Source organism: Panthera leo, chromosome A2, assembly GCF_018350215.1.
Source record: "Panthera leo isolate Ple1 chromosome A2, P.leo_Ple1_pat1.1, whole genome shotgun sequence".
Lineage (NCBI taxonomy): Eukaryota > Metazoa > Chordata > Mammalia > Carnivora > Felidae > Panthera > Panthera leo.
This window is the reverse complement of record NC_056680.1, coordinates 41027312-41604027: the sequence shown is the minus strand read 5'-3', so window position 1 is coordinate 41604027 and position 576716 is coordinate 41027312. Positions and strand designations below refer to the sequence as shown.

The 576716-nt window shown below is 37.6% G+C and overlaps 1 protein-coding gene, 1 long non-coding RNA gene and 1 other non-coding gene across 3 annotated transcripts; 2 read left to right on the top strand and 1 right to left on the bottom strand.

The window, feature by feature from the left end:
* Positions 1 to 52065: 52065 nt before the first annotated feature.
* Positions 52066 to 52172, top strand: LOC122214660. Its single transcript, XR_006200041.1, has one exon. It is a non-coding gene; the product is annotated as a U6 spliceosomal RNA (small nuclear RNA).
* Positions 52173 to 111684: 59512 nt separating this feature from the next.
* Positions 111685 to 120681, bottom strand: LOC122213406. The gene is made up of 3 exons (XR_006199498.1): positions 120598 to 120681; positions 113989 to 114102; positions 111685 to 113459 (listed from the first exon to the last, which is right to left on the bottom strand). It is a non-coding gene; the product is annotated as an uncharacterized LOC122213406 (long non-coding RNA).
* Positions 120682 to 121082: 401 nt separating this feature from the next.
* Positions 121083 to 462864, top strand: CNTN3 (contactin 3). Its single transcript, XM_042927535.1, has 23 exons — positions 121083 to 121132; positions 207681 to 207815; positions 235677 to 235803; positions 246970 to 247145; positions 306697 to 306792; positions 358524 to 358727; positions 360186 to 360288; positions 361053 to 361237; positions 364844 to 364980; positions 365941 to 366070; positions 368752 to 368902; positions 398786 to 398913; positions 401479 to 401654; positions 426067 to 426184; positions 427025 to 427183; positions 427281 to 427430; positions 429361 to 429431; positions 430450 to 430684; positions 433155 to 433270; positions 443979 to 444162; positions 460069 to 460181; positions 460815 to 460983; positions 462758 to 462864. Exons 2-23 carry the CDS (start codon positions 207761 to 207763, stop codon positions 462862 to 462864), a joined length of 3090 nt encoding a protein of 1029 aa, XP_042783469.1. The 5' UTR covers positions 121083 to 121132; positions 207681 to 207760.
* The last annotated feature ends 113852 nt before the right edge of the window (positions 462865 to 576716 follow it).

Below are 576716 nucleotides of genomic sequence, written 5' to 3'. Positions count from 1 at the left end.
ATTTGTATGTTGGAATAATTATTTTTATTATTTCCACTTCATTCAAGTTTTCACCTGCAATTTTATGGTTTCTTTCATTTTTCTGAAAATTACTATCAGAAATCAAAGGAAAAAGATGAAAACGGCTGTATTACTTCTTTAAATAAAAAAAAGAGGGGCGCCTGGGTGGCTTGGTCGGTTAAGCGTCCGACTTCGGCTCAGGTCATGATCTCACGGACCATGAGTTCGAGCCCCGCGTCGGGCTCTGTGCTGACAGCTCAGAGCCTGGAGCCTGTTTCAGATTCTGTGTCTCCCTCTCTCTCTGCTCCTCACCTGTTCATGTTCTGTCTCTGTCTCAAAAATAAACAAACGTTAAAAAAAATTTAAAAAGAAATTAACCTATATTTTTCACAAATGTTTTAAGTAGTTCTAGGTTCTGATAGGGGAAGTGAAGCAAAAATAATATAAAAACAGAGAGGGAGATAAACCATAAGTGACTGTTAAGTACAGAGAACAAATTGAGGGTTGCTGGGGGGGGTGTTCGGTGGGGGGATGGGCTAAATGGGCAAGACACATTAAGGAGGACACTTACTTGGATGAGCACTGGGTGTTATATGTAAGTGATGAGTATTAAAAAAAAAGGGCTACACAGAATTACCATTCTCTAATGTGCACACAAAAAATGAACTACCACCCTCTCAAAAAAAAAAATAGCAGCAAAACAAAAATACAAACAAGAAAAAGGGGATAACCTAGCAGAATATGCTTGAACAACTTGTAGACAAGGGGGAAAAACACAGAAGGCTCTTTAGCAGATAATATTGGTGACAGGACAAAGGCCACTTGATTCCTAACACTGCTCTCATGCTTTAGCCCCTTTACTAATGAGTAAACAAAATCCCATGACTATTCACTATAAATTCTTTCCAAAATCTGGAATGAAGCAAGTGAGTGGACAGCCATTTGTTCTTTCTGTCCTGAGGAGTAATGAATCTAATGGTGGACATGAGGAAGAAAACAAAGAGAATGATTCAATCAGTTAAAGACTCCAGGGGTACATATCAGATGAGAAAAAGGTCCAAACCCAAGGGTAGTCCCGCCATGAGAAAAACATCCAATTAGATAGATGGAGATGTGCTTCAGGACTTCAGCCCAAATCTTCTCAGGGCACCTGGATGGCTCAGTCTTCTGACTCTTGATTTCCATGTAGGTCATGATCTCATGGTAGTGGGACTGAGACCTGCATCGGGCTCCGGACTGAGCATGGAGCCTCCTAGGGATTCTCTCTCTTCCTCTCTCTCTGCCCCTCCCCTGCTCACAGTCTCTATCAAAATAAATCAAAAAACAAACACTAAAAATTCTCCACTGAGTTCTCCTGACTCCCCTCACCTTCACATCCCTTATCCTACCGCTCCATCTCAATCTGCAGAAACATGGTTAAGATAACACAATCTCCAACTTTCATCTCCAGCTTGGAGGGGAACATAAACTAGATACTAGAGGAGAGGACTCAAGATCCATTCACTCTAACTACGAGCAAAAGAATTTATGGACAGAATATCCTAAGCATAAACAATATGAAAGAAACATGGCAAGAAAGCAAATACACTACGAGAGAGCGAGAGAGAGCAAGAAAGAAAAAAAAGAACGGAGGGAGGGAAGGAAGGATAGAGAAATAAAAACAGAGGGTAAGTATGACATAGTAGGAAAGTAAGTAACCTGATAGAGCAAAAATTAAAATCTCAACAAACAGAATGAAGTTCCTCACAAGTGCTTCACAAAAAGAGGACAAATTAATAAGAACACAAATTTAATAAAAGAGCATATACAACAACAATAAAATGACAGTATGAGATTAAAATCATATTCTCAGACCCCCCCAAGCAAACACTGAAAGGTAAAATGGTGTCATCATAGCAGAGCTAATCAATAAATTAAAAAATAGGAAGGAGCCAAATAGAAGCCATACAAAAAACTGGATTGTTGACATAAAAGGAACCGTTAAGGTAAGCAAAGTGAACACAAATGAAAAAGTCAAAAGGGCTTGAATTACAGTGACATTACTTAATAGGAAACTAAAGAAGTCAGCAAAGGAGATAGAAATATGGAAGAATTCTTTTTTTCTTTCAATGAAGAAAAACTACAAACTTAATAACCCATGATATTTCAGAGAAAGTTGATGCAGATACTTCACACTTAGAAATAGCTTAGTTAGCATCCCAAAGATTACAAGAAGAAGAAGAAGAAGAAGAAGAAGAAGAAGAAGAAGAAGAAAAGAAAGAGAGAAAGAAAGAAAGAAAGAAAGAAAGAAAGAAAGAAAGAAAAGAAAAGAATTCTTTAAGCACTGAGAGAGGAAAACAAACTAAATTATAATGGAGAAATATCAGGCAAGCTGGCTATCACATCTGTGGCAGGACTGGATGCCAGAAGATAAAAGAGCGACATCTACAAATGTTGAGCGAAAGCAAATATAAACCAAGAATATTATCTGCACTGTAAACATCATTCAGTTATTTACAACAAAAACAAAAACAGTTGTGGGTGAAAAAGAGACCTGTGGGAATACCTAAGTCTTTATTGTTCATGATAGGGAAATACAAGGTAAAGAATAGAATCCAACTACTAATGCATTTTATAATCTCTCCCTCTCTCTCTCTCTCTTTTATTTTAGAGAGAAGGATAGCACACAACAGGGGGAGAGTGGCTGGGAAGGGGGGAGAAAATGAGAGTGAGAGTGAGAGCGAGAGCGAGAGAGAGAGAGAGACAGAGAGAGAGAGAGAGAGAGAGAGAGAGAGAGAGATTCTTAAGCAGGCTCCATTCTCAGCACAGCCCAACACTGGACTTCATCGTACGACCCTGAGATCATGACCGGAGCTGAAATAGAGTCAAACACTGAACTGACTGAGCCACCCAGTTGCTCCTATAATCTCTTTTTTAAATCTAATGGATCATTTGTGAAATATTTCCGGTAATGAAAAACAAATTCTTTGGAATTAATTTATTTACTCAATTTTAAGAGAGGTTTTTATCTGCTATTAACTTTAAAATTAGTGCTCCTAAATTAAAAACAACAGTAATTGTATGCCTGCTTAATATCTATTTACCTTTCTACAGGTAAAATATTAAATGATAATCACCTAATGTTCTTAGTGGTGGGTAGAGTTTATAATGTAATTTATTGTCATTTTTATTTTGATCTTGCAATCACTGTATCATTGTTTAATTATTTAACTGTTTACACTCTGCAGGTATAATTTTAATAAAATCAATAAAGTTGTAAGTTCAGAGGCAGAAAGGAGCAAAAAAGGAGAAGAAGGAGAAATGAGGTAAAGAAAGAAAGCAAATAGCATGAGATCTCCAGAGCAATGGAAAATATGGATCATGTTTATTTTGTTACATGTATTTTTCTTAACTTTGTAAATATTCAGAATTTAGATAAAATAAAACATTTTTGAAACGCTCCTTTCGGCAGCTAATTGTTCCTACAATTAAGCTTCTAAATAGTTCATGAAATAGCTAAATGTTTTCAAAATATTGTGGAAGAGCCATTATGCTAACCTAATACAGCTAGGAAGGGGTTAGGAGAAAGAAAGGAGTGAAAGACGTTTTCCCCCCACTTTTTCATCACAAAATGTATTAACGGCTGATTGTATATTTATGAAATAGCAATGTCCAATGTCAGAGAGAAGTCAGTCTTCTCGTCTGCCCAAACTGATTCTACCTTGCGCTTGCCTCAGCTATGACCTGGAAACAAGTTCTCTCACTGGTTTCCACAAGAAATTTGAACATATTAATTTTCGTTCATAAATTTTATAGCCTTTACCAAGGTCTTAGAGTTACTAGATGTGCTCACATTACACTGCAACACATTTCATTTAGCAAGTATCTTTTTAACTTTTCAGGTCTCCAAGTTTCCTTCCTTCTACGCTTTTGGCACTAAGTTCTTTTTCTTTTCTTTTCTTTTTCTTTTTTTTTTTTTTTAAGTTTTTAAGTAGCTCTCCAGTTTTCCCAACAACATTTATTGAAGAGATTGTCTTTTTCCCATTAGATATTCTTTCCTGGTTTGTTGAAGATTAATTGGCCATACAGTTGTGGGTTCATTTCTGGGGTTTTCTATTCTGTTCTATTGATCTATGTATGTGTCTGTTTTTGTGCCAGTACCATAGCGTTTGATCACTACAGCTTTGTAATATAACTTTAAGTCTGGAGCTGTGATGCCTCCAGTTTTGCTTTTCTTTTTGAAGGTTGCTTTGGCTATTCTGGGTCTTTTGTGGTTCCATACAAATTTTAGGATTGTTTGTTCTAGCTCTGTGAAGAATGCTGTAGGTATTTGGATAGGGATTGAATTAAATGTGTGGATTGATTTGGGTAGTACAGACATTTTAACAATATTTTTTTCTTCCAATCCATGAGCATAAAATGTCTTTACATTTCTTTGTGTCCTCTTCAACTTCTTTCATCAGTGTTTTATAGTGTTTAGAGTACAGGTCTTAAACCTCTGTGGTTAGGTTTATTCTTAGGTATCATACTGTTTTTGGTGCAATTATAAATGGGGTAGATTCCTTAATTTCTCTTTCTGCAGCTTCATTACTGATGTATAAAAATGCAACAGATTTCTGTATGTTGATTATGTATCCTGTGATGTTAGCGAATTAGTGTATCAGTTCTAGCAGTGTTTTGGTGGAGTCTGTAGGGTTATCTATATAGAATATCATGCCATCTACAAGTAGTGAAAGTTTTACTTCTTCCTTGCTGATTTGGATGAATTTTTTTTTCTTTTTGTTGTCTGATAGCAGGTCTAAGACCTCCGGTACTATATTTAATAACAGTGGTGACAGCAGACATCCCTATCTTCCTCCTAACAGTAGAGCAAAAGTTCTCAGTTTTTCCCCATTGAGGATGACATTAGTGGTACATTTTTCACATATGGCCTTTATTACTTTGACATATGTCCCACCTATCTTCATTTTGTTCAGGGTTTTACTTTGTCAAATGATCACATGGTTCTTATCCTTTGAAATGATCATATGGTTCTTATCCTTCCTTTTATTAATGTGGTGTATCATGATACTTGATCTGCAAAATGACATATATGATGAAGGGTTAGTATCCAAAATACTACAAGTTTCGTATGAAACTTGTAAAACTTAATATCGAAAAATCAAATAATCCAATTACAAAATGGGCATAAGACATGAATAGACATTTTCCAAAGGAAGACATCCAGATGGCGAACAGATACACGAAAAGATACTCAACAGTACTGATCATCAGGGGAATACAAATCAAAACTACAGTCAGATATCACTTTACACCTGTCAGAATGGCTAATAGCAACAACACAAGGAATAACAGGTATTGATGAGGATGTGGAGAAAGGTGGACTCTCTTGTAGTGTTGGTGGAAATGCAAACTGGTTCAGCCACACTGGAAAACGGTATGGAGGATCCTCAAAAAGTTAAAAATAGAACTATTCTATGATAGAGCAATTGTACTACTAGGTATTTACCTAAAATATACAAAAATACTAATTCAATTAGGTACATGCACCTTTATAGCAGCATTATCTACAATACCCAAACTATGGAAACAGCCCAAGTGACCATCGACTGACAAATGGATAAAGAAGATGTTGTATGTATGTATGTATGTATGTATGTATGTGTGTGTGTGTGTAGGTATATATATATATATGTGTGTGTGTATATATATATATATATATATATATATATATATATGATGGAATATTACTCAGCAATAAATGAAAGCTTGCCATTTGCAGCGACATGGATGAAGCAAGAGAAATAAGTGAAATTGGTGAAATAAGTCAGACAAAGATGAATACCACATGATTTCATTCATATGTGGAATTCAAGAGAGAAAACAAATGAGCAAAGGAGAAGATAAGAAAGAGACAAATTAAGAAACAGACTCTTTTTTTTTGAGAGAGAAAGAGAGAGAGAGAGCATGAGTAGGGGAGGAGCAGAGAGAGAGAGGGAAAGAGAGAATCCCAAGGAAGTTCTGCACCATAAGTGCAGAGCCCGATTTGAGGTTCAAACTCACAAACCATGAGATCATGACCTGAATCAAAACCAAGAGTCAGATGCTTAACCGTCTGAGCCACCCAGGTGCCCTGAAATGGACTCTTAATTATAGAGAACAAATTGACAATTACCATAGGGGCAGGGGTGGTGTGATGGATTAAATAGGTGATGGGGATTAAGGAGTACACTTGTCATGATGAACACCAGGTGATGCCCGGAATTGTTGAATCACTATAACACTATATGCTAAATAAGTGGAATTAAAATAAAAACATAATAATTCCACAGAAATCTCTGGTTCTAGATCCTTTCACTTATAAATTCTATTAAACATTTAGGATAGAAATAATACCAATCTTACATAACTCTTTCAAATTAAAAGCAAGAAGAAATAGTTCAACTTGATTTATGGGATTAGTATAACTGATATCAAAACTTGACAAAATAATGGTAGACTGTTTATCACTCATGATCATAAATACAAAATGCTTAAGGCAATACTAGTAAATAACACCTAACAATATATGAAAACATAATATATCATAAATATGTAGAATTTATTCCAAGAATACAAGGTTAATTTAACATCAGAAAATTAATCAATGTAAATAACACTGTTATCAGATAAAAGGAGAAAGCGAAACATAACATCATTATAATAATTGGAATGAAAAAACTTTTCAGGAAAATATAAATAGAAACATAAGTCTTGAATCTGATAAATAGCACTGATAAAAACCTTAAACCTCTACTTAAATGTGAAACATTGAAGGCTTTGTCCCTAACATAACAAAAAAAACAAGGATAACTTTTCTCACCACTTCTATTCAACATTGTACTAGGAGTCTAGCCACTAAAATAAAACAAGAAAAAGAAATAAAAAAGAAAGTCAACATTAAGATTTTTATTATTTATATATGATGTAATTTTGCATATAGAAAACACCAATAATGTTTTTTTAAATACTGGAATTAGTGACTTTAGCAAGGCAAAGTGATCTAAAGACAATAATCAAAATTCAATCATAGCTCTATATCTTATTAGTGAACAACTGGGAAATAAAATTTTAACATACCATTTGCATGTCTAAATACCAAATACCTAGACATAAATTAAGATCTCTACACTGCAAAACATTGTTGAGAAAAACCAAAGATGATCTAAATGAACAGAGAAATATACCATAGTATGGATTAAAACACACCACTTACTTTTCTCACCAAAACCAACAACTGGTTGAACTGAATCCCAACCAAAATCATAATAGGATTTTTAAAGAAATTGACAAGCTGGTTCCAAAATTTATTATGAAATGCTAACAATACAAGATACCCAAAGCATCTTGAAAGAGAAGTACAATGTTGACTTTTACCAACAATTTCATGACTGTGTATGAAGATTTAGTAATGAAGATACTGTTCTACTAGTGTAAGTAAACAGATCAATGTAACAGAATACAGAGATACCCACACATATTTTGCCAAGTGACTATTGACAAAGCTCCAAATCCTTTCTGTAAGAAAAGGACAACTTGTTAATGAACACTGTTGGAAAAGATGGATATATGTAAGGAAAACAATGAACACTGATCGCTATCTTACACCCAAAATTAATTTAATTAGATCATTTAAAAAAAGAGAAGAATCATGAATTAATTATGAAATTTAGAGCCATAAAGTCTCTTGGAAGTATCTTTATGATCTCTAGGACACATAAAACACTAACCATGAAAGTCTTTTAAAATGGGGCACCTGGAGGGGCACCTGGATGGCTCAGTCGGTTGAGCATCCTACTCTTAATTTCGGCTCAGGTCATGATCTCAGGGTCGTGCGACCCAGCCTCACATCGAACTCCACACTGAGTGTGGGTCCTGCTTAAGATTCTTCTCTCATTCTCTCCCTCTGCCCTTCTCCCCCACACTCTCTCTTTCTCTCTAAAACAAACAAATTGTTTTTTAGAAATCCGTTTAAAATGGATAAATAGCACTTCATCAAAATAATACAATTAAGAAAATAGGGGCGCCTGAGGGGCTCAGTCAGTTAAGCGTCCAACTTTGGCTCAGGTCATGATCTCATGATTTGTGAGCCTCACGTCTGGCTCTGCGTTGGCAGCATGGAGCCTGGAGCCTGCTTCAGATTCTGTGCCTCCCCCTCTCTCTGCCCCTCCCCTGCTCATTCCCTGTCTCTCTCTGTTTCTCAATAGGAAATAAACGTTAAAAAAAAATTTAAAAAGAAAATAAAAATGGAGGATACAGATTTACAGAAAATATCTCCAATATATACATCTGACAAGGGACTTATGTCCACAGTATGTATTTTTTAAACTGCTAGAAATCAATTATAAGAAGAAAAATAACAAACAAAAAAAAAAACCGGTGCCTATGTCTGAATAGACACTTTACAACAGAAGATGTACAAATGTCCAGTAAACAAGTGAAAAAAATGGTCAACACCATCAGTCATCAAGCGCATGTAAACCGAAACCTGAATTAGATTCCATTTTGTATACACTTAAATGGTTGGATTTAAAAGGCTGACAATAACAAATGTGGGTAAGCAGGTGGAGTAACAGAAGCTTTCATACACGGAAGCATAAAATATTACAACAACTTAAGATACACGTTTCTTATAAAGTATACCATACCTTATGACACAAAAACTCCACACTTAGATCTTCACTCAGCAGACATGAAGACACATCCAGAAATAATTTGCTGAAGAATGTTCTTAGCAGCCTTATTTATATATAATAGCTAAAAACTAAAAACAATCCAAATGTCTATCTTCAGAAGAATGGTATTCACAATGTGTAGCATATTCATAGAGTGGAATACTAGTCAACAATAAAAAGGAACAATGACTGATACATGCAGCAAAATGGAAGAATCGCAACATTATGTGGCATGATAGAGGCCAGACACAAAAGTATACATATTCTAATAAGTGATTTCTATGAAGTTGAAGAGCTGGCATCAATAATCTTTCATGAGAAAAATTAGACTGGGTGGCCTCAGTAAGGAAACCGACTAGAAAAGGGCAGGAGGATAATCATAAAGTTCTTTGCCTTGTTTTTGGGTGTATACAACTGTTAAATGCAGCAAAATTTGACATCTGTATCTTTCTTTTCTTGCATGTGAACTATAACTCACTTCTAAAATGTGAATGGGATTCTTTCACAGACATTTAAGAAGTGTTACTTTTTAAAATTCTATTATTAATTTTATTTACGCATACAGATTGGTCTTCCTCTTAAAAGCATTTTTAGTCCTTCAGTAACAATATGCCCTGACTGGAATAAAGTGCTATTATGATTCTGCCAGAGAGAAAATACTGTTATCATTGTGTCTCCTTAAATATTGTTATATGGATAGATGATTTTATAGAGGTGAAATTACCCATGTCTTTAGTACTAATTCTGACAGTCACAACAATACAAGTAATTGTATCTATCATTTCTTTAAGTGCTTGGGTAAGTATTAGGCACTTGATCTGTTATCTCTGGTAGTTCTTACAATGATCTTATTTTGGCAATGAGGAAAATAAGCTCAGAGCAGTTATATAACTTGTCCAGGGTCACATGGCACATAAGTCTGAGTTTTTGAAACCAATCTGACTGCACAGCCCTTGTTCTACTTTTTCTAACCAGTATACAACACTGGCACTTAACTGGACACTTGATATAATTCCTTTGATATAAAAATTTTCGTTGATTTTTTTAAATTGCTACAGATTAATCTATCAGTCAGTGTTTAATCAGAGATGAAAAATCACTAAGGCATACACACACACATGCACACACACCCACCCACTCACCCACACACACACACTTATACATACATATAACAATTATCCAGTATAAAATTATAGTAATACATTATAAAATTATATATGCATCTAACAATGATTATATATAATATTTATAATGGAAATTTATACAACAGAAATGATGTAATAACAATGATAATATCTCAAGGCATTTGACCTTACTTAATTGTGGAAGCTGGGTAAGCAAACTCCATAAGGCTGTCGTCTTGACGTCTGATGGAGACCGCTGGGAAAGGAAGATTGTAAAATGGGGGAAATCTAGCAAGCTGAGATCCACAAGCGTGAGCTGTAGCTCATGAGGACTGGTACTAGGTTGGCACAAATTCTTGCTGACTTTGATTTTGATGGTGTGGGTGTCCAGCAAAAGCCAGAACCCTTCATCACGGAGTTAAACCCACATAGATATAGCCCAGAGTAGGAGAAAGTGAAGGAGGAACCAGGGAGAAGGAAGAGCAGCTGTGGGCCCATCTGCTATTTCAGGATGAGAGCTGAAGGAGCAAATAAGTGACAATATGTCAAAATGGCTACTGCTTTACTTTTGCTCCTCAGCTTTCTAATAAGAACCTCCATTATGGCCCACATGAACTGGAAACATGCAAAAAATGGAATTCTGAGAGATGTGGTTTAGCTGAGCCAAGTTGACACATTATGAAGACACCATGAGCCATTTGCACATGAATGATGCCTATAATTAAGTCTACCCAATTAAAACATAGTGTAGAATTAAAGATGGCAACCTCAAGTGTCATATCCTGCTTCACTGTTGTTTAGCAGTGTGACCCTTGGACAAATTACTGGAATTCTCTGGGCCTGAGAATCATCATATAGAAACTGAAGATAATAACAGCACAATAATTAACACTTCTGTTATAAGAAAGAATATAAAAAAAAAAAACAACAACATCAACTTAGAACAGATCTTGGCACATGACAAGCAATCAGTAAACGTAACTATTGTTGGGGTGCCTGGGTGTCTCAGTCGGTTGAGCGTCTGACTTCAGCTCAGGTCATGATCTCACCTTTCATGAGTTGAACCCCCCATTGGGCTCTGTGCTGACAGCATGGATCCTGCTTTGGATCCTTTCTCTCTCTCTCTCTCTCTCTCTGTCCCTCCTTAACTAGCCCTCTGTCTCAAAAATAAAATAAAAACATTAAAACAAAAACAAAAACTGGGGCACCTTGGTGGTTCAGTTGGTTAAGCATCTGACTTCAACTCAGGTCAGGTCATGATCTCATGGTTTGTGTGTTCGAGCCCTGCATTAGTGTCTGCACTGACAGCTCAGAGACTGGAGTCTGCTTCGGATTCCGTCTCCCTCTCTCTCTGTCCCTCCACTGATCACTCTCTCACTCTTTCTCAAAAATAAACATTAAAAAGATTTAAAAAATTAAAAAAAAAACAAAAAGTAACTATTGTTAATACAGAATGAACAAAATCTCTCAAATCTCCCAAGTAGAATCTTATGTTTTACTTTAACTGATAAACTGAAAATAATTTACAGTGTCTTGTAATTGTGAACCTATAAACTTACAATAGAACATACCTTGGTAGACTTAGTTTATGCATGTAAATGTAAATATAATTACATGTGCTTACATGTATAAGTAAAAGTTCAGTTTGAAATAAGTATTTATAAAGAAAGTCACAGTGCTAATAAATCCCATTTAATAGAAGAATCTGTGTAAAATAGCCTATCACATGAATGCTGCTCTACAGGATCCATATTGAGAGCAGGGCTGTGTACTTTATATACATTACATTGCTATACAAGCAGAGTTTTCCTGATATCAGTCTACTTAATCACGTTCTATAACAAAAGCAGTTGGCTGTGGGATGATATATAGCATTTTAGACAAAGAAGGGTAAGAATACTCAGCTAAGTTACAGCTAAATTATTTAGTATTCTCTTTAAGAAATAGGAAAATGAATCACTTTTTTTTTATTATCTGCAGTCTGCATGTCCATTCACATCTGCAAGAAAAACCTACCTGATATTCCATGCAACCTAACTAAGCAAAAAATGCCTGTAATGGTTCATGAGAAACGGATATACCTTCATTTAACTATATCCAAATACATTTATCAATGCAGAAAATGCTAAGGACCCTTAAAAAAAAGCTAAGAAAAGTAAGGTGAGTTTAGCAAGAGCTCAAAATATAAGGTCAATATGCAAATAAATTATATCTCTGTGTCCTAAAAAATCAATTCAAAGTTTAGATATATATTTAAAAATTGCTATTTCTTGGGGACCCTAAAACTAAAATGCTCAGAAATAAATTTGGCAAGGCATGTTCAAGACGTGTATGCTGAAACTACAAAATACTGCTAAGAATAATTAGACAAAACCTAAATAAATGCAGAAGTGAACCATGTTCATGGATCGGAAGGCTACGTATTATGATGTTGACTCTCTCCAATATGGTCTATAGATTCAACATTAAATCAATCAAAATCCCTTCAGGAATTGTGTAGAACTTAATAAATCAGTTCTAAATTTTATATGGAAATGTAAAAGCCACAGCTAAAGCAAATTTGAAAAATGAATAACAGAGGTGAAGGACTTGTGCTATGTGGTTATGAGGCTTACTACAGAGGTACAGTCCAGAAATAAGTCATTTGATTTTTCCCAAAGGTGACAAGGTAATTCATTTGGGAAAGAATAGTTTGACAAATGGTGTGGGAGCTACTGGATATCCATATACAAAAAAATTCAATCTTGATCCTTACCCTCGATGATAGACAAATATTAACTTCAAATGGACCATAAACTAAAATATTACAGGTGGAAACAGAACATTTCCAAAAGAAAACATAGTAGAAAGTGTTTATGACCTTGGTTTAGGCAAATATTTCTTAGATTGGACATGCTAAGTCCAAACTATAAAGATAAAAATGGTAAATTAGATGCCATCAAAATTAAAATATGTTCTTCTTCTGAACACCTGGGTGGCTCAGTCGGTTAAGTGCCTGATTTCAGATCAGGTCATGATCTCACAGTTTGTGGGTTCGAGCACCGTGTTGGGCTCTGTGCTGACAGCTTAGAACCTGGAGTCTGCTTCCGATTCTGTGTCTTCCGCTCTCTTTCTGTCCCTCCCTTGTTCTCTGCCTGTCATTTTCTCTCAAAAATAAATAAACATGAAAAAAATATGTTCTTCTTCAAAAGGCACTCTTAGAAAAGACAGGGACACCTGGGTGACTCAGTCAGTTGAGTGTCCAACTCCTGATTCCACCTCAGGTCATGATCCCAGGGTCGTGGGATCCAACCCTGTGTTGAGCTCTGCCCTTAGTGTGGAGACTACTTAGGATTCTCTCCCTCTCTTCCTTTGCTACTCTCCCCCACTTCCATGCTCTCTCTCTCAAATAAAAATAAATTAAAAATAAATAAAAAGGAAAGACAAGCCACAGAATGGGAGAGGAAAAGAATTTATGCAAATCATAAATGATAAAAGCCTTGTATCTAGAATATAAAAAGATTCTTAAAACTCAGTAAGAAGACACATAACTCAATAAAATATAGGCAACAAACTTGAACACACAAACTAAATACAATTACAAATGGCATCTCAATATTCTCAACATTATTAGTCATTAGTGAAATTCAAAGGTGAAACCACAACGTAATACTCCTATACACCCACTCAATGGGCTAAAATTTTTAAAAGGATGACAGTATCAAATGTTGCTAAGAATATGGAGCCACAGGAACTCTCATGTGTTGCTGCTGGGAATGCTAAATGGTACAGCCCCTCTGCAAAACAGTCCGGCACTATATTAACATGTAAAATATGCATTTTCCTAATTACTAAGAATTTTACTCCTAGATATTTACCCAAGAGAAAATAAGATATATGTTAACACAAACACTTGTACATACTTTTTCACAGCAGCTTTGCTCTTAATAACGAAAAACAAAAGGAATCTGCCTCTCAAATGGTGAAAAGACATGTGTGTTACATGTATAAACATGCTGTCACTTGGAAATTCACTACAAGAAGTCAGATAAGTACTTGGTGTTAGTGCCCATGGAATACAGTAGAATGTTAAAAAGCATAGTCGTTTAGAGGGATAAACCTGAATTTGAATTTGTCATTATGCCCTTTACTGACTGAAACCCTGGCCTGCTCATTACTAGTGAAATAGAAATACTCCTGTACAGGGGCGCCTAGGTGGCTCAGTCGGTAAAGGGTCCAACTTCGGCTCAGGTCATGATCTCATGGTTTCAGTTCAAGCCCCGTGTCTAGCTCTGTGCTGACAGTTCGGAGCCTGAAGCCTGTTTCAGATTCTGTGTCTCCTTCTCTCTCTCTCTGCCCTTCCCCTGCTTGCGCGCTCTCTCTCTCAAAAATAAACAAACATTAAAAGTAGTACTCTTGTACCTACTTCATAAGTTTTTTATAGGGCAAGAAAAGTACATAGCCCATCATGAACATGAATATAGTAGATTAGCTGTTATTATAACTGTTATGAATATTAGTTGAATATTAGTTATTATAATTGTTATTGTCATTATTATTATATCTAAATAATTCCTGACAATGTATTTATTAAACACATTTCCATCACCATGAAACAATTTGGCGTTGTATAACATTTGTGAAAGCAGCCATTTCACTTGACCTGAAGACTATATATAAAGCTAAAAGTCAGAATAATTATTCATTACATAAATCTTTTAGATCTAAAGCTACCCAAACCTTCAATCCATCATTTGCCCAAAATTGCTAAATGTGAGGGAATCAAGAACTCTTTGTCAATGAACACTTTCTTTTCTGTTATAACTCTTGGTGATTCTATTATAAAAGAAGACAAATACTGTTTTAGAATTATATTTTCAGATGTATTTTAGCTCCCAGGTTACCGGTCTTTTTTTCTCAGATGTGTCAACTATGAAACACATTTGATCTTACAGCGAACTGAAGATAATGGGATAGAAATATACTGTAAATATCCTTACCCAATATTAAAAAGAATGATGATAGAGAGATGATAATGATGACGCTGATGATGAATATACATAGATCTTACTTTTCTTGATGTGAAAATCCTCACTTGGAAATCAAATCCAACAAACTAATATGTAATGCCTTCTTTTCATGCCTAAAATAATTTTCTCTTTCCTGAAATCTCTCACTTTGAGATTAGATCTATCAAAAAAGTCACTCTTGGTTTGGAAGCCTGAAAAACATTTTTCCATCAACCATAACCTAATCCATTTAGCTACATGAGTATTTGGTGAGAAACAGAGTTTCCCTCCCCTTCCTTGTTACCACAGGAATCAAACTCTATATTTCATTCCAACATGAATTTTTGTGATTTATACATTAAACATAGCCTTAAAAAAAATCCCAGATGTAGGATAAAGAGGGAATATAAATCTGTTTTACAGTTAGGAAAATACAAAAACAACTACCTCAAAACATCAAGTTAAGGACATTACAAAATTAAAGCAGTTGAGAAAATTAGTTATTTGTTATGGTAAGAAAAAGGTGGAAAATCTCGTCCTCTTCATCTCCTTACCATCACTTTCAATCCCATTCTACTAGAGCTAAACTAGGTATCTGGAATCCATATTTCACAATCTTGTTTGGGTTGAGGTGTATGAAGCCAGTTTTAGCACTCAAATATTAATATTTTCTTGGACAGTAAATTGATTAAATACTATCAGCCATTGATGAAGGCATGAGTTAATGAAGGATATACCATACTTACGGATGGCAAGACTTGGTATGATAAAATCTAAGTCTTTATTGACATTTACCTACAATTCTGATACAATCTCTCAATATCTCAGCAGATATTTATGAAAGAAATTGAGCACAGACTCCAAAATATGGTAATGCAAAGGCAAGGATAGCCAAGGACGTTGTTAAAAACAAAGACAAAGGGATTTTGGTACCAGATGGCAATACTTAAGATGACAATAATTAAGACAATGTGGTATTGGTACTAGGATATGCAAATACGCCAACAAAACAGAACAGATCTGATAATCAGATCCACACATATATGGTCACTTTATTCGTAACAAAGGTGAGAGTGCAATGCACTATAAAATAATAGCTTTTTTTAGGCTTACCTGGGTGGCTCAGTTGGAACTTGGCTCTGATCATGATCTCACAGTTCACTGACAGTGTGGAGCCTGCTTGGGATTCTGTTTCTCCCTGTCTCTGCCCCACCCCTGCTCTCTCTTTCTCTCTCAAAATAAATAAATAAACTTTAAATAATTGCCTTTTTAAAAGTGATTCTGGGTCTGGGGTATTCACGTGGAAAAAATAATTTGTGTTCCTTTCACAAAATACACACAAAATAACTATAGACCTAAACATGAAAACTAAAATAAAACTCATCTGTAAGATAACCAAAGGGTATATCCTCATGACTCCGGGTGGTCAGAGTTTCTTTAACAAGACACCAAAAGAACCTACCATAATTATGTTCAAACATCAATAAATTGGACTTCATGAAAGATAAAGATCTAATTTTGTAAACTTAAGGATGGATAATCTCCACAGTGAAAAAGCAAGCCACAAATTTACAAGTTGTATTTTCCATACATCTATCTGACATAAGATCTATATATGGAATGCATTCCTTCATATGGACACACACACGCACACTTGCATATATGAATATATGTGTATATGCATACATGTGTATATATACATGTATTTATATGTATATATATATAAATACAGGGAAACAAATTAAAGATCAGCAAAATTTTTGAACTTTCACTATACATACATACGTGTAACGTATATATACATCGTATACATATATATGTATATATGTACATATATGTTACATGTATATGTATGTATATACATATAAATGAAAAGATGTTCAATTATTATCATCATCAAGAACATATAAATTAAAACCACAAGGTAATATGATTATACAGACCAAAGGCTAAAACAAAAAAGGCTAACAATACCATATGTTGTCTACTACGTAGAAAACCAAGAATTCTCATATGCTAATGGTATGGGTGTGAACTGGTATACTATTTTAGAAAGCTCTTTGCCACTATTTAATATATGCATACTCTATTACTTAGCAGTATGTCTTCTAGAAGAACATCCAACAAGAATGTGTCTATATGTAAAGGGAATCAAATGCATGAGAATGTTCAGAGCTGTGTTATCAGAAATTACCAAAACCTGGAAACAAATGTAAATGCTCATGGACATTAGGCCACATAAATACAGTATTATCAAAAACTGGATACTTTTACAGCATTAAAAATACAAATTACAATTACATAATAATACAGACAAAACCCTAAGACATAATGTTTAGTCAAAGAATCAGACCAATCAACCAAAAATGTATAGTTCCATCTATGAAAAATTTTAAAACAGGCAAAACTCATCTTGGATATTAGAATACAAAGTAGTAGTTACATTTTGTGATGACAGAGAAAAACTATAAGGAAGTTTTTTGTGGTGCTGGTAATGTTCTAATTCCTGATCTGGATTTTGATAGCATGGGTATGTTCACTCTGGGAAAATAGTTAAGCTGAACACTAAGCCTTATTGCTCTATGTTAAGTTTATAAAATATGTAAAAAGAAAATAATCAAATTAAAAAAAATTAAAAGTGGTTACTTTAGGAATGGTATATTTTATTTTCATTTGGTATCATAATGATCTACCTGAATATGTTTTATCAGATGCAAGTTTTATTTTTATATTAAAATTCCTATGTACATTTAAAAATAGAACCTAAATACCATTTGTTTTCCATGACTGAGAAATCCACAATCATCTGACTTATCCTTACCCTCAGGGATCACTCTTTTGACAATGACAGTTGGACTACACATCCTTTTCCCCTTATTGATAAAGGGCTTATTGATAAAAGGCCAGACAACTAATACAAACAAGGGCCAAAGTCTGCATCCCATTGATGTGTAACAAACATGAAATTGAGAGTTCTGGTGTGAACACATGCATGCAGGAACAAAAAGTTGTCTACAGACATGAATGAACAAATTTGACCATGTTTTCTAAACATAACAAAATGTTATGTTATTGAAGAATCAATAGCTTTTCAGTTCCTGATTCTAGCCAGTCCTTGAGAAGTCCTGTCACATTTCTTGCCCTTGTGTTCAATAAAATGGCATCCTTATGCCCAAGTGATTAAGCATCTACTTTTGCTTACAAAAATATACATCAGATAATTTAACTGATACACTGGCACAGTCAAGAGGAAAGGCAAAGGACTGATAGATTTTGATGGAAGCATCAACGAATTTCAGAAAAAGTTCCTAAAAGTGGATTCAACTCCGTGAGACAGCAGGGTTTGGTGAGGGAGTTAGGAAGCTTGACAGCAGAGGGTCTTCTGAAGGCACTGACAGTTAAGGAAAGGAAGAAGACCTAGAAGAGAGGACAAGAGATTGAAACGAGGGGCAGCAGTTATCTGCAAGTAAAAGCTCTCAATGCATCTAACACAATTACTCTTTTTACTATTAAATCAGTGGTGGTTACAAAAAATGACTGCTCAAGACTCATAAGTTAGTAACGACTTTAGTTGCTGACCATCATACAGTTGTCTGTATGTCTTGTCTTTTGGAAAAACTGAAGACCTGGCTATTTAAGCATATAGTATAAGAGCATGTACTAAAATATAAAAAAATTATAATTACATGCCAACATAAACAAATACATAATTGCAAATAAAAAACTTAAAAGAGGGTATTCAGATGATCACAAATACAAAAATTATAAGCTAAGTAAGTCAATTCAAATGACCAACTAAAGTAAATCCAGGTGATAACATTATTAAGAAAAAAGTGAAAAAATGAATGAAAGAAAGAATAATCATTAGCTAAAATTTTAGAAATCCTGCAAAAACATTATACAAATTTATCAAACATTATATAAGTCAAAAATCAAATGTGACAATGAAATATGGACCTAGTTTGAAAGAATCAATGGCAGAAGTTCACTCTAGATCACTACTAGAGAATATAAAACTAGATAGATTTTTAGAAAAATGATAGCTAGCTAGAGACAATTGATATTATAAGACATAAAAACATTAGAAAAAGATCAGGTAAAGAAAGGCTGGAAACACAGTTAACAGCATTTGTATGGCAATAATTCCCAATATCCCAAGGGCCAGAAATCAAGGGATCAGTTAAGGAAAAATGGATTTAAAAACACAATGCAAGGTATTACAAAAACATGTAAATTTCAAATAGAATATTTTTTGTAGAACCAGTAGTGAGGACTAGGAAGATGGGGCAGGAGGCAGCATTGAGTAAAGGGCTCAGGCCAGGAGTCAAAGTCATCATTCCCCAGGGTGTCCTTCAATCTTCTTAAAGCCCTTGACAGATTAAAAAATACATTATTAAAAAGGGGAATCTGGGTGGCTCAGCTGGTCGAGCATCCAACTTCAGCTCAGGTCATGATCTCACAGTTCCTGGGTTCGAGCCCTGCATCGGGCTCCGTGCTGACAGCACAGAGCCTGGGTCCTGCTTCGGATTCTGTTTCTCCCTCTGTCTCTCTGCTTCTCCCCGCTTGGGCGCTCTCTCTCTCTCTCTCTCTCTCTCAAAAATAACTAAATGAATAAACATTTAAAAAATACATTTAAAAGCAGGGAAGGCTTCATGATGTATTGCAATGGGTGGGGGGAGAAAGGGGTGGTGGGAGGACATGATTCAGACCTTTATGTGTCAGTGGACAAGTTATTTAGTGACAGAGTCTCATCAAAGCCTAAACCATCTGCAGCACACAAACATTTCCATCCTTTCATAAACGTGATGCTACTTGGTCTTTCCCAATGATAAGGGACTCGTAATTTTATAACTCCTGTAGGTAGAAGTAGATCTAGCAGATTTGTCTTGAGATTCAAGATCATTAGGACTAGTGAGCTAGGGTGGGTAAGCTGGATTGCCAAAGTCAAGAAAAACAGGACTAACCTAGTGTAGATTATTTATGGAAGTCCCTTACCGTAAAATAGTCTCCTATTACTTTCTGTGGATTTAATACCTCTAGGTGTAGATTTACACCCACACAAAGGACAAAAATAACTGTGCAAATGAACAACAGAGAAAGATGGACTAAATTACTTAGAGCAGTAGTTCTCAAAGTGTGAACTGAGAACCAGCAGCATCAGTACCACCTAGAAACTTACTAGAAATGCAATCTGCTCACCTCCTTTGACCAAACCCATTTCCCTTCTGATATAATTTAGAGCCAAAATTGGGACACAACATTACATCAGATTTTGATTAAATGAAATCAGAATGCTCCCTGAATCACTGGCACCAATTTACCAAATTTCTCTACTTAACAACCAGAGTGAAATCTTATCTCTCTAAAAATATTTCTAATACAATAGAATTTATCATTATTGTACTATTTTAATTGTGAATAATAATTACAATCACAATTTACTGAGCAGTAGCTTAATATGTCATATTTACTTCCAAGTCATTATAATTTAGTATTGTCTTAGGGTAACCCAAGTACAGTTGTATGTGTATCAAAGGTACACAAACATTTCTTCTATTAATATGTACGTGTTTCCACATGAATTAGAAAAATACTGCTTCTCTTTATAGTTTTCTTTTTAAATAAAAAAATGTGAGTACATTCATAGAATTATGAACAGGTGATGTGAAAATAAGGTAACGACTAGGGAGGTATGTAGGGGGAAGTAATATTTGGGGGGAAATTGCTTTTTGCCATTCAATCATCAAAATAGTGCCATGAAAAAGGTATTATCTCTGAGGATCAGAGTTTCTGTAACTTCCCCAAGACTCTATAGCTTACATGTCCAGAGGTAACATTTAAACCCAGGACTAGTATCCAAACTCATGTCTTCAATTTTATGTACAACCTCTTCCACATTTCCAGTATTATGCTTCCAAAATATATAAATATATATGTACATATATATGAATATATAATTAAAATAATAGTTTACAACAGAATATTTTACTAACATTAGTTAGTTCTAATCACTCTATTCTGAACTATGTGAACAATATTTTGGATGTTCTCTCTTTATATTACATCATTATGTCAGAGTTAAACAGAAAGTCTCTTCATATTATAATTTACATTTCTAGAAATTGGGATTGTGTCTGCTTATTTGTATTATAAAAGAGAGTGAGTATAAAGTAAAATGTGCAGACAGTGTTTGGTGATAATTAAGTATATGAATACATATATGTGTGTTTATGTATTTACACACATGTACAAATACTTCAGCAGTAAGAGTTGCAGCAAAAATCCTTAAACACAAACATATTGGTAGTATATAGTACTCTGCTAAACAATCAAGAAATCATTTTAGATAGCATTTTCTTTGGGAGTGGGCAGTCTTTGCTGAACACATTGATTCCATTCATTGTAAATAAGGAGTGAAGTGCTGGATGGAGAAAATTATGTTTCCCGTCTGCAAGGAGTTTTCCATTATGAAAGAGTGAATAAAAACTTATAACACACAATTACAAGGAAACTGTGAGCATATGTATGCTTTAGGTGTGTATGTGTGTGCACATCTGTAATGTAGAAAAGTAAGAGTAAAGAAAAGAGGGGAGGAAAAATGAATAAATGTAAGAATTGAGATTCTCTATGGAAGTGCAATAACTCGTTCACACTGTAAGTGATTTAGTGATGTTGAATTCTGTGGCGAGCAAAGAGTAAGTAATTGGCATAGGGAACTTGGAGAGCAGACAAGGGACTTCGGGCTTTCATTACTTATTTATTGCATTTACTCATTTATTCAACAAATGCATAATGAATACCACTACAGTATGTGCAAAGTGAATTGGGAGGTGCCGGAATATAAATAAATCCATGTCTGGAGTAAAACAGAACAGATTGTAATGATAGGGAGATCTTTGGAGAAATACAAATGGTGGTGAGCTTGATTATAAATAAATATTTATATATATAAAGGAATTATAAATGAAGAAATATTTGTCCTCACAAAATAATGATGTCAATAACTATAAAATGAAAATAAATAAAAGACAGTGAGATAGGCTACATGTTTCTAAGATGAGCCTTTGAAATCTCAAAAGGATATTGAAAGTAATTTTAACTGAAAAATGTTTTTCATACTCCTGAAAAAGCTTCTAGCTTTAGCTTTTAAGGTTACTTTTTCAGGAATGTCCTAAGTCATACATATTAAATTCACATTGTTTTCTTTTTCAAAGATAAATTAGCATTTATTTATACTTTCCTGGGATAAACCTCAGTTCATATCCTTATCCTAGAGAACATACAATCTTTCTAAGCATTTTGTGCCTTGTGGGTAAAGTGGTTGTAAAAATAATACCTACCTTAACTGTTCTCTCATATGTGATTTCAGGTACAATTATAACAACAGCCATTAAAGACAGTGTAGAGTTTCAATAAAATAAAGTATGTAAATAGTCAAGCTCACTGCCTGGCACATAATTTGGGTTCCATAAATATCCATTAATTTATTGTTCCTGTTAACTTCAATCTATTTTTGTTAATTTTGAAAGTATGCTAAGAAATGTCAGGACTGAAAGCCATCCATTGCCAAGTAATTGAATAATTAAAAACAGTATTATGTGAATGTGCACAGAACTCCAACACCCACAAAATTAAGAAATTACTTTTAGGAATAAAATTGGCGGAGAATAAAGAAACTAACAAGTTCCTTAGAACTTATCCAATAAATCTCCATAAAGTTAAAGTTACTGTGCAATTCCATGGTGCCCCCGAATTTATGGCAGTTTACATTATGGAAATCCAGTGACACTGAAGCATAATTTAGAACTTTTGCTTCTGACTATGAAGGAGTAACTAGTATGAAACTTGCCCTCTTGCAATAAATAATTAGAAAACTTGACTGAAAACAGGAAACAATTATTTTGATACATTTGAACAAGAAGCAGTGAAGGACTGTGATCCTTGAGGGAAGAAAAATAAATGATACACCTTAAAATTGACACGACTTCCCATCTGAAGACAACTTCAGGACAACAGCATGAGAAGGAGGGCGCCAAGCGGAGAAAGAAGGTCTTGATATATTGAAGGGATAGTGATTAGACTTTAGGGAAGCTAAATCAGCTGTAAATTGGCAAATATAAATCAAAACCACATTGAGATACCACCTCACACTGCTCAGAGTGGCTAAAATGAACAAGTCAGGAAACAAAAGATGCTGGTGCAGATGTGGAGAAAGGGGAACTGTTGCACTGTTGCAAACTGGTGCAGCTGCTCTGGAAAACGATGTGGAGGTTCCTCAAAAAATTAAAAATAGAACTACCCTATGATCCAGCAATAGCACTACTAGGAATTTATCCAAAGGATACAGGAGTGCTGATGCATAGAGGCACAGGTACCCCAATGTTTATAACAGCGCTTTCAACAATAGCCAAATTATGGAAAGAGCCTAAATGTCCATCAACTGATGAATGGATGAATGGTATATATAATGGTTTATATATACAATGCAATACTATTTAGCAATGAGAAAGAATGAAATCTGGCCATTTGCAGCAATGTGGATGGAATTGGAGGGTATTATTCTAAGTGAAATAAATCAGTCAGAGAAAGACAGATATCATATGTTTTCACTCATATGTGGAACTTAAGAAACTTAACAGAAGACCATGGGGGAAGGGAAGGGGAAAAACAGATTCAAACAGAGAAGGGGGCAAACCCATAAGAAACTCTTAAATACAGAGAACAAACTGAGGGTTGATGGGGAGGATGGGGGAGAGGAGAAAATGGTGATGGGCACTGAGGAGGGCACTTGTTGGGATGAGCACTGAGTATTGTATGTAAGCGATGAATCATGGGAATCTACCCCCAAAACCAAGAGCACACTGTACACAATGTATGTTAGCTAACCTGACAATAAATTATATTTAAAAAAATTAGCTGTAATCTATGGGACAACGTACTGGATAGGAGGGAACCACAGTGAAAAAGGTCTCTAGCAGTCTTTATAGGAAGTTTCTTGAGTCTTCAGATAAATACTAGTTATCCCACTGTCAAAGGGAAATATTTTATTGGCTGAAGTAAAACAAAACAAAAATCGTTGGAAATTTATATGTAGAAACTTCCAGAACTCACATAGAATACAAAGACCTTGTTGAACACTGAGACAGAGTTAGAGCCTAATATTAAGATTAAACTCGTCCTAATGTAAAGGTTACTACTGTAAATATCTCTAACAAAGCATAAAAAGACGGCTTTTCAGAAGAAGTAATGGGAATGGGTTCATGAGCAAATAAATGAATGGTCTGACTAAACACACTTCTAGAACAGATGTGCAAGACAGTAGCATACATTTTAATTCATAATCACAAGGAAAACTAGTCAATAAAAATAAACTAAGAACTGGCGTAGATAATGGAAATAGCACAAAACGAATTTGAAATGGCAATCATAAATATCCTAAATATGCTCAAGCATTTAAACAAAAGCATTTATATAGTAAATGAAAAAATGGAAGATATAAAAAAGAACCAAATGGAAATTCTGAAGGTGGAAAACACAATATTGCACATTTTAAATTCACAGGATGACTCACCATCAGACAAGATATTGAAGAAAAGATAAGTGGACTTGAAGTGAAAATGATAGAAATTACCCCCAATAAAAGCATGGGAAGATAAGATATTAAAAAATAAATGCACAAACTTCTGTTTCTAGTTCTGACATGTGAAGAGCTTAGAAGTCATCACTCTTATGCTTATAACAACAACAACAATAACAACAACAACAACAACAACAACAACAACAAAAGCTAAACAAACTGAAAATCAGTGAAGCTTCCTGGACCCATCAGTTAACCAAGCTTGAAGACAATCTGGAGAGAAAGGGAAATTAAACGAAATTATAGCCAGCATCTACCCATTTGGAGACGAAGACAAAACTGGTACAAAAACTTAAGTGGTAATTTTAAAGAATTGCTGGGGGCTCATTGTGGACTAGTGTGGAAATAAGCACTCCTGGGGCCTCAATCAGGGAGTCCTGACACTTTAGGAGGCTTTACCAGGGTCCCAGCTGGGTTCTGATGGGTGAAGTTCAGAGAAAGAGCTTTTAATGGCTCTGGACAGAAAAAAGATTCATCACAGTGAAATATGCCCAGAGCATTCTACGAAACAAAGGTGTACTATCCAAGGCTGGAGATTTTACTAGAGCCTTCTCTGAGCTGATAAAAGACCCTTTTGGCTCCCTCCAGTTTTCCTGTCTTCCTTAAGGTGTGTGTGTTAGGGTGACGGAGAGACCTTTACCACTGAAGAAACACTGGTGAAGGTCAAAGCCAAACCCAGAAACACAGGTCAACTAAAAGCAGATTTAATCATAAGATTATACAGTGCTTCCCCTTTCTCGTATATTACCACCACACTAACAGGCTCCACATAATAATGTGGATTACAGCTAAGAGAGCAGAGAGACACAGAGTGTCTCTGAGAGGGAATACTTAGGAAACTCAAAGTCAACAGAAGAGCCAAAAATGACACTAGAGGAATTTAAAGTCTCTGTCACCTACGGGTATAGCAAACACTAAATACAACCCAAGTCCTAGCCAAATGAACGTAAATCCTCACATTAAAAGCCTGTTTATCTTTTTTTTTCAACTAAATAAGGTGATCAATGTTAACTAAACTTGCTATGGTAATCTTTACACAATACATATATCAAGTTATTTTTTCTGTACACCTTAAACTTATACAGTACTATATGTTAATTATACCTCAATAAAACAAACAAAAAATAAAGTGCTACATGTGAAAAATAAATATAAAAATAAAAGTCAGTATTTATTACTAATAGAACATATCCAGCTTTCAAGAAAAAAATTACAGGTACACTAAAAGGCAAGAAAAACACAGTCTGAAAGACAAAGTAAACAACAGAACCAGATTCAGACACGACCCAGATGTGAAATCTATCAGAAGATAAGTTTAAAATTTAAAGTAAGTATGATTAATTTCAGGGGCTTTAATGGAAACAGTGAACAACATGCAAGAACATACAAGACGGCGGGGGTAGGGGGATGTTTGCAAAAAAAAAAAAAAAAAAAAGAGAGAGAGGTAAAAAACTCCAAAATTTGCCCCTACATAAAAATAACTAGAAAACTGGCAACATTAACCCTTTTCAGAACCTGAAAATGAACAAAAAGCCTGCAGCAATTCAAGGACTGCTTATAGAACTCACTGAATCTCAGTAAGGACAGCAAGTACCATGATAGTATAACTTACCCTATCCCCATCCACCACCACCATCCACTGACCCAGTTCTGTGCTCCAGTTCATCAGTAGCCTGGAAAGTAACAGCTTGCATTCTACCAGTGTCCAAGGGACCACAACTGATGTCATTTCCAAAGATTTGTCCTTAGTTTCTTTGTCCGGGGGACTTCTTAGAAGACTGGCTCAGAAAGGTCTGTTTCTTTCTGACTAACTCTAACGATAAAGCTATCCAGGGGACATTTGTGGAAAATATTTTCAGGAAAATGTTTCAGTCTTTGCTTCCCAGAGCAAAAGATAACAGTGGGAAAGACAAACAACAGACTAAGGCTGGGGGGATGTGGTGCTTTGAAAAAGAAGAGCCTTGAAAAGTTCTGTGACATTCCAGGGAATATAGAGACCAAATGCATGTTCAGGGTTAAAATCATGCTCAGAGAAGAACTGAGAAGGTCTAAGGTCTCATATCTGGATAACTTTCAGAATCTGGACAAACAGGAAGTGAGAGCTACGACAGAGTTGGAAACTTCTTGGCTAAGAGTTTGAGATGTACCCTAAACACATGGAGTAGATCTACAAAGACTAGAACATTCTTTGTTTCAGGTATTTAAAGAACTATCTGTCTAATCATCACCTGACTAATAACATTACAGAACAGATGTCAGGAGCCACAAACAGCAAAGAATACAGACTTTAAAAATTAGTTCAGAAAAGTCACTAAAACATAAAACACAAACAAGCAGTGATAACAAATTCTGTAGGAGGAGAAGAAACTATTCCAGAGTTACATTATAATATTCAAAATGTTGAGTTTTCAACAAAAACTTATGAGGCTTGAAGGGAACGAAAACATATGTCCCATACAAGGAGAAAAAAAATGAACAGAAAATGTCTCTGAAAAAATCCTGACATTGTAATTATGAGACAAAGAAGTTAAATCAGCTATCTTAAATATGTTCAAAGAACTAAGGAAATCACATCAAAAGAGCTGAAAGCATGGAGATTATATTTTACTAAATAGAAAATATCAATAAAACATTTAAATCATAAAAAGGAAACAACAGCAATTCTTGGAGTGAAAGTACAATAATTAAAATGAAAATTTACCAGAGGGGCTCAACAACAGATTTGAGCAGACCAAAGAAAGAATGAGCAAGAGTGAACATAGGTTGTTTGAAACTATCCAGTTGGAAGAATAAACAAAAAAAAAATTAAGATAAATGAACAGATCCAAAGAAACAACTGGGGCACAATCAAGTATATCTATATATCTATATATCTGTATATCTATATATCTATATATCTATACATCAGCTATATCTATATCTATATCTATACCTATATCTATATCTACATCTATACAATAGGAATGACAGAAAAAAGAGAAGGGGAAAGAAAGAATACTTGAAGAAAGAATGGTCCCAAATTCCTAAATATGATGAGAATATTAATTTACTCCATCAACAGGTTCAACAAACCCCAAGTAGGATAAACTCAAAGCAATTCACACTGAAATACATTAAAATCAAACTGTCAAAAATCAAAGACAAAGACAGGATCTTGAAAACCATGAGAAGCAATTCATCCATAAAAAATATACTCAATAATTTTAACAAACGGTATCTCATCAGAAATCATGGAAGTCATAGCTCAGGGAGACTTTGTTCTCCCAGCTGTCAAAGGCAGAATTGTAGCCTGGATTTAAAAGATTAAATCAGTTCTGAACTTTGGTACCAGTGAATTCTATGGAACAAGTTTTAGGAATTCCTCTCTTGGGACTTGAGTCTATTCTGAACATGTCCTGTCTCCATCAGTAACCACTGGCACTCTGTGAAAGGAAATAGAGAAAGGCTGGATATCTCCCCAATTTCCATCAGCACCAGGTTGTCAGCTGGATCAGGTCTTCCTCCAAAACATCTTCCATAAGAAATAATGTTTAGTATTCCCTCCCTCCATCCTAGTGGTACCTGGTATTTCTTGATATTTCTATTGCCATTTGATCAAAGTCTATCTCATATCTGTAACAAAACAACATGGAGATCATGTATATAGCTATGTAAGTATATATAAACTCCAGTTTGTAGCACATCATTTTTCCTACCTCATTTAAAAAGCAATCACATAAATAAATACATACAAATCTATGTCGATGAGCGCACAATGTATAAAGATGAAATTTGCAACAACAACAGCTTAAAAGAAATGCCAGCTTAAAACTTGGCATATATGAAAACTAGATTGTTTAAAATTAAGATGTTAGGGGTGCCTGGGTGGCTCAGTCGGTTGAGCGGCCAACTTCAGCTCGGGTAATGATCTCACGTTTCGCAGGTTCAAGCCCCCATCAGGCTCTGTGCTAACAGCTCAGAGCCTGGAGCCTGCTTTAGATTCTGTCTCCCTCTCTCCCTCCCCTGCTCACTCTCTGTCTCTCAAAAATAAATAAATGTTAAAATTTTAAATAAATAAATAAAATTAAGATGTTAATTATAATCTTTAGCAACCAATAAGAAAATAACTCAAAAAATATATAACACAAGAAAGGATCATAGCATTAAAATGGTACACTACTACTAAGTAACTATTCAATACAAAATAGGCAGTAGTGAAAGAACTGAGAAACAAAAATATACGGCATATAGAAAATAAATAAAAATATATCAGAAGTTCTTCCTTATCAGTAATTACATTAAATTTACATGGATTAAACTTACTGATTCAAAAGCAGAAGTGAAAAGAAAAGATATAAAATCATGGTCCAACTATATGCTCTACAAGACTCATTTCGGTTTCAAAACACAAATATGTTGGAAGTAAATGGATGGAAAGAATAGATATGCCATGCCAACGATAACCAAAAGAAAGTCAGAGTTGCTGTACTAATACCAAACAAAACAGACTCTAAAACAAAAATTATTAGGAGATAAAGAATGACATTATGTAATGATAAAAAGATTAATCCATGAACACAATAAAATAATTACAAACATATATACACCTAGAAACAGAGTCTGAAAATACACAAAACAAAACTGACATAACTGAAGAGAGAAGTAGATAGTCCACTAAGAGTGGGGATTTCAATATCCCATTTCAAATAAGGGATAGAACGTCTGGAAAAAGATTAATAATGAAAAAGAGAACTTGAACAACATTATAAACCAGTTACACTTAGCAGACATCTACATTACATTCTACCCAACAAGAGGAGACTATGCATTGTTCTCAAGTGGTCATGGAACAGTCCCCATAATAAACTAACTACACGTTAAAATGACTTTCAATAAATTTAAAAAGACTGAAATCATACAGAGTTTTTTCTTTAACAAAATTTTAATGAAATCAAATACAATAACAACAAATTGGGGAAATTCACAAATATCTAAACATAAACACACTCTTAAATAACCAATAAATCAAGAAGAAATTAGGAAGGAAATTACAAAAAACTTTGAGATGAATAACAAGGAAAACACAACGTACCAGAACTTATGGGATTCAGAAAACGCCAAGCTCAGAGAGAAATTCATAGCTAGGTACTTCTGCATTAAAAAAGAAAAAAAATCCCCCAAATAAAAACCAAACTGTACACCTTAAAGCACAAGCAAAAAGAAGACACTGAAATGCAAAGACAGCAGAATGACAAAATTATAAAGATCAGATTGGAGATTTTAAAAAACACAGATGATAAACAAAAATGTAATACATCATATTAACAGAATGGAAGAGAAAACCTGTGTGATCTCAATATATGGAGATAAAAGGTTTGACAAAATGCAAAACTTTTTCATGATAAAAACACTCAACAAACTGTGAATAGAACTTTCTCAATCTGATACAAGGCCACTATGAAAAACCCACAGTAAACATCATACTTGGATCAAAAACTAAAAGCTTTCCCACTAATATCAGGAGTCAACGATGTCTTTGTTTCTTTACTTCCATTCAAAATTGTAATAGAAATTGCAGAAAAGAAAATTAGATACAATAAAAAACAAATCCATATTGGAAAAGAAGAAGTGAAGTTATCTATTTTCAAATGACATATATTCATATATAGACAACTCTAAAGAACTCGGAATAACTATCACAGCTAACGTAGTAAGTTCAGCAAATTTGCAGATACAAAGCCAATATAATACGGTGATTTTAGAATACCACTCAATATCCAAACTTGCCATAAAGATAAGAAACAAACTACATTTCAACCACAGGAATTTGTAGCTATCAATTATTGTAGCAGTCACAACTCCTTTCCTGAATGCCATGTCATAGACAAAGAGCAACAGAACATGGCAGCAGTGACACTGTGGAACTTCCATCACTAGTTGACAAAGTGCTGAGCAGCTGTTCACTACACTCTGGGGGAAGTCTGCTGCCATTAAGAGGTCTGATTATTCTGGGTCCACCATGCTGGAGAGGCCATGTGCATTCCCAGCTAACAGCCAGCATCTATTGCCAGCCAGCTGAGTGAGCCATGCTAGACACAGTCTAATTGAACCTGCTGATGACTGCAACCCAGCTCTGCCATCATCTATTAATTAAGTGCTTTATTTGCATCACTTTATGTAGTTTTTATGGACATCAATTGTCCCTTTCTCTGTTAACTAATTCACCCACACTCTAAAGTGAGTAAAGGGTAGAGAATTTGGTGTCTATATGACCTCAAGGCCCTCCCTGGAAGACTTTACGAGGTATAAAAAAATGACAGAGTTGGTGAGAACTCAAAATTTTGGGAAAAAATTGAGGGTATGTGCTTATTTCTGTGTTGGGTTATGGATTTTACAGTTAAGTCAGCAGGAGATGGTAGCTCATGCAGGCTTTTGAGAAGGAAAACACAGGAAATTATGTTCTGTTTTAAACAACTAAAAATTTATATAATATTTCAAAATATATCTAATACTGAAACACATGTGGTGATTATATAATCTATATAATCTGCCAAGGACAGCTGAAAAGTCAAGGACTTTAACTTAATATACATGACAATTAGCAGAAGTTCAAACTGTTCTTTGGTTTCTGACATTTAACTCTTGCCCTACAAAATGACCCTTTAAAGCTGAAAGTAACTCCCTGATGGCAGTGCCCAAATTGTCCATTTAGACCGATGGTTCTTGTAAAATACTGGGTACCAAAATCCTTTTGAAGTTAATGGCTTTAAAATATTGGCTATTAACCAGAATTCACATTTATCGCTGGTGGGAGTATAAAATGATACATTGCTTTAGGAGCAAGTCTAGCAGATTCTCAAAAAGTTAACTATACACAAACTATAGGCTCCAGCAATTTCATTTCTGAATATTTACCCCAAAGAAACAAAGCATACATGAATAAAAATGACTTGTACAAAATGACCCTAAGGACTTACTCATAATAGCCCCAAATTAGAAATAACCCAAATATCCATTAACAGGAGAATGGATAAACGAATTGTAATATAGTCGTGCAATTGAACATTATTCAGCAGTCAAAAAAAAATGATTACCTATATGTGTATGAGGCTCACAAACACATTGATAAGCTAGGGAGACTAGACACAGAACACAGTTTGATTGTATTTATATGAAGTCCTGGAACAAGTCCTTTGTCCACAGACAAAACTAATCTATGATGAATGAAATAAGAACAGTGCATGCTTCTGTGGGGTGCAGTGGGACAGGTACTGACTGAGGAAGGTCATGAGAAGTTTCTGGAAAAATGGGAAAGTTCTGTTTCTAGATAGGAGTGTGGAATACATGTGTAGGCATTTGTCAAAACTCCCTGAACTTAAGATGTATCTTTTTCGTTTATATGTATTTTAAAAGTCTTAAAACATTTGCTAGAACATCGCTTTGTAATCAACAACTTTAAAAGTTTAACAACTGAAAGCCTTCTGGGATGAACGCTGGAGACAAACATTTTCCATTGGCCAACCAAATTTGAATCTGGACATAGTCTTACTTAGTAATGTTTGAAATATTTAAAAAATACCCAAGTGAAGATTAAGTTGCTGTGTGTGTGTGTGTGTGTGTGTGTGTGTGTGCACGCATACATCTATTCTGTAAATCCATTCATATCAAAATCTTTGAGTAATATCTGACATGATACCAAAGTACAAGTGTGAGCTCCCAATTGTGAAGTCCCAGTTGAACAGTGGGTACTAGGATGCTAGGAAGGATAAGGAGGAAGTATTACATATTGTTCAAACACTTCAAAAGAATACCTTAATTTACAAAAAAAAAAAATCATGATTTTTAAGAAAGAACTTTCTAATGTTTATAGCAAACAAATTATACATTTTTAGATTACTTAGCAATAGGATAATTATTTCTTCAGGCACACACATAATTCCACACCCACAGATGTAATGACCTGGAAAACTTTTAAATGATGTTGTCAGTTTTATTTTAGTTATATTTTCACTTCTTTGGGAATTAATTCTCAAAAGACTTTTCCTTTGGTTTTTAAATATACACAATGTGATACTTTCCTTACTGAACACAGAAAAATAATGTTTTCTACCTGAATATTTCTTTCAAGACAGGCATCTAGTATTTCAAAATCACTTTTATTAAACTATAGATTGCATATAATAAATGCAATTATTATATGTACACAGTTAGTGAGTTTGGGCAAAAGAATATGCCCATATAACTCCCATGAAATTCAAAATATAGCATATTCACTGCCCCAGAAAGTCCTGTCTATCCCTTACCATCTAATACCCAATACCCAGCCCTATTCAACCACACTTGTTTTTTGTCACTATAGATCAGGGAACTGAGTTTGCAATGTCCATAACACATTCTCCATTTTAATCCTGTTAAATGATTCAACTGATAAGAAGTAACTAGTATGCAATCCAGAAAAGATTTCCTTCTGCTTCATCTTTCCATGACAGTAGCCCCATCTATGTATACCCTGCTCTGTGCAGAAATGTGGTGAGGGAAAACAATGGCATCTGCATCAGAATACAGCATATGTTAGCATACCTGAACATTCCTTTCTCTGTTCACACTTCTTCAGCCTATGAAGTGGTACCTAAATATACCATACACCATAAACTTATATGCATTTTTCCAGAATGCACAAATAAAATAAGTTTTGTCTCCAGTCATTGGAAATATTCTTAATTCCTGTTGAGTTTGTTTAAGGGTGGTTGGTAAAGACTCAGGAGGTGATAGCAGAGTTAAGCTAATATTTAGTTGTTACATTTTAGGCAGAGAGATTTGCTTACAGCCTCACTAAAGATTCTTCAACAAACCAGACACATAAAAACCTAAGGTTCTTTTCACCAAGTCGGTTCTCAAAAGCAGCTAATACAGAATATAGACAAACAGTGGAAAGTTTCTTTCAAGTTTCTTCAAAAAATTCTGTCAGAATCTTGTTACACGATCCAAAAGGGATACATAACCAACTGATAATATGCGTACATCAACACCATCACTTGTACTGACTTAGTCATTCCCATTTTGAAAAGCCTCCTCATTTATTTCGTACTGAATTTGCATGGTCTGGGGAATCCCTCTCTGTTATCAAACATTTGTAATGAAAAAAATGTTCCCAGGTGAGTAAGCAAATAATAGTTACTGGCACAGGGCTACGACTTATGGTAGTGGAAGTTTTCCTGTGTACAACATTCTGCACAGATGATAATGTAGATGGTGACACTTAGAGTTGTGCAGTACACAAATGACACAACCACACATAGTGGCCCTATGCATATCCTTGGCAATAGAAAATGATCTACTAATGACTGCTGATTCTCCATTCCATTTTATAGGGGCTACTATGCACTAGATGCTACTATGCATTCATGGTTAGCAAAATTATAACTTTATGTAGAAATTGCATAGCACAAGAGAAATGAAGTATTATTCCATGAAGCCTTCCAAAATATGATGCTGATACACTCATTGCCAAACCAACCTCTATGCAAGTAGGGATGATAATCTCCATGAACTGCATTGGCATAGCAAGACCTGGCTGATACAGCGAAAAAATTTCAAATACTAAGCCAGTCTCTACAGTTCTGGGATACTGTATGGCATTGTAAAGTAGCATGATGTGCATGAAATATTGACAGCACTATAGACTTACCTGCTATTTTAGAGTTTTTGAGAAACAGCTTTTGTAGTCTGTGAGGTACATTTAATTATTCTTTTACTTGTGACATATGCATGCCCCCCTATTTCTACTGTAAACTCTTGAGCATATTTAATACCCTTTGCAGCATTCACCATAACTTCTAGAATCCCTCAATAAATTTTTGGATGACTAATTGAGACATGAATATGTACATATGTTTTAGTCTCCCATTGATTAAATGGCTCATTATCCCATTGTAACAGAAAAACGCATTAGTACAAAATGAATTATTATTAAATACGGCACAACACAAACTCACAAAACACTTCAACTCACTTTTATAAGGAGAAAAAGTTGAAGCATGTCAAAAGCATCTGCTGTATTCTGTATTTGACAACTGAATTATTAATAAAACAGACATTTCTCAAAAACTACGTCTCAAAGCCTATATTGTTTTTATTTTTGTGCATAGAGATAATAGCAGACATTATAATTTTTATTACTTTTAAGCATTAAAAATACCTCCAATATTTCCAAAATATCTTCCACATTAGCATCACACAGGGCTTACAACAGATTTTTTAAATATTGTGTTAAAATTAAATTGGGTCATTTGTAGTCGTCATATGTAATAGATATTATCACTTGTCTGTAACTGAATCATGTTTCTGTATCATACGTTCTAGAAGATCAACTCATGTTTCTGCAAACTCATTTTAGACAGTAAGCTACCAGATAGTAAAAAATGAAATCTACTCTATACCATTTCATGTTTTCTCTCCAGCACAGTGGCAATATTCAGAAAAGCAAAACTTGAGGCTCCTGGCTGCATTCTGAAGGCTTTTGCACGTGATACTAAGTTAGACTGCACACTGTAAAGGATGGATTATTCAATGAAATCTACAACAAGTACCTCTGGTTATCCAAAGTTTGCGTTACGCCACTTTACTTTTATGAAAGACTTACATCAGTACCTGTTTTTGCTCACTGATAGAAATCCAAAGGGAAGTTTTGCTTTTATAAAAGAAGGAAAATGAAAACAGCATTTGGCATTTGTTTTTGCAGTGAGCCTGTTATAGAGGCAGCGCATAACGTGAGCAGCTAGAGTGGCCTGGTTTAAGCTCCTTCCCTGGGAACTACACTCAGCACCTCAGCATCAGACCACCACAGCTCTGGCCTGTGTCTGGAACATGTGTGCTGTATCTCGTTTTATATGTGCATTTGTCCTAGTTATCAAAAAAAGCCTAACAGAGGTTATTTTTTGGGTCTAGGAATGCTTCAATTTTTTTCCATATAAATCAATGGTAATTTTCTTCTTTGCTTTAATACCATTTCAGCTTACAGAAGATTACATAGAAACACTCTGCTTTCAGATACCAGGGTAAACCTGTAAAAGTAAAGATCATGCTGTCCTTTCACTTGTGACTTTCATATGCAATCATGGCTTCTTCAGTAGATGCATCTGTAAATTCTTGTTGGTTCCTACATTTCATGTCTAAATGCTGTAGTTACTCTGAAAATATATTTATAAGGTCTAACATTTTCAAGTGTTTACCATAGGCCAGGTATATTTAAGTATTTTATCTTACAATGCTTTTGGCAGTCCTATAATGTAAGTACCCAATCCATCCCATATTACAGATGAGGAAAATGAAGCTCAGGAATTTAAAGTCTTGCTTGTCCAATAGAGACCTGATCTAAGTTAGTGTAACTCCAGAGAAAACTCCTAGCTTTTATATCACACTATTCATTTGAAAGAGCCCACATATATCATTATATTATCTCTTGCTTTGTAAATATAACTGTTTTGGAATCAAGTAGAAGCTGTAAAGTCACAGCAAAAGAGAGACATAGGCTTGATTCACAAAATCCTTTCACATATCTTCACATGTAGAAATAGAGATGAAAATTCCAAAAAAAATTGTTTTAACTGAGAAATATACATAATGAGAAACAAAGCCACGTATCAGCAATTATACGATAGAGAACGATTACATAAAAGATGCCTGGGCCTGGTTACATGATTTGGCCAGAGCATAAGTCATCATGAAACTTAGGTCCTTATTATATCAGAGACTAATGGTAAAAACTCTAAGTTATGGGTTTTGTGATTACTTTGGTGATCTCATCCAAGTAAAGTGAGACGGTACAGAAATGTGTCAATTACACAGACATGTTAGACTTTCAAGAAAGAGCTTGCAATGCTATTTTTATCTTAGGCAGTCATGTAAATCATAATCTGTAATGACTAAACCCTGTCTTTGCAGGTAATGGTCAGATTTGGTTTGTTTAAATCTACTCATTAGCCATATTGTTGGCACAGCAGTCATAGACATTAGATCAGATACAAACTCTGGCAACAGCACATAGTGTCCTTCATAAAATATTGTTATGTATCCAAATGCCATGTTACATAAAATTGGCATAGAGAATTCGGGTTTTGGTAAGCTAATAAAATTGGTATCCAAAGGCTCTCATTTTCATTACAGGAACACTGTGTATATTCAGCACTTGGAAAGCCAGGCATGGCCAATGTTCTGAAATGGTTCCAATAAGAGAAGGAACAGAAAAGTCTACCAATAAATACAGCCAAGAAGAACTAAAGAAGAAATGTTAATCCAAGCAAAGACTTGCTCTTGTTGTCTAATAATAACTAACAGCCAAATATGAAATGTATGAAAGCCAAAAAGAGTCTGAAAAAAAGTGACAACATGAAAGAAACAAAAATGGAAGAAAGAAAAAGCAATGGACAAAATGTAAAGAAAACAATGGTTGTAAAAAAAGCCAGTAGTCGTGGCCAGTGGAGGTATAGAAAGGCTGCAAAAAATTACTTGAAAAAAAAAAAGGAGGTCGAAGAGACAGCTTTAAGCAGAAAATACCAGTTGTAACTGTATTTTCATATGGTAACTAACTGCCCCCAAAAATCTGCCCCCAAAACTGTTTTTTTAATGTTTATTTATTTCTGAGACAGAGAGAGACAGAGCATGGGTGAGGGAGGGGCAGCGAGAGAGGGAAACACAGAATCTGAAGCAGACTCCAGGCTCTGAGCTGTCAGCACAGAGCCCGATTTGGGGCTCAAACTCACAAACCCTGAGATTGTGACCTGAGCCGAAGCTGGTTGCTCAACCGACTGAGCCACCCAGGCGTCCCCTCAAAACTGTTTCTTTATACAACTTCCATTAAGGAATCAATGTTTATAAAGATGACCCTGATTTTGGGGTCCTTTCAAGTAAAGTTGACTGTGTCATGTTTTTAAGGCACAACAGAATATAATACAATGAAAGAAAAAAAATTTCATCCAAGAGGATAAGATTTTAAATTATGCCAATTAAAAATAATATAAATTAAAAATAAAGTTATGCCAATTAAAGATACAATGCTCAGTTACCTAGAAGTTTCATTGTTCTCCAATTTCTGGTATATGTGGCATGTCATTAGAAGTAATACATCACACAACCATCAAAATGCTCAAGAAGAACACGGGCAACAACCTCTTTGACGTTGGCTATAGCAACTTCTTACTATAAATCTACAGAGGCAAGGGAAACAAAAGCAAAAATCAACTATTGAGACCTCATCCAGATAAAAGCCTTCTGCACAGCAAAGGAAAACAATCAACAAAGCTAAAAGGCAACCGTTGGAATAAGAGAAAATATTTGCAAATGAAATATCTGATAAAGGGATATAAAGGGATGTTTTTCAAAATCTATAAAGAATGTATTAAACTCAACATCCCCCCAAAACAAATAATCCAGTTAAGAAATGGGCAGAAGGCATGAATAGACATTTTTTTCCAAAGAAGACATCCAGATGGCCAACAGATACATGCTCAATATCATTCATCATCAGGGAAATACAAATCAAAACTACAATGAGATGTCACTTCATACGTGTCAGAATGGCTAAAGTTAACAACACAGGAAACAACAGATGTTGGTGAGAACGCAGAGAAAAGGAATCCCTCTTAAACCGTTAGCAGGAATGCAAACTGGTGCAGCCACTCTGGAAAACAGTACGGAGATTCCTCAGAAAGTTAAAAATAGAACTATCCTACAACCCAGCAACTGCACCACTAAGTATTTACCCAAAGCATAAAAAATACAGATTCCAAGCGATGCATACACTCCATTGTTTATAGCAGCATTATGTACAACAGCCAAATTACAGAAATAATCCATATGTCCATCAAGCGATACATGGATAAAGAAGCTGTGGGACACGGACAAACACACACACACACACACACACACACACACACACACACACACACTGAAGTATTACTCACCCATAAAAAAGAACAAAATCTTGCCATTTGCAATGACGTGGATGGAGGTAGAGAATATTGTGCTAGGTGAAATACGTGAGAGAAAAGACAAATACCATATGATTTCCCTCACATGTGGAATTTAAGAAAAAAACAGTAAAACATAGGGGAAAGGGAAAAAAAGAGAGAGGCAGGGAAACCATCAGAGAGACTCAATAATAGAGAACAAACTGAAGGTTGCTGGAAGGGAGGTGGGTGGGAGATGGGCTAGATGGGTGATGGGCATTAAGGAGGGCACTTGCTGGGATGAGCACTGGGTGTTATATGTAAGTGATGAACCACTAAATTCTATTCTTGAAATGAATATTACACTGTATGTTAACTAACTAGAACTGAAATAAAAACTTGAAAGACAAAAAAAAAGAGTAAACTGTAATGTAAACTATGGACTTTGATAACAACAATAAAGCAATGCAGGCCCATGGACCGTAACAAATGTACCACTCTGCTGTGGGATGTCAGTAGTGGAGGAGCATGGGAGCTCCTATACACGCATGGGAGCAGAGGATATACGGGAATTCTGCATTTTCCACCTAATTTTGCTATGAACCTAAAGCTTCTCTAAAAAATAAAGTCTATTCTAAAAAATTCAATGAAAAAAATAAAATAAAATTACTCTCAGGTTAAAAAAAAAAAAAGAAAAAGAATACATCAGAGTATATAACCCCGTGGCTGAGATAAGGATCTTAGATTTTCACCAACATTCTCAAGTACAAACGGAAATTATGTAGCAAAAAAAAAAAAAAAAAAAAAGAGAAAAGTCTACCAATAAGCTTAAGAAGAAATTCCATTGGGAATTTTAATGTTATTTTTACCATATAGTATGTAGACCATTTATTTTTTTAACAATATGTTTAACACTATAAGATACACAAATAATACTTTTATGTTTCTATAAATGACGTTTGCGCATAAAAATAAAATCGCATCACATTCTTGAAGCAAAAAAGTAACTGAAAGTCCAGTTTTTATCTGATTTTTAAAATAACTTATCCATCAACAGCTGTACTTTCTTCACAAGGCTTGCCAAAACTCTAAAGACAGAAACCACTGGGGATTCTTGGAGAAGTACCAGAAAGAATTCTTTCCTTTCCTGACACACCAAAATTTACAGCAAAACTCCCTCTGTTCCCTACCCTTTTGTTCTTAAGATAACAATATTGCTCACTCTGTGTGTGTGGTTTGGCACAGGGCAGAAGAGGGAGGAAGAGGGTAATAGGTGAGACTAAGAAGGTTGCATAGACTGAAATGTGGCAGGTACCAAGCACTAGTTGAGGCATGCATTCAGTTCTTCACCTCCCCTTCTGCTGATCTCCAATGATGCCGTTAGACAATTGTGTTAAGTATCCTAATGACAGCGGTTGAAATATTTAAGTCTATCTGGCACACATAAAAGAGCAGTAGCTGTGCAAACATAATTGAAGTTACAGAGAAAATTTACATTATTGTTATAAATCAACTTGAATACTTTTTTAAAAAAAATCAAAATGGTAGACATGAAAAAACTCCAAAGCATGCTAAAATGCATGTTTAAAAAAAGGTATCCTGGTCTTGGGAAACCTGACTGAACTACTCTGAATGACAAAAGGAGCTAATACACTTACTTATCTGATTCTCCTGCTGATAGCTTACAGGAATTATTTAGCTATTTGAAGGAAACCTTCCTTGTTTAATTGCAGCAGATGGTCTCTGTCTTTTTCACCTGCTGATCATGGAATGCTCATGATAAAATCCAAACAGATGATCTTTTCTGTGATGGCTTTTAAATATCAGAAACAGATTCCCTCATTTGAAAATAATTGTTTTCACGAAAAGGGAAAATCTAGATATTGCTCAGACAGTTACTAGATTCCATAAAACCTAGGACACCATTAGTTATAAGACAAACCAATAACTCATGTTCTACTAAAAAAAGTGAGAACATTGCCAACTTGACTGATTTTATATGCAAACTACCTGAAAGTTTTATTTTAAAACATTGCAGAGCTCTTTCAGACTGAGCTGACTTCTTTAATGTATCGCTCACATACTATTTCACACCCTTTCACATACTATCACACACTTTATGCAAGTTTTGAGTTGCTGATTTCTCGCCTTTACATAAGCAAACAATGAAATATTTCAGATTACAACCAGGATTCATATTTTTTCTTTAAGGGTTCACTAATGGTGCATTAATTGAAAGACCAACGGTAATGGTTTCCAACGAATGAAGTCCAAGTTTGTGCATTCACAGCTGGTGACAGCTTGCATTGTACTTGCCACCCCTTGACAATGAATGTTATATCCTTTTGATTAATTTATATGGCATTTTCAGACCCACTAAACACGTGACGATATGTGCATCTTAGGAGCAATAAAGTATGTAATTTGGGGAAATAAACCTAGAACTTATTTTGTATTTTTCAAATATATTTGCATATTCAACATGAATAATAGGAATTATTTTTTTAATTGCACCCCAAATTGCCCCAAATACGTCCCTTCACCAGGATATAAGTTTATTTGCCTAGAAGGGGGAAAACAGTCAAATACTGTCCACTATATAATTTACTTATTTATGATACTTACCATTTATTTTCCATCTATCTCCCCCTACTACCATGTTAGCCTTATCAGAACAGGAATTTTGTCTGTTTTATTCACTGATTTAACACATTTAACACTGATTTAAACACATTTTCTAGTGTTTCAAATAAGACCTGGTACATAGAAAGTACTCAATCCATATTTGTTGAAAAACGGATCACAGAGAATTTTGATGATTTATTCTTTATTGTGACAGCGTGACATGAGTACTTCTCTCCTTTTTTTCCCCTTTGTCATGGCTCTTGTCATATCATAGATTGTGAGGGTTTGAATAAAACTGTGAGGTACTGAGGTCAGGAATGGTTTCTTACAGGTATCTTTATGAGTAGGCATTTACTCAGTGCCTCCCGTGGTGGCAGGCATACAGCAGGAGCTCAATAAGTATTTGGAGAATTCTAATCATTTAGCAAATTTTCATAGTTTGGTGAAGTGTTATGCTAAATAAAAATTAAAAGAAACCTGGCTAAAGTAATTGACTAGAGAAGGCAGTATTCATCAACAAAAGGAACATATTAAATATATAACTCTAGGAAAATATTCAATATCTATACTAAATTTTGAAATATTCTGGGAGTCCTTATCAGTCACTGAATAATCTAACTGCCATTGTTACTAATTTTGTACACACTGGATTTTTATACTATGAACTGTTAGGTAACCATGTATTATATTCAGAGATTCTTTTTTGTGATGTTAAATGGCAAGAATGCAAACACAATTTAAAAGGGTCATGGTACAGCTACGAATTAAACCTATTACTGAACAAGAATAATAAAAACATTAACTAAAACAACAGCTTCATGAATGAGTTTGGTCTAGCCAGAAAATTACGTTTCTCAGTGTTTGGGGCACCTGGGTGGTTCAGTCGGTTAATCCTCCGACTTCTGCTCAGGTCATGATCTCGAGGTTCATGAGTTCGAGCCCCAAATCTGGCTCTGTGCTGACAGCTTGGAGCCTGAAGCTGTGTCTCCCTGTTTCTCCACCCCTCCCCCGCTTGTACTCTGTCTCCCTCTCCCAAAAATAAACATTATGTGTTTTCAGTGTTTAATGTTTATAGGCAGCATTACTTATGGAAATGAAATTATTACATTATAACTCTAAATATTCCTAAAAGATGTGGGACCCCTTTAGAAAATATGAGAAGAAACACCCACAATTTTCCCTGTCACACATTAAATCAATGTAACAGTCCGGGCTGAGACTAAAGAGCCCAATCTCCCCAGTCACTGAGAAGGTAAGGTTAATCCCTCTCACACAGCTCATTCCTTGATTTGCGGTCTTTATTACATGACGCAAACAGCATCATATTGCAGAGTGAAAAGGGTGAGTTAAAATAAAACACACCAAATATATATGCTTGAAACTCTTTTGTAGATGAGATATTCAAACAGTATCTGGGAGGAAAGAAAGATAATACATTTGAGTGTGTATGTTTTATTCACTTAAAATAGGTAGCATATGGTAAAGGCTGGCATTTGGTTTGCCTAGAGGACTTGATCTTCAGGTACAGTTGCCATTAATACTGGAAAGAAATGCATTCAAGAACTCTAATTCTTCAAAGTGAAAGGAGATTAAATATATATATTTAAGCTGCATAATGTCAGTTTCAATTGAATTCCATCTTTAAAAATAAAGCAAACTCCTTCAGAATAGTGAAGTGTCTATGAGAATGTCCCTGCATCCAAAAAAGTTATTATTAATCATATTAAATAATAATGTTTAACAGCCATAGCTCCAGAAAAAAAAGTGTAAAAATTGACAAGTGGGCATTTCATTAGAACTTGTCAAAAATCTGCATTTAACTAAACATAATTATATACAATAGAGTGGAAATATGGTGTATAGAATAGACGCTCAGGTTACAAAATGTAAAACTTAAAATGTACAAGACTTGAGTTCCTGTAGTAAATATTTCTCTTAATGATGCAGCTAAGTTAAACTCATACTCAGTGGAGAAGCCACAAAGGATAAAACATCTTGGATTGCCTTTCATGGAACACCAGAAATTTAGAACATTGATTGAACTGTATAAATATTAAAGGTTCTTTGCCACCTCCTTAATGTTACAGCTTTATTCATTGTGAGGTGTAGAAAGTAAGAGGGAAGAATGAAATCAAGATAGCCTATATAAAAAACAGTAGTCAGATCTGGCAGTATATAAACTCACTGTAAAAATAAGCATAAGGGAAATTCATCAAGAGCTATACAGGAGAATACAAATGACCGATGGCTGGTTCAGTCAGGGATCACTGCAGGGAAACAAAACCATCCGTGTACTGAGTAGGTCTCAGGTAATCTATGACTTCTAAGTTGTTCAGCTCTCCTCTTCCAAAATACAATGCTCAGCCTCTCTATTCTGCCCACTGATAAGATTTCCTGAACTGAAAGGAACACCAAGAGAGAAATAAAAGTCATGCGTTCTTGGTTCTCGAAGGCACGAGTTAAGTCCTAAGTTCATTCCCTGAAAATGAATTCATCCAGCCTCATGTGCCTCTCTTGTACTGTGCTTTGCCATAAACGCCTCACATCCATTTTTGATACTGCAAAGCAGCATATTTCATGAAATATGCGATAAGTTCACACATCTGAGATTAGAATTTGGCTGATTGTCCTTTCAAATGCTAAATAAAAACCAGGTTGATTGCTATAGCACTTTGTCACAGATACCAAACGGAATCCATATATCACAAATGGAACTAGGGCATACTCACGCCAGATTCGCTGTCTAAATATACAAATTAATTCTTCAAGAAATAGATTTCTGTAAAATACCAATAAAACGGGTGTCTTTCATAGTGTTAGAATCTCTTCTGTAACATAATTGGCATAAATTATTTGAAAAATAGTTCCAATGGCATGATCTAAATGTTCTAAATAACATTTTTAATGTTTTTAATAGTACCGAACTTTTCATCTGAAATCAACCTTGTATAAAATATTTATAAGATAACATGTAAAGTGTGTAGAAGTCTCTATCTCCTGTTCTTGCCCTTTGTTAACTCTCTACAGAGTGACATAAACAATAGCAGTGCATAAAATGTGAGATAGATGCTACTGTGCACAAAAATTACACTGCGTCTAATTAAACTTGGAAGAAAAAAATAAAATGAAAGACAATGCATTTATGGCATGACAGTAAATTGTTGTAGCAATCATGAAATCATTGATATTAACATTCTTCCCGAAATTAAATTTAAAATAAATTGAATGGTTGTCTTGGTAACTTTTTGGGGGGGGCGGTAATAGTTTTTTGAGAAGTTGACATACACAGTTCCTTTTTGTGTTCCAAGACTTAAAAAAGACTTGTAAGAACATGAAGAGTGGATTGATGTTCAAAATCTTAGCAGGCAAACTTTTCCTGTTCAAGATTTGTCAAATCAAAGAATATCACTAGAGTATCTGATATGCCTTTCTAGAAAAGTTATGACCTATCAGCAGTTATTCAAATAGGGTTGAAAGTGGTCTTTACCTGATTGGATAATATAAATCTTGAGATGATAGTAGAAAAACGATGGGGGAGGAGAAATAAATCCTTCAGATATCCCATAAATCATGTAAAAGAGCCTTCAGCTCCTATGTATCAGGGTTAAATTTATACATTTTAGCACACTTTAATATAATGTGTGGACAGAGATGAATATTGCATTGAGAGTTGATTTATATGAGTTTTAGAAGTTTCTATAAAACTAATTTTGTGTTTCCTTATAATTTAGTATCACACACCTATTTGGAATGAGTATTTAATGGGAAGCTTTAATTAATATTTAAATTATAAATGTAAACAAAATATGGAGACTTTCAAACAGTCACCATCTTCTGAATAAAATTTTGCCAGTTCTTTTGGGTTTAATATATTTTTCTAAAAATAAATCAAGAATTAATGTCAAGGTATTTCTGAAAGCAATACATCTATACGTCAAGGACAGTATGACATTCATTAATCCATAATCAAAGTAAAAATACAAAAGAGAACACACTATTTCTCATTTGGCATTAATTAGATTTATCAAGTACTTAGAAAGTAGTGGGGAAAAAATACTTAAACTGAAGCTAAACATCTGTTTGTCCAAGTTACGGATGAGGTTGGGTCAGACATACTGAAAGGCTTCAGGATTCTATGATTCTAAAGTATCAAAAGGATAATGATAAGGATCAAGGAGTACTGAGTCTCCAGAAAGAAAAGTTTAATAAAAACTCACTGTAAACAATCTTAAATATACAATTCCACACATGAACTATATCATGATGAAGTAGCTACTGTTCTTGCCTGCCATAATTGCTGGGCCTTACCCTGTCACACCAAAGGCTGCTTAATATGAACACCTGTGATTCTCTACCTAAAGTCTTTATCTAGCTGTGGAGTACACTTGCCCTGGGTGGAGGGCAAGCCGTAAGTACTTGAGAGTTAGAGCCCGTGAAAGCAGCTTTCAGCCAATGATGAAAGGGAGCTGGTGGATACATACCCTAGGATCCTCACACCTCGGCTGGGGGAACTTCGAGCTGTACTCTGTCTCCCAGGGTTCTCCAGTATGACAGCTCCAGTAAGTCAAAGTGGTATATATCTTGATCATACTACACTATGGACTAGCTTACCCTTTTTCCCTGTCTCAGTTCCCTGCTTCCTACTGCTATTCCAATGATCACCTCTCAAATTACTTGTGTAAGACGACCCTTTTGGGATGGCTTCTGGAGAAACCCAAATTCTGGGCACAAATTAACTCTAAAACGAATCAAATAACTTTATGTGTGATTAGTTAAGTGAGACTAATGTTGGGGAAATGTAGCAGCGTTTCTCAGCCTTGTCGCTTCTGACACGCTGACATGGACAGTTCTTTGTCGTGGACAGTGTACTGGACATTGTATGATTTTTAGCAGCATCCTAGCCTCTACTCACTAGATTCTCCATCCTGCTGTGACAACCAAAAATCTCTCTAGACATTGAAAAATGGTGGTGGTGGGGGTCATCTCCCATTATCCCCTTTCAAGAACCACTAGATTATAGAAAAAAAACTTCATTTAACAAGTTCAATAAAATTCACTCATTAAACTATCACATACAGAATATTATGTAACAGGCATTGTGTTAGTATTTACTAACACATGTGTTTAAAAAACACATGTAAGTTCCTGATTTCAGAGTTTATATTCTAGTCAGAGGAAAAGAATTAAAACCACCTATTACCTCACAGTGAGAAATTTTCCAAAATTCAGAGGCATTTTCCAACGGAGGCTATAAGAATGAATAATTTCTTCCAAAATTATATGTATGTGTGTGTGTGTATGTGTGTGTGTAGATATATATTATATATCTATACATATATATCCATGGTGTGAGTGTATGTCTGCAAATTCTGTATGATTTTAATTCTGATGAGGCAAAAGACTGTTAATTTTCACAGTGTAAGTTCTGCATGGTGGGAGTGAAGGATGAGATATCTGCCCTTGATTTTTGTTTCATGCCTTCTGTGCTGAAATACTGTGAGAGATTGAGCACATTTCGCTTTCTTTCACTATTGCAATTTTGTTCTTTTTCTTTCTTCCTTTCAGGAATATGGCGCATAACTTCTACCTACCTTCTCCCCCAAGTTTTTTTTGTTTTTGTTGTGGTTGTTGTTAAATAACATGCACGTTTCTGTTGAACAAGTTCAAATGATCATAACTGCAAAAATTCAAGAAGCACTGGCAGGTAAATTTTCTTACTTTTTAGTCCACTTTTCTCAGAATTGCTATAATATTTTCTCTCCTAGTCTCATGTAACTCCTTTTTTATGAGTCATATAAAGTTGTCATCACCATGACCTAGTATGACAGTTGTATGAGGCACACTGGGTTTCCCCAATATCTCTTTGTGCTTATCAGTCCTGCAGGCGTGGAAGGCCTTATCCTGGGATCACTTGAGTCTCTGTACCTGAGGGCTTCCTCTTCCCCTGTTGACCTGTGGATGGGACCTATGAAAAGTGACAACTGCAGCACATTAATGCCTCCATAGCAGCTCTAGGCCAACGACGGATTAAAGCTGGAAAATAACTATCCAAGCTTCTGACGTGTTTCCCACACTCTTTCCAGAATTTTCCAGGGGTAGTGAGCCACTGTGTACCCTATTTCCCTTCCCTTCCCTTTCCTTTCTTTTACCGTCTCAATCCCTCACACCCCTACGATACTCTCTAGTGTCCATTCATCCTATGATACACTTTTGGATGGGTTGAAAGAAAGATCACCACTTTTTGGAGTTTATAATCTAATGTGAATGGTGGAAATCATTACTAATGTGCACATGATTATTAATGTATAAAATATCACTATTCTCTTAGACACTACATAGGATCTTCTGTTAAAGGGAGAGATGCAGGCTAGGGATATGAAATTACGGTATCGGCATACTTGCTCCATATTGATTGATTTTTTTTTTCTTCTTGCAGGGGTAGGAGAAGGTAATGCTATAACAGTATTAAATAATATCCTTTGGTATTTTACCTTTTAATGGCTTGATTATTTTTTAATGCCATACTGCTGTCTTGAAAGTCAGAGTTCTGATAATCAGTTCTCAGGGAAGCATGTAAGAAAAAAATGTAATTTGTTCAGCAGAGGCATAATCCTTACTCACACTCTGATCAGAAGAAAGCCACATCAGTACAGAATATCATCACACCGATCATTTCGATGACACACAGAAGCACCTGGTATATTTGGAGTGACTGCTTCTTTGTATGAACTCACAGCTGACATGAAGGTTAAAACACTGGTTGGTATACCAACAAGTAGAAAACATAATTTGGGCAGTTACAGCAGAGAACAACTGTGTACGTTTGAAGTAAAAGACTCATCAAAGTCCAGGCCTACTATTTAAAATTTCACAGTTGAATGTTTTCATTTTGTCCAGGTTTTCAAAACCCATATTGTATGTGATTTGCACGGTGCTATTTTGCTGTTTTCAAATCTATGCAAATACAGTGGTGGGTGTAATAAATTCTTAATACATAATTTTAAACCATTTTGTGCTCCTTTTAGCTAATGTGTTAAAAGATAAAATGTGCATATAAATGTGTTAGTGAGAAAGGTGCTGTTAAGGAAAGAAACATTCACTAAAGGAATAATGTTGCAATTGGGAGATAATAATTTCCAATATGCTTTCTTTCACTGAAAATAAATATTACATGACAGTACCGAATTGATGACAGTGCCAAATATGCTGTTTTGAACTAATAAGTACTTTCTTTACATAAAGAAACGTGGTTTTAGAGCTGTAGTTTTTGTTCTGTTTTGTTTTCTTTCTTATTTTGTTTCTTTCTTGCCAAGGTACTTCTCAGAAGGATGTTAAGTGTATGAACTAAAACACAAGGGATTATAAAAGATACAAACGAAACAAAGTATTCTGAAATACAATTATCCAAATATTATTAGAACATATTTGTGACAGAGCAATGTATGCTCTTGAATTCCAATAAGATAACACAATCTAGCAGTGGGTTTACAACAACTATAATTTCAAGGTAAAGATGAGCAATACTTCAAGACATCTGCAGAAAGGGTAATAGGACTACAAAATGTGTACCTTCTAGTAGCGATGGAGTATAGGTTCTAATACTGCTGTGGTTTGTTGCCTACATTCATAATTAAAGAACATGCTGGAAATAAAGATCCAATTTGTATATATTACTAATCAAATTCACAAACCTCCTAGGTTCTGTTTGAAAGTAATAATACGACCTTGGTTGACAGTGTTATGACAGTGTTAAAGAAACCTGACAGTATATGACAGTGTTAAAGAACCCTGAGGAGGGGTGCCTGGGTGGCTCAGTCAGTTGAGCGTCCGACTTCCGGTCAGGTCATGATCTCATGGTTCATGGGTTCGAGCCCATCATTGGGCTCTGTGCTGACAGCTCGGAGCCTGCAGCCTGATTCGGATTCTGTGTCTCCCTCTCTCTCTGCCCCTTCCCTGCTTGCACTCTGTCTCTCTCTCTCTCTCTCAAAAACAAACATTAAAAAAAAAGAACCCTGAAGATCTGCTAACCCAAACTTGTTTTCACAAAGAAATGACTGGAAGAATCCACAAAATCAGTTTTCATTTTTTACATTAGTAATAATTCAAATGGAAATGCAAATCAATAAAAATTAATAAAACAGTCTAACAGCACAGGAGTTGTAAAGAATATGGTAAGCTGGAGCACAAAGGCTCTTTCTGAAAGAAATTGTATACGCATGCCAAAAAAAAAGTCTTAAAGTCCAAGTTGGGGCCACCAATTTGTGACCTCTGATAAAATGTGTAAAACCAAAAGACAGTTTTAAATATTTTATATTTTTGAAAGCTAGTAGCAAGTGTTATCTTCTGTCTTTATCACCCACCCATATCACTCTAGGTAAGCAGAAAATATTATCGCTGTTTCACAGGAGGAAAATAGATGAAGAACAATCTCTGTCACATATCCAGTTAGAAAACCTAGACATAATAGCCAGTATTCGACTTTCCTCTAGAGAATAAATAATTCCCGAGACCCTGTGTTGGTAAGACATTTTTAGAAAAGAGAAGAGAAGAGAAAAGAAGAGAAGGGAAGAGATCAAATTTTGTGTAGAGTAGGAGCAAACAATAAAACTTAACTTGCAAATGAATGCATAAGATAATAAGTCCCTGTGTGCTGAGTTGTCTACTCTGTGCATTGTGCTCAATTCCTGACTGGTATATATTCCTAGCCTTCATAACGATTCTGCAGAGTAGGCCTTGGCATCAATATGAGACACCCAGACTTGTATGAGACAAGAAAAGGAGTTCAATTATGGAAATCCCGAAGTGCTCACTGTCACCGTACAGGCAAAACATCATCATAACTGTTCTCTCTCACTCTTACTTCCATATGGGCCTAAGCTAAATCTTCTAAAACCAATGCTAAGACAGAAATAATAATTTAATCAGAATATTACTACCTCAGTTTTGGTAATTAAACATGCCACAAAACATTTTGGCCTCTGTATCTGTTGACTTTAAGAATGTCAACTTGTACAGTACAGGTTAATTTTACCCAACGGATTTTTAAAATTGAAATTATGAAATCCATACTTTATGGAAGAGAGAAGCAAAAATATGGCAAAACTCAATTTCATACAAAATGTTTTATCATTATTTAGTCGATAGGAAATAAAATTAAAATTGATTTATCTAAGCATCAATATCAAGTAAGTATTAAAATATTTAATTCTCTTAATGCACTATTGGGAAACTTGATGCTATTTTCACTCTTTTACGGAAACAAATGTATATTGATAACATAGTTAATATATCATGTTGAATTGTCTTCACATTACATAGCTTTTCATTTTTTTTCAAATTTCAAATAGTTAAAATTAATGCTTTATTACATTCTATTGTCATTTAAATTCAAATTTTAATGATATATATTTTATTTGTGTTTGAAACTTCATAAATGAAAGTAGAAAACAAAATAAATTAATATTTACAAAGAAAACCCTGGGAAGTGTTAAATTTAAATGTTTATGTCACTGCAGATAAAAGTCATTTTTCTTTTATCTATACATCTTCTAATTTTCCACAAAAGCTTGTATTACTATCATAATAAAAATTAAGCTTGTGTTAAAAAAATATGTTAGAATTTCTTGCACACTTTCTTATTGTGCCCACAGAAAAATAATAATTTTTTTATTTTCCATAAATGGAAAAAAGTTGTGCAGGACAATGGACCAGGGTGAAAGTAACTGAGATTTCACACAACGTGGTAGAGAAAGGCCTCTGTGACAAGGTGACATCTGAGAAGCAACGGAACAAGAAATAGAGCCATACAGGAAGCAGAGTGTTGGAAGAGGCACCTGGGTGAGAGAACAGAAGTTGTCAGAGAGGATGCATGCTTTCAAATAATATTTATCAGCACGTGTTATGTATGTATGTTATGTTTTTCACTGCTGTGAAAGTACCAAACAACCAAAAGGCATGATTCCTACCCTCCAGGAATTTTAACTTGAGTCAGGTGAGAAGTGTGAGAAACAGAAAAGAACTACAAAACAATTCAAAGTAATTTCTCTTATTTAAAAAACAGTCCATATCAATTAAAACGCATCATCTATTCCACTTAATTTAGGGTATTAAAGACAGATTTTATATTTAGATGATACTAAAGCTTGCAATATATTCTCCTATAATTAAAAGCCATTGGCTGTTTGCATTTAAGTCTTTTTTAATGAGTCAGGATTAAGAGTCTATGCTTTGTCCATAGTTTTAATTTTTAAAACTACATTATATTTCCTTCCATGGTAATACAAAAATAGATCCTCTAACCGTAAATTACTTTGGACAAATCTTTCAGCAAACTCTAAAACATCAAAGCAACAAACATGCAGGAGATTTAACATTTACAAAATGTTCTTTGGATCTTTTCAGATACTGCCATTATCTCTAAATTTTTAAATGTATTCTTTTAATAAATATTTTGCTGTTTTGCATTATGATGCCATGGCACTCCAGTTAACTCGATACTTAGTCCTTTGTGTACGAACAGTTTCAATCATGTGCCAAATTTATTTCTGCTGCAAGTAAAGATCTATCCTTTTATGGACACATCTGTTAGATGGAACGTTTAGTTGATCAAAATGTATCCTGGAGAGCGGAATAGTATAATATTAAAGGGGCATGATGTCAAGCCAGTCCAGAAAAAGACCACATAAATATAAGACTAAAAAAGAACTTTGACTTGGGAGAAAGAAGAGAATAATTATTGGATTACTAAACATTTGTAAACCGATGGAATCAAAAGGTTAATAAACACCTTGTGGGAAATAAGTAGGTTCAATCCAGATCCCTTTCAAGTGGCTAACTGATACACTCAGGTGTCCCTCCAACAGGAAATAATTGAAAGTGTATTGACAACTATGAGATAAGCCTTTTGAATAAGATGTGTACAGTGAAAATCTATTAAGTTTCACATATTCATTCAACAAATACCTCAGGCATGAGGCTAGGAAAGACAATTATAAGTAGATTAGACATTATCTCTACCCTCAAAAGGCCTATAATTTAGTAAGGTTATAATCAAGGAAGAACATTATTATAAGAATGCTCACTTTAGCAGCACATACACTAAAACTGGAATGATAGAGAGAAGATTACTATGGTCCCTGAGCAGGGACAACAGGCAAATTTGTGAACTGTTCACTATTTTAAAAAACTTGGCTCTAAAAAAGCGTTATAGAAATTAATATGAAAAGGGCTTTGACATATATATATATACATATATATATATACATACATATATATATACATATATATATATATACACACATACATATATATATATATATACATATATATATATATATGTATATATATATATATATATACATACACATAACATGATGTAGGATGCATTTTATGCACTTCACAAGAAATCTGCTTTAATATAAATACACAGGTTAAAGGTCAAAGAATAGAAATAAATTTACCATCCAAACACTAATTAGAAAGGAAAATGTGAGGATGGCTATAATAAATAAGACTGGAAATAATACTTGTTGCTAAGGATGTGAAGAAACTGGAACCTTCATAGATTGTTGGAATGGAAAATGAGGCAGCTACTTTGGAAAACAGTGTAGCAATTTCTCATAAAGTTAAATACAGAGTCACCACATGACCCAGCCATTCCGTTCCTAAGTATATGCCAAACAGAAATGGAAACATTTGTACATGAAATGCACAAGTATATTATTCATGAAGACCAAAAAGTGGAAACAGCCCAAAAGTCCACCAATAGATAAATGGATAAATCAATGTGGCATATCCAAATGGGGTAGGCAGAATAAAGGCCTCCAAATATGACCATGTCCTAATCCCTGGAACCTGTGAGTATGTTTCCTTACCTGGCAAAAGGGGCTTTCCAAAGATGTGCAAGTTAAGGGCTTTGAGACGGGAGGTTACCCTGAAAGATCAAGGTGTCCAGTGTAATCACAAAGCTCCTTAAAACTTGAGGAAGGAGACAGAAGAGTCAGTCACAGTATTCCATGTGAGAACTCCACCTGCTTTTGTTGGCTTTGAAAATGGAGAGAGAGAGAGGGCCATAAAGCAAGGACCAGGGGACATCTCTAAAAGATGGAACAAACAACGAAATGAATTCTCCTCAGCTTCCATACAGGAATGCAGCTTAGCCATCATCTTGATTTTAACAAAGTGAGGCTCGTACTGAATTTCTAATCTGTAGAACTGATAGACAATACATTTATGTTGATTCAGGCCACTAAATCGGTTACATCAGCAATAGGAAATAAATATGTTATTCACTGGAATATCACCAAACTATGAAAATAAATAGGCATTGGTACCTGTTACACCATGGATGAAGATTGAAAACACTATGCTAAGTGAAACAAGCCAGTCACAAAGACCACATATTGTATGATTCTACTTACATGAAATGTCCAGAGTAAGCAAATTTATAGAAACAGAAAGTAGACTAGCGGTTGCTTGAAGTGAGTGTGGGGGTCTATCAGGGACAGGGGTCACTGCTAATAAATAAATACAGGGATTCTTTGGGTAAACAGAGCCTTCTCCAATTAGATTATGGTATTGGCTTCACAACCCTATGTGTGAATGAATATACTAAAAAAAGCACTTTAAATGGATGAGCTGTATGATGTCTGAATTACATCTAATACTGTTTTCAACACAGAAAACAAAATGAACATTGGAGTGATTCTATTTAATATTAAACAAAGTTGACTTCAGAACAAAAACATTACCAGAGGCAAAGAGGAACATTTTATAACAATAAATGGGGCAGGTTACCAAAAAAACACAGCCATCCCAACTGCTGCATCAACAGAGTTTCAAATTACATGAAGCAAAAACTGATTGAAAAATAAAAGTAGTCAAATCCAGAATTGTAGCTGAAGATTTCAAGTCTCCTGTCTACCTGCTAGGTCTGTTTGCTGAAAAGACCTGAAAGCAGTGAAACTCTAGTAGAAAAAAAAAAAAAAAAAAAAGCAAAAACAAAACCGAAAACAAACAAAAACAAAAAACACACACACCTAGCACTGAGATCTTGATTTCAAAATACCATCTCCAATAAAGGGAACCAGGGCTCCTTGAAAAAAATGGCTGATTCTGGAGCTGGGATATGAAAAGTAAAAGACAAACGTAGAGTGCCAGACTGCAAGAAAGCATTCAAAGATTCATGGGGACATATCAAAATGACACTGGAGTCAGCTTGAAAAGACTACCACTGGCCTAGTGTGAGATGGTAGAGGCAAATAAATCATTATAGTAATGAGTTACAACCCACATAACAAAATAGGAATCCATGAGTCCATACTAATAAAAATAAATGTGAGAAAGTATCTCTTTATGAAATACTTATTAATTATAAACAGTATCTCGTGAGAAAACTAAATGAATAGATAAGAAAGAAAAACCTTCCTTAGGACAGAATTCCACTAATAAAGAGAGACAAAATAAATTAGAAAATCACTATTTGGCAACCACCATAGTAAGCGTTTTTCAGGCAAGGACCACAAATAGAGGTTAAAACTAGCAGGCAAGAGTCTAAAAGTATCTCTTTATGAAACACTTATTAATTATAAACAGTGAATTAATAACTTTATAGTAAAGAAAAATGGTAGTTGCCACCTTAGCCAAGTGACGTCAAAGTTAATAAATATCACCAGTAACTGGCCCAACTTGACAACGTCTGCCTACTGTCAGGATGTGCTGAGGACACATCTGTGGTATTTCTGCCAACAATGCATGGCCTGAATCAAATCCTGAGGAAACATCAAACCGTGGGATTTTCAGAAAAATACTCAGCCTGTACTTTTCAAAAACATGATTGATGCAAACGACAAAGGAACGAGAAAATGTTGCAGAAAAGGCACATGAGAAAGACAGGAAAACTAAATGCAATGTGTGATCCTGGATTGGATCCTTGACCAGCGATAAATAAATAAATAAAAGCATGCTTTGACATTAAGGGCATTAATGAGACAATAAAATTTGAATAAGGACTACAGACTGAAATATTGTGTTAATATTGTCCTAGTATTAATTTCTAGATTTTCATAACTATCTGTGATTATGTAAGAAAATGTCTCTGTTTTGGGAGCACTGGGGTGACTCAGGTGGTTAAGTGTCTGACTCTTGATTTCAGCTCAAGTCATGATTTCACGGTCATGAAATCTAGGCTAGCGACAGGCTCCATATTGGGCATGGAGCCTGCTTAAGATTCTCTCTCCCTCTCCCTTTGCCCCTCCCCCTCACCCATGTGCATGCTCTCTCTCTCCAAATGAATGTTACTATTTTTAAGAAAGCCATGCTGGGGGCACCTGGATGGCTCAGTCGGTTAAGCCCCTGACTTCGGCTCGGGTCATGATCTCGAGGTCTGTGGGTTCAAGCCCTGTGTCGGGCTCTGTGCTGACAGCTCAGAGCCCGGAGCCTGCTTTGGATTCTGTGTCTCCCTCTCTCTCTCTCTGCCCCTCCCCCACTCACGCTTGCTCTCTTTCTCTCAAAAATAAACATCAAAAAAAAAAAAAAAGAAAGAAAAACATGCTAAAGTATATACAGATTATAAAAGCTGTGGACAGGGAGCTGAAGAAGTGTATGAGAGGGACAACTAAACAAGCTTGGGACATGATGGAGAGATTCCCACAGGAACAGCTAACTTAACGGCATTTTACTTGTCTATCACTATTGTAACAAATTACCACAAACTTGATGGCTCCAAACAACCTAAATTTATTATCTTAAGTTTTGGAGATCAGAAGTCCAAAATGGGACTAAAATCAAGATGATATAAGGGCTGTGTTCCTTCTGGGGGCTTAGGGCAGAGTCCATATCCTTGCGTTTCTAATCCCTAGGGATCAGTCACTTTCATTGGCACTTGGCTCCAGACTTCCATCTTCAAAGTCAGCAATGGCTGGTTGACTCTTTCTCAAGTTGAATCACACTGACACTAACTCATCTTCTGTCTCCCGCTTTCAATTTTAAGGATGCTGGTGATTACTTTGAGCCCATCTTGAGGTCAGATGGTTACAATCTGAGTTCCATTTAGAATCTCAATTTCCCATTTGCCATATAACAATCGAGTTATAGGTTCCAGGGATTAAGGTGTGGAAATCTTTTGTTGGCCATTACTCTGCCCATCACAAAAAGCTTAGTTTTCCTTCAGTAGCAGGTATGATACTGTTACTTATTACAAAAAAAAAAAAAAAAAATGAGTAATATTGGCTTAGCAGTTAAGGAATGTATATGGTTTATGGAACTGTAAGTGCAAAAGAAGGAGCTGGACTTACGATAGGCTTGATAATTTCAAATGACTGGTTTCTGCCAATCTCTTTACTCTGCTGTTTTCAGCACTGATGTCACCCCTCTCATGATCCCAACATGGTAGTTAATAGATCTCATAGATACAAAATCATTCCTTCATATCAGTAGTAGAGAGGGTGTTTTTGTCCCAGAAACTTGAGCACACATCCAAAGGTTCACTTTGGTCAGATCAGATTAGAATTACATACCTTTCACTGCACCAATTCTGTGGCCAGAGGAATGGGAAATGGTAATTGGCTTAGGCTTGGTCCCAGGTCCCAGAGGTAGAATCCGTTTCCCCAGAACAAACAGGATCCCAAATGGAAAATTCTTGAGAAGAGAATAAGGAGGAAAGGACTGAGTGATAGATGTGATAAAATGTCTTTCTCTGTTTGACTTACTTCATTTAGCATAATATTCTCCAGGTTCATCCATGTTGTCACAAATGGCAAAATTTCATTAGTTTTTATGGCTGAGCAATATTCCATTGTATGGATATAACATCTCTTCACTATCTGTTTATCCATCAATGGACAATTATGTTGTTTTCAGCTTTTGGCTACTGTGAATCTATTTACTTTGAAGAATCCTCAAGTAATTGATCCATCCATACTGTTCAGGTTTTACAGTTGATTTTGGTGACAGAGATAGGAGGGCGTATTCTCACTCCATATTATCAACAACCAGAAACTGATGAGAAGTTTCATTTTAAAATCCAAGAAAGTGACTCGTTAGGAACATAATAGAAATTGTACTTTGGTGTTTGACTTGAAAGGTGGCATCCAGTCAAATGTGTCTCCCACTTGTACCACCAGCTAGAGCCTCTTTATCTAAATTAAAATATTTCCACCTATAGACATTCTGTTTGAAGATGCAGACAATCTTGGAAAGAGTAATACAAAAATTTTAATACAATTTTAGTCATTGATATCTTAAAATGACTTAGTTTATGGGTTCTTTCTTCTTTACAATTAGTTAAAAAGTAAGGCACTGAGAGGCTTATGAATAAATAGCAACTCAAGATACAAAAACTCCTGTCCTCTCCCTCTACTTACTACCTCCCATTATCCTTGAATAACATTGATTAACTTTATTTTATTTGAGATACTTACATATTACCACAAGAATCTTTGTGAAAAGGATATTTCTATCAATGGGAGTACCTTAATTCCAATCACCATGTTAGGGAACCCAGAGCAACTTTTAGATTCCTTTTAGGATTTATTTAAATTTGGCACAAAAAATAATTGTAAGCCAGAAATTTTCCACAAATGTTCCCTGATCATTCTGAATTGGAGATTACATTCATAGGACTGTGGAATTGACCATCCCAGTAAATGCAGTCTAGTTACTAGGGAGTAGTCAATCCAATTACCTTAGACTTAAGTAGTTTAAATTAAGCCTCTCCTGATGTGGGGAAGGTTTCAATTGCTAATAGGATAATTGCACCTGATTTCAAAGTACAGACTGTAGTTTTCTTTTTTTAAGAACTCATTTTTGGAAATAGAGCAGTTCCCTCAGTGGAAGGATGATTAAAAAAACAAAAACAAACAAAAAGAAAAACACCACCACCACAACTGACTTTTCCCTCAGCCTCAAATTTACTGCCACATCTCATACTGAAATAATAATAAGCAGACCTGTCTTTTTCCTTCTTTAACTTTTGTGTGTTCCCATACTGTCTTACTGTATTATGATTATATTAGCAATTAGAAAAGGAGGAATTAGTGCCACTTCTACACATTACCATCAACCTATTAATTTACATTGGAAATTCCCTCTACGCTTTGACATTCTGTGCTATTCTGTGTTGAGTCATCTGAGATTTGAGAGAGAACTCTAATTATCAAATTAATTCTGAAAGAAGGAAGCTTTTGCCCTTCCCATTTCTTCAGGTGAGACCTACTAACAGGTGTTCTTTTATGTTACACACATACCTCCGTTTTCCACTTTGGGGTGTGGAGGGACACATGACTTATCTGCTTTGTATGATGCAAATGGAAGTGAGCATTTGGAAAAATGGTCTCACGGATTGCTTTGTACTTACTTTCTTAACCTTTTAAATTTTAATAGAAAGTAACCTTTTCCTCAATTTATGTTTAATTAAATCTCTCCCACTCTTCAAAGAAAACCATTTTTTTGTTTCCATAAGGTAAACTTGAGGTTGCTATTGAACACTTCTCCTCCGTCAATAGCTCTTTAATATTCTTGTCTCATTCAGCAAATATGACAGATAAAGTTGCATTTATTGCGAGAATGCTTATTAATTCTGTGTTTATAGTGAAAATGACTATGTCTCAAAAAACAGCATTTTAGGGGCACCAGGATGGCTCAGCTGGTTAAGCGTCCCACTCGATTTCGACTCAGGTCATGACCTCAGCCTTCATGGGATCAAGCCCTGTGTCAGCTCTGCACTAACAGCATGGAGCCTGCTTGGGAATTTCTCTCTCTCTCTCTCTCTGGCCCTCCCCAGTTTATGCACTCGTGCACATACTTTCTCTCTCTCTCTCTCTCAAAATAATAAAACAAAATATATAATACTATAAATTTAATTTATTTTCAGGTTAAAAGTTTATATTTATTTAGATTTCATGTGAATATATACACTAGACTGTAGTTTAAGAGAGATAAAAGTAGTTTCACAGCAGTAACTTTTAAAAATGTGATACATTCATTTTCAACAGCATCTGCAATTTGGGTAAAAGACTGCAATGCAGGAAACCAAAGTTATTTGCTATGCTGGTTGAAACACTCCAGCTCTTTAAGGAATCACAATCTGCCTTTTATTTCAGATGTGTATCATTACAAAACTTGCACAACACACCTGCTTCTGCTCAGAAAATATTTCGATGATCTACAATTTTATTGGTGCTAAAATGTTAGAATATTTTTACTGCAATAAATACAATTATCTAATGGTATTCCTTCTAAAGAACAAAGCAGGTATCTAAATGTTCTTATGATTTGGGGCTAACAATACAAACCGAGCTACCATATCACATTTGTGATAACTATTCTTTAGTCCTCAGTAATTATTTCATGCCCTACGCCAAACTCTATGCTTTCATACTAACTTCTAATTAAAAATAATTAAGAAAATTTTAGGTATCTTTTGCTCTGCAATGGAAACAAATCTACCACATCAATTAGGTCATATGAAATGACTGATTCATTCAACAAATATTAACTGAGCTCCTACTGTGTCTCAAACTCTGTCCTAGGTGATTAAAATGTACCCATGAACAGTTCAAACAAATATCACTATCCTTTTGAGGGTTATACTTTAACATGGGAATTAAATCCATGAGAAATATAATCAATAAGCAAATTACCTAGGGTAAAAGATGATGAGTACTATATATAAAAGAAAAAAGAAAGCAAAATGAGAGGACCAGGAGTTTGCAGTGGGGTGGGAGCAAATGTTTTGGGATAAAATAGATGGTCAGGATGGATGATTCAGGACAGACTTGAGGATGGTGACGAAGTTAGCCTTGTAGATTCTGGGGAAGGGCATTCCAGTCACAGAGATGGTTGAGAAAAAGCTAAGGAATAGCAGAGGAGGAAAAGAGACAGCATATTATTTAAGGACAAGCAAGGGAGAGAAACTGCAGATGCTTTGGGGAGTTCAAATGAGGAGGAGGGGGCTTGAATGCTGTGCATAAGTTGCAAACTCCCCTCATTTCAAGAGTCTTAGGACTACATGACTTTCAAAACCTCAGCTTTTAAAAAGTTCTCCATCGATCTTTGGTAATCAAATATTGTAACTGATTACTTAGATCATGCTACATTATTGTTTAGCTTATTTAACAAAATAAAATTGGGTAAGACTTCATCATTAAAAATAATGAATCAAATACGTTCTGTCCCAGGGCGCCTGGGTGGCTCAGTTGGTTAAATGACTGACTTTGGCTCAGGTCATGATCTCACAGTCTGTGGGTTCGAGCCCCACGTCAGGCTCTGTGCTGACAGCTCAGAGTCTGAAGCCTGCTTCGGATTCTGTGTCTCCTCTCTCTCTCCCCTCTCCTACTTGTGCTCTGTCTCTGTCTCTGTCTGTCTCTCTCTCTCTCAAAAATAAATAAACATTAAAAAAATAAGAAAAGATACGTTCTGTCCCTATTTTTGTGTGGGTGTGGGGGTAGGGGGGAAGACCTCTGTCTGCAACAATCCTCCCATTTTGATTCCAACACCTTATTCTGACAGGTTGCTGCCCTGGATGAGAAGGCTCTGAAGGTAAGTCAATGTCTTTTGAGTTTTATAATTGAGAAGATGTTACCAAAAGTTGGATCCTAACATTAGCAATCATCATAGAAACAAACAGTACATCAGATGCCTTCCTCTCATTTCCACTGAAAAGAAAGGAAGGAAATCAGGAAAGAAGGAAGGTAGAGGGAAGAGTGTGGTGAGAATCCTATACGATAGTTGAACAAACCGGATATAAAACACAATATGGTCTAAAATTTTGACAAGTTTTGCGCACCATCTCAACACGGAAATCAGATCTACTGGGGAAAAAAAACATGAAATAAGCAACTGTAAAAACACATTTGCATCTCCCACAGTACAATTAAATGGTCACAGTGTACTGGAAACTATGCAGACATTAAGATGAAATGCCTCTGGCAATATTCAGGCAACAGAGGGAAGTTTAATTGGTGATACATTTAAAAAGCATAACACACCGAGCCTACCTGGTTCAAAGTAAAACCTTTTGTTTTCCAGTGCAGAAATGACCCAATCAGCTATTTGTTTCTTACCATAAATGTCAATATACTTCATAAAAAGCCAAGCTTACCCAGGTTAGTATAATTTGGGAGTTTAATAATTGTTAGTTCTCTTCATCAGGCCTAGGAAGAAATCTACTGACTGGATTTTAAAAATTTTATAAACCTCCAGATTGCAACCAGGGGTTCTATTATTTGAAAAGCATCAACATGGGGTGCCTGGGTGGCTCAGTCAGTTAAGCAGCTGACTTCGGCTCGGGTCATGATCTCACGGTCTGTGAGTTCGAGCCCCGCGTCGGGCTCTGTGCTGACAGCTCAGAGCCTGGAGCCTGTTTCAGATTCTGTGTCTCCCTCTCTCTCTGCCCCTCCCCTGTTCATGCTCTGTCTCAAAAATAAATAAAATAAAATGTTAAAAAAAAGTGTCAACAAACTTGAATATACTTTGAATAATCTCAAGTTTGAAGTCCAACAGTGGGAACCTTTATTAAATTCCCTCATTAGTAATTTAGAAATAGGCATCAAGTTAAAATCAACTATTCTTGTTGAGTGTAAGAAAACCACAAAACTAATCTGATGATAACAGTTGAGGTTCTCTCTTATAAAAATAAGGTATTTTATTGTATCTATATCATCTGTTTATGCATTTTTAAACCAAAGAGAAAATTGTTTAAATATTAACTAAGCTTCAACTTTGCTTTGGTCTCCAACATAATATTTAATTCTCAAGCAGTTAACTCCAAACCATGACAAGCTCGAAAAATTAGTAATTCTTATTACATATTATGACAATTTTAAAACATTGCAATAAATATTATCCTTCCAAGACACAGTAATTACAGGTTGACCAGACTGATTGCTAAGAATGTGATTCTCACCTCTATGACAGCAATGGGAAGTGTGTGCATAAATTAATATGGTTGTTTTACCGACTATTCTCAGTTTAATAATGGGGATAATTCTCTTCCTTTGAGCATCTACAATAAAGCACTGAACTTCTTTTATAGTAAACCCTGTGGTCCATAAAACCTTGTTATGAAAAGATGGTGTCAAATCCAGAAAAACACAATCAATAGAGTTTGCCTCTCTACATTGGCAATTATCTAGAGTTGGCATTTCTGTAATTTCCCTACACTCTTGGTCTCAACCAAATGAAATATGTTTTTCTTTAGAAGTTCAGTATAAATCATAAATAGAATCCACTAACAAGGAAAAGTATTCCAAGTAACTGACAACTATTATCTTCCCAGAGTAGAAATGAAGAAATGTTTGCCAAAACAGCTGATGTCACTTCCCCCTCCCTTTTTTTTTAAATCATAGAACCATGGTGTTTATAGTATTCTCTATTCCGTGATACTGATGTACCTCTGCAAATTTCACTATGAATCACATGCATTTAATAGGGATAGTGAAAAAATACAAAAGATATTTGTAGTCTTGAAATATCTGCAGAAAAGAGATATCTAGTCACATTCAGCACAGAAGTTAATACTTTCTCTTATCACCTTCTTTTCAACACAGATGTTTGCATATAGAAGAATGTGCGTGTGTGTGTGTGTGTGTGTGTGAGTGTGTGTTGACAAAACAAATGTTTTGTGGAGCTTGGAATATAAGGGAGATGAAGAAAATGAAAAAGATAACCTAATGGTAAGAAAAGAAAAGAAGGAAGTGTGTGTGATGCAGGCAGATATTAAATCTCGAGTCTACTAAAAAGTACAGTACAGAAGACTCAACTTTTGGAAATAAAACAACTTCTGGAACATTAAGAAGCCTAACATTTAATAAATGACTACCTTAATGCCTGCAATACAATCAGACATCCATTCCCTTCTCTGGAGACAGATGCTGCTCCCAACATATCTAGTTTATTTTATCCTAAAATTCTCAGCTCATCCAGCACTTTACCATTCCTTTTATAGCTGTTCGTTCCAGATTCTTCACGGGTATCACTTTCAGCAAATCTAATGAGATATTTTTGGGCATCTAACAGAGGTAGTCAATATAATCTTCTTAATCTTTGCACTCTCCATTTGAAATTTATGGCTAAAGAACATTATCTCAATACTTCATCCTACCCGTAGTTCTCAAAGACTGGGGGAGTGAAGTCACAAACGCAATGCCTCAATGTTTCAGCTTTTCCCTCTGAGTGTATAAAAGCACCAGTGGGCAATGCGGTCCTCTTCTGACTCATGATATCTAATTCCTTAGCCACATGAGTAGCTTACACCAGATATTATTAATAAAGGACCAAGTTTATATACATTTCAGTTAAGGTGTATATATAAAGGTATGTAGGAATATTTGCATACTAATGGTAGGGGTTTACAGACCATGCAGAGTTTATCACTGAAGTCCCAAGTCATCCATGTCCTTCAGGTTATGAACTCTGCGAGAAATCCTTAGGAGCACTTACTGCCTACTTCCGGTCCCATCAATCACCACACAGACCAGAAGCAGAGGCAGCTGTGCTGAGAGTTGCTTTTCACTTGTGTCTACAAGGAGATGAATTATGACTCCAGCACCTCCAAGAAATGGGACAGTGTTTTTGTTCAATAAGGTTTACCTTCCAGAAGTCAGTGGATAATATTTTCTCAGTGTTTTTTGTGTATGAGAACTTACACTTGGCATTTTGGGGAGAGGTCAAAAATAAAAATAAAAATAGAAACTCAGAGGTTTATTTTTCTAGGAACAAGCTCAAAGTATAATTGAGCACCAAAAATTCCTGTACTTCACACAAGTGAATAGTGTCTTTATAGACTGATGTGTAATAGAAAAGATTTGCACCTTTTAAATTGGGTTTATCATTGGAAAAATGTTTTGCTAAGCAAATAATCACCATTGAATTAGGAATTCCAAGGGGGAACCAAATACACATGGTACTCACCTTAAACAGACTCTTATTTTAAAATGCTGTGGTTTGTAGGGTGCCTGGGTGGCTCAGTCAGTTAAGCGTCTGACTCTTGGTTTTAGCTCAGATCATGATATCACAGTTTGTTGAGTTCGAGCCCCGCGTCGGGCTCTGTGCTAACAGCACAGAGGGCTTGGGATTCTCTCTCTCCCTCTCTCCCTGCCCCTCCCCTGCTTGCTTGTGCTCTCTCTCTAAATAAATAAAGTAAAACAAAAAAAATTTTAATACAAATAAAATGCTATATCTGCAAAGCATGTTCTTTTGCTAATATGTTTCCTATATATAAACCTTTTTCTTTTCTTGCTACATTTGGTTGAATTGTTCTCCTCAGCTAGTTATAAAACACTACAATGCTTATGACAAAGTTGACACTTATCTACTGACTGAAGAATTGATGGCATGAGGCATACTTTGTATCCAAAATTTAAAACTACCCACCATGGGCTGGCCCAAGCAGTCTTGAAAGTCAAAACCAGACTGGTGTGATAGGAAGAACACTGAATCTGGAGTTCAAAGATGAGGTCTGCGTCCTGCCTACCAGTGACTACAGCTGTATGACCACGGGCAACTAACTTAACCTATCTGGGACTATTTCTCATTTTAAATTGCCTATAATTATACCTGCCCTATATAATGCACAAAGATATTTTGGAGCTCAAATTAAAGGATGAGCTAGATCTCCTGTCCCAGATATGAGGGAAAGAAAGAGAAGAATAACAAGTATAAGAGAGCAGATAAGGTAAGTTAGAAATCTTTTCCAAATGACTACTTTTATGTTGGCTAGAGACTACCAATGGAGGAAATGAAGGCCAGAGAATATTAAAAGGGGTCATCAAGGAAACATCATTAAAAATTTGTATCCTCTTTAACAAACTAATTTTGTTTCGTATATCTCCATTTTCTGATCTGCTTGATTGAGGGGAAAATGTGCTGCCTCTAAGATGTTACAGTTCTAGAATATAATTCTGCCCATTTTAAATAGTGTAACTAATTTCACCATATGCATGAGAAAGAATTTTAGCATATGATATGTAATCAGTTCACATTCTTGTACATTTCCTCTCTAGGAGTTTTGATCACTTTCAACACTTACATGAGTTCTCACTCTCCCCACCCCGACCAAGGTGATGACAATAGAGATACTGTCACCACATTAACAGATGTTGTACAGTGTGGACATTACTGAGCTAAATTCTTTGTATAGTTTTTGTTATCAAGATTCAGTAGTAACCTTGACTTTGGTATTTTTATTATTGAAGACTTGTATATGAAAAATGAGGCTTGCCCTTAAGTATCAGAACCTAGATTTTAATTTGTATGTGAACCCATGTCTTTCTGACCACAAAGCCCACATTTATTACTAAAAGCTACACAGTTTCTCATTGTATAAGATAATAAGCATTACAAAATAAAGTCAGGGAAGATAAAATCCATGCTCCTTAGAAGTTTACTATCTTGATGAGGAAATCAGGTGAATACACAAATTATAAAACAAAACCAAAAAAAAAGGTTAAAAGGAAAGTAATATAAGCTATTTTCATCCAGCTTTATTGAGATATAATTGACATACATTGTGTAAGTTTAAGGTGTAAAACTGTGATGATTTGATACATTTATTTTACTGCACAATGTTTACAATAAGGTTAGCTAATACATCCTTTCCTTCCCGTAATTACCATTTTGTTGCTGTTATGGGGAAAGCACCAAAGCTCCACTCTCATTACAACTTTCAAGTATGCAATACCATAGTATTACCTACAGTCACCATGCTGTGCATTAGATCCCTGGAACACAATCATCTCAAAACACCAAGTTTATATCCTCAGACCAGCATCTCCTCATTCCCCTCACCCCCAGCCCCTGCAACCACCATTTTACTCACTGATTCTATGAGTTCAATGTTTTTATATTCCACATAAAAGTAAGATCTTACAATATTTTCCTTTCCATGTTTTAATTAACTCATTTAGCCTCAAGGTACATCAATGTTGATGCAAATGTCAGGATTTCCTTTTTTATGGCTGAATAATATTATATATACAATGAATATATATATATACATTATATATAATATTCTATTACATATACTTATGTATTACATTATATGATACATATGTGTTGTAATATAATGTTATATAATAAATCATGTTATATTATAATTTTGTATTATGTATTTTATACATTTTCTATTTTGTAATATAAGTATATGTAAATTAATACTTAATTTTATATCATATAAATACATCCATATAATTTATATTACATTTTATATATTATATACCATTTATATATTTTATATTAATTATAGATAGGTATATATTCATTATATGTTACATAGATAGGCTACATTTTAAGAGCTAATATTTAATGATTAATGATTTTTTTTTGTTTGCTTTTAAGTGTATTTACTCATTTTGAGAGAGACAGAGAGTGAGCACGTGCACAAGTAGGGGAGGGGCAGAAAGAAGGAGAGACAGAATCCCAAGCAGGCTCCATGCTATCAATGCAGAATCCAATGTGGGGCTGGAACTCCATGAACTGAGAGATCACGACCTGAGCCAAGATCAAGAGTCTGAAACTTAACCCACTGCACCACCCAGGTGCCCCTAACGATTATTTATACGATGCCTATAATAGGCATTCAACATTCCCCAACAATCTTATGAGATCTGTGTAACTGCCATAACGATTTTACTGATGGGGAGACTGAGGTGTCAGAAAGGTTATATAATTTGTCCTAAGTCGTAGTCCTTTATCTTTATTCCCTACCTTTAGGGAATATACAGCCTGTTTGGAGATATACACCCAGGCACTAAGACTCGGGGGACAGGACACCTGGGTGACTCAGCCAGTTAAGTGCCTGACCCTTGATTTCACCTCAGGTCATGATCTCACAGTGGTGAGATTGAGGCCCGGGTTGGGGTCCATGCTGGGCTTGGAGCTGGTTTAACATTTTCTCATTCTCTTTCTCTCTCTTCCCCTCCCCGACATGTGTGCGTGCATGCTCTCGCTCGCTCTCTCTCTCTCTCTCTCTCCCTCTCTCTCTTTTTAAAAAAATAAGAAAAGCCTGGGGGCATCTTGACAACTAATAAGAGTAGCACAAAATTCAAAGAAGAATAGAGAGTGTGAGCTAATGAATGTTCATTTACGGAGGCAGAAACATAAAAAGATTCATGATACATAAATATTTTTATATTTTCATTGTAACATTATGATATAATAAGAAACATATTTTGGTGTTAATTGCCAGTCCTGGCAAGAGCTCCTAACACTTTTGTAAAGTGTTCTTAAGTCATACAGGTGCTAAGAGCATCTTTTGTTATAATATTTGATCTTTGACCCCATTTGACCCAGAGCTCCGAAATCCCTTGGAATTTCCTTGGTGATAGCAGCACCTGTTGTTCTAATGAGGCAACTGTTGGTGGCTCCTGGATAGCTTCATCAGGGTGACTGGTCACCAGAAAGTCCAAGCCATAATCAGAAGACTGAAACTTTCAGTTTCATCCTCATGCTCGGGAGAGGAAGTGGGGCTGGAAGTTATAGTTAATCATCAATCATGCTTATGTGATGAAATCTCCAAAAAAACCCTGAGCTCAGGAGATCACATAGCTTTCACGATGGTGAATATATCCATGTTCTGGGATGGTGATGCCCCCCTCACCCCAGCTGCCTGGGGATAGAGGCTCCTATGCTTGGGACCCTTCCAGAACTCATTGCATGTACCTCTTCGTCTGGCTGTTTGTTTGTGTCCTTTAAAATATCCTTTGTAATAAATCAGCCATAATAAGTGACTTTCCTAGGGTTCTGTAGACTCCTGTAGCAAATTATCAAATATGAGGAGGGTATTGTGGGAACCTTCCATTTGTAGCCAAGTCAGACAGAAGTTGTGGGTGATCTGGGGATCCACCGCTTAGAAGTGGCATCTTAAGCAGGGGAGGGGGACAGTCTTGTGGTACTGAGCCCTTAACCTGTGGGGTCTGCCTTAACTATAGGCAATGTCAGAATTGCTAGGTGTGAAAAACCCATGCATCTGTGGTCAGAAATGTCAACAGTTTGCAGGTAAAGGAGAAACAGTGAGCTTTTCCTACAGGTGCATACACATGTATACTAACATGCCTCTATGTGTATACATAACTTGAGATTTTGACTTCTTATGTCGTTATTATCTATCCAAAATTCCTGAAGAGATGTCCAAGAAATCGATTGCTTTTGTCTGCCAAAATCTAAGTCTGGATTTTGGAGCAAGTAAATAGGAAATGAGTTAGACAACATGACTGTCACATGAAACCACTGCTCAGAGTGCCTGATCCTCCCACAAATACCAAATCACTGTCCAGACCTCCAGGCACTGCCACTTTATATAGGCATCATCAGGGCTATGATCTCTACCTCAACTTGAGGATTGAAGGTGAATGTCAACCAAGAAAGGAGAGGGAGCTGGTCCTAATCTGGAAGAATGTCAAGACCAAGTTTCAGAGGTTAAAATATTCAGTCATGCTATATTAAATTGAAGTTGCTGAAGCTTTACAAAAATGATCAAAATAAAAGAAAACTCAGAGAAGGACGGAGGGGGTGTGAACATGAACCTGAGCATTCACAGTGGCTGTGAGCACCAGACTGCAGTGTTATAGTTAGCACTTTTTAACAACATTAGAAATGAAGTTAGATCCAGTTGAGTCCCAGAATATGCACATATAACATGAGCAAATTAAACCTGAAGAAGTCAGCAGAAAGAGGGAACCATTCCTTTATATTTGCCACCTGCACCCACCACTTTCAACCACCTCCCCCAGGTAAATCTCAGCCCCCCAATAATGCACATCAGTGAAGAGAAACAAAATGAGCTAGTGTTATGACTCTTAAACCTCTAACAATCCTGGTCCAAGTCACTGTGAGCTATTTAATGCTCACTTTCTAACTTAATCCTCAAAAAGACCACAACTCCTTTGTATGTATCTTCATATTCTCCATGATTCCAAAACTTCCATGTTAATACATCAATACTATGTATAAAAATTAAGTAGACTGCCTTACAGTGCTATATCTGGATATGAGATCTAATACCTTCATTAGTTATATAATTTCCATGAATGCTGAACGTATCTAAGCAACAGTGGGGTGGTTGAACTAAAATAAATTAAGGATCCTTCCAAGCCTGTTTTTTTTGTGATGCTAATACAGAATATATGTATATACCCACACATACCTAAGAGAGGTTATTTTACTCTCCATTTATATACATTCTAATAGAAATGGAGTTTTACAGAAACAGATTGCATGTGTAGGGCATTTTATTTTTCCAAACTCCATTAACATGTGGTTTCCTTTTATTCTTACTGTAGGAGGCAAATAATACAGGTATTACATGAGTTCTCCCTTAGAGACTTTTTCTTGTTCAGAAATGAGAGAAATGCCCATGTGTGCGAAATCCAATTTTCATATTCCTCTTTGAGAATATTCTGCCATTCTTATCTATGCTACTATCAGCAACCTTCAGATCTCAGTCACCTCTCTGTGACACATTAATCAAAGACAAAAAAAAGAAGAAGAAGCCACTCACAGGAGAGAAGACATGAAGATGGAACACGGGTGAAGTTAGAACAACAACAACAAACACTGGAAGTTTAATTCTGTGTCTGTACCCACAAGGCATAAGGTGAAATGATCAAACACTGGCCCTCTCCATGTGAGAGGTTAACCAAACTCAGTGCAATCCTGTGTCAAGGTGACCTTGACAAGACGGCAATACTTGGGGTCCAATCCAACCTTTCTTAACTGTTACATTCCTCAGTGGTTCAAGAAAGAAGATAATTAATAACTGCTAAGTACCTGAATGCCCTACACTGATTACCCCCATCAACACCAGCCAAGCCTCAATAAGTTCAGTAGTAATCTGTGCTTAAGAAACCTCTCCCTACAATCAAAAAAACTAAAAGCCAACTAACAGAATGGGAAAAGATATTTGCAAATGACATATCAAACAAAGGGCTAGTATCTAAAAATCTATAAAGAACTCACCAAACTCCACACCTGAAAAATAATCAAGTGAAAAAATGGGCAGAAGACATGAATAGACACTTCTCCAAAGAAGACATCCAGATCGCCAACAGGCATATGAAAAGATGCTCAACGTCACTCCTCATCAGGGAAATACAAATCAGAACTACACTGAGATATCACCTCACGCCAGTCAGAGTGGCTAAAATGAACAAATCAAGAGACGATAGATGCTGGAGAGGATGTGGAGAAACAGGAGCCCTCTTGCACTGTTGGTGGGAATGCAAACTGGTGCAGCTGCTCCGGAAAACAGTGTGGAGGTTCCTCAAAAAATTAAAACTAGGTCTACCCTATGACCCAGCAACAGCACTGCTAGGAATTTACCCAAGGGATACAGGAGTGCTGATGCATGAGGGCACTTGTACCCCAATTTTTATGGTAGCACTCTCAACAATAGCCAAACTATGGAAACAGCCTAAATGTCCATCAACTGATGAATGGATAAAGAAATTGTGGCTTATATACACAATGGAATACTACTTGGCAATAAGAAAGAATGAAATATGGCCTTTTGTAGCAACGTGGATGGAACTGGAGAGTGTTATGCTGAGTTAAATAAGTCATACAGAGAAAGACAGATACCATATGTTTTCACTCTTATGTGGATCTTGAGAAACTTAACAGAAGACCATGGGGGAGGGCAAGGGGGAAAACAAAACAACAGAGAGGGAGGGAGCCAAACCATAAGAGACTCTTAAAAACTGAAGGTTGATGGGGGTGGGGGGGGGGGAAGTGGGTGATGGGCATTGAGGAGGGCACCTGTTGGGATGAGCACTGGGTGTTGTATGGAAACCAATTTGACAGTAAATTTCATATTAAAATAAGTAAGTAAATAAATAAGAAAAAAAAAAGAAACCTCTCCCTTATATCTCATAGTTTTTGTTAAGATAATTTGACATAATGGCTGGGAAGGTATTACTGTAAGTTACAGAGCATTCTATTACCCATTTTCAAAACTTGGGGAGTTGATTTGGTTACTGATACTAATACTGAGATCCAAATAATATTCATGTTTGCACTTCTGTTCATGCATGTGTTGCAAAGTTTCCCCTGGCTTTCAAAAGAAAAAAAAAATGGACTCAGCAGACTAGTTACCCCTCAGTCACCTATTTTAACAAACCTGTCCTTTTAGGAATTCCAAGTGTTATATTTGAATTGTGGATTTGAGCAATACTGATTTCAAAAGCATTGATGAAAAGCAGTTCATGTTTTTTAATGAATTCAGTGGATTCAATGAATTGAATTGATTAATTTCAATGAATTATACCTTTTTCCTTTTCATAGACTTGGGCTTGCTTCTGAGAAATAACCTGAGGTTTGTTTCTAATTTGTGTCTAAATTACCGGTATATATGTTAATAAAAGAGACTATGAATATTAGCTTTTAAATATGTATATGAATACTCCTCATGGCAATTAGCAAAAAAAGAGCTAATTTTAGATGAATTAATCTTGAATAAACTAGATTCACAAAAAAAGTTTTATTATAAAGTAATTGGTTTCTACCAGAATCAAGGATCAAAGTTTTTTGATCACTCCAAAACTTTACAGTCCTATCTTTAATGCGCTCCAATTAAAAACAGTCTTTCGTTCCCAGAAAACTAAAGGAATGTGGTGTCAATGTTCTTCTGAGTATATCACCTGTCTTAATGATAATAAGACCCTTTGGAATTCTTGTCAAAAATTTTAATTATAAAATTCCTTCCTTAATGGCACTATATTTAATTTAAATTTCCATTTAGTAAATGTATCAATAGACTTATGTCCATGAATTATTATCTGATATAGATCTATTTAACTAGAAATTAAAAGATTATTTCTTTGTTTTGTTTTTGTTGTTGTTGTTTGGTTTTGTTTTTTGTTTTGTTTTGTTTTTTGAGAGAGAGAGAGAAAGAGAGAGAGAGAGAGAGACCCAGCACGAGCAGGGAGGGGCAGAGAGAGAGAGGGAGACACAGAATCCGAAGCAGGCTCCAGGCCCTGAGCTGTCAGCACAGAGCCTGACTTAGGGCTCGAACCACAAGATCATGACCTGAGTAGAAGGTGGACGCTTAACAGAATGAGCCACCCAGATGCCCCTGCTTCCCTCGGATAAGCACTTCCACTGATAAGTCCCATATCAACTTATCCATGTGATCCTGAATGTGATGTGTTACTGACACTTGGAAATGCATGATGGTGACATTCCTCCTGGGATTCAAATTGGAAGTAGACATGCATACAAGGTCAACTGTGATGTAAACATCAAAATGTATTCCTAGATCCCATCCCCTTAACTGACCCCATACCTGAACTAAGAATCACTTGCTATGTAATATGAATGGCCATAAACTGGGAGTTAGGAACATATTTTTACAACTTATTTACTGTGTGACCATGGATAAGTCACTTAGCCTTCCCTACCTCTATTTGTCTATCTACTGTTTGATGCTCCTTTTTTCTTAATATCTCACAGTCCTTATTTCCAATATTCTAATATTCAAATATCCTGATTTTGCCAGGGAAATTAACAAGTACTTTGGATAATTCTGATGCAGGTAGTACACTAGGTTTTCATTTTTAATTAATTTATAAATATTTTATTAATTTAATTAATTTATAAATTTCTAATTGCCTGTTCTTAGCTTCTTATAATTGGAATAACTTACATATAACTTGGAGGTGGCGGGGGGGTCTGGCTTCTTGCTCTCAGTGTAATGCTTTTTGTATCAGTCCTTGATACAGGTAGATCATGCTCTTCAATCTTCCATTTGATTACATTTAAAGTCAGTTTCTTATAAACAGCACATAGTTGAATCTTGCCTTTGTATCCAGCCAGAGAATCTCTGATATACATTTTTTTGACACTTTACTTTATTAAGTCAGGTAGACACGTTCATTGTAAATAAAATTAGCATATTTAGATAAACATCAAAGTAAATCGTATTCCCAAATGCAGTAATAGTAACTTAAGTCAAAGGGTTACTGTGATAGTTAAACAAGTGAACACAAGCATTAGGCAGTTATAATGCCTGGCCTAGAGCAAGCAAGAGCATATGTGAGTGTTAGCCACAATCCTTATCAGATACTTTGGTATATACCCTTTTGAATTCTCCTCCACCTGTTCCTCCCTCAGTATTTCCTAACCCAGTAAATGTCATCATTTCAATAGTTATTCACTTAATAGTTATTCATTTTCAATAGTTATTCAGACCTCCCTCATTCCTTCCCCTACCTCATGCAGAATCCAATATATTAGATAAACCTGGTGGACAATCTATGATTTTTAATTAGCATGTTACCTCAAAATGTTTTTGAACCCAACAACAACAACAACAACAGATGAGGTCCCTGTAATCTAATTCTGATAAATGTATGAAAATATACCAAGACCACATCCACTGGCCTGTATACCATCCACCTTTTCTGACCACACTGACATATCAAATTAGTATTCTTGCCCATCAGGTGGTTACAAAGACAGCAGTAAAATGTTCATAAAAATAGGTGTTGGTTTTTGCATTATGGTGTCAAAGCTTCATTATGAAGTACAGGAACATAAAATCTTCAAAACATTTTTTAAAAAAGAGAAGAAATAGAAAGCATTTGTAAAACTGCAAAGTTTGTAAGCCAAATGAATAGATACAGTTGTCAAACTAAACTCCAAGGATTTTGTTTTAAAAGTATCCTTTAAAAGGAAAGATAAATTTTGTAATAAAGCAAGAGGTAAAAGACCTCATTGGGGGAAAAAAAATAAGTTACTACCAGTGGAACATATTTTTAACTAAGCGGAAAAGGTAATGGTTGGGGTAACACAATAGAAATGACTTTTGGGAAGTTCTGATAACAGACTCTATTTTTTAAGAGTCGTTATTAACTATCTACTAGAATTAGCGATTAATTATACATATAGGATTATGTTTAAATCCTTTGTCTAATATATTAAATCTTTAGTGTGAAAATGGAAATATTCCATTTTCTTTAGGAATGTCTAATTTACTAAGTAACAGCAGGAGGCTCTATTATCCAATATGTTCAGTAATATTTGCAAACTGTTTTTCTAAATCCTCAGTATCTTTGGTTGTTATAAACAAAGAAAGCATTTGAAGGGGATTAGAAATATGTGAGTGAATTACCATTTAAATAAAGTTGATTCAGCCCAGAAGGGACAATAGAAAGGCTTTCAGTCTCAGTAAATCCACTTTAATGTCAGTAAACAAATGGCCCAAAGTAGTTTTATCTGGTTCTGACTGTAAAGGGTGAAATGCAAGAGACAAGATTGGGAAAACAATCCTGCTGCCAGAAAGAAAGAAATGACTTCTACTGTGTGCCAGTGTGGTCTCAGCTCCCTAGTTCGGATGCTATCTGTTTATATAATCTCATAACTCCATTTATCCATCTATTTTAATGTATTTAAATGTAGCTTTCACACATGGCCTCAATTTCTTATTTAAATGGTCATAATAAACTAGTATTATAAATGACTATGATGGCACTTTAAATCACATCCATTAGAGATCAAAAATGTATTACTCATCTTAATGATTTAAATTCTAGCAAATGATGTTCACACTATTAATTGATTTGTATATTGGCAAAACCATGCAACACGTTTCCTTCAAATGTCCCCAAATATTTATTCACCTCTGCAGAAAGACAAGTTGAAATATATTTACTTTGAAATATGAAGGTTATGAGACTCAAGCTAAATATATATGCATAGGGGCGCCTGGGTGGCTGAGTCGGTTAGGCATCCAACTACAACTCAGGTCATGATCTCAGGGTCCATGAGTTCAAGCCCTGCGTCGGGCTCTGTGCTGACAGCTCAGAGCCTGGAGCCTGCTTCCGATTCTGTGTCTCCCTCTCTTTCTGTCCCTCCCCAACTCATGCTCTGTTTCTCTCTCTCTCTCTCAAATATAAACATTAAAAAATAAAAATAATATATATGCATACATAATAAAATTTACAGTTGACAGAATTACTGCAAGGATAGTTGATAATGGAAGTGCTAATAATACCAAGTTAGAATGACCCTTATAATGATGATGATAATACAACACCAAACATATACTTACTCCCAGCTCTCTACCAACTGCTGCGTGTACATTATCCCCATTAGTCTTCCTACTCTATAAAGTACTATTCTTATCATTCTGTTTCACAGTCAAATAAACTGAGGCCAAAAATAGTTAAATTACTCAAAGGAAACTGAAGAGTTGGGCTCAAACAGCCAGCCTCTAAAGCACATACTATACAATGTAGACACATGGCTATTAATATTGCCAGTACCTGGAACATGGTGAGATCTCAAAATTTACTTTGAACGATGAAAGGATTTTAAATAATTTAAAAGATAATTTTTTCCTCAAATTAATCTGGAATTCCTAAAGTGAGGGCTCCTAGATTAAGAGTAACTAATTATATTTAGGATAACTCCCAGGGGTTCTGCTACTTTCAGTGAATCACTGATTTTCAGAAAGAGAACTCTGCATTGTACAAATGGTGTTCTGTCTCTTTCTCTGTCGTAGATTTTTTTTCATGTGGGAATTATTTTAGATATCTATTTAGATATTTTAGATAACAGAAAAATTACAAAATAGTACAGAGAATACCTGTCTGTACACCCTTTATCCCGCTCCCCTTTGTCTTACAGAACTATAATGTACTTGACGAAAATAAGAAATCAACATTGGTCCAACACTGTTAACTTAATTACACGCATTATGTGGAGTTTATGATTTTTTTTTCATTAATGCCTTCTTTGTGCACTAGGTTCTAGTCTAGATATTGCATCAGACTTAGTCCTCTCTGATCAAGGACAGTCTTAATCTTTTTTTTGTTTGTTTGTTTGTTTTCCATGGCCTTGACATTTGTAACACACACTGATCAGGTATGTGGTAAAATGCCCCTCAGTTTTGGTTTATGGGATGTTTTCTCAGGATGAGGTTAGGGTTATGGATTTGGGTGAATAGTATCAGAGAGGTGAAGCTTCCGCTCATGATACATTATTGGTGGGTACATGATATCAACATGAGTTACCACGGAGGATGCTAACCTTGATCATTTGAGAAGGCTGCATTTCCCAGGTTTCTCAACTGTAAAATTATTCTCCTCCCCACCCCCCCATGTCCTATTCTTTGGAAGATATGAAGTCTGGCCATATTCAAGGAGAGGAGAATCACTTCCCCATTCCTGGAAGGGACAAAGTATCTACATACATTATTTGGTATTCCTCTGCAAGGAAGATGTGTCCTTTTAAAAGAATGCCACATTTACAGTTGAAAAAACAATGAATGAAAATTTTAAAATAAACAAAATAGGCAATCAGTACTGGTCATAAATTTATATAAATCTGATCCATCACCAGGGTCAGTTTAGAAATGTGGACTTGCCACCTCGGTGACCTTTTTCCATTATTTAGCCATCAAGCAGATTTTCTCCCTATAGCTCTCTGTCTCTAAGAATTTGGGAGGAACAGAAGGCCATCATCTTACCCTCAGCCACATTCTCCATGCCTTCTAAGATCAATCTTAAAGGAAAACCTTCTTAAAAGCCTTACATCCTTGGCAGGGGTAAGATGTCAAAAAGAAAGAAGGAAGCAAGGATAGGGCAAAGAAAGGAGACAGGCAAAGGATGGGTTCTCAGTTAAGTATACCTTTGCCGGATCCATGCACACTGTGAACATAAACTGCATCACAGAGATAAGTCACATTGAGGGGAGGTGGTGACCCTCAGTACCTCCAGATCAGTGATTCACTGTGTGACCTCCTTGGTGGCATGGCCTTTATCAGCTCAGGCAGTTCTTTGGAGAAGGGAGGCCAACTCTTTGGGGTAGTGAGCCATGAGTTGTCATCATTCACAGCCCCTGATGAATGCATATACTGGGTTGGAAAAGCAGGCTGTAGGTGGGGCAACATCAGCATCCAATACACTGCATGCCTTACTTTTCAATCCAAATGATGCGATATTTTTGGAGAATAAATTATGGTCTATGTACAAGTAATTATAATAGCTACCTTGTACATCTTTTATGTAACTGATGCATGGTTCAAAACTCAGGAAGAGATATGCATGATATACTACACATTACTAACAGCCTTCCTTTCCTTTGTCTGTTTTCTCATGAAATATAGATTTTAGTTTGGAGGATGGTTTATTTTTTCTCTTGCAGAACACAGGGAGAAACCTACTGTGAGTGAATACGGTCAAAGTAATAAGACAGAATTTTATAAAATAGATTAAGATTTAATTTTTTTCCAGGGGAAAAATCCTCCAAGGCAACCGGGTACATTTTTACAATCTCTGGATCTCTGGAGCACTAAGAACAAAACATAATTCTTTATGTGAAAAGCAAATGCCATGCTTTTCCTGTCTAAATGGCATGAAATTACCCTTATAAATAGGGTATCTGATAGCAAAAGGGAGTCAAGTTTGCTTAAACCGAGCATTCAAGATAGATGGCTTAGCATTAAAAGAATTCAGAAAGCAAGGTCTTCAAACAACCAGTGCATGAGCAACCCCCAGTGAATACCTTGTAACAGAAAAAATGTATAAAGATCTGTTGTGCAATAATAAATCAACCCTTTGGAGAAAACAGGAGGTGCCAGAGACTGTAACTGGGTCACACACAGAATATAAATCCTATCACTTCTGGGTTACTGGTTCAAATCCAGAAAATTCTACAACCCAGCGATGGGCAGAGGGTCTCAGAAGTCTTGCTGAGAGTAAAATGTTAAACAGCCCAACAAACCTGGAGTGACATTATCCATTTTAAAGAAGCATTTGTGCTCTTTTGAGCATGAAGAATAAAATTGATTTTAGAGTATAAAGGTGCTAACACCAACTAGCATTTATTTTAAAGTCTCCAAGGCCTGAAAGATAGAAAACATCCTGAAGTTTCAAATGAGTACCTAAATTTATGCCATAATTAACACTCTCCACAAATGTAGAGACCATGTCTGATGAGAGTTCTGTCCTTATGACCTACTTGAAGGCCAGAAATACAGAATATTTTCCAATATCTGCTAAGTGAAATAATGTGAGAACAAAGGAATGGAAGTAGATGAGGTAGCTATAAGCCATCATCCTTTTCCTCTGCCCCTGTAAATGTAAATAGCTCTGGTCCTCCGAAGGCCTTGGTCTCCATTCTGCCTCTGCTAATAGCTACCTCTGTGACCTTAATCAACAGCCTGAGCCCTATGGAGCCCTCTTGTTTCATCTGTAAGATAAGTTATTCAAAAAGAGATTAAAGGTCTTCAGGAAATCTGAGTTTCTATCATTTGTTCTTTAATTATTATCTTAGTGCCTACTAGGGGAAATGTAAAGAAATGATGAAGAATGGCATTCTGGTCACCAAATACTTGGATTGGAAACCATAATGTTCAGACAGACACAATTTCAGTACCGTGGCTACTGCCTTTGAGCTTTATGATCTTAACCTGGCTGTTTAACCATCCTTTATTTGTACAACTCTGAGGTGATAAGGATTAAACAATTTAATAATGTAACACATTTAGCATAAAACGTGGCACACAGTCCATGTTTTCAACTATTGTTACAAGGGCTGCTGCTGTCAGAGGTTTAGAGAGTGAAGTGGTGCTCTTGCAAAGCATAATTGTTCTCCTTGCTTTCTTAAGACTGGCTACTTTTTTCTTTTAGCTTACCAAACTAAGAGTGTCATACAAAATCAATGTTCTGAGAGCCGAAACACATCATTTGGATACTGCCCTTAAGAAGAATTAGACAAAAGTAATGACACCAACCAGATTCTTGTCCACACCTCCTCTTTCTTCTTTTTTGTTCTCCTCTCTCTCTCTCTCTCTCTCTCTCTCTCTCTCTCTCTCTGACACACACACACACACACACACACACACACACACAGAAAGTTTGGTAGCTTTTTGGATGGCGTGAACATTCCAGATCAAGCATAATGATTTTATGTCCAACAGTGTTCCCCTAGGGAAAAGAGAAGCCACAGATATTTTCCTGAAGAAAAAAAGTTAAGTATTACATGGTTCATAATGGTTGCTGTTACAGTAAAGGCCTATTGGTTTTTGGTGACTATTATTAGTACTGTTTCTCCAAATATGCCTCGGTTTATGCTTCTAGACACATTCTCGGTATTTTAGTCAGGGTTTTGCAGGGAAACAGAACCAATACGATATATACATCTATAAATGTAGATACAGAGAAAAAGATTTATTATAAGGTACTGGCTGCCATAATTATGGAGGCTGAGAAGTCCCACAGTGCACCATCTGTAAGCTGGAGACCTGGGAAGGCTGGCCTTGTAGCCCTGAGGGCCAGAGAGCTGATGAGAGGTGAAGATTCCAGACTCCAAGAGCCTGAAAACCCAGAGCACCAAAGGGAAAAGATCAATCTCCCAGCTACGCAGCTAGGCAGAAAGTAAATTCAACTTTCCCTCTGACTTCCTGCTTTATTCAGGACCTCGATGGATTAGATGATGCCCTCCCACATTGGGAAAGTAATATGGTTCATTCAATCTACCAATTCGAAATCTCATCTCTTCTAAAAACCCTCACGTATATACCCAGAAATAATGCGTAACCAGTTCTCTGGGTATCCTTTGGCCCAGTCAGGTTGACACATCAAATTAACCATCACAGTAGGATTATATTTCCTGAACCTCTGGATACTAGGCAGGGCCATGAAATTTGGTGGGGCCATTACTATGAGCAGAAGTGATACATGTTGCTTCTCAGCTAAAGGATTTCACTGCCAGCCCAAGACCTCCCAGAGCTCTCTTTTCTTCTGTCGCAGTGATGAGCAACCAATCAGTACTGTCCACTAGAATTTTCTATAAAGATGGAAATGTTCTCTGCATAGCCACTAGCTACAGTACACGAGGCCACTGAGAATGTGACACATGGCTAACATGACTGAAGAGCTATATTTTTATTTTACTGCAACTATTTTAAAGTTCATTTTAAAGTTAGATTTAAACACCTGGCTAAATGCTACTATATTGGATAGCATATATCTAGGTATAGACTGCTCTCAACTTGGGTCCTTGAGTGAGGATGATGGACAACAGAGCTACCCAGGCACTCAGCAATGGAAATGGGCTAAAAGTAAGAAATAAAACTTGTTGAAGTCACAACGACTTTGGGGTTATTTGTTAGCACAGGATAGTTTAGCCCTTTCTGACAGAGATGGGGTGTCTTCCAGCTCTTTAAATTGCTATAAACTAGGTGCCCTACCCATAGGGATAGACTCTTAGCAAATGTGTCACTAATAAGTGGTACTTCCCCTGGCTACAGCTAATTGGTCCAAAGGGAGACAACTCATCCAAGCTGGGCTAATGAGATGCTCTTTTTTGAAAATTTAAAGACAGACAGACTGAGAGCTTTTGGCAGCTAAATCATGAAAGAGCTCTTGAATTTCCCCTTTTCCTTGCCCTTTGTTGTCAATTTTTTTCTTTGCAATCAGTGAGGTAAGCCAGTAACTTTCTAACAGACTATGCTTTGTTGTCCCTAGAATAATAACGAATACCAAGGAATATAGATTGATACATCTGCAATGAGGAAGGCAATCATTTGAAAATGTGACAACAGATCTGCTAATGTTTTTCAGAATATTAAGAAAGAAGAGGGGGTAGGATACCTGGCTGGCTCAGCAGGTTAAGCATCTGACTCTTGGTTTCAGCTCAGGTCATGACCTCATAGTTCATAGGACTGACCCCTGAGTAGGACTTTGTGCTGACAGTGCAGAGCCCGCTTGAGATTCTCTCTCTATGCCCCTCCCCTGCTCACACATATGCTTTCACTCTCTCTCTATCTCTCAAAATAAATAAATTAAAAAAAAAAGAAAGAAGAGGGGAGTAGTAATTTATCAATGGTATTACAATTTCATGTCCTCTCTGATAAATTTATTCAAGAAATACATATTTAGGGTTTGTTATATTCCAGACTCTATGCTAGACACTGGGTATCTTGTGGAAAACAATATGTTGGTCCTCGTCTACAGGGCATAAATAAAATACAAATAGGTCTTAATACTCTGATGGAGTCCAGTGTCTTTCATTTCTAAAGTCTGTGCATGAAACCCCCATTGATGACTTTATTTGAGGTGACTTTATCACAGTCCAGGTGGATTTTCTGTGCTTAAGAAAATCCCAGCAAGTTTAGCTGAAGGTTGGGATTTGGAATTTGGTTATAAAAATGACAATCTGCTAATATACCTTATCCTTACTAGTTTTCCCAGGCATTCATAAGTAATTAATTATTAATATCTGACAAAATCAGAGTCGTGTGATTGCTTGATTAACACACCATCTAACCCCAGAAGTTAACAACACCACCACCACCATCAGAATAGTAACAGTATCATTAAGGTTTCCATGACTTTCAGCCAGGCAGTATTCTAAGGGCTTGTGTATATCTGTCACTTTATCCTGACAAGAACCCTACAAGAATAGGTATTTTTGTCTCCATTGTGTAAATGAGAAACTTGGTCTGAGGCTAGCAGGAAGTATAACCAGAATCCAAGCTTCATTGTGTCTGACTTTGAAGCTTCTGTTTCTAATCTCTACCTAAACAAAACAAAACAACAAAAAGACCTTTATGGGAAGAATGAAAAGTAATCAACTACTATGGTCTCCAGAGCTCATGTTTGTTTGTTTGTTTGATCAGTTTAAGCACACTCAAAGCTCAAAAGTGGCTTTTGCTTTCTGTATGTTACCAGTGCTAGCTCAGTAAATATACATTAAAAAGTTAAAAATAAGTTTCAGGGGTAAGTACTATAGTATGTGGCACCCAGAAACGCACACAAATTTCATCTCAAGGATAGTAAATAGTGTCAATTTCTGTTGCCTTTAATAATGATCGACATGGTGTTCTATTAAATATTAGTGAAGATAATTACTAATCTTTCTGAATACTCTCTATAAAAAATCATCCCTTAGAAAATAATAAACACATAATCCATTCTAAAGATTACAATGTAGAAAAATTATAATATGGAAAGTATTTTGCCCACATTACAAACAGCTAATCAAAACTTGGAAAATATTACTAACTAGACAAAATAAAGAATATTATATTTGGTAAATCAAATATAAAAGTGTCACTTGAAAAAATATTTATAAACTATAATAAAGTACGGCACCACTAATAGCACATGATGCCATTTTCTCAAAGATGAATTTAGAATCAATAAATACACTTGGTTTGAAGAAAATGAAACTTGTAGGAAGTAAATGGATAAATAAAAATAATTTTCATACCACTCTGATGAATATATGTCTGTAGGTACATATGTAAACATGTTTGAATTTGGAACGTTTTTCAAAAAACATTCTAAGAATTCATAATTATTCAATGGAAAAAAATTCAACAAAACTAGTTTCTTCTAAAAGCAGAATGGATATTGCATGATAATATATTTTTTATTATTACAACCTTGTATCTCAATATCTATTATAAGCACGTACAATAAATTCCATATACTTTCTTTCAATCAATTTACTTGAAAGCATATATTCATAACTAATTTCAAAAACAAATCAATCTACTGCTAGTACATTTCTCTAATCAGATTTTATCCTACTTTAATAAGAATCAGCCTCAAACACTGTTTTTATCCTTTCCAAGCATCCCACCTCTTATCACTGCAACACTGCTATGATAAGGAGAGACTTCCAGAGAGAGGTAAAAACTCCTTAGTGACCAGAAACCTGCTTAAAATGTGATCAATCCCATGTAGGTAACATTTAGAAAAGTATCAGTCTTGGTGGGACTAATCACACTGACAAGTCTTCGTACAGAATATATCAAATACAATATGCTTCCTTAGATGATGATATTAACTTTTTAAAACACACATCTATATGGACAGTAGTCTAAACACAGTTCAGAAGGATGATGGATTTCTGAGAACACTCCTCAAACATGCTAACAAAAAAATGCTCTGCTCTAAGCCACCCTATTCATTACCACTGTACTCTCTCATTAAATTGCATCTGAAGTATTCAGAAGGGGACCATCCCAAAAAGAAAGAGAAAAGCATATGAAAATATTTCCAGAAAATAAAAATCCTCCATCTAGTATATCGCACCAATGAGTTGCAGTATATTGCTGGAAAAAGAAGGGTTTGCATTTTTCTTTATGGCCATTCTTTAAATCTTATTCTAAAATATTGCTTAGCAGTGAAAACAAAAATGATTGCTCTTGTCATATATGTCCCACATAAAAAAGTTTACAACTATAACAAACACAGGTTGGCCTCCGCTATGGAACCAGCTAAGCGTGGAAATACAAATGCTGGGGAGAGGTGTCCATTTCAAGTCTTCTTCTGATGTTGAATTGTATAGATTGACTTCCATCTTGTTTATTTAGTTTTGCTTTGCTTTTTATCTTCTTATTGTTTTCAGGTGAGTTTTGTTGTGACTTCGAATCTATTTTTTAAACACATTAAAAGAGGGAAGCTCAGAGGAGAAAGATTGACTTTCCTGAACGAAAAGGATTTCATCACCTGAAAGATTCCTTCACTTTTGAATCTGATCTAAAGAAACACTCCCTTCTGATGCTCCCCTAAAAAAGTGTGTGTGTGTGTGGGGGGGGGTTTGGGGGGTAAACACCAAAGCAAATTTAAGATGTTCCAAAGTAAGATACTCATTTTCTCATTTTATCTTTCAGTTCTCTTAACCATACTGAAGACCTGAACGTCTATATATTTGTTCCATGCTTTGGAATCGAAAGTGTTCCAAAATCTTATCTGAAATGTTAGAAGGCAGAAAAGCCAAATAGCCTTCATGAGGTGAATTCATTTATTTTTCCATTATTGTTGCTTCCTTGATTCCAACTACTACACTTCCTCCCCCCACCAAAATTAGTTTCTCTCACAGACCCTCCCAACTTTTAAATTAATTCTAATTCTTATATTGGTCCTTTAACCAAATTCATTTTCTTAATGTTGAGACATACTCCTTTACTAGTAATGGAAGCTAGTTTTATTTAAATAATACCTCATACCGGATTACTGTTGGCAAAATTGATTCATATTGATTATGCCAACCCTGTGATTATTATTTATGAGTTACAGAGGAGGAAATTAAGACCTTGAGAGCCAAATGCATTTTTAAATGACATATACAGTTCAATTATCAGAAAAAAAATTATGGCTTAGTCTTTCAGTTGGCCTCTTCATCATCCCTTCCTTTGGGGAAACCATGCCCTCTCTCCCTATTTTAGAATAATCACTTTCAGTCATAACATTAGAGTGGACCCAATCTTCTCCTCCTAAACTAAGTGCAAGTGGTTCTGGGTTCTAATGTTAGACAGCCTGAATTAGAATCTGAGTTCCAACACTCACTAACTCAGGTAAATTACTTCTCTGTGACAGTCTTCACATCCCCCAAATGGGACAATAGCAAGACCCATCTCACAGAACTATTGTGATGATGAAGGTGTTAATTCATGCAGAGCACTTAGAACATAGTAGATACTTAACAAACTATTCTCAGTATTATCACTTTGATAATAACTGAGTTGCCAGCTATCATTTAGCTCTGCCAAATGGAAAAAAGCTTGTATTGGTAATGAAGCCAAAATCAGACAAGTAGAGGCAACATAGGCAAAGAAAGTCTTCATGACAGTATTTGAGCTCTTCTGGAGCCAGCGGACTTGAAGCATGCTTCTAGACTTCTAATGATGCAAACCAAGAAGACCACCCCCTTCTTTTCCTTTTTCTTTCTTTTTTTTTCTTCATAAGCTCCTTTGAGTTGTATGTTTTTATCTGTAACTGAAAAAGTCTTGACTAATACAAAGTGTAAATTTTCACACAGAATACGGGGTTTGTTTGTCACCCTTATAAAATATATTAACTAATTAATGACAAAAGGTGTTGTAGGATTCTCTGCCTAAACAGAGAGCCTGGGTATAAAATTATTCCCAGCTTTCCTTTAAATCAATGTAGGAAGAGAAGCTTCCATTAATGGAGTCACCCAGAAGCAAGAAGCCTCCAACAGGGTCACAATGTGGTTGTTTTTAAATTATGATTATTAAGCTAGATATAAAGGGCCCTGAGAAGTATCATGACCACTATTGAGTATTGAGCCCTACTTAAATGTCTATTTACCTAGTGAATCACATTATTATTCTGTATTTGTCTTGTGTTTTGTCACCAAAATTCCCATGATGGCATATCCTAAGATCTATACTTCATTAATCTATCATCACTAGCTGTTATTTTCCCACAAGTTTCAGATTCATCTTTTTGTTGCTTATATATGAAGAGTGCATGCATGCCACATTCCCTGCATGTTTGAAAAGCTTTTCTGTGATCTTTTTAGAACTCCTATTTTATTTAATCTCAGAGAAATGTCAAGTCTAATAGGAACATATGATTCTTTTATAATTGTTTATAATGATTTTGTGTTTTTCATGATGAACTTAAAAATATCATGTAGTTTGTAGCTGGATCCGGTCCTCTTATAACTTCTTAGTGTCATACATTTTATATCTTGGAGGAAACTTCCAAAAAATATGAACCATTTCTGTTTTCTAATCTGGTATTCACAGAGTCCAGAACCCTTTCCTCTGAGATTATGATTCAATGGATTTGGTGTGCAGCACAAGCACCTGCTTCTCATAAGCTCCTTGGATAATTCTAATACACCATATTGTGTATTAATGGATGGATGAGGAATCCAAGTCCTGGCCTGAAAAATTAAGAAAGTTTCTTAAGAACTTAGAGTTAGTTTGAGCCAAAACTAAATTATAATTCAGTGTTGTAGTTGACAAATCAGGACTCTTTCTATGATTCCATACTGGTTGAATCTGGATAGTGGTATCTCTTATAGCCAGCAAGTCCTTCTAGAGGACTCCATTTTTAAGGAGGGGTGGGCAGTGAGGGAAAGAGAAAGGGTGGGAGTGAGGGAGAGAGGGAGAGAGATGAAGAGATGAAGGCAGGAAGGAAAGGAGGAAGGATGGAAGGACAGAAGGAAGGGAGGGACAGTATTGTTTTAATCTCTGGATTCCCCGAAGTCAGTTCCACCACTAAGCTTCACAAGACATTAATCAATAACTTCTCTCTCTCTCTCCCTCCCTCTCTTTTTCTTAAGGTAATTTGAGTTGGGTTTCTGTCACTAAAGAAAGTGCCCATATAACATATGCTCATTCTGAATGCTAAGTAGGGTAAAGACAGAACTCAAGTTGGAGGCACAGAATAGGTCAAGAATGGCATTATAATAGATCATCGTAATAGATCATGAATTGCAATAGGACATAGTACCAGCCAGGACACTGCATATGATACAGAAAAATGTAGGAATCCACAGAGCCAGCAAGAATGACCCTGTGTGCCAGATTTAAGCAGTGGCTCTTGGGTGAAGCATATACCCTCCTGTATCCATTTTTTAACTTTCTTCTGAGATATGGGCACATTAGGATCACACATGGTGATTAAAGTCAGCAGGTGGTCAGAGGCCTTGCAAGAATATCCGGGTCCTGAACAAGCCTAGAAAAGAGATGCTACATTTGGAGAGCGTGGAGATCATGAATCCGATTTTGTTCCTCTTTATATACCCAAGCCTTCCTGGCATTGTATCTTTGAAGCAGTGAGGTGTTCTTTTAAGTGCTAATGATAATATTCCTATCTGGGAGAAAATAGTCTTTGTCCAGGATCATTCCTGAATGTGCACATTACTTATGAAGATGAAATCTCCCGAGTTCTGGCTAGGTGGCATTGAGATAGAAAAGACATGAAACAATTCTCTGCAAGAAATAAACTGGGTTTGGTGGGGGAGGGCTGAACCAGGAGAAGCAGAGAAGCAAAGAGACTGTGGGACAAAGAGAAAAACTGAAGGTCTGAGATACATGTCAGCAGGTGCTGGCCTCAGGAGAAAGGACAATGGGTTATATACCTCCTGTGCTACTGGAATGGCTTTTAAGAATGGAGATGACTGGTACTTAATTTCTATTCATTTCATAAATTCCTAATATATAAATGTCATTTTCTGGGTAGAACTGGGATGTAAACTCTCTAATTCCCACCCAGAAGGTCCCCTTTATGCTTGCCACTGAACGGCATGAGTCATGTTAGGAGTGTGGTCCCTGTTTCATCAATAATGCAGGGAGGACAGTACAAGTCTGCAGGTGCACGGCGAGACGGGGAGGCGCGGATGGACCAAGAAATCAGAGTGCAAGGTTACATGAAAGCATACGCTCCTTGGGATTCAGACTTCTTAGAGGGAATATTATACTTCCTAGGGACAGCAAGACAGGTTTGAACTAATTTTATTTGCATCTCAAAGGACAGAGTGAGTGACTTCAGTTGTTATCTGGGTTACCCAGGAACATAACTGGCGCTCAGGAGTTCTTCCCGAATGACCTACTTTTAAGTGGATACTTTGAAAGTTTGAAAACCTACTTGCTTTTGACAGTGAAGACTTGCCCAGAGTATTATGCATTCTGTCAGGCATTTCAACTGGCACTAAATGGCACTAAATGGTAGAGTCTGAAAGGCAGAAAAATGCCATTTTGCACTTATTGTATCGGGAAACTTTAAGAATAATAAAATTTATTTTGATTACCTAGTGTTGTCTGGGGAAAGAGAAAGGAGCGTGTTTATGAACTGGCATTGGTAAAAACTTTCTGGAGAGTGGTTCCATGAGATCAAAAGACAAGTATGAGTTCTGACTAAGAAATTCCGTTACTAGGAATCTGCTGTAAGGAAATGTTCAGAGCTAATAAGAGTGCAAAAATTACTACAATAATTAATGAGTTAAGTTTTTGCCATATCCGTACAAAAGTTAAATACACAGATATTCAAGCAGCTTTTACAAGACTGTTTAATAACATGGGCAAATATTTTATATACTATGCTTAAAAAGTCATAATATATATTAGGACTTTTATAAACATGTATGTGTGAGTGTATGTATATACACGTGTGTATATGGATACACATATATGGACACATGTAGAAATTAGAAATATATAAATATGTACATATAACCTGAATTTAAAATATTTTATAGCATATATGAGCATACATCAAAGACTAGAAGCATATACCTGATAATTTGCACATTATTTATCTTCAAGTGATTTAATAGTGAGTGCCCTCTATATGTGTGCACATGTTTTGTGTTGTGATTTATGTATGACATATGTGTGTATGATAGCTTTACAATCAGAATCTTTCAGCATGTAATTTATAATATAATAAATCACTACTAAGTGGGGAGATAGCAGATTCCAAAAACCTGGGCTTAAGTTTAGGAGATAGTCCATTTTCTGATTTTGCAAAAAGCTTGGTAAGTCCAAGGTTCAGTGTCTTTATCTTTCTGTGCAAATGAAATACTGTATTTTGGCTTGATTTCTCTGTTATCATATGCACTTAAGTATGTTTTCATATCAAAGTAAGAAACTAAGGCATTCTGATTTTATAATATTCACAAAATATGGAAATATATAGATTTTAATGTAAGTATATCAATTCTCTCCAAACTTCTAACCCCTCAAGACACATACACATGTACACACACATACACATACACATGCATGCACACACATGTGCACACATATACACACACACACATGCATGCACATGCATACACACATATATATACACCCACCATCTCTTTTCTTCCTCTGAAGTAACATTATTAATAGGTATGAATTTACATATATGTGTAAATACAAAGTTAATTTAAAATAAAAATTGAAAAGCTCTATATTTTTTCTTGGCACTCAAAAAAATGTTGACTTATTTATTTTGAGAGAGAGCACACACATGTGTGAATGGGGAGAGGCAGAGGGCGAGAGGGAGAGAGAGAGACCCAAGCAGGTTCTGTGCTGTCAACACAGAGCCTGACATGGGGCTTGAACTCTTGAACTGCGACATCAGGACATGAGCCAACCAAGAGTCAGATGCTTAACCAGATAAGCCACCCAGGAACCCCTCTCCTTGATTTGCTATTTGAATTTTATGTTCTGGGCATTCTTCTTTGTCAGTATATAGAGGTCTATCTTATTGTAAAATGTCTGCATATTATTATATGGTATAGGTGCACTGAAATTTCTCCAGTCATCTCACTGTTGGACATTTTATTATCCCTATGCTCTGGAATCATTTATATAATGTAAAAACATGTGTTTTTTTTTAATCATTTAAAGTACTTAGCTTACTTTAGCCTATGCATGTTTTAGGAGCAAATTTGTGAAAGATTTTCCATTTATTCTTCAGATAGTCCTTTTATAGGCTTGCTACTGCTTGAGTCAATTAGACATATTTTGATGAGACTTTACCTCCTCATAATCAAAATAACTTCACATATAAGAGAACTCCATGTCTTAAGAGTTAAAAACATAAGGAACAAAAACAGGTCTCAATGATTTACTCTCTTGAAAAACATCAGGACGCTTTTACAGATTTTCAATGTAAAACTCCCCTCTGACTTCTGAATAAATTCTCTGATTCCTCAAGCTTTCAAATGCATTTGACTTCTTTCCAGGTACGTAGTAACAGTGGTTTCCTTTCTAACAGCCTTTTAAAAATGTGTTCATTTCATGAGTAAAGGTCCTTCCTCCACTATAATCTCAAAGGCAATCTGGAGAAGTTTTTTTGGTGTGTGGGTCCATGGGATAAGGTCATGTATATGTAGGGAAGGAAAAAGTTTTCCTTGATCCTCTTAGGGCTCTGGCTGGTCTGAAAATTAAACTGGCAAAATACATATTAAGAGGAAAAGAGGGAAAACACATATAAATTTATTTAATCTAAGTTTTATGTGACTGGGAAAAACAGACAATTTTTATGTAGGTTTGATGAGGAGTAAACATGGAGGAATACAACAGGTCAAAGATTATGAGGTAAGGAGTCAACTGGGGTTAACTTAGCAAAGCCTGTTACGACTTTTCTTGGCACCTCTTTGTCTTCGGAGATAAAGATGTTGTTTTCCTCTGGGTATAAGGGGGAGCACCTCTCACTTCAGAGTTTTCGGACTTGTTTTAAGGCAGCAAGGCAAGGGAGGTCAGAACGACCTTCCTACTTCTGCTGTTAAAACAAACTCCTTCAGCTTAACTAATTCCGTATGCCCAGGTGTGATAGTTTGGGGTAGAGTGTCCTGAACCTGTTCATATAAAAGAGAACTTGCAGTGTTAACAACTGGTCCACTGGCTTCTAATTCATGGTCATTCCCTACATTCCTCCTTCCATGCAAATCTTTAAAAAAATTTTTTTAAATGTTTATTTATTTTTGAGAGAGACAGAGAGAGAGCATGAGAGGCAGAGGGGCAGAGAGAGAAGGAGACACAGAATCTCAAGCAGGCTGCAGGCTCTGAGCTGTCACCACAGAGCCCAACGTGGGGCTCGAATTTACAGAGTGCAAGATCATGACTCGAGCCTAAGTAAGCGGCTTAACCGACTGAGCCACCCAGGCACCCCAACATGCAAATCTTTAAGGAAGCAAGGTAAACCCTAGTCTTTTTTTCACCAAATTTCACAATTTCATATCCCTGGTCTTTTTTCAAAAAATATTGTTTAGACACTCAGGCATTTTGGTAATATAGCATTTATTTATTTTTCAATCTCTTTTATATCAATTTATGTTCCCTTTTCCCACCTGATTTTTATTTATGACTGTCTTTTCTACTTTTTCTAGCTCAGACCTGATATTCATTTTCACATGTACATACATTTTTTTTTCCTATGTAGCAGTACAATTTAGATTCAACCATAAGGAATTTTTACTATTTATTGGATTCTTTACCTACCAAAATCTCTAGTGACCAAGCTTCTAGATTCTATCTTTTTTTTTTTTTTCTGGTACAGGTCCTTGAGTAACTTTTTCACATGCGATAAAATTCAGGGTCTTTCTATGACAAAAAATTTGGGGGGCACCTGGAGGGCTCAGTCACTTAAGTGTCCAACTTCGGCTTGGGTCATGATCTCACAGTTCATGAATTCAAGACCCGTGTTGGACTCCTTGCTGACAGCTCAGAGACTAAAGCCTGCTTCAGATTCTATCTTTCCCTCTCTCTCTGGACTTCCCCTACCCCCCCTCGTGTTCTGTTTCTACACATTAAAAAAAAATTTTTTTAATGTTTTTTAAATCATACATTTGAATCTCAGTTTGGCAGAGGGAATTCTGGATTTTCAATTAATTTCTTTTCATTGTTCTCTTACATTAATTGTTATTGAAAATAACCCTGACAACATTTAGATTTTCATTTCCTTTTAGGTAATTTGTTTTGTTTTGTTCTGTTTTTATTCCTCATTGCTTCTCTTTTTACTGTTTTTGTGTTTAATCCTTAAATTCTGGACTTTTGCCATGGTCGTTAAAAAATGGGTATTTTTTATTTCATCCATCCTGCTGGCTGCCCATTGAGGAATTTCTCCATCATTATTTTCCACTGTCCTTCCTTCATCTCACTGAAACTTCTAGATGTGTCCTCATATATCGATTACCTTCCTGTGCTTGCGGTCCATTTCTCTTGTCTTTTGTAGTACATTTTCAGAAAATTCCTGAGCTTCCTTTTCTGATTCTTTAAATTCCTCTGTATTTGTATCCATTCTATATCCGGCAAACATTTTCACTTTTATTATTAGTAATACTATTTACAGGATTTTCTTTTATTTATTTATTTATTTATTTATTTATTTATTTATTTATTTATAGAGAGAGAATGAGCTTGCACACACAAGAGTGGGGAGGGACAGAGGGAGAGGGAGAGAGAATTCAAAGCAGGCTCCACATCCAGCACAGAGCCCAGTGCCAGAGGCTTGATCCCATGAGCCTCTCGGATCATGACCTAAGCAGAAATCAGGAGTTGGGCGCTCAACATCCCCCCCACCCCCACCTACCCCCGCCATTCCTATCATCCTCTATTCCACGGCTTTTTTTGGGTGGTGTGAGTTCTCCTAAAATACGTAAAAATTGTGTTCTGACTATTCTACACTGAAATCTGAGCGGCTGATTATGATTACAAAAGCCTGCCCTCAACAATTTTAGGAGAAGAGAACAGGTTTCTTGATGGGATGTACCAGTAGCTTGTGTGCTGCAGAGAGAATTCCTGTTCCTCCTGGGAATTATGAGCTGTCGGATCCATAAGCCCATTTCCAGCCTTGAACAACCAGCAGAGACTGAGGAAGGCCCAGGGACCCTAACCCAAACACCATAAAGGTATTTGCTCAGTTAGCCTCTCAAATAACCCCCCAATTTTCCTTCCTACTCCATTGACTTTAAACCTGAAGCACTCCTTATTCAGGCTTTAGAAAAAACTCACCTCTCTTATAAATTTTGCCCTTTTTTTCCTTTGTGTCTCTGTCAATTTGTATCTGTCCTCATGTTTCAGTAACATATAAAACTTATATATTTATATATGTGTGTGTATCTATACACAGACACACACACACACACACACACACACATATATACATATATTTTCTAATTTAAAGAGAATTGGAACACAAGGGGGGTGTTAGAGACACATGCTCTTTTGTCCTCTGAATCTAGATTTCCAGTATTTTATGCATGTTTTTGCCCTTGGATTATTGCCAAGACTGCCTCGCTTATATCTATTTTAGAATGATAACAGTGGGTACATTTTTAAAACCATCACAATTCATTTCCAGTACCAGCAGCAACAGAAATAAATATATAATCTTGAAATATATAAAACATAGGCCTACATCTTCCTAGCAAGGTGCTTATGAGCATTAAATAGGGCAATGTATAAAATAACAGTATACAATAAAGAGTAAATATCATTATTAAAGTAATAACATTCATTTTTAGTTTCTAGAAAACATGAACCATGATTTTAATTCCCTATTTTATTAAGGTGGGCTCTCATATTCAACTGATGGATGAGTCACATCAACTGATGTGATTACCTTATCTACATCATATTTCATTTTAAATCATATAAATTATGAGAGAAATATCACATTTTATAGGCACACAAAAAGCACCTATTTTTAAGAATAACTAATCCATACCAGTTTAATTTTATTCTATACTTAAGAAGTATGAGATACTATTGTGGGCTGAGCTACAGTCCCCAAAACTCCTTTGTTGAAGCCCTAACTCCCTGTACCTCAGAATGAAACTACATTTGGAGATAAAGACTTTGAAGAGTTAATTAAGTTAAAATGAGATATTTAATGTGGGCACTAATTCAATATGATTGCTGCCTTTAGAAGAAAAGAAAGTTTAGACACGTACCCATGTATACGGAGGAAAGACCAAACAAGGACCCAGAGAGAAGGCAGCCGCCTACAAGCCAAAGAGAAAGTGTCAAATGAAACCAAATCTTCCAACACCTTGATCTTGGGTTTCTAACCTCTAGAACTCTGGGAAAAATAAATTTCTGTTTTTTAAGCAACCCAGTTTATGGTATTTTGTTATGACAGCCTTGGCAAACAAGTACGGATACCTTGCTGTGCTTTAGAACAATATCTTTTTAAAATCTCAAAACAGCACGACTGAAGCAGATGCATGAATCTGGCCCAGTTTAAAGACACAGTTACTCAAGTTTAAAGTTACCTACTCCAGAGGTAGTAACTCCCCAGGTAAGTAATGGAGCCAGGTTTGTCTGATACCCATCATCAGCAGTTTTAAATACCATGCTATGCTAAATGACTTTATAGAGCTTTCAGATGGTCAAACAAACACCATTTTGGCTTTTTAAAAAGAAAACTATGGGAAAGTACACACAAAATACACATAACATAAAATTTACCGCCTTAACCCTTTGTAAGGTTATACAATTCAGTAGTGTTATGTACATTTACACTCAAACCAATCTCTGGGAGTCTTTTCATCAAATGGAACCTCTATATAAAGAACAACTCTCTATCCCCCCTCTTCCAAGCCATTAGCAACCTCTATTCTACTTTTTGTCTCTATAAATTTGACCAGTTCAGGTATCTCATATGAGTGAAATCAAACAGTATTTATCTTTTTGTGACTGGTTTGTTTCACTCGGCATAACAGCCTCAAGATTCATCTATGCTGGTAGCATGTGTCAAAATTTCTTTCCTTTTTGAGGCTGAACAACAGTGCATTATATGTATATACATTCATTCATTCATTTGTCAGTGGACACTCGGGCTGCTTCCACCTCTTGGCTACTGTGAATAATGCTACTATTAACACTGACGTACAGATACCTCTTGGAGACCTGGCTTTCAATTACTCTGAGTATATATCTAGAAGTGAACCTGCTAGATTACATAGTAATTCTATTTTCAATTTATTGAGGAACCACCAATTTTTTGAGCTGCTTTCCATAGAAGGTGTACCATTTTATATTTCCACTGAGAGCATACAATAGTTCTAATGTCTTCATACCTTACCAATACCTGTTATTTTGGGGGTTATTTTAGAGTAATCATCCTAATGTGTGTGAGATACCAATTTCACACTTTAAAAATTTTAATATTAACATAAGCTGACACTGACATCTAAAGTTTAAGAAACATAGTTAATAATAAAGACACAAATTTGACTTTAAAAGCAAACAGGGGCGCCTGGGTGGCTTGGTCGGTTGAGCGTCCGACTTCGGCTCAGGTCATGATCTCACGGTCCGTGAGTTCGAGCCCTGCATCAGGCTCTGTGCTGACAGCTCAGAGCCTGGAGCCTGTTTCAGATTCTGTGTCTCCCTCTCTCTCTGCCCCTCCCTTGTTCATGCTCTGTCTCTCTCTGTCTCAAAAATAAATAAACGTTAAAAAAAATTTAATAAAAAAAATAAAAGCAAACAATTCCCCCAAGAGTATGTCACATGTTTACCAGCAATTTTCTTTAAGTTACTGGGATTTAAGTCACTTTCATAGCAACAAGTGACATTTATATATATGTTCCCCTACTTACAATATTATTTTTTCTCCCATCACTCTTCACTATAAACCTATGGGAATATTACTCTGCTTAGGTTATAAATGAGGAAACTGACATTCCTCAATTGAAATAACTAATCCCATGGCCATGTTCATGACCAATGAACAGAGAAGCTACATTGTGACTCTAAGACCCCAAATGCAATTTATAGTCTTTTTCCATGACTCTGTGTTGTCATCCTCCTTATGTATTCTGACTTTAAAACATAAAACATTTCATTACAGTGCAATATGTGAAAGTAGACAGAAGAAACATCAATAGTAAAAAAAAAAAAGGAAGAATATAAATTCTTTCCTTCATATGTGTGAAAACAAAATACCAAAAACGTACATATTTTGTCAGGTATTAATGTCAGGTATGACGCAAAGTACGAAAACAACAGATCTATACAAGTTTTCTTTTAAAAAGGTTGAAAGTATGTGATGCAGTAAGATGAATGCATTAAAAATATCAAAGATCCATAATCCATATGTTGTTACAATGTAAATTGAGGCGAAGATACCATATCTTTCAAGACTAATTATTATGGTTTAAATTTGGTGATTAATTCATTGTGTGTAGAATATATAGGCAAAATTGTCCTGCCATTTCCACAGAGGCATCTGAGTTTGGCCAATGATCGGTATATTACTTGGCTTTCTATCAATTACAGTAATAGGAACAAGATAGCAAGAAAATTCATTAAGCAAGTATTATATATCATTACAACAACCTGTGATCTGGGTATTATAGTCCTCATTTTGAAGGTGAGAAGATGAGGCTTAGATATTTGTCCATGCTCACAGATCAGGGACTAAAGAGTTAAGGTTACAGTCAACAGGTGCCTGTCCACAAACCTATGTTCTTCACCACTGCAAGAGGATGATTGAACTGTCATATAAACGCAACACGTGTCCCATCAGACTACCCAAGTTTTTCTTCAAATTGATAACTCCAAATGAAATTTTAAAAAGCTGTTATTAAATTCCCTGTCTTCTTGAATACATTTCAATGCAGATATTATTATGTCATTTGCTAGTTAGTACTGACAAATTCTAAATGGAGGAAAAAGTAATAATATAGATTCATTACCGAAAAAAAAAGCCTAGTTGTGTGAATGTCATTAAAATAACTAATTCATATAGGTCCCTAAACATTTGATTTCTTACAACTTTCAAAGTGCTATCTGCTGATAGGAGAAAAAAAAGTTGCTTCAAAACAAATATTCAAATTAGAAAATCAGGTGATTAATCAGAAGAGAGAGATTTTACATTACGTTAATGAAACAATGATCCTTTAGCGTGGCATCTTACCAAAAATCTGCTGCCCAATTCTACAAGTGGAATAAAGAAAAGGGTCTTGAATAGAAAAAAATATATTCTTGTGGAAGAAAAAGAAAAAAAAGCATAAGATCGACAGAAAAAGAAATAAAGGCAGATGGGAAGGAAATTAACCTTCAGGTTCACTGCAACATGATAAAGGAAGATAGAACTGAAAGTTGGATTCAACATTTAATGCCAGATTGTGAGGAAATATTCTAGCTATAAATGCTCTTAAGGTGATTTGTTACCAGTAATGAAATGATTATATTTAGACTTTAAGTTCGAGGTGGAATAAATCACCGTTTCACAGTTAATCAGGGAAATGCTCATTCATGTAAGATTTCACAAAGGGAGGTTCAAAACATCTCTTGTAAAATATTTAATAAGTACAGTCATGTAGAAGTTTAGTTTATTTTTAAAATAACTTATTGGCAATCTGGCTACAACACCTGTAATATTAAGGGATACATTTAAGAAACACGATGCTGGTCCTTTAGTCAACCTTCAAAAGAATCTTAAACAGAAGTGAGCGTTTTGGAAAAATTGAGCTCAACTACCATGATTTCATGTTCACAGGCAAACTGCTTCTTTCTAAATTCTTTCAAGTCAACCACTGTGAGAGCAGGATGTAAAGGGCTGATGTGGGCCAAATTGCAAAATTCCTCTCCTTTGGGTATGATAGAAGCACTTGTCCTACCAAAGCCCACCAAATGTGCAGCTAGTGTGCTACAGCTTTCGTGTCCTTCCCCTGAAAAAGCTTTCTTATTCCCTGGGTTTGAGGAGGCACTCTTTTTGAGAGCATTTCCTGTGGCAATGACCTGAATAAATATACTCATTCCTGTGCAGTTTGAGTCTCAGAATTTTTGAGAGTTCAACACAAGTCATTAAACATGACAACTTTAAAAGACACACAATATCATAATCTCCAATCTATCACGTGAATGAAATAGACTTCTTAGATATCTCTATATTTTGATACATTATGTAAGAGGTAAAAACTATAGAGATCAAAATATCTTAGAAAAAATGCATTTATGTAGAGATACATAAGCAAAATTGAGGAAGAGTCCTCAGGGAGCATGTAGCAAAACTCAACTGTTTATTTGTGTTTTGACATCATAAAGTCAAGATGAAAATCTACACCCATAGCATAGAAATTCTTTTTCCTAAAAATAATACATTATCATCCCTCTATCAAAGCAATCAATATTTTGCACCTCTTCACAGATGGTAACCAAACACTAATAATATTCTCATATGTTCTTCCTCATTAAAAATCACACTAAAAATTAATGTGACTATATTCAGTCAAATCTCTAGCTTACACTCTTCAAAAGTCAAGTCCTATCTTTCTATTATTTCCCTGAAATTGTTGAGGAGTTAACAAACATATTTTCAGGTCAGGGACTTAATTTTCACGCTGCTTATAAGCTCATGTGACACTTTACTGTTCATGGATGCTGGCTAACACACAAGACTCCTGAGTCAGGGACAAATGACCTTATTACTCAAAGCACAGCAAGCAGCAAGAGCATCAACATATTTGTGCCAGTTACCTTTGCGACCAAGTCCTATGTGGGGTGATGTGTTGGGTGCTACACACACAGTGGGTTTGTGTCACAACTGAGAACACTTAGGTTGGGGGAATCCATCATTTTTATAGCGAATGGTAAGCAAGCCTGCTCAGTGTCCAGTCAAGATGTAACCTCATCTCTCAAGGTTGCTGGCTGAATAAATAACCCTGAGAAATGCTGGAGACTGGCTGTAAAAGCTAGTAGCCTTAGCATAGCCAGTAAGACATGCAGGAGAGCAGGAGACCCAAGGAGGACCACCTCTGTCTTTTCAAACACAGGTCAGATAATAAAGAAGAACCAAGGAAGGGAAAGAAAATCTTCCCGTTGGAAACAAGCCCAAGCCCTAGCCTCAAAAAGTCAGTTGATCTTCCCCACCTGCCCTGCTCACTGAACTCCAGCCCTCTGTGGATCTTGCACTATTTCTCGTTTTGTTTTTAAACTTCTTTCCCAACTCAGGGCCTTTGCGCGTGTTGTCATTTTCTCCCCATTACGCAGATGCTCATATCTTCAAACTCTGAAAGTCTCTTTCTCATCATTACATGTAACCTACCAGAGAATAATTCCTGATCTATTTATACTGGTTCCCCCATGTTTTTTCCATACCCCTTATTATTCTCTACCTTAGCAACCTCTTAATTTTCTTAAGAGGGCTTTTCAGAACATGCAATCAGTGAGCTTATTGGTCTTTGATTGATTGATTGATTGTGTGTGTGTGTCTATGTTTGTTGCCTTCACTGGTGTGTATGTTTCAAATTTGGAACAATTATGGCATCTTGCTCACCTTTGTATCTACAGCACCAGTGTTCTCTGGTCACACAGTAGATTCTCAACAAGTACTGAATAAATGAAAGACTAAACATAGGTTTTAATCTCTGGGCACGTTAGTAACAAAAATTACATTAATTAAACTTACAGAAAATAATCAAGGTAAAAAACACACTCTGCCTTCTTCAATGTTGTTTGGTGTAGAGAAGCAATGAAATGTCTGAGGTTCTTTGTAAAATGAATGTTCTCCCATCCAGGTACTAACCAGGCCCTACCCTGCTTAGCTTCTGAGATCAGATGAGATTGGGCGTGTTCATGATAGTATGGTCGTAGACTAAAATGAATATTAAGAGTGGGATCTGGGTGGCTCAGTGGGTTAAGCATCCGACTCTTGATTTCGGCTCGGGTCATGATCTCACAGTTCATGGGAGATCTGCGCTGATAGCATAGAGCCTGCTTGGGATTCTGACTCCCTCTCTCTCTGCCTCTCCCCTGCTTGCTCTCTATCTCTCAAAACTAAATAAACTTAAAAAAAAAAAAAAGATGAATGTTAAGAAATGTTACACAGCCTTTTCAAAGGAAAATGTTGTTCTGGGGTACATACTGACTTAGTATATTGCATTTAATTCCACTAAATCCATTTAAAGGGTTGCTAAATTTGACAATGAATGAGATCCAATATAGATTTGATTTTTCTCTTTTAAATAAAATATGGTAAAACTATCAGAATGGGATTAGTGAGTCCTGGGTTTTATACATCTCTTCCTAACTAGCTAGATGTGATCTTAGGCAAGTTAGTTAACCCCTTTAATTTTCACTTCCATCTTTTAACATGAAGTGGGTATCACCAGGCCTTGTATTGCTTTTTTTTTTTTACTTATTTCTTTCACATTTAGCATGTCAGTTACGATATGTTGTCTCACAATTTGTTCACCAAAGCCATCAGTGAAATGGCACACAACTAGCTAATTTTCCATATACTTACAGCATTTTTCCCCATAAAAATAATTACTTCAAAGTGAGTTCAAACATTAACATTATTTATTCTCATTCACTTGATATTACTATATGAGCTGTCTATTTTGTTCTGGGTTCAGCATTCAGTGTTGAGTACAAAACAATGAACAAAATTGGTATGGCCTCAGTTCCTTTAGGGAGATCTGGAAGTCCCACTGTGACCCCACACACATATCTGGACTGCAATGTAAAGTTACCCTTTGTCCACTTATAGCTGTACTTGGGTACATGGTACCACGCAAGAAGCCACTGCTCTTAACAGCAGGATAAACAAATAAGTTACAGTATATGTCCAGGGGGTTCTCCTATACGACTTTAGACCTACATCAAGAATGACATTGTGGGGGCGCCTGGGTGGCTCAGTGGTTAAGCGTCTGACTTCAGCTCAGGTCATGATCTCACAATTCGTGAGTTCGAGCCCCACATTGGGCTCTCTGCTGACAGCTCAGAGCCTGGAGCCTGCTTTGGATTCTGTGTCTCCCTTTCTGTCCTTCCCACCGTGTGCTCTCTCTCTCTCTCTCTCCATCTCTCTCTCTCTCAAAAATAAACATTAAAAACAAATTAAAAATAACTTAAAAAATAAAGAATGACACTGAGGGGTCAGCTGGGTGGTTTAGTCAGTTAAGCATCTGACTTTAGCTCATGTCATGATCTCAGGGTCCATGAGTTCAAGCCTTGTGTAGGTCTCCGTGCTACCAGGTCACAGTCTTGAGCCTGCTTTGGATTCTTTGTCTCTCTCTCTCTGCCTCTCCCCTGCTCTGCACTCTCTCTCTCTCTCTCTCTCAAAAATGAACAAACATTAGGAAATTAAAAAAAAAAAAACAACAAAAGAATGACAGTGAGTTGCATACTGCATGAAGTCAATTTGCAGAATTTGGTATAAATTTCTCTCATCGGACTAAGAGTTTGAATCGTATGACACTGTCAGTTCAGTCAGTCAAAAATGGTTGGATATTGGCATTTTACAAGGTTCAACCATAAATCGATGTGCTCAAATGGAATAAAGTTGCTACTGACCTGTACTCTTGAAACTTACAAAATCCAGAGGAATAAGATCAGTCTTATACCTATATATCTCCTATTATATGACCCTAAATACATAAGGCTCATTTTTAAAGACAGAATAACGGTTTTGAAGAAGAAGACAGGAAAGATTTCAGAATACTGTTCTCAATTACTTGAAAATTGGATGAGAAATAGTATATATGATAAGAAATTTAGCCTATGAAACATGATAATGAAGATTAAAATCCATTTTAGAAAAAGGATTCAGAAAAAAGAAAAAAATATATATCTAGAATGACTTCCACCATTCCAACTAGGACCACCATAGCCTTTCAGATGCTTGGAAACAGAACTTCTGCCCTAACAACTTCAGAGCAGTAAAAGCCAGGTTTGTATTGTACCACGTATATTTTCATGGTTTCAGTCTTCATATAATAAAGATTATATTATTGGTTTTAAGTTAGTGAAGTACCTAAAATATTTTTTACTGAAACTACGTAATATCTAATTTGTTGGGTGGCTGACAGTTCTCTTACCTCATTCTTCAGCTCGCAGCAAAACAGCACCTGGCCCCAATGGTAATGTGTGACCCAAGCCTGATCCTTATTGGGTTGAACCATAAAAAAAGGAAGAAGAAGAAGGAGGAGGAGGAGGAGGAGGAGGAGGAGGAGGAGAAGAAGAAGAAGAAGAAGAAGAAGAAGAAGAAGAAGAAGAAGAAGAAGAAGAAGAAGAAGAACCCGCCTATATTTGACCATTTTAAAAGCCCAGAAACAAGAATTACACAGGGTTTAATCTAATAGTTTTTCGACCCCAGGAAATTGGTCCAACAGGTGAATATGTGAGTCAGGGTGGAGCCAATCAGATGCCTTCCCCAGGTGACCATATAATGAGAGACTTGACACTTTGCTGGTTTCTTTTTTTCCCTTAATGTTTATTTATTTAGTTTGAGAGAGAGGGGGAGCACGCAAGTGGAGGAGGGGCAGAGAGAGAGGGAGAGAGAATCCGAAGCAGGCTCTGAGCTGTCAGTGCAGAGCCCTATGCAGGGCCCAATCTCATGAACCATGAGATTATGACCTGAGCCGAAATCAAGAGCTGGATGGTCAACCAACTGAGTCATCCTCTTTGCTGTTTTCTAAACATGTGCTTCTAGCAGCTATAATCCTCACTGGAGGGCAAGAGATGTGCTGAGCTGCAGGAAGAGGCCCATAGAGACAGATGCCGAGATGGAAGACAGGTTCATACAGAATCTCGGAAACACGGAGTCTTCATTTTCAGTTCTTAAGACTACATATCTCTTCCTTTCATTCTGAGAATTCCTTTGTGTCTTTCCCTTCTACTTTCCTTCTATGTCCTAAATAAATTCCTTTTCTTACCTTGAGCTAGTTTGCATATTCTGTTACCTGTAACTGAAAGAATCCTGACTAATAAATACAAGAGTGGAAACGTTCATGGGAAAACATAACCAATTGCAAGTATAAAGATGAAACAGGGGCGCCTGGGTGGCTCAGTTGGTTAAGCATCCGACTCTTGGTTTCAGCTCAGGTTGTTATCTCACGGTTTGTGGGTTAGAGCTCTGTGTCTGGCTCTGTGCTGATTCTCTTGGACTCTCTCTTTCCCACTCTCTCTGCCTCTCTTCCACTTGCACATGCTCTCTTTCTCAAAATTTAAAAAAAATGACAAAACAAACTCTAAGATCTTTATCTATACTGCAAGAAAATGGGTTGAGAGAGTCAACATAAAGGGTATTTTTGGATGGAATAGTTAGGGTTTTTCTTGCTAGGGAGAAAACTGCATCAGGGATCTGGGTCGGGGAGTATGAAGGTTAACCAACTCCATCCAAAATTGTGTTGAAAGGGCAAATATGTGACACAATTAATTAACTAATTAACTGAAATTAATTAAATAACTAATTAGATTAGTGCTAGCCTCCGAAAAAAAAATCCTGACATTTAAAAAAATAAGTTCTTGGGGCGCCTGGGTGGCTCAGTCGGTTGAGCATCCACTTTGGTTCAGACCAGGATCTCACCATTCTTGAGTTGGAGCCCCGCATTGGACTCTATGCTAATGGCTCAGAGACTGGAGCCTGTTTCAGATTCCATGTTTCTCTCTCTGTCTCTGCCCCTCCCTGACTCGTGCTCTGTCTCTCTCTCTCTCAAAAATAAATAAACATTAAAAATTTTTTAAAAATAAGTTCTATAGCTAATTATTGTATTCAAGCTGGGCATAATCTGATGTAAAGGGGTAGAAATGAGAAGAGAAGATATTCTAGACAGGTTATAACTCATGAAGAAATGGACAAGAATGGCATTGTGAAGAACCCTTAGAGGCACAGGCTCTACCAAGACAGCATATGTTGTGAATCACAGAAGAGAAGGCTGGAAAGAAAGGCCAGATTATATGAAGTCTTCTCATAGCATCAGCCAGCAGAAAATACACCTAAACAAAATTTGTGGCTCTTTTTGCTGTATTCCCATCCATGGCACTATTCGGAAGGGCTATATTTACAAAAGTCGCGTATTTGTGCTCCCTATGCCAAAGTCTAGCAACAAAGATACTGAAATATAATTTTATTCATATTCATATTTTACATTTTGTTAAGTGTGTGGCTTTATGAAAAGAGAGAGAGAGGGAGGGAGAGATTTGGAGAGAGAAACAGATTGCAAAATCACAATTTACCATTTTGCCCTCAAGGTCCCTTCCTTGGAGGTAAACCATTCTATTTTTGATTTAACATCTAAGGATACGTGTTTTACTTATCAAATGATGTCAGCCTGGCTTAGCCAAGTTCTACTAGATGTGATTCAGAGAGCAACAGACAAGGTCTGTGAAAGCCTGCTTCTGAACTTGTTACAAGTTGAGGAGAAAATTGAAGTCATAAAGATAATGATCGATAGATGTGCCACCATTTTAATTAAGAACACCAGGGTCTGTCAGATGTTTGGAAATAGAATTGATGACCGGAAAAATAACCTTGGATTAGAAAATATCAGGTTTGTGTTGCTCCAGAGGCTACTGAGACAGCCGTGTCTGCTGAAATATTTTTTTCAACAGTGGATTATAAAAGTGTGGGAAATGGATGTCTGACCACTTTCAACATTATGGCACTCAGCATTAACTAGGACAGTCACACAGATGTTTCTACATGCACAGGTATAAGGCTTTAGAAATAAGACCTGTTTGATTCTAATATTCCTCCATTTAACGTATTTGTCATTCTATGTGATCATTCCACACTGATGAAACTTTTCACCTGTTAGGAGTAAGAGCTAGAGAATGCTTCTGAGATAGCTGTCTTCCATCGTATGAAAAGCATTATGAAATTCAGATTTATATTATGTTTGAATCTACCCTGAAGTCATTTTAGGCTGTCTTTGCCATTATGGGGAGGCCTTTAAATGAAAGTATATGCCAGTGGACACTGCCATTAGCATTCTTAGTAATTCACAGGAACAGGTTACACCATTTAAATTTACTTTTTAAACAATAAAATATTTGTTTCCTTATAATTCAAGTACTGCATAAGCCGACAACCTCTTTTGTGGAATACAGAACAGAAAATTACCAGCTTGTTCCTTTCTTAATGGAACGTACTATTTAAATCTCATTTCTTCAGATACTTAATATTTCCTTTTTTTGATATTTTGGGTTCTTACCAACAAGATTTAACCTAAATATATTCCAAAATTCATCCACAGGGAAGGTGTGGGAGGGATTTTTCATATCTCAACATCCCCAAAATTATAAGCTTGGATATTCTCAGGCTAATGTTCATGAATTCAAATTTTGTAATATATTGTTTATACAGCAGAGTTACAAAAACATATTCTCAAAATAATTGTGAAATGAAAGACTTTTATGAACCAAGTACTCTTCTAACCTAAGGTTTTCACTTCATATCCCAAACCACTTACTTCTCTGTATCTGCTGTAATTCTCTGTGTTTTTCCCCCAGCAGAGGGTGCAAAATATTAAACCTTGGAACTGCTGCATAAACTTGCATTAAAGTCATGCTCACTTACAAATAAAAAAAAAAATATCCTTAACTGTTCATGGAGTTTGACTTGATTATGAGGAAAAAAGTTATTAAATAGCATTGCCTCTGTAAACAATCATGATTGTTAGTAGTTTTTAAGGAGGCAACTTCATTAGGGAGATTTGCAAAACCAGGGTCATAAAGACAATCTAGTCATGAAAGAGACTAACCTTAAATTTAGTTAAGCATAGCACAGCAACATTTGGATATCCATAAATGTATACAGTTTATATTTTAAAGGCTGTAAGAAGACAACTCTATAAGCACCAACTCAAGAGATCTTCAAATAAGATTTAAAATAGAATCATCCTTAGATATCTTGGGTACTGAACACAAATAAATCCTCGAACAGCAATAGCTAAATTAAACTGCCCAATTCTAGGATCACTATTTCTTTAACAAATCTTCTTTAAAACCTGAAATGGTGGAAGGAAATGGGGGCCACCATTTTCAACCCCTGCCTGTATCTTTGTCCTTTACCCCAAGAGTTTTTAATTCTTACAGACTCAAGGTGTACTTCCCACCCTATGACTTTAGGTTCAGCCATTAGGCTGGCTGGCTGGCTGGCTGGCTTGCTTGCTTGCTTGCTTGCTTTCTTTCTTTCCACCAACCTAATGCATACAAAGGCTTGAAATATGTTTATGTGGTAGGGCTTCCTCCCTTACACTTCTGCCATAGTACATAAAGAGTTTCTTCGGGTAGCTCACATACCCAAGAGTCAAAACACTTGGTACAGACTGACCCCAATATGTGGTAAGGAGCCACACCCAGCCAGACCCACCCTTGGAAGCACAACTATCCAGCTAAACACTGCTAGATTAGTCACACAACAGACACATGAGCATGAATAAATGATTGTTATTTTAAGCCACCATGTCTTGGGGCAATTTGTTATCAAGCATTATCATGGTGATGGTTCACAATGATACCAGAATCCATCCTTACTTTAGAACATTTGTCTTGCATTCAATCCATTGTTCTTTCCACTTAGTAAATATGAAAAATAATTATAGAGCAAAAAATGATCTAGACACTAGGGATATAATAATGAAAAAAAATAGTTCTTGTCTTTTGAAGGGTTCACAGGAAAAGAAAGTACAGCAGGCACATAAACTAATAAATGCAATATGATAAAAAATATGTATCATAGAATGAAAGACATATCAAATGTAACTAAGAAGGGTGTTGGTGAGGACTATCTCTTAAAGGGAAACCCTTTATCGATTCACAGGAGCAAAGGCAGAGTGTGGATTTCATTACCAACCACCATTTAGACCCTGAAAACACACACAAGACACAGACATTTCTAATACAAATTCAGACTAAAAGATTCATGCCATTTCAACAAAAATGAATTGTATACCTACTTTGTGCACAGAATCCTTTGCTAGGCTCTTACTAGATACAGAAATGAACAAAACATAGGTTCTGTCCAGGTGACAGTGACACTATTAAGGCTTAAGCAAGTACACCATAAAAAATATAAATATCCCATAGGCAAGGTATAAGAAGTCCTTGAACTCAAAAGGTTATTATCTAAGGCTTGCACACAATGACTCTAATTCAAGGCAGAAAATAACGAAGAGCTGGTGAGAAGTTCAGAACTTGCTATGAGGGTTTAGAGGAAGGTGGCATCTGGAATGTTTCAAAAAGGAGAGATAATCTTAAAGGTGTTTGGAACAGAGGGCCAGAGGCTGCTTCCCTTTTTTGAGGCTTCCAGGATATTAAAAAATTTTTTAATTCCAAAAGTAGGTTATAAAAGTTTGTGGTATGTTTGTAATGTTTAATTTTTACCAAACTAGTGCCAATTAAATAAACCCTCAAAAGGAATGAGTACATGTAAAACTTTATAAACTTACTTTGCAATCATATTAAAAGGTCAGCTTGAGGTGTTTCATGACTGTGAGATCCGAATTAAATGGCCCAGTTGATCCTCGCTGGGTCAGGGGCTGGTCAGAGAGCAGGCTGGGAATACGGTAGGCAGGGTAAGGAGAGTGTGGGAATGGATCTCATTCGGGTTGGAGTTTTGACTGTGAAATCATCTAAGATGATTTGCAGAAGCCCTCACCCTAACGTCTGCCGCAATGCTTGTACTGGTGTGTGCAGAGCTGATTAATGCTGATGGCCAATAATAAGAATAAAAATAACATATGCATCAGAAAGAAGGCACCCATTGTTGACTAAGAAGACTTAGATTGCTGTGTGCCTAATGTGAGAGCATAGGAAGACAATAAAAGTAACCTGATGTACCAAGATGGACAAATGTGATGAAGGCACAAGCCCTTTGGTCAGGTTTATCATGAAAAGTGGGACAAAACACCAAATCACTGCCGAATGAACAAAATGAGTTCTGCTGGATGAACAAAACAAACTCATGAAAGATGATTCAAACGTGCCAGGGCAAAAGAGAATATAAAAAACTTATTTCAGGGTATGAAGGTAGTTCTCCATTTTTGCATATGCTTTGGGTAGAGAGCTGACCATGGGTTATTCTTATCTCTGATTTCAAGCACAGGATGATAGTAGTAATTATTATTATATTCTAAAAACTCTTGTTGAGAAATCACTATGTGCATTCTAATTTCTTATTACTAATTACTTATGTGCATTCATTCGTGTAACCCTCACAGCAATGATATGAGTGGGTACCATGACTATTCCCATTATAAAGCCAAGGAAATCAAGGCACCGAAAGATTAAGGATTGGTGGTCTTGCTCGAGAGCCTGGCTCTTAACTATTACAATGTACTGCTGCAAAACTACAAAGCTCAGGTACTAAAAAGACTCTCTGAGATAGAACCTAAGATTTTGAATTTCTAATAATCTCCCATGTGATGCTAATGCTGAGGAGCAAGGTTCTGTAAGATATCACATTGTGCCTAAACTGCTTGCCCAGGTCTCCCCTGAGGCAATGACTAATGCAAACAGCCACAGGCTGGTCTTCAAGGATCCTTCTACACTAAGAAATTATCTTTGCATCTTGTGTTCAATTGGGGGATTCACTGCTTAGCAGAATCATACCCTTAAGAAATAGCCTTTGGCTAGGTTAGGAGGGGTAGACAACCAGCTAGCTGTATTGAGAAGTCTACTTGACCACTATACTGCAGTGAAGGTCTGAGGGTCTTAATTCAAATGGGAGGCTCCCGGTATAGGAACAATTATCTTGTCATCTGCACTCTTCAATGTTCAACATATGATTAAACCTATGTTGTACGCATAAGTAAACATCTCAGAGAGGCTGCAGCCACTAAAACTGTGGGGGCAAATTTAAAGCTTTACCCTAACAGAGCTCCAATATCTCCAAAGGCAACTGTTGTTGGTATGAGACTTTATTTCAAGACTAGATTTTGAACTCAGAACTAGGAGAAAAAATTGCTGACTATCAATGTGGCTGAGGGCATTCTCTCGGAAAAAGGTCTATAGCTCCTGAAACCATGGCTGAAACTCATAACCTCCAATTAGCCACAGAATCTACAGTGCCATCCCTCTGTGTGGTGGCTGATAAAGGCAAGGAGGTCTTGACAAAAGGTTTTTTTTACAGGGATAGAAAAGGATCGGACAAGAAATGCAGGCTGTGGCTTCTGATAGACCTATGTTGTAACTTCCCGTCCAGTATCAACCCTCAACTCATTTGTCAATAGGACTTTATTTCCCCTACACATATCATAGTCCACGTTATTCTGGGGAGCTGACTCCATGCCTCGTTCCAAAGGTATAAATCACAGCATCACCTCCTCTGGTTTCAGAGATGGCTCAAGGAAAAGCGGGTTATTCAAGGTAGGCAACTGAGTACAATAAGACTTCAATCTGGAACTTGTGTTGGAACTGTTGGGGTTAAGAGCAGTCTCACGTGGAAAGATGTGAAGCTCGGAGGATGTAAGCCTGGAGCTTCTAGGCATCACTAATAGCAGAGAATGTGTTTGATACTGAATCCAACTAAAGAAAAGTAGAGGCAAGGAGACCAAGACAAAGTGAGTGTGGATGAGATGTTTTGAGGGTATGGATCTAGCTATGTCTAAAGCCAATGCTACTTCTGTATTTTTTCAGTTCCATAAACAACACATTTCCCTTTTAGTTTGGGTGTCTATTGTTTTGTCCCCAAAGCATCCTGACTCCAGTAGAGTCCTAATGAGAAGTAGAGTTTCTATTTAATTTAGTAGGCAAGTATCTTGAATTGAAGGTTGGGGGGGGGGGGGTGGGTAGGGTGAGGAAGAAGTGACAGACTGTGAAATGAATTTGCTGTAAGTCAACCGCAATTTAGTTTTAAAAAAAAGTAAAGACAGAGAGATGAGTAGATGGTAAGAGTGTTAAATGGATAAATGAGGAGATTCCCTATGGATTGACTCTGTGTACATTAAAATTACTTAGAGGTCCTCTGAGTCTCTCTTACAGTTTCATCATGCATATGAGCGGAGTGTGTGAAGAGGGGAAGTAATTCATACAACCAGGGGTGTCCTGTTCATAGTGCATACCTACAAAATCGTTTTTAATTGCCTGGGTTTCAGAACAGAGAGAGGATCACATTTAAGACAGATTCTGAAAGACAACAGTGCTTTCCAAATATCTAATCTACAAAACATTGCAACAGATGCAGGAGGTTGGAGGCTTTGACAATTCTATTTAGCAAGCAGTAAAGGGAGAAATAAGGAAGAACAGACACATTTTCCCCTGCTCTCCCAGATTTAATGTCCAGAATACTTCCTGACTCATTGTAGCCCATATGCCTCTACCCACTTTATTTTTTAAGCCCAAATATTTTACTCTCAAATTGAGGGTAGTCGAACCAAGTGGTTTTCCAGTTTTCAGGATGAAATGTTCTACTACAAGCCAGAAACCATTTTAAAAATCACCTACCACCTTCCCATGAGTCCTGTAAGCAAACAGATGTGCTACACAGAGAAAATGCATGTATCTTTTTGCCGTCTGTGGCATTTGAACACACAGTTATCCAAGTAGAAGGGGGAAAATGCTATATTGGGAAAAAGAGGTCTTTAAAACAGATATTTATATTTAAAAATCTATATTTAATCTCAGTGGGGGAGAAAATAAATAAAACATGGAATATAACAGAAACATCTCTAAACTGAGATAATGTTCTCATAACACTACTCTTAGCCTTTTACAGACATGCTTCCTTTATTTTGCTTTTGGAAATGGGGTTTTGTTTTTGCATTGATGGATCTCAGTCAATGATGAGATTCCCTATGACTATTCATTACTTGTTACATACAGCTAAGTCTCTGGTGAGGTGTGAATATTTATGAAGGCTGTTCCTTTTTTTGATTGGCTCTGATTCTGGTAGCCTTATTAAGAATAAGGCTTACACTAGATGTGCACTCCTGGTAAGCAGGGCAGCATACCAAATACAGGGTAGAGTTGCAGTGTTTTCAATAAAGAAAGCACCTGGGAGTATTAAAATTTGGAAGAGTATGTGTAGCCCCCAGGCTGCTTTCTTGTAATGTATGCCAGTTTTGAGATTCTGCCATTTCTTACTTAAAGTTAATGATCTAAATTTCAAATGCAAGAACCTTCTAGAAGGGAGTGGGGGGAAAAGTAAGTGAATGGGCAGATTTAGCCTCAAAGGACCTATCAATGAAAGAGCCAAGTGGCTAAGCACCCTATGGTCACTTTTTAAACATGTGGTATAAAACTTGTTCCCTAAGAAAATAATGAAAATAAATGACTACACTGATTCTAAAAATTAACTAAGTGCATATAAACGTATGCAGAAGAGGGAGGGTGTGACTGCATGTAAAATTATATTGTTCTCCAGTAAATATTAATTGCCCGTGGCTTGTTAGATTGGGGATTCAGAATAGATTGTGAGTACTTCCCAATAGTAAATGTATGACATGAATAAAAAAAAAAAAAAAAAAAAGATGCTCGGGGCACCTGGGTGGCTCAGTTGGTTAAGCACTGACCTTGGCTCAGGTCATGATTTCAAAGTTTGTGAGTTCAAGCCCCATGTCAGGCTCTGGGCTGACAGCGTGGAACCTGGAGCCTGCTTTGGATTCTGTGTCTCCCTTTGTCTTTGTGTCTCTCCCACTTGCACTCTGTCTCTGTCTCTGTCTCTCTCTCAAAAATAAATAAACATTAAACAAAATTTAAAGAAAAGACACTGACAAAGGAAAAATCTGAAAACCTACTCATGGACACCATGCTTACTATTTCATATGAGAAAAAAATCTATTTTTAAGCAGTCAAAATTAGGATAGAACAGCAAAAAAAAGAGGACTATCTTTTTAATACATTTCAAGTAACTTATGAGATTGAAAGTCTTTAGCTATCACCCCAAAGCTTTCATATAAGTCCAAGACATCATATGCTAAAAAGGCAGAGCTAAATTTGAAAATTGTAATTATAGGCTCATATTGGCTTTGCCCAGGGCAACCAGCATTACCTATGTAGCTGTCCTCTTTTTGGTTTAATGCTATGCTGTGGCTGTCTGGAAAGCCTCGGTAATTTTATATTTGAACATGTGTTCTATAAGTGAAATCCACTGGACAATAGGGTACGTGCATCAGCAGAGGATATATGTACAATCTGAATGTCTGACATGCACCATTCACCGAGCTCCATATGCACAGACTTCCAGCACACCCATTCTGCGTGGGAATTCAGTCAGACCCAAGCTGAGTAAAAAGCAAGCTGATTATGTCTACAACTGAGTAAGCAAGGTGCTGACAGCCCTGAGAGGCCACATTTTCCATTGTAATTAGAATTTTGCTTCAAATGCAGAAAGAGAGCAATGGCATTCTCAGAAATACTACCAAAGAACCTATGAAGTCTTTTCTTACATGTTACGACTTCCCTGTACTAGCCAACATGCATGTGAAAATTATGACAATGGAGGAGAGTGAATGCCAGGACAACCCATGTTGCCTTCTCCTTTCCTTCTTTCCTTCTTCATCAATGAGCCGAAAATAGAGTATGGGTAAAATGTATGCAAATCAGATTAAGTAACAACAGCTGAGTTAGCTTTGTCCAGTGTTTCTATTGTTGTGGGAAGAACAAAATACCTATGCTATGCATGTAGAAGCCACAGAATACAAACCGTAAGTTCTGCATGTAAGTTAAAAGCTCTTATACATGCATTTGAAATTGACACCATACAACATAAAAAGACACGGTGAACTTCATGCTAAAAATTAACAATTTAAATTCTCCTTTACTTAGAACAACATTAACCAGCAAATATAAAACATCATCACAACTCAAGAGAGACAGACCATGGGAGAAAGAAAAAAGCGTTTATTGGTACACACACTTTTCCCCTTTGTTTTGAAAAAATGGTTCCACAGTTTTCACTTCACACCTGGAGCCACACACCATGTAGTCAGTCAGCCATTAGCTGTGTATAAAATACTTTGGCTCTTAAAGCATAAGAGCTCTTTTCCCAGGCAATTGCCTGGGTAATATTATTCCTCCACCTCCCTTTTATTATGTGTGTTTTTCCTGCTGGGGATCATGAGAATGTAAAAGCCAGGAACAGCCCCAACGAAATGCGTTTGCCTGGTGGTCAAAAGAGAATTAGCCAAAAATATTAGTAATGCTTATTTCAAAGATTTAGCAATCTTTGACAAGAGAAGTTCGAAGGTTTCTCTCCCAGTACCCCAGTGGTACTTCATCCATGTGACTTCCTAACCCCTAAATGTAAGTTATTTCTATTTTGAGTTTTTTAACTGTCAAAATAACACGTCACTTGATAATTTTCCCAATGCTTTTATGATTGCATACCTGCATTTGTAGCTCTAGTTTCTGTTCGCCGGGGTGTCAGACACACAACAGTCACTTTGGGGGTTCTAGCTTATAAACTTTCTAGACTGGCCCTGAAGTTTTGCACACATTCGAGCTATAACCAGAGTATCATCTCCATAAGAATATCATGTCACACTCATAGTTACTCAGTTATCTAAAATGGCTTATTGGGAAGAGAGTTGCTTTTGATTGCTAACTTTTGGCATCCATGACCAACTCATTCCTACACTTGTCTTTCCAGTGATTGTGGAAAACTGTGCTAACAGTTTGAAGATGGTTAAGCGTCACCTAAACTCTCCTTCAATCTCGCCTTTAAATAGGTTGGTTTTTAGGTTCATTTCATAATAAGTAAAGAAACAATAGAAGAGATGGTTTTATGGGAAAACATATTTGGGATCTTATTATCTGAGCCAAAAGATTCGAGAAAAAGGAGGCTCCCTCATCTTCTTTGTTTTTGACCTTAAAATGTTTTGGTTATACTGACTACATTCTGCAGCAAGTAGACTTGGTTAGAAAATATGAGAGTAATGTCACTCACACAGTATTTTACGGACCATGATAGGAAGTGTGTAAGCAAGCAAATGCTTGGAATAGCAAATGGCAAAATCTAATACCTATAACTATAATGACCCAAAGAAATGTTTCATCAAAATAAGTGCTTAGAATTTTTCTGCCTGACTTAATGGCAGTGGTGGGGCATGAAGGAGGAAAAAGGAGGTAGCATATTTCTTCTGGCATAGCCCGTGAAAATGGCTATTAATTTAGAACCCACCCACTAATTCAACTCCATGGCTAAAGGAGATGAAAGGAGGAACCACATACTGCAAGCCAGCCTGGTCCTTGGCTTGACTAAGAAGTGCTGTATTTGTCTGCTAGTAATAAGTCACCACAAACTCAGTACCTTAAACAACAGAAATGTATTTGCTCACAGTTCTGGAAGCCAGACGTCCAAAATCAAGGTATCGGCAGGGTGGGTTCCTTCTCGGTGGCTCAGAGGCAGAGTCTATTCCACGACGCTCTTCTGACTTCTGGTGGCATGTGGAAATCCTTGGTGCTTTCTGGCTTGCTGCTGCACAGTGCTACTCTCAGTCTCCATTTCCACATGGCCACCTTCCTTCTGTGTCTGTCTGTCTCTATGTCTTCACATAGAATCCCCCTGTCTCCATATGTCTGTATCCAAATTCCCCTCCTTATAAAAGCACAGCAGTCACTGAATTAGGGTTGATCCTAATCCGTTAAAACCTCATCTTAATTTAATTACATCTGCAAAGATCCTATTTCCAAATAAGGTCATGTTCACAGGTACCGGGGGGTAACACCTTCAGTACACCTTTTGGTGTGGGGGGGTGCTGGCTAACTTAACCCATGATTCTTCTCAAACTTTGCCACATAGCTGAATCACAAGAGCATTTTTAAAAATACTGATGCCTGGGTACAAAACCCCAGAAATTCCAAACTAATGAGCATGAGGTACAGCCAGGGCATCTAGATTTTTCAAGTCCCCCAAGTGATTCAAATGTGCAGCAAAAGTCTCAGAACCACTAGGCTAAAAGATTCTAGTTATTAGTTTCTCAAAAGGATATTTTAGCATAACGAAGTATGTGTTTCAATGAGAAAAATCTCTTTTCCTTTAATCATTTTGACAAGAATGAAAAAAAAATCAAAAGTACATGATCAAAATGAGTGACATGTAATCAAAAAGAATTTTAGAAACTTACCACTTGATGCATGTTCATTCCATGAACATTTTTAATGTGTATGGTGCGCTGGGCCATGGGAAAGGTCCCGAGGTAGGCATCAGAACCTGAGATATCAGCTGCTCACCCACCAACCTGTAGAGGAAGGAAAGGGTTCATGGTGTTTGGCTGGTTGTGACTAGGTACAGAAATGATTCCTTTCTCACAGTAGTGCTCAGTGACTAGCAAATAGGGGAAACAGATCTTATTTTTGTAGATCAAGTGGCCATCATGAGATATTCTACAATGACGACAGAATGGATCACTCTGTGTTAGTTTATATCTAAGGCTACTCATATTAATGGCTCACCAGATTATTACAGAAAAAGTATTTCAGTGGGGTAAACTGGATGAAATAGAAAACTACTTCTTATGTTGCCTTTTTCAGAGACTGAAAAACCCATTTGATATAGATGCCTATAAATGTTGTCAAATGTTATTTCATACTACTCTGTAGGCTCATAAGGATCTGATGGTAGCCGCTAAATCAACACAAACTTCTCCTTGCTTGTCTCTTAGCTGGCGCTACAATGTTTTCTATCTAGCACAGTAGTTCACCTCAACCTACTCTGTATCATTGTTATGGACTGAATGCTTGTGTTCAGCCAAAGAATTCACATGTTGAAATCCTATGCCTTAATGTGATGGTATTAAAGGGTAGAACCTTTGAGAGGTGCAGAGGTCATGAGGGTGGAGCCCTCCTGAAAGGAATCAGTGCCCTCTACAGGAAGAGACCAGACAGCCGGCTTGCAGTCTCCTGCTCCCACATGAATACACACTCTCTCTTTGCTCTCTGCCATGTGAAGATACAACAAGATGCCATCTGTAAACAAGGAAGAGGACATTCACCAGAACCCAACCATGCTGGCACCTTGACCTCAGATTCGGAGCCTCCAGAAGTATAAAAAATAAATGTTTGTGGTTTAAGCCACCCAGTCCGTGGTAATTTGTTCTAGCAGCTAGAGGCAACTAAAAGAATCATTATTTTCATTCTTTATACTTCATACAAATACACTTTAAAAAAAATACTTAAAAATACAAGTTCCTTTATTCACAAAGGAACACTTTTTGTTTTTTATTCTCAAACTCCCCTGTGAAGCATTTTCTTTTGCCTCAAGTTTAGAAAATGCCCTTTATCTCAAACATATCAGCTAAGCTGTTTTTAGGTATGTAAAGAATTTCAAAGATACACATAGAGCAGAAGCCCACTTTTAATGTCAATAAATTTACCACTGTCAAAAAATTAGCATCATAATAGCAATGTGAACAGAATTAAAATATAAATATATAAATAATATTTTCTACATTTTAGCATATGAAAAAATCTTCATCTTTATTCCAAGAAATGTTGGCAGTCTTGGGGAAAGCATTTTAGATAGACTGATAAAATAATTATTAAAACCCATACTAAAGAAACAATGAAATAAAATCATGGAACGTAAACCCACTTTGAACAAAGTTCATATTTTCAGTGAAGTGACATGTATATAATAATTTCTTTTTTTTTAATGTTTATTTATTATTTTTGAAAGAGAGAGAGAACAAGAGAATGAATGGGGGAGGGGCAGAGAGTAGAGACAACAGAATATGAAGCAGGCTCCAGGCTCTGAGCTGTCAGCACAGGGCCTGACACAGGGCTCAAACTCATGCACCGTGAGATCATAGCCTGAGCCGAAGTGAGACACTTAACCAACTGAGCCACCCAGGCACCCCAATAATTTCTTTTTTAAAACATGATCATATTTAAATGGGAAAGACAGTGTTATTCTCATTTATACCTGAGGAAAAGAAAATAACATAAAGTTACCAAATTTGAAGCCTACATTGCTTTTGTATAGTCACATACATTAGGGAGTCTTTATATGCAGTTGTCTTTAGGGTGCTAGGTTATAGGTTTTCTTTTTTGAAATTTTTCTTTCTTTATTTTGTGTGTGAGAGAGACGGCACAAGCAGGGGAGAGGCAGAGAGAGAGGGAGAGAGAGGGAATCCCAAGCAGGCTCCATGATCAGCACAGAGTCCAACTTGGGGCTTCATCTCACAACCACGAGATCACAACCTGTGCTGATATCAAGAGTCGATGCTTGGTTGACTGAGCCACCGAGGTGCCCCTAGGTTTTCAATTTAAGAGCTGTGAACTTCAAACGGCCCCATTTTTTCACAGTTTGCAACAACCTCATCCCTACCAAAGTGCAATCGCTAAATTGCTAACTACGTTTGTGGACACCCTCTTCACCAACTTTCTTAACCTTGTCACTGTGTTACCATTTCAAATTTCCATGAAATCTACCTTCAAGAAACTGATGGAGAGGAGCCAAAGACTTCTGATCAGAAAGAGAAGAGGACAGGTAGCAGGCTCCCTTTCTCTACCTTCCCTGAACTGGGGAAAGTTACATAAACTTTATGTGCCTCAGTCTCTTCTTCTGTATGAGAAATTAATATTTATTGAGATTGTACTCGACTAGTCACTGTAAACCTAGAAGAAGTAAGTTGAATTCTATGGTTTCATAAGTAATTCTAAATACTGTTTTTAACTCCCATTAATTTATATCCCTAAAGTTTGGAATGTGCCAGCTGGCTTATATGTTCGCATGAAATTTCTGGACCATATCCTAGCTCGTCAAAGTCTAGTCTGGGGACCAGCAGCACTGGCATCTTCTCGGAGCTTGGTAGAAATGCACAGTTTTGGGCCTTACCCCAGGCCTGCTCAACCAGATTCTGCATTTGAATCAGATCCCCTGTAGCAGGCATTATTAAAGTGTGAGAAGGGCTGGACTAGATGGGTAACAAAATCTACTCAAACTTACAGGGATGTACACAGAGCAGAGGCTGGCATTCAACCCCTGGATTCAAAGCCAAGTCCTGCTACCCATACCTCGCGCAATCTCCGAAGAAAGAGCTTCCAAATACATAACTTCACTTTTGTGTTTTAGTGCCTTCATCTATAAAAAGGTGGTAAAACAACAATTATTCCATGGGTCTGTTGTGTGGGTTGCAAAGTACTGTGTATAAGCAATTAATACAGTGCCTGGCACATTGGAAGTCCTTTCAATCATTAAACATTTATGGTACACCTATCATGTATATGTCAGGTACGTGCCGGGGGCTGTGAACGCAGCAGTAAACAAAACAAAGTCCCTACTTTCGTGAAGCTTTCATTCTAGCGAGGGATTCTGGCAATACAAAACAGATGTTAAAAAAAAAAAAAAATGTCACATAGGGATATGTTCTGCGAAGTATAGAGAATGACAGCAGAGCCACTGTAGACAGGAAATTCAGCAAACTTCTTCAGAGGAGAAAACAAATGAGTAGGTACCTGAATTTGTTATGTTTGATTAGTATTCAGAGCTAAGTCCCAGGCACAGTGCTAAGCATTTTATATGCATTCAAGTTTCCAGAATCCTCCAATTTGACCCTCTCACCAGAAAAGTGGAGAATTTGCTTGAATAAGGATATTCACTACACAATGAGACATTTAAAGTGAAAATTTCATGAAAAGATTTTTTTGCTTGTCTTATCCAGTCATCGCAGCCATCTTATTTTTACTCTGGCTTGGATTCTGACAATGTATTAATACTTTTTAGTTTGACTGAAAGAACCCCCTGAAACATGCACCCCGGCACTAGAGATAACAATTCCATATGCTCAGCAGCACGATCGCTACATCTGGACATGAGCAAGAACTTTGTAATGGTAACGTGGCAATGTCCACAGGACCTGTCCTTCCACCCATGGAAACTGAAAGGCTCCACACCTCTTTTTATAGAAATAGGTATGTTTTAGTAACTTGGCTACATTCCAATTTATACTTTTACCCGAGAGTGTCAGGCTGTGGCTTTAGCAGATATTTTCCTTCTTTTTCTTTTGCTACACAATAAACAGGCAAACAAATAACTGTTATGTGGTGTCAGTGGCATGAAATGGCTTCTATATTCCAACACAGATGGGGTATCTTAATAATGGGAAGATGATCGCACACTTTAAAGTGCTTTGATATAAAAGGTGCCATATAAAAAGGAAGTTATTATTCTTAGTTATAATACCCTAAAAAAAGGATTTGCCATCTAAATGGCTGCTGAAACTTAACTGCAGAATTGCTTATAATGCTACAATCAGTTGAGGCCAAATTCAATAAAAACTCCATCCGGCATTCACACTGAGAAGACCCACATGTGCCTTTAATTTTTTTTTTTTTTTTTTAATTTCCTGGGCTTCCGGCCCAGAAATTGGATGGGAATTTTATTTAAACCTGCTCTTGTGTATCAACTTTTGGTAAATATCAGGTTTTCAGTTGACTCACATTATGCTTTACATTTTGAGCAAAGAGAGGAAATAAAATGATGCGTATCTCTAAATACATATATTTATACACCTCTTACCTGTTCTGCCAATGAAACTGTGGCTCACACTAAATGTTCATCATAACTCCTCCAAATTTAAGATGCCCCCCTTCTGCTGCAACCATAGATTAAAAAGTCCATTAAATCCCTTTCCAGTACTAATCAGTTTTCACCAGCATAGGGAATGTAATCTGAGTTTGGAAATGACTAATTATTTGGAGAGGGTGGTGAGGGGTTCAGCTTTAGATTTCTAATTTCGGAAGCTTCTTTCCCGTCTTCCCCCTGTCATTGTGCTGCCTGGGGCCACGTCCCCCTCCTTGATGAAAATGCTCTTTCCCTTCCCGCCGGACAGGGTATACACATATGCATTAGAAGGAAAATGCATTATAAGGCATCAACTTGAAAATATTAAGAAAAGAAGCACTCCTTTTGATGGATGTGGGCAAGGCAGTAATTGCACCTGCTAGGTGCCAGGCATCAGCATAATTTGCATGTGAAATTTTCTCAGTTCCTTCCAGAATACACCAGTTCTACTCAATAAAACATTTTGTCACACTCGGGGGGGTTGCCAACATGTTCCCAGATTGCAAGCAAAAAGATTATTTACAGTAACCAATAACAACTGAAACGACCATAAACAACCTTTCCATACCTGTTCTATTTTTTTTTTCTTTTCCTAAGTAGAGAGACTTTAAGGAGCCCAAATTTACTGCAATTTAATTCTGATGGGAAAAAGCACATTATTTTATTTATAGTAGCGTGCTGTATCTATCCTTGCCTCCCCCCTTTTCAAACATAAATAAAGCCACCTTTTGTTGCTGTTGTTTGTAATCCAGCCATGACTCTTAACAGGAAAAGTTTCCCGATAAAGTGAGAAGTTGGACAAAAATGGCCAACATCAGAGAAAGTGACCCAGTGTATTCCAGGACCCTACTGTGTGTTCATGGGGGGAGAGAAAATCACTGCTGAAGTAGTTTTGAGGGGAACCCTGTCCCGCTCAAGCCTTTGACGCAATTTCTTCTTGCCACCGAGGAGAATAGTCAGTGCCCTGCCTGTGGGGATGATTGTAGGGAGCCCTGCCCTACACCTTACAGACCTGGGCTCTGCCTTTTGTTTTTTACCACCCTCCCCCCCCCCCCCCCCCCCCCCCCCCCCCCGCCCTTAACCAGAGTTTTCCTGGCAATTCGAATTCTATTCTGAATTGCAGGGGACCAGGCAGGGCTACTTATTTGGGGGATAAAAGAGCAAGAATGAGAAATAGTCAAAACAGGCATTTCCCTTAAACCCCCTCTCAGGTCTCTTTCACCCAGAGTAATGCCCTTGATGATGGATGAGTTTTGTCCCCTGACAGGAGGAATCACCGGGAGAGAAGAGGAGACAGGGCTGGGAATTTGTTAGGCCTAATTAAACAAACATGACTAGAATTTTTTTTTTTTTTTTTTTTTGTACCACAAAGGGAAAGTAAACTTATGATACCTTTTTAAAACAATGTCAAAGAATTATAAAATTCAGCCCCAATTACAGTTTTACTCACAAGGAGCATTGTTAAAACGGTATCCTAGGACATCCTTCTAGAAACTGTGCACACATAAATATGCATACAGAGATGCGCAAATGAGCACAAAAACTGTAACTATGTTTCCAGAACTAACTTTTCTCCTGACAAGACCTCTTGGAGGTCATTCTATGCCAATAGTAATACATGTACCTCCCTCTCTATAGATGCTGCTTTATATCCCAAAGTATCCCACTGTATTTTAATTAGACGCTCTGTTAATAACGGACAGGAAGGTTGTTTCCAAATGTTTATCACTCACAAGTAAAGCTCGCTGAACAACCTTTGCCCGGGCACTGGAAGGAAGTTTCCCCAATGCGAGGGCTTACGAATCCAGCAGGCTTTCACCGGAAGTCAAGGTGTTCTCACCAACCACTGCCTGCATGTACTTAGCCAGATGCAGGTAAGACCCACCTCACAGGGCCCTTGTCAGAACACAATTGTGATTATTCTTATAATCACATTATAAGACGCATTGAGGCCTTAGGCAAATTAATTTCCTCATCATTAAGTCAGGAGACAATAATAGATTCAGGGTCGCTCCGGGGACGCCGTGAACCAATTCCCTTAAATTGCGCTGTCCACTACCTGGTACACAGCGAAGCCTTAATAATTATCCGCCTTAATAGGACAGTGGCAAGCTCTGCACACTTTCGGCAGCGCAGCTGTAGGAGGCTTTCCTAGAAGTGGAATTCCTACCTTTAACCCCGTGCTCCCCAGGCCCCAGCTGTGCGCGCACGAGGCCACCAAGCGGTGACAGGCTGACCGCCGCCCCATCCCGCGCCGCCGCCCAGGGCCCTGCGGAGGCCGGACGCACGTGGGCGCACGCGGCAGAGCGCAGGGAGACGCGGGCTCCTGGCCGGCGCGGGGGCGCGGGGGGCGCCGCCGGCGCTAGGCGCGGGACCCCGTTGGCTGCTCTGCCGCGCTTCCCGCCCCTCCCTCCCGCCCCTTCTCCCCTCCCTCCAGTGCCCGCGCTGGAGCCGGAGCCTGGGCGGCGGAGGCGCAGGCAGCGCTTGCTCGGCGCCGGCAGCAGCCACAGCAGCCTGGCGCGCGGCGGCGGCGGCGGCGGCGGCGGCGGCGGCGGCGGGCGGGCGCCGCAGGCTCGGCCAGGAACGGCGCGGACCGGGGAGCTGCGGCGGAGGCTCGCGCGGGCGCGCACGGCGGCCCCCCAGGCCCCGGAGAACGGCGGCCGGCGCACCCGCGGAGCGGGCGCCTCGTGCACTGCAGAAATCAGGTAAGTCTCAGAGTCCCGGCTCCTTGCGCCGGCCCCGGGCACTACGGTGAGCCACCTGCCCTGGCAAACTTTTCGCACTGGCTTCAAGGCTCCTAGCCCTAAAGTTTGTTTGCGGGGATGTGCCCCCGACGAGTGGAGAATAAGAGATGCGTCTCGGAGCAGATTTGCTCTGGGGAGATAATTTTTTTCTTCTTGCGCGAGGATTGGTTTCCAGGATGGGAACACTTTGCATCTCCAGCTCCAGCGTGGGGAGATGCGAGGTGGGTCCCACTGGCTAGCCCTTAGCTCAGCGGATTTGGCTAGTGAAGTTGGAAAAAAAAAAAAAAAAGTTGTGAGATGCAAGGGTACTTAAGATGAATCCTAGGTTCGCGGTGCAGGGGGTGGAAATGTGATACAGCTTTTTGCCACAAACCTCTCCCTGCTCTCCAGCTCTGGGGAAACTCGGGCGGAGGATTCTTCGATTAGCGACCAAGTTTTCCAAGCCTCATTTTCTTTCCACTTTTCAATCTGCAGTCTTGGACAGAATCTTCTGCCGCGTGTATTTGCCAGGTTTTGTCTGGAATGGGCTATAGTCCAGCTTTCCTGAGCTCGGACCTGGTCTTGGCTGCTTTTCTCTTCTCTAAGGAGCCGTGCAAAGCTAACCAAGCGGCTAACAGACTACCAGGAACGGAAACCAGGAAGTGTCAACTGGGTACCCCAAGACACAGCACCATTAGAAAATTTTTTGACTGATTGAGATGAATGAACAGCTTATGGGCTGTGCTTGTGCAAAGCCCCGCACGACCCTCCAATCCGCCTGTCCTTCCCTGTACTGCATTTACTTATTGATGTACAACAAGGAGATGTGCCCAGAGGAATGATTTAGTAACAAAATGGTACCGGCTATGGTGAAGAGAGTCAGTTTCTGGTCCGAGCCAAAGAGAGGAGGACAGACAGCTCTGGGAAGGGGGTGGCCAGTTTGTTCACCTGAAATCATGATGTGAGGAAAACAGAGCTAGAGAAAGCAACGCAGGGAGGGGAGATGTGTGATGTTCAGGAGGGAGGTCAGAAACCCCAGCTCATATGGTGAGTAGGTAAATCCAGAAATAATTTAAAAATGATTGAGCAGGAATATATATATATATATATATATATATATATATATATATATATAGTAGGAGGACTCTACAAGCTGTGGTTTCTGTTTACCCCCACAGAGATGAATATCACACGAGCTGAAAAAGAATCTTGATCTGTAAATAGATTAAAAAACAAGAATTAATCAGAACAATGAGTCAGAGCCCTACAGTGTTTGAAAGGAATAATTGCCTTTGGAAGAGCTATTATGTCTCAATACTGAAGTCAAATGTGTTACTTTTGCTTTGCTAGTTGTGTTTACTAACAGTAACATGGCTTTGGCTGCAATTACCTGACATCTGAGGTTGTGGTTTTAACCCTTGGTGGGCTGTGGTACCAGGGAGGAGGTTCTGTAGGTTAATACTCATATCCATTTGAGCAACATTTACGAAGTGCCTAATATGTGCCAGTCACTGATTGCAATGGGACAGGTTCTGGTAAATGTGGTTCATAGAAGATATTTGATAGGGTTCAGCCTTGCCAGTGGAAATATATTTGCTCAGAAATTAATGATCTTTGAGTGTTTGCTTCAAGTCAGTTGAGATTCAACATGTAGTTTGAGGACCCTCGAAATGATCACTATCCACCCGGGAGCTAGAGTGAATTGCTACACATTTTTGTTTCAGCTAAATGGTGAGGCTAAATGCATATGTGTGGCCCTCCTGTCTGAAGGTGGTATAACAGACACAGTGGCTAATTGATTTGTAGGGCAATAGATGCAGGCACTGGCTGCCTCAGACAATAACATTCACCTCCATGTTCTTCTCAATGTCTGGATATCAGTAATTTTAGCACAAAGACATGAAGGCATTAAGTCCATTCTCCAAGAGAACTCTCAAGTTTTCAGCATCCTTCACAACCCACCCGGATACCCTGATTATTCCTTAAAATGGCAGCAAAACATTTAATAGGACCAAAGTGCTGAGCAATTTCACTTGGAGCAAAGATTAGCTACGGACAGCAAGCTGTAGCCTTTCCATTGCTGATTTATGTTCAATTTTATCACTGTCACATTTCATATATGCCCAGTTATTACAAACTAATAGCCTCTTCGCTCTGCTAACAAAATAAGCGTCCTTCTCTTTTATAAGTTCCTAACTCCTCACACATTCGGTACGCATCTTCTCTCTTTGTTTTTACTGCGTAATTTAAGTGTGAAACTTGAAGTTCTCATTAGCTCTTGAAATGTTTTGTGCCTAAATGGTATACAGATATAATTGCCCCTTTAAAGCTGCTAGTTCTGTATATCACTGTATTATGCACATGGCTGGTTCAGTGTTCTGTGTTTTTCTAGTCACCGGTTAGTAAGGTCTTAGCAGTAAAATAATGTTAACTCCCAGTATGGAGACAGTTAGATGGCAGGAGGATTAATTGATGCTGGCCATGTTTCCTTGCCATCTCTGATTCAATTACTGCCACCAGTTCACTTTCAAGCCTTTTGATCTTAGGGAGTTTGTCTCTTTGAAGGTGAGTTTTTCAGAGGTGCTCCTATGGTTTTAAAATGTATTTACGAGTCACTTAATGCTGGTAGACTAGTTCTTATGCTTGACAACACTGCCTGAGATACTATCCTTTTTGCAAAGATGTTTGACAGTAATTAGAGCATTGGGCTGGCCACAGGATAGTTGAAGACAGAACATTTCTTTGAAATTAAGGTGTAACAGATCTCAGTCTCAGATCTAATTTGTGTAAAAATTTCAGGAACAAATCAACTATGCTAAGTGGTTTTTGGTTTGTAGCACCACTCCCCCATTTATCTACTAAATATAGCGGAACATTTCTTTTGAAAATTTGCTGCAGGAGCAATCCTTCCCCTAGTCGAAACTTTGTATGCCAGGTTCCAATCCATGGTACATTTTTATTTCTCCCCTTTTATGTACATGTTATAAACAAGAAATAAGGGTTTGTAATAGAAGTGCTGGCAGAACTTTATGGCATCTCAAACAGCTCTGCTACTTGGAATGTAAATATTTGTAGAATCTTTACTGTGCAAGAAGCTGCCTTGCAAAAAGTGAGAAAAAATGACTCTTTTATTAAGTAGGATAAAATAATTCAGGAAGTATGCATATTCCTTATTGCAGACATATTGGCATTCTGAGTAATAGATTATATATGTTATAGCAATTCCATAGCCCTCTCTTAGGTGCCTTTATAACTCAGATTGTAAATTTTCTGTGTTCTAAAACAGGAGAACAAATTTGTCCCATTTGTTTTTCTAACTTGCTTGACTTTGATTGCCTTTCAAATGTTCAGGGATGAAATCTGTAATTCAAAAACCACTTTGATTATATTGCTGATAAATGAAGCTGTCGGTATGCTATCTTTGGGAAAAAAGAGTGCTTGGGACCATTACAATACTTCAAATACTCTTATTCTAGGGAATTAGTCCAACTCAGATCTTGTGCGTCCTTTCGATTGTGATATTTCTCAGATTTGTCCACTTCTGTCCATCTCCACTCACATGATTCTGTTTTATTCCAAATCACTATCTCCTCCCAAGGGAAAACTGCGCTGGTTTCTCTGCCTCCTCTTTTGCTTCCTCCCCCAAATCATTATCTGCATGCTAGTCAGGGCAATATTTTTTTCTTAAATGTAAGTTAAATTAATACTCCTCTCCTCAAAGCACTTAAATGATTTTATATTGCATTCAGAACTATTAAATATCTACAAAGCCATGTAGGATTTAAACATTACCCCTGTGTCCAACATCATCACATGCCATGCTTTGGGGAGAAAGAACTTCATAGGCTTCTCTCCATTGTCTGCAGTTTTGTTGACCTCCTTCCTATCTTAGGGTTTATTTTATCCCTTTGCCTGGTAGCCCATTCTATCCTTTACCCCCAAACACACACACACACACACACACACACACACACACACACACACACACATACACACACACGCACACATGCACACCCCACATGGAGTTTGACAGCTGATCACACTTTTGGTCACAATATAAATATTTATTGAAAGAGTGCTCTCTAATCCCTCTGCTTGTCTCTTTTTGTCCATATCGCCCAAAGCGCTTATCATAACTTGAAACTTTCTCATCTGATTCCTTGTTTACTATTCTGTAACCATCTTACAAACAGTCACCACATCTGTTTTACTTACTATTGCAAAGCAGCTTCTATCACAGGACGTGGCTCACAATGGAGTTTGATAAACCCATGGGAACTATGCTCTGGGGGTTCTGAGTTTATAACATGTGGCTGGAGCACCTCTGTGACCAGAGATCCTGTCTGTCATGTTCATATTCAGCAGAGGTCTGCAGCTGACTTTTACAGAGTGTTCTGTCACCTTGCTCTAAGATCTCTTAGAACTTTTGGATATCTGCTACTTCAAAGCCATTGTGTCAGAATGGGAATCATCATTTTTCCTCCCAAGCTGGTTGTAGCATAAGGTGATACCTTCTTTCATCTTTTCTCATTGTGGTCCTCAAGGCACATGGCACCAAGTGGTCTTCGGTACTGTCCTCTTTTGTCCCTGCAACCAGTCAACTGATTAAAAATACAAGAACTTTCATTCATGTGATTATCCACCAGCCAGGTTCCAAGCCCTTTACTGCCTTTGCAGTTCTTACCTAAAGTTCTTGCTAAATGCAGCAGATCAAGAAACCACCTTCCGCTCCTCTCCAGTCTTTCTGACACATGCTGCTGTATTATTCCATGAACCAGAAACCTTGTATCATTGGACACCCACAGCCTACAGAGAAAATGCCACTGATGGAGCCTGTCTGCATGAGACTTCTCTTTTCTCACCCATCCTTGAACTTCCAACTTAACAGAGCTTTTTAAAACTTTCTTGAAAACTCAGAATGTTGCTTTTGGCTTCAAGATTCCTGTACCCTTGGCTCTAACTCCAAGCCGCTCATTCACATACCAACTCATGTCCACCCTTAATTCACTGCTATTTTTGCCAGGAATGCTCTTTAATTCTAAATTACTGTTTCTGGGAAGCCTTTAGTGTCCTCCAGATTAGGTTTGGAGGTGTGGCTTCCACTCTCAACTATGTTTTAAAATTTTCTTCTTTAGAGGGATAATGGATTTGAATTCAATTGATACTGTGCATTTGTTTAATATCTGTCTTTCCTGATAGTCTGTGCATGGAGCGGCACGGCATATTAGGGTTTTGGTGACTATTTGCACAATCAAAAAAGATGAGTTGATCTCTTTTATTCACGTGCAGTTATACTGTAGTTATTTATGTTATGGCTTCTTTTTATTGGACTTAAAATTTTTAGTGTATAATTTATAGATTTTATTGTATTTTGCACAGTTTTGGGGTGGCAAACTATTAATTGACAACAGATGAATATCTTGATATGGTCTGAACTTAGAAAAATTCTGTGACAAACATATGCCCTAAGGGAGCATAAGCTTTGGTTGTCGGTACTGATGGCTGGTCCTTGATGCAAGGGTCTTAGTTTAGTGCAATGGGAGTAATTTTGGAATTCTCAAGATCCATTATTTATTAGAGTAAAACAATGAATATGAAAGAAATAACTAAATGCTTCACAACAAATCAAAAGTACATCTTCCTAAACTATCAAGAGCTACATAGTTATAAATGGGGGAAGACAGGCTTGTGGGCATTTAACAGTCTTACCAATTGTCCTTCAATAGAAAGCCCCCTTGGGGCACCTGGGTGTCCCAGTCCATTAAGCATCCGACTCTTGATCTCAGCTCAGGTCTTGATCTCAGGATCATGAGTTCAAGCCCCGCAGTGGGGTCTGCACTGGGTGTGAAACCTACTTAAAAAAAACACACACACAGAAAGCCCCCTTATCCTTATAGAGATATTCCATATCTCTCTCACTGCTTCCCAACTAAGTGATCTTTCTAGAAACATTAACCGTTCTGTTGAAATAACGGGCATTCCTTGATCCTTTACAGGATTTTCTGAGTTATTTGTCGGTGATGAGACCTGGTGACTAATATTTTTAAACTTTTTATTTTAAAGCAACTACACTCATAGGAGTTTCAAAAAATAGTACAGAGAGGTCTGTCTGTCCTTCACCCAGCTTCCTCCCACAGTGGTATTGTGTTTTGGCTATAGTATAAAATCAAAACCAGGGAATTGACATTCGTGTGCTACTGTTAACAAGACAACAGACCTTATGTAGTTATCAGCATCTTTTAAGCCCGACTACATGAGTGTGTGTAGCTCTGTGCACTTGTACCCCATGTATGCAATTGTGTAGCTAGGCTTTGAATTTAAAGAACAAACACCCTGATAGCTGCAGTTCCCGTGTTAAACACACTCTGATGTAATATTTTTGCAAGTAGCTTCTAGGTTTCAAGTAGTCCACTTGGATGGACCTTTTCCCATGCAAATGTTTGTCCTGTTGCTCTTAAATATCATGAACTCATTCACCTTGGAGTTGCCTATATGTAAAAGTTGCCATGGAAACAGAAGTCTTGGCATTTTATAAAGCAGGATGTGACATTTGGGTGGTTCTCTGTGGTCATCAGCTTGGGAATCTGTGTTTACTTGCCATATGAGTTTTAAAAAGTTCTGCAGGTAAGTGTGTGTGTTTGTCAATGTAATCAGATTTGGACAGGATTTTTATGCCACCAGGGCCACGATCTTACTGAATATTTCCTTACACTTTCTAGCACTAACAGACTCCTGGTCCATTTTTGTTCTTACATAGAAATAGTCACTCTTTAAAATAACTTAACATATTGCAGAAGATGGTAATGACCCTTTTCAGGCAATTAAAATCAACCCGAACAATATAGCTAGTGATCTAATCTGATGGCTGCTACTCACTTGGGCTGGCCGCTTCTGTGAATGTAAAGCAGCAGAAAGTTGCTGATTACCAATCGTTACCAATTGCAGTGAGTATTCTGAAGGCTCTGGAATACAGATAAGGCCCATTTATACCAAAGTCCGGCGTGTGCTACAGCAGACAGCACTGCTGTTACCACTGCCCATTCCCTTTGCCTACAAAAGTGTTTACGTTTATATATGCTAGGCAATTTGTCGTATTCTTCAACTATTCTTAGTGAAGCTTTTTTGTGTTGCTAAGAAAAACCATCCAAAACCTGTGTATGTCAGCTGGATAATTTTGAAGTTTGAATCTTGCAGGCCAAAGGTTTTCTCTCTTTCTCACTTTCTCCTACCATTAGAAAAAATGTTCTAATGTGCAATGGAAAGATATACATGTTTATGTTTAGTACTAATTTACTGGATTATTTCACCAATATTAAACAAAGATCACCCCTATGGAGTTGATTCTGTAGCACTTAGTGGCAATATTAGTTTTTAAAAAGAACAAAAGAATGTCTACAAATATATATATATATATATATATATATATATATATATATATATATATGTATTTGGAAGGGTTTTATTTGAAACAAGCCACATATTCTGTGAAGATGCTTGTAAGTGTAAGGCGTATTTCCATATAATGGGAAATTCTGGAATATAGATGTTTCTCTTTTTAGTCAAATATTGCCATGATTGTCTGCTGCTATAAATGGTTTTGCATTATGACTTGCTTGGAAATATCTTCTGTCGTTTTTCTAGAAATTAGTCACAGGGTTTTCCTCCTGAATCATTATTTTTATTCTTCCATTTTATTATTAATAATCTGATTATGTCTTATTATTCCTGTTCCCGTCCCACTTTGACCACACATATGTAGACATTGACACACACACCACCAAAGTCATAGACTGGAATAAGGAATAGAATTAATACCAAATTATAAAATTCAGAAGGTAAGAAATACAAATGTTTTGTAAGCATTAACCCGAAGAGAATAAAATCAAATGAAGGGGAGGAATTTTAGATTGTATATCAGATTAATACACCATGTTATGTAAAGTTAGCCCATTTCTTCCTCCTCCTCTTTCTCAGATGAGTTCTTAGTTTCCTTCCTTTCTCTCAGGTTCTATTTTTGAATTGACTCTTCAGTACTCTAGTGGGTAAATGTTTTCAACTGTCTAATTGAAAAGATTACATCTATTTGGAGGGTTCTTTACAGGGGCAAGGAAGGTGGCTATAAACGTGATCAAACTCGGTCTTCAGAGAAAAATATTGGTAGAAAAAGAAAAAGCGCACATCAGCCCCTTGGGAGACTGTTTGCAAAGCTGGCTGCAACCATACCTTTCTTGGCACTTTGCGTACTTGCTCCTGTCTTCAAGCAAATAAATCAGTTTCCCTTCCCCTTGAATCTGGGCTGGCCTTTTGAATTTGAGCAATAAAAACAATGTAGCCAAAGTGGTGTTATTGGGAATTTTGAGCCTAAGCCTTAGGGTGATGGGGGCTTATGTTCTTGTTCTCTTACTGCCTTGAAACCTCCACATAAAGATGTCCAGGTTTGCCTTTTAGAGATTGAGAGGCCACCTAAAGACAGAGCCTACAGCCAATATTAGCTAATGGCCAGAATTGGTAGTCAGTCACACAAGACCATCAGTCCCAGTTAAGCCATTGGATGATTGACTTACATGAATGACATCAGGCAAAATTAGCAAACAAACCACAAAGCTGAACTCAGGTCAAATTCAGAATCATCAGCAAATAAGTTATGTTTAGGTTATTAAGTATTAGGGTAGTTTATGCAGCGGCAATACACACAAATACATGTTCATAATTTTAAAAAGCACGTTTAAAAAATGTAAGTAAAGGGGCTTCTAGGTGGCTTATTTAGTGAAGCTTGTACAGACCCTTGACTTTGGCTCAGGTCATGATCTCAAGGTTGTGAGATCAAGCCCTGTCTTGGGCTTCATGCTGAGCATTGAGCCTGCTTAAGATTCTCTCTCTTACTCTCTCTCTGCCCCACTTGCACATGTGCATATATGACACTTTTTCTCTATCAAAAAATGTAAGTACATATTTTTAAAATGTGAAGTCTAATTTCTTTTTGTTGTTTTATAAGTATATACATCAACTTTTCTTTGGTAAGAAATAATCCAAAAATTTCTTAGGCTTCGGAGGACAGATATTATTCACCTGCCTGAAAAGCTGTGGGTCAGAGTTGGGTCAGCATGGTTCTCTTCCATGCTGTGGATTGACTGTGTCCCTGCTCCATGTGGCTTTTCATTTTGGGCTCCGGGCAGAAGTACAGCCACACAGTATATAGCATGGCATTCCATCCAGGCCTACCAGCGTAGGGCTTTAGACACCTACCCATGTCTGCTTGGTAGATAGGCTGCTAATAGCTCACAGGGGAACTTCCCTTTGCAGAGGGAACTGTCTCAGGCAAGGTTATGCTTCCTCTTAGGTGGTGTCCATGCCAATGAGAGGCTGCTGCCTGGGTACAAAAACCTGATCCCTTTGCTTTAATTTAGGACAATTCTGAAGCCTATACCAGCTCCAGAAAGCCCCTGAGGATCAACAGAGGCCTCATGTACAGTACTTTAAATTTCAGGATCCTCCTTTGCCTCATCATGCTTTTTTTTATACTTTTCTTTTGAGAGCATTCTTTTCTTTCGAGAGTATTCTTCAGTAGACCCTTCTCATCTCAGATTTTGTTTCTGGGGAACCCAGGTTAAGAAAGGCCCTTATCTGGTACACGTTCTCACAGCAGAAGGCAGAAACCCAAGAGGCTTACTTGAACTGTGAAGTTGCTTTTAAAACTTTGCCTAGGACTGGTCATATGTCAGGTTTTTTGTTTTTTTGTTTTTTGGGTTTTTTTTCCCACACTTTTTTTTTTTTTTTTTTTTTGCCAGCCGTCATAGTAGAGCTGATAAAGGACAAAGAGGATAAGTGCATTTACGAATAATAATGTAATCCACCATAATCTACCTCTCTTAGTCTTCTACACACAAAATACACTTTCAGTCTCTTGTACACTAGTTATAATCAACCCTTCCACAAGAACTGTACCCCCAAATCTTATCTAATTATGAAATAAAGCTGAAAACCTAAGATTTATTTTAGTCACCACCTTCTGGCACAAGTGCAAAACGTTGAACCAAACTGTTCCCAACACATTAGAGCTTCTGCTGAGTCCTACCACAGGTTGATATACTATTGACAAACTACATGCCCAAGGTGAGGGGCAGAAACATATTTCGCGTATAGATCTAGGGGTGAGGAAGGAATATTTGTGAATCAGAATGCAGTTCACTTATATGAATTAGCTATTAAGTGCAATAATCCTCTACAGAAACTAACCAGAAAACTTCAGTAACCTAAAATAAGAGAAATTTATATAGTTCTCACTTTTGTGAGAGACTGGGGTAGCTCTCCTGAACTCAGTTGGTCTTGCTTATGTTTTTATGGGTCAGCTAGGAGTTGGCAGAGCTTGGCTTGGGCAAGCTGGGTTTCTCTGCTCAAGCTTCACATCTGAATGGCTCAGATAATTCAGCATCTTATTCTGAGGCACAGGCTGAAGGAGACTTCCTTTGGTAGAAACTATTCTCATGCCAATTGCATAGGTACAAAAGGACAGATGGAATCATAAGAGATCTTGGTCACTCATGGATTATTATCACTTATGCTATCTTCTGTTGGCCATAATGAGAAACATGGCCAAACTCAAAGCCAAGGGTACGGAACTGTCCTCTGTCCATTTAATGGCAGCTATCGCAAAGTCACATGGCCAAGGGCATAGATACAGGAAAGGTGAAGAGTTGACGCCAGTAATGCAATCTGCTATAGCACCAAACCTCATCTCCTATCCATTAAGCGTTGTAAATGCCCTCTAGATTTTAGTTGCATTTCAAATTAAAAAACGGAAAATGTAAAAGGTCATTTTATTGCTTATGAATGAATTATAACTCTCTAATTGCTGCCTAAGTGAAGGAGTCCTGTGTGAAGCTCAGTAATACTCAGAGGTGGAAAAGACGATGAAAGTTCTCAGAGCATGTACAGCCCAATCAGAAGAATCCATATGTACTTGGAAATCTAATGAATACTATTAGGAAGTTTTGCCCAGTGGTATGTGTATGCTTCTCAATTCAGGCAAACTCTGTCTGCCACTTAATGGTTTGTGACCTTGGGCACATTAATTGATTCTCCTAAGCCTCAGTTTCTTCATCTGTAAAGTTGGAATATCGGTCCTACCGTATAGATTTGTTGTAATAAATATGCGAGGTAAGGTGAGGCCCTTAAGACAACCCATAGTTCTCCTACTTGTTGCTTGTAGCACTTTTACTATTGATGTCTGTGTTATTCATTACATACATTTTATATATATTCATAGAATAGTGGAGGTATGGTATATGAAGAGAACTGAGAAGAATGAGAGGTAACTGGTAGAACTATCAAGCATGATTAGGGAAGGCTTTATATTAATCTATGACTGAGCTGAATCCTCAAGGGTCAAAAGTAAAAGCACAGTCTGTCTGCTTGATAAACATTGGACTGACCAGTTTTGGAACCAGTGAGTCATGTCCATGCTTGTTGTAGTTGAGAGTGTATTTAAGGACATACCTGGTGAGTTGTAAGTCGTGATATGGAAAACCATGATGTGGGCTGAGTGCAGGATACTCTTAGGGCATAGAGGCAGATCTGAGGCCATGCCCTGTTATAAATCTAAAGCTATAGGAGACTGGGGAGACTGGGAATAGATAAAAATCTCTGTAAAGAGCTTTTTTTTTGTACAAAAATTTTTAGAAAGCATAACATCTTAAAACACGTTTTGCCAATGAGGCCAAAAAGATTCATAGAATGCCTCAGGTCAAGTACAGGTTAGTGACCTAACCAGAAGTGGAATCCATATTTCCCATGTCTGCAAGTAGTACATTTTTCACTCTGGAACAGCCTCCACTTACAAGAAAAGTTTATATAACTGGAAATGGAAACTATTGCCTTATCCTCCATAATGATTGTGAGTGAACTTTTTTACTCATCTCAGACCCCAGGTGGACTCACTTTTCTGTCTCTATGTAGGCTCTCATCTCTAGGACTGAGATTGAGTTCACTTTTCAGAATCTTTTTCTGCTTCCCTATTAGCTTAACTCTCCCTCTTTCCCTATTTCCAAAGCTGGCCCTCATCAGCTCTTTTTATGCCATGGAGCCTTTGGTTGTCTCATTTTCCTTTTCCCTCATATGAAATCATTTATTTTTTCCCCTCTTTTCCTCCTTAATATAAAGAGAGGAACACAGAAACTGACAAAAACTATCTATCATAGGTGATTTCCTTACCACTGCTCCACATCAATAGCTGGAATCCTCTTAATGATTACCTTTACTTCTGTCAAAATCATACCCATCTTTTTTCAAGTTCAACTTAACCTCTCTCGCCTCTCATTAGCTCTAGTTAGCTTTATCCAAAGATGTAAATTTGCTTTATTGCTGTTCAGAAACTGTTGAGAATCACTCATTCATCCTTTCCTGGAGAAGGGTGTTTCTTTCCCATGCCATTGATGATGACATCATCATCAAGGTTTGATCGTTATCAAGCTTTGGCCAATGAAATGTGAACACTTCATGTTTAGTCACTTCCTACAGGGGCTTTCAGAGCCAGTACATGGTTCCTTGTGTTCTCATCTGTTTCTGAGGCCCTGAAAACCCATGTTGAAATGGAGTTTCCTGGAGTCTGGACCTGAGTGGCTGCCATGAAGAGAACCCTGTGTTGACCAGCAGTTGACATCAGACATGAGCACAAGATACACTTCATTGTCACCAGCCATGGAGTTTTCACATTGTTGGTTACTGCAGCATAACCCGGGCTATGCTGATGAGTAAACCACTCCTACCTGGATCTCTCAGAGCCTTTCAGCCCCAACACTTATAGAACTGACTTCATGATGGGGCGCCTGGGTGGCTCAGTCGGTTAAGCGTCCGACTTCGGCTCGGGTCACGATCTCGCGGTCCGTGAGTTTGAGTCCCGCGTTGGGCTCTGTGCTGACCCCTCGGAGCCTGGAGCCTGTTTCAGATTCTGTGTCTCCCTCTGTCCCTGACCCTCCCCTGTTCATGCTCTGTCTCTCTCTCTCTCAAAAATAAATAAATGTTAAAAAAATTTTTTTACTAAAAGAACTGATTTCATGAACATCCTTGCCAGCGTTTTGTTGGTACCAGTGTTCTCTACCTTCTCCCACCACCGGAAAACAATATCAGCATCACACCAATTGCTCAAACTGTAAACTTGGGATGTATTTTTGATCTCTTTGCAGCCCATATTGAATACCATGCAATTCTTGTCTTTACTACTTCCGAAATCTGCACTGACATTGCTCAGTTCTCTCTACCTTTAGTTCCAGTATCTTCACTTAAACCACTATCATCATTCTCCTTAATTAGTAAAAAAGCATCCAGTCTGGTTTCCTGCATTTGCTATCCATTCATGATTATTTTGAACCTATTTCCATTCTGCAGCCAGTGTATGATATGAAATGTAATATGAAACCCTCTTTCAGACCTTAAAGAATTTCAGTTGGCTTTAAGGTAAAGTTCAGATTATTTGACAGGGCTTACAGGGCCTCAGTGATTTTACCTCTGTTGCCCTCCTGGCCTTATCATAGGGAACTCCAAGCTCTGTTCTCTGATTCTAGCAGTGAGGGATCTCTTCAGTTTCTTGGGTGAGTCTTTGCATGTGGTGTGACCTCTGAGTGTGTACACCTCCCCATAACCCCCATTCCTTCCACCCCACCACACACACGCATTCATACATATGCACTCACCCAGCAGCCTTTGCCTGGCTCACTCCTGCTCATCTTACAAGTCGCAAAGTAAGTGACACTTCCCGAACAGATGACAGTTTCTGCTTTACTTTTCCGTATCTGTCATCATCCTTATTACTGTATGGTTTCCAGATTGGGTAGTTTGAGGGCAGGAAACCTACCTTTCTTGACTACCTCTGTACCCCAGTGTCTGGCAGCAATTAGGCTCTCAAAGATATTGAACCAATTAGATAAAGACCACAAATAGCCTTCAAACCACTCATGATCTTTCCCTGTTTGAATTCTTGTAACTCTTTGTATAGCTTAGATTTTTCAGTACCATTTAATGTGGATTAATTATGTGCTAAGTGCTATGCTAACCACTCCATTTAATGCTTACAACAAATGAGCAATTCAGCCACTTTTCTTACGATATGCATCATGTTGCCTCAACATAGTTATTTCTAGATTTTTTTAAAATCTCCACACCTAGAATTTAACCCTTTGTTACGATAGCAGTTATACTCTATTATAATTGTCTTTTATTTTCCTGGAGACCCCTCTCAATTGTGAAATTTCTCTAAGTGTTGCCACCTGTGCCTGGCACATTACCTGTGTCTTTGTAAGCATTCCCTACATATTTAATGAATGAATAATCATACTTAAGCTCCCATTAAACACTTGGTATTAGTAGTATTAATTTTATCTATGTGCCTTACACTTAGGAAATGCCTCAGGAAGTATTTGTGGATTGATTCTTTTGTAGAATTAATATGAGTTGCTTGCTATACGAAGGAAGGAGTACAACTCTGGGAATCACACCGTACTTAATTCAATTATAAATCTGTTGGTTATTTATTGCTGGGTAACACCACTCCAAAATTTAGTTGTTTAAAACAGTCTTTGTTTATAGATCTGTTTGAGTGCATTGGAAATTCTAACAGGGCGTTTCAGAAACAGCACATCTTTTCTTGGAGGCATGTGGTGTTGCCTGGGGTGGCTTGCCTAGGCCTGGAGGATCCAAGATGCTTTCACTTACAAGTCTGCTGCCTCTTTGGGGTACCTGGAAATAGTAGGACCAGGATGGGTTGCCCTGTATTATGTCATAATCATTTCAGTAATCCGGACTTGCTTTTCTTTCATATTTCAAAAGAGTGAAAGTGGAGGCTGTAAGGCCCTCATAGGTCTACGCCTGAGACTGGCAGAACATTACCTCTACTACATTCTGTTGGGTAAAGCATGTCGCAAAGCCACTCGAGAAACAAGACAAGGGGAAACAGGCTTTACCTAATGATGGGGAGAGGCAGCATGGACCTCATTAAGAGGAATTGTTGGCTCCCATCTTTACAGACACCTCCCACTTCAAGGAAACTACCTATGTATGTTCTAAAATTTCTTCTGGAAGTTTCCAAGACACCCTTAGTTGGTATGGGGAGTAGAAAGTTTGTTTTTTAGGATTTTATTATTTTTTAGGATTGCTAGAGTCATCTAATTTTTGTGATTAAGAAAAATAAGCAGAATTTAATCTTGGTGAGTAAAATTAGGATGAAAAGTGTCACCTTCAGAAGATGGCGTTTAATATTGTAACCTTGTTTTAATATGTACTCGTGCTATTTGGCTGCTTTTAAAGTGTGCATATGCAGAGTACAAATCCCCAAAAAAGAAACTCCACAGTCCTCAGTGGTACTAGATAGCAAGAAGTTTTCTTTCTCTATGAGTGCTGCTGTAACTTTATCTGTTTTTAAAAATAAGTGTGCTGATCAATGTCATGAATAATTAAGCGAAAGGAGTTGTGGGATTTGGGGCTGTTTTCTCTTTAGTGATTGTAAATTCCATTTCACAAAGCCACAGCTCAGTAGCTAGGAGGAACAAAGTCTGGGTTACTCCTTATTCATTAAAAAAATAATCATCTGCTTGATGCAATATCATTCTAGAAAGAGTTTTGCTTAGAGTGTAGAGAATTTTCACATACAGTATTAAATCATTTGGAGGGATTTATATATCTAATGAAATCATTGTCCTAAGGATAATGATAAATGCTTACTGAAATGGTTGTAAAGTGTGGTTTTCTGGTTCAGGACCAAACCTAGAATAAGTGATTTAGACAACCTTGTGTGCAATCAATGTACATTGACCAATCCCTGATGTCAGTCCTTTGAACTGTCTGAGCGAATGGAGCCCTCTTCCTCTCATTACGTGGCTGCCCTAGAATTCTGGTCGAATGAATGGATGGAGTGTTTAAATTGCCTCACTTCTCCTGGCAGTATGGTTAGGAGAATGGGGAGGACCTGAATTCCAGGGGCTACTTGGTTATACTTCCCTTGAAGACAAAAGGATTAACCCCAGGTCATTTGCTGTTCTCATCAGTATGCTGGCACATATTGATGCCATGTTGAAGACATTGGAACTTTGCCTCTTAGACAGTAGTGTCCCCTGATGATGGAATTATACCATTTCCAACCGGCAGGATCCAAGGTGCTCAAGTCAATTGGACTCTTATTTTATATGAACTGAGTTGCTCAGGGAATGGAATTCATTGATTTCAGTGTTGGTAACACACTGTGTTTTTGTTTCTTTATTTTGTTTCTGTATACATTGTTCAATACTTTTCTCAGGTAGGAAATACTGTTTGGAATATGTAACAGTGGTACAGTGTGTTTACTATAAGGGCAAGACTGGTGGAGCTGTGTACTAGCAGACAGCCCTGTAGTCTGGCCCTGTCACAGCAGGTGCACTAGCAAGTTACAACAGACCTGCTGCGTGCAGCCTGTTGAGAGTCTGCCTGTACCTCTCATCTCGTGTTTGTCTTTCACTGAGCATGTAGCTAGGAGAATGGAACATTCCCTTTGGACTGTAACTTCTTCTCTCCCATGTTCCCTATGTCTTTTATCCCTCTGTGTCTACCATTCAAAGTGCCACGTCTCCTCCTCCACCTCTAGAGAAGGAATGGCCACTCTGTGCCAGGTTACTCTGGTTACTCCACTGTGCTGTGGCTTGGTGTTGGGTAGGTAATGGAATACATATTTGGTATTTCTTTTCTACAGACCTTTTAAGTCAGTGACGTACCTCTTACTGTCAAGGTGGGCTTCCTCTCAGCAGATGCTAAAATAATACAAATAGCAGCTAATATCGATCCTATTCTTACAACAATTCCAACCAGTGAACAGGGTAAAGGTGAGGTTTTTATCCCCTCACTAAGATATATGTATAATATATATAGATGATATAGATATAGATGTAGACGTAGATAACAGACACAGATAGAGAGAGAGTGTCTTGGAAAGTTAAACTGAGTGAGCTTCATTTTCCTTATCTGTAAAGTCAATTTGTCAGATTGAAAAACAAACCATTGCCGGCATAGAGACACTCGCTTTTTGGTAGTTGTTATTCTTCTCAAATAAGAATACCAGTATTCATTAGCATTAATGAAAAAATTTTCCCTTCCTGTGAACACTTAGACTTTATAACATCATTAGGAATTCTAGACTAGTATGTTTTTGGACATTTAAAGTCACATGTGATGATGTCCCTTCAATCTTCCATGTCTATTCCTTGTTCTTTGATGTTCAGTAGCAAATCACCTTTGCACCGTAAGTGGTTATGAAAGAGAAGAGAAAATGGAATTTCTATTCTTTCAACCACTTACATGTTTTGAAATTTTAGAGGAGATGACTCAGCAGGATCTGAGGTGAAACCATCAGAAAGCTAATGTATTATGTATATCAACCCCCCCAAAGCCATTAATTAGCCACAATGCATTTTATACTTATTGTCATAAATTGTTCTAAGTGAAAACAAATTTGCCAGACTATAAAACTCTCAGTTAGTTTTCTGGCCAGAATTTGTGACATCTAAAAAAATAAAAAATCAAAACCAAAAACCCTACACCTAATAATATGTATTAAGATATTGAGCCAATTTGCTTATTCATTTACATTTTAGGAAGCTAAGTTTATTTTATTTTATTTATTTTTTATTTTATAGAAAGAGAGAACAGGGGAGAGTGGCAGAGGGATTGAGAGAGAGAGAGAGAGAGATTGAGAGAGAGAGCGTGTCCAGAGAGGGTCTTAAGCAGGCTCCACACTCAGCACAGAGCCTCCCTCACACAGAACTTGATCCCATGATCCTGGGTTTATGACCTGAGTGGAAATTAAGTCAGATGTCCAACAGATTGAGCCACCCAGGGGCCCCTATTTTAAAGCTATATTTGTGCCTAAAACATAGTAGCCACTCAATTGTTGCTAGTTTTATGAAGTAATTAAAGGTAACAATCATCGATTCATAAAATTCCACATACTTTTTTTGCAACCTTACCAAAAAAGAGATTTTTTAGAGAGAACTTAGGATCCATGAGAAATATAAATCCAGAGTTGTGCTTTACGCTCCTTAAAAAACAAGTTTATTAAGAATACTGGAGGTCAGTCTTCAGTTGGATGTGACCCACAGTTATTTGCTGTGATGGAACATCCTAGTAAGAACCTGCTCTTTTGCACTCATTTTCGTTCAGTAAAACAAGACCCAGATGTCTCATAGCCAAGCCGTTTAGGATGGCCACATCCTGAAGGTTGAAGACTTAGAGAAAACATTTGTGTTACGTTAACTTTTTAAAGTAAGAATCATCAGATACAGTCGATAGATGGATGGATGGATATATATATATATATATATATATATATATATGTGTGTATCATAGGTGTTATAAGTATATATGTATATATATACATTATACACATATAATGTATATGTATAGTGTAACATAACATATGTATAATGAGTGTGTGTGTGTGTGTGTGTATATATATACATATATATATATATATGTATATATATATAATGTAAGTTTCATTTTGGTTTTCTCTTTGTCCAGTAACATTTTGGAGTAGATGTGTTTTCCCCTGATTCTCAATTCCAGAGTAAAATCCCTGTCTGTGTGAATCAGCATATCTTTTCACAGTCTAAATGGAAATCAGTAAACAGTACTTGAGGTTTCTTCCTGTTGCCCTCCCTTACACCACTGAGCTTCTAGAAAAGGCGACCTGCACGTGCTCCTCTCGGTTTTCATTGCTTTCCTGTCTGCCTTCTGCTCTCACCGCTATGGAAGTGGCATTCCTGGTATCACAAGCATCTTATTTCTGGCAAGGCCAGTGGTTGTGTCTCTGTCCTTGTTGTTTTAATCTCTCAGTGCTGTTCGCTACTTCTCCTCACCCGCACTTTACCTGTTTTGACTTTCCTACCACTGAACTTTTGGGTCTCCAAGCACTGCTCTGATGGACTTTTATCCTTCTCCCCTTACTCAATTGTAGATGTTTCCTGAGCTTCAGCTCTACACTGCCTTTTCTGTTTCCCCTCTTGCTCCCATCAGAGAGTGCATCTTCTCTGTAACTCTTAACTCCTGTCTCGATTGCTATTGTCAACCTTGGATTTTTCCTGTGCTGAGTCCCAAATAGTGCCATATCTCTGTCCACCATTTTCATCTGAATGTCTTGATGCTGATCTAAACTGGAAGGTGTCTGAACTTGAACTCCTCTTTCTCCCCACATGTGGCTTCTTCTCTCAAAGTTCACTATTTCTGTCTCAGGACCATCTATCTTCCCTGTCAGGGAAACCAGATCCCTTTGAGTGACCATTGATTCTTCCCTCACCTCCCAAACGCCATCACTTATCTATCATGCTGGAGTCTTCTTTGCATTGTTTCTCAGATGCATGTGCCCAGCTCTTCCCCCAGTTCAGGCCTTTATCACACCACCACCACCACCACACCTGCTGCCTCCCTGTTTTCTCTTCTCTTCAATCACCCCACATGGTACCATATTCATTATCTTTGAATGACCACCATCTCTACACCACGTGATCACTGCATAACTATAATACCTTCTTGCTGTTTGTGCAAAGATGTAAAAACAAACAAACAAAACAAAGCAAACAACAGCTCTTAACCTGGCATTCAAGGGTTTCTACATTTTGACAATAGTATGATTCTTTCAGTCAGTGGTTCTCAGACAGCTTGGGTGTAACTAATATTTCGCAATATTAGTTGATACACTGATGTGAAATTCATAGGTAATACAACAGAATTACATGATTTCAGAAGAGCCAACCTGAGGCCCTAAGTGTAATAAAAGGAGGAATATAAGAAAATTAAGTCATAATATAATCTGTTGTTTTAATCTACAAATAAATGCTTGCCTGGGACCATCCTAGAGAATACAATGTGGCTACCTGCTCTTGCCTGTACACCTGTAGTAATTAAGCTTGGATTGAAGAGAAACAAGACTAGTCAACTAAACATTACAGTCACTTTTCTTCACCTTTAATATTTAAAGTGAGAGCTAAGTGTGTATATGTGAATATATTCATAGAATCAATGTGAACATTGTGGCTCCAGTTGCAGACCAATCATCAGTGAGTCAGGTTGTCGACCAGATTCCTGTTAGGGGTGATGCCACTGGTGATGTGATTTTCTGACGTGGGGGACAACTTTGGGTGACATCTGAACAATTCAAATTCAGTTTTTCTTTAATTTGTGTAGGAGTTGCATTCTTCTTTATTAAGACTGCACAAACAACTCTTTTGAAGCTTGGATAATGATGAATAGGTTTTTCTCTTATCTTCTTGTTTGAAAGCCACATGGGGATCGCTTTGCAGGACATCTAGCCTCCATATCCTCTGCCCTCTAAAGACCCTGGTTCTCTCCAATGAGCAAATTAAAATGCCCCCAAATGTTTCCCAAAGTGTCTGCATAGTAGGACAGGTAGTCGCTCCAAAATCCACTGCTCTAAGTCCCGTAGTTATCACTACCTTTGTGCTATCGCTTTTACCCCTGTGTGCCCTTCTCATCCTAGGGAAAGTCTTTGCTCTCATCTGTTTGCTTCTGAGAATCAAGTCTATGCCTAAAACTTACACTGTGATCTTTCACCTGCTTAAAAGCATCCCATGGTAATTTAGCATCTGTATTATAGTTGTATATGTTTATTTTCTACACACACATATATAGCTTCTCCCTGTACTAGAAGGCCGAGTTTGGCTTGCAAATGTCAGATACCCATCTCAGACTCACTCAAGCCTCTATCCTTGGCTCCTCTAAATGCATTGGTGCTCTATATCGAAAAGTCCAGGACAGATGCTATTAGGCAGAGTGAGATCCAGGATTTAGCGATAGTCATTGGCTAGCTCTCTGCCTGTATTTCCCTCTTTCCTTCTCTTTTGGCTCATGTATCTGTCAGACAGGCCAACTCCTCAAAATCACTATAGCTTAATACAATTAAAGCATACTTCCTGTTCATGCTACATATCCTGTGTAAGTGGCAGGTGGAATATGTTCATTGGAGTTACTCAGGGGCCCAGGTTGACAAAAGAACAATTGTGACATGTGCCTCTCTTTTGCAAATGATACGGAAAAAGGAACATGGCAAATTATGCTGTTGTCTTCAAGCTTCTGCCTGGAGGAGATACGAGTCACTTCTGTTCATATCTCATTGACCAAAACCAGTCAGATGGCCATGCCCATAATCAAGGGGGGGGGGGGGGGTGAAGTCCCCCTCTGTACCTGAGAAGAAAGGAAAACCATAGTATTTGTGAACAGATAAGCCCTGATGTTGAACTCAGTTGGATTTCCTTTGTGTCATTATTATCCGTCTACACTGTCTCCATGCCCCACCCCTAGCTTTTCCTGAGTCTGTTCTTATGTTTTTAATGCTTTTTAATTCCTACATGGAAGAAGCAATCATTTTCTTCCTAATGGGTACCAAGTTCTGAAATTGATTTATTTTGGTCCGGTATGGGCCATGTGCTTATCCTTGGATCTTTGAAAGAACAAAGATAAGTCGGAAATATCCCACCTGAATTATTTGGAATGAGACTGTCTGAGAGGGGCAATTCATCAAAGTAAAATCAAGGCAACAGATGCTAGGTGAAGCTGAGACAATACTGCAGATACTCCTAAGCTTCCTAATTAGATAAACATTACTTGAGAAAAAAGGAGTAATAGCTTTGGGTTTTTTGTTTTTGTTTTTTGTACTTTGGGTTTTGGGGTTTTTGGTTTGTTTGTTTGCTTGTTTGTTTTGGTATGCCCCAGGTAGGGTTTGAAATAGCAGCACTTACAACAATAGCCAAATTATGGAAAGAGCTGAAATGTCCATCAACTGATGAACGGATAAAGAATTTGTGGTTTATATATACAACGGAATACTACTTGGCAATGAGAAAGAATGAAATACGGCCTTTTGTAGCAACATGGATGGAACTAGAGAGTGTTATGCTAAGTGAAATAAGTCATACAGAGAAAGACAGATACCATATGTTTTCACCCTTATGTAAATCCTGAGAAACTTAACAGAAGATCATGGGGGAGGGGAAGGAAAAAAAAAAAAAAGGTTAGAGAGAGAGGGAGCCAAAACATAAGAGACTCTTAAAAAACTGAGAACAAACTGAGTTGATGGGGGATGGGAGGGAGGGGAAAGTGGGCGATGGGCATTGAGGAGGGCACCTGTCGGGATGAGCACTGGGTGTTGTATGGAAACCAATTTGACAATAAATTTCATATTTAAAAATAAAATAAAATAGTGTCTTAACTTCAGTTATTACTTTATCCATTCATTAATTTATAATATTTTATTGTTAGTTAGCTTGTATATTTTATTATGCTATGTTCCTTCCAAGTACCTTATGTATATGAATTGATGGAATCCCACAAATATACCATGAAGGAGATGCTGTTATTAACTTCTTTGATCTTCTGGGAAAGATGAGGTTGAAAAGGTGAAGTAACTCAACCAGCTTTCTACTAAGGATTTGAACACTCCAGGCCAGTTCTGTGATCCATCCCTATATTTCTCAAGCAGTCATGTGATCTATTTTCTTCATACCTTTTACCTCAAACTGTGCATTATATCCTTCATTGTTAATGCAGGTTAAAATACAGAGAAGAGGTGTTAATTCATGAGATCCAGGGGAGTGTTTCCGGTAGTCAATCCAGAAAAGGAAGTTAATTGGGTATACGTATTTTAGCATTCTCCCTTCCGTCTCTCACTTTATTAATGGCTTTTATGTGTTTTCTTGATAAAATATCCATTACATGTTTGGTTGGAAACCTCCTCTATCACTATAAAGGAACAAATATTTTGATAAGTGGTTTTCTAAGATCTGGAATCTCTATAGAGAAATCATTGCCCGAGGCTACACACCCTACTTTGTTTGCTGTCTTGTCCTGTGCCTGCCAAAATGAGGATATTTTGCTTTTCTTTATAGTTTGAAGACATCTAGCAGCTTGTCACAACTTCCAAAATATTTGAGGAAATGAAGTCTGAATGCCAAGACAGTAATTTTACCATTATCCCAGTGGGTTGGTATTCTACCTGATAGATTGTAATTTTAACAAGGAAGTTACAAGAAAAGAATTTCATACTATGCCTCTGCAGAAAGGTGAAATAAGATAGAATGCAATTCCCATTTGTTCTTCTGTAGCTCATTTTGACAGCTAAGAAACCCTTAAATGGGCATGAATAGATCCCTTTTTAATCCCTGTATTTATCTGACATTAAAATTACATTTTTAGTTGTGTTTATTTGAAAGAGTAAAATCATTAGATTCTGTTAAGACAGCCATTTAGTATTTCAAGATGGTAGATAATAATGATTTTGCAGAGTTAATTATGTTTTAATTTTATAGTATGCCTTAAAATGCATATATACTTAATATTTAATGATCAAGTTAGCATGATTTTTTTTAGTATGACCTACAAAAAGGACAGTATTACACCATAAGAGATTTTGAGTCAAATATAAATATAACTTTTATTTCAGTTTATTCTAGTAGAAAAGATGGTAAATTTTTTGTAGTGTTTTACTTGTCTAAAACCTGACTTCAGGGGCGCCTGGGTGGCGCAGTCGGTTAAGCGTCCGACTTCAGCCAGGTCACAATCTCGCGGTCCGTGAGTTCGAGCCCCGCGTCAGGCTCTGGGCTGATGGCTTGGAGCCTGGAGCCTGTTTCCGATTCTGTGTCTCCCTCTCTCTCTGCCCCTCCCCCGTTCATGCTCTGTCTCTCTCTGTCCCAAAAATAAATAAAAAAAAAATAAAACCTGACTTCAAAATTAAAAAATCTAATGCAATTTAAACCCAGAAATGTCAGTAAATGATTAATTCTGTAGTTTGCAAGGACTTAATTCCCACAGTTGTTTTACAGAAAATCCATAGACTCTGGATTTATGAACCGTTATTCCTTAACATTAAAGTAATAGGAATTAGATATTCAAAGTTATATATTGATCATATATGAAAGCACTATGGGGTTTACAGCTTAATTTTTGATTCTCCCTGTCATTGTATCTTGGATTCATTTGCACAGACCTCACTTATAACTGGTACATGACTGACCCATCAAAATCACTAAGTCTAATGACTTTCCATGCATATGAAAATCACACCTATACTAATTTATTAAAGCTAGATATGCTACTTCCTACTTCTTTTTCCTTTCAAAGGATGATAAAAAGGTGGAAACAATCCTTGTGTTCATTACTGGACTGGTTAGATTAAAAAGGGACAAAGAAGTTCCCTCTTTCTTCCTTCTGGATTTTAGATTCTGTGTGAATATGTAACTCCTGATGGAAGACAACCATCTTGTAGTCATGAGAGGATGAGCCAATTTGCTGAGGCTGTCAGGATGGAAAGATGGAAAGAACCAGCATTCTTAATGATAAGGTTGAAGTCTGGGCTCTGCCATTTATCCACTTGTCATTCTTTGAGCATGGCATATCTCTAAGCTTTGGTTTCCTCAGCTGTCATATGAGAATAATAATATCGATTTCATAGGCATCCTATAAGGATCATATGTAATAATACTTTCAGAGCACATTGGTGATATAATGCCTCAGTTCATACCTTTTGAGAAAAAAGATTATAACGAACATGACATTTTCCTATATTTTATCCCATTTGAATGTCAACACCTATATGAGATGTCACATTTATTGTAAGAAATAAAATACAAAATTCATCATGATATAGAAAATACACTTGAGGACAATGCATATGATATATACTTGTTCAACCTAGCGAAATGTTTGTTGTAGTGATTACTGACTATTATCAGTATGTGGCTCACTATATTGTGATATTGCCAGACTATTTAGGTAAGAAGTAAGTACTATTTCCCCATTTTTTTTTCAGGTGAAAAAGCTGAGGCTTAGAAAAGATGACTACCTTGGTAAAAAAGTCACACAGACTTTCGGATAAAAACCAGGCATAAGAGCCAGAAGTGGAAACTAGGATTGTCTGCAAAGCCTGTGATTAAAACAATTGTAATTAACTGTTTCTTACTGGACTCTAAATAAAGGATGAATGTGAAAAGTCAGCAGTAAAAATAGACAAAGCGATTCTGTGCTTCAGGTGTATAACCTTCTCTAACAGATTTTATTTTTAATTGAAGTAGACATAATAGACAACTAAATGCACAGATCTTATGTGTTCAGTTTGATGCATGTTGGCAATTGAATACATCCGGGTAGCTACAAAAAGGCACTCATAGCAAGATGTTGGTCATATGTACTCCCCCAGAAATTTTCCTTATAGCCATTTCTAGGCAATTCCATACACACCCCCCTCCCCAGTTCCCAAGATAGGAACTTGTTTTATTTCCTATTACAATAGAATTCTGCCTGTTCTCAGACTTCCTATAACTGGGAAAAAAAAAAAAAAAAAAAAAAAAAAAAAAATATATATATATATATATATATATATATAATTTAAAGTCTGGTTATTTTGTTCTACATCATATTTTTTTCAGATTTATTTAGGTGGTATTGCATCTAGCAGTATTTTTTTCAATGGCACTCAATTATAGGGACATACCACAAATTGTGTATTCATTTGTCTACTGAAGGACATTTGATTTGTTTTGCAGTCTTGGACTATTATTCTTTGTCTTCTTAGATTGTCTGTTTGTCTATTTGGCCTCCATTGATTACAGGATCAAACTACTGGCCAAAGTCATTTGGCTTTGTGGCATAACCCATGCTCTGAATTATCTCCTTCATCTATGTCCGACATACTAAGCCAGGATTTCCCCTGCCCTAAATCAGTTCAGAACCACGTACCACACAACTAGGCAGAGCTCCTGTGCCCCAGAGTCCTCCATGGTCATTCTAACTAGCCGTTTCTAAGCTGCTTATTTGGCCCACTCTTGCCTTTTGCCAACAAAAGTTGTGGCCTGTGCCTTCCTCTTGTTCCTACTTCTGCTTCGTTTCTAAAACTGCTGCCTCCCCACATGGCCCTGTGTGGCATGGTATACCCCCTTCTCTTGGGAAATGTAAGGACTAAGTCTTCTTTCAAAAAAATATATTTCAATGGCATTAACCTCTCTGTGATGTCACTCAGTCACCGCCATAAATTCCCACCAGTACAAATGAGACAGTTTAAATACAGATTATATAAACATTTGTGTATCATTTATTTTGTGGACATGTTTTTATGTCTCTGGGGGTAAATGCCTATGAGTAGAATTTCTCTGTCACAGGTTCTTCCCCACCCCCCCCACCCCCCCCCCCGCCAGCCCACACACGCACTTGTTAGTGGTTGTACCATTTTACATTCCCACCAGCAATGTTTGGGGATTCCTATTACTACCTTCTTTGCCAATATTTGTTCACGTTTATTTTAAACATTCTAGTAATTGAGAAAGTGTATCCTATTGTGGTTTTAATTTGCATGATGAATGCTGTGAAGCATCTTTTCATATGCTAATTTATCGTTTATATATTTTCTGGGAAGTGTTTGTTCAAACCTATTGCCCATTTTTGTAAAATTAAAAAAAATCTTTTCATCATTTTCATATATATTCAGCCTGTGTACTGCTAATATTTTTCCTAGACTGGCTTGTCTATTAATCTTAATGATAATATTTATGACAAAAAAATTGTTAATTTTCAAGAAATCCAGCTATCACTTTATGAAATTGTTAATGTTTTGTGTGTCCTGCCCATGGTCATAAAAATATTCTTCTATGTGTTCTTATAGAAGCTTTATGGTTTGCTCTCTAACATTTAGATCTGTGACCCATGTCAAATAAATGTTTGTGAATAGAGTGACAGAGATTGAGGATTTTAGATATAGATATCCATTTTTGCAGTAACATATATTGAAAACAGCCCTACTCACCCATCCACATGAACTGCTTTGGTACTGTGGTTTAAAAAGGAAAAAAACATCAATCTAATTGGGGTGTGTTTTTGAATTCTGTTTTCTTCCATCAATCAATTTGTCTACCTATGCAAATTCAACACTGTCTTAATTTTTGTAGGTTGAAATCAGTTAGGGCAAGTCTTTTATATTTATTTTTGTTCTCATTCTTCTCCATCCTTTGCAATTTACATCCTATGTGAATTGTTGAATTATCTTATCTTTTTCTTCAAAAGGACTTGTTGGAATTTTAAAACGAATTGCTTTGAATCTCTAAGGCAGTTTAAAGAGAATGGACCTCTTAGCTGAATCATTCAATCAATAATTATTGCTTATCTCTCCTTTTATTTAGGTCATCTTATTTATCTCAGCAATATTTGTGGTTTTCAGTCTAGGGGTATTGCACATATTTGTTAGATTTATTTATGGCTATTTGATGCTTTTTTATGCTATTGGAAGTATGGTTTATGAACTTTTATTCTCCATTTTTTTACTGTTAGATTTAGAAATACAGTTCGTTTTAGTATATTGAATTTGTAGTCTGCAACATTGCTAATTCACATTGTAATCTAAGCAGGTTTTGGGTTTTTTTTTTTTTTGTAGCTCTTATAGGGCTTTCTAATACATAATGATATTATTTATGAATAATGGGATTTACATTTTTTTTCCATGTGAATATGTTTTATTTCCTTTGCTCGACTCATTGCATTGTCTAGGATCTCTAGTACAGTGGTGAATACATGTGGTGAGAGAGGACATCGGGCCTTCCTCATAAAAGTGGGAAAAGGTTTAATTTTACTCTTAAGAATGATCTTAGCTGTAGGTGTTGTTACTCTTCATGTTATTGAGAAAGCTCCTTTCTATCCCAAATTTGCTGACAATTTTATCATGAAGGCGATGAATGTTATCATATGCATTTTCTTCATCTATTGAGAATGTTTTTTCTCTTTGTTAATGTGGCATATGACACTAATCGGTGTTTTTGAAGGTTAAGCCAAACTTATATTCTGGGATAAACCCCATTTTTCATGACTTACTACCCTTTTTATACATTGGTGTGTTTGATTTGTTAATATTCTTAAGGATTTTGCACTTTTAGGATTTTAATGGATTTAATTTTTTTTTCACGAGAAAATATTGGTCTGTCATTTTGTTGTAATATTTGTCATATTTTTGATATAATGAAAATGCTAACCTCATGAAATCATTTAGGAAATATTCCTTCTTCCTCTATATTCTGAAACAGTTTGTGTAAAATTTGCTTTGTTTTCTTAACATTGGAATTCACCCATGAAGTCATCTGGCCTGAAGCTTTCTTTACAGGAACGGTTTTGATTGGAAGCTTTTTAAATAGGTATAGGGTTACTTTGATTTTCTACTTTACCTTGCATCAGCTGTTGTAGTTGTATTTTTGAAGGAGTTTGTCCTTTGTATCAAATGTACTGGATTTATTGGCATAAAGTTGTTTACAGTATCTTACTTATTCCTTATCTCCATTTTAATGTTTGGAGGATCTGATGTGATGTTGTTCTTTTCATGTCCTGTTGTTGGATTTTGTGTTTTCTCTTTTTCTTGTTCAGCACTGCTAGTGATTCATCAATTTTATTAGTATATTAAAAGTAACACTATTTTACTTTGTTAATTTCCCCTATCGGTCCTTTAAAACTTTTATTTATTTGTGCTTTTTTTGTATATTTCCTTTGTTGCATTTATGTCGAGCTTCATTTGCTTGCCTATGTTGCTTTTTAAAGCAGGGCCTCAGATCATTAATTTTAAACTTGTTTTCTTCTCCTTTAAGAGTTAAAACTCTACACTTCCAAGAACTGCTTTCTCTGCACTGCACAACTTTCATATGTTTTCACTGTTATGAACTTTTACACTTCCAAGAACTGCTTTCTCTGCACTGCACAATTTTGATATGTTATGTTTTCATTATTATTAATTTTAGCATATTTTGTGTTTAATTTCTTCTTGAATCTGTGGGTTATTTAAGAAGTACGTTTTACTTAATATTTTTGGATTTATCAATTTTTTTAAGTTTATTTATTTATTTTGAGAGAGAGTGAGAGAGCACGTGTTTGCTCCAGAGGGGTGGGGAGAGAGAGTGGGAGGGAGAATTCCAAGAGGGCTCTGCACAAATAGTGCGGGGTCACACTCACGAGCAGTGAGATCATGTCACCGCGGGGTCTCCGTAGAGCTGGGACTCGTGAATTGTGAGATCATGACCTGAGTCAAAATCAAGAGTCAGATGCTTAACCAACTGAGCCACCCAGTCACCCCTATCAATTTGTTTTTTTATTAGTTTCTAGTTTAATACTTTTATTGTTAGAGGAGATAGTATTTATCATTTCAATTCTTTGATGATTTTAAAACTCATTTTAGAGAGCAACATCCGTCTATCTTTGAATGTCTCAGTGAATTTGAAAAGAATATGTGTTCTGATGTTAGATTAGTATTCTGTTAATGCCAGTTAGAACCAACTGGCTAATTCTTTGTTTCAAATTTTATGTGGCTCTACTGATTTTTTTTTTCCTGTCAGGTAAGAGGAGGCCTACATTTTCTATCCATAACTGCGAAAGTGCTTTTTAAAATCTTCAACTATTACTGTGTATTTTTCTGTTTGCCTCTTTGGTTTGTCAGTTTGTGCTTCCTATATTTTGAAACTCTGTTTGTTAGGTGTGTACACATTTAATATTGTTATCTTTACCTAATGATGTGATCCTTTCTATTATGATGGAATGCTCTTTTTATTCTTAGTAATATTCTTTGTCTTAAAGTCTACTTTGTCTTATTTTGGTATATAACACTAGCTTTCTTATGCTTAGAAAATGTATAAATGTGTTTTTTTGTTTCCTTTCAACCTATTACCTTAATTTAAAGTGTATTTCTTGTATGGAGTCTACAGTTGCTTTTTAAAAGAAATTTAGTCGAGGGGGGCAGGGTGGGTGCGTGCCTGGGTGGCTCAGTCAGGTAAGCATCCCAGTGATGCTGAAGATTGGTGAGTTCGAGCCCTGAGTTGGGTTCCGCCCTGGCAGCACGGAGCCTGCTTGGGATATTCTCTCTCTCTCTCTCTCTCTCTCTCTCTCTCTCTCTCTGCCTCTCTCCTTCTCACTTTGTCTTTCTTAAATGAATTAGTTTAAAAAAATTAGTCTGGTAGTCTTTGCCTCCTAATTGCAGCAAGTGCTTCCTAATATCTAATGTGATATTGATAGGTTTCAGTGTAAGCGTCATATATTGGTATACATGGGTTCATTCTTCACTCCAATTAAGGCAGAGGGCACATTCACAGGGTGTTTATTTTTGTTCTCAGTTTTATTGAAGTATAATTGATAAAAACAGAGTTTTTAGAATAAAGCCACTTAAAGGTTTTAAGTGTTTTGTAATTAGTGATTAAAACCCTGTAAATTTTGGCCCCTTCCCCAAGTCCTTTCCAAATCATAAGGAAAATGCAGTAAGTCATGAGGCCCTTTAACCTTCGTCTTTTTGGGAACATACCACTTTAGCCAACTCTAAATTCTAATAATTCCTGATTTCTTGACAGAATACTCTAAGGGATAATGAATGTGCTTGTAAATGAACTTGCAGAATGGGCTTGTAGAGAACAGACCTCTGTATGGAAGAGTAATCCTTTCATTTAACTCTAGATGACCTGCTAGTACTTTACAGAACCTGATTTCATGTTAATTCATAAGTGGCTCAGTTGGTTAAATGTCCGCCTTTGGCTCAGGTCATGATCTCAGTTTGTGAGTTCAAGTCCTCGTGAGGCTCTGTTCTGACAACTCAGAGCCTGGAGCCTGCTTCAGATTCTGTGTCTCCCTCTCTCTCTGCCCCTCCCCAACTCATGCTCTGTCTCTCTCAAAAACAAATAAACATTAAAAAAAATCATTAGTGGAAGTGATACCTTACATGAGAATCTTCTTAAGTTGTGTGTTACATGTAATTTTTTTACATTAGGCTTTTTTTATTTGGGAATTAGTAAATAACATTAACTTTACCTTATAAGGAATTGATATTTTCACTGTTTCATTTGCAAATTGATAAGGATTTCTCAGAAATTTGTTGTAATAAAAATATGGAATATTTAAAATAAATGCATCTTTTTTTTAAGTTTAAAATAAAACTTCCATCAGTTAGACATTCATTTCTTTTTTTCATTCAACGAATATGTATGGAACGCCTGCCTTATGCCAGGCACATTTCCAGATTCTGTGAACTGCATATGTGTGGGCAACATAATTAATATTAAAATATCTCACCATAGATTTCAGTCAGTGACAGTCATCATTGGCTCATGATAAAACTTTTGGCTAAAATTAATGGTAACAACATCTGACCCAAGCATTTAGCTTTTGCCAATATTATAATGATTTTTTTTTTTGGAAATACTCAACCTTCTTTCGTTTTAAAGAAAGGTGATAGGTTGCAAATGGTACTAATCAAAAATGGAAATAGCTTTTCTCTTTTGGGTGAGTGAGAACATATGGATGTTACTGGGAAGGAGTGATTATGAATAATTTAGAATAACTGGAGATCTTGTGTGGTAGTAGAAATGAAATATGCATTGGTTAAATGAGAGAGACTATGCTATTTGGGTTTGAGGTCATTTCAGTAACATACACGTACTATAATTCCGCCCCCCCCCCTTGAAAATATATAATAGAATAAGTAATGCTGTGAAGCCAATTGAAGAATGAAGCCAGATGCATTTTAATGCAATCACTTGGGAAGTTTGAATAGTCAGAAATCACAACTTCCAAGGGGGAAACTGCTGATACAACTTGGATTAATGATCTGTTTTAGTGAAGTATCTCTTCATCTTTATAGTGCATGGAAGCATTTGATACTCATTTGATATTAGTTTATCCATTCATCTAAAACATGTTGGGCATAATTCCCTGAACAGCATTTTCCCTAACTCCAGGTTGTAATGACTTGACTTTGTGTTCTGGGCGTAGTAACTGGATCTTTCTCCAGGGGGAGGTGTGCATTTTGTTTTCCTTCCTGAATGAAGCTTGAACACAGTAAACCCAGTGGAGGTGTTTGTTTACATTATTCTCAGGTATAGTAAGCAGACCTCTTACAAATTCACAGCGACTGCTCCTTAGTAGTAGAGATGGTCTGTAAGATTCTGTAAGAATTGGTGGTTAATTTGAGAAATAAGTAAAACAAACTGAAAAGTGGAGGGTTATAACTCATAAAATAAACACTCTGTTTTCAGTAGAGAAGTAGGATTTAAGGCTTTTAATTTTTTTAATGTACAGTTGTTTAAAAAGTACAAAAGAATACGTTTAATTTTTTCAAAATAGGAAAAAAAAATCATTAAACACTAGGGCAAGTGTTTTGTTTCCCTTTTACTTAGTATAAATTTAAAATTATTGTATGAGAAACGCAAAAGCTTTTCCAAAGAATAGATACAATTTAAGGGCATTTTTAATAGAATAATGTATGATCACTCCGATTTTTATCTCAGCCATAAAAATAACCTCTTTTCTGGTTTACATATAAATGATTAATGTAATTTCAATTCTTATTGATTTATGAAATTATTTCCTCCTCGCTTGTGGCCAGATTAAGAATTTTTTTTCCCCACTCAAGAAATTGTATGTAGTCGGTTTTGGTTTTGGAAATGAATTTTTCTTGTTCCATTTTAACTAGATACATTATACATAATACTGATTTTTTTTTTCATTTTTAAATGAGAAGAAGCTACTGAGATTAGCTGTGTAACTTCTTTCATTTTATTGATGAGAACATTGGAAGTTTATTTGATATTCTCAAGATCACAGAACGGTGTTTGTTTTCACATAAATGCATGGTAGGATAATTTCTGAAGATATAAATCTGTATTATATTCATTTGTTCTCTCTCCCAGGAGAAAATTGAGACTCTTGGCTTAAGGGAATTTAAAAAGAAGAGGACAGGAATGTGGAAGGAGGGGAATGAGGGGATAAGAATAAGGAGATGGAATCTTGGCATTGCAAGGAGGCAGAGGTCTTGGGTGTTAAAAGGAATAGGTGTATAAGCCAATGGAATATAATAGAGAACCGAGAATTGAACCCACAAATATATGGCCAACTAATCTTTGACAAAGCAGGAAAGAATACACAATGTAAAAAAGACAGTCTTTTTAGCAAATGGTGTTGGGAGAACTGGACAGCAACATGCAGAAGCATGAAACTAGACCACTTTCTTACACCACATACAAAAATAAACTCAAAATAGATGAAAGACCTAAATGTGAGACAGGAAACCATCAAATCCCTAGAGGAGAAGGCAGGCAACAACCTCTTTAACCTCGACCGAAGCAATTTCTTGCTTGACACATCTCCAACAGCAAGGGAATTAGAAGCAGAAATGAATATTGGGACCTCATCAAGATGAAAAGCATCTGTCTTCACTGTAAAGGAAACAGTCAACAAAACTAAAAGGCAACTGACATAAAGGGAAAAGATATTTGCAAATGACATATCAGATAAAGGGTTAGTATCCAAAATCTATAAAGAACTTGCCAAACTCAACACCTGAAAAACAGATAATCTAGTGAAGAAATGGGCAGAAGACATGAATAGACACTTTTCTAAAGAAGACATCCAGATGAAGACAGACTCATGAAAAGATGCTCAACATCGCTCATCATCAGGGAAATACAAATCAAAACCACACTGAGATACAACCTCACACAAGTCAGAGTGGCTAAAATGAACAAATCAGGAAACTACAGATGCTGGCGAGGATGTGAAGAAAAGGGAACCCTCTTGCACTGTTAGTGGGAATGCAAACTGGTGCAGCTGCTTTGGAAAACCACATGGAGGTTCCTCAAAAAATTAAAAATAGAACTACCCTACAACCCATCAATAGCACTAGTAGGAGTTTATCCAAAGGATACAGGAGTGCTGATGCATAGGGGCACATGTACCCCAATGTTTGTAACAGTGCTTTCAACAGTAACCAAATTATGGAAAGAGCCTCAATGTCCATCAACTGATGAATGGATAAAGACGATGTGGTTTATATATATAATGGTATGCTACTTGGCACTGAGAAAGAATGAAATCATGCCATTTGCAGCAACGTGGATAGAACTGGAAGGTATTATGCTGAGTGAAATAAGTCAGTCAGAGAAGGGCAAATATGATATGTTTTCACTCATATGTGGATCTTGAGAAACTGAACAGAAGACCATGGGGGAAGAATAGGGGAAAAAATAGTTACAAACAGAAAGGGAGGGAGGCAAATCATAAGAGACTCTTAAATGCAGTGAACAAACTGAGGGTGGATAGGAGTGTGGGGGAGAGGGGAAAATGGGTGATGGACATTGAGGAGGGCACTTGTTGGGATGAGCATTGGGTGTTGTATGTAAGCAATCAACCACGCGAATCTACCCCAAAAACTAAGCGTAACTTTACACACTGTATGTTAGTCAATGTGACAATAAATTATATTTAAAAAAAATAATAATAGGGGCGCCTGGGTGGCTCAGTCAGTTGAGCATCCGACTTCGGCTCAGGTCATGATCTCACAGTTTGTGGGTTCAAGCCCCGCATCAGGCTCTGTGCTGACTGCTTGCTCAGAGCCTGGAGCCTGCTTCAGATTCTGTCTCCTTCTCTCTCTGCCCCTCCCCCGCTCACGCTTTGTCTCACTCTGTTTCTCAAAAATAAATAAAATGTAAAAAAAAAAAAATTTTTTTTTTAAATAATAATAAAAGGAGCAGGTGTCTTTCGCCAAGACTTCACAGGTGATAGACTCTTCCAGGGTGAGGAGGTTTGTTTGGGTGGGAGTATGTGTGATGGACCTTGGGAAGTTGGGCTCTGAGTATCAGGATGGCTAACCCAGGAGATGTTTACCCCCTCAGGCTTACCTCTGAAAAAGTACAAGTGCAGGATTCCCAAGAACACTGTGGGCTGGGATAGTGGGTATCTTCTTAGTAATTCAGTGAATGCCCAGAAAGTGAACTAAGAAGCCTCCCAGAAAGATTTAACTTGCTCTAAGCCAGGGACACCAGAAAATGAAGGAGTATGAGGAAGAAGAAAGCCTGGCATTAAGGTCTTTCTCTGAATATCCTCCCATAAATCAAGGGACCACAAAAGACCTGACTACATAGTTTGAAACACTGTGTGTGTGTGTGTGTGTGTGTGTGTGTGTGTGTGTGTGTGTGTGTGTGTGTGTATACATGCGCATGTGCACGCGTGTTGGGGAGAGACTTAAGGGACAACAAATCACACTTGAATACCTCAAACATTATGTAATGACTTTATTTTAAATAGTAAATGCTTCCGAGAAAGCATGTATTTTTTCCATTTCAATGAGGAGTTTGCTCTCTAATATTGCATGTTCACTTTATCACCACAGTTTTAGTATTTTCAGTGATAAGATTGAGTATATGAAGGTAATGCAGATCCTTCACGAGATGTCTGGTAGAACTTATAACCTTAGATTTTTCCAAGAAACTTCCAGAATGGAAATTGTGGTTACCCAGTTTGTTAACATCCGATTCCAGAGGTGGCTGGTGCATTTTAATGATTCAAAACATACGTCTGACACTGGGGAAAATAACAAGTTTGTTATGGGGAAATAACATAAATTCCATGGATGGATCTTTAACAGCAAACCTTAATGGCTTTGGTTTAGTTACCATGAAACATAAAGCAGGAATTTTAAAAGATTTCAGTCTTTAAAAAAATTTTTTTTAACATTTATTTATTTCTTGAGAGACGGAGAGAGACAGGGCATGAGCAGGAAAGGGGCAGAGAGAGAGAGAGTCACAGATTTGGAAGTAGGCTCCAGGCTCTGAGCTGTCAGCACAGAGCCCGATGCAGGGCTTGAACTCAAACCGTGAGATCATGACCTGAGCCAGAGTTGGATGTTCAACCGACTGAGCCACCCAGGCATCCCAGATTTCAGTCTTTAAAACTGTTCTAAGCAGTTTTTATTTCTTGAAATATAATTTACATACCATATAATTCCCTTTGTTAAAGTGTTCAATTGACTAGGGTTTAGTGTATTCACAAGGTTGTGCAGCCATCACTACTGTCTAGTTCTAGAACATTTTACTCATCCTAAAAGAACCCTGCATCCATTAGCGGTCCCTCTCTATTCTCCCCACCCCCAGCCCCCACCAACGATTAATCTACTTTCTGTCTTTATGGATTTCCATTTTCTGGGAATTCCATATAAATGGAATCATATGATAAGTGGCCTTTTGTGTCTGGTGGCTTTTACTTAACAAATATTTTTAAGGTTCATCCTTGTTGTAGCATGTATTAATACATTACAGCTTTTACTTCTGCATGATATTTCATTGTGTATATACGTGTGTATATACATCTACATATGTATTACACTTATTCATTCATCAGTTGACATTTGGATTATTTTCACTTTTTTGGCTATTATCAATGATACTCTTGAATATCAGTATACAGGTTTTTATGTGAACAAGTGTATTGGATTTTCTTGGATATATAAATGGGAATAGAATTGATGACTCAAATGCTAACTCTGAGTTTAACTTTTTTTTTTTAATTTTTTTTAATGTTTATTTATTTTTGAAACAGAGAGAGACAGAGCATAAACGGGGGAGGGGCAGAGAGAGAGGGAGACACAGAACCGGAAGCAGGCTCCAGGCTCCGAGCCATCAGCCCAGAGCCCGACGCGGGGCTTGAACTCATGGACAGTGAGATCGCGACCTGAGCTGAAGTCGGACGCTTAACTGACTGAGCCACCCAGGCGCCCCTCTGAGTTTAACTTTTTAGGAAACTGCCAGATTGTTCTCCACAGAGTCTGTGTTGTTTTACATACCCATCGGCAATGCTAGAGAGTTCCATTTTCTCTATGTCCTTGCCAGCACTTGTTATTTTTCTTTCTTTTTTTTCTTTTCTTTCTTTATTGTAGCCATCCTTGTGGGTGCAGAGTGGTTATCTCATTGTGGTTTTGATTTGCATTTCTCCAGTGATCAGTTTTGTATGGTTTCACAAGCTTATTGACCATTTATATAACTTCTTTGGAGAAATGTCTGTTTAAATAGTTTGCCTATTTTTTATTTTGGTTATTTGTCTCTTTATTTAGTTGTAAGTATTCTTTATATATTCTGGGTACTAGACCTTTAACAAATACATAATTCACAAGTAATTTCTCTCATTGTGTTGTTTTTTTAATTTTCTTGGTAGTGTTTTTGACACATAGAAGATTTTTAATTTTGATGAAGTCCAATTTATATATATTTTTCTTTTGTTGCTCATGTTTTAGGTATCATATCTTTAAAAACATGGTCTAATTCATGGTCACAAAGACTTACACCTGTCCTTCTAAGAGTTTTATAGCTATTGCTTTTACAAACAAGATTTTTTATCTGTTTTAATTTTTGTATTTGTTGTGAGCTAGGGATCCGAATGTATTCTTTTGCATGTGGATGGCCAGTTGTCCCCGCACAATTTGTTGAAAAGACTATTCTTTCCAACCTCAATGAACTGTCATGATACCCTTGCCAGGAATCAGTTCTCCATGGATATATGAATTCATTCCTGGAATATCAGTATTATTCCATTTATCTATGTGTCTAACCTTATCCCAGTACCACCCTGTCTTGTCTACAGATTTATAGTGTGTTTTAAAATTGAGAAGTGTGAGTCCTCCTAATTTGTTCATTCACATTTTCAAGATTGGCTATTCTGGGTCCCTTGGATTTCTATATGAATTTTAGGATATTTTTCGATTTGTGCAAATAAGACAACTGTAACTTTGAAAGAATTCCACTGAATCTCATCAGTTTGGGCAGTGTTGCCATCTTACCAGCATTAAGTCTTCCAATATATGAACAAGTAATCACTTTGTATTTCTGTAGATCTTCTAGAATTTCTTTCAGCACTTTTAGGTAGTTTTCAGTGTACAAGTCTTATACTTCTTTTCTTAAATTTATTTCTAACTGTTTTCTTATTTTGGGATAATTTCATTAAATCTTACTATATTATTTTTGATGCCATTATAAATAAATGTATTGTTCATTTTCAGATTGTGCATTTCCAATGTATAGAAATGCAACTGATTTTTCTCTCACAATCTGGTATCCTGCAACCATGCTGAGCTGGTTTATTGACTCTAATCGTTTTTTCTGTAGATTTCCTAGGGTTTTTCATGTCATCTGAAAATTCTAACCATTTTTATAAACTCACGAAAGAAAAGTAAAAATTGACATGATCCTTTCCTATCCATCCCATATATTTAAACCATTTGATCTTCAATTCATTGGTCATAGTAAATTATTTTTAAATAGATCTTCTATTTCATTCTAACTTAACATAGCTAGGAATTTGACACATTTGGGGAAGATAAGGGAATTTGACAAGTAAGGGAAGCTTTAGGCACAGAGAGATTAAGTGACTTTCCCAAGGTCACACAGCTAATAAGTGGTCAAGCCAGAGATTGAACTTGAGCATTCACTTTTCAAAGTCCAGGATCCTAACACTGTCCTATTCAAATTAGCAAAGACAAGAAATAAAATATTTCCTAGAGTACTCAACAACAATGATTAGTTGTATCTTTTCAGTTGTTTCTATATCACTGAATATTGAAACATGCATATATGTCTGTGTTTGTGTTTGAGTTGTTTTTATATCAATATGGATTATGTATAAATATATCTATATTCTTTTTCAAAATGGGAAAATGTCCTGTCAATTTGAGAGCTGTTTTCATTTAACAGCAATTTTTGAATAATGGTAATATTAATAATAGGTAATATTTATTGACTAATTACTAAGTGTCAGGCACTCCTCTGGGGTCTTTATGTATATATTAATTTAAGCCTTACAACAATTCTGTGAAGCAGATGATTTATTATATCGAGATACAGTTTAAGAATCTTACTAAAGTCTTCGCTGACAGTCTTGGTAGGAGTCTTGCTAAAGTATCCATAGATCAAAAGCAACATATCTTAGACTCAATCCCACGCTCTCATCAAGGGTACCCCTGTGGAACTTCACCTCTACTTGACTCTTTTGAGCAATTTTTCAAGTTAAATAACATATCTCTGTACCAGACCTTTAATAGGAACATACTATTTCGGAAGTGGGTATACCATAATTTACTAATCAGTCCCTTACTGTTGAGTATTTGGGTTATGTATAACTTTAATGTGTCCTGGAACTTCAAAAACATTTTTGTGTAAAGGTAGACCATGAATTCTGAAATTTCATGTGGTTTGGCTTAGGCATTAAAAGCCCAAAACTCTCATTTATGCAGACATTTGTCTTCCACATTCAGAATACCGATGGTGATTATGACTTTTCATAGGGATTCTGAAATACCCAATACAGAGAAAATGCATTGATCTTATTCTGTGACAGCCCCGTGTGTGGGAACCAGTGCTTATGATGGCTTGTGTGGTTGAAGAGCTTTTCCTTTCTTTAGCCTACCCATATCTCCTGCCATCCTCATGCATACTCTGCTGTGCCTGGCCCTTCCATCCTTTCTCCTAAGGCTCAGGGTGTCCTAGAATGTTGGGGCCAGGAGGATGCTCTTACATTCAGGTTGAGTAGGTCTTTTGCAGCTCACTGGAGTCCTGTTGACTCTTTCCACTGGTTTGGGTACAAAGCACACAGCTCTGGGCTGCAGGCATTGAGGCGAAGAGTCGTGTGTCCCTACTTGTCTTAAATGCACTCTCTCCAATCTGGTCTTAGCACTAACTGTATCCCAATATGGTGTTTTAAAGATGATTCTTAGAATCCCTCTGGGCACTCACATAGACCTACCTGGAAGGTAGATGAAGTCTTAGACCTTCTTACTTTTCTGGATTACAGGTATTCATCTATGTATGTGGGCAGTTTCCACTTGGCTGGGCTTCACCTGGCTTCTTCTAAAGCTTCTCACCCATTTCCAGGTTGTCTGCTGCAATAAATGGAGCAAAATAGAGGTATGTTATTATTCTTTTGGAAAGTAGAATTTTATAATTCTACTTACACAGGTAATTAATAGATATATCCTTTAATAAAACTCAAACAGTATAGGTAAGAGTCCCCAACATTTCAGAGACAAATTCAAGTGTTTCATCTGTGTGTTGTGGACCCTTTGTGATCCGCCCATACACACACATAGAAAATATAAGCTATTATTGTTTATTGTTTTATGTCAATGATATCACAGTGTGTAATTTTATATCATCCTTCTATCACTTTACTTCATGTTTTATTATAAATAGCTTAAACTTTTCCCTTTTAATATTTGAGTAGAGTTTCTTAGTGAAATATATCATAGTTTGATTATTCCCTTTCTGATAAGCACTCACATTAAATTTTTGTTATTACAGACAAACTGCAGTGAATATCATGGGCTATGCCTCCTCCTTCTTTTTTTTTTTTCCAATGTTTATTTATTTTTGAGACAGAGAGAGACAGAGCATGAACGACAGAGGGTCAGAGACAGAGGGAGACACAGAATCTGAAACAGGCTCCAGGCTCTGAGCTGTCAGCACAGAGCCCGATGCGGGGCTCGAACTCACAGACTGTGAGATCATGACCTGAGCTGAAGTTGGACGCTTAACCAAATGAGCCACCCAGGCGCCCCTCCTTCTTCTTTTTTAATAAAGTTTTTTTTAACATTTATTTATTTTTGAGAGAGAGTGTGAGCGGGGGAGGGGCAGGGAGAGAGAGAGAGAGAGAGACACACACACAGAATCTGAGGCAGGCTCCAGGCTCTGAGCTGTCAGCACAGAGCCCAATGTGGGGCTCGAACTCACGAGCTGCGAGATCATGAGGCGAGCTGAGGTCGGATGCTTAACCGACTAAGCCACCCAGGCATCCCAATGCCTCATTTTTCAAATGTGGCAAGATTTCTTCTACATTAGATATTCCTAAGTGCAGTTGTTGGTGTATCAGTAAATGCATTGTGCAAGGATAAGTACTTTTTAAACTTTGATGATTTCTAATTGCCTTCTACAGTAGCAACACTAGTTTTACTCCCTCTAGCAATACCAGAGAGTTCTCATTTGCCTACTCTCTACCAATGTTTGGTATTGTCAGGTTTTAAAATGTTTGTTAACCTGATGGGTGAAAAATAGTGTTTTCTTTTGACTTACCTGTCTCTGGAAACCCAGGGACCTGAAATATGTTATCTACACAAATTGGTAAACTTCATTGCAGATCTAAGTAAAGAGAGTAGAAGTGCGAGGCAAGTCCATATATTTTATTGAAAAGTAACTCAGAAACACAAAGAAACTGATGAAAAGTGCAATGGCTTGGAGCCCATGGCAGGTGGAAGGCAGACTGTGGGGTACTTAAGAAAGAGGTTAGCATGTGACCCAAAGCCACCACTGAGACATGTAATAGTATACCCTAATTGGTAGGTGGGAGTAGCTGCAGATGAGCCCAGAGCCAGAGGGAGCAAAGATGAACTTGGGCAACTAGTCATCAAACAAGAAGAAAGTTACAAAATATGGTAACGTGGTGTTCATAATTGGCATTAGTGAAAGAGAGAGCTGAGGTCTGTAAGTTTTGTTTCCTAGTTTCCAAGGATAAAATGACTTCTAATGCATTGCCTAAAGAAATGACAAGATTATTTTGATGAAAAGTATCAGTAAATATCTGATTTATACATTCCCTGTGGTAGGTTTTTTAGTATGTCTGAATAATAGCTTCCACTTTGTGATCAGACACAACAGGCACTTGGCTAAGGGCTTTTCATACAGTGTCCCATATAATCCTCATAACAACTCTATGAATGCAGAGAAAAGGATAATTCTTATATTACAGGTGAAGGAGCTGATGTTCTGAGAAGCCTTAGTGCCTTGTCCAGGGTTACACAAGCTACAAAAGCCACTTCACCAATCGTTACCACTGAGCTGATCACCATTTTCATAAAAGTCTTTACCCCTTGCCAGTCACATTAGATTCTAGGAGTGTGGAGGGTGATGAAGCAAACCTCCTCAGGCAGTTTAAAGCTTTCCAGATCACTCAGTTTCCCACCCAGGATAAGAGCTGCTGATACTGATACAGGAGACGATAGGAGCATTGGCTAAAATATACTGATGCTTATTATGTACACTTATTATACACATTATATATATTAAATGGCTTTCAACCTACTCTTACTGCAGCCTACAGTCAGAAATCTATTTTATATGACCAAGCACAAGTATACAAATATATGTAATTCAGAAATTATACTACATGTAAAAAGCATTTTATCCGTGCAGATGTGACACACCATGTTTCTATGCTATTGTAGTCTATTCTTTATTATTTTAGAGATGCCTTAAACTCCAGTAGGAATAATTGCTCCATTATCTTATTCTCCAGGAAAAAGTGAAATCTAAAGGTTCAGTCCCCTTAGAAGTTAAATACCAAACACATTTACATTCATATGAATTAAAGTCTACCATCCAATTTCTTCTTTTTAAGTTACAATTTCAGAATCTTAAGAATCCCACCTCCATCCCCTCCTGTTTATTCTAAGCGATGCATTGGAAATTGGTGATCTTTCAGTGCTTGCAGCCTGGGGAATACCTCAAATTGACGCCAAGTCTCTTGTGTCCTTTGTTTTTAAAGAGTCAGAGACTTGGGGCGCTTGGGTGGCTCAGTCGGTTGGGCGTCCAACTTCAGCTCAGGTCACGATCTCGCGGTCCATGAGTTCGAGCCCCGCTTCGGGCTCTGACCTGATGGCTCAGAGCCTGGAGCCTGCTTCTGATTCTGTGTCTCCCTCTCTCTCTGCCCCTCCCCCATTCATACTCTGTCTCTCTCTGTCTCAAAAATAAATAAACGTTAAAAAAAAATAAAGAGTCAGAGACTTAATAGGACACACAAGATTATCATACAACATTGGCTCCCCTACAACATTTTCTGAGTTAAAAAAAAAAATCCAATCTCTACAGGGAAGTCATCTCGGGCAGTGTTATGATTGCAGAGCCCAGCATTTAATGTTGCCAGAGAGCTAGTGCTCTACAACCAAGAAGGGCTGATAGACAGCATCTTGATTTCCACTTCATTGCCCAGTCCTCTGAATGAACAGAAATTCTGTGTCCTAGTAAGAAGTTAAATTTGACACTGTCCATTTGCTATATGTGGTGGAAACATCCACGTTTGCATAATGTTTCCCAACTTAGGGAATTGTATTCTAGACATTATTGTCGCTTGGTGAATATGGTAAGCAGGATTCTAAGGTGGTTGCACGATTCCCACCTTTAGCCTAGTGTTCATGCCTTGTATAATCTACTTGGATATTGGCAGCATCCTGTGACTATAATGAGATATCACTTTGGTGATATTGGTACATTATATAGCAAAAGAGAGAGTATCCAGGTGGCCCTGACTTAAGGAGGCAAGCCTTCTGAAAAGCAGAACATTTTTCTGGCTAGTTGCAGAGGGGTGGGAGGTAGACTGTTGAGCTTCCTTTGGCTCAGAAAGAAGCAAATGTCCAGGTTGTGAACTGCCTCCATTCACCATGTGACAAGGACCTTATTGCAAGCTCTGGGAGCTAAGAGGAGTCCTTGGCCAACAGCAAGATAAGAGGCATCTCAGTCCACCAACTTCAAGGAACCAAATTCTGCCAGCACCTGAGTCAACTTAGAAGAGGACCTTGAGTCTCAGGTGAGATTGCATCCTCAGCTGACACCTTGGATATCAGCCTGGTGAGACCCAGAGCAGAGGACAGAGCTGCTGCCCGGACTCCTGAACCATGGCAACTATGAGAGCATAACCCTTGTGTTGTTCAAGCATGTGGTAATCTGTTAGGCAGCAGGAGAAAATTAATATGTAATGTTAAAAAAATTTGCAATGATGGTGGTCCTTACATACTTAAGATATGTTACGTTTGTGTGTGTGTGTGTGTGTGTGTGTATATATATATATATATACACATATATATGTATATATATATCTTACTGATGTGTGTGTGTATATATATATATATTAGTGAGATATACAGACATATATATGTGTGCATATATATATGTGTATATATATATGATATATATTTTTTTCCTCCAGTAAATATCTCTTCATTTCACTCAGTACAGCCCTGAGTGTGGTCTTTACCTCCTGATGGAGCTTCTCTTTTGATATTGGGCATTTTCTTTTCCTTTTTTTTTCTTAATTTTTAAAATGTTTATTTATTTTAAGAGAGAGAGATAGCGAACGGGGGAGGGGCAGAGAGAGAGGGAGACAGAGAATCCCAAACAGGCTCTTTACTGTCAGCACAGAGCCGGACATGGGGCTCAGACTCATGAACCTGAGATCATGGTCACAAGATCATGACCTGAGCTGAAATCAAGAGTCAGATGCTTAACTGACTGAATCACCTAGGTGCCCCTGATGTTGGGCGTTTTAAGTGCCATGTCTCAGTAGCTGCCTCACTGCCTGTCCCTCCGGGAAGGTTTCTCCCTTTTCCTCCCAACTGTTTGTGCTGCTGACTGGTTCTTAACCGGCCCCTGCACTTGTGGCTCTGTTAATGCTACTGAAACCTCTTTCCCAGGAACTTTGGAAGACCAATATTCTTTTGAATTCTGTTTATTTTTCTGGCATGTTCCCTCAGGGCCCAGATATTACCATTGTAAGATCGTACTTTTAAAGTCATCGATTTTGAGCTCTCCATTGTTGAGCCTGTGGACAAGCAAGATGAATTCAGCATATGTCTTACCACAGCTCTCTGCCTTTGGCCCAGAATACAGAATGACTTCTAGGGCTCTGGATGTAGTGCTACTTCCTGAGGCCCAGTACTGTAGTTCTGTGTAGCAAATGGAGAATTACTGTTAAAAGCAGCAAAATTTGTTTTGCGTACCAAAGCCTAAAAGGCCCATCAGTGCTGTCTTCCTGCCGTGTAATCTTGGTCTCCGTCTGGCCTGCCCGGGAACAGCAGCGCCGCCTTAACCAGCTGGCCGGCCAGCACTTGCAGCTTAAAGCTGTGCACCTCATCTTGTCAGAGCTGTATCTGGCACCCTCCCGTTCGCTGCCATCTGCCTTGGGCTGTCCTGCGCTGGTACTTCTGCTGGAGGCCCACAGGTGGTGCTTAGTTCCTGCCTCTTTGGAGGGAGCTGCTCGCCTGAGGCAAAGCTCTGGTCCCTTATTCTTTGGTTGGATTCCCCTACAGCTGACCCTGAGGTGAGGACCTTTGTGCTAGTATTTTGTTTGAGGAAATGCTCTGAGGGGAGACTGGTAGGGAAGCAGGGGAGGAGGACGGGAAAAGGAAAGAAACTAAGGGGTGGGCAGACCAGGCAGAGTTCTGGCCAGGCCTGATCCTACAAGGAGCTCTGACATATAAATTACACCCAAAGTCTGTTCTGTTTTAAGGTCAAGGAGCTGGGCTTTCATCCTCCCATACCCTTAAGGCATTGGCTTTGTTCTGCCCCAAGGGATGTAATTCCCAGGTGTTCTCTCTTCTGCGCTTGCGAAGGTGATACAGCTCCAGTAATACCAAGGCAGGCCTTTAGAGGTTATAGGTAACAGGTATGAGTTTTCAGACGCAGCATACAGAAACCGGGAGTGAGGCATACAGAGCCTGTCCGAAGGATCCAAATGGATTTTGGTAGAATATTAACTGTATCACTAAATCCTCTGAATTCAAGATACTGTATGGCCCCAGGCTTGAAGCAAGCCCCTTTCGCAGAGCATGGCTTTTTAACCCTCCTGGCCTCATACAGGCTTTATTCCACCATCAGTGTTTGTTTGCCTACACACTGAAGTCCCACACTTGGCCATCAACATTCATTTCCTTTGGCCACACTCTGATGTCCAAGACTCTAAGCCACAGGTCTTTGTGTCATCAAAGCACCATGTGCTTCACCAACTTTCACATTTAGATGTATATTTCTCTTTTTTTAATTTTGTTTTTTACATGTATTTATTTTTGAGAGACAGACAGCACAAGTGGGGGAGGGGCAGAGAGTGGGCGAGACACAGAATCTGAAGCAGGCTCCAGGCTCTGTCAGCCCAGAGCCTGACGTGGGGGCTTGAACTGACAAACTGTGAGATTATGACCTGAGCCGAAGTCGGATGCTTAACCGACTGAGTCACCCAGGTGCCCCAGATGTATATTTTATCGCAGTCCAAGGTAGCTCACCAGAGGTTGAAACCTTTGAGAGAGCCTCCAAGAAACACTGGGGAGCCCCCCATTGCCCTCTCACATTCTGAAAAACAGTGGAAAATAGAGAAGAGGCTGTAGAAGCCAAGTGATCACCTTTGTTACTGATGTAGGCCACATTGGAGAGCAGAGCTTTGGTTCTGTTGGCTAAGTTGAGTTGTTAAGGTTTCACCTTTGAATTAGCAGATGTATTTACATCTCATAGACAGAGATGGACTGGGGTAGGCCTCACCTCGCAAAACCTGTTCCAGAAGAGCAGGAGAGTGAAGGAAGCATGGGAAAGGAAGGGAAGGAAACCAAGGGAAGGAAGCATGGAGTGAGCTGATTGTGTTCAGTTGGTTTCCAGCTCTACCAGGCAGTTAGATCATTCCACATCCCTGAGAGCAGAAGAGTAAGAAGGTGCCATATATTAAGTTAATGGGATCTTGTCCACATGGAAGGAGTGAAGGAATTGTTTTCCCTGAACACATATATGTGTGCTCACATTCATGTGCATACGTATAGACACAAAGTGCATAGATAATTTAGAGTCTGAATTAAGGTTTCTTTAAATACAGATGAAAACATTCCTATTTGCCTTCATTAAATCATTTAGGAATCTCTACTCAAATGTCACATAAATTTTTAAAACAGTTATTAAATGAATGAGTTTCTGTATTGGACAGCACTGGTATAATATTCTCAGCCTTTCAGAGAAAATTGATATTGATGACTTCTAACATGCTTAGGAATTTCTTACTCTTTTGGTTTAGAAAGTTTAAGGACTGTCAGTAGGCATAGTTTTTGAGAACAATCACCAAGTGTACTTCAATTAAGAAGTCCCGATTTATAGAGAGTGACCGAGAACTGTTCACATCTTGCTAACACAGATTTTCCATATTTATTTTTCATAGGTTACCCATTTTTCAAGGTATGGGATTTTAGTGAATTATAACCAACAGTGTATTGAGCCCTGCTAATTGCTCCCTCATTTGTATTCCCTTAGCTCTTGTGCATACTCCTAAAATTCCCACAGAATTATTTTTGTTTAGCTGTGTGTCTCCTTTGTTTATTTCTGAGCATCTTGAAAACATGTACCCAGAAGCATCATCAGGTTATCAGTAGAGGAAATGATCATTTGAAAAAAGGCCGCATCCTTTATCTTCTCAAGATTTGAAAAGGCAGGTGCCCCCTTCCCCCCAGTAGCTCAGTCACTGGGAAGATGCCATATTTGTAGTCACTGTGGTACTTAAGGTAATATGTATCACACAGCAGGAACTCAAACATGTTGAATTGATTTAGACTGTTTGATAATCATCTGTCAGTGTTTCAGAAACCACTTTAGGGGTTGTGTTCATGAGGATGCCTGTGGCAGAGACATTGAATGCTCTGTAGTGTAGACTTTGTTTGCTTTTCCACATCCATTCTACAAGCCTGTCCAGCCCACTCTATACCCTTCTAGAAGATGCTGACTTCTATGGATTGCTCTTTTGGACTTTCTTCTTGCCTCTCAGCTCCCATTGTAATTTAATTCAGCCAGTGGATGGCAGGAGGTCAGAAGGTAAGAGGAGAGTGCAATCAGTAGTTATTACAGCAGCTGCTTCCATGTTGAGTTGACATAACTTGGCTGTGTTCCTCTCCTGGAGGTCACAGACTCTCTTACCAGGCCCCTTGTAAGCTAAAATCCCCTGTTCCAGTGCCTGGTAATCTCCTCTGTTATGGGTGGATTGTGTTCCCCCAAAAGATATGTTAATGTCCTACCCCCCTGTACTCATGAATGTGACTCTATTGAAAATAGGATCTCTGCAGACACAATCAAGTTAAGATGAGGTTGTACTGGATTAGGGTAAGCCTTCAAACCAAGGACTGGTGTTTGGTGTCTTTAAAAGGGCAGAGAGATTTGAAGACCAGAGGGGACACAGGGAAGAAGACCAAGTGAAGATGAACATGAGGATTGGAGGTGATGCTGCCACAAGCCAAAGAAGGCCATGGATTGCCAGCAACCACCAGAAGCCAGGAGAGACAAGGGAGGATTCTTCACTGAAGCCTTTGAAGGGAGCCTGGCCATGCCAACATCATCATTTTGGGTTTCTCTTTTCCAAAACACTCAGAGAATACATTTCTGTTATTTTAAGTCACCTGGTTTGTGATCATTTATTATGGCAGCCTTAGGAAACTAATATACCTGCCTTTGCCACTTTGGATATAAAAGTGGTAAGAACCCTCCGCTACGGCTAATTTTAGGATAATACATCATGATGATTTCCTTTAACTGTGTTCATACGTTTGTGAATAGTCCCTTTCTTACACTCTCCTGAATCATGCCATTAGACTGTGCTACCTTATTACCACCAGCACAACTGATTGACACACCCCATCTCTAGGCCTCTTGCCTTTCTTATCATTAAAGAAACCCTCACCCTTTACCATGATCTCTTAGTTTTGACAGGGCACTTGCCCACGAGGTTGACTGACATTTCCAGGCTCCTTTGCAGCTTACATGTGGCTCTATGGCTAATTTCAAATTGGTGGGATGTGAATGAAAATGATAGGTTCCTCTTCTGGGTTCTGTTCTGTGGTTAATTGAATAATAGTTCCTCAAATATGCCCATGTCCTACTCACTTAAACCCAAGAATATATTTGTTACCTTGAATGGCAAAAGGGACTTTCTATAGATGGTATGGTGGAATATCTACGTGGATCCCTTATAATCATGAGGATCCTTCCTTATCAGAGGGAGGCAGGAAGATCAGAGTCAGAGAAGATATGATGGTGAAGCAGCAGGTAGAGTGATGTTGGCTTTGAAGATGGAAAAAGGGGCCACAAGCCAAGGACTATAGGGAGCCTCTTGCAGTGAGTAAAGATAAGAGAACAAATTCCTAGAGCCTCCACAAGAAACACAGCTCTGCTGACCCCTTGCTTTTAACCTAAGAGATCCATTTTAGACTTGAGACCCCCAGAACTACAAGATAACATATTTGTGCTGTTTGAAGCCACAGAGTTTACAGAACCATTTATAATGGTAATAGCCAACGACTGCAAAAATGAAAATCACTCATACTCTGCTCAGCTTTTTTTTCCTTTTCCTCTGCATTGAAATGAAATGGTGGAAGGTAGGTTTGATCTTTCAGAGGAGGACTCTGGATTCCTGGGTGACTTCGTGGCACAGAGCTACTGAAGTCTAAATTATTACGTAGGAGTGAAATAAGCTTCTGTCTTATTTGGGGTGCTGGATGTGTTTCTCTGCATCAGTCTCTGCTCTAACAATCACATGTTATTGTTCTGCTCTGGCTGTATTTGTCAGGGTTCTTAATTTGCAAGCAACAGAAACTAACTCTCGTTGTTTAAGCAGAAAGGGAATTTATTTAGAGGATGCTGGATAAATCAAGAAGAAAATATCTAAAAGGGTAGAGAGCTGAGCCAAGAATTTACACAGCCGAGGACATCAAGCACATCATGGACCTCAGAGCTTGTATCATGCGTGCCACCACCGATGTAAGAGTGAGGTGTGGAAGTGTTGCTGTGTGTTCTGTGGAAAATGAGTGACATATCACCCCTGTCACCACGCTCCACTACGATGAATGCTGTGTGCTCTAAGCTCCCCATTCAAAGTCTGGGGTGAGTGTATTTGCTTGTCTGAGCCTAGGTCCTGTGCTATATCATAGAATCATAGCTGCAAGGGAGCCTGGGAAAATAGGTTTCTGGCAGTTGGAGGTCTGTTCTGGAGGATTCTGCCTCAGGCCTTCCAGGGAGTTTTCATATACAAGCAGCGAGAGTGCTTATTTGGGGTGAGTGTATTTGCTTGTCTGAGCCTAGGTCCTGTGCTATATCATAGAATCATAGCTGCAAGGGAGCCTGGGAAAATAGGTTTCTGGCAGTTGGAGGTCTGTTCTGGAGGATTCTGCCTCAGGCCTTCCAGGGAGTTTTCATATACAAGCAGCGAGGATGCCGACTGCCCAGAAAGAATGGGACAAGCCTGCTTCACCTATAATAGGAACGTTGGGCTTCCAAATCAGATTCTATTATTACTTAGCAAGAGCATTGTGGACCATGGCACTGGCAGGTGTAACCTTTCCAGTTGGCAGTGATATATCAGTTTTTAGCTCCCATGATTTCAAGAGCTAATGTGGAAATTTTTTCCCCCATCGTGCTTATTGGGTTTCAAATGAAAAAGGTATTCTGAAGAGGGGAAATGAGAAAGCAAAACATCTGCGACTTGGCAACCGAAAGAAGCACTAAAGAGAGGTGGATTGAATAGCGGAATGCAGAGAAACAAATAGATGGTACCCGGCAGCTGAGTGGGTACGCTGTTGAATGCCATTCCCCCAGAAAAGGAACAGTGGGATGAGCCGTGATTGAGCTGCCTGATGCCGTGGAATGTCGAGCTAATCAGGCAGTCTAATTGACTGAACATCTGCAGCAGCTTTATCATTATTCTCAGATGAGCATTATCGCTTTGCATGCCAGGGATGCCTTCATGTCTCTTAGCCTTTCTAATAGAAGCTCACTGTGGGGTTTACATTTCGACTGATTTTAATTGCACGGAAATTCAGGTGATCAGCTTTCAGGTCAAATACAGTACTTTTTTTTTTTTCTTTTGTCTGAACCTGCTTTGAAGGTAGGGGTTGGAAAAGTTGATGTGTCCAGGAGGGAGAGGTGCTTCCAATGGCTTGAATGAAAGCACTGTGGAATCATGTTAACAGAAAGCATCCAGCTAGAGTTCAGTGCTGAGCCGTGATAGCAGAGGGAGAAGCAGAGAAGGAAAAGACACGTGTGGCCAGTGTTTCCAAGTGCATAACAACTTTTATGGCTTTCCATCAACTCATCTTTGAGCAAAAGGATTTACCTTCATGGGCCCATCTTCAGTGTCTTGTTTTCCCTTTTGAGTTTATTACATGGATATAATTTGTGTTTATGTCTGAGCCCTAATTATTTTCAATAATCATTTTCTGGACACTGTTGCCATAGCATCGAATTCTTTGGCGAACAAAGAAAAAATCACCATGATGTGTGCACTTTTTCAAGTTTGTGAAGCACACAGCAAAATAAAGAATTAAAAAGGAGGAGAATAACACAACATGAAACATTTAGGAAGGAAGGAAAAGAGTGTATTTGGGGAAGTTATGAAAATAAAACCAGATGCAACAAAAGCTGGTCTTAGTTTACTTTTACTTGAATCCGTGTAAGAAATGAATGTGTTTATTTTCACAGCTAGTCATATATGCTAGAACCCATTACCTTCACACACATTAACAATTTTGTTTCATTTGATTTGTTTTGTCAGTAATTTCTACTGGGAATGAGAATAAAAAATGATGTGGCTGGTGGAAATGTGGGGAAAAGGCCAAGAGGCATATAAGATCTCAGTCTCAAGGGTTTAGGTGAATTACTCTCCTGGATGAGTCAGATTTGTGAGAACAGCTTACTTCATAGCTCCTAGAAATGTTTTCTAAAGCTCTTGTGGGCCTGCAGTTTTGAATGCCAAATCCATTTCTACCTTTCTGATTTGTGAAGTATGTGGTCAGTAGAAATAAATAAACATAAACATAAACATAAATAAATAAATATATACACACACAGGTATATATTTATGTAAAAAAAAGATGATCATATGTTGTTTTGTTGTATAAGAAGGTATTTCCTTTTTTAAAAAATTATTTTAAAAATTCACTCATTTACAAAGAAGCTAGTGAGTTTTATCTAATGATAACATAATTGTAGAGGGCACTGAGGATATGATAACAGTACCTAATCCCTCTTTCATGAAGCTCCCATTTTAGTCAAAAGGAGGGAAGTGCTACACGTAAAGATAAATGTAATAGATTCAGGGAGTGATAATGGATATGAGCACCATACAACAAGGTTTTGTAATGAGGACAGGGAGGGAAGCAGGACACCCTGTAAGGGAGGCTTGTCCTAAGCAGAGACCAGAGGCATGGGAGGGAAAGCAAGCCCATGGGAGTTTGGGGCAGAGGGAAGATTTGCAGACTGACATTAGCAAGTGCGAAGGCCTTGAGGAGGGAATAAAGGTGACTTATTTGAAAGTGAGGATGAAGGCCAGTGGCTGGAATGCAGTGATAAAGCCCAAGAGTGGAAGAAGGGGAAGTTACAGGGAGATAGGCCAGAACACGTGGACCCTAGCCAGGAGCCGGATTTTATTTCAAGGACAATAGGAAGCCACTGGAAAGTTTCAAGCAGGGAATAAAAAGTGCTGAGCTAGGGTTTAAACATTGGGTACTGAGAGGGGAATGGTAAGGAGGGGAGAGCAAGAGGAGAACCAGAGAAGCTAATTAAATGTCAGTTTCAATAATCCTGTTGGGAGATTAGAGTCGTTTGGACTAAGGTGACAGCCTGGAAATGGAGAAGCATGGATAAATTATTTCTAATTTTTTTTATAAATATGTGCATGCCTGAGTACATACACACATACGTGTATGTATACATGTAATTTATATATTTTATTTTATACATAAATTTTAAAAATTTGAGGTATTTATAGGCTAATACAGCATCTAATGCATATAAAATTAAATCTGCCTTCTGTTGAGGTTACCATCCCTAATAGCATCTTCCACAATAAGCAGTAAACCTTATCAGGCCATCAGTCAGCCTGCATTCAGGGCTCTATAGGTATTAGCTCATCTGGTCGTCAAAAGCTAGGTGTTACTATTAAATTCCTGTTTTAGAGGAGGAATTAATGCTTGAAAGAGTGCAGTGACATACCTGCTGGCATCTAGCCAGTGAATTCAGTGCTGACATTTGCACGCAGAGTCGTCTGGCTTCAGAGGCTGAGTGGTGCTGACACTGTATATTGACATCATTGATGATCATCCAGTACATATGGGTGACTGTAAAAATAAAATGTTATTGAGTTGCCACCCTTTAGGTGAATGATACAAGATCTTACTTTCCCTAGAGATGCATATTCTGGGCTAAGGGAGTTATTTTGGATTTAGGGACATTACCAGTGCCCCAGTGTCTCAGACATTAGATTTCATGATAATTGGAATAGTTGACTCCGTGGTTCTGGCTGTGGGTCACTGAAATACCCTTTGGGAAGCCACTATTTCTGTATATTATTATATTAAGCAATTGCATAGTGTGATCAGGAAGCCATCTCAAGAAGAGAAAAACCGTTAAATAAAGTAGGAGGGTTGTACCTTTATTTCTTCTAAGGGGGCAAGGATTTTTTTCTTCTTTTTCTCCTTTGAGCAATGCACAAGCACTAAAATATTGCTCAGAGTTGCTATTTTTTTTTCAAATTTAGGTTGGTTGTGGGTGTCTTAGTTTATTTTAATCTTCTTTGCTTACCCTTCAATTCTGTGAGGACTGACTGGCAGCCACAAAGCTTCCTGCTGGTCGAGGTAGGCTGCATAAGTCACAAGGTACACAGCCACTGCCACATGCCAAAGCTCCTGAAGGATGAGGAGTCTTCTGAGCTGATGAGGAGCAAGGCTCTAATGAGGCCCCAAAGGAGCAGGGGTGGCCACTGCCTCCCCTTCATGGTGGAGGAATCATCAACATCTTAGGGACCGTTAATACCAAAAACCGCACTAGTGCAGATCATTTGGCTCCCTGCACCTAGAGTCTGTTTTTTGAACGAAAAGATAGCTTAGCAGCTTTTCATCTACTCTCTTCATTTTGCTGTTACAGAATCTGAGGTCCAGTGTAGACTGGGAAATTATGTATTTAAATCCATTTGTATCTATTTTTTTCCCTAGTAATTATTTTCATTATGAAAATGAGCTAATGTTTACTGAGGCTTTGTGTTTTTTACTTTTCTATGCCTTAGGTTATTTAGCTCTTAAGGCGACCCACAGGGTGAAGTTACTATTATTAACCCCATGTTATGGATAAAGAAAATTGGCTATAAGATGTTAAGTAATGTACCCAAGGTCAAAGAGACAGTAAATAGTGATCAAAGACTCAAATCCAAGTCCAATAGATCAAAGACTATGCGAATCAACTATGTGATACTCTTTTTTATTCTGTTTTAAAGTTTATTTATTTCGACAGAGAGACAGAGTGGGGGAGGGGCGGAGAGAGAGAAAATCCAAAGCAAGTGACACAGGGCTTGATCCTACCAAACACGAGATTATGACCTGAGCTGAAACCAAGGTCGGATGCTTAACCAACTGAGCCACCCAGGTGCCCCTGTTCTTTTTTTTATTCTTATAATGATACAGATCTGACTTTAAATATTCACAGGAGGGCTTTTCATGTCACAGGTCATAATATTTTTTAATTTTTTCAGTTTATATATTTTGAGAAAGAACAAGCAGGGGAGGGGCAGAGAGAGAGAGAGAGAGAGAGAGAGAGAGAGAATCCCAAGCAGGCTCTGCACTGTCAGCACAGAGCCCATATGGGGCTCAAACTCACGAACCATGAGATCATGACCTAAGCTGAAACCAAGAGTCAGACACTCAACTGACTGAGCCACCCAGACGCCCCACCGTGGGTCATCATTTTAAATACATGGCACAGGGATACATGGATTTGCTGCTAACAGTTCTTGACGAGTTGCAAAGATTTACTTCTAAAATTGGAAGGTGTCTAGATTGTCTTCCTTGGGGGAATGACTCTGAGACACAGAGGACCTATAGGGACTTTCTTTAGGAGTGTTCTCAGGGTCCAATCCTGTGAGAGAATAAGGGAAATAGGATTGAGTGGAGGGACAAGATCAACTGTAATCTAGTCACATCACATACCTCAGTCTATCCTGTGGAGAGATCTGGGCTGAGATGAACTTTAGAGGTTGCCTTTCCTTGAGGTGGGGGGCTAGGCCTTTATACACCATACAGAAAGCAGTGATTGCATGCAGGTTGTCCCTAGAGACGGAAGTACAGCTTTTAGTAAGGTGATTCTCTTTAGCTGAAGGCAGTTCCTGGAAAAGGATTCATCACCTATATTTTCAGCTGCTGGGGAAATGAATGCCTCATTGTTCAGGGAACTTCTACAGTCCACCCCTTGTATTGAACATAAACACTTGCTTTGTGTAGTAGGTTTTAGAAACATCTTCTGTAAGATTCTTCTGGGTCCCTCGGAGAAACTTATCAGGGGACAGTTAATAGGAGAAATACATTCTTCACCTCTGCATCTGGTTTTCAGGTGCAAAATTTGTATTTTATTATACAGATAATACATAAAAATACAGATAATATAAAAATAAATGTCTGTGTAGATAATGCCTCTCTCCTTTCGTATCCACTCTAGATTCTCCTTGGCAGACATTTCTTTTCCTTCTTTCTTTGGTGATCTTCTGGCATGAGGAATCTGAAATGACAAGATGGAGACTTTAAAGAGTGGGACTCTGTGTGTCAGGTCGAAATCTTTCCTCTCTAGAAGCAAAGATTCTTATATCCCCAGAATTTCAGTGAATGGAAAAGAGATGTTTTCTAAGTGAGGCAACAAGGGTCATAAGTGAAGCTGCTTCCACTTCTACCCCTTAATGTATGTATTCTACCTGTTAAGGACACATCTTCTTATATAATGGTCATTAACTTAGGGTGTATCCTGGAGGATGACACTCTTTCAGGGAGTCTTCTAGAAGCTGATGCCTCCCATGCCTGCAGAATGCCATGACAGTGCTGGAAGAACTGAGTATACACGTGCAGATGAAGTCAGACCTCCACCTCACACAGTGAAACACATTATTTTAAAATAGATCAAAGGCCTAACATAAGAGTTAAAACTATATAAAATATTTAGAAGAAAACTTGCTTGTCAATTTTCATGACTTTGGAATAGGCGGTAGTTTCTTAGATGTGACATCTCAGTGACCAAGAAAAGAGACATAAATGGTACTTCATCAGAATTATAAATGTTTGTGTTTTAGAGGATACCACAAAGAAAGTGTGAAAAGACAACCCACAGAACAGGATGAAATATTTGAAAACTGTTTACCTGATAAAAGACTTGTATCCAGAATGCCTGAAGAATTCATAGATTGGAACGACTCAAAAAAACTCAATTAAGAAATGAGCACAGGATTTGAATAGACATTTTTTAAATGCATACAAATGGCCAATAAACACCTGGTAACATTTTCAAGAAAATTAGAAGACATGCCACAGATGAGGAGAAAATATTTACAAAAAACCTAACTGATCAAAGACTATTATCCAAAACATATAAAGAACTCTTAAAATTCAACAATAAGAAAATGAACAATCTGTTGGAAAAATGAGCCAAAGATCTTAACAGACACCTCACCCAGGGAGATATACAGATGGTACATAAGTGTATAAAAAGATGTTCCAAATTATGTGTCATCAGGGAAATGCAAATGAAAATAACTGTGGAATACCACTGTACATGTATCAGAATGGCCAGAATCTGGGACACTGATAACAGCAAGTACTGGCAAGGTTGTGTAACAACATTAACTCTCATTTATTCCTGGTGGGAATGCCAAATGGTAGTCACCTTGGAAGATGGTTTGTCTGTTTATTACAAAAGTGAGTATGACCCAGCAGCTGCACTCCTTTGTATTTACCCAGAGGAGTTGAAACCTTACGCAAAAACTTACACATAGATGTTTATGGCAGCTTTATTCATAGTTGCCAAAATGTGGAAGCAACTAAGATGTCCTTCAGTAGGTGAATGGAGAAATTGTGATATACAGAATCAATGGAATATTATTCAGCTCTAAAAAGCTCTAGGTGGCCTGGGTGGCTCGGTCAGTTGAGCATCCAACTTCAGCTCAAGTCATGATCTCACAGTTCATGGGTTCGAGGCCCACATCAGGCTCTGTGCTGACAGCTCAGAGCCTGGTGCCTGGATCAGATTCTCTGTGTCTCTCTCTCTGCCCCTTCCCTGCTTGTGCTCTGTCTCTGTCCCTGAAAAAATAAATAATCGTTAAAAATATTTTAAAGCTCCAAAAGAGCTATTTCATGTCATGAAAAGACATGGAGGAACTTTAAATGCATACTACTAAGTGACAAAAGCTGGTTGGAAAAGGATGTATGCTCTATGATTGTAAGATAGACATTCCAGGAAATACAAATGTATGGAGACAATGAAAAGATTTTAAGGGGATAAAGGGAAGAGACAGATGAATGGGCATAGCACAGAGAATTTTTTGAGCAGTGAAACTACTGTGTGCAATTCTATGATGGTGGATACCTGTCGTTAAATATTTGCCAAAGCCCGTAGAAAGTACAATCCCAAGTGTGAACCCCAAGGTAAACTATGGACTTTGAGTTATCATGGTGAGTCAGTGTAGGTTTATTGATTGTAACCAGTTGCCCTCTGGTGTGAGATGTTGATAGAGGGAGCGGCTGTGTGTGTGTGTGGAGGCAGAGGGTATATGGGAAATCTGTATTTTCTTCTCAGTGTTGCCGTGAACCTAAAACTTCTCTAAAAACTTAAGTCTGTAAAGGAAGGACACTGATGACTATAGTGCTTCGTCGGGCTGATGGCTTCTGGGTAGTATGAATTGTGTTAAGACAAGTGGCACATGTGCCAGCTGTTCCCACTGCTGCATCTCCATTACTGGAAAGTACCTTTTTTGATCCGATCTAGCGATATAGTCTGTGATCTCGTGTTAGATGATTTCAGTGCTGTGTAAGACCTGTAATGGTGCTTATTAAGACCTCTGGGCCAAAGAGGCAACTCTATAATAGAATGTTCTATTCTATATAGAATTCTATATAGAATATAGAATATATATTCTATATAGAATATATATTCTATAATATATATTCTATATATAGAATACATAGAATATGTGGAATATAGATCAGTTTCTGTCCAGATGAATTACTGCACCTTCAAGGATGGAGGGAGTCTGATGTAATCAACATATTGCCAGCTTGCTTCTTGTTTGTGGGATGCAGCCATATTGGGGTCTCAATATTGGTCTCTTGATGGCAATTGGCATAGAGTTGGTGAGTGGGAGACCGTGCTTTTGAGCCCCATCCATGGCCTCCATCTCTGCTGCTGACCCATTTTGTATATCCATTGTGCCAGCACTGATAACTTGCTAATAACTGGTGAGCTCTTCCGCCTTACTAGGTGGTTATTGGGTGCCTCTCTGGGGTGTAATGCTTGCAAGACTAAGACCTTCACCTTTTGTGTCCACTCCTATATTTCTTTTTTCACGTTCTTGTTCCACAGGTCACTCTGTCCCTGATGTACTATTCTTTCCCATTTTAGTTTTATAACCAACTAGCCACGCTATTAACCACTGCCTTTTACTCTGGGTATATTCTTACCTTGGGATGCTTCTCTTTTAACAGAAAATGGATGCTCTGCCCATTGTGAATATTTCCTTTCATCGCTGTCTTTGAGGGCCTTCTCTGATTGAAGATGTGGTTTATTTTTGACTTGCACACACATGCACAGCTGGCGAGTCTGGCCCTACTCATGCTTCATCCCAGAAATACCACTTCCATGTTATGATGGATTTCTGCTGTGCCTGCCTGACCATATGACTTGGTGGGGCTGACTAAACCAGGTTATGATAGGGAGTTATATCAGAATGGTTATATAATGTCCCATGATCAGGCATCTGTCTTTACCAGGGCCCAGTAGCTCTCCAGAAGCTATTTTTCAAATGATGTATAATTTTCCACTGCAGAAGGCATGTCCTTGCTCCAGGACCCTGAGGGGATATATTGTGATTCCCTTATTGGGACCTGCCAGAAACTTTATGGTACATTTACCCATCACTGATACTGCTAAAACCATAGCATCCACTAGGTTATATGGCCCTAAGAGAAGGGCCACTTGCTCTATTGACCTGGTCTGGTGTAGTATTTTCTGGCTCTGGGCCCACTGGAAACTGGAAATTTCTGTATCATCTGAGTAACAGGTCATCAAATTGTTCACAAGAAGTAACCTAACTGGTGAGGTTGGTTTGACAATGCAGTAGTCTGTCCTTTACTTTGGTAGAAATGTCCTCACATGTTCCATATCACTGGACCTATAAAAATTTTTAAAAAGTTCAGCTATGAGGCCAACCATTGGATGTATGTAGGGTTTTCCTCCTGCTTTTTAGAATACTTGTATTATGTCAGGGCCTCTAGTATCCTTGCCATATGTTGCTCATTTGATCTGATTAACATGCTGTTATTAGTAGAATATGTTGTTCAGAATGTCCACATTGTTTAGGTCCCTTGAGACTATATTATGTCCATGGGTGGAAGAGTTATCCTATCCCTGGAGCAAGACCATAAATGTGTACAGTTGTCTATCCGCAGTGAATGCCCTAGAAAAATACAGAAAGCTCACAATTTGTATTATGAAGCCTACCTAGTTTTAATGTCAGAAGCTGTTATAATACATAAGGAAGAAATGACCAATATACGTGTGATTTTAGGAAAGATAATTCTAAGTAAAATATAAAATTTGAACTCAAATATTAGCAATTAGGATGTAGCACTGTATTAAGAGGATTACTCTGACCAAGGAAGGTTTATTTCAGGAATGTAAGACTATTTTACTGTGTCACCAGAATCAGCAGATTAGTTTAGAAAATACATATGATCATAATAAATACATACTGAAAACCATCTGATAAAGATCAGTTGCTATTCCTCATTTGATATGTAGATAAAATAGAAATAGAAAGTGTTTAGATAGGTAAAGGCTCTATACTATTAAAACTAACATGTATTAGTCTAAATGACCAACCACTGAGATTAAAATAAAAAAATATACATGGATGTCTTTGATCACCATTATTTCCAAAAGCATGCTACAACCAAATCTACATGATTTGGCATAAGAAGAGGCAGATTGACATACAGGAATGTAGAATCTAGAAATATATCCTAGGATGTGTGAGAATTTAATATATACCAAAGGTGGCATTTCAATTTAGTGGTAAATAGATGATTCATTTAAGAAGTGGTGCTGGCACAAATGTCTATCCATCTGGAGTCAAGAAGAGATTGGGCCCTTACCTTACAGTGTATATATTAAAATAAATTCTGTATGGGTGAAGGACTGAAATATGAAAATCTTAGGAGGACATTTGAGAAGCTATATATTTAATAGTGGGGAAAATATTCTTAAGATAGCAACCTGGTAAAAAAATAAAGAAAATGCAGGCATATTATCTGTGTAAAACTTAAAAACCATTTCTTAGAAAATAATAGCATGGAGAGAATCAGTAGAAAATACAGTGAAGAAAATTTGCAGGTAAAGGGCTAATATCCATAATATACAAAGATTTCTTACTGTTGACATTCGTTAGTTCTATTTCTATATCAATATCTCAATAGAAAAAGGAATAAAGAAATAAACAGGTAATTCATAGAAAAATAAAACCAAGGAGCTAGCAACTGTATAAAAGGAGGTTCAAAATTTGTGAATTCATAGCAAAAGTGAAAACGTGATGTCATTTGCTTGTCAGGTAGAAATATGAATTGTTTCGTCCTTTTAGTAATGTGTTCTGGTGCTATATATTATTTTAAAAATCATGTATATGTTTTCATTTCTGGGAGTCTATTCCATACAAGTGAAATTGTGTGTGTGTGTGTGTGTGTGTGTGTGTGTGTGCGCACGCGCACGTGAGAGAGAGAGAGAAAGAGAGAGAGAGGGAGAAAGAGTTTAGAAAAGATTGAGTACACTTCAGTGCATCTGCTTATATTACATAGTTGACCCTGAGCAACCCAAAGGTCAGGGACGCTGAGCCCTCCCATGCAGTTAGAAATCCATCTGTAAATTGTGACACCTCCCCACCAAACTTAACTACTAATAGGGTTCTTGTGACCAGAAAACTTACTGATAGCACAGTTGATTAACGCATAGTTTTGTATGTCATATGTATTATGAACTGTATTCTTACAATAAGGTAAGCAAGAAAAAATATTAAGAAAGTTATATAAGAAAATACACATACAATACTAAACTGTTTTTATTAAAAAAATTGCATATAAGTGGACCTGCATAGTTCAAAACTCATAGTGTTCAAGGGTCAATTGTATACCTGTTAAGATTGATGTGTTGGGGCGCCTGGGTGGCTCAGTCAGTTGATTGTCTGACTTCAGCTCAGGTCATGATCTTGCGGTTCACGAGTTCAAGCCCCGCATTGGGCTCTATGCTGACAGTTCACAGCCTAGAGCCTGCTTAGGATTCTGTGTCTCCCTTTCTCTCTGCCCCTCTCCTGCTCATGCTCAGTGTCTCTCTCTTTCTCTGTCTCAAAAATAAATAATAACATTGAAAAAAAAGATTGATGTGTTAGAGCCATGCCAGTTGACTTGGAGAAAGTTTCACTGGGTATTACTGAATAATAATAGCAATTTGCAGGGAAAACTATGTAAATTTTGCAAATGGATGGCCAAACACTTTAGGTAGTTATATATTTGTGTATTAATATATATGTATGAATGTATATAGTTTAAATACCGTTAAAGTAATACAAATGGGGGAAGCTATGGAAGGATACCTGTTCCATTGGCTTGTTAACCTGGAATAAGTGGGTTGGGAATGGCAAGGTGATACGTATAGATGGGGAAGGGAGTAATGTGCAGAAGAGAGGTAGTGAAAGAAAAAATTGCACTAAATGAATAAAATTTAAATAAATAAAATGAAAGAAAACAGAGTAAGTGGAATTTAAAAATTATTTTGGATGCTTGTGAAGGTGATATTTATTGACTGTTTAAAGTGTTAAGAAATTAAACAAATCAAAGACTTCAAAAAGGTACTAATGTAGTTGAGTGATTAATAGCAGAGATTGGGACCAGTTCTCAACTCTGCCTTTTATCTCCTGACAATGGTACATAAAGTACAGGCTACTATAATCAAGACAACTTTATTGATGTGATCTCAAGGTCACATTTAAAAAAATTATCAAGGGAGCCCTCAGTCAGTTAAGCATCCAGTTTAGCCTCAGGTCATGATCTCACGGTTTGAATCATAGGTTGTAACCACATATAAAGCTAAGCGTGCGCTGACTGAGCGGAGCCTGTTTGGGATTCTCCCTCTCTCCTGTCTCTCTGTCCCTCCCCCTCTCATGCTTCCTCTCTCAAAATATATAAGAACTAAAAATAAATAAATAAAACATAAAAAAAAATTATTAAGGTACTTTTTAGTGGCAAATGGCACAACCCATTTATATCATTTGCTTCTTATCACAGAATATCAAGAGTATACCTACGAAAGTAAGTTTCATACTTAAAAATTCTGTATGTTTTGTTAGGGAAGAGATCAAGAACTTGTCCTTGTAATAAAATTTAAGTAAAGGCCTTTCCCTTGACCTTAATGAATTTATTGTCTATGTTAAGGCAGCTACTGGATCTGAGAATGTATAAGTAAAATGCTTACTTTAATGCTTGTGGATACGAGCACTTCAGACATAGTGGAATTTGAATGTGGTAAAACTGATACCAAGTAGATTTAGTGTTATTAAAATATTAAGGGGAGTAGTGGGGATTCCAAAAGGGTAATTTTCACAAAGTCCTACAGGTTGAGTATGCGAGTGGTCAATTAGCATGTGTTCATTTGGAAAATTATTTTGAGAGGATTGAAGATTCTAAACAGGCATCCATCCCATCAGAGATTAGAGAAATTTTAAGGATAGCTTTCTACTTAGAAAAGTTTAAACTATAGACATTTTAATTTCAGTTTGGGATAATAGCCACTAATTTCTGTGCATTGACTAGTGGATATTTGAAACAGTAGCCCTGCAGGGCACACATCCCAACCACTGCCTCCCAGGAACTTTTGTTGTATTGTATGTGTTGTTTTCTAATGATGTCAGTTTTTTGAAGGTCCCTTCTTGCATGCCTGGGAATTGTTTTTATAGGTTTTCCATCACTTCTCAACTGCATTGTACCAGGGAATCACCTAGGCTGTATGTATAAAATGTAGATTTCTTGATCTCACACTGATGCCGTGTGTTAATCCAAGGCATGGGCAGGGAGGGGGGACTTTATAATTGACTTTTTAAATAAGAAGCACAAGGATTCTGAAGAAGATGGTTTAAGACCATGTCTTTCCAGAAGGATTAATACAGTCTTTATTTTAGAGTAGGAAATGGTCTATATTTAGTAATTTAAACCTTAGAAAGTTTATGTACTGGTAAATAACAGTTCTTAGATAAAATTAAGATGTCTATACATCATTAAATAATTTTGAGTACTCATAAAACTACATTGTAAATACTACTTAAAAGCCGAACTTTTTTACGTATGTTCAGTGAAGGGTTTGACAATACAATCTGAGGATGAATAAGGACTCCTTTAAACTTTAACGTTTCCCAAAGTCAGGCGTGTAATACTCTTAAACTGTTCAACATATATTGTTATATCATAAAAGTTGTGAATTCATATCATAATTTATTGAGAAGAAATTCTAATAATGCCTTTCCCCTTTCAATGCCAGCTTGACCTCCCATGTCAGTTCACCCAATTTATTTTCTGCCTGTGGTCTCTGATCAATATAGAAAAATCAGTCTGTGTTCTTTCTGACTCTTGCATTCCTGGAGTTTCTGATTAATTTATCCTCAATGACTGTACAAATTCCACCATTGCAAATTGAAAGTTTAACTTGAACTTGTCAGTCAAATATGATTAAAAACCACTTGCAAAGAAGTAGTAATTTTTTTTTATGTGTTCTTTTTAGCAGTCTTTGTACTTGACCTTCATTTCCACTGGAAAAAACTCTTAATTTAACAACTTAGTTAGATGGTTACCAAATTGCTACTCTGTCCAATTTCTTTTCCTATTCTTATACTATCTCAGTTTTTCTACCCAGCTTTGGCATTTCTGTGATCTCAGAATAAAAGTGGGAGGCTCTGAGCTCTCCATGAAGTTAATCATGGAGTACTTATTTATAAGTGTGATTATATTAATGCTCATGTTTGTGCAGTTGCTATGATGAAACTGTCCTTAGTGTTTTTCTGGGAGCGAGGGAAGTATAAATTAATGTCTGTATGTAAACTATAAATGTTAATATCTTCTAGGTAAAATGAGAGAACAATATTGAACATATAATTGTGGTACGTTTTATGATACTCTAAATTACTTTGTATCATATGACTCAGAAAATAGCTTATACTAATTTATGTTTCTTCTGAATGCATATTTTTATCTTTCTGCATTCTTAATCTCAGAGTATTTTCACTCTAACCCCCTTTTGGGAGAAAAACTGTAAGTGTCATAAGCAGCACATTACCTGGATCATTCCAAAGCCTTAGCTTGGCCATATCATTTGCGGAGTATTCTCAGATCTGTCACCAACAGAGATTGTCATTCCTAAGTAATAAATGATATGCTAGTTTTCAACCGTGTTTTTTTCTGGTCGTATTGTCTTCTAAAATGCCTGTGTATTCTCTCTCATCTTGATTATTTGTGTCTCAATTTTCCACTCATTCCATTTATTTTCTGCCTGTTGAATCCTTTGAAATTCAACACGTTTTGCTTTTTAACTGTTAGGTAAATTTGGGTAGCAGTCATTCTTATTCTTTAAAAGAAAAAAACCTGAGAATTTATTATTTTAATCAGTACTTTTTATGTTATAAAGAAAATGTAAAGTCATAAGGGAACCTTTTCAATTGTAAAAGTAGAAGAGAATAAATAAGATAAAAATTAGTGAATATTTTGAACAATATCGAAACGACATGCATGATTGATAAATTTACATTGTTACCTACAGTCAAGACCGTGTGATCACTGCTGAGTCATGTCAGATGGCAATCATTGTTTCTGAGTCATCGTGTTATGTCATATTACTTAGCGCATTTTAGCTGAGTAGTTAATAACTCACTTAGTGATTCTCAAATAGCTATTTGGATCAGAATTGCATTAAGAACTTTTTGAAACATGTACATTCCTAAGCCTCAGATTTTGCTTGGGTAGAGCAAAAACATGTGGACTTTGAAAAATCTCCCCACTAGTAATCCACTATTTTAATGGCCTGATTTATGTTGTTTCAGTTTTCCAAGTGGCCACTAGGTTAATTTTCTAAACTGCAAATTATTTACACACACTTTTTTTCTGAAGGCTTGGTTGCTTCTCATATTTATAGGATGAAATTCATGTTTTAGTGTTTGATTAATTCTCTCCTCACCCCAAACTAGGCTGAGAGATAGCCACAGGTATAGCCTTAATTCCTTGCGTCACATGCCAGCAATGGTGAAACTCATGATACTCAAGTCACTGGCTTCTTCCTGTACCCGTGGCAGACCCCACCTAGCAGGAAGGCATGGATGGCACTGTTTCTAGCAGAAGTCAGACTTGGTCTTCCTTTTTCGCATCATTTTATAGTGGTGAGAGTGGACCAATGTGCCATCATATTCTACCTGAACTCTGTTCTAGTCTCCAACATTATAGAGTCTAGAAAAAAAAATCTGTAGTATTTGCTTTTAGAGTGAAACATTTCATGTGTACAAAAGAATGCATGTTTCATGTTCATACTGTATAAAGGACAATAAAGCCTCATGGGCCTTCTACACAACTTACAAAGTAGAAATTATCAGTGTCTTCTGAAGGCTGTTATGTTTTTCTGTATTCTGCCTCTCTCTTTATCTTATGGTGTGGCACCATTTGAATTTCGCATTTATCATTTTCCTGCTTTTTGTTTATTGTTGCTATGTATTCCTGTAACTCTATACAACTCTTTAAGTTTTAAGGTTTTTTTTCCTTGATTTCACGTAAAATGTATACTCTATTCTTCTGAAGTGTGCTTTTTCATATAATGTATTTTTTAAAGTTTGTTTGTTTGTTTGTTTTAGGAGGGGAGGGACAGAGAGAGGGACAGACGGAATCTAAGCGAGCTATGTGTTGCCAATGCAGAGGCCGACACGGGGCTCAAACCCATGAACTGTGAGATCATGGGTCGGATGCCTAACTGAATAAGCCACCCAGGTGCCTCTAATTTAATATATCTTGAGATTTATTATGTGGATATGTAAAACTGTACTTTCATCAATTCTTTCTGCTTTGTAGTATTCCATTGACTGAATCCACCACAGATCATTTATCAACTCACTTTGACATTGATTTGAGGGACATCAGTTTGTTTTATGTTTTTGCTATTACCTGCAATGCTGCTAGGGTTATTTTTGGACACATTAAATGGTGTATGTGTGCAAGAGTTTTTCTTTTTTTTTTTTAATCTTTTTTTTTTTTAATTTTAGAAAGAGAGCTCACACAAGTAGGGGGAGAGGGACAGAGGGAGAGGGAGAAAGAGAGAGAGAGAGAGAGAGAGAAAGAGAGAGAGAATCCCAAGCAGGCTCCATGCTCAGCAGAGAGCTTGACACAGGGCTCTAACCCACAACTCTGGGATCATGACCTGAGGTGAAATCAATATTGGACACTCAACCGACTGAACCACCCAGGTGCCCCAAGAGTTTTTCTAGTATATACACTGAGGAGAGAAATTTCTGTGCCTTCGTTTACCAAATGATACACATAGGAACCTATAGGCCAACAGTCAGGGTATAAAAATAATTTTCATTTCACTGACTTACCAGCACTCGATATTCTCTAAATTTTAAATATCCTGCCAATGATTTTATCTATATTGTGGAATTTTTGGTAATGTTTGATTTTTATTCTCTTTGATTTGTTATAATTTACACAGTGGGTTTGTTTTATTATTAAAATGAAAAGTATAGAATATTTTATGTTATTTATTATTTTATTTTATTTTAGAGAGAGTGAGTGAGAGCAGGGGAGAGGGACAGAGGGAGAGAGAAAGAGAATCTTAAGTAGATTCCAAGCCCAGCGTGGAGCCCAGTATGGGGCTCAATCCCACAACCCAAGGATCATGACCTGAGTTGAAACCAAGAGTTGGACATTCAACTGCCTGAGCCACCCAGGCACCCCTAGAATATTTTAAATAGAAAAATAGGGTATAGGACAATCTGTATATTATGACTATAAACATGTAAGTAACATGTACTGCCTTTTGTGTGTGTGTGTGTGTATGTGTGTGTGTATTTCAGTATATATATACACACATAAAATAGATGAACAATCACTTAATCATTATTGTTTGATTCATTCAGTGATGCCACTTGGCTGTATCATTTCTTCTTTGCATACTGGTGAACCTGGGATTAATGATGTAGTTGGGGCAGAAGGAAGGAGCAGGTCTTTAACAGGAGAGGTAGTGTGTAAGCAGGAGGAAGTAGAGCTGCTGAGATCTTCGCCAGCTGTGTCGCTTAATGAGCCATATGCAAATTGCTTTAACTCCCAAACTCAGATTCCTCAAAACTCAAACTCCGCCTCCTCAACCTGAGAGTAGTGCTTACCCTGTGTGTTTGAAGATTCATTGATAGAATCCACATAAAGAATGTGGCACATAGTAAATGTACATCAAACTTCAGTGAGCATCTGCTTGGAGAAACAGGACATACGTAAAGAAAATATCAATAGAGGAAACATGCTAAGTGCCGAAGTTCAACCGATGCACCCTTTATAACCAAGTCAGTGTTCATGTAAACTCATATGGTAAAAAGAGAACCGTTAACTCTTAAGCAGTACATGAAAGGAATCCCACAAACTTGAGAATCTAAAACTGTTTCTTACTATCTGACTGTTCATACTTTTCCATATTCCCACACCCCTTTTATTGAAAGATGAGAAGAATCTGTGAAAGTTTCGGGAAAAAAGAAAGTGCAAACGAAAATAGAAACCATAGAGGAATTATAGTGTTTATGAAAACAGTGTTTGCCGAGCGACTGGCTTTTTATTTCAAGTATATGCTTCTTTGAACAGGGACGGCTGCCAGCTCTGAAAGAGGGAAGTGTTTTGCTAACTATGCACTTTTGCTAGTTCTTAGAGACATTGTCCCCTGGAGTGGTAACCTTGAAGAAGCCCAGCTTCCCTAATAGAATGTGCTGCATGACAGGTCACACAGGTCTAGATTTTATGTGAGCTGTTCTGGAAGGCTCTCTGCCAGGTCATTCTGTCACCTCTCCTCAGCAAATGGAGCCTCTTTCTGAACAAATACAACGTGGAAATGGGAAATAATGCCTTCATATTTAGACTCTAGTAAAGAACTTTTCTCTGTATCAGCATGCTGTTTTATCCCACCTGCCGCAGCCACCCCATCCTTCTCTTCCTCAGAGGCTCAAAGGAGCAAGAAAAGTACAAACATGTCAGTGAACTCAAATGTACAAATAAGAAGAAATGGTAACCAGAGCCTAACAAAAAAGCAGCACCAGAATTCCACACTAGAAATATCAGTATAGGGACTGCCTGGATGATATTGTATTAAATTGTCATTATTATTATTTTGTTGTTGTTCATCCCGGGAGGAATGGGTGTTTTAAACTGGTTAAGGGGCCCAGGAACATTCCAGGCAGTGGAAATAGAGCAGCCTGTGCCCTCAGGTTGCACTGGAGTGGACTCCAGACCCCTCGTCATAAGCACAGTGATGGCGGGCAGCTGACTTCCCTCAGCATCCATTTGCTTCCTTGTAGGTGGCAGGAATCATAGCCCTTCCCTCGTAAGGCTCATGGGAGGATTAAATGAGCTCAGTGCCAAGCACGTGATAGTCAATAAAAGACCGGAATTACTATCAGCATTGGCTTTTTAGTACTTTAAGAGAAACATTTTTAGCACCAGTATTCGGCACTAAATACTTGTAATAAATCGAATTCTGAAATTTCTAAGTGACACTCCTGCCCCAAAGGGCACTTTAAATAGTTGACTCTCATCCCCCTTGTCCATCCTGTGCTAGACATGTACGTACTCATGTATGTCAGGCCGTGTCCATGGTACACCATGTGCCGAGAGGAAAATGTCATGGCACGCATTGAAATTAGTGTGGGCTTTCTTCTTAAAATATTAGAAGACCATTTGTATGGCCCTATATAATGTGAAAAGCCCCCCAAACTCCTTTCTTTTAAGGTAGCAATGGTGATATTCAAAATATTTATGAAGGAGCCTGGTGCTTCAGATCAGAATGGGCAAAGCTGTGCACAGTGGCAATGGCTGTGCAGTGTGCACCTGAACTAAGTATCAGCTGAGACTGTGGTGGGGACAGGGCTCGGATTGTGGCTACAAATCTTCAGAAATTTCCAGACCTTTAGTTACTAGTCCCTATAGAGCCAGCAGCTTTGTTTTTGATTTCTTTCCTCCATTTCTGCCTCAGGGAAGAGCGTTTCACAAAAAAAAAAAAAAAAAAAAAAAAAAAAAATACCACCAACCAAGGAAGTGAATGTTCACACGTCCTTTGTACCATAAACCACTTAAGTCTTCAGAATGCCCAAATGATAATAAATATTATCTTTTCACATATGCATGCTCTGAAAAAAATAGGTGGTCTCAAAATGAACATGAAGCAGGAAGATTTTTATTAGGATAAATTGGAATCCATCTTGTATGTTTCCCAGCACCATTTTTGCTACGTAAAATATTAGATGTCTGACCCTGAAGTAATTGGGCTCAGGAGGAATTCATGGGGAGAGAATTTCAAGTGAAGTTCAGTATTTCTCAGCTTCCTTAGCTTGTGATCAAACTTTAATCACTCTGCTTTCAAACTATAAAATTAGTAGATTATGTAACCAAATAAAGAGCGTTCTTATTGCACCCACCAAAGTGTTTCACAAACAGTGACTAATCTGCACAAAATCCTCTCAACTAAGTATCACCCCGAGTTTGTATAAAAAGCTTTCCTGTGGTTGGGTGTTAGGGGTTGGAATGACAACCCATGAGCTCTTACTGTACAAGAAAGCCTGCTTCCTATAGTTTTATAATTCAATTTAAATTTGTTTGTTTGTTTGTTTGAAGTGGAAAACCCTCATTTTGCCTCCCCAGGTGTCCTGTGATATTGCCCAGACTCCTCACAGAGCCAGTGAATGGTGAAGTGGGTGATAATGAACAGGGCTTGGAAGGATGGGGTGTAGATGGCTCATTCTTCCACGTTGTTTCTCCATGTGTCCCTGCCTGTGAGGCTGCCTGCCCCTGCTTCTGTCTTGGAATCTTTCCCAAGTCCACCTTTCTGGGAACTGTGGGTTCTTCTCTTCAGGCTTACTGCCTCTCTGTGGACTTGAGACCCCCATGCCTCCCCAGCTGGAAAATACCTTTTTTATTCTTGAAGGAAATTCTTCCTTCTCTGTTAATATGTTTCTAGCTGAGGCTTTTGTTGAATCTTCTCAGTGGTTTCTTTGGAAACATCCTGTGCATTTGGGGAACAACTTGAACTTTCCATTCTGCCTCCTCCTTCCCTGTTAACAGGGGATCACAGAACCGGCAAAAGAGGGAGATTCAGGGAAAATAAACCCAAACTAAACGGTTTAAAACAACCACAGAAAGGAAGACCCCTTTCCGTCTTGGTCCTGACAGCTAGGGCCATAACTCGGAAGCTCCCTGTGTCCTGGCCCTTGGTTTCTCAGTGCATCAACGACCCTTCAGCAGAATTACTTTGGGAAGTTTAAAACAACAACAACAACAGTTCCGGGCCTGGTGCCTGGAAATTATGATGCAGTGGGACCAGGGGATCAGCGTTTTTGCAAAGCTCCCCCAGATGGTCTGATATGGAGCCAAGCATGGTGACTGCTGCCCTAAATCTGATATTCATTAATTCAGCACATATTGTTTTGAGTGTCTGCTGCGAGCCCAGCACCAGGATAGGCTTTGGGGCATACAGTGGGGATGCGCACGGAAATGGCTAAGCAGAAAGCGTGCCCAGCAGAGTTTATCTGTATTTGAAAAAGAGGGGTTTTGTGGTTGTTGTTGTTGTTGTTGTTGTTGTTGTTGTTGTTATCCTTGTTGTTCTGTTGTTCCTGTATGACTGTATGTTCAGAAACCTCAAACTCTAGGCCTGCAGGCCACACCTTGTCTAAGGCAAGTTTTGTTAGATCAATTCTGTGTTAAAAAAAAAGAGTTGCCAACATGAAAACAAAAAGGTTAGCAGCTATTGTGTGGAAGTGAGAAGTAGCTGACCCTTTTCACTGCATGGGCCTTGGGCAGCCCCTCACCATCCCCATCTGGCACTTGTCACTAACTCCTCACGTCTGTCTGGTTCTTTAACATCCTCATCTTCTGAGTATATTCGGAAAACTGGAGTATGTATTCGCGAAAACTATCACTTGTTTTTGTTATTCTGGACTGTTAAGCCCTGGTGACGGGAACTCGATCTGGTTCTGTAAAATGAAATATAACCTCATATGTCCACATGGTGGACACTTTATTATCTTGAGGGTCTCGAGAAGCCAAAGGAAGCAGAATCTGTGCTTTGAACAAACCGGGAACCACAGAGTCCATTGTTAGAAGCTTCTTTATCATAAATGTGTGCAGGCAGATTTCTAGGTCGTCAAGAGGCAGCACTGGTGTTTAGAGTTGGACGTTTACTTATAAATCTGCATGTAGCTTTTTGGTAAATTCAGCTCCACCCCCTAAATCAGTCTGTGGGAAGATGGAAACATATTGGTTACTGTTGTGTGAACTGGAGTGTATCAGCCCTTAGTTGCACTTCATGGCCTTCATTAAGGTCTTCAAATTTTTCCTGCCAATAGTTACAAATGCTCTTCTGGTATTTCACATATGGTGTGCATAGAAAATGCTAATATTTGGATGGCATGCTGGGGTCCAGAGGAGAGGCTCCTTGTGGTCTGAGGCAGCCTGTGTACACAGAGCTGAGGTATCCCCCAGCGTGGGCACGGTCTTTGGGACCCTCTGATCTTTGGTTGCAAAGTTTTAGTTCTTTGACATCAGCTTTCATTAGTGGGTGGATGAGAGCCATTTCATTGAATAAAGTTGAATATCTTCTGCCTAACATATTTTCCCCTTTGACCCGTGGGGAAGATGTATCCTCGCCTTCATTGTCACACTCCCTCCACCCCCCATGAAAAGATAAAATGAAAAAATTTTCAAAGAAATGTTCTTTTTTATTTTTTTAAGTTTTTAATTTTAATTCCAGTTAACACACATTGTATCTTAGTTTCAAGTGTACAGTAAGGGAATTGTATTTCAGATTAGAAAAAACATTGACATGCTTCTAATACACAGTGTTGTGTATTTCTTCAGGAGCAAGAAAGTGTTCAATTATGCTTTTCAAAATGTTTCAGCAGGAAAGTGCAATTTGGTCAGGGATTTCAAGATGAGCTACATCTAAATGGCAGACATATTTTGTTTGATCAACACAAATGTTTTGAAGTTGTGTGTTTAATTAGTTTGAAACGTTTGAAACACCAGTTTGAAACACCAGTTTGAAACGTTTGAAAACAGGGAGATCTCTTATAAAACTCTGTAGGTCCCGGCTCTTCCTAAAAATCAGATTGGCTGGCAGTCCTGGACTCACATTGCACCATGTGGACAGCCCCCAAGGCTGAGGTAAATGGGCACACATGCTCCTGTGCTCAGTCTACACCCCTCCTTATGTACATTCCAGATTATTCCATATGGGCAGTCAGTTTGAGGATCCTCCACCCGCCACCGCTATTGTGAGGTATGGGCTTTGTCTGAACCATTATTTATTTGTATGAAAACAAATAGGGGCGTGTTGTGATTGGGGAGGGTACCCAGGGTACTTTTCCTCTGTCTCCTCAGCCGAAATTGCTGTGGGGATAAATTCAAGCTGCTATCACAGTTTGCCTCAATTTAGATTTACACTTCTATGTTGATAGAGTGGATGTTTTATACACCTAGATATAGCCCCTAATAGGTGTGAATTCTAAGCAGATAACTATTCATAGCCACAATTAGCGTTTCCAAAAGGTGTCAAAATCACTGCTTTCATTGTGATAAAGCAACTTTAAAAAACACAGTTAAGCAGAACAAGTTTTTTTTTTTAAGATGTAAGCAGTTAATGTCTCCTTAAAATGAGTTAGAGACCTCTGTTTGAGTGAGTATTTTGTCCTTGATTTCTCTCCAGTCAAGGTGTCAATTATGTTTAATTTCTTTGAAATAATAGCAGTAACTATCACATCTTGAATACCAAGGAGTTGGCCCAGCATATAATCACAATCTTACTTAATTTTTACAATGAACCAATTATGTACATCTTTACCACCCCTGTTTTACAGATGAAACATTTGAGAGCAAAAGAGGTTTAAACAAATAACTTGCCTGCAGTTATACAATTGTGTGTGTATACACATATGTGTTTATGCCACATATTTATGTACATGTACACACAGTTAATGTACACATATTCTGTTTCTTCCACATCTCATGATTTTAAACTACTCTCGGGGCGCCTGGGTGGGTGACTCAGTCAGCTCAGTCATCCAGCTCTTGATTTCAGTTCAGGTCATGATCTCATGGTTCGAGATGGAGCCCCACTCTGGGCTCTGTGCTGACAGCATGGAGCCTGCTTGGGATTATGTTTCTCTCTCTCTCTCTCTCTCTCTCTCTCTCTCTCTCTCTCTCTGTCTCTCTCTACCTCTATCCTGCTCGCATGCACGCTCTCTCGCTCTCTCTCTCTCTCTCCAAATACATAAATAAACTTAAACTATTCTTAACCACCATTCATAGTAAGAAATGCTAGTTCATTTCAGGGCTTAATATTTAATGCATTGTACTTCCATAATATCATGGTACAAACCAGTCAGTACTAACCCTTATTAAATTCAGTACATTTTGATCATTTTTTCTTTCCTTCATTTGCCCCCAAACAAACACACAGACAAACAAAAAACCAATGCATAGCACCTTGAATGGAACATAACCTGAAGTTTGGGAAACACTGACTTAGAAGCTAGATATCAGGGAAGCCATTTTTGATGGAGCAGGTGAGAGAGACCTTGGGTGAGAGACACTTGGTAAAATGAGGCCACACTACAAAGGGATTTTCCTAGTAATAATTCATGTAGGCAAACATTTGTCTTTGTGTTCATATTTTACCTTACAGTAGAAAGATCTTTGCTTTATTTTCCACTAAAATGATTACTCGAAATTCTCTATTAAACATTTTATGGTGGTTCTTATGTATGCAAATTATACCTAAAATAGACAATAATAATCAAATGGGAGACAGGGTGAGTAGAGCTACAGACACAACAAAAATATCAGGGTATTGATACTGTTGAGGCTGGGTCATGAGTATACTGGAGTTCATTTATTTTGTTTACTTTGTATGTGATTAGAATTTTTTCTAATAAAAAGTTACTTTTACAAAGTAGGACCACCATGGTCTTCTGTTTTTTACTAAGGTTCACGGTTGAGAACGGACACATCAAGGTTGGATGTCTTTACTTTCCTCTGTAAAATATGAATAGTAAGTAGCCAGGCTGACAGAAACTGGTGGTTTTAGGGTCTTGTGATGCCAAACTTCTCTAAAGTTGGGTTTCTCAAATTGACACAGTTCACATTTCTGGGTGGGTAATTCTTTGTTTGTGGGGACTGTCCTGTGTATTGTAGAGTGTTTAGTGACTCCCTGACCCCTACCCTCGAGATGCCAGTAGCATATCTATAGTTTCCCTTTCTCAGTTGTGACAACCAAATACCTCCTCAGACATTGACAAGTGTCCATTGAAGGGCACAGTCTCCCCCAGTTGAGAACCACTGCCCTAGGGCCTGAACACATCACCTCACCTGATGTATATGCCTGGCTAACCTCTGATCAGAGATCTCAAGCTTCCAAGAACCACATTCTGCCCACGTCTCAGGCTAAACCAATTACAGATGAGGCAGAATAACAACAACTAGGGATAGATTTAAAAATACCAGACTTACCTTAGGCCAGGTCATTTATGTGAAATTGGGCAAGTTAATTCACCTTTATCTATTTTAGTAACCTCATGTGTGAAATGGGGATGGTTACAGTACATGTGTTTATATTTATAAAGCACTTGGAGTCTTGCCTCACACACATTAAATAATGTGTGCTATTAATGTCTACATAGAACCCATTGCTGCCAACATGATGGTTTGGAAATCTGGGAGATGAAGAGGTCCCCCAAAGTGCTGTATTAGTGTCCTATTTAGTTATTAGTGTTTGTAAATGTTTCTGAGTGCTTTGAGAATGTTCACGTAGAATGCATAGTCAAATTTGCTCCCCGAGTAACCTGTGATGTAAAAGGAGGAAGTGTGCTGCAGTGCAGTTGGTTTTTAGAACTCCTTGAAATAGGGGCGCCTGGGTGGCTCAGTCGGTTAAGCTTCCGACTTCAGCTCAGGTCACGATCTCGCGGTCTGTGAGTTCGAGCCCCTGCGTCGGGCTCTGGGCTGATGGCTCAGAGCCTGGAGCCTGCTTCCGATTCTGTGTCCCCCTCTCTCACTGTCCCTCCCCCGTTCATGCTCTGTCTCTCTCTGTCTCAAAAATAAATAAACGTTAAAAAAAATTTAAAAAAAAACTCCTTAAAATGGAGTGACTTCATTAGATCAAACCATACTTTCTATATGAATTTACCTATGAAAATAAAAATACAAACAGCCACAGGCAGACGGCATGCTGAGCACTTGGTCACTGGCCAGGCATCAGTGTTTCTGTGACTGGATATAAGGAGCCACAGAGCCCAGCCTGGGATACTCCAGAACAAGATGTCTCCATTCGAAAGTTCATCTTTTCTCTTTTAGACGTGGGACAGTGGTGAATCACTTCCCTTTCCTCTCCACTGTTGTACCTTCAGTCTTACTCATGTGATTTTGGCTGGGGCAGAATCAATACCATGCAAGCAAACTCCAGGAAGATTCTCTTCTCTGGAAAAACACACCTTATCCTTCCTATATTTCTTCCCCTCCATTTATAAATATGCTCAAGAACTTTGCAACTTAAAAGTAGCTTTCATTGACTCTCCATCGACCCTCCACCCATCTCCAACCACTATCCTGTCTCTCTCATTCTAAATTATTGAAAGAGTAGCTGATTCTTGCTGTGGCCACTTCCTTGCCCTCTCATTACACTTCTACTCTCCTCCTCAATGTGGCTGAAGCTTCCCAAGGACTCACTGAGCCTGGCATGATAACATCACTGAGGGCACAGCCCCAAAGGCATCTTGAAGGTCTTGATTCACAGTATCTTGTTCATGCTGTCTCTTTCTCTTTCTTATTCTCATTCTTTCTCTCCCTATATGTGTTTTTTTTTAAAATAGCTTTAGTGGGATAAAATGTACATACCACAAAATTCACTCATCTAAGTATACAATTCAGTGAATTTTAGTAAGTTTACAGAGTTGTGCAACCATTACCATAACCCAATTTTAGAATACTTCATCTCCATAGAAAGAACTCTCCTGCCCACTTGCGGTCCCTGTGCATTCGTACTCCCAGCCCCAGGCAATCAGCGTTTTAAGTTTTTCTCCACTCCCTGGCAAAATTACACACTCGCCATGCCCTCTTTGCTTTCATAATGTGGTCCATCCATGGGTTGTACTGGGCCTCTCATGGTGATCCCTTTCTGGCCTTAAGGAATTCATCTTCCTCTGCTCACATCTTAAACATTGGGCTTCTTGATCCTTCTCTCTACCCCAGTGCTTTCTGGATTTCCGAGTCATTTCATTCCCTCCCATGAATCACTTACTGTGCTGGGCTTTGCCGACGTTATGGTGCTCTCCCATACTTGCCTCCTTCCTTGTCTGCTAGGTAAACCCTTTTTAATTCAAGAATTACATTGGATGCCACCTGTTGTAGGCTGTCCTGTGAAGTCTCCTCATTTCCTAACCGTTGGTCATACTTCTCCGTAACTGTACATTGAAGAGGTGTAGCTCATGAGCTCTGACCAGAAGGCAATCTTGTTGTCCACTTTGTCCCCTTAGATGCTTTCTGTGGAGCCCTTTCCTGCTCCTGGATGAAAACCCAGGTAGCCCCATCCCCTCTATTTTTGACGGTGCCTAAATATCAGACATAATCTCCGTCAAAAAATTAAAGTCCCCTGTCCCATGTAATAGTTAAAACTCAGAACTTGATTTGAAGACAAAACTAATCTCCCTCCAGTGCTTACCTGCTGCAGAGGGGAAGTCTGCAGTCCAAGAAAGATAGAATTCTTTGGCTTCCCCTTCACACCTGGCACCCCTAACTTGCTAATTCCAATTCAGTTTAGTGTTTTGAATGGGAAGAGAAGAGGCCAGCCCCTTTTACTTGATTGATTCCATTATAGTCGTTTGGGATTATGGCACTTCACACTTGCCAGGAATGCAGAACTGGTATTTTCTTTCATGGGTTCATTAGAGATCCCCCCAACTTGGGGTGTTTCCCCCTCTAATTGTGGTGATGGACTCCCACCCCTATCTGGTCACCTCCTACTTTCTCAGCCACCAGAAATCCAGAGGTACCCTTGCTTCCTTGTGGAAGGTGTCCTCCCTCCCAGCTCCCCACCCCCCCAGCCCCCCGCAACCACCCAGGTGCTTCTCCTGCTTGGAATGTATGGCACTGCCTTTCCCCAGCTGCTCCCCAGTGTGTGTCTGGCTCGTAGGAGACGACATGCACTCTGTGCCCCTAACATCTTCTAAGATCAATTTCCTGTTCTGCTTCAGTCTGCCCTTACTCTTTAGTATGGTCCTAGACCGCTGCATCCCCCACAATGCGGTTCTGTGTCCTTAAAGCACAAACCCCGTAGGTTAAAAGAAGTACCTTTCTTCCTCCCTCCAAGGGGGTGGAACTTACCAGAATTCTCTTCAAGGAAACTTCTCAAATTCTTCACTCAGTCTCCAGAAACCTCTCATGCGAGGAAGGTCCTCAGAGCCAGACAAATGGTTTTGCAGTATCTCCTTTGAAAAATTGTTCTTCATTCTGTTCTGTTCTGGAACCTCCCTTTCATTTGGGATGTAACACCTGCTATATCTTGGTGACCCAAGGAACTTCACATGAACATCCTGTTGCAGACCCCTCTCCTCCAGTTCAGAATCTTTTGTTAAAATGTTTCTGGATCAGCATGCTTCTTGAGGGCAAAGATGATGTTTTAATTCCAAATGTCCTCTGTATGTGTGTACCTGATATGCTTGTAGGCCCTCAGTGACTGTTCTCTACCCAAAATTATGAGGGAAGGAATAGAATGGCTTTGCTGGGAGTGCAGACCTAGGGTTCCTGTTAAATGCTGCTTATATTCTAGCCAAAACACCCTTTCTAGCACTTTTTAACCCCCTTTTACCTCTTTCTCCTTGATTCTGGGCACCAAGAATTTTTTTTGATTTTATTGACAATGAATACTTTTATTGATTCCAATAAAATCATTTACACATTTTTGACCTATTATCATGTTAGAAATGACTTTTTTGGGGGGCACCTGGGTGGCTCAGTCGGTTGGGTGTCCGACTTCAACTCAGGTCATGATCTTGCAGTTCTTGAGTTCAAGCCCTGAGTTGGGCTCTGCACTGACAGCTCAGAGCCTGGAGCCTGCTTCAGATTCTGTGTCTCCCTCTCTCTCTGCCCCTCACCTGCTTGCTCTCTGTTTCTCTCTCTGTCGGAAATGAATAAACATTAAAAAAATTTAAAAAAGAAAGAAATGATATTTTTCTTTGAAAAGTATTTGTTAATGTTTTATAATTATATGTTTTTGTATTGAGAAATCAATATATGTATGTACATTGAAGAAAATGTATAGAAATATATAAATATATAGTTATATATAAATAATATATATTATAAATTATATTTATATATAAAATAATGCAGAGTGAAAAGTATTTTATTCTTCTATTCCCTGTTCCCAAGTGAACAGTTTTCTCCCCAGAAATAGCTGCTCTCTTCAGTTCTCATATCCTTCGAAACTGTTCTCCGGGCTTACGAATGTATATAGATGTATGTTTTTTGTCCGCATACAAAAAGTATCAGACTTTTCACACACTGTTTTGCACTTTATGTTTGTGACTTTGTGTGTCTTTGAGATACCATGATTTAATCCCAGATACAGTTGATGAATTCTTCTTAATTCATACCTGCAACAGGGAGGGGGTGTTATCACAGTAAAATGCTTAAAATCAAGCAGAAGAGTTGTTTACTTAAATAGCCCAGTCCTTTCCCTTTATAGAAGAAATTTAATTTCTTAAAAATGTAATAAATTTTAATGCATTATCACTTATAAAACTAGCTTCAATTACCAATTCTATTAATACAGACTTTTAAAAACATACAAACCACCAGCTCCTACTTTCTGGTTCCCTAATGACTCCATTGCTTCATTCCATTTGACACCTAATATGTGAAAAAAAATATGTAGAAGATACACAGCTTCTGGCATCATTTTTTAAAACAAATATCTTGACCCATCTGTGTCTCGCTTTATTTACCAAAAAAATGGGAGTGATATTATTGAGCCTCGTGGATCATTGTGAGGATGAAATGAGTAGATGTATGAAGCAGTGCCTGGCAAGTAACAAACACTCAATAAAAGGTTATGGTTATTATGTTACTATTCACTTTCCTTTCTGAAATTTTGAGAATTGTCTTTGTAGAAATCATTTCCATCATGTTGTTACTTAGCTATTTTAAAATTCTAAATAAATGTACGTGGCAAAGACTGTTGTTATACAGACATAGGAAAGGTGCGTTGTTCCTCATCAACATGTCATGAGATCTGCAGTAATTTCCCATTTGATAAGAAGGAAAGAAAACTCATGTGACATGTATGATTATGAAAATTTGTCTTTGTACATTTTATTCCTGTTTAATTTGGAAAATCTCAAGGGTAAAAAGATGTCATAGAATTTGCTTATCGTCTAGTTTTCCTATTATTACTAAATGTGGTAGGGCCCAAAAACCTAAGTCCCTTAATTAGGGCAAGGTTCCTTTCAATAGAGGTATGAAACTAAAAAAAAAAAAAAAAAAATCCCAAAGAGCACCTTAGGTCTGACTGTATTATAAAAACATTAGATAGTGTTGATCTTTTTCAGGGATGAAGCTTCCACTAGAAAATCCACAATTTTGTTGAAACTTGGACTTGTTCCAAAACAATAAGTATTGTCCTGAACATACCACAGCGGTCAACATTGCATGCCAAGTAGTCACTCTTTGTTGGAGAGATGTTTGTAAAAGAGAGTGCCCTGGAAATACCCATGTTCTTTTGAGGCTTAACATCAAGCAAGAGAATTGAAGTAAGCCCTCTCTGGAGTATGCTTAAGAAGCGTTGACATTTTGTCTAATATTTTGAAGCAGGAAGTGGGTTGGCATGTTTTGGTGGCTGTGTCTTTTCTCCTCAGTGTGCATTTGACTGAAGCCAGTAGAACCAACTGAGAAATGGATTTGTAATTCTTCCTGACATATCGTCAGTGAAAATCTCTTTGAATTGAGGATAGAGAGATCTCTTCAAGTTGCCAGAGAAGATCTCTTTGAGTTGAGGACGGAGTAAAGGAGACTCTGATACCAGCACACGGCAGTTCAGTGTTTTGGCAACATTTTTATGTAGCTGACTCATGGACTCGATGTGTGCACAACGTGACTCCGATTCTCTTTCTGCCCATGTACACCGATTGCTAAAAGGACCAAAAGAAAAAATTAACTGGATGGCAGAGATAACATGCCTCACTATAGCAAAACAGCTTCATAATTTCAGCTTCTTTGTCAAGCCTTCAGCAGTAGCCTTCTCAGAACATTTATATTTTTACAGATTTTTTTCTCATTTCAATCTGTATAATTTATATTTAATTCTATTTTGATAAGCTTCTATTAATTTCTCCATGACAAAAAAGAAAGAAATTAATCTCTAAATACATATCCATTCATATGCATATGTGTACGAATACATATGTGTGTGTGTGTGTGTGTATATATATATATATATATATATATATATTCTATCTGTGTGAAAGAAATTATTTTCTATGTAATAAAGCAATTGTGTACAAAACAAAAGTTAGGTTATATCAGTCAGTGTGTATTTAGGGTAGTAAGGTGGGTGGATCCATAGGTTTGGCTTATTCTCGGAAGGGTCCTTAACCCACAACAGGTAATAAATCACTGTCGTGGTTGTTTTTTTGTTGTTTTGTTTTGTTTTGTTTTGTTTTGTTTTCAGATTGTAGTCTAGTTCAAGAGAGAAGCCATAGTCAAAACAACCATGATGGAAGGTATTGGAAGTGTTGAGCTTGAAGGAATATCAGGTACTGTAGGGGTCCACAGGAGTGCAAGATGACTTCCAGCTGGCATTTGCTGTGTTTGCTGATTGTGCGGTGTAAACGCAGAACTGCTGGTGTGAACTTAACATCAGACTGAGCACATTATTACGTCCCCTCTCCTTAGCTACTAAACATTTGTGAGCTGTAGGGAGGACGTTTGTGGAGTTGTCAAGAATCTGGGACTTGGAGCCCAGCATTCATGTAAATTGAATTCCCAGCCAGTTTGGTTCCAGCAGGAAAGAGGTTTCGTATGCAGAGTAGATCACAGCATTTCTGGAAGATGTGAAGATTATGAATGAACGAATGATAATGATTGTGAATGAAAACAAAGTGAGTAGACGATGCCTGATTTCTGATCTGGCAGGATGTGCAGTCTTATCAAGCCCTTAAACTTATTTATTAGTTGACTATCATAGTGTTGTGGTTGCATTCCATGACAGTGATGTCACACAAATTCTGGAAGAATCAAAATACAAACTCCAAAGGCATCAAACTTTTATCCACTAATAATTGAGTATTTTACTACACAAGTCTCTAATCTGCTCAAAGGTGTTTTTTGGTTTTTTTGGGGGGAGTGGTTCATGGGGCTTGGAAACAATATGCACTCAATGAATGGACTTTGTTTCTCAGATGTCATAATTTGAGGGGTCTTTTTGCAGATGTGAGAGATATGCTAAGCAATCCTTCTAGACAAAATTGCTGTAGGGTTTGTCTCAATGAAAAAAAGAATGCTCATTTGGTGCCTATTACTCTGATACAAAAGAAGCCAGATCATTCTCACGCCTAAACTTCCACCACATAAAGAAACTTAACTCTGAGCATTTGCCAAGAGTACATTCAAAGTTGCTCATATACTTTTAATATTGTAAATATATATCAATATTTCATGATCTGCAATCTTAGTAGCAATTTCATAAGGTATATGACAAAAGCCACAAATGGCCTCTTCTTTTAGAGCAACCAGGAACAACTATTTAAAGCATTTTTGGTTTTGAGTCCAAGGTCTAGCATTTTTTAGCTCAGCTGACATTAAGAATAGATAGTACAGTTGTCAATATGTACTGAATTTGGGGACTATTTAAAGATTGCCATGAGAAACATGTTGTGAATATATTAAGCTGTTGTCCCCAGATGCAAATGCCTATTAGAGAAAATTCTAAAGTCTATCTATTTTTTCTTTGATTTAAAGCATTCCTTTACTAGTTGAATATTCCTGATATGGCAGATGACATTGTGATTTGTATTTGTCTTGCTTAAGTAGCTTCCTTTGTATTTATTTTAGCTTGGTGATTTCACAAGTGGGACAAGATTTTATATGTCCTTTCTCTCTGTAACAATACATGGCAATGATGAGAAGTCAGATCATGATTGTATTAATTACTTTCATTATTTATAAAGTTAATGCCCTACTTTAGCACTCATTAAAAATGGGCAACGTCATTTTTAAAAATAATGGTCCTGAATGATGTTTTATCTCCAAACCTTATACAGTGTATTTCTGTGTGTGTGTGTGTGTGTGTGTGTGTGTGCGCGCGCGCGCATATAAAAGAATATTAGGATATATGTTTTGCTTCTCTTACGTCAGATAGATTGCCTAATATTGCTCAGCCTCTGATTTCTATGAATTTGAAGGTAAGAATGAAACTGGCATGTTGCAAAATGTTTTCTTTTCATCCTTTTAAGCCTGATGTAGGCTACAATATGTCTGATTTGAATGTTTGCTACAAATCCTATCATGGCAATTACTGGTTAACACTGCACTGAACTTTTCAAAGGGCTTTATCTTGATACTAATATTCTTAGCCAAGCAAAGAAGGTCTATAGCCAGGCATTATATATCTTCAGTCTCATTTTATACCACACTCAACCTGACTGCCTGCATTTCATCTCATTAGCTTTCTTTTTGTTTTAACAACAAGCCATGAACCCTTAAGACCCAAGGCCTTTGCATATTCTATTCCTCATGTCCAGAGATGAGTGCCAAAATATGTAACCAGCAGTAGGGCATGGGCACTGACCAATCACAAGTGACATGGGCTAGAGCAGGATTCTGGAAGCCCCCTGCAGAGCCAGGTATTAACCCTTTAGGTTGTGGATCCAGGGTGTTGGGGTGGGGTTCTAGGGAAATTCTTGGGAGATGAGGTGATAGGTGATCGGACAAGGTCCAGAAAGTGACTACTCACCTGCCTCCTTACCATCTCAAAGCCATACCAAATATTTGTCTATAGCTGAAAAATCACAACTCTGATTATATAGTCTCTTCTTTTCTCATTTCTTCATAGGACCTTTCCCTGACCTTACTGAAGGGGGGGGCCATGGTCATTGAGTCTTTCATACAAACTTCTACTTCTTCATTATACCTTTCATAGTGTCTTGTTTACAAATACTTTGTAATTATTTGAATCGTGTTTCACTCCCATTAGGTTATGGGCAGGAATTCCTGAGGGCAGGAATCATGGAATTATCTGACAACCCAGTCCCCACTGTGTCTTCTTTGAGAATTGAAATCCCAGCCTCTAATAGGTGCTCAATAAATATTTGTTGAATGAATGAGTTTACAAAAAAGACTTTATAGAACTTCTTTGAACACATCTATACTTTTAAAATGCAGCAGAGATGCATGTTACTTTGGGGATGTGATGTTGGGAAGATAACGTTTTTTTTAAGTTACCATCTTTTTAATGCCTTTAAATACATTTTCCGGAAATGATTTTCAAACGGTGGCTAGATCCCAAGCTGTGACTTATCTTTTCGTTCTAGTAGAAATGCTTTCACTCACTTGATGTCCGGTACAAAGATTTAATCTCCTGAATTGAATTATTCATTGTTCTTAAAGCTCAGCAAGAAACATTAAAACTTAAAACTTGAAAGCTACTACTATATATACAGGATATTTGGAACATTGGAGCAACCAATGATGAATGAGCTACTGTCCTACCTTCAGAGAGTTATCAGTCTAGTAATTTTCTCCTTATCCGAATTACAAGTATTCAGAACATTTTATTTCTCCATTGCAATGTCAGAACAGAGGCTATTTATTTTGTTCGCTATATGGTATATAGCAAAGCCTCTCATATATATGTGGATTTTTTAAAACTCAACTTGGGGCTTAAACTCACAACCCTGAGATCAAGAGTTGCATGCTCTACTGACGAGCCATCCAGGTGACCTTGGATGCTTTTTAATAATGATTATGTTGATGGTACTACAGGATGCTTTGCTAAAGTTTGTCTTTTTGTTTTCCTGAAAATTCCATCTACTTGTACTTTTTACGTCTGTTATTTTGTTATTACCAAATGCTTTCCCAGTTTGATTAAGTGTATAAACTGGATAGCTTTAACTCCTCAAAGGAAGAGATAGCAATTCAATTACTGTTATACTCCTCAAGCCCTTCCTGTTTTTAAGACTTACCCACTGTTTCCAGACTGTAATACATCTTGCAATCACTCCAAAACGTTTTATGAATCTTCGACACATCATGTATAATATTACTGCACTTCATGTTCCCACCTCTTTTGTGACTGTCATTCTATTTTATTTGAGAGTTTATTTCTTCCTTTTTTACTTTATGTGTGTGCACGTGCATGTGTACATGTGTGTGAGTTTGTGTAGTTTGTGTTACCTTCTCATTATTTCTGGACTACTTTCCTCATATGCATGATTATGGTGTTTATAGTTGTCAGTTATAAGTTACCTGTAATCTAGAATGATTTAAGTTATCATTCAAGTTAGTAACTGAAAACAATCATGGACACAAAATACACAACTGATTGAGAAGAAATAAAAGAAGGAAGGCTCGGTATCGGAAAGCCTTTGATCCAAGTAGGGAAACTCAACCACTGGAAATACTTGAGAAGTGTAATGATTGATGGGGACAGAACATGTATCTCCACTTGTATGCTTAAATCATTGAGTAATTTCAACCATCAGTCTTTTGGGGTCTGATAGTATTGAAAATGGCTTCAAAAACTCTCAGGTTCATGTGCCTGCTGTGACAGACACTATGCCTTCCCCAGACATACTGTCTAGTTTTTTTATCATGTCAATGCACACACCACTTCCAGTTGTCACCATATACATTTCTTTACCTGAAGGAATGTTTTTAGCAGTGGAGCCATTATGCTCTCCCAGGGAGAGATTAGAAGTGTTGGGTAATTAACACTCCCTGAGGATAGCCTCCAAACAGTGACTAATGGGGACTGGTGTATAAGTACCCCAGCTCCCTTATCCCTGGGCAAGGATAGCTCTGGGCAACTCCACGATAACTGTTGGATGACTCTGTGGCATCTATTCTGCCTGGGCTGGACCTCCAGAGTCTCCCCAGTGGGAGTAAGCTCTAGTCCTACACAAGGATCAGTGACTTTATTTCTTACCCTTTATTGGCTGCCTTCCTCCCCTGTCTCATTGCTTCATACCCTGACTCTTTTTGTCCTTCACCACCCAGGTAGACTGCTTGCACTTGAATTCATTTAGCAATGTTTGCATTAGGGGAACCCAAGACACAAGCAGTTGGTAGTAATGGGGCAAGTGAGAGATGGCCATAGATACCATGATACAGTAAGTTACTCACCTGCAGTTCTTAGAACAATTGTAATTCCACCTGTTTCATATTCCCATGGATCAAGTCATACTTAAATCCTGGCATTTTTGTTGTGTTTCCACCACTTACATCCCCCCCAAGAACATATATTAGATTACAAGTGCATAAGAATACCACTAGAGGAATGACTGATTTAATATATTATTTTAAGTGTGTAACTTACAGGTTATCACATTTTCACTCATGGCATTGTTATTATTTGGACACACTTCATTCTGACTGAATACATCACAGTGCATGTCAGGATCCCATGATAAACCACCATTGTCTTAAGAAAGCTGACATTTTCTCTCTTGCTCAGCAACAAGTAATGTCACTCAATTCATAGCAGCTGCTGAATCACAGTTGTACACCTTTTCTCCTAACGTGGATGATAGTCAAAGTCATTAATTCCCCTGTGTGGAACCAGCTGAGTGTCAGCAGTCCAGAAAAGATTCTCCAATTTTAGGTGTGCATATCTAGCTTACTTGATCATTAACCATAACATTAACTAGTGTCAAATGGCCACTGAAAGTGACACAGGGTATTCAGATAATTATTTTCTCTCAATCAGCACATTGAAGTTTATGAGAAATCAAGAAAGAAGAAAATCATTTCATTTGCAAGATTCTCAGACCAAACAATTTCCACCGTTCACATTTTTGGATCTGTTTTATGTAGCATATGTAATTAGGGGATTTCTGCAATTGTATCTGAAAAACAGGCTTAATTTGAGTATTGATAATGCTATTTATAATTTATATATCTTATTAGGGATTCAGAGACACTGCAAATGGTGCTTTAAGATGTTTGCTGATTTGACTCTTAGTTTCACCAAAATGTTATCATTAGAGAAAATGAGAAAAGTTAGAATTTTAGGGTAATATGTTATTTGTTCTAATTATTATCTATCAAAAGTTTTAATATTTAATATGTTAATATTTAATATTTTAGTATTGTGAACATCTATAATTCTGTGAAGCTGCTTCTATCTGCATATCCATTATATAAAGTGTTTTTAAAGTCTGTACACTTCATACATCTCTTTTGTATCAAAACAGATTCAGTTCATTTCAGAATTTTGAGTGACCATGATGAATATAGTTTTATGAAAAGAAGAAAATCTGTTTTTAAAAGCAGTATGTTTTTTTTTAAGCCTAACTTCTTTGTACATATATTTTACAGATTAAAGGATTTACCTGAAGACAAAGCATTCTGTTCATCAGAGACTGGACAAGAGTTACTCTTGCTTTTGGCAATTAAAGATGATGTTGTCATGGAAACACTTGATCCTGCTTTCATTCATTGGCTGCCTAGGAGGTAACAATAAGCTGTATTTTCTAAATTGAGGTTGGAACTCTACTTGAGTCCTATGTTAAATAATTTTTAAATGTTGAAGTAATACTCCACCAGTAGCAAAGAAAACAAATATTTTTCCCAGAAGGAAATTTTCATTCCTTCTGAAAATTGGATTCTCTTTCCGTCCCCCCCATTTTTGCAAGACATTTTTATCCCCATAGCAAATATAATGACACCTAAGAATATAGACCTACTGTAGTAGTATGATTGAAGAGCTAATCAGAATTTTAGAATGTTAATTCATGACTTTTTTCGCAAAAGGAGCTAAAATTTGTAATCTCTCATATACAAAGGAGAATATAAGTTTTAACGCCAGTATTTTCATATCTAATCTTAAAAACAATATGATTTTTACTTTAGCAAATAACTTATTTTAGGGATCAAAAATTAACATAGGCTACTTTTTTTTTAATTTTTGGGAAATTTAAAATCTAGAACAAAGTACAAAAATGGATAATCTCATATCTATCATACAAAAGAATCTACTGTAAATTATTTGACCTTTCCTTTTTTTTTATTTTCCTTTTTTTTTTATTTTCTAAGTTAGAGAAGGATTTTTTAAAATAGAGTGGTATATATACCACAATTAGTTTTTTTGGTTTCTTTTATCATTTTCCTTCTTTGCACCTATAAAGGTGCTGACCAGCACCTACAAAGTTGAAGGAATAGTGTAATGAATACACACATATGCACCATTTATATTTTCTGTATTTGAATATTGTGCCATTTTAATGTATTCTGTGCGTATGTGTATAAGTGTGTGTGTGTGTTTCCTTTATTTATTTGGCTAACCCATTTGAAAATAAATTACAGGGACCATCACCTCTTACCCCTAAAAAGCATAGCACCCATCTCCTGAGAAGACAACCAATTTTCTACCTCAACACGGTTTCTTTATGATACCTAAAGAAACTAATTAAAAAAGCATGCTGTCATTTTTCCTTTCTAAGAAGACAAATTGGTGTGGAATGAGGCCAAATGCATTGTTTTTGGTTTTTGTTTTAATGTTTTTATTTATCTTTGAGACAGAGAGAGAGACAGAGCATGAGCAGGGGAGGGGCAGAGAGAGAGGGAGACACAGAATCTGAAGCAGGTTCCAGGCTCTGAGCTGTCAGCACAGAGCCTGATGCCGGGCCTGAACTCACAGACTGTGAGATCATGACCTGAGCTGAAGTCGGATGCTCAACCGACTGAGCCACCCAGGCGCCCCCAAATGCATTGTCAAATAAAACACGTGTTACTTGAAGACATGCATATATTGGAGTAGATTTTTGAGCTCTCATGTCAGACTTAAAACATTCTTCAAATAGTTAAATGAAAATCTATGGCAAAAAAATTCATAAATCAGAGATTATAAATTAAAACCTCTACCTTTTAAAGTAAAGTTTTTGGTTTTTCAAAGTGGGTGTTCCTTTTTAATGTCTCAGTCTTGTTTTTTTGTTTTGTTTCGTTTTTAAAACTTGTTTAGTTATTAAGAGAGAGCAGGAGCATGGGTGGAGCAGAGAGAGAGGGAAAGAGAATCCCAAGCAGGCTCCACACTGTCAGCGAGAAGCCAGATAAGGGCTCCATCTCACGAAATGTGAGATCATGACCTGAGCTGTAATCAAGAGTCAGATTCTTAACCGACTGAGCCCCCCAGGTGCCCGTCAATCTTGCTTCCAAATCACTTTCTTTGACTGCTACTAATCTGCATTGAAGAACAAAGGACCAACTGTTTACAGATTTCTGCCTTTTCAAGTGATCATTGGAGAAAGATCAACACAGATATCCAGACTAAAATATTTTTTTTCTTGAATTCTTTTCTTCATTTACACAGTTTCAAATTTGAGTCCTGTTGTTGTAGAGGGACCAAATTGAAAGAGATTGTACTACAGCAATATTATTATTCACCACAGCAACTTTCATAGGGCAACCCCGAAATTTTCCAATTTTTTGAAATTTTCCAATTTTTTCCAATTTGCCAATTTTCCAGTTAATTTCCAATTAATTTTCCAAATAATTGAAAAGAAGAAGATACGCTCAGAAAGTGAAAGTGTAGCAACAGAAAATGAGATCAGTTTATCAGTGGTGTAAAATGTTAAGTTATAATTTTATATAGTGTTCAGGTTGTATGTATTGTTTCAGCATGTTTGAGAAATGTTTTACAAATTTTGTTTTTGCAAATTTATAGAAAAAGCAGTGTCTGTTTTGCTAAAATCTTAGGACTTCATAAAACAAGTTAAAGGTCAACTTGATTCTCTGGATAAAAAAGGTTTTATATTGATAAAAGTTTGTTGATAAAAAAAATTTAAGAGGGAGGCACCTGGGTGGCTCGGTCAGTTGTGTCTGACTCTGGATTTCAACTCAGATCATCATCTCACAGTTTGCGAGTTCAAATCCCACGTTAGGCTCCATGCTGACCGTGTGAAGCCTACTTGTGATTCTCTTTCTCTCTTTCTGCTCCTCCCCTGATATCTCTTTCTCCCTCTCTCTCTCCCAAAGTAAATAAACCTAAGAAAATTAAATAAAAATAAAAAGCTTTAAGGATTTTTAAGGAAGAATTATATTAATTGATATATGATACATTTATACAGAATGTTATTTAAAGAATTGATCATCTTTATAATTATGGAGAAGAATTGGGCTCTTACCAATTTTCTAAAGACTGTTGATTATATATAATACTTTACCTACTTTAGTACTCCTCTAGGATTTATATAAAGCTTACTTTAAAAGATTGGTTTGTGAGTGTGATATTCTGCTAACCAGTATGGGTCATCGTCTATGTTTTAAAGTTAAAAATCTGTTCATGATTTAGGGGCTACCTCGTAACAATGGCAAGTAAAAACCCACTGTGCAAATTTGCTTACTTAGAGTAGTGTTTAGCCAATGATATAAATCCAATAAATGCAGCAAATGCTTGATAATATGTGTTTGCTGTCTTCTCATATTTCAGCTTTTCATTATCCATTATTTTGTGCAGTTTTTCATTTCCTTCTATTGTTTTATCTCTGCATGTTTCCCCCACAACAAAGAGGCAAAAGTAATTTCTAGCCAGGACTTTTATTCTAGAATAAATTTGATTGATTTTCTTCTTCTTCAAAAAAAACAAACCACTAAGCTTCATTCATTCATTTTTTTAAATTTATTTATTTATTTTGAGAGAGAGAAGTGTGTGGGGGGGGGGGAGCTCACATGAGTGGGATTGGTGCAGAGACAGAAAAGAGAGAAAAAGAATCCCAAGAAGGCTCTCTACACAGAGCCCTACATGACGCTCAATCTCTGGAACTGTGAGATCATGACCTGAGCCAAAATCAAGAGGCAAGATGCGTAATGGACTTAGCCACCCCGATGCCCATAGGCTTCATTCATTCTTAAAGAAATACTTTTTTGGCATCTGTTTATTCAACCCATATTGTTTTCAGTGAGGAAAATGGACAGAGCTCTTTGTCCTTGGTACTTACATTCTGGCATGTAACGGGGAAAATGCCATTGAATTAGAAGATGCTAGTGCACTGGGGAAGAAAAACAAAATATTGTGAGTGTGGGAGATTGAGATGTGGGTTGCCATTTTAAATAAGATCAGTCCTCCTCGAGAAGGTGATATTTGAACAAAGACATATAGGTGAACAAGTTGACCTTGTAGATATTTAGAGAAGAAAGCTCCAGGCAGAGTCAATAGCCCATGCAAAGGTTCTAACATATGACAAGCTGGGTGTTCTAGAAGCAACGGGAAAGCTGGCATGGTCAAACCAAGAGAGAAGCGGTAGGTGAGAGCCAAGGGACCCTGTGGCAATGGATGCAGCAGAAAATAAAGCAATGGCTGACAATGAGTAAATGACAATATTTAGAGCTTTTGTCCTAAATGGCCCCTAGTAGACACAGTGTGTTTGAGCAGAGAAATGATGTGATCTGACTTATCTTTTAAAAGGACCTTGCTAGATGCTGTGTTGTGGATTAATTGTAGAGGAGCAGAGACACTAGTTACAAGTTAATGTAATAATCAGGCAGGGGGTGATGGTGGCTGACTCCAGGCTGATAGCAGCTGGTCAAATTTGGGGTGTATTTTGGAGGTAGAATCATAAAGATTTGCTCGCAAAATAGATGTGGGTATGAGAGAAAAGGATGAGTCAAGGATGGACTCGAAGGCTCTCTGTCACCTTGTGTTTAGAGCAAATTATCTCTGTCCATATCCAGAAGTGTGCCTCATGGAAGGAATGAAGACCCAGCCCAAAGCACAGGTAACAGTTTTCCACTAAATAGTGGGTAAAAAAAGTCAATGTAATGGATCATGACCACTGTTTTTTATTAAAGTAGGTAAATTAGAATTAAAAAGGGATGGAGTAGAATATATCAGCATGCACTGGTCATTCAGTAAATATTTTCTGCTGAACACTTCCAGACATTTGGAATACAGCAGTGAAACAAAACCAACAATACCCCAGTCCTCCTGGTGCCTTCCTTTTAATATATGTGTGTTGAGTCCTCATGTTACATATATTTCTTACTGAGTTGCTGTCAAAAATGTTTAAGAGCCAGAGACCTAAGTAGAAACGAAAGACAAAAGAGAACCCTCCAGCATTTTGAGAAGAAGCCAGAAAAGGGAGGAACATGAGGGTGAAGAAAAAATAGTAATGACAGCAAAGTTAATAATACTAACAATTTTTTAATGTTTATTTTTATTTTTGACAGAGAGAGAGAGACAAAGAGCAGGAGGGGGAAGGGCAGAGAGAAAGAGGGTGAACACAGAATCTGAAGCAGGCTCCAGACTCTGAGCTGTCAGCCCAGGGCTCAAACTCACGAACCACAAGATCATGACCTGAGCCAAAGTCCAATGCTTAACTGACTGAGCCACCCAGGTACCCCAGTAATACTAACAATATTAATAAATGGAACCTCATTCATTGAGGTGCTTTACTTAGCTCATCTAATTTACAAAAATACAATGAGATAGATATTATTTCTATCTTAGAGACAAGGAGAACAGTCTCTAAGTTTTTAAGTAACTTTCCTAATCTGTGTGGTTATATCAAGATTTTTATTGTCTTTGAAACCAAAGTGTAGTCCCCTAATCACTAGTATTTACTATTTCAATTTATTTTCTGGAATAAAGTCAGGGTATAGGCCATGGAGTAGGAATCCTCAAGAGCTCAAGGAGATTGTTGTCTCACTACTGAATTACTTATTAATTGCTTAACTATAGGAGAAACTCTAGATGTTCACTGTCCAATGTGGAAGCCACTAGCCACATGTGACTAGTCCATATTGAGATGTACTGTAAGCACAAAATGGGCACACGAATTTTCCTACCTTGGTACCAAAACTTTTAAGATTTAAAAACATCTCAGTAGTTTTATATTGATTAGAGGTTGAGATGGTAATATTTTAGATGTATTTCATAAAGTAAAAATATTAAAATTTCACTTGTTTCTTTTAACCTTTTTAAATGTGGCTCCTAGGAAATTTAAAATATGTGTGGTTTCCATTATATTATTTTGAACAGCACAACTCTAGACATTTATGAAATAGAAACCTGACCATTTTGCAACTGTTTTTACCATGTAACTAGCCCAACAGGAAACCAAATGAATTAAGGAATTGGGATTTGTTGATTTCGTATGAAAAGTTGTAAATACTTCCTGAGAGTGTTTTGCCTACAAATACTGAATCCTTTGTAGGTTGAGTTCGGATTTCAAGTGTCGTAGCTTGGTGAATGTAGACAAGTCCTTAATGAATGCATTTGGAAATTCTAGACTTCACAGTCTATATTCTGTTGTGGTTTTAGTTTTAATTTCCTAGTGGGACTAGCTAAGTAAATATGTCTTTTGGAAAGAGAAATTTCCTTGGATAACTAAAATTATTGTCGATGCCTAGTTAAAACACCACCATGGAAAATACCGTATTTCTGTAAAAGTTCGAAGTTATTCTTATTTCATCAAATTGTTCTTCTAAAATTTTAGTGAACAACCAATATATTGGGATCTACTAATACTGTGTAATACCTAGAAATGAGTTGTGAAAGTAAGTAGCCAATAATCTAAGAAGAGAGGATGATCTTCAGGTGTCCTTGACCTTCTTTTCATGGATATTGTGGTAGTGTCTCCAACATCTACTCTGTTCTGCAATCATGAAACAGCCATGAGATTTGGAAGAGATTGATACCCTGCAAAGCTCCAAGATGGACCTGTCTCATTTGCCCCAATGATTAGCCTAAGCTACTGAGCTCATGGCAGTTTTTTTACCGTAAGATTTTATGTTCGCACTTTGTGGAAAGTGCCCTATATCCTAGTGTGTCCAAGTGAGGAATCCTGAAATCCTGATTGCCATAGGTGGCCATCCTGCAATCACTGGCGGGGGCGGGGGGGGGAGGGGGGGACAAAAAAAAAGCCTGAGGGAAAAGCTGATTCTATGCATACAGATCAAACATAGCAGAAAGAACCAGCTCTTCAGTGATACTATACTTCCATGGCCCCACCCTGGCTTAAACAGCATAAAAAGCAGTAAATGCCCTCCTCCAACACATGTGCCCTCCCCAACCTGGCCCAGTCTTTATTCTGCAGAGCTACATTAACCCCTGAACTTCATTTGCCTCTTCCAAGACCTATGAAGATAGCATATGTTTCTCATTGCATCCCGAAATCTGTTATAACTGAGAACATAGATCATGCTTTATGAGATGATTTAGATCATCTTGATTAAATAATTGATTTTTATTTATTTTTTTATTTTAGAGAGAGAGCTCATGAGCTGGGGAGAGGGACAGAGGGAGAGAGAGAAAATCTTAAGCAGGCTCCATGCTCAGTGCAGAGCCTGATATGGGGCTTGATCCCATGACCCTGGGGTCATGACCTGAGCCAAAATCGACAGTTGGATGTTTAACCAACTGAGCTATCCAGGCGCCCTGATTAAATAATTTCTTAAAAACTGTTGATACTGTAATTAAGATGAAATGTATGATCACTAAACATGAGCCTTGGCTTCCTTTAACAGTACAGATTTAGTAATGGACAGCATCTACAAACAACAGCCGTACGTTTGGGCTGCGTTTGAAAATCATACGCTCTCCAATAGTTTGTGGGTAAAGGATACAATGTCTTCATGTGCCCCAATCACACATGCCATCCTGTTCTTTGTCACCTTAATGTGAATCACTTTCTGTGCCAGTCTTTCATCCCAATCGTGGTTAAGGAAAGCTTTAAAAGCAAAATAAACTTGTTAAGTCCCCCCTGAAATATTTTTCATTTGGTTTAATGATGCCACACTTGTAATCACTGAGAAAACGAGTTTGGTGTTGGATGTGGCACTTCAAGTAAACTGTTGCCATAATCTCAAATGACTGTCATTTCTTCTGCTGTGTTTGTGTGCAGTGTAGTATGATTTGATGGCACTGATACTGGTGAAATGGAGATGTTGCTGATCTCTGCTTATAAATCTTGACATCCTCCCTATTTTCACCGATAAACTTATTTCAAATCATCCCTCTCAATTGCAGCACCCTAAATCTTGAATTGCTTTTCATTTATCCCATTTACATCTTGACAGTCTATCAGAGTTTGAATGTGGAAATCTGGAGAAAAACAAGGCAGGCATTGTTGGTGTATTTTGTTCTTATAACCGTGATCATTGATAATTCCACCTATTGGATTTTTGTAAGCTTGATGGTGAGTAAGAAAGAGTTTGGGGGACTTAAAAAATAATGTGTATTGGAAATGCTATTAGAGTTCAGTAAACACATAAGATTAAATAAAACCCACAATTTTATTTAGCTCTTAAAGTGGCTGTTGTCTCAAATGCATCTGTTGATTAGTTCACTGACTCCTAGAAATGCAGTGCTAACCAATTTAATTGACTGTTGCCTAAGTGATAAACTGTCTTAAAGTACTCATCACATAAAAGTGTTTTTAAGTACCCTTGTGCGTATTTTGTCTTTGCATGAGATATATGAGCAGAGCTAGATGGATTGGGCTCCTATGTAGGAGTACAGTCTTAACTCATGAATGATGGTGAACTTTGAGTATAAAACAAACACACGCATGCACAAACATACACATGTACATGCATGCATTTATACAAGGCACAACAAAGGGAAAATCTTGATATTCTGGTCAGAAATATTTATCTAACAAATATATCTATAAGCAAAGAGAAGGCAGTGTCTATGCTATGATAGAGGGTGCCCCTGAATTACACTTCCTTGTCATTCTTCCTAATTTTCACCATTTCCAGTACAGTTTTTCATGGTCAACCCGTCTTTATAATCTTTCACCCGAACTATCACCTTGGCCTTGCTACTCATCTCTTTGCCTTCTTTCCCTTCCTTTCTCTGGTGCATCCCACACCTTGCAGCCCAGATTATCTTTTTGAACGGCCATTTAGCGGGCATTTCCTGAGTGTTTTGTGTAAGGCATTGTGATAAGTGGTATAGAGGAAGGTAAGATGGATTGGGTTATTGCCTCTAGGAAGGAAAGGAGGCACATGTAAACAGTGAGAGAAGAAAAATGCTAAAGATTTAAGACACTATTTAAGAAAAGTGCTGGAAAAAGAGACTGGAATGGAAGTTCTAAGAAGAGAGAACTTAGAGAAACGAAGAAGGAAAAATATTCATGGGGAAGACTGTTTGAGATGGATCTTAAAATAATAATATTGAGAATGAACATGCATTGAGCACGTTGTACCAAGCATTGAGCTAAGGGCCTTGAGTGGATTATATTGTTTAATTCCTTCAGCAACCTCTGTGCCTAGTACTATTGTTATCACTATTTTATGAATGAGGGACCAATGGCTCTGACAAGTTAAGGAATTTTCTAAAATTCACATACCTAACAAGGGTTTGAGCTGGCATTTGAAAACCAGTCTGGAAGACAGCCCTTACTCCACAGCCCATGGATATAACCATTATGTTACAGTTGGACATGATGTAAGAGAATGGGGCAATGTCTAACTTAGTATGTTGAAACTGCATAGACTGGGTGACTTAAACAACAGAAATTTATTTCTCATAATTCTGCAGGCTGGGACATCCAAGGGCAAGGTGCCAGTTGATCCACTGCTGGTGAGCTCACTCTTCCTAGTTTGCTGACAGCTATCTTCTTGCTAGGTCCTTACATGGTAGGGAGATAGAGAGATTAAGCTCTCTGGTCTCTTCTTATAAGGACACTAATCTTATCATGAGTGCCCTGTCCTCGTGGCTTCATGTAATCTTCATTACCTCCCAAGGCCTTGTCATATCGGGGAATAGGGCTTCAACATATGAATTTTGGGGAGGACACAAACATTCAGCCCATAACGGGTAGGAAAGATTATTTAAGTCTGGAGAAAAGTGTAACATAGAATTGGATCCCGGTCATACATGGCAAGTATGTAATAGCTTTGATAATAATGACAATCAATGTATATTGAAATGTTCTTGCGTGTCAACCCCAGCTTAAGCAGTCTGTTTGTATTTAATTATTGCAGTGATCCTTTGAGCTAGGTATTATTACAAATATTATTACTTTATAGAAGGAAACCGAGGTACAGAGAGATTACTACCTTGCCTAAAGTCACATTCCATTATTAAGTGTAGCCACATTTCAAACCCAAGCCGTGTTTCTATAGATCTATGCCGTGCTGTGCAGAGTCATGTGCAACTATCGGGCACTTGAATTATGGCTAATCCAAACTGAGATTTGTGGGTTGTTTTTTTTTTAAGTTTTTGTTTATTTATTTTGAGAGAGAGATTGGGGTGGAGGGGCACAGAGAGGGGGAGAGAGAGAATCCCAAGGAGGCTCCTCACTGTTAGCACAGAGCCCAATGTGGGGCTTGAACCCATGAACCCTGAGATCATGACCTGAGACGAAACCAAACGTCGGACGCTTAACCAACTGAGCCACCCAGGTGCCCCAAACTAAGATTTAAGTGTGAAATACTAGATTTTAAAGACATATTTTGAATAGATGATATCCGATTAACAATATTTATATTGATTGAAATGTTGAAATATATTTGATAATATTGGGCTATATATAAAATGTGATTAAAATTAATTTTACCTGTTTCAGTTTCCTGTTTATTTCTAGACAATGTAAATTTTATGTCTCATTTTTTTGTGTGTGAGAACATTGAAGTTCTACTCCCTTAGCAAATTTCACTTATAGAATACATTATCAAGTATAGTCATATTTCCATTATAAATTAGATGTAGAGTCTGTGCCCTTAGCACAATTGAGAAGTGGTAGGGAAAAAATGAGGTTGGGGCTAGAAATTGTTAAGCAAGAAATGATGCCATCTTAGCTTTGCTGTGAGACCAGTGTCTCCAAAGGATGTTTGTAGGATACACTGGAAGGAAGAAAAACAAAAAGGAAAGATCTGCCTGTGGGTTATTGTAGTACATGAAGTGAGAGATAACTCATACCCAAACCAGGGTAGTTGGAATCACAAAGTAAAGACTAGAGATGAGAGAAATTACAGTCAGAATTGAAAGGGTATGATGAACAATTGGATAGTTCTACCTGGTGAAAGAGAAAAGATAGTGGAAGGGGACTCTCGAGGTTTCCAAATTGAGTGGGAAGATAATGAGACACTTAAAAGAAATAATAAACACAGAAGGAGTCAGGGATTTGGATGTGTTTTGAACATACTGAGTATGTTCAGTACTCAGTATGTTCTCTGAGATGCTCAAAGATTGTCAGGGTGGTATGAGCTGCAAGTCACAAGATGAGATCCCAGTGTGTGGGGGTGGGGGAGGGGTGGGCACGTGGTATCCCAGCAGGAGATTCAGATGGTGAGGGGTGTTGATTGTGATAGCAACTGGTGAGACTGTCTAAGGATGATGGATGGAGAGTCAGACCAACCCCAAGGGCAAGTGTGAGGAGTAAGGAAAGACAGAATACAGCTGTGGAAGGACTTTCAAGTCAACAGGGTAAGGTGGAAACTGAGGAGTTATTTCAGGAAAAAGGAGGTGGAAGGAGATGGAACCTGCAGAAAAGCTGCTTTTTCTTGTGAACAGGAAGCCCTGAATTACCAGAGCGCAAACCTTTAAGGAAGAAATACTTGGCAAGAAGGAAGAAAAGACATTGATAACAGTAATCTTTGATAAAATGGATTTATTTGCATACATACACATACATGTATTTTTGCACATACACTCATATATTCCAGGCTATGCCCATCTTGTAAAAGAGAACAGTGTGGATTAGAACATTTGGGGCCCTTATCCCCAGTCACATGACCAATTACTGGTCCAATGGGTTCTTGATCTAGGTTGTCTGAATTTTCCCCTGTGAAGCTTTCACCTGCAGTAAGCCTTTTTTGAGTATGGTGTATTGTAGATCCTTTCAGAGAAAAGAACCAAATGGTTTCTCCTTGATACTGGGTAAGGGAGAATATTGATACTGATCAGTGTTTGGAAGACGTGACAGCCCAGGTACACATTGGAATGAGTTGCCTATTAAAACCATTTACATGCATTTGCCATTTTCTCCAGCTACGCTTAAGGTGAATAGCCTTAAGAGAATGGACAGAAACTGAAGTGTCCCAGGGAGGTTGGGCTACCGAAAGCAAAGTGGTTCTTTGAATACAGAGCTGTTCCTGAGTCAAAAAACTTCAGACTTAATTAGTATTACCTGTGCAGGAATTGCCTTAGTGTGCCAAGTGGCTTAGGGGATCAGAATCCCATTTGTTATTCAATGGGATTGATAATTGGTAAGTCGTAGTCCTGGCTTCTGTATTTATTTCTTTTGTCTTTCCTTCTTAAAAACTGTGCATTGCTGGGGTGCCTGGGTAGTTCAGTCAGTTACACGTCTGTCTCTATAGGTTTCAACCCCACGTTGAGATTGTCTCCATCTCTCTCTGCCCTTCCCCCACTCTCACATGTGTGCACGCTGTCTCTCAAAATAAACACGTAAGCAAAACAAAACAAACAAAACTGTACATTGTTTTCCTGGGATGAATTGTGAACACGTACTAATGTTTATTGCTTCAAGTAACTTGCTGATTCATCTTACCTACTGCTGAGTGTTTGGGAGATTGGTTCCTTACACTGATGTGCATTTCCTTTATACTATATTTGTACCATCTTGCTAATCATTATATGAGTTTGATTAGATGGAAATACTCATCAGTGTGGAAATAGACTATTTCCTCACTATTACCAGTTGCCAGTCCGTGTCTTTGAGCTTGCATAAAAATATGGACCATAGCTACTTGGCTGTCCTTATTGGCAGGCACTGTGCAAGGTTTTGGTTTTTTTTAACATGTTTTTCTATAATTCTCACGTCAACTATGTAGTGTCCAGTTCTCCCACATTTTCTATCTTTTGTTTCCTCCAAGTTTTAAAACTTTTCTTTTTGCATGCTATGTCTTTGAGACACTCCAGCAGTGAAAAAGCCTGCAAGGATATTCCTTGAGGATCCCTTCCCTCACTTTCCAGGGCAACCTTCCATTGACTACGCATTCTTTCCGAGCCTTACCCACACCCCAACCCTGTCCCTACTTGTGTAAATTCAAAACTTGGACAAAAAATGTCCATTCACAGGGACCAGTTTGCATCCGTATTACTTTCAAAGCAAAACCCTAACTAAAAAACTGCAGAATATTTTAGTTTGAGAAATAGCAGGCTCTTTGTTCTTGTTTTGTCAGTGAGCCCTAGCTTGTCATGTGCTTTTTTTTATCCCTCATGAATGAGATCTGCAGGTAAAATTTATGTTCACTTCTGCATGTTGCTTCCTTTGAACATCAGCTGACACTTTCAGTTCAGACAATGTTAGATGACAGAACCCCATGATTAGATATGCAACATCGGATGCTATTTTAGATAGAGATAACTGTAAATTTCAAAGTACTTGATGAGAACAATATGCAGTAAGGAACAATCAAATTATGTATGCATCTTAACGTGTATCTGTGCATATAATTTGAAGAAACTTTGGGAGGAGATAGTTATTTTATGTTTTGTGATATGACTTTCATAGTTTAAAGCAGTATCACATAATTGAACAGATTTTGGAGTTTTTATTTGCCAGCCACCATGGCAAGAAGAGGCTTGGCCCATTTTGCGAAATGTCCACTGCTGGCCAGTATTTTTTTTCTTTTTCCATAAGGTCAACTCCCAATGCCCACAAGGAACACCACATTAATTTCTTTAAGCAGTGTCAGTAAACACAAGGAGGCAAATGACTTACAGAAATGGGTGAGATGTTAGAATTCATTTGTCCATCTGTACACAACCATATAAATGAAAATGATTGAGCAACCTTTATATTAATTTTTTATCGTTAATCAAATCACTGATGCAACAAATGGAACCAATAATAACTGCCATTGCACTACAAATTCAATTGTGAAACTGTCCTTCTGATACTACTAATCATAAAATTCATGTTACATGGTTAAGATTAAGACACTAGCGATGATGAGGGGCACCTGGGTGGCTCAGTTGGCTCAGTGTCTGAATTCAACTCTGGTCATGATCTCTCAGTTTTTGAGCTCAAGCCCGACATCAGGCCCCCTGTTGTCAGCATAAGCCTGCTTCTGATCTATTCTCTTCCTCTCTCTTTGCCATTCCCCCACTCACGCTCTCTGTCTCCCTCTCTCAAAAATAAATAAATATTAAAAAAAAAAAACTAGCAATAGTGAAATGTTTACACAACAGTCTGTTTTGAAAAATACCTACTGAGTGTAAAACAGCGTGCATCTTGGTCATGCTACGTTGTGGATATTTATTGATTAAAAAGAAGAAAAACAACAAACTTAATGTTGGGAAAAAAAAAAAGACAAAAACTCCCCGTACTGCTAGCAGGCCATTAGATTTACCAAAATGCTTCCTCTTCCACCTTCTGTTTGGCAGCTGAGGAATTAAGCTCTTCTGTTGGTATTTGACTTACTACTTTCTCTTTGTATTATCCGGGCTTACTTTTCTTATTTTGGGGACTGCTGGAGACAAAACTAATATTCCCACCTGTCACTTAAACAGGAGGCAATTTGTTCCTTTTAACTAAAAGGGCAGTTGAAAAAAAAAGGAAAGGAGCATGCTCTCTATTCATTCAGGTAGGCCTGAGCCCCAGCTCGGGATGTGTGACCTTGGGAGCCTCTTGCACAGAAGAAACTGCTCTTTTCCTGGACTTACTGCATAGTGATCGAAGGCTCATCATCTGTTTGTGGAAGGTGGTTAGGAAAGAAACCTCAAGGACCAATTGTGGTGGTGTGTGACAGTGTGGTGACTCATGAATCCATATTCTCTGAACCTGTTACTCGATTCAGTTTTTTACCTGGACAGCATTATAGGATCTGCTGGTCTGAGAGAGTGAAACGTGAACACCGCTGTTTACATTGGCTCTTGTGACGTATTCATGGTTTCTTACAAGCATGTGAACATTATTTGCTCTTTCAGTCCTACAAGCAAGAAGGGTGATCAAGGTTGCCCTTGGCTGGACTTAAAGAACCCAGGCTAGTCTGAGGTCATGGGCTGCCCTTCTGACATTGTTTGGCATTGCCCATTGACATGCAGCCCTACTAAGTTTCAAGTAATATTCAAAGAATATATGAATACTGGGGGTAGTATTTCCCTGTTGCGGATTATTCATGGCAGCATTTCCTATGCCCTCTTGTTCTTAGAACATATGCAGCAGAGAGGGCAGTCTGTATATGCCCCCCAGGGAGTTTTCAAGGCAGATAGCAATCTGCATGTGTTTTCATATCAGCCTTAAGTTTTTGAAGCAGAACTCCTGGATTTTTCATTTCCATATAAGGTTTTCATTAACAAGTGTTATTTTATAGGTTTTTAAAATACCTTCTGTAATTTAAAAAAAAAAACTTTTTTAACGTTTATTGATTTTTGAGAGACAGAGAGATAGAGCACGAGAGGGGGAGGAACAGAGAGAGAGGGAGACACAGAATCTGAAGCAGGCTCCATGCTCTGAGCGGTCAGTACAAAGCCCGATGTGGGGCTCGAATCTGGAAACTGTGAGATCACGACCTGGGCTGACGTCGAATGCTTCACTGAGTGAGCCACCTTGGCACCCCACCTTCCATGACTTTTTGAATAGAAAACAGAGCTTTTCATTCTCATGCTGTGAGTGTGTGTACAAATATGAATGACACATAAACTCAGACATATGTATAAAAAATACACGAAGAGGTCATAAACAGAACATATGTATGTGGATAATTATGAAGAAGAGGCTGTTAACCAATGTACTACATGGGTTTCTGAGTACCCATGCATCTTTCAGTTAAGGAATGATATTTACTGTAGCATATACAATGCCACAAATGCCTTTTTTTTCTTTTTGCTTGATTACACAGCAAAGCAAATATAAAATACTCGGTGCTGTGGACATTATTCCTATTATGGGAGAAGAGAGAAAATAAACATTCAGCTAATGACAGTATAAAAGGAACTAATACTTTTTTATGCCTCCTGGGGTTTTTGAAAGCCCTTTGCTGGTTATTTTGTTAAGTTTCCCATTGCTACTACTTTGGCGGGTAATTATTTGAACACAGAAAGGAGGGTAAATACCTGTTAGAGAGTTGTCTCTCCATGAGAACTGATGTAGTAGGTGTTATAAAAATTTCTTTTTTTTCCGTCTTCTTTGGAGTTACCACCCCACATAGATTAATAAGGACCTTTTGTCTTAGACATAATACTTGCAGTTATTTGCTCAAACCCGATAAGTGAACACAGGGGGCAGTGTTCAAAACTACCATGGAGATAAGGACAATTCCATTCCATTTTTCATGCCTTGTAGACGCTCTAATGAGTGAAGCCATTTATTAGACTAAGTTCTCGTAAATTTTTGTTCCTCAGTCAGATTAATTAAAAGTTTGATGCAAGGGCTAAGTAAAAATGGGCAATAATATCAAATTCCACTTACTGTACTGCTGCTGCATTTAAAATATTGATTATCTTTGCATCAAAAACCCTATAATATTGATATCATTCCCATAACTCCGTGGCTCAGAAAGCTTAAATGTTTTGCCGAAAAAGGTAGATGGTAGTATTGAAGGGGAAAAAAAACATGTCTGTCTCTATGCAAAGTCACTGTCTCCCCCAGCCCCACCCCCCCAGTTAAACATATTCCTTCCTGAAGCAGGTGTTGGCAAACTTTCTCATGCAATATTCAGGTAGTAAATATTTTGGGCTTTGTGTACCATATGGTCTCTGTCATAACTATTGTGCTGTTATAATGTGAAAGCAGCCATAGACAGTACATAAATGAGTGAGCATGGCTGTCTTCCAATAAAACTTTATTGATGGACACAAACTTGAATTTCATATAATTTTCATGTGTCATGAAATATTATTCTTCTGATTTGTGGGCCATACAAAAACAGATGGCAGTCGAATTTGGCCTATGGGCATAGTTTATCGACCTCTGTCCTAAAGCATAAATACATTTTTTTAAGATTATTTTTTTTATCAAGGACTTATGTTATCATGTGCAAAGTATTTAGCAATGTGCTGTTAGAGAATAAAAAAGGGCACAGGTTCAGAAAAAAAGGAGACAACCTGTGCACAAAATACTTATTATACAGATGCTTTGGGAGAGTTATAATCCAGTGCACTAAATTGAATTTCTGATAAAGTGGGATTAATTTTGACTGGAGTATCAAAAGAGACTCTCTGTCTTGAAGGATAGGAGGCAAAGCATTCCAGGAAGAAGAATTGTGTAAATCAATTCAAGATAATTTAGTTGGTAAACAATTATGGGTGAATTCCTTGCTAACAACCTGATATGTCTTACTCCCCGTGGGGCTGCCTTCTGGGAAGACAGAATGTTGCTTTGTGTGGTAGTGCAGTTTGGGATTGCCATGGGAAGAAGCTCTGATTTTTTCTTAAGGTTAAATTTGACATTATACCTAATACTTTTGGACTTTTAAATGAGGCTATTTCAGGGAAGTGTTTGTGTGTGTGTGTGTGTGTGTGTGTGTGTGTGTGTGTTTTCCTGAACATTTTATGATCTGAGTTTAATAATGTTGCAGGGTAGATTTGGCCCAGGAACCACCCGTGTATAGGTCTGTAAACCAAAATCCCCAAATATATGTAATGAGTTGCATCTATACATTTCATATAAGTAACGAATCCCAAATTTGAAAAGTCCTCGAAAGACAATCTTGCTCAGGCCCTCTCTGAAAAGCAAGTGTGTTTTCTAAGTCAACCTCCCGTTCTGAGTTGAAGATACAGAAGTGTGCAGCATGCTCAGGCAGCCAACAGGTGACAGATTCAAATCTGAGCATTGCATCCTAACCTTAGGAGATTTAGACAAAAGGAAGAAAGTAAGAGTTGTGTGTCAGTTATGTGAAGTAAATTCATGGTTCGCTTAAACGATTTATCCTGGACCTGAGGATATTTTGCAAAGGGAGTCATTTCATGGATAAGTAAGATGTATACAAATGCTGGCCTCTCTTGAAAGTAACTTTAAACAACTTCTTTTTTTTAATGTTTTTAATGTTTATTATTTATTTTTGAGGGAGACAGAGCAAGGGTGAGGGAGGGGCAGAGAGAGAGAGAGAGACAGGGAGACATAGAATCCAAGGCAGGTTCCAGGCTCTGAGCTGTCACCACAGAGACCTACATGGGGCTCAAACTCACAAACTGTGAGATCATGACTTGAGCCGAAGTCAGATGCTTAACTGACTGAGCCACGCAGGCGCCCCCTTTAAGCAACTTCTTTAGAAATCTGAGTAATGAAGCAGCCCATCAAAAGCTCAACTTTTTTTTTTTTTAATTTTCATAGCCTAGGCAGCTGTTACATTCAAATAAGTCATTGAAATCCAGAAATGGGGCTTTGCTTCACCACTCAGAAGTTATATAAGAGATGACTGGTAGAGTATTGCTTTTAGAAGTGCTCTGTATGTGTGGTTTTGCTAAAGCTACTCTTGTGTAGTATCAGTATTTTCAGTATTCAGGAGAGAGTGGATGAATTGTAGGTGGCCAACATCCTGCAAATTTCTCAAACAGAAATAGCCACCTAATGATGAGACGATATTTTTTAAGAGTCATAGATGCACTCATTCACTTAAAATATGAATCTATATTTTTATATGGTGAATTATTGCAGTTGGACACATACATTCCCATAGGAGATAGGGTGTTTGCTTAGAATTATCTTGAGAATGCCAAATTCCTTTTTTATTTGATCAGCATTAACATTTTGTAAATTAAAACAATTTGCAAAGAAGCATAAACACACACATGTTTCTATTCTGACACCGAGTTATCAAGTACAATATGATTGGCATGATTAGGAGGTAGAAATGTGTGTTGAATATATTCAGTGTCTTCCAAAGTTTAAAAACTGGGATAAGGGAAATGCGAGTGAAAAACAAGTCAAGGCAATATATAGGAGGATAGGGATATCATGATGAATAAAGTACACAAAAATCGTGCTAAGAATTCTGAATGGAGAAAGGTTACTAAGTGGCAATACTGAGTAAAAATGAATGAAGGAATTGAGTGATTTTCTTTAGACTTCCTGCATAACTGTGTCTTTTCATACATATCGCCAAATGCTTCTCTAGGATCATGGCACCAAAAGTGTATAGAGAGCGTTCATTTTAACTCATCCTCTGCAGCCCTGAGGATCATTTATATTTTGTGTTAGTCATTAAGGAAAGCATAACATAAAAATGAGTTTGATTTTTTTTTTCTTTACCCAGAGCATTTAATATTCAGTTAGAATTCGGTGACTCTGTAGATGCAAAGTGTCTAGTACAGAGCCTGGTAATCAGTGTCTGTTTTACCTTCAGATGTTGATGTTTGAGACTGTGCATGTGTTTAATAAGTGTATGTAATGAGGGATTTTGCTCCATATTATACAGAACTAAGAAGCGGTGTTTTTCAAAATAACGTAAAATACGTGTTATTTGCCAAGGTTACCAGCAAAGCATAATAGTTTTTGCTCCCCTTTGCAAGACTACAGAGGATTTAGCAGTTCACAAGATTTAGGGAAGGCCCTCTTGTCATTTTTACATCTTGGGACCACAAATACTCTTTCCATTTTGAAAGTAGACAGTTCATTTCCTTCATTGGCAAAGTTGGTTTCATTCCTAAATGAAGGAAATTAAATAGCTTGCAATCATAACAATTCCCCCTGCCAAAAAAATAATCTGGGACCTTGATGGAAAGAGAGGCATGATTCTAGACCAGGGATTATCAAATTGTTATCAAAATCCCAGGGATAGGTGATGAGCTTAATATGGAAGCTTATGTCTGGCATTAACAAAAAAAGGAAAATATTTTAAAGCAGATGGGATAAAATAGAATTGAAAAACATGTTATGATCTAGAATGAAGTAAAGATCACTATTCTTTCAGGAGATTTTTTTTTATCAATTATATGTATGAGTATGTATACACACATGCTGTGTCTACAATAAATCATGATGAAAAATAAAATTTAGTTGTGGGTAAATGATAAATTATGAGTAAATTTGAGAAATTATTTAGTTATTCAGATGGAGGCAGCACTGAGATTCTCCCCACCTCAACCCCATAGTTCCAGACACAGTTTTGGCAATGGTCTTCCTCTGTCCTGTTTCCCTGCATCTCTATACCTACTGCACAACCCAACTTAGTATCCCTTTGTGGTCTAGAAAGAAAAAAGCAGGATATACACAAACATTTGCAAACACTCAGCTAGCTTCTGCTTACCGAGGTATAGGCCAGAAACAATTATGCTCTAGTCTAATAAATGAGATTACACTGCAAAAATACTACAGAAAGCAATCACCAGCTAGTATTACTTCTTAATAGCTTCTCCATTACAACTGATTTATGATAGAAATTCTTTATTGTATAGTTATTTTTTTCATAGAAACAACAGCCTTGAACTGGAGTTCAGTTTGAACATTCTTTCTCAAATACATGAAGGGAATCATGCCTGAGTCCCATAAAGCCTTGACCCAATCTTTTTGGTAAAGAATAGAAACCACAAATACAATAATCTCTATTAAAACCTTTGAGGGAAGGATGCTAAAAAAATGTTTTTAAAGGAGTTGATTAATGAAGTCTTCAATTCAGTGTGATTGGCGAGAACCTTGTGATGTGATTGGCGAGAACCTTGTGAATTTGCATATGTCAGAGATGGTCCATGAAAATTGGTATAATAGAAAGTGGGGATGTAAGTGTTTTTCTTTTCAGACAAATGAGCCATGGATCATACACTCCTGGATGTATTGTGCACATTGAACACTGCATCTAACAATAGCACTGAACTTTTTGTTTGTCAGGTAGAGTTGCCATTAAACCATCTAGCGAGGAGAGTATAACTATGTGCTGAGGATTATGGAAGGATGTCAGGAAGGTTCTAAAACACTATAAGTAACACTCATATAGAAACAAAACATATTGTGTGGAAACCAATTTGACAATAAACTTCATATATTGAAAAAAAAGAAACAAAACATAAATTTAAAGGAAGAAAGCCATAAAGCATTATGAAAGCATTTAGTATGCCAGGAAATTGGTTAACTATTTCATTTAGCAGTTCGGACAATTTAGGGAGGGCCCTCTTGTCATTTGTGCTTCTTGGGAGCACGAATACTCTTTGCATTTCGAAAGTAGACAGTTCTTTTCCTTCATTGGCAAATATCAGAAACACAGATATCAAATATAGGCGCTGGCCTAAAAGTATCAAAGTAAAATGTTAGGCACCCTCCAAATAATCCCACATTCTCTTTTTTTACTCAACTATAATACAAATTGAATATTAATCCAGTGAAATAGATCATAACTTTCATCAAAGTATGTGATGGATGTGAAATATTTTAGAATATGAAAATTCTGAAATCCAGATATCTTAACCTTCAACATGACCAGAATGTACATATATGTTAATGAGTATGGACATTCTTCTGGGTTTTTTAGACCAGTTGCAATGAGAGAAATATGTGGTTTTTGCTAAAGTTTTGTCATGTTTTGAAATAGTTCTGCCACTCCACAGAGAATTTTTTTATTGAACATTTATTTCTAGCACCTATAAAGCTTAAACAGTACTTTTCAGTTTTTAATTCTCTAATATTGAACACTGCTTCCCATGCAGTTTCTTCATTTCTGTTTATGGACAAAATGTGAAATACAAATTGTGAAAATAATTTAGTAAACCATTAATTTAGCAAATTAAATAATTTTATTGCTTTATATTCGTCTCTCCTATGCTCTCATACTCCAGGTGTCTGTCTACCATACTCCAGCCTTTTTCTTGTAATTTAATTGCTTGATAACATTTCCAGATGTGGGAAATGGATAAATTAGTTACTCCTGGTAAGCTTTTCCTTTTTCGTTTTCATCATAACTCTACTGTATTGGTGTTTCCCTTTTTTTCTAGCATGTCGGTCATAGTACATTCAGCTGCACATGACAAAAACCCTTTAGAGGTTCGTTTTTCTAACATTCAATGTTTGGACTTAGGCAGTTCATTTCGGTTCAGGAACTCAGCGATGTGAGGGCTCTGGATTAGCTTTTCTGTGGTATATGTATACTTCCTCTCATGGTGTCTAGATGGCCATAGGGGTTCCCAGCATTACATCCTTCCTCACAGTTTCCATATCAAAAAGGAAAGGAAGCAAGGTCAACATTTCTTTCATTTTTGTTTCTTTGTTTCATTTTGTTTTCCTCAAAATCAGGATAGAGACTCTTTCCTAAAAGTTTTTAGCAGATTGTCCCTTATCTTTTGTTATAAGGTCGAATTATGTCCCCCTCAAAATTTGTGTGTCAATGTCCTCAGAACATGACTTTATTTGGTCATAGGGTCATTGCAGATGGGATTAGTTAAGATGAGGTTATTAAGGTAGGCCCTAATCTGTTATGACTGGTATCTTTCGAAAAAGGGAAAATTTGGACACATAAAGGGAAAATGACCTGAAGGGACAGAGGGAGAAGACAGCCATCTATAAGCCCAGGTGACAGGCTTGAAACAGAATCGTCCCTCATAGCCCTCAGAAGGAGCCAGTCCTGCCCATGCCTTGACTTGAAATTTCTAGCCTGCAGAACTATGAGACAGTAAATTTCTGTTGTTTAAACAAGCAAGCTTGTGGTACTTTGTTGTGGCCAACCTTGCAAACATATGTACCCCTCTTTGGCTGTTACTGGTCTCATACATAGCCCAATCTTCCTTGTCTGCCCTGCTCTCCAGTCAAGAACTACCAAGAGTTCAGGGTACGTAATTTATCTGGTGCTTTCTGTATCTCTGATGAAAGGCAGATTCTGAAGGCAAGGGAAAAAAATAGGTAAGAGATGTTGAGTAGACAGCCACCATTGTGCCACAGCTAGTTTTTGACATGCTGCATGGGTTAGACATTCAAATATTTGTTAAAGAAATGAATTATCTTAAGATTGGATTCTGTATCCTCCCTTGACTTGGGAATATAAATGGAATTTTATTTTTGTCATTTCTGTTTGGTTGGCATTTTCTAGCTTTAAGCCACCAATGCCAAAAAAAAAAAAAAAAAAAAAAAAAAGATAATGCCCCACTGCTATAAAATGTTTTCATCTTTTATTTGTTTTTTTCCTGTAGAATAGTAGGACCAAGATCTCATTTCATTGGTGACCTATAATTTTTACTTTCTCTGACCCAGGCTAGAGCTCATTCTGTTTGGTTTGGGTGCCTTGTAAGTACATTGGACTATTCCTTTCTAGCTCCTTGTCTTAAATTCTGCTTTAAATAGAAGGCCTCACTCTAGCTCCCTTTTGGGATTGACCCTCTTCATTTCTAAATATCTTTCTGTTTTTGCATCATGTAAATATGATATAAATAAGTGAGGGAAAATAGGATATGCTTTCCTTTTTTCTATAGGAATTTCAGAGATAACATTGTGGTCTTTTAGGAATTTCATTTCTTTTAGTAAAAGTAATGCAACTGCCTGGATCCTTTGTCTATTTCTCTATGTCAGTCTTCATAAAAACTGTATAGAGTATGACTATTAGGATTGATTGGCTGCAGTTTGATCTTTTAGGTGACATTACCTTAGGAACTTATAAAGCTGGTACTTACATTCAAAGGTAGTTATTTCAAGTAGCCTGTGGGTATTTAGGGAAAAAAATAACACCTCGTGATTGGGCTTTTGGACTGATTAGTCCTGTTTGGAAATGTTATATGCCCTTTATTTTAGGCTGTAAACTTAACATGGAGCTTTGGAGCTAGGCTAGCATATCAAAAAAATGCTCCTGTCACAAAAAGTAAAGTTTAGGATCAATCTAAATGTTACATCGAATCCATTTAGCCAGGCAGGAGGCTTCCTTCTGTTCTCAGCCAAGCTTCTCTTTGCTGGTTATGAATATCCATGTGAATTGTCAAGTTCTGTCCTTTTGAGGATCAAAATTCATTTTTGAAGAAAATGTGGGATAATTTCTTTTCGATGAGCAAAGACTTCAGAACCTATTCCTTTTAAGTTTATATTGCTGCCAAGAGACTACATTATATCCCAAGCAGCTCTCATCACCGGTTTCATTCTGGTGAAGCAAGACTGAGTGGCCTTTGTCTCTTTTCAGAGTATGAAACATGGACTGACCTGTCATGTTTGATTATGAATTTGTACTTACATTTTAGGAAGCTTTCAAATGGCTGCTAATGGTCTAAAAAGCCTTTAGGAGCCTTAAATTTCAGAAATGGTGGGTGTGCACCTCACAGGCTGGGAGCCCCACTGTTAGCAGAAAATATTGAAGTTGAAAAAGGAAGCTGATGGTTCGTTTTTGTCTTTGATCATATTTAGAACTGTGTGGTTTACTGGGAAGGGAAGCGCACCCAGAACATGAGCACTAGGGTCTGATCACAGTCTCTCACAAAACAAAACAAGACAAAACAAAACAAAACAAACCTGTGTTGCCACGGTTAGGTTGTCTAATCACCCTGTGCCTCATTTTCTGCTGGAGAGACCAAACAACTATAAGGTGAGAACATAATCTCTGAAATTAAAATCTCAGCTTTGTCAATCACTAGCTATAAAAAAGCATCTGCCTTAGGGGCACCTCGGTGGCCCAGTCAGTTAAGTGTCCATCTTCAGCTCAGGTCATGGTTCTTGGGTTCGAGCCCCATGGCGGGCTCGGTGCTGACAGCTCAGAGCCTGGAGCCTGCTTCAGATTCTGTGTCTCCCTCTCTCACTCTGCCCCTCCCCTGTTCATACACACACACACACACACACACACACACACACGCCTGCACATACTCTCTCTCTCTCTCAAAAACAAATAAAATTAAAAAAATAAAAAGTATCTGCTTTATAGAGAGTTATTGTGAGAATTCCTTCATTCATCTTATTTATTCAACAGATTGATAGGGAATATCTCCCATGTTCTAGGAGTTGGGGATAGAGCAAAGGATTAGACCCAAATAGCAAGCACATATGCGAACATGTATGATGTTCACATATAGTGAGATACAGCAAGATGTGCTTTGATACCTCTGTGAAAGGTGGAAGTGAGAGGTGGGTGGATGGACAGTCACATGTAAGCTGAGAAGAGTTCTGAATGACAAAAGGAAATCAGAGTAACAAGGGAGGTGGTGGCTCAGCCCAGTGTGACAGCAGTCATCATTGTCTCAGAGGCAGAGACAAGACATTGGTGGGACAGGGTGCCGGTACGGCTGGACCTCATAGCACAGGAGATGGGGTCAAACGTAGCCTGGGAATAAGAGAGGCAAGGCTTATACTTTCCTTAGTACAGGGCCTGGCACATAAATATTAGCAAATTACCTATTGTGATCATTTTCCCAAAAGGGTCTCAGTATGAAAAGTTTTCTAGTTATTTAACACCTTCATTTAAAATTAATATGGGTCTCTAGAGAAGAATTAGATCACCATTTTGGGATATGACTTATGTTAGATGGTGATTGGATTGCATATTTGGGTTTTCGTTGTGGCCACTTATAGGAAATTATTAAAAACACCTCTTTTTATCTTTTTCATGGAAATCATCCCTTTCTTATCTCGAGCTAATTTTCCTTCTGTCAGCTTCTCTCCCCAATTTACCTGGAATTTTTAAATCTACACCATTATGTTACTATAGTATTGTTGTCAAGTGCTACATATGTTAAAGTTTTTCAGAAAAATAATGGCAATCCCATATCCTAAGTGAAATAAAGTGGCCACTCAAAGTAAATCAAGAGCTGTTCCACCAGAAAAAAAATGTTATGAAAAATCCACCACATTTGTAAATACTTACAAATAGGCATTAGAATTAGTTTCAGCTTCCCAAGACCATAAATTTGATTAATGAAGCTGATTATCTATCTGTTTATTTATTTATTTATTTATTTTTATTTATTTTTATTTATTTTTATGCAATAAACTTACTTGGGGGAAAAATTTAAGAAAATGACAACATTGGATCTTTTGGATTAGGGACATTAGTAGCTATTTCAAAATCCATTTCTTCTGAAAGTTCTCCTTTTCCACAAAGAAAAGTGAGATTTTTTACCTTGTGTGATTTTCCCCTCAGAGGTAAATAAAGACTGGGGACTAGAAAGTATAGCAAGCTGCCTTTTTTTAATGTTAATTTTATTTTTAAGAGTGAGAGAGAAGTGTGAGGAGGGAGGGGCAGAAAGAGAAAGGGACAGATAATCTGAAGTGGGCTCTTTGCTGACAGTAGAGAGCTTGATGTGGGGCTCGAACTCACAAACCTTGAGACCATGACCTGAGTTGAACTCCAAGCCTAACCAACTAAGCCACTCAAGTACCCCAAGCAAGCTGCTTTCTTAAGCAGCTTGTGGTAGGTAGTATTAAGGGTTAATGGCATGTTGATTTTGCAGGGGAAAGGTGTTCAGAGTTAGCAGACTTTGAGGTTTGAGTGCACAGTCCCTAGACTACCTGCATTTCTAACCAGCTGCAAGTTCTGGCTTTGATAATTTCCTAGGACTGACAGACATCACTGAAAGCTATTGTACTGATAATTCTGGCTTATTTTAGGGAAAGGATACACACTAAAATCAGCCAAATGAAGAGACACATCAGACAGTGTCTAGCACGACCCCAAATGCTAAGCTTTTGTTGTCCTCAGGATGAGTAAACCTCCTGACATTGATGTGTGGTAATACACAAGGACTATTGCCACCCAGGGAACCTTGCCAAGCCTCAGTGTCCAGAGTTTTTACTGGGGCTTCATTACATAGTTAGGACTGATGAAGGCACATGCAGTGGAGCTCAGTTGCTCAAGTTAGATCATACCCTGTGAATCAAATCTTCTACCTACAATTACACGCTTGATCTTTGTGATGTCGCCAGTCCCCATCCAAGACTATCAGTATGACTGGTCCCACTCTCAGATGTAATGTGGCCATCACCACCGTAAACAAAAGCATTTCTATCATGTATGACTTTGGTTACCTGCCAGAAGCTGAGAGCAATAGCCAGATGAAGGGCAAGGCTACATTCTTGGAGCAGAAGGCAACAGGCATCACTGCCTGGATTCTGAAATCAGATGTTCTAGAGTGTGTACATTCTGAAATGCAGTATGTGAACTTGCCCCTCGCTCCTGGCCACTTTTGGGCCCAGTGCTCCTCTTCTGTTCATTGGAAATCATTATCTCTGTGAAGATTAAAGAACATGTAACGGCCACATAAGATTCACACACTGGCTTTCACTACTGCTGTTTTCATCATGTCAATGATTATTTACAGTATTATTTTATTATCCTCATAATTATGGTAAATATTTCTTAGGAATGCTATTCCTACTTGAAGTAGCCAAGATATAAGTTCATAGTTTCTGGACATTTTTTCCGACTTGTTTTCTTTGTCTGACTACTCATGGGCTCTCTTTGTCTCTCAGTTTATGCATTCTTTGCTTCAGCAGGAATTCCTCCAATTTTACTGAGCTTTCCAAGATAGGAGAATGAAGAGTTTTCTTTTCTTTTTCCTGTGGATTCATTTGTTTTCAGAAATGCACTGGCGATGATTGTACAACTAAAGTAGCATAAGCATTTGTTGATGGCGTTATCTCATTCCTTTTTAAATTCATAGCACAAAGACAGATGTGTGTGTGTGTGTGTCTTTGTGTGTGTGTAAATTCTCAGAAAGTACTCAAATTGCCTTAACTAAAGTAGAAAACCTTTTAAAAGATACTTGCTTAGGGTTGTAACCTTCTTTTAAATTGGCTGGTAATAAAATGGAAATACCACCAAATGTTGAGTATTGGAGGTCAAAACAGAAAAATAATATCGTCAACATTCTGATTTGTATGTATGGCAGATTTTATGAGAAAGATCATACTCAAGTATTCAACTTATTTTGAACACAACTTTCATTTTGTAAAGACCCTTATGACAAAAAGAGCCCCTGTAATAGGATATGCATCAGTGAAAAGTTAGGTAGAGTTTATAATTTTAAAAGTAATTACTAGAGGGGTGTCTAGGTGGCTCAGTGGATTGAGCATCCAACTCTTGATTTCAGCTCAGGTCACAATCTCACAGTTTGTGGGATCAAGCCCCATGTCAGGCTCTGCACTGACAGCTTAGGGCTTGCCTGCCATTCTCTGTCTCCCTTGCTCTCTGCCCGACCCTCCCCCCCCCACCCCCACTCGTGCATGTGTGCGTGTACACTCTCTCTCTCAAAAGTAAATAAACTTTAAAAAATATATTTAAAAAGATTAAGTAATTAGTACAGGCTTATTTATGCTGTTAAGGTTTTATTAATATAGCAGTGGTTTTCATACTAATGTTCATTCTGTCATACACGTTATTAGGCTGTTAACGGTGTAACTGAGCCTCATTGACAAAGTAATACCTGCAGAGCACGTATTGTAGACCAGGGAAGCAATCCCTGCTTTTTCTTCGTTTGCTTTAAAGAGCAGATACTGGTTGCTTATTTTTATTCTTCAGTTCTAGAATACCTTTTCCTTATTATGATTGCTTTTTGGATGTCTCCCACCCCTACAGGTGAGCTTCTCTTACAAGGTCCAGTGTTCATCAGAGAGCCCAGCAACAGCATTTTCCCTGTTGGTTCAGAGGATAAAAAAATAACTTTAAATTGTGAAGCGAGAGGCAACCCTTCACCTCATTACAGGTACAGTGGAAAGTTTGCAAATCCAAATTAAGAAATAACAATGTGGCCATTGTGATTTTGGGGGTTTTTTTTGCTTCAATATATGTATGGCATCCATAAGAAATAATACATGAAACTGCAGTTGTATGCTATGTTCAGCAGTTCTGATACATAAACATTGGATCCATACTGTATATATTTGATTCATTATTCACTTTACAATGAGATTCCTTGTTTTAAAAAAGACGTAGCAGAATATCTTAAATAAACAGTGCATTTTCACTGATTTATAGTGCAATTTAATTTATAAACTCATTAGTTTACGTGCACTTGTTGGGAACATATCCATGGTGGGGATAAAATCAAATGTTTCAAAGGTAGTTAGAAGTCATAGTTTTTAAAAAAGTTACTTTTTGGCTATTTGTACTTCTTTCTTTACCATTTTACTGACCATGTGTGTGAAGGTTCACTAAGTATAGGGGAATAAAGTACATTCTTACTAAAGTTATTTTCATTATTCTCAAAGAGAAATTATATTAGTTTAGTAGATTTTTTTTCATGTAAGAGTATGTATTTTTCAGATTACATGAATAATACTTGTTCACTGAAAACCGTCAAACATCACAGAAAGGTATAAGAGAAAAAAGTCTGAATTCCCATCCGCTTAAGATAAAAATATTAATATTTGGAGGTTGATGATGGATGATTTGGATGGGATGGGTATTTACTTTTTTTAAAAAAGCACAAGCTTAACTATTTTTACTGTTATGTGTGCTTAGGTGACCCAATTTAATGAAGAAATGAATTATTTATAAACAGCATATGCTGCTTTCATATAAGTGGCAATGAGAAAGTGCTCGAGGCACCTTGAGAACAACATGCTCTTTTGGATACTGTGAGCATTTGTCTCGAAAACTCTGTTTACAATATTAGTTTCTTGGCAAAACCTCCTCTGTAATCTGCAGAACAAGCATACTTCAGCCTGTGTTAATAAAATTCTAAGTGGTAAGAGTACTAATGCAGACCTTATAGAACTTCTATTGTTTTCTTAATCCATGTAAATAATAGAAGCCAACATTCATTGTTCAATTGGGTCAGCATCGGGTTAGAAGGTAGACCTTTGTATTTTTACATCTGGAAGTAACCTAAGTCAGTCTCTTTCAATAATATTCAAAGATATATTTATTGAGCACCTGCTGTGTACTTTCAACAGAATACACAATGATTCCAGGTTACTGGTCAGAATTGACAGAGGTGTAAAAAGTTTTCTCTCTGCCTCTTCCTCACGCTGTAGAAATAAGAAAAGTATAACATAAAGTTAAAAAAATACAAGAATCTGTATTTTATGAGTTAGTTCAATTAGTCAAACTTGAGCACATGTAACATCTGAAAATATTTTCTTCTTTGGGAGAAAGATGAACACATCAACTTTAATAAAAGACGTTATCCTAGAAACATTTTTTTGCTGGCATTTTCATTCATCTATTCATTTCTCCCTGAAACAGAAGATTATCCTTTTAGATATGACTGTAATATGATAAAGAATCCATATGAATGACTCATCTGTGGGCTGTTTCTCTGTTGTCAGTGAAGTTGTATTCCTAGCATTTATCTTATGAATAATTTGATGATAAATGTGTTCAGGGGAAAAAGATTTAGTCAGACAAGAGTGTTTTTCTAAATTAACAGTTTAATTGTATTTGTAAACTTTTATCAAGTAGCAAGAAGTCTTGAGGTCAGAAATCCAGAAATAGCCTGTTGTTGCGTTAATTTCTTTATATATCAGGTATTTATTGTAATGCCAGAGAGTGTCTTTAAACATACTGATGCCATGTGTAAAATGTTGATGAAGAGGTCCTGCCATTTACACAGTGCCTCTTAGGTTTTATGTTGTGGCCTGGGATGTGGTGTGTTCCAATTTAAGCAGAATCTGTACCTGAGACCAGGAGATATGCGACTTAAATTGATCCATCAGTTTTGTGTCTGATAAATGAAGAAATTTAACATGGTAGATATGGTTCTAAAATACTTGGTTTGTAGCCAGATTGAGCAGACACTTTCATTATAGCTCTAAAGATTCTCTAAAGTTAAGACTTGTAACCAGTATAAAATTCCACTTAAACTGAAGGTTTATAGTCACTAGAAGTCGAGACCTTGAAAAAAAGCATAAGGGAACCTCTTTACATTGTGAAAATACAAGGCTTTCCTGTAACAACAACTCCCCGTTATTCATGTTATCTGTGTAAGAGGTTATGCTGAAGGAATAAATGGGAGTATACAACCCTGTAGGCTGTAATTATGACCTTATCTACTTAGGCAACACCTTCAGTTATGACCTGATTTTTTTCTCCTATCTTTTGCTTCAATAGTCAATCATGGAATAGTTTGTAGAATTCTTTAAATATTTCAGGAGAAAATATGCTTGCTTGTTCTTATTTTTTAACTTCCTTTAGAAACTACAGATAAATGGTATAAATATGGAAAAGCACTGAAGTTGGGGATTTGCTTTTTGACATGACATCAGAGAAAGGATATATTTTTATAAGGGTTTATAAGGATAAGCAGTTAGATAGATGGATATCAAGGGGAAAATCAGTGGTTCATGTGAAATTTACAAGTTGAAGACAAATCCAACCCTGTTTCCCAAGATTTGAAATAAAGTTTAAGAGTCTGATAAAAGAATACCCTTTGAAAGCCCACAGCCTATCTTGTAGACTGGGGCAAATTTGTCTGATGAGAGATATATTCTTGGTTCTCCCATTGGGTAAAAAGAACTCTTAATTGGCCATATTAGATATCCAAAAGTTCAGAAACTCTCAAGAGAAATTACTTGTGTTAGGGTTTAATTGAGACTTTTATTCTTCTCCCCACCCCATCTCCCCACCTAAGCCCCAAAGCCTATATTTAAAGGTTAATTAGTATGTATTCTCATTGTAATTGCTGATGATGACAGAAGAGATTACCCTGAGGGAGTATTAGTAACTTTCTTAAGTGGGAGGGATTTTCCCTGACTTTTCATAGGGTTATAAATGCCCATTATTTCACAGTTTGCTCACATGAAAGACCCCAGCTAAGTCACTTCTACGGATGCCATTCAGCCTTTAAAGGAACCACATGTTTGAGACAGACTGGGGCAGAATATGTAGATACCTAATGGCGACCAGGCAGGTAAAAAGCTCAAAGAGGTGGATGTGCCTTGAGAACATATAGAGACATTGAGTAATGACTGGAAACTATCCAACATTCAGCCACAAGCCTTTTGAATGGTGACAACTGCTTCTCAGCACTAGCCAGTGATTACCATCCAGGTATCCTGGTCCAGTACAACAAAAGCTTTTCAAGAGATGTTTTAAAATTCAGGTGTTTTCTCTTTGGAATCTCTTGTAATGTAGGCCAAAGAAAATAAGTCTTAAAGTGAAATGTGGCCCACGTGGGTTTTATGTTTTCAACATTTATTCTAGCTTGAGACTTACGAGTTGTATTGTCCAATGTGGTAGCCAGTGGCCAAAAGTTGACCCGGGAGATTTAAATCAGTTACGTTAAAAATGTATTTCCTCAGTCAGAGCAGCTTTATTTCAAGTGCTGAGTAGACATGTGGGGCTAATAGTTACTGTATTGGAAGGAACCAAAGACCATTTTTATGCTTCCATAAACTTCTGTTGGATGGCTCTGCTCTAGACTGATCCTTGAATCCACAGCTTTTCTGTTTTTTTTGTTCTCCCAAAATGGAAGTAACCACAACCTTATTGTCTTCCAGCTCTATATAATAAGTAAACTATGTTAATAAAGTACACTGTGAACAATATTGGATATACAAGTTATATGGACTAAGTATCTTTGCAAAATATCATCTCCCCTGGCCACGGTTTCTCCCTTTTAGGTATGGTTCCCTGTATTGGAATTTACTGAAAATCAACTAAATGCATTCAGTTTAAGGTAGAAGAGGAAAATAAGAACCACTAATTGCTGCTCACCATTTATTGAAAGAGTAAACTGTAAGGAAGAAAAATCTGAGTTTTCTTGTTGCCCATATATACACAGTCACACACACACACATATGTACACACACACCACGTATTACTGTACATGGTACCACATATGGTAATACATATGGCTCCATATATGTACTACATTTGTATGCACTATATATGCTATATATATTCTACATGTAGAGCATGTATAATATTTTGATTGTATGCACTTTTTCCCTTACATTATCTTGTTGGCATGTAAGATCTGATGTCACTGTTATTTCACTTTTATGCTGCAAGACAAATAAGTGTTTTTGTTCCTCTAAGTTCTTTTGGCCTGGGGCACCTGGGTGGCAGCATAGCCACCGGTTGAGCATCCAACTTTGGCTCAGGTCATGATCTTGCGGTTCATGAGTTCGAGCCCCGTGTCAGGCTCTGTGCCGACAGCTCAGAGCCTGGAGCCTGCTTCAGATTCCTAGTCCCTCCTCTCCGCCCCACCCCTGCTTGTGCTGTGTCTGTCTCTGTCTTTCAAAAATGAATAAACATAAAAAAAAATTTTTTTTAATAAAAAATAAATTCTCTTGGCCCTTCGGGAGACAAAATCCTTTCTGCTGGATTAGTAGGCCTGATTCTCTGTGTTTATCTTCATGCTCAACAACTTTTAGCATCCCGACTTCTCCAGCTGATCAGTTCTGGTCCCCACACCTACAGTCAGCTGTATGAGCAATGACATGTTCTCATGGTTGGCATGATTGCTAACCATTAAAGAGTAAAGAATATCTATAGTGCCGGAAGGAAGTGGAGGTAGACAGCATCTCTTACAGAGCATTTTAAACTTGGCTATGTTACTGCCTCTCTCATGAAGCCTTCTTAATATCCGCTGTACTGGGGTCCATGCTCCAATGATATAGTGCCCATTTTACTCCATACCTACTTGTATGATAAAACTTACCAAAATGAAATGTGTGATTGTCTTGGTAGGATGTAACCCCCTTAAAGGTGAAGACGGTTTGTTCTTCACCCTCACCTTCCAAATGCCTAGCAAATAGTGCATGCTGAATTGGAGCATGAAAAAAAAAAAATAGAATGAAGTTAATGGGGGAAAACAAAGCAAATTTGGGATTAGGTCATGTTTAGGAGCCAAGAATGTCATGAAGGATCAGACGGTTAGAAGTGGTCAATAGTACATTTTAGAGCGTATTCTTAAGTGTGGATCGATTCCTTTTTGGGGCTCCATTTTAAGACACATCGCCCATGAGGTGACAAAGCTGATTGCATGGAACACAAAGCTTACTTATATCCTCCCCTTAGCAGCTGGAAAAAGAAGGCATCCTTCCTACTAGTGTCATCAAAAGTTCTGAATAGTGTCAGAAAAAAACATGACATTTAAAAACTGCTAATAGTGTGAGCAATCAATATCCAAGAAAAATGTAGAAGTTAGATGTTACAGACAGAATTATAAAAAATAATTCACATCACATTTGGTGCTGTTCTTTCTTGTGTGTTTGCAGTGGAGTGAAAAGACAGGATAACACATAAGGACCAAAGCCAGGTTAAGTCAGTTGGGCCACATTCATATTCTTAACTAAGCACTGAGGCCAAGACAAGGATTGTTCTGAGTGGTCAGGTCAAGTCATGTGAGGAGTGGCCTCTTCAAAGGGAGTGAGGGAGCACTGCTACCAGAAAAAAGCAAAAACAGGTACAGAGAAAGCCGGAATGGCAAACCTCTTTTATTATTCTTGTACCAGTAATTTTAAGGCAATCAGTGATCAATTTGAATGAGGCTATAGCTATGTAAACTAAACAGTTGCTTTTAATCCCAGTGTTTTTTTCTTAAATATGTATGTTTAAAATTTATCTATGAGTGAGAAGAAATGGAAATCTATGTCATAAGACACATCTTAAAAACTTAATTTTTAAAAAACACAGCATTGCAATTTAACTCGTTTATATCTTTGGCAATTATTGCCGAAGCCTAACTAGTTATTTTTGGATAAAGTATTGAATATGCAAATTTAGACATTCATTCTTTCAAGGGCTGCAATTATTCTCATCACTTCAGTAAACATATTAACAAACATTGCATTTGAACACAAATGCATTTGCTTATTAACTTGAAAGCCACATCTAAAACCACAAATTGCTTCTGTGATTAAATTCCTAATTTTCCTGTCAGCCCCCAAATAAAGTATTGCCCGTTGATTTAACAAGTGTTTAGTGTGGGCTTATTTCCAAAACTTAGCCCCACTCCCTAAAGATTTCAGCAAATTATTTTGTTCTCTTCACTTTATGTTCCAGTCTAACGTGTGATGTTTTATTTTTTTTACCAGCTTATTGTTTGTATTTCTGTTTTCCTGACCAGATTTTGTGTGATAGCATAGCTATCCTGAAGGACATTAGCTTTGTATAAACAACTGTGAGGTGAATTGTATCCAGGGATTATTTTGAAACTACCTGATGTCAGTCAGTTTAGTTAGTTTCACTTTTTAAAGGGTGACAGTCTCCAACCTTGTTATCAGGTTCTAGTGAAAGACCCGTTTTAGGGCTTGGTGCCTGAAATTATAGTGGCAAGATATGTCTATGATTATGTTCATGATTGTTGTTCATGCCATTGAGGTTTTGTGTAAGGGTTGCCATATCATTGAATAACTAGAATGGTAAGTAAATAAGAACTAATAAGTAAGTGAAAATAAATATGCATTCCTTCCTCATCTTTGAGATGTTTGTTACTAATGTGGCTGACCACAGGGAGGGACGACTATATGGAAGTTAGTTATGGCTAAGTTACTCCACTCAGGAAACTTCTATGAGACCCTACCATGCACCAGCTATTATGGCTGATGGTGGGAATTCAGCAGTGATTGAAACACTCATCAGGCATTGGAGGTCATGCTTTCAAAAGCACCTTTCAACTCTGAAAGTGTAGGCTTTTTGTACTGACTTAACTTCTTACATAAATTCATGTTTGCATGCACACACGCACACTCTTACACAGTTTGTTCTTTGTATTGGAAGGCAGTGATTCTTGTACCCTCAGTCACTGATGTTTTAGCATGTTTTCCAGAAGTAACAATTATAGTTTTCCTCATGAAAAAACAGTAACTGCCGGTTGTAATAGCCCCTGTGTCAGGTACCTTTTGCTGTTATAGTCAAAATTCAAAACCTGTTGGCTCAATGGCATGCATGATGTTTTAAAGAAATTGTATTCAAAAAACGTTTACAGGGAAATTTGCCATAGACTCCCACCATTCTATTGTACAGGCTTGGCCCAACCTCCTTATCCCCACCTGCCCAGTGTTTCTCCAGTGAGGACATAACCAGCGCCCTGTTGTGTAGACAATGCGGACATGATTTTAGAAGTTGATAGATCAAATTCATGTTGTCTCAGCCTAGCAGAGTGCACAGCCCAGAACTTCTCATTCCAGCCCTCAGCTTCTACTCATTGGCCCAGAAAAAAATTCACAGATAACCTCCACACAAAGAAATGCGAGGGGATGAGAGCTCATTGCGTGAGAATGAGTAGATTTGTGAAATATGAATATTAGACCATTTCTCACTTGTGGATTCTAAAAGCAAATCCTAATTTGTGTAGAATGAGCATTTGAACACTGGAGGCTGGCAATGAACTTATAAGATCATTCAAGAGTGTTACAACATGATGATTATACAAAGGTGCTTAATCTTGTGACATTTACCACTGAGCTAAATCTACAAGGTTAGTCTGTTTCTAGAGCACAATGTAAATGTTATATGATTGAAATACTGGTATATGCAACCCCAAGAGCCACTGGGCTGTCTTTTCTTGCTCCAGATCACTGCATTAAGCCTTTTGGAATGGAATTTGGGTGCGCAAATGTTACTTTTATGAATTTTAAAGCAATTTTGATATTTCAGAAAGACTTTATTCTGAAACTTTAGAGTTTCTCATGAACTTCACACTTCATTCTTAAAAGTGGACATCTGCACCTTTTACAAATAATTGTGTATGTGCAAAACTAAAAGTCAGTATCTGCCTCTAAAAACTTCCCAAATTCATGGCCTCAATGTGCCACTCACCTGTCACACTTTATTACTATGTGTTGTTCTTGAACTCTAAGCAGTTGATTACAATTTACTGCAAAGAAAATTAGTCTAATTTGTAGATTTATTGGACACATACTTTGTAAAAGGAGTAAGTGTGTGTATGCCTTCAGTTTTCTTGAAGGTTTCTTATGCAGAAGAAAGTATCAGAAATATTTAGAAATCAGGCTTAAATATGAATATTTTGCATTGGGAACTTAAGTACACTATTTTCTCAGGATGTGATAATTTTTTGGAATTTCAGGCCCAGAGATTCCTTACACATTTCAGAGTTTAAATAAATACAGACCTTTTTAATTCACATACTTTCAGTAAGAGGAAAAATAATCAGTGTTTAACAAGATAACTGAGAACTTTTATATCACCTGGGGATGAAGTCCATTTAATAATAAATAGTGTTAAGAAGGAGGGAAATAATTGTATCACTTCGTTAAAAGAAAATTAACTTTCTTTTGGGTATGTCTTAGCTCTGAAGAGTTTGGTGAAGCAAAGCACTTACTTTTGGCATAGCGGAAACATATTTAAAAGGGAGTAGATTTTGCCTTTTCACATAATGCAATAATCTAGGCATTCAGTCTATGTGATGAAGATCGAGCTAAAGAAAGTACGAAATATTTATGCATGAAAAAATCTTTTCCATTTTAGTTGTTTAGTCAAAGCTTTGGGAAGATAGCTTTCAGATCTTAGACACTTACTGATATAAAGTATTTTCCTACATACTTTATGATATCTTAAATCTTTCCAGCTACTAAGTAGGCAAGAAGAATTGCTTCTCCATATTTTTATTTATCTTTTCAATTTTCCACATAGCCACTGTACCTTTATTATTCATCAGCTAAACACAAAAACACAATTTTCAAATTAAGCCTTCAGACATGTTTAGTCAGGCCATAAAGATTCTAACTCTAGAGCTAAAATCCTCTTTTCCCCCAACAAACTGTATTTTCTGGGTAACAAAAATACAAGTACCCTTTGTCATGAGAGTCTGTCGTTCAAAAGTGTATGAAATTAACTACATCTTTTCTGATTTGAGTTTAGAGTTTTTCCCAATGCAAGCATTAAGATGCTCAGAAGCTTACAAACCATTCATTGCTTAAAAATTCAACCCACCACATGGGGCATCTGGGTGGCTCAGTTGGTTAAGCATCCAACTTCAGCTCAGGTCATGATGTCACGGCTCATGAGTTCAAACCCCACGTTGGGCTCTGTGCTGACAGCTCAGAGCCTGGAGCCTGCTTCCGATTCTGTGTCATCCTCTCTCTGCCCCTCCCCCACTCACACTTTGTCTTTCTCTCCTTCAAAAATAAGTAAAAATTAAAAAGAATTTCAACCCACCCACTTGTGATTTACTGTCATATTTATTCTCTGAAAGTCAAACCCAGCGTGTGTAGGACTGTGTCTTCCATGTGGTTTGTCTGCATTTGTACCTGCCTGGAAACCATTGAAATGTGGGACTAAACTTATACATTTGTTCATTTCCTATGCTTCCATCATTAAAACTTTATTAGGTATTATTCAGATATAGAAAATGATATAAACACATAATCTAGTGTAATGATGAACATCCATAAAACCACTACTCAACTTAAGAAATAAAGACAGGGGCATGTAGGTGGCTCAGTTGGCTAAACATTAGCTTCCATTCAGGTCATGATCTCATGGTTTGTGAGTTCAAGACCCACGTTGGGCTTTGCTGTCATCATGGAGCCTGATTCAGATCTTCTGTCCCCTCTCTTTCTACCTCTTTCCTGATCTCTCTCTCTCAAAAATAAATAAACATTTAAAAAAAGAGAAAGAAAACCAAAAACGTAAATTTCCTCGTATTGCCCCCAAACATACCCCACTTTCTTTCCATGAGAGCTTTAAAATACCTTAAAGTGGAGGTTTTTCATTTTCACGTTTTAAAATATGTTTAGTGCATTGATACTACTTTATATGTTTTAAAACTTTACATAAATGGTATCAAACTGTATTTTGTGTACTTTCATTTGTGATAATATTCACATTTCATGTCTTTATTTGTTTTCAGAGCACGTAATATGTCCAAGTTAAATATTTTATGTACTAATATAACAATTTTTAGATGACACATGACATGAGTAAAGAACTCTGAGCTGGGATTCAAAAATGAGTACTACTTCTGGTCCAGTAATGAGTTATTTGGGAACAGCTGACATCTCAACTTTTTTATTGAAATCCTCATCTATAAAATGAGTATTAGATTACCCACATTCTCAGTTACAATGAGCAACTGAGATGATTGTTGTTATAATATACAAAAATTGATAGAATTGATAGTATAATTTTACTGTAACAATTAAGTCTTCCAGGAGGAAGACGGCTTAATTTATACAACAGATGTGTTCTTGAGACTGTGGGTTATTTCTGAGTTTTTCAAGGTGAAATCGACTTTGATGTGTCAAGTATTCTCCTCTTTTAAAAACTGTTTTTTCTGTTTAAAAACTCGTGTTTAAAAACCAGCATCTTTTTTCCTTTCTTATTTTGGCTTCCTATTGATAAATATGGCTCTGGGGTTAATGCCTTTACTGTTGCGGACCCCCTTGGTGGCATTTAGGGTCTTTTACTGCAGTGTGCCATTTAGGAAATAGCATTGTGATGGCTGAGAGGAGTGGAGAGTGCCTCAGGGATAGGTATTTACCCAGACAAATTGAAATGGATAGTTGAGCACTTATCCAATTAATTTATTAAATGTGCTCAGTCGGTCTGAATAAATCAAAAGAAGTGTGCTCTTTCCCCCCTTCATTGGCAGCATGAGATTGGCCTGAAGTACATGAGATAATTACCTCAACTTTCTACTTCCTATTTGCCTATGCAGACCCAGCCTAAATTTTCCCCCCAGTGAACAGATCATTCTTACCTCTTCAGAAAATCTTGAAAAATCCTTAACTTCTAGAGGCTATTCTGTTATGCTTTCTACTATACTTTAACCATGTGTTTCCGCTAAATAGCTGGGCCATGCTTCAATTCAGGTATGCCACCATGGAATAATATATTTATCGTCCTCATTTATGAAAGGTGATGTTTAAAGTAGATTTTATAATGTGGATTTTTTAAAAATTTAAAAAATTAAATTAAGAGGGGTAAGAGGGGAAAAATCTTGATATTTGTTTTACAGATGGCAGCTGAATGGAAGTGATATTAATCCGAGTATGGAATATCGCTATAAGTTGAACGGAGGAAATCTTGTCGTTATTAACCCAAACAGAAACTGGGATACGGGAAGTTACCAGTGTTTTGCGACAAATTCACTTGGGACAATTGTCAGCAGAGAAGCTAAACTCCAGTTTGCATGTAAGTTTACATTTGCAACATCTAGCAAACCCAATATTTTAAAATATTTAACTGAGTTTGTGTGGTCATTTTGGATTTCAGAAACAATACGTGGATTTTATTAATTGGATAAATAGGTTGAGGAGACAATTCAGTATGATCTTTTGGATCTCTATGTACTGTACAAATCAGAGCTTAAAATGCGTGGGGGTGTGTTTTCCATTTTGCTGTTTTTGTAAGGATTCTGTTTAGGAATGGAAAAAAGAATCCAGTTAAGAATATGTTCATCGAGTAGCTACTCTGTCTGCTACTGCCTTTGAACTGAAAAGAAAATGAAGGAATTGTCAGACATGATCCTCGCTCTGGGAGAACATTGAAATTAGAGAAATTAGAGAATTATGTCTGAGAGATTTGAAAAGATTTAAGGAACCAAGACAATGAGAAGGAAAAGAATCTTATTGACCTCCCTTGTGGTTTTGCCCAGCTCACAGTGACCTTCAGGGCAACCCTCACTGAGGCAGGGCTCTGGAGGCCAGCTTTGTACCGTGTTAATTGGACCTGGGTGAACTTGTGGCCCAACCTGAGAAAAATCACAGCCTTTCTCCAGGGAATTCTGAATTGGGACCAGAGATCTCATTTAGTTTTTATCTTCCTGATAATATCTTGTGACTACTTTCTACTTTTTGCTTCTTTTAGTTTCTGTTCCTTTGCTTTAGCTGTATATTTTGTATGTAATACATCTTAGGGTTACCTTGGTTGTAAGGTTTCTCTTAGTTCTTTACATATACCTCAGTAATTCTGAAATTGGAATGCATGTGTTCTTATAATGTGGTAGTATTGTCTCCCCACAGCCACAAGCCATTAAGAAATTGATGATGTGTCATTTAATGCATGGCTTATTCTGCAGCTTTCTGTTCTTTATAATGACAATGGTTGGTTTTGCTCCTGATACTATATTCTGCATGCTCTGTTTGCATACTTACTTGCTCTTTCCATTGTTTTCACTTTGTTATCTTCGATGAACAGTGTTTCTGGCTCTCTGATTTAAAGCTGTACCTTCCTGAGTACTTTGAAAGCTAGATTTTATATCATACAAATTTAAGTTTGCCTTGAAGTTTACCAATTAGTATTGTATATGTTCTTTTAATAGCCAGAATTTTAAATCTAAATTGTTTTTTCAGAGTTACTCCATTTTAAACAATAAGTTTCGTTCCTTTTTTCCCTTACTGTATATTTTGCTGTCCTGGTGATTTCTGTGGTTATTGATTTAAATTGTTGTTCTGCCGTTTTCATAGAGGGGTGTGTGTGTGTGTGTGTGTGTGTGTGTGTGTACACATACAGGGCAAGCATATATATTAGGCACTATGTATATATGCATGTATGTGTGTATATACTAAGTATACATATAATATTTTTCTCATGAATGATTTAATATGTGCATATTGTCTTTAACCAGAATTTTGCCAGAATCTATGAGGTATCAGTGTTTTTACCTACTTTCAGTGCCCGCCATGAGACCTCTTCCCATTCTTGCATTTTTATTTTTTTAGTATCTCCATTTTTAAATATTTACTATTTAATAACTCACATTTAAAAACGGAACTATGTATCATCATATTTTAAAATTTATTTTGAGAGTGCACGCATGTGTGAGGGGCAGAAAGAGAGGGAAAGAAAGCATCCCAAGCAGGCTCCGTGCTATCAGCATAGAGCCTGATGCAGGGTGAACTGTGAGAATCATGACCTGATTTGCAATCAAGAGTCTTGATGCATCACCAGGTGAGCCTCCCAGCTGCCCCTGTTTCATCGTATTACATTTTAAAGAATGTCATTATATTGACTTGAGTATGCAGATACCTTCTGGTTAGTACAAAGGTTGAATCCCCAAACTGCCAAAGAATTCCCATATGGTGTCCTATTGTCTTATGGAGTTAGTGTTGCTGAACACAAGTCTGAGATCAGACTCACTTCCGTTTCTTGGGAGCTCACCACCACTTCCTTTTTTGTTGCTTTTTTGTCTCACTTGGTTGCATATGTGATAATTTTTCTTCATCCCTTTAGTTAAAAACATGCATATTTCTAGCATACAGCAACGTTTAGCTCTTTTTAAAATTACTTTGCTTAGAATTTGAGTTATTATTATAATTGCATGTTTTGTACACAGTTTAGGAAATTTTCCTTCTTTTATATCTTTTAGTTTTATGTTTGATTTACTCATATTTAAAAGGCACTGATACTCTGTGTACTGGATTTTTTTTGTCCTATTTTTTGAAATACGTTTTACCTCAGGCTGTTCTTTCTTTGAATTTCTGTTCGTCATTCAATGAGGCCACATCTATTTGTTTGTATTCTTTTGAGGATATAGTCAGTTTTCTGAAATGCTCTTTTGGATCTACAGGCAGTGTTTGTTCCCACTTCCATTTGGTGTTTTCATTTTTATGCTTAATATTTTAAATATGCTCTAAAGCAAATTTTATCCAAACTCTGTTTTTATCAACAGATGCTATCAGTGGATTACCCTGACTCTGTTTGCTTTGCTACATGCAGAGGTCAGATTCTTTGCTCTGATCTATAGCAGAATGTACAATTCCCAGTCTAATTCCCTATTTCTAGGAGTCTTTCACCAAATATATTGTTCCCTTTATGCAGTGATATTTTTCTATTACAGATTTTTTAAAGATTTTTTTTCAGTCTATCCTTCATAGAGAGTATGGCTTGTTTGGAAATACTTCTGAAATTATATCATGCCTCTTCTAGTCTCCCTGTCCAGTACTTAACAGGCCAAGTGGGATAAAGTTGTTAAGTCTAGGATTTTATTTACCCTACTTACAAGCTAATAAGTTAGTCTGCTGCTGTTTCACTGATGGTAGCAGAAGACACGATATTCCTGGATCAGTGACAGAGGGCTTTATTACTCACAGCTCAGCAAGCAACATGCTTCCTTACCCTCAAGTCCCACAGAGGTGTTAAGCTGTGGCTGGAAAGATGCTGCACACACAGCTGAGGAACACTGGGCTTAGAGACCCCGCCTCTCTTATAGCAAGCAGTAAGCAACCTGCTTTTAATCCTAGAGAAAGCCATTACCTTATCCTTCCAGGCTGCTCTCTGCAGACACATCCTGAGAAAGACCTTTCAGCCTTGGCACACCCGGCAAAAACTTGCAGAGAAGCTAACAGCACATGGTTGATTGCCTCTCCCAAAAAGGGTTGTCAGTTTTTTGTTTGTTTGCTACGATCCTTGAGTTTTTCACTTGGGTGCACCCTATCAGGATACATGTGGTAACAGCCTCACATACATACATTCTTGTTCTGGTGCTTGTCATGAGTTGCTTAGCAGTGCTGGTGTACAGGGAGTCTTTGGTTTGCTTTGGTTTTGCAGTTTGAGGAGGGGACGGTTCATAAGTGTTTTTTGGAAATAGACAAGAAGGAATTTTGGGTATTCTTTGCCTAATGCCATGTTAGATTGGAAATGTAAAAGATGCATTTTTAAAATGATATAGTTGAGATATAACTGGTATCTTCTGGTAAAGAGACCAAAGACAGTGGAAAAAACAGTGGAAAATATTTGCTAGATCAGAGATTTCAAACCACCAGTTTTAAAAAAGCCTCGCTTTGACTTGGTAGCCTTGAAAGGATGTGGTGCATTAACCGAAGATGGAATTAGGATCAAGACCCTTGTATTAGTAAGATGCTCATGACTTCAGGGCATTTTCACTGTCTTTGCTGTAGACAAATGGATGGTAACTGGGTTGTCACTGAGAAACATCCAAATTGTTCACTATATGTCTCCTCTCTTATGTTTGCATGGTTAGTGATACTTTTTGTTTGTATTAGTTATGGAGAAAGTATTTAAAATGTGCTTCATGGATAAATGAATATATGAAAGGATAGTCAATGCACCACTTATAACACTGGAGAAAATGCAAGGAAATGTAATCTTAATTTTCAAGTTGCTTGGAAATCGTGTTTGTAATAAAATGAAAATGAAAAAGGTCATTCTTAATTTAAGAGGTCTTTTTGTAGCCATTCTTAACCCCTTCCAGTAGATTATTTGTGGAATAGTAAAAAAACTTCTGTGGAAGGGAAAAATTTTTTAAATGATGCAGTGTTTGAGTTATAGATTTCTCAGTTATTTGCTATTATGTGACATGTGTATAATCTTTGATACGTGTTTAATATATTTGAACATTTTTTCCAGATTCTTAATTCCAACCACAGCAGTTTAGGATAGCAACCCCAAACCCCCAAATATCTTTGCTTCATTAATACTCAGTTTTATTTGTCTTATTCCTGAATTTCTTATATTTCTTTATTACAATGTTTTTATTTTGGTCATTTTGTGGTGCATTATATTTTAATCATGAATTATGTTAGACATGCAAATAGTAGGGAGAAATTGGAAAGAATTTCGGTGTAGCCACCAGTTAAGATTTAAAGCATTTGAAGTTCAATTAAACCTACCTGCTAACTCACCCTGCTGACATTTCCTTCACTGGCTGCTCCTCTCAATAGTGATTCATTGCTGTAAATTAAGTGTGGTTTTTATCCTTAGAATGCACATTTGTTTTTCTAAGCAGCAGGCTAAATTGTTGTACCTTTTTAATCTTTTAAACTTTTATATAGTGGCATCATACAGTATGCGTACATCTGCAACATTTTTGTCCCCTCAGCATTAGGTTTTGAGTGTCTGCTGCTCTATATCCTTGCCAGTGCTTGTTATTGGTCTGTTTTTTAATTTGCGCAAATCGGATGAATATAAAATTGCGTTTCACTATGGTTTAATTTGCATTTCTGTGATTACAATGACGTTAAACTCCTTTTCTATATTTGGTTGATGTAGATTTTTTTCTTTTTACTGTATGATAGCCTTTTTTTTTTTTTTTTTACAGTTCTTTGTATACTTTGGATTGATCATCTTTTTAGTGGCTAGTTGTTTTTTTCCTTGAGTCTGTCAAATGATGAACAGATGTTCTTACTTTTGAATTAAGGTATCCGTCTCTTTATAACCTGTGTTCTTTTACGAGTTGTTTAAAATTTTTTGTCCCTCATCCTTAAATGGTAAAGACATTCTCCTAAAGGTACTTATAAATGTTTAATGTTATGCTCTTTATATTAAGTATTTATCTGGAATTGATTTTGTATATCATAGGAGGTGTAAGTACCCATTTATATTATTCCAATATGGGAAATCAACTTTAGCAGCCCAATTGATTGAAGAGTCCATTCTTAACCAACCCAAGTGCAACGTGTGGTCATTGTTTCTGGCTTCTTTGCGCTTTGTGTTTGGAGAATCGTATTATCGGCAAATAATGAGAATTTTTGTTGCCTTATCAACACTGCTCTTTCTCTAAGAGCCTAATAGAGTGTTAAGTTAATAGTTTGACGATAGATATTCCTATCTTGATCCTGATTTTATTTATTTACTTTTTTAATGTTTATTTTTGAGAGAGAGAGACACAGAGAGATAGAGAGAGACAGAGAATGAGAGGGGGAAGGGCAGAAAGGGAGACACAGAATCCAAAGCAGGCTCCAGGCTCTGAGCTGTCTGCACAGAGCCTGATACAGAGCTCAAACTCACGAACCATGAGATCATGACCTGAACCAAATTCAGATACTAACGGACTGAACCACCCAGGTGCCCCTTGATACTGATTTTAAAGAGAATAAATTAAGAGTAACATTGCATCATTTGATAGGACATTTTCTATGGATTTTGTAAATACTAATGCAGATCCTTTTCAGGTTAGTTTTTATTCTGAATGTTTTATTCTTTTAAGAGCTTTTCCTACTTTTACTGAGATACTCCTTTTGTTTTTCTCCTTTAAACTATTAATGTAGTGAATATTTTTTAATATTAATCAAACTACTATTCCTGGGTTAGTTTCCTCTTGGCTTTTATGTAAGTTTTTAAAATACATGGATGCAAGTAGGTATTTGCCAACATTTTATTTTGCATTTTTACATATATATTCATATAGGAGATTTTCTTTTTATTTTCTCTTATACTGTCCTTTCTTTGGCTTTAGTATCAAAGTTATGTGCATCTCTAAAAATGAGCTGGAGAATATTTCTTATTTTTATATTCCCTAGAAGAATGTAAGAAAAATTGGAATTATATATTCCTTGAATAAGAAGTAGAACTTACAGGGGTGCCTGGGTGGCTCAGTCGGTTAAGCTTCCTACTTGGGCTAAGGTCATGATTCACACTTGGTGAGTTCAAGCCCTGTGTTGGGCTCTGTGCTGACAGCTTGGAGCCTGAAGCCTGCTTTGGATTCTGTGCTTCCTTCTCTCTCTGCTCCTCCCCCACTTGTACTCTGTCTGTCTCAAAAATAAATGAACATTTAAGACAAATTTAAGAAAAAAAGAAGTAGAACCTACAAATAACAACTGGGCTTGGAGTTTCATTGAGGAAAAAAATTTTTGAATGCTTATTTTTTTTTTGAATGCTTATTTTTTTTATATTTTTTTAAATTTTTTTGAGAGAGAGAGAGCAGGAGAGGAGTGGAGGGAGAGAGAGAGAGAGAGAGAGAGAGAGAGAGAACCCTAAGCAGCTTCTGCTCTGTGGATGTGGAACCTGAGGCAGAGCTCAATCCCACCAACAATGAGATTATGACCTAAACCGAAATCAACAGCCAGAAGCTTAACTAACTGAGCCACCTAGATACCCCGAGGAAATATTTTAACTATTAATTGAATCTCTTGAATAGTTACAGGAGTAATCATATTATCTTTTTCTTTATGGAAAGTTGTGGCTTCACTAGGAATTTCATCCATATTTTTATATTTTCTAGTGCATTGGCAAAAAGTTATTTCAAAACCTTTCCTTTTATTATTATCATTCTTTGTATGTACACTCCCTGTTTCATTCTAAGTATTATTTTACTCCTCTTTTTAATAAAACTTGTCAGAACTTGGCATTATGTTCACTTTTGAATCTTTATATGTCATTCATTTTATTTTTATTGTTCTTTCCAACTTCTTAGATTATTTTATTGTTCTTTTTTACATCACTTAATTTATATGGTTAACTTATTACTTTCTTACCATTCTTCTGTTCTCATATAAATATGTATGGCTTTAAATTTTCCTGACATCAGTTTTAACTGCAAACCAGAGTTTGACATAATAGCATATTTATTATGTTCACTTCTATAACTGTTATAATTTCATTATGATGAATGAAATTTCTCTTGGATCTGTGAGTTATCAGATTTGTGTTTTTGAACTTCCAAACATATAGAGTTTTTCTAGTCACCTTTTCTTACTTGTTTCTAACCTAGTGTCCCATAGATCAGAGCAGTGTTCTCCATATGTTCAGTGGGTTAAACTTGTTAATTTTGTTGCTGAAATTATATTATCTCATTACTGATGCTTTAGCTAAACAATCAGTTTCTCTCATATGATAGTGGATTTCACAGTTTATCCTAGTATTTCTGTATTTTTGCTTTGTATATTTAGTGATTTCTTGATGCATAAAAATTTATAATCGGAATATTTTTGGTCCACATGAGGTAACCAACTATCTTTTATTAATTACTTGCCTTAGAATTTAGGTGTTCATATGCTAATATTGCTTTCTAATTCATTCTGCGTTTTTTGTGTGTACTTCGCATATGGATTGGTTGAGAATCTCTTCCCCACTCAATAACATTGGAAGTTATACACCTTATTTATTTTCTTCTAGTAATTGCCCTAGAAATTTCAGTATGCATGTTTAACAAAGTCTAAAGTTAATTCAATATTTCTAACAATAGAGTATTTTGCAGTACTTTAAACTATATTGTCCTCCAAAATGCTGAAATATTGTTGACAAATATTTTTTGTTGAAATTTTTAATGTCATCAATTAGACATTACTGATACAGTTCCTTTGATTTTCCAGGGTTTTTTAAATGTCAGAAACAACATAAGCATGTATAAACCTGTATGTACTTTTTTATTTGTGTCTGGTTTTAAGGAAAACTTCTGGGGTACCTGTGGCTATGTGCTGACAGCTCAGAGCCTGGAGCCTGCTTCAGATTCTGTTGTCTCCCTCTTTTGCTGCCCCTCCCCCACTTGTTCTCTCTCTCTCTCTCTCTCTCTCTCTCTCTCTCTCAAAAATAAATAACCATTAAAAAAATTAAGGAAAACTTCAGGCTTCTGCACATTTCCTCTTTATGTCTCCTTTCCTAGAGGAAACTACTTTCAGTTTACTTTTAAGCATTGTTTGACCATCAGCTCTGAACTGATGCCCTAATACTCTCAGAGCACCACCTTGCCAACCACAGCAATGTGAGATTGCCTTTGCATAAGGTTTGTGAAATCCAGCATTTTAAAGTCATAACTCTTATAAAAGCACAAAATTAAAAATGGGGAAATCGACATTACATCCCACCTACTGTACTTTGACTAGAGAGAGTTTCAAAAGAGCATAAGCCTGTCAGTTTTCTGGCCCAGCCATCATCCAAACCTCCAAGGTAAGTAAACACTTCACCTGCCTTTGTTTGAAGCTGGGGCAGGAGTTGGGGGGGGGGGGGGACTGAGAAAAAGCCAGTTGCCAATTAATATTTTCATATGCATTGTCTTAGGGCATATTATCAAAGGATTTTATTAGATCAAAATTTGAGACAGGTCACTCTTCAGTGTTTACATGATGATGACTTTGCAAATAATGTTTAGAGCTGAGATTCGTAGCAAAGTATAATTACTAATTATTTTTCTTTCATGCTTAATTTTTCTTTTCCCACAAATAAGTAATCTTGTTTGTTTGTTTTACTTTCTTAATTTTCTGTGGTTTTATGCTTACGTCATCCAAAACTTTGGCTAGTTTTCTGAATGTCCTCTCAGATATTGAGATGCATCAGATACCCTGTCGGTTTTATCTTCTCAGAGAAATCTGTTCTGGAGGTCTTTGGAGTGCTCCCATGTAAACTAGCTTTTTCCTGCACATCAGAGGCCGGAGTGGCTTCCTGACATCTCACTTCCTCTGTGTTGGTATTTGTTGTTTTAGAATGCCATATTCTCAAGTGTCCTAAGAAAGGATGAATAATATCTATGATTTTTTCCAGATCATGTGTTCTAGAAATTCTTTAACGGCATACTTAATTGAGAGACTCAGCCTTCTAGGGATTTGATATTAAAAATGATTTTCCTTCAGTACTCTGAAGATATTCTCCTGTTATTCAGCACCCAATGTTGCTGTTGAGAAATCTGATGCCACTTTGATTCTTTACATAGAGGGACCTGTTTTTCACTGGAGGAGGTTTGTAGGATTTTCACAATGATTTGATTTTTATGAGTCAAATTTTATCTAACATAAACTTTTTTATGTTAGATAAAACATATGTTAGATAAGATATAAACGTATCTAACATTTTATCTAACTCTATGGATCCTTATAGTTTTAGGACATCAGTCCTTTACTTCTGAGAGATCTTATGATTTCCTCTTTTTAGTTTTTTCTGTTTTTCTTTTCACGTACATTGTTATTTGCATTTTGGATAGCCTAGAATGGATTGCTCCTCTCCTCTCTTCACTCCCCGACCCTCACTACCACTAACACCCACACACATTTCTATCCGAATTTATTTCTTTGGGCTTTTATCTGTATCTCTTGGTAAATATTTTCAACCTTTTCTTTGAACACTTCTAGTGAATTTTTAATATGTGCTGTCTAATGTTTGCAATTGAAGAGAATTTTTGTACTCTTAATATCCTCTATATCTTTTTTTGGTTCAGTAGTTGTAATATCTTTTCATATACATATGAAGATATGAATGATAGATGGTTTTCTTCCTTTGTTTTCTTCCCCTATACAAAATGTTTTTCCCAAGTAGCTTCGTTTCTGTTTTATGCTGGTTGGTTTCTGTCTTTCAAATGAGAAATTGTCTTGCAGATATCTGGTTATTTTGGGTTATTTGCACAGGCCTAAGAGTGGGGAACCAATACCCTAACAGAAATCTCCATTTTCATGGTGGATCTTGTCATTGTGAGGTAACCATATTGTTGCTCATTTCATTGGGAGCCCCTTAAATATCAGTGCTTTTAGTTCTTCCCTTTTGAGCCAGTCAGATTCTTCAGAGGGGAAAAGAATCCAGTCTTCCCCCTGGTTGGCAATAACATTGCCACTAGTGTTCTACGAGCGTGGTGGGAGAAGAGGCCTTAGAGATTGCAGTATCCAAGGTGTATCTATTTATTTCGTCCACCTGTTTTCTCACAAGATGCTTCCCAAGATCAACCGAGTAATGTCTACTTAAGGCATCCAGTGTTTCATCCTCTAGAGAATAAGCCCTTTCTCTGTTGTGGAATGAGACTTCCTTGGTTGTAGGTGGGCAGACCAGAAATCTGGGTATCTGCTGCTTAAAGTTTTTATTTTACCACCCCCTCCACTTCCTTTCCTTTTCCAGATGTGCCTGCTACCTCCATTCCTAAGGATTTTGAGGATTCTTCCTGTCAGTCTGCTCATTTCGGGGATTTCCTCATTCATCTTTCTCCCATTTTGTGAAACAGTTAACACCATCACTTCTGTTTTCTGGCTTGTAAAATTTTAGTACACTTTGCTATTCTGTTTCCCTGCCTTCAAAACATACCTCTATATTGCAAGTAGATCTTAGTTTGGAGACTATCTCCGAGGAAGAGAGAAATTAGATATGTAGGTGTTTCTCTGGAAGCCTTACTGTTACTTCACGCAAATCAGTGTTTCTTTTTTAGATTCACTCACACATTTACTATTGCTGTTGGGCACCCGCTTTCTTGCATCTGGACTCATTTTTCTTCTTTGAGACCTCTATTAGAAATCTATTTAGTATGTTTCTGTAGATGATCAGTGCTATTTTGTTTTCTCTTTCCCCCCATTGGTCTGAAAGTGCGTTTATTTGCCCTTGTTCTTCAGACAATAATTTCACTGCAAAATGTAGTGTTAAAGACACTCCTAGACTGGAGCCAGACCGCCTGGGTTTGAATCGCATCTCCACAGCTTGTCAGCCTCATGACTTTGGACAAATACTTGACCTGCTTGTGTTTCTATTTCTTCATCTGCAGAGCAAAGCTTCACGGTGGAATTTACTTCACTGGGTGTGAGGGTTAAATGAACTGAAATGTGTCAAGCACCCAGAGCAGTGCCTACCACAGAGTGCATGCTATCTGTGCACGATCAGCCCCTGTCATTTCTATACGGTTCCAGGGAATGATAACTGGATCTTGGGATGCATGTCTTATGACAACTGAAAAATTTTTAGCAGGTATCTTCCAGATTCATTTATCCCCATGGCAACTCCACTCCTTCTCATTTTCTTTTGAATATATTTTGAAACTTCTCATTCTCTCCTGCATCTCTGTTAACTTGCCTGTCTGTCAGGTTTTCTATCTCCACATCTCTTTGCACTGTTCACAGTTACTTACTTCTTTCTAGCCTTTACATCACTAATTCATCTCTGCCAATTTACTATTAAATAATCCTTTGAGTTTTTACTTCTAGTGATTGTATTTTCCCTGTCTAGACATTCTGTCTGGCTCTTTTTTCTATGTTCCTGTTCTCTATTCAGAGCATCTTGTTTTTTTCTGATGGTTTGACATGCAACCCCATTTTTTCTTTATTATTTTAATTGTTTAATGGCTTAAGTATTTAGGTATTCCTTCATAATGTTTATTAGCTCAGGACATTGCCTGTGTGAACCTGTGATTTGTTGGTCTGTTGGGAATATAAAAGTGTTCCCATTTTTTAAAAATAGTTTTTTTAATGTTTATTTCTTTTTGAGAGACTGAGAGAGACAGAGAATGAGCCAGGGAGGGGCAGAGAGAGAGAGGGAGACACAGAATATGAAGCAGGCTCCAGGCTCTAAGGTGTCAGCACAGAGTCCGATGCAGGGTTCAGACTCACAAACCATGAGATCATGACCTGAGCTGAAGTCGGACGCTTATCCAACTGAGCCACCCAGGTGCCCCAAGAATCACTTTTTAAATAAAAGCCCCCATAAAGTAGAAACTACTAATAGAGAAGTTATTTCAGGTAAAACTTAAAATTTCAAAGGTCAGTTATTTTAGAGTATTATTTATATTATGATTAATGACTTGTATGTATATTATGAGAAAATTACTTTTCTCCTGTCTATATTATATATTTTGTCTAATTGTGCAAAGAAAGGATAAAAGGCATTTTAGTCTTAGTATACGTGCTGCTGAAGCCAGCACAGGGAAATTTAATCTTTGTTTTTTAATAAGAAATTTATTGTCAGATTGATTTCCATACAACACCCAGTGCTCATCCCAACAGGTGCCCTCCTCAATACCCATCACTCCCCTCCCTCCCACCCCCCATCAACCCTCAGTTTGTTCTCAGTTTTTAGAGTCTCTTATGGTTTGGCTGTCTCCCTCTCTCTCTCTTTTTTTTTTCTCCTTCCCCTCCCCCATAGTCTTCTGTTAAGTTTCTCAGGATCCACATAAGAGTGAAAACATATGGTATCTCTTTCTCTGTATGACTTATTTCACTTAGCATAACACTCTCCAGTTCCATCCAAGTTGCTACAAAAGGCCATATTTCATTCTTTCTCATTGCCACGTAGTATTCCATTGTATATATAAACCACAATTTCTTTATCCATTCATCAGTTGATGGACATTTAGGCTCTTTCCATAGTTTGGCTATTGTTGAGAGTGCTGTCATAAAAATTGGGGTACAAGTGCCCCCATGTATCAGCACTCCTGTATCCCTTGGGTAAATTCCTAGCAGTGCTATTGCTGGGTCATAGGGTAGATCTATTTTTAATTTTTTGAGGAACCTCCACACTGTTTTCCAGAGTGGCTGCGCCAGTTTGCATTCCCACCAACAGTGCAAGAGGGTTCCCGTTTCTCCACATCCTCTCCAGCGTCTGTAGTCTCCTGATTTGTTCATTTTAGCCACTCTGACCAGCGTGAGGTGATATCTCAGTGTGCTTTTGATTTGTTTTTCCCTGATGAGCGACATTGACCATCTTTTCATAAATAATTTTTGATGTGAATATGATCTCCAGTAGAATTTCTGCCTACCCAGGCCAACATGAGACTCTCTTTAGCCTTGGGTTAAGGAGTGTCCATACCAAGAAGATTTTATTGCTTTTTCCAGGAACCTCAGGGGTATAACCAACCTAGGAACTGTTTTATGTTACTATATTGGTTCTGGGTAGCCCAATGTGAATAGTCAGTTTTCACTATTTATGGTAGTTATCTTCCATAAAGTCACTGTTGACACAAGTTAGCGAATACTGAACCATTGCTCCTCAGGGAAATATAGGGTTAGATTCCTGCAAACCTCTGGTCACAACATTATCTTCAGCCAATCAATTCATAACCTTGTTTTATGTATGTTTCTGTTTAAAGGAATCTTGCGGAATGTACAGTGTTGATTTATTAACATTAAACTCATGGTCAAGAGCTCTATTATTCATGCTCAAACAAAGCTTTTCTAACAAACATATTTTTCCCCCTAAGGCACAGCACAGTTTCCTTATGCATAAGAACATGAGATAGATTTCAGCCCTATGTTTGGGGTCCATTGAAACCGTGAGGTCAACCAAAAGCACACAAGCGCAAAAACCATGGCATTAAATATACAGAAATAAAGGATGCTTGTTTACAGTATGAGAGCTGAAACAAGAAGGCAGAGACCATTGCTTCCTCAACCTCAATTGGGAATGTGCACAGGGTGTGACTCAGACTTTTCAACACTTTGTGCATGTGTTCAAATGACCGCCAAAGTACTGCAAATACTGATTTGGGGGTTACAAATAAATTTTAGGCAGTAGGTGAACTTACAGACATGAAATTCATAAATAATGAGGGTCAACCATCTTAACTGCACAGGAAATCCCGAACCATGTGAAGTGTTAGGTCCCACATTGTGAATTCTTCATTGAAGTGTCTCTGCCCTACAAATCCCTCACGGCCACCACAGATCCACCCTAGGAGAGAGAGGACAAACTAACTCCCTAGTCTTTTCCCTCATTCCAGGGATGGGTTTAGCCATCAGTGCAGCCCTGCAGACGTGCAGCTGTGTGCGAAAGGGCTTATCTCCAAAATGCCACTTCCTAGACCCAAAACCTATTTCTGTTTTCACATGGTCCGTTCAAGCCTAATGCTCTCATTGCCCACACCCTCATTCCCAGCAACCCCAGCAAAAGCTCTAGAATTAATTGCTCTGCTTTTCACCTTACTTCTTTGCCCAGCTATGCATCCAACTTAATTTTTGTTGTAACAAACGCTGCAAGGTAACTTGTAGAACTAGATGTCTCCTATCATTTCTTAGGCTTTTTTATAATTCTGTTCAATTTGGTCACCTAGGATGATACTGTAAATGAGTGAAATAAGCTTGGTGTAAGCAATAAGAATTAGTAGGGTCTGAGATGGGCTGGAGATGCTGGCGTGCTTTTCCTAAAGGGAGTGCTCACTGCTCCCTTCCCTAGTTTTTGTCATTTATTTACTCCTAACTTCGTACTTCCAGCTTGGACCTGTCCCCCAAACTTGTGGCTCAGAAAACCACCTGCCAATTCTACTCTGGATATAAGCTGACATCTCAGAGTTATATTTCCAAACCATAATCTTGATTTTCCCAGAAACCTTGCTCCTCTCCAGTGTTCACCACTTTGATAAAAGACACATTTGTTTGTTTTCTGGGTTAGTTGCACTGATGTGGCTGTTATCTAGATGTATCAGTGGGACAAGGTGAGTTTAGGATTCTCCTACCCCACCATCAGGACGAGCACGGAGTAACGTCTAGAATTGTTGAATCACAACATTGTACACCTGAAACTAATATAATGCTGTATGTTCATTATACTTGAATAAAAAAATGGTAATTCATTTGATGCCCATGGAAAAAAGACACATTTATTGCATTGTTCAGCCCCAAAAGCGGAGTCATCTGTGAGCTCTTTTTCCCCTTATTTACCTTCCACACATATTCTTTAATCTGTCCTTTTAGTTTTACCTTCAGAGTATACCCAGAAGCTGACCACTTTTCATTCTCCATATTGCTGCCATTCAAATGTAAGTCATGTCTGCCTCTCACCTTTCTACTCCACATCTCTTCCTAGTGCCACCTACCCTCTTCTCCCACCCCTGCCCCCACCACTGCGCACAGTGTTCTGTTCTCCACCCAAGAAGCAGATTGATTCCACACTTGTCAAATCAATCTCTTCTGCTCAAACCCCAAGCGGTTTCCCATTAGAATAAGAATAAATCTCACTGATTATCTTGGCTCCCAAGGCCCTCTCCTGCTTCCCATGTGAGATCTCTTACCGTTTCTTACTGTGTCTTTGAATGCAGCCCCTCTAACCTTGTCCTTCCTTACTATGCTAAGAATGCCCTCACCTCAGGGCTTCTGTCAGATCTGTACAGCTTGCTCACTTCATCCAGGTCACTGTTTTAATGTGAATTCCTAAACAGACTACTGAAAAGCAAATCCTTTCGATCCTCTGTATGTTCACCATATTCTTGATCCTTATCTGACATTGAATGCGTTTTTAGTTTTCTCTTCCTTACTGTACTGAAAGACTGTTGTTTTTCATTGCTACATCTAGAGTCTGACAGAGTGCCTGGAATGTAGTAGATACTCAGTATTTGTTTAGTGAATGATGTAACGAGTGAGGAAATGCAGGAACATTGTTACCAAAGCTGAACACTTTTCAAGATCAACAGGAATCCATTCTGAACATGAAATGTCTTAACTTTTTAAATGTTAGAGACTAAATTTTTTTATGAAAACACTACATGGGCCAATTCTGCTTCAAACAAAACAATTCTGAAGGCCAGATATCACCCAGGTGTCCCCAGTTAGTGACCTGTAACCTAGATGCTGAGAGCAGAGACACTGAAATTAAAAGGATTGCACTGGATTGTAAATAATACTACTTCATTCTCTTAAAAAGAGAGAAGACAGTGTGTCTCCTGAGCCCAGAGTTCCTTTTTTCCCTTTTTTTTCCTTTTTATACTGCTATCCATTATCCAGTCTTTGTGTAAAACAGAAATTGACCATATCGCTCCTACAAAGGATTACTCTTTCCTCTGCCAGCAGAAAAGGTAGCACATTTTTCACTTTTCTTAGATTGTAATCTGTAAAAGCACATTGAGATTTGGAAAAAATAAATTTGAAGAAAGATTAAACAAATGTAGAAAATTTTAAGGATGAATCAGTGTGCTGGCAGGATCTGAAAAGAGAAATTACTAAAGACTAATTAGCTTAAACTGTTGTGCTATAATTAGTAGGAGCTTAGTTTGCTGTGTGTTACAGGCAGTGCTATTTCTCATAACTAAATAGTGCAGCTAAAAACATAAAGTTCATCTTTGAACATAATGACTTTGATGACGTTCAAAGCTGCTTTGCTCTGATGGTCTAAAAACAAGTTAAATTTAAAACAAAAGGCTGTAACTTTATCAGTTTGCCATTCATGCTGTATGAATTTAAAAAACAAAGCAAAAGTTTCTAATCAAACACAATACTCTTCAACCCAGTCACATAGGAAAGTTGTGATTTTTTTAAAACTAAGATTCTGTAGAAATCAACAATTTTTCGGTAACTTCTCAGTGTGTTTTATGCTTTTCCATATGGACGAGATATATTTGTTCTTTGTCTTTTGAATCATAAAAAATGTTTTAATTCATAAAATATCTGCAGGCTTCCAAGGAGATTTAATATATGACAATATTGTTTCAGGGCCTATGTTTTGGGAGGAAATCTTGCTTAAGAAGATTCCATAGACGAGTATCTTAATCTAATTTTACCCACTGATTCTCATGCCTTTGAGATGCTTATATATGAATGAGAGGGATGATGTGATTGAAGCACCTATGACCAACATGTCTGAATTAATCAGAAAATTTCCAATCCATTGTCCCCTAAAAGCATATGGACGTGAACCTTCCCCAAACACTGTCTTATGTTAGACTATTGGATAGTATAGCTTTATCTAGACCATTGAGGTTATGTTGGACTTGGAATCTTTATCACTCAGATCTTCATTACATGGGGCTAGCATGGGACCATGATTCAATCAGGTGGCTCAATCATGACAGCAAAGCATCCAGATGTAAAGAAAGCATGTTTTTAATGTTTATTTATTTTTGAGAGAGTGTATGAGCAGGGGAGGGGCAGAGAGAGAAGGAGACAGAGGATTTAAAGCAGGCTCTACACTGACAGCAGAGTTCGATGCAGGTCTCGAACTCGTACCGTGAGATCATGACCTGAGCCAAAGTCAGTCGCTTAATCAACTGAACCACCCAGGCCCTCCAAGAAAGCATTTTAATTGTAGATTTCATAATAGCAAGAGCGAGCCACCACAAGAGGTTCCTGAGACCCCATGAGCAGAGTTCATCCATTTATCCGATGAGCATTTATTTAATGAGTATTTGCTATTGATAGACATTTTACAAGATTCTGGGAAGGATCTTATTTTCATGGAACTGAGGGTCTGTCTAGTGGAGAATAGAATTTCAGCAAATTAATTCAAAATTATACACTAACTGTGACAGTTCTATAAAGGAAAACTATAGCCTCCCCTTTCCCCCTACTGTCTTTGGTGCTTGAAATTCTACAATTCAGTCTTCACTGTTTAGCCTTAAAGAAAATGAGGTGAAAGAGAGCTCAATATGACCTAGACATGACTGAAGGTCAACACACTATATAGTCAGTGAAGGGAAGAATGGCATGTGGCGAGGTGACAGAAGTATTTGCAGGGATAGTTTGTTCGGGTTCAGAAAAGCTATCTTATTCCAAGCAGCCAATAAACAAGGTTTGATTTATAATAAACATGCTTTGATTTATAAAGATCACATGGCTGACTTCTTTGTAGCAATTAGATTGAAGGGTGTAAGAAATGTCAACAAGGTAACCAGTAGGAAACTATTATTTGTGTTTACACAGCTGATGATTGTTGAGGGGGAGCTGGTGTTTCTACAGCTTGAGGTAAAAATGACATCACCTGGTAAGGGGTTGGATGTGAGGGCTGTAGAATGTTTTTCTCATAGGCTTGACTCAATGGTGGTACACTTCACTAAGATAAGCAACATTAGAAGACCAGGATATTTGGGGCCTTGGATGGTAAGAGGAGGGGAATGGGAAGATCACGTGTTTGTTATTAAGCACACTGATTTGATGGCATATCTGTAGGTCATCTGAAAGGTATCTTTTCCATCTGTTTTGGTAATGGTAGAGTGATGGATGAGCACTGTGTCGTAAATGTGTCATACATATTTATGCAGGCCCAGCCCTGCCCAAGGGCTCCTGGATGAAATCCATCTGAGGCTTCCTTTTCCAGCAGTGCAGCTTGCTCTAAGTCTGGCTGTGTCAGTGTGGAAGAAAGGGTGGCTTTCTTTCTGGCCCAGAGAAGGCAGCTTTTTATAATTCTTACACAGGCACTGTATGTGCTAACATGGTCCTGCCATTAGCTGAGGGCATGGTGAGTTGGGACGGGGGACAGGTCTAGATATTTTATAAAAATAGCTTGATTGAGATATAATTCATATACCATATTAATTCCCCCTTTTAAAGTATGTAACCCAGTGGTTTGTGGGGTATTCACAGAGTTGTGAATATACAACTTCACTTGTGTATTGTGTACAATATCCATGTTCACCATCACCACAATTAGTTTTAGATCATTTGCTTCATCCACCAAAGAAGCTCGGTACCCATTCACAGTCAGTTTCCATTTCCCCCAAGGGTCTCCCACCTCAGCTCCTGGCAATCACTGAACTACTTTCTGTCTCTATGGATTTGCCTGTTATGACACTTTATGTAAATGGGATCACACAATACGTGGTCTTTTTTTATTAGCTTCTAACACTTAGCAAAATGTTTTGGAGATTCACCCATATTGTAACATGTATCCGTCCTTCTTTACTTTTATATTGCTGGCTAATACTCCATTGTGTGGATATACCACCTGGTATTTATCTGTTCATTAATTGGGGGTCATCAGAGTTGTTTCCACTTTTCGTCTGTTTTGAATAATGTGCTGCTATAAACTTTTGGGTTTACGCTGAAGACTGGCATTGCTGGCTTATATGATAACTTAATATCATATAAAGTGTCACACCATTTTACAAAGTTATTGCACCAATTTAGAGTCCCCCCCCCCAGCAGTGTTATGAGGGTTCTAATTCCTCCCATGTTAGCTAACATTTGTTATTATTTGTATTTGTTATTGTAACTCTCCTAGTGGGGAGGCATTGGTATCTCATTGTGGTTTTGATTTGCGTCTCTCTTCTGACAGATGATGTTGAGTGTGTTTTCATGGGTTTATTGACAACTTGCATATCTGCTTTAGATAAATGTCTATTCATAGATTTTGCGCATCTTTTAAATGGGTTGTCTTTTCATTATTGAGTAATAAGAACTCTATACATTCCATATGCAAGTCCTTTGTCAGATATATGCAAATTTATTTACATTTTTTTGTATCAGATGAGTTTTGAGTCACTTTAAAACTCTGGGGTCATTTATAGAAATCTTCTGTGGTTACTTGGCTGAAAAAGAGGTACCTTCAATTTCAGAGTCATTCAACAGGGTTAAAATCAAATACTGTGACTAATTTATTAGTCACACCAATGTGCTAGAGTGGAATGAATGCAAGATTAGAAGTTGAAGACCTTGGTCTAGTCTTGGCTGAGTTAATAAATGGGAATCACTCAGCTCTCCGGGCCTCGGTTTCTTTATTTGTAAGGAAGCACTGGGCACCGAAAATACTCTTCTGTTTTACCATTGTATGATTTTAAGGTTATAAGTTAACCTGAACAGAATGAAGCTAGTGTTATTTTCAAGACAAAGATACGAACATCTGGATTTTGATACATGTGAGTGTTTTGCATGTAATATCCTTTTTTCCCCTTCTTTTTTTTTATTGAGAATACCCACATACCCCTTTCTGTAAAGATGATGTAATTTATTGAGAATACCAAATACCCCTTTCTGTAAGGATGATGTAATTTCACAGTTTGAAGAGTAATGTTTAAACTCCTCCAACATCTGTTATCTGAAAGAGATTCTTCTGTTTTGTGTGTATGGATGTTGATTATTGGAAGTGGCCCTTGTTTGCTGTAACCACAGCATTGTCACTGTGGAGAATCTAGAAACTTTCCTACTCCTGTTTTGAAATATGGTAGTATTCATGAAATTCTGGTTGATTATTTAGTATAGATTTTTTGCTTTTTCCCCAGCTGTGGTTGTGTCTTATTCAGTTGGCTTTGTTGGTTTTAACCAATTCCATCATTAAAAATGTGATCAGTTAATTCTAAGAAGTCAAATAGGGCATTTCCTACAAGGCTATTGGTATTAGAATGGAGTCATCTCCATCAGTACGGGCCAATCACTGGGCATTATGTGAAGTTTATTAATTTAGATTCTCTGGTAATGATGACAATATGTCTCAAGTCCGGGGATCTAGAAGATTTCTGATCTCTTAATTATGTGTACATTTTACTTTTTATTTGATTTCATTAACAAGAAATCTTTGATATTAAGCCTTGGCTGGATTTCAGCCCACTTCCCTTTTCTTCAGTTACCAATCATGATTAACTTCTAGACTCAGGGTTTTGCTTGAGATAGCAATGGTATTTTATTGTAACTTCTTATACATATTTTTCAATACAAAACATGTTGTATGTGTCATTGTAGGGATCAAAGAAAAAAATGCCGCTTAGCTGATTCTGATTCCTTTCAAATTGAATGCAATTGTGTATATATATATATATATATATATATATATATATACACACAATATATACATACATATATATGTGTATATACAATATATACACATATATGTGTATGTACAATATATACATACATATATATGTGTGTGTGTGTGTGTGTATATATATATATATATTATTTTATATATATATATAAAATAAGTCCTGTGAAATCCTGTCTTATCAGAGGCCAATATCCCAGACACTTGGAAATTTCCTGAGGCTGGCAACATCACCAGCCCATTTGGCCCTTTGATTAACTGGCATTCTTCCATACGGGTTTTCTTCTGTTCCAATATAATGCCATTACAGTAGAAGTAGATTGAATGCTTCTCAGGATAGATCAGTTTTATTTCCTTGAACCTCAGAAAAGTTCTTGCTTAGAAATCGTCTTCCTGTTGCTTTGTTTTACTTTCCCTCTTTGGTCACTGTAGGAGAGTATTCTTTCATTGCTCTTCTGTTGGGATTTTTTTTTTTTTTATCACTTTGTCTTAACTCTAAAAGCAATTTCTTATCTATAGCAGAACTGTTAGGGCTCTTGTCTGTGAAAGAGAATGTTGCCTGGTGAAGGGAGCAGCTGCTTGGGTGGAATATTTAAAGTTAAAACCAAATGGCTTGTGAAAAGGCTAGATTGAACTCAACCCTTTAATTTCACATAAGGCACTCATATGTGTGTGGTGTTTTATAGTGTATTGTGTACCATAATTTTTAGGCTGCTGTGTTATCCTGCTGTAGCATGCTAAAAATATTCTTCAGTTTTCTCTTCTACAGGAGCATCTATTTAATTGGTTTAATGCTCATCCATTATACTGCTGCGTTTCTATTTTGCAAATGTTGGAAAATGTCTTTAAAATCATAGCTGGAGGGGCGCCTGGGTGGCGTAGTCGGTTAAGCGTCCGACTTCAGCCAGGTCACGATCTCGCAGTCCGTGAGTTCGAGCCCCGCGTCAGGCTCTGGGCTGATGGCTCAGAGCCTGGAGCCTGTTTCCGATTCTGTGCCTCCCTCTCTCTTTGCCCCTCCCCGTTCATGCTCTGTCTCTCTCTGTCCCAAAAATAAATAAAAAACGTTGAAAAAAATTTAAAAAAAAAATAAAAAAAAAAAAATAAAATCATAGCTGGAATCCTGTAATTTTCAGAGTAATGATCTCTTTTGGTGGTTTTCTTTCTTTCCTTCTTCCCTCTTTTTCTTATTTTTCCTCAATTTGGAGTAATGACTTTAAAAATCAAAACACCTTTTGAAAGTATGTAATATTACACTGTATATCTTTTTGTAATTCCACATTTGGTAAGGCATCGCTTTTCATTAGTTTTAGAATGATTTGATTTGCAAAAGACATACTAATATCACTTTTTTTAAATTTTGTGAATTGTCTGCCCTAATCTTTCTGTGATAAAGCAAAGCATATGCTACATCATTTTAAAAAATTCTGTTTGCTATAAATTATACTTCCAAGTTTTAATATCAACATTTCAAAGAACAGTGTATTATAAAACAGAATGTTTCATCACTTCAGTTGTTCGACTTGGTAAAGTTATTGATAAAAATTACCTACAGTGAACACTAATTAATTAATCAATTTTTCTTCTTTATATGTGCAGGTTTTGATTAACAATGCTGTCTCTTTCCCACTAAAGTTGAATTTTCTACTCAAAAGTTGTACTTTCTACTCAAAAGTATTAATATACAGTGACTTTAAGTGAATCGATATATTTTTTATTTTGCATTCCTGGTATCTTGATTATGACTTCTTGATTTTCAAGTGTGCATTTTTATCATAACTGCATTCTCAAAATGTTAGATTTGTTTTAATGCACACACTGAAAATGTTTCCTAAAAATCTGTATTTTAGCTTGCCCTGTAGACCACTTGTTAATGAAAGGTCCACCCATAGTCTTTAGACAAATTTTCTTGCATGACAGCTTATCAAGCTTTCAAGTTCCCATTTGGAATATGTATTCAATGATAAGACATATAATTATACACATTCTAGTTTTCTTCCCACCATCAAAATAGTATGTCTCCTAATATACAATAGTATGTCTCCTAATATACAATAATAGTTTCAGTGTAATATTTTAGGAATTGATCTCAATTTCATGATTATATTTTGCTTGCTTTCTTGATTGTGAATTTCTTTGTTATTAATATTTTAATTATGCTTCTTTAATACCATGTTCCCCTGGTATCCGCAATTCAAAATCCTTTTTTCTTGACGAGGCCTTGGGTTCCTCTGCAAGGAATTCGGTGTCCAGAAAGACTAATATTAGGCCACTTAACGTGTTTATCCTATCCCTTTGTCAATTAGTGCCTCCTGACTTTCCTGCTGAGTCACTCGCCCTTCCACCAAGATCACTTGTTTTCTCCATCTTCCCCTCCTTCTGGTACCATTTTTGGTGTCTTTTCAGTCCCCGCTTGTTTTCATTGGACTCTTTCAGTGACTGTGTTAGAAATCCAATTCAGAATTGACTCGTAAAACTCCAGAGGGAGTTTTTGGCCCTTGCAGCTGAGAAGTCCCGGGTAAATTGGCTGTTACCAAGGCTGGATTTATGAGTTCGGATAATGCCTTCAGGCCTCAGTACCTCTGATTCCTCTTTCCTCTCTGTTGAACTCCTCTCTGTTGGCCTCGCTCTGGGGCAGCCTCTGTCTCTCTACTTCCTGTCTGGATCGCTGCCCGCCTGCCAAAGCTTAGGCATCTCAGGACAAAGACACTTCTCCTTCACGGTTCACACAGGAATCCCAGGGGTAAGCCTTACCCACCTGGAACAGGAGACCACCTTGCCCGGTCCCTACTTTCTGACCATGTGGCTGGCCTATCCCAATTGGCTGAGCCTCATTCCGTCCTCATACACTGAGGTGGAAAGTGAGGAATGTGCCCTGAAAAGAAGTTAAAGGTTCTTTACCAAAAGGAAGGATGGATGCTACGCAGGCAAAAGTCAGGTTTCCACTATTACTTTTTCTCAGAGAAATTTATTTTGTGTGCAAAGATGACTCTCAGTCGAGAATAAGAAGGTATTTAATTCCCTTGGAAACAATCACTCTACAGTGGTTTCTAGATTCTCCCTTTTAGAGGAACAGCACAGAAAAGCTCTTTTCGACGTGGTTGGTTAATTGAGTCCAATTGTTTTCTTTCTTTCTGTTGCAACCTTTACTACCTAGTTCTCCTTTTCCACAAGTAATGTACAAATCCTGGGACATCTTGGTGACTCAGTCGGTTAAGGATCTGACTCTTGATTTCAGCTCAGGTCATGATCTTGTGGTGGTGATATAGAGCTCCACATTGGGTTCCATACTGAACGAGGAGCCTGCTTGGGACTCTGTCTCTCCCTCTCCCCCTCCTCCACTCTCTCTCAAACAAAATATTATATATGTATTATTAACATATATATTATACATACTTAATATATATTATATGTATATAATACACACACACACAAATCCCTACACTCCTTAACTGACCTGTTCATGTAATAGCAGTGTTACGGACCTTCTCTTATTTTTTTGTTTCTCCTGTCTGTCTGCACAATACTTGGTACTGTGTTTGGGATCACTTTATATATTTCATTTCCCCAGAATGGTACACAGTAAGAAAAGAATTTGCAAGCTGGCTAATAATTATTGAGAACCTACTGTGTACCAGCCACTTTCCTAAGTGCTATGGGAAGCATTTAAGGCCCAGCTGCATTTAATAGGAAACTGAGGTTGTCAAAGGCTTCTTAGGGAATGTGTGTTTACATTTTCAACAGTATCACATGTAACAGAAACCGTAAAATGCGGTACATATACTCTTGGCTGGAAACCACCATTTGTGTTCCCTGTGGGTTTTTGTTTTTAAGTTCAACAGTTATGTAATATGAATTTACTATATAAAATGGATTTTTTTCCTGAGTAGGCACTTTGTACATACCGTACTCTGAGTCTAGTAGCTCTTTAGTAAATGTTTTTGACTTGCTTCCTCTGCACGGGGGTGTAAGCACTGTGGCTTTGGCAGCTGGATTTTTAGCTGTCAGCATGTTCTGCTGTCACTCTTTCATGTAAACCACTCTCCTCCTGTCATGCCTTAGCACTATTTTTCTACATTCTTGTCCTCATACCTGTATATACCATCAAGTATCTCAGCAAAGAAGAAATTAGAATACAGTAAATAGCTTGGGCCCCCTAACCAAGATTATTTGGGGGCCAAGATATAATACATTTGTTTGGCAATATTAAGTGCTGCCTAATAAAAGCATGAATTTTGGGCATGTGTGTTTAGATATAGCAATTATAAATAATATCTGTTGAGCCTTTACTTTGGACCATGCATAGTGCTAATAAAATTATGTACATGGCCATGTCATTTCATCCTCATAAAAACTGTCTGAGGTCACACAGCTGGCAAGAGGAGAGCCAGATTCTGAAGCCAAGCATTTTTTATCCAAAGTCCATGCTTTGACTATTCCATAGATTTTGACTGTAGGTAAAAACAGCTCTGCAAAACATTGGGGTGCCTGGCTGGCTCAGTCGATACAGTATGTGACCCTTGATCTCCAGGTCATGAGTTTGAGCCTCATGTTGGGTGTGGAGCCTACTTAAAAAAAGGTGGGGAGGGCCCCTGGGTGGTTCAGTTGGTTAAGTGCTCAACTTTGGCCTAGGTTATGTTCTCACAGTTAATGGGTTTGAGTCCTGTGTCAGGCTGTGTGCTGACAACTCAGAGCCTGAAGCCTGCTTTGGATTCTATTTCTCCCTCTCTCTCTGTCCCTCCCCAACTAGCGCTCTCTCTCTCTCTATCTCTCAAAAATGAATAAAAACGTTAAAAATTAAAAAAAAAAAAAAAAAAAAAAAGAACTGTAACAAAGGATTGAAGTCCCAGCTAGGTTTAGTAGGAAACTGACATTGTCAAAGGCCCTTATAGAATGTCTATTTACAAATTTTAACTGGATCAAAGGTAATAAAAAAACACTAAAACCAGGTCCATATACCTTTGGCTGGACACCACCATTTCTTGCCCCTCTGGGCTTCTCGCACATTCAACAGATTTGTAATATGGATTGATTTTAAAATGCTGGTAGACAAGGTTATTTAGACCCCAACATCATTTCATTGGAGAGAAAGTGAAGGGTGTGAATAAGACATGCTGACTCTCCAGGAGATGTTGACCTGAGAACACGACAACAACAACATGAGACATGTTTTTCAGGTTTCCTTAAGTAACTGACCAGGAAACCAGCCAGAACAGTGTTAAACTGGAAACATGTAACGTTTTTAAGATAGTCTTGTCCCTGCTGTGAGATATGTCTGCATGAGGTGCAAACTCATTTGACATCTTGTGCAGGAAATCTGGAATCCAGAAAACCAATTAGTTGCTCATAGTGGCATTCACAAAAGGAGTCGGCTTTATAATGAGAGAGAGAACCATGGATTCTAACAGCAGGAGGCTAGAGTAGGTATGCCTCACTCCCTTTCCAGCTGCCAGGAATCCTACCTAGTTAGCTTTTAATCTTGCGCTTTTACTTACCAACTGAAATTCATGTCTATTGGTATTGATGTTATCTATCACTCATTTCAGATATTCATGGAGATTCAGCACTAGGTGAGAGACAAAAGGGACATAGCACTGACCCATGAGGTTTCAGTCATGTTGCTGAAAAGAGACATAAACAAAATGCAAATTAGCTGTCTACACATTGTAGAAATCGAACACTTAATGGATCAGAGTTGTTATAGCCCCTCACTGAACCGATCACTACTGAGGTCATTTGATAATTCCTTTAAATAACCTTTTATTGAGCAAGTTCTATGTGCCAGTCACAGTGCTAAGTATGGAGGTTATAAAGACATGTTCCCATGCCCTTAGTTGACTCATAGTTTAACAGGAAAGACAGATTGATCTACAAGTAACAATTTGAAGAAATTATGGAAGCACAAAATAAGGAGAGATTAACAAGGCCTGGAAGGATATGAAAAGTTGCACTTTGGAGATGTCATTTGTTCTTGGACTTCAGAAACTTGTAAGTCTGTCTTAGACAAATGAAGAATAGGCTTTATCGTAGGGATGAATCAGAGAGTTCTTAACCTTAGGAAGTTTACAGACTAGACAGGGAAATGAAATAACTATTGAAAAGGAAATGATGTGATCCTTACTTTAATGTCTGTATGGGACTACGGGAATCTGTGGGAATGAATCGAGATACCATGGAAGAAGTGTCCTAAGATACAGTTTCCTAAAGAATGCTGAAGCTTTGTAACAGGACTGCTATAAACTGGTACCAACGAATGAGATTTACTGGCTGACAGTCAATCTAATTTGTTGGTGCCCATGTCACATAGGTCATCAGATACTTTGGATATTGACACTGCTATAGATTTTGAAGTTAGTATTCTAGGCAGTAGGGTCCCCCCCACCCCCGACGGACAGCCTAATTTTATTTTATCTTCATATTAGCCCTTTTTTTATTGCAGGATATTTTTCTCCTATTACATATGTATTTTTAGACAACATTATTCTAATTTTGCATCAGCAATGCCTGCCCTCATTTTATTTTTTTTAGCTTTACTTTTTTTTTTTTTAAGTTTAATCTACAGTCCACTATTGGTTTCAGGAGTGGAATTTACAGTAGGGTTGTTGTTGTTGTTTTCTTTTTTTAATATTTATTTTTTGAAAGAGAGAGACCGCGCAAGAAGGGGAGAAGCAGAGAGAGAGGGAGACACAAAATCTGAAGCAGGCTCCAGGCTCTGAGCTGTCAACACAGAGCCCTGACGCGGAGCCTGAACTCATGAACCACAAGATCATGACCTGAGCTGAAGTTGGACACTTAACCGACTGAGCCACCCAGGCACCCCAAACAGTAGGGTTTTTTTAAACAAAGGGTAGACATATGGATACAAGGGAATAGTTGTTTTTGTTTTTCTTTTTTTAAAGTAAATTGTACAAGAAGAAAAACATTGAGAAATAAGATTAGATGACACAGGACGTCTATGACATTGATTGGAATTTGAGACCTAATCTCTAGGTAATGGAGAGCTGTTAAATATCAGAGCTGACAGGATGACCAGATTTGTGCTCCAGGACTTTGAATCTGGCAGGAGGATATGATGATTTGGAGTTAAGGAGTTTAGAAAAGGGTGCTAATTAGGAGATGCAGATAAAGGCAGAAAGAAAAGAGGATACATTGATTTCTGTGATACACATGTCCAAAATAGATCCAACTGAACTTGGGTAAGAAATAAAGAAGCAAGATGACTCTAAGTTGATTCTTACCTTCTGAGTTAGTTTATCTACGAGGAAGATTGAAGGGTGCTGTGATAGCTGGAGAAGACTGAGTAAAATAGGGTTTTGTTCTTGGAGACATTTAGGAAATTGTTCAACATCCGGTGTTTTTAGTTGTTATAGGCACTTAGAGGACAGACTTGTAACTATGCTATGCACATAATGTAAGGGGAAGACCACACTGTTGCTGTTGCTCTCCCCCAGGATATTCTAACTTAGTAGGAGAAATCATAGTGAAAGGGCATTGGAGATAGATCATTTGAGTGATCCGATGGCTTCTCAATACTCATGGAGCCATTATCGGATTCCTTGTAGTTATGAAGTAAAATTGAGTAGAAAGTGTGATTTGAACAAGAAAATATTCATTAATGAATTGACCATTTGTAAAATCGCTCCACATCGACATATCACTCCCTAGCAATATCGCTAGTGTCAACCATACTCATTCCTCATTTTTTTCTTTTTGGCCAAGACATCTCAATGATCGATCATTTGTTTAACTATCCAATAATACAATGCAAATTAGATGCAAATAGATTGACAAGTGCAATTGTAATTTTATAGAAAATCCAGATTAGTGGCGATTAAAGTATCCCTGTTGGGAAGTAGATAATATCTGAACCTACTGGTCAGTTTCAATATCACCTAAAAGGGGGCTTCCACAATTAAGTGCCTCTTGATTTGAAGCCATAGAAAGTATACAGTGCCACCTATGAAAGATAGTTAACAAAAAAATAAAATGTTTTTTAAATGGTTAGTAACTTGACTCTAATTAAGTCTGTCAGACTACCAGTTTAGGAGCTAGAAATTCAAGCTAAAAGAAACCAAAGAGATGAAATTAACCTAAGTCATACTGTAATCAAGTCAGTATCACAAATGACTGATTTTCTTCAACAAATTAATGACATGAAAAAGAGGGGAAAAAAGAGGAATAGGAAGAAGAGGGAAGAAAATCAATGAAACAAAAAAGCATCTGGGCTACTATAGCAAATATTGCAGACTGGATTACTTTAAACAACAGAAAGTTATTTCTCACAGTTCTTTTTCTTCTTCTTTTTTTTTAATTAATTAATTTGTTTATTTATTTTAACGTTTATTTCTGAGACAGAGAGAGACAGAGCATGAAGAGAGGAGGGGCAGAGAGAGAGGGAGACACAGAATCTGAAACAAGCTCCAGGCTCTGAGCTGTCAGCACAAAGCCCGACGCAGGGCTGGAACTCACGGACCGTGAGATCATGACCTGAGCCAAAGTCGGACGCTTAACCGACCAAGCCACCCAGGCGCCCCTCTCACAGTTCTTGAAGCTAGTAGTCTTGAGACTGAGAGCCGACATGGTCAGATGAGGGCTGTCTTCTGGGTCTCAGACTTTCCATTACATCCATGTATGGTGGAAGGGGTGAAAATCAATCAGTGTATCATATCAACAAGATACAGAATAAAAATCATATGATCATGTCAGGAGATACAGAAAAAGCATTTAATGGCGTTCAGTCTCGATAAAATCTCTCCCCAAGTTAGGAATCCAAGGTAAGGGCCTCTACTTGATGAACTGCATCTTCAGCCTACAACTGACACTATGTAATGGTGAAATACTGAATGGTTTTCCCATTAGATCAGAAATCCAAGGATATCCATTTTACCTCTCTTACTCAACATAGTACCAGAAATTATAGCCACTGCCATAAGGCAAGGAAGAGACATAAAAGTCATACATATTGAAAAGTTAAAAAAAAATTATGTCTATTTGCAGATTATATGTTTAAAAACTAAGGAATCTACAAAAATCTTTTACATAGAAATAAGTTCAGTAGGGTCAGAGAAAACAACCTCAACACAGACAAACAGACATATTTTTACCTATAATAAATGGACTGATTGGAACCAAAATTACAAACACAATACCAGTTACAGTTACTCCAAAGAAAACGAAATACTTAGGTATACACTTTTCAAAACATGTTCAGCGTCCCTTTCCTGAAAATGGTATAATCTGTTGAAGCAAATCAAAGTATACTGAACTAAATGAGGAACATACCATGTTCATAAATTGGAAAACTCAGTGAAATAAACATGTCAGTTCTCTCCAGTTTTGATTGATAGGTTTAATGCTCTTATTAACAGAATCCCAGTAAAGTTTGTTTTGTTTTGTTTTTATATAGAGAAAAGCTTATTCTAAAGTTTATGTGGAAAGACATAGACCCTAAAGTAGTTAAAGCAATCTTGATGTAGAAGAATCAAGTGTAAGAAATCACTGTATCTGATATGAAGGATTAGTATTTAGCTATACTAATGAATACTGTGCTGTGTTGGGGAATGGGTGGACACAGATATCAAGGAATAGGACGAAGAATCCAGAAATAGGCCCATACATATACTCTCAACTGATTTTGATGCATCTGCATAGGCAAAACAATGAATCTTGACTTAAACCTCATCCTTCAAACAAAAATTGCCTTGAAATGAATCATGAACTGGGGCACCTATGTGGCTCAGTTGGTTAAGTGTCCAACTCTTGGTTTTGGCTCAGGTCATGATCTCACAGTTCATGGGTTCGAGCCCCACATAGGGCTCTGTGCTGACAGTGCAGAGCCTGCTTAGAGATCTCTCTCTCTCTGTCTCTCTGCCCCTCCCCTGCTTATGATCTCTCTCTCTCTCTCTCTGTCTCTCTCAAAATAAATAAGTCTTTAAAAAATGAATCATGAACTCAAGTATAAAGTGTGAAACTATAAAAATTCCAGAAAAAAATAGGAAAAAAGTCTTCAAGATATAGAGCTAGCTTAAGAGTTCTTAGACTTGATGCAAAGAACATGATCCATTAAAGGAAACATTTATAGATTGAACCCCATTAAAACTTTAAAAAAAAAACAGCAAAAAACAAGAAACAAAAACAAAAAAATATACCATGAGAAGAGGATGAAGAGATACACTACAGACTGCAAACACTGTGTGCTAATGGTGAAACCTAGGTTAACTGGAAGAAAAAGTTGATAGCTGTGGGAAATAATCCTGTGGTATTTACAATAAAACAATGGTCTGTTTGTATTTGCTTTAGAGTACTCCAGCAAAAACAGAAAAGCCAGAATTTATGCAACCTAACTAAACATGTGATTGGAGTTAATAAAAAAAGGGTGAAGTCTTTTTTGAGAGCATTTAGGCAGGCTACCTTCATGGTTAAATACCACTTTTAACTGAGAACTAATGGATGAGGAGGGGGTGGAAGAGGAAAGTAGGTTAGTTGGAGGTATCTTTAGCAGAGGGAGCAGTGTGTGTAAATGTTCAGCGGCAAAAAAAGCAGCAAGCATAAGACATTCCAGAGCCTGAGAGATGTTTGATGGTTGGACCCTAGAATTTATAGAGATGAGTAGCAAGGGAGGAGATTGAGGAAATAGGCAGGCAGAAATCTTGCAAGCCTTTTTATGGAATCAGTTCACTGGGAAGCCATTGGGGTGATGTAAGCAGTGCAGTAGAAAAAAGGAGGTCTACGTTTGGATGATGGGCAGGGCTGTTTGATAGAATGGGTTGATGATGGTAGCCTGAATAAGGATCTTAGCCCTGGAAATGTAGAGGAAGAGATCAGGAGGTATTCAGAGAAAGAAGTAACAAAGCGTGGTGATAGACTAGGTGTTAGAAAGAAGAATGAGTGAGAAATGACAGATAGTGAAAGGCTTCTGGATCTGGGAGAAGAGGCAACACGGAGAAAAGAGAGCAAGCAAGCTCAATGGAGTACATTGCACAAACACCCTAAGATAAGGCCAAAACATGAGGATTCGAGGAGTCCTGAGGAGTCCAGTCAGTGCAGGATGGCTATGGAGCACTCAGTTAAGTCAAAAAAAAAAAAAAAAAAAGGCTTGTTCAGCTGGTCTTCACAGGAAGCAGGTGAGTTCAGTGGTCTTTAATTGAATAAAAGGTAGCTCTTGTGTTTAAAGATGCCTGAACCGACACTCGGGATTTACAGTTGGTGTGTAGTTTCCAGCTAGAAGAGAACAAAACTGGAAAGAGAGAAAACTGTGGTCTGTTGAGTCTCTACGGCTATGGGGTTTAACCAAACAGGCAAGTTTTTCCTTCATTATATACAGTTTAATTCACACTATTTCCTGTATAGATCTAAGGGTGTTGAAAGTTGCGTCAGCAACACAACTAAGATCTCCAGCTATCCCTTTATAGCCAAACTTGCCCTGTGCCTTACTTTTGAAAACCATCCATCTCTTTTCTGTGCCCATACTTAAACTTCTTCCAGGAGGTCATATACATGGGATCATATAGTACATAAGCCTTTGAGTCTGGCTTCTCTGCGGCCCATATGGTCTCTGTCACAACTACTCAGTTCTCCGCTTGTAGGAGATGAGCAGCCATAGAAAATGGGTGTGGTTGTGTTTCAATAAAACTTTACTTGTGAGCACAGAAATTTTCATTTCATATAATTTTCAAATGTCAATTTTCACATGTCACATTTCACATGTTTTAGCTCCCAGGCTGAACAAAAATAAAATAGGTGGCAGGCTGGATTTGGCCCTTAGGACATAGTTCATCCACTCCTGAAACTATTAGTAACAGGCAATTAGTAAGTCCTGGAGAATGTAAGCTACTTTTATGGTTTATGCTTTTGTAAATTCCCATTGCTAATTAAAAGGGAATATGTGTGTGTGTGTGTGTGTGTGTGTGTGTGTGTGTGTGTATATATATACATATATATATATATATATATATATATATATATATATATATGTATATATATATTACTCTAGCAGAGAGCAGTTTACATGGATCTCATCAAATTACCAACCATGTCCTCCCTCAGACTCATAGAATTACTTTTACTCATAGATTCAGCAAGGTTGACGATTTGTTCCCATTTATCTGGGACATTTTCCATTGATATCTGTTTTCCCTGCATCATGCCTAGTTAATGCCTGGGTTCATGTTCAAAATTGTTTTGGTATAGGTGATGTTGCATGGTCAACCCAGAACGTTAGCCCAAATAGTAGATCCTGTGAGAGGCCAGCCTTAAAATACTCACCATTGTGTGCCTCAGGAATTTGTAGGTCAGAGAGCTGCATTTAATACCAGTAGATGGATCCTCTTTGTGCGAACCTGTAGGACTTTTTTCTTGTATTCTTGGTATCAGGTGTGGTTATGTTTTACTCCCTGAATTAAATAAGAAAAACTTTCTGGACGTTGTGAATTGTTTAACCTAATACATGCCTCTTTTCTTCATAATTGTTAGAAAGCTCAGAATGCAATCTGTGACCTGAATATAAGTAGATATGACTTTATAATGGTTTCTAACTCTATTTTGTATAGTTTATACTCTTGCTTTTTACTTTTTAAATTTCTTAGATTCTTCAAATTTGTTGTCATCTATTAATTTATCCTATGAGCCATGCAAACTTTTTTTCTTAAACACGGGAAAACATTAACAATTTAATGAAATTTATGTTCTTCCAGACTTGAAAATGCTAAATGTGAAACATTTCCTACATTAGAAGTCAAAGTAAACATTTTTTTCATTGAATTACTTTAAAGGAGTTGAAGCAATGCTTCCATAACATCTCCTTTCCTGTAATACTACAAAAATATTTCATATTTAAATGGCATTTTTTGGTTGGGGGGGTACACAGGGGGAGTGGTGTCTTTGAACTTGGTTGAGATAAATTATATTATTCTATATCCCTATTTTACTTATGAGATACTGAGTGTCAGAAAGTTGAGGTAATTTGCTTTAGGCCCATAGTTGATGATAAAATATTCATGCAAATCTTGGTCACTAAACTATAAATCAAAGGCTGTTAACACCTATGCATATCTGCCTTCTAAAAATTGTATCTTAATGGAGAGCTATTTTGTGAAAACCATTACCCACTTGGAGTACATTAAACTTTTACAATCAAAATGCTTTTTAATTTTTTTTTTACTCTACACTAAACAGTCACTTCTTTTTTTCCCCAAAGCCAATTATATAATCTTGTTGATCATAAATTCTGTAAGATACCAGATTTTAATAATATTAAAATAAAATAGACTATTGGCTCCTGGAACATTAATTTTATCACAGAACTTTATTAAATACAGTATTTTTTAAAGTTTATTTATTTTTGAGAGAGAGAGAGAGACAGAATGTGAGTGGACAAGGGGCAGAGAGAGAGGGAGACACAGAATACGAAGCAGGCTCCAGGTTCTGAGCTTCCTGCACAGAGCCCGATGCGGGGCTCCGACTCACTAACCGTGAGATCATGACCCGAGCCAAAGTCAGACACTTAACTGACTGAGCCACGCAGGCCTTCCTATAAAATATAGTATTTTAATAGTGTTAAAATAAACTCTACCCTTATCATGTTACAGCATGTTTGTGGGAGAAGTTTTATAACCTTGATATTTATTGACCTTTAGAGTTATTTTATTTGCTGTACTTTTATGGCATTTAGAGAAAAACTTCATGGTAAGTAGGTTTTGTTTTTTGGTTTTTTTTTAGTCTGCTTTTATTCATTTGCTATTTCAACGTAAAAGGAATATTGCAAATTCTCAGCCAGGTGAAATGAACACCACATGTTCATCTGCCAAAAAAGTTTAACCTAAGTCCTAACAAGGAAAATTGAGAAAGCTTTGTGTTTTTTATTGAAAATGTGAATTAGCTGCAGTGAAACTTCCTACCAGTCATTGGCTCCCTATTTAAAGAAACGCTCAAGACAATATACTTTCCAGCTCTGAAACCTGTATGGATATCAGGTGCTTTCACCAGCACATACCACCTAATGGTAAATGAGCAGATTATCTCTTCCTGTGTTTTCATCTGTGCCTACCTACTGACATTAAGTTACTATTTTAGTACAATACAGTACAGTACAATAGTACTTTACTGTTCTAAAAGAAACTTGTCATTTTTCATATCTGCCCCCCTCATTCTGAGCCCATTAATGCAACATAATCCTAATATGATGCCAAGAAACTGTAGAAATGGAGCTGGCTTTAAGATACTCCAGATTTCAAGTTTTATACTACTGCGGTACCTTTGAAATAAGATGCTCCTGGACAAACAAGGTGATAATGGGTTTTCTAAATCAGTAGAGACTTAATTAAGGTTGAATATTCTTGAATTTTTCTTTTTTTTTTCCAGTGGCTACATCTTCATTTAAAAAATAATATATGCTCATGTAAAATGTTAAAGTCCTGTAGTGAAGAGTATGCCCTCTTCCCACCCTTATATCCATGGTTGCCAGGCCACAATTCTCTGCTTGTTCAAGTGTATATAGGTACACAGCTTTTAAATGTTAAAACCAAACAGACTGTCCTTAAAATTCCCATTCAACATATTTTTGAGATTGTTCCGTATCAGAACATATGGCTCTGATTTCCCCCCCTCCACAGCTGTGTGATAAAATTCGTGGCGTAGAGCAGTAGATTCATGGCATAGAGCAGTAGATTCAAAGTGTGGTTCCCAAATCATCAGCATCAGCTTCACCTGAGAACTTATTTTTAATGCAGATTCTGGGGCCCTACCTCAGATTTAGTGCATCAGACACTGTTGCGTTGGACCCAGGATCCATTGTTGCTTTAACGAGACCTCATATAATTCTCATGCTCACTAAGGTTTGTGAACAAGAGCTTCAGATTAACCATGTTCTTTATAATAGTTTCTATTAAGGACAAGTTTAGGTTTTTTTCTAGACTTTTCCTCTTGTGAATACTGCTACAGTGCTACAATGAGTATCTTTGTATATAGACCTTTTATGGAGATTGATAGAAATTTGTCAAATTGCTTTCTAAAGTTACGCCAATTTACATTTCCAGCAATGTATGAGATTTTTCTTAGTATTTCTTAAGCAACTCTTCTTGAGATTTTTGTATATATTCTTATAACTGGAACTTTAGAAGATTTTTTTTACTGTATCTAAAAAAAGGTTATATGCTTAAAATACATTTCAAATAGCTAGAAAGCAGAATGTAAAATCTACCCTACCACAGTAATAGACATTTAAGAGTTACCATTCCCTGAAAGCCTACTATGTGTAAAGAATCAAGTCATTTAATTTTCATAAGCCTATAAGCAAAAGATTATTTTCATTTTTTGGGAAGAGGTGAGGTGGACAGACTCAGCATGATTCATTCTTTTGCTATTAAATGATTATATAACTACATATGATCATGACAAATTATTTTTTTTTAATTTTTTGTTTAACGTTTATTTATTTTTGAGACAGAGAGAGACACAGCGTGAACGGGGAGGGGCAGAGAGAGAGGGAGACACAGAATCGGAAGCAGGCTCCAGGCTCTGAGCCATCAGCCCAGAGCCCTACGCGGGGCTCGAACTCGCGGACTGCGAGATCGTGACCTGAGCTGAAGTCGGACGCTTAACCGACTGAGCCACCCAGGTGCCCCGATCATGACAAATTATTATAAAAATAAGAGATGTACTTTAACATGCTCTTTTGAGAAATAGGTAATTACACTGCCTTATGTGTCCAGAATTTTCAAACAATTATCGTGCTTAATAATAATGTTCTGAGAATATCTCTCAGAATGTTAGGGTCCTGGGTAAATATTTTTGGCATACTCTATAGTAGAGTATTCAGCTCTTCTCCTGAATATTTGGAAGAAGACCAATTAATGCCAGATGGCTTTTGGTAAATGTCAGAATTGAAATGACTTCAGTCAACTCTGACTTACCATTTCATGAAGGATAAAGTATGTCAGATGTTTTTTGGCCTATCTGGTATACTACCCATTCACACAAAATTGCAAAATGTTTCACCCTGAAATCACTTTCTGGACTTACCAATTTTATATTTATTTGCTATGCATTTTATATTTAAAATTTTTTTCAACGTTTTTTATTTATTTTGGGGACAGAGAAAGACAGAGCATGAACGGGGGAGGGGCAGAGAGAGAGGGAGACACAGAATCGGAAACAGGCTCCAGGCTCCGAGCCATCAGCCCAGAGCCTGACGCGGGGCTCGAACTCACAGACCGCGAGATCGTGACCTGGCTGAAGTCGGACGCTTAACCGACTGCGCAACCCAGGCGCCCCTGCATTTTATATTTAATAGATCCGAAGCCCCTCCACCACCCTGCCTCAGCAGAATCTTTAGGGCCAGGCCCTGGGAGTATTCACTTTAAACGTGTGCCCCTGCTGATTATTACAAATCAAACTGGAATTTATTCTTCTCTCTATTAAAAATAATGGCTGGTTTTCTTTTTAATTGAGTAAAGATGACAAAGTAGATTGTTATTCTAAAAGAGTATGTAAATAATTCAGATTTAAACTCTTTACTACAATAGTATGATTTACATTAAGACTCAGAACCTCATGTAAAAATGATTAATTTAATTTCAATCTTCTTATTTTACTTTGTCTTTCTTGTGGCAGGATGTCAGTTGGCAATGAAATGGCCCCAGAGCAGGCCCAATAAGAACCACAAAAAATCTACATAAATTTTTATTATATAATACATAGATATTACTTTAAGATTTATACTCAATGGCTTCCGAAAGACTTGAGTTCGCATATGGAAGGAAATTAATATAAAATAGGACAAGCCCAGATAAAAATAGAGACCATTTAAAAGGATTGGAGGCACCTGGGAGATGTTAATCCTAACAGCTGGGAAGTATCCTGATAGCTGCAACCAAAATGAAACATGATGGTTTATAAATTTTTAATCTTGGATATAGAAAGCATTTATGATCATCAGAAGAGGCTAACTTTTTCCTAGAACCAAGCAGGGGTAAATGTGGGATGGATAGTGATGGCTATTGTGTAACACAGAAGACAAGGAATGTTTTGCAAAACATATAGAAAAATAGTGAAATGTACCTTTCTGGTAGACCCTGCGGACCTTTTCATAGATATAGTCATGGAAGACATTTCTAGTGGGGCGGATACACTGTAGGAACACCTGATATTTACTGTTTGTGTTACCCCTGTATATGATATCTCACTGAATCTTCACAACTCCAGAACTGTACGTAGTGCTGTTCTTGTCTTATAGTTAAAGAACCTTAGTTGTTTGTTGGAAGGCTACGTAATTGGAGTTGGCTCAGGTTGGCGAGTGGCATTTTGACTTCAGAGCATGTTATTACACTCCATAATTTACATACATGTCAGATTCATCCGAGAGATTTGCTTTCTGATACCGTATGCTAAATTTATAAATTATACATATTAGAAAATATGGATGAATAAAGGGCATTTACAATATCACAGTCTCTTTCATTTTCTAGGCCAAGTCAAAAATGTCTTAATCCTTTAACTAATGCCATGAAATGAAACTACTCTCCAGTGGTTCTGTTGTTATTCTATGCTATTGATTAAAATAAGCCTGTCTACATACATCTTCCATGCCAATGTACACAGCATAAAATATGTGTTCAGAATGGATATAAACAACAAGGAAGAAGGAAGCTGCCCTCTTACTTTCACCTAGGCACAGGGCTTAACCACTTCCCTGTGAATGCGAATCATGGAATTCCTGAAGGTAGAATGAGTAAGTTCTCTGTCCATAGAAGATCCACGTATCATATTGATTATGTGTGTAAGTAATTGGTCAAAAACTCTGGTGTTCTGCCCCATGTAGCATAGAAGACAGAGCTGTAACCTGGAAAATCTTAAAGCAGATGTTCTCAGCTGAGTGCCCCATCCATAAAGTGACATCAGGCAGTGGGCTACAATGGATCATCCCATTTTAAGCTGGGCTGCACCCTGATGGGTGTGTCAGAGTGAGTTATGACTCAAGTAGCTGGGGGGTGGGGGTGGAAGACCTTTAGAGATTGTTTTTATCTCTTCATTATAAAATGGGTTGTGTTTTTCAAATCGAGCAATTTAACTTGGGGTCGAGAAGATTCTTGTTCCAACTGTCAGTATCTTGGAGCAGTGAAACTCTTTATGAGCTCTCCAACTAAGGGATAATAACCTGTGCACACTAGATCATTCACCCTAAGAGAGAAAACAGATGGTAAATCTTGAACTTGAAAACAGGACAGTAGTAGGAGTATTACTCCGGGCTTCCTCATACCCTGCTCTTTGTCATACTGTCCTTCATTTACCCTACTGAAGTCTGTCGTCTGTAGTACCAAGTTGTTATACAGATGGCATGGACTTCTAAAAGTCTGATGAATATGTGTCCCTGAAATAACTTTAAATGGAACAAATGAAGCAAAATGTCTTTGGGACCTTCAAGCAACTTGGTATTACATTCACATATAATAAGGCCTAGTGTGGAATATGTGTGTAGAAGAAATTAGACTGAAGTTACTGACGTGTCCTACAATGCAAGTCTGTCTGTCTGTCTAAAAGTCAAAACCCTACTATCTGACCCTGATCTCTGGAAGTATATATATGAGTATTTTGGCTTCCTGAAGCAAAGTACTCTAAGGGAGCACCATCTAATAAAAATATAATGTGAGTCACATATTTAATTTCAAGTTTTCCAGTAGCCATCTTGAGAAAAGCAAAAAGAAATAGGTGAAATTAATTTAAATAATACATTTTGTTTAATATAATATATCCTAAATTTGATGTCAATATGTATTCAGTATAAAAAAATTGAAGGAGATACTTTCATTGTTTATATTGTCTTTGATATCTAGTTACAGCGCATTTCAATCCAGACTAGTCACATTGCAAGGGCTCAGTAGCCACATGTGACTGGTGATGCTGTATTGAAGTCTACAACTCTGGGTCTTACAGTATCATTTAGTATAGAGCTTGTCTTTGTCTCTCTCTCTCGCTCTGTTTCTGTCTCTTTTTATACACATATATATTTATATTATAAGTACACATGTGTATATATTCATATAAGTATTCTTATATACATACATATTTTTACATACACACACACACACACACACGTGCAACAATGCTTACAGAATCCTTTTCACCACAGTAAGATATTCCCCTGCCAATCTAAATAAGCCCTAACGGCCTCATCTGCAAATTTGACTAAAACTTGTCCAGGTAAGTATTGCTTTCATTTTACAGATGCACAAACTGGGTCACAGAGGGAATAAGCAGCCAGCCCAGCGTGACAGAGCTGTGAAGGTCTGACTGACAGTTCTTCTGACACTAACACCAATGCACTAGGAGTCAGATGTCTGACTCCTACAGGTCAGACTAGGGGTAGGTATGTTTGGTAGCAGTTGACAGTGGGAAAGTGAAAGTAGTTCAGGGCTGGCATTTATTTGCCCTTGCCCCAGGCAGCAGCACTGTGAGTTGGTGTGGCTTGGGGTAAACAGCAGGGCCACGAAGACTTGGCATTTAAGCAGAACTTCATTGTATGGTTGTGACAGTTGAGCAGTGCACGTATCCTCCGGGCCCTAGTCACATCCTTGTCCATGTGAAGGATGCCCTCCTGAGATACACAGGGCACACCTGTGCCACTCTGGGCTGCAGCCCTGGCTTTAGGTTCATCGGTGGCCCAAACTCATAGGTAGAGGCAAGTTATGAAATCATCCCATCTGGTTTTTCAAACACAAACAAAGAATGTTTGCTGACTCCATCGCAGAAGCTCTGGCTGATGGAGCACATCTTTCTCTACCAGCATCACAGCGACATCCCTCACTGTTGTCACCCTGGCTCCGGCAGTACTCAAGAAGCTGCCTAAAATAAATTGCCTTTCGAATTAATGCTTTAGCAGTGCTACTTTTGCTTACTGTCATAGTTAAATACATATCTTATTATAGCATTTCTCTTTAATTTCATCGATTCTAGTAGAAGGCATTTATAAAACAAGAGGAGTTTTTAATGTTTCCATATGTTATTGTCAAAAGACCGTGATGTTCTAGAAAGTGCTGCACTACAAACATCAGTTAACCTTCTAACTAAAATATATCATGGGTGCATTAAACATTATGAATGCATTTAGTAGCATCAAGCATACCAAAGGGCAATATTCATCATAGAGTAATAACGCAGTAGCCATCTAGACACTGCATACTTTATGGAAGCTATTCTGTTTGCTGGCTTCAGGAAAGATAGCTGTATTTAATTCCTGCTAGTATATAGTCGTGTGTGTGTGTGTGTGTGTGTGTGTGTGTGTGTGTGTGTGTTTAAACCATCTCTCTGTAGCAGCACGTGTGGCATCATGAGTAAGATATTTTGGTGGCATGTAAAAATATTCAGGATCATTTATGTTCATCATTGCCTAATTTTAGCCATTTGTAGATTTTAATGAATTTTTTATGGTTGATAATGTCCTTTAATTGAGCAGTAAAGGAGCGGGCCATATTCAGCTAGTTCCTGACAGGTTTATAATTGAGAAAATTTAAATTTTGGCTAAAAGTGCCTCAATTAAAATGGTTTTCTTAGAAGTATATCAAAACTTAGTTGAAGTGGTAATTTAAGAAAAAAAAATTCAAGTGAAGCTTAGTTTTTAAGTGCTGTTTGGGTGAGGAGTGCAGGACACCAAGAAAAAAGATTTGCTGAAAACCAGAAAGGCAGCAGTGTTGGACAGAAGAAGAGTCTAAAGAATTATGTCATAATCTTGAAGCTTGTGATGAAACAGGGTCCACTGTCTGGTAGGTGACAAGTTCTGGGATAAGACATGGGAATCCTGGCTTTCAGTGCCGCTCAGCATTCTGAAACATGCAGAAGTAGTGAGAAATGCTCGTCCATTCTTGAATGTTCCCTCTGCCCTACACATAACCTTTGGACCGTATTCATGATTTGCCCACCACCTATTCTGGGTTAAAGTCCTAACCCAGAAACAGAGTAGTCCCTTTTTTGGAAATAGGGTCGTTGTAGATGCCAGTGGCTAAGATGAGTCATTCTGGAACAGAGTGAGCCCCTAATCTAATGTGACTGGAGTTTCTGGAAAGAAGATATCCATGTAAAGACAGATGCACAAGAAGAATGCGTGTGACTTTGGAGGCAGAGACTGGGGCAATGGTATCTACCAGCCATGGAGTGCCACAGGTTGCTTGCCGGCCACTAGACCTGGAGGGAGGCGAGGACGGGTTCCCCTACAGGGATCACGGGGAACACTACAAACACTTTGATTTTAGACTTTCCAGAGTCCAGAATTGTAAGACAATAAGTCTCTGTTGTTTTAAGACCCCTAATTTGTGGTTTTTGTTACAGCAGCCCTAGGAAACGGATACAGCACCTACTACATGCCAGGACTTGCCCAGGAGTCCCCTGCCCTCATGAAACTGTCATAGTATGTTCGGTGGGGAACAGTACCTAAGCTGGGCTAGAGGGGTTAATGGTTGTTAGCCAGGTGGAAGGAGCAGGAGAAGGAAGTCCTGAGAGGCAGGACAAAGCCATGCTGTAGGCAACCTAGAGAAAAGAATTCCATCTGACTAAATTGGAGGAGGGCCATGGGCAATGGTGAGGTGCTGCAGAAAAGCGAGAGTTCACATCCCCCTGGACCACGTAAGTCGTGCAAAAGAGCTTGGGGTTTCCTCTAGCACTTTCTTTTCTTCCTTATCAATGTTGCTACACATTATCAATTGCATAATTTTATCTCTTGGAAGTATTCCTAAAATCTCTTTCTTCCTCTCTATTCTATTTCCACAATCTGAATTCAGACCTATTTCCCATCTATTTTACTACAAAAGCTGCCAATCTTATTATGTAATGATTAAGGAAAACACTGAGTAGAACAGAAATATAGAGACCTCATTGTTTAAAAACTCAAGCTTATGGAATATATACTCATAGGGCAATATTTTCTAAGAGAATGGTAACCTAATTGATAACGTCAGCTAAATGCAAAAGAGAATTTATTATGGAGAGAAACATATATAGGATTGATGGAGTGCATTTCTCCTCCTAGCTTCATGATTTCTGGCACTTTTAATAAACAAACAGGTCCGAAGTACAATATATCACTCATTTAATAAGGTGGCACATTTATTCTAACAATAACTATATTTACATTTGTCCCATTTTCACTTTATTTTACCATGTGCATCAGCACATTTGCCCTAATTGCTTTCTAATTTGTGTATATTTTTGTGCTTTAAAAATTTAAACCAGAAACCTTTTTCAAGGGCTCCTTAAGTATGAGAGGGTGGGAGGTCTACTAGACTAATGGATCCATGTGTCACCTAGTATCATGTGTAATGCATTTCTGAAGCACAAAATTGCATTCGTGTTCTTTGCTTATTCTGAATCTTGGATGTAACTTACAAAGAAAACAGGTAGTATGAGTGTGTGTTTGCTTAGCCAGAGAAACAGGCAAATGCATATTCAGAGACACGCTGATAGTGGTGTTTCCATGGCAACAAGCAGGTTATCATAATATTTATATCCATCTATTATGCTTCGGTTTATTTTAGGGTATAGTGTTAAAATGACAAAATAATACATGCCTTAATTTTCTTAAATAGCTATAATAGGTTGTTTTTTTCTGGGTTAAAATTTTAAAGGCCTCATAAATTTAATAAATCATTATTAAAAATGTAACTTTTTAGTATTCCCCATTATTGTAAGTTACTGCCTTTTTTATTTGTAAAAGTTTTGATTTTGAGGTACATGACACAATAAGTCTGACCCAGTGTTAAATTTAGGGGAAAATACACACATTTCTTTCTTATTTTTTTCCTTTTTTAATTTTATTTTAGGGAGAAATATACACATTTCTTCAAACTTCACAGTTACATTTTGTAGGAGGATTTTTTTTCCTAGCTACTTGCGTTGTAGGCTTTAAAGTTAATAATTCAAGAGATCTGCTGCAAAACAACAGAAATGAACTGTGCGAGGTAGTGCTCTAAGATACTATCAGGCCCCACTGTTGTTTTCTGTAGGTTGATGTAGAGATATGCAAGGGTGAGATGTCTTATTGAAACCATAGGATAACATCTCTTTATATACTTAATACATGCAAAACACCATTCTGTGTGCCTAGGATAGAAAAATGTAGCAGAATAAAGTCTATAGTCTTGTGAAGGCCACTTTCTAGGCAGGATGGGCGGGGAGGTGGGTACTAAATAGTGACTACACCCTACATACAACAGTGGATAATAATTTTGAAGAAACCTAAAGCTACATAACATTGCAGAGAGTGATACCTAAAGGGAACATTTACATATAAATATGGTGCTGTCCTTTACATTTTGAAAGCCCTGTTTCATTGATCAGTGCCTTTGATCCCTACATCAGACTCCCAAGGGATTCCTGGATGGATGGGCTTCTTATTTGTTGAGAAAGAGGGAACCAAGACACCCTGTGGTCAAGGAACCAGCTGGCATTTCCCAGGGGAACACATCTTTTCCCTCACAGCCTTGTAGGCACTTAATAAGATTTGTGGGATAATTGAGTGAATGATTGAAAGAATGGACATACCTTAAGTATGACTTTCAAACTGAGCAAATATTATTCATTTCACTTTCCTAAGGTAGACTTTCTAAAGACTGACAAAGAGTCAGAAGCTTCAAATTTAATTTGGATGTGACGTTCTGCCTTTTTTTTTTCTTGTTTTAGAAATCAGAGGATGTGCCATCAGCCTAGTTCTGACAATTAGCAGTGTGACTTTGGGCAAAATCTAACCTCTCACAGCCTTGATTTGCTCATGTAAAAATTGTGAATAATGATATATATTGCCTATCTCACTTTTTTTTTTTTTGAGCATCATGTGAGATAAAATACATGAATCTCTAGAGGTTCATGCACATCTAAAGTCATTTTGGTCCTTTAAAAAGTAATCTCCATTTAAATTGAATTGGGTAAATATTTTTCTCAGGCAATCCATAAGTAACCTTTGATGTCTCTTTCTCTTAACGAGAATTTTCAGTATGCGGTGGTCATATAATTAAAGAAAAAATAAACCTAATTAGCTTCTTTCTATGTAGCAAGGGTACTCCCCTCACCTGTGAGCCTTGCTGTTAGTGTAGAAATGGTGCTGAGTGAATCATTAAGAAATTAACATTTGTAAATAAGTGTAAGGGTTCCATATTTGATTTTTTTTTCCTATAGTGTTAGGAGAGTTACTGCATTGTGCCAGTTTGTTTTACTTTTATTAATCCTATGACGAATAAAGTATAGAATGTAACATCATATATTCATTGCTAAAATCACAGGTATCTTTTTTTTTAATTTTTTAATGTTTATTTATTTTTGAGAGAGAGAGAGAGCGAGTGGGAGAGGGGCAGAGAGAGACACACACACAAGGAACTCAAAGCAGGCTCCAGGCTCTAGGCTCTGAGCTGTCAGGCCAGAGCTCAACACAGGGCTCGATCTCACAAACCACAAGATCATGACCTGACCCGAAGTAGGACACTTAACCGACTGAGCCGCCCAAGCACCCCTGAAATCAGGTGTATCTTAAAGACAAGTGTTCTGTGACGCTTATAAACAGTCTCAGTGTCTGTTCTCCTCAGATGGCCACGGATACCAAAGATCAGGGGCTTTTGAGACTCATTTCATGTGTTGAATTTAACAAATATTCCTTAGCAACTACCCCATTAATTGCGAGTGGCAAACAATAGAGATTATGATGTTCCTGGGGAGAGGGTCATACCTATGAAAAGCAAAAGGCTAAATATAGATAAAAGGGAGTAATTGTGGAAGGCTTCAAAGGAGAAGGAAAAATTCTGGCTGGGCTCGCATGGTGTAGGTTTGGCTAGATGAGGACAGGGACAAGTCGGGTTTGAGCTAGCCTGGGCAGTGAAGCAGCCTGCTAATACTTGCTGGGGACCTAGTATATTCCAAGAACTTTGCATATTTTTTTCATGTAGTCCTCTGAGTGGGCTTCTAACACAGGTTAGATTACCTGAAGTTTTCAGATAATCTTAATTTTTCGGAAGAATCAGAGCATCCAAGAGGCTGAGAATTTGCAAAATCATGGAGCTAGTTTTAGTGCAGATACTTACTCCAACTGAAGTCTGACTTCACATTCCTTGCTGAAGAAGCCACTGACGCGTTTTAATTTGACTATTAAAGAGCTTTTCAAAAATGTTTGAGAGTATAATTAAGATAACTACGCTGAAGTGCTGTATGTTCCCATCTTCAGAATGTTGTCAGTTTATGTGATTTTTAAAAATTTTTCAAATTGGCAAATAGATGTTTCTAAATGAAAGGACCAAGTATATTTTTATATTACTAATTATTAAAATTCCTCGATGGCACACCCAACATGATGGTTCATTTTTGAAACATAACACATTTTGATAGTGTTGAAAATATAGCTTGCTTTATTTGTTAATGTTTTGTATAAGAACACTTGCTTTTCCTAGGGTCTTATTAAAATCAAATTGACTTTTAAAATACGGTTTTCATGCAGATTTTCTGAATTCTCTCAAATCTCTGGTGTACCTGGAGATCTTTGTTTCAAAGAAAAAGAAAATGATTTATAATATTGCCAGATAAGTGTTTAAAATTACCGTCTTGATGACAAGCTAGGATTTTGTTAAATTCATGAAGAATACGAAGAAAAACATTGTTGGGCAGTAAAGATTTACTTTTATTCTTCAGTTTACATTAACGGTTCATATTTTAAACTTTTGTATTATATGAGAAATTAACATTCATAATCAAATGGAGATAGTTCCTTTATTTGTTTGTTTGTTTTTCCTGGATTCAAATACTAAAAGAGCAAAACTGTCAATAGCATTGATATTAAAGTATTCTTAATTTTTTTGTTTAATTTAACTAAGCAGCATTTACTCTTTTCTAAATCCATACGGTTTTAGTTGCTATGTCACTCCAAAAATTCTTTTAAAACAGGTCATTATTTTTAAAAGGGTACATATTAATCATAAAAATTTTATTTTTGCTTTGGGTGCATAATTGTATGTATTATTTGCTTTTTGGTTTTTTTTTTTCTGTTTTTTAATGTAGTGTCAAGCACTCTTCTTTGGTTCAAGGTTGGATGTACTATATTTGTATAAATCACACACCCATATACATCTTTTGAGACTTCCAGTTATAGTATTTTTTTAATTTGAGTCATAATTTTTAAAATATTTCTGAGGCATCCTGGGTACAGAAATAGTCTAAAGATATTTATTTTCCATTTTCAAGATTTTATGGTTATCTGGCCCCTTCTATTCCACCTACTTTGGCATCAGTTTTTGGAAAAGTGTAAATTTTCATTTTTGAGTTTTACAAAAGTCTTGGAGTTTATTTTTATATAAGCATAAGCTCCATTTCTTTTTTTTCATATACCTATTTCCTCAACTTTCTTTATTATTTCTCTAGTCACATAATTTCAACAATAACAATTTCTATGCCAAGCAATTAGTTTTGTTAACAAATACAACAGCAGGAAGCAGAAGGGCATGGTAGAGAACAGCTACTAGGCACAAGCATTCTGTTTGCTCTGGACAGCTGACAGTACCTTTTATAGAAGGATCATGTTGCCTAAGTTGAAGCCATTTGTCCTGGATAGGTACAAGGTGAGGTCTGTGAAAGGCTAAAAGAAGAGATGAAGGAGGTCCCAGGCTTCCACTCTAGTCTTGTTGGACAGACAGATCTAAAACACAATTACCAGGGGCGCCTGGGTGGCTCAGTTGGTTAAGCCCGTAACGTGAGTTTGAAACCCGTATTGGGCTCTTTGCTTACATCCCAAAGCCTAGAGCCTGCTTTGGATTTTGTATCTCCCTGTCTCTCTCTGCCCCACACCTGCTCTCTCTCTCTCTCTCTCTCAAAAAGATAATGTATAAACATTTAAAAAATTTAAAACACAGTTACCAGAATAGTTCACAATTACCAGAGAATGCTTCCTTCACATAGTATGAACATTTCAAACTAGACCTTGAGATACAAAAACTTAATATAAGTTTAAAGTAGAAGATGGGGCCCAAGTTTGAGAAGCAGAAATACTCAGAGTGACAGATTGTGCACTCATGTCCAACTACCTAGGACATAGACACATACTTGACATACATATACATATATATCTGTTGAATGAATGACTAAATATTGGGATAAGGAATGTGGGCTTTCCATCTAGGCAATGAGAAAGAATGGAGACTTTTGAGCAGATATTGAACATTGGGGGTGGCACAAAAACAGACACATAGACCAATGGAATAGAATAGAAACCCCAGAACTAGACCCACAAACGTATGGCCAACTCATCTTTGACAAAGCAGGAAAGAACATCCAATGGAAAAAAGACAGTCTCTTTAACAAATGGTGCTGGGAGAACTGGACCGCAACAGGCAGAAGGTTGAAACTAGACCACTTTCTCACACCATTCACAAAAATAAACTCAAAATGGATAAAGGACCTGAATGTGAGACGGGAAACCATCAAAACCCTAGAGGAGAAAGCAGGAAAAGACCTCTCTGACCTCAGCCGTAGCACATCCCCAAAGGCAAGGGAATTAAAAGCAAAAGTGAATTACTGGGACCTTATGAAGATAAAAAGCTTCTGCACAGCAAAGGAAACAACCAACAAAACTAAAAGGCAACCAACGGAATGGGAAAACATATTTGCAAATGACATATCGGACAAAGGGCTAGTATCCAAAGTCTATAAAGAGCTCACCAAACTCCACACCCGAAAAACAAATAACCCAGTGAAGAAATGGGCAGAAAACATGAATAGACACTTCTCTAAAGAAGACATCCGGATGGCCAACAGGCACATGAAAAGATGTTCAACGTCGCTCCTTATCAGGGAAATACAAATCAAAACCACACTCAGATGTCACCTCACGCCAGTCAGAGTGGCCAAAATGAACAAATCAGGAGACTGTAGATGCTGGAGAGGATGTGGAGAAACGGGAACCCTCTTGCACTGTCAGTGGGAATGCAAATTGGTGCAGCCGCTCTGGAAAGCAGTGTGGAGGTTCCTCAGAAAATTAAAAATAGACCTACCCTATGACCCAGCAATAGCACTGCTAGGAATTTATCCAAGGGATACAGGAGTACTGATGCATAGGGGCACTTGTACCCCAATGTTTATAGCAGCACTCTCAACAATAGCCAAATTGTGGAAAGAGCCTAAATGTCCATCCACTGATGAATGGATAAAGAAATTGTGGTTTGTATACACAATGGAATACTACGTGGCAATGAGAAAAAATGAAATATGACCTTTTGTAGCAACGTGGATGGAACTGGAGAGTGTGATGCTAAGTGAAATAAGCCATACAGAGAAAGACAGATACCATATGGTTTCACTCTTATGTGGATCCTGAGAAACGTAACAGAAACCCATGGGGGAGGGGAAGGGAAAAAAAAAAAAGAGGTTAGAGTGGGAGAGAGCCAAAGCATACGAGACTGTTAAAAACTGAGAACAAACTGAGGGTTGATGGGGGGTGGGAGGGAGGGGAGGGTGGGTGATGGGTATTGAGGAGGGCACCTGTTGGGATGAGCACTGGGTGTTGTATGGAAACCAATTTGACAGTAAATTTCATATATTAAATAAATAAATAAATAAATAAATAAATAAATAAATAAAATAAAACCATCCAATCCAAAAAAAAAAAAAAAGAAGAACATTGGGGGTATGTTTTATGAAGAAAGCTGAACTCAACACTATGAGTATAAGATAGATACATTGGATGAGTGAAAAGGGAGGAGACCACAGGTGGGAAGAAAAGCCCAAAAGTTTGGATGGACTTATTGTACATATAAAATTAAAATGAACTGGACCAAAATCAATGGAACTGGCTTCACCACTTATGACATCACCTTTGTCCAATTCCGTGATAAGTTTGAACCACAGCTTTTTGGAAACTGCAAATAAGATGTCTTTATAATAGAGCTTTCTTGAAAATCAAATGAGATAAATTTCAAAAAAGTTTTCTATTACAGAGCCTAGCAAATTCATTCATCCATTAAGTCCTTCCTATATCCATTTAGTCAATGTTGATAAAATGTATTCTTGTAACATTGGGGATGCCGAGGTATAAAAAAAAGACAGACGAACATACTGGAGTCATAGGCTTACTGTGGACAACAGAATTTTCATTGTAGTGTAGTTCCAGCAACATTAAGATGGTGGCAGCGATAGAGAAATGGGAAGAGAGAGGATAGAGTTTGCAGAACAGTTAACATGATCAAATGGAGTGAATTGAGCCAGTGTAGGAAAGAGAAGTGGCAGATTGGATTGGAAGTGTAGGGGGCATCTGGAGCATCAGAAAATGAAATGTCACATATGAGGTGGCAATTGGGTATCCAGAAAATGCTGGAAGGACGGGAGACTAAAAGCCCATTTTGAATCACAATTTTCATAGACACATCACTGGTACAGACATAGTGATAGAAGCTTCAGACTTGATGAGGTTCTTGAAAAAAAAAAAGCAAAATGAGAGCTATCATTTGTTGAACACTTAGAAGTTTTCACACTGTAGTAAGTAACTGGCACGAGTTTCTTCCTCACAAATACAGCAGATGTAATTGCTATTATTATCCTTAGTGTACACATGATGAAATTGTTGATCAACAAGTGACGTGATGTGCCTCAGGTCAAACAGATAGTGTCAGAGAAGGGATTTGTACCTGGGTTTGTCGAACTCCAGAAGACAGAAACCCAAGTTGACCGCATGTTAAATCTTGGAGGAAGCAGATGGTCAGGGTAGAGAGTGGAGGGATGTTTCAAAAAGTCAAGTATGAGGGTCCCTGGAAGATACGTTTTGTTTTCCAGGTGGGGTGATGCGTGCATGTTTAAGACCATAGAGGAGGCATGAGAGAGACTGAAATAGGGAGAGGTATAAAAGCAAAGACTGAGAAGGAATAGGAAGAGTTTGCACTTCTATAGTCTTTTTCATTTTTCACAGGACTTTCACATCTGTGATGCTAGAGATCCTTTAAGAAAAAAAAAAAAAAAAACCTTAGAAGTTCAAAGGGCAGATGTTGTCCTCACTTTTTTGGATGGAAATGTGGAAGGCACAGAGCAATGAAGTGATACTCCTTCAGTCACGCAAATCTTGATTGTGACAGAGCAAAGACATGTTTCTCGTGTTCCTATTCCTGCATTCTTCCCCTAAGCTTCTGTGACAGAAAGTTCAGAAGTCTACAGCACAGGCACAGAGGCTTTGATTAGTTGGGAGACTTGCTATGGAGATTCCAAGAAAGGTGACGTAATGAAAAGACAGTTTAAGTCATTTTAAACTACTATCGATGACCCACACAATGCCAAGAAATATGCTACTGTCCAGGGATAGTAAAGGTGAAAATGATAGTGCTCTAACCTTAGCACAGCCCCCCAAATAGAACAGGATGAGCAAATGCAAAAGTATGGGAAGTTCAGAGACAAAATGGTTGGAGATATTTTCAGGAGTTTCAAGAAAGGGTTATGTGGCTCAAGCTAGGTTTGAAGATGAATAAAAGTGTGCTATACCCATGAAGAAGTGGGAACACTATTTGCTTGACTAACTAGACCAGCATTTTGTGTTCAGGAAAAACTAAGTAGTTTGCTATTATTTCTGGGTATGTGGCTGAAAGTTGGGGGTGCCAGAGCTTTGGGGTGATAGGAGACAGAGAGAAGGTGCACTGGGAGACACCAGTGTGGATGGTCTTAGAGAGGATGTTGTGGTCTCACCCTTGACGCCAAAATTCCCAAGCTGTATTTAAAAAACAAAACTAAACAGTTCCTGAAGACATTAAGATCTTACTAGGTGCCTCCCTATATCCTGAGTAGGCTTAGAAAATACTGAATACTTACGTCTGCTTGGAAACTAACAATGCACACCTGTTTTAAAACCTCTTAAAAGGCCAGGCTCTAAATAAGAAAATCTGTTTTCAGTAGACATTTTTGGGACCCAATATGACATCCTCTTTGCCCACCTTAATTCATTTGCAGGAGGGTCGACACTCCCTTGCAGGTTCATAGTGAGCTAATGCGTGCTCAAATGAGTATGGGGGAATTCTTGCCCCCTGGGGTGGGGTGGGGGCACCCTCCATTGTTGAAGTTGGGAGCCTGTGTATAAATACCCCAGACTCCCATCTTGCAAAATGGCAGTTCCGCAAGGCGTTCCATCAGCTTATTGGAAGCTTTTATGCAATCAAGCCCTCCTGGACTCCAGTAGCCCCTTCTCATTGTCTTCGCTCCCTCCCTCCTACCTCCTGAGACTGTCTCCCACACACACTAGATCACCTGAGGCCCTGCTTTTGCAGAAACAAAACGAAGACACTACGACCTTTGTTGAACAAGCCATTGTTTTTACATAAGGGAACATTTTTATTTTCCTAAGACACAAATGTTGCCATGGTAGAATTTTCCCGTAGAGACTTCATAGTTGATTAAATGTTTTGAGAACCGGACTGATATATTAAATAAGAAAGGCAACAAAAGATAAGAGGAGACACTTTGAATTTGGGAGTTGGGATATAGAGCAGGAAGTAATGGTTATGTTGTGGACTTGCTGACACTGAAGATGGTAAGAGAGTCACTTGGCTGTGTCTTAATATTCTGATTTGGGAGATCTTCCAGAGGCTTCTGCATGTGTCAGAAAAAAGGAAGAAAACTCATGGTCATGCACTGAAACACAGGGTTTTGTTTGTTTGTGTTTGTTTTTGTTTTTGTTTTTTTCTTTTCAGAGTGGAGTATGCTTTAATGAGATTTTTCAACTAAATGAAGTTCTACCCTTGATAGTAGAAGCTGAATCATTGCATGAGATTCTTCTTTATTTATAACACCTGGTACCACGGAGATGAAGATGAAAACCTTAACCGAACTGCAATTTTTATTTTTATTGCCTTTCCAGATGTTTTCATTGAGTTTTGTTTTTGTTTTTGTTTTTTTTTTTTTTGTAGCTTTTGTGTAGGAGTGCGCAGCTTTCTTTTACTGAAAGCTATCTGATTCTTTCAAAGACAGTCTCATCATTTACACTGTTTAGGCAGTGATTTAATTTGGTAACTACCAACCACTAAGCATTTCAACATTAAACATTAAACGTTAAAGACATTTAAAGGATTATGCATGGTACTATTACTCTGCCTATCTGTGTTCCTTTGACAATATATTTATCACTACTGGGTAATATTTTGCGTTTTAACTGAAAAGGTAACACTTCACCTCATAGCATCAAATACAATTGAGTTACACAACTAGTAAAGTTCCCTTGCAGCTTTCAGTGATAATGATTTTAATAGTTCTCACGCTCTAAGTGCATATGATCACAAGGTGTTTGGAGGCAGAGGTCTAAATTTTTAAGTGTTAAAGCTATTTACTCAGCTGGCCAAAATTTCCGACATATTGCCACTTTTATGCTTCATTTTAATCCTCTTAGGAAGAAAATGGTTTGTTTTATTTCTCAGTCTTTTATTGGCATCTTTTTTTTTTTTTTTTTTTTGGTATTTATGGCATACCCAATTGCACATATGTGTACCTAATTCAACATATGGCCTTTTCCAGCATTTCCCGTAAAATGTTCTACACAGAATTCTTTGGTCAGATATGTTTAGGATGCTCAATTCCCATCTGACATTAGTAGACCTCATGAGTGTGTATTTTATATTAAGGTCACTGATTTATTCTGTATAAAGAAATTCATTTAATTTGGCTTAACCCCACATTTCCCTAACTGACTTTGGTAGGAAACAAAGCCTTTGTTTGACTCATTTTAAGTCACGCAGAGGTACACTTGTGCACAGTAGCCCTGCGGTTATACTCAGTGACATTTCACATTCTGCTTGCTAGGTGATTACCTGAATTAATCTACATGGAGAAAGCAACACCCGCAATATACAGGAAGTGGAATCAGATTCCAAACTGAGCCCAAGATTGTCAGAAAATCAGAGTCACCCCAGTCTTTTCTGTATATGTATCACTGGTTTCTTGTGGTCTTGTCTTCCTCTCCACAGCTTGGGGAGATCAGCCTAAAAGTAAAGTCCTTGAGGGGCACCTGGGTGGCTCAGTCAGTTAAGCAGCCGACTTCGGCTCAAGTCATGATCTCATAGTTCGTGGACCCCCCCCCCGTCGGGCTCTGTGCTGACAGCCCAGAGCCTGGAGCCTGCTTCAGATTGTGTGTCTCCTCTCTGAGCCGCTCCCTTGCTTGTGCTCACTCGCTCTCGCTCTGTCTCTCTCTCTCAAATAAATGGTAAAAAAATTTTAAAAAGTAAAGTCCTTGAGAAGTCCATGGAAAATCTGCTCAATCTAGAATATTAACAGACAGGCATCAAGGTAGTTATTTTATACTCCAGGAATGATCCAGGTGAATGGATGAGAAAGCATTATGAATAAGGAGTGTACTTCTTTCCTGGCTCTACACATCTCCCTTTGATGCCAGCCTTGGAGATACTGGCCCCATGGTGTGCTTAGAGCTTTGGAATATCTGACTGGGGGGGGTGTGGAGGAAGAGTAAAGTAAAATAAAATGAAATATGGAGAGCTGGATTTTTTTCTTTGTTTTTCTTTGTTTCTCACTCATATTTCCCCAATTTTACATGTACTCATCTGTGTGTGTGTGTGTGTGTGTGTGTGTGTGTGTGTGTGTCTGTGTGTGTGTGTGTCTGTGTGTGTGTGTGTAGTTCTATACAGTTTTATCACTTGTGTAGTTTGTGTATCTGACTACAGTCAGTATCCCCGACAATGCTTTTATAACCATACCCATCTCCCTGCTCCCACCTTCCCAAACACTGGCCACCACTGATCTGTTCTCTACTTCTAGTTTTTTATTTTAATGAAAAAATAATATCTAAAGGGAATCATACAGCAGGTAACCTTTCAGGATTATTTGGGATTTTTTTTCACTCAGTATAATTCTGAAGATCCACACAAGTTGTAAGGTGTATCAGTAGTTCATTGCTTTTTATTGCTGCATGGTAGTCCATGATATGTATCTACCAGTGTGAGTTTAACCATTGACCCATTGTAGGACATCTGGGTTATTTCCAGTTCAGGGCTATTGCCTATAAAGCTATATGAACTTTTGTGTACAGATTTTTGTGTGAAGGTATGTCTTCATTTTCTTGGGATAAATGGATGATATGGTATTTGTGTGTTTAGTTTTATACGAAACTGCCAAACTGTTTTCCAGAAAGGCTGTAACATTTTGCATTCTCACCAGCAAAGTACAAGTGATCCAGTTTCTCCACATCCTAAACCTTCAGGGTTTAGTGTTGTCACTGTTTATTAGTTTTAGCCACTCGGATATGTGTGCTGTGCTGTCTTATTGAGGTTTTACTTTATATTTCTCCTGAACATCTTTTCACATTCTTATTAGCCATCTGTGTATTCTCTTCAAGGAAGTGTCTGTTCAGGTTGTTTGTCCATTTTCTAACTGAATACTTTAGGTTTTTATTACTGAGTTTTGTGAGGACTTATTTATTCTAGGTACTATTCACTTCCTGGTCAAGTGGTTTGCAAACATTCTTCCCATTCTGTAGTTGGTTTTTCATTTTCTTTACATGGGCTTTCCTAAGGCAAAAGTTTTTAATTTTGATAAAATCCAATTTATCAGTCTTCCCTTAATGATCCAGGTACTTGTCAGGTCTTTTGTTGTCAAAAACTCTTTGCTTAGTTGTAGGTCACAAAGATGTTCTCCCTATGTATTTCTCCCAAGTTTGTTTATATATATATATATATATATATATATATATATATATGAAATGTATATATATATATGAAATGTATATATATATGAAATGTATATATATATATGAAATGTATATATATATGAAATATATATATATGAAATGTATATATATATGAAATGTATATATATATATGAAATGTATATATATATGAAATGTATATATATATATGAAATATATATATATATGAAATGTATATATATATATTTCATTTAAGTTTATGATTCATTTTGAGTTAATTTTTATATATGAGTGAAGGTTAGGTCTTTTTTTCTTTTTGTTTCTTTTTTCTTTTTTTTTTGCATATAGTTGTCTAGCTGCTTTGTCACCATGTGATTGAAAGGCTCTCCTTCCATTTAATTGCATCTGCCACTGTTCAAAATCAGTTGAGCATATTTATATGAGTCTATTTCTAGCCTGTTCTCTTCCATTGACCTGTGTACCTATTTCTCTGCCAGTACCACAGTGTCTTGATCCTTGTAGCTATAAAATAAATCTTAGTATTAAGTAGAGTGATTCTTCCCACTTTATTCTTCTCAGTGAAGACGGTGTTCGCTATTCTCAGGCCTGTGCTTTTACATGTAAAATTTTTAAAAAACTTGCCAGTACCTTCAAAAAGTAAGAGAACAAATGTTTTAAATGTTCTGGAATTTTAATACTAATTGCATATCATTTGCAGAGTTCATACTATGTTGAGACTTCCAGTCCTTGAACACAGTATGTATGACTCTCCATTTGGTTACATTTGTTTTCTCTCAGTATCTTGTCTTTTTCAGCATATAGATCCTTCACATGTTTTATTATCTGTATGCCTAAGGATCTAATTTTTTTTGAATGATTGTGAGTAGTTTTGTGTTTTTAATTTTGGTTTTTGCATGCTCAGTGTTTGTATGTAGAAATTGCATCCTTTGACCTATTTAGCTCACTGATTTATACTGAGAGGTTTTGTTTTGTTTTTGTTTTGACAGATTACTTCTGATTTTAATTTAGACATGTCATCTGCAAACAGGGGTAGTTTATTTCTTCATCTCCAAACTGTATACTTTTTAATTTCTTTTCCTTTCAATATTGCAGTGGTTAGAATTTTAGTGGTAAGAATGTACGTCCTTGTCATATTCCTGATGTTAGGGAGAAAGCATTCAGTCCTGCACCATCAAATATGATGTTAACTGTACTTCTTTTAGATGTTCTTCTATCATGTTAGTTCGTTTTTAAAGTCCAGCTAATTAGAGACTCCAAAATAATTTCAGAATCTGCAAGAATTGGAGAGGAGACAAAAATAAAATTCTTAGATGTTTTTTAATCTACTATTTCTACTAACAAATTCTGGATTTAGTTTTTATTTATTTTGACTCCTAAGCAGAGTTGTCCTAATACAATTCTTGCCAAGAGTGGACTACAGGCATCCTTGAGTTTGGGTTACACATGTAACCATCCAATAGGTATTTCAGTAATCTAAAACTTTGCAGACGTTTATGCTACCTTTATCTCTGTAGTCCTTAGTGTTACCCCCAAAGGGTGGGAATCTGGCTGTATTTTGAAGGAGGTGTTCTTTTGCATCAGTGGTTTTCCTTTGTTGATTCCTCTGTCTGAACAGAATCTCCCCCTCAACACCCCCACCCTCTGCACCCCATCCTGGATTTGACTGGCTGATTGCTACTCTTTCAAGGCATCTTTTTCGTCTCTCGGTTGAATGTTTGTTCCTCTGTGTACTTACCACCAGAAGAGCAAGGTTCTTGCTGTTGGTCTCAAGTCTCTTACCACACAGGGCTCTCTTTGAAAGGAAGCCCCAGTGATTGGTATTTCAGAACCTAGCATGCAGCAGGCTGAAGTCTTAAGTGAATACTTGTTCAGTTAGTGACAGCTTCACTTTTTATCCCTACTGTTAAATGGATGTTTAACAGATTCTTTATCCCATGGGCATTTTCATATGCTCCAAAATATTTGAGATATGTTTTAAGATACTTAATCTGGGTTGAACTTAGTACATCTTAATAGGAAGCCACAAAGTTATATTTTGTGTGCACAAACTTTAGCCAGTAAGGTTGTTAAAACTGCAGATCTCCTTCTAACTGACTAGTTTTAAGCAATTTCCCAGGTATCTGCATTTGTAATAAGAATCGTAGGTGATAATAATGCAGGTGGTCCTGGACCGCACTTTGAGTAACATAAAGTAAGAATTCAGAGGATTGTGTTTTAAAGAAAACAAAACTTCATTGTAGTCACAGTTTGCTAGCAACAAAGCCCTGGAAAACATGTTAAAGCCAGTACAGGTATTTTTCTTTGCTATCCCTGATGTATATGCTCCACAAACTGGCTACAGATATCCAAAAAAATAATGTTCTTTGTCCACGTGTAGCATAGAGACTGTTTCAATGCAAGTGTCTAGAGCAATGGGCTCATCTGTTGCACAGTATCAGTGCTTTAGGCAAAAGGGATTTTTACCTTTTGGGGAAAAAAGACGTTATTAGTTTCCATAGAACTGGTTTATCCTTTTGTGCATATTCCAGCTAAAACCAGGGATGAATCACTTCCATGGTGTGAATTTATGTAACAGAATAAAACAAGAATTGGGTAAGAAATAAGAAATGATGATACATACTTGGTTGCCAGAAAATCATTATTTGATATTATTTTTCCATATATAGGCTACATTCTGATATGAAGTACTCCCCTGTTTAGTCACTGGGAAATATTTGGATGGTACAATTTTGCAGTTCCAACTCAGGTATATTTCAGGAGGCTTCATGTTTTGATTATGTTGCATTTTACTTACACATTGAAGATAATATAATGCTCTGTTGTCATATCATTTTTGTAAGGTAACTTCTGGTTAAAATAAGTCCAGATGTAAAATTTTTTTCTTTTATGGGCATACATAGTGAGTTTTGCTGAATAGCTTTATCCCATGCCTATAACCTATTCCATGCCTATTAAACCTAGTAGTTTAATACTATTTTTCAGAAACATTAAAATGAAGCAAATAGACCCTCTTATTTCCTTCCAATGGGCTGATTTTAAGTGCTTAGAATATTCATAACTGCCTACAGTTTGTAGTTTTTATCCGTTTGAAGATAATTATTTTGCTTTTTACATTTTTCAAGACAAAGTTGAAATTTTCCAGGTCGTGTTCTGAAATACACATATTGCCTCACCACTTAAGCAATTTATATGAACACTTATGAGCTAGGAAATGAGTGTATTCTTTCACAAATTGACAGTGCAATTGTTCTGATACAGAAAGTGACACCATTGAGTATATTAAAAGTGGAATTCACAGTTTTTGGGTTCAAAGAAACAGTAGATTTTTTTCATGCTTTTTATTTCCCCAAAAGGCTTAAGTTTTGTTCAAAATGAGCCAATGAAATTTTCTCCATTCTGTAATTTATGCTGGAGAATAAGAATCAGAATTTATTTTCCTGGATTGTTACTGGAAGAAATTAAACAATTTTTAAACATAATCACTGGTGGTCATAATAGTATTTGCCTTGATTCCTCTATTAAAAATTTGGGGGGAAAAGTCTTTGGGCAGTTATAAAAATTATTTGCATTTTTTTCACAACTACAAATAAAAAGGAGTAGGTGGATTTAATATACTGTTATCCTTTGAATTCAACCTGCATGGTAATTTCAAGTGATGCATATCCTGTATAGAACCCTTCAAGACTTAGAACAAATAGACTTGTATCCAGAACCTGATTATTTTCAATTATTTTTGTAAATAACAGCAATAATTGTAGGTAGGATAAAATTTATTTAGGCTACTGATAATAAAGTATTTGGGGAGAGAAATTCATGAATAGCTGGCTTTCATTATAAGGTAAAGCTAAACGTCTTCATGATTTGATGAATCACTGTGGCATATGTGGATATTGGTTCATGTATATTTTTGGTTCAAGATCTTTCATTTCTTTGAGTCATATTTTCTAATTACTTAATTCTAATACCTGATTTGTCCTTTGGGGTAGCCTAGGCCATCTGACACTGTTAAAACACCACAGGATTAGTGAGTTTATATTTTTATTGTATTGCTGGATTTCAAAGAAGCATTAATAAATCAAAACCCCCAATTTTCCTTCTCAAAGAAAATGTTCTCCTCTTGAGATTCCTGAGAAAGGGTTTTATCATGCAAAAGAAAGGATTGGCTCTGTGTTAACATTTTAATTTGTAGTGTTCTTTCTGAAATTCCTTTCTGTTTTGTTTTCACAATAGATCTTGAAAATTTTAAAACCAAAATGAGAAGTACAGTGTCTGTGCGTGAAGGCCAGGGAGTCGTCCTGCTCTGTGGCCCGCCGCCACACTCCGGAGGTGAGAAGTGGTCTGTTTGTGTTTTTTTATATTCATTGACTAAGTTTCAGTGCAAGACCAACAGCATATGTACTGTTATTGCTTCCCTAAATTACCCTGAGAAAATTGATAGCCCAAGTATTGGATTCTGTCAGCTGAGTTGGAATATAAGAAACTATACAAAAGATAGTCCATCCCGAGAAGTTTATAAACATAATTTATTTCAACAAGGAGTGCTGTAAAGGGAAGTGAGATCAAGTTTGTTTCAATTACCTAATGGTGCTGAACGGTGCTTCTACACCATATCATTTGTTATTTCGTTCTAGAACATGACCTACATTAGAGTCTTTATGGTTTCCCCCTTCTCTCTCTCCCTACCTCTCTCTCTCCCCCTCTTCCTGTCTCTCTCTCTCTCTCTCTCTCTGTCTCATACACACACTTCAACATGATTAATATATGACATTGGACCTCTGTATCCATGTGATGTATGTATGTGTATATATATATATATCAAAATAATATGCGTATGTGTATTCACATCATTTTCGTTGGGGCGTTGGTGTTGCACGTTTTATGCTACATTGCTATAAATTGAAATACTGCTAAAAACTCACAGTGAAAATGAACTTCAGTACATTTGAAAATAATTTAATAAGCATTGCTCCCTAGCAAGAGCCTGGAGTGTTGGTTTTATTTTGCTCTTGTGCTCACTATTGCAAACTTGGTCACTTACAGGAATAGAGAGGGCATTATTAATGTATAAATCACTGTTCTTGAAGACACAAACAATTCTGTTCTTGAGAGGATGGGAATTACTGAGAGCTAAACAGGTTAGAGAGGATCTTTCTGGCCAAAGGCAAAACTGAGAAGTCTTCTTCTCATCGTGGTGAAGTTTATTCAAATGAAAATATGTTGGACTTTATTTGTTTTGTGACATACAAACCAAAGTCCTTTTCCCTCAGTGACTTGCCAGTTTTAATCAAACCCTCAGTCCAATGAAACAAACATTTGCCATCATCACTCTCTGATCACTTGAAATGTATGAGCCAGCTGGAGGGCTTGATTAGCACACATGATTGCCATGATGTTGGGGGAATGGTTTACATCGGGCTCCCCAAAGTACTTGAGTAGTATATATTTTCTGGAATCTTGAAGTTACAGAGGAATTTTAACTTTGAAGGGAAACAGAGTCTCTTGAATGCAAATAAGAGGAACCGAGCTCAAACCCACTTGAAGAAAATAGGGAATTTACTGGCCCACATCACTGGGATGATAAGTTGGCTTCTAGTAGAACTGTGTGGTTGTCACAGAGATACACCACCTGGAAAGACTTACTGCCTCACTGTGCATGGTAGAGTCAGTGGATAGCCTCTAACTCTCAACTCCCTTTCAATCTCCTCAACTGTAGAGAGTCACCTGCCCATAATCTACCCCCTGTCTTGAGAGCCCACATCTGGTGACTCATCAGGGAAGGATTGAAGCGTCAGCCTTTTCTGCCCAACATTTTGGTGGGCAGTCTTCCAGAGCCTGCTGCCAGGATGTACAGGGCATTGTTGGGCCACATCACACTTGGACTTCTTTCTCTTCCCAGTCCTGTTCCTGCTTCCTTCCTTTTATAAGCTTTGATCATTGATAAAAATATCCCAAACTCTATCTCAGTGTCTCCTCCCTGGGAACCTAGTCTCCCAGTCTGCTGGAGCCACAGGTTCAGCCAGTTTCATGAACAAGTGTCCTTTCTTTGGATATCTTGGCCCTGCTTCCCTCAACGTTGATACTATGTAATGTAGACTCCTTGTGGTGGCAAAGGTGGTCTCTTTTAACTCCAAGCTGTTGTGGTCCTTAATGCTAGCGATCCTAATGAAGCAGACAACCTGTTGTTCAATGGCTCTTGATTTTAACCCGATTAACCTTATTTAAGAGATTATTCCTACAGCAGAGGGTCAGGGCCAGCTGTGTCTACTGAGAAGCACTTGTATGAAAAAGATGCATTTTCTAAAAGAAGAGAAGGGTTTTGTTAGGAGAAAAAGCAAGGCAATGTATTAGAAACAATGGCTAGAAGTACACCTACCAAGGAAGTATCAAAATAAATTTATTTTTTAAAATGAATATAAAAAACAACTGGAGAATCTTGTCTGTGAGGAGCTTTGGAAATGCTGTCCTGACTTAAGATCCTGACTGAGTGATATTTAAGTATTTTTATGATTAGATATATTTGCTGATAACAAAGGAGGGACCTTTCAGTTGACTAACCTGTTGCATGAGACATGCTACAGAAGATGAATTCTTTTCTAATATCATGCACTTGGGGAACTATTGGTGACTTCATGTATTTCTCTTTTTATGTTTGAAGCACATGGGTTGGGGTAACTGTGAAAGTCAAGTAGACTTGTAGATGAAGAAGGAAAGAAATTTCCCCGGAGAGGCCACGTTAGCCCTCAAGAGCCTAGACCATGCATGGAATTGTAAAGAACTGAACAGAAGCATACCTTCTTTAGTGCTAGATTGTACAGGAAAATGATGAGGGCTACAGTGTCAGAGTTAGATGCTGAAAATAGGATTCTCATTGATCCAAGTCTGCCTAATGCTAAGATACTCAACAATTTACATTCACTGCCCTGACACATTGGCTGGTGAACTCCTTGAAGACAGAGTCCAAGTTGCTCTTTGTTCTGCACCCAGGTGCCCAAGGGAAGGCAACCTTCTTCAGCACATGTGAAAATAATTTAATACATACTTGCTAAGCCACAAAAGGCTGGTTGATAACAAGTAGACAGTAAATATTGTTTGAACAAATGGACACATTCATGGAATGAATAAAGGAATCCTTTTTAAAGATTTGGTCAGTCATAAATGCTTTTTTGAGAAATCACGAGTAACTTTGTTTCTAGAGGTATAAGCATCTAACAACCAATATGCCCTGGGTGCCACCCAGACCGGTGCAGGCACTGACAAATGAGAGTGAACTCCAGCCAGAACAGCTGATAATCAGTTCTTCTTCCTATCGCCTATTGATTTAGGGAGTTTTATTCAGTGGAAAGTGTGAGGCAGGGCATAAAACAACTGAAGCTACAACACCAGGGTTTATCAGAACATGTGATATGTGGCATTCATGGCCCATTCTGTGACTCTACAGGACACGCACTTGCCCTTCTCTGTCTTACCACCCTGCTCTACCTTCATTCACTTCCCCTTTTTTCATTTTTTCTTGGTCCCTTCTCCATGGCCAGAAATGTTTAATTGTGTTGTCATTTTCTAATTACTAAAGACACCGTCGTACTTACTCATCCACCATATTCCCTACCTGAGAAATACCCTGACATAGTAGGCTCAGAATGGCAAATAATAATCGTAATAGTAAAAACAACAGACATAGTCACAGCAACTCTGTTCACGGAGTGCTACTTAGATGCTAAACAGTGTGCTGGCTCTTTGTGGAAATCTTCTGCCAGGAGATTCCTTTGATTAAAAGTATGAAGAGGAATTGGATGAGTGACAATCTAAGGTAGAGTCAGAAACTTTAGTCCTGGAGATGCCAGGAGGCTCAGCTCTCACCCAGCCAATACCTGAATGCCTTGAGCCCAAACTTCTTGTTTATAAATATTTTTAATGTTTATTTTTTTTGAGAGGGAGAGAGAGACAGAACACAAGTGGGGGAGGGGCAGAGAGAGGGAGACAGAACTCGAAGCAGGCTCCCAGGCTCCCAGCTCTGAGCTGTCAGCACAGAGCCCAGCGTGGGGCTTGAACTCACAAACCACAAGATCATGACCTGAGCCGAAGTCGGACGCTTAACCAACTGAGCCACTCAGGCTCCCCCCCGCCCCAACCTTCTTGTTTATAAATGACAGATGAGGCAGGAGGCCAGAAAGTAAGCTTCAGCCCTGAGTCTCCCAGCTGTTGTTTAGGGCTACAATTTGGGAGTTCGGAAAGTGTGTCTGTGAGAGGAAGCAGTCTACCTAAAATCATAGAACTCTGAGGAAGTGGAATGGCTGGCTCCTGGCCGGGCCTCTTTCTATTCTGGCACAACCTAAAGCAACCCCCAGTTGCCATTCTCTACATGATGGTGGTACAAAGGCACAGAGTCCTCAGTGAAAGTGTCACTATCCTAAGCCAAGGGCTTCTGACATTTCATACCAGATGCAGCAGAGTTAATGGCTCTGTCTTAATATTCAAGGCCATTATTTATGTGAGCACAACAGATCAGCAATGCCAAAGTCTCCTGAGCAGAAACCTCTCCAGAGTTCAACCAAATGCCCAACTGAGGTATGTTCCAGTCCAGTACTTCTGAGACTTTGCTTGCAAATGAATCAACTGGGGACTTGATAAAATGCAGATTCTGATTCACTGGGTCTGGTTTGAGACCTGAGATTCTGCATTTTTAATAAGCTCTCTTCTGAAGCTGATGCTACTGGTCCTTGGGCCACACTCTGAATAACAACACCCTACCCTGTCTGTTCCATTAGGTGGAGTCCCTGAGGATTTCCTGTTACCTACTTCTGCCCTCACTCCTTCCCTTTTCCCTACCCAGTTTCTTGGCCCAAACACTGGAATAGGTTTGTAACTTCAGAACCAAAATAATTACCTCCCCGCTGAGGACATCACTTTTTTTTTTAATTTTTTTTTCCATTCAAGCCTAGAGTCTTTCTCAAGATGCTCTTTACTCAGATTTATTCCCTTGCTTTGTGGCCTTCCTGGTCTCAAACAGATTTATATGTAATGTCTCATAAACTCTTTTTTTATGGGGTGCCTAGATGGCTCAGGTTGAACATCTGACTCTTTTTTGTTTAATGTTTATTTCTTTTTGAGAGAGAGTGGGGGAAGGGGAAGACAGAGAGGGAGACAGAGGATCTGGAGCAGGCTCTGTGCTGCGAGCAGAGAACCCAATGCTCATGAACAGTAAGATCATGAGCTGAGCTGAAATCAAGAGTCAGATGCTTAACTGACTGAGCCACCCAGGCACCGCAAGATTCAGACTCTTGATTTCAGTTCAAGTCATGATCTCTCAGTGAGGAGATCAAGCTCCATGTCAAACTCTGTGCCGACAGCATGTATTCTGTTTGGGATTCTCTCTCTCCCTTGCTCTGCCCCTCCCCCACTCACATTCTGTCTTTCTCTCTGAGAACCAGTCAATCAATCAGTCAATCAATAAGTAACCCAACTAACAAACAAACAATAAAAACTGTTTAAAAATACTCTTTTTTCCTAAGTCCTAGGGGTTAGGGCACTGTCCTTTTTAATGAAGGTCCCAGAGTCCCGAGCATAAGAAGCAATCATGGTTTTCTGTCTTGACTTCTAACCTCCCAGGTGTGATGTGAAGGGCCAGCCTAACCTCGAACTTGACTTTAGTTTAGATCTAAGAATTCATCGAGAACCTCACACCAAGAACAGACTTCAGACTTTAAATTACATGATATGACGTACCTTAGGTGTTGACGGGATCCATCATCCGTTGGGTGTACTAGTTTCTGCAAAACCCTTCTGGGAATGCCTCAGATCTCTGAGTGTGATGATGCTTTTCCTCTTTGGATCACAATAAGATGAACATAACAAGGCTCAAGGAGATGTCGGTGAGAGTGTGCTGTGCATTTTTAAATCATCGACAGATGCAGTATGCAGCTTTATCTTTTCCCACACTGCTGTGCCTTCTTCTTCCACGGGGACACTTCAGGAGTCTAAAGCGTCCTACACTGGAAAGGCCTTCCTCATTGCGTCGTGTGGAGGTCATAGAGGTCTTTTGTTTGGGTTTCAGTTGTGTTTTTCCCATAGCCAGCCATGTGATCTGTAAAGGTACTTCACAGCTGTTTATTGAAGGTCGCAGTAGCTCTTCTTACCTTTTTTTTTTTTTTTTTTTTTTTTTTTTTAATATCTGGCTTCTATTTCTTCTGTTACTGGCCCAAGTAAAATGATGGTAAAATCTCTTCTCTTGTCAATAAATTTTTTATTGTCTTTTGTTTATTTGGGATAAAAATCAGAAATACTCTTCCAAAATAGGCTAGGGAATTAAACACGGAAAGAGCCAAAATCAGGGTACCAAAGCTTGGAAACTGCATATATTATTTATATTCCCTTAATTCACCAATGCAGATAATTTATAAGAAAGTGGCAGCAACCTGAGGCTGCTTTGCTTAAGAGCAGTCGCCATTTATTTGATGCCAATAAGAAGGAAAAACTGTTTCATGGTAGATGACAATTAGAACTTTCTCTTAGGAGTCCATAAAACTCCTAAGTGACACAGGTCACTGTCACTTGAGAGGAGTCTTATCTTCTACTCATTCTGTGACATTTTCTGCCACTTCCTATTCATTGGCTTCTCTACAGAAAAATCTAGTACCTCTCCAAGGCAAGAGGAATTAGCATCCCCTTGGAAATTAGTTGGAAAACTAGGAATTGACAAGTCAGAAATAAGAGACTGGGCATGGATTATCTATAGCTTAATTATCAATCTAGTTATCAACAGTGTGAAAATTAGCTGGGAATTAGTGTAATTACCATGCCATTACTGGTATCACTACAAAATTATTAGAAATTCAAATGCACCAGAAAAATTACCCTATTATAAATAAGGTTACAAGATTAGTTCATGGGCACATCATGATAAATATTAATGAAGCGGGAATTCATAGGCTGATCAGGTTCTTGCATGCATGCATGTTAATAAAGAGTTGATTTTTGTCCGAAGATGGCCGATGATATTTATTCTGAGTGGAGAATAGGTTGTAGTCTTCCGCCGTGTTTGGTGTCTGATCCAGCTTCCCATGTCTTTGTTGCGTGCATGCTCTTCTTGAAATGACAGCCCCAGACACTGCCATCCACTTACAACAACACAGCCTTTGGGTTGTTCAGAGGACAATGTGAGATGCCAAACAGCAGGTAGTGAAATGAAGTGACTTGATGCTAAAAATTACTTTGAAAATCCTGGTGTGACAGAGGTGAGAACTGTGAGCAACATAACCAGATGGCATGGGATTTACACCCTCTGTATCAACATCGTTGGTTGTTTTTTTATTTATTTATTTTTTTCTTTTCCTTCCTTTCCCCAAGACTGAAAAACAAAAGTCATCTCAGGTAGCTGAGATGGGGCAGGCCTGAGGAAAAAGTGCCAAGTAGGAGTTTTCTGGAAAGATGTGTCCCATGGCTAGACCCTTCATTAAGGTGCCAAAACATATCACCTGGTGTGTTTTGATGTGATTAACTCAAAAAGAATAATTTCTGCAAATAATCTGCAAACTTAACACAGTTTTATCTTGGGCAGTCATTTTTCCTTCAGCTACACTTTTGTTTATGTACATGGACTTCTTGGTTTCCATCACATTTGCATCACTGGTCCCTGGGAAATGTTGCTCTGAGAATTCAGAGGTGTCCCTTTCTCTAAAGCTGAAAAAGTTGCATCTTCGCAGGCATTTATACCATTACAAGTTGTGAGATCAAGGTGAAGCAGGTGCACGGGTGGCTTACTAAGGAATAGGGATCTGTCCCATAGAATATCATTCTGAATTTACTGCTTCTAACTCGGGAAAGGGGAGTGGATGGGGCTAGGTTAGCATGTCATGGCAAAAAGTTGGAGAGAGTCCACCTGTAGACTGAATGAATAATATATCAAATTGTAAAACTGATTTTTAATATATGTCAATTCTGATGTGACTTGACATTTAGAGGAGTCCAAAATATTAACAAATTCATAGTAGTATTCAGACAAGTATGTTCTGAATCTATTGACACACAAACTTCAGCTGCTATTATATGGATGAGGCAAAATATTTTGATCTCTGCAGAGAGGATATGTTTTAGAGGATAGTCTTAATTGCTGAGCATCCATTTTGTAGTTGGAAATGGAGATGAACACTCATGTTTCTCTGAAGTACTTGGATGTAGAATCTGAGAATTCACTGAGTCTGCCTATTATCCGTTTATTCTTTTTCCCATCCATACATCCATCCGTATGTCCATCCATCTATCCATCCATCCATCTGTCCATCTATACATCCATCCATACATCCATCCACCTGTCCATACATACATACATGTGTACATACATACATACATCCGTCCATCCATGCACGTATCCATCCATTTTATTCATCCATTGATTTACTCCTGCATCCATCAAATATCTGTTGATGTGTAGAAGGCATTTTATGTCTTATAATGCTATTTTACTATAATAAATATGGCCATTTACCTGACAAATCTTTTTTTTTTTTAATGTTTTTATTTATTTTTGAGGCAGAGAGAGACAGAGCATGAGCAGGGGAGGGGCAGAAAGAGAGGGAGACACAGAATCCGAAGAAGGTTCCAGGCTCTGAGCTGACAGCACAAAGCCCGATGTGGGGCTTGAACTCACAAACTGTGAGATCATGACCTGAGCTGAAGTCGGACGCTTAACCGACTGAGCCACCCAGGCGCCCCTTACCTGACAAATCTTAATATTAAGTAGAGAAAAAAACTGAGAGCATTGTTGATAAACTGGATAGGAATGTATTCAAACCAATATTAGTTGAGGCTTACCCCAAACCACTCTCCAAGTGAAAAGCATGAAATTATGTAAGAAATAGAAAGATAAATAGGAGTCCTCTTGCCCTCAGGACTTGTGGTCCCACAGGAAGTGAGAAAAGTGGGTTTGCTGATGACTGGTTATGCCTGAAATAACAATAATAGTTATAGTTGCCATTTTTCAACCAGACACTGGGTTTATTGCTAATAACATCAAGGAAGGGTATAGTTCTCATATTCTGTATTGACAAGCTGAAGCTGAAAGGAGTTAGCTGACTTGTCCAAGGCTGCCCAACAGTGGATTTGGGCTTCAGACCTAGATCTATTGCTTTTTTTTTCTTTTTAATGTTTATTTATTTTTGAAGGAGAGAACATGACTAGGAGAGAGGCAGAGAGAGGGGGGTATCTAGGATCCGAAGCGGGCTCTGCGCTGACTGCAAGGAGCCAAATGTGAGATCAGGACATGAGCTGAAGTCAGATGCTCAACCAACTGAGCCACCAAGGAGCCCTGATCTGTTGGTTTTTGAAAGATTTTCCTATGTTCATAACAATTACAGGCTTCAGGGGTTTTTTTGTTTGTTTGTTTTGTACTTTTGTTTTTTGTTTTGATTTACATATTATCTGCCTTTTGTGATGGTGTTCTTCAAAACCTTTTGATATATGCAGTGATATACTTAAAATGTTTATAAACACCTCCTTTCTCTCTGTCTCACTGTCTCCCCACCCCCCTCAGACATACTTAGGAGGCATAGTGGGTACAAGCCAGGCATCTAAGAGCTAGATTGCTTGAGTTCCAGTTCTAACTCTTACTACAAACTTTGGGCATGTTGCCTAACCTCTGAATATGTTTATTATCTGTAAACAGGGAATAATCACAGAACTTATCTTTATAGGGAGGTTGTGAGAATTTAAGAAGATAATGTATGTGACTTCTTTGACATGTCTGATTTATTTTTTAAGCAAAAATATGCTATAGTCCTAATAGTTTGAGTTTATGGAAAAATATAAAAATTAAATAAAAGTAAATCTATAAAGAGGGTTTATTGTGTTTTTTCCCTGTACTCCAGAGGCTTATCTTGCCTGGCATATTTGTACCCCACTTTAGAGAACATTGTTCCAGAAAATGTTTGGGTTTCCCTCCGAGTTGGTTAATCTGTGGTTAGGGATGAAGGACTTGGCTGTTTCTTGTTTAACAGCACAGTGACACTTAGAAATAGAAAAATGGGGATGTCTTTGAGATGCTTATCCTGTACAAGCATCAGTGACTGCCTCTCCCCTGGGACTTACCCCCCCCCCCCCAACCATGGCCTCCACAGGCTGCACCTACCTATAGTATGTCCCAGCATTGGCTCATTGGCCCAGAGAAGGAACCTGACCAAGCTGGGCCAATCAGATGCTCTCTTCTGGAAACTTGGTATTTGACCCGACAGGAAAGAATTCTGAATTTTAAAGTTTGAGGCAGACTATTTCAATTAAGTAGGCTAGGCAGCCAAGAAAGCTGATGCACGTGAAGCAGAGATGTAGCCCTGTGAGGGATTAGGAGACCAGGGGCCGAGAGTAAAGACTAAGGACCCATTAGCCACAGGCTCTCCAGCCTGCCTTCCTTTGCAGCTGCTTTCTTGACCTGGGGTGCTATGCACCAACCTTAGTACAGGGACATATATACTGCATTCCCACTCTGGTGGTCTTCTGTTTCTTACAACCAAAGGCTCACAGCTAATTCAAGGGACATTACTGTAAAGGCCATACTAGTCCTGGGGTAGGGGAATGACACTGATACAAGGCTAATAAGTAATTTAAAATAAAAAATAAAGAGGGCTGCCTGGGTGGCTCAGTCGGTTAAGCTTCTGACCCTTGGTTTCGGCTCAGGTCATGACCTCACGGTTCGTGAGTTCCAGCCCTGCGTCGAGCTCTGCACTGACAGCATGGAGCCTGCTTGGGATTTCTCTCTCCCTCCCTGCCCCTCCCTGGCTTGCTCTTTCTCTCTCAAAAAATAAATAAACATTTAAAAAATAAATAATGAAAAAGAAAATAAAATAAAAAATAAAGAAACGTGTGTCTGCGTAGCTCAGTCAGTTAAGCGTCAGACTCTTGGTTTCAGCTCAGGTCGTGATATCATGGTTTGTGGGTTAAGTCCACACATCTGGCTCTGCACAGACAGTTGGGAGCTTGCTTGGGATTCTCTCTCTCCCCCTCTCTCTGCCCCTCCCCCACTCACATGCACTCTCTCTCAATAAATAAATAAGCATTTTAAAAAATAATAAATAGAAGCTACATGTTTCAACAACTGTCCTTGGGCTGTTCCAGCATCCTTTTATGATTGAAGTCAGCAGTGAACATACCACAATGTCTCTGGAAGGAGGCAAGGTCGTAGAAAACAATTTGAAACAACTGTGCATTTATTGTTACTTACATTTGCGGTCTCTGAGTGAGTTTCCCCAAATTCTCAGGGATGCTACTGACCATTTCCACATAGATTTTATCACAGCAGCATGGCTTCATGCTTCTCCCTCCCATTTCATTCTCAGATCCTCTAAATGGTCTTCCCTAGTACAATGAGAAAATCACTTTTTCCTACACTAAAGGCTGCAGTTTTCCTCACTCGGATGCCATCCACCCACAGACAGAAGTCAGAAGGAGCCTTAAGCCCATCAAGAAAATTACATGCATAAGCTGGGAGTTTAAATCCGCTGTTACAGTGGTAGTGCTTCAACAAGAACTTATTTAAAAATTACAGAGCTCTGACTGATGTTGTCTGCTTTAAGTAAACATAAGGTTGTTAATTTAGTGCAAATCAAGGATGGTAAAGGCTTTGTTTCCTAACATTCTAAGCAGAAATTGAGGATGATCATTAGTTGGTACTTTTTATCATTAAAAACAAACAAAACAAACATCATAGTAGCACTGGGTAAGAGTTAAGAAGTAATCTGTGCACTGACAAGAGAGAGAGCTAAACATTGGTTGCTTTGCCATGCAAATGCATTTGTATGGACTTAGTGTTTTAATTAAGATTACAAGACCTATGGTAACAAACCTGAAAAGGTATTAGCACAAGCCAAAATGTACCTCTTGCTTAGATATGGTCCAAATCAAGCTCTCTGGCTCCATCCATTTATGCCCATTCATTACAATGTCTGACATCCATGGTCACTGCCTTTATCTCCCTCAAGGTGTCAGAAAGAAAAGGGTGAAAGAAGCCACTTGTGTGCTTTTTGTGGAGTAGGTCCGTATGGCACACGTTACCTATGTGCACATTCTATTGACTGGTCTCCAGTCACGTGGTCACACTAAGCGCAAAGGAGGTAAGACTGTGTAGTCCTGTCTATGCCAGAGAAGAAATGAGAACAGGTTGGAAGTATGGCTAGGCCGTCTCTGCCATACTTAGGTAGATCTGTGCTTTTGAAAATATGCACATGAGGACCTGAGACATCAGATAGTATCTCATGTCTTAAGGAATTGTTTGGGAACTCTAGTGGCTATGTGAGAAGTTTTATTTGGAGGACTTGTTTAAAATCTTCATTCCACGGGGTGCCTGGATAGCTAAGTCGGTTAAGCATCCGCCTTCGGCTCAGGTCATGATCTCACAGTTTGTGAGTTCAGGTCCTGCATGGTGCTCTGTGCTGACAGCTCAGAGCCTGGAGCCTGCTTCGATTCTGTGTCTCCTCCTCTCTCTGCTCCTCCCCAGCTTGTGCTGTCTCTCTCTCTTTCTCAAAAATAAATAAACATAAAAATTTTTAAAAATGTTCATTCTGTGATCTCAATGACTAAATAATGTGGGGTCTTTCTTGGGAATCTGCACCCTTTATAAATGACTCAGGGAATTTCTTTTAAGTTGTTTTTGTAAATTTATTTTGAGAGAGAATTAGTTGGGGAAGGGCAGAGAGAGAGAAAGAGTGAGAGAGACTTCCGAGCAGGCTCCATGCTGTCGCCACAGAGCTACAGCTCAGAACTCAAACTCAGGAGCCACAAGATCATGACCTGAGCTGAAATCAAGTGTTGGGTGCTTAACCAACTGAGCTACCCAGGTGCCCCAGAGAATTTTTGATTCAGACGGTCTTTGAACAACATTTTGAGACACGTTATCCTCAAGTCATACACATTTAAATGTGTTAAGGGAATATTTCAAGGAATGGAAGAATGTCATGATGGGAGAAGTGTAAGCATTGTAGTATTTTAGTGGTTGCAATTTATTATTAAGGACAATTTAGATTCTGAAAGGGAAATGGAATTCTTGGCTTGTATAAAACATTAGTGTTCATTTATTTATAAACTAGGCAGTTCTTATCTCAGCTAAGTTTTTTCTTCATTCACATTAGCTGCCTTAGAGAGCATAGTTGTTGGTATGCCATGTATAACTGAACATCCACCTTCCCAGGTGTGGGAAAGTTGTTAGCGCCCACAGTCAACTGTTCTTGTTGATAGTCACGTGAACTGAGCACCACTCCTGGCATTGGTTAAGATCGTTTAGCCTTTGATCCTCGTGGGTACTGCTTGGCATCTCACCCTGAGTAGTTTGGGTCTGTTTATCTTTGTTATGTGGAAGCGTGTGTGTGTGTGTGTGTGTGTGTGTGTGTGTGTGTGTGTTTCATGTCAAGGGGAGTGTACCTGTCTAGCATAAAACCCAGATTGATCGTGTAGGGAAGGAATTTCAAAATTGATCAGTTTCTCTTATAGGCCTCACCCTTATTTAAAACATATTTTTCCCTATTAAATATAGCAAGTTGGAATTTAAAATGATACCAGGTTTGGGGTGCCTGGGTGGCTCAGTTGGTTAAGTGTTGGACTTCGGCTAAGGTCATGATCTCATGATTCTTAAGTTCAAGCCCCATGTCGGGCTCTGTGCTGGCAGCTCAGAGTCTAGAGCCTGCTTCGGATTCTGAGTCTCCCTCTGTCTCTCTGCCCTTCCCCCACTTGTGCTCTGTATCTCTCTCTCTCTCTCTCAAAACTAAATAAATATTAAAAAAAAATAAAAATACCAGGATTTAACTGTAAGAAATTGGGAAATGAATCATGTGCAAAGTTTTCAGTAAGATTACAAGAATCAGGTTCTTTTTTCTTTTTTTTTTTTTTTTAATGTTTTTTACATTTATTTTTGAGAGAGAGGGAACACGAGCGGGGGAGGGGCAGAAAGAGAAGAGGACAGAGGATCCCAGGCAGGCTCTGCATTTTCAGCAGTGAGCCTAATGTGAGGCTCAAACTCACAAACTTTGAGATCATGATCTGAGCTGAAGTCGGTTTCTTAACTGACTGAGCCACCCCTGCCCCAACAACATTCAGTTTTTAAATACAATCATTGAGATGCCCCAGTGCTTGCCTTTCCATAAGCAGGGGCCAGTCAAATCATGCAAATGAATGAGCAGGGGCAGGTTTTGAGGCTTGGACAATTTTTTTTTTCCAGTTACAAAGTTAAATCTTTTAACAGCATCATTTACTTTATTTGCATTTTTTAAACAGAAAGTACATAGGTTTTTTTTTTTTAGTTCATTAAGTTTTCTGTCACACGTATTTTCCATTTATGGATTACACTTCTCACCATGGTGTTTCTCCTAATGTCCTCTTAAATTCATTAGACACAGGCATATTTTGCATATTAAACACATGGAGAGATTTTTCTTGCTAAGTGCTGCTGCAGAGCAAATAAATCCAAAATCTCATGGCTTATAATCTTACAGTTATATATATAATGAAGGTTTATTTCCTATTTTGTAGGCTCTCAGGGGTGGGTTGACTGCAGCTATATTGTATGTCACTTCTTCACTTTAAGAAAAAGCAGCCTCTATCTGGGATAAGCCATTCTCATGATAGTAAGAAAAGAAAATTACAAGAACCATTCAATCTCTTTATAAGTTCAATCATTTCCACACTCATTCTGTTTTGCAAAGCAAGTATTATGACTAGTGCTAATCAAATGGTTTAGGAACTATAATGTCACATAGATAAGCAACAAATAATTTTGATAAAACCATAATCAACCATATGCTCTCTCTTATTTATTTATTTGTTTGTTTGTTTGTTTTTTAGCTATTTGGCTTTTATAGCCGTCCTTTCAATTTCCCTACATTTGATTGAGATCTAAATACAATAACTAGTTTATTAATGTTATCCTGACTATACCAACAAGAAAACACAAGAACAATATATCTTGGTGAAAAATGGCACCCAGAGGTTTCAAATGCTGCTCACCTCCAGCTGATTATTGCCATGGAGAAAGTATGTTGAGATTTTTTTACCAAAAGCTAGAAACTTCATGTTGGCTAAATTTTCCAAAAATGTTTTAACACTGTGGGTTAAATAATACATGGTTCCAGGGCGCTTCCTGCCTGTAGGCCATAGATGGAAGCCTCTTCTCAGGGACATAGAATTAATGCGAATTTTAAAAAATCAGCCTCATTGACTCAACAATCTGCGAGAATACAAATCTGAGAGACAGTTAAAGTTACGGTTTATGGTCTTTAAAAATTCACTTTTATTAGATTCAGGAGTATATAAAATAATGCCAAACAAAGTTAATTAAAACCGCTAATTATGAGTTCCCGGGGGCCTGCAGTGTTTGGAAGTCACATCTCATTCCTTCTAGAAATAGTTTTCCAAATTCATTTTACATACTTTTTCTGAAGTAATTAATTAAGCGTTCCCCCTTCTAGTCTGTTTTACGTCATTACTTTTCTTATCAAATGTTTTATGCCCCAAAGTGGGGATAAACCAGTCAGCTAAATACAGCGGAGTTGTAGGGGTTAATGTGTGAGTTTTATTACACATAAGTACAAACTCAAAAGTAGTTCTTGAGACTGTATTTGTTATTATCTGGACAAAGGTGATTTTGGAAGATTAATGGATGTCCGCAAAGCTCAGTTCCCACGAAGAAGCATCAGGTTCCCAAGAGTAAATACGATAACTCAGGAGAAACACAACTAATTTTTCTGTTTGTAGCTTTAAGTGAAGTGTTGCTCCTGAGGTAAATTTTTATGTAAATCCAGAAATTAAATTTTTTCCTCATTTTTCTAACATTATGTTGGCCATGATATTATTGTAACCGGAAAATACTATGTATTTTGCAACTCACTCCTTTTACTTCTTTTCATTTCCCATTTGATTTCTATACAACGTGTCACATATTCCCTATACTGCCTTATAATGATTACCTTCCACGTCTAAGGAACTTGAACAGACTCCCTGATATGACCATCTGATTAATGGGTTGATACATTCGGTATAATTGGTAAAGTTAAGTTCTGTGTTCCACCATAGACTCTTATTTTCTCTTGTGGTTTTAAATTTTATCAGCGTATGTTTATACTTCAGAGACCCTTTTGTGTGACATTGAGCAGCATTTCTCATACTGTGTTCTTATGGAACAGTAATAAGCATCATGTACAAATGTGAGGCAGTTTAAAAAAAACACTTTTTCAAAAATATTGGGAAAAGCAAAAGAAAACGTTGTTCTCTTATTTCTCAGAGCTTTTAAGAGTAAGGTGTTAAGTTCACATATCCAAAAGGAGGACTCTAGCATGCAATTTTTCCTAAACTTACTTGACAAATGAACCCTTTGTTTACACAGCATCTTGCAGGGCCACATGTTTTGGGGGGCTTGCTGGGGGAGATGCTCACCTAGCTTGAAGCTGGCGCACACCAGTCATTTTCAAAATGTCCTCCCCCAAGTGCACTGAGGGTTTGAGAGCGATCTCAAGGGAAAGCTTGGTGTACATACCTCTCGTCTCCTCTTCGTAGACAGCATTTCTGTTTTTACCTCTTTTAAATTTGTAGTTCCATCTGAATACCCTTTAAAGGCAGGATTCTCGGGGTGCCCGTGTGTCTCAGTCGGTTAAGTGTCTGACTCCAGCTCAGGTCATGATGTCGCGTTCCGTGGGTTTGAGCCCCCCACGAGGCTCTCTGCAGACAGCTCGGACAGCTCGGAGCCTGGAGCCTGCTTCGGTTTCTGTGTCTCCCTCTCTCTCTGCCCCTCCCCCATTCGCACTCTATCTCTCTCTCTCTCAAAAAAAAAAAAAATAAGCATCAAAAAAAAAAATAAGGGCAGTATTCTTTATTGACAGATTATAAGGAAAAGGAAGGAAGAGAGGGAGCAAGGGAGGTTGAGAGAGAGAGAGAGGGAGAGAGGGAGAGGGAGAATACATCTTTTATCAGTAAACAAGTGGAGTCAGTTGCCCGAATTTATTCATATTTATTTTGCCTGGAGAATTCTTGATACTTTTAGGGGTGGTTTCTTCATTATATCATTATGAAAACTGGGGGAGAAAATTAAGGGATGCTTTGAGTAGTTAATGTATTTCTGGCATTCTGTAAATTCAATTAATTATGTGTGGATCACATTACATCTGTTACAGTAATAACAACAGGCTGGTGTTTTCTGGCGGGGAAACTAGTCCATCAATCATCCATAATCATTGATCTCCAGATAAGGGGATCCATTCTGACTGGCTTATAGTAACCAAAGTGTGTTTTCAATGTTACTGCCAAAACATGTTGTATTTCACAAATCTCTTAGGAAGGCCTTTTCTTTTCCACTTGAGATGTGAAATGACATCTGAAGTGGTGATATATGTAGACTTAAAGCAATCTTTTTCAATCATTATAACCTTTAAGCACCACTAGCATCCCTCAGGATTCTGTGACCTTTTCTCTCTGCATTATGCTTTTTGACAGCTCAGTATACCTGACATCTGGTATAAACACGAAATGTTAATTCTTGACACATACTTAATATTGCCAACCACGTACAGACACTCAGCTGGTATATTTTGGTTTTTCCCATGACTGTAACATGAAATCTAGATGAGTTTTCTTAATCCAGGGGTAGAAAGCAGTAAAGGGTATTTTCTGGTTTTCCATAGCTGTGGTTCTGTCCTGGATGCATCGCCATAGATTAGGCAGAAAGCAGAAGTTCAACAGCCCTCAGCCATACAGAGACAGGATTTTGTTCTCTGCAGTATCTGAGTAAAGAATAAGGGGGAATTCAAAGAGTCTTAGAACAAAGCACAGGCACATAAGCAGAACTGTAACACCCAGAGGGTGTTATATGATTATTAAAGACCTTATTAATCTATTAGTGAAGTAGATCAGAAACAAAATTCCATATCTCTAACAGGCACTGGGCATATTAAATAATGCATCTATGACTTCTTTCTGATTCTTAGTGATTCTTAGCATATTGGAAGGACGTATTCCAAGCTATAAGGCATCAATAAGAATCCTCAGCTAAGTTGAAAGAAGAGCTAAGTTGCTAACATCAAGTCATTATGGTCAGAATATCATAATGCAGTGAAGGAGTTCTTCAGAAAGTAAAAGGACTGGATGACATCCAGAGCTCAGTGGATATCCAGGTATCTCCAACTTGGAAGAACTTCAAAACAAGCCATGAACTGACTTCCTAGTAGAAGCACACAAGCATTAAACAGCTAGCCTGGAAATTTCATTTGGAAGTGTTACATAGAGAAAATTTACAGCCAAAATATAAGAAATTTATCCCCCCAAAATAGTATCTATATTTTTTGTTATATTTGTTAACTTCAAGGTCTTTTGCATATTATTAGGAATAGATGTCTTAATTGATTTTAATAGGAATTGATACAACTAACAATTAGGTTATTAGTGCTGTGATAAGACATCCTGATAGGGCATATGACATACCACCCTTATATATATCCAAAGTTCTTGAACAATTTGTGGCATGGAAAACTGCTTCTAAGCTGTGTGTAGTGTGTTGGCAAAAGGACTTGAGAACCTTTATACTTGGAATTGAAAGAATATTCTAGAGTTGATAATTATATAAGCAGCCATATTCTATCTCAGTCCTAGTACAATACTAGTAAAACTCAGGGAAACACTCTTCAAATGGTCTCTCTGTGCCAATGAGGGGGCTTCATTAGAAGACAGAAGGAGAGTTGAATTATATGAAAATTGTTTTGGAATCACAGAATTAAGAGCCTCCATTGCAGGGTAAGTGCCCTGAGGAAGGCCTACAAGTTTCCACATGGTAATTGGAGACATTTCTTCAGAGAATTACAAGTGACTTTACAAAGGTTCTGCATGATATCTACTAGGAATTGCAGAGTGGGTACATATTTTTGAGAATGGCTCCAGCAATCTGGCCCAGTTGGAAATGCATCAAAAGAGATTCAAATTGCAAGCCAGTTTCATGCCTCGGTTATGTCCCCTCCAAGGACAGGAACAACTTCCAAATCCAAGTGTAATTGAAAGAATTAAAACATGTACTGCCTCCTGAGCGTACCCTTTTCTTGCCTTTCTTATTTTTGTAATACCTTTTAAAAATGAACCCCAGTTGCTATGGTAGGGAGATAATCCAGGGATAAGATTTACTCAGTGCAAACCTTTTATTAAAGGCCTATAGCATTGTGTTCTGGACCATTTTGTTTTCCTTTTCTTAAACACTAGTTCGATCAGATTTTCAAAAGCACATCAGAAATATTCCTAGTCTTAAATCCAGGGATTTATAGAACACAAAGTTGCAAGACCAGTGGGAAATTAATTTCCTTTGAAGCACATTAGCTTGAAGTTTTCTGCCTCCCACAGGGGAGCAGAATTTGTTCAAACATCGTTGTTGTTCCTACTCCAAGTTATAAGCCAGCTGCAGGAAGCCAATGATTGCCTGGGCCATTCTGGCTAAATTGGAAAATATCGGGTCAAAGAAAGGTTAACTAGAGACTCATCATGTAGCTCACAACTACCACCACTGGAGAACCTGTTATGTATGCATATAGTTATACATTTCCTGTTCTAATAGGAGTGGCAGTAGGATTGCTTTGAACATCAGCAAGGTATTATACTTTATCAAATTGACATACCTTTGAATGAATGCAGTATGCTGTTACATTTTACCATCAAGTATTTATTTACCACTATATTCCAGACAGAACTATTTTAAAAACTTCTGTGGGTGCAGAAAATTCTGGGTCACCTTCTTAGAACGTTTAGCATCCCTGTATTTTACCCACACCTTCATGTTTTCTCAGTAAAGATTTTTCTACTACCCACAGAGTATATGCATTCTTCACGGTTTTTCTGAAGTTTCACTTTGCTTTATCTTGAGTAGTACCTGGGAAAAAATAAAACATTCCAGTTTAATACGACAATTTAAAGGAGAGTTCAGTGTTCATTTGCAAGGGACAAATGAAGGACCCTTTCAATTCTGCCAGATCATTCTGTAAATCTTCAGATTTACAGTGAGAACACGCTGCTTAGCACCAGAACTTTTATTTTTCTTTTATATCTTTGAGAGATTTTCAAGATACCCTGTAACAACCAGCATAGAATTGTCATTTTTGGCCCTCAAAAAATTAAATAAGAACATGTTCACTGCTAAAATTCTCCTATATATCTTTTCTTTATTGCTCTTCTCCTCTGGCAGAAACAAAAGGATTACTAGCAATGAGAAATAATGTAGCCATTTTATTTTAGCGATTTATTTCCTTTGCGCATACACACCGGTATCCACATGGTTTCTTTTCCTTTTGGCCAAATTATAGATTTGCTAAGAAAGAAAACTGGATGAAGGAAAATTACTCACATGGGGAAAGGAGGTGTTTATTGGCATATAGTGTCCACTGCATATAGTTAAACTAAGGAACATATAAAAACTAAGATTTCAAAATGTACAAGACTTTCCCTTGAAGATACTTTTAAAAAACTAGTTCACAGTGGATTTTTTTCTTCCAGATGATAAAAGCAATGATACGTATTACAGAGCATTTAGAAAATTTGGTCGGTTTAAATCACAAAGGTAAAAATTACTTATATTACCATGCTGCAAGATAGCCATCATTTTGGTCTGTCTACTCAGTCCTATTTTTTTCTTACACATATTTTTTCATAATTGAGAAACTGTATTTTTTCTGTTAATGTTATAGCTTAAGCATTTCCCTATGTTCTTATAAATACCTTACAAAGTCTTTTTGTGAAAAGAAATAACTGTAACTGTAAAAATAATGTCTTTAAATCATTCCTTATATTTTAAGATGATTAGAATTTTGTTTGTCATTTTTGGCACATTTTTTCCTAATCTGTCACCTTTTATTATTATGTTTAGTAGACTTCATATTTGTTTGCTTATTTTGCCTTTTTACTTTATTAAAAATTTTTATAGTTAAATCTCTTTGATTTATATATGATTTTCAGTCTTACATATAATTTTTATTCTTGATAAAGTCTGCATATTACAGATTTGTTCATCTGTATTTTTCTTTTAGTGTCTTTATGTATTTTAAAATTTTCATTTCCACCCATCCAAAATTTGGTATAATGTGTAAGACTGAGATCTGACATCATTTTTGTTAAATGGATACCCATTTATCCCAGCACTTGCCAGTGGATAATCCACTGTTTCCACCACTTCTTTGAAATGTCACCCCAATCATTTAAAAATATCATATAGAGGGGCGCCTGAGTGGCTCTGTCAGTTAAGGGTCCAACTCTTGATTTCAGCTCAGGCTGTGATCTCACAGTTTGTGGGATCAAGCCCTGTGTCAGGCTTTGCGCTGACAGCATGGAGCCTGCTTTGAATTCTCTCTCTCCCTCTCTCTCTCTGCCCCTCCCCTGCTCATACTTTTTCTTTCTCTCAGAATAAATAGATAAATTTCCAAATAAATAAATAGATAGATAGATAGATAGATAGATTCATACCCACATACATATGTACATGCATAGATCAATTTTTTAATTATTTATTCTGATATTCGCTTCCTACAGCATCATTACAATATTTTAAATGCTACAGTTCATAATGTTTTAATAATTTGCAGGGTATGTTCCTCTATTATACAACTTGTTTTGCCAAAAAAGAAAAAAATACTGTCTTTTAAATATACTCATTCTTCTAAATGTGCATCAAAATCATCACATTCAAAAACTTTTTAAGATTTTAATTAGTTATTTGATATTTGCATATTATTTTGGGAAAGCTGATATCTTTATACTGTTGAGACTTTACATTCATAAATATGGTATATATCTTCAGCATTAAAGTCACATAGTTTTTTCAGTGTTCTTTTCTACATAAACTACACATATCTTTTCAAATTGTGTTGTCTAGCCATTTACATATAATTTTTCTAAAGACTGGTTAGTATACAAGAAGACTACATAGCTTTTCATATTTAATATGTTCAGATTTTCTGGACATTATGTTAGGATTCTCAGGTGATGCTCCTGTGATCCCACAAGATACTGTGACAAGAGCTATTTTTTAAGTATATGTGAAGAGAATCCCATTACTTGTGTATCACTAAGAGTACTGCTTTCTGCTGTTCTCATAGATACTCTTTATCATGTTAAGAAACTAGACCTTCATTTCTCATTATCTGAGTCATTTAAGTTGTTTGTACTTTTGCTATTATAATTCTATGATGAGTATCTTTGAGTGTAACATTTAGTCTGCAATTTGGGTTATTGTGAAAGGTTTTCTGTGTTTGAATTTTTCAAAAGCACAAGTAGTAAGGACTGTTAATACAATCTCTATAGTTGGAATATGAACCATTCTTGTCTAATCCATCTTTTTTTTCACTTCTTTTCTTACTCTAAAATGTCCCTACAGATAAAATACACATAAGACAACAACAACAAAACAATAGCTCCAGAGCAAACTACAATGTTTTGTAAACATGTCAGTATTTTTCCCTAGTGTGCTAGCCATAAAACATACTGTAGAAAAATCTACTTTAATTTCTTTATTTTACAGATGAGGAAACTGAGACCTCTGTAGGTCAATTGATTTGAACAAAATTACATGGTATATGGCCATGCCATGTTAAATCTCAAGTTTCCTGATAACTAACCCTTTTCACTATAGTAGTCTGTGTCCTGGGTTATTTTAAGAACATGTTGAGTTCTAAGAGAAAATTCTTTTTTACGTTTCTCTCAAGAGGAAACAGACTTTTAAGTTTCAGTTGGGAGGAAGAAGTCGGGTTGTAATCAAAGAGAGACAGGCATGGAAATGATTTATTACGTTCAAGTTCCCCCAGTTAGATAAACCAGAGGAATAGACATTGAGAAGACTTAGCCATCTTCCTTTCCTTTTATGTGTTTCATGTGCACAACATCTCTAGCATCTCTGAAAGGCTTGTAAACAAGTAACAAGTACTCGATGAAATAACAAATGATTGTCCATTCCCTTTCGCCCACATTGAATTAAAAAAGAAAATTCCTGATCCCTTGGCATCTTCTCTGAAATGGAATGAACTCATCATAGAGATAAATTTAGCCCAGTTATTTAGGTGATCGTTTATTTTGTATATATTTATTTTGTGCCTGCTCTTTTCAAAGTGAGTGTACTAGGGGAGAGGGTTCTATCAGAAAGTTAACTCAGAAAGTTTGTAATGTCTATGAGGGGTTGTCAGATGTGGGCCTAAGTAAGAAAATACAGAGAACGGTAAAGCCCATAAGAGCCAAGTGGATGAAAAGTATTATGAATTTGGAAGTAGGAAGACATCAAGGAGGAGAAGGCTTGTAAAAGATGGTTTTTCATGATAAAGAGAAGTTTCCTGGTTAAGTAAGCCTTAAGGAAGCAGAACATGGAATATCAATAAACCTAACAACAAGAGAGAAAAGAGAAAACGAACTAGAAGAGAATCAGAATCAACTCCCTATATGAATGGGTGTAATGACAAACAAAAATAAGGTCAGAATATTTCTCAAAGCCCAGGAAGTTCTGTTTGGTTGCATTATCACCTTGAACAGACTTCTGTTGCCTGTAACATTTTTATGGGTCTATACTCTTGAACAGAAAACAACTGAAAATTTAAAATACTGAGCACAAACAGCTTTGCAGTCTGGGGTAGAAAGAAGTCAAACACCAGGTCAGGCCATGAATGGATGAGACCTTCATTCTTTTAGGGCTGTGTCACCTTCCAGCTGAAAACTAGAGTTTCTGAAGTGACCAGTATCCATTATAAACCAGTTTCCAAATTGTTGTTTCAATCCTGACTTACCCACCCAGCACTTTGTGACCTTGCAGGAGGGAGGATCATTGCCCTCCTAACTCCATAAGGTCTTAGGAGGAGTCCATGAGGGAATGCATGGTAAGCATGCCATATGCTTCTCTTTCCCTTACATTTCATATTCTTCGAGCAATTACACTCAACAAGATCATGAGGTTGGTAGTTCACCAAATCTGGTTGAAACTGCCAGTCTCTGTCACTGGAAGAGTCTCCTCTTGGCCTCTTTCTATTCCAGCCTCTCTCATTGTGCACACAATAGCCAGTTACTGCTTTAAAATGCAGATTCGGGGCGCCTGGGTGGCGCAGTCGGTTAAGCGTCCGACTTCAGCCAGGTCACGATCTCGCGGTCTGTGAGTTCGAGCCCCGCGTCAGGCTCTGGGCTGATGGCTTGGAGCCTGGAGCCTGTTTCCGATTCTGTGTCTCCCTCTCTCTCTGCCCCTCCCCCGTTCATGCTCTGTCTCTCTCTGTCCCAAAAAAAAGTTGAAAAAAAAAAAAAGTAAAATGCAGATTCAATCATGTTAACTTCCTTACTTAAGGCACGTCAGCAGGTGCTTAACACAGACAAAGTCAAGTCCAAATTCCTTATGCTGCCCACAAGGTCCAAAACACATGGTCTCAGCCGACCTGAGGACCCCTTCTCATTCCACTCTCCCAGCCTCCCATTGTACCCAGACTTGCTGGCCTTGTGCTCCCCCCAGAATTCCCAGCACTTAGCATCCTTGCCCTCACTTTCCCTCTGCCTCCGCTGTTCACCCCACCCCCAGTCTTTCCCTGGCTCACTTCTCCTTGCTGCTGAGGGCTGCCCTGGGCTGGCCTCTTTCCTGCCCATTGCCTCTAAAGCAGCCTCCCCTCCCTGTCACTGTTGCTATCCCACACTTTTATCTTCAGAGCTTTTATCATTGTCTCCCATTTTATTGCTTATTGATCTTGTTTATTTTAAAACTTGTTGCCCCTGTGCCAATGCAGTTAGAGTCTATCTCCAGGTGAGTTAGGACTTTGCTTAATTTTTTAGTTCTGTATTTTTAGAGCCAAAGTTCATGCTTAGTAGGTAGCATACACTCAATAAACAAGTGCCAGATACCTATTGGCACGCTTAAAATGTTATTTACTACCTACTTATCTAAGGCAATGTGGTGTAGGAGGCCTCTCTGTTTGTGAATTAGAAGGAGAAGATTTTGAGATACAGAAGGAGAAAAAGCATGGCTCTAAGTAAGACAAGGTAGCAACTGATGAGTTCCAAAGATTGAAAGTTTTATGAGCTTAAATGAGGCTTCATTTGGTGGACTATTATTAAAATGAAGAAAAAAAAGACCTACCATTAAAGACCTTAGATCATTAGAAACCTCATGTATTTATGACATAATTTGATACCCATGCCTTAAGCAGTGCTTCTGTATTCCTTTTTTTTTTTTTTTAACTAGGAAGTAAAGAGAAAAACATAGACCTTAGGGGTTCTGGGACATAGCCATGGGAGAACAACCATAAATCCAAGAATCCTTTGAAGTCTCAAATCTCACTTTGAAGAATCATGTAGTTTTTGCCTTCTACTCTATGATATTTCCACGTGGTAAAATTGATGCCCCTGGAAGATGTGCCGTGGAAACCCTGCGGCCTCACATATCCCCAGCACCCAGGCTTCTGCTCCTGGGGAACATACCCTCCAGACTAAGAAATATAAAAGACCTTGTATCTTTTGCAAAGTTTATTCTTAGAGGAAGACGGGTTTCATTCATAGTGCTTCCCAGCAAAGCCTGTGCTTAAAACTAGATCTAAAATGCTGGTTGCTGTACAGGCTTGGGTATTGGAAGATGGTCAGAAGAATGAGCGACCCACCGAGTGGCAGAAAATGAGGCAAATGAGAAGACCGGGAAGCAGACAGCACACTGTGTTCAGCTGTGCATGTCTGGGGCTTGCACGAGTGTCTCTGGGCCTCATGTTATTACATCACATGACATTATATTGCCTACTGCTCATGCGGTCAGTTAAATTATGTTCCTCAGGCTCAATTTACTAAGAGAAAGAAGGGTGTCATACATTTTAGAACAGTTCTAACAAGTACTGTTTTTTAATGTTTAATTAGGCCCCTGAATCAGTTTGTTTCAGGTAACTGTGGGAGAGAATGAATGGGAATATGAACAGAGTGTTCACATTCAAATAGAGGGATTAAAGACTGTGGCTGAGAGCTGAGTTGGGGGAAAAAAATGTCTCTGTAAATACTGTTTTCCTAGTCTCTCTTTTATCTTGAGTACATGCTTTTACGAAAACTAATTTGGTTATAATAAGGACAGTTTGAATCTCTTTTTTAGTACGAACAGTGAAAAAAATGTAGTTAAAGAAAAACTCATCTTGTGTAGTGATTGAGATTCAAGAGTAAATTAAATTGGATCTTATTAAGTAGTGGAACCAGAATGCATTTTTTTTTGATATTTTCATTAATAACGAAGTTGGTTTCATAGTCTCCAGCCACATATAACCTGTCAGTTATGAAGCTTTTTTCTTCAGCAAGGTCACACGTTTATTCCTCCTGAGTTTTTCTTCCCTTCTCTTCTTATACAAATATTAATGTATTTTTAATAGAGGTATGGAAAATTATGAATTTATTCTTATTTGGAAACCCAAGATAAAGGAAATTCTTCTTTGCTTTGATCTCATAGCTGATATTAAACAGTGATCCACAAACTTATGCAAACATAAATACTATATTAAAATATCCTTTGGTGTGCAAATCAGTCCTTAAAATATGATAGTTACTGCTGGATTATTATAAATAGTTTCTAAGAACTGAAATGTCCATGTATACCTATGTAACCCAAAGTAATCACCAACACTGATTTATAAGGGTGAGTACCCAGAGCTTTTATTTTATCCTTTGTAAAGGTCAGCTGATACAGCATGCATGGTAATCTTAATCCTTAAATAGTCCTCCAATTCCTTAAAAGTAAACAAGTAGAAAGGGGCACATTGTGTTGCCATGGTTGCGGGGAATTGTTGATCACAATTACACTTTTAAACCTAAAATGGCACAGTGATTTTCACGATGGCCTGCAATCGCAAGTCCTTATAAAACTTTCCAAAATAAGTCTTTTCTCAAATAGGAATTTTCCACACCGGAGCTCTACAAAGGATGATTATTTTGCAGGCTAGAGAGAATGTGTTAATTACCAGGAAGCAGATTCTAATTGAAAGAGTAATGGAAGATACAAAACTTCTATCATGACCCCAACTGGGTTGGTGCTCTTGCTTGAGAAAGCAATTTAACAGCAGCTCTGAACTTCAGTGTTCCCATCTGTTAAATGGAGATTATTAGGAACACCTTATGTTTGAAGATAAACAACTGGGAAAGTTAAAAGGGAAAGTAATGGGATCTTTGAAGGAGAAACTCAGAAGAGCCTTATGTTAATTTGGAGAATCATTTCTTTGCATAAAACGTACTGACAAATTTTAATTAGAGACATTGTTTAGAAATTTATTTTTAACTATTTTAAAACCCAGTTATAAATCTCTACCCAAAACAGCCTAACCTTTTTATTTGTAGGATACAACCAGCTATAAAGAGACTAGTCATGATTATTTGAGATTCCTCCACTGTAACTGGTTCATTTAATTCACCAAGCATTAATTTTAATTTTTGTAACATTTATTTTCTTACTGAGAGACAGAGCATGAACATGGGAGGAGAAGACACAGACTCTGAAGCAGGCTCCAGGCTCTCAGCTGTCAGCACAGAGCCCGACGCTGGGCTTGAACTCAGAAAGCGCAAGATCATGACCTGAGCTGAAGTCAGACGCTTAACCGACTGAGCCACCCAGGCACCCCAACCAAGCATTAATTTTATACCCACTCTGTTGCCGAGCTTAAATGATACAAACACTAGGGCACCTGGGTGGCTCAGTAGGTTGAGCATCCGACTCTTGATTTCAGCTCAGGTCATGATCTCAAGGCTGTGGGAACAAGTACCACCCTGGGCTTCATGGTTGGCATCAAGCCTGTTTGGGTCTCTGTCTCTCTCTCTCTCTCTTTACCCCTTCTGCCCCTTCCTTGCTCACACTAGTTGTCAATCTCTCAAAAAAAACAAAAAAACAAAAAAAACAAAAAAACAAAAAAACACCAGATATAAATATAAACACCATAGTTGCGTTCATGCTGCTCATAGTGTAGTGCTGGAGAGGCATATAATAAACAGCTAAGCAATAAATTGAGGCTCCTACAAATTGTGTTGAGGGCATACATGTGCACCGGCAGGTTAACCAACTACTCATGTTCCACCCCTTAGCTAACAATCCTTAAAACCTTTCCGATCACATAATACCCTTACATCACTGCAATTCACTTTACCAAAAGTTAACTCTTTCAGGACAAAATTTGAAGAATTTGAACACACATTAAAATGGCTTTAAAAATTTAGAAGCAGTGGAGAAAAAGAAGTAATATTTTTTGAACACCTGCCGTGTTAAATACTTCTCTGTTCATTTCCACATTTTCCTCTTGACAAACCCAGTGAAGGAAGAAGTATTCATTCCATTTCTAGGAATAAGGAAACCCAGACTCAAACAGGAAGATAACTTGTCCAGGGTTACGCAGCTGTTAGCCAGCGTGGATATGGCCTGAATTCATTGCTTTTCATTGTTTGTGTTGTTGTTGTTGTTTGATTAAGCATTTATATAAATCTTACTAAATGCCAGATACTGTCATAAATGCTTTATAAATATGTATTCATAGGGAGTCCAATTCAAGTCTGCATTGTTCCAAGCTGAGGGCTAAAAAATTAAGCAAAGTCCTAACTCACCTGGAGATAGACTCTAACTGCATTGGCACAGGGGCAACAAGTTTTAAAATAAACAAGATCAATAAGCAATAAAATGGGAGACAATGATAAAAGCTCTGAAGATAAAAGTGTGGGATAGCAACAGTGACAGGGAGGGGAGGCTGCTTTAGAGGCAATGGGCAGGAAAGAGGCCAGCCCAGGGCAGCCCTCAGCAGCAAGGAGAAGTGAGCCAGGGAAAGACTGGGGGTGGGGTGAACAGCGGAGGCAGAGGGAAAGCGAGGGCAAGGATGCTAAGTGCTGGGAATTCTGGGGGGAGCACAAGGCCAGCAAGTCTGGGTACAATGGGAGGCTGGGAGAGTGGAATGAGAAGGGGTCCTCAGGTAGGCTGAGACCAGGTTTGTGTTTGTGTGTGTGTGTGTGCATGTGCACAGGTGTGTATAAACATATGGCAGGCAATGATGAAGGCTTTTAGCACACTGATTATAGATCCTTTGAATCAGACAAATCTTGCTTTTGTTCTCCAAAGCCTATGTGTTGCACTCAGCTGATGATTGGGTATAGTTGCATGAATTCTCACATTTCTTAACCCTCCCACACTCCGGGGCCATAGAGATAAGGGTGAGGTTCTGGCCCCAAGATGCTTAGGCACTAGTAGGAGAAACAGAAAAGGACATGAACACTTTGCAGGGAAACAGAATGAAAACTATAAATGTGTGCAAGCAAGTATGTAAGCAGACTTTTCAGGCTACTCCGTTAATTCTATTTTTGATTATTGTATCAATTTATATTATTTACATTTTATCATATTGCTCTATTAACATATTTCATTTTCATTGCACATTAAACATTTTTTCATGTATTTATTTATTTGGAATAATAAGAGCCCTGTATTTGCAGACTTTTCTGTGAGTACAAAGCACTTTCATGCACATCAAATTACTCATCCCAGCAGAGTAACAAGGAATGATTACAATCATATCTTTATTTGAAATCAGAAGCCACCAATGAGGAATAGAAGGAAAGCAGAGGTTTTCTTGTTGGTGACAGTTATTTTAACATTTATTGCAGATGCCTGAAAACTTGCTGCAGTCTAGCTTTGCTGGCTCCTCACCATCTTTTCAAGTCAAATGACTAAAAAGAGAGATTAACTTTCCTTTTAACATTTGACAATTTTCGTGTGTTTGTAGATAAAATAATACTGTCTTCAGTGTTTGCTTTCCTTGCTTCCTTTCATACCATGGAAAGTTTAGACGATGATGAACATCATGACTCTACTGTTAGGCAGACAGACGAATTGAGATTGGGCACCGTGTGTCTCGATAAAATGTACACTCTTGATGTCACTCATATGATAGGTCCTTTGCTATTTTGCTGTATACCAGATGAACATAAAAATAAGTCTTCTGTCTCTGTTCTCTAAGAGCTTTGTAACACATTGCTTCCAAAACACACTATTTTCTTTTTTTTTTTAATTTTTTTAATGTTTATTTATTATTTTTGAGAGAGAGAAACAGAGCACGGGCGGGGGAGGAGCAAAGAGAGAGGGAGACCCAGAATCTGAAGCAGGCTCCAGGCTCTGAGCTGTCGGCACAGAACCCACCGTGGGGCTCGAACTCACGGACCACGAGGTCATGACCTGAGTGGAAGTCGGACGCATAACCAACTAAGCCACCCAGGTACCCCAAAAGCACAGTATTGTCTAAATGCTAGATGCTTAATTAACATCTGGAAAGTGTATATGTTTTATTGAGACTCAATAATGTTTGCCCTAATCAGATGGAGGCTTTTTTCCCCCATGTTATAGCTATTAACTACCCTTTGAGTTTTTGACTTAATAAATGAGAAAAACAGTTTGTCCTTAAATTTAAAGCTCAAAATCCCTTACCTTGTAGACCTATTTCTATATTAATTTGAGATGAACATCTCCACAGACTAGCCTAATGAAATAAGTGTATTATTATTATTCTTTTTGGCTTTTCCCATGAGGAAAAAGCAATTTTCTGGGTTCTCTCAGTGATGTGTCTTATTCTGCTACACAATATCCCCTCTACCTAATATGTAATCTTTTAGCTCTTTGTTATTGAGATTTTTATAGAATGTACTTTTATGATGTTCTGAGTGCTTTGAATCGCAATTGTTGATCTACTTTTATTACTATTAAACTCTCAGAGGTATATCAGCTACCATTGTGCTTGTCATTCTCCATTCATTGATGGCTGGTAAAAGGTCAGGTTCAACATTAAAATTTCTGCCAATGGAACAAGAAAACCTCAGCACTGTCTGGCAGATTTTCAATCACAGGACCGTTTGTGGCCCTTCCTCACTGTCTGACCTCATCTGTACCCTTTTCCCCCCTCTCCCACTGTGTTCCACCCACGCCAGGTGCTCTTGCTTGTTCCCTCTATGTGGCCATCTCAGTCCTGCCTTAAGCCATTGTTCTCCATGTTCCTTCTGCCTAGATCTTGCTGATCTTTTCAAGGTCTGCTCCTCCCTGTTAATCACACCTCAGCTGAAGTGTTACCTCCTTAATAACACACCCCTTGCAAATTGTCCAGAAAGGGATGGCCACGCCCTTTGAGAAATGTGCCAAGGGAAGGAGCAGCAGATTTAAGAGAAGGAAAATCAAAAGTTTTAGTATTGTGCGAAAAGATTTTCAAAATTATGAGACATCAGAGCATGCAAATCTAAACAACAGCAATCAAAGACACACTGCTCGTGGGAGTACAGCATGGTGTATGTTCTGGAAAGCAGTCTGTCATTGGTCAGTCAGATTACTGTTCTCAGAGACCCAGACACTGACTTTCTCCTCTCATCGTGTATTTAAAAAAATTCCCACATTGCTCAGTAAGGGTTCATGTCTGAGGATGTTCATTCCTGTTGGAATGTTGGAAGCCACCTTGGGGTCCACAACTGGATTAGAAGGTTAGTAAATACAGTAAAAATGTGGTTGATACCCATCGGGAGGTATGAACAGAAATTACAAGCCACAAGTAAAAGGCATAATATGGAGAGACCTTAAAACGGTGCCTGAAAAATTAAGAGAATTAGGGGCACCTGGGTAGATCAGTTGGTTAAGCGTCCATCTCCGGCTCATATCATGATCTTACAGTTCATGAGTTCAGACCCTGCATCGGGATCTGTGCTGACAGCTCGAGGCCTGGAATCTGCTTCAGATTCTGTCTCCCTCTCTCTCTGCACCTCCCCCACTCACTCTTTCTCTCTCTCTCTCTCTCTCTCTCTCTTTCTCTCAAAAATAAACATTAAAATATTTTTTTTAACTGACAGAATTAAATATATAACACAATATCACTTATGAAAAAAATAAACCAAATTTCTGAGAATGTTCTGGACTTTGATCTGAGTGCTATTTGCACAGATACATACTTATATACTCACCAAGCTGTATACTTAAAATGGAACACTCTACATATGAATGTTAACCTCAACTCACAGTTAAATGAACCCTATTCTTGTCTACCCTGCCCAAAGCAGTTCTCTTGAGTTCATTTCTATGGCATCAACCTCCTAACATTCTTTTCATAGCCACTATCATCATTTGATACTTTCTGATATGTATTTATGTATTTGTTCCTTAAAGCCCTCCATCTCACTAGTAAAATACAAGCTCCCTGAGAACAGAGAATTCCTCTAACTTGTTTGTTCCTACATAACTCACTTGTCCTACGTAACTTGTCTTGTTCAGTTATGTAGTTTCCTCTGTACCTAATATCTGATCTTTTGGCTTTTTGATATTGAGTTTTTGTAGAATGTACTTTTGTTATATTCGAAGGATTTAGTGATTACTGAGGAAAGAAGGAAGAAAGGAAGAAGAAAAAGAGGGAAGGAAGGAAGGAGGTATGGAGGGAGGAAGGGAGGGAAGAAGGAAAAGGAAGAAAACAGGGAGAGGAGGGAGGGAGGAAGTGTGAGTAGAGATAGGAGAACCCTGGGCATTCTTCCCTTACCTTGTTGCCTCCAATTTACTCCATCAGTAACCTTCATTTACCTAACATGATCCCTTTCTGTTGGAGTAATGCCCTTTATTCTCCCTGCTTCCGTTAAATACTCAACATTTCCAGACCCTGATTTGGATTCTCTGTCCTTCTTTCCCTCCTCCCTCTTATTCCCTCTTCGTCTCTTTTTCCATTCCTTCTCATACCTCCTTTGTCATTCCAGGGCCTATCTCTACTTCTTACATGAGGAAAGTTACATAACAGTGCTCATAGAAATTAAAAGGCAGTGTGTTATTTAAGATAAGTATGAGAGTGCAAATTAATAATAATAAATATAACAATAGCTAATGTTTATTGAGCATTCAGTATATGCCACTGAGATTATTTAGCTATTCAAAACAACTCCGTAAAAGTCAGAGATGTTACTGTCTCCATTTAGCAGATGAGAATAGCTGATGGGCAGTAGATTCAGATCAGTTCATGGTCTCTAAACCCAGGAAACACATATTTACTCTTTATAGAGTGTTCACAGTCTTGGCAGTTTTATGTCTTTATGATAGGAGAGTACTTCCTATCTTCTGTAATCTGAAACAGTATTGTCCTAAGGAGGAAGCATGTGGTTAGGGAAAGCACAGATGATTCACGTGGAGCCTGTTCCCATTAAGCAGGGCTGCTAACTTTAGTGTAAATCTCAAGATGATCATAATGTTTTATCGGGCTGCCAAACTCCAAGTTATTAAAACACCTTCATTCATACTAGAGGCTGTTACGTGTTTAATTCCTCTAGTAAGACATATCTCCGGTAATTCATGACCAGGAATGGGTTCTTATTAGACTTCAATAAATAGAGTACTAGTGGAGAAGCTAATAAATGTAACGGGAAATACTTTCCGAGTGCATGGTGCCTTTATAATTCTACCTTTTTGCCTAAATTAACCTTTGCATTATAGTTTTGATTGCTCAGTTACATTTACCCATTTGTCTGAACACTGCTAAATCTGACTTTTATTGTTATTCCATTACTCCCTTTATAACGGCGTGATTTGCGCTGCGCCCAGTGCTATGTATGTAGAACATGTAGGTGGGTGGATACTGCTGACTGGGAAAGACACTGCGCTGACCGGGTTTGCCTGGCAGGCTGTGGCTGGTTTGCTCTTGATATTAATCATGAGCAGTGCCCCCCGTCAAGCACACCTTTCCTTTTGTGACTTTTGCTTTGTTTACTGTGCCTAACTTTGTTTTGGGACTGTGCTGTGGAGCTTCCAAATGGGTTGAGTCCATTTGATTTTCTTCTATTTCCCATGCAACTCAAAGCTTTCTAGGGCCTCATGGAAGGAAGCACATTGACATAGAGAGCTGTGGAATCAGAACCAATTATTCTGTCACGAAATAGCCTTTTCTTCAGAAAGAGCAGGCTCTCAGCAGCAAGATAAAGTATAAAACGGCACACTGTTAGGGCTGTTTCACATTTCCTTTCTATTTAGTCATACCCTTTAACAAAAGCCAGCATTCTGGGCCTTGGTCCCACCCAGGTCAAATTCTGCAGGATTTGGAATCCAGCTCTATTAGAGCTCTGAGTCAATGGTTAGAGTAATGCCCCTTAATGAGATCACTTGACTAACAAATGACACTTTTGTTCTTAATAGTTCGAAGAGTACTTTTTGAAGACCATTGCCTACAGTTCCCTGTACCATTTTGCTGCAGCGAGAGGTGAGGTTAATCTGTGAACAGGGGATGAGTTTGAGAAAAAAGAGCTGAAAAAAGGCAAAGGTGTAGTGTTGACTCCTACAAGTTATTACCATGCTTGTTCCTGAGAATCTTAATTACATCTTTCAGAAACTCATTATTTAGTGCACAGAGAATAATACGGCTCTCTTCCAAGTCGTTAGGCTTGTGATCTGAAGTTTAGGCCTTCAATTTTTCTCTTTTATCTGGGCGTATGGAATAGGGCTTAAAGAGAGAGGGAAGATTGATGGAAGTGTGAGTTAGTGAGTGCACAACTATTCACTACTCAGAGCTGGGGCTTAGCAGTCAGCTGAGTTCCAACCTTCCTGGCCTGACTTACTATTTGTGAAATCTTCTTTAACCTTGATGGGCCTCAATATTCTCATCTGTAAAATGGGAATAATGACTCCTACCTCATGGAGTGGTATGAACATTAAAGAAGAGATCAGTATGACAGAATACGTGGCACACAGTCATTTCTCATTAAGTAATAGCTACTGTTACCACTACTGTGACTATTTCTGCTGTTATTATTATTATAAAATACTCAGTACATGTCAGACTTTTCAGAGCTTAGCATAAGGCACAAAACATTGGCCATGACCCTTTTGTGAGTCATTTTATTTATCATGTTTGTTTACATAAAATATTTTTTGAAGTAGATTTTGTGAGGCAGACATATTCTTCTCATTCCACGTTTTCTCTTGTAACTAGAAACCTAGGCCTTCCTGAGCAGTGTGTTAAAATAATTTCCAAAAGTAGTCCAGACTTAAATCAGTGACACTGTCGGGGTGAGTTAGCCTTTCTACGAATATAAAAGCCAATGCAATTCCAGAACGTTTGCCTATAAATATCTAGCATATAATATTTGAGAGATAAAGGTTAACAATTTTAATAATTAAAATTATATTTTTTATACTTTCATTTCCTCTGTCAGTAACTTGGATATGATATCAGTTGGAGCTGCATGCTGACAGTGTGAATACAAACCCTACATTTAATCTGTGTTTGGGACAAATGTCAACAGAGTACACATTGATTTCTAATATGGAAAATAGTGGGAATTAGCTTCAGTAGTCACATGAAAACTTGGTAACTAACATAAGAGATTTTTGAAAAGAAAGTCTGGCGGGATAGTTTGTCCTCTAAATATGTATGTGCAAGGCGGAATACTTTCAGAATCTTATTTTCCTGATTTTACCTGGGACTGCGTGTGGCAGGACTACAAGAGTGCTTTCTTTGTTGAGGTTGTAAAGGCTAGTTGATTTTCTCTTGCCTCTGTGTCTCTAGGCAATTTTGTGAGATATCCTGTGAAGACAAATGGTTAGAATATATTATGTATCTAAAGACTTCTAGCTGCCCCTTAAAATGTAACTTATCGAGAAATATTTGTCAAAATAAATATAAATATTAGCATTTATTTTATAGCTTTTTTGGTAGGAAAGTTTTTATTAAAAATAAATATATTACCAGATTCTAAAATCTCTTTTCTACATATCTTCATTTCTTTTCTTTTTCTAAAGTTACGAACACCAAGTAGGCGTATGCTCTAATTTTTCTTGCCCTGAGTTTTTCAGTCATGTTTAAAATACTTGAAATTCTCGGAGCGACTGGGTGGCTCAGTCATTTAAGCGTCTGAATTTAGCTCAGAGTTTAGCTTGGGTCATGATCTTGTGGTCTGTGGGTTCGAGCCCCGCCATGTGCTCTGTGCTGACAGCTCAGAGCCTGGAGCCTGCTTCGGATCCTGTCTCCCTCCCCTCTCCCCCTCCCCTGCTCATGCTCTGTCTCTGTCTCTCTCTCTCAAAAATAAATAAACATTAAAATACTTTAAATTCTAAAATTAGTGATGTGACAGCCACTCAGGTGAAGTGTATTCTTATTATAAGAATTATGGAATTAATATTTAAAAAGATGTTTGTCTACCCAGTAAACGTCTCATCTATCAGGTTCTCAATAAATATTTCCAATGTAGACTTTTATTTAAATTCATGTCACTTTTTAATTTGTCAATATTAACTTATTTGTTTTACTATCTCTTACGGGCCCACCTTTTGAGAAATACTGAAGTAATTTTAAGTCAGGGAATTGGTTTTTATCAGAAACCATTGAGGCACTGAGCCGGGCTAATCCCTGGCTACTCAGAGAGCCTGTAGTAGACCATCCCGACTCTTCCAGCAGCCAGCACAGCTGCTATGAGCTGATCATTCACTGTTAAACATTCCCCCTGTCACCACAGAATGAGAATCCATCAATCAAAGAAAAGGAGAGAACATTTTGATTACCAGGATCTCATTTTCTATGGATGATGTTAAAATGTAAAATATAAATTGTTTCTTTTCCTACCTGTGTCACTGTGTTTTCATTAAGGTTCAAGAGTGAAGTAGAATGGGGACTTCCTCTCATATTCATTTAATATCTGCATATCACCCAAAACAATGGCACGGAGATGAGCTTTTAATTAACAGCTTTTCTGGTTTTAAAGTCAAAGCAAGCTCTTGATATCCTCATAGGGATGTGATGAGATATTTCCATTATTTAAGATTAGAGACCGTGAACTGACATTTAGAAATGATTGTTCCCATTTGGAAATATTTCCAAAAGCATGTTAGAAATAGGACTCCATGTCATTGATAGCTTCCAGTGCCCTATGGAGCAACGTTCCCTGGTTCACCTGTACTGAGAAACCTGCTTTGGCTACAAAGGTAGTTCATCTGATTAATTTAGCGGAAAGGATGCTGTGTTTTCTCATGCCTGCATTTTGCATATTTTCAGAATCAAAGCTTGGTCCTTTTGGCTTTTGACTCACATGAGACCAGGTAACTTTTTCAGAACAGTTACGGTAGCTTACGTTTTCTCTTAAGAAAAACATTTTAATCCCAATTATTCTAATTATTTTATTCTTCTGTCTCTGGTTCTGTCAGCTGTTCTGAAGAAAGTTTATTCTTGCCATGTTTCCCTTCTCTTTTTATATGTAATAGTTTCTATCTATCCAGTAGTATATGCCTCAGTATCTCCTAAAAGTGTACTAAAACACTATTAAAAAGCAAGACCCACCACTCAACCTAGTTGGTCATAGGGGTTAAATATCCATGCGCACCATCATTTTAGAGCTTCTCACCATCAAGAAAGCAGAGAAACTCTGACAGATACTTGCCATGGCCTCCCTACCAGCATTCTAAGCTCTTCCATTTGGCTTGGTCTGCTCCCTAATTCTGCCAGGGAAAATTCAATCTTCTCTCCTTGCATCAAGGTCAGCTGGTTCACTTCCGAGCCCTTGTGATTCAGCTCTGCATCTCTGCTTTCTTTACAATGCCAGAAATTTGCATATTTAACTTCTTTGTAGGGTTCCAACCTACAAAGTTTTGACCCTTGGTCAAAGAGGACCAAAACAGCACCAAAAACAGTGACAATAACCACAAACATTTATTGGCCACTCATTATTTATCATGCATGCCTGTAAGTACTTTGTATTTTACTTAACCTACACACCAAACCTATGGAATAGGTACTGTTATCTTTATTTTGCAAAAAAGAGAACTGAGGCATACAGAGGAAAGGAAATTTTCTGGATGTTTCATCGCTGGAAGTACCAGAACCAGGAATGGATCCTAGTCATGTTTGTTTGTTTGTTTGTTTGTTTCTGTCATAGCTATTACTTGGTTTTGCTTTGTCTGTTTGCCATTGACTCTTGTTTTTAAACAATACCGTAGACCGTATATGTAGAAATTAGACTTATAAAGGAGATTTAGTATTTTAAGGGATAGAAGGGATCATAAACAGCATTACTCCCCGATCCTTTTGAATTGATGGATTCATTTGAACTGTCGAGACGCTACTATCACTCACATGATTGAAAAGATAGAACAGGAAGACAGTCCTGTGAAGTGCTTTAGGCTCTGTTCCACACTGCCAGGATTTAAATCCTTCGAACTTTCTTATAACTTGGGACTTCCCTAACTGCCTTGGTTGCCTCATCTGTGTAAAACAGGATGAGTATATTTGCCTCATAGAGTTTTGTGAGGATTAAATAAGCTGACATGTAAAGGCGTTATCAGTATCTAGTGTTAAAATCAGTATCAGTATCCAAGTTTTCAACGTATCTGTTTTTCTTGCGTTTTGTATTTTTGAGAGAGAAAATACATGATATACAAAAGCCCTAATGAATTCATTAACACTTTTTAACTGAATATACATTTTTGTCAGTCACAGTATAGCCCACACATTTTAAGTAATAGGACCTGTGTATATGTTATGTAACGTATAATTTGTTCAGTCTCCCCATCAAGTATAGCAGGCATATGGATTGTCTAATCTTACGGTAATTCTGCAGTTTCCAGAGGATCCATATCCCACAGAATGGCAACCAAACCAATTCCATGCAACCCTTTCCTTCTTGAGGAACAAGAATGTGAGACTAGAGAGTTTAAGATAATTTATCAAAGGCGCATACCAAGAATGGACACAGTAATGTCTAAACCTCAAATCCCATGACTACAACACAGAAATCCTTACTTCCAAGGATATCCCAAAAAGCTTATTTCAAGTTGTTTTTACAATCAGAGAGAAAGCTTGGTCAAGCACTGTTGTGTCCTTAAACAGTACTTTATGCTCTCCTTGAGATTCTGTTATCCGCATGGTCTTTGCCATTTCTCCTTGTTAAGCAGTAGAGAAGTGTTCCTTTGTATCTTCATATGTCAGAGCCTGAAAGGAAATTTGGAGTACCACAGAACAGTTTCCATGTCCTGTCTACCTGCCGCCATCATCAGGTACCCTACGGGACTGATAATCAAATCCATCTGGCTAAGACTATTCTCGCTACCTTCTTACATTTTCTCTGGTGAACAAATGGTACAAAAGCGGATTCTCTAACTGAAATTTGAAAATCTTTCTCTAAAGAAAAGCAATACAATTTATTTTTTTTTACCAGAGCCCAAGTATGATAAGTGTCTGTGAGTGACAGAAATAGAATATAGCCACAAGGTTGCTTGATACAAAACATGGCATGCTAAATACTCTTTGATGTGACACATTCAAATTGGAAGCTAGAAAAGCCCTTCATTTCATGCCAGTGGAAGGTCAACTAATTGAATTAATAAAATAAAGAGATGAAAGAAAAGAGCATGCTCATAAATTTTCCAAAAGATATGCAATTGAAATTAAATGTGGTATAAAACAGGGGTGCCTGGTTGGCTCAGTCGTTTGAGCGTCCAACTCTTGATTTTGGCTCAGGTAATGATCCCAGGGTCATGGGATTGAGCCCCACATCTGGCTCTGAGCTGGATGTGGAGCCTGATTGGGACTCTCTCTCTCCCTCTCTCTCTGCCCCTCCCCCATTCATGTGTGTGCACACGCACTCTCTCTCTCTCTCTTTCAAAATAAATAAACTTTTAAAAAATATGAAATAGGGGCACCTGGGTGGCTCAGTCAGTTAAGTGTCCGACTTCAGCTCAGGTCATGATCTCACGGTTCGTGAGTTCGAGCCCTGCGTCAGGCTCTGTGCTGACAGCTCAGAGCCTAGAGTCTGTTTCAGATTCTGTGTCTCCTTCTCTCTGTGCCCCTCCCCCACTTATGCTCTGTCTCTTTCTCTCTCTCTCTCTCTCTCTCTCTCTCTCAAAAATAAATAAACATTAAAAAAAAATTTTTTTTTAATTTTAAATATGGGATAAAATAAATATGAGCAATTTCAGTAATTCCCAGAGCCTTAACAACATATGGTCTCAAACAAAGACAGAAAAAGTGTCTAGAAGCAGAGAACTAGAGTTCCACAGGGTAACTAAAATAAATGCATTGCTTTCACTCAGACTATTGACTGCTGAAACAGAACTGGCAAAGAGATATTTATATCACCTCAAGTAATAGTAAGGGAAAAGAATCAAAATAAGCAGGGGTAAATCAGCAAGACAACTTGTTCAACATGAATTTTTTTAGAAAGTAAAATCACAGTATTTTTAGGGAGAGTAAATAGAAGATATAGGGGCACCTGGCTGGCTCAGTCGGTTAAGTGTCCGACTTTGGCTCAGGTCATGATCTCAAGTCTCCTGAGTTCAAACCCCATGTGAGGCTCTGTGCTGACACCTCGGAGCCTGCTCCTGCTTTAGGTTCTGTGTCTCCCTCTCTCTCTGCCCCTCCCCTGCTCATGTTCTCTCTCCCAAAAATAAATAAACATTAATTTTTTTTTAAATAAAAGAGTTAAAAATAAATTAAAAAAGAAGATACAATATTGAATTAGGAAGGAATAAAGTTCAGTATACCTTCAGTGTAAAGAGGATCAGTGAACATTTCTGTCACACATTTTAACATTCCTGTATAAGTTATCTTTGACTGTGACCAAGACAGAGTCTAATATTCTTATACTGTAGGTGTGCATATTTACTTCTTGGAAAGAAAAGCTTCTCATTATGTTGGCTGAAGAGCACTTATATGATTGCTGGTTTTTCTTCACCAGGAAACCTGTCTCCTTTACCAGAAGTGCTTTGTACAAAAACATCAGAAAGAGGGAGCAGGTGGTTGCTTTGCATTTCTTTGTATTGTTTTAGGTAAATACATTTGGGAAAAAAGGAAGGAAGGAAGGAAGGAAGGAAGGAAGGAAGGAAGGGAGAGAAAACTGAAAAGCAAAAGAAGGAAAGAAAGAAAGAGGGAGGGAGGGAGGGAGGGAGGAAGGAAGGAAGGAAGGAAGGAAAGAAAATCGAAAAGCAAAAGAAGGAAAGAAAGAAAAATAATGGAAGAGCCAGTGCTCTTACAACTTCTATTATAATTTGTTTCTTATTTGAAAAATGTAAAAAGAAAGAGATGAAGTGTAAACTTCATAAACTTGACTGCATTTTAGGAACAACTGTCAATAGAACCATATACTTAGATTATATTAAATATTTGAGGTGGTTGGTTTTACCAACTGAGGTTTATGGCATGAGCTTTGTAACCTTACACATGAGGTACAAATGAGCTCAGCTACTAATTTTAAGTGTAATTAGGATGCATTTTTAAAACGATTTGCCTCAGTGGATTCCTATTCTACAGTTGTGAAAATCACAACGAAGCCAATATTCATTCAATATCTTTATATTAGAACAAGATCCTGATTAGAATCCTAGTGATCCTCTTAAGAGTGAATAGAAGGATCATTAATCAGTGCACCTGGGTGGCTCAGTCCGTTGAGCATAGGACTTCAACTCAGGTCATGATCTCACAGTTCCTGAGTTCAAGCCCCATATCAGACTCTCTGCTGTCAGCGCAGAACCTGCCTCAAATCCTCTGTCCCCATCTCTCTCTGCACCTCCCCAGCTTGTGCTCTCTCTCAAAATGAAATAAACATTAAAAAAATAAGAAAGGTCATTAATCCATTAGCCTTAGATACAGAAATGTAAGAGCTGCATAGCCCTGGAATATAGCATATTAAAAATGCTGCCTTTGACATACTCTACATCAGTTTGCTATTCATTTATTCTTACATCTCTGTATTCATTGACCAATACAATGCACGTCTATTAGTTAAATGTGACATTTGTAAACAGGTAGCTGGGAAGTTGAAAAATAAAATGGGGATAAGGAAAACGTACTGAAGTAGCAAGGGTAAATCTACTAGAAATTAATATTCAATCAAAAGTTCTTTATTTAATATAGACAGTCTCACATATTAAACAGCCATCATTTTGAGGAGCTCATAATGATAGAGTAGGGTAGAATGAGAGCAATATATTATTTTCTTTCTAACTTTTACCCCTTACTGTTCCCTTTACCTGGATAGTGTAAGTTGTGAAAGAGTCCCTAAATTAGGGACATTCATATACTTCTTTAAGTATTGATCTTTCATTGACCAGAAATTATTCTTTGCACTGACTTGGGTTTACTGTAAAGAGAAAACAGTTAATAAAAAGGGATCGAGTATAAGATAATGATATTCAGGATTTGATAGATAAGCCAATTGGTCAACATAGTAAATGTTTACAGAGAAAGATCAGAGAGGTGATTTCTAAAAAAGTCAAACATTAATACACAAATGAGAATTTTAACTAAAGCATTTGAGCAATAACCTTTTATTTCTTTATGTTTATTTCTTTCTAACATCAGTAAATTATTAAATCATAGCAAAAGCTGTAACAATTTTTTTCAGGCTTTGAAAGACATTCTTACAGAGTTGATAACGTGATAGATTTTTCCCTGGATATATGTGCATAGCCACATAGGCAAGGACTAGAAACACTATGGAGGCAGAGAAGAAATGCCTGTGTAAACGTGTATTTATAAGTTAGTGTAACAAGTGAAGGAACATGAGGTAGTACAAATGCTACTTTCCAAACTCCTATTATTTTTTTCAAAGCCTGCAAACTGTTATTTATATTTGACTTGAACCTGATGCTGAAATCTGAGCACATCCTTTAGAGCCCAAAGGAATTGGCATTTATAGAGCCCTACAGATGTGAAGGCTGGGAATTACTTTTGATTATTGATGGTGGGGGGAGGGGGGCATTGTTTTTTGTTGTCAAGTTTATTTTGGACATCCAGGCATAATCACATATCCTGGCATAATTAAACATTTAAATAGTCATTTTTAAAAATCATGTGACTTTGTACTATTTCAGAAGTTTATAACAAAGCTACTGCTATTTAAAATCTATTATTCTGAAACGTTACAAATCAGAGAGAGTAAAGATCCGTTTTAAGACAAGTTTTTTTAATAGTATTAAACTATTTTGATGAACAGTTCGATGTGCTACTAATGGCAAGTAGTAGTACTCTGTGTGTGTGTGTGTGTGTGTGTGTGTGTGTGTGTGTGTGTGTGTGTGAGAGAGAGAGAGAGAGAGAGACAGACAGACAGACAGAGACAGACAGAGAGAGACAGAGAGAGAGAGAGAGATTAATTTCTCCATCTTCCCGAGGACTCATTTATTGTCCCCGGTAAGAAGCCCCCTGTGGTTTGGCAGCATGACTTCATCTTCCACTAATAACCACATTCTATTTACTAGTGAAAGTGGACATTTTATTCTGCTATAAAAAAAAAATCACCAGCATGGCAAGAAGAGAAATATCAAGTCCCCATGACATTCCTTGAGGAAAGAATAAAAGAAAATGAGACGTAATGAGGAATGGACAGTTACTGTGATGCTGCTACTTTATTCACTAGTCCTTAATTATTTCAGTTATTTTTATTGCACCTTTTCCTCATCCATAGAGTTCTTTTGTATCATTTGCAACCCAGTGAGGCCCCTCTCTGGAATTAGCTTCTGAGAGTTGATGTGGGAATTGTAACCCAAAAGCACCACCTTTGGATTCGTTAAAGGATGGGCTTCCTGTAGTTAGCTTGTACTAGGAAATTACCATTTTGCAAGGGCAGTGTAAATTTTGCATATCATTTTAATAGCAAGGCAGGTCAATCAAATTATAATTGGCTCCAATTAGCACTCCCATGAGCTATAGGATTCTTTAGCATCTCCTGGACTGCACTTAAAAGGAAAATGTTGTTTACTGTCACTGAAGTCATAAAAATTGTCCATTATTCAGTGTAAGTGATGAGGAAGGTACAAACCTGGCGAGAGGAACTTGGCATATATTTAACGCATACACATTGCATCAAGCGTGGCATTGTGCAAAATGTGCAATTACAAAGCATTTTCTTTTTAGCTGCACAGGCAGGTCTTGGTGATGAAACTTGTAGTCATCCGCAGCATTTGAGTTTTGAGCTAATCTTAATATTGCTTTCTAACATTTTCTGAGTCTTGAACTCCTTTGAAAAGCGTATTTTTTTATAATAGGAACAAGGTATCAGAAAAGAAATGCATTATATTCCCAAAGTCTCTCTTATCTTAGGATCTGACTCTGTCATCTGGGGGGTTTCTGCTCAAGGTCCATCACTCTAGCAGAAAGTCCACATACAACCAAGGGGTTGCAGTGACTGTAGATGTGTCTGTGACATGAGAGGATTGTCCTGTCGTCATGAAACATTACCGTAACTGACCCATCCTGATTAGGTCAGGAAATTTTCTTAGGAAAATTTAAAGTCCTTTCTTTAACAATGCCATGCTTCCTTAGCACCTTGGCCAAAGGAAGAAGGTCAGTAAATGTCTTGCCAGTGTTTTTGCTCCTTGGTTCCCCTAAATCATTGCTGGACATTAGAGTTTGAGTGTCACTAAATTTGGCCCCCACCTTGCACGTCCTCATCCTGAGATATCCTTGGAACAAGGGGAGACAAGGGTAGGGTCAGTCCACTGAAACAACTTGAATTAAGGTTGGGAGAATGTTGGTTCTTTGGGGAAAATTTAAAAAGTTCTTCATGAGAAAAAGGAAGAATGTATGCATCCAAGCAAAAATAAGGAATGGCCTCTGGAGGGCTCTCTCCATTTCTGCATCAACAGATATGGAGGAAAGAACTTCACTTTAACACCACATCAGCTTTAGCAACCATAGTACCGGGAAAGAGACAGAGGCACGTGTTAGAAGAGCTACCCTGGTGGAAGCATTGAAAATGAAGACAGAAGGGCACCTGGGTGGCACAGTCAGTTAAGCATCCGACTTCTGCTCAGGTCATGATCTCACTGTTTGTGAGTTCGAGCCCCGCACTGAGCTCTCTACTGTCAGCACAGAGCCTGCTTCAAGTCCTCTGTCTCCCTCCCTCTGCTTCTCCCCCTCTCACGCTCTCTTTCTCTCTCTGAAAAATAAATGAACACCTTTGAAAAATGAAGACAGAGCCTTGTGGAGTCTCGATATGATGGAAGATGCAAGTGCCTGCTGAAAATATTTCTGTTTCTTAAGGAAAATGGTGGTCCACAAAATGGTGGTCACAGAGCACATCAGGAAGCTGCATTATTTCCATTTCTGCAATGGAAATGACTTATGTGTGCTCCCAAAAGGCAGCAGGCTAAAGCAAGAGAGACAGGCATAGAAGATTTAGGAGACTAGCTTACACTTTGTGAAGCTTCGTGTACTTAGGACATATGACAGCCTCATAAGGAAAAGAGGAGTAAAAGTAAAGTAAGTCAGGTAAAGATCACCAAACTCATAACTTGGTCTCAGGCTAACACTGACCTAGAACAGGTCAGCAAACTTTTTCTTAGAAGTTGAGTCAGATAAGTATTTTAGTCTTTATGAGCTGTATAGTCTCTGTTGCAGCTACTCAGCTTTGCTTCTGTAAGCATAAAAGCAGCCACAGATGATAAGAATTGGATGGGTGCAAGTCTGTTCCAAAATATTTAGTTTACAAAGCAGACAGCAGGTTAGATTTGACCCCCTAGCTATACTTTGCTGACTCCTGGCCGAGACTCAGCCCAGAAGTATAAGGATAAAGGAATGTCATTTTTAGTTTTTGTTTTCTTCCCTGATCATTGTTCTCTTTATCTGAGGACCCTCACAAGTCACATTTATTAGTACCCTAAATCAGAATGGATGAGTCAGACATTTACCGCTAAGCAAGGAAGTATACCCTCAAACAACAACTTACAAAACAGCTTTTGAAAGACAAAACACTGAAATGTTGGAAATGTCCATAGATACCTTCTGCTTTAAGGGTACAGATTTTTTTCTGTCCTTACTATTGACCTTTTCTTCTTTGAACCTTATATTATCTTCATTTTTCTACATGGCTTTAGATCTTTGAGTATGTACTCTCTCAGACCCTCCATCAGTGGGTGATATCTCTAAGCTCCATAGCAAAATTTCCTTCCCAGTTGTATGAATCAGTGATACAAATCTTGACTAACAGCCATCAAGTTCCCACAACCTTTTTTTTAATATGCCTTATTTTAAGTAGGTCAAACTTCCCAGTTGGCACCAGAGAAAATAGCCAAAGTTACTTTTACAATTTTGTTCAACTGCAATTTTGTTTGACAACTTCTTCTTGAAAATCCCCATACAAAGGATTAAATCTCCCTCATAATAGAATTTCATAATGGAACTAGAAATAAACCCTTAAATGTCAGTAGTATGTGTATTAATGTATCTCCAGGTAAACACTAGAGTGACATATTTCCTGCTAAATTGACTGGCCTTACACTTAAGTGACCTGGGAAAGAATATGGCTAGAGGAGTGATGTCATTCATCACATACTACTTTTTTAGAAAGCAGTTTCAGGACTTCATTATCTTAATTTATGGCTCTGATTGGCAAAATCTCTTTTCTCTCTTCTAAAAAATATTTCACATACCTAATATTAATGTAGAGTTGTTAATAGGAAGCCCAGAGGCCAAGTAGTTTGGGCATAATGTGTTTGTGATTTACACCACAAGTTGTGAAAGGTTTTGTAAAGTCTAGTTCATTTGAGTATATAAAATTATCATTTTTAGTGTAGCTTTGTATTTATCATCATACATAAAATGATGTTGAAAAATCCCTGAAGAATGCCGATTTGATATATATTTTACTTTGCAGTGTACAATTAATCTTTATTGCAAATGCAGATTTTTATGATAAGTAAACTCTCATAGTATTACAGCAGGTATTTTTTTACTTTATTCAGAATGCAGTAAATCACATAATTCTCTAATGTTTTCAATCAGAGTGATGCCATATATTTTAACACAGTTATGCAGGCAATAAATGAAATTGTGCAGATCTTCTCTCTAGGAGATAAAAGTTATGTATCATTCCATCTCAATAAGTAAGTCTATAAAGAAAGGTGGGTAGGTCCTCCAAAGTTCTGCTGTGCCTGTCATGACACTGTATTCCATATTAAGCCCAGATTTGATTTCTTTCCATGAGTTGTTAAGGGTCTGAATCTTTATATAAAACAACCGAACACGAATTCATTCGTTTTGGGGTGGTTGTGGTTTGCTGTCTCTTTTGGAACACCCCACCCCTGCCATTGTATTGGTCTTACAATCATTTTGTATAACATACGATTCTTCCTTAGGCCTTATCAGGCCAGGATTTCTCCACTTTTTTGTCTCTAATCATTTGTTTTTCTTTGGAAGTTTTGTGTCTATCACACAGCACTGCACCTGGGCTTAATAAACACCTCTTTGTTAGCTATGATCGTTATTTCTGTTAGTTTCCTGTTGCTCGTGTGACGAATTACCACAAATGAAGTGACTTAAAACACCACAGATTTACTGTCTTACAGCTCTGTAAGTCACAAGTCCAATACAGGTGTCACTGAGCTACAATCAGGTGCCAGATGTCGACAGGGCTGCTGAAGGCTCTGAAGGTTCCGGGGGGAGAATCCATTGCCTTGCCTTTTCCAGCTTCTGGAAGCCACCTGTTTTCCTTGACTCATGGCTACTTCTTCCATCTTCAAATCAAGAGCATAGCAGCATCCTCAAATAGCTCTCTCTGGGTAAGACCCCTGCTTCTGAGGTCATAGTTCCGATTCTCTGACCCTGCTGCTTCCCTCTTACAAGGACTCTAGTGATTACATTCTCCCCACCCCTGCTAATCCAAGATAACAATCTCATCTCAGTGTCCTTAATTTAGTCACACCCGCACTGTTCCTCTAACGATGTCAAGTAACATGTTCAAGATTTCAGGGATTCGGGTGTTAACATATTCTGGGCGGCATTATTCTGCCCATCTTGCCATTGTTAGTCCCAAACCCTCTGGTAAGCGTATCTTTAAAGGTCTCATCCACCCTTTGGCCATTCACTTCTAGGTTACCTGCCTGAGTCTCACAAGTGATTTCCAGTACAACCTCTTCCATACCTTGAGTGGCTCTTCTTCCCACTTTCCCGTTTCTCCTGTTTATCCCAGCTGACAACCTTACAGTTAGATTTTTGTGCTGTTCACCAAAGATTGTTTTTATTCTTGATTTTCTGAGTATGTATCTGGGAGAAATAGTGGAGGAAGACCATTAATTTATTCTGGTTACCTTGTATTCCAATATGTACGCTATATTATTGCACTTTTAATTGAAAAGTATACGTACTGTGACTTTAGAATGTGAAGAAGGAGGAAATATTGTTGACAAGTATTTAAAATGGCTTTCTAGGGGCCACTGGATGGCTCAGTTGATTGTGTCCAACTTCGGCTCAGGTCATGAGCTCATGGTTTGTGGGTTTGAGCCCCCGCATCGAGTTCTCTGCTGACAGCTCAGAGCATGGAGCCTGCTTAGGTTTCCGTGTCTCCCTTTCTCCCTGCCCCTGTCCCCTCTCTCTCAAAAATGAATAAACAAAAAAAATTCAACAATAAAATTAAATTAAAATATTTTTCTATAGTGTATAATATGCAGAGCGCATATTGTCCATGTGACCATGTGAAGATCACATACATGATGTCCGTTTGGTGATGGTTTACAAATATAAAGCATTTGTAGCTCAAGAGCTACTAGTATGCCAGTCTAAGATAGACCCTCACATTTGCCTGATGATACAAATTCTCAAAGGAGAATACAGGAGTACTTATTTCTACAAAACAGCAGCTTTTCTCCATGGGATTCTCAAATTAAGAATGATAGTTTAAGACTTCTGCTCAGGAGATGAAGGTTCTACAGTTTCTTCTCTATTTGGTGAGGTCTCAGGATGGGCTTACAGTGTTCTCCTCTGGGATGCTGATTTATCTGGGCTTGTCTGGAGGGTAGTTACTAAGAATCAGTTAGGTCAGTTTGTAAATTTGAAGAGCCTGAAGGTCTTAGACAGTTATTGAAAAGGAAGGTCAGTTAAAGAGGCTATTTCCTTCAGGTCTAAGGGAAGGGGCAATTGGTAATACAGAGGAGAGTCTGTTACTCAGTTTCGGCAACACCATGTACATTCAAGTCTTCTGAGAAGCAAACCCCAAGGTGAGATTAGAGGATCAAACTTGTTATTAAAAAAAAAATCTGGAGGAAATACCTGTGGAGGATAAACAGGGAGGGAGCAGAAATTGGTGGAGGGGAGAGTCAAGTCCAGTATCTGTGAGCAAAGAGAGGAAAAGACAAGTCACATAGGAAGAAAGCCAGACCGCCTCACAGCTCTGAGAACAGTGTGGCCATTATCTGATGGGGCATCTCCAACCAGAGTTGCCCTTGGAGACATTTGGTACCGGGGCGGGGAGCGGCGGGGGGGGGGGGGGGCGCAGAATGGGCAAGCATCAGCACCGCAGTGGAGTTCATCAGTTAGTTGGAAGTAGCCCCCTCGCTCTTGTGCCGGTGGGTGGTTACCACCAGTTAATTGTGTTTCCTGCAGTAAGTTCTCCTGAGGTGAGACCTAAGTGGGACACCTCCATGTTCACCACAGTCCACCCCTCAACTCTCCTTGCTCATTTTGGGAACAGCCTTCAAATGATTTTGATTTTGACTTTCTTCTCTTCTATCACTTGTTGCTAGATCACACCACAATATCTGTATACAGTATGTTAATAGTACAATATTGAAGTCAATGATATTGGTTTGGGATTAAAAGAAATAATACAAGTGGAGCCTTGTAACTTTTCAGTCAAAATTACATATGTTAGAGTTGTTCCAAATTTTGCATCTGGTTACTGATCATATATTCTCCTTGCTGCATAATATTTCTTATATGAATTTACATGATTTTAGATTTTCCAACTCTAAATCTGAGTTCTTTCCACCAACCATTCTTACTTTAGTAGAAACTGGTTTAACAAGGTTGACTTCTTGTCCTTAATACCAAGCTGAGGTCTATTACGTTGGGGAGCAGTGGAAGTTTCGCACTCACTGGATACAAGGGACATATTTAAATAAGAAATAAAAGGCAGAGGGACAATTATATGAATTTCAGGAATAGAACACTTTGAAAAGCAGAGGAGATGGCTTTGCCTTCTTTAAACGAGGTGATGTTACAGGGGTTAAAGGATTATGGGGTGGGAGATGCTTAGAGTAATAGAAAGAGCCTAAAGAAGTAAGGCTTCCACAGCAGTCAATTTCAGCAAATGCAGAACTGATTCAGCCGACCTGACCAGCTTTCTCCAGCTCTATGGTTTATTTAGTACTATTGTTGTTGTTTTTTAATTTTTTTATGTTTATTCATTTTTGAAAGACAGAGACAGAGCACAAGCAGGGGTGGGGCAGAGAGAGAGGGGGACACAGAATCCGAATCAGGCTTCTGAGCTGTCAGCACAGAGCCCCATGTGGGGCTCGATCTCACGAACTGTGAGATCATGACCTGAGCCGAAGCCAGAAGCTCAACAGACTGTGCCACCCGGTGCCCCTATTTAGTACTATTGTAAGAGAAAAAGCACTATCAATGTAGGCATGAGGCCAACTGTGGAGTGGATGTTTGAGACCCATTTTTTTTTTCAAAGTCTGACAAACAACTTAAATTTCACAACCTATCACATGACTGATTGGAATTTTATGAAACACTCTACTGAAATGATACAGCATGATGTGAAGATCGATTCAAGGTTAAAAATCAGTGTTTCTTAACATGTGCATGATATGCCATTGACTTGCTAACCTTTGGAATCATGAAACATTTGCATTTCCATTGAAGGCAGAAGAGAGTCACTTGTGTCTCATTTCCACCAGGTATTTACCATGATCTCTCCCCAACTTGCTTTTCACATGCTCCTCACTTCATTTGGAGTGCTTTTATCCCTGCTGTCAGAATATTGTTGTGTCCTTGAAGACCTCTTCTTCAGTCATGAGAGAATGTCACCTCTTCTTCCTTTGAAACCCAGAGTAACTCTCCCCCAGCCCTTTTACATTATCTCATTGTTATTTGTAAACGGACTTAGTGTCCCTTTCTACAAAATGCAGAGATCCTTCATCCCGGAATTATGCCTTGAATGTATTTTGAACTTGTTATTCACTAAATTGATTTTGATTACATGTTTTCGGAAAATTCTTTTGAAAAAACATTACAGTAATGAACCACTGCAATAATGTTGATAAAATCATAAAAAACGATAGGACCATGGAAAGAAGGAATCAAAGAAGTCAACTGCGGTAACTGTGCTTAAGTAACAACTTGCCTGTGAAAAATATGGGCATCTAGAACAATGCAGCATCATATTATTTACCCTCATTATCACAGAGTAAAAAGCATTAGTTCCTTGGGAGAAAGTTGGTTTACCTTGACCCTAAAAGTCAAGAAAACTCTCATATTAGACTTTACAGAGGAGATAGGAGCATAATTGTATCCTTAATTAACTCAATAAATGTTTATTGAGGACTATTAAGTGTCTCTGGATGTTTAATTTTGGTAATTGGGCGGGGGAGGGCAGTCAGGATAAGAGTTGACATCAGTGTTTACCCAGTGGTGGGAGGGTGGTTACGTAAATAGACCATTACATATACAGCAGTAAGTGTTTTAACTGATAGAAACTTAGCGTTGCTCTATCAAGGAGAACCTACCATGAGACAAGGATGAAGGAAGGCTTCTCTGTAGAGGTGGTTCCTGATGTTTGGCACCAACCTTTGAAAACCATGTGGAAGTTGTTGTGGGAGAATGGGGTTTAGTGTTAAAAGGGGAGGAGGCAAAGGAGTGGACAGAGAACAAGGATACTGCAGGCTCCCAGAACAGCAGGTGCCAAGACCCAGGGCTCAGACTTGAAGCAGGGGCTTAACCATGCGGAGTCTCTTATTCAGGTTAAGAAATGTGGCATTGTTCCCAGGAGCTCCAGGGAATTGCAGGTAAGTGTTATATCACAAACTGACATGATGAGGTTGGTAAATTTGAAAGATCATAGAATATGCGGTGTGGAGATACAAATTAAAAAGGAGAAGGACTGAAACCAGAGAAACTTGTCAGGAGGTGTCTGGAGTAGCGATAATGATGATGGTAGTAATATTGCTCCTGCAAGAATGCTAATCAGCACTGTCCTCCACTGTAATGCAGACTGACTGCAGAATCAGTTCACAGAAATGTCTCTCTTCATGACCTGCGATAGAACCACTCACCATTACTTTGTCATAGAGGTGGTTTTGTGTACGTATTTTTAGTATACTGTGGAAAACTTGCCTTAGTGATGGGATTTCTTTTCTCCAAAAATTTTGTAAGAACTATCATATGCTTGGATCTTCAATGAATATCCATCATTTGTTGAAGAAGACAGTCGGAGATTTGTCTCTCAAGAAACAGGCCACCTGTATATTGCCAAGGTCGAACCATCCGATGTGGGTAATTACACGTGTGTGGTGACCAGTACGGTGACGAACACCAGAGTGCTGGGCTCCCCAACTCCTTTGGTGCTACGTTCTGACGGTAGGAAATATTTCAAGGTGCAATTCTAAATGTAAACATTGTGAATCCAAGCAAAAAAAAAAAATGGGAAAAAGTGAAAAGTATACCATGAAGAATTATTTCACTTTGCGCTGAACAAAAAAATATGAGTACAGTGATGAAGAAAGATCATTTCATTGACCATAGGTCCCTGTACCTAATCCTTACCCAGGACCAGCTTTATTGTTTTCGAGGACCAGTGCAAAATAAATATGATGGACCCAGTGTTCAGAAATTATTAGGAATTTCAAGATGGTGACGGGAGAGCATTCAACTAAGCTTGAGGTTTTTCTCAGCCTAGGTTCAGGTTACATTGTCATGAAGTCACCTGTCCTGATTTTGGCCACCGTGAGCTTCTTTAAGCTCTGGATGTATTTTTATAGTATATAAGTCATCTCTTAATTTTTTAAAAAAATATGCACTAGATTCCCAAAACATATTCCTTTTTGTAACTAAAAGTCCATTCTCTTTGATGAACCTCTCCCCATTTCCCTGCCACCAGCAGCATAGTGATGATAGTTAATAATACTGTATTGTATTCTTGAAATCTGCTACAAGAGTAGACCTGAGGTGTTGTCACCACAGAATATTAAGAAATTAAAAATAGTATCTGTGTGAGGTGCTAGATGTGTTAACTTGATTTGAGATAATCATTTAACAATGTATATGTATATTAAATCATCACATTGTACATAGTAAAAAATATCAGGTTGTACATGCAGCCTAAATATATATAATTTCTGTTTGCTAATCATACCTTAGTAAAGTTGAAAAGAAAATAAATGTGTTTTCTCTACCCCTTCATGGCTATTTCAAGGGAACACATGAGCTTTAAAGGAATCAGATTTGTAACCCTGTGTAACTGCCCCACTTACACAAAACCGTATCTGATACAGCACAATGTCATGACCACATATTACCTAAACATTTCTTTCCAGTCAGTTATAATTGAATTTGACCTTTCTCATTTATGAAGTTACTGTTTCTTGTCTCCAGGGTGCCATTTAAGAAGTTTAAGATTGGTTTCTTTGCTACCAGGGTACCATTAAGTAAATTCCCTCCCATAATTTTTGCTCCTTAGGATATTTCAAGAAGTCATAATACATTGTATATTTCAGTTTGACCAGAAATGTCCAGATTAAATACAGAATAAAAAAGCCTCCCATTTTATACAAGGTAAAAAGCATAATGGCTTTCTCGGAACCACTCTGTAAACGGTAATTTATGAATCATGGAATCCAAGGTCCCTGATGTTTAATAATGTTGTGTGTTTGGCCCACTTAGCTCTGCTTTTAAAAGTTCCTAATGAATGGCTAGTGAGTAATTTAAATCATTAGAGAAACTGGTTCAAAATGGATAAAAAGAAAGTTTTATTTAAGAAAAATGAGACAGTTCCACAGGAAACATTGAAACTATTAACTTTATATGGTGGATTTACAGGTGTGATGGGTGAATATGAACCAAAAATAGAAGTGCAGTTTCCAGAAACTCTTCCAGTGGCTAAAGGTGCAACTGTGAAATTGGAATGTTTTGCTCTTGGAAAGTAAGTTTTATAACATTTACTACAGGGTGCTGAAGTATTAGTTTTCTGAAAGAGATCAAGATAGTTTTTGACAGACTCTTCTTTTCCTTATTTATTTTCTAAAATTTTCTTTCATTTAGAAGCAAAGGAAAAATAAAATATAAGGAGAATGCACATATATAATTTAGGCTGAAACCATAAAGGCAATTTGCAGACAATGACTAGGCCTGCCTAATTTCATGAACTAGATTGGTGTTATTTTTCTTTTGCTTGTTCATTTGTTGTATTTTAATACAATGGATATGTGTTCAGCTTTTTCTCTAAATCATGATTTAACTCAAGAAAATGCAGAATTTATTTTATTAAAATAGCAACTGAGGTTAAGCCTTGTATCAGCTATATGTGATTAACAATTGGAGATGTTCTGCATTTGAAAACGGGTGCCTTTTTGCTCCATCCTAACAAAAGCTTTATTTTGTCAAGCCTAACATGCATCCAGACATCTGTTTAAAGTAGCAAATAATGGGGTGCCTGGGTGGCTCAGTCGGTTAAGCGTCCGACTTCCGCTCAGGTCATCATCTCACGGTTTGTGAGTTGGAGCCCTGCGTCGGGCTCTGTGCTGACAGCTCAGAGCCTGGAGCCTCCTTGGGATTCTGTGTCTCCTCCTCTCTCTGCTCCTCTCCTGCTCATGCTCTCTCTCTCTCTGTCTCTCAATAACAAACATTAAAAAAAATTTTTTTTAAATAAGAATAAAATAGCAAATAACTTGACAATTTTCTTCTTAGTCCTGTACCTCAGATTAATTGGAGGAGAAGTGATGGACTGCCCTTTTCCAGTAAAATTAAACTGAGGAAATTCAATGGTGTGCTTGAAATCCCCAACTTCCAACAGGAAGATGCCGGTTCCTATGAATGCGTTGCTGAGAATTCACGAGGAAGAAATGTCGCCAGAGGGCGTCTCACTTACTATGGTGAGCTGCTACTTCGGGCTAATTGGATTTTTAGCTTTTGTTCTATCAAATGTTGTTGGGCGGTGGGAAATTATGGCAGAATCCCAATGTCCACTTGTTCAGTCCTGCATTTTGTTAAATGGCGATAAATATTTGTCATAGGAGGAATTAAAAACAGTAACATTTTGCCGTGAAATCAGAAGCATGATGTCTTCTTTTTTGCATTTTAAAATGATTCCTACAGTAGTGAAATATTATCCTTTTTTCTATGAGTAATGTTTTATGCATTGAATCATATCAAGGAGCGATCTCCTCTGTATCTGTCCTCTCCCCTAGAAAATGTGATTTTGTATCTTTCTTTCTGATCTTCACTAAGGAGAAAGAAAGTGTTGATGGTGAAAACTTGGAATTACTGCATTTGACAAACCACATGAACTCAGACTCTTGAGTTCTTCAGTGTTTTCCTATCCCTTCCAATAATGTAACTGTGCTGTTTGCTGCCTTTAATTCATAATGACATTTATTTGATATACTGTTTGGTTGGGGTAAGGAAAGGATTATAACATTACCTTAATTTAGAGTCTGTTGGTAGGAAAATTAAATTATCTTTTTTTTTTCCAAAATTTGTTTTCAAATCTTTTTTATTACAAAATACATTAGGTTTTTTTGATGAAAGCATGATTTAGAAAGTATAAATATATGATTTTATAAAATGTCCTGTAGTTTATGTAGTTTATGTAAAGATGTATTCTCAATGAATATATACTTGAATTTAATCATCAGAAACATGGTAAAACTAGTGGGAATTGACCACTTGTGTGAAAGGCAAATTGCATTGTATTCTTTTTATCTTAGAATGTGGCAATGGAAACAGGCTATACACATAAATGTTTCAAGGAGGAAAATGTTTGCAAAGACAAATATTAAAATTAGAGGGCTTTTTCTGACCTCCTTCAGAAAAATTTGCATTATCTCTGTGTAGACTGACACCTGTTCAACTATTTTAACATTTTGGGATCTGTCAGGAGCAACATGGGAGGCCTGGTTTAATATTCTGAGTCATTCTGTGTTGTAACTCTTGTTATGTGATTAGGTTAGAATACACAGGACCAAGTTAATGTTACCCAGGTGTCAAGGTCTACATGCTGGTGGGATGATGTAAAGGTGGGTTGATGAACACTTAAGCCATGGGTCTGTACAGATCACTCACAGCAAGTCCTTTTTTCTCATAGAAGAGAGCTTCAAAGGAGAAGCTTACTTACTCCTTTCTGAGAAACCATTACCTGACCCAGGGTAAGAGGTGACCATTACAAGAAAACACAAAATCAGAACACCTGCGTGGCTCAGTCAGTTGAGCCTCTGACTCTTGATTTCAGCTTAGGTCGTGATCTCCTGGTTCATGAGTTTGAGTCCCACAAGGCGCTCTGTGCTGACAGCAGGGAGCCTGCTTGGATTCACTCTCTCCCTCTCTCTCTCTGCCCTTCCTTTCTCTCTCTCTCTCTCACACACACACAATAAATAAACATTAAAAAAAAGAAAACTCGAATATTCCAACTGTCGTAATGTTACAACAGCAATGTTTGAGCTATCTGGAACAGCAGCCCTACCTAAATAAACAATTATATGCCTCATGGGGCAAGAAATCCAAAGCTAAGCTAGTGTTCATGTACCATATAATCAGGCCCTTGCTCAGTTTCTCTATGATTTGTTTCTGCTCTTATCTGTCTTTTCCCTTACTCTGCATGTTGCTCTCCAGTATAGACACACAATGTCTGCCCACAGTAACCACAGCATCAATCTTGTTCATCCTTACTGTCTCCAGAACAGTGTGCAAATCTCGTTTCAAATCTCATTGCCCGAAAGTTCATTCCTCAACCAATCCTTAGCAAGGAGAATTGGCTTAAAACAACTTAAGGGCCTCTGTTTGGAACAGGGAATATGGTCAGATATTCCTGAATTTTATGGACAGTGTGAGGCAATGGAAGAGAGGATAATTCAGTGAGAAATGGGGATTATTTTATAAATAAGAAAGGAGGAAATAGATGCACACCAGACAACCGACATCATCCACTCTACTGACTAGAGAAGGTAGAATCCTGCTCTAGTCCATTGGGTTGGTAATATGATATATGCCTGAGAAATATATCAGAAATTAATGAGATGGGGTGTTTGATGAAAGTTACTCTACACTTCTGGCTTAAGAGTAGTATATTCAATCCGTGCCATGGAGTTCTCTGGTTATCCACTCTAATATTTCACGTAAAAAATGGCCAGATAGAATATTTGGATTAAATATGATAGAATAAGGGGGGAAATCACCATTAACATGGCAGTTGTAATCTCAGGATTGGCTTCAGTCCAGCAAATTTTCCTCCCATTTGGAGAAGAAGAACAGTAGTACTGAGAAGCCAGTGCAATTTTTTTGCTAGAAACTTGAATCTCAGTCAAGGGCTCATGTGTGAGTCTCTTTGTGGTCTTATCCCAAAAAATGCTTGTAATTCCTGAAAGAAGAAAAACATGCTTTAGTATAAATAGAGTGAAGTGATTTTGCACTGAACTACACTTCAGACTGGGAAAGTCATTTATTTGATAATAATAATAATAATAATAATAAGGTAAAATGCAGACCAGTATGTTTTCTCTAAGAGCTAAATAGCTGTATTTTCATTTCAATTTCTTTGATTAAAAAAAAGCAATTTTATGAGATAGAAATGCAAAGACAAATCTTCCCATGGTTACAATTAGATAGAAATAGATACACTGTTTCTCCATATGGAGAATGCACATGTGAATCACATTGTAGACATCACATACATAATGCAATGTGAAACCAGTAAGACATCTCACCTCCCAGTTTTGGGTCTAAGATGCAAACTGAGACTTGGCTGAATAGATTGTGTATATTGAGAGGCTTTAGTTTTAACTGGTATGTTGCTTTCATCTGTAGAGAGAATTTTCCAAATATCTTCTAAAATGTAACAGAAAATGATAAATCCATTTGATGCTGCTGATTTGCATACATAATTTAAGGTTGCACGAGCTCCTTCTTTTTCATAATAAGTCATATGATTCAAATTGAACCAATTTATCCATCTTTCCCTGCTTTCATTTTAATTCACACAGAGGTTCATAAGATGTTCATCGGCTTGTATTTAATTAAAAGTTATTTCTAATTTGAGGAACGTATTTTTTTCCTCAGCTGTAGAAGTTTCTCTTCTACGGATGTTAATTCTTAGTGTGTAATTAAGACTAGTATCTGCTGTCATTCATGTATTAAGTTGTCATCAATTGTGACCTCATGATTCACAAATGCACTTGGAAAGGAGTATGTTTTGTGTACCTGCATTACTATCTACTGCTAATAACCCATCTGAGGAAATAGAATACAGTGCCCAGAATTTTGAAAACAGAGAAAACATAATGAGTTTGGCTTAGGAAGTGACAGATTGCATCATCCATCCTCAAATCTAGAAACATTTCCCATATCCACTTAGTAAATAGGGAATTAAATGTAATTTTAGCCACTATGCTCACATTAATCCGTTGCTCACAGTGTTTATATCCATTTGTGTAAAGCATTTATTTTTTACTTGCTGGGTGGTCTGATTTTTTTTTCTTTCATTGCAGCAAAGCCTCATTGGGTTCAGCTCATAAGAGATGTAGAAATAGCAGTGGAGGACAATCTTTTTTGGGAATGCCGGGCAAGTGGTAAGCCCAAACCTTCCTACCGATGGTTGAAAAATGGAGAAGCCCTTGTGCTCGAGGTAAGGAAATGAGCCCGGTTAATCCTCACTCTCTTCATTTGACATTAAATAAATGCCTTCCTCGTACCTAGTGCCAAAGTAGACTCGAGTTTGCAAGCATTCATTCGCACCTTAAGAAGTGTCAAAGGGGATAAAATATAAAATCAAGTACCCAATCTGCCAAGAAGAAAATATTTTCAACATTGAATGTCATTGGGAAAAGGTGATTTTGTGAATTTAGTCTAACTATGGTATAGTTTTTTTGTTTCTTTTGTTTTGTTTTGTTTTTTGATTTTTGTTTTTTGCTTTTGAAATTAGGGAAGGCCTTACCTTGATCAAATGTGGAATATAATTTGCTTTTCCCTGTCTGACAACCTGGTATGGCCTCTGGAGAATAATTGTTATGTGGTTACCTTCTCACATACATACTTATTTTCTCAATCACTTTCTTTCTTAAGCCATGTAATTTTTGTTCTTTTAAAAAATTGTGTACTAAGTCAATTATATTCCTTCCAATTTCTATATATAACCTGTCATACTACCTAAAAACCCTTAATAAATGTGTTTCCCAGAACTCTTTTTAATGCACAGAATTTATAATGTGTTTGATTTGTGTGATTAAAAAAATGGTGAAAACCTTTCCAGTTGACGGCGTGGAAACATGATACATTTTTTAAAGTCTGCAACTTTAGCCATGGGGAAAAATAAAATGGCTGCAATGTTGTACCTTTTTCTTTGTTATTTATTTTACCAATAGACATTTGGACTGAAGGGTGTTTATTAGTATTACTAATGTGTGGCTGTTATGTTAAATCAGTCACAAATTTTTAAATAAGGAAAAGTTAAAATTTCAAGTCAGATTGCACAATCCTCTGAGGAAAAATGAAGGAGGTTTGTGTACGACTGAAATAATAGTGGTTTTCATTTTTCTTTTCAAATTATATATACATTTATATGCAAGACATTTTTGTTATCACCTAGGAGAGAATACAGATAGAAAATGGTGCCCTTACAATATCCAACCTAAATGTGACTGATTCTGGCATGTTCCAGTGCATAGCAGAAAACAAACATGGGCTCATCTATTCCAGTGCTGAACTTAAGGTTATAGGTAAGACTAAGCTTCTCTTGTCATATTTTTTTTCTTAAATCCTCCCTTTTTGCTAGAACAAGAAGTATTTACTTCTCATATTACATTCCTATTGTTATAATATCATTCAGGGGTTTTAACCTGAGAATATATTTTAATGATTTCTAAAGGAAAGCCACAGTTGTAGGTGGAATAAGCCTCAAAGGTTGAAGTAGGGCAACAGTAAGGAACAGTGTCAACCTAAGACATCCTTAGGCAACTCTAATATTTTAAATGGAGCAATGCCTTTTAAGAGAATAAGTAAATTTGGTGGGTTTTGTTGTTGTTGCTGTTGTTGTTACTGGGCCAGAAAAGTAAATACTGGAATTCAAAACAATCATATATTGTTCCAAAAGGAGTTGCCTTTGGTTTGAATAACCCTGCTAGAAGCCTCAAACACTGGGCATACTGAAGTTTTCATTTAAAAGGCTCAACCATTTGAGATTCTGAATTATTTTCTTCTTGCACTTTAAGTATATGAAAAGACAGAAAATGTTATATGTTATATTGTGTTTAGGGCAGTTATCCAGAAAAACACTTTGTAAGTTGCAAATGCCTGAAAATCAACCAAAAAATTGTCAGGGCATAGCATAGTTATGACATAAATAAGAGAGAAAGTAGAAGGGAGATTTATCGCTACATGTAATTAAAATATAGATTTGGATCTGAACAGAATTTGATCCTGGCAGGACTCAAGCATCATCACCATCATCAGGCTCTATATGGTGTTCCCCAACACATTCAGTTTCCAGGAGCACAGTCAATACAGTGGAAAATACATGGCTTTCTGAATTGCTCATATAGAAGTCACAGTCCTGCATGTCATTGGCCTTGTGTACCTGATTTGGGCCACATACCCATGGCTGGTCCAATCCAATATGGCCCAAAGGTTGTAAGCACCTGCTAACTCAGCAGTCCTTAGCTGGGGATGATTTTGCCCCCAGGAAATCTTTGGAAATGTCAGGAGACATTTTTGGTTGTTACAGTGTTGGTGATAGATAGGGGAAAAGGGAACCAGTGTGTGTTACGGGCATCTTGTGAGTATAGGCCAGAAAGGCTACCCACAAATAATCCTACAATGTAAATATCCTACAGCGCGCATGACAGCCTCTCACAACAAATAATTATTCAGCCCAAAATGTCAGGTGCCGCACTGACATTACTGGAAGCAGTTCTCTCATCCTTCATGCCTGGTGGTTAGAAATGCATTCTCTGCAGTAGGAGGCCTGAAGTCTGGGAAGGGCAGATCATCAGCTGAAAATCTGGCTACTGTTATCCATGACAGGGAAGGTGGGGTATTATAACAAAAAGAGAGTAGAATTTGTACACAGTCTTAAGTTGAAGCACTACTATCTCTTGTATTAAATTAGCCTTATGAGTGATAGTTTATTCATCTTAAAATGGATGATTTCCTACCCAAAATGCTATATGAGGCTTTTGTATGGGAAAAATACTTTTAGTCAAAAGTGTCCTTTTAAGATCTTAATTTTTAAGGCCAACAACCCCTTGATAACGTATCTTCTTTATCCACACTCTTATATAGAATCACACAATATAATTCACTATATGATCTCCACTTACGAGAAAAATAAATTATATTCACTCGGGTTTGCTATAAGGCAGAGTATTAGACATTAGGAGAAATGCACTATGTTTAGTTAACTTTTTCTACATTTGCAATAAAAGACTGATTTTCTGATTAACGTATCATTTCATTCAAAGATACATTATTATGTATCTTGAATGTTCAGGTGTTGTTTCAGGATCAACATTCTGTTCGTTATCAGCAGACATAATGTTCTCTACATGTTATCATATTTAATGTGATACTAGAACATTAATATAATAATGCAGATTATAGATTTCTCCAACTCAGAAGTTAAACATAAGCATATGAAAATTTTATAATGGATGTTGATCAGTTTTATGCAAGACGATAATAATTCAGTATACTCAGCCTTCCTTCTAAAAACATTTACTGAGCACCTAAGTGCCAGGCACTGTGCCACATGCTGGGTCTTGGAGATCACAAGGGACAATGAACCTATTGTTGTCTGCATGGAACTAACTTTCTGTGATAAATGTTTTTCATTTTGATACGCTCATGATTGAGCTATTTTAAAACTTAATGGTGAAGTTTAGAAATTTCTACATAAAAAATTATCCCAAGATTTAGAACTTCTAGGAACATACAATGATTGGAATTACTTTTTGAGCTTTGAAATCCTGTGAGTGGTGCCCACTCAATTAAGTAAATCAAGTACTGACATCTGTGTGCCAGGAAACTTTGAATGTAGTTATAACCCATGCGCCTGGGTGACTCAGTTGGTTGAGCATCTGACTTCGCCTCGGGTCATGACCTTGCAATTTGGGAGTTCCAGCCCCTTGCCTGGAGCCTTCTTTGGATTATCTCTCTCTCTCTCTCTCTCTCTCTCTCTCTCTCTCTTTGACCCTCCTCTGCTCACACTCTGTCTCTCTCTAAAAAATAAATCCACCTTAAAGAAAAATTTTAAGTAGTTGTAACCAATATTAGACTGTATGTTAACCCAACTAAAATTTAAATTAAAAAATAAATAAAAGTCATTATGAAGTCAACCTTTGAACCCACAGGTATTTTAAAATGTTAAATTGAAAGTAAATTTTCATTCTCTCTTCCCTTTCAGCTTCTGCTCCCGATTTTTCAAAGACTCCAATGAAAAAGTTGCTTCAAGTGCAAGTGGGCAGCATGGTCAGCTTGGATTGTAAACCTAGAGCCTCTCCCAAAGCACTCCGTTCATGGAAGAGAGGAGATGTGATCGTGCAGGAGAATGAAAGGTATTTTATTGTCCAAAATAATGGTGATGTACTCTTCTTACTTTCCATAGTGATGTCAAAGTGGATTCTTAGTATGAAATGAGAAGCAGCAGCATTTCAGTAGAATATGAGGTGTTGAAGAACCAAGACAGTGGTAACTTTGAGTCTGTAATACTTTCTCTTTTTTTATTAAAAAAAATTTTTTTTAACGTTTATTTATTTTTGAGACAGAGACAGAGCATGAATGGGGGAGGGTCAGAGAGAGAGAGACACAGAATCTGAAACAGGCTCCAGGCTCTGAGCTGTCAGCACAGAGCCCAACGCGGAGCTTGAACTCACGGACCGCGAGATCATGACCTGAGCGAAGTCTGACGCTTAACCGACCGAGCCACCCAGGCGCCCCGAGTCTGTAATACTTTCATGAAGATAGTAATAAATTTTTGAAATCGGAAAAGGGTTGGATATATCATCTAGCTTCTTCCCACATAGAATACCTTATTTTATCAAGGATTTTCTCCTCAGTCACCTGGTAAGACTCAAAAGTAGAATGATGAAAGGTCTGTCCTAGACTCAGATGAGCCAATGTCCCAGGACAAAGTAGAGAAGACATAATGAGAGTATATGCCAAATAAATACCAATATTGCCATTTCCCTGTATTGAAATAACTTCTCATTCCTGGTTTTAGTTTAGACAAAGGCTTGCTTGGTTTCCTGACTATTGTAATAATGAAGAGGAAGAATGAGACTTAAAGGTATCACTTATAGTGCGGACTGACTGCCCAGGTTCAAATCTTCATTCAGCCTTTTACTTCCTCAGTGTAAAGCTTTCCATTTGGTGTCTCATTTTCTCATTTTTAATGAAGATGATAATTAGTATGTTATGAGGCTTGTTAGCTAGATGAAATACATAAATATCTATACAGCACTTAGGTCATTACCTGTCAGTGAGTAAGTGTAAGTATTGGCTATTATTATTATTTATTGAGTACTTAACTGCATGCCAGGTATTATGCTCAGAGCTTGTGATAGGTAGAATATTGACCCCAAAGATGTCCGTGTCCTTTTCCTGTAAACCTTTGATTGTGTTACATAGATGACCAAAGGTAATTAAAGTTGAAGATAGAATAAAGGTTGGTAAGCAGATGACTTTAAAATTTGAAGTTTATCCTGGATTATGTGTGTAGGTTCAAAGTAATCACCTGAATACTTGTAAGAGGAAGAGGAAGGCAAAAGAGTTTGTCAGAAACATATGATAATCAAAGATAAGGCAGGAGAGATTTCACACTTCAGAGGGACTTCAGTTGGTATTTTTGGTTTGGAAGATGGTGGAAGGGAGCCATGAGCAAATGAATTTGCCGTACTCTCTAAGATGGGAACAGCCCTCAGTTGACAGCCAATAAGAAAACAGGGACCTTAGTCCCATAGCCACAACAAACTGAATTCTGTCAACAACATGAAGGAGTGTTTAGTAATTCTCAACCTTCCCAAGGAATGCAGCCCTGATAATACCTTGATTTTGGCCCAGCAAGACCTATACTGGACCTCTGACTTCCAGAACTATATTGTAATAAATTTGTGCTGTTTAGGCCAAATTACTAAATTTGTAGTAATTTATTATAGAAGCAAGAGGAAATTAGGGCACCTGGGTGGCTCAGTCAGTTAAGCGTCCAACTCTTGGTTTTGGCTTAAGTCATGATTTTGCAGTTCGTGGGTTCGAGCCCCACATCAGGCTATGCACGGTCAGTGTGGAGCCTGCTTGGAATTCTCTGTCTCTCCTTGTCTCTGTGTTCCTCCCCTGCTCATGCTAGCTCTCTTTCTCAAAAGTAAATTAATAAATTAAAAAAAAAAAAGTCAAGAGGAAACTAATATAGAGCTCTGTGTGCATTATCTTTTTTAAACATCTCTGCAACTCTGTGATGTATAGATCATATTATCATCTCCATTTTACTAATGGGGAAAATAAAACTTAGATAATACAATTTGCCTAAAGTCACATAAGCCAAGATTTTAATCCCTGACTCTAGATATAACCACTAAGTATTTTCAATGTCACATTTTGTATAAGGAGCCCAGAATTTTAGAGGCCATCTCAGCCTTTGAAGTCATGGAATCCAGATTACTCTTTTGGAGATGAGGGAAAACAAACAATAAAACATTAGGTCAAAAAAATATGGATTAATTTTTTTTTTTAATTACAAAGTCTTATTGCCGACAACCAAGTTGAACTGCTTTTATATTACCAAGACACCAAGGTATTTTTGTGAGTTGGTATGATAATACAATCTGCAATTCCTCCAGTATTTAATGGGAGACACTTCCATTAAAAAGGAGCCACAGCAGGATGACAAGGCAAAATTGTGAACTGAGTGATTAAACACAATCCAGCTAAATGCTGGGCCTCACAGAATAGATTTCTGGAATAGGAAGTTAATTAGTGATTTGGAGTTTAATTTTGTAAACCAGTTGAAACAAGTAAAGGCTTGTGGCACAAATTAGTTACTTGTGTCTGTACTGGAAGTTAAGTCTTCTCATGTAACTGCTGACTTTTCGTGTTAAAAAAGTTTTAAATAGTTTTAACTGTGTACATAAATTAAATAGTAGTTAAGTCCCAAGGATTTCAATGTTTTACACAATAATAAACCCACTTGTCCTCGCAGTAGTGCCTATAGTAGGCAGAGGTTTTTAATCTTAATTTCAAAAGAGGATAAGAAGATTAAGAGTTTTAGCAAGAGGCACACAAAGAGGGATTTACTCCCACATAGAGTAATGGGGTAATACAGGAAAAGAGAGTATAAATTCCAGAATCTGATCTGGGACTTCTGACTCGGCTCCTTACTACCTTGGTGTCATTAGATCTATTATGTAACACCTTTGAATCTTTATTTCCTCACTCACAAAAGAGATAATAATTCCTATGTTGCATAGTTACTATACAGCTAGCATTTAGCATAATGTCTGATATTTGCAGATATACTAATTGGTAAGAATAAGGATATTTTACAAATAAGATGTTGAAAGTAACAGTGACTAAGAAAGGCAGATGCCTTTTGGTTGGGTGATTCGTTGGCTGGTTGATGTCTCTCAAGGTAGGCAGTTGGGACTATCTGGAATCCACAGTTGTCCAAAACACAGACCTCTTTTATCTTGCTTTACTCTCTTCACATCCTGAACCAAGATGGTTGCCATGGCTTTAGCTCCTCAATGTCATCTCCCAGTGACAGGAAGGAGGCAGGTAGAAATCAGGGTACACTTCTTCCTCTTTTTAGGAACGTCTCAGAATACGGCTATTTCCTTTATGCCTTATTGGGCAGAAATTAGTTAGCTGACCAAACTGAAATGCAGGGGAGATTGGGGAATATGGATTTTTTTTTTCTTTTGGCAGGACTGTATGCAATGAGAATTTGGGATTACATTTTTGTTTGTTTGTTTGTTTGTTTGGGTTTTTTCAAACTGGCATTATGTTTTAAGTAGAAAGAGGAAAACGATTTACTCTAACATGTATCATGTTCATCAGTGTTACTTCTATCCATTTCAGGACTACTGACCCTCCACTTTGTTTTAAGTATTTGTAACATCTCTTTGATGAATAAGAAAACTTTTAGATGTAAAAATAGGGTTAAAAAGAGGAAACATGTTTATGAAGAGGGTCCATAGTGTTGCAGTCCCTCCCAAGTATCTTAGTTTGAGCTTTTATAACACAATACCATAAACCAGATGGCTTATAAACAACAGAAATGTATTTCTCACAGCTCTGGGTGTGGTCATCCAAGATCAGGGTGCCAGCTTGGTCAAGTTCTGATAAGGGGCTTCTTCTCGGTTTCAGATGGCAGTCTTCTCCTTACATCCTCACATGACAGACAGAGCAAGAGAGCCCTCTGGGGTCTCATAAGGGCATTAATCTCATCCAGGAGGGCTCCCTGCTCATGACCTAATCACCTCCCAAAGGCCCAGCCTCTTAATACCATCACATTGGGGATTAGGATTTAACACATGAATTTTGGGGAGACTCAAACATTCAGTACATAGTACCGGGTCTGATTATTTGGATTTTGCTTTTATCTCTTTGGACAGCAAAAGTACTGATGAGTCGGAGCCTTGATGCTTAGGGGAAACGCTGCTAGAAGCAATTATTGAACAAGTTACACTTTTGAATCTTCTCCAAGTTCATGTGAAATCAGAGTGGGCCTCAGCCATCACTTGGCAGCAAAAGCCCCATGTCTGTCCCTCTTGACTTGGTCACAGCCTTAAGCCAAATTGAGGAAGCACTTTAAATGATAGATTTATTGTGGTTGTTGAATCATTGGCTGTTCTGACTTAAAACATCGAGATTCAAATCTCATTTGGGGGAACAAATGACACATTTGAAAATAGAAGACAAAATTTTTGATAGGGTATTTATGGCAGGATTGTAAATCCATTCGTTTTTTAGGTTTTTTTCTTTTCCTTTTTCTTTATCTTTTGTATATGAACTTGGGTTTGTCACTGCATGAGGAACTTATAAATAGGAAAGCTTTCTCCAGCCTAGCGTAGGAAATGCTGGTGGCAAATACACTTTTGATTAAGCCAGTATATACATATACTTTATTATTTAAAGCCCAAATCAAGAAAAATAAATGTAAAAAAATAAAGTCTAAATCAGGAAAAGAAATTAAGGATTAAATATGTCTTAAAAATCGCAAAAATTAATAAATATGTCTACTGTGTAAATCACACAATCACACAATGAATAATTATCTTCTACCTGGTTTGTAAGGTTTTATATCAGCACAATAACAGCTTTGTAATTAACGCATCAGGCATAGTAATGAGAATCTAAGTCACTGAGACAACTAAATTACAGAATCGCTTTGAAGAAATCAGGGTTATTGCTTTGAGGTCGAGAGAGCATCTCAAACTAAGGTACTAAAGGAATTACTTCCCAGCAGAGGTCTTAGAAAAGCTGTTCTGAATAGATTACAAGAGCTTACAATGTAAAAAGTGATTCTTTTTTTTTTTTTTTTTTTTTTTTTTTGGTTTGTTTTCATTTTAATTGGAAAAACTTTTTTTTTTTTTTTTTTTTTTTTTTTTTTTTTTTTTTTAATATATGAAATTTACTGTCAAATTGGTTTCCATACAACACCCAGTGCTCATCCCAAAAGGTGCCCTCCTCAATACCCATCACCCACCCTGCCCTCCCTCCCACCCCCCATCAACCCTCAGTTTGTTCTCAGTTTTTAACAGTCTCTTATGCTTTGGCTCTCTCCCACTCTAACCTCTTTTTTTTTTTTTTTTTTCCTTCCCCTCCCCCATGGGTTTCTGTTATGTTTCTCAGGATCCACATAAGAGTGAAACCATATGGTATCTGTCTTTCTCTGTATGGCTTATTTCACTTAGCATCACACTCTCCAGTTCCATCCATGTTGCTACAAAAGGCCATATTTCATTTTTTCTCATTGCCACGTAGTATTCCATTGTGTATATAAACCACAATTTCTTTATCCATTCATCAGTTGATGGACATTTAGGCTCTTTCCATAATTTGGCTATTGTTGAGAGTGCCGCTATAAACATTGGGGTACAGGTGCCCCTATGCATCAGTACTCCTGTATCCCTTGGATAAATTCCTAGCAGTGCTATTGCTGGGTCATAGGGTAGGTCTATTTTTAATTTTCTGAGGAACCTCCACACTGCTTTCCAGAGCGGCTGCACCAATTTGCATTCCCACCAACAGTGCAAGAGGGTTCCTGTTTCTCCACATCCTCTCCAGCATCTATAGTCTCCTGATTTCTTCATTTTGGCCACTCTGACTGGCGTGAGGTGGTATCTGAGTGTGGTTTTGATTTGTATTTCCCTGATAAGGAGCGACGTTGAACATCTTTTCATGTGCCTGTTGGCCATCCGGATGTCTTCTTTAGAGAAGTGTCTATTCATGTTTTCTGCCCATTTCTTCACTGGGTTATTTGTTTTTCGGGTGTGGAGTTTGATGAGCTCTTTATAGATTTTGGATACTAGCCCTTTGTCCGATGTGTCATTTGCAAATATCTTTTCCCATTCCGTTGGTTGCCTTTTAGTTTTGTTGGTTGTTTCCTTTGCTGTGCAGAAGCTTTTTATCTTCATAAGGTCCCAGTAATTCACTTTTGCTTTTAATTCCCTTGCCTTTGGGGATGTGCCGAGTAAGAGATTGCTACGGCTGAGGTCAGAGAGGTCTTTTCCTGCTTTCTCCTCTAAGGTTTTGATGGTTTCCTGTCTCACATTCAGGTCCTTTATCCATTTTGAGTTTATTTTTGTGAATGGTGTGAGAAAGTGGTCTAGTTTCCACCTTCTGCATGTTGCTGTCCAGTTCTCCCAGCACCATTTGTTAAAGAGACTGTCTTTTTTCCATTGGATGTTCTTTCCTGCTTTGTCAAAGATGAGTTGGCCATACGTTTGTGGGTCTAGTTCTGGGGTTTCTATTCTATTCCATTGGTCTATGTGTCTGTTTTTATGCCAATACCATGATGTCTTGATGATGACAGCTTTGTAGTAGAGGCTAAAGTCTGGGATTGTGATGCCTCCTGCTTTGGTCTTCTTCTTCAAAATTACTTTGGCTATTCGGGGCCTTTTGTGGTTCCATATGAATTTTAGGATTGCTTGTTCTAGTTTCGAGAAGAATGCTGGTGCAATTTTGATTGGGATTGCATTGAATGTGTAGATAGCTTTGGGTAGTATTGACATTTTGACAATATTTATTCTTCCAATCCATGAGCAGGGAATGTCTTTCCATTTCTTTATATCTTCTTCAATTACCTGCATAAGCTTTCTATAGTTTTCAGCATACAGATCTTTTACATCTTTGGTTAGATTTATTCCTAGGTATTTTATGCTTCTTGGTGCAATTGTGAATGGGATCAGTTTCTTCATTTGTCTTTCTGTTGCTTCATTGTTAGTGTATAAGAATGCAACTGATTTCTGCACATTGATTTTGTATCCTGCAACTTTGCTGAATTCATGTATCAGTTCTAGCAGACTTTTGGTGGAGTCTATCGGATTTTCCATGTATAATATCATGTCATCTGCAAAAAGCGAAAGCTTGACTTCATCTTTGCCAATTTTGATGCCTTTGATTTCCTTTTGTTGTCTGATTGCTGATGCTAGAACTTCCAGCACTATATTAAATAGCAGCGGTGACAGTGGGCATCCCTGTCGTGTTCCTGATCTCAGGGAAAAAGCTCTCAGTTTTTCCCCGTTGAGGATGATGTTAGCTGTGGGCTTTTCATAAATGGCCTTTATGATCTTTAAGTATGTTCCTTCTATCCCGACTTTCTCAAGGGTTTTTATTAAGAAAGGGTGCTGGATTTTGTCAAAGGCCTTTTCTGCATCGATTGACAGGATCATATGGTTCTTCTCTTTTTTTTTGTTAATGTGATGTATCACGTTGATCGATTTGCGAATGTTGAACCAGCCCTGCATCCCAGGAATGAATCCCACTTGATCATGGTGAATAATTCTTTTTATATGCTGTTGAATTCGATTTGCTAGTATCTTATTAAGAATTTTTGCATCCATATTCATCAGGGATATTGGCCTGTAGTTCTCTTTTTTTACTGGGTCTCTGTCTGGTTTAGGAATCAAAGTAATACTGGCTTCATAGAATGAGTCTGGAAGTTTTCCTTCCCTTTCTATTTCTTGGAATAGCTTGAGAAGGATAGGTATTATCTCTGCTTTAAATGTCTGGTAGAACTCCCCTGGGAAGCCATCTGGTCCTGGACTCTTATTTGTTGGGAGATTTTTGATAACCGATTCAATTTCTTCGCTGGTTATGGGTCTGTTCAAGCTTTCTATTTCCTCCTGATTGAGTTTTGGAAGAGTGTGGGTGTTTAGAAATTTGTCCATTTCTTCCAGGTTGTCCAATTTGCTGGCATATAATTTTTCATAGTATTCCCTGATAATTGTTTGTATCTCTGAGGGATTGGTTGTAATCATTCCATTTTCATTCATGATTTTATCTATTTGGGTCATCTCCCTTTTCTTTTTGAGAAGCCTGGCTAGAGGTTTGTCAATTTTGTTTATTTTTTCAAAAAACCAACTCTTGGTTTCGTTGATCTGCTCTACAGTTTTTTTAGATTCTATATTGTTTATTTCTGCCCTGATCTTTATGATTTCTCTTCTTCTGCTGGGTTTAGGCTGCCTTTGCTGTTCTGCTTCTATTTCCTTTAGGTGTGCTGTTAGATTTTGTATTTGGGATTTTTCTTGTTTCTTGAGATAGGCCTGGATTGCAATGTATTTTCCTCTCAGGACTGCCTTCGCTGCATCCCAAAGCGTTTGGATTGTTGTATTTTCATTTTCGTTTGTTTCCATATATGTTTTAATTTCTTCTCTAATTGCCTGGTTGACCCACTCATTCGTTAGTAGGGTGTTCTTTAACCTCCATGCTTTTGGAGGTTTTCCAGACTTTTTCCTGTGGTTGATTTCAAGCTTCATAGCATTGTGGTCTGAAAGTATGCATGGTATAATTTCAATTCTTGTAAACTTATGAAGGGCTGTTTTGTGACCCAGTATATGATCTATCTTGGAGAATGTTCCATGTGCACTCGAGAAGAAAGTATATTCTGTTGCTTTGGGATGCAGAGTTCTAAATATATCTGTCAAGTCCATCTGATCCAATGTATCATTCAGGGCCCTTGTTTCTTTATTGACTGTGTGTCTAGATGATCTATCCATTTCTGTAAGTGGGGTGTTAAAGTCCCCTGCAATGACCACATTCTTATCAATAAGGTTGCTTATGTTTATGAGTAATTGTTTTATATATCTGGGGGCTCGGGTATTTGGCGCATAGACATTTATAATAGTTAGCTCTTCCTGGTGGATAGACCCTGTGATTATTATATAATGCCCTTCTTCATCTCTTGTTACAGCCTTTAATTTAAAGTCTAGTTTGTCTGATATAAGTATGGCTACTCCAGCTTTCTTTTGGCTTCCAGGAGCATGATAAATAGTTCTCCATCCCCTCACTCTCAATCTAAAGGTGTCCTCAGATCTAAAATGAGTCTCTTGTAGACAGCAAATAGATGGGTCTTGTTTTTTTATCCATTCTGATACCCTATGTCTTTTAGTTGGCGCATTTAATCCATTTACATTCAGTGTTATTATAGAAAGATACGGGTTTAGAGTCATTGTGATGTCTGTATGTTTTATGCTTGTAGTGATGTCTCTGGTACTTTGTCTCACAGGATCCCCCTTAGGATCTCTTGTAGGGCTGGTTTCGTGGTGACAAATTCCTTCAGTTTTTGTTTGTTTGGGAAGACCTTTATCTCTCCTTCTATTCTAAATGACAGACTTGCTGGATAAAGGATTCTCGGCTGCATATTTTTCCTGTTTAGCACACTGTAGATATCGTGCCAAGCCTTTCTGGCCTGCCAAGTGTCAAAGGAGAGATCAGTCACGAGTCTTATAGGTCTCCCTTTATATGTGAGGGCACGTTTATCCCTTGCTGCTTTCAGAATTTTCTCTTTATCCTTGTATTTTGCCAGTTTCACTATGATATGTCGTGCAGAAGATCGATTCAAGTTACGTCTGAAGGGAGTTCTCTGTGCCTCTTGGATTTCAATGCCTTTTTCCTTCCCCAGTTCAGGGAAGTTCTCAGCTATAATTTGTTCAAGTACCCCTTCAGCACCCTTCCCTCTCTCTTCCTCCTCTGGGATACCAATTATGCGTATATTATTTTTTTTTAGTGTATCACTTAGTTCTCTAATTTTCCCCTCATACTCCTGGATTTTTTTATCTCTCTTTCTTTCAGCTTCCTCTTTCTCCATAACTTTATCTTCTAGTTCACCTATTCTCTCCTCTGCCTCTTCAAGCCGAGCCATCGTGGATTCCATTTTGTTTTGCAATTCGTTTAAAGCGTTTTTCAACTCCTCGTGACTGTTCCTTAGTCCCTCGATCTTTGTGGCAAGAGATTCTCTGCTGTCCTGTATACTGTTTTCAAGTCCAGCGATTAATTTTATGACTATTATTCTAAATTCACTTTCTGTTATATTATTTAAATCCTTTTTGATCAGTTCATTAGCTGTTGTTATTTCCTGGAGATTCTTCTGAGGGGAATTCTTCCGTTTGGTCATTTTGGAGAGTCCCTGGAGTGGTGAGGACCTGCAGTGCACTTCCCCTGTGCTGTGGTGTATAACTGGAGTTAGTGGGCGGGGCCGCAGTCCGACCCGATGTCTGCCCCCAGCCCACTGCTGGGGCCACAGTCAGACTGGTGTGTGCCTTCTCTTCCCCTCTCCTAGGGGCGGGATTCACTGTGGGGTGGCGTGTCCCGTCTGGGCTACTCGCACACTGCCAGGCTTGTGTTGCTGGGGATCTGGCGTATTAGCTGGGGTGGGTAGGCAAGGTGCACGGGGGCTGGAGGGGCAGGCTTAGCTCGCTTCTCCTTAGGTGATCCACTTCAGGAGGAGCCCTGTGGCAGCGGGAGGGAGTCAGATCCGCTGCCGGAGGTTTGGCTCCGCAGAAGCACAGAGTTGGGTGTTTGCGCGGAGCGAGCAAGTTCCCTGGCAGGAACTGGTTCCCTTTGGGATTTTGGCTGGGGGATGGGCGGGGGAGATGGCGCTGGCGCCTTTGTTCCCCGCCAAGCTGAGCTCTGCCGTCCGGGGGCTCAGCAGCTCTCCCTCCCTTTGTCCTCCAGCCTTCCCGCTTTCCGAGCAGAGCTGTTAACTTCTGACCTCCCAGACGCTAAGACGCGCTTGCTGTCGGAACACAGTCCGTCCGGCCCCTCCGCTTTTGCCAGCCAGACTCGGGGGCTCTGCTTGGCCGGCGAGCCGCCCCTCCGCCCCGGTTCCCTCCCGCCAGTCCGTGGAGCGCGCACCGCCTCGCCGCCCTTCCTACCCTCTTCCGTGGGCCTCTGGTCTGCGCTTGACTCCGGAGACTCCCTTCTGCTAATCCTCTGGCGGTTTTCTGTGTTCTTTAGGCAGGTGTAGGTGGAATCTAAGTGATCGGCAGGACGCGCTGTGAGCCCCGCGTCCTCCTACGCCGCCATCTTCCGGAACTGGAAAAAGTGATTCTTAAGGTCTTAAAATCAAGTGGTCATTCAGTCATTGGAAAATATTTTGAGCACCTACTCTGTGCTAGGAACTAGATATTTAATTTTTGTCAGAGAAGTCCATCCTCTTGTTGGTAGCTTTTCAGGTATACAGACAAGCGCAGTAAAACTCAATTGGTAAAGTACAGTATGTTCTGTGATTACCAGAGAAGGCTCCATCTCCAAATTAGGGATCTGAGCAGACTTCTGGAGAATGTAATATGTACAGCAAGACTTGAAAAATGACTAGAGTTCGCTGAAGAAGAATGCTTCAGAGGAAGGCATAAATACCTGAGTAGCTTCAGTTTACTTCAAGTGTGAAGTGTCTGGCAAGGGGGAATGCAGACAGAATAGGACTATCGAGGTGAGCAGGAATCTTACTGAGAATGATGGTAAGCTAAATCAAGAAGTTTGGGCTTTATTCCATAGGCACTGAGAAACAACAGAGTAATATCAAAGTAGCAGAATTAAAAGATCAATTTTAATTTTGATTATTTTCTTTAAAAAAGCACAATGGTGGCAACAGAACATGGATTGGAGTGGCAGAAAGACTTGAGGGAAGAACCTCCCTTAGTAGTAATTCACCAGTCTGAACATGAGACTATTCTAGCCTGAACTGAAGAAATGGCAGTGAGAATGGAGAGAAGCATTGAGTATGAGAAGGGGTTAAATCCACAGGACATAGGAGTTGTTGATGAAATTAATGATTTGACAAAAACTTGAGAGGCAAGAATGAATCCTAAATTTCCAGCTTAGACATCATGGAGCATGGTAGACCTATTCAGTGAGAGAGAGAACATTACAGAAAGAGCAGAAGTCAGTGCAAATCCAAGTGCTATTTAGGATTGTTTGTGTTTGAATTGCTTATTGGAAACCCAACTGGATATATGAGCATACAGAAGTTGACTAAATGAACCTGGAATTCAGGAGAAAACCTTGAGCTATAGGTAGAAATTTAGGTGTTCTGAGCATGACATGGTAGCTGTGAAACCATGGCCTTAGAATTGTCTTGAAACATACCTAACATTACCTGGTAGAGCATCAACACCTTACTTCTGAAGCTGATGGAAATTTACGCTATGAGTAGAGAATCCTGTTTTTACAGTCTTTGTTAAATGACTAACAGTCATAATTTATAAAGAATCAATTTATTAAGTCAGGCGGAGAAAGAAGATACCGTATGTTTTCACTTATATGCGGAGCCTGAGAAACTTAACAGAAGACCATGGGGGAGGGGAAGGGAAAAAATAGTTAAAAAGGGGGAGGGAGGCAAACTATAAGAGACTCTTAAATACTGAAAACAAACTGACAGTTGATCGGGCATGGGGGAGAGGGAAAGTGGGTGATGGGCATTGAGGAGGGCACCTGTTGGGTTGAACAGAGGGTGTTGTATGGAAAACAACTTGACAACAAATTATATGTAATAAATAGATACATAGATAGATAGATAGATAGATAGATAGATAGATAGGTAGATAGAAGCAAAAGAATCGATTTATTAAGTAAAAGTCAGCCTAAGTCTCCTAGTATGCAAATATTCTAACCTTTGAAATTACTAGCATCGGGACTGGGCAAAGTTGTTGTTGTTTGCTATCTTGTTGTTTTGTTTTATATCTGTATCATCCAGTACTGAGAAAAGTTACTGTGCTTTTTCTCCCTGCAGGAAACAGCGGTTTCTGAATAAACAGAAATGCCCTGCCCCTTTGAGTGTTCAGTGGTATTACACCAAGTGTTGGTGTTTTACTGTTCTTTGATTCATTCATTCATTGGCTTATAATCCACATATTTTCAAAAAAGACTGGAGTGAAAATAGAATGTTTTTTCTCCTTAAGCAAAGTAAAATTGGAAAAGACTCTAGAGAATGCGAGCAGGCATGGTATTCAAGAAGAAATAGCCAGTTGGCATATTTTAAAGAATGGTTAGCTTTTCTGTATCACTTAGTGGTACTTAAAATGCATTAACCAATTATTTTTAAAAATAGGGCTTTCAGTTGAATGCTATTACTTACAGTAGTAAATATTTTATTGCAATAGCCTCAATTCAAAAAAAGTCAAAGAATGGCCCATTACTTCTAATTAAACACATTAAAATTGTTTCATATGTTCTAGGCAGCATTTAATATTATAGAAGTTTAAATGCTTTTTAAAGAAAAATAGTAAAGGGTTTTTTTCCAAATATTAATAGCCATAATCCACACAATGCTTTTAAAATGTATTAACCAATTCTTAGCATACATTTTACATATATTTAGAAACTGGCTTTCAAGTGCAATGAGGACGATGTGCTGTATGAATCCATTTATATGACATTGCTGAAAAAAGTATGGCTTTAGAGACAAAAAACAGTGATCACTGTTGCCAGAGTGGATGGAGAGGTTGACTGTTTAGGCACCTGGGAGAACTTTCAGGGGTGAGGGAATTATTCTAGGTCTTGACTGTGACAGTGGTTACATGTCCACATTGATTTGTTAAAACTCACCGAACTGCATACCAAAAGTGAATTACAATAAATATAAATTATACTTTCGTTTTTTTAAGCAAAATTTTACATGCAATCTTACACTCACCTCATCCTGAATTTGTGAGTAGCTTAAAGAAATTAAGGGCTCAAGAAATGCTCCCAGGAGGCCACTTTTGCCTTCTGTAAAACATTGAGCAATTCCATGACAGCACTTAGAAGCAGAATCAAAACTTTTGCCAGTAACCAAAATAATTCTGTCAGAGCAAGAACCACTTGGCATTTCTGCTCCTGCTACTACTAGTCACCACACTCTTGCTTTGTAAAGATGTGTCTAGGAGCTCTGTTACTATTCAGCAAATCTGTTAGATGGTGCTTCCCCTTATTTCAAGCTCTTAGACGAAGAAGAATGATACCTTTGCCAAAGTTTCAGTCTCCGTCCCTTCCCTATTCAACCACCTGTCTTGGCTCCTCTCTCTCTTATCACAGGAGAGTCTGTATTTTTTTTCATACTGTTCAAAATGCTGCTCCCTTGTCTATCTGCCTTCGGTTACCCCCTCTCACCCAAAGAGCTGGATTTTGTTATCTTCCCCTTCATCCTAAAGCTACCATCTAAACAGCTGTTACTTCACAACTACCCTATGGATATGGAAGCTCAGTGGATTTTAGTTAATCTACCCTCGGGCAAACAGCTAAAATCTCAGGTAATTCTTTGCTCCTGTACCATTAGTTCCAAATTAATCTCTAGGTGGTAAATTTAGAAGATCAAAGGAGATTTTTATTTAATATGTGTGATGTTGCCACTTTCAGGACTTGGCTATTAGTTGAGTAAAGATTGACATTCCGGCTCCCTGTCTGTAGGGAAGGTACTCGTGTTATCCACTAATTTGTCATATCTTTATTCAGCAGTGGGGGCTGCCCTCAGCACTAATACACAGATGAATACAAAACAGTAAGGGCCCTTAAAGAGCCCACAACACAATCTGTTTAGAGTTTGGAAAACTTAGCCATCAGTTACACTGGGATCGACTATATGGTCAAGGTGACCATATAATTTATTCTGTAAACTGAGAAGAGGAAGGGGGTACTGCTAGGAATCACCTCCAGGACAAGATGGATAAACTGGACATTGCCACCTTGCCTGCAGTGGAGGCGTACAGAAGCCAGTGAGAAGCAAAGAGAAGACATGCCAGCTCAGCCTTGGGAATTGGGAGAGCAGTTCCATAGAAGGAGAGGCATCTCAAAGGAAGTACCCCCAGAGCTATGTTTTGAAGGATATGTAAAATCCAGCAGAACAAAAGAGCAGGGAAAACACCATGTGAACAAAATGGTTGATGACATAGACAGGAGGCGAAACTACATATTCATTCCAATTGTGTCCGTGCTGAAGTTCACAAATGATCAGGAAAATAAAAGAGCCTGAACTGAGTTCTTTCCCACATAGACAGCCATCTCTCTCCCTTCAAAGGAAATGAGCATCGGAAGATCTTTTTAATTAAAGGGGAGATTGAGATAGCTGGGTAAAAATACAACCATCTTAGAGAATAGAGAGCAGCCCTCTTCCCTGTCTGGGTTCCCTAATCCACACCTCCATTTTTCTCATGCTTCCAGCTGTTAAGGGAAGAGGAAAGGGCACGTTTGCCCCTTAAGTCCCATACCCTATGAGAAGATTAAGCTATTACTTAACAGTGAAGTTAAGAGAAGAATCAATGGAATCCAGATTTTTGGTTTTGGATGGGCTCTTAGGAAGCCATCCCAATCACTTCCTCTCTGCTGCATCCCACCTGCCAACCACCAGTACATGCCCACAGAGCTTCTCCCATTAACTATGGACATCTAAGTTTCCGAATGTGTACTTGTATTAGTATTTACATCAATTATTTATGCCTAATGGGCATGCAGCATACTAAATACTGTACACATTATTCACTGTGTCAGATGAAGGTAAATCTATGTTTAATTTGTTTCTTGATTTAATTGTAACACATGGAAAGAGCAAAGCATCAGAATCAGAAAGGTGTGTGTCAGATTTTGGCCCTTTCACTTAAGACCTAGGTGGAGCTAGACAGGTTATTTAATTTCTGAGTCTTGTTTCTTTATTTGTGCCAGAAATTCTTTTTTTTTTAATTTTTTAATGTTTATTTTTTGAGAGAGAGAGAGAGAGAGAGACAAAGTGTTAACTGGGGAAGGGCCGAGAGAGAGAGGGAGACACAGAATCTGAAGCAGGTTCCAAGCTCCAGGCTGTTAGCACAGAGCCCAATGCAGGGCTTGAACTCACGAACCGCAAGATTGTGACCTGAGCCGAAGTCGGATGCTTAACCAACTGAGCCACCCAGGTGCCCCTTTTGCAGAAATTCTTATTGCAAAGTTAGGCAGTATGTTAGGTGACATTTGCTTGGCACATACTCTTAGCAAAGGTTGAACAAAAATACTGACCTGTCCTGACAAAGAAAGAAAGGACCAAGTTTCCTTTGGAAAGATTATTTCCAACTCTGTCCCTGCTCCATTTCTCTCACATTTCTTTATCTCAGTGGACTCTAGTTACAAAGATAAAAATAAGGTAGTATGTTTGAAGCATCTCCTACTGTGGCTTCTATATATATGCTCTCCAAAAAAGCACCTGTTGATGTCGTTTTTAATATTAACTTTTTTTATCACGTTGCTCAGATGCTTTAGGAGTAATAAGACTGAGTTAAAAAGAAATGTGAGCAGGGGCACCTGACTGGCTCAGCTGGTAGAGAGTGCAACTCTTAACCTTGGGGTTATGAGTTCGTGCCCCATGTTGGGTGTGGAGATCAAAAAAACATTGTGAGTAAAGACATTTGTTTTCTATAACACTCAGTTGAGTTTTCCATTATCTAAACTTCCTAAACAAATAAATTTTACCTAAATGTTATTAAAGAAATTGCTGTTTTTATAAATCATATCTGCTAAATTTTGCAGATGACCATGTAAAAACTCAGATTGATTTTTAAGAATTATAAAAGTTAAGGCCACTTTAAAATATTTTGTCAGTGTCATGATTTTGGTAGGAGAAAGCTGGTTAATGAATTTAAATGTGCTGGACATTGGAATCTACTTCAAGCCAGTTGCTTGTTACAAGTGGGTAAATTAATTAATTCATACCCATACTCAGCATAAATGTTTATTTACTGGGTGTCATCACCCAAACCACATTTCTTTGGTCATAGGGCATTTCTTGCTCAAGCCCATAAATCCCACACTCACTTGCCTAATAGCCCAGTCAATGTTCTGTATGCCACTTCTCAATGAAAATTGAAAAAATAAAAATATTAATGCTATTATAGAAACATGTATTATCATTACATACTACTTTTGCATTTTTTCTGCTAATATGTTTAAGATAGGAAAAATCAGATGCTTTCTCTCAAAGTACGAATATTGACTCTTAAGACTATCAAGTTAGAGGGGCACCTGGGTGGCTCAGTCGGTTAAAGCACCTGACTTCAGCTCAGGTCATGATCTCACTGCTCATGAGTTCGAGCCCTGCATCAGGCTCTGTGCTGAAAGCTCAGAGCCTGGAGCCTGCTTCCAGTTCTGTCTCCCTCTCTCTCTGCCCCTCTCCCACTCATGCTCTGTCTCTTTCTCTCAAAAATAAATAAACGTTAAAAAAATTTTTAAGACTATCAAGTTAGAGGACAGGGCTGCATACCATTGCCTTTTGATAATTTTTAAAAGAAGGGAGAAAGAAACAAAATTCTCATTTCATCCTGCCTTTTTGCTCCTGCAATTTCCTCTGTCTGGAATATCTTTTCTTCTCAACCTAGAGAACCCTTCCTTATCACTCAAGGTACAGCTTTTTGTTACTCATAATGGGAATCCTTCCCCCAAGCCAGGAAGGCAAGATTAATTTCTCTTTCTTCTGCGTTACCCTTGTGGTTTCTTTATCCAACTGTATCATCTAGCAGGACATATTATAACTATTTGTGCAGAAGGCCATCTTACCTGGATTCTCAGAGAGCCTTTTGCTTATCTATTTTTATAGCCTCAGACTCTGCTGCATACATGTTTGTTCATTTCAAGATTCATTTATTCATCAAATATTTAACATCCACTGTTCCCATTAACTATTGTTGCATAACAAATCACTCTGAAAGCTAATGGTGGAAAATAACAGTCACTTTGTTCGATTTCATTGTTGTATGGGTCAGAATTGGGAAAAGGCTTGGCTAGGCTTGACTAAGTGTTCTCTCAGGGTGTCTCCCATTATTGCAGTCAGGAGCCAGAAGAATGGGGAGCTATCTATGCACTGCGGTCTCTTTGGCAGCCCCAAGGCCCTTCCATGTGATACCTCTACGTGGACTAGTTTGGGCTTCCTTACAACATGGTGGCTTTGGGGAGTTGAAATGCTTACAAGAAGCTGATGGGTTCAAGAGTGAATATTCAAGGTAGCAAGATGGAAGATGAGTCACCTAGGCTCAGAAGACACAACACCTCACTTTTCTAGCATTCCACTGGTTATAAGGGAATCACCAAGCTAACTAGATTCACAGGGAGGGGAATTAGACTCTACCGCTTGATGAGACAGTAGCAAGATTCTAGGGGAGCATGTGGGATGCAAAATCTAACTGTGGCCACCTTTGGGAAGTGCATTCTGGCACACCTACATCATGCCCTGGGCTTTGAGGAAACCACGCGAACAAGGCAGCCACAGTTCTTTCCTCATGGGACTTGCAGAAGGGAAATACAGAATGCAGATAAACTGAAAAGACCTCATAGAGATTCCAGAAGAGAGAGGAAGAATACATAGAAGTTAAAAAGATATTTTTTTTAGCCATAATGAAAAAAATATATGATTTTATAGAGTTTTTAAAGAAAAAGCATCAGGGGCGCCTGGGTGGCTCAGTCGGTTGAGCATCTGACTTTGGCTCAGGTCAGGATCTCGCAGTTCGTGAGTTCAAGCCCTGTGTTGGGCTCTGTGCTGGTGGCTCAGAGCCTGGAGCCTGTTTCAGATTCTGTGTCTCCCTCTCTCTGCCCCCTCCCCGCTCATGTTCTGCCTTTCTCTGTCTCTCAAAAAATGGACAAATGTTAAAAAATTTTTTTTTCTAAAGATAAGGAAAGGAAAGAAGAGAAAAGAAAAAAGAAAAGAAAAGAAAAAAGAAAAGGGGTCATTAAGGAAGTAACTTTGGGGCAGATAACTAAATGGTAATAAAGGATCATGCCAAGAATTGGGAGAAGTGCCTTCTGGGAAGACACCCCAAAAAGGCAAAGGCTTAGAGATGGGAATGAGATTGATGAAAGCCAGTGTCTCTGAGGTGTCATGTGTAAATCAGGAGAGTAATAAAATATGAAGTCTCAGAAAGACAATAAAATAAACAAATAAATAAAATATGAAGTCTCAGAGATGAGAGCCTTAAAGACCATGATAAAAATGTTGGATTTTATTTTAAATAGAGTAAGAAGTCATTTGAGGTCTTTTTTTTTTTTAATGTTTATTTATTTTTGAGAGAGAGAGCACATGTGTGAGCAAGTAGGGGAAGTGAATGGGGAAGGGGCAGAGAGAGAAAGAGAGAGTCAGAACCTTAGGCAGGCTCCCTGCTATCAGCACAGAGTCTATCACAGAGCTTGAACCCACAAACCCTTGAGATCTTGACCTGAGTTGAAATCAAGAGTTGGATGCTTAACCAACAGAGCCACCCAGGTGCCCCGAAGTTATTGGAGGTCTGTATGCAGGGATGTGACATGATCTGGTTAAAAGATAATTCTGGCCGACATGTGTAAGGTGGATTAATGAAAGAAAGGAGGGGAGCAAAAAATCTGCTTAGGAAGCAGTTGTAGTTGGCAGGACAGGATTTACTGGAGGCTTGATTTAGGGTAACAGTAAATGAAATGGAGAAAAGAAGAGACTATGTATTTTGACAACGGAGTTGGATGAATTTGTTCATTAGATATAAAAAATTTCATGCCAGATGATCACATTTTACAGTTAGTTGTGCATGAGTTATATGTATTCCCCGTCAGCCATTAGACTGTAAATTTTCAAAGGGTAGGGGCTAGTTCTTAGTCTTATTTTCCAAAACACTTAGAGCATCGTAAGTCCTCAAAAAATATTTATTGAAGTGAATTTCATTCTTTATTGAGTAGCTTCCATTTCTTAAAAATACCTATAATTTTCTTATTTAGTGTACCACAACGTCTTACAAATACATAAAATCGTTTTGTTTTTTTTTACATAGAAGGTTACTTGAGTCTTCCTACTGAAAATAAGAAAGGTTCCATATTTTAATTCTTCCTCCTCGCTGAACCCTTAACAGAATTATGGGTAGATAGATGGGTGGATGGATGGTTGATTAGGTGAGGTACCATTCCACTTCCATAAAAAAGAATAAACGTGTTTCAGAGGTGATGGTTGCTACCTCCCACATTTCAATGCTAGAAGGAGTTATTCATAATTTAGGATCTGTTGTGTAAGTTCTAATGAGTTGGTGCACTGAGTTAAATTTCCTAGTGCCCAACAAACTTAAAAACAATTCAATTTGCACTTTAACCTGTTTTCCACTCCCTGATTTTATTTGTGATATTTTTAAATTCTATCTTAATGAAGATTTCATTGCTAGAGCCATTTCTGTGGGAAGATGAAAGCATTTGACCATTTGTGAGTATGCCATCCTGAAAAAAAAAAATCTTTAATTGAGGTTGAATGTATAAGTCTATCTTGTTTGGGAAAAAATTATTTCCTGGCCTTTTACATTCAAATACTAAAGAAAGAGACATGTTTAACTTTACCTTTAAGATTTTATTAGGCACTTAATTTTCCATGGTATTTGTTAATTTACTTAATTGGGAAAATGGTAGTATTTTAAAACTTGATATAAATTACATGTTTTTCTAGGTGCTTAAAATATTTTCACCTCTCTATATTTATTATTTCTTTATTACTCAAGCCTCATTTTAATAGCTTGATGTCTTCTATATTCTAGTTTATTTCATTTACACATAGCATATTTCATTCTTAAAAGAACTTGAGACAGTTTATCAAATGTACACACAAAGTGAACACTGAGGAGAAGAAATTGAGGAGAAAAAAAAAATGCCAGCATTCCATTTGTCTAGAATGTAAGTTATATTAGGACAGCCTGAATTCTTACCAGTGAATCCTTACTGCTTATTACAGAGCATGGTCCATAGTACATGTTCAATAAGTACTTGTTGAGTGAGTGTCTGAGTAAGTTTACAAAATGTTTGCCAACAGATCTGTTCACTTTGTTTAGATGCACAATTTTGGCTCAGAGATTTCTGCTAACAAAGGAACAGAGAGAAATACTGCCAATTATATAATTCAGGATGTCCATAAATGGTGAAGCGAAACCATTTAATAAGGAGATACGCTACTCGTCCTAGGCAGAAATATACAAAAGTGTATATCTGAATCCAATGGGTTGTCATGAAGAGAACACTGAGGAATGTAGTACTAACAGTCAACATTCTTAAAATAAAAGAAAGTGACTTCTCAATGAGTAATAAAGATTTTTTTTCCTTTTTCTTCGCAATCCAAAGGGTAACTTTGAGTATTAAGACTCAAGGTTCTTGAGAAAGAGACCACATTTCTCCTAATTTTCCATGAATATTATTTCTCACATGTATGCTTTTAGTAAGCTTGGAAGAGAAATTGTTTCAAGGTTATGTTCAGTGCCAAGAACCTAGAGTACACAGAAAGGGCTGCTATGAAAATGAAGAGTCAGTGCTTAAAGAGTTAATTATGCTAGTATTAAAGTTTATATCATCTTACTGAAGGTGTGGTGGCTTAGCAGAACCTGCGTGATAGACAATGATCACAGCTCTGCATGGTGGAGGGACAAGAAAATACAGATTATTAGGATTGAGATTTTTGTCAGAAAACAGTTTGGGACCCACCCCAGGTTACAGATGAATGTGTGGCCTGATAATTGTACATTCTTGAGCTATGCAACATTACTGTTTTGTTTTTTTTTTTTTTAAGTGAGGCTTCGTTGAGGGGCACCTGGGTGGCTCAGTCAGTTAAGAGTCTGACTGCAGCTCAGGTTATGATCTCATGGTCTGTGCGTTCGAGCCCCACATTGGGCTCTGTGCTGACAGCTCAGACCCCGGAGCCTGCTTCGGATCTATGTCTCCCCCTCTCTCTCTCTGCCCCTCCCCGGTGCTTGCTTGCTCTCGCTCTCTCTCCCTCCCTCCATCCCTCACTCAAAAATAAATAAATAAACATTAATTTTTTTTAAATAAAAAATAAGTGAGGTATAGTTGGCATACAATGTTACGTTCATTTCAGGTGTGCAACATAGTGATTCCACAAGTCTATATGTTAGGCTATGCTCACCAAAGGGGTAGCTACCATCTGTCACCGTACAATACTATAACAATACCATTGACTATGTTCCCCATGCTGTGCCTTTCATCCCCATGACTTAAGCATTCCATAACTGAAGCGTGTACCTCCCATTCCTCTCCATCCCTTTTTCCCATCACCCAAAACCCTCCCCTCTGGCAACCACCAGTTCTCTGTGTCTATATTACCCCCCCATTTTTGTGCAAGATAGTTTTTAAGGAGCTAATCACCAAATGTACACAGTCATCATGAAGGAAAATCTTGATAAGGTGCATCTAAAAAGGCTAACACTGAAGCATCCAAGACAGAGAGGTTTCAAACACAATCTTGTTATCATTGGATGAGTTGAATTGCTAACAGGAGCTGCCAATGTGGTGTCCACAGAACCTTAGATGATTCATCTTGAATTTTATCACATCTGTTGTAATTGTTTTGTAGGCATGTGTATTTGTCCTGCGTAGAGTCCTCCAGACTTTTCAAATAGTCGAAGAACTCTGTATCTCAGCAAGGTTAGTCACACTGCAAAAGTAAATGACCACTTATATATTGATGGGTATCTAAAATAGAAGATGGCCTTGGATTTGGAATAGTGGGGCCAAAACCGTCCTATGTTGCAAGAGCATGATATCACGGCAGGTGTTTCGGGGGCCACTCCTGATTTGTGATAAAACTTTGTACTCTCTTTATAGAAGACTGTCTCTGAACCTTTCATATTGGTTAAGACAGCAAATATATATTGAAAAAATATTATGTGCATGGCACCAACTTGTACTTGCTTATATATCCTTTAGGGATATGGGAACTATAGCTGAGGAGTATTTTAAGGATATTACTCAGAATTATTAGATAAGTTGCAGAAACTGACTCAAGGATGGATAGAAAACTGGGTGGCTCCAGAAATCCCGGCAGAAGGAATTGTATCATCTTCTCAGAGCAAGGGCTGGAAGGAACGAACCATCATTTTTGTCTTTGTGTCCCGAATTAAAGTTGAAGGAGGGAGAATCCAATGGGCATAGCTTAGAATACTGTTACTGAAAGTGTGGTTCCCATATCAGCCACACCAGAAATCACCTGGGAACTTGTTAGAAATGTAAATATTTGGGCCCTATCCCAGATCTAATGTGATGGTGGATCCAGCAACCTGTATTTTAAGGAGTCCTCAAGGTGACTGGGATACAACAAAGTTTGGGAAACTCTATTTGTGTCATGTATCTATCCCTCAGTATGGAAAGCACAGGGGATATTGAGACATATCCCCACCAAGACTGCATAGAAGAGGTGAAATGAATTCCCCAAAGGAAGATCCATGTCATTTACCAAAGAAAGAGGAATCACTTCTGGACAGCCAAAAATATCCGGCATCTTCCATATCCTTTGAGTTACTGAATTTTCCTTTTGCACATAACGTGTCTTGCATGTTAGTATTCTTGATGGGGGTGAATTCCATTCCAGAGAGGCTAAACTCTGAGAAGAGCACCCAAGCAAGTAACACTTGGATCGCTTTTCGACCCCTCTCCACAGAAAGTGTCTGACTCTTGAACTGAGTGGAAAACATTGACATTAAAACTCAGCCCCCTCCTTTCTCTTTGGTGTCTGCCTGCCTACAGAGAACGCATATATTTTGCTGTTCTCTTTGCCATGCGGTTAGGGAGCTTGTGCTTACAGGGAGGGCCTGGGGTTGTCCACCTGTGCCAAGGTGCTTAGGTCTGTCTAATTCTGGGATGAAATATCAGGAAACCATGCTACTCACTTAAGCAATTTTCATCAGCTTTATATGGAGTATAAGCAAGAGAGCTGACATTTGATTGTCCTTGATTTCACTTATGAGTCTCTGTCTCACGCAAGGGAGAATAGTGTCAAGTATGGCTACCCTTTGAGCCTTAATAAGTATTCCCTTTGAGACTTTCTTTTAAATATGTGAGCCATCGGAGAGTTGTTTATTTGCCTTGTTTGTTTTACTCCCTCATACATCTAAATATTTATCGTTTTTGCAGACACTTCATTGATAAGGATTTGAATGTTTCAAAGGAATTACCTCTAGCCCATGAATTACTTAGATGAGTACTTCTATATAACAATTTGAAATGGAAATCCCCTTTTAGGGGCCTGTTGTTCTTTTGGCTTGATTCCATTTTAGAAGAAAACCTATTGCATCACTGTTATAACAAAAATTTAGCTCTAGATGTATTTGTCATGATAGACATGGTTTTGGAAAGGTTTTATAAAAGTAATAATTATGCTCCTGTATAATCGATTCTCTTCTTATGGATATGAAGCAATGTTCATTGATATGAAAAAAGGACATTTCTCTAGGACCTTGGGTGCCTGTTCCATGTAATGTGTGTGTCCAACAAAATAACAACGCCGCATATTATCAGCCTACTGCTTGTTCAAAAATAGGATAATTAACTGCCGAATCTTCTCCGCTCTGCCTCTCTTTTCCTTGGAGATGTGCCAACCAATAAATCACTAACCTAACACTGTTGAATTTATAAGACGAAAGCCCAAAATGGCACAGCTAAAAGAATGAAAATTCTAATATTATTTTCCTAAATAGTGTGTGTACGTTATCTTTGAACTCAGGGGGCAGAAGTTATTTCACCAAGCATTTGGGGCTGAGAGGGAGCTGGAAATGAGAACATTACGCTCGGTGCTCTTTTACACCGACACTTATTTTCTCATGCATTTTCATCAATTTATACTTGTTTTTCTTAACTGTCATTATTTATCCTGTAATATATGCATTGTGAGTACTTTTCTCTTATGGCTAATTGTAAGCATCCATCTTTTTGAATATGTACTTGAACAGTGAAGTCCAAAATAGGTTTGTTATTTTCTGTACAGCTAGTTTAATCATTATGATCTCATGTGATTTCATCTCCACTGAGATGTGTTTCCTGAGAAAATGTAGAGTTGCAGCATGTTTGTTAAAATTCAAGTTGAATAAATTACCGTAATATTCAGAACACAGGCAAAGGTACAACAATGTATTCAGAAATCCTGCCTTGTATGCATGATATACCACACTTTCTGCATTCTGAAACACACTGTGTTATTATGGATGATTATATATCTTCATAAAGTAGAGGTGAGTGTTGCCTAGATAACAGTCAACTTTCTGAACAAACAGTGTTGCTTAACAGTCAAATTCAATGCCATCACTGCATTACAGAATGGACCATTAGAGCAGCTGAGAGCAATTAAGTGTACTTATCCCAAACTAACCATAGACTGCACAAAGTTAAGTGAAATAATTAACCTCTTTTATTACAAAAGGAAAGAGTAATAAAATGGGATATATAAAGGTATATTGTAAAACTGATCAAGGAGTTAAAATGCCACAGTGATTTAAAGTCTGCATTTTTCAAAGGAAACTGGAGTACCCCATTTCTTAATGTTAATCTCATAAATCTTTGTTTAACTTTTTGTGCCAAGACTTAGAGTTACTCATTGTTATCTACATTTTCAGCTCTATCCGTTTGCAGCAAAACGTGCTCCCAGAAAGCTTAGAAAGCAATTTCATTTATACTGAAGTGGTATAAAATTTTCACTTTGGATCTCTGTAGGGAAGCTTGGGTTATTGAAGGTTTTCTTTTGAGAAACAATTATTCCATCCATTTACTGAATATTGTTTATTTTTATGTTGTGTGAGATGCCCTGTGGGCCTCTTGGATCTTACTGGAAGAACCAATTTAGGAAGAAAATACCCAATTAGCTCAAAATTTTACAATGTACAGAGTTTGCATTCTTTGAGAGTCAGTATGTTTGTTTTGGAGTCCGTGTGATTCCTGAGTTGTTAGCCTTGCTTTTGAAACGGTTCCTCATCTCAGCATAGTCACGAGGATAGGATTGTTCATTTACAGCTATTAAACCTTACACACTACAGGTTTTGTGATTCTTCCAATATCCCTAATGGTTCTATATTGTATTGGAAGTTTAGCTCTTACACTAATTCATAGCATGTGAAGGTACTGAAATGGCTTGTCTCCATTGTGTGATACCCAAATCAGAAGGTCGAAGCTGAAGCTGCGTATTTGTTCAGTCAACCAGAGACATTTTTTACTTTGGTTTCATGCTTGCTAATCTTGGAAGTGGTCAATTGCCCAGCTTCCTGGAGCTTCCAGTTCTACCTCCACCCTCTAACTCAGGGCAGATGAAGTTGCCCCACTATTTAAATGTCTTTAAGACTTTCTGATATCATCTTCTAGCTTGCTGTCTTTACATATTAGCATCTCCAGCAAAGCTGGAAAATTTTTTTTTGATAGCAACAGTAGGTAAAATTTATTGAGCAGTGCTCTAGGTCACATCCTATTCTCTTTGAGGGTCATGGCCAAAAGGTTTTACACATAGGATTAGCAATCATCATGGATCGGGAGCATTGCCCTCGTTTGTACTCAGTCTGAGACTTTTCTCAAGTACTTGAGTCTCACTGTCTTTCTTTTCCTTCCTCCTTCCCTCTCTCCCGCACTTTATTTTCATCCCTCCCTCTAATTAATTTCTTCCTTCATAGTAAAAGTACATTTGTAGTCCTCTTATCCTAGGAATTTCTAAATTCTCTCATCCTGCCTTCTATTGTCTCATCTTTCTCTGTTTTGCTTATATATTTACACAGTTGGCCCTTGAACAACTTGGGGGTTAAGGGCACCAACCCCATGCAAAGTGGAAAATCCAGTGTAACTTTGGATTCCCCAGAAACATAACTAAGAGCCTGCTATTGTCTTAATAACTTTTACCAATAACTTACATAACACATATTTTGTATATTATATGTATTATTTACTGTATTATAATAAAGTAAGCTATAGAAAAGAAAGTATTATTATGAAAATCGTAAGGAAAAGGGGTATCTGGGTCACTTAGTTGAGAATCCGACTCTTGATTTTAGCTCAGATCATGATCCCAGGGTCATGGGATCAACTTCTGCACTGGGCTCTGTTCCAAGTGTCGGGCCTACTTGAGATTCTCTGTCTATCTCTCTCTCACTCTGCTTCTCTCCCCCAATCATGCTTTCTCTCTCTCCAAAATTAAAAAAAAAAAAAAACATAAGGAAGAGAAAATATATCTACAGTACTATACTGTATTGAAAAAAATCTGCAAATAAATAGATCCACACAGTTGAAACCCATGTTGTTCAAGGGTAAACTGTATGCATATACATGTGCATATGTGTGTGTGTGTGTGTATACACACATATATATGTGTATAATATATGTGTATGTGTCTAATAGTTTACACACTTTCTGAATTTATTTCCTTGAAATTTACAACGTCTTCAATGCTCTGCAACCTGCCTTCACTAATCCAAGTTCTTCTGTAGTGACTCTCTAAATGCACAGTCATTTGTTCATTCAACAGGTATTAATTTTGAACATTTAGTCCATGGCAGAAATGGTTCGAGGCTCTAGGAGTTTAACAGTGAGTAATTCAGACACTGTCTAGACACTCTTCCTACCTCCAGAGAGCTTACAGTTTCTGAGTTTACTAGGGGAAGAAATTAGTCAAGGACGCACACAAATATGTAATTGGCCAGTTGTCAGATGCTGTAAAAAAGGCACAGGAGATCTATCATCATTTACAGGAACACCTAATCTGACCCATGGTTCAGGAAAGTGGCCAAAATCTGAAGGATAAGTACACATTAATTACACATAGGAAATAGTGTGCACAAAGGTCCCAAGACAATAAGAAGCATAAAAGCATTTAAAAGAAGGTATTTGTGACTGGAGAAAAGCAAACAAGGGGTAGAATTCACAAGGCCTTCCAAAGTTAGAGGTAGGGTCCCAATGAAAAATAGGTATTGGGCTCAGGATGTAATTTTTCTCCTATAGGCAGTGTAATGCCAGAGAAGCGGTCTAAGCCAGGGATGAGGGTTATAGCAGAATTACATGATCAGATTCACATTTGTTTCCGTTTACTCCCTATGTTTATGAAAACATTCTCCATATCCTAAGTGTTTTATTTGCTTGTGCCCCTCTGCAGAGTCTCCTCTTTCAATTATTATTGCACACTGTCTAAGAAAATCTTTGTTCTCTGATATGCTAAGGTATAAAGTGATTTTTCTTCGATCATCTCGTTGAGAAAAGTGATCAGCCTGCATTTCATACCCAGTAAAGTGGTGAGGGTTCCATGAAGGAAATCAGATAAAGCACCTTTGTCCCAGCTACCTAGGAAAGTTCTTGGCATTTTTAACCTTTCTGCTTTGCTCCTCAAATTAAAATACAATGTTCTGTGTTCCCTGATTAGCTTTCTAGGGCATTGTTCTCAAACCCTTTTGTTTCAAACATTTCTTGACATACAAACAAACAACAAATCACCTGAGCAACAAACATTCATGGATACTCTGCCTAGAATCATGAGCAGGTCTGTGTGTGCTGCCTCTGATTCCACCACTTTCTCACTCAAGAAAATGGAACTAGGATTTGAGTGAATGTGAATGACAGGCCATCAAAGGAATGTACATGTATATGTAATATAAAAGACATGAAAAATAGTTATATGTAATATAAAAGATATATCTTGTATATTTTTGAGACATAAACTCGGACTGTCCACACTTCTGACACTTGCCTCAATATCTTCTATCAAACAGGATAATATCCAGAAATTGAGTTGAGATCATCCCATCATAGTCTGAGGTCCTCAGCGTCCTTTCATATCTACTGTATAGCCTAAAAGTTGCAAACACTTATTGACCATGGTTTACTATATATCATGTCATGCTGACTCGGGGTTGGAAACCTTTTTAAGAAATTTACCCTCTCTTTAGATTGATATGACACTCAGATACCAAAGATATGAACCATACAAGATAAAAGGCATCCTAAGTGTTAAATGAATGATATGGGTAGTGAAGATTTTAGGAATTCAAAGAAAGGAGAATAATTACAGGTCTACAAGATAGGCAGTAAAGATTCATGGATCTGACTAATGACGGATAGACCCTTTCTCATTCTTTATTCTTATTCCAAATGATACCTCTTGTCAGAGGCATTTCTGAAGCACCCTATCAAGGGAACATTCTTTATAGCTCTGACTCTTTATTGTGTCATCCTGTTTGTCTCCTTCAGAGTATTTCCCAAATATCTGAACTTCTCTCACTTATTTATTGTGTAAGCTGCTCATTAGACTTATTTCCGTGAAGGTGGAGACTTTCTTTCTTGCTCACACTGTAATCCCAGAGACTCTCATAATGCCTAGCACGTGTAAGGCACTCATTTGTATTTCCTTAATGAATTAGTTAGATGCAAAAGCCTTAAGTATCTTAAGCATATGCTCAGAAACTCTAATGTAATGTTCATTTGTATTGCCCAGATTCTTTGCAGTAGCTCACAGGTGACCATAAATGTGTGATTTTGTAAAATTTGAGTTTATATGGAGTCAAATGTGACTCTCCCAAGTTCATTATGTAAAGGAAAGAGAGTTTCTCCTTTCTCATGAACTGTTTTAAAGTTAAGCGAGTTAGTGTCCTGTCTATTTTCTATTTTCTCCAAACTTACAAGGCTAACCCATCATGAGCAATCTACCACACCATATATTTTTAGAAAACATTTCACACTTATTTGATAAAGGCATCCCTGAAAGTAAGTGTAATGTTAAGTAATGCTGCTAAGTAGGGCTGCATAAAAAATATCAAGAAAAGTTCCAATCGGTAGAGCATCTTTTCTTACTCAGCTCTTTGTGCGTGTGTGTGCACGCGTGTGCACATGTGTGTATGTGTATAACTTTTCTTTTAATTTTCTTTATTTCCAAGAAGGCTAAGGACTGGACTTAAAAATACTAGCTTAAGGGGCGCCTGGGTGGCTCAGTCGGTTAAGCATCCGACTCTTGGTTTTGGCCCAGGTCATGATCTCGCAGTTTCGTTGGTTCGAACCCAGCCTCGGGCTCTGACCGACAGTGCAGAGCCTGCTTGGGGTTCTCTGTCTCCCTCTCTCTCTGCGCCTCTCCCACTCGCGCTGTCTCTGTCTCTCTGAAAATAAACATTAAAATAAATAAAAAATAAATAAAAATACTAGCTTAAGCCAATACTTTTATAAAAATTGCTATTTGGGGAAAATGACTAATATACACTTACTTGTCTAATTTGTATTTTCTTTAGAATTTCTTTTTTAAAAGACGGAGGACTTCAAATAGTCAATGTGACTAAAGCTGACGTTGGAACTTATACCTGCATAGCAGAAAACCAGTTTGGGAAAGCAAATGGCACAACGCGCTTGGTTGTTACTGGTAGGTACATTTCCCAAAGATTGCTTTATGTAGAGATGGGCTGGATGGTATGTTATTAAGAGCAAAGGAAAAACCAGATTGTTTATACTATGCAGTGCACTATGAAGATAGAACCTGTGTTTGCACTGTTATTTTTAACAGGTGGAAATAAAGAGAACAATTCTTATTATTTCTTTACATACCATAGTATGCACTGGGGAACATATCAGTTATGTGCAAGTACGATAGGCAAAAGAATTACAAATAGCATATGCTGATGACCTAATTTTATGCTATTCTGTTATGTCAGATCTTTTGAATGTACTCTTGCACAATATCATTGATATTTTCTGGAGTTTTTGACGTCCATGAAACAATCCTTACCATCAATGAGAGTCATTTACAGTTGCACATATATGTTGTTTATATATTTGAGAAAAAAAAATGGGTACCTGCTATGTGTCCAGTGTTTGACTTATGTTGGTAAATAAACGGATAAAGATTCTGCCTTCATGAATTTTACCTTCTACTGGAGGTAGAAAGAAAATACACAGTAGAATAAAAAATGAGGGAATTATCCAAGGGGAAAAAATGCAAACAATTGAGAAAATACAGAGTAGTGTGTGGGAGAGGTCAGCTGGAGCAGAAAGATGGTGATTGGAGTACGCCCAGTGAGAAAGAGAGATTAGGCAGAGATTTTGTGGACATAGAGGAGTTAACTAATAGATTCCTTGGGGGAAAATCGTGGAAGAACTTTGTAGACCTTGTGAGGACTTTGGCTTTTAGTAGAAGTGAAAAGTAGAGGCTGGTGCAAATCGGCAGAGAGTGGCATGATGTAAAATATATTTTTAAACTTTTGGTGTAGCTGCTCTGATGAGAACAGACTGTGGGGAATCAAGAGTAGAAGTTGGAGAGATCTCAGAAGACCATGGCTGCAAACCAGGCAGGAGGCAATAATGACTCAAGTGAAAGTGACAACAGAGGAGTTGATGGAAAAGGATCAGATTCTGCAAATACTGGGCTTGCAGAGTCAACAGGAGTTACTGACCAATGAGGCCCAAGAGAAAGAAAGGAGACAAGGATGGTTGCAGGGCGTTTGGCAAATAACAAAAGGAATGACCATCAAAACAACTGAGATTGAAAAGGCTGAGGATTGCACACTTTGGGGAGGAGGCAGATCGGGAGTTCGGTTTGGATGTGGTAAATGTGAAATGTTCACCAAGCTCTGTTTGTGGAAAGCAGACCACAGTATTCTGCCATTAACAACAATATTAGCATAAGCTAATACGTTTTGCTTATGTCACAGTCCATGGTGGGTCAGCTATGCTGTCTACATTAAGGAATAAAGGGTCCTGGTGCCTCCATTCTCTTGCACATTGCCCATCACAGTGGAAGAGGAAAGACTAAGTTTCAGATGGCCTCTTACTTTTTTCCAGGCTTCTGCCTGTCAGTGCCACACATAGCTCCATCTTACATTTCTTTAGCCAAAGCATTAGCATTTGGCTGTGCCTGAATTCAAAGGAGAGATCAGATAGAGGATAGAAACACACACTTGGGAGTTGTTCCCATACAGATAAGTACTTGAAAAGAGAAGTCTAGATAAAATCACCAAGAGTGAGTGAAGACAAAAGAAGAAGACCAAGGATTGAGCTTGAGGCAATCTAACATTACGAGATGTAGGAAAAGAAGAGGGACCACAAAGCAGTGACCAGCACAGTACTAGAAAACAAAGAGGGTTTCGTGTTCCAGAAACCAAGCAAAGAAAGTGAACTGACAGGAAGACAGTGATGAAAGGGAGCAAATACTGCTGAAACATCAATTAAGTACATGAAATTGAAAAATGTGCCACTGGTTTGCAACAGGGTGATTCCTGGGAACCTTAAAAGCAAATAAGTTGCGGGAAGCCACAGCCTAACAAGAGTGGATTAGAGAGAGAATTTACTAGAGGAATTGTAGACAGTATACATAAATGATTCTTTGGAGGACTTTTGCTGCAATATGGAGTCAACAAATGAGTAGCAATGGAAAAGTGGGGTCAAAAGAAGTTTAATTCAGAACAGCTGGAAGGGCTGTGTTAATGATAGGAAGAAAGAAATGCACATCTGGACATTTGGGGAAAAACAGGCATTTAATTAGCATTTGAACTTAGTATCCCTCTTACAGTACCTGTTCTGGATGTCTTTTGTGTGGCCTTTCAAATGTTTGAGTGTATTTAAATTTTGGTAGTAATGCATTTGAGTCATTCAAAGTTAGTGAAAATTCAGTGGTTTCTCTTTCTACCCCTATATTTCACAAAGCAGTAAAACTAAGTTAAAATTGATTTTGTAGTAGTATTAGAACCTTGTTTACAGGTGACTTTAATTTTTAAACTGATGTATCCTATAAATTCAAATTTCCTAATTCTTTTAACAAGAATTTTTGGATCCAAAGAAATACATTACAAATCTGCATAAAAATGTCTATATTAATGTTGAAGACTTTCAATTATGCACACTACATGTTAGGTTAGCAATCAGCTTGTGAAAATGCTTTCATCAAAATAAAAACACTACAATTTTATTTAAAACTTTATTGTTCCCTTAACAGAACCAACGAGAATAACTTTGGCACCATCCAACATGGATGTCTCTGTTGGCGAAAGTGTCATTTTGCCGTGCCAAGTGCAACATGATCCCTTGCTAGACATCATGTTTACCTGGTATTTCAATGGAGCCCTCACAGATTTTAAGAAAGATGGATCTCACTTTGAGAAAGTTGGTGGGGTAAGTTGTGCCACTTCCTTCCTGATGTTTCTATCACCTGTGGCTGTGTCCCTTCATCCCTAAAAGAACACCTGGCACATATGTGATGCTTGAGAATGTTTGCACTGTGAGTAAATCTTCATTCCCAGTTCTGTTGTGATCTAATTTTATTATCGTAGTTACCAGAAAGCAAACACAGTGACTTCTACCTGTGAATTATAATTTTAATTAAAAGTGATATTTGTTGTATTTATATTAAATACTTAATTATACATATCACCATGAAAATTTGGTCACTAGCACCCTATGGAAGAAGAAAGTTTTCTTATAAGGTGTTGACTTTCAACTTGCCATATATATTATGAAGTTGAACCAAGTCACATTTACTCAGTGCCTCCTTTGTATCAAGCCAGGAGCTTTATCCACGTTGATCCTTGAAATCACTCTGGGCATTAGCAGTGAGGATTTTCATTTCACAGATGCACACACTAAGGATTTGAAAAGCTTATTAACTTTCCTGGGGTCACTGTGCTAGACACTATGGAACCTAGATTCAAGCCTAAATCTGTATGTGCCCAAAACACAAATATTTTCTTACGTTCCACTCTTTCTCCTCATTTGTGATGGTTCTATCTCAGAAATAATTACAGATTTCAAGGAAGAACTGATACTTTGAGGAGAACTGTTAAGAAGTGACTCGGTGCTGGGGTGCCTAGGTGGCTCAGTTGGTTAAGCATCTGACTCTTGATTTCGGCTAAGGTCATGATCTCACGGTTCACGAGTTGGAGCCCTACATCAGGCTCTGTGCTGACATCCTCCTTGGGATTTTCTCTCTCCCTCTCTCTCTGCCCCTGCCCTGCTCTCTCTCTCTCAAAAATAAATAAATAAACTTTAAAAAATAAAAAGAAGTGACCACAGTGTTTGGTGGGCCACACAAACTAAGAGCAGACCCTCCCCCTCCCCTCCAGCTGGGCATATGTCTGTGAATCCAGAATCACAAGGCCAGTTGCCCTTGGAGGCCTCTTCATTTTGACTCAGGGAGAGCTTCATTCTGTTTGGCTAAGACGTCAATGGTATATAGTAGAATTCAAGTTTTGTCCTTTGAATTAAAAACAAAAATGACACGATGGACAACTCAGCTGTATTCTTTTGACAAAGATTTTATTTTTTATTAAATGTAGATACACATACAGACAGGTGTAACAACGCATTAGTACCGTGTGCAACTTAAAAGGGTAATGTTATGACTTCAGTTGTTTGCCAGCCCCCAGAAAAGATTAAGTCCTGAAGTCTAATTGTGAAATAATAAAATATATTGGTTACTGCCCCTAGTTTCTGCCACAGAGCTCCTAAAACCCTTGGAATTTCGTGGGTGATAGGAAGTTTTTTGTTCTAATGAGGTGACTCTTGTGAACAGCTGAACAGCGTGAGGATGAAGGCTGGTCACCAGAAAAACCATGATTAGAAGCTTGCAAGTTTTAGCTCTATCACTTGTCCTCTGACAAGGGAAGAGGAGCTAGAGATTGAGTTCATAATTGATCAGGCCTACTGTGATAAAGCTTCTACAAAAATCCCAAAAGTGTGGAGTTTTGTAAGTTTCTGGTGTGGTAAACACATCTACCTGCCAGGAGGGTGGCACCCTTCAAATCCCCTGGGACAGAAGATCCTGCACTCAGGACCCTCCTGAACATCATCCTATGAACCTCTTTATCTGGCTGTTCATCTGCACCCTTTCTTACATATATATCCTTTACAATAAACAGATATATGTAGATAAATCTTTCCCTGAGTTTGGAGAGCTGTACTAGCAAATAATTGAACCCAAGCAGAGCGCCATGGGAACCCCGATTTACAGCTAGTTGATCAGAAGATTAGGTAAGTGTCTGAGACTTGTGATTGGTGTCTAAATGGTGGCCAGTCCTCTGGGACTCAGCTCTTAACTCATGGGATCCAGTGCCAACTCCAGGCAGATAGCATCAGAACTGAATTATAAGGCATCCAACTTGTGTCCAAGGATTGCTTGGTGTGGAGAACCCACACACACGGTGTCAGAAGTGTTGTGCTGTGTTCTAAGTACGAGTGTGGTAGTTGACAGTAAACGAGGTGCAGAAAATATATTTCTTTACACCAGTACCTCAGAAGGTGACTTTATTTGAATTATGGCTGTTGCAGATACATTTAGTTAAGTTGTAGTGTTGTCCTACCAGAGTAGAATGGGCCTGATATGGGCCCGATATGACTGATGTCCTTATAAGAAGAAGATTTGATGAAGGGGATAAAGAGGTACAAGCTTGAAATTAGAAAATAAGTAAGTCGTGGGGACGAAAAATCCAGTGTAGGGGAATAGAGTCAATAATATTATAATAACTTTGTATGGTTACAGAAGCTAACTACACTTATTGTGGTGAGCATTTTGTAATGTATATAACTGGAGAATCACTATGTTGTACACCTGAAACTAATATTATATTGTATGTCAACTCTACCTCAATGAAAAAAAAAATTTAAGAGGGAAGTTTGGACACAAACATAGGGAGAACACCACGTAAAGACACAGACACAGGGCTCCTGGGTGACTCAGTCGGTTGTGTCCGACTTCAGCTCAAGTCATGATCTCGTGGTTTGTGAGTTCAAGCCCTGCGTGTGGCTCTGTGCTGACAGCTCAGAGCCTGGAGCCTGTTTCAGATTCGATGTGTGTCTGTCTCTACCCCTCCCCCACTTGCGTGCGTGCACGCGCTCTCTCTCTCTCTCTCTCTCTGTCTTAAAATAAATAAATACAATTAGAAAAAAAAAAAAAAAAGACACAGACACAGAGGGGAAGGGCCAGTGTGAAGATGCAGGCAGAAATTAAAGCTATCTTTCCATAGGCCAAGGAATGCCTAGAGCTTCCAGAAGTTCAGACGGGACAAGGAAGGGTCCTATCCTAGAGATTTTAGAAAGGGAGCTTGATTTCAGACTTTTGGCCTCAAGAACTGTAAAGGGAATAAAGTTCTGTTGTTTAAAGCTGCCCAGTTTGTGTCACTTAGTTACAGCAGCCCTAGTAAACATTGCAGATGGTTTCTTACAAGAAATAAAAAAATGGTGATGTTTAGATACCAGCCGCAGTTATGTGCAGTTTCATTGCCTTTTCTATTTTCTCTTACCTGGCTTATTCCATTTTAGAAGTTCTGGTTTCTCTAATTATTCTGACCAATTCAAGGCCTGGGAGGACTTCACCAGTGGCTACAACTTACTAGCATTTCTTTCACCATTACTTTAAATACCCTTTTTAAAAAAAAAAAAAAAAGTCACAAATTTCTTCTGTCGCAGTAAGAAAAGGCGTATGCCAGTATTCTCAGGCAACTCTATTCCATGCTTAGGGTTCGTCCTTTCCCTGAGGGAAGGCAAAGGAAAAGAGAAAAGACTAGAATGTTACCTTCATAAAGTCCCATTATCAATTCTGGAAAAAGCTTCTTTTCTAACTCAGCTCTCGTCCTAACCTTAGTTCTTAGATTTGAAACATTAGTTACCTTTGCTGTCTAGTGTAGATAACGGTGTTTGTGATTTACCTGGATTTTAAATTGTTGATGGTGTTTTATTGCATAGAGTGTCCTCTATTTTCACTAATGCTAAAGAAATAACGAGAGACTAAAAGCCCAAAGTAATTTGATTTTAATATTCATCAAACATTCTTGAGGAAGTGCTCACTTAGGACTGAGCCAGATGACTGCTTTCTATAAGAGGAGCTTGGAGTTAAGAATATTTGAGGTTTTAATGTAATTTACCTGTTCTTAGTTGAATGATAGGGCCCACATCAGGTATAAAATCATCTGTTTACAAGAGTCAGGTATCTAAAACATGACATTTCATAAATTAATGCTACTGCCTGCCAAATCTGTTCTTTTTCTAGCATGCTAGTTCATGGCCTATGAATTTTTTTTATGGACTTACGCCATTAGTAACTTAATATTCTCCCATCAGTATAAAACAGTAAGCCATACAAGATGACATTACGCTTAAGCACAGGCAATTAAGTAAATTGGTTTTCTGTTGCATGAGAAGGGAATCACACAACAGCTCTTGTCCTCTGATTATAAATTCATCGCAGCTTTCACATTAACCTGGAGAGTCTGCTTCTCTTTATCCAGTATGTTCATGGATATATCACCTGTTTTGAAAAGCAGCAAAGTGTGAGTCAGGAAGTTGCAGAAAAAGGTAGATGGTAAGAACGATATTTTTATTTTTAATTTTTTTTATCATTTAAACAAATTTTTAATGTTTATTTATATGTTTAGAGAGAGAGTGTGTGAGCAGGAAGGGGCAGAGAGACAGAGACACAGAATCTGAAGCAGGCTCCAGGGTCTGAGCTGCCAGCACAGAGCCCGATGTGGGGCTCGAACCTGTAAGCTATGAGATCATGACCTGAGCCAAAGTCAGATGCTTAACTGACTGAGCCACCCAGGCACCCCTAAGAACCATATCTTTAAAGGGGGAGGCATAGTTTAGAAAATGGAAGAGGGGCAGGTGGGTGGTTCAGTTGGTTAAGCATCTGACTTCAGCTGGGGGTCATGATCTCATGGTTCCCAGGTTCAAACCCCATGTCAGGCTTTGTGCTGACAGCTCAGATCCTGGAGCCTGTTCCTGATTCTGTGTCTCCCTCTCTCTCCCTCCCCTGCTTGTGCTCCCTCTCTGTCTCTCAAAAGTAAATAAATAAACACTAAAAACATTTTTTAAAAAAATGGAAAATCCACTAAAAGTTCTTAACTGATTCAGCCAGTTGTCATTGGGACTATACAACAGGGTATTATTGGACCATACCTTGAGTATTCAATACTCATTCATTTATTGTAAAAAACACATACCTTTGGGACAAATCTATAAGCTCAGAAAACTCTAACAATTTAGATCAGATACATTGTGTAGGGTTGAACATCCTGCCAATCACAGGCTTCTGCGTGGTTATACATTCAGAAAAGCTTGTTAAACCAAGTGATTAAACCAAATTGGCATATCACGGGACGAGGTATGGATCCAAAGACAAGCTTCGGCCTGTGCCTGTGGGACAAACCAAAGTTGTATAAATAAATGAGCAGTAAAAAAATGCCACTTAAGCCCACTATTTGCCATGCAAATCTGAAGTGTAGGCACAGTGTGGTGTGACTGGGAAAAACAACCCAGTTGTGTTCAGATACATATGAGTTTTAGGTTCTGTGGCTACTAGATGATGCCATCAGTGAGTCGCTTAACATTTTGTCCCTCATTTTATGGTCTCTTCTCACATCAGTTTTTAGTATATGCTGTGTTCACTCCCACCATGAGAGTTCACAGACAGTGGTCTCTTCCTGGAACACTGTTCTCTCCCCATTTCCCTATGTCTACATATCTTTATACATTATTTCTATGTATGTAAGAAGGTGTATATTCATGTGTATACACTTTTTTTTCATATATATGCAGCTATAAGAAGAGACATAGACTCAGCAGTATGTGTACAATAACATTTTGTTATAATCCTGTTTAACTGACATAATTCCACACCATACACTCAGTCAAAATATAAAATAAATAAAATAAAATAAAATAAAATAAAATAAGATAAAATAAAATAAAATAAAATAAAATAAAATAGAAAGCAGAGAGATTCCATCCTTCACCCCAGTAAAACATCTTTCTCTACTTTTAAATATACCATAGCTTCCCCTAACAGGATAAAAGAGATAATAGCCCAACGTTCAAGAAAAACAAAAGAACATTACTACCTGGGACCTTAGTATCTGGGGCATGGCAATTTAAGTATAATTTTAAGAACATTCAAGGACAATTCTGACTTGCCTAATAAGTTACCTTTTGGACTTAGATATATGATATGGAGGGGGTGCTCACTATAAATAGAAATTTTCAAACCAAAACACAGCAAGGGTTCAGTGTATATTGTAATGGATGTTTCAATGGATATGCTTTGATAAGCTCGATGTGATGCAGGTGCTTGAGAAATGAAGAATGTATAGAGCCAAGCTGTACAGCTTTACAAACATTTTGTGGAATTGGATCTATGATGAATTAGAATGTGTGTGGATAAAAGTCACTGGAAGCAATAAGAGGTTTAGTGTTGACAACCAGTCTGCCATTCACTTGAGTGGCTGACTTCAGTGTGATTTATCTGTCACAGCCCGGACTCACTCTTGTTACGGCAGCAGTCATGAGCGTCGAGACTTGATGCATTTTCCAGCTCTTGGTGGTAGAAAAAAATATCCGTGAAAGTAACCCTTTGTGTGTCATAATACAGTGTGGTCACTGGAAATTGATTTGTGTCATGAAATTATCAGGATATGAGGACTCAAAGTTTGAAAACAGCAGTTCTTTTATAATACAAAACTATGTTTTAAAAAAGGTACGTATGCATATATATGTTCATCGTAAATACAGATCTCAGCCAAAGCACTTATTCCAAACACTAATTGCAGAGACACTCTGAGTTTTTAGGCACCCCCCACTTGGAGTGTCCTATAAATTTTATATATTGTCCAAATTCAAAATGTCTCCTGACTTGGAAGGATCATTAAGAGAATATACTCAGGAGGGGTGCCTGGGTGGCTCAGTCGGTTGAGCGGTCAACTTCAGCTCAAGTCATGATCTCACGGTTCCTGAGTTTGAGCCCCACATCGGGCTCTCTGCTGTCAGTGCACAGCCCACATTGGATCTTCTGTTCCCCCCTCTCTCTCTCCACCTCTCCTGCTTGCTCTCTCTCTCTCTCTCTCTCAAAAATAAACACTTAAAAAAAAAGATAATATACTCAGGAAGGAGTCTATAAAACTGGGATTAGAACAGAGAAATCACTCTTACTCATCTTGAACACTTCCCTGAAATCTGTCTCCTCCCACAGTGCTGCTCAGGGATGAATAAACAAGATTCTACAATGCTTCTAGGAAAAAGGGAGAGGCACAAAATAAACTCAAGAGGTTGAGTTTATTTCCCTAACTCATCATTTACTCAACCAGGCATATAGAGTCTCAGTTTCTACTTACAGTGTGATTGGCACCCCAGGGGTGTGTTCGTCAAGTAAAATGTTTATTAGGATGAATGGTCCAAATCCACCCCTAGTGGAAACCCTGTACGATTTAAATTTATAAGAACACTGGCGGAAGTCAAATCAAGTAACATGTTGCTTGAGCTAAAACCCATAAAAATATCGGAGTTACAACAACGAAGGCTATAAATAAAAGGATATCAGTGAAAAGATATGCAAATATTTATCTGTCAAATGCAACAAGAAAGAGAACCAAGTGTGATTTTGTGAAAGTCATAATTGAAGGCAAATCTCAAGAGTAAGGAGGATAAATATATTTTGAAAAAAAATTGCTCTGTAAGGAAGGTATAATAATCACAAACTATAATACTGTAAATAATGTACCATTAAAATATATCAAGTCAAAAGCAAAGAGAAAAATGAGAAACAAAATTGGTGTGTAGTCTGAGAGTGCTTCTTCTAACTGCCAACAGATCAATTTGCCAAAATTAGAAAAAGAATCTTTTGATGCTATATTATAATGGAAGAAACAGATACATATGAAAAATTTACCATACAAATGGAAAATACACATTTCTTTTCATTCTTTTCACACCCTTGTAGAATTTAGGGAAAAAATAGCAAAACTATTGTATACAAAGGAGATAGAAAAACAAAAGGGATAGATAGAATGTCAAAAAGTAATGGATAAGCTATAGAATATATCCGTGAAGAATAAAGATACAGCTAAAATTAGAAATGAGAAAGATTATAACAGATCAGAAAGAAATATCTTAAAACAGAGCATTCCATGTTCAACTTGTATGTATTTAATGGAATCCAATTAAATGGAAAGTTTATAGGAAAATATAAATGATCAAAATTAACAAGAATTAGAAAACCTAAGTATATCCATTAATATAAAAACATGTAAATCAAGAACCATCACCAGCCACCCCCTCACTAAAAATAAAATGATTTTAGGGCCTGATAATTTTTTAATGTCTATTTATTTTTATTTTGTGCGAGAGAGAGAGGGAGAGAGAGAGAGAGAGAGTGTGTGTGTGTGTGTGTGTGTGTGTGTGTGTGTGGAAGGAAGGGAAGGGCAGAGAGAGCGAGAGAGGGAGGGAAAGAGTCCCAAGCAAGTTCCACGCTGTCAGCACTGAGCTGGACACAAGGCTCCATCCCAGGTACCATGAGATCATGACCTGAACTGAAATCAAGAATCAGACACTCGGGGTGCCTGGGTGGCTCAGTCAGATGAGCGTCCAACTTTGGCTCAGGTCATGATTTCGCGGTCTGTGAGTTTGAGCCCTGTGTTGGGCTCTGTGCTGACAGCTCAGAGCCTGGAGCCGGCTTCGGATTCTGTGCCTCCTTCTCTCTCTGCCCCTCCCCCGCTCATGCTCTGTCTCTCTCTCTGTCAAGAATAAACATTAAAAATAAGAATAATAATAATAAAAGAATCAGACATTCAATGGACTGAGCCACTCAGATGCCCCTGGGGCTGGAAAATTTTACTGGTAATTTTTCTCAACTATTCAGGAAACAGATAAATATTCTGTTATATAAACTATTTGACAACATAAAAATTTAAAAATCTTTTCAATTTATTTTGTGAAGCTAACATACTCCTAATAACAAAACCTGGCAAGATAGCAAATAATTTGTAGATATAAATTAATTTTGTGAATATAGTATGAAAACCTAAATGAAATTGTATCAAACCAGACTGAACATTATATTAAAACAATAATAATAATAACCTTTGTAAACTACATGGGGATATTCTAGCCAAGGTGCATGCATCATATCAGTAGAACTAATAAAATAGACCACACTATTTTTAATGGGTACCTAGAAGACATGCAATAAAATTAATGACCTATTACAGACACAGAAAAATACTTCCTCCGCATCCCAAAAGTGTCCTTAAAGAGAAATACTAGGAATACTTTTATTTAAATCAGCAACAAGAAAGGAAACGCACAAATACCATTATTTTAAAATCATTTGGAAATGTTTGGACCAATGCAATAAAGTATGGACAGGAATAAATGATTTAACTCTGAAAATAAGGAAACAAAGATACCATTATTTGAGGACAAAATGATATTCAGGCTACTCAAGATCCAATAGTGTCAATTCTAAATTTTAAAAAATTAATCAGAGTTAAGTCTACTACTTATATACAAGGTAAATTTACAAAAAGTAATAGGTTTCTTATGTACCAACAGTAACCAATAAGAAAGTATAATAGGACAAAAAACTCCCTCAAAGATAAGATACATGTTGGGGCGCCTGACTGGCTCAGTCGGTTAAGCATCCGACTTCAGCTCAGGTCATGATCTCGTGGTTTGTGAGTTTGAGCCCAGCATTGGGCTCTGTGCTGACAGCTCAGAGCCTGGAGCCTGGAGCCTGCTTCGGATTCTGTGTCTCCCTCTCTCTGGTCCTTCCCCTCTCGAGCTCTGTCTGTCTCTCTCTCTCAAAAATAAATAAACATTTTAAAAAATAATAAAAGATAAGATATATGTTAAGATAAGATACACATTGGTCTGCAAGACCTAAATAAAGAAAACTACAATACCGTCTTAATAGGAAAGGAGAGATGGATGGGTGGCTGAAGGGAGAGAGGAAGGAATGGATGGATGGGGAGAATGACAGGGAAAGAATCATAATAATTCACTGCTCCTGTATGAAATAAAGCAGCTATGTATTGTGAGCCTTTTAATTTTTCTTAGATTTTTCAATGGTGTTAAATAACTAACAATCAGATTCCAGTTGAAGTAATTCTGAGAGTGTTTAGAGTAAGAAACTAGGTAAGGAAGAGAATAGCTAATAGTGTTTTGAAGCAATAATAGTGAAGCCTTGTCAATAATTCTCAGAAAGTTTTCTGAGGATATTTGCTCAGGTAAGGAATTGCTGGATCTGATTCGAATTATATAGTTTCATCATTAAAAAACCTGAACTCAGAATTGCAACTTCTAAAACCGATTTCATTCCCTTATGAAATGTTGATCTTTATCTCTCTTTGCCTCAGTTTATTATCTGTAAAACTGAGGTGATAATAGTACATTATTCAGAGGTACTACACACGCACATGCACAGACACACACACACACGGTACTTAGAATAACACATGTTCTTGTTCTTGTTATTGTTATGACTATTACTACTATTAGCAATAATGGTAGCGTTGTTTCTAAATTGTTCTCCAGGAAAGGGGCAGGAATTTATGTTTCTATCAGCAGAACCTAAGGGTGTCTGTTCCCCAAATCCTTTCCCACACCTGCTTTTTCCTCTTAAGTTTTATTTGTTTGTTTGTTTGTTTGTTTGTTTGTTTGTTTATTTATTTTTGTGCCAAACAGATAATTGAGAAGTGATATCTCATTATTCCCAATTCTTATTTCTCAGATCGGTAATGAGACTGAGAATCTTTCTATGTGCTTATTAGTATTTTGGATATTAAAGAAGAATTTAGAATTATATCTGACTCCCCCAATCGCTTCTCAGACTTTTGGCTAAGATCGAGTGTATATCTGTCTCCCGCAAATCCAGTTGGAGACTTAGTACTTACTCTTGTGAGATGGAAGATTACTTCTGAAGGAAAAAGAGAGAAAAAATTATCTTTTTATACCAGAATACCTTGTATTCTAAAACATTTCTATAATTGCTTATTTGTTCCAGGCATTTTGTTATGTTGATTCTTTCAGATTTTCTACATACACAATTATGTCATCTGAGAAAAAAAAGACCATTTATTTTATTTTTTCTTCCCAATATGTATGCCCTTTATTCCTTTTTCTTTTTTTTGTCTTCTTGTATTACTAGGATTTTTAGAACAGTGTTGAAGAGTAATGATGAAAACAAATATCTTTGCCTTGTTTTTGATCTTAGCAGGAAAGCTTCAAGTTTCTGACCATTAATTATGATGTTAGTTGTAGGTATTTTCTAGATGTTTTTTAATCAAGTTGAAGAAATTTCCCCATTCTTTGTTGAATATATCCAATGAAAGGTTATGATTCAGAATACATAAAGAAATTATAAAACTCAACACCAAAGACAAGAATAATTTGATTTAGAATGGGCAGAAGAAATGAATAGACATTTTCCCAAAGATGTTTCCTTATCAGATTCTTGATGTGATAGATTACATTAAGTGACTTTCAAATACTAAACCAGTCCTTCCTAACTGAGAGAAATCCTGCTTGGTTGTGTTGTATAAATTTTTATACATTATTGGATTTGATTTGCTAATACTTTGTTGCAGATGTTTGTATTGATGTTTATGAGAGATACTGGTCTGTAGTTTTCTTGCAGTGTCTTTGTATGATTTCAGTATTAATTAGGGTAATATTGGCTTCATAAAATGATTTGGCACATATTCCCTTAGCTTTTATCTCTGGTAAGAGATTATAAAATTGGTATAATTTCCTCCTTAAACGATTGGTAGAATCTTCCAATAAACCCATCTGGGCCTTTTGCTTTCTTTTTGGGAGAGTTATTAATTATTGATTCAATTTGTTTAACAGTATAATTCTATTGAGACTATTTCTTCATGTATGTGTTTTGGCAGATTGTAACTTTCAGAGAATTGGCCCATTTCATCTAAGCAATCATATTGGTGAACATAGAATTGCTCGTTGTTTAATGTTCATAGAATCCATCGTGGTATCTTTTTTTTTTTTTTTTTTTTTTTGTAATTTGTGTTTTCTCTTTCTTTCCTTAATTAGCCTAACCAGAGGTTGATCAATTTTATCGATCTTTTCAAAGAATCAGTTTCTGATTTCATTAATTTTCTCTATTTATTCCCTGTTAACAATTTCACTGATTTTTAATTTTATTATTCCTTTTCAGCTGCTTACTTTTGATTTGTCTCTCTTTTTAAATTTTTTTTAATGTCTATTTATTTTTGAGAGAGAGCGTGAGTGGGGAAAGGGTAGAGAGAGAGACACACACAGAATCCTAAACAGGCTTCAGGCTCTGAGCTGTCAGCACAGAGCCCGATGCGGAGCTCAAACCCATGAACGGTGACATCATGACCTGAGCCAAAGTTGAATGCTTAACCCAACTGAACCACCCAGGCACCCAAATTGTCTTTTTTAAATAGTTTCTTAAGATTGAAACTTAGAGTATTGATTTTATATCTTTTTTCTTTTCTAATATATGCATTCAGTGCTGGAAATTTCCCTCTTAAGTATTGCTGTCTGTACATCCCACACATTTTTTGATGTTATATTTTCATTTATATTTAGTTCAAAATATTTCTAAATCTGTGTTGAGGTTTTGTTCTTTGACCTACATGTTTTTTAGAAGTGTGCTGTTTAATATCAAATATTTGGGGAGTTTCAGATCTCTTCATCTATCTTTCTGCTATCAATTTCTACTTTAATTCCATGATGTTCTGAAAGCAGACATTGCAGAATATCTTTCCTTTCAGATTTGTTAAGGTGTGTTTTATGGCTCATTATGTGGTCTTTCTTGGTAAATGTTCTATGTGAGCTTAAATAGAATGTATAATCTGCTATTTTTGGATGAAGTAGTCTATAGATATCAATCATATCCAGTTGATTGATAGTGCTGTTCATTCAACTATGTTCTTACTGCATTTCTACTTGTTGGATCTGTTCATTTGATAGATGGATTTTAAGTTTTAAAGCTCTAATGGTGGATTGATCTATTTCTCCTTACAGTTTTTATCAGTTTTTTCCTTTATGTATTTTGGTTCTTTCTTGTTAGGTGTATACATTAATGGTTGTTATGTCTTGAAATATTGACCATTCTATCATTAGCTAATGCCTCTCTCTGTCCTTGGTAACTTTTCTTATCTTAAAGTCATTTCTGTTTGAAATTAATATAGCTACTCCCACTTCTTTGTAAAAAAATTAGTATTAGCATGGCATATTTTTTCCATCCATTTATTTTAATCTAGATGTGTCTTTATATTTAAGTGGGTTTCTTATAGACAAGATATAGTTGGCTCTTGCTTTTTAATTCACTCTGATAATATCCATCTTTTGCTTGAGATATTTAGACCATTGATTTTTTTTTATTATTTTTTTAAAATTTGCTTTAATGTTTGTTTATTTTTGAGAGAGAGAGAGAAAGAGAGAGAGAGAGACAGAGAGAGAGAGAGAAGCAGAGTGTGGTGGAGCAGGGACAGAGAGAGAAGGAGACAAAAAATCTGAAGCAGGCTCCAGGCTCTGAGCTCTCAGCACAGAGCCCAATGTGGGGCTCGAACTCACAACTCACGAGATCATGATGTGAGCCGAAGGTGGACACTTAACCAACTGAGCCACCAGGTGCCCCTAGACCAGTGACATTTAAGGAGATTATTAATATAGTTGGATTAGTAGCTGTCATATTTCTTCCATTTGCTATTTGTTGCCCTTGTTCTTTGTTTTTGTTTTTATCTTTCACTGTTTTTTCTGCCTTTTGTTGTTTTAATGGAGCATTTTATGCTCACTTAGGACTCCACTCTCTCTCCCTTTTTAGTATATCAATGACAATATTTTTAAGTAGTTATCCTAAAGTATGAGGTATGTATTTACAACGAATCCAACTCCACTTTCAAATAACCCAAACCAACTTCAATGGTAGTGCAAGTACCTAATAATAACAAAATATTCCTAATTCTTTCCTCCTACCCCTTATATCATTGCTGTCTTTCATTTCACTTATACATATGTGTATATTTATATATCAAATTAAATTCACTTTTGATCATAGTATTTTGAACAAAGTGTTAACTATTAGATCTATGAAGAACAAACAATAAAATCTTTATTTTGCATTGACTTATTTATTCTCTGATGCTCTTCTTTTCTTTATGTAAATCTAAATTCCTGACCTATATCATTTTCCTTCTCTCTGTAGGATTTCTTTTAACATGTCTTACAATGCAGGTTACTGGCAACCGATTTCCTTAATATTTTTTTATTGCCTCAGTAAGTGTATATTTCTCTTTTTACTTTTCAGGGTATTGAACTCTAGGTTGGTGGGTTTCTTCTTTCAGCACTAAATATTTCATTCCATATGTTTTCTTGGTTCGTTTTTGAGGAGACATTGGATGTAACTCTTTTTTTCTTTCTCCAGGTTAAGTGCTTTTTTTCCTCAGGAATTTTTCAAGATTCTCCTTGTGTTTTTTGAGGTTTGAATGTGATAATGCCTACGTGTAGTTTTTGTGGCATTTAACCTGCTTAGTTTTCTGTGAGCTTATTGGACCTGAGGTTTGGTATCTGATATTAATTTGGGGAAATTCTAAGTCATTTTTGCTTCAGATATTACTTCTGTTCCCATTCTCTCTTTTACCTCCTTCTGATATCCCTATTAAATGTATATTATACCTTTGTAGTTATCCTACATTTCTTGAATATTTTATTCTTTTTTTCAGTCTTTTTCTCTTTGATTTTCAGTATTGGAAAATTTAATTGTCATATCCTCAAGCTCAGAGATTGTTTTTTCAGCCATGTCTACTCTATTTCTGATCCCATGAAATCATTCGTTACCATATTTTTGATCTTTGGTGTTTCTGTTTTATTTCTTAGAATTTCCCTTTCTCTGCTTACATTGTCCATCTGTTTTGCATATTGTCTGCTTTTTCCATTAAATCCCTTATCCTATTAATCACAATTCTTTTTAAATTCTTTGTCTGATAATTCCAACATTCCTGCCATACATGGTGCCTCCTCTGATGCTTATTCAATCTCTTCAAACTATGTTTTTTGCCTTTTAATGTGCTTTGTCATTTTTTGTTGAATGGCAGACATGATGTGCTAGACAGACATGGGGCAGTTAATTGGTCACTACTAATGTGGTATAAGGTGTGGGACGAGGGAACGCATTCTTTAGTCCTCTGATTAGGTCTCATTCTTTGGATCAGCCTGTTCTCCTGGACTGTGAACTTCTCAGTGCTTCGTGTTCCCCTTCACCCATTTGGTGAGATGTCTGCAGGGCTCAGATTTTGTCTGTTTTCCTTCCCCCATGTTGAAGGCTAGAGAGAGCTGGATTTGGGTACTCCCTTTCCCTCAGAAGTATTTATCTCTGATAAAAACCCCAGCAGGTTAGTCTCTGATAAAATAGTTTCTCCTGAAAGCAAGCCTTGTTAAGAACAGAATGTTCTTATTTCAAAATGCTACATGGTTTCTATTCCTTTCCCCTGCCAGAAACACAGGGGGATTTTTCTCTGCTATTCACTGTGAGAACCTGATAGAGCTCCTGGAGGTACAGCTCACAGAAACATAGGGAACCACCTATGACTACGTTCCCTAGAGTTGTAGCTTTCTGGCTTGTCCACACTGACCCTCCAGCAATTCATAAATTACAGTTCAGGTTTGTCTACCCCAGTACTAGCTCCTGGGGCACTTCCTACTCATGGGTTTCAGCTCCAATAAATTAGGATCCTCAGGATTTACATGTGGTTTTTTCCAGTTTGGGAGACAGTGATTTCCTCTATGACCTCAGTCTTAGATGTACCACATCTAAGAAGAGTTGTTGATTTTTCAGTTCATTCAATTTTTTACTTGCTTTTAGGACAAAGTGTGATGGTAAGCTGCTTATACACTGAAAACCGAAAGTCAGGGTGGCTGGCCCATTCTTTAATTGGGTTATTTGCCTTTTTATTATTGAGCTGTAATTGTTCATGCTGGCTTAGAGTTTATGTCCCAATTTCAGAAAGAAAATCATTCTACTTTGCAAGGCATGACATTTAATTATACCATTTAATTGATCTGAAACTAAGAAAGTGAAGAATAAATGTTTCATTTGGGGCAATTTAAAATTTTAGACTCAAAAATCAGGATTTTAGGTGTTCTTTTATTGCCATAAACACTCTGATTTTTTACACTGTTTTTCTTATACAGAGTCTAAAATTTTAGATCACCGTCTTTACCAGAAAAATAGCCTAACAATAGTCATATTTGACTTCAAACCTAGTCTCTCATACTTAATCTTCTTCAGTAAGACTTTGAGGTGAAAAATCTACACTTCTGAGGTGTCAGGAATACTGTTGAAACATATCGGTCTGCTATTATAATAAACATAGGGAGCTATCTTTCCCAGCATTTCTCCTGGGAGAGGACATAATTGTATTCTCTGTGAGTGCTTAGGCGTCCTTTTTCTGGCTCACACATAATCTACTGACATGAAAGGAAGGGTGTCTAGACAAGGGCTGTTGTTGTTAACTTATTTTGAGTCATCAGTACAGCCCCTCAAAACAACCCTGTAAGGATAAATTTTAGTGAATAATTACCCCATACTCACTGTTCTCGCTCCCTCAGATCTCTTGATGGGAGGAACCCAAGGAAAAGGCAGAGGATGAAGGAACCATTTTAGATATAGTGCATATAGGTTCGCTGCCCAAAAAGGAGGCAGTATTTGTAGGTACAGAGAGATCTGGAGGAGTGTAGCCAGTCGTGTTTGCAAAGTTGGCTATAACAACATCCCATATTCAACATCTTCTTTCAGTATGACTTGAGACCCTTCCCCATTGAGTGGTAAAATCTATGACTTTCCCCTTAAAACCTACTCCTCTATGACTTCCTTGAGCAATAAAGAACAGCAGGAGTGACGCTATGTGATTTCTACGGCTAGCTCATAAAAATGCATGCATTTCTATCTTGTTCCATCAGCACCATTTCTCTTGGAATCCAGCCACCATAATATGAGGAAGCCCAAGCACACTGTGGAGAGGTCTACCTCAAGAGGAACTAAAGTCCCCAGTCCACAGGTATGGCTGAATTCCCAGCCAACAGCCCACCTCAACTTGCCAAACATGTAAATGGGCTTGCCAGTCCCCTGCCAGCCACCTCAGCTGATGAGATTTATAACAGAGATGACTTTCCCCACTGATCCCTGTTTAAATGACATATTCTAGAGCAGAATAAATGATCACTGTTATTGTAAGCCATTAAATTTTGAGTAATTTATTACATAGCAATAGTAATTGAAGCTAGAAGTAAAAATACATTTGACACACTCGGTCAAGGTTTCATGAAACAATTACTTTTTATTCCTTTGTATGAGTAGATTCCTGTTCTTATATACTAGTCTTTTTATTCTACAATGGATGAATCTACTATCTCTAAATTTTAAGCTCTGATACAAGGATTTAAAAAGAGAGAGAGATTTGATCCACAAGTTAAATTTTCACTCAGGGTAGCCTCTCATGATGTGAAATGCTTTCATGCTATGTCAGAATGAACCCCTGTATCCAAAGGAATCCTTGGGCTTTATGCTGTTGGCATGGAGTCTGCTTGGGAGTACCTCTCACTCTCTCTCTCTCTCTGCCCCTCCTCTGCTTGTGCTCTCTCTCAAAATAAATAAACAAACTTAATTTTTTTAGAAAAAAAGGAATCCTGGAATGATTCATGTTGACAAATAGTAAATTTTTGTATGAATCTATAGAAATTTAATCAACGTGTTGAATTATTTCAGTATCTACTGTCTTTTTTTTAATTATGGTGAACATACCAAGGCAGTCTGATTACAAGGAAATAAGCCTTGTCATTGACCTCTAGTACCTGTTTCATAAATACTGGTTTTCTCACCCATGCGCTGTTCTCAACTTATGAGCCCATCAGTAAACAGCCTAACTTCATGCTTTTCTCATGCAATTATTAGTTGCAGAATTTTAGAGTTAGGGAAAGACATGAGTGATTATTTAGAACGTTTTAGTTGTAAATGAAGTGAAGATGAAGAATGGAAATGTTAGGAGGTAATCAAGATCGTTAACCCTGACTACACTTTAGAATCAGATAAAGGGTCTCCATTTCCTAGTCCATTCCGATTTGATTGTTCTGGAATGTGGCCCAGGCATTTCTGGTATTTTTTAAAACACTCTTCAGATGAGTTTACTGTACAGCCAGCATTGAGCACTGCTGGATTTAGTGAACTGGAGAGCCCCATGTTTTGCAAAGCACAGACCATGTACTCATAGGCCATATATAACAAGGTAGAATGTGAGAGATCTATTATGTTTTTAATTGTCTTTCAATCATTAGGTTAAATCAAGGAGAATGGTTCAGTATGATGTTCAGTTTGTCACTAACGATTCTCTAATACTTGCTAAAGTCCCCTTTTAATTAAAAGAGCAAAGGTCTCAGTCTCAGAGATTTTGAAAGTGTCCGGCTAATACCCATGTACATTATTGTGGACAGTGTGTCCTTTGTGCTGTTTTCTACTCACCGTATTCATTTTGGCAGGTAATGATTATTTTGGTCAGCAGTTTTCTGTTTAAGATGAAAACATACATTTTCCATATCAATTTCCATATAAATGTAAGCTTAAGAAAGTTTATAATTTTAAGAAAAAAGTAAGGAGCATTTGGTACTAGGATACAGGAAACCAAATTGTGGAGGTGTGACTCTAGTGAATGAAGTCACTAGAAAACATTGAGTTAAAATTACTATGGGAACAAAGAGTAAGGATCCTGAAATCACGGATGCTTAGTTAGGTCCTCCATCAACACACCGCCCTCCAGAAAAAAAGTGTCCCATATTGTTAATATGAACTTGATTTGCAGTAGAAAAGCTGATACCTTACAGCAAACGAGCACTTGACATGACCTAAAATATGCATGAAGTGCCTTTGCCTGAGTTTTTGTCATCTTTTATGTGTCACTCTTCCAAAAACCATTATGATGGAACAAGCTGGAGCTCTCAATCCAGTAAGGGAACAATTATTCCAAATTGTTGGTATCAAAGAAAATAAAGTAAATTTTGATATGAACAGACAACACATTTTCTGCCTTTAGTATCATCTGTTCAGACAGCTAGGCTTCAGAAAACTTCCAAGGAAGATGTTAATCAGTCAACAAACTAAGACTGTTAGTGTTAGGACCTGTTTTTCCGGTCTCAGGACTGCTAATTATTTTTCCTCCTTGCCTGAACAGTGTACATCTGAAATGGAAGTGACCTTACTGCAGCTGTTTTGGATTGATGGTGGGGGCACGTTGTAATTTGGTTGGTCAGACATTCATGTCTACCAACAATTCCTTCAGGGACCTTCACAGAGGAAAACACCACCCAGGTTCCAAAAGGAACGAGCAGGTTTGACTGTTTTCAAGGCACCTGCATATGATTTACATGCAGTGTCAGGATTTGGAAGGCAACCCAGCGATAGGATGAATGATTAACATTGGAATCTATGCAATAACAGGCCGTGTAAAGCGACAAAAAGGAGGTGGATCACTTATTCAACCTCGCCTTCCAAATAGCCGTCAAAGGCTTTTTTCCCCCCGTAAACTGGAAAATTATGCTTCTTGGCAGTCCAGCAGCAGCATTTACATTCAGAGTGCTTACTAGGAAATTAGTTTTTGCTGATAATTTGTTATATTAAAGTTTATGCTACATTTGCACTGTTCAAGAGGTTTCCTGAGTTCTAAGGTTTATTTTATACCTTGATTTTTAGCATATGGTAGATATCACAGTGTACTTTCAGCCAACCTATAATTATTAATGATCTGTCTGCTTATTTGTTTTTGCCTGGCATGGGTTATCACATCATGTAGTATTTTTTTCAGAGCAGAGCACTCTTTAAATTACATCAAAAATTCCATTAGCATCATCACCTAAGAAAATATAGGGAAAAGTTAATAAGCTCCTCTTCTATATTTCATGCACCCTGAATTTTCCCTTAGCATTTATTTCAAAGATGATTTGGCTTATAAATCCATTTACTGTTTATACCTGTAACATGTTCTAGATGTAATTTTTTTCTAGGGGACATGTACATGATTAGATGAACAAATAATTGGATAATCAAGTAAATCTAGCAAAGCCTTAAATTTTTTTTTTAAATAGAAAACACTTAAAATTTCATTGTCATCAAGGTGTAAATATGAACCTGAAACTATCTGCAATGAGCTTTAAGTTTTCTGGGGACAAATCAACAATTTGTGGATTAACTATACCCCTGATATCCTCTCTCCCCTGTACTCCTAAATAGTCTATGTTCTCACTTGCCTTAGCATTTTTGTATATGTTTAAGTGCCTTTTTCTTAACCCTCTTTTTCTAGGTAGCTTGTACTCGTATTGCAAATATCAGTTCAACTATCAATTCACCAAAACTCCAGAAAATCATAGATACCTCTATGTCTCGAGCTTGCGTTATTACTTTGTAATTTTACATTGGTATGTTGTAGTCATTTGATTAATGACTGTCTTTCAACTGCAAACTCCATGAACATATGGACAGTTATTTTTTTCACTGTTGTATCCCTCGTGACTGAAGTACAGGAGGATGCTTAATCAGTAGTTTTGAGTAAATTATCTTATTTTTAAAAGATAGGGCATTTCAGAAAATCTACAATTCATATAACTTAGTGAAATGTCTCCTGCTTTTCAGAGTCCTGTAAGTGATTAGAATAGGCCTGTCCCATTAGTAAAGGCTCTATTTCTGAGTAAATCTCTGATCAATGGCACTGAAAAGGGAAAGACTGAGAATTGCACTGCTGTGCTTTGAGAGGGAGATCTAAGGGAAGTAGGGATGGGGAGATTTTTTAAAAAATGAAGCTTTGACTCTGCATCTGTCCAATTCTGGTCCACTGTATTTGAAGGAAGAGGAGAAAAGGGTGAGTTCAGGAAAACAATACAAAGAAATACTAACAGACTAATTTAATAGAAAACAAGCTACAAGCTATTTTTTTTTTATTTAGATTCAAGTTAGGTAACATACAGTTTAGTGTTGGTTTCATGAGTAGAATGTATTGATTCCTAACTTACATATAACATCCAGTGCTCATCCCGTGCTCATCCCAACAAGTGCCCTCCTTAATACCCATCACTCATTTAGCCCAGCCCCCCACCCGTTCCCCTCCAGAAAACTTCTGTTGGTTCTCCGTATTTAAGAATCTCTTATGGTTTGCCTCCCTCTTTGTTTTTTATCTTTTTTTTTTCTTCCCTTCCCCTATGCTCATCTGTTTCTTAAATTCCACATATGAGTGAAATCATATGGTATATGTCTTCTTCTGACTGTTTCACTAAGCGTAATACACTCTGGTTCCATCTGCGTGGTGCAAATAGCAAGCTTTCATTCTTGTTGATTGCCAAGTAATATTCCATTGTATGGATGTATGTGTGTATGTATATGTATATGTATATGTAAGTATATATATATATATATATATATATATACCACATTTTCTTTATCCATTCATCAGTCCAAGCTATTTTTTATTCAAAGAATTAATAGTGTTCCTAAGAATGTGCTTGATGATTTTAATGTTCCTAAGTTGTTTCATTTGAATCTAAATATATCTAAGTAATGGATGACATTTTATTGATAAATATGTTAAGAAAATAATCTAGTGAGTACTGCTTTGCCACATTTTGACAACTTTTTTCAGTTTTCTTGAGTACTACTTTACTAATTTTCCTAGTGTTTTTCTGGACATACCTCTTCTCTCACCTTTATCACAGTCAGTCAGCAATCAACTATATTGTAACCAAGAGCAATGAAAAACTGATGAGGACAAGAACTGGTTTGACATAAGTGAAACTTCCCTTGGGAATTTTCTTTTCCTTTTTTATCTTTTTGCAATGTCAGAATATTCAATTACATCTTGATAAGAAATTATAGGATGTTCTAATTGGCACAATTACTTACATTATTATTATCAAATATTTCATTCTTGTGAAAGAAATTGGAGTTTAGAATTAGAATCATGTTATTTTACAACTTCAGCCTATGCCCCTTTTTAATGTGGAGCATATAAACATATAGTCTTATGTAGTAATGACTGAATTTTGAGAGCTATTATATTCGACCAAAAAATGCACAGATCATAAGTGTATAACTCAATGACTTTTTACAAAATGAGCACACTCAGGTAACCAACACTGAAATCGGGAAACAGCATGACCCATATCCTAGAAATCTTCATGGTGCTACCCATCCTTTGAAAGAAAACCACAATCTACATCTGTGATACGACAGATTACTATAATGTTATCTCTTCTGATTTATGTCTTTGATGCTGAGACTCAGCCATGTTGACGTATGTAGTTATGGTTCATTCATTTTCATGGTCTAATAGTATTTCCTTAAGTGAGTGTTCCACTACTTATTTATTGTGATGGACATTAAGTTGTTTGTATAGTTTATCTCTTATGGACAGTGCTGCTACACACGTTTTTGTAAATGTCTTTGATGAGCATAGGCATATATCTCTGTAAGGTTTATACTTACGAATGGAATTCTTGGGTCATAGATTATGCTCATGTCCTGCCTTGGTGGATACTTCTAGTTTTCCAGAATGGTTGTACTAATCATCATGAGTTCCAGTTCCTCCCAAATCCTCAGCAGGGCTTGGAATTTTCTATCTCATTAATTCTAAAGTTATCTACAAATGGTCTGTGGCATGTAATTTAGTTTAACTTTCAATACATAACTTTTCTATGTTTATGAAAATAATTTGTTTCACATGTATATATCTGTTACCCTGGCATGGGTTTACATTCTAGAGAGCAGAGACCATGTATTAGATACTTTGCTATCCTTGAGTGAACCTAACATGGCAAACATTCAATGAACTTTTGTTAAGATGAATCTTAATTCTCTGTACTGATCCATTAAAAAAATAGAGTAAGAGAGAAGAAACAGTTGAAGAGGAACAATACAAATATGCTTTATTGAGAGAGACAGAAATTAAAGAGAGCAGCCATCTTAAATTTTGCTAAATTTTATTTTCCATTTACGTATTCATCTGCTCAACTTTATGTTAGTGCTGGAAAAAAGTCACTGGTTCCTGCTGTCTACACCTCTCAGTTAATTGCTTCTTTTTTCCACTCTACATTGTAAAAAGATAATTAAAAATTCTATTTTCCCTGATGGTGAGCCCAACTACATTTCTTCAGGAAGATGATTTGGTTTTGACATAAGCAAACTAATTATTTCTTTCTTCACCCATTCATACCATAAGTGAAAAGAAATGACAAGTCAATATCTGTCTCTTCCTTACTCTTTCAACAGATACAAACAGCAAGTGTGCCTAAAAGATGTATTTATATGTCTAAGGGCATAAAGAAAGTCCAGTTCCAATTTTCTTTTACCGAACTGCTTTCAAAATAAGCAAATAAACATAAGCAAGAATAAGAACTGACCTAATGCCTTGATGGAATTTAATAGTAACGGTTCTTACTTCCCTGAAAATAAGAGATTTCTATAGAAATGATAATCAACCTCCTGTGAGTGTATGGAGCTCATAAAACCTGAAGAGTTTCTAAAGGTCAGCAAGCATTGAAAGTTTTGTCCTGGGGATAAATTTCTAAATAACCCTGAGGAGAAAGAGAGGGAGGGAAAGAAAAAAGTTCAACTTGAAAGTAAAATGTGCAAACTTAACAGTTTTTGGATTATCATTTAATTACAGCCATCAATCACCTCACATCTGCTTTCTCCCAGTACTCAAGAAATTCAGGCTAAAGCCACAGAATCTGACCAACAGAGAATATATAGCCCATTAAGAATCCAAAGGATAGGAAGCAATATTTGAGGAATTACCCTGTAGGAGATCTTAGGAAATTACCTAGAAGCACAGTAGTGGAATCCATCTTTTAAAAAATACTAGGAAAACTTAAGAGTAAAACTGTCCTTTTAATTAATACGATAAACACTATTGCTTCCTCTTATGTACCAGTTTAGAGATTTTTCAGTAAGTGATCATGTTCAAAGAGCTTTGCTTGCCAAATCATTTTATTTTAATCCATATTTTTACTAATGCGTGCAACTGGCCTGCAGTAAATACTTTTATGAACATGATTTTATATTCTTTTAAAATGAGGACATTTGAAGTTGAGCTTTTAGAAATGCATTTGCTCCATTAATTGGTGCTAGAGGATGCCAGCAAATGTCTTTATGGACAGCTGTTATTTTTCAGGTTTAAAGTGTTTTAATTTCTTCTTATTGAGGGGTTCATACTGACTGTTCCTAAATTCTGTATTGAAAGAATTAAATGGCTTTAGGCTTTTTAAGCTCCAATGTGTTCAGAAAAGTGTTTCAACCACGGTAATCCTCTTGTCCTGCTGTATTTATCTCCCACCAGATACCTAAATGCTTCTCTCCTCTTCTCAGGCAGATAATTGCAGAGAGGTTGGAATCAGAGAGAAGAGTTGAGCCGGCGCTGAGCTGTGGATATAAAAAGAAGTGTCATCCTAGTGGATGGAAGTAAATAGACTCTGAGGCCATAATCTCTGCCCTTATTTACTTTTGAAGCCATAAATGCCCAGAAGGAAGCTTGTCGTTTATTTAGATACAGAAATCTATATCTGCAATCACATATGGTTTTTAACATGTTTTTATTTCCATACATTCCATTGTAGCAATCTACAGTCTTGAACCACCTTGGTCTTCTCTCTAAATATGGGTTTCATCTCCATGGTGTTGTTGGCTACAGCCTTCAAGACTGTCTGTGTTTTCAAAATGACAGTGTGTTCCTTACCTGTTTTTTCCCAACAGAGTTCATCTGGAGATTTAATGATCAGAAACATTCAGCTGAAACACAGTGGAAAATATGTGTGTATGGTACAGACGGGGGTGGACAGTGTTTCATCTGCCGCCGACCTCATAGTAAGAGGTAGATATGAATGCCTCAGTGGTTTTTTGTTTGTTTGTTTGTTTGTTTTACATCTCCACTAATAATTTCATACTGGAGGAAAAACCATGAGACCACATATGAGCATGTGAGTTATGTTATTGATTTGATCCCCCCCCAAATAGTCTATAGAGGATGTGACAATACGGATGGGTGCTAATTCAACAAAATAAATATCTCAGCTCTGCCCTTCAAATAGCTCTCACTGTAATAAGCATTTCACAGCTGCTGCCAAGCTGGTGTGTTTTTGAGCATGTCATTAATACAGCGACAGTGTTTAATACGAAAGGGAATAGTGATAGTATATATATGACAACTTCCAGAACACCAGGATCATCCAGAATGCCTGAGAGAATTTGCCAATCCGAGCTACTGTCCATGGTACTGCTTTGCTACTGGGCTGAAAAAAGGACCAGAGGACATGATAGAATAAAACAACTCCAGACAGCAAGCTAGGAACTACAGATGTGCATCAGTAAATTAAAAGAAAAGAAATCATGCCAAAAGTAAAAGATGCAGAATTTGGAAAGGTGCAGTAATCCTACTGAACAGAGGCCTCAAAAAGCGGGTGTCATTTGCAGGCCTAGAATACCATGATTTTGAAATTACTGACTCACATCCAGATTGAATATCTAAAAGCAGAAATGTCAAAAAGAAAAAGTGGTTATTGTATTGCTAGGCAGATGCCCTTCTTCCCAAGTAGTTTTGAAATTAGGATCAGTTGTAGGTATTGAATGGATCATGTCACACATTCTTCACTTTGGTATAAAAGATGACATTTATGGAATTACTACCGAGTGTTTGCATTTTTGTCTTCCTTAGGTTCACCTGGACCACCAGAAAATGTGAAGGTAGATGAAATTACAGATACAACAGCCCAACTCTCTTGGAAAGAAGGTACAGATAACCATAGCCCAGTTATATCCTATTCTGTCCAGGCGAGGACCCCTTTCTCCGTGGGTTGGCAAACTGCCACAACAGGTAAAAGAAGAGAGTCAAATCATTGGTACATATAAATGGATTTTAAGTCAGCACCAAGACATGCAGACTGTCACTTCTCTGATACATTCCTTTTTAGTGCCTGAAATCATTGATGGGAAAACACACACAGCTACTGTAGTCGAGTTAAATCCATGGGTGGAATATGAATTTCGGGTTGTAGCCAGCAACAAAATTGGAGGTGGAGAACCCAGTTTGCCCTCAGAAAAAGTAAGAACTGAAGAGGCAGGTTAGTGTTTTTGTTTTCTGAGTCAAATGGGTTAATAGGGTGTGTATGTCCATTTCTCTTGGCATTGGTCTCCAGGCCAGCAGGGAATCAACCTCAAAAATCCATTATTGCAATTATCTGACCTATCTAATGGCAGAACTGGCCATATGGCATTTGTCAAAAGACACTCATATAAGTGATTCTAATGTAATGTGACATTTCCAAAAGTTCAGTCCATCATCAGCGTTTATTAGTGCATGTTGAGTGAATATGTTTTTGTCACTTAAGGTTATAATTACTATCTGACATAGTCACCCTGTTAACAAGGGAAATGCTGTTTTCATTTATAACAAACATTGACAAATTGGTAGGATAATGACATTTGGGAGTTCTGCTGCTAGGAAATCTCATTTTGCCACCATGCTCCATGAATGAGCTCAAGTTACTGGTGATTATGAATATTTTGACCCCTCAATGATTAAGAGAGAATCACTGTTAAAATTTTATATTTGGGGAAACTATTAGTATTAACCATAAGACTTCTTTTATAATATCCTAACATTGAAACTGGAAATTAGGAAGTGTACATAGTATCACATTATTGAGGCATTTGAGAGAATCAATAGACTTTCCTTTTCAGAATCTTTAATATTAATTAATACTAATTAAAAGGATGTTTGAAGTACAGCTCACATATCACTTTAGATACTAAGCCAAAATAGAAGTCAAGGAATACATTTCAGTAATTTTAATGATGGTTTTTTACTCAGGACAATGCATGTGACATTTCCGGCAGGAATTATGAGAAATAGGGGAACCTTGCTGATCTTTGTAGTCCATTTATTTATTCACACAATACATATTTTTTTTAATATTTATTTATTTACTTTGAGAGAGAGAGTGAACGAGCATGGGAGTAGGGGAAGGGCAGAGTGAGAGGGAGAGAATGAATGCCAAGCAGGCTCCACACTGTCAGTGCAAAGGTAGAGGCAGGGCTTGATCTTACAAACCATGATATCATGACCTAAGCCGAAATCAAGAGTCAGATGCTTAGCCAACTGAACCACCCTGGTGCCCCCCACAACACATATTTAAGGAGTGTCTACTGTGTGCTCAGCATGTTCTAGATATGGTGGATACAGCTGGGAACAAAGACCACCTTCAGGGAACTTCTATTCTAGTTATGTCATAGAACTTAGGAAGCATGAAGTTCTCAGTGTAAGTAAGGAATCTGACACCTGTGTGAGGTTTATAAAGAACAGGTCTTAACAAGATTTGAGGATTTGAGTCTAGGTCATTTTTTTTTTAGGTAAAGCCAATGTTGGCTCACCAGTTAGATCTCTACTGTGGAATATTCCCAAGTTAAATGTTCATGCTGGATTCATTTCCCATCATACCTAGTGAACCACTTTCCCCTGTTGTATTAACCTTTATACAGAGTCATTTTTTTCTTACTATTTGAGATATTTTGAATCTTTGATAATTTCATGCAAATGTAAATTATTTGATCTCCCCAAAGATACACACACACACACACACACACACACACACACACACACACATTGCATATATGTTTTATATGATCCAGATACACACATACGCATATGTATAATGTGCCTGTGATCAGATTACTTCAACTATTAGAAATAAGCAGCACTGGGGCGCCTGGGTGGCTCAGTCGGTTGAGTGGCCGACTTCGGCTCAGGTCATGATCTCGTGGTCCGTGAGTTCAAGCCCCGCGTCGGGCTCTGTGCTGACAGCTCGGAGCCTGGAGCCTGTTTCGGATTCTGTGTCTCCCTCTCTCTGACCCTCCCCCGTTCATGCTCTGTCTCTCTCTGTCTCAAAAATAAATAAACGTTAAAAAAAAGAAAGAGGCAGCACTGAATCTTCTTTCACATAAGTGTCACCAAATGCAAATAGGGTTTTATCTCTGTGTCTCTAACCTACACAGTTCCAGAAGTGCCTCCTTCAGAAGTCAGTGGAGGAGGTGGGAGCCGGTCTGAGCTGGTGATAACCTGGGATGTAAGTGTCTGGCCACCATCCTCCCCCACGGGGGGTTGTTGTTCCCACCATGGCCTCCTGAGTGGCACTGGTGGTGGTACTGGAGGGGGTGGTAATGCTAGTAGCTCAAATTTTTGAATGCTCACTCTATGCTGATCACTGTTTCCAGCATTTTGTGTATGGTTTTGTTTTGTTTTGTTTTGTTTTCCATTTCACTCTTGGAACATTTTATAGATGAAAACACTAAGGCATAGAGAATATTAAATAATTTGCCCAGGGTCATTTGGCTGGTAAACATAGGGGTGAGAGTCAAGTCCTGGCTGTTTTCTCTCAAGCTGTCCTCACGGCTTTCCATGCAGCTGTAACCCCACTGATGCACACCCACTGATTCCAGCAGGTGCTTGCTTCCTGGCCATGCTCTCAGCTCTTGCTTTATGTTGTAATTAGGAAAAATTTTAATTAACACATTTGAAGTCAGAAAGCATGAGAATTGGCTGTGTTGTTTGAAGATGTTGATGAAAAACTAGAAAGTTAAGAGATCATGATGGAGTGTCAGTAGGAATTTTTGACATGATCTAAACACAACTTTGACCTTAATACACTGTTTTTACTTTCTTTTTTTTTTTTTTATAGTTTTACTCCTTTTGTATTTAACCATCTAATTAGTGGGCAATTTCTTTCCTTAGACTCAACATTAGGGATTAGATGATTTTTATTTGATTTAAGAGATGAGGTATATTCAACTAAAAGCGTATTTTATGATACATAAGTCACATTGGAGCTACAGAGTGCTCAAAAAGATTTGAATAACTTTAGAAAATTCTAATTAGTTATCTGGATGGCTATGAAAGAGTGGCATATGTCTGTTTAAAAGCAGCTGACTGTGCCACTGACCTTTTTCTCCTTTTTTTTATATAACCGCTTAATACGATGTCAATTATTATTTGATGGCTTTTGCAAAAGAATAAGGATTATAGCTCCATTTATTTTTATCTCACTCTCATGTGTAAGGGTAATTTAATATGTCTTTCCTTTGTAGCCAGTCCCCGAAGAACTGCAGAATGGTGAAGGTTTTGGTTATGTAGTTGCTTTCCGTCCCCTTGGAGTTACCAACTGGATCCAGACAGTGGTTACATCTCCTGATACCCCAAGATATGTCTTTAGGAATGAAAGCATCGTGCCATTTTCACTGTATGAAGTTAAAGTGGGTGTTTATAATAACAAAGGCGAAGGACCATTTAGCCCGGTGACAACAGTGTTCTCTGCAGAAGAAGGTATGGAAAACATTTTGATTATATATCAGTTCCAACCTAATAAACCACTTATGCTCCAAAAACTGATTTGGAAGTTCTTTGTGACTTCAGATAAATTTCTTCCAAAGGATAATAACTGAAGTCACAGTGAGATTCACATTTCAGGTGGTAAACATCAACCATGCCTACTTGGAAGTACCAGACTCACTAACTAATCAGAGGATATAACTATTGGTTAAAAATCTCTTGATAAGCTGGGGCACCTAAGTGGCTCACGTGGTTAGGCAGCCAACTCTTGGTTTCTGATCATGTCATGATCTGATGGTTCGGGAGTTTGAGCCCTGAGTCAGGCTCCAACCTGACAGCATAGAGCCTGCTTGGGATTCTCTCTCCCTCTCTCTCTGCCCCTCCCCCACTGTCAAAGTAAATAACCTTTATAAAAATCTTGATGAAGAGTGCATTCAAGTCCCAGTTTGTGAAGCAAGGAACAACACAGCTTTCCACAACTTTCTTCTTTTGGGGATAAGATTAAGATACTCTCTTGGGAATGCCCTAATCTCAGGTTTTATAGTGTTTCCTGTGACCTGCAAATAGGATGTTAGCAGGGTGGACGGAGAGGACGGGAAGTGTGACATGGAGAGGTGTGCAATGGGCAGACTCGAGAATGTGATGCACCAGCTCCAGCCAGTCCACTCTGGACCCATTCCACTTCTCTGCCTTTCTTATACACCTGCCCCAACTATGGTATCTCTTTAGAAAATATTATTATTGGAGAATCATATGAAATTGCCATTTTATGGGACAAAAGCAGCTGAATATTGGCTCTCACATGGGGTTCTACTTAATAAGAATGACAGGAGCTAACATGTATTGAATACTTACCATCTGCCAGACTTTATCTAATTTGGATTTTCCAAGGAGGAATTACATGTAGGCACTATTATTATTGTCCATTTATACATAAGAAAATGGAAATTTAATAAGAGAAATTCATAGACTTGCCACACTCCATACAGACTTGCTAAGCTAGTATTTTAACCCAGAGCCTTCGCTCTTAACCATTCTGAACTCATGAAATGTGATTATACGGTGTCTTCTCTACCCCCAGCACCTTGCAGTAAATTGAAAAACATGGTCCACAGTTGTTGTGTATAAAATAATAAGAAGAGTCAATTTTTTTAATACCCCCGACACTATTCTTATCCTCTCTTTTTCTACAGAGTTCGGAGAGAAAAACAAACAGGTAGTATAAACCTTTGCAAAAAAAAAAAAAAAAAAAAAAAAAAGCCTTCATATTAATAGCCAGACCCCATTTCCAAGAGTTGCCAAAGATTTTCATTACAAAGGCAGGGATCTGTGGAAGGATGGCAGTTAACCAGGGAGTTTTCAGACACTGCCTACCCTGTGCACCGTGGATTGGAAAGGCTGGCAATTAGAAGGAGGGACAACTACAGACTTTCGCCCTCTCCTCCTCTGCCCTTTCCTCCTTCTGTTACTATTCTTGCCACTAATGATGAGTTCGGTAAAGGTCTTTCTATTTCAAACATCAGAAACAGATTTGACTTATCTGTGAGAAAGGTAAGGGATTTGGTGGAAATATACTAGGACTTATCCAATCAAAGGAAGTTTTAAACAGCACACCTCATAAAGATCATTAATCAGAGAAGCTCTGGGGCCTCAGAAACCATCTACCTCTGTAGGGTGTCACACGAGGTTGACTGACCTCAAGTACTCCTTCCTTATTTGTCCAAACCAAATTTCGAATACTCAGGAGAAAAAGCCCAATAGGTCCTTCCTTGGACCAAGACTCTGTCTCACTATCAATAAGCATGGCCCAGAAGAAGGATCATTTAACACAGAAATGGATATCAGGGCAGGGGGAGCCTCTGCTCAGAGCTGTGCCCTGAGAGGAGAGAATCACTGTGAGCCCCTAAAGCTGCTAAGAGTTGTTTATTACAAAAGGATCTTTTTGTTGTGTTATAAGTTCTGTGCATGCCTGTCTACTCCTTCAGAACAGTGAACTCCTGGAAGTTGGCCCATCTTACTTGAGTGTGCCCCTGTTATGGGCCTTGAATACAGAAGGCACTCACTAAATGCTTATTGAATAAATGAACTCTGTAAAGCATGACTTTGTTTGGCAAAACATAATAAATAAATAAACAGACAGCCTTTGTGGGCATAGGAGTGCCCAAGCAAGAGCTGTGGGATGAAGGGGAGAGAACAAAGGAAAAGAAGGGAAGAAAAGGTACCAAGAAAAAAAGTACAACAGAGGAAAGAACAGGTTCCTGTGGCTGTTTAGCAAGGAAAAGCCCATTGACTCCCAAGGAATGGAAATAGACCAAGACATGGTTCATGTTTTCAAATAATTTTATAATCTACTTAGTTGAATTTTCAAATACATTATAGTACTTTTTTGAAAACAAAAGCTTCAATAGATTTTTGAATTAAGTACCAAAATAATAACTGTATTTCACTTTTTGTTGCCAAACAGAGCCTACAATAGCTCCATCTCAAGTGTCTGCAAATAGCCTGTCTTCCTCAGAAATTGAAGTGTCATGGAACACCATTCCTTGGAAGTTAAGCAATGGACATTTACTTGGCTATGAGGTAATTTCTTTTAAAACTAATTAGACTGTGTATGTATGTTGCTGTGGTGCCTTGTCTCCTTTAATTTAAACTTCTTTTTAACAATGACATCTTAACTAAAGTCTGACTTTTATTGAAATTTTACCACCACATTGTCCCATGTGATTATCAGTGGATATTGAGTTTAACTCAACGAGTTGAATGAACATAACTTGGGATAGAAAAGGGAAAAAAAAACAGTAACATGGAAGGAGATCATATATCAATCAGATGAGCTAAATCTTTTAAATAGATTGACTAGAAAATAAGAATGAGATTGAACTGCATTATTAAGTTCAAAGATATTTATGCCAACAGGAAAACTCTTTCCTCTAGCTCTTTGTCTTACTTTTTTGGTGGCCTTGTTACATTGCACTCTTTTAGGTTCTTGAGAAGATAGCTGTCTGTAACTTAATTCTTGCCTTAAGTCTGGGACCTAATTCTTACTTTCAAAGAACTCTGTTTGGGGGCACCTGGGATTAAACATCCAACTCTCGGTTTCAGCCTATGTTATGATCTCAAGATTTTGTGAGTTCGAACCCTGTGTTGGGCTCTCTGGTGACAATGCAGAGCCTGCTTAGGAATCTCTCTGTCTTTTTGCCCCACCTCTCTCTCTCTCTCTCTCTCTCTCTCTCTCTCTCTCTCTCTCAAAATAAACTTAAACTTTAAAAAGGAAAAGTAAGCAGACACAGAGAAAATGGAAAACATTCCAGATTAAGGAAGGCATGTTGGAGAAGTAGAGGAGTAGAAACTCGCCTGCAGAAGAAAGTTCCTGTGGGAAGGACAACTACAGATAGACACAGGAGAGCCAGGCTCCAATGGCTTTGAATGTTGAGAAGAACCATCCAGACTGGGTGCCATGTTTAATAGGGAGCAATTGGAAGTGGGAGCAGTTGAGCTGAGAACTCACAAGATGAAAAGTCTTAAGACTTCTCTGACAGTGATATTCCAAGAGTTACAGTTATGATTTCATCCCGACCCACAGCCATCTTTTTTGGAAACTTCCCTCACGTTTGTAACTCCTGATTCAGTGACAGGTTTTCACAGGCACATTTGCAACACAGGACCATAGACCCCACCACTTGCCTACGTAACCTCAAATTATTGCACCACGGTGGCCATCAGATCCATAGACAGTTAAGCTGAGCTAGTCAGATTCTTATTTATTATGTTGCACTAAGCAATATAGAGATTGTAATCACTGAGTGTAATGCAGTGATATGTCGAATTTAGGACTCGGTTAACGCTTCTCAAGTGAAGGCCGTGGGCAAGCAGGACAAAGCTGGTCTGCAGAGATGAGATGGAACAGACATATTCCCATACAACTCCAGTGAATGGAGGAGACAGAGACCCGTGAAGGCTTAGAGAAAGCAACACAGAATTCCTCTTTGACAATTGTGCAATTCTTAAGTCACCTCACTGTCTTCTATTTCATAATGGCACCTTGCCCTTCTTTTCAGTAAACTCCCTTTATATTTGAACTTAGAGAGTTTCTGTTTCTGGTAACCAAATATTGACTTGAATAAATATTGATGATAACATAGAGAAAAGGCAGACTAAAGCAGTGATGCTCTAAGAGGGCACCATGTGCTACCTGCATCAGAATTACCCAAATTTTTGCTAAAGTTGAACCCCCAGAGCCCTCCCTGGACTCCCTGAACCCAAAAATCTAGGAATGAGTCTTATTAATGTATATTTTTAGTAGGCATCCATAAGGAAATATCTTCTTGCCCCTTAAACACAGGACACTCAGGTCCTGACACGAAGAAACTTAATCAGAGACAGAGCTGCCCAGACTTAAAGAAGTAAAACCCCACACAGATACAGCAAACCAACTTTATCAGCATCTTAAAGGAAGCCAAGAACATTTAGTTGGAAAGTTCCTTTAATTCCAGGACAGTGAATGGAAGCCCTGAAAGGTGGTGGGCAGCCCGTGGTAGCTCCCAAATGATTACAGCAGTGGCATTGTTGGGACAGATAGATCGGATGGAAGGAAATGCAAAGGAAAGTAGTTCTGAGCTCAAACCTGAGCTCAAGTCCTGACTCTGTCATTCCCTGGATGTGCTAGAAAAGTTGCATAAACTTTGTGAGCCTCATTTTCCTCACCTGCAGAATGGTGCAGTAGTTGGCTCAACCTCATTAGGATTTGGGGAGTATTGAATGATACTAGACACTTAATATGCTTTTCACAGTTTCTGGCTCATAATGATAACACGTAAGTACAAGTCATATCTCAGAAGAATTTTGAAATATCAACTTATGGAATTTTCCCCAGTAAATATCCTCAAGCAGTTCTTCAACTCTAAGCTTCTTTGCCTCCAGAGAGTTTATGATGGTTGTCAAGAGAAGTTGCCTGTAAGAGCCCTTTCTTCCTAGCTTCCTAGATTCCAAAGCTCAAGCCCTTAAGGAGTTAGTTTCATGTATCCTGGAGGGTAAGAAGAGAGAAATGCCACTGAGGAAAAAATATAAGAGAAATTTTGGGTGACCTTGGTGGAAACAAACATCTGAGGCTTATAAAATCTTGGGGGCCTCATAGCTTTCTACCTGGCAGTGTCCATGTTGGTAGCAAGACCACAAGGAGGGAACAGATGTATTTCCCATATGCAGCAATGATCACTGATTTCCCATTTCCCAAGCATGGTCCAGGAACTGACGGGATCAAACCAGTGTAATAGTAAGTTTTCTTGGCGAGGGTTTGGGAATAGGGACCCCCGCAGTGATTGAGGTTGAATTTCCCATTAGATGAGTGGGATATGAAGCTCCATGGTTAAATCAAATTAACTTAAAGAAAATTTAAGAAAAAAACATATTTTGCACACCTAAAAAAGAAGATGGAGATGCACATCCCCCATTCATAACTTTGTCATTTACAAACCATTACACAGGATCATAATTTGAGAGCTGGTTGTAGTTTGTGAAATAGTTAAGAGAAATAAGCAAGGGAATATGTGGAAAAGGGCTTTGTGGGTTTTCAAGCACCACAGCAAAGCTAGCCGTTGCTGGCAATTGTTTGGCAGCATAGAGGCAGAGAGATGTTAATTTTGCAATATATAAATTTAAGCTGATAAGAATAGTCTATAAGAGGGGCGCCTGGTAAATAAACATTAAAAATATTTTTAAAAAGGGGTGTCTGGGTGGCTCAGTCGGTTGAGTGTCTGACTTCAGCTCAGGTCATGATCTCACAGTTCATGGGTTCGAGCCCCACATTGGGCCTGTGATGATAACTCAGAGCCTGGAACCTGCTTGGGATTCTGTGTCTCCCTCTCTCCCTGCCCCTCCCCGGCTCACACTCTGTCTCTGTCTCTCTGTCTCTCAAAGATAAATAAACATTAAAAAAAAATTTTTAAACAAAAAATAAAAAAGAGGGGTGCCTGGGTGCCTCGGTCAGTTAAGCATCAAGCTCTTGATTTCAGCTCAGGTCATGATCTCACACAGTCATGAGATTGAGCCCCGCATCAGGCTGTACACTGGGCATGGAGCCTGCCTAAGATTCTTTCTCTCCCTCTCCCTCTCCCTCTGCCTCTGTCTCTCTCTTTAAAAAAAAAAAAAAAAAAAAAAAAAAAGAATATTCTATAAGAAAGCTGAAGCATACCTCTGTTGGTCATGTCAGGAAAGAGAGAGTAATCGAATGAAAGAGAAAACCAAATAATGCAAGTAGAGCCAGCATAGTGTCTTACAAAGTCCACACCATCTTAGAATGAGACAGACTTGCATTCATCCCCACTCGGATCGAATGGAAGCTCCATAAGGGACATGGAACTCTGCTGGTTTATTCAGTGCCAAGAGTCCTATCTGGTACACAGGAGGCATGCAAACAATGTGTGTTGATTGGATAAATGCAGTTTTGACTCCACTCTCTTACTGCTGTGTGGCCTTGAGCAAGTTATTAAAGCTCTCCAACGTTCAGTTAAAATAAAGATGGTAATAGTAAATAACATACTGCATCACTGGAGAATCAAATGAGATAAAGCCGCTACTGTCAAAATGGCCCAGAGAGACTTGGGCTTTTCTCTGTTTTGAGTATTGGTCATTGGGATGAGATTTCTTTGGAGGAAAAAATTTGAAAAGCAGTGAAGAAATATGGAAACAAACACTTACACAGTGACTGTTGTTTCTGTTGGTGCTGTTGTTGCCGTTGGGGTAGGAAGCAAAAAATGAGACAGGCAATGAGAAAATGGGACTTCCTTGAAATTAATTGTGAGTTGGGGTGCACTGGCTCTGCCCTGGGTATATAAAGAACAGCAGACCTAATATCCAAATGCGGCATGGATATGCATGTTGGAAGGAAACAACTAGTGAAAATGTCTTTCCCGAGTGCTTGTTAGGTAGGAAGGCAAAGAAAACAAACTAAGAGAAAGATAGACTAATCTGGAAAATCTTAAGAAATAATTTATATAGTTACACCAAGATAAGAATATATATTTTCTTTGGTTCAATAAAGACTCAAGCACTAACATGGAGAGACAAACGACTTAGCAGAGTGTTTAATTACCAGTCATGTGGCTAACTTTCTGGGTTGCAGTTTCCCCAATATGGCTTTAAAATTGTTAATAGCTCCTGCTTTTCTCTCATCTCAGTGAGGGTTGATCATGTGCCACCTGGCATGCTGAGCACACATCATCATTAGCATCTAGACTAATTTTCTTTCTGATTTGACCAAGTAGTAGTTGAGGAGCTCATTTCCCTGGGCTCCAATTTATTTCATCTGCTAAGCTATAACACTCAGGCTCAGATCTTTTCTTGTGCCCTTTGGGTAGGAACAAGAGATACAGATGTGATAAAGAGGATGCGGCATGTTTAAGTTCATGGGTAGCGGGTGCCGGAGGAGCAAAAGCTCCAAAGTTAGAGCATAATATATACCATCAGTTTCTTTAAAGCCATTATGTGTCTTGAAAAAATAAAAGTTGGGAGAATGACCTTGATAAGTGATTGAAACAGAAGTCTCCAAGTGTGAAATAATACAGATTAGCATATTTGGAGGAAACCTCGTAGATTTTTTTTTAAAGTGTATGGGGGGAGCATAACCAAAAATGTAAGCAAAATGCCAAACTGTAACTTCACTGGTACCTTCGTCCCGCCTCCTGTTCTAAATAGCTCTACAGAATGTGCTTAGTTCCTAACATTGTAATTACAATGGGAAAAGTTGTCAAATATTTGAGTAATTTTTGGAGAGTATGAAAATTCTGTCAGAAAAAAAGAAATATGTATTGAGTCTAATTCCTTACTATCAGGCAAAGAATTAACTTCATCTTAGAATGAGTTGAATGTCCATAGGAAAATTGGAGAGACAATTAAGATATATTTAAACAATTAGAAATCAGGCAAAAATGAATTCAAGTAAATGAAATGTAGACCTTTGGCTCAGGGGAAGGATGGGTTATGCTAGAGAGAACAGCAACTAGTGTGTAAGTGAGGGTTGCCCAAATGGAGTTGTGTGTGTGTGTGTGTGTGTGTGTGTGTGTGTGTGTGTGTGTGTGTTTCAGATATAACTGACATACATTATATTAATTTCAGGTATACGACATAATGAGTCGATATTTGTATATATTGTGAGATGGTCACCGCAGTAAGTCTGGTTAACTAACATCCATCACCACACATACTTACAAATCTTGTCTGCATGCGATGAGGACTTTTAAGATCTACCTTCGCCATTACCATTGCTTTACATTAGGTCCCCATGACTTTTCTTTTATAACTGGAAGTTTGTGTTCTTTATTAGACAAAGGTGATCCCTAGAAAACTGGGTCTCAGCTTTGAGGGATCCAGGGGAATAAATACCTTGGCCTCTCTCCTCCCATATTCTCATCTGCCTTCCATTGGCCAAATCCAGTGAGAAGGCAGGGCCAGGGGTCGAATAGCACACAGGTCATCCTGAGGGCTGAGAACCAATTAAAGAAGAGTAGAAGACAGATCTGGATTTGTGTTCTAAAACACTGTTGACTGCATTTTTGCTGCTTTATGTTTATTTAAGTATGTTTGGTGTCTAACAGCTAAGTTGAAATATTTGTCACTCTGAAAATCTTTATGCATACACAAAATTATTTTAGTCTATTAAAATAGTATTTCTGACTTAATACCTGTATTTTAATGGCTGAAAAAGTGCCATTTTTTCAATAGATTATTTTTATAAATTGCATCTTGTGTTAAGTTTTAATTAAGTGAAATCCTTTGTGGAATGATATTAAGGACTCCTCACAGCAGGGACATCAGTTTTTGGAAGGACCAAATTACTTGCAGAAACAGAGGTAGCATTTTAAATCCTGACATTCCTCAGGTCTGTTTCTGTTTACTTATACAGATAAAAATATTTTGGCTTGTGATATGGTTTTATGGTTCTGAAGAAAAATAATTATTTTATCTCCTCAAGCAGTTAGAATTCCAGTGTCTCATAGATGCACAGAATATTAGGATTGAGTACTTAGCTTGGTGGATGAAAGGAAAAAACCATCTCTTCGTCTCTGCTGTATCCGCCAAACACTTCTTACGCCAAATATGTGAGGGGTTTTCTCTACACTGATCAATTCTCTGATGTCTGTTGGGTGTCCTAAAATTCAGTTCAGTTCTGACACCATAAACCTGGAGTTAGCTTCAGATCCCACAAATTAAGGGCTAAGTCCCTAAGACTACCTGCCTCCCCCACACATACACTTCAGATGCGTCTAGTACGTCTGATTGGCTGAAAATCAGGGGTTCCACAACCTCCTCCTTGGGTTTGAGATCTTGCCGGTACGATTCACAAAACTCAGGAAAGCGCTTTATTTACTATTATCCGTTTATCATAAAGGATACAACAACCAAATGGAAGAGATTCATAAGACGTGGTGTGTGGGAAGAGGCACAGAACTTCCATGCCCTCTCCAGGAGCTCTACCGTCCCAGTACCTTGGTGTGGTCACCAAGGCTTTCTGAACCCTTCCGGGAGGGCTTCTCATGAAGGCTTCACTACCTAGGCATAGATGATTAAATCGGTGATATTTAGTCAACCTGAGTAACTCAACCTCTAGCCTCTTGTCAGTAGGTGGGGCTGCAAGTTCCCACCCTCAAATTATAAGGTTGGTCCCCCTGGCAACCAGCCCCTTTCTTAAGGTATCCTGCAGCCACAGATAGCTCATTAGCATACATACTGACACATCTCTTTGGAGATTCCAAGGGTTTGGAGCGATCTGTATGCCAGGAAACCTTGGCAGAGACCGAATATGTATTTCTTAGTATGTCCCAGTGAATCTCTGTAGTGGGAAAGATGGAGATGGCATTGGTTCAAATCATCCAGCAATACTGAATGCTTAGTATGTGCAGGCTTTGCTGTGAGTGGTAGAGCTCTGGTAATGACCAAGACAGACTGCTTCAGATGTGTGTCCCCAGCTTGGCATCTGCCTCTCCTGCTGTCCTCCATGCCCAGAAATGCAGTGGTTTCTCTTCACAGGTGCACACTCTGCACTAGCAAACCAAGGCACAGTGACACACAGCTGTTCAAGAGGGTGAACTATAACTCAGGTCTATCGTGATAGGAAAATGTTGAGAGCCAGCTATTCTTATCACGCTGTCCTTTGCAGTAGATTTACCTTTTATTTCCCTCCCACACACTAAACTCAGAGTTTACTTTGTGAAAATTTCTGTGTGTCTTCAGTTCTGGACATTTTATTTCTCGGACATTTTATTTTCTCTTTTGATTGTTGCCTTTTCCTTAATCCTTCCTGGAACTCGGGTTGGAACTTCTCATTTGACTTCGATATCTCTTAACTTTGTTTTCATTATTTTTTATTTTTTCCTCCATGTTCAGGGTTTATTAAATCTCTTTTCCATCATGTAGTCTTCAGTTTAATTCTGTCACTGATTTTACTTTTTAATACTGTATTTTTCTGGTATTTTTCAAATACACCCAATTTGGGTTTCTTTGTTTTTAATCTTCTATTCTTGGCAAATATAGATTCAGTTCCTTCTTTAATAAATCTGGACATTTTAAATATACTTATTTTAAGATCCACTTCAGATCACTATCTTGTAGCTAGTCTCCCACTAGTTGAATCTCCTAAGTTTCTTTCTTGTTAGCGGGCTCTTCATGTGTTTTCTAATATTTTTCTCTGCTCATCTTTAGTAGATGCAACTTTCATGTTCTGTCTTTGTTACATTAACTCTTTTACACCAAATATAACATATATTTATGTATGCATATATATTTATATATACACATATATTTATTCTCTATCATCTTTTTTTAATTGAAGTATAGTAGACACACTCAAAACAGTTATATTTGCAGAGATTTTCCTGCAATGTAGATATTTTTCCTTTCTTCTTCCCTGCATTGTGGTTGTGTCTATAAAATCTGAATTAGCACAGAGTGATATTTTGTTTTCTCAGGTGTAGGACTTTTACCCAGAACACAGCTGGAAGGAAAGACATGGTCTTAGTCTTTAATAAAAGATGATTTTCCCTCCTTTATTTTTCTTACGTTATTTTTTCCCTTTCCCTCCTTTGAAAAAAGACTATCGGGGCACCTGGGTGGCTCAGTTGGTTGAGAGACCGACTTCAGCTTATGGTTGGTGAGTTCCAGCCCTGCATCGGGCTCACTGCTATCAGCACAGAGCCCACTTCAGATCCTCTCTCCCCCTCTCTCTTTGCCCCTCCTCCACTCATTCTCTCTCTCTCCCTCCCTCTCTCTCTCTTTCTCGAAAATAAATAAATATTTTTTAAAAATGTAATTATCAACCCTTACAAATATTCTTGACCAAAAGTTTATAGAACACAATTGATTAACTACTCACAGAAAATTGGGAATATTAATGTACTGCCTTGTTTCTTTATGTTTGAGTTAATACACATGTATTCAATTTTTTAAGTAAAGCTATGTAAGAAGATTACATAATCAATTCTAACTAATATATTCCAATTTGGCACAAATTTTCTCCACTGTCTATATATTTCTAATATGTGTCAGAAACTTAGATCTAAAAATAAATCTCTCGTTCTGGTACACGGAGTACTTCAGAAGGATAGTGCTATCAAGGACTTTTAAGTGCTTTCTATAAATTTATTAACGATATTCTTTATGCCAGTTGAAAATTATTTTCATTTCTTCTTTGAATTAGTCATGTAAGGAACACTTCTGTAGACAACTTATATTGAAGTGATTTGACATATCAGAAAAAGAGTGGCCCATAAGAAGAGGCCAGATTGCCCTGATTGAGTTACTTAACTCCTGAATGCCTCTGCCGTCCCATCTGTTGATATTTTAATAACTCATAATTTTGTGATTTCCCACCCCCCAATGTATACTATAGCAAAGGCCACAAGTCAATCTGTCTGTAACATTTTTTTTAAATTACTGGTTATGTGTCATTCTTCTTTAATAAGTAGATAATGCTTTCAAGGGGAGGGAATGGTGTCTTGCCATTTGGGAGTTGTCTGAACCTACCACTACCTAGTATTTATAATTGTTGAGTTCAGAATGTATGCCGGTTTTTGGTATCCATTAGCAATTTACTTGGCTGTGGCTTTATAAAAGACAGTTCTTTTGCATGTTATCTTTAATTAATGAATAAAATCCGTGGAGTTTTCATTTATGATGGTAAACGGGGTCTGTTAAGATATGTGGATTTTTTTTTTTTTTTTTGCTAACATGTCATCATCAACTTTCAGTGTTAATTCAGTGCTTTAAAGGTGTAGAAACTACATATTCAAGTTAGTCCTGATCATTTGGGCTTATATTCTTCTTTTGAGGTTTTTATAAAAATTAACTCATGTCCAAAAGAAATCCACATACACCTATATATGGATGGACACAGCATTTTACATGAGTTTAAGGGGTCCTATATATAAATATAATGTGAATAATAGAAATATAAAAATATAAACACACACATATACATGTGTATGTATATGCATGAATATGTATATACGTACATACATACATGTAGGGAAATAATTGTTCTCATGTAATATTTCTGGGAAAAGTATTATTCTTTCTAACAAAGCATAGTAATACTTTAGAGATAGGGAACATGTATTTTTATCATATTTTTCCTACCCTTATTTGTTTTTTTAATTAAATATCCCCCTTAACTTACTTTATACTTTATACTACATATGCATTTATCTTTAACATCTCATCATTTTGCACGATTCATAACTATGTCAGTGGCTTTCCTTTTCTCCTCCACAGCTCTGCATGCACAGGTGGGATTGTTGACAGCTGGCCATCACTGTAGTACAATCCAGTGGCCAGCTGGCTTTTGGATAGTGCTTTCTCTGACAGTTCACTTTCTTCACAGAGGGAACCTCCACCATCCAGTGGAGGTTCATGAGGGCTGTCAGCATTCTGGAGTTGAGCTCGGTCCTGGCTGGTTAGGGCCTGAGAAGTGAGAGCAGCTTGCTCTTTCAAATTTCTTCATTTCACCCTCATTTCCCCTTTATAAGCTATAGTCTAGTAGTATTTAGCACTTACTCTCTTTGACTTTATCTGGCTTCTTTGTGTACTTGTTTATTCTCTGTCTTCTCCTGGAGTCCCTTTTTGTCTCACTTGATAACCTAATGGAACACCTAGCGCATAGTAGGGCCTTAATGAGTCTATGTTCGAATAGTTGAATATAAATACGTTACAGTGCCGATCTTAATGAAAACCACCTAATATAAAAGGTGGTATTGTTTGTGTCAGCCTTTTGCATCTTTTCTGTTTTTCTGTCTACCAGGTGCGGTACTGGAATAATGGAGAAGAGGAATCGTCGAGCAAAGTGAAAGTGGCGGGAAACGAGACGTCAGCCAGACTCCGTGGCTTGAAGAGTAATGTGGCATATTACACAGCTGTCCGGGCGTACAACAGTGCTGGTGCTGGTCCCTTTAGCGCCACGGTGAATGCAACCACAAAGAAAACTCGTACGTATATTCCGATTTTTTGAATGGTAGGGAAGTTGTTTATGATAGCCTTCTTTATCATTTAAAATGGACAACCCAAGTCCCTAAGCACAATGAATATTACAAACCCAGTTCCAAATGCTTGTAAACTGCAAGTCACCCTTGTCTTTGTCTTTGTGATATCCCTGAATCTTCAGATAGAAACCCAAATGAAAATAAATGTGTACCTTTTGAAAAAATCTTAATGTGAGATGTTTACTCAAGTCTATGTACTTTTCTTTTAAAATAAGTAAACTTAGGGGCACCTGGGTGGCTCAGTCGGTTAAGTCTCTGACTTCAGTTCAGGTCATGATCTCATGGTTCATGGGGTCGGGCCCAGTGTCAGGCTCTGTGCTGACTGCTCAGAGCCTGGAGCCTGCTTCAGATTCTGTGTCTCTCTCTTTCTCTCTGCTCCTCCCCTGCTCGCTCTCTGTCTCTGTCTCTGTCTCTCTCTCAAAAATAAATAAACATTAAAAACTAATAAAATAAGTAAACTTAGTTTATTTTCATGTTTTTTTTAGTTCCCTAAAGCTTGATGATTTCTGTTAAACATGAATAAGTTAAAGTTCACACCGAAGAGTCGAGAGTGATATTCTTCCTTTTTTTTTTTTCTTTCCCACATTATTCAAAAGATGGCAATGTGCATTAAAAAGTTACCACCAGAAGTTGTTGGTCCACATGAATATACTGATATTTTAAAAAATATAATCAGAGATGTCAGTGTTGCATTCAACGCTGAGTCTTTGTTAGCTAAATATTCACAGGTAAATTCACAAGCATCATTTACAAACTATACATAACTTGGCTTTAAATTAGACCACAGGAAAATCAGTGATTTGCAATTCCATAGTCTCCCGCATATATATCAATGAAACTGATAGCACAAGTATATTTTTAATCAGTGTATTAATAACTTCTTGCAATACAACCATTTGAATTGTCCTTATCCTTGTAATCATCATAGCTGATAATAGTTAAGAACATTCTATGTCCCAGGTGCTTTACATGCATTCCCACATTTAAACTTCCTAACTACCAGATGAGGTAGGTATCATTACTTTTTTCCAATGTACAGGTAAGGAAAGTGGGCATGACAGATTACGTACTTTTAACATAATAATCCATTACTTTTATTTACAGAAAACTATTTTTTTCTTGTTTTCAAAATTTATTAACTCAGTGAAAATGTTTGCTTAACTGGCTTCATATGGGAATGAGACATTAATTTTGCTTCATTTCTAGTTTCATTACTGCATTTCTCTCTCCATATATAATATCCAAATTTTTGTGGAGAATATACACTTATTAAATAAAATTGCTAAGTATACCAATAATATAGGGGTGCCTGGGTAGCTCAGTAAATTGAATGTCCAACTCTTGATATCAACTCAGGTCATGATCCCAGGGTCATGGGATCGAGCCCTGCATTGGGCTCTGCCCTAAGCATGGAGCCTGCTTGAGATTCTCTCTGCCTTTCCCTCTGCCCCTGTCCCCAGCTTGCACTGTCTCTCTCTCTCTCTCTCTAAAATAAAATAAAAATAAATAAATTTTAGTAAAAATTACACCAGTAATATAAAATTAAATATAATTGGCTAACATTGTGGATAAGTTAAAATACATATAAAACATAATTCTACTACTTTAGATTTTAATTAGCCAGTGTTAATTTAATCAGTGAAGTTCACATGTTCATCTTTGTATTATCTATATAAAAGAGAACTTGGTTACCAATTTAGTATAATGAGATTGCAGAGCAAAAGTTTAGCAGCAAGCCATTATAAATCTTTGGTGGCATACATGTACAAGCAACCAATACATGTCATAATTCAGTATTATCCCTCACTAATTATTAGGAGAATCCTGACCCAATCTTTTACTCATACTACACATCTAGGGTTAGATGAAGGAGTATTTGGTTTTGGAAATACTTGAACTAAAAATATTCGGTGTTTAGAACTTCTTGCTAAATATGTTTGGTATTCTCAGTAACAATTCTGAATTAGTAAGATTTAAATATACATCATCATTTATATATTCAAAGCACAGCATCAATCAAAAATTCTGATTGCAAGAAGATATGCAAACAAGTTTATCTGGCTCTTTCCTCTGACTTAATAATTGATGTGATTACTTGCTAGAAAATTATGATTGTAAAAGCCAGTATGACATCATGGAATCAGTGAGGAACTTAGCAAATTGGTAAGGCACAAGGAAAAGACTTACAGATCAATAAGAATATTATGATAATGTAAAATGAGTGAAATAAAACTGTAAAAAGAAGCAAAACCCTTGTATGATTTAGGTGTAAAATATAAATACCCAGTCTAAAGTAGAAGTTTGCACCAAGAACGATGGTGATTATGATTTTAAAAGCTCACACTTACTGCATAATTTGCTGTGACTGTTCTAGGTATGTTTCATGTATTGATTCTCAGTTCTCACAGCAACACCATGGGTTGGAAGGTGATGGTAGCTTCTCTTCAAGGATGAGGATGCTGTGGCATATAGAGGTTGTATGACTTTGCTGAGACCACAGACTAAGTAGCAGTATAGGCATCCAAATCCAGACATAGTCTTAATCAGCGTGCTACCCTCTCTTTCAACCATATAATTAGGATATCCACGTCCCGTTTAACACCAGTATTTACTGGGATTTTACTCTACGCTTAGGAAGTGGGTAAGGTGATCAAAGATAGACTGGACTCCTTTGTTCACAGAGCTTTTAGTCTGACGGAAATCCCAACAATTGAAAGAAATCCCTCTGAATGTGATGCATCCCTATTGCTGCAATTGAATGGGAGTGTGCGTGTTGATCTGTAAGTGTTATTAGGGGAAAATTTCCTATATTGGGTGGGAAACGCTTAGAGATAATTGAAATCCTTAATTATTCTAAGTTTGGATATAAATAGCATGTGTTAATTTTTCAATTTTATGTTAATAATTTTTCTTTAAAGGTACAAAAATGCAAGTAAAACAGAATCCTTTAAAGCTGGTGTTATTACTGTTACTGGGAGCTTTTAATAGCCATCCTAACCTTTGACGTGGATTTAGCTTCAAATCCTATTTAAGAATTTTGGTAAGGTTTTTGTGATTATCTCTCTGAAGAGCATTATCATCATGCTTCAGGCATAAAGAACTAGCATAACATCTTTGATTCCTTTCTTGCTACCTGTTTTCCCCTCTGGATTGTAAACTTTATGGGGAAAGAATCCTTCTGTGTCTTGTTCATCCAGCCCCAGTACCCAGCATGGCGCTAGGAACCACTCATTAAATATTGAGTGGGTAGCTAATTGGAGGAATGGCATCTAAAGAAGCAGGCCAGCCTGAAGTACTATTATTAATCAAATATACTTCCTCTTGACTGAGCATTGTGAATTCAAAACACTTACGGTAGTCTTTTACCATCTTGCTTAAAATGTGCAAGTTTCATATACTTGTAATCATGGAATTCAATATGCAAGACTTTATAGCAGTACGGATCTTGTGTGATTATTTTTGATTAATGTAAAATAATACAAGGATTCTCAAGTTAAATACTGTAGCTTCCATTAAACACTTAATTTTTGATATCCAAATACTTGGTGTTTTTTGGAAGCATTTCGAAGGTAATTAGCCTCTTTAAGTAATCTAAGATGGTTACTTGCAACCCAAGGAGAGCTAACTCTTAAGAACATCTTGTGTCTAAAGGCACTGATGAAGAAAAATTGCAGATGGCATGTAAGTGATGAAATTTCTTGGCTTCTAAAAGGAAACAGACTGAGAATTTTATGTTCAGAGATTGCACAAAAGAATTTGTAGGGCAAATATTCTGCTTTGTATAACTAAAAAGTCAAGTGGTAATCCTGGCTTTCAGTATGGATGGATTTAGCACTCAAACAGCGTCCTCAAGAATCATCTAGTAAAACCTCAAACTGAATATTCCTAAAACTAAATTCTTGACTGCTCCATCCACTCCATTTAAAACATTTCCTTTCTACAGTATTCCCTACCTCAGTGAATTAAATCCCAGTGTTTGAGTTGCTCAGGCCAAAATTCTTGGAATAGGCCTCAACTCATCTCTTTCTCTCAACCCCAACAACTGATTCAGAATCGGACATGTGCAAGCATCCACCACATCATATTGCTTTCACAAGCTGCAGATCCTCACAGGAATCAGGGCAGTGACCCCTTACTGCTCAGCCTGTTTCCACCCTTGCCTCCCTAAGGCCACAGTGATGCTCAGGCTGTCCCCTTTCATCTCACTTCAGATAAGTACTAAATCCTTATAATGCTCAACAAAGCTTTATATGATCCATCCTCCAAATCCTCCTCTGACTCATTTTCTATTTTCCTCCTCACTCGTTGCACTTTCACTTCAGAGCCTGTGCATTTGCTGTTCCCTCTGCCCAGAAGGCTCCTTCTCCAGGCATCCAAATGGCTTACTCTGTCATCTCTTTCAGATCTTTGCTCAAATACCAGCTCGGTGCCATCTGACCGCCATATTTAAAAGTGCATCCCTCATCTCCTGACACTGTTTCCTTCCCTGCTTTGTTCTTGGGCAGAGCCCTGACAACTACCACACATTCTGGAACTTGTTCTTATTTATTTGATTGTGTCTCTCCAGCTTGCTTTGAGTGGAAGGCAAGGTCCTTCAGGGCACAGATTTCACCTGTTTTGATCATAACTTTATCCTCAGAGCTCTGTCTCCACTGTTAAAGTAATCATAGTTGGTGCCCAATAATATTTGTTGAACAGATAAGACTCTCCATCTCTTGGTTCTGTTCAGTGGTGGAATCATTTTCACCATGTTCCCTTTTCAGGGTAGAAGTATTGCAGTTAGCACCTCAAGGCTTATTTCTGTCAAAGAAACACCCTGGGAAAAGTAGACCGCTCCTTCCTGATAACTCCATTCAGAGCTAAGGATGGTTCTTCTTGGCCTATCCCAGAACCAGTTGTTACAGCCAGTTGACAGAAAACCTTCACAGGCCTGGCCTGAATCACATACCCAGACCTCACCCTGGAACAAGGGGAACCTGTATTTTTATGCCTTCAGTGATGATTATGCATGTATGTCCACTTGAGAAAACAGAATAATATTAAGTGGTACAACATTTTGCACCTGAGTTTTTGCTTTTCTAAATACAATGTTTATCCATGTAAGTTGAGCTAAAATCAATTACCTAAATTTATGGAAACCAATTAAGTGTGTCCTCAGGAAATGAAAAGGTATGTGAGTAAAACACACACACAAAGAATATGAATAAGAATATTTCAGAGGTTTTTGATAAAATGAATATTCCTGCTTCAAATACATAATTTGGAAGTCCTAGAATTTTTGTATATATAATTTAATTAGATAATTATCCACTCTACGTTATGACTTAGGAAATATATCCATACAAAGTTTCCCAAATTTTATATGTGATCTGTCTTTTCAATTTTTGCCATTTTTGTGGGCCTCTTCTAATATGCACCTAACAACTTTTCTTAAAAATTAACATACAATTTTTGCTTTCATAAACTTAAAAATAAAGCAGAAACTAACTTTCAGAGTATGGAAACTAGTGTCATTGCCATAAATAGCTACTAACAAAATAATAAGTTAAATAGTAATAATAATAATAAATACAATGAAAAAATAAGTTACTCTCTATTCTTAATACTAGGATCATGTGCTTCCCTGATCAGGCCTCTAAACCTGCTTCCTCTTTGTTTATGATGTTAGTAGTGAAAGGAGGTTAAAGACCTAGTATCCTCAAATCCAACTTTCTCTTCAAGCTAATGGGAAAAGTAAAGGGAATTTCTTTCTAGATGACTTAATGTTATTTGTTTAATTGGTTTTATTCTTAAAGGTTATTTAATTTGAGAGAGAGAACACACAAGTGCATGTGCAAAGGGGCGGGGGGGAGCGGGGGTGGGGAGGAGAGAATCCCAGGCTGGCTCCATGATGTCAGTGTGGAGCCCAGCACTGGGCTCAGTCCCGCAAACCATGAGATCATGACCTAAGCCAAAATCAAGAGTTGGATGCTTAACTGACTGAACCACCCGGGCGCCCCTATTTGTTGAATTTTCTATGTATCACATCCCAGATATGTATGTAAACGACTCATGTCTGTGTATGATGTACCACAGATCAGATATAGCTATAGAATACATTGTTCACTAATGCGTGTTCCTCAGATTTCCAGTCAGAATTTCAGCGAATACAGAATCAAGTAATTCCTTTGGCCAAATGTGTAAATCTTACAAATTTTACTTTGTAAGAACTTTGGCACTTTTTTGGAAATCTTCCACTTGCCTACACATTCTCTAGAAAAGTTTAAATGTTTTTCTTACAGTTTACAAATTGTAATATTTTTATTATCCAAAGAAGAAAATATTTTGACCGAGGAAATTTCCAGTCATGTAAAAGAAAGAAAGATATTCTTCCCTGGCATTCCAGGTTGGACCCCAAGAAAAGTCTTTCCTGAGTTGCAGATGAGTTAAGAAGTAGATGTTTTTGTTGTATTGTTAAAAATTGAGTCACGTTCCTATTATAAGTCATTTGTTTATTTGCAATAATTCTAACGGTTCCAAAGAAAATATATCTCATTACTTGGGAGCAAATACCTTTTGGTGATCTGATTCCTGCACAATGTTACGTGCTTAAGCAGTTTGATGTCAGGTGCTGAAGTTCAACTCAACTCCAACTGCAGAGTATAGTGTCTAGCTCTCGGTAAGAACAACCACTTGTCATTAATTCACCTCACTATCATCAAGGAGCCAAAAACAAATTAAGAAATCTACTTAATCTTGCATAATTAATCACAGAAAACATATGTTCTTAACATTCCATATTTGTTCAAAATATGGAATGCCAGTTTTACCGTCACCACTATGGACATATCACCTTTGAAAATTCTGGACAGTATTGTAATTAATATTAAGTATTTATTAATTATTATTAATTAATATGTATTATAGGAAAATACTGTATACAATTATATTAAAATTATTATATAAAGTTAATAATAATTAATAAATATTAATATTCTTAATTTTAACAACCTCTACTTTTTATTATATAAAATATTTTAATTTTTGAAAATTTGGGAAAAAAGAAAATTGTAGAGAAGAAAATAAAAACCACCCATAATCTTATTACTCAGAAATACCATCATTAATATTGTGGGGCTTAAGTTCTTTTCAGACTTAAGTTCTATAGAATGTTTGTTTTATACAGTAGAAGTATGCTATATATTTAGTTACCTGTATGTCATAGCAATTTCCCATGTCATTAATAGTTTTCATAAGTATGTTAGTGTATGTATAATATTCCATGGTGATAATATGCCACAATTTAGCCCTTCTCCTATTGGTAGACATGCCTTATATTCCTTGTTTCATCCGGTAGCAATGTTATAGTAATCTCTTGCTTGCAGACAAGAAGATGCGGACGATGTGAAATCTATAAACCTGATATTGAGGAGTCTGTTAATCAAATACACAAAGGATATCATGATGGGTGCTTAAAGAACAATAGTAATAAAATTCTTGAACGTAATATTTTTTTTGTCACATTTGAAATTAGTGAAATAATTTTCCAGCCCGCCAATTAGTGTTGTGCTGTAAATATAGCAACCTTTCTACCAAAATTAAATTCATTTTTATGATGTTTTAATTTTTTAAAATCTTTTGAAATGTTTATTTATTTTTGAGAGAGAGAGTGAGTGTGAGCAGGGGAGGGGCAGAAAGAAAGGGAGACACAGAATCCAAAGCAGGCTCCAGGCTCTGAGCTGTCAGCACAGAGCCTGATGTGGCGCTCTAACTCACAGATGGTGAGATTGTGACCTGAGCCGAAGTCAGAAGCTTAAATGAGACACCCAGGTGCCCCTATGATTTTTTTTCTATTTTAGCATACCATCAACAGTAGAAATTGAGCTGACAGGGGAAAAATCTGTAGCATGTGAAAGTTGAGATATAATTTAGCAAAAATTTAAAAATGTAGACCACATGTCAAGTTCTAATAAATGTGGAACTCAATCAGCCTATTCTGGGTTAGGCTTCTGCATAAGATAGTATCTGGAAAGTAAAATTGGAAGTCCTAATCGGTAAGTTATATTAATATGTACTGTTTTGTGTCTCCATTCCTTTACAAAAATGTACTGTGGTGCATCAGAGCTATTTAGAATACTGATTAATAGCTATACCAGTCAGATTAGGCTAGTGCAGGGCCACAGTCTCCAACCTCCAAATCTCAGTGGCTTAGAACTACAAGTGTTCCTGTCTTATTCATAGTCCATGTCCACTACAAGTATGATTCTGATCTGATCCAGGTTGTGTTCACACCAGCACCCAGACTGAAGGAGCAGCCACTCTGTGGGCCATGCTAGTCTCATGGCAGAGGGAAAAGACAATGGCTAAGCAGATTCTTTGATGGCTTTTGAAGCTGCCACTTGGGAATGGCCCGTTTCACTTTTGCTTGCATTCCATTGGTTGAAAGAAGTCCTATGACACAGCCTGATGTCTATAAGATGCCAATGAGAAGGGGAAGTATCTCTTCCTACATCCCTGGGAACCACAAGCCCCATGGCCAAGCTGAATGTCGTGAGAGTGAGATAAATATAATCTTCCCATGAGAAGTAACAGGCAAAGGAATTAAAAAGATTTTAAACCACCTCAAAAAAATTTAAACAATAAAACAGTCGACCCTACCAGCTAATATTAAGGATCATGAATGAGATGTTTCTAGAGGATCTAAGAATATAGCTCAGGTAGCTGAGAGATCTCTAGAGATCCCTGAATTATATTTTCATCTTCCTTCAGTATCTACACCCTTCCTCCTTCTCATCCTTCCCTCAGCATCCACAACCTCAAGCCTTTAGAGAAATAACAAGTTTAAACAGTTACATCATGTGATGACTGGGTGGCTCCGTTGGTTAAACATCCGACTTTGGCTCAGGTCATGATCTCACAGTTCATGGGTTCGAGCCCTGTGTTGGGCTCTGTGCTGACAGTTCAGAGCCTGGTGCCTGCCTCAGATTCTGGGTCTTCCTCTCTCTCTGCCCCTCCCCTGCTTGCACCCTGCCTCTCTCTCAAAAATAAATAAACATTTGGGGCGCCTGGGTGGCGCAGTCGGTTAAGCGTCCGACTTCAGCCAGGTCACGATCTCGCGGTCCGTGAGTTCGAGCCCCGCGTCGGGCTCTGGGCTGATGGCTCGGAGCCTGGAGCCGGTTTCCCATTCTGTGTCTCCCTCTCTCTCTGCCCCTCCCCCGTTCATGCTCTGTCTCTCTCTGTCCCAAAAAATAAATAAAAAAAAAAACGTTGAAAAAAAAAAAAATAAATAAATAAACATTAAAAAAATTTTTTTTAACCAGTTACATTGTACAGTTTTATTCAGTCAAGATGTATTAATTATCTAAATATGCCAATTAAATGTCCTTAAAATATATATAAACCACCCTAAACTAGTATTTGTTTTTTCTTAATTAAAAAAAATTTTTTTTTGACAAAAAGAGACAGCGTGGGCAGGGGAGGGGCAGAGAGAGAGAGAGAGGATGAGAGAGAATCCCGATCACCCATGCACCTCCTAGTGTTTATTTTAAAAGAGGAATGGGCACCTGGATGACTCAGTCAGTTAAGAGTCTGACTCTTGGTTTCTGCTCAGGTCATGATCTCATGGTTTCATGAGTTCAAGCCCCACATTGGCCTCCACGCTTACACCGCAGAGCCTGCTTGGGATTCTCTCTCTTCCTCCCTCTCTGCCCCTCCCCCACTCCTGCTTTCTCTGTGTCTCTCAAAATAAATGAATAAACTTTAAAAAAATAAAAGAAAAGAAGAATGTGAAGTCAGACACCTTTAGTAGCCAGACAGGTAGAAATGAGCAGGGGTGGATGGCTGGGACAGTCTTTCCTTAGGTCCATTCCTAAGGTCCATTCCTTCTGATCTGATATTACACAAGCAATTAACAATCAGAAATCCAGAACTTACAGGAAAGCTCCTGACTTTCAAATATTGGCAACTAAGCAAAATTAAAGTGCAATGGGTTAGACAAAAAAAAAAAAAAAAAAAAAAAAAAATTGCAAGCTGGATTTAGCAGATGCATTTTCAGTTTGCAACTTTTGATTTGAAGCTTGACAGTCCTAGAGCAATTTCACTATCTTATAGGTTGTCATAGAACAATTGCTCTCTTATCTCTTCTTCCTTTACATGTGAGACACTGTGGCTTCTGTTAGGCTAGGAAGCTAGTTCAGGACATGTGCCATGTGAATGGCCACATTGCTTCCAGGCTTCTGTCTGAAGTATTAGGTAGATCTTTTCTGTGTCATGCCAGGATGACTCTTGGCACACAGGAGTAGGCAGCCTTTTTATAGAGATTGTGGAAGCAAAGCGTTCATACTTGAGGTTTGACCCTAGGAAGATAGAAAAGAAGAGCATTGAAGGCTCCATACAAGGGAACTAAATGTTGTAAGGATGGAAGCCATGAGTAGCAATGAAGATGCAGAAGGGAAGTCTGGATCATGGAATAAGCAAATCAACCTGTGCAGAATTTTCCCAGCATTTTGCTATCTCTAGTCACTCAATGATGTTTGCATGATTTTACCCATGTGTGCAAACAAACCGTATGATTATTTTCCTAATAGATTTAATTTGATAGTTAAATGTATTTATCTTAAAAGCAACTATACCATTACCATAAACAGAAAATCACTATTTCTCTTGATTACAAGATAGTAGCTATAAGACTTTCTTCATAAAATGAAAACAAAGCAATTATTTGAATAGAAAAAGTTTTAAAGTTAAAGAGCACAATGAATTGCAAAGAAAAGTAAACTTATTTAAAAAAAATGCATACCTGAAGATAAGTTTTGCAATGAGCTAATCAGACTATCTGTGATTGTTATTAATAGAGTGATATTCTTTTCTTGATCACTTAGTTTAAGATGAATTATATGTAGTAAGTATTCCCTTAGGTCAGAGTTAGTTTGAATTGTGACTGTGTATTTTGGGATGCTTACCACACATCTGTGTACAGCTGAAAACATCGGAGTGATTTGTGTTTTCATAATAACCTTTGTTCTTTATCATTGTTTAGAACCTAGTTTTAATGATCTGTGTGTTGTGTGTAAAGTAGATTATTACAGATGTATCAATGTTGGCCTCATCCAGAGAATCATATCTGTGAATCAAGAAATGGATGTTAGTTCTTTTTTTTTTTTTTTTTTTTTTTTGGCTTACGTAAAAATATCTAAATATTTCCAATTAAAAATGTCATCCATCTAAAATCATCTCTAATGGTAGAAATATTGATCCTTGGGAACCACTGATAGACCCTGTGGGTAGAAGTCAGAGAACATATTAATCTCTTTGTCTGCTGTACTCAGAAGGATCCCTAACACACAATAAAGTTATTAAATTTGTGGCCGAAGGGAATTCCAGGTATAGATGTTGTTCCCCAAGGTCTGTGTTGTCAGCCAGAATTAGGTTTGTTTTTATTGCCAGCACCCATATGATGTCAGCCATCATGACTTGTTGAGGCTCCACAAATATCATTTGTTCCATCCCTCCAACTCCACTACAATCATCTTCGTGTGAATAGACCTTTAATTCTCTCTTACACTAAGTACTACCATATTCTCCCAACAGAATGCCTGCCAAGATTCTCCTTCTCCCCCCCTATTCCCACATTGATCTGTGAAACTACAAAATTGATAGTATCACTTCCCTACTTTTACTTAATCAATGCCTTCCTAATTGCCTATGGAAAAACTCCTTTCCTGGTTCTTTTGGTCTCTTAGACCCATTAGCATCTGGCTCCTGCTTGCGTCTTCAACTACATCTGGTCTATCCCTACCCTTCCCCACTACCTTGTAACCAGTCACAACTGAGCTCCCCACTGAAACTTACTATTTCCTGCCTTTGTGTCTTGGCAGGTGTTTATTCCTCTGCTGGATACCTTTCCCTCTCTCACCTCTACATGCAAAAATCGTATTTGCCTTTCAAAATCTATTCCAGATGTTGTCACCTCCTTCCTTTTTTTTTCTTAACCCTTGACACATAGATGTCTCTTGAATAAATCATTTAAGTATTCAATTAATACACCAGTGTTGTTGATGTTTTTCTTGTTTTCTTCTTCTTTGGGTTCTGTTCCTTATCACCTTAGCCTCGGTACAACTGGGCGTATTCAATTTCAAGTCTCAAGGCTGATGATCAATGGATGTTACCTGTCCTAGTTTTGTCTTTATAGACATATAGCATTTATTAGGATGGCTTGGAGAACTTTCAACCACATAGCTGGAAAATTCATTTTGAATTCTGATATGCTGCATTTGAAAAGTGTGACCAGCCAAATGTTGTCTTGCTGGTGTCACAGTGAATTATTTCACTAATACTTACTCTGAATCTTTACTCCATTCAGAATGTTCATTGCATGAATCATTCCTTAGGAATGCAAAGGGAAAGGTTTCAAACTTATTTTCTGATAACACTGTAAAAGTGTCTCCTTAATCCTTGAGTTTTTGCTTTTTACATGAAAACATCAGTCATATACAATATCCAATTTGATATCTACCTTTGTCAAGGCATTGGACCAGTGAGTACATCTACCATTTCGACTTGTCTGTGTCAGAGACCTTACCAGACAATGTCTCTGCTTGCAAAGATCTTACAGATTAATAGGAAAACTGGCTATTAATAAAAACAGAACCACAACTAAGTGTACAATGTACCTTTGATGAGGATCATGAAGAAAGTGGATCAGGTAAATGAAAAGAGGCCCCACTTTTGTCTGAGAAGTCAGGAAAAGCATGATACGTTTTCCTGTGAAAGTGGGCACTGAGCATATTTTGTGACATTCTTGTTTCATATTCACTTTTACATCATTTACAAACCTGTGATTAGTCATTCAGGAGCTAAATACGGTCTCAGGTAGTCAGCACAATGTAATATGGGAGGCATAGACTTTGGAATTAATCAGAGCTGGTTTGAATCCACATAATACTTCTTAACAAGTTGTTGCTTTTGATTTTTAATTGTGGTAAAAATACACATAACATGAAATTTCCATCTTGCCCATTTTTTTAAAAGTAGGCTTCACGCCCTGCATGAGTCCAATGCAGGGCTTGAAGTCACAACCCCAAGATCAAAACCTGAGCTGAGGTCAACAGTCAGATGCCTAAGGGACTGAGCCAGACAGGCACCCCTTACCCATTTTTAAATGTATAGTTCGGTAGCATTAAGATTGGTGGTTGTGTAATGGATTCTAGAATTCTTTCATCTTGCAAAACTGAAACTTTTCCCATGAGCTACCCTGGGGCCCCTCCACATGATGTCGTTCTTATCATTGGTGATAAGAGAGATGACTTCAGGGTGGTTCACAAATATATTTTTTTACATTTAATAATGCTTCATTTACTTTAGAGGGTACCATAAGAATGTAACGAGGATATTAAGCCAATGATTGTGTGAGTATTAGTGTTTGGGATGAGGCTAAATTAGATTTTTTTTAAGTCAAGTCCTCTTTTTAAAAATAGCAAAAGTTATGAAAGTGTACATGATTATCTGATGCTCAGGAAAAACTGATGTGATTCAGAATAAGGGTAATCAGACCCAGAACAAACCTTAATTTTGTCTTCTTTCCCCTGTTCCTGTTTCTTTTTTCTTTCTGTGTATTTAAGAAGTATTCAATTCAGGCTGAACTCATTCAACTCATCTATTTTTGCACTGATACAAGATATTTCTCAGTGTTATACTTGCAGTCATTTCTTCTATGAGGCTAGTATTGGAATAGATGATTCAATCCAAATTACTCAAGTTTCCTGTAATCTCCGGGCACACATCTTTTGGTAGAACCACTATGCTGCCTGTGTTATCTGAGTTGCATCAAATGAACCTGTCCTTTTGTCAGACCGTCAGGACACAGGAAATCAGACTTTGAGAAAAGGTCCTGACAATTGTGCATTCATATTGTTTGAATTGAGACAACAGAACATGGTCATTAGTGTTTCAACCATAAGCAACTGTCATTATATATATTTTTTGTTATCAAAGCAATACAGGTTGAACTCTCTGAACTGACCTGAAGCCATCACTAATGCCAGATCGCAAATTGAAAAGGCAGTGTAGAATAGTGTTCAAGAGCGGACAATAAGCAAAAGAATCTGCAGGGAATACAATCTTGTTTGGTGTCATTAGTCACGTAAATGTATCTGGAGAACTCTTCCCATCTGTAGGTTCAGCCGTCTTTCCCTCATGGCGTGAGTCAATGATGTTTAGAAATTTCTCTGCATAGCCAATATTTTATATAATTTTCCCATTACAGATTCAGTTAGCCAGATCACATTGTGTGGCTAAATCCACAAGTACGGCGTATTTCAGCACTGCTTTGGGCAACTGTGATGCTGTTGCCACATGGATAAAATTGTGTTTGTTTTGTGCTTGATGAGAAACTGAATTTTAATGTTCTGTCTGTGTTGCTGTTGAACCCCTTTGCCCGGCATAGTTTACTAACTGGAGTTCATGAGAGGGAACTAAGCTATGAATCCAAGGTTTTAAACCTCAGGGAATTTCACTCATTATCTAAGGGAATTCTCATTAATGTTTTCGGGTCTTGCCTTATTTTTCTCAAAAATTGATTTAAAACTTGAAAAACGAAGAGTGACATGTATTCTCCCTGCTACATTTTTTCACATGAATAGGTATTAACTTCATGGAAATAAATATAAGTAGCCCTTATCCTTGATTGCCTCCTATTTTGCCTGTGTCATCACACAAAGCTGGCTTAAAAATCATCCATACTTCATTTTTTTTTTAATTTTTTTTTTAACGTTTATTCATTTTTTGAGACAGAGAGAGACAGAGCATGAACGGGGGAGGGTCAGAGAGAGGGAGACACAGAATCTGAAACAGGCTCCAGGCTCTGAGCTGTCAGCACGGAGCCCGACGCGGGGCTCAAACTCACGGACCGCGAGATCATGACCTGAGCCGAAGTCGGCCGCTTAACCGACTGAGCCACCCAGGCGCCCTCCATACTTCATTTTGTGTGTCTTTACTCAGTTGGCAATTTCTCTTCGCCTCTGTCTATATGTCAAAATGGTCACACTGCCTGCCTTTCTTGGTGCATCAAGCAGCATCCCTCTCGTGGTGGGTAAAGGAATTTCTATATCTCCACCATCAACATGTTTCCAGAAAAGGACCCACAGCAACAAGGGAAATATATCCTAAAAGATATGATGAATGTCATGAAATGAATTATCTCACAATTTAATTGAAGAGCCTTTTTTAAAGGACATTTAGTGGTGTGCCTGGGTGACTCAGTCTGTTAAGCGTCTGACTCTTGATTTTGGCTCAGGTCATGATCTCATGGTTCATGGGTTTAAGTCCTGCATCAGGCTCTGTGTTGAAAGGGTGGAAACTGCTTGAGATTCTCTCTCTTCACTCTCTCTGGCCCTCCCCTGCTGCACACACACACACACACTCTCTCTCTGCCTCTCTCTCAAGATAAATAAGCATTAAAAAAATAAGAAAATAAAATAGGAACGCCTGAGTGGCTTATTCGGTTAAGCATCCGACTTCGGCCCAGGTCATGAACTCACGGTTCGTGGGTTCGAGCCTTGCATCAGGCTCTGTTCTGACAGCTCGGGGCCTGGAGCCTGTTTTGGATTCTGTGTCTCCCTCTCTCTCTACCCCTTGCCTGCTCATTCTCCCTCTCTCTCTCTCTCTCAAAAATAAACATTAAAAACAAAACAAAAAATAAATAAATAAATAAAAGGATATTTAGCTACTCTTATTTTTTTCTGATTCCACCTATATGCTCTTACCAAAGAGACTTTGCTGTACTTCTGTAAGCCTCCTGTAAGTGTCATTTATATGTTCTATGTAAAATATCACTCATGTTCAAATCTGTTTTAATTTCTCATTTTGCATTTCAAGCTCCCAGTCAGCCACCAGGAAATGTTGTTTGGAATGCTACAGACACGAAAGTGTTACTTAATTGGGAACAAGTTAAAGCAATGGAGAATGAATCAGAAGTAACGGGATATAAAGTAAGATATTTGCAATGCTTTCTTTTCCTATTCCTGGCAGAACTTTCCAAGGGAAGCTAGGCTCGAATGGTTTTTCTAACTATGATAATATGGTTGCTCTAATCTAATTTTGACATAGAGATACCAACTTCTTATGAAAAGGGTATCTCCCCCCCCCCCAAATATCTGATTTCTTAAATATAAATAAAAGGGAAGTAATTCTGGGTATTCAGGGATGTGGGATAAAATATAAATTGTTCATAATGTTAATTAATTTGTTACTTCTGACGAACCCCAATATACTACTTAAAAAGCAACTGAAAGTGTTGGCTCTAATTTGTTGGTCTGGTTTTCAAGATCAATAGAGTAGGGGCTTGCCCCATCTCTCTAACCGTACAAATGCCCAACCCAGATGAACTCTTCCACAGAAGAAGTTCACTTCCGTCTTCCTTACCTCCTTGATTTTGAGGACTTGATGATTTTGGTATGTGCTAACCCCCAGTCTAAGACCCATGGAAAGAGCTATGAATTCAATTTATATTCTGGTGAGTATAGAAAGACAATGTAAATGAAGTAACATCCGGGTAATCAGTTCTGTGAAAAATGGAAGAGTAGGCAATGTAAGAAATGAGTGTATTTGTTCATGCGTTTCAGGTTTTCTATAGGACTAGCAGTCAAAACAGTGTACAAGTGCTGAACACAAATAAGACTTCAGCAGAACTTTTGTTGCCCATTAAAGAGGACTACATTATTGAAGTCAAGGCCACAACAGACGGAGGAGATGGAACCAGTAGCGAACAGATCAGGATCCCAAGAATAACCAGTAAGTTTGTCAAAGTCAACATTTACTTTATTGATAACACCAGTGTTACGAGCCTCCAAGAGTGAGTCAGTCAATGCCCTTCTGTCCGTTTTCCCCCACCATCTCCTCCATCTAAATGCTAAGAAAGTTTTGGAATAGGAGAGATGAAGGCAAGAAAACTTTCTCAGGAGTGATACAAAACATGAAGAAAGGTAATAACAGAAAGAAAAGACATCAAAAAACATTTAGCAGAACTTTATTAATTTGAATCTTTTCCTCATTATGAGAAATGCCTAAATTTGCTTTTGGACTGCCTATAAAAAACAATTAAGCATTTCTCAAGGACAATGTTAAAACCACAAACTAGTTTTAAGATCTTAGTTTGCCTCCTAGAAATTGTAGATGAATCTTATCAATTCTTCGAAAAGTGGGAAATCTAACATTGTTAAGGTCATAAACTGCTGACCAAACCAAAAGATACTTCAAAAACAAGTCTCAGTTTCTGATTTCGAAGGAGGTTCGCACTAACTTTTCTTTTCCAAATCCAAAGTAAACCTATTTTACTATAGAAATTACACTTTTAGAGTTAAGGGGAACAGACTTGCATACATATTTTATCAGTGACAGTGGTAAAAGAAATTTTATTTGTTCTTGCAATTTCCAAATCTGGAGTTTGGGGACCTCCATTTAAGTATGGTAGAAGCCATCTTGTCTCCATATCCTAATCTGTAGTTCTTAGTGACATTAAAAACCTTGTACCCTGTTTCCTTCCCTTGGGCGTGGCCTAGCCTGTAGTCTTGGAAATAAGATTAAAACCTCTCTCCTTAATCTTAGAAAACAGAATGACTGACATCATTAGGAAATAACGAGAAAGAGGGATATGGAAACTTGGAAGAATTTTATCTTTATGTGAAATCATAAAGAATGCCATATTTAGACTAAAGCAAATAATTAAACTATCCCATGAAAGCAGAAAGTGTTTATCTCAGAACTGAGTTCTGCAGCATAGGAATCTGTAGGCTGCTTCAGGTTCTTGGTCTCCCTCTCTCTCTGCCCCTCCCCCACTCTCACTCTGTGTGTGTCTCTCTAAATAAATAAGTAAACAAACAATAAAAAATTTAAAAAAAGACATGCTCGTATTCGTACATTACTGCAAGATGTAGAGATAACATGATAATATGGCCAGAGTGTAACTGTTAAAAGGAGTAAGTTCTATGCTTTTGCAGAAGCAGCCACTATTTTCACATTTTAGGGCTGCTGAGTCAAGAGTAGCCTTTTCATCTGACATATGCTGTCTGCTGAGCTTGCATAGACTAGTGTAGACAAGGCCATCTCTGGGAAAATGGAGCATTTATTGATTGCTTTTTTTAAAGATGATGTTTTATATCATGCCTAATAATTTATCTAGAAATGAATAAAGTAGAAACCAACAGATTTTTCCAAACTCTCATCCAATGAAGCTTTCTTTAATTAAACCATTGAATTATCTCAAAAGAGTATAATTGTTTTCAAAGTGATTAAGTTGTTTTTGCAATTTCAATTAAAGTTAAATAATACTAGATGAGCACAGCCTAGATTCATTTATTTGAAAAACTTAAATACGTCGGTGCTTTCAGAGATATTCTTGGCAACTAATATAGGCAACACTGACAAATAAAATGAGGATTAATCATAACTCAGGGTTTTAGGTTGGGTTCGTGGTATGATTTGACTTTGATAGCAGAGGCATTACTTTTGCCCTGATGATTTATTTCAGTACAATCCTTATTAATGAGCTGTTTATCATCTTTGACAGATATGGACGCAAGAGGTTCGACTTCAGCCATCTCACATGTCCACGCTGTGTCCAGTTACGTACCTGTAGTATTGTTCTTCATTGTAAATGCCCTGTGGCGGTACTAACTTTTTTTTTTTAATTGTTTACTAGAAAGTTAATTGGTTACAAAAAAAAGTGTTTTCATGAAATGCAGTGATTATGCATGTTTTTTTTTCAACTCTGTATTTTTAACTTTCTATAGGTAAAATATGAATATAATAAAAAAAAACAGTAAATCCTTTTAGAGGAATCTGAAATGCCTTAATATTTACTTGATACACCAAAGGAATTTACATATTAACTACATTAGACTTTTGATAAAGATATTCGTAAGCTATGATTTTGAGCACTGCCTTTCGATAGACTCACATGCTCTCATGTCTATACACACACATATGCCCACACATGTTTGTTGTTTGTTTGTTTGTTTAATGTGGAAAAACTCATTTAATCCAAATGTTATTTCCCCGTTATAACAGCATTGGTTGGAAGACTTGATCAGTACTATTCTGAAATGCTCATTTGAAATACTCAAGAGTGAAAATACATTTTAAAAATTACCTTGCTTGGAAGAGGGTGCATGTGACTCACAAGAATGTTGAAAAATGCTACACCAGAGGTGGAAACGGTGCTGTTTTGTTTACGTCTAACAAAGTTGTGAGATTCTTGCTCTCTCTAGTTCTCAATTTTTCATCTATAAAATGTGGAAATAATGCCCAGTGTACCTGCCTGTGCCCCATAAATTATTTGTTAAGAGATACAGAAGGACATGTGAAAGTGTTTTTGCTACCCCTCATATTTTGGGTCTGTGCAAAATATTAATAGGAATTTACCTAACTATATAAAAGAAGAACCAGCCGCTTCTTTAAGTTTGCATTCCGTTATGGGTAACGCTTTCTTTTTTTGTTCACCGATATTTTAAAATTGAAATGTTCACATTTTATTATTTCTCAAATATTAAAAAAAAATATTAGAAAGTAATTGTTTCCTTCACATCTATGGACAAGCTTTCAGGTTTTATTAAAACACAGTGGAGAAAATAAGGAATGACCTGAATCTCAACTCAGATATTAAACAAAATTCACACAATTCTTCATTTCCAATTTCTGATTCCATTAAGAGGCCCTCTCTTTTTTGGATGGTGGAGATGGTTTTTTAATGAAATCCAACCGTCTATCAGAGTGAGTCTGGCAGGCTTTTTAGTTCCTGAGTTAAATTTGTAATAGAACCATGGCAATGCTGCTGACTTTGATATGTATGACTCAGTCTTTCAATATGTGGTTTTCAAAAGATTGTTGAAGACATGACTTCATAGCAATATGTAAAGAATATATGAAAATCGACAGATTGAGTGTTAGACATTGGAAAATCATTTTTTTACTTCTTTCCTACAATGTCACATTTTGCAGGAACTCGTTCTTCTTTACAGATATATCAGAATTTGACAACAGTTCAGCTATCAAAAAGAATAAAAATTAGCAAAATTCTGGTATCATCATGAAGTGTTACTTTATGTTTAAAGATTACATTTAAGATTAAAGTCATTATACACAAAGGAGAAAAATATTTATAACTTTCTTTGCAAGGTCTGTATATACTGTATATATCTAGAAAAAATCTGAATGACTTAGTAGATTTCATATGACCATTGTTATTTCCAGTCAAAAAGTGGGGAAACGCTTTCTCCAATACCTGAATTTTATGCTACATGTAATGGAGTTGTACCTTTTTATTATTTAGTAATTCCTATAATATGTTCCTACACTTTCCATTTTCAAAATGATTATTGTTTCTTGGCATTTGTAGCAATATATCTCCATGAGATATGTACTTTGTTTCATATTGAAAAGTATAAGATTTATCTTTAAATTCTGTGTGTGTATCCTATGGTTATCTGTATGTATTATTTTCTATTATTCAAATAAAATTTATAACAATCAATGGCCCCTGCATGATTAATTGTGGTATGGTCAAAAAGAATATTTTAAGGGGGGAAATAGGAGGGCACCATAATAGTTATGCTGATATTTTTTCAGCCAAAATTTAGTCTTTCCATCTTTTAAGAGGACATTTTAAAAAATTATTTTTAGACCCCACTGACTTAGTAAAATCTGCAGTTTAAGGCAAGGTGCTTTCTGGGGCACCTGGTTGGCTCAGTCAGTTAAGCTTCTGACTCTTGATTTCGGCTCAAGGTCACGATCTCAAGGTTCATGAGTTTGAGCCCCACGTTGGGCTCTGCACTGGCAGCTGAGAGCCTGCCTGGGATTCTCTCTCTCTCTCTCTCTCTCTCTCTCTCTCTCTCTCTCTCTCCCTCTGTCCCTCTCTTTCTCCCGCCCATTCTCTCTCTCTCTCTCTCTCTCTCACTCTCGCTCTCGCTCTCAAAATACATACACTTTAAAAAAAGGGGAGTTTCCATGAAAGATACTTTACATATGGAGAGAGAGGGAAGGAAGGAGTAGCAGAAAATTTACTTTACTTAATTATGGTATCTAGTTTCTAATGACTTTATTTAGTTGATGGTGGCTATAACCCACATTTTTGACAACTATTTTCTTAAGATTAATAACTTATCAAGTCCTTCATAGACTTTCTCACTGGCATCAGTGTTTGAGACTTTCTCAATAATCCTTGTGGTGTAATGTATTCTAAATATTTTTTTAAATTACTAGAAAAGATTGGTTTGTAATTAGCGAAGCATTTTAAAAATTATTGCTGATGTGAGGAAAATTCATTCCAAAGAAACAATTCAGTTATTTTCTTACATGAAAACTCAAAGATATATTTAGAGGCAGGACAATCAAGTGGGGAGAGTATGTGTAGGGCTTGTGCCAGGTGTGTGTGTGCATGTACCTGTGTGTAGGGAGGTGTGACTTTATTTTTTAAGCTTATTTATTTTTTGAGAGAGTGGGGGGGGGAGGGGCACAGAGAGAGGGAGGGAGAGACCCAAGCAGGCTCCACACTATCGGCACAGAGCCCAACTTGGGGCCCAAACCCACAAACCATGAGATCATGACCTGGGTTGAAACCAAGAGTCAGACACTTGACCGACTGAGCCACCCAGACGCCATAGGAGGTGTGATTTTAAATTTACTACAGTTTTACCAGGTGCATTGGTGTACCCTTATGAAGGGAAAGAACTAGGGAATATGGAGAAACAGATTATGCCATTAAAACCAGTGCCTGTGTTCTCTCTCCTGAAGCCAGGGCTGTTTGGCATGGCAGAATCGGAAGGTCAACTTTAAATCCTATTGCCTTAGTCTGAATTACACCATCACCAATTAGTGGCCATGTACCCTTGCTCCCAGTCAGTGGGCTCTCTAAGCCTTAGTTTCCCTATCTGCAGATTGGGGCCATGGTAGTCTTACTCTCCTAGAAATGTCAGATCTGCAGTGACTGCCACACCCTCTGTGCCGAATTTCATCTTTTGTGAATTGAGGTTATTGGTATTACCCACTTGAAAGGATGGGAGTTCATAAATAAAATGATGTGTATGAGTGCTTAGAGCCATACTCTTACTATTATTCTCATCAGTATGTAAATATGTGACACTGGAAGACACAAGTAAAGATTTGAAGGTGGCTTTGTTTTAATATATTTAGAGCTCTCCTTTGATCTCGTGAAGAATATATGTACATGCCACCAGAAGTTCCTAGAAGAGGGGGTAAAGTGAGTCTGGCATCACATTTTTTTTAATAGGAATATAACATTGCTAATGTCAAATAATAGATCTTCCCTGTCTTGGAGCCAGACCCTCAGTCACTTTATCACTACTAAATTGACCATCCTCGAAATCTTATTAGTTAGGTACTAATGTCAAGCCCATTATACAGATAAGGAAACCAAGGATCAACAAGATTAAGTACATCATACAATGCCATTCTAGCAAGGGCAAGTAAAATAGGATTCTAACCCAGGCGAGCTGGCTGCAAACGCTGAGCTCGAAGGCATTAGATCCCTGGCAAAATCTGATGCATCCGAAGTAGAAGTTTTAGTCAGCATTTATAGTACCAACTTGCAGTATAGTATGTTCTACCTCTGTTATTGATCATAATTCAAATTGAGGAATGGAATACCTGGGAAGCTTTCCTTTGGTTATTGTCAATTTAATATTCGCTAATTCTTACGTGGAAAGCTATCTAAGATAAAACTGACCCAGCTTCAGAATTCTTCGAGTAAAAATTATAAATGCTTTTTTTTTAAAGTTTATTTTATTTTGCAGAGAGAGAGCACAAGTGGAGTAGGGGCAGAGAGAGATGGAGAGAGAATTCCAATCAGGCTCTGCACTGTCAGTGCAGAGCCCAATGTGGGGCTCAAACCCACAAACTGTGAGATCATGACAGGTGCCAAAACCAAGAGTTGGCCATTTAACTGAATGAGTCACCCAGGAGCCCCATTCAAGTAAAAGTTATAAAAAAAAAAAAAAAAAAAATTTGTGTTAAAAATATTTTCTAGGCTTTATGTTTAATCTTCATCGTACATTTTCTTTAATCTTTGAAGATGGTTTGTGTTGATTTTCAATAATTTTACCATTTTCAATGAAAATGTAACAGTATAATTCAATAAAATAAAAAATGCAAAATGATGAGGAAGCTACAAGTTGCTTTTTTTTCCAATTAAAATCCCCCCTGCCGTTTCATGTTCTTACAATGCCATCTTTTTTTAATTTAAAATTAATCTTAATTGGGTTTATTTTTTTCTGAAGTATTGTACCCTCTGTAAAAATGAAAACTGTACTGCTATTCATCATAAATTGGATACACTAGAGTAAATATTGGAGGTAAAATCAACCCACAGCAGCAATTACAAAATTAGCAATTAGTAAATTGTACCATTCTTCTGAAAGAAATTATATAAACAGATTGGCATATGGTTTATTTAAATGGTTAGGTTTTTCTGCTTTTGTTTTTATTTGAACACTGTGCCCTAATTTTGCATGTCTTGCTTTATATGTAGGTGATAATTACCTCTTGAACTTGCTCACAAAATAAATGCACTGATACAGAATTAAATACTTAAGAAAAGATGCTTCCGTTGTTTGCTGGTTTTCATTCCTATTCTTTTTTTTCAATTTTTTAAAATTTCTTTTTAATGGTTTTTTATTCATTTTTGAGAGACAGAGTGCAAGCAGGGGAGGAGCAGAGAGAGACACACACACAGAATCCAAAGCAGGCTCCAGGCTCTGAGCTGTCAGCACAGAGCCCGATGCGGACTCGAACCCATGAACCATGAGATCGTGACCTGAGCTGTAGTGGGATGCTTAACCTACTGAGCCACCCAGGCGCCCCCCCCCCTTTTTTTAATTTTTTAATGTTTATTTTTGAGAGAGAGAGAACCAGAGCTTAAGTGGGGGAGAGGCAGAGAGAGAGAGAGGGAGACACAGAATCTGAATCAGGCTCCAGGCTCTGAGCTGTCAGCACAGAACACAACACGGGACTCGAACCCAAGAACCCAGAGATCATGACCTGAGCCGAAGTGGGATGCTTAACTGACCGAGGCACCCAGGCGCCCCTTCATTCCTACTCTTTACTCTTACTCTGCCCATTGAAATTATCTTAGAGCCTGATGTTTCTACCTTGATGATTAGTACTGTGTGGAAGACAAAGAATTAGAAACTGTATAATTGGATGTTTCCTGGGAAAACTCAGGGAAAAACAAAACAGAGACAAAGATAAGAATGGCAAATTAGCAGATGCATTTTGGCATCAGTGACAAACACAAAGCTAATCTGAAACATATATCTAGACTGGCTAATGAGGAAGCGAAAAGTCCATTCAATGTGATTGTTGTAGTGGTCTTTCCAAAACATCCAGATGAGAATGGCTGCCCTTCCAAGGCTAAATGTCAAGCTCACAAGTCAAAATGCTCATTGGGATCATAAAGTCTGTCACAGCAAAGGCCCTCGTTCATGGCTCATCTTTATCTGTTCAGTACATATTTGTTGAATTACATCAGTGGATTTTTCACCATTTCATCTTACTCTCTCCTGTTTGGCTTGCTTATTTTTCCCTCCTGTGCTGCCTCTGGAGATAATAGATATGATAATTAGGAGAATAAGAGGTATTATAAAATTTTATTTGAAGTAATATATAAGCAGTAGATCATTTATATTCGGAAAGTTGACCAAACTGGAAAAAAAAAAAAAGCAGTATAGCTGAGTGGTGAAGAGCATTTGTTCCCAGTCATAGACGTGGGTTGGAATCCTAGCCATATTTTAAATAACTGTGTGACCTTGGAGAAGCAATCATCCTTCTAAGACACAAAGTTTCTGTAAAACAGCACCAATGGAAAGACCTCACTAGGAGGAGTATCCTGGGAGATGACCCCATGTAATTACAGAAAGCCTTTATCATAGTTTGGCTCATGGGTAATCAATAACAAAGTTTAATAGGCTATTATTATTATTATGCTTTAAATGTCAAATCATTCATCAAAGAGTACTTTTCAAACATATATAATAATGCTACCTACCTCTAAGGTTGGTTCATGAATTCATCCATAGTTTCAGACACTGATCTTTGCATACCAGATATAAGATCCCTCTTCTCAGGGAGCTTATATGCAAGTACTAAAGCAAGAGAAGGGACTAGAGAGTAATTTGAGGATGAGTAAGATATTTTAGAATATATGCTCTAGTAATTGTTATAACTAAGATAATGTTTATCAAGTTTGTAGCACAATACTGGGCACATGTAAGGAACTCAGCCTCTACCAGCCCCAATCTGTATTCTCTCAAAATAAACCCAAATGGCAAAAAGCTCAGAATGTTGCCACAAGTCCATGCCAATAATAATATTCAGAGGATGTTACTCAGAAAGATGTTAAATCTCAGACTAAAAGCTTTACTTTTACTACCTTCAAGTAAACAAGGCCTGTTTGTGACCTCATATATGTTCCTCCTGAATCATAGCAATTAAGTTTAAACCAGAGTCACCTGACCTGTTCTGGCTCATCTAGGATGCCGAGAAGGTTCTGGAAGTTAGTCTGGAGGGGCTGAGGAATTTTTAGAGAGCCTTGGCAGAAAGGAATATGTTACATAAAAGGAAATCACTTGAAGAGTATCCAACAGACAGAAGAGTATCCATGTTGAGAACATTACTATTTTTGTGCTCTTACCTAAAGCACGTTACCTCCAGCCGCCAGGACCACTACCCAGGGACAGACTGTCCCTCTGGGATTTGAAGAATCAAAGAGACGTCTTCGGCTGCTGCTACCACCGGAAGAAAAGATTTCACCCTTCAGAAATTATGTTTCCCTCTATGCAAGGCTCTTGTTCATTAGGCCCTTTCTTTGGGGCAAAACAAAGCCCTTCTCTTCTGTTTCCCCACCTCTGTAAGAGGAATGCCCTTTTTTTTTTTTTTTTTTTTTTTTTAAATCCAGTTGCCTCCTGCCATAGCTCGGGAGATTCATCTCGAATAATGAAATAATCTTGAAGAGAGAGAGAACAATAGATGCAGGTCAAGATTTGAATCTAAAGAAATGGCAAGAGGGAAAATAAGTGCTAGGTATAGTTTCCAAGGTAATAACAATGGAAAACGTTTCACTTATTTTCACGAATATTCACCTTTCTCTGAAAGGTCCTTCAGTACCTTCAAGGAAAATTTTCTTGAAAGCCACGCATGCCCATGCTTCTACTCATAGACCTGTTAAATCCTGTGGAGAACAACCGTGTTTACAGCTGTCACACTGTGGAAAAGACAGCGGGTGGGTCCAGGTGGTTGTGAGGGTAGATGAGCCCCAGGTGCTCAGGAGAGAAGGCGGAACTGGGAGTGCTGGTTAAACTGGTAAGAACCTGTTGCAGGTGGTAGGTAAGTTGCCTACTGGAAGAGTTTCCAGATCTGAGCGAGGCACTGGTGGGAAGGAAATTATGCCAAGCTGGGAGCCGAGTCTTGGTCTAGTCTTGGTAAGTACATCCAAGTTGTATGTTAGAAAAGATGATAGAACATATGGGAAATGACTAAGATTATGTGCTTGGGATCAGATCTCCCGAGTCCTCAGTCTGCCATTCACTTCCTTAGTGGTTTCGCGCACATTACTTGATCACTCCAAATTCCTTTAAAATTCCTGCAAAATGGAGGTGAGAAGTGCCTGCTTCTGTTGTGTGATAATTAAATGAAATAATAACTAAAACGTGGTTAGCGCTTTACCTACAGAGGTCGGTCCTTAATACTGCATATTTAGGACCGATTTCTACCTTTCTTCCCAGCCAGAATGAAGTTAGTGCTAATTTCTTTTTTGTTTTTTTTTAATATTTATTTATTTTTGAGAGAGAGAGAGAGAGAGAATGCAATCAGGGGAAGGGGAGAGAAAAGGAGACAGAGGATCTGAAGGGAGCTCTGCCCTTACAGCAGAGAGCCCCTGTGGGGCTGGAACTCACTAACCAAGAGAGATCATAATCTGGGCCTAAATCAGACGCTTAATCCAGGCGCCCCTGTTAGAGCTCACTTTCTTAGCAGTTGAAATGTTTTGTGCCTTTTATTCCATAGTTTATATCACTTGCCTTAATCCCATTTGTATACTTGCTTGCTGCTCCAGGTGAAAACGGACCCAGCAAATGCCGTATTGAAAGGAAATGCCCAATTTGTTTATTTGTTTGTTCTGGTTTGGAAGAGACATCAAAAAGGAAAAAGACCCTCTTCCTTTTACCGGCCCAGAACAATTTCCCCAAATGGTCATAAGTAAATAATTTTAGCGTCTTGAGTCTATGAGCATTTGATTTCAATTATTCTTCCTTGAGACTAAATGCTATTTTAAAAGGAAAAAAACATTGCATCAAAACAAGTTTCTCCCTCATCTCTGGTATTCACATCTCGGTGTTTTCCTTGTTGTAAAGTTTTTCTGTACAGGTAAAGGGATAAACTTGACTCTTAGATACTCTCACATTTTTTTTTTATTTTTTTTTAATTTTTTTTTTTTTAACGTTTATTTATTTTTGAGACAGAGACAGACAGAGCATGAACGGGGGAGGGTCAGAGAGAGGGAGACACAGAATCTGAAACAGGCTCCAGGCTCTGAGCTGTCAGCACAGAGCCCGACGCGGGGCTCGAACTCACCGACTGTGAGATCATGACCTGAGCCGAAGTCGGCCGCCTAACCGACTGAGCCACCCAGGCACCCCGATACTCTCACATTTTTATGAGTCAAATACGCATGGAATGTTGGCATATCTTCAGGCTCATTCATATTTGCGAGAGGGTTTGGTGAATCTGAGTTAGACTCTAACATGAAAACAGTTTGATCTTGACATTGTGATTTTTAAGAAGAAAAGTTCCCTAATTAAACATATTGATCTGGATATATCACTTCTAAAAGATTAGTCAAAAAGGTTTGGAAAAAAAAAAGAGGGGGGAATCTTTTCAGCCACAAAACACAAGATACAAAGTTTTTGAAGTCCTTTCTAGCAGGATCTTCTACAGATTCTTTTCTTGGTTGTTTCTTGAAAGCGCCCTGTTTCCTGGGCCACGAGGACCCCTGTGCACAGCTAGTTGTGATGTGTAGATGAGCTTGTACCCACCACAAAATGATTACAGATACCTGCATGTTCTACAACTTTCTATACTAGACATCAGAGGTAATCATCTAGATACTGCTGTCTTGGGTAGTGCGCGGAGAATAGATGGAAATGCCTTATTCTGAACAAATTTTTTAAGAAAAGTTTAATATCAGATGGAGTTTGCTTCTAGTTCATCTCTTTTTATTAAAGTTGTTCAAACCTAAGCATCAGAATTGGCCTCCTCCACAACCATCCTGAATCAGCCTCTCAGAAAGAGGCAAGGAGTCTACAGATTTTTGTGTAACAAGCTGATTAAAATTAACAGTCAGATTTGGGGGCTATCATTCTACAGTACAAATGTGTGAAAAATATCTGGGAAGGGACAAAAACATTTCTTAATAAAACCATCTATAAAGTAAAATCAGACATCACAATGAAGGTGTACAAAAACTAGGATACATCTAGTTAAAACACCACCTCTGAGACTTAAAGATTTATAAATTGAGATTTACACCCAAATACTTTTCAAATGGTATGAGGACAATCAGTGCGTTGTTGTGCTCTGTGAAAGAAGTATGTGTATATATATGGAGACAGAGAGAGAGAACAATTTAAATGTCCATCAGAAGGGAAAGGATCAAAAACAATGTGATAAATACATACTATGGATTAACATGCAATAGAAATCTTCCTGTAAAAAATATGCAACACAGTTTGTTAGCATTAAAGGCAGATAAAAAGTTGAAAAACTGAACATCTTTCTTCTTATGTGGAAACTTTAAGTGATGTTTTTTCCTGGATATACATTCATTTATAAAAGCATACAAAGGTTTGGAAGAAAATGAATCAAATCAGTAATAATAGTTACTTCTGGGATAAGGTGGTAGTATTAGAATGAGGAGTTGCAGTCAAAGATACATTTAGCTTTATCCATGCTATTTCTATTAAAATATTCACCTTGATTAAAAGAATGCATTGTATAACACAATTTGCTTAGGTATATATATATATATATATGTTTGTGTGTGTGTATATATATATATATATATATATATATATATATATATATATGGAGAGAGAGAGAGAGAGAGAGAGAGAGAGAGAGAATGAATTGTAAAGTTATTGTGAACCAGGAAGTTTCATGAAATGTAACTATAAAGCATTTTATTTTTGTCTTATCACACTTTTATTTCGTGTTTTAATTTTTTTCTGGTTTTATTGAGATCTAATTGACATACAGCACTGCGTAAGTATAAAGTGTATGTATAAAATAACTTGACATATATATCATGAAATGATGACCACAATAACTTTAGTTAACATCCATCATCTCCCATAGATGCAAAAATATATGTATAATTTTCCCTTGTGATGAGCATTTAGGATTAACTTTCCTTTGTCCTCTAAAGCACTATATACCCTAGGCACATAGTGTACGTTTACATCCCTAGTACTTATTTATCTTGCAGCTAGAAGTTTGTACATTTTGATCACCTTCCCTTTCCTCCCATATCCCCTGCCTCTGATAATCACATTCTGATTGCTTTTTCTATGTTGTTTGGTTGGTTTTTTTAGACTCTACATATAAATGAGATCATACAGTATTTGTCTTTCTCTGACTTTTTTCATGTACCATAATGCCCTTAAATCCTATCCGTATTGAAGTAAATGACAGGATTTCCTTGTTTTTTATGACTGAATAATACTCCATTGTATGTATGTACCTGAAGTGAAGTGAGTTTGCTTTTTGGTGAATTGCAGATAGGGACAACACCAAGTAGAGATGTCCTGCAAAGGAATCTTTATTATGCCGCAAACAATGAGATCGTGAGGAAATAATTTCCAAAGTTGTGACTCCCCTAGCAGAAGTGAGTGGGTTCCTTTTATTTAGGGTTTAGGATAAGTATTCAGAAAGCTGAGCTTCATCATCTCCTGTATACTTGGCTGCAAGTTGCACAAACATGCTTTGAAAACAGACCTCCACATGCTTCCTATGTTATGTTAATGAAGCTTGTGTTGCTTCTAGGGTGGACGTTTAACATAATCTTAAACCAGAGGCCACAGAGAGATTTAACATTATAATCAAGACAAGGGAGAAAGGCTGTGGACTTCCTCTGAGGGCCAGTATAAACTAGATGGAGTGTTGAGCTCATGATCTCCAAGTAAGAAAGGCCTTGCATACTTTTGAACCGGCACTGGGAGTTTTTACCCCTGATGTATTGTTTCTCTTACAGTTAGCCTGTTTCCTGCCCGGTAGAGATTGTTAGTTTCTGCATTCCCTTTGTTCCCTTACAATCCTTAACTGCCGAGGTTTTTGCATTTCTTTGTAATTCTGACACTTCCTAGGAAGTTCTGCAAGATTTTTTCTTGAGCAAGTAGAGCTGGGAGGACATAAATCATGGAACATAGCTAGGCACCTAAAATGACTTCTCTTGTGACACAAAAGCTATATATGTCTCATCTTTCTTTTTCTGGGGCCTTCTAACTCCTTCTGTTTACACATATATACACCACTTTTTTATCTAGTTATCTGTTGATGCACACTTAGGTTGCCTCCATGTCTTGGCTATTGTAAACAATGCTGTACCATGGGGGTAGAGTTATTTCTGATGACATTTTGTTGTGATGGTGGCCCGGGGGGGGGGGGGGGTGGGTCCAGAGCCACCAGCCAAGAAAGAATTCTTGAAAATGTCTTTGGTACAAAAAGGTGATTTTATTAAAGCATAGGGACTGGACCCGTGGGCAGAAGAGCTGCACTGGGGTCATGGTGGGAAACTCATTATATACCCTCAGGTTGGGAGGGGGTCAGGGATAGAGTTAGTCTCTAAGGTATTTTGGAAGCAAGGTTTCCATGACCTTGAGGGGCTACCTGTTGCTAGGGAAATGCCATTTATTTCTGTTTAGTAAAACCTCAGTCATGAGACCCTTCAGATGTCTATCAGGGGGCCATAAGCTTGGAGTATGATTGACAGCATGTACCTTGGGAGAGTTGAAATAAAAGAAGTTTCCAAAGGAATTTTTATATGGTAAAGTAGACTTACAGGATCCTGGGGGTTGGGATAATGTTAAGATTCCCTTTTGTCATCATCCAGACAGCTGAACTCCTAGAGGGAGGTCACTCTGCTGGTTTCAAGAACTTGTCAATGGGTTATAGGTAGTAAAGGGATTTAATTTTTCATTTGCCTTAGTTTCCCACATCACTATGGCAAGCACTTAAACCCTTTTCCTTTGTTCTTGGGTAGGCAGGAGTGTCTGAGGAATAGCACACATATTCCCTGGGCGAAGGGAGCTATTAACCTGTGTTTTGTCCTCAGCTTGCTCCACATTCCATCGATTTCCACGTAGGTTTTTAGCTTTCTGCCTATATATTCCCAAAAGTGGAATTGCAGGTTCATCTGGTATTTCTAATTTTTTTTAAATGTTTATTTATCATTGAGAGAGACAGAGCATGAGCATGGGAAGGGCAGAGAGAGGGGGAGACACAGAATCTGAAGCAGGCTCCAGGCTCCAAGCTGTCAGCACAGAGCCTGACATGGGGCTCAAACTCACAAACCGCGAGATCATGACCTGAACCAAAGTCAGATGCTTAACCAACTGAGCCACCCAGGCGTCCCTGGTATTTCTATTTTTAATTTTTTGAGAACCCTCCACACCATTTTCCATACCAGCTGCACCAATTTACAATCCCACAAAGAGTGGACAGGGGGTTCTTTTTTCCACATTCTCACCAACCCATTATCTCTTATCTTTCGGATGTAACTTTTCTAACAGGGCACATCACCCTTTTAAATGTATCTTATGATGTTAATTGTTTCTCTACTCGTGAATATAATTTATGGCAAGGCCAGTGACACCTCTGTACTTGTTTTCAGTGTTCTAGTTGATAATTAAGCTTTCCAGCTAAATCCAAACAAAATAATACAAAATTGTCTCTTTGCTCATCTCCAGTCTGCTGCATCCTATCAATCTCAGTGGGAGAGGTAAGCATAGCCTCTCTCTTCATCTAGAACTTCTATTTCTCCACTTTCTCAATAACAATGGCTTCTAAAAAGGGAAAAAAAGGAAGAAGGTAGGAAGTGACATAGTATATCACACCTACTTGGCCTTAGTTTCCTCAGTCGTGACTGTGGACAGATTAAAGATGGCTACAAAATTTTAACACACCCTCATCAAGAGATGGGATCTGTTTCCCTTCTTCTCTTACCTTGTCCAATAGCTGCTTTAACCAATGGAATATGACAAAAGTAAGGCTAGACCAGTTCTGGGACTGTGCTTTAAGAGAATTGGCATCAGACCTTCTAGGGTGCCTGAATGGCTCGGTTGGTTAAGTGTCCAACTCTTTTTTTTTTTTTAATGTTTATTTGTTTTTGAGAGAAAGAGAGACACAGAGCAAACTGGGGAGAGGCAGAGAGAGAGGGAGACACAGAATTTGAGACAGGGTCCAGGCTCTGAGCTGTCAGTATAAAGTCTGACCCTGGGCTTGAACTCAGGAACTGTGATAACGACGTGAGCTGAAGTTGGGCGCTTAACTCACCTGAGCCACCCAGGCGCCCCCTTTTTTTAATGTTCATTTATTTATTTTTGGGATAGAGAGAGAGAGACAGCATGCACAGCAGGGGAGAGGCAAAGAGAGAGAGACACACACACAGAATCCAAGGCAGGCTCAAGGCTCTGAGCTCTAGGCACAGAGCCTGATACAAGACTTGAACTGAACTCAAAAACCTTGAGATCATGACCTGAACTAAAGTCAGACACTTAACTGACTGAGCCAGCCACCCAAGTGTCTGACTCTTGATTTCTGCTCAGGTCATGATCTTGATGAGATTTTGGGGGGGGAGGTGATAGTGAGGTTCGTGGGGTCTGGAGCCAATGACCTAGAAGGAATTCTTAAAGATGTCTTTGGTGCAAAATGGTGGTTTTATTGAAGCACGGAGACAGGACCTGTGGGTAGAAAGAGCTGTCCTGGGACCTTGAGGAGAGACTGGGTATATACCATGGAGTTGGGGGGGAGGTAAAGTCCAGGAGAAGTTTCCAGTGAGATTTTCATATGCTAAAGACTCACAGGATCCTGGAGTCCTATCTCTTGTCAAGCAGGTTGCTTTTCCCTCTAGCAAAGCATTAGCATTAAGACAGTAGGTCATTCCTGGTGATACATTTTACTCTGCCAGCCTCAAAGTATCTGTCAGTGGGCCTCAGATTATAAAGAAATTTAGTTCTATCTCCCATTTCCTTCTGCCTTTGTTTCCCACATGACTATGGAGGAGTGATAGACAGTTTGGCCCTACAAAACTATGAGCTCTGTCAGTTAACCACTGTTTTCCCCCCTTTCCTTTGTTCTTGGGCAGCCAGGAGTGCCCGAGGAATATCACACATATCCCACCTGGTGGGGGGGGGGGGGCGGATTGTGGCCTGTCAGCTTGCCTTATGCTCCTCATCATTCTCAGGGTTCACCAGTTTGAGCCCCACATCAGGCTCTGTGCTGATAGTATGGAGCCTGCATGGGATTCTCTCTCCTCCTCTCTCTCTCTCTCTCTCTCTGCCCCCCCAGCTTGCACTTGCCATATACTCTCTCTTTCTCAAAAATAAATAAATAAACTTAAAAAAAAAATAGCACTGGCACCTTCTGCTATGATTTCTTGGATCTTCGAACTGTCTTGTAAGAAGTTACTGTCCTGAGAGCCACCTTACTGTGTGGATCCCAAGGTCCAAGTAGAGTCCATTGAGGTCATTTTCGTGGACTCTTTGGAGACATTCTTCCCACCCACTTATCCTAGGGAATTCTCACTAAAAACCTTGACTAAGAAGCTCCACGTTCCCATACTTCTCACACTAGATATTTTGGCTGTGTTTCAGCTGGCCAAGATTATTTATGCTGAGTTTTTCTTGTCCTTGGGTGGTTTGTGGGGACAGATTAAAGGCACCAAGGGTTCTCTCACGTGGTTGACATCTTATCCAATGAAATTTGAAAACTTAAGCATTCAATGTCCCAACAAATGCTAGATTTACAACCAAGACCAATGCAGCAGCAAACTTTTATTCCAATTCAAAAAGTCTGGCTGGATGGCTTCTCCTTCAGATAGTCTTATGTAGCAAACCCATCCCAATCCATCACGTACTCAGAATACAGGTGACATGTAAAATGGTGTCCTTGAAGCCTCTTTCTTAAATTGAGGCAAAAGGAAAGAAACCATTTTCTTCCTAAATCAAGGAAACAAGTAGTTGTGATGCTGACACCCCTAACTCTCCCTTAAAATCTTTATTTTGTCACTCCTAAACTTGCTATATTTATTTAACATGAGTCAGCGGTTTGAATCATGTTAAATGATGTTAATCATTTATTTAACATGAGTCAGCGGTTTGAATGTTTGAACAAAACTTGTTTTGCCCCCATTTTATTTGGCAAGTCTCACGTGGTGGTTGAGCTCCACACTCTAAAATATAGAATCTGTAGTTCTTAGGCCTCATTTTAGATTTATGTTTTGAATTTATTACCATTGCATTGTCTTTTCAGGAGTGCCTTGAGTCTGTTTTCTATTAGGGCAGCAGGTAAAATAATGTTAATCAGGACAAGAGTCTGAAGGCAGAAAAGACTATGTCTTCTCTAGTCCTTAGAAGCTGCAATGTGGGCCAAGCTACAATTTAAAATGCAGGCTTTCTTCATTGATTCACACAGACAAGTGCTTGATGATGTAAGCAGAAAGGTTTCCTTTTCTAATCTTAAATCATTCTTGGATACAAATAAGGTTGGACAATAATGGGCTCAGAATCTGAAGAATGCAATAAAGCACAAGCCAGATTTGCATCTTTAGGCAAAGAGGGTGAATGGAGGGGTTCTTTATGGAGAGCTTTAGTGATTAATCAGAAGTAGAGAAGTTTCTAAAATGCTTGCCTGGGAGGAGACCCTAAAATCAAATTAAAGTTACTAGTTGGAGCCTGAAGGAAAGCCAAAATCTGAGCATTGTATATATCGTTCTGTTATATTTCATTTTCTTTTCTCTAAAGAATGTGTGTGACTGTGTGTGTGTAAAATCTGTGGGGCAGGTTAAAGACATATTAATATATAGATGTGTATGGATGTCTATGTGTTTTTTTTTAACTTTCTAAACCTTAACCTCTGAAAATCAGGAAAAACACAGAGATTATACTGAAATTTAAATAAGGTTTGTACATATGGGAGTATATAGTAACAGTGTTATACAAATACCAAAGAAGAGTAACATGTTTGAATAAAGGGTTATAAAGGAAATACGCTGTAAAAGTCTTTTTTTATGTTAATTTATTTTGAGAGAGAGAGAGAGAGAGAGAGAAAAAATGCAAGCGTGAATGGTAGAAGGGCAGAGAGGGAGGGACAGAGAGAATCCCTAGCAGGCTCCAAGCTGGGCTTTATCCCACAACCATGAGATCACGACATGAGCCAAATCAAAAATTGGACACTCACCTAACTGAGCCACCCAGGTTCCCCAGCTATAAAAGTCTAAAATAAAAATAAAACAATATTTCAGGAATGGGAACGCATTTGTGTTTGCATTTACAATTAAATGTTTACACTTCTAGCGATGTTAATTTGAATGGATCCCTTAAATTTGACTTGTCAGTATAAAAATGTCACTTGGTATGCAAAACAATTGACTGTCAAATATATCGCATAGATATGCTGGATTTTTATAGCTATCAAGTCTAGACGCTAATTTTATCCTTACGAGTTATTGGAAATCAAATTTAGATAGTTTTTCAGAAAAGGGTAAACTTGTCTCTTTATTGTGAGAATGTAAAACTTGAAACCATCTGTCAGGCAGTGACTCAGGAATTAACTTCAGACAATCAAGGATGAAGTTTTACATGAGAACAGGCATTAATTTGACAGCTTTATGTCTAAAATAAATAACAATATGATAAGATTTGGGAGGGCAGGGTAAGTTTGTAAATAGCCAAACTTTAAGAAAATGCATTTTTCTTGTTTCATGGTAACATGGATTTTTCTATTTTCTTCTAATTTTTTTTTTCTGTCCTATTGTCTATTAAGATGTGCCATCCTTATTTACTTAATGAATTGTGCTTTTGACGTTTCCCTACTGTCTCATAAAAGCATCTAGTGCTGGTTTGTTTCACACTGTTTTATTTACCCAGAAGTTTGATATGTATTTAACTCTTGAAAAGTGTTCCATAAATACCAACCATTATAGAAGGGATCAGCATATTTTTATTATTGGTGTACTTGTCTCTCTACTCAAGTGACAGGAACTATGTCTAGGGCAGGGAATGCTTTTCCTTTATCTTTTTATCTCTGGCATATAGCACTCTGCTTGGTAATTGGAAGGCAATCAATAAAATAATTAATAAAGTGAATTAACAAATGAGACTTCTGGATCACTGTCTTCTGTCTTGCAGTCAGATATAATCTTCTCTTTCCTCTTGCTTCCTATACCAGTCTCCAGTCACTGACATTTCTGCATGAATCATGGGGAAAGACAAGCAATGCCTTTTCTCTTAATTAACTGAGAACTCCACAGTCTCTCCATTTTCTAGCAAGAGACAGAAGTTAAACTAGATTCATAAATGATTAAGCACAGCAGTAAAATCTGCAGTGCCGTTTTTTTTTTCCCCCATAAGCCTAGCAGATGATTTGCTGGCATTTCTTTTATCCCTATGCCCTATTGAAATAAAAGATTCTAGATTCCCTAATCTGCAAAATGAGAATAGTCGTAGCAACTCAATAAGGTTGTTGTGAGGATTAACATAGAGTCCATGTGACTTCAGCACAAAGCATAGTCTGGTATAGATGGGCGCTCAGTGACTCGTTGTCATTAAGTGAGACTTGACGTTTTGATCGAGGAATGCTTCAGATCCGGCTCCTACGGAGTTCGGGGGATGGGAAATCGGTCACTTGAAGTCATTCTGTTCTTAAACTTCCTTGTGAATTTTCAGCATAAACAAAATGGTTTTTAATTTTTTCATTACTATAATATTTTCTCTACGTTTTCTATTTATACAGTCTCTGACTGCAATTATCGTATTTTCAAGAAACACCTAGTAAGGACATGGAACTTTAATTATAAAGCATCTAGTTGCGTGTGTGTGTGTCTGCGTACATTATATTGTCGTTTTATTATTGGGTCTGCAGAATTTTCATTCTTCATGGGTGTCTCCTTTCTTAATGAATAGCTGATTATCCGTTGCAGATGGTTCTTCGTGCTAGGCAGTGCTGTATAGCAGCCAGCGAGGAAAATAGTGCTTCTTTTCACGTGGAGCTTTCATTCAATAAGAAGTAATAGGCATTAGGCAAGTAATCAGAAAATGAGCTGAATAATTATAGACTGTAAAAGAAATATAATGAATAAGTTAACAATGGCAACGGGAGAAAATGGAACTCCAGAGAGAGAAGAGAGGAAGTAGAAGATTTCAGCAAAGACCTAAAGGGGGAGAATCTTCTAATCAGAAAATGAGTTAAGACTACAGCTTCCCAAACAGAGAAACCAGGTAGTCAAAGATGCTGAGGTGAGAAGAGAGTCTGAACAAGAAAAAATGGCATCAGATGAGGTAGACATATTGTTGACTTATAGGTCATAATGAGGAAGCTGGATTTTATATGCCCTTAATGTGAAGCAATGGAAAGCCATTTACTCCTTAAGCAGAACAGTGGTATGATTTAAATCGTTTTTCTGTGCGTGTTTTGCTTTGTTTTGTTTTTTAATTATACTGGCCCCTGTGTGTCAAACAGGTCGGGGTAGAAAGGCCAGGAGGGAGGTTAGTATGAAGGTGGGAATGAGAATCCCACGTGGGCTGGAGCAGAGGAAGTGTGTGGGGAGAACTGGGAACCCTTGAGAGATTTTGGAGGTAGGACCAAGATTATTGTTTGATGAATTCCATGTGGGAGGAGACGGAAAACTAGAAATAAAGTACAACTTACTTTGTTTTTGTTTTGTTTTTGCTTGACCACTTAAAGTAAAAACTCATAGATCCACTCATCTTAGATCATTCAAATATTACCTACAGGATACTCCATGAAGATTTCTTCTTTAATGTATACTTGGTGTTTTTCATTTATACCACATGTTATGAAAGTTGTATTTTCTTTTTTTTTCAATATATGAAATTTATTGTCAAATTGGTTTCCACACAACACCCAGTGCTCACCCAAAAGGTGCCCTCCTCAATACCCATCACCCACCCTCTCCTCCCTCCCACCCCCCATCAACCCTCAGTTTGTTCTCAGTTTTTAAGAGTCTCTTATGCTTTGGCTCTCTCCCACTCTAACCTCCTTTTTTTTTTCCTTCCCCTCCCCCATAGTCTTCTGTTAAGTTTCTCAGGATCCACATAAGAGTAAAACCATATGGTATCTGTCTTTCTCTGTATGGCTTATTTCACTTAGCATCACTCTCCAGTTCCATCCACGTTGCTACAAAGGGCCATATTTCATTCTTTTTCATTGCCACGTAGTACTCCATTGTGTATATAAACCACAATTTCTTTATCCATTCATCAGTTGATGGACATTTAGGCTCTTTCCATAATTTGGCTATTGTTGAGAGTGCTGCTATAAACATTGGAGTACAAGTGCCCCTATGCATCAGTACTCCTGTATCCCTTGGGTAAATTCCTAGCAGTGCTATTGCTGGGTGAATGTTGTATTTTCTTCAGGAGATTATAGGTCATTGTCAACTGATAGCAAGAAATCCAGCCTACCCTCATAACGAGTGAACATTTTTGGTCTAATGTTCATTTTTTTCTTCATCAAATTAATACACCTGCAAGGCTTAATTTTGCAAATTGAGTTTATTTTAGAAGGCAGTGTTGAATTCTTCTCCAATTAAAGCAGCTTAAGAAATTCAGAGGAGGTCCTAAATGAGTAATGCTCTGAGTGTGTGGTAGGATTTTTTTTTTAACTTTTTTTTTTTTTTTTTTTTTTTTTTTTTTTTTTTAGCAAACCAGTGTTTACTTGCTGATGTATAAAAGGTATATAATCCCACAAAACTTTCACATTTTTAAAATCCCTCCCAAGTTTATTTGTGGACTTTTTTGTTCTGGAAAAAAAATAGGCTCAAATATTATGCTAATATTTTTAATAGCTAAGATCAGATACCACTCATGAACATATTTTAGACATTAGCAATTGCAGAAGGAACAAAATGGAAGCATGCTTTATATAGCTAAGATTGTGTTTGCCTGTGAGTAGGTTCTCCAATTTTTGACAATCTCTGCTGATAAACCACTAAAACACCACGAATATAACTACTTTGGTTGATTCTTGACAATTTTAAATGTGCTTGGTAAGAAATATATTCTTGACATTGATATTCTACCCGTCAGTTTTATCTCATGGTATCTAGGAAGGAGAAAGCCAGAATAAACCGCATTCAGTTTTAACTTTACTAAATACCACCAAAGTTCCCCAAGTCAGCATTACAAGTGAAGTTAACTTATTGCCCTTTTACTTCTGCCTAACACAACATCAAAAACATTTTATCTGCCAATATGTGATTTCTCCAGTGACCTTTGACATTTTTGAGCATATATTCTCATGCATCATTAGAGGTTTCATGCCAAACCAATAACACAGTTCTCTGTTGTTTTCAAATGCCTCCTAAAGCAAAAGGTTAATGATCAATAAAATGCACTGAAATGGTTCTTTTTGCTGCCATAGCTCATCTATTTCTCTTTTCACTCAATATCCACATGCTTTTAATATTTTGTGAGCAGCTTTTGTTTTTTCATGTAATGAAGAGTAACTAATGTGCTCTTTTCTCTTTATAAAGTAACACTCTCTATGTCAGGATTCTATCCATGAGGGATGCCTTTCATTTGCCCTGCTGACAGCGGTTAACTCACTATTTGGCAATTCTGTGCCTTTAAAAATTAAAGGCTTTTATGAAATCTCCCATTTGCAGGAGTTTGTACCAGGTTATAAAATTAATGTAGATGCTGTCCAGTTTAGGGGTCTACAGCACCAGCACTGAATGCTAAAAAGAAATCTAAAGCAAAGCTCAAGAAACATGGCCCTTAGGTGAGGTCTGGCCCACAGCTGTTTTTGTAAATAAAGTTTTATTGGGACACATCCATCCCTATTTGTTCATTTATTGTCTTTGGCTGCTTTCATGTTTCAGTGGCAGATTTGAATAGTTGAAGCAAAGACTATATGACCCTCAAAATCAAAAATGTTTTCTTATTTGGCCCTTTACAGAAGAAGAACTGATGATTCTTGATCTATATAAAATTAAGCCTGTTTATTCTCAAAGCTATGTGATCACAAGAATATACATTGACACCGTGACATTGTATAGATCATCAATTCGAAATGTTTGTCACATGGTTTGAGAGTTATAGAAGGTACAACTTGCAAAGCAACACATAAAATGTCCCTTTTTGAAATCTAAAGTTCAATATTAGTTAGTGGTTATATACACCTTTAAAAATACACCAAACATACTAAATGGTTATACCTGGAGAGAGAAGGAAGGAATTTTGACTTTTACTCCATACACTACTATAATTTCAGAATCTCTCTCTCTAGTAGGCGCATGATATGTTAGTATATTTTTCTTTTAAAGAGATTTGCTTATTACTAAAGTCAGCTTCAATAGCCCTGTCAAAATTCACTGTAATTAACATATTAGACATTTATTTCAAGGAAGAATTCTCAGGATTTTTGTTAAAGTATAGTTATTAAATAATGCTACTTTACAATTACCTGAAACACAAAGGACTATTGTAGGTAACATTCCCTTGACCTCCATTACAGCCCAAAAAAATGGAGCCAGGATTTTAACCACTTCCTGGACAGCAAAATTGGTGGTTAGAGTATATAACTCCTATGTGCATATACAGATAATGATGGTGATGGCCCTTCACTATGCCTCTGATGTTGGGATAATTGCTTAAAACTGTGTAATGAGGTTGGTAATGTTATTCCTGTTTTACAAAAGGAAACAAAAGAAGAATAGGTTTTGAATGGTCAAGTCTTAGAGCCTAAAAAAGTATCTAGATGTTTGGCACTATTGGCCAATTCTGGTTCTCAATCATTACTTTGTCGTTCCAGTAGATTGAAAGGGTACATTTAGGGTAGGATGACTTTTGATCAAGAATATAGATTCAAGTTCTATGTTCACGGTGTTGTGTCAGGTTCTGTGTTTTTGAAGAGTTAGACTAAATTTGATCATGCTCCTATTATATAACAGACCCATCATAGATGATGGGACTAAAATTTTCACAGAAACTTTAAAAATAGTCACTTCTCTGTAATCCTAATGATGGAATAAAGCTAGATAGTTGCCTTTTTTCCTCTTTATTACAGGTGTCACTTTTATAAGTATACTGGCTAATTTGTGTGCATGTTTGTGGGCTTGTGTTCTAGAGATGTGATTGCAAGGTCAGATGGTAGACATATTTAATATTGATGGATATTACTAAATGATCGTCCAAAATGGTGTACCTAAATATTCCCATCAGCATTTTACTAAGATAACCATTTATCCGTAGCATTGTTTTTATTAAGGGAGTTAGAACTCCTAGAATACCTGCTAATAAGTATTAACCCATTCATAACCATGACCTACATCTTAGTGGCACATTATATGTCTCTTTCTTTATATGGGAAACAAAATGTAGCTAGTTAATGAATTCAACTAACACTCATTCAGTAATTATAATTGGGGACAAGTGGGTTCCCATTCTATGAGGAAGTATTCTGAAAAGGCTATCAGAAAACATGGTATCTATCCTAACTTCTGACTTCCTACCTCACCTGTTGTATGTTGCACAAGCCAATTCACCTCTTTGGTCTGAGGTTTCCCATCTGTCAAATGAATGTTGGATTAGATCATCCCTAGTGTTCTTTTCAGGTTTCAATTTTCATTAACACATAAATGTGGATATAATGAATAATGTAGTACTCACTGTTATTTCTTGATTATTTAAAAATTTTTCTTTCATTTTGTTTGATTATCTAATAAATTGTGATTTAATCCTTTTAGAAAGAAATATAAGTCAAAGGCATAGATCGTTCTCTTTTCCCCTTGCTGGAGTATAAGCTCTGTTGATATCTGTCTTGTCCACAAACATGTTGTGCTCAGTGTGCGCTACATTTTTGATAGATGAATAAAATAAATTGTGTGATTCTTTGAGCTGGATTCTAACATTTGAAACCATTCGATAAAACAAACCAGAAGCTGATTCAAGTTTTGACTTCAAACCTGAATATAACATCATAGATATTACTTATAGGGACTTCCTTGCCAAAGTTCTTGTTTTTTAAGTGTATTTATTTATTTTGAGATAGAGAGAAAGAGAGAGAGGGGCAGAGAGAGAGAGAGAATCCCAATCCCTCTGCACTGACAGTGTGGAGACCCTATATGGGCTCGAACTCACTAACTTTAAGACCACGACCAGAGCTGAAATCAAGAGTTAGATGCTTAACAGATTGAGCCACCTTGGCACCTCTCGGCGTTCTTTATATATTTCACCGTACACGAGGAGGATTTGCAAAAATGGTGATAGGTCAGGTTTTCAAAACTTATGGTAGGCCATTTAAAAAATAGCTTCAGGTATTCCTTGAGTTAATTATTACAGGTCTTTCTAAAATCTGAGTGCATGACATAATTCTCACATAAATGTTAAAATTTACCTAAGTTGGGATTTGTGAGGATATTGAATTTTTGCATACTTTGCTTTGAGTTTATTAAGTATTTATAATGGTAGACACGGAATTGTTAAAATATAAGCAATAAGCCTCTTCTTTTTTCTTGGAAACAAAAGCAATATTCCTTTGAATTTTAATCCATTTACCATTTACTCAACTAATTTGATCACCTTTTATAAGCCAGGTGCTGCTCTAGGTGCTGGGAAATATAGCCATTGAACAAGGCCAAAGAATTCCTACCACTGTGCAGTTTACAACCTTGTAAGGTTTTGTTATGTTAGGAAGTGGTAAAGCTTGCGCCTAATAATGCTTTGGTTTTTTTGTTTCTTTGTTTTTCGAAATCCCAAGACCTGGCTATATCAGAGCATTTTTTCTTGATATTCTAGTAAGAGAACACCATGTTGCTGAGGGATATACCTTGATCCAAAATAAATCTGAAAATAATAATGATAATAATAATAAATCTGTAATTGAACCAACATGAGTTTGCTCCTTGGTGAGTCAGGAACTGTACCAGGTTGAGTTGTCACAAAGAAAACTTTTATTTGCAGCAAATAAGGAGATCACAGGAAATCGCTTCCAAAGCTGTGACTCCCCAGGGGAGAGTGATTGGGTTCCTTTCTTTTAGGGTTAGGATGAATAACCCATGATTTCAGGTCATGATCTCACGGTTTGTGACTTTGAGCCCCGCATCAGGTTCTGTGCTGACAGCTCGGAGCCTGGAGCCTGCTTCTGATTCTGTGTCTCCTTCTCTCTCTGCCCGTCCCCCAGTTGTGCTCTGTCTCTCTCTATCAAAAATAAATAAATGTTAAAAAAATTTAAAAAAAGAAAAGAGGAAAACTGGAAAGAAGAGCTTAGGGGAAAATATAACAAAAGGGTAGTGAGTACAAGCAGGTGAGCAGTAGTAAAGACCAGGTCTTGGGATTTAGCTAGTGGCCAATCCATGTTTTTTTGAGATAGTGATATTTAAACATGATTCATCTCAAACACTTGAAGGATCTTGTAGAAGCAGTTATTATTTCCCCAGAAGGAAAAAAACACATTTAGATGTTTAGCTCATAATTTTGCACATAATTCCCAGGGCCTCAGGATCATCCACACATCCACACAGCTAAAAGCTCTCACCCAGATCAACTGTGTGACAAGTTAACACAATTAAGGGTAATGTGCTCTTTAAATGTTAGATATTTATCGAGGTATTTTATTTTTTTAAATGTTTATTTTTGAGAGCGAGGGAGTACAAGCATGCAGGTGAGTGGGGGAGGGGCAGAGAGAGAGGGTGACATAGTGTCCAAAGCGGGCTCCAGGCCCTGAACTGTCAGCACAGACCCTGAGGCGGGTCTCCAACTCGCGCACCGTGAGGTCATGACCTAAAGTGAAGTCAGATGCTTAGCCGACTGAGCCACCCAGGTCCTGCCTTGAGCTATTCTAAATAGATCAATCCATTATACAGTTTATTCAGTGATTGATTTATTTCACACATATTTGACTGCATCCTAATGCTCTTATGTGCCAGGCACTGTGCCAGGCAACACTATCATTCTCAAAACAAATTTTGATAATATTGCTTAAACCAATCAATGGAATATATTGACTAAACCAAGTTCAATGTTCATATAAAATTCACAAGCAATCATTTGTGCATTGCCAAGCATCACCCTTTCTAGTTTTTATCGGGACTTAACCAAACAACAGGAAATTGGTTTCTTGCTTTTATCAGACCTGAAACAAGAGAGTTTGACTACATAGTATTAAAAAGTTGTATTTCATTCAAAGCAAGTATAAGTAAAAAGAAATGTGGGCTTCTGCATGACACATTCCACTGTCTTAACTTTGTGAAGTGCAGGATTACCTCTAAGACTCAAAGAAGCAGCTCCAATCACTGAATTCCAAAAGACAAGTCTCTAAACCCCTTGTATGTCTGTCAGGTATCTATAATAATTTGAAGCACCATATTAAATACTACATAATTTAATGAACTAACGTAGCTTAAGTTTTCTAAGTGGCATTGGCAAGTTTTAATGTAATAAGCATTACCAAATTGAGATCAGGTCTTTTGAGACCAAATCACACACCAGAATTACAAGTAGAGACTGACAGCCATGAAATGGCACATTGATTTAAAGTCAATACATTCATGGGTGCCTGGGTGGCTCAGTCGGTTGAGCGTCCGACTTCGGCTCAGGTCATGATCTCGTCGTCTGTGAGTTCGAGCCCCGCGTCCGGCTCTATGCCGACAGCTCAGAGCCAGGAGCCTGCTTTGGATTCTGTGTCTCTCTCTGCCCCTCCCCTGCTCATGCTCTGTCTCTCTCTCTGTCAAAAATAGGTAAATATTAAAAAAAATTTTTTTTAAATCAACACATTCAGGGGTGCCTGGGTGACTCAGCTGGTTGAGCATCTGACTCTTGATTTCAGCTCAGGTCGTGATCTCAGTGTCTCAAGATCAAGCCCTGTGTCGGGCTCTGCGCTGGGTGTGGAGCGTGCTTAAGATTCTCTTCCTCTTCCTCTACTGCTTGCACACACTTCTCTCTCTCTCTCTCTCTCTCTCTCTCTGTCTCAAAAATAAAATAAAAAGTAAAATAAAAAATAAAAACAATACATTCAAAGATCTTGTAGTTACAAATTAGATTTTAGTCAAAGAATGGCCTATTGGTGACTGAATCTTTATATCCCTGTATTGATCTCGACCATGGTTTAGTAGTTACAAGAAACAAAAAACTTTCCTTATGAGAGAACTAACTTTACAACTGTAGTCCAGAGAGATTATGTCATGAAGTGATATAATTTTGTTTTTTGTATTGAAATGAGGGTAGACTACAAGTCTGCCTGGAGGCCTGTCAACTCATTATCCCTTAAAATATTTTTTAAAATTATTGATCTTCAATGAAAAGAAAAGAAATACTGGAACAAGGGGAAAGATTAACATACATTAGATTTCTTCTTTAAATTTCAAGTTATGAGATAACCCATGCCATCTGTAATAGTCTTTCCCTCAAATTAATTTTAGTAATGTGTATTACTGAACTCTAGAGTCTGACTGAGCAAAGAAATAATGAAAACTTGGCCTTCTAGTACGATTTCTGGCAATGTGGCAGATGAGAATCTAGCACTGACCTTTCTTTTGAAAACAATACACAAAATGGAAAAGAAAAGAAATGCGTATGTAGCCTGACAACAAAGTAAAGAAGTTAGAGCAATGGCTGAGTGAAGCCACCAACCTGAGATTAATTGGAACAGTGAAGTTAGCTTTCACCTTGAATCACATGGGCAAATCACAGTTTTTCTGAGTGTCATCTTTGATATTTCCCAGGACTGGGGTGGGTGCTGGTACAGAAGAAAACAATTTTAAAGCTGAGCCCAAATGGGAAAGTCAAAGCAGAAATCCACTTTTCTTCTATTTGGAACTCAAAAGTGCTATTCTCCTCATGTAAGGATGAATTAGAAATAACTCTGTTCCCAGGTAAAAATAGGAAAATTGCCTGTCTCCAAACTTCGTACCGAATGAGGGAATAAAATGTCTCCCCTGAAAATATATAAGCCCAAGCTGACATTTGCACAAGTTTGCTACATAAATTCATCCTAAATGGTCAGTCCAAAAATGCTTCAAGCCAGAAATTTAGATATGTTTCCAAAAGTAGTGTCATTTAAGACCATTGCCAGGACCAGATGGTAACCCTTTCAGGAGGTGCTCAACTTTATCCTGTATCTCAAAGAAGCTTAGTTTACCAACTAAGTAAGTTTACAAACAAAATGGGCAGTTAAAAAGGCACCATGTGGCAAAGCCATCAGAAATGAGAAAAAACAAAGTCACATTGCACATAAAATGTGTAAATTGTTATCACTGTGGTAAAAAGAATAACTCATTTCCTTAGAAAACATTTGATTATCTTCAAGCCATAACCATTTTCTCACAATTTTTTTCATAGATGATACAATACTTATGTGTACTGAGAAGACAGTATTTATTATAACAGAATTACTGAAGTTTGGGAATAGCACAACATCAGAAAATCTACCGTATCTGGGAGGCTATTTTTATTTCATTTTAGGGAGAGAGTATAAAGGCTTAAAAAGTATGGGCTTGAAATCAGACCAAGATCTTTAATCCTGTAACATACTCGTGTATTTAAATTCTCAGTTTTGCATTGTTCATTTTGCAAAATGGCCTTACAGTATCCATATTACCAATATGCAGTAAGAAATGAGACAAAACATCTAAAGAATATGTCATAGTTCAGCATTTAATAATCTCTTTGGTCATGTCAGCATTCTTCCTTTTTCTGTACTAGTCTCAAGAGACACAGTAACTTATTGCATTCATGGAAGAGAAGGATCACCTGTCCCCCCTCTAGGTTTCAGACTCCTCTGTCTGTAGGTGGAGAATTGAGCCTTTAATTCATCATGCATAATTATACATCAAGTCTCAAGAAAATGTGAGACTCGTCTGACTCATCTGTCAGCTTACAGTATAGTTTCACTGGCTGATTAGTTTCACTAATCAAATATTAGAACTTTTCAAGAGCTTCCTCAGTGCCTCCCCCTCCCCCTCATAAAGAGGGGACATCTATTTGGTCTCTGTGGCATTTTGGTTTGCTACCTCTTTCTCTGACAATGAAAAACCAAATCCCATGTCCCTTAAGGTATTTACTCATTTGGTCAATTTCCTTGTGTGTAACCAGTGTGGAAATGATACCATCACCTGTCAACACATCCATCACATCTCCTATCCCTGTCTATGTTCCTGTACTTCATACTGGACATCATCCCCGCACCAACCACCCCACCACATCCTACGCTTTCATAGACATCCTCAGCCAGGGTGCTTTCCTTTGTGGATGACTCTTTTACTCTTCTCTGGCTCACATACTTGTGGCATACCATCTTCCACACAGATGTCCTCTATACCCCTCTTGAGGTCTAACACCTCACACCAGGTAGCCCTCCATAGCCCACTTGCACTCCGACATGGAACAGGAGGCTACCCCTTCCACCCCACCTCATACTTATTCATGAAGACCCCTCCTCATATCTGATCATCTGATCTCTGGTCACTGTCATGCCTCCCACCCTCTCCCCAGATCCCCATCTGGATACCTGCCTTGCTCATCTTCATCTGATAACTTAGACCTATTTGACTTCAGAAAGGACTATCATGTTAAATTTAATCATGAGGAAAGTGAGGCGAATCAGTTGATCTCGGAAGCAAACGGAAAGTACCTTTACATTTTGTGTTCTAGCATATGCCATTTCCTACTTATTTGCATCTCCCAATTATTTTGCAAGTATTAAAATCTCCTTTGTCTCTGAAGATGTTAGAACAGGACAGAACTTAGGAAACTTAATGTAACAGATGAATACATAGAGTTTATTTCCACAGATTTATGTATATAGTACTGTCGATGAATCCCCGATTTTTGAAAATTATTTCCATGTCAATGATGTATATATTTTATTAGAATGAATTGCAAGATAGAATTACAGGCTTCACTTAACAGTAACTAATGCTTGAAATTTGCTGGCTGATTTATTTGAGAAATGCTTTGTCTATTAACACTCTTATCAAATGCCCTAAGATCTAAAGATTATGTCAATAATAATAAAGACTTTTCTAAACTAAGTCCCTAGAATGGGATTTGAATGGAAAATATTTTTGGGGTGGTACATAGGAGGACTTTTAAGACATTTCAACATGTTTGCTTTGGGACATAAGAATCATGCAGAGGGTGTCTCCCAAGAAAAGACTGAAATCACTGTGTGTCACGTAAAATCAACAATGCCCTTTAGGCCCATTTCTGGTGTTTCATATAGAAAAGAAAAAGTCCAACCATCCTTAGCATGTCCACAGATGGCAAGGCACAAATATGAATAAAAATACTATCTTCTCCCTCTCTCAATGTCTTCTGAAAACAGTTTTTAAACTAGACTATATTTCTATGAAATTTTCATTTATAGCTAAGACTGTTCAGTCCAGATATAGGAGCTATTAATATCCAGGGTTTTAGTGAATTATACACTTCATCTCCTGGATAGAAGAGAAACGTTATGCAAACCCCTTTTCATACATTACATAATTCCATATGAAATTTCTAGCATAATTCTCTTATTATTACTCAGAACTCATTAAGGAAGAGATGTGCATTAAAACAGCATGTACACAGTGAGTAGTATGGTTTTCATGTTAAAACAAGTAGATACCTACTTGCAACCTTTCATGCCATTGGTGTGATATCTCCATTTGCATGCAAATATATTAGGCTCTTAATCAGTTTCACTCACACACAAAGAGGCTCTCTTTGAATATTTCCTGAGTATTTTTTGAAACATAATTTCAGGGCTTTAATACAAGTTTTCAGCAGCTTTGCTATATTTTATTTTGGCACAAAAGATGGAGGAGATGGAGATTTTCATTCTCATATGAATATGATATCATGAGAAATAGTTCATAGGATTTATTAGAACTGCAGAAGTGATACCTTTTCTAAATAATTTACAGTTGGAGAATGAATGGAATATCTAAGAGAGCTGATCATTTTTAAAGACAAGTGTTTCAGTGCAAGTAGGTGCTGCTGCTGTATGAGTTGCTGTAATTCTCAGTAGTTGCATTTTGTCTGAGAAAATAATTCTGTCTTTGGAGACCAAGCCCCATGTGTCCCCAAATACCAAAGATTGTACGTGAAAGATTTTTGAAGGTGGTCTTTCATATGTTAGTATTTAATTCAAATTGTTCATTTCACTGAGGCAAACATGCCATGAATGTTGTGAAATCTTGCAAAGATAAAAATGATTCTGAAGAGATCTTTTGAGTGGTCAAGGGCTGCGACTGAGGATTACACCTAAGATTCAAGTCTTAAAATGCTGCTTAACAGATACATGACCTTGGGCATTTCACTTCAACATAAATTTACCTTCAGTTCATTTGTTTAAACCAACCAACCAACCAATAAATAAAACATAACATAAAGTATATATACATATTTAATATAAAAGTATATGATGTGAGATTTATAAAATATTGCTTGCCTTTTATAGTGGCTGAGAACTAAATTACAATTCACAGGGCACAGAATTTATTCAAAGGCTAGTACATATGTAGTAATTTCTCAGTAAGTCATAACTCTTATGAGTGACAAGGCAGAATCAGTTCTTAAAACAGAAAGAAAATTATCCTTCATATTAGAGAAATGTTTTTTAATTTAATCATGGTCACTTAAGTAATTTATATTAAGGTACTATTTTCCAAATATGAATTTGCTCTGAAGCTGTACTCTTTTCCAGCAGAGGGAGAAATTATCTCCCAAGCTAGTACAGAGAGAAGCAAGGTCTATATACAAATGTGAAAAATCCAATTATGTTCTTTGCATGAAATAGATTATTTTTGGTGTTAAGTAAATATTCTGCGAATTTTTGTTTAGTGCTTCAAATTGCATGAAAATGTAGATTTCATAGTTAGAACTCACTGGCTCTGCTGATGACATCTTCTGAGCAAACTGGTTAGTGCATGGCATTGTGAAGGAGCTGACTATCACTAGAATTAGAACTGTTTGTCATAGGGTTAATCTCACAGAAAGTCAGTAACTAGGGTGCCAAGCAATTAGAGAAAAAACCCAAAATATATAAAGTATCCCCAGAAAGACAGAGTTGCTATTTGTATTGTTTATTGATCCCTTTAAATTTAGTCTACTCATCCAACCTCTTTTGAACTAGTCATCCAATAGCCAAATGGAAATCTATTATGTTTATTTCTTTTGGATTCAAGATATAGAGTAGGTGAACCTTTGATCAAGTTTACTATATGGACGCTCATGGCATGGAACGAAAACCATAAAAAAAAAAAAAAAGACAGTTTCTAAGCTAGTTCAAAGTCTTTCTCTGAGGATTCATGATCTCTTTGGTCCTGCCCCCGGGCCTTTGAATCCAAAGCCTGAAATAGCCACGATGTGACATTGCTTCTACAGATATTAATGACCAACATGGTTAAAAGTTAATTTCTTCTGAACTCCAAACTTACAGGGAGAGACCTGCATACCTGTGATATCTCCTCGGGAATGCTCACAGGCATCTCAACCTGAAAATGAACTCTTGATCTGTCCTGTCCCTGAACTTAGACGAAGTGACACCACTATTCATATCCTTGATAATTCCCTCTATCTCAATTCCCACATACTCACTTCATCACCAAAGTGTCTTGATGGCTTTACCTTCTGAATGTTTTTCAAACTGGTTACTATTTTTCCATGTGCTCTATCATCTTTTCCGTCCAAGCCACCATCACGTCTGGTGTGAAAGTAGTTTCTGCAGTAGTTTCTGTCTCCCCACACTAGTCCTCTCAAGTGCAATCTCTGCACGGCAGCCAGAAGGATCATTAAAAAAATCCAGTCTGTTCAAACCACACCTAACATGCAACTCTTCAAATCTTTTCTATTGTTCTGAAGTTAAAGTCCAAATCTTCAACAAGGTCATGCATGCTGTGGCCTCCGTGCCCTTCCCTCTCTCTTTGCTGCTCTGCTCTAGCCATGTGGGTCCTCTTTTCCACTACAAAAAACAGTTTCCCAAGACACATCCCTTGTCATGCCTTTCTTCCCCCTATATTGTTTCTCAGTTGAAGCATAATCCACTCTTATGCCTTCTCCTAGAAAACTGTGATGGTCCCTCCTGGTGGTTGCATCATGGGGACAGAGTCAAACTTAGTACGTCTATAGCCCTCGTACTTAGCCTAGCACCCGGTTAAGGTGCTTATTTATTTGAATAAATGAGAAAGGAAAGAAAAGGTGATAGAGATTTTTAAGTCATTAGCTTAAAAATTAGGGAGCTTTTTGTGAGGTACACAAGTGTTTCTCTAGGGGCCAAATGGGGAAAAGTGATTAAATTTAAACTAGAGTAATTTACATATGAAGAATTTAGCCAACAAGGACATGAGAAAAAATCTGTCAAAGATTTGACTAAGACATCCCCCTGGATATCTGTATTAGTGCTGCTTTAGAACATCTTGAAAGGCAGTGATTAGATAAAAACATATGGTGATGACAAATTCTTATGTATTCATTATTATGTAATATGTTTATGTATGAGACAACTTTCAAAAATATCATTGACATTTTTGTCTTGTTGAATCTTTGAGGTGGCTGTTTCCCAAATTCTTAGATCCTCATCTGGCTGTCACTATGCCAGCTCTAAAGGTACAGTGAATATTCTCAAACTGGGTGAATTGCTGTTAATGGTGGGGTTTTTCAGATTCCTTTCTGATCTTTGACCTGAACGAACAAGACTGGGTGATTTGGGAGCCTCAAGAATTCACAGCAATTTGAATTTACTCCATTGTAAAAAGCCACAATTACTGAAATGTGCATGAACAGGCTTGCCAACTCCTTTCTTTAATCAGAAAGAATCCTTATTTTACTGAAGTAAAGATACCACCAAAAATTGTTAGATAAATAAATTCCATTAAGTTTTGGGACAGAGAATCAATGTACAAAAATCAGTTGCATTTCTACACACTAGTGCAGCATCTGAAAAAAGGAAAAAACAGTCCCATTTATATTACCACTAAGAGCAATAAAATAGTTAAGGATGAATTTAACCAAGGAAAGGAAAGATATATATACATAAATGGTAAGACATTGGTAAAATAAATGAATGGAAAGATGAAAAAGAAGACAAGAATCGTTATTAGTGCCTCCCGTTCCCCCACCTGCCTCCTCATAAGGAAAGGACTGACCTGTCTTGGGCAAGGTCTTATGCTTTGCTTTATTAAACCGAGGGCAATGACCAGTTAGAAGCTTCTAGAGGTCCCCTACAGGAGTTAACATCTGCTTGCTTCTGGGTAGGCTGAACGGAGTGGCATTAGTAGAGAGGGGAAGGACTTACTTGTCTCAGTGAAGTGGCTATTTAACAACCTGTACAGTGTTTTTGTTTTGTTTTGTTTTGTTTAATTTTGACAATCAGTATAGATATCTGACCTACATTCTTCCGTGTAAATGAACAAATTGGATTGGTGAAACTGTTGCTGCTATTTGCTTAGGCAATTATACTTTGAAAAAAAAATCGTTTTCTAATGATGAAATGGATAAAATTGTTTAGATCGGTGGCCCTCAAAGCATCCCTTTGGAACCGTTGGAATTTCCTAGTCATGCAAATTTTACTTTCCACTCACACCATCCTGGGGTGGGATGGGGCCCAGTAATCTGTGTTTTTACAAAGCCCTCTGGATGATTCTGATGCACCCTCAGGTTTGAGAGTCACTGTGTTAGATCATCAGCCCAGTTCACATGTGTCAGAATAGAGTCACCTCTGACAATTTAAAGCAGCTTGATTTAGGATCTATATTAATGCAGATAGGTGTTGGTGAGGTATGCAGCTGCTGGGTCAGAGTGCTCACCCACTAGCTAAGTGACTTAATCTTGATCATCTCTCTCCCAGCAGGCAATTCAAATGCAGGTCTCTGGAAAATTACAAGGCACTACACGTCGTAGACATTCATAGTCACTGCTAATTGTCAAAATGATAAAACACAAACCTGTCAATGTCAGTGGTCTACTGTATTCATTATAAATGTAACACTTAGTATGGTGAAAATAGATTTCGAAGGTGCAGTGATTAATGGGATCTGTGATTACCTTCATATTGACTTTTTAAAGTAGGTAAAATGGTACTGCTATATTTAAAGGCACTTAAGTCAGATTATTATTCCACCTAGGAAGGGCATATTTATAAAAAAGAAATCAACATCATTATATTGTCCTCGAAAAGTACTTACTAGAAAAATTGTACTGAGAGGGTAAAGATTAGATTCCAAATCCTTTTCAAAGAAGGAAAGACAAATAGAGGTTTTCAGGTCACTTTTGAATTCGATGGGATTTAAACCATCTCTCTATCCAATAAGGGCCCCCAATTCAAATATCACCACTTGCAGCAGTATTTGGCCCTGATCCTTGTCCAAGTTCAAATTGTGTTTTGAAGTGTTCTTATTACATATTCCTTTCTCTTCTTGAAAGGTATATTCTAATTATATTTCATCCGCTCTTTAGTTTGTGGATAAAAACCATAGATTAGAAATAGAAATAGGAAGTTCAAGGCTAGAGATCCAAGCTTTTAATGGTTCACAAAACAACAAACATTGACAAAGTACTGAATAAATATTCTCTTCTCGAGGTATTAATCACAGTTCCAATTATACAGTGGGCAGAAGATCTCTTGAGTGTTTGTTTAAAGAGCCTTTGTTCCTTGATGTGATTTTTCTTTTTAATTATAAATATGTTCACCTCCATTGTGTTATGGTTGGGTGAATTGCTGTCTCCTCCCTGTACCCACACCTTGTCTTCTGACAGGAACAGACTTTGCCTCATCCTCCACTTGTGGATATAGCGGCAGTTCCTGCTTGTAACTAAAGGCCTATTGCATTTCTGCCTGTAGCCACGGCTTGCTTCTACCTATGGCGGGTGAGGTGGGTTCTGTTGTCTGCCCAGAGCCTTATTATCTGTAGAGATTTCCCTTCTTCCTTTCCTGTGTTTGCTAGTACTATTAATCCAGGGTTGGCCTACCCTTGTGGTTTTCAGATTTGACAAACCTCTGAGACTTTGGGGAAGCTTTCAGGGCCTGAGGGAGGAGCGAGCTTTTGAATGTGTGGGCCCAGAGAAGGCGCTTTCTTACAATGGTCTACCTCATAGAGCGGCCTCATGTTATTTTCACAAAGGATTTGGTAGGGTCTTGCTCCTGATTAAAGCAAGAAGCCAAAAATGAAATCGTTAAGCCCTTAATCTCCATCCAACCCCACCCCCCATTTGCATTAGGAGGCCCCAGTGGAGGTGCCAGAAGAAGACCTCTTCCTGAGGCCCCAGACAAAAAGACCTAGGAATGAAGGTTCTGGGCCACGAATGTAAGTGAAGAACACGGCTGGCCAGTGAGTCTGCATCCTTGATGGCACTCCCCTTCAGGGACTTCCATGCCCAGGCTGTGACCTCAAGTCTGGTGTGAGGAGGATAGCTTTCCCAGGAGGCCTGGCAGGTAAAACCTCCATAACCATTGCCTATGATTTTGAAGAAACACACATGGATTTTAATGCAGAGCCAGATTCTTCACTAACCTTTGTTTTCTTACAGCTTTTCTTAGCCCTTTCATGTCTCCTGAAAGCTGTACTCTAATGCACAACCTTTTAGTGAGTTTTTTTTCTAAATTAACTTTTTACCTTCTTGTATTTGCCCTTTAGGAAATCGCACCGTTCAGCAAGGGACGGTGGCCTTTCTGTCAATTATCACTAAAATATCACCTCTTTTTTGATCTTGTTCATTTTTGAACTTACGCTCCCAGTCCCTAGCACTGATGTGTTGTAAGGATAACTATAAACCTGTTGTGTTGCAGTGTCTAACATAGAAACTTGCCTGTCTTCTTTCTTCTCAAAAGGTGGGGCCTTTCCACACTCTTCTCTTACAGGTAGGTCCTTTTTCTGTTACAACATCAGGCATGTGTTATGTGCTCCAAAAATAATTTTTGACTTAAGTAAAGATGACCTCCATGAAAAAAATAAAAAAAGAACCTAACCTTCCAGAAGGAAATAAAAGAAAGCTGTGTGATCCCTAACCTATATAGAAATATGTCATTAACAGTGCCATAAGTTAGGGATCCAGAGAGTGAAGGCAACATTTCCTGAGGCCTGGATAGAAGTGAAACACCTCATGATCCTGGACATGGGGAGGGTTGAAGACATAGTTCTCATTGTCCGGAGTCCTTGCTTGCTGTTATCCATGAAGGAGGAAGTTACGTGGAGGAAACTAACATTAAGTGAATAATTAGATGTGAAGGAAGGAAAGATAGGAAATGAGGCAAGGGTGACAAAAGATTTCAAGCCTCATCTTTCACTAGAAGATGTTGATTCTATTAATGTTGGATTCTGATTCCACTCCCACTCATGGCTACGCCTATCAGAGACCAAAAAGGAAATCAGCGAATGAAGCGGTTTCTTTGTGGACTGCACTATAGATTGTGAGACTAGCATTCAGCATGCTAGATTTTAGGTAGAAATGAGAAGTAGTTGAAATATCCAGCAGACACTTTGAGGTGTGTTTTAAAATGAACAGAGATGTTGCTTTGGATATCATCCAAAGAACGATCATCATTAAATCGATAAACAGACACAATAAAATGACTGCTACCCCCAAAACAAAAGCAGATAAAATCACTGACAGGCCAATATATCTACAGTCCGATTTAACTTCCATATAAAATGCAAAATGATGTATCATTTAATAATAATGGAGAATATCATAGAGATGCTATTTTGGAAGAAATCGATGTTAATACTTGATCTATAAAGGATCGCACAGAGGATAAGACAATAGATTTGTTTCTGTTTTTGCCTTTCAACCATGTGAAAATTTGATTTGATATTTATTACTCTTCTTAACAAGAGTCAACTTCAGGGGAGGATAATATAAATGAGAACACATTTCTCTTATTTGGAAGAGGTAGAGGGGTAGAGTAGGGTATAGGAAAGATGTTATATTCTGAACTGCCTGTGTCTCCCTTTCTTGTAAAAGAGAGAATATTTTGCATTGGAGAATGCTTGGAGTTCATGGATTTAAAGGAGCAAAAATAGAATTAAAGAGAAAAGCATTTTATTGTCTCTTTGTAAAAGAAAATATCTTTCCTTTACCATTCTGTTGCTTAAGATTAAATACCTCATTAAGTACTTCTTTCTGCAAACTACTAAGTTTGTTGCATTGAAGGTGTTTTCACCTCTTAGCTGTACGGCAAACTAGTGATAAATTCAGCATATATCAGTCCAGGTCATTGTGTCCCTGGGAAAGGTTGTCTCCTGCCCCCTAGATACACACCAAAATTATTATGTTCTCTTACCCCTGAAACATTGCATCCCTTGGGGTCAGGACCTAAGTCATCTAAATGTTATTTCTGCCCTCCCTGAAGTTATAAGCATTGTCCACTCTGATTCTAGGTACAATATATGTTGTTTGTTTTTCTCTCTTTGGAATTTGGGTTTCTCTTGATAGAGCACAGGTGTGTCTTATGTGTTTTTGTGGTACACTGTTGTATTTTGACTTTATAATTCTTCTTGTTTATCTGGTCTTTCTCATCAACCTATGATTTAGGATTTTCATCACCAGGGTCAAATGAAATGTACGACCTAGAGAATTCCCTCACTTTTTACAGATGGGACTCATTTGCCTGTCTTTCAGAGAAGGATTGCTAGATTGTACTTAGGATATGATCGCCTTTCTGGAAATGGGAGTTACAGCAAGACTAGTAGTGATAGAAAGGCTCCATTTTTCATACTGTGTTTTTAACTTCCCTTCATCCCCAACCTGCCCTTTTGGTCTCGAGGTCCCTTATCATTCAATACCTGTTCCCCGGGTTGGCTCCTATCAGTAACATATCTAAAGTTCTTTGAGCCCAAAATGTATAAACTCTTTCTAAGTCTATTTACATTTTTAAGCCTTATCTTCAAAATAAAAATGAAAAGTTTTGTCCCATTCATGGGAATTTCAAGATTAGTTCAAGGTTATATTCACCATGATTTTGACTGTATGGTAGTGTCATAAATTTATGTTTTGAACACAAGAGAAGGGCAGCCACATTACCTACGAACAGTTTAGATTCTATCTCCTTCCTACTCATTCTGTGAAAACAAATGGGGATCTTAAAGTTTCTTTATTTTCTCAAAGTACATCTGTTTCTGAAAAATGAATAATATTTTCACCTATAAAGACTTAAGACTGCCTATTGTTGACTCGTGAATGGTCACCTATAACAAAGAGATTCCATATACACAGAGCATCCTGTTTTCATAATTTTTAGAATATGAAGAAGAAAATTCAAGTACATACGGACAGATGGATTTATTTTCAGAATAAATAATAATTGTCTGCTTGAGAGGAAAAACCAAGTTAGAACTGTGTTTCACAAAATGTATCTAAATCAGTACCAAACAGAATTCAGTTGATCCTAGAACAATGTGGGTGTTAGGGGCACCTACGTGCATAATCAAAAATCCACATATAACTTTTGACTCCCCAAACACTTAACTACTAGTAGTCTACTCTTGACCTGACACTTTACTGATAACATAAACAATCAACACATATTTTATGTGTTATATGTATTAGATATTCTTACAATCAAGTTAGAAAAAAATGTAATTAAGAAAATCATAAAAGAAAATTTATTTAGTGTACTGCTTTGAACAAACAAGTCAGTGTATAAAGGGACTAGTGCAGTTCAAACCCATGTTGTTTCAAGAGTTGATTATAATACGAAATCATAAAATATATACTCCATTAAATATCATATAATTTGTTAAATCATAAAAGAATAAGGAGAAATATGTAAATAGGTAACAAATAAGTGGAAAGGGAAAGCTTTTAAATAGAAAGGCAAAGAGAAAGCAGATAGGAAAAATGATGTATATATGTGTATCTGAATAAATGTTAACATCTTCTATATATGGTAAAAAAATCAGACAAAAACAGGGAAACCTTGGCATATGTATTATATAATGAAATTAATATCTGTAATGTATAAGGAATCCTGAGAGAGTAATAATAAAAGAATGAATGATCCTATTGCAAAATGAGGCCAAAATAGGAATAGAAGACATTTATATGACTAAAAACTGAAAAAGAATGTAACAGGGTCAACTTCATTAGTATTCAGAGCAATACAAATTAAAAGAGGAACTCAGTTGAGCGTCCAACTTCAGCTCAGGTCGTGGTCTTGCGGTTTGCAAGTTCGAGCCCCATGTCGGGCTCTCTGTGGTGACAGCTGGAGCCTGGAGCCTGCTTCAGATTCTGTGTCTCCCTGTCTCTCTGCCCCTCCCATGCTCATGCTCTGTCTCTCAATAATAAATAAACTTAAAAAAAAATTAAAAATAAATAAATAAAGAGAATAATATAGTGAATCTTCAAGTATCCATCAGCTACATTTAACATTTATTGAGATTTGAAGGCAACATTGATGGAAAACATTTTTTGGCTTTCTGACCTAATCTTGGATACAATGCAAGTATATGGTTCATCACAAAAGACTTCTAATGTGCAAATGGTACTTAAACCTCTTCGATATTATTCTAAGACAATAATCTAACATTTGAGTGGTGAATTATTTTCCAGATGTTAAGACCAATAGAAAGTACCTTACTGATAAACTTTTCCTGAATACACACTTCTATGATTTATGAAATCAGGCAGAAAATAGCTACCCTGCTTAAATGAAAGTTGAGACCCAGTCCAAATCATTAGACTCCAAAACTCTGCTCTTTTCACAACTTCAACTAGAAATTAACAGCTCTTAAATGTGTGGGGAGCACTTAGTGATTTAATACATATTCTCATACCCTTATTAAAGATCTAAGGTTGATGCCATGGTTATCCCTCTCTCCAAGATGAGGATTAGTAAATGGCCCGGTATTAAAACATTGACATCATGTTAGCATCTGGCCATCAGAGATCTAGAGCTTCCATGGTGAAACACCAATTTCTGCTATGCTAAAAACAAAAAATAAAAGGAAACTCTAAAAAATGAGTCAGTGACAGATGAATCCAGAAATGATGAGTCCTGAAGATACACTCAGTATTTATTTTGCTTTATTTTGTTCTTTAAGAAAGGCATTGCTATTTGTTTGTTTGTTTGTTTATTTATTTATTTATTTTTATTATTATTTTTTTTTTATTTTTGAGAAAAGAGCATGTAAGCAGGGGAGAGGGTCCCAGGGAGACAGAGAAAGTCTTAAGTGGGTTCCACCCTCAGCACTCAGCCTGCTGCAAGGCTGGGGCTCTCTCCCATGAGCCTGGGATCATGACCTGAGCAAAATCAAGAGTTGGTCACTTCATGACTGAGCCACCCACGTGCCCCTCCCTTTTGTTTTAATTGACTTTAATATTATCCCACTAAAGCAAATGCCCTAGACACAATTGCAAAGAGCCTTATATGTAGAAAAGATATTTCAGCTCTTAGATAGAGCTCAACTCTCCTATGAGACTTTTCTTTGTTGTTGTTTATATTTTTTTATAATAAAATACACTTACCAAAAAACCCACGCAAAACAAATGTGTGCTTCAATAAATTATTTCAGAGGACCCATTTTGTAACTATCAGCAAGCTAAGAAATAGAACTCTCCTACCTACCTCAGTGTCCCTTGCCTATGCTCCTTCTCAATCATGTCTTTCCTCTTCCCTAAGTAGCCATTACCTAAATTTATGGTAATTATTTTTAATGTTTTTATTCACCCAGATGTCCATCCTTAGCCACATGAGTTTATTCTTGCTCCTCTATTTTAACCTTATGTATCTTTTAAGTCTCTCTTAATCTACAGATTCTCACTCTATTCTTTTTTATTTCTTACAATTTATCAACACAATATTACCCTTAAAAACATTTTTATGTGTGGTGGCAGATTTTCCTGTAAATAAATTCAGCTGTTGAACATGGGTAGTTATTCTGTGTTCAAAGACTCATGAATCACCTTTTAAGCCACAACAAATAACTCTTAATTTCAGGTCCCCCAATATGAATCCCCCTCAATCTTTATTTTAATGCTGCTTGGAGAAAGAAATTGTTTTGGAAATTAAATTTAAAGTTTCATTTGTTTTAGGAAATAAAATTGATTGAAGAGGTAAAGTGGGGCTCTCTGGAGTCTTCTAGTAGCAGGTAGTAGAAACCCATTGTGGTTAGCTAAAAGACGAAGGGGTATTTGTTACAATGACCCAAGAGTATTGTAGGGAAGCAAAAGCAATGACTGAGTGAGACATTGTAATAAAGTGCTGTAGGGCAGTGCATTACAAATTAATGATTGTACACAGCATCTGAGGAATTTATGAAAATTTAGATTCTGATATAGTAGGTCAAGGGCAGGGCCAGAGATGATGCATTGCTAATGAAACTCCCAGGTGAGGTCAGTACTGCTGGTCCCCAGAACACTCTCTGAGTGGTCAGAGACCACTCACCAACTGCAGCCAGCTGGGTTTTGTCGTGTTTATTATTGTGGGTCCTTCCACCATATTCATGTGTCGAAAAATAGGAGGAACATATACATGTGTGCAAGTGGCGTGGCAAGCACATAAAACAACAGGTACCCATTGCAGGCCACCAAGGTGGAAACCCTAACAAAATTTGGTCTCTGCTGATCACAGAGAAATGGGCTTCCCCTTGTCTGGAGAAATCGCACCTGGAAATGATCAGTTTTCTGCTCTAGGCTCTAACGTCCTTCCAATACCCCCATACACACCTCATTCCTAAATCTTCTCTGCCATTCTATGAAATGAGCTTCATAACAGCGATTAGAATCTGCCTTGAGGGAACAGATAAATCTATTCTATTGCTTCCTCTGTAAATGAAATTATCATTCCTTAAATTTTGTGGATGAGGTAGAAAGTTAAAAGCATAGAGCATGCTGGGCGGTCCTGGGTTTATTATTTAATCTTAACTCTGTCTCCTAATTAAGCATGTATTGTTAAATGAAGTAACACCCAGGCTTAGAAATTGCCAAGCAGGTGTTTAAAAGCCATCAGTAAGCATTTCTGCGATTGTCTAATTAGTGTCCTAATACATTTTACAGTGCACTGTCATCAGTATTTCTAATTCATTAGTTGTTGATATATTCTACAGTGCATCTTGTAAAAACGTGCCTACCAAGTTTCAGAAAATACGACCATCTCCATGGAACAAATGCTACAAATATGTGTTCTTTTAAACACATGAATAAAATATTTAGAAAAACAACCTCTAATCTATGCATAATGTTTATTTGAATATGATAAATAAACTTGTAAATATTTATATTTGTGTAATTCTATTTACTACGTATTGCAGAACATTGCACAGAAGGATGAGCCATAGTCATTGTCATTTTTGTGTCAGGAAGCTAGTAAATGAGGTATTTCACCCCTACTACTCCCCCGTCCTCTCACCACCACACACGGTACTGGGTAACAGCAGCTATCACACACGTGCGCACATGCGCGCGCACACACACACACACACACACACACACACATTTTAGCCAGTTGAGTTAGAGTTGGCATATAACATTGTGTCATTTTAAGGTGATGATTTAATACATGTATGCATTGCTGCAAAATGATTACCACAATAAGCTTTGTTAACACCTCTATCATCTCACATTGTTTCCTTTGTGTGTATGTGTGTGTGGTGAGAGTGTTTAAGGTTTATTCTCTTAGCAATTTTCAAGTTGATAATACAGTTTTGCTACCTGTAGTCACCATGCTTTATGTTAGTTCCCCAGAACTTATTCTTCTTATAACTGGAAGTTTGTACTCTTTGACCAACATTTCCCTGTTTCCCCTACCCTCCCACCCTGGCAACCCCCATTCTACTCTGTTTCTATGAGTTCAGCTTTTTTAGATTTCACATCTAAGTGAGGTCTTACAGTATTTGTCATTCTCTTTCCCACGGATTTCACTTAGCATAATGCCTTCAAACTCCATCCATGTCTCAAATGGCAGGATTTCCTTCTTTTTTATGGCTGAGTAATATGCTATTGCTTTTATACACCACATTTTCTTTATCCATTAGTTTGTCAGTGGACACTTAGGTTGCATCCATGTCTAGTCTATTGTGAATAATGCTGTAGTGAACATGGGTGGGGGGTAACACATATATTCTTAACGGAGAGGAGGGAGGTACTGCCTGCAAAAATCTCTCCTTAAAGAAATTAACTGTAAGTTTAAGTTAATTAAATTAATCAGTATATTAATCAATTTTAAATAAGTTTAATGAAATACAATTTTCCTCCTGAGGTTGGGGTGTGGAGCATGATAGTGAGAAAAGCTATGGAAACAAGGTTCTGGCTCTAGGTACAAAGAGCTAAAAGCACAGATCATGAATTCAGCTAATATTTGTAGGGCACCGGTCAAGTCTGAGGCACTGTACTGAGAACTCGGGGAAGTCTGAAAGAGAAAAGACTTGTCCATCTAAATTACTTAAGACGTTTTTATTTTTCCTTATATAATTCTAATGAAAACTTGGTTAAAAATAAGTACACTTGTTATCACACCTACTTGTCCCAGTCCAGTGACATGTCAGCTCCAGGTGAGACACTTTCACTAGAACAATACTGTCATTATCAGCTACTTGTCCCACCTTTCTTTTCTGTCCTGATAGCTCTTTATTCCCATTCTGTAAATTCTGTTCAGCAATGAGTTTCAATCAATTATAAAAACATGAATAGCCACAAGTTTATTTATCATAGTCAAATAAAGATTGAGGCTTGTGAGTGTTGGCTTCCATTGATTGATTCCGTGTTTATTGCTGCTGCCTAGATTGTCTAGTAGAGGCAGAAACCTGCACCCTTCAGTTTCTCTTTATTAGCTGAAAAGCCCCTTATCCAAGCCCCAACAGCCCCTCCCCCTCAGGCTACCTAGATAAGGAACAGGATCACAGACAGGCCTCCATATCAATCATTAGCAAAAAGAATAAATTTTCTAAAATTGAATTAAATGGATCACCTAAGGTACTCTTTTTCTTTTTAAAGCTTTTAATTTTATTGTTATAAAAGCAGTGAGTTGAATTAAAGGTTGAATACGAAAAAATTATATAAGGAAAAACATTTGAGAATTTACCACATAAATTCTACAAGGCATGGTTTATATTTATCATCCAAAGAAATAATGATGAGCAGAAAAGAACAAATAACTTAGACCCACAGGAAAAAGCCTAAAAAACAAATTATGTAAGTAAGAAGAATAAAACGAAAAACACACCTGAATTGTATATTTTTTACTTTTCACTTTGCTCTTTTCCTAGCTCATGAAGGAAAGTGCTTTGATAAATGCCCAAACCCATTATGTTAATAACTTAATATATTATTCTTCTTAATAATTTTCTTATTCCCAAATTTTACTTAGCTCATTCTGGAAAAAAAAATGCAGTCAAATTTTGATGTAAAGATAAAATCAAGTGAAGTATGAACAGAGCCCATTTAGAAGTTGAAGGGAATTAATTTCACCAGAAACCTGGGGTTATTTTTATTTTTATTTTTTTAAATTTTGTAATGTTTATTTATTTTTGAGAGAAAGAGAGCATGAGGGGGAAAGGGACAGAGAGAGAGGGAGACACAGAATCGGAAGCAGGCTCCAGGCTCTGAGCTGTTAGCACAGAGCCTAATGTGGGGCTCAAACTCACGAACCATGAGATCATGACCTGAGCTGAAGTCGGATGCTCAACTGACTGAGCCACCCAGGTGCCCCAAACCTGGGGTTATTTTTAGAAGCTGAAATTTTATTTTTAAAATTTCTTGCAATTAATTATAGCAATGTCTCATAATGAAAGATGTTCATGTGGGGGTAAAATCCAAGAATTAGTGGATTTTCAAATTGGAAATAGTGAAAATTCCAAAACTGGTGAGATTTCAAGGATGTCCCAAAGGTTTTAGGTTAGTCTTTTTTTTTTATGTTTATTTATTTCAGAGAGACAGTGAGTGGGAAAGGGAAAGAGAGAGAGGGAGAGAAAGAATCCCAAACAGGCCCTGCACTGTCAGTGCAGAGCACGATGCAGGGTTTGATTTCATGAACCGTGAGATCGTGACCTGAGCTGAAAACAAGAGTCTGATGCCTAATTGATGGAGCCATCCAGGCACCCCTATTTTTTAAATAAGCTTTTAATTTACTATAACATGCATACAATTATTTTAACTTATTATAACATGTATGCATATTATCTGACTACAGCTCAATTTATTTTCCAAAAAATGAGCCCACCCATGTAGCAAGCACCTAGAATATTATCATCTCCCAGAAATCTTTATACTCTGCCCAATGGTACCCTGTACCACCTGAGACTAATTTTGTGTTTTGAGTTTTACATAAATGAAACTTTATATCTTATATTCCTTTCTGGCTTCTTTTATTCAGTATTAGGTTTGTGAGTTTCATCCATGGTGCAAATAGTTTAGTTTGTTCTCATTACTGCATAGTATTACATAATGTAATAGGTAATGATACTGTAAAAATGTTATTTATCCGTTTAATGATGAAGGCATTTGGGTGTTTTCCAGGTTTTTTTTTTTTTTTTTTTTTTTTTTCTGCTATTTTGAACACTGCTACTATGAATGTTCTTGTGCCTAGTTTTTGGTAAATATATGGACATATTTTGCTTAGGTATAGCACTAGGCGTGGATTGCCGGGTAGAAGGGAATGTACATACTCAATTCTTACAGATACCATTGTTGTAGACTCTGGGTCTAAAGTTCTCCCTTGTCTAGCAAAAGAGCAGGATGCAGGATTGAAAGTGAGAGATGGCTAATGTCTGGGAAAAGACAAGAGCCCTGAATAAGGGTCCTTGCCCCATTTTTATTAGGATCAGAAGGCTTACAAACATGGTGATGGACTTGCACAAAGGGACAATGAATCAATCTGTGAACATTAACTTGGGAACATGAGGGAAAGGGGGTCTTGAAGATATTTGGGGTTAGGGGTTTGGGTTAATACAAAGCAAAATCCTGATGCCTACAGGACAGTAGAGTGGGAGGTTGGTTACAGCAGACATGAGGCACCACCTCTGTTTACCTTAGGGAACCTAGGGGAGGAGGCAGGTAGGGGGAATAATCTCAGGGTTGACAAGGCACCCTTTCTTTCATTAAACATCTCCACTCTGGGCTGCTTTGCCTGCACTGCAGAGGTCCATAGTCCAATTCACCAATTTACCTACCATGGCCCTATTCTCCTATGAAAGCTTTTCTGCTATAGTACTAAATTGGGGGACATTTTTGCCTTGCATGCCTGATCTTGCTTACCTCATATACCTTTGTATTGGGAGCCTTTGTGTCCATTCCTATTTTGGGACTTTGCCCCTCTCTATTCTGGGGGCTCTGTACCTCCTCTCTATTCTGGGGTGCCTTTGCACCTCCCTATTCTTGGTTGCCTTGTCTTGTTTACGCAAACTCGGGTGTGAGCATCCTATGGCTTTGTATTTCTTTATGCCTTGTTAGCCCATTGGTGTAAGCCTGGAGGATTCCTAAGCTTATAACCCACATACCATCCAACAGTTTTCCCAAGTAGTTGAACCAATTTGTAATCTAAACAATTTACAGTGAAACATTCACTTAATCTGCATCCTCACCAGCACTTGGTATTATCAGAGTTTTTCATTTTAGCATGACTCTCTCATGGTTGTTTTAATTTGCATTTTTGTGATGACTAATGAGGTTGATCCTTTCACAGAAGTATGTAAGTTATTTTCCTATCATCTTTTGTGAAGTGCCTGTTTAAGCCTTGGATGGCAATGAGTTTTCATCTCCTATACACAAATAAAATAATGTCCGCTGCCATCTTATGCTCTGTTATAGAAAATATTTCTGAGATTACACCAGGGTTCATTTGGAAATACATCTATGACAGGTTAGTGATTTCTGCCTTGGGAAGGGGAGAGAAGATACATACACATATTTGCCAAACTTCATATGGATCATGACAAAAATTAAGAAAAACAGAATGGTAATTTTTAAAAAGCTTTCTATTGAAGGATTGTTTAAATGTTTTAGAAAAGTAAACTCAGTGGAGTGCCTGGATGACTCAGTCATTTGAACATCTGACTCTTGATTTTGGCTCAGGTTATGATCCCAGGGTTGTGGGATCAAGCCCCAAGTTGGGTTGCATGCTGAGTGTGCATCCTGCTTCAGAGTCTCTCTCTCTCTCTCTCTCTCTATTTCTCCCTCTCACTCTCCCTCCCTCCCTTCTTTTCTCCCTCCCTCCCTCCCTCTCCCTCTTCCTCTCCCTGTCCCCCTCACCCCTGCTTGTGCTCTCTCTCTCTCAAAATAAATAAATAAATAGAAAACACTTAAAAAGTAAAGTACATTAAATGAGATAATTTTAAAATTGTCCTTCCTTGTACTCCTTATAAACTACTTATTCAGGGATGCCTGAGTAGCTCAGTTGGTTAACTGTCCGACTCTTGTTTTCAGCTCAGGTCATGATCTCACAGTTGATGAACTCAAGCCCCTATCGGTCTCTGTGATGACAGCATGGAAACTTCTTGGGACTTCCTCTCTCCCTGCAACATGCCCCTCAAAATAAACAAATAAACTTTTTGTTAAGGTACACTTTCATCAGCCAGTAGAGCTGTGACTGGTCCTTCCATAGTTTATTAATAGACTATGTTGCCTAAAAGAATAGGATAGAGACCATATCTTATTTACTTTAATGCCAGTACCTGGTGTAACATTTGGAAAATTGTAAACCCTCAAATATTTTTGAATGAAATAAGACACAGCAATAAGATATAGAATATTAAAGTTGGTTATCTACTAATTAAGGACTTTTAAATGACCAGAATAGTATGCCAATTTCTGTCAACCTGCTGATATATAACCTTTGGCTTTAAGCTTATCACCTTTTCAAAGTGCACACCTCAATCTTAATTGGAGAAAAATTGATAAGAATCATTAATCCAACAAGTAACAGTACACAGTATAATCTAAGAAAGAATTTTATAAACCTTTCCCTGAAATGATAGCTTTCGCTTTGTAGTAGTGAGGACAAACACCCATCAGGTACCTAGAATGTAAATTATCTTGTAATAAACCGTTTTTTTAATATTTTTGTTTATTTTTGAGAGAGAGAGAGAGAGAGAGAGAGAGAGCAAGTGGGGGAGGGACAGAGAGAGAGAGGGAGACACAGAATCCAAAACAGGCTCCAGGCTCTAAGCTGTCATCACAGAGCCCGACGTGGGGCTTGAACTCACAAACTATGAGATCTTGACTTGAGCCGAATTAGGACGCTTAACCGACTGAGCTACCCAGGTGCCCAAAACCTTTTTTTAAACCTCCTCAAACTTGCCTCCTCTTGAATTCATTTTTTAAAAATTTTTTTTGAATGTTTATTTATTTTTGAGAGAGAAAGAGAGCACTAGCAGGGACGGACAGAGAAAGATGGAGACACAGAATCCGAAGCAGGTTCCAGGCTCTGAGCTGTCAGCACAGAGCCTGATGAGGGGCTTGAGCTTACAAACCATGAGATCAAGACCTGAGTCAAAGTCGGACACTCAACTGACTGAGCTACCCAGGTGCCCCAGTTCTTAACTGCACTTCTTCATTTCCTAAGCCAGACACATAGGGAATCTGTTGCTTGTCCTGTCACTCTCCTCAACAGCCAAAAGTATCCACTGGTTTCTTTTAGGAAATTTCTTTCAAATCTGTCCACTGTTCTCTGCACCTAATGTCACTGCCTTATTTCAAGGCTTTTTTCCACCTTCATAGATGATACAAGTTCATTGTCTTGCCATGGCTTTGTCCCTACTCCAGTGGGCTTTCCATAACACTGTTAACACTGTAAAACAATAATGTTATTAGAAGAATCTAGTGGTGCTTATGTGCTACACAGGCTAAGATGGAGGGCCCAGGTCTGAGATGTGGTTGGTGAAGACAGTATGTCTCTCCATTCTGATGCATAATGCTGCTGAGACTCCATTTCGACCAGTATACCATACATTTCCTCGTCATTAGCTGGCAAAGTTCTCAGAGATCTGCAACACGCCCCTTTCCCTGCTGGCTGTCCCAAACCCTCTCATCTTCTCTACGCTCCTCATATTCGATGTGCTTCACCTATACTGGCCTTTCTTGCCTATCCTTTTCACACCGTTTATGCTTCTGCTATTTTCCTTCCCATTCCCTCTGATAATGACATGGTTATTCCTTCATTGTCTTCCAGTGTTTGTTGAAATGCTGCCTTGTCATAAAGGCCTTCTTGGATGATGCTATATATGCTCTTGAATTCCTTACACGGCTTTCATTTTTTGTTCTTAATGTGTTATCAGCATCTGGCATATTCTGTTTGTGGCCTATTTTCTCCTGATTAGAATGAAAGTTCTGTAAAGGCAGGCCTTGTTGTGTTGTATACACTGCTATAACCAGAGTGCCTACAAAAGGCTTGGTTGTATGTTTGTTATTCAATACCGATTTATCAGGTGACTGAATCGATGAATATTTGGGGGCACTGATGGTAAAGATGAATTTGGAAATGCTCATTATTACAGTGTTGATTACATGTTGATAAAGAGATGAAGGGTAGAATAAATGAGCTAAGTCCTCAAATTTTACCTAGATATTTAATAGTGTCTTGTATTGATAAATCTAGAAGTACCAGTGTAAGTGAATTATTTAGGATTAGGAAGTAATAATTAATAGATCTAAGATCAAAATATTTGAAAGTAGTGATTCTGTGTAATTGGAAGACAGGGAGGGGAATAGTAGAGCTAGATACAATTGTTTCATTTTTAGTACTTTGATTTCTTTACAACAGGAATTGTTTTGACATTATTTTTCAGTTCAAGAATGTTCCCCAACTTTCAAATATTCACATTGTCTCTTCTTACCACTATGACCCACTTGCAAAAATAATATATAAGAAAGATGGGGAAGGCATAGGCTTCACTTGAAATTTCTAAAAGACTCTACATTACAAAAGGAAACTATAGAATCTTTCAAGGAAAAAAGGAACAATTGATGTGACTGAGTACCTGTCATATTAACCATCACAAAATGCACTGGGAGAGGGGAAAAAAAATGAACACAGAAATTCAGAGTAAATTGGTGAAGCGGTTTTGAATTATCCACTTTAAGACTTTGACATTGAAGTTGAATGTCTGGCTTAGATGCATCTAATTCAATTTTTGAATTTCTTCCTTTGCAAGCCTCTGCCATGATATCTGTAAATCAACTTATACAACATAATTTTTGAATAATCTCACTTACTTAAAATTATCCCTAGACATAATCTTCTCATTGTGCATCAACAATCCAAACACCTGTAGCTATGGTGAAAGAAAGTTACATAGGGATATGAACTGTAGTTCACAAAATCAGAAACTGGAAGACTGGGTCTAGTCTTGGTACCAATGGTGCAGAAGATAATAAAGCAATTTAGTAGATGAGGCATGATGGACTGTTTCATGAAATTGTTTGGAATGGATCTTTGGGTTTGACAACTTGTTAAAAATAGGCTAGGGAACAATGGAGGTAATATTTGGTCTTGAGGCTCATCACTCCAGGAAGCTAAGGTCGATAAGTAAAAGCATGACACCACATAGAAATGTCACTCAGTGAAAACTACAACTGAAATAGCCATTTATTTTGACATATGTTGGAGACTAAAGAGTAACACTTGTTTGTTCCGTGTATAACACATTATTGAATGATGTCAAACAGTATAATATCAGAGTCGAATGCTAGCAAACCTCTTGACAGAGTTTTGATTATCAGGGAAGGAATTCAAGTACACTTATGGTGTGTAGCACATCTTTTCTAAAAAAGAGCCACATTGATTTGGAACTAAAATAATGTACAGTGAGCAGTCGGAAAACAGTACAGAATAAGGAGTATAACATATTGAGAATTAGCTCCCCTAATAAAAATAAATTTTGGATGAAGATTTAACTTGTATGTTCAAAACTGTGTTTTTCTGCCCTGTCTCCCAAAAAGACAAAAATATAGACACACTGTTAATGAGAATATCGTGGCATATAGACAGAGTACAACAGAAAGGGTAGTCATATAGTTGATGATAGTTTAAAGCACGGATGTTAATTTTGAATTGACATTTTGGTCATCCCATATACAATTAGTTGTGTATGAGTTTCAATTTGTGCTTATCTGGAATGTTGTTGACTCTATGAAGTAAGTTGATTGACCTATTTATCAACTAAGTGTAGGAAAGCTATTGTGCTTTATGACCTCTGAAGTTATGTCCATCCATGTTAATGAACCATGAAGGAGGGTTTAAAAACCCATTACGATAGCAGTGCATTGCATACCTGATTATTACTGAATGACAAGGCCTATTCTGTAATAAATGACTTAAGACCCCAAATATTGAAAGTTCCTTTCTGGTATATAGGCCAAAAGAGTTTGAAGACAGACTTTCGTTGTTAAAAAAACCAAGTGAAAATCCAAAGCTCATTATTTTACGAATTACTCTTACCACATATTTAGAACAGCATATTTTCAGAGCTATATATTATTTGGTTCAAGCCTGTTCATTTTACAAAACTAAAAATCAGTGAATGTGAGTAACTTCCTAAAGGTGGGACATAGCCCTTGACATGCCTCTCTCCTGGGGTGGACTGAATGTTGTATCATATGCTCCTTCTGTTTTCCTTACCCATTTTCTCTTATGGGTCAAATGAAGCTGGGACCTCTGATGCTCTTGGCTTCTTGGACTCACATCTGACTTTTCCTTCTGCCATTAGCTATTTTACTGGGCCCTCAGGATCTTCAGTGAAACCAACACATTTAAAGAGTGTAGTAATGATAAAAGATTTCTATCGAGTTCCTACCCAGAGTACTCTGTACCTCTTAGGAGAATTTCTGCAAACTATGAATAATTCATGGCTCTGCTGTCCATGTGGGGAGACCACCTGATGTGTCCATGGCTTCTCTCAACCTGGGAGACATCATTTTTTTTTTCTAATTTTTAATTCGTGCAAAAGAGACATGTTTTCACACCAAAAAATTCAGAATAACGTAATAATGCAAAAAAAGGAAATAATTTTCCTCTTAGAGAAAAATTGTAAGGTAATGTCCCATAACCTGAGCAGCCATCCCCAACCCCTAGCGGCACTAAAGATGAGATTCCTATCTGTGACCAGGTCCCCTTTGTCACCATTTATTGGATCAGAATCCATATGTGATCCAAGTTAGACCAATGAGATCCTCCTATAACTTTTGAATTTAGGGAGACTAGTCAGCCTTCCCTAATTGATTGAAATGAGAATATGTAAACTGGGACATAGCTGAGTGTTCATCTTATGCCATGCACACATGGAAGCAAAGAGAGCCAGTCTATAGAGGAGAATAAAAACAGGTGTTCAAAGGAGCAGAAACCTTGAGGAAAGCAATTCCAAGAATGTGACATCTTTGTTTCTCAACAGCTCTCCAGTGCCCTGTTCCCATTTCTCCTGAGGCACAGCTATACTTCTCCCCTTGACTTCATTTAAATGCCCCAGACCTCATGATACATTCACCTTTCTTGTTTAAGCTTGCTCTAGTAGGTTTATATTCTTTGCGATCACACCAGCGTTTGCAAAGAAATTCCCAGAATCCCTTTATTTAGTGATAACCAAACATTTCTCTGTGCATGTATTAAAGCAGGATTAGAGTCATATTATGCATAGTTTTTAAGTATCCTACTTTGTTTTATATGTTTATCATGAACATTTTCCATGTTATTGTGTATTATTCTATGAAAATATTTTAATGGATTCACAGTATTCCATTGTGTAATTAAGCAATAATTGCTTTACTCAGTTCTCCTTGGACATTAAGTTGCATTGTAATTTTATCCTATTCTGAATTGCTTTGAAATGTACCAACTTGATTACATGTAACCATTTAGGAAATATTCCTGGCATTAACTATGATGATTCAAATGGTGTGAGAACATTTAAACCTTTGCAGAATGCTGCCAAATGCTTCGGAAAAGTTGTACCAATTCACAACTCCAATAGCACTTTTTATGTTTGTTGGGGAGGGGACCTGATAAGAGAGAAGTCAGTAATAATAGAGTTCTAGGTATGTAAAGGTGATTCAGTTTGAGCTTACAGATATTAAAAAACCCAGTTTTTAAATTGTGATAATACAAGTATAATCAAAAGATATCTCTGGATTGGACAAGGCTGGCAGTAGAAAAGGATGTTTAAATCAGATAGACTCAGATTTGAATCCCAGCTCAGCAAGTTAACACTATACCTCTGTCTCTTGGCTTGAAGGGAGGGCTACTTATGCCTATCTGAAACAGTCATTGTGGAGACAAAATGAGAAAATGTACAATATACCCAGTTCAGAGACTGGCCCATTGTCAAAGCTCAATTTTAAAGATAGTACTTCTGGCTGTTTTATGAAAACATATTTAGTTAAGAATCTGAACTTTAATCATTCCTGTTCTTTGGAACTCAACTGATTACTTAAAGTCTAGTTTAACTTCATCATTCCTACATTTAATTAAACATAATGACTTTGCTGAAGATAAAGAATTAAATAGCTGAATAGAAACTCTCTCTAGAGAATCACCAAGACCTTAAGGGAAGTGGGGGCTTTCGGTTAGCTGGGTAGGGTTTGGTCTTAAGTGAAGACCTTTTGTGCCTTTAATCTCTGAGCAGTGTCAGGCATCATTTACTGAGCAATTCACTCTATTAAAATTGTATTAGTTATGAGGCTTACGTGCAAGTATCTGGCTTGGTTTTGCTACATTAGTTACTTTATCACATAATGGTTTTGTTTTCCATATGTGTATATCCCCCCCCCCCCCAAATTTTTGCTAACTTTGAGTGATTTGTTTTCAGCGGTAGTAAATTACTATAGTGTCCCTGAAAATGCAACCTCTCATGTTCACATCTGAGGTGGCAGGAATAAAAGTATTTCTGAGAAAGTTCAGAAAGATGCTATGTACTGGATCATATGTGCATCCCTAGACAATTGCCAGGACTAAAAAAAAAAAAAAGTGATATTCTCATTGGCTTAGGTCAGGGACATATGATCCACTCTTGAGCTAAGTGAGAAGCAAATTGGTTACTGAGAGAAAACTCTAGGTTACCCTTATCAGAAACAAATTGTCTTAATGCTATAATGGAAAAACACATGCCCATTAATTAATTCATGCTACCTGGAAACAAAGAATTGCTCTGATTCATATCGTTTTAGAGAGGAAGTCATTCTTCTTTTGATATTATGAATTGTCCTGTTTCCTTCCAATTGATTTGTTTGTGTCTGAGTGTGCACATGCACCCATAAGTATATGTATGTGCTTAGTAACTTAAGTCTCTTTCTAGGGCTTGCAGTCAAGAAAGTTATGTGCATTTGCTTTCCCTCCAGCTATCCTGGTCATTTCTCAGTTTTTCCTTTATGGTCAGTAACACTTGTTTTAATTCTTCTCCCAAATTTAAACCTGTAACCAAAGGCCACAGAAAAATATAATAAAATATATAAGAAACAGTCAAAATTACTTGGAGGTATTACATATATCCTTTGTTTTCCCAGATATCAGATTTGTTGTTCAAAAATACAAGGATGTATCTAGCTTATCTCTAAGGTCATTTGTATAGTTGTAGAGTTTTTAATGTTGGAGCATCTGAAGATTTTTTTTCAGGCTGTCAGGATAGTAATCAGACTTTGAAAATCAAGTGCAACATGTTTATAATTTGATATGAAGTTGATTTAAATCTCATTTCAAAAAAAATTATTATGGCCACACACAAAAATTCTCAGCTATAAAAAGAAATGTTCTCTCTCATGACTTCTAAAATTCTATTTCAGACACCAACTTAAAAATATGTTAATCAGGAAATCAACAGAATACCACCTAAAGTGAAAAAATAGCTATGTTTTGGGGGCAATTTTGCTCCCTGAAACTTTAGGTTATATAGCTTTCTCAGTGTGTGGCCATTTCTCCTGAGAATCAATTATCAGAGGCCTATTCAGCTTATTTTACAATAATAATTAAACAAGCATTTTCCCCTTAAAAGACAAATGTAAAATTTTTTTTGCTCATGATTCGTTGAAATACCCCCTTTCCCTGGGTGGTGGTGTTTGACTTTACAAACCAGAACCATCACTATAATCCTTAGAATCTAATAAAGATTCCATCAGTGTAAAATTGTTATCCTTAGGCAGAAAGAGAACCAATTCAATTATGATGTTGGTTGAAAAATTGAAAGGCTTTTTAACTTGAGGGTGGAAAGTTGTAGTACATATTAAAATGGTTAGTACAAAATTCGTGCATCTAGGCTAACAAATGCTAATATGTTCTTTTGTTACCCTCTAATTTATATGATTCATGTAAGCCTCCAGCCAGCGAAACTTGTACTAAATTTCATGTGCATTAAAAAATAGCAATGAATTGTGAAGTTATTAGCATTTGTGTCTACTTACATTATTAAGCCATACACATCAAATCTGGTAGTACAAGGAGAGAAATGTCATAATGAAGTACAAGAGTGTTTAATCAGATGAATTTCTAAAGGTCATCAAAGCATCATATAATATCCATTCATGCATGGCTGCAATCTGAAACAAATATCCAATATAACATAATAAGAATAAGTTTAATAACTATTCCATGTACTGTTTCTGTTAATGAAGGGATTTACCATTCTAATGTCGGAGATAAAACTGAATCTAGTCCCAAATCATATGTGCTGCTTCCTAAATTAATTACAGATTAACAAGGAGATAAGAAGGCACTAACACAAAGATTAGTATGGGGCTTATTTACTTTCTACCAGTGAGCAGATGACTGACAATTCCAATGTATACTTAAAAAGAGTTGCTTGACTTTCATCGTCTAGGGGAACCACAGGCTGTGCAATTCAAGTAAGCAATAATTTATTAATATTTCTTGTTTGTGGTGGTGCTTTATGTGCTTGGGGACAAGTATTCATATTTTCAGTACTTAAAAGCTGCAAACATTTGACCCCTCTAAATATTTTATATTAACGTTCTAGGGACTAATATGCTTTCTCCCTTTGTTGGGAGGCTTTAGTGAGGAATAACAAAGTAAATGCCCCTATAACCGCTTAACTCAAGCTACAGTCATGTCTCCAATTTTTAATACTTGGGAATTTTGCAGTGGCTTTAAAGGCGATTGTAGTTTGTGCAGTTGGACAGACCACCGGGGGAACAGAGCACAATTTAAGATGGTTACCATGGATTTGTGCGTGGAACCAACTATTGCTTTTTATCACTGCCCTTCACACTTGAGTTTGACCCTGTGTTCATAGTCCAAGAAAGTCTTTACACTTTTATAGACTTATGCCTGGCCAGGGCATCTTTTCTCTTACCTTAGAGGCTCTGGTGACACCATGCGATTAGTAAGTAGTCTACTGAATTTTCTTAGAGGCTTTCATGTGCTGCTTATGTTTCCTGCTCACCTCCTTGCTCCCATCTCCCAAGCATTTACCCTGTTTTACCGCTAAGATTGTTTGGTTCCTCTGTACTTTCTACCTTCTGCCCAGATCCAAACCAGGAAAATGAAAGTCTTAGATGATTTCACTTGAAGATGATAAACTGTCTGCTTGTATCCCGTAATGATTGAAGGGCTAAGGATATGAAGTTGAATAGCCAAAGCAGTGTTTTCATAAAATAATATTTAACTGTTACCACTTGATCCATTTAATATGTCAGTTGTATAGCTAGTTGCTCTGTTCAGTGGCCAATGAGTTATATTGTTTGATTAAAACAAATTTAGTTGTATAATATACATACAGAAAAGTATACACTTTATGAATGAAGATAGCAATGAATTTCCCAAACACATCCATATAACCAGCATCCTTAAAAAAATTAACATTATCAGTGTCCCTAAAATTCTTCTCCTTCTCCATCCCGGTCACTTCACAAATTAAGGATAACCACTATTCTGACTTTGAACAGCTTTATTTGTCTCTTTTTCTACTTTACACACGGATTCTCATAGAACAAACTCATTTGTCTGATTTATTTTGCCAAATATTGTTTGGTTGATTCATCCATATTGTCTGTAGTTGTAGACCATTTATTCTCTTTGTTGTAGAGCATTCCGTTATGTGAGTGTCCCGCAGGTTGTATATCTACCCATTGTAGTATGGAAAGGTATTTTGCTATTTTCCAGTGTAGGGGTATTACCAACAATATGGTGGTGATGTGACTTTTGTTCAATGTACCAACTTGTGGCTATAATGAGTATAATTCTAAAAGCAGAATTGCAATAAATAGGAAAGCCAGAATTAAAAAAAAATAAAAAATAAAAAATAAAAAATAAAAGAATTGCTCAGCCATGGCTATGGCTATGTAATAGATACAAAAGCGGAAGTAATCTTGGCTAAGTTCCTTTAATGTCACTGTGATGTGTGAACTCAGATAAAATGGCAGCTGGGGAAAGCATCAAACTAGATGCTAGTTATTATTTTAATTATTTGGGAACAGTATGGGACTGTTGTGAGATCTTGGCTCTGTGACTTGAGGAAGGGTATTGACCGCTATATGCTTCATTTTCCTTATTCACAAAATGGAGACAATACAGTTCACCTCAAATGCATGTTGTCAGGATTAAATGGCATACTGTGCTTGGAGTAATTCCTAAGTGGCGGTAAGTGCATCAGTGTTGGCTGTTACTCTTTTATAAACATGAATTCCAAAAGGTTATTTCCCAGAACTTCAGACTCAAAGAAAGCAAAACAAACAAACAAACAAAGGAATTCAGTTATAATATGATAGCTTACAATTATGGTTTGATGTTGTCTAATTACCAAACTCTTTGAGTAATATTAGAATTACAGATGAGTGGATAAAATTTCACATGAGTGAGTAAAATCATAACTTTCGTTTCTAGGTCAGAGCTCCTACATGTACATTCTGCTCCTCAGCAAAGCCCCTTTTAAATCCCATGCCACCACCCTGTTTCAGTTTCTTTTCTCTACATAATCTCTAACTTATATTCGTTATTATTCTTATATCACTTTATTGAAGTTGTTTATAGTGGGGTTTGCTTCCTATGTGAGGCTGGGAGCATCCAGAGTGCAAACTCCATGTGTCAAAATAGAAGAATCGAATGAGTGTGAACTGAATTTAAAAGATAACAGAACGTTTCAATATCCAGAAGCATTACCTTTCCTTACATTGGTACTGGTGGAATTCTTGACCCTAATAATGCCATTAAGTCATCACCATTAAAGAATTGAAGTCTATTTTCCATAAAGTTTTTTTAATGCTTATTCATTTTAAGAGCAAAAAAGGGAGAGAGAGAAAGAGTGGGGCAGGAGTAGAGAGAGAGAGAAAGAGAGAGAGAGAGAGGGAGAGAGAATTGCAAGCAGGCCCCACACTGTCAGCGCAGAGCCCAACTCAGGGCTTGATCTCATGAACCGTGAGATCGTGACCTGAGCCAAAATCAAGAGTCTGACGCTTAACTGACTGAGCTACCTAGGCGCCCCTTCCATAACTTAAAATGCATTTTTCAATATAAATGACACATTTAGTGATTGATTAGTTGAAATAATGCTATATTTTTCAAATACATTAAAAATTAAGCAGAATTGTGTAGAATGACTCTAGAAATGACATATTATTACAAAGTGAGAAATGTGTTCTAACATAGAACAAGTGCCTTAAAGCTGATTATCTAGGATGTAATTTATAAGCACTCTGGTTGACTGTATTTGATGGAAAAAAAATCTTGAATTGAATGGCATTTAGGGAATAGACTTCCATACTTTAGTGTTTTTGTTTGTTTTTGCATTTTATACCACTTTATTCTAATCTAAGCCCCTCCATATAAAACTAAATACTGGTGAACCATTTTCCTTACTAATTCTGAATTATGTAAATGTATAAGTTCCACTAGCAGTTCAACACTTAAAGAGATTACATCATCTCTGGTGTGGTAGATTTCATATAAGTAAAATAACTAAAACAGTTAGTGCAATATACTGAACTGATTAAAATAAAATAAACTTTGTAAAACAAGGCTACAAGAGTGTTACTAGCATATCACAATAGTCATGTTACAAATTACTGGTACAGTGTTTATTATGGTTCTAACTAGTCATGTAGGAACAACAGAAGCCCCTTCTTTTCAATGGGGGAGGGAAGAAAAAAAAAATCAGATATTTTAGTAACTATACCTTTTATGTATTCCTAACCAACTCTTAAATACGACAGAAAAATGATAAACATATATGGAGACTGTATGCAGTACCCTGTTTACAGTACAGCTGAAGATCAACTCGATCAACTTAACAATAATCAAGTTTGAAGGTACATAACTGTTAGTGCATTGACTATGACCAAAGTGAACTAAAGCTCCCTGCTTGCCATCGAGCAGCAAAACATATGTGATGGCCAGAAGTCATTAAACTGAAATCCCAGACACCTCATTTGTTTCATTTTTGTTGAAGAGCTCACATGTTTGAAGGTAGCATTATGCACCAAGAGGCATTTATCAGTTTCCCTATTCGTAAAACAAGATGGGGTTACATTTGATTTATTTCTAGAGGTATACTTGTCACACAATATTATGTTAACGTCAGGTATACAACAGTGATCGACATTTGTGTATACTGCAGAATGATCACCACCGTAAGTCTAGTTAGCATCTCCCACCATAGACCGTTTTTACAATATTATTGACCCTCTTGCCCATACTATGCAATACACCGCCATGATTTTTAATTTTTATACCTGGAAGTTTGAACCTGTTGACCACTTTCATCCTTGTTACTCACCCCAGCCTTGACTTGGGCAACCACCAATCCATTCTCTGTATCTGTGAACCTGCATTTTGTTGTATTTTGTTTGTTTTGATTTGTAGATTCCACATATAAGTGAAGTTATGCTGTATTTGCCTTTCTGTGCCTGGCTTCTTTACCTTAACATAATAACCTCCAGGTCCATCCATATTGTCACAAATGGCAGGATTCCATTCTCTTTTATGGCCAGTTAGTATCCCGTTGTATATACAACATCTTAACCATTCATCTATCAATGGGCATTTAGGCTGTTTCTATATCTTTGCTATTGTAAATAATGCTGCAATGAACATAGAGGTGCAGATATCATTTTTAATTAGTGTTTTGTTTTCTTCAGATAAATATCCAGCAGAATTGCTGGATCATATGGTATCTATTTTTAATTTTTTGAGAAACCTCCTGTTTTCCATAGTAACTACACCAGTTTATGTTCCCACCTTACTCTTCACATCCTTGCCAATACTTGTTATTTCTTGTCTTTTTGGTAATACAGCCATTCTGACAAATGTAAAGTGATACACCATTATGGTCTTAATTTGCATTTCCTTCGTGATTACTGATGTTGAGCACTTTTTCATGTGCCTGATGGCCATCTGTATGTCTTCTTTGGAAAAACGTCTGTTCAGACCCTTTGCCTGTTTTTTCCATGTGATGGATCTGATGGATCCTTTAACTAAAGAATATTTAAAGGAGTTCTTTAAATATTTTGGATATTGCCAACTTATTAAATATATGGTTTGCAAATATCTTTGCAAATAACCTACATTTAGTAGGTTGTCTGGTTTGTTGATAGTTCCCTTCACTATTCAACTGTGCAGAAGTTGTTGTTTTGTTTTTGTTTGTCTTTTTTTTAGTTTGATAGTCTCATTTGTTCATTTTTGCTTTTGTTTCCTTTGCATTTGGAGATGTGGAGTCAGATCCAAAAGAACAAAACAAAACAAAACAATATTGCTAAGAAAAGGAGCTCATTTTATGGTTTCAGGTCTTACATGCGTGTGTTTACTCCATTTTGAGTTAATTTTTGTATATGGTATAAAAGAGTGGTCCATTTTCATTCTTTTGCATGTGGCTGTCTAGTTTTCCCAACACCACTTATTGAATATACTGCCCTTTCTCCATTGTATATTCTTGCCTGCTTTGTTGTAAATTAATCGACCATATATGAGTGGATTTATTTTTGGGCTTTCTATTCTCTATTCTTGATCTGTGTGTCTGATTTTCTGCCAGCACCATACTCCTTTTTAAAATATAGTTTTGTAGTCTAGTTTTAAATCAGGAAGTGTGATACCTCCAGCTTTGTTCTTCTTTCTCAAAATTGTTTTGATTCTTTGGAGTGTTTAGTACTTCTGTAAAAATTTTAGGATTATTTGTTCTGGTTCTATAAAACATATCATTACAATTTTGACAGGGCTTGTATTAAATCTATAGATTGCTTTGGGTAATAAGGACATTTTAACAACTCTTCAAATCTATGAGCTTGGAATATCTTTCCATTTATTTCTTTCTTCTTCCCTTCTTTTCATCAATGTCTAATAGTCATCATGCTTCAGGTCTTTTACATCCTTGGTTAAATAAATTTAACTAGGTATTATATTGTTTTTGGTGAGATTGTAAATGGGATTGCTTTTTTGATTACTTTTCAGGATGGTTGCTACTAGTGTATAAAAATGCAATATTTTGTGTATTGATTTTGTATCTTGCAAATTTCCTGAATTCTTTTTTTAGTTCTAACAGTTTTTAGGGCAAGTCTTCAGAATCTTGTATATCTAGTATGTATAGTATTATGTCATCTACAAATTGGACAGTCTTACTCTTTCCTTTCCAATTTGTATGACTTTTATTTCTTTTTCTTACCTAATTGCTATGGTCAAGACTTCCAGTACCTTGTTGAATAGAAGTGTGCATAGTGAACATCCTTGTCTTGTTCCTGATCTTAGAGGAAATTTTTCACTTTTCACCATTGAATATGATAATAGCTGTGGGTTTGTCATAGCCTTTATTATGTTGAGGTGTGGTTCCTCTATCTCCACTTTGTTGAGATTTTCTATTATAAATGCATGTTGAATTTTGTCAAATACTTTTTCTGCATCTACTGAGATAATTATATGTTTTTTTGTCTTTCATTTTATTAATGTGATGTATTGTGTTGAATGAATTTTGGATGTTGAACCATCCCTGGATTTCTAGAGTAAATTCCACTTTATTACAGAATATGATCCTTTTACTGTATTGATGAATTTGGCCTGCTGCTGATACTTTATTGAAGATCTTTGCATCTATGTTCATCAGGAATACTGACTTGTAATTTTATTTTTTGTCTGTGGTGTCCTTGTCTGGCTTTTGTGTCAGGGCATTGCTGGCCTTGTGAAATGAGTTTGGAAGCTTTCCCTCCTATTCAATTTTTGGGAAGAGTTTGAGAAGTATTAATCTATGAATGTTTGGTAGAATTCACTAGTGTAAAGCAATTTGGTTCTGAACTTTTGTTTGTTTGGAGATTTATGATAACTGACTGAATATCCTTATTAATAATCTATTTAGATTTTCTACTTCTTCTTGATTCTGTCTTGGAAGATTTTATGTTTGCAGGAATTTATCTATTTTTTCTAGGTGGTCCATTTTGTTGGTGTATAATTATTCATTTCAGTCTCTTATGATTCTTTATATTTCTGTGGTATCAATTGTAACTTCTGTTACATTTTTTATTTTATTTATTAGAACCCTCTGTCTCTTTTTAATTTTCTTGGTGAATCTAGCTAAAAGTTTGTCAGTTTTGTTTTTTTCTTTTTAAAGAACCAGCTCTTGGTGTCACTGATCTTTTCTATCATCTTTTTAGTCTCTATTTCATTTATTTCTGTTCTGATGTTTATTATTTCCTTCCTTCTACTCTCTTTGTGCTTCATTTTTTCTTTTTCTATTTCCTTTAAGTGTGAAGTTAAAGTAGGTAGACCTGTATTGCTAATTGCCTCTTAAAACTGCTTTTGATGCATCCCTTATTTTGGTATGTCCCTTTTCTGTTTTCATTTGTCTCTAGGTATTTATTTATCCTTTGATTTTTTCTATGACCCAATAGTTGTTCAGTGTCAAGTCATTTAATCTTCACTTATTTGTAGTTTTTCCAGTTTTCTTATTGTAATTAATTTCTGGTTTCATGCTATTCTTGTTAGGAAAGATGCTTGGTATGATTTCAATCTTACTGAATTTATTGAGACTTATTTTGTGGCCTAACATGTGATTTCTACTAAAGAATCTTTCATGTGAACTTAAGAATAATACACATTCTGGGGCACCTGGGTGGCTCAGTCAGTTGAGCGTCTCGCTTCGGCTCAGGTCATGATCTCACAGTTTGTGGGTTCGAGCCCCGCCTCAGGCTATGTTCTGACGGCTCAGAGCCTGGAGCCTGCTCTGGATTCTATGTCTCCCTCTCTCTCTGCCCTTCCCCCACTTGCACTCTGTGTGTATCTCTCTCTCTCTCCTCATCTCAAAAATAAACATTAAACAAAAAAGAATAATGTATATTCTGCTCTTTTTGGATGGAATCTCCTGTATATATCTATTAAATGCATCTAGTCTAATGTGTTGTTTAAGGCCGAAGTTTCCTTTCCAATTTTCTGTCTGAATGATCTTGATTTTGATCACTGACATAAGTGGACTATATGGTACTGTTGTCACTTTCTCCCTTGAGCTCCTTTAACATTTTCTTTATATATTTTGGTGCTTCTATCTTGGGTGCATATATATTTATAAATGTTATATCTTCTTGCTGGATTGACCCCTTTATCATTGTATAGTGCCCCCCTTTGTCTTTTATTACAGTCTTCATTTTCAAGGCTTTTGTTTTATATGAATATTGCTTCTCCGTGTTTCTTTTTATTTTCATTTGCATGAAATATCTGTCCCCATCTCTCCTCTTTAATCTGTGTGTCCTTACTTTTAAATGGAGTCTCTTGTAGGTAGCATAAAGATGGATCTTTTTTAATCCATTTATCCATTTATCCATTTTATCCATTTTTATCCATTTTTTCCATCTATCTTATGATTGGAGAATTTATTCCATTTACAGTTAATGTAATTATTGATAGGTATGTTTATATTACCATTTTGTTGTTTTCTAGAAGTTTTGTAGTTCGGTTTTTTTTTCCTTCTCTTTTTCTCTTGCCTTGTGGTTTGACATGACTTACTTTAATGTGATGTTTACATTGGTTTCATTTTCTTTTGTGTATTTACTGTAAATTTTTGCTTTGCAGTTTCCTTGGGGTTCACATATAACATCCTATGTTTATAATTGTATTTTAGGTTCACAGCAACTTAAATTTGAATACATTCCCAAACTCTACATTTTTACTGCCTTCCCATGTTTTATGTTTTTGATGTCACTTTTTACATCTTTTTATTTTATGTATCGCATAACTAATTATTACAGTTTCAGTTAATTGTACTATGTCTCTCTTTTAAATTTCTTGGTAGCATCATAAGTGATTAATCCACTGCCTTTACTATATATTTACCTTTTCCAGTGAGATTTTACTTTAGTATGTTTTCTTGTCACTAATTAGTTCTAATTGTTCACATCCTAAAGAAATCCCTTTAATATTTCTTATAAGGCAGTTAGTTGTGATGAATTCCTTTAACTTTTTCTTTTTCTTTTTTTCTCTCATTCAAATATGAATGATAACCATGCCAGGCAGAGTATTCCTAGTTGAAATTTTTTCCTTTTGGCACTTTGAATATGTACTACCACTCCCTTCTGGCTTGCAAAGTTTCTGCCAAGAAATCTGCTTATAGTTTTATGAAGTTTCCCTTGTATGAAACAATTTGTTTTTCTCTTGCTGCTTTAAAGATTTTTTATCTTTAACTCTTAACATTTTAATTATAATGTGCCTCAGTGTGGCTTTCCTTGAGTTATTTCATCATATCTGGAACTTTTTGGGTTTCCTGGACTTGGATGTCTGATGTCTGCATCTTTCCCTAGGTTAGGGGAATTTTTAGCCATTAGTTCTTCAAATACATGTTCTGGTCCTTTCTTCTCCTTTTGGAACCTCTGTAATATGAATGTTATTCTACTTGATGTTGTCTCAGAGGTCTCATAAACTATCTTCATTATTTTTTTTCTTTTGGTTACACTATTTGCATGAATTTCATTGCTCTACCTTCCAGCTTGCTGATCTGTTCTCCTTCATCCAGTTTGCTGTTAAACCTGTGTATTTTTCAGTTCAATTATTTATTCTTCATTTCTGTGACCTCTGTTTTGTACTTTGTTTTCCATCTCTTTGTTGAAATTCTTGCTGTCTTTATCCATTCTTCTCCCAAATTTGCTGAGCATATGCATGACTTTGATTCTTTATCAGGTATATTACTTAGCTCCATTCCAATTAGGGTCTCCATTTGAGGTTTTATCTTGTTTCATTTGGAACATATTTCTCTGTTTCCTCATTTTGCTTGACTCTCTGTGTGTGTTTTGATATATTAGGTGAAACAGCTCCCACTCTGTCTTGAGAGAGTGGAGTTGTGTAGGTGATAATTCTCATTTAATCTTGCCTTAGCTCTTGGTTGTCTGTCAAACGTTGTGATTGTCTAAACCACCTGATTTATTCTTCATATGCCCTCATTATTGAGGGTGTGCCAATACCTTTTATTGATCCGAATAAAGGAGTCTTATTTTTAGCACTTAGCTTCAGGCTGATCAGAGGCCAGACCCTCAGGCAGCAAGCAGCTTTTAAAGTATACAAATATATACAGTCCTGTGGGAACACAATTGTAATCCCTTCTGGTTTCCAGCCCAGAAAATCTGGAGGTATCCCTGGGAGATAGTTGCAAAGATCGGGACTCCAGTTGAGAATATAAGTTCTTTTTGGGAAGCTTCATTGAGCTGTAGCAAATCCAGGGGGGTGCACAAAGATGATGCCTTCCTACTCATGTTCCCTGGGAGCACTTTCTTAAGTTCCGGATGTGTGGGGCACCTGAAGCCTATCTGTTACGCTGAAGCTCCAGAATAAGCAAATAGACCTTTTTCATAGGAAAACTAGGGTTTTATTTTGCTCTGCTGTCCTTCAAGTGCCCTACGGTGGTGGACTGCCAAGAACTATCTTATTGTTACAGTCTATGGAGCTCTGGAATTCCAGCCATCTTTACAACCAGGGCCAGGTGATCAAGGGGTGTCCCATGTGTGGATTGCTGGTTTTAACAAGGCATGTGGAGAGTGTAGGGGGTGGAGCACACTCACTAGCCTCAAGAAGGCAATGAGAAAATGTCCTGTGTGTGACCAAGGACTTCAGCAATGCAGCAGGATAGTTCTTTCTCTTTATGTGCCAACTTTATGCAGAGAATGGGAGAATGCTGTCACCATTTATGCTCATCAGCCCCAGCCAGGGGACTGGGAAGTATCACAACTTCCCTAGCTTGCAGATTGTAGGGAGCAGAAGAACTCTTTGACCATTTTCACTCACCCACTCCAGTCAGAGAGCAGGGGAGTGCTGCATTTGCCTAGGCTCTTCCGCCTCAACAAGTGCCAACTGCTCACCCCCCCATACCATCCCACCAAGGTGGCAGAAGGGTGCCTCATTTGATCTTATCCACCTGTGCTAATAGTTTATGTGGAGAGTACATCCAAGACATCTGCCATCACCTCTGTTTCCAGAGATTGTCTCAGCTTTCTCCTCCCTCTCCAGGCAATGCCCCAAATCAGCAAATGAATCCCTCTCACAGATAATCTAGGTGCCTTTCAAATACCTGTATTTTCATGGTCTGGGGCAATTAAGGCCACATACAAGCCCTGTAAGAGGGGAATCTCAATGCTATAAGAATAGCATTGTTGGACTCCCAGATGTTTGCTCTATTGATTTTCCATGCAGACATTCTGAGGGTTCATCTTTCTGGTACAAATCCCAGAGGCTAGAGTGCCCCGTGTGGACACCAATCATTTGCTTCTCTGGGAAAAATGCCTGTCTATTTAGAGATCCCTCCCTATTGTGTGCTGCAGTGCCAGGGGTTGGGTATGTTGCAAGACAATGTCTCTGACTCTCCTACCCTCTCCCTGTGGTCGTTTATCCTTTGTTATGGAGAGCAGTCTTTCCAGTTTTCAGATATTTTATTTTTATTTTTATTGTAGTTAGTTAACATACAATGCAATATCGGTTTAAGGAGTAGAATTCAGTGATTCATCACTTACATGCAACACCCAGTGCTCATCCCAAGTGCCCTCCTTAGTACCCATCACCCATCTAACCCATCCCTCCACCTACCTCCCTCTGTCAACCCACAGTTTGTTCTCCATCATTAAGAGTCTCTTGTTGTTTGTTTCCCTCTCTTTTCTTCCCCCCTTCCCATATGTTCATTTATTTTGTTTCTTAAATTCCAAATATGAATGAAATCATGATATTTGTCTTTCTCTGATTGACTTACTTCCCTTAGCATAATGCATTCTAGCTCTAACCACATCATTGCATATGGCAAGATTTCATTCTTTTTGATGCCTGAGTAGTATTCCATTATATAGATATTCCACATCTTTTTTATCCATTTATCAGTAATTGGATACTTGGGCTCTCTCCACTATTGATAGTGTTGATACAAACATTGGGCTGCATGTACACCTTCAAATCTGTTTATTTGTATCCTTTGAGTGAATACTAAATTCTGCAATTGCTGGATTGTAGGGTAGTTCTATTTTTAGGGTTTTTTTTTTGAGGAACTTCCATACTGTTCTGCAGAATAGCTGCACCAGTTCGCATTCCTGGTACAAAAGTGTTGCCCTTTCTCCACATCCTCGCCAACATCTGTTGTTGCCTGAGTTGTTAATTTTAGCCATTTTGACAGGGGTGATGTTGTCTCATCATGGATTTCATTTGTATTTCCTAGTTTTCATATCTTTTTTAGAAGGAAATAATCCTTATGTAGCTGTAGATTTGATATGTCCAAGGCGGGGTGAGTTTGGGATCTTACCACACCACTGTCTTGGATCCCCTCCAGTAATCTACATTTGATTTTTTTTTTTACCCTATTTACAAAATAGCAGAACTGGCTATAATTTATAAAGCTATGGTGTGATATAAGATGTCTGAGGAAAGTGGTAAGTCATTATTAAACACTTTTTAGCTTTTCTAGAGGGGACATCACATATGTGCATTTGTACACACAGTAACCCCAAGGATGAGTACTCTCAGATCTCAGACACTTAAGGTTGACAGTCCTGAAGACAACTGAACTAGCAGATTCAGCGTGTTTGTGGTTTATTTGCTCTGTAGCACTGAGTATTGATTAATGACATAATAAATCTTTTTGAGACTTATTTTCCACTGTAAACATACCATCCTGAAATGAGAGCTACAAGCCTGAGTAGAGGTGATGAGATGTATGTCAAATAAGATAAGTTGGTCTGAGCTCGTGACTCATGAATAAATGCTTTGGAGAAGTAACCTGCTTACTTTTCCTCAACCTTACACTATAAAATGTCTTTCAAAGCCATCAGATGCTTTCATTAGTTTCTGTAGCATTTATTTGGATCTAAAACTTTCTATGGTCTGCGTAATTCTAGGAAGCAGAAAATTGAAAAAGGTTGATAGTATAATAGATGATTCTACTTTTTCTGGGGATGTTAATTTTAACTCCATGATATCAAAAGAACACTAAGTCTACATGAGGATTTAAGAAGATATGCAATGAAACCTTGCTTCTGACTCTTACTAGTTGTGTGACTTTGAAGTAAATACTGGTTTTCTTACCAACGAAATGGGATTCTGTCACCATCTGGTAATTAAGAGTTCATTGCTATAATGTATGTAAGGAATTTAGGACAGTGCCTTTGAAAGATGAGGACTCAGTGCATGGGAGGAGGCATTTCACCCCTTTTAATAAAGGAACAATTCCTCCAACCAACCAACATTCATATATTTAACCATCATTCATAAAATACCTCTCATAAGCCAAGCACTGAGCTAGCTACCAGATATTGATCATAATGGGGTGATGATGGTGGAATAACCCCCTTCTATATTAGAATATATAATATTTAATTCGAAATAGACTTCCCATCAATTATTATATAATACAAGTTATAAAATACAATATTTATACAAGAGCATGAGGCCAGATAATTGGGAGTTAACAAAGTGACATAAGATCAACTCCCAGCCCTCAAAGAACCTAAGACTAGAATAGTGGTTCTTAATCAGAAGGGATATTTGGCAGTATTTGATATTTGGCAGTGTCTGGAGAAATTTTGGTTGTCACACGATGGGAGTGGATGAATGTTCCTGGTATATAGTATCTTATAATGTCACTAAGCATTCTACAATACACAGTACAGCCCCTGACAACCAAAAGTTATCCTACTAAAAATGTCATTAGTGCCTGGGCTGAGAAATCCTGGGCTATGTGAAACAATAAAGCAAACATATGCAGAATTAATCCATAAAGTACATTGCACAGCTATTTACAAAAGTGCAAACAGTGGTTGTAATCATAATAACCACTAAGTGACTTGGTGTGTTTTTTTTTTTTGTGTACCTATATGTCTTAACCCATTTAATCCTCTTTTAATTCTATTTTATGGAAGTATGATTATTAAATCCATTCCACAGATGAAGAAACTGGGTTCTAGAAAGATTGTATTAATTGCTGAAGTCACAAAATTAATATGAGGCACAGATAAAATTTGAAACTAAGTTGTCAGCTTTAAAGCCTACTATCTTAACCATTACCCCAACTATGCAAAACTTGTTGGGAGCTCTTCTAACAAGAATAGCAATTATTTTTGTCAGAGGAGGAGTCTGAGGATCTGGATTGTAGTTTCACCGTGGTGATAAGCTCTCTAAAGCTGAGCTTCAGTTCCCTAAAGGAAAGATTTGGATCTTGTCAGCTTGTACTATATTTTTAAGTTCTTCTTCAGCTTTAAGTTTTTATTATTCTGATATTAAGCAGATAGCATTATTTGAACAGATTTTTGAACGCCTAGATAATAAAATAAGTTTTCTGGACTGAAAGATTTTACATAGTCAATAACAGCTTAAACTTTATAAGGGGAGTTAACAAAAACCCCTATGCCCATATAGAAAAGTACGTATAGTTGATTAAGATATGATGTTCCATTTTTCCAAAGAAGAAATTGAAGGCCAGAGCATTTGAATAACATTGCCAATGATATAAATTAGATTATAGTACTTACATATTATATTGTAAATAGTTTTAAAATAAACTGTGCTTTTAAAATTAATGAAATTCTTTCGATCATAGCGTTGTAGTTGCTGTAAGGGGATAATGTTAAGTCACTTCCTAAGGTGAAATAATGCCAGATTGTTTTTAGTTCAATTTACTCTTGAAAATTGTTTATATTTGCCATAAAACATTGGATCCTTGCCATAGAATTTTCCTAAGGCTGTTTCTACAAAGTTCGACAAACTGGGTGGCTTAGAACAACAGAAATTTATTCTCTCACCGTTTTTACAGGCCAGAAATCTAAAATCAAGATATTGCTTGACCATGCTCCCTCTAAAGGTTCTAGAGAAGACTCTGTCCTTGCCTCTAGTGGCTCCTAACAGTTCATGGTGTTCTTAGCATGTAGCTGCATTGTTCCTAACTCTGCCTCTGTCTTCATATGTCCTTCCTCTCTGTGTGTATCTCTGTGAGTTCTCTCCTCTTTTTATAAGGACACCAGTGATTAGATTTAGGACACACCCTAAGCTAGTATGACCTCATCTTAATGAATTATACCTGAAAAGAATTAACGAATTATACCTGAAAAGTTCACATCCTAAGGTTCCTGATGGACATGACTTTTTAGGGACTGTATACAATCCATGACACCTGGTATCATGTAATAATCCTGTCTGTGAATAGGAATGTTTGCACATACCCAGAAGATAATGATCTTGTAATATTTTTCCAGCACTTTATCTTTAAACAACAGAATCAGATGCAGCATAATGAGACACTTAAATCATTAGTAGCGGTAAGACCTGAACCACCTCATATTAACATTCCCAACTCATGCATTGTAAGCAGAATTGCCTGCACTATTTTCTTTCTCTGTCTTTGGTACATAGTTAATGCCATTAGACTAAAATGATATTCAGTATGTATTTCCTCAAGAAAAAACTGTTGAATCATTGTGATTATTCTACCTTGTGATTTTTCTGTGTATCTAAATGTTTCTATTAAAAATGAATATTATTATTTTAGGTAGATCAGAATGCCCTAACCTTTACTATGCAAGTTTCAAAATTCTTTACCTTACTATATCTATTACTGTTCTATTGTAAAGTTCTTTTTTGAATATTTAACATTGTAACTGTAAAAAAAAAATCTGTTTATTAGAAACTCCACCAGAGTCATATAACATCTTATAATATTTCAATTCACAGCAATATTTAGTACATTGAATTCATTCACTAATGTCTACGTCAAATGACAGTGAAAGTATTAGTTAAATAAGATGCTTAAGAAAGCCATATGCTGAGAGCAATGAAAAAAAAAAGTTAATCTGTTACAGAAATGGAAAAGTAAACCACAAGAAGCACTTTTGGAATGGCACAGGAAGGGCCTCCAAAAATCTCCTCCTCCAAAAGAGCAATAAAGATTATTTGCAAAAGTAGTAAATACCAACTTTTTCAGAACTCAGGAAATCAATCAAAACTTGCAATGATAGGAAGAATACTTAGTCAAGAAAAATGGCCAAATGTTGGTAATAACAGCAAGCTTTTTAACTTGCTGTATTTATAACTCCCTCTCTTTAGGTCTCTGGTAGCCTTGAAATTCGGCAGCCTTCCAAACCCAGTATACTTTGAAAGTAGTGGCTTAGCAATAACTGGAGGTGCAGAATTGGTTTAGAGCTTCCCTCAAAATCACCCACCCAGAGAATTGTCACTATCTGATCTGATAGCTCCCCGGAGAAGCTCCATTTCTAGGGTTTGTCTATTTGACTGAGTCAGACCATACTCAGTGGGAAAAGCCTTTTCCTCAGAGTTATGGTTAAAAATAATCAGGAGCAATTGTTTAACTTAAAAGCTTTCTGAGGCAGTCATATAGCAGTTAAGAAACATAAGAAGCTGGCCAAGAAAACATAAAAAGAAAAACTGAGGAATGAGGTGTCATAGCAGGCTTTGAAAAACTCTGACATATTCTGGATGATCTTGGAGGCTGTGCATATATGCGGGGCTATGCACATGCCAGGAAAACCCAAGAAGGAACTTACTTCTCATCTCTGTCCGACACTGAAGCTCTGTGCAAGGAGGAAGTGGAAACCAAGGCAGAGATGTAAACTGCCAAACTTTAAAGATTCCTTCCAGAATACACAACGGCCTTTGGCAAAGGATGAGAGACTTATTCATCTAAGACAATTAAGAAATTCTCTGTCCATTGATTAGCCAGTCAAAGTTAATTGAGCTGAGAGTTCAGGGGCATATAATAAAGAATACAGACTTCACAAGAGTGGTGCAGGAAAATCATTAAACAAAAAGACTCTACAACAATAACAACAAACTGGGGGGTGGGATGGGGAAAGGTGGATATAATTTCCAGAGTTGTCCCATTAAATGATTTACATCATCCATTACAGTAGACACAAAGAAACTTTCCCATACTTATGGGAAAGTATGCCCCATAAACAGGAAAAAAAAATCAGTGAATAGAAAATATCCCAGAAGAATTGCAGACATTGGACTTACTAGTCAAAGACATTAATCAGCTTTTTAAAATATGTTCAGAGAATTAAAGTAAAACGTCTCAGCAAACAAGAGATTAAAATGATTTTTAAAAGATCAAAAGGAAATCTGAAACTGAAAATTACAGTGACTGAAACAAAAAATTCGAAACAGAGACATACTAGCAGATCTGTTTCAGCAAACTTGAAGATAAGTCAGTTCAGATTATCCAGTCTGAGAAAATAAAGAGGAAAAAATGAAGAAAAACAGAGTCTCAGAGAACTGTGGGACACCATCAGGTGGTCCAACATATGCATAATTGAAATTCCAGAAGGAGATGAGAAAGAGGCAAAAATATTTGAAGAAATAATGGCTCAAAATATCCTAAATTTTCTGAAAAACATGAATCCCATGTAAGAAGCTCAACAAATTCCAAGCAGAACGAACTCATAGAGATCCACAGGTGGATGCATTATAGTCAAAATACCAAAGGTCAAAAGCAAAGAAAGTCTATTAAAAATTATGCACATGGATGTTTATTGAAGTTTTATTCATAGTTTCCAAAACTTGGAAGCAACCAAATTGCCCTTCTGTGGGTGAATGGATTAATAAACAGGGGTGCATCTAGATAATGGGGTATTATTCACTGCTAAAAAGAAATGAGCTATGAAGCCATTAAAAAAACCATGAAGGAAACTGAAGTGCACATAACTAAGTAAAAGAATCTGAAATGGCTACATACTGTATGATTCCGACTATATGACATTCTGGGAAAGATAAAACTATGGTGATAGTAAAGAGATCATTGATTGTTAGGGGCGGGGGGGGGGTAGGAGGAGGGATAAATAGGCAGAGCTCAGAGGATTTTTAGGGCAGTGAAACTGTTCTCTGTGATATTATAATGATGGATACATGCCATTATACATTCATCCAAGCCCATAGAAAGTACAGCTCCAAAAGTAAATGCTAAGGTAAACTGTGGGCTTGGAGTAATTATGATATATCAGTGTAGGTTCTCCATTATAACAAACATACCGCTCTGGTGAGTAATGTTGATAATGAGGGAGCCACTGGATGTGTAGAGATGAAAGTAAGTCTCTGTACCTCTCTCTTAATTTTTCTGTGAACCTAAAACTGTTTCTAAAAAATAACATCTTAATACAAAACTCATCACAATACAAAAAAGTTGTCTTCAAAACAGCAAGGAGAAGTGATTCATGAAGTACAGGGAATTCTCAGAAAGTTTAATAGTAGAGTTTTCATCAAAAACCAATGAAGCAAAAATTACTTCTCCCATTATCAGAAGCTAAGGAATGAAATTAAAAGGTCACAGCCAGGTTTCTGGATGAAATTCAGACAGGATTGGCTTTTACCGTGACCTTGCTGAATGGAATTGCAAATAGTGATGGGGGTGGGATTAATGTGCCATCTAAAGAATAGAATCATCTACAAGAAAAATCCATTTCTGGCTTTTATTATTTTATAAATCATGTCCCCAATGTCTCTTTGAACTGAAATTAAGCCTAATCTCTCATATCATAGGCTTACTCTTTCTAGAACAAGTCAAATTGATGCAAATAGTTTACAAGTGTAATGACAGATTAACTGGTGGAAGAGGCGTGTATTACGCATTTGATGCAGGTTTTATAGATTAGTAAAAATATAGAGTTTTATTTTTATTTTTTTAAGTTTATTTATTTATTTTGAGAGAGAGAGAAAAGGAGAGAGGCAGAGAGAGAGAGAGACACTGGGGGAGAGCCAGAGAGAGAGGGAGAGAGAGAGGATCCCCAGCATGCTCTGTGCAGTCAGCACAGAGCCTTATGCAGGGCTCAAACCCGTGCACCATAAGATCATGACATGAGCCAAAGTCGGATACTTAACGGACTGAGCCACCCAGGTGCCCCAACTATCTAGAGTTTTATACTTAGAACTGTCAGCCTCCAAACTTTTGACTAATAATTTATTTGCATACATTGTTGGTATGAGTGACAAAAGAAAACCAATAGCCTGGATGCCAGAAAAACAAATCCAGAAAAGATCTTTATAACCTAAGAAGTCCTGCAACAAAAGAATTTTTCTGAGATCAAGGATGGAGAATAGATACAAATTGTAACTAGTCAAGCTAGACCAATTAAAAACCTTACTTGACTTCAATTAATTAATTTAATTCAATCCTCATGAGTGAGGAATACTTTCATTGTGTGGTCACATGTATGGTGAGCCACACTCTTATTTATAAGGCAATAAATCATCTATGGTTTCTTTATTGATAAGAAATCATTTTTTATATATCTTGATCTGGGTCTCAATGGCACCCATCCTCTCACTTCTTAACTGGTTCAGAAGAGCTTCCTGTCACATATCATTTTGTAATTTGGTTCCATTTTGTGACCTCCATTTGAGCTTTAGCTGACTGTGAAGAAAAATAAGTGTCACTTTGAATCATGCCCACTCAGACACTTACATAAGCATATGTGTGATCCTTTATTTCCATACTGTTTCTTATTAGTACACATTTTCTGTCATTCTGAGCATAATTGTTGGCTGTTTGAGGCCAGGGGCACTCCTTTATTTCTCAGTTCCTCCTACCCTGGTGCACAAAAACAGCTTAAAATGTGTCTGGGTGAATGAATAGCTACACTTGGTATATAAAGCAAATCTAATCAGTTTATGGTAGTTTGGCTCTTTCCTAGGCTACGGTTTCTTGTTTTCCATATACATGTTAGAGCTAATTTCCAGTAACCAGCCATTATCCACTCTGAAAGTTGAAAGTGAGTATATCACCCTCTCATATGTAAAATGAAATAAAAATAGCCCTTAACAGGTAGGGCTATGATACAGATTAAATATTTAGTGTATAGAAAGTACCTGTCACGTTCATTCATTTATTCTGCATATTCAAATGAGAGCCTACTGCTAGAGATACATCAGTGAACCAAGCAGCTAGAAAATTCCTACTTTTGGGGAGCTTATAGTCTCTCAACAATAGGAACACATAGTACAGGGTTTACACGTAAACTTGCCACTAAGCCAGATAAAATCCAGAATAATGTGTCAGGTAGACTTGTAAGCACTTAGAAAAGGTAGTAGTGATTGCTTAAATCCAATGAAAAATTTCACAGTGCACTCAACCCATTCCCATTATATTTTCAAGGCCAGTAAACTATAAAAATGACAAATATAATGACCTTCTCTCGAGTCTAAATATTCCAGCTGTGCCGTTACAGGGACAGCACAATGAGTTAAACCACCTTGTGTGGGAAATCTTAAAGAGTGTAAATGACCACAAGATCAATACGAGGAAGTAGTAAGATACAGATACAAAACGAAAGGGAGAGAGAAGGAATTTGCTTTTAATTCTAAGGCTGCCACAGAAGCGTAATTCTACGAGTCCTCTGATACTCTGAGTCATTTCTGAGCTGAGTGTGGTAAGAGTCTCAACTCTGAAAGAAGTATGAATAAACCAGAATGCTTCTGGGTAAGACCAGTCAAGAACAACCAGAGTACCAATGTGTGAAAAATAATGTTATGTGGTAGGACAGGGATTCTTTTTTTTTTTTTAATTTTTTTTTATGTTTTCATTTATTTTTGAAGGAGAGAGAGACACAGAGCATGAGTGGGGGAGGAGCAGAGAGAGAGGGAGATACAGAATCCAAAGCAGGCTCCGGGCTCCAAGATCCGAGCTGTCAGCGCAGAGCCTGATGCGGGGCTCAAACTCACAAACTGAGATCATGACCTGAGCCGAAGTTGGACGCTTCACTAACTGAGCCACCCAGGTGCCCCTAGGATTCTTAAAGAAACTCATCGATCTCCCTTGCAGAGAAGGTTTGAGGGAAAAGTAAGAGCTGGAGGAACACAGGGAGGAGAAGCAACAGGACAGAATTCAGATCCAATGAGCAAATCTAGAGAAAAGCAGATTTAAGCTAAATGTAAATATGAAGAGCAGAAAGAAAATAAAGTCCATGAGCTAGTGAGATACATGAAATCAGTACTTACAGAACAGTTTCCATGGAGGCTGGAGGAAGGCGGTGTCCAGCTCCCTCCCAGTTTGGCACCTTTTCACTTTGATCTTCTTCTCAATATCTAATAGTTACTTTTTTGGACAAGTTTACATAGACTCGAAGCCTGTAAATTTAGAGCAAATAAAAATAAATGTAGATAATTTTCAAAAGAGTAGGTTTTATTTTTACTGCTGTTAATGAAAGACTTGCTCTTGGGAATCTACAAAGCATGAATTCATAAGATGGTTAGTGAACCTTGAAATTCATTTTTCCCTCAAAAAGCAATGTCTTAAATCATGATTAATTATCCCCACAGGCCCTTTAAATCATAGAATCGATGAAGATTGAGATCAAGAGAGTATGGGACGCCTATAACAGGCCTCCCTTACTTGAAAGCTGTGTTGACACGACAGGTGGCCAATAGGTTTCTTCTTTTTGATCAACTGCATTTAATTGGAAACAACTGCCTCTATATCTGTGTTGAGAAGGATTCTGAAGCACAGTCTCTGATCGCTGAGGGGAAAAAAGACCACGCTAAGCATTGTTTACCATTGGCAGAGGACCTGTACTTTGTAACATACCTGTCACGTAGCAGATATTCCTGATGAAATCAAGAGAAGCTGTTTGCCTTGGTGGGTTATAGTTCCTCCTTCCAGATTTCAGTTTATTCTTGGGGCCCCACTTCATGTCCAGCTTCCCCTGCCAGAGGACAGCCCGTCTGAACCATAGCCAGCAAAGCCCCAAATCAGATGCAGAAGCTATAGCCTTGCATGGACCTGCCCCCACCCCACCCCCTGCTCCCACATTCATGTAAGTTCCTATAATCATAAATCACTCACAGTAGCCCTCCTCTGATGAAGCCATCACTGATCCCCTTGCTGAAAACCATGCATGAACTGGGAACAGATGTGGAAGGCTGAGAAAAATGTACAGTATTTTCTATTTGTAATAGTCCCTGATGAGAACAAATGCCTAGTGGTATTTATTTGATATATAAACCATTAAGGCAACACAAAAGCCTGTAAAAGCTCTTGCTTCAGTAAAAAAAATTTAAGTGTATTTATTTATTTGGGGGGGGGGGGGATGGAGATGCGCAGAGAGAGGGAGAGTGAGAATCCTAAGCAGGCCCTGCGCCGTCAGAGCAGAGCCCGTTGCAGGGCTCTATCTCCCGATGGTGAGATCATGACCTGAGTCAAAATTAAGAGTCACACTTTTAACTGACTGAGGGACCCAACTGCCCTGATTCAGTCAAATGTTGAGTCAAATCTTTATATAGATGGCCACTGTGATCAAGCAATAGGAGGCACCCACACTGCACTTCATGTGTTCAGGCTGCTTGTTTGTCAGATAAATTGGAAATGAAATCCTCCGGGCAGCTCTGTTTCCCAGTGTTGATTTGGAAATTGATTTTAAAGTTAATTGATATACCTTGCAGAATGTTCAGATACAATGCCTTAGTTTTGGAGAAAGGAAGTGATTGGATCCTTTTGTCTTATTGTTGCTACCTGTGAATAAACATTTTTTTTTTTTTTAATGCACAGATACTTCCATGAAAAGAGAGGAGCCTGGATGGCTCAGTTGTTTAAGCACCTGACTTTGGCTCAGGCCATGATCTTGCAGCTTGTGAGTTTGAGACCCACATGGGGCTCGCTGCTGTCACTGCAGATTCCAGCTGGTGAGTTTGAGCCCCTCATCCGTCTCGTTGCTGTCAGCGCAGAGCCCGTTTCAGATCCTCTGTTCCCCTCTCTCTCTGCCCTCCCCCTGCTTGAGCTCTCTGTCTCTCTCTCTGTCTCTCTCAAAAATAAATAATAAAACTTCCATGAAAAGAAATGAAAATATCATATAAGTGACTTTTCCCTCTTTAGATTTATTAATTGCAAGAAATGTGGGATACCGTTATGTAACATGTATTGTTTTTATAGCTTCTTAATAACCTATGGGCAGTTGATGAGGAAGCCCTCTTTCTCTCCCCCTCCCTTCCATCTGTATCTTCTACGCACACGTGAAAGGGGGTTACCCCTCGAATTAACAAATTAAGGCAACTCTGTCCATTTGGTAGAAGGAAAACGTTTTATAGATGCAGTTTCCTCTCCTTAATAGTGGACAGTTTACAATGTAGGAAAAGTTCTCATTTCTACCTAAGGCAATTAAAAAAAAAACCTCATAAAATACTGCAACATTTATGCTCACTTATACATGGCTCAATTTCTACAGCTGGCTTGAAGAAGATGCTAAAACCCGTATCTGAAAAGAAATAAATAATAGTTTTCTTATTCTGAAAATGTGTGCATAACTCAAACTCAATTTTGACCGAGAAACAGAAATGGAATTCAGAGCTCATGGTGAGTTTATTTGACGAATGTAGCAGTGTTTTCGCTTTTTCAATTGTATGCTCAATTTCCTACTTTAAAAATATCCTAACATTCATTAAGCGTTCAGCCCTACTGGGCTGTGAGGAGATAGAGGCACAAGGTTTTTCCTTAGGGATACTCCTAATTAAAAAATGTTGTTGCTTGCAAGTAGCTTGAGTTGTTATGTATAGAGAGCACCATGAATTCTCAACCTCTATATGGGTGAAGATTTGGTATAATGAAAAAAAGGAAAAACCTACAGCAAGTAAAGTAAAAATGTCTCTTGGATGGCCAAGTAAAAAGGGAATTCAAAGATTCCAGATTTAATACTCGTCTCTTCTGCTTAGAATTCAGGTTTTTTTTTTCTCTTGATCTCTCCAGTTCAATGGATCTTAAATGTCAGAATGCATCAGAATTACCTGGGAAAGTTGGCTTAAAAAAAGGCAGATTGGGATGCCTGGGTGGCTCAGTTGGTTGAGCATCCACCTCTTGATTTTAACCTGGGTTATGATCCTGGGGTTGTGGAATCAACCCCTGCATTGGGCTCTGTGCTGGGCGTGGAAACTGCTTGAGATTCTCTCGTTCTCCCTCTGCCCCTTTCCCCTGTTTGTGTACTCTCTCTCAAATAAAAAAATAAAAAACATTTAAAAGGCAGATTTTTCAGGGCGTCCTCCATTTGTTCTTAACTGAATCGATAACAAGTCCTGGAAGTCTACTTTTGTACCAAAGTCATAGAAATTGTGGCATAGAGACCATTTGAGCGCAACAAACCCCAGTACAAAGCATCCAACCAATAATATGAAACTTTACAGTGAAAAATACAAAAACACCTAGTGAAGAATTTGCACTGTACCACACCAGAAACCCTGATGATGTAATTCTCCTTGTTCTCTGTAGCCTTAGTAAAGGAAGAGGGTTCTCAGATCTTTCTGTATGTGAAAATCACCAAGTGTCTGAGCAAAATGCAAATTTTAAGGCCTCAGCCTTTCCCCTGGAGATTTAATACATTTGGTTATGATTATAAGAATGTCTGCTGTTCGTCACATGTTGTGGGATCCTGCTGCATGTGGTTCATGGAATACACTTGACACACTTTTGCTTAGGAAATGCCATCAATACAACATGGGCACCAAAGGCATGATTATGACAGCTATAACTTGATGCAGCCACAAATGAATTGAGCAATGAATCCACATTATGCTATGGACCACACAGAATTTTTTCACCAAGCACATGAGTTTTGGATATTTCTGTTAGGATCCTTTCTACCTAGTAATAAAATTTCAAACCACCCTAATTTTATTAATAATAAAAAAAGAAGGGGCATGTGGGTGTCTCAGTCAGTTAATCATCTGACTTCAGCTCAGGTCATGATCTCATGGTTTATGGGTTCTTGCTGCACTTTGGGCTCCATGCTGACAGCTCGGAGCCTGGAGCCTGCTTCGGATTCTGTGTCTCCCTCTCTTTCTCTGCCTCTCCCCCACTCACACTCTGTCTCTCTCTCTCAAAAATAAATAAACATTCAAAAAATTAAAAAAAAAAAAAAAGAAAACCACTGGGCTTATGAATTTAAAAAGTCCGGTGTTAGCTCTGTCTTCAGGGATCATATGGGGTCAGCAGAACTTTGTCCTATTTCTTGCCTCTGTGGTCTGTGTGTGGACTTCTTCCTCTGATGCCAGCCTCCCTGTTGTGATGGAAAAGTGGTTGCAGGAGCTCCATTTTCATAGCCTCTCAGGTTCTTATACTGTAGAAATGACTAGAATCTTGTCAGCTACTTCCCATAAAATCTTGAGAGTTAATGCAATTGGACAAAGTTAGGTCATGAGATTGAGGAGGTGTGATATGGTGATTGGTGTAGCCTTGTTATATAGGTTGGTGGGAGTGAAAACTCCCAAGACTGTACTTACTGAAAGAACATAAGGAATATGTCCATTCATTGGTTGCTGTTGCCAGAAGGAGGGGGATGGATCTGGAGAGACATCCCTAATAAACATCCACTATGGGATTATTATGTATGTACAGAATCAACCAGAAGTAATATGCAGGGATAGTGTCTATAAGGTTGCCAGATGATTGGTATTGAAAGAGACACCCTAATATTTTCAGCTTTTTTGCTAGAAAACACAGGGAAGTACTAGAGCTATCAGTATTTGGAGTTTCTAATTAAGTCAGTTTAATTATTACCTTGTCGGGATCTGTGGTTTGTTCTTGAATTCTTGGCTACTTCCCCGACCATACCAGAAAAACCTTGTCAAGAGTCTGTATGCACGTGTAATCTTTCTTTGGGGGTTCTGTGCCATAGACCCCTGTGGCAACCTGATGAAGCCCATGGACCCCTTCTCAGAAAGATGTTTTTAAAAGCATTAACTAAAATGCATAGGATTACAGAGAAAACCAATTTTATTAAAACAGTTGCATATGTTGTAAACAAATTTATAATGTAGAATTATGTGCTGCTTTATGACCACATTACATTGCTTAGTAAAAACAAATATGTTACTTTTTTCCCTTTGGCCACCCCCATTCACGGACCCACTGAATTTCAGGCAGTGTTCAGGACTCGGGGTTAAGAATTCCTATCACGTAGATGCTGGTGGCCTCTTAGCAGAAGTGACTATCTAATTCCCCAGTTTAAAGCTCTCCATTTGCTCCCAACTTTTCTCAGGATAAAGTCTGAAATCCCTAGCATGGCACACAGGCCCTATTATAACTTGAGTGGGCTCAGTCTCTCAAGCTCCCTCATCTTATAATTTAAACTCACACTATACTAGAAAGCATGCAGTTCCATGAAGAAGCAGTGTTTTCTCAGCTCCGGGCATTTGTAGCCTGTGGGTATCTGCCAGGACACAGGCTGCCTCTCTCTCTGCCATTTCAGCTGGCAAAGTCTTCATCATCCTTTAGGATTTGAACTCACTTCATCCAAAACTGAGCAAGTCGCCTCTTCCATTGCCCCTCCTCACCCTTGTGTAGCACTTACATTCTAGTCCAAGTTAATTAAGTGGGGGGGTGGGGGGGTGGGGCGTGCCTTGGTGGCTCAGTCAGTTAAGCCTCTGGCTTTGGCTCAGGTCATGATCTCACAGCTCATGAGTTCGAGCCCCATGTCGGGCTCTGTTCTGACAGCTCAGAGCCTGGATCCTGCTTCAGATTCTCTCTCTGCCCTCCCCCACTCCCTTTCTCAAAAATAAATAAACATTAAGAAATTTAAAAATATATAAATAAACTGGAGAATCTACTGGGCAAATATCAGAAAGATCGCAGGCATAATAGAGCATTTACTTCCTTAGCGACTATAGCTATGGCAAATTGTCAGGCTTGGGTCTCCTTTAAATAGTCACTGCCCTTATTATTAAAACTATTTCAAGTATCTTACACTTTTGGGCCAATTGCTGGTGTGAAAATAATTTTAATTTTCTATTTAATACATAAATCTGTGATCAAAACAGATTATTGTGTCAAATAAGAGTGAGGCTTCTGTGCATATTTTTTAATGTGTATTTATTTCTGAGAGACAGAGACAGAGACAGAGCATGAGCAGGGGAGGGGCAGAGAAAGATGGAGACACAATCCGAAGCAGGCTCCAGGCTCTGGGCTGTCAGCATAGAGCCTGATGTTGGGCTCAAACCCACAAACCTGAGATCATGACCTGAGCTAACATTGGATACCCAACTGACTGAGCCACCCAAGTGCCCCAATTTATGTGTATTTTATTTTATTTTATTTATTTTTAATATGAATTTTATTGTCAAATTGGTTTCCATACAATGCCCAGTGCTCATCCCAACAGGTGCCCTCCTCAATGCCCATCACCCACTTTCCCCTCCCTCTCACCCCCCATTACCCTCAGCTTATTCTCAGTTTTTAAGAGTCTCTTATGCTTTGGCTCCCTCCCTCTTTACCTTTTTTTCCCCTCCCCTCCCCCATGGTCTTCTGTTAAGTTTCTCAGGATTCACATAAGAGTGAAAACATACAGCATCTGTCTTTCTCTGTATGACTTATTTCACTTAGCATAACACTCTCCAGTTCCATCCACGTTGCTACAAAAGGCCATATTTCATTCTTTCTCATTGCCAAGGAGTATTCCATTGAATTTATTTATATTTTAAATTGTGCCATCATATCGATAATGATAGGGGCACCTGGATGGCTCATTTGGTTAAGCATATGAATCTTTGTTTCCGTTTGGGTCATCACCTCACAGTTTGTGAATTTGAGCACCACACTGGGCTCTGTGCTGACAGACAGAGTCTGCTGTGGATCCATTGTTCCCCTTTCTATGCCCCTCCCCCACTCATGATCTCTCTTTCTCTCTCTCTCTCTTTCTCAAAAATAAACATTAAAAATAAATACTGTAAAAAATGGATAATAGTGTCACAGACATATATAATGTCATTTATAATTTATAATTTCCTAGACTCAGTTTTCAGTGCATTTATTATATTAACCTTATTTTTATCCTTGAAGCAACCCTACAAGGTAGCTACTATTCTTCTTACTGTTTCAAGGAAACTGAAGCTTACAGAGGTTGAAAATCTCATCCAAAGTCACATAGCTGATAAGGGATTTGAATCCAGAAAATAAGGCTTCAGACCTCTCATCACATATCAGAACATGTAGCATAATTCCCATTTTTATCCGAAAACTCCATGTCATACATGCATATAATGGATGTGTCTGTATGTATGCATACATAAATACATATATGTATGCATGTCTATTTTTTGGTGTGTATATCATTTTCACCATATTTTTCTGGTTGAACATCATGACTGCTGTGCAGATCCAGTGTTAACAATTCTCCTCCAATACTTGGTCAAATTTTAATCGGGAAGAGATAATGAAGTAAACATGCCCATTGTACCTGAGACTTTTACCATTTTGCTAACCATACTGATTCTCTGCCTTGACACGTTTTACCAAAATGGGAGTGTCTGAGTAGGTCTGTCATTTGAGCATCAGACTTTTGATTTGGGCCCAGGTCATGATCCCAGGGTCTTGGGATCATACTTCAAGATGGGCTCTGCTATAGGCATGGAGCCTGCTTTGGATTCTCTCTCTCTCCCTCTGCCCCTCTTTCCAACTTGCATGCTCTCTCTCTCTCAAAAAACAAACAAAACACAAAAAACAACAATTTTTACCAAAATGTCATCTTGAATTAGTTGCTACAATAATTGCTACTATGGAATTTGAAAGGAGTACACCTGTGTTAAAACCTTAACATGGCCCTTCACACCTTTGAGATTAACCCACTTAACTCCATACCTCAAGCTCCTCTTAGGTAAACACACACACACACACACACACACACACACACACACACACACAAATTATGTATGACTCCTGCTCGCATTTAAAAGTTAAAGAATGTAACAGCATTTTGGAATTTCTAACTATTTTTATTTGTTAACATTTTAGGAATTTGAGATGGGTCTCCTTTAATGCAAAATGTGTTCTATCTCTACAGTCTTGCAAAGTCTCCAGTTCTGCGAAAGGACAGACTTATATATGACTTTATTTGCCAGGTTGCATCATTTTCAGTCCACCTTGATAATTCGTGTTGCATCTAAGTATCGTCTGTTCACACTATTGTTATTTATCCTTTTCTTTCTAAATTGACCCACTTCTTCTTTTATGGAAATAATGAAAAGGGGAATTTTGTAATTTCTAAACTCACTGGCTAGATAAATTTTTTTCTTTACTGCATCAGGATAAGTATAACACAAAATAAAAGCATTCAAAAAAAGGTCCACTAAAGTCCTATCATCTCACCTATCAATGGTAGTACATGTACTTCCTTTTGGGAAATGCTGCCATAAGATTGTCACCTGAAAAGCCTTCATCAAACTTCCCCTTACTGAAGTGTCTGGTATGAAAAGGGGTCTTCTGTCACTCACTAGAACTTACTGTTGAACTCTTCAGTTACACACACAGCTTTAATCCTATGACATTATATGTATAGACCTGGTCATGGTCAGGAGCTAAGGGCAGAGGAAGCCCTTGGCAAAAGGACACAATAATTAAAAAAAAAAAAAAAAAAAAAAAAAAAAAAAAGGTTTAACTTTGACTTCCTTCAACTTCTTCCTTCTCCACCTGTCTTACCTCTTCAGGTATTCTAGGTGCCCCTGTGCTTCTCTTGCCCACTTTTCACTCAAAGCCCAATTATGGTTTGTCCTCTTGAGGCAGAAACCCTTTTTGGAAGAGAGCATTTCTTTCATCTGTATTCATTACCTTGTTCTGCCTCAGAACTTCAGAACATAACTTTTCTGGGTAATATTCTCTCAGATATATGGTTGGTAACTCTCTGATCTAATATACTGATTCCTAATGAGTTTTCTAATTGATAATAATGTGACCAAATTTCTTAGTCTCTGCTAGAGAGCGATTTAAATTTTAACGAGGGGAGTGGCCTTGAATCATTCTCTTTTATTCTAAATAATAAGTGCCTCAGAAAAGTTAAATGCCCTTCCTGGGTAGATTGTTCTCGAGCAAAGAACCATCTAACACCATCCTTCAGATCATACCACGTAGGCTAGGAATTCTAAATCTTTCAGAACTGAAGTCCCATTCATTATTCTGGGAAAGCATCTGGAATCTTCAGAGAAATAAACAAGAAAAACTTTCCCTTAAATAATTGTAAGTATGTGTTAGTGTTCTCATTTTGGGGAAGCTTTACAAGTGTAAAGTAGAAGCCAAATAGTTCACAGTAAATTGCATTGCAACTTTCTAATCATTTTTATGAAAATCTGGCATCTGGCTATTTTGTGGAAGCCTCAACCTATCAATAGTGATATTGTAAGCTAAGAATGCCTGAGGGGGTACCTGGGTGTCTCAGTGGGTTAAGTGAACCCATCATGATTTTGACTCAGGGCACAGTCTCGCGGTTTGTGGGTTGGAGCCTCACTTCCGGCTCACTGCTGTGAGCTCATAATCCACTTCAGATCCTCTGTCCACCTCTCTCTTTGCCCCTACCCTGCTTGCACTCTTTGTCTCAAAAATAAATAAACATTAAAAAAAAAAATGTCTGAGGCACTCACCTGCGCCTTTACTACTTGTGGTGAGTCCCCACAGACGTTTATCTAACTGACCTGAACCAGCGTTGTACCTGGACTGGTCCTTATGGTTCTTACTTGTGATTGTAAGATACACCTCAGCAACAACCATCAGGAACGTTGGTCCTCGCAGAGACCCCATCTGCCCAGGGACCACATAGCCGGATTGTGAGTAGAGAAGAGGAGAGCCGGAGCAGAACCTGTGTTCTGCCTTTATTGGGTCCAAGGGTGGGTGCCTAGGGTTCCACAGGTTTAATCTTTTTTGGTGAATTGAAAACAGAGAGATTTGGGGCATGAGAAGGGAAAAGTGGGGTCACTCAAGTGGTCAGTGATCTTTGTTATCCAGGGCTTTCTATGAGGGGATCTTCCTGGGTGGTCCAGCTTGATTTCTTACTTAGTTGTTTAGCTGGTAGCTGTCTCATACACCTAGCAATATATTTATTCAGAATGGGTCTCTTTGAAATAGACGCCTCAGTAATCAAACACTTACACTCAGGCCCTTAAATTAGAATTAAAACTTAATGTCAGGGTCTTACACTCTGCTGGTCCACACCGTTTCTGCCTCCTACAGGTGGTAGCCTATGTGTAGCTGAGAAGCACCAGTAGTTGTGTAGAAGCAAATTCACTCTGACGATGATGGAGTTGCTGGACTCCTTGCTTACATGGGCTCTTCATAAGATTCTGGGAGGAGTCTTAGAATGTGTTCACCATAATGTGCATTTGTAAAATTTGCAAAAATAAGACATTTTGACTTCAGTTGTTCGAGACTACTGTCGACCTCCTCTGATTTGCCTTCTGTCACATTTCCCTTCCTGTTGAGTGACCTTGGCCATGACCGTATGTGGGATCTGCTAAAGGAGATTAAGTTGGATGAAACACTTAGCTTGGGTGTATATGGCATACAGTCAGTTCTATGAAACTATGGCTAGCCGTCCTGGCTTAAGAAGACTCCAAGGAATTTCTGCCGGTGTCGTTGGCATTGTCACCCAAATACAGGGTCAAATTTGTGTCCGAATATTAACTAAATATTTTGGGTTTTTTTTTCCCCCTGGATTTTGTGTGTTTGTCATATTATTAACATTCTTGATTAGCTGGTTGTGATTTCTTTTCTCATCTGAAATAAGCATCCCCTGTTATACCTGGTTTCGATTCAGTAATTTTTATTTTTTAATTGTTTATTTATTTATTTTTTTACTTAGCAAGAAGCCCCAAATAGTTATCGCTTTTCCCACCTTTGGCACTAGTGAGGCCACTTCAGCAGACTCTTGTCCCTCCTGAGATAAGTTCTAGAACCGTATTTGGTTTCAGGAATTTCATCTCTGAAATACAGATGCCTCAATTATTATTTTGGTAATTGATTAGTAGAAACGCCCGGTGTCATTCTCCATTTCTACCACCAACTACTTCAGCGAGAATGTGTGCCACTTCGATGGCTATTTGTTTTCCATTTTTCCCCCCAAGAAGTTTTCATTTAGGTTTATTTCCTTCATCCTTAAGGCACTCCTCTTAAACCATTACCCCTGATATTTGCTTTCTATCTTCCATGCCTTGGAACAACTTCCCAAAGATTTAATTAGCTCTCACATTGATGAAGCAGCTCTTTGCTTTACTGCCTCTGTTTGTCAACAGGAAAGTCTTTTATCTTTGGCCGCCTAGAGAATTTGCTACTCAGAATCCATTTCCCCATCCAGGTTATTACTTCTCAAGTTCAGAATCATGCATACCTATAGTTATGCTCATAGTTGCCTTACCTTAGGGTCTAAGACTCAGTGACATAAATGGCATCTTCCACTTCAATATTGGATTCAAAAGAAAAAACACCCCAAAGACCCCATTTCACATCCACCTTTCATTACTTGGTCAATTCTGTATCCTTAACAAAGTGAGGAATTTTTTTCCAACTTTCTAGCCGGTTCCAATGCTATTAAATAGTCTCTCTTTTTCCAATGACTAATCAATGTTTGGTCACATCTCACACTGTACTATTGTTTCATTTAAACAGTGAGTGCTTTATTCCATTATGTTGACTCACTTGTCTTTCTTCATGTCTCCTAAAATGACTCTGTCTCTTAACTTACCCATTCCGGCAACTATAAACAATAGCTAGAGAGGGCATACTCGAAAAATCTTTTAAATTTTCCTCTGAAATAAATCTCAGTAAATCCACATTTAATGCAAATGAATTGTTTAAAGTCGTTTAACCTGAAATGTCTTTCAGTTTTAAGATTTACTGTTGAAAATGATTTTAAAATAGTTTTTTTTTTCATTTTCATGCTTTATCCTAATATATTTGACCTGATTTAATTAAATATTACTTAGTCCTTGAGGATTTCCATGTGCCTAAGGTCATTATTCTGATCTTGATAATTTCCGATCGTACAACATTTATAGAAACTATAAATGTCAATGGGACTGCATTGAAGGCTGACTGATACCAGAATTGACTAGGAAAGTTTAAAAAACTAGATAAAAGGAAGACATGTTTCTTATCGCAGTTTTTTTCCTAGTAAATTATATAGATTTAAGAATACAATACAATGAGTTATTAAAGTGTGGGTCTCAGTTAGGACTTTTATTTCTATGTACCAGTTTTCAAGATGCCAGATTTGTTGTCTGAATTACTTTGTGACTAGTATTGATTTGAAATGGGCTTCAATTTGAACACACAGTGGATAAGAAAGCAAGTTGTTTGAAAATGCTCTGGTTGGTATTTAACCATCTGGCTCTGATACCTAGGCTTCTAGTTGCTAAACTGTCCCGTCTCCCCAAAGCAACAGTTATAAAATAATGAAAATACACTGTATATTTAAGTGGAGCTTTAGCTAGATATAAAACGTATTTGCGTACAGAGTTTGATTTTATTTCCTTAATTGCTCAGTGAAAGAAAGAGAGGAGATGTTATACCCCTGCTCTATAGAAGATTAAATGGATTCCTTGAAAAGTTGATTGCTACATGGGAAGGATACTTTCCGAAGATAAATGCATCTTTTGTTTAAATGTGGCTTACTTGACAGAATTCAAGAGTATAAAAGGTACATGATGGGAAGTGTATTTCTATCTCCTATCCTCCACCCATCATGTTTCTTTTCCCTAGAGGCAGGAGTTGCTGCTTAGGTTTTGTGTTGTGTTCTAAGGACGTAGAAGGCACCTTCCAGAGCCTGCCGTGACCCAGGATTGGCACACCGCAGCCCCCAGGCCAAGTCTGGCCTGTTGCCTATTTTTGTAGAAAGCTTTTTAGAATACAGCCATAGCCATCCATGTATGTATTGTCTATGGCTGCTTTTGTACTACAACAACAGAAGCCATCTGCCCCACAAAACCTGAAATATTGATTATCTGTCCCTTTACAGAGAGTTTGGCAAACAAAAAGTTTGTCAAATTTAACTCTCAAATACCAAGTGTATAATGTCTCTTACTCCAAAGCTTGCATACTAGTAGTGAGTAACCCATATGCTGTTTGTTGACACTGACTAAATCAAAGAATAATCTTCATTTTGGTTTATGAACCTTGTCCATATAGAGGTGAATGTGTCTGTTAGTATGTTATTGACTAGGTTTGCTAAGAAGGTGACTGAATATTGAGCAATCTGTTTTAAACAAGCTCGGTCAGTTGATTTTGGCTTTTTGAGCATTAACCTCTGGATTCATTTCTCACAGTGTTGGTTATCTTCTGCAGAAACCCTCAGGACATCTGCAAGGTGTCCACAAACTCTTGGCCCACTGACAGACAATAATGATGTGGATATGGATCCTATTGTGATAATTACATGTTATCAATCAGAACTTGTCAGATGCTCAAATTCTTAAATTAGTAAAGTGAAAATTAGGCATTGTTCAATTACCTTTGACAATTCGGTAAATTTCTGTACACTGTACAGGGATATTGCCTCTTAATAAGCCCAACATGGGGAGTTTTTCCTCCATTTCTATCTTGTTGGTTGAGGAATAGATGAAGGTTTTGGTGGGTGTTCAGGAATCATATTGTATGCAAGTTCCTAACCTTCACTAGAATCACTGTCAGGGTGATAAGATGCTCATACTAAAACCACTAGGGACTGATACCAAGGACAGGGTGTCTTCTTTTCTTTTCATGTTTGTTCATTTTTTTTGAGAGAGAGAGAGAACCCTTGCTCATGTTGGTGGGAGAGGTGCAGAGAGAGAGGGAGAGAGAGAATCCCCAGCAGGCTCTCCACTATCACTGCAGAGCCCCCCGTGGGGCTCGATCTTATGAACCATGAGATCATGACCTGAGCTGAAACCAAGTATCAGACACGTAACCAAGTGGGCCCCCCAGGTGCCCCAGAAAGAGTATCTTCAGTTTCAGGATGATATGCTGAGTGGCAAGAGGGAGGAGAATCACCAATTATTTTTTTTTAATGCGTACTTATTTATTTTGAGAGAGAGAAAGATAGATTGAGAACAAGCAGGAGAGGGGCAGAGAGAGTGGGAGACAGAGAATATCAAGCAGGCTCTGCATGCTGTCAGCACAGAGCCTGATATGGGGCTCAAATCCACAAACTGTGAGACCATGACCTGAGCCAAAATCAAGAATTAGATGCTTAACTGACTGAACCACCCAGGCACCCCAAGAATTGCTAATTCTAACAATTATTTTTCTCCTTTACTTTTTCATGCTTTTAATTCTTTGAGGAAACTGTGTGTATGATTGAATCTCACTAATACCTCTCTTATAATTTTACATATTTAAAAATTCTGCAATAATATATTTTTGTAACTAATAAATGCTATTTACTTTCTTACAAAATATTTAAAAATTCTGTAGTAATATATTTTTGTAACCAATAAATGCCAAAAGTTCACCGACTATTATTTTGGATGTCAAGAAGAGAGGGTTTTATATGCTGAATGCTACCTGCCATGAACCGTTTCAAATGACCTTTTCTCTTCAGTGGGATTCTCATTTTCTAACTTCCTCTAACCAGGCAGGCAGCGTCTTCTTATAGGCATAAATTAAATACAGGATATCAAAATTCCTGGACCCTCTCCTTAGTGTCTAGGGGATACAGGCTTCAAATAATAGGTAAGTGGAAGTTTCTGAGGTCATTATGTGACTATACATAATACAGTGTGGTATTTGAAAGAGAAAACAAGCGTTAGTTAAGGCACAGCGTACTATTCTAATAAAACTCCTGATAAAATCATTTCATGGTAAGGAATGCTTGCAATAATTTGGTTTAGGTGAATGATTACAATATTTTCTCCAGAGCCCATACTGGAGGACCAGGTTAAAATAATCCCGCCTAATGGGATGGGGCGCCTGGGTGGCTCAGTGAGTTAAGCGTCTGACTCAGGTCATGATCTTACATTTCATGGTTCTGGAGATCAAGCCCCACACCCACTGTCAGCGCGGAGCCTGCTTGGTACCCCTCCCCCCACTTGCATGCTCTCTCAAATAAACATTGGGAAAAAAAAAAGCAGCAGCCTTTATAAAAAAATAAAATAAAATAACCCCTCCTATCCACTAATAACGTATAAGTAATAGGTCATATACCTTCATAATGAAGGGTGGATAACATATGAGAGGATTTGGAAGAATTTCAAAACTCCCTTATGTATACATCTTTACTAATCAATGTGAGAAAAGTTTGAGGAAATCTGTTTGCTTTCCAAAAATAGCAATTTGTTTACAAAACACGTGAGACATCCATGATGAATGATAAGCCCAAATTATTATGACATATGATGCTCTGCTCTCACAATTTTCTTAGGAATTAGGATTAGAAAATAGCATTCTACCTTGCATGGCATGAATTTTAGAAACTTTAAAAAAGTGGAAAAAATTCTCTCTGGCATTGTAATGCATTCTACATGATCCATGTTATTAAAGAAAAGAAAACCAGGTGGCTACGTTACCACTTTTATTCTATGTTGAGTTTTCAGTAAGTGTTTAAAAAAACAAAACTGCAGTGTGTGCACAGAGAAAGCTTTTGGTTGCAAGCTGCTTTGGTTTTGTTGTAGAAACTAAGAAACAGAATTCATACCCAAAGAGAAAAAAAAATATCATTCCTTATGAGAAAAATCTTACTAAATCATACATGCTCCTACTACTAAACATATCTACTTCAGCTACTCTACATTCCTACTAAATCAGGAGGCTTCAGGTAACCCACTTTCAGCTGTGAATCACTTGAAGCTTATAAAAAAAAATTCCATGCATCAACAATAAGAAATTCAAACTCAGAGTCACAAGATTGAGAATGTTAGGATGACGTCCGCCATCATGATTCTATCAGAATTGTCTTTTCATTTAATGATAACCCTGATAAACACAGCTCAAAAAAGCCACAGATAATTTTTTGAGCTCAGTAAGTACACTTTGCATGGGATTAGAATCCATGGGAAAACTTCTAGAACGGCTCTCAGGAAGGTTGGGTGCCTGTTTTTGCTGTAAATGTAGCAGAAACAGTGCTCATCAAAATCTCCTCAGTTCCCCTACATTTCTCAGTCTTTCTTGTAGTTTAGTTAGTTGGGGTATCCTGTGACTAGTTTTGGCCAATGGGCTGTCGCCAGAAGAAAGACATATGTCAGTGGGGAGTCAAGACAGCTAAGAGGATATCCCTCCTGCCTATCTGTCCCTTCCTGTCTTTGCTGCCTTAGAAGCCACAGATAGCATAGCTCCAAGGGAAGAGGGTCACCCAACCCTCATTAAACATTGTCAGAGAGAGGGATCCAGAAGGCTTATGTTTTTGTTGGTTTGTGCAATGTTGTGCCTAATATGAATTAACAACTGATATGGTGAACACAAATCATAGATTCTGTTTTCATTCAGTTTTTGTATGATGGTAAACTACCTACTGATCTCAAAAATCATTGTTGTGAAAATACTTGGTAAAACTGAATGTTAGTAAATTGCCAGCCCAAGAACCAGGAATAAGTTGTTTTAAACTGTTACAGATAAAGGAGTCCATCTGCTTAAACCTGATCCCACAAAGTATTTAATATTGTATTTTTATGAATGTTTAGTTACTCAGGATTTCTCCAGCCACAATCTAAGGCTTTAACATTTTATTCAGTTTTTGAATAAAGAGGGGGAAATCTGATCACTACCTTCAATATAAAAAGCTATTAGTTGCTTGAAATTAATACTTAAAAAATATTTTTAACATTTATTTATTTTTGAGAGACAGAGAGAGTCAGAGAATGAGCAGGGGAGGGGCAGAGAAAGAGAGGGAGACATAGAATCTGAAGCAAGCTCCAGGCTCCGAGCTCTCAGCACAAAGCCCAACATGGGGCTCATACTCACAAGCCATGAGTTCATGACCTGAGTCAAAGTCAAATGCTTAACTGACTGAGCCACCCTGGTGCCCCGAATTAAATTATTTTTAATTCAGTAGAAATAATTTAGCACCCTTTTTTTAAAAAATCAAAATGATCTGTTTTCTTAAATTTTTTTTTCTAATGTTTGTTCTTGAGGGAGAGACAGACAGAGTGTGAGTCAGAGAGGGGCAGAGAGAGAGGGAGACACAGAATCCAAACCAGGCTCCAGGCTCTGAGCTGTCAGCACAGAGCCCGACGTGGGGCTTGAACTCACCAGCCGTGAGATCATGACCTGTGTTGAAGTCAGATGCTTAACTGACTGAGCCATGCAAACATCCCAATCTGTTTTCTTTTTAAAGAGAGATACTGTTTCTCAAGGAGGTAACTGAAGAAATTTCACTATTTGCTCTCCTAAATTTTGGGGCTAAAAACTATGCACACAATTTATTGATGATGGATTCAGGCAGTACCTATAATTTTGATGTTTAAGGTGTATATTCAGATTGTAGTTAAGCCTGCTTTATATTAATGATTCATTTTTTAGCATATTATCCTGGGTCACTCGGAACTCATTCTTTCCCAAAAATAGAACAGAAATCTTATCTCACTTTATGTTTTCCATTTTTTTTCTAAATGCTAATTTGAAACCAGGCCATGGAGCAGGAAAATATGTGAGAATTTGATTTGTCTTAACAGTATTTACTTACTGTTATACATATTATTACATGTACACTGTTATAGATTATATATATAATGTATATCATTATATATACTTCACATACAGTGAATATGCAACTTGAAATGAATGATTCACCTTTTTATTTTTCCATATTTCAAAATAGATTATTATAAGATTAAACTTACCTTAGTTGTGGGGTAGGCGTGACCCAGGGGGAAAAATTCATCAAAGGCTTAGATTATTTCTTCCGAGTACTTGTGGTAACTGGAAAAGACACGTCCACACATGGATAATGTTACATTGTAAATCAGCAAATGATTGAGCTCAAAGTGAGAAGGAGCCACTCAGTGCCTTTAAACGTTTTAGTTGGAGTTAGACAGACTTAGGCTTGAATGTTGATCCCAACACCTAATGACCTTAGGCAAGTTACTTGACTTCTCCTGAGCCTTAGTTTCCTCATCTGCTAAAACAAGTACAGTGGTAATACCTATCTCACAGAGCCACTTAATAAGCGTAGCCGTTGGCATGAAGCGATTACTCAATGAGAGCTAATAAACACAGTAATAATAGCTAGAAGGACACTGTAGGGCAAAAATGACTACATGAGTCCAGATAGTTCATTAATTCAGTTATTCTGTGACTATGCTCTAAGCTCTTGCTATACTTCTTAATATTTTTTTTTAGTATTTATTTTTGAGAGACAGAGTGTGAATGTGGGAGGGGCAGAGAAAGAGGGAGGCACAGAATCTGAACCAGGCTCCAGGCTTTGAGCTGTCAGCACAGGGCCCGCCATGGGGCTCCAACTCACGGACAGCCAAAGTCAGATACGTCACTGACTGAGCCACCCATGTGGTCAGAGCTCTTGCTATATTGAAGGCCCGGGCTGGTCTCCCTGGGCAGAGCACAGTTGTGTCAGCATGGTGAGAATGGCTAGTTAACCACATAACCTCCCTTGTGTGAAGTTGTTGGTAGCAGGCTGCTGTACAGCCTGAAACTATACCTCGTACCCTCCTTTGCGCCTCTTTGTGTCCACATGACTAACTCTTGTCAATGGAATATCAGAGGAAGTGTGACTTGTCATCTAGTCCTTTAAAGAAGCAAGGGTACTTCCTTCACTGTTTCTTTCCTGTGTCTTGGCTGGTTGCAGGAGACTCCCAAGCCAGAAGGGAGCAGTCACAAGATGGACAGAGCCTGGATCCTTGAAGAACGATACAGACAAAGCTTCCCACGTTGGACTATTATGTAAAGAGAACATTTACAGTTTTGAGCCGTTGAAATTTAGGGATTCATTTGTTATAGTAGACAGTGCTCCTCCTAACTAATATAATCAGATAGCACTTTGCCCTAAGTCACTTTAGAGCCTATACGAATACACATATGGCAGCAGGTTGCCTTATTATTGTGAGCTGATAGGAGTGTCTGAGCAGGGCAAGCCCCTTAGTGTTTTGAGACCTTATGGCCATAATAAGACAGCCATTACTTCCTTTTTCCTCTTTTTTGCCTTTAATTTCCCCTTGATTAGAGAGACATGAAAGGAATCTACAGATTCACATGTTTCACTTTTATTTCTGTTCCTACTACTCACCCTCCTATTGGTGAAACTCCAGGCCAGTTTGAGAATTCTTCACCACACATAATGAAACTGTCTACCACCTTTCCTGTTTCTGTTCACTCTGCCATGCTGGTGTGTGGCACACTGAAACTGGTTGAAGATTTAATGAAAATTTGAAATAAAATAGAGGGATCTAAGAGTTCAGATTTTTCTAGACTGTGAATATAAAATGACATCAAATTAACTTTTAATGGCTTATTTAGAATGACTCAAACCTTATCTTAAAATAGCCCTTGCAAACTATTTATGTCTTACTTTTAACTGATCCAGAAGAAGTCTTTTAAAAAATGTAAATACCATTTCTAGGAAATGTTTGAGGTCTTCCTCTAGTCAGCTTTAAGTCCGCTTCCTCTAGTATTGTTAAAAACTTTCCCCCTGGTGGTTTGGCAAAATGTGTCCTATAATTTGCCTCTATGAACTTTTCATGACTTTTCTTAGCTGTCAGGTGGCATACACAAATCAACATTTATGTCTCATGTGTCAGTGCATTTCAGCTGATCCAGGCCAGGCTCAGCTGGTGGGCCCAGTAATGTTGGTTTGGCTCTCGTACACATGTGGGAGCTGGCAGGGGGTCAGCTGGGCTTGGATGGGGTTACTCAGATCTCTTCCACTTGTCTCTCTTCCTTCTCTTGGGAGCAGTGGGCCAGCCCGGGAACATCCTCTTCTTGGCAATGACAGAAGCACAAAAGCATAAACTCAATCTTGCAAATAATTTTCAAGCTCTGTTTGCATCATGACTGATGACATCTTGTTTGCCAAAGCAAGCCATATGATTAAATCCAGGTTCAAAGGATCAAGCAATACACTCATCCTTTTCCTGGAAAGACCTGCATGATTACATGGCAAAGGCAGGTCCTACTAAAATTTAGTGCTTGGACCTTTGTTGGGGGAGGGGGGCGGAGGAGGCGGTGCCTGGGTGGCTCAGTCGGTTAAGCGTACGACTCTTGGTTTTGGCTCTGGTCATGATCTCCCCGAGTTCGAGCCCTGCATCAGGCTCGGTGCTGACAGTGCAGAGCCTGCTTGGGAGTCTCTGTCTTGCTCTCTCTCTCTCTGCTCCTCCCCCACTCACACTGTCTCTTTCTCAAAATCAATAAATAAACCTAAAAAAGATGATTTAAAATTTAGTGCTTGAAATTTCTGGAAATCCAGAAGGTAAAGTATTGATTATTGCCTATTATTTACCTATTGGTAAATTGCCTAAGGCAGTTTGCCATAACTGGGAAATTCAAGCTCTTTTCTTAAACACAAACATTTTCCATTTGAAGCAAACTCTTTTTTTTATTAATATTAAAGAAAAAAGATATGTCCTTAACCAGAAAAAGTTACCTAGGAAGCAGCAAAGCAGTATTTTTCAGGGAATTTTTGGTGTTAAAATTTCAGCCAATAGCAAAATTTATCTTTCAAAGAGCATATGTAAATATGTATTCATAAATTTATTCTTTCAACAAATATTTGTGGCACTAATAATGTATAGAAAGCCCAAATGCTTTTTAAGGACAAAATGTTAATAAGATAATGACTCTGCATTTTTAGATGAATCTGAGTCGGAAAAATGACCCCTCCCAGAACCACCACCGACATAATTCATAACAGTACAGAAATCCAACAGGGAAAAGGACTTTTAAGATTTGTTTTGTTCTATTTAATATGGTTCTCATCACAACTTGGACCAAAGAGCAATGTATACCATTAGATATGTAACTTAGTGTTAAAATGTTTGCTAATAATCAATGATATTGGATTTATATGGGATTTGCCACAGGGCTCTATTAAACTGGAAGATAGGAGCCAAATAGAAAGGCGGGCAAGCATTAAAATTTACACGGTGAGTTGAAATGAGCTCTGTATAGAAAACAGCAGCAGACCTGAGACCACTATCCTTAGAAAAGACTGCTTACAATGTTGGCCCTTGACTGGCCTCTGAGAAAGGAGATATTAAAAGATTTTCCACCATGCCTAGAACTGATAAGCCTCTCTTACTGTGCCTAAACTGTTTATGCAAACAGTATGATTTCTGCTGCACACTGACTTTTCTTCAGTGAGTTTGGAATTCTGGTACCTACCCGGCAGCATATGTCTTTGTGACCAACGCCTGGTAAAAACCCTGGGCTGTGGGTCTGATGAACTTCCCTGATAGACAATATTTTCCATATGTTGTTACAACTTGCCGCTGGGAATTCAAGCAAGTCCCGTGTGACTCCACTGGGAGAGGGCTCTTGGGAGCTTGTGCCCACTTTCCTAAGGGCTTCACCCTGTGAGCCTTTGCCTTTTCTGACTGTGCTCTGGATCCTTTTGCTGTCATAAATCATGGCTATGAGAACCACTGTATGCTGAGTCCTGGGACTCATCAAAACTGTGTGTGGTCTTGGGGGCCTTTAACCGAAGTGTAATCTTCTATTTCTTTGTTCTTAGCTTCCAAAAGTGACAGTTTCATCCTTTCTTTTTTAAAATTTTTTAAATGTTTATTTATTTTTGAGAGAGACAGGCAGAGCATGAGTGGGGGAAGGGTAGAGAGGGAGGGAGACACAGAATCCAAAGCAAGCACCGGGCTCTGAGCTGTCAGCACAGAGTCTGACACCGGGCTAGATCTGACCTGACCACGAGATCATAACCTGAGCTGAAGTCAGTGGCTTAACCAACTGAGCCACCCAGGTGCCCCTCTTCCTTTCAATGGAGATTTACTGGGCACCTGCTAGGCAATAGTCTTTGGGCTAAAATCTGGGAGTAAATTTGTGAATAAGACCTACATGGCACTGACCTTTGTGGAGCTTTGATTACTGAGTTGAAATAATACAAAACAAATTTATTTTTAGCATGTCCTTCCTACCCATCCACCCCCCCCCCCCACTTTTTTTTCTTTGCTATCATGGTAAACATGTCAACCAGTTACAGAGCAGTAAATAGAGGACCTGACACCTGAACAGAACATTTCAGTAAAATTTAGTGCTTGGCTTTTCTGTTTTCCCCTGGAAAAAAAATAATTATATAAATAGGGGTATAAAATGAATTTAAAACTCCATAAAGGTCTAAAGGCAATAATTAGATAAGCATTGTCCTGTTATGTAGGATGATGCTAAAATGGTTACTGTGTATTTTCATAACCAAGTTTTCCAGAGTGCTCCAAGGACTCCACTTACAAGAGAAAATAACAGATGTCATACATGTATTATAACTGGAAACTCTGCTGCTATGAATTCTGACAGCAAGTTTCAATAATGAATTTGTAAGTAGAAACAAAACATACTGGGTATTGTAATTGATTTTTTTAAAGCAACTTCAGTGTTCTTGAAATAATTAGGTCAGATGTAATATTCGAAATATAAGTGTGAGTTTCAAAAGGGATCAAAGGACGAAGTGAAAAATGGTGGCATTATTCCCCCTTTGGAATGAAAACAAAATTGCAGTGACATATTGGAAATTTAAATTGCTTGCCTCCTTCAGCTTTATACACAGTTCTTCTGGGTGCAAATCAGCCTCCAGTTTTTATTTTAAGATGTTCTTAGAACATATGAACCAGATTAAGTTAGCTTCCATCTGCACAAAAGTGGGAAGATTTCACTGCCTGTTGTATCGACCGGCAAATATTTTCTCTTCTTACATCAACTTCTGCTGGGAGATTGGAAAGAAAAAAAAAAAAAAAAAAAAAAAAAAAAAACTAGATGGAGGAGAAAGAAGTGCCACCATGATCTAATTTCTTTCAATTACGTTGGGTCTTACTGGAGTATACGTCTTATATTTTATGGGCACCCATTCATCTCCTGTGCTTTGCTGCCTTTGTAATCTCATCATTAACAATGTGAGAGAAGAGTAGGTCTTCAGATTTAGCCATGGCTGTGATTTCTTCATGGCTGCCAGCATGGCAGGGGTGGATTGGCTTTTGTTATGAATCATTTGTGCGCATGATTTAATACATGTTTGGGCTTTAAGTCTGGCTTTGATTTTTAAACATTTGACAGATTGAGTCGATCTTGCATGAAAGTAAGTAAAATGCAGTGTACCCTCAAATATCTCCTTAAGCATGGGTTTTTCAGCCATGTAATCATTTGAGGTCATGGCTTTGCTGAAGTCACAATCATTTTGAATTAGAATTTAACCTATGCTTGTTGCCCAAAATCTTAAATAGAAAGAACTGTGAAGAGAGTTTGAAAAAACATTGAGTTAAGAAGCATTGAAAATGTTAATTTAGTGACAAAGTTGAGTTTAGCATCAGAAGGATATGTGTATAAACCTTGGGATTCTTTATGTTGTACACGCTTGAGGAGGTTAATCACTTTCAAGAACTTATTTCTTCATTTGTAAAATGAGGCTAAAAAAAGGATTTGCCTCCTGAACTGTTTTTTTTAACATTAAATGGCATAATTCTTGGCACCCGATTATCTCAGTGACTCAATAAATGTCACCTATAGCATATAGTGTACTTTTTTTGTAGTAACATACATAAAGAAAAGTGCCCAAAACCTAACGTGGTAGGTCAGTAAATTTTCAAAAAGTGAACACTTCAGGGTGGATGGCCCTGAGATCAAGAACCTGGCTGTTATTACTGTTCCTTCCAGAAACTACTTCCCATCACCACACGGAAATAATTATTACCCTGACTTCTTGTCATCACACTTCTTTTGCTTACTTTTGAACTTCGCCTCCTGATTCTTTCTGGTTTTCTACAGGTACTCTTGTGTTACCTGTGAATAAAGATGGATTCTTCCTTCCCAACTCTTGTCTATTCCCCTTGATATGCCCCGATTCGAGAGACCCCCCCCCCCCCCCCCCCCGAAAACAAACCACCAGAGTTCAGAATCAAAGCCAAGCAGCAAGGGTCGTTTATTGCAGGTTCGAACCCGGTCCTCCGCGCACTCGTTCTAAGAGGCCCCGAGTAAGGATCTTACAGCTTCTTTTATAGCCCCGCACAAACAACTTAGGGACCTTTTTTAGAGGTTACAGAGCTGTTGTTGGTTAACATTTAAATTTGAACGTTCAGCAGAACTCGATTGGTTCCCGCCTTTATTTTAAACCATTCAGCAGAACTTGATTGGTTCCCGCCTTTATGTCAGACTACAACTGGGCACGCCCTGGCTGGTTTCGGGAACGGTGGGGGGGGGGGGGGGGATCTTTTCTTTGCAGTTGTGAGTACACCTGGTAATTTTTCTCTTAGCCTCTCACCCTGCTTCCCTCATTGCACAGGCTAGGAGTTCCCACAGTGTGTTGAGTAGAAATGGTGATAGCAGTCATCTTTGTCTTATTCACTCAAGCAGAAACTACTTAATATTTGATCATCATGTATGATCATCGATCTCTTTCAAAGAGATAGTATCATATTAAAAATATTATTACCTATTTCACTTTGGCTTTTTGTGATTTTTTGGAGTGGTTTTATTTTGCTTTGTTTTGTTTTTGATAAGAAGTATGTAATCTATCACAAACTTTATCTTCACCCATATGATTTGCCTCTTTTTGTCGTTAATATGTCCACTTACATCCCCCCCCCCCCCTCCCCGGCCCAATGTTAACTAACCTTGCATTCACAGAATAGACCTCACTTAATTGTGGTGTACAATCTTTTCTGGATAGTTTTACATTTCATACAGTACTTTATGAGGATTTTATATCTCTTTTGATGGAAAACATTTGCCTGTAATTTTTCTTTCTTCTAATGGCCTTATCAGGATTTCTGTCAAAGTTTTTTTTTTTTGAAATTCACATTCTCTTCCTTAAATACTTAAATGTTTGAAAACACTCACCACTGAAACCATCTGAACTTAGAGTTTCTTGTATTGGGTTCAGTAATCACAGCTTTTTAAAAAAATATGTATTTTTCATCTAGATTGTCAAATTTGTCCTTTGTTCTTTATTGTTTCCTTCCTTTACTTTCTTGGGAGTCATTTGCACTGCTCATTCTAGTTTCTTTTTTTTAAGTTTATTTATTTATTTTGAGAGAGAGAGAGAGAGAGAGCACACAAGCCGGGGACGGGGAGAGAGAGAGAGGGAGAGAGAGAGAATCCCAAGCAGGCTCCATACCACCAGCACAGAATCCCACACAGGGCTCAAACCCCCAAACTGCAAAATTATGAACTGAGCCAGAGTCAGATGCTTCACCAACTGAGCCACCCAGGTATCCCTCTTTTTAGTTTCTTAAGATAGGTACTTAGTTCACTGGTTCTTAGTGTTTGTTACTTTCAAATATACGAATTTTAAAGCTATAGATAAGCCTCTAAATACTGTATCACAACATTTCTTAGAAGATTTCATATTTATTGTCATTTAGTTCCAAAGTTTTCCTGATTCTTTTTTGTGATTTATTTCATGACCCGCAGTGTATTTAAAAATGTATTGCTTAATTTCAAAGAAGCTGATGGATATTCTAGTTATTATTTTACTGGACTAATTAGTTAATTAATTGCCACATGTTCCAAAACCATAATTTGAATGAATTAGATTCCATGCAATTTCTTTAGTGTTATTTGATTATTTGTTGTATACCTTATTTTGGCAAATGTTCTCTGTGGACTCACAAAGGGTATATATTCTTTCACTGCTGAGGGCAGCATTCTGTGAATGTCAGTTAGGTCTATGGATGTCAAATTAGGTTAAAAGTGTTGTTCAGATCTTTTATGACACTACTGATTCTACTTGTTGGGGGTTGGAGCTCTGGGATCCTGCCCATGATGCCACCTCACTTTTGAGTGGAAGTCACTAATCTATAGTTTAACTTATTAATTCTGGTACTTAATTTTAATCAAAAAGTCTTAATTTTGACAGAAATTAAGTATTCATTTGTAAATTGATTCTTGAATAATGAATGTTAATGTCAGTTTATTTAGAATTTACATTTAGTACATTGCTTTTTTTAGTTGTAAAGCCATTTGATTTATTCACTAATTTAATTTTTCTAGAAGACCTTGTTGTCATAAGTCATGACACATTTTCTTCATGGATACCTAAAGGTTGTTGAGAATGAAATGCTAAACCTTATTTTAGAGCTCAGTCAGTGGATAATACTGATGATGCCTAATTGTCCTGAATTTGGAAAGTTAAGTGGACCAGCTTATGCCATAACAATTAGGGCTTCATTAACTCTAGGTAATTAGTCATCCAGTGTTCCCAAGTGGAACCCTCAGAGGATTTTGAAATGGTAAACGAGTGAACTGTCAGACCACGATCTCCAGTTGGTAACTGTTTTTCATATAAATGAGCTAAACATTTCAGGCCAAAATATTGAAACATTTGTTGCCAAGCAGGGAGCTCTATTGTGTCTAATAGCATAAAACTCTATAACCATAAGGCTATGGTTCAACTCAAATATAAGAGATATGATTCTAAAGGTAGTGTTTATGAATGAGCCAATTGGACAAGTTTTCAATATCAGACACTTTTTTAGTTATCACCTAAGAAATTTCTTTGCTGGTAAATTTGGTCTAACCTGTCATATCTATGAACAAATATATGGAACTAACCCAGTTGGCTTATTGCTGGGAATTCATTTTCGACTTTTTAATGCATGCACTTGATACAGTTGTAGTTTAGAAGTTTAAAATTGGTTACTCTGCATTCCAAGACTATCCATCCACTGAAAGAATTTAAGCCAGGCCAAAATGTTGCAGTATTTCTTTGCCAATCTTTTCTTTTTGTAATTGCCTTGTCTCTGAAAATAAGAGCTACAATGAATGAAGTGTTTTTTATCAGAGCATTCTGAACAATCCCTGATAAATATTGATTGTACCCAAAGCCAGTGGTCCAAAACTCTTCAAAAAAAAATACATGATTTCTATTTTTCTCTAACCCAGAAAGCAGACGTTTCCATGTTCGCAAAATGGTAAAAAGTTTCACTTTCACTTTTAACTTGTCTTTTGAAAGACCAAAGTGATGCTGCTTGGGAACAGCAGGCTGTGAACAGTGGAGGTAGAAGGAGGGGGTGTGGGAAAGGAGACTGTGTAACCTTCTAGGAACTTGGTTTGTAATATTTGGAAACTTGGTGTTAGGATTGGCAGAAATGATATTGATCATAAAGAGGATTTAGACTATTGGGGAAATAATATTTGAGGGATATTCTTATTTTTATTTTCTCTGCATTTTGTGATTGAATATCTGTCCCATCCTATCTCACTGTGAAAACATTTTGCATCCATTTTCTCCCAAGGCAAGGTGTGCTTTGATATTCAGAGATAAACTACAAGATTTCCATCTAAGAAAAGAAGCTTAGCATTCAAAGTCACCAGAACACAGCTGACCACATTCCTGGTCTTAAAAGAATTATTTTGAACGCACATTACAGAATTGGTCACACTCTACATATTCAGTTCTTTTATTCTGGAAATGCTACAATTTATTTTCTTCTTAGATGTATTAGAAAAAAGTGAATTAAATAGAATGCTTCCTAGAATTTCTTATAATATGGCTAAAGCTTGTGTTTTAAGCACTAGCCACCTTGCTTTTTTCTCTCTTTTAAGGTAAAACTCATAAAGAAAAAAAATTTAAACATTAAAAAAATCTTTTCAATTAGGAAAAAAACCAATATGAGTTATCTTACTTTATTTTCGAAATAAATTTTAGAATAGATCACAGTTCTAACGCTAGACATCATAATCAGTATGTAGTCTTAACTAAGACTTTCATCTTAAACTTTATATACTTGAAACTGTGGCAGATGACAACCATTGTCAGAGAAACTGATTGAACTTTTTGTTAAAAAGAATCTTTCCCCATCGAATGGTCTTGGCACCACAGTCGAAAATCAGTTGAACACATACAGGTGAATATTTATTTCTGAGATCTTTTTTATTCTCTTGGTTTGTATGTGCTCATACTGGTACCATGCTGTTTTGGTTACTGTAACTTGAATTAAGTTTTGAAATTAGGAAATATGAGTCCTCCAAATCTGTTATTTTTCAAGGTTTTCTTGTCATTTGGAGTCCCTTGAGATTTCAGGTGAAATAATGGATGGGTTTTCCTATTTCTGCAAAAAATATCTTTGGAATTTTGATAGAGACTGCTTTGAATCTATAGATTGTTCTGTGTTATGTTGTCATCTTAAATGAGTACTAATATCTTCTCTTTAACTTAGGTCTTTAATTTCAGCAACATTCTGTAGTTTATAATATTCAAGCCTTTTGCCTCTGTAAATGTATCCTTATTTATTTTATTCTTTTTGATGCTAATGTAAAAGCAACTTTCTCAATTTCCTTTTTTCATTGGTCATTGGTAGTGTATAAAAATGCAACTGACTTTTGAGGTGATTTTCTAGCCTGTCACTTTGTGGAATTAGTTTATGAGCTCTTACCCTGTGTGTGTGTATGCACGTACATGTGTGATCTTTAGGGTTTCTATGGACAAATTATGTCATCTGTGAAGAGAGATAATTTTATTTATTGCTTTTCAATATGGATTTCTTTTATTACTTTCTCTTGCCTAAATGCTCTAAAACTTTCAGTACTCTCCTAATAGAAGAGGGGAAAGTGAACATTCTTGCTTTGTTTCTGACTTTAGGAAAAAAGGTTTTAGTGTTTCACCACTGAGTATGGTATTATCTGTGGGTTTTCTCACAGGTGCAGTAAGTTTTTCAGGTCTTATAGTCCCTACTGGATTTGTAGAAGCTACATAATTTGTACAATTCATTATTAACATGAACTTGGAAATGCACATTCCTAAATGTTATTTCCAGAATGTCTTTAAGATGTTTTTATCAGAAAACCCAAATAAGAATGGCTTAAAGAAGATTTGGGTTGATTTTTTTCTCATGTAGTAAGTTCACAAGCTAAAGTCTGATAAAGTAATTCCACAAGGGTTCCCTGGGTGGCTCAGTTAGTTAAGTGGCCGACTTCAGCTCAGGTCATGATCTCAAGGTTGGTGAGATAGAGCCTCACATTGGACTCTTTGCTGACAGCTCAGAGCCTGGTGCCTGCTTCGGATTCTGTCTGTCTCTCTCTCTTCCCCTCCCCTGCTCGCACTCTGTCTCTCTCTCAAAAATAAAGAAACATTAAAAAAATTAAAGTAATTCCACAAAAATATTAGGGTACTTGCTGCTCTGTATCTTTGGGATAGAACTGTCTTCATTATGTATATGGAAGGTAGACAGAAAACTGGGCCAAGGATAAAGGCTCTTGCCTACTGAATTTCTTACTTAAAAAAATCTTTATAAAATTTTATTTATTTATTTTTGGGAGAGAGAGAGACAGAGCACGAGCAAGGGAGGGGCAGAGAGAGACACACAGAACCCGAAGCAGGCTCCAGGCTTTGAGCTGTCAGCACAGAACCCAATGCGGGACTCAAACCCACAAACAGTGGGATTATGACCTGAGCCAAAGTCGGAGGCTTAACTGACTGAGCCACCCAGGCACCCCTGAATTTCTTCTTTTTTTACAAAGAGTTTCCTGGAGACTTCATTTATTTACTTCTGCTGATATTTCATAGGCTGGAACTTATTTTCATGGTCACCCTTATGTGCAATGGTTCCAAGGAAGTGCAGTTTTTAAGACAGGCACATTGGTTAAGTCAAGGAAGAAGGATAAAATGATGATGGTGAAGTTAACAATCTATTCTACATTATTGTGCATCATAAAAAATAAGGGACGAAGTATCAATATTTTAAATATATATGTGCAAATGCCTGGCGTACAATAAATATTCCAATAAATATTTATGCAATGAAATGAGTGACTAAATATATATGTAGGTTTGAAATGTTTGAAATCAAAATATCAGAAAGTTGCTTTGAGACATACTTTCCATTTTCCATTGCCTTAAGAGCAATAGTAAAAGTAACAGGATTCTTCTACTCTTTACATTCTTCAAATGTGAATATTTTTTTTGCCTGATTTAGGTGAATGGTAAAAATTAGTAAACCTTACAGCATGGCTCTATGAAACCATTATTAGTTCATTCATTATTAAACAAACTTGATAGTAAAAGATAGTTTAGGGGAGGTAGATTTAGGAATTGAAAAGCCTTATTGTATAAAACACATATATAAATATTTATTGAAGGCCTAAACATCTCAGAGTTTGTGTCTTATATGATCTATTGCCAACGTACTCCAATTGCTTATTTTACCCAACAATTTCGTTAATATACTCAAAGGCCAAGAAGATTCTCTTGTTGTTATTGTTGTTGTTATTTTATTGCGATGTAATTGAGATTAACATTAAATTAGTTTCAGGTGTGCAACATAATGGTTTGAAATTTGTATGCACTGAAACGACCACCACTGTAAATCTAGTTATCATCCATCACCTTACAAAGTTACAAAATTCTTTTTTTGTGTGTGTGATGACACCTTTTATGATTTACTCTTAGCAACTTTCATTTCTGCAATATAGTAGTATCAGCTGTGGTCACCACACTGTACATTACATCCCCATGACTTACTTATTTTATAACTGCAAGTTTTACCTCTTGACCCCCTTCACCCAATGTGCCCAAGCACCCACCTCTCCTCCCCTCTGGAAACCACCAGTCTGTTCTCTGTATTTATGAGTTAAGCCAAGAAGATTCTTGGAAGATAAGTACCTTACAAGAGCCAATCACATTTGTCACTTCAAAAATTAAAATGTTCTCTGTTTACTCTTGCTTTTCATATGCATTAGTTAAGGAATGCAAATTACACAATTAGATGCATTTTGTTGCTCAAATGAAAATTCTATGTGCCAAAATCTCAGCTCAAGAGTGCCAATTGGTAAATCCCAACCTCAGACCCTGCACTGCATGCTGATTTGTATTTTTGCTTGCTTAAATCTTTCCTCCTTGAGAGTTTAAAGTATCACTCTTCATTGTAAGTATTGTTTTGTGAGAATGCTTTTGATTTCTAACTAAGAGTTGTAAGTGATGGATTGAGATTAGATAGTCACACGTGATTCACTGAGTGTTGAAATGTTATTTACCACTGTTTTCCTTCTATATCACAAGATAAAAATGAATCAAAATGAGAGACACAGTAGAGCATGGGAAATAGTACTACTTTAAATGGACCTCTCAGGACAAATCGGAAAATCTCTTCATGAATCCATCAAAGTTTTTTTTCAGATACTATAGAATAATAGGTTTGAAAATATTTTACCTTTAATCCAAATTATTGCTAAGTTCTGTGATAACAGGCCCAAATATTTTACTATTATATTGTAATGGGTAACATTTATTGAGCATGTAGCTGGGCTAAGCCCTCTGTTAAAAGTGAATTTGTCTTATCACATTTAATCCTTACAAAAACTCTGTAAGATATATAATTTTATTATCCCCATGTTATAAATGAATTTACTCAGGCACAGAATCACAAAGTTAATAGACGGTGGAGCCAGGACTAGAATTCAGATAATCTTTATTTTAAGCTGATGATCTTAACTGTTAGGTTATATGTATTCACTGAAATAGATACTGCATTAATTGAAATATACATATATGTGTCTACACATGGACTGGTGTGTGTGTTTGTGTGTATGTGTGTGTGTATATGTACACACTAAACTGAAGAATAGTTTTCTTAGCATCTATGAAGAAGCACAAATAATTAACAGAGAAAGGTTTAAAATTGTAATTTTATTGGCATTTAGGTCATTTAAAGTGGTGTATAAATTATGCCATTCAGAAGAGACAAGTTAACACATTTATTGAAAATTAACTCTTCTTTAGAAACCTAGGAGATATTGATTAGGATTATTGTAATACAAACTGAATCTAAAAACATGTTTGCCTTCATTGTTTAATAACATGGGAAGTGTTGCCCCAAATAAATGTAAGAATAAAATGTAGTAGAGAATAATTCTGCCTATAAAATTTAGGTTCATGTATTTTGGGAAAAAATACCATGGTTTAGAGAGTAGAAGTTATTCCAAGGTACTGCATTAAAATAACATTGTGTCTTACCATAATAGTCTTTACTATTTCAAGTAGTTCTATTTTATACCAAGATCCATCTGAGTTAATTACTAATCTACCAACAGACATTTTTTTTTCTCTAAAGTGGTGCCGTAATTTTGGGTCCCAAATTCTGCTATGCAGGGTAAGAAATGCTATAATTTTACAAGAAACACTAATACTTTGAAAAACTAGTAATTTACTAAAGGCTTTAAAACAACACAACAAAGCAATTGAATGCTCAGTGGTCTCAAAGAATTAACGTGATAGATAGATTGACATTTTTACAGGTAAACTATTCTTTGTGGCCCTTATTTCATTCAAAGCCTATAGTTTTGTTCCTTACTATTAATTAAATCATATTTTAACTATGATAAAGGAAACATAAAATAGTAAAAATCTAAAATTTCAGAGAAATTGCTATCAAATTAAAATACTTACAATTCGATATATTACATTAATGGACAAACTGAGAGGCAGTGTGGACAAGAGCCACTCCTGACAGTTGCGTACCCCATCCTGACAGTTGGACATTCTAGAGGAAATCATGTCAAGGCTTTGTGCCTCAGCTTCCCTAGCTGCCAAATGGGGATAGTAAGAGTCACCATCATATGTGGCATAAAATAGATAATGTATAATTTATTTAGACAGTGCTTGAAGTACGTACTTTATTATCTATAATTATTATCCTTTTTACCAGCAGTGTAATCCTAAAAATCTGTATTTTCACTTATCTGTCTGAATTTTATTTACTTTTGCCCTCAGGAGTCCTGCAACACAAATGTGGTTGTTTCAATGTATCCTAACACATTGTGCAGATAAAACATCAGGAGGCTTTAAAAATAATGTTTGTTGCATTTTTTATGAAAGTCCTTGATTATTTGCTCAGTCATGCCTGCATTAATACATTTATTCAGTGAATACCTTTCAAGTGTCAGTCACTAAGGACAAGGGATTTCACAAGATCAGCATGGTCTCTACTCTCAGAGTGTTTAGCAGCCATGATGGAGACAAACATTAGACAGTGATCACACATGTTACCAATTGGGATGCATCCTACAAAAGGACAAGGAATAGTGAGGGATTTTAACGAAGGATCCCAACTGAGATTGGTGGGGACGGTTTTCTGAGGACGTGACATCTAAGAGGTGACCTAAAGGACTAGTGAAGATTTGTCCAATAAACTAGTTTCTAGAGGCAGGAACAGAATGCTCAGGGGTTCTGAAGTAGGAAAGGCCAAGGGCAGAGTGTTGTAAGAGCATGCAGAACAGAGGTGAGATGGGGCTGGATATGGACAGGGCCAAGTCTTGGGGGTCTTCCAGTTTGAGTGAAAAACCTAAGATGTTTCTTCTATTCGTGTTAGGAAGCTCTTGAAAGGTTTTAAGCTGGAAAGAAATTGGACTGAGTTTGCATTTTGAAAGAAGTCTGTTGTCATGTGGAGAATGGATTGCATGGTCAGATTGGGATCCTACAGGAGACCATGATGGTTGGTGGATAAGAGATGACAAAGTCTTGGATGCTTAACATGAGGTGCTGGCCCTTTAGATGGAAGAAGAGGCAGAAAAGAGACAAAAGTTTGGGGGCATAATTGACAGGATTTGTTAGTGGAATAAAGGTATGACAGACCTTTGTATAGAGCTCGCTACATGTGCCCCTTTGCGAAATACTCTCTAAATTTCTTTCCCTCTTTTCTTTCAAATGCAGAGTTGCCATTGCATGGTCTTACCTTTCTATTCCACCAGTAACGATTCTTAAAATCTTTGCTTCCTTCAAGAGATTTGTAAAAATTCTACTTTTCCCATAAAATCTGCTCTCAATTGGAATGAACTCAGTGCTGTGCGATTTGCATATTGCTTCACCTCCATGTGAGCATAATGATATTTTGCGGCCTAATGGTCACCTGTGTAGAAGCCTACTTTGTCTTCCCGCCCTATTTCATAAGCATCTTCAATGCCACATCTATACTTTGCTCACCCTACAGAGCAGACCACATCACTCTGTAGTCAGCAAATGTTTCGGCAATTGGTTTTTGTTGAAAGGTAAGAATAAGAACTTTGGTGACAGAAGCCCACAATCCATGTTTTGGAGGATGTTATGGATTTTTAAAATAGCAGCATTACAACCCATGCATAGTTCAGGGATTAGTGCGTATTTGACTGGTGCTCTCTCGGACTCTTTACAAGTCTATCAGCGAAGGACACTTTAAAAATCTAATATAAATCCTGCTGATTTTCGTACTTAATCATGCTCCCCAACCTTGATGTTTAATTCTTTCCCCCATGTTGGCTCTGTGACCACCAATGTGACTAATTTTTTTAAAGAACCAAAACCATATTTTTCTTTGCATCTTACAAGATGTCTTTCCAAGTTCCTGTTTTTTTTCCCAAATTTTCTGTTTTCCAGAGCCACACTGTTCCTACAGCTCAAAGGATTCTTTCTGGACCTACCTTATCTTCTTCTTTGGAGCTCCCCACCTTGGCTTAATTTTGAGTATATGCATTCCCCATCCTAATCCTCCAGGTTTTTCGCTCTTCCCATACTCTTGGAATCAACAATTGTCTCCTTAGTTGTTGCATGTTCGCCAAATTTTGTTGGAGCCATACAAGGGTTAATTTTTTAATATCACAACCTTGCCATATACCCTGGAAGGTGAGTACATCCACCTTTGGCTGTCCTCATGGGGATTTTACATCTTAACTATCTGATGTGTGATACACTTCTCAGCATATGCATGTAATTTTATGGCTCAGTGATCTAGAAAGAAAGATAATGGAGAAATACCAAATAGTCAATTGATGTAAAATTCACATTTTCACCTACGTTAATGTTCATGGTGGAAAATGCTGGTTATTTCACGGATCCATTCTGTCCTTCTCTAGTAATAGAGCTGCCCATTTGGTGTTGGGCACTTCGCCACCCAGCCATAGATCATACTTGTCAGCTGCTCTTGCAAACAGATGAAGCCATGCAAGGAAATGCTGGCAATGGCATGTGAAGGAAAGTGCTATGGTCTGAATGTTTGTGTCCCCCTAAAATCCATCTCTTGAAATTGTAACATGCAAGGATGATGGTCTTAGGCAATGGGGACTTTTAGGAGGTGCTAGGTCATAAGAGTGGAACCTTTATGAATGGGATTAGTGCTCTTATAAAAGAGACCCTTGCTTTCCTACTATGTGAGGACATAGGGAGAAGATAATGTCTGTGAAGCAGGAAGTAAGCCCTTGCTAGACCTTGACCAGACTGGCAGCTTGATCTTGGACTTCCCAGATGTCAGTACTGTGAGAAATAAGGTTCTACTCTTTATAAACTGCCCACTCTTTGTGAGTTTGTTAAAGCAACTTCAACAGACTAAGAGAGTGACATGAGCAACTTCAGGGTCATGGCCTTAAAGCACAGGAGCATGGACACTTCTTTAGTTGCTGGAAAAGTGAACATTGGTAGGTCTGGGTAGCTATGACAGACCACAAAACAGAAGCCATTTCTTGTGGCTGACAGCATACAAAGATCAAAGCCTCTTGGATCCTCAACACTGGAGAGCGATGACTGCGACCCTAAATTACCTCTGTTCTAATACTTTGCTTTGGATAGAGCAGCCAAACTTCAATCCAGACACAGTGTTGTTTCCAGTGATTCCTGAAGAAGCACCTGCTTTTTGTTAGGTACTATATGTGATCTCATTTATCCCCACAGTAATCCAGAAAGGTTGATAACGATGATCCTGTTTTACATGTGATGAGGTTAGATTTGAGCTCATCCCTGATTGTCTCCACTTTTCATTTAATAACCACCCATCATGGGTCTTGGTACTGTACTTCCTGGATTCTTGCTTCTCCACCATCATTTCAGGTAACTGCCAAGAAACCTTATTCCATAAAATACAAGAGAGTATATATTTTAGACATAGAGGGCTGTATGGTCTGTGATAAAACTATGCAACTCTGTCATTGTGGTACAAATGCATCTGTAAACAAAGAGTAAATAAATGGGTGTGGCTGTGCTCTAATAAAACTATTTTTTTTTCAACGTTTTTTTTAATTTTTTTATTTTTGGGACAGAGAGAGACAGAGCATGAACGGGGGAGGGTCAGAGAGAGAGGGAGACACAGAATCGGAAACAGGCTCCAGGCTCCGAGCCATCAGCCCAGAGCCTGACGCGGGGCTCGAACTCACGGACCGCGAGATCGTCGCGGGGCTCGAACTCACGGACCGCGAGATCGTGACCTGGCTGAAGTCGGACGCTTAACCGACTGCGCCACCCAGGCGCCCCTCTAATAAAACTATTTACACAAACAGGTAGCAGACTGGATTTGACTCATGGTCCAGGGTTTGCCAGCCCCTGCTCTAAAATATTGTTCTCTCCCACATGTTTGATGCTGGGTTCCCACTACATCCATGCTCTAGCCCCTTTGAAGGGTGAATGAGGAAATAAATGGAGGGTGGACGATTTTCTTTAAAAGATGTGAGAGATGTTGCAAATATCAGTTATCCTCACAGTCCCTTGGTAAGAAGCTAATTGCACTTGACTTGTAGGAAGGCTTAGAAATATACTCTCTAGCTTCTTAAAATGCAAGGGGGAGATGGTTTAATCATGAAAAGGAAGTAAAAGAGAAAATTAGTCTTCTCTGCCACAGTGTAGATTTGTCCACGAGTATTTCATGATTTAGAAAGGGATATAGTTAAATAAACAAATATTTATAAACTTTGACTTATTTTTTCTAGAAGATTTTCTAAAATTATAGAGTCACTTGCTCAAAATAATTCAAACTGGATTCTACACAAAAATTAATCCATAGTTAGATCTCTTGAAGTCGTCTTTAGAACTTCAAGTTTATAAAAGTAAGAAATTCAGTCCCCAAGCTCTTTAAACTGAGGTCTAGCTGTATCAAGGTCTAAGAAAAGAAAGCCATAAGCATCATTTTCTTTAATGGTTTGCAGTGATAAAAATCAGGAAATAATATATCCCATGCAATGACTTTTAATCCCACTAGGAAATAACTCGTTTCTCTTTTGCACTTTGTGATTTCAATTTTGAAATGTATCTCTGGCTGTAAATATAATTCTAACTATACTTTTAAAACTTTAGTACGACAGAAAGAGAAATATCCCATTAGAGAATTAATGATCTTATGCTTGTTTCTTACATGGAACATATGAG

Excerpts from the sequence above, each read along its gene's own strand:
- CNTN3 (XM_042927535.1), top strand. The coding sequence starts at position 207,761 with ATGATGTTGTCATGGAAACACTTGATCCTGCTTTCATTCATTGGCTGC. Across the intron at positions 358,728-360,185 it reads TTTGGTGCTACGTTCTGACG|GTGTGATGGGTGAATATGAA; the intron begins GTAGGAAATATT and ends GTGGATTTACAG. Across the intron at positions 427,184-427,280 it reads TTGGCAAACTGCCACAACAG|TGCCTGAAATCATTGATGGG; the intron begins GTAAAAGAAGAG and ends ATTCCTTTTTAG.